Here is a 491,030-nt window from a genome sequence, read left to right on the forward strand (position 1 = left end):
CAATTATAGTAATTTATTCAAGTAGGAAAAAAGAGCATAATCTGGCAAATGGATGAATCATTTCTGAGGGAAAATGCTGTTCTTGTATATTTTGTTTTAGTATTTTTTTCTTCTGGTGTGTTTTCATTTTCTGGAAATCACCTGTGACGCCTTGACTCAGAGCTTTCGACTTTTCTTCCACTGGGTCATTCGATGGCCTCAGGGTCAGAAACTTCTCTGAACGGACTGCTCCTCAGCCTCACCTGTGTGTGTCCAGCCCACGCTCTCCATCTCCAGCCTCCATTTTCATAGGCTTATTACTGTATTTGATAACAATTTAGTGGACATTTTCTCTTTATTTGCCCATATGTGCAAAAATAAAACAGGACACCAACAATTTAGTAGGTGGGAACAGGAGTCGCTGGAGTGTTCTAAATGCAGATTTCCAAGTCCTACTCCGCGACTTTGATTCAATTGTTTGGCCCAGGGCCCAGGAGTCTGTATTTAACAATCAACCCAGTTGGTTCTGATGGAGGTAGTGCTTGGACCTCATTGTGAGAAACCTCACTGTAGTTCCCATTTAACAATCACACAAATACAGTGTGTCTGTAAAGTCATGGTGCACTTTTGACCGGTCACAGGAAAGCAACAAAAGACGATAGAAATGTGAGATCTGCACCAAATAAAAGGAAAACTCTCCCAGTTTCATACCTATTCAGTGCAGTTCGATGTGGGCTCATGCACAGATTTTTTAGGGCTCCTTAGGTAGCTATCCCGTATAGCCTCTACAGACTCATCACTGACTGCTGGCCTACCAGAACGGGGTTTCTCCACCAAACTGCCGGTTTCCTTCAACTGCTTATCCCACCGAATAATGTTATTCCTATGTGGTGGCGCTTCGTTATAAACACGCCGATATTCACGTTGCACTTTGGTCATGGATTCAAATTTAGCGAGCCACAGAACACACTGAACTTTCCTCTGTACCATCCACATCTTGACTGGCATGGCGTGGGCTGCTCCGCTGTCTAGTGTTACGTCATCATCTGCGCATGTGCACATGTTGCCACATCATCCTACAGAAACTGGGAGGGTTTTCCTCTTATTTGGTGCAGATTTCACATTTCTATCATCTTTTGTTGCCTTCCTGTGACCGGTCAAAAGTGCACCATGACTTTACAGACACGCTGCACTTCACACGATTGAGAGGATGTAAATCTCTGCCTGGCCGTCTTCATTCAGACGGGCACCACCAGCCCTCTCAGGGAGCAGCTCTTTTATTTTTAAATGAATACACATATTTTAGAGAAGTTTTAGATTTAGAGAAAAATTGAGAAGTACAGGAAGTTCCCATAGATGCCCTAAAAATCTCCTGTGTTCTAACTATTCATCCCTTCTTCCCTTTCCCAAACCCTTGGCAACCACCGAATTTTATATTGTTCAGAGTTTGATGGTGTCAGTGTTTGGATTTTAGCTATTCTAGGACATAGGCAGTGGCATCTCGTTGTTTTAATGTGCAACCCACCAATGACATATGACGTTGAGAGTCCTTTCATGTGCTTATTTGCCATCTGTATACATAATTGCTAATATTATCTAAATCCAGTCCCTTTAAATATTTCTACTGGGCTGATGTCTCTTCATTCTTTCTAATCCCAGGGTGCTGCTGGCTTCAGGCTGTCCCCAGTAAACATCTTGTTCATTACATCCTCTTTATTCCAACAGTCCATTGGAAATGAGGCCATGGACTTTTCAAACAATACACCATTTCCTCTGGAAGATTTGACTTGGACTGCTGACAGAGAAATCTTTATTAAATAATATTATTCAAGAGATACACACACGGGAAACGAGTGATGAGAAGAGGAAGGACTATTATAAAAGGGGCCCCCGGATGTTAGGCTTATCATAAAATCCTTTTCATGAGTCAGTGCATCTTTTCCATTTTAGTTTTAGGGAATGGATACTTGACCCCATGGAATTAGGAGTCCTTGCCTCCTTTTGCCAAACTGTTTAAGCCAATGAATATTCAAGTGAAATCTTATCCAAATTTGGGGACTCGGTGCCTGAGTGTTTGCTCCTGAAACTTCCAGACAGCTGTCTCTCTGGAGAGTGTGGAATGGAAACCATGTCTCCTGGATGGGCTGCAGCTAGTTTTCCATGGATGTGGTTGATCTCAGAAAATGCACAGCTAATTTATAAGGAAGAAAGCAGCTGCCTTGAGGATGATATATGAAGGATTCCAGAGGTCAATAAGTGACCTCAGTCTATATGGGAAACTCACTGGTGGAAACCAAAGAAGCTTGCGTAAAGCTACAGGCTATTGAAAACCCCTGACAATGCTATTTTATGTTTTAGACAGAAAGGTCAAAGATGAAAATCTTGAAATGCAGACTGTCTTTACCTTGGCTGGAAGGCTGGTGGTATCTGAGTTGGCTGGAAGACAGTTGGGAAGTCGCAAACTCCTTCCTTATGCTGGTGCTAGTCCTGATCCTAGGATTTAACTATTATTTCAGTTTAGATCTATATATTATATTTTAACATCTTCTTATAGGAGAATTTTTCCAGTCTTTGAGTCTCTAGAAACTAATAAATCACATTAAAAGAAGCCCAGATTATCTGTCTTCCTTCTTCTTAATGCCTTTGCGAGATCATGCATTACCTCACAGGACTGGTATGTGACAAATTCTATTTTGGATCTTCTGATGAGTCCTCCATTTAATCTTTCTTGAGAACCAAAGTTCCCAAGAATTTGTGCAACTGGAAGTTGCCCTCAGTCCCCTGGATCTTGGCAGTCCTAGTTTCAAAGAGGTCAGTGTCTTCTTAAGGGCCATGTGGAGGCTCCAGTGTGTTCCCAGGAGAATGCACTCCTTGTACTAACAAGTTATCTACAGAGCATCTTAGAGTTCTATACGGTGATGTAGTGACATAAGATGTCTGTGGCTGAAAAACTTTTTGAGTGATTAAATAACGGGACTGATTTAGTGAACCGAATAAACCCTAAACTCCCCACTGATGTGGAGGCTATTCATTTCCAACGAAACTAGCAAGAGAGGAGCCTCACACAACAAGCACGCTGTCCTAACTTGTTGGAAGATACTGCAGCTGAAAGCCACAGCCATCATCGCTTCATGATCTCCGCTCATATTGGGCTTGTTCAAATGCTTAGCACATGTATAGAAGCAATTCAAAAGGCTTTTGGTATCTGACATTCTAAATTGCAAGCACACTGACCCTGAGATTTTATTTTTGTTGTTGCAGTGGTAAAATATACATAAGATAAAATTAACACTTTTTGGGGGGGTTTAATTTATTTATTAGCAGGGGAGAGGGGGATAGACAGGAAGGGAGAGAGATGAGAAGCATCAACTCATAGTTATGGCACCTTAGTTGTTCATTGATTACTTTCTCATATGTGCCTTGGTCAGGGGGCTCCAGCTAAGTCAATGACCTTGGGCTCAAGCCAGCAACCTTAGGGTTTCAAGCCAGCGATCTTTGGGCTCAAGCCAGAGACCTTGGGCTTCAAACCAGCAATCCTTGTGCTCAAGCCAGGGACCTTGCGAACATGTCAATGGTCCTGTGCTCAAACCAGCGACCGCGTGCTCAGGCTGGTACGCACATGCTCAAGCCGCTGACCTTACACTCAAGCTGGCCAGCTTGTGTGCATGCCAGCGACCTCGGCTTTTCAAGCCGGGGCTTTTAGCATCTCGGGCTGACGCTCAATTCACTGCGCCACCACAGGTTAAGCCAAAAGTTACTAATTTTGATGAAGTCCATGCCTGTGTTTTTGGTGTCATCTCCAAGAAATAATTGTCAGATTCAATGTCATGAAGCTTTTCTCCTATGTTTTCTTTTAAAAGTTTTATAGTTTTAGCTCTAACATCTAGGTATTTAATTCATGTTGAGTTTGTTTTTGTATACGCTATAAGATAAGGTTCCAACTTCTTTTTTTGCATGTGGAAATCCAGTTTTCCCAACACTATTTGTTGAAAAGATTGTCTTTCCCCATTAAATAGTCTTGGCACGCTTACTGAAAATCATGAGGGTTTATTCTGGGTTCTCCATTCCATTCCACTGGGCTGTACATTTGTCTTTGTGCCAATACCACACTGTTTGGATTGCCACAGCATTGTAGGAAGCTTTGAAATCGGGAATGTGACACCTCCAACTTGGTTCTTCCTTTCCAGGATTGTTTTGATTTCTTGAGGTCCCTTGAGATTCCACATGAATTTTAAGATGGATTTTCTATTTCTGCAAAATATGTTGAGATTTTGATAAAGATTGTGTTAATCTATAGATCATTTTGGGTAGTATTGACATCTTAACAATACTGAGCTTTCTAATCCATAAACATGGGCTATCTTTACATTGATTGGTGACTTTAATTTTTTAGCAATGTTTTGTAGGTTTCAGTGTGTAAGTCTTTCACATCCTTGGTTAAGTTTATTCCCAAGAATCTTATTCTTTGCGATGTGCTTGTAAATGGAATTGTTTTCTAAATCTCCTTTCAGATTGTTATTGGTATAGAGAACTGCAACTAACTTTTGTGTGCTGATTTTGTATCTTGCTACTTTGCCGAAATCTCTTATTTGTCCCAAAAGGGTTTTGTGTGTATGTGTGAAATCTTCAGGGTTTCCTATATATAAGATCTTGTCACCTGTGAAAGGAGATAAGTTATCTCTTCCTTTCCAAATTAGATGCCTTTTATTTCTTTTTCTTGTCTAATTGCTCTGGCTAGAACTTCCAGTGTTATGTTGACTAAAAGTGGTGAGAGTGGACATCCTTGTTTTGTTTCTGATCTTAGAGGAAAAACTCTCAGTTTTTCACAATTGAGTATGATGTTAGCTGTGAATTTTTATACATGGCCTTTATTATGTTGAGAACATTTCTTTCTATTCTTAGTTTGTTGAGTGTTTTTTTTATTTTTTATTTTTTATTTTTATTTTTTTTAATTTTTATTTTTGTATTTTTCTGAAGCTGGAAACGGGGAGAGACAGTCAGACAGACTCCCGCACTCCCGCATGCGCCCAACCGGGATCCACCCGGCACGCCCACCAGGGGACGATGCTCTGCCCCTCCAGGGCGTCTCTGTGTTGCGACCAGAGCCACTCTAGCGCCTGGGGCAGAGGCCAAGGAGCCATCCCCAGCGCCTGGGCCATCTTTGCTCCAGTGGAGCCTCAGCTGCGGGAGGGGAAGAGAGAGACAGAGAGGAAGGAGAGGGGGAGGGGTGGAGAAGCAGATGGGCGCTTCTCCTGTGTGCCCTGGCCAGGAATCGAACCCGGGACTTCTGCATGCCAGGCCGACGCTCTACCACTGAGCCAACCGGGCAGGGCCTGTTTTTTTTTATTTTGAAAGGTGTTGAACTTTGTCAAATGCATCTTCTGCATCAGTTGAGATTATGAATCCTGAGATTCTGTAACCTGAGAAATGGCTCTAATTTTCAGCCAAAAAGATACTGAACTAAGAACTAAGAAGTTCCAGTTTTATTTCATGAAACTCTGTCCTCTTTCATACCTCTTAGAGAAACCAACCATTGTCAATTGCAGCAATTAGATCTAGATGTTTCCTTTCCCTGACTTGGCTACTGTTTTCTTCATCCAGGTAATAGCTAATAATAGTATCTCCTTATTTCTTGCTAACAATTAGAAGAAAAAGTAAATCAATTTGGACTTATCAATGAATGATTGGCTAGGAACAATTTTTATGGGATAAATTTATTTTAGTTTTTAAATTATTGTACAGTAAAATTGATTTTTGGGGGGTATAGAGTTCCATGAATAAACACATGTAAGATAGATTCAGGTATCTTACAATCAGGATACAGAATAGTTCCATTACCCTGAAAACAAACAAACAAACTGATTTTATCCTTATATTATCACATTCTCTTCCTACCTTGAATTCCTGGTAACTACTAATCTTTATCTCTATAGTTTTGTCTTTTTGAGAATTTCACGCACTCTATGTCTGTGAATAGAAGTTTAAGTGTGAGTACTGACTTTGCTAGTAACCATTTTGAGCAACAGAACTTTCCTAAACCATTAACCTGGTATAATCATCATGGTAGTAGACCATAATTATAGATCCGTATATTGTATCAGCCTCAGAATATTGGTGTCTGAATGTCTGTCAGTTTGCTGGGAAGAGTGTTAGCCAAAATATAAGACTAATGGTGGAAGGCTGAGACCAACTTTTAGCAACTGGGTCACAAGAAATAATAGGAAGTAAGGTTACCATCTGTGGTACATGATAATTTCATGGACTGCTATGTGTTATCATCTACACATGAAGGACAGTGAAGAGAAAATGTACTAAGCTGAAAACTATGGGATGCATAAGAGATCATTTCCAACACATTATAAAGCAATTATGTTTTGTTGTTATTGCAGTGGCTAGTGAATTAATTTTCTGGTCTGTTAGATAAAACACATCTAGTAATGTGGAAATAGTCAGATTTTATCTATTAAGGTGCTTTTGGTTGCGTGTAAGAGAGTACCCAGCCAGGAGTGGCGGAAATAAGGGAGTTTTTTGTTCACATAAAAATGTCTCCAAAAGTAGGTGGTTCCAGGGCTGAGTCAGTGGTCTCAACAATGGTAAAGAATCCAGCTCTTTCCATCCTCCCTTCCACTATCCCCAACAGGAAAGCTTTGGGCTTCAGACTTTTCACCTCCTGGTTGCAAGATGGCTGCTACAGCCCCAGGCATCATGGCCCTGTACAACCGCATTCATATTTGGGAAGCAGAAGACGGTTAAAGTGACAAAAAGCTATTCTCGTGTCTGCCCTTTTTCTTTTTGTCTTGGAAGAAAATATTTTCCCAAATACCCCCAAACGGACTTTCTCTTCTGCCCCATAGAACTGGGTCCCTTGGCCATCTCTACGTAAAGGCAAAGTGTGTACGTAGCATTTTTATACCCATGTGGAGCGGGCTTTGACAGGAGGGAGGAAGGGTGACAGACCTGCCTCGCTCTATTGTTGAGGATGAAATGCAGTGAGTGGACAGGGCACATGGCACGGGGCTGGGCACAGAAAGGGCTCCATCCTCATTTCTTTGCTTCACTTTTCCCATTTTCTCCTTCAGGTTTTCTTCCGCATTTTCAACTTTAGAAGAAAAATGGAACTCCTCAAATTTTCTTGCCTTCCCTAAACAAATGCATTGCTTATCTTTTCCACCCCAAACTGCTTTTTGGAATTCTGCAGCTCTAGTTTCTACAAACCATTTGGAAATCCCTTGACCTGTCAACAAAGTTCCTGACTTCAGGATGAAGAATACATTTTTATAGTCAGTCTGTGGCTGTTGGGTATAAAAAGAAACTGAGAAATCTTTATAAACAAAAAGGAAATAAACCAACGAAGTATAATTATTCTTGCAATGCTAACCTGAACAAAAAACTATCTGTTTCAGTGGAGTGAAGCTCTTTCCACACAGAAAAGGCACAAAAGGCGCCGCCACGCCCGCCTGTTCCGGCTCTGGCTCTGTGGGCACCACAAGATGTTTCTTGCCGTCAGAGTAATGACGTCAGTTTTCCCATTCCAACTGTGGTGAAAATGAATAAGAAAACTGGGTCCTGCCTCTGAAAGCAGGATACAGGCTCTGCACTAATCAAGAAAGGAAGATTCATTCTAAGACAGTATTTCACCCTCCAGACTTTTAAGAGCCCCTAGATTTGTCAGATGGCTCTGAATCATTTCACGGACCGCTGCAGAATTAGACCAGCAATATCGTACAAGCATGACCTTTTGCAGAACTCTTTTTTTTTTTTTTTCTTAAATGAACTCTTCTTGCTGCTCTGAGTCACTGCAATCCAAATCTCTTCATTTCACCCCTCTTCTAATCATTTTACCAGAGAGCTATTTTAAGGGGGTGGATTGGGGGCAGGGATGAGGAGGGGGCCATGGCTTACCTAAAACGCACTTGACTAAGTGCCAATGACACTGTAAACGGGTAAAGGAGAATGAAGATTTAAGAAAACTGGTTAGTAGTGATAAGGACTTCAGAGGGCTATGCTCTGTTTGCCAAACCAAGGCTAATTTAGCAATAGGCTCTGACCCAGTCCTGGTGAGAGGGACCCGGGGCCGAGCCTGAGTGGCTTCCCCATGTCACACCTGGCGGAGAAACCAGGAGAAATCTGCGCTTCAGTCCTTTGATTTATGAAATCCAGAGACAAAATATGTTGACAACTGCAGGCCACAGCTCTGGGGGACTCTGCTGGACACACTGCAAAGGAAACCACCGGCAGCCGTCTGAAGTGGGTTTCTTCTATAGATTAACATTGGGTTAATGAAGCCTCTACCATGAAACAGGATAAAAACTAGCCTTCATTAGGAAGGCCTTAGTGCAGTCTGGGAAACATTAGACAGATGTGTCTAAGACAGAAACTTTTCTTAAACACTTTTTTTTTTAATCTTTTTATTTTATTTTATTTATTCATTTTTAGAGAGGAGAGAGAGAGACAGACAGAGAGAGAGAAGGGGGAGGAGCTAGAAGCATCAACTCCCATATGTGCCTTGACCAGACAAGCCCAGGGTTTCGAACCGGCGACCTCAGCATTTCCAGGTCGACGCTTTATCCACTGCGCCACCACAGGTCAGGCTAAGACAGAAACTTTTTTATCAACTTGGACACCTCTCGGTGCCTGGCATGACTTAGGTGCTTCGGGATCAGGCAGAGGGAGTGGGAAGCCCGGTGGGTGCAGCCCTGTGGGAGCGAGCACACCCTCTCCTCGGTGGGAGGGGCCACACCCTCTCCTCGGTGGGAGGGGCCACACTGGCACTTGGGAAACTGAGAGAAACCTAAGGGGAGTGTGGAACCACGCGCACGCGCACCGCACTGTGCGGGGCAAGTGCAGGCGGGCTCAGAGGGACACACAGATCTGGGTGGCGTAAGTCCCCGGAGAGCAGGAGCACCAGCTGGCTCGTTCTGGTCTTCTCGGCATTGTGAGTTTGTCACTCAGAGTAGGAACTTAATTTGTAAATTTCAAATAAAAGTCAACTACAGTTTTATTCACTTTGATCTTGTGGATAGACTTAAATTTTGTATAGGTCTTTCCACTGAGTCAATCAACTCTGGAACAAAGTGAAAAAGGAGTACCTTTCTGAAAAGGTACTTGATTACTTGGTGAATGTAGATTACTTCTGTGATGGTTAATTTCATGGGTCCACTTGACTGGGCCATGGTGCCCAGATATTCGGGTCAATCACTATATTTGATGTTTCTATTAGGGGGGTTTGGGATGAGATTTACATTTAAACGGGTAGACAGAGTAAAGCAGATTGTCCTCCATAATGTGGGCGGGTCTCATCCAATCAGATGAAGGACTGAATAGAACAAAAGGCTGACCTCCTCTGAGCAAGAAGGAATTCCCCGCAGACAGACTCCAGGCTTCCCCTGCAACATGGGCTCTTCCTCAGTGTCCATCAGGTTGCCCTTTGGCTTGAACTGCAGCTCTTTCCTGAGCCTCCAGCCTCCCCATCAGAGTTTGCACTTGCCAAGCCTCCACAATCATGTGAGCCAATTCTTTAAAATAAACATCTTTACACACAAACATACACACAAAAACACAACTGGTTCTGTTTCTTTGTAGAACCCTCCTAACACAGCATCCTATAAGCTGACAAATAAGGTGGAGATGTAACGGTATGCTTATGCCTCCTTCCAGTCAGCACCATGACTGCCGGGAGGTGCTGGGTGGGAGCCCAGGATCTCAGTCGGTGGGTCTGGCTCGTGTTTGTCCTCTGTTCCGTCCTAACTCTGCCTTGCCCAGCCCACCTACGCTGGAGAAGCAACAGTTGCTCAGATGACTGAAGCAATGTCAACCCCTGGTATATTAGTTTCCTCTTGCTGCTGTAACAAGTTACTACTACATACTGAGTTTTAAAACAACATAAATTTATTTTCTTACAGTTCTGAAGGTCAGAAGTCTCGAACCAAGATGACAGCACGGCTTCTGGAGGCTTCAGGGGATGATCTGTTTCTTGCTTTTTTCAGCTTCTAGAGGCTACCAGCATTCCTTTGATCATGCCCCCTTCCTTCCATCACTCCAGCCTCTTGCTTCTCTTGCCACATTTTCCTATTAGTCTTCTGATCTTTTGGCTCTAAGAACCCTAATGATTATACTGGGCCTGCTCAGGTAATCCAGGATCATCTTTCCAGAGCAATCTCTTTGCTTAATTATATCTGCAAAGTCCCTCTCTCTTTCTTTTTTGATGACAGAGCCAGAGAGAGAGAGAGACAGAGAGAGGGGCAGACAGGCAGGAAGGAAGAGAGATGAGAAGCATCAATTCTTCGTTGCAACTTCTGTAGTTGTTCATTGATTGATTTCTCATATGTGCCTTGACGGGGGGGCTACAGCAGGGCAAGTGACCCCTTGCTCAAGGTGGTGAGCCTGCGCTTAACCTGGATGAGTCCAAGCTCAAGTCGGCGACCTCAGGGCTTCGAACCTGGGTCCTCCGTGTCCCAGTCTGATGCTCTATCCACTGTGCCACTGCCTGGTCAGGCTCTGTTTTTTCTTTTGGGTTTTTTTTTTTTTTTTTTTTGGTGATAGAGAAAGACAGAGACAGATAGGAAGGGAGAGAGATGAAAAGCATCAACTCATAGTTGTGGCACTTTAGTTGTTCATTGATTGCTTTCCCATACGTGCCTTGACCGGGGTAGGGGTTCCAAATCAACAACGTTTGGGCCGAAGCCAGTGACCATGGGGTTATGTGTATGATCCCACACTCAAGCCGGTGACCCTGTGCTCAAGCCAGCAATGTCAGGGTTTCGAACCTGGGTACTCAGTGTCCCAGGTTGATGCTCTATCCACTATGCCATGACCTGGTCAGGCAGCAAAGTCTCTTTTGGCATATAAGGTAACAATTACAGGTCCTGGGGATTAGGACATGGGTATCTTTGGGGTGGGGTGGGACATTATTCAGCCTGTAAACCTGATCACCAGAGGTCACTGGTTATATGTGGAAGGTGAGAGAGGGGAGGGATTCCAGTATTTCAGAGTTGGTACTTGGAGCCATTTTTTTTTTTTTTTTTGAAAAGTACTTAACTATTTGGTGAATGCATAACGTTGCAACAAAGAAATGCTTTCTTGGCTCCTGAAGAGACAAATATGTGTTGATACTGTATGTTTAGCAATGACAATTCTGCTCCTAGAGTCATCAAAGAGTAAAGCTTCCCCCACCTCAAAAAATATAATGGTCTACACATGTTTGTTTGTTTTTGTTTTTTTTTTCTGAAACTGGAAATGGGGAGAGACAGTCAGACAGACTCCCACATGCGCCCGACCGGGATCCACCCGGCACGCCCACCAGGGGCGAAGCTCTGCCCACCAGGGGGCGATGCTCTGCCCCTCTGGGGGCGTCGCTCTGCCGCGACAAGAGCCACTCTAGCGCCTGGGGCAGAGGCCAAGGAGCCATCCCCAGTGCCCGGGCCATCTTTGCTCCAATGGAGCCTTGGCTGCGGGAGGGAAAGAGAGAGACAAGAGAGGAAGGGGGGGGGTGGAGAAGCAAATGGGCACCTCTCCTATGTGCCCTGGCCAGGAATCGAACCTGGGACTTCTGCACGCCAGGCCGACGCTCTACTGCTGAGCCAACCGGCCAGGGCCTACACATGTTTTTTAAAGTATAATATTCTGGTCATAGGCATACAGATCCATGGGGCCTCGTGTCCTGGCAGCTTTGCCAAGCACTTTGTTGAGTCTCCTGTGAGTTACTTTTAGCAGGAATTCAAACCTTTTGAGATCGACTTCGAGAAGCCCCCTCAGCACATCTAATTCAAGTATCACAAATCCATGTCGTCATGGACATTCTAGATCCCCATGTAAGGTCTAGAATTGTTTGGTGCTGAGTACAGTTTTTAGGGAATTAGTCTCTTCATTGCTTCCCTTTGGCTGTACGGTGTATTGCTGCAAACTGTGCGTAGGGTGCTGCCATAACCTTGCCCTGGTTTATTTCTAGCAGAGAAAACTTAGTTTTGACTTCATAAAAAGGAGAGACCACTGACTAAATCAGTTTTCAAAACTCATCCTGATTGCTCAGTTCAATGCTCAGCAATTGTTGTAGGATAGTCTATAATAATTTTAAATTTTTATTTTATTTATTCATTTTAGAGAGGAAAGAGAGAGGGAGAGAGAGACAGGGGGGAGGAGCTAGAAGCATCAACTCCCATATGTGCCTTGACCAGGCAAGCCCAGGGTTTCGAACCGGCGCCCTCAGCATTTCCAGGTCGACGCTTTATCCACTGCGCCACCACAGGTCAGGCCAATCTATAATAATTTTAGACAGCCAATACAGACTCATAGTCTAAGCCTGATTGATGGTTTAGGATTTACCTAGTCTTGGGGACCTCCGGCCTCCTTACTCCTGTCAGGATGGTGTTCTCCTAGGCATTCATTCACCTGCCTTTAGGCACACAGGCTTTAAATATAGCCGAGACTTGGTTTAGAGCTCAAGAATGATTTATCTTCCCCAAGGACATTTTACTATGCATAATTATTCCCTCCTCTTGCTCTGCCTCCTCCTCCTCTTCGCTCTGAAACTCTCATTTATTCACCCCGGAATGTCCTTGGTCATCAGTGCCGTTCCCCGGATGAACTACCCCAGGTGTTTCGAACCTTGTCAGAGATCTCTGGCTCTGTTACGTCATTGTCCACTTCTGTGTTTCCTGCTTTCCTTCTGTGACAGTAGGCAGTTAACACAGCAGAGCAAGGACAATGGGCCAGGTACAGAAGGTCATCAGGGCACAAAGCCCCAGGTGTCTAGCAATGGGAAAAACCAGGAAAACAAGGCCCTCGCGCCCAGGATGACCTTTGCCCTAACATACCACTGGTCACATGGTTCAAACCCCCTGACCTTTCCTATCACTGGTATTGAGGTCCCCACCCGCCCCTGACCTTTCCTTCCCTGACATGTTGCTAGTCATGTGGTTTTAGACCCCCTTGGAGGAGGAACAAGGCGTCATATGACCCCATGCAAGCCCTTGCACGACCACTCTGTTAAGCATTAAGCCCTAGAGAGGTAACATCTAGTCCTCAGTTGTGTTTCCGCTCCAGGCCCAGAGAGGCAGCAAAACTGGGCAAAGTAAAGCCATGGCCTCAGCTGACATCAGGACCAGCTGCATTGACCAGTGACGCCCTGCCCTGGTGCCGACCAATTAGTGGAGACCACGACCCTGAAGAGGCACACCTGAAAAGCGGAGGGATACTCTATTGTGACCCTCCCCCCCCGGACCTGCAGGTAACTACTGTGAGGACAGGGAACCCGCTGGCTCCAGGAAGCCCGCCTTGCCCCGCCCCGCCCTGAAGGCACCTTCTCCTCCCTCTCTCCTTCTCCTGAGCCCTCAGGGCCCTTCTTCTGCCTCTGTACCTTCTTTCCGGAGCCCATTACGGCTCACTTCTTCTACCTCTGTGACTTCCTAAATAAACCTTCCTGATAGTGTGAGCTTTGGCTCTGAATTCTCTCTTAGCCAGAACTCAAGCACCAAGGTTGCTGACCCAGAGTCCCATCGCTGGTAACGTTCTGGTGCCATTCTGACGCCAACACTTTTTAAAGCTCGAGTTTATTGCTGGGGGAAGACAGTCATCCTTTCTTTCCGCGCCAAGTAAATTGCCATCATGACAAAGGAGGCCAACCAGGTCACGGTTCCCGTCACTGTGTAGGCAAGCCCCAGGAAGAGGCTCCTGCCTCCGCTCCACGTCAGGGTGGAAAGAACAACGGACTTTTCCCCGTGGTATCTGGTTACTGGAAAGTCTAAGAGAAACCTGTTAAGGATCTGTCTCCGCACTTCTCAGCGCTACCACCATCTACCCTAAATACATTAGGTCGGACCATATAAAATTACTGTTTTCGTAGGTGGGAACAGGGTTGATTATTCAATTTCATAAGGTCTAATCTTTATCAAGTAGTATGTTGTATCCTACTGGAACGGAATTAAGTAAAAACATAGCTGTAATGTAAGAAAGATTCTGACACAGATAGATCGGCAGGATTTCAGACAACTGAAAAATGAGCAGACTTACTAAAGGAAATGAAGAGAATACAGGCAGGTTTGACAGCAAACCTAAACTTTTGTTTTATAAATCAGGAGACCCAGGGTAGGCTAAGGTTTGAACTAGCCTTCATTGGTTAAGGTTTACATTCCTACCTCAGGGGAAACTCTTCAAGAGGAGTGAAGAACAAAAGAATAGTGTGCTGTGGGGCAGAACAGTTTTGGTGGGAAGACTGCAGGTGGGGCCCTCCCTTCAGTTCTGAGAGCGCCCGCCGCATCCCTCACTGCCGGAGAGAGTGTCCGAGCGAGCGGATTTGCTATCGTTAGCATTTTGATGATGTCATTTTGATTATGCATGTGGTCTGAGGTTTTTAAACATCTGGTGCCTTTTGTAAACCAAACTAATAAACAAATAAAGGCTTCTCATAGCAACGGCACAGGACAGCAGCATTTCCCAGCAAAGCTCTTAAAAGTCCCTCAAATCACTTGGCAACGTGCTATTTAAAGGCACAAGGAGACTTGTTAGGGAAGCTAGGTCTCTTTTTTTATGTCAAATTCCTCACTGTCACCAGCTCTCGGGGGCCACCGCGACGCCTGTTTTCTCTGTTCCCCAGCTCTAGTAGATAGAGGGTCTTTTCCTCACACAAGGACATCTTTTCTCGGTCAGAAGCGGTCGGCACTTTCTGCCGTTCAGACTTAGTGCTCTGTGCACGTTAGTCAGGCCGTGGGACAGGCTAGGTGACACACCAGGGTTCCACACGGGTGCTGCAAGGGCAGGACTGAGGCCCCGTGTGGAAGACTTGGAGTTGAGAGTCACCAGCATTAACATGACCGGGAATGAAGTCCCCCGAGGAGAGCTTCTCAACCCCACACGCGCTGTCCCGCACGGTGGGGACAGCAGGTCGCGACGGCTGCCTTGTACCCGTCCCTTGATTGCTTTACTGGTAAGGCAATCAGACAGTCGAGGGGCCCAGCAGGACCAAGCCTACAGACCCTTCCTGGGGGGAGGAAGGGGAGATGACTGGGTTGCTGCAATCTTATTTAAAAGATGGTACTCTATACTTGACTCTTTGATTTCTCTCTATAATGCAGCTTGAGAGAAATGTACGGCTTCCCTTCTCACAGAACAGAACTGGGGCCCCGCTGAAGGAGGGAACTGAGGGCAAACATTGCTCCCAGCCAGTCAACAGAGGAGACAAACAGCCAGCAGCTGGGAATCTCTGTCTGAGGCGGGTCCAGCTCCCGTCGGGATGGAAATGTCTTCCCTCTGGGAACTGGAGCCCAAGCAGTCACTCAGTTGCCCCTGAGCATTTCTTGTTCAAGCTCCCCGAGAAGGAAGGAAAGTCAGGAGGTGTTCTGTGCTAAGATCCTCTGGCCTGCTGGGGGTCCCGTGAGCCACTCTGAACCAGTGGTCACAGGGCTGACTGCTCAAAGCCGTGTACCAGCCCTGGAGAGATTCTGCCTCCCACAGGGTTCTGCCTCAGGGGAAACTGGGAAGAGACTTGAATGATTTTTTATTGATGGGTTTTAGAGAGGGCGGAGGGGAGTGGGAAACATCGACTCCTAGTAGTAGTTGCTTCTCATGTATCTTGACCAGGCAAGCTCGTGGTTTTGAACCTGCATTCTGGGTTGACACTTTTTCCACTGCGCCACCTCAGGTCAGGCAGGAAGAGACTTTAAAATTAAGTCTGGAACCTGGCCAGTGATGAGGCGGGAGATAGATCACCCACCTGGAACACTGAGGTCGCTGCTTTAAAACCCCGGGCTTGCCCAGTCAAGGCACACACAACAGGCCGCCACTGAGTAGCCCGAGTGCAGCAACTGCTTCTTGTTTCCTGCTCACTCCTCTCTCTGTAAAATCAATATATAAAATCTTTTCTCAAAAAAAAAATTTGTCTGAAGACCAGAGTTAGTATAAATGTTTTAAAAATACAATTATTAAAAGATAGTGCTAGGTGCTATTTTGAAGTTAAGTCCTTTTTGTTTTAAAATGAAGAGTTAAGTTTGTATTTTTGAATTAAATGGGGACATTCAGAATCTCATATTGAAGCCTATGTCTCCCAGACTGGACGGTACGTCCACAACCAAGGCCCTGAGTCCAGCTAGCTGGCTTCACCCCTAAGAGAGGGAGGATCACGGCTTCTTCAGTGTGCGCGCCCTGGCACTCCCTACGTGGGTTGGGTGAACAGGACCTGTCCCTTGAGTCCAGGGCCCCTTTGGTTTATGATACCTTTGTCCAGAATGGAAGGTTCTCAGTCTCTCTCAGTTTTAGTTTTAGTCTTTATTCTAGATTTACTCCTTAGGATACCACTCTCCCTTTACTTCCACGGTCCTCCGTCTCATCCCGTTCCACACAGCTGGCTTCTCCTCATCGTTACACTTCTCCAGGCCATGGTAGTTCATTTTTCTTGGGCGACAGAAATAGTCCTTCCCTACTTATCCATATCTACTTACCAAATACTGCTATTAATTGCTAGTCCTTTACAAAGTTCACATTTGATTATATAAAGTGGAGACAAACAACTATACGGTGAAGGAAAGACAGTATGGCCTATAAGATAACTATGTATTTCTTTACACAGATTAGATTTGATTGCAGAATAGAAAAGTACAGAATGAAATAATTCAACAACTAGTACCCAGATAAACACTGATTTTCCTTCATTGCAAAAAAGTAGTAGTACAAAAGGATACTGTAGGTTATGTTGAAACTATAATTACCAGCAGGTAAGCCTTCTGTAAAATACTGTATTCGCCTGAGTCGACGGTACAGTTTTTTGAAAGTGGGAAAGGCAGCTGTGCGCATCCACACAATGAAGTCATCGTTGACGAGGCCATTGTTTTCTACATCCTCTTCATCCAGTTCATAGACAGCCCTGGGCCAGAATGGGGGCTTCGCAGTTCCTTTGGGAAGAAGATATTGGATGTGGTTGAGAAAAATCATCTACCCCTCCCACTTCAGTTTTCTATAGAGTGGAGGATGAAGTAACTTTTGATTTTGTGAGGAAAGAGAAATAGATATTAGCCTTTTTAAAAAAGTGTGAGATGATGTAAGAGTAGTGGTGGCATGAGAGATACCCTTGATCTTTTTCATTAAAATTTCAACAACTTGAACAGCTATAATGCAGTGAAAGAACCCCAGCTGGGCTTGCAGGCTTGCCTTAAAAGACCTGTGCATGGAATCAACTAAAGGTGGGAAGGGTTGAGAAGGGGGGCAGAAGATAAGACACACTTGAAATCGGCTTTGGAGAGGAGAGAGACCCAGACTGTGTGGGGTTTTGTCTGTCTGGGCTCCAGAGGGGTTAGAAACCAGAGTGACTGGGTCTTCTTCTGCCAAGAGGAGCAGAGAGACTGGGAGACAGTTGGGGAGATACTAAACCAAAGCGGTGGCAGAATGAGGGGTCACAGTCAGTGTTCCCAGGTCTGCCAGCAGCCTGCACTTGGCACAGAGACAGCAGAAAATAAATTGCAGCCCCCCAGCCTCCCAGATACTGTCTTCCTCCCCTTGTGGGGTATGGAGAGTGGCGGAGGCATACCCCACAGCTAGTGCTACAGTGCCACTCCCATGAAGAACAGAGGTGTTCTGTGTCTGGGTCCCTGGTCTGCTGAGACATGGGGAGGAGCACCCAGAGGCCTGAGATCCCCATTGCTAAAGCCATAAAGCCCTCACAACATGCTCAACCCATCATCATAACTGCAGCCCTGTCACCATCACTTTGACAGCAACATCTTAGAGGAGGTCAGCCTAGGAATTACACAGAGCTAAAACTTGTAATACAGTGCCACCTACTGGAAAAACACAGAGAGACCTCTCCAAACTGAAATTTCTTTTTTTCTTTTGAATTTTATTTTTGTTTGTCTCTATTTTTATTTTCTTTTTGTAGGTGTTTTGTTTGTTTTTGATTATTGGTTTTTGTTCTTTGTTTTTTTTGCGGTTCTTCTCTTTTTTATGAATTTTAAATTTTTTCTTCTTTTCCAAGTGAGAGGAGGGAAGATAGACTCCCACATGTGCCCCAACCAGGATCCACCTGGCAACTCTTGTCTGGGGCCAATGCTCTGCCCATCAGGGGTCACTCACAACCAAGCTATTATTAGCACCTGAGGTGGAGGCTCCACAGAGTCATCCTCAGCTCCCGGGGCTGATGTGCTCAAACCAACTTAGCCATGGCTGTGGGGGAGGGGTGCGGAGGAGAGGAAAGAGGGAAAAAAAGGGGAAAAGGGAATGGGGAGAGAGAGTCACTTTTCTTGTGTGCCCTGATTGGGAATCAAACCTGGGACATCCACACACTGGGTTGACGCTCTACCACTGAATCAACCAGCCAGGGCCAAAATTTTTGCTATTTTTATTTTATTTATTTTTCACTGTCTCAGAGTTGTTTTTTGTTTGATTTCTTAACAATACCATTCTCTGCCTGACCAGGTGGTGATACAGTGGATAGTGTCAGCATGGGATGCTGAGGACTCAGGTTGGAAACCCCAAGGTTGCCGCTTTATCGTGGGCTTCTCTGGCTTGAGTGCGGGTTCACCAGCTTGAGCACAGGATCACAGACATGAACCCATGGGGTTTCTGGCTTGAGCTCAAAGGTCACTGGCTAGAGCAAGGAGTCACTGGCTCAGCTTAAGTCCCCCAGTCAAGGTAGGTATGAAAAAGTAATCAGTAAACAACTAAAGTGCCACAACTATGAGTTGATCTTCTTATCTCTCTCTCTTCCTGTCTGTCCCTCTATCTCTCTCTTGTTAAAAAAAAACCCACCACAGCCTGACCAGGCAGTGGCACAGTGGATAAAGCATCGGACTGAGATGCCAAGGACCCAGGTTCAAGACCCCAAGGTTGCCAGCTTGAGTGTGGGCTCATCTGGTTTGAGCAAAAGCTCACCAGCTTGGACCCAAGGTTGCTGGCTCAGGCAGGGGGTTACTTGGTCTGCTGAAGGCCCGAGGTCAGGGCACATATAAGAGAGCAATCAATGAACAACTAAGGTGTCACAATGTGCAACGAAAAACTAATGATTGATGCTTCTCATCTCTCCGTTCCTGTCTGTCTGTCCCTCTTTCTGACTCTCTCTCTGTCTCTGTAAAAAAAATAAAAGAAAAAACCCCCACAAAAAAACAATATTATTCTAAAATGCCATCAAAGCAAAAAGAAAACTAATACAATGGCTGCACAAGAAAGTGATGTCCTTTAGAAGAAAATGAAAAATCTCTAGAAAGCTATCTTGATCGCACAGAAACCTTAGACTTAAGTGATAGAGAATTCAAAATTAAAGTTCTGAAAATAGTCAGATGTGAGAAAACACCGAGAGGCAATTTAATCAGCTCAGAAAACAAATTAATGAACAAAACAAGTACTTCTCTAAGGAGATTGAAACTTTACAAACAGAGATGAAGAACTCAATACATGAATTGAAAAATGAGCTAGCAAGATTAGCTAACAGAACAGGCCAGATAGAGGAAAGAATCAGGGACATTGAGGATAGGCAACTAGAAATGCTACAGAGAGAAGAGAGAGACTCATGAATTAAAAAAATGAGAGAGCTCTATGAGAACTGTCTGACTCCATTAGAAAGAGCAATATAAGAATAATGGGTATTTCAGAAGAGGAAGAGAGAGAAGGGAATGGAGAGCCTATTCAAATAAATAATTGATGAGAACTTCCGAAGCCTATGGAAAGAGTTGGACCCTTGAATCCAAGAAGTAAACAGAATGCTGAGTTACTTAAACCCAAACAGGCCTTCTCCAAGGCACATTGTAATAAAACTGTCTAAAATCAATGACAAAGAAAGAATCCTCAAGGGAGCTAGGGAAAAGAAGAGCATAACATATAAAGGAAGGCCGATTAGGTTATCATCAACTTCTCAGCAGAAACTACAAGCCAGGAAAGAGGGGACCTAAACATTTAAAATACTGAAAGAGATGAATTACCAGACAATAATACTATATCCATCAAAGTTATCCTTCAAATATGAAGGAGAAAACAAAACTTTTGCAAGCATCCAGAAGCTGAGGGATTTAATCATCAGACAACCCCTGCTGCAGGAAATATTCAAAGGGGTTCTTCGATCAGATACAAAGAACAAGACAAAATAAAACTTTAAATAAAAGTTCCAGTATGGTTACAATATAAAGTGGATAATCTGTGACAACAGTAACATAAAAGGGCAGATGATAAATTACACAGTCACCCTATTTTTAGATGAAGCCACAAGTTTCTTAAAATGTTTGCTTTTTTTTTTTTTTTTTTGTATTTTTCTGAAGCTGGAAACGGGGAGAGACAGTCAGACAGACTCCCGCATGCGCCCGACCGGGATCCACTTGGCACGCCCACCAGGGGGCCACACTCTGCCCACCAGGGGGCGATGCTCTGCCCCTCCGGGCGTCGCTCTGCCGAGACCAGAGCCACTCTAGCGCCTGGGGCAGAGGCCAAGGAGCCATCCCCAGCGCCCGGGCCATCCTTGCTCCCATGGAGCCTTGGCTGCGGGAGGGGAAGAGAGAGACAGAGAGGAAGGAGAGGGGGAGGGGTGGAGAGGCAGATGGGGGCCTCTCCTGTGTGCCCTGGCCGGGAATTGAACCCGGGACCTCTGCACGCCAGGCCGACGCTCCACCACTGAGCCAACCAGCCAGGGCCATAAAATGTTTGCTTTTAACTGATGGTAAACTGGAAGGAATCAGGGCACCATTTATTCATGTTTCCTATAGGTATGTGATGGAGGAGCCCATAGGTAGAACTAAAAGGAAGTCAACAGGAAGGAAAGAAGGAGAAGTCATAAGTATTTCCTCACACATGAAAACCAAAGTTTACATACAGTGATAAAAAATATCAAGCTACTATATGGATCTTACCTGCAAATGCACTGGGAAGGTGATTGGAATTTGGGTTTTGATACTTGATGAATTTATCTGTCCACCATGTAATTCCACTCGATAGCATTGGGACTTTGATATGTATAGATGAATTAAGGTTGTATGAAAGAATAATTGTGTCTGTAAGGAAATTAAAAATTGTGTTAGAGATGCAAACAAACATGTTGCCACCTTTCGACATCCAAACTGGACATGAGAAATAAACCAGGGTTTTAGCAGATTCTCAACATGCCTACATGCCAGATGCTGGGATTACAATACAATTTTTATTTGAAATTTCTTGCCAAGACCCCAAGTATTGAAAAATACCCTTCAGCTCAATTTATGTCATGTCCATAACTACTTTGAGTCTCTGGTAAGGAGGAGCTTACTTGTCAATGAAATACCATGAGTCAGTGGATAATGGATACAACATTACAAAAAATAACAAGCTGCCACTCTGCTGCAGAGATGACCTTCTGGACATGTAGGTTACACATTAGGAAAGGGCACAAGGTGGAGATAGAAAAAATCACCTACCATTGAACATGCTGTTGGCGATAGCGCCACACGGACAGATGGGGGTCCCATTAGGGGTCTTTCCGAATAAATCACAGTTTCCGACATCCTGGATGCAAGATGATACACGAATGAGAAATGCTGTCGGTGAACTCTCTTAGAATACTCAAAGTGAAAACATTGGCAATGCATATCATCCCACACTGATTTATTGGTGCTGAGCAAGATTATGGATTACTAACCGGTTTTTCCCAGGTTTCTGGTTCACTAAGACTAGAAAATTTTTGTGTTTTGGAAGTATGTGTGTGTGCAGTTTTTTTTCCTCATTCACAGTACCTAGCATACCAAATATCTCTGTAGGGGCCCTGGCTGGTTGGCTCAGTGGTAGAGCGTCGGCCTGGCGTGCTGAAGTCCCGGGTTCGATTCCCGGCAAGGGCACACAGGAGAAGCGTCCATTTGCTTCTCCACCCCTCCCCCTCTCCTTCCTCTCTATCTCTCTCTTCCCCTCCCGCAGCCGAGGCTGTATTGAGCAAAGATGGCTGGGGCGCTGGGGATGGCTCCTTGGCCTCTGCCCCAGGCGCTAGAGTGGCTCTGGTCGCAACAGAGCGACGCCCCGGAGGGGCAGAGCATCGCCCCCTGGTGGGCAGAGCGTCGCCCCTGGTGGGCGTGCTGGGTGGATCCCGGTCGGGCGCATGCGGGAGTCTGTCTGACTGTCTCTCCCCGTTTCCAGCTTCAGAAAAATACAAAAAAAAAAAAAAAAAAAGAGAGAGATTTGCCCTTCTGACACATTCATTATTATCAATATTTGAACAATCTAATATGTATCCAATTTTAACATAAAATGCTGTGAAATAAAAAAAATAAAACAGATTGGTGCATGAAAGGGTAACCACTTATTTGGACAAGATTCACAAAAGGGAGGGTAGTCCTTCTCTCAACAGCACTTATCTCGAAGATCCAACCCCTGCAATTCATGTAAGAATGAAGTGACCATTTCCAGCTCGTAAAAACTCAGCTTCTGAGTTTATTTTTCATACTCTCATTTAGAGAAAAGATTCACCTGCTTAAAGAAAAAAAGGAATAATATGCCAAAGTAAATAAAGCTTTACCATTATATCTTGACCCATCAGCTGACTGTTACTTCTGGAGAGACTGTATCGATAGAGGTTCTGATAGAAGCTGTGCAGTTTGTAGTACATATAAACATTACCCTAGAGAGGAGAAGAGAAAGAGTAAGAAGAGAGGAAGAAAAAAAACCTGGAATATTAATAAACATGAACAGACTTTTTAAAATATAAAAAGTAGTAAAAAAAAAAAGATGGGAATTGAAAGTTTCTTTATATAAAAAACCCCCAAGAAATCATTTTTTAAAAATTTATTTTTAAAGATTTTTTTCTTTCTTTCTTTTTTTTTACAGAGACAGAGAGAGTCAGAGAGAGGGATAGATAGGGACAGACAGACAGGAACGGAGAGAGATGAGAAGCATCAATCATTAGTTTTTTGTTGCGACACCTTAGTTGTTCATTGATTGCTTTCTCATATGTGCCTTGACTGTGGGGCTACAGTAGACCGAATAACCCCTTGCTCAAGCCAGCGACCTTGGGTCCAAGCTGGTGAGTTTTGCTCAAACCAGATGAGCCCACGCTCAAGCTGGTGACCTCGGGGTCTCGAACCTGGGTCCTCTGCATCCCAGTCCGACACTCTATCCACTGTGCCACCGCCTGGTCAGGCTTAAAGATTTTATTTATTGGTTTTAGGGGGAAGAGAGAGAGAGAAGGGAGGGTGAGGAGCATGAAGTATCAACTAATGTTGCTTCTCGTATGTGCCTTAACTGGGCAAGCCTGAGGTTTTGAACTCGCAACCTCAGCATTCCAGGTCGACACTTTACTGCGCCTGCACAGGTCAGGCAAAAAATTATTTTTTAAAAATCAGTATTGGATAAAATATTGAATGCCAACTGTAACTGAAAAATAAATAAATATCAGTGTTGGGAAATTCTGGTCTATAAAGAATTATTCAAATGACTAAATAACTTATTATTGATGTTTTAAAAAGGGCTTCTGCATTCCTGCCTTGAAAAAAAAATTATAACCAGGCTTTGTATTCTCAATCTGTAAAATTTGATTTAAAAAAATTGTTATTTCCTAGTAATATTAGGAAAAAATGTTTGCCTAGGGGGTGTGGGAGGTGTCAAAGCCATGTAATGTCAAAGCAAAACCATAAATCATAACTGAAAATTGGAGTCACTGTATAGATTTAGGAACATGTGCACCCATGGGCGTGTGAAAGCACGAGACTGGCTCTTTGAGGTCCAGCTCCCAGTGTTTGTCTTGTTAGCCCTAGGATCTAAGCTAGGGGTCCCCAAACTTTTTATACAGGGGGCCAGTTCACTATCCCTCAGACTGTTGGAGGGCCGGACTATAAAAAAACTATGAACAAATCCCTATGCACACTGCACATATCTTATTTTAAAGTAAAAAAACAAAAAGGGAACAAATACAATATTTAAAATAAAGAACAAGTAAATTTAAATCAACCAACTGACCAGTATTTCAATGGGAACTATGGGCCCGTTTTTGGCTAATGAGATGGTCCATATCCGGTTCCATATTTGTTACTGCTAGCTGTAACAAGTGATATGACGCGCTTCCAGAGCCGTGACGCGTGCATCCCGCATCACCGGAAGTAGTACTGTACGTGAGCGATGCTGCGCTTTGCTTTCACTGACCACCAATGAAAGAGGTGCCCCTTCCGGAAGTGCGGTGGGGGCCGGATAAATGGCCTCAGGGGGCTGCATGTGGCCCACGGGCCGTAGTTTGGGGACCTCTGGGTACTTGGCACATAGCACTTGCTCAAGAAATGGTGAACCATTTGTGATGGACAAAGAGGTAGAATAATTCACTGATCCCAAAACAGATGATTTTCACCTTAGCTATAAGTAGCCTTGTTGCCACGACAGACATGCCTTTTCATGTACACCTGCTGTATGAGGCTGCTGGCCACGGGCTACCATCATGCTTCCACATTCATGGCAACATACCAAGGCTCTGGAAACTCTCTAGGCAGACTTGATACAAATTTTACTAATTGTATATATATCATGCAAATAGAAATGGTCAATGTAGCTGTTTATGTATAATTAATATATGAGCTACATCCAAAATAATGAGGCCAGCATCCAAAAATATATAATGGCTTAACATTTACTTAAAGCGCCCCCCCAAATATTAGGTGCTATATTCAGTGCCAGAAATAGAAAAAAATATTCTCTTACAAGTCCCCAAGTCCACTGACTTTCTTACACTCTGCAAACACAGCATTTGGAAAGGCTTTTGGCCCTACTCTATTGACCTTTAAGAGGCCAAGTATGGAAAACGGAGGCTGGTCCCCAGGGCAGGCTGAAAATAAAGGTCATGGTAAGTGTGGCCAGTTACAGAAAACAACAAAAGGCGGCAAGCTGAATCACCTGCAGGAGAAGAATCTTTGGAACACAGAAACGGGGTGATGCTGGGCCATGACCGAGAGGCAGGCTGCAACATGGCACACAGACAGCACAGATGCGGAGGTGAGGAAGTTAGGCACGGGGTAAGGACTGAGTCCACTTCCTCACCCACGACAGAAAACCTCTAGTGACCCTTAACTACAGAAAATATAAAATCCACAAAAAGGAATTTACTATATTTTTCCTTGGAACTAAAAAGAAAATTTTACTTACCCAGAGTTATATATTCATATAAATGATAAAATAAATAGGCAGAGAACACGCACCACACTAGCAACAGGAGTGTTTTAATAACCATTTTCAATGATTCTTTGTCCAAGATTTAGCTTATTAAGGCCTCAAATATCATCATTGTTTTTTTCTTTTTGGGGGGGTATTTTTCCAAAGTGAGAAGCAGAGAGGCCAGTCAGACAGACTCCTGCATGTGCCTGACCAGGATCCACCTGGCATGCCCACTAGGGGGCGATGCCCTGCCCATCTGGGGCGTTGCTTTGCTGCAACCAGAGCCATTCTAGCGCCTGAGGCAGAGGCCACGGAGCCATCCTCAGCGCCCGGGCCAACTTTGCTCCAATGGAGCCTTGGCTGCAGGAGGGGAAGAGAGAGACAGAGAGGAAGGAGAGGGGGAAGGGAGGAGAAGCAGATATGGGCGCTTCTCCTGTGTGCCCTGACCAGGAATCAAACCCAAGACTTCCACACACCGGGCCGAAGCTCTACTGCTTAGTCAACCAGCCAGGGCCTATCATCACCTTTTCTGATTAGTCCTGAAGGCACATAGCTTATGGTTTTTCTTCTTTTAACATCAGGAGCATTTAGTGCAGGATTCCGGGTCTAAGGCAGAGTCTTACGTGGATTTGTCACCAAGTACTTGTCCTATGTGCTCACTGGAGAGTGGAAGGCCCTATGATTGCCCTTTATGGGAAGCCCTTGGCCTGAAAGGAATGGTGAGCAGCTGGTAACACTTCATTTGCCTTTCGGGTTTCAAAGGACACAGACAGATGGGAACTGAAGCCCTTTAAAGGTTTTATGCTTTGCATCTTTTTCTTCAAAAATTTAAGTACTTTGAGTCCCCAAGAGAGAACAGCCCTGCTTGACATACTGATTTCAGTCTCTGACTTCGAGAACTGTGAGGAATAAATTTCTGTTGACATAAGCCTTTCCCCCACCAAATTAAGTCACACTACGTTTTTTACCTTTGGGGGGCAGCAGGGGGAACTGAGGACGGCAAGAAAGGGTTCAGTTGTGGAGAACTGGAATTTTGACCTCGAATAAAGGGACACATTTGTAAAACTTCCCCTCCCGACTTTATATAGATTTCAGTTATAATCCAGGTACAATTCAGTAATTTCCTTGTAATTTACAAAAGTGATTAGAGCTACCCGTAATCAATACAGATGTATTCAGAATATTACTGTTAGCAACATGTTTTCTTCTGGGATCAAGAGGAAAATAAGAAAGAGACCCATAAAACCAAAACTTCCTGGATCATAAAGCCATATGATTTAGCACTGTGTTTCCTCCACTCATTTAATACTTCAGCAAACATATTCTGGCATCTACCATGTGACATGCATTGTGCTGTGGCCCGCGGAGAAACAAAGATTCACACGGTCATTTAATAACCGTGAATCGGGCACCTACAGTGAGCCAGGGATTGTTATAGGAGCTTGGGACACAACAGTGAGGGACAATAAACAATGCACACATGCAATACACTGCTAATTTCTAGAGTATATTAGAAGGTGCTAAGTACTATAGAAAAGTTGAAATCACAGCAAGGTGACAGTGATCAGGAGTGTGGGGGGAGCAGCGACTAGACAGGCTCTAGTACAGGGGTCCCCAAACTAGGGCCCGCAGGCCGCATGTGACCCCCTGAGGCCATTTATCCAGCCCCCGCTGCACTTCTGGAAGGGGCAACTCTTTCATTGGTGGTCAGTGAGAGGAGCACATTGACCATCTCATTAGCCAAAAGCAGGCCCATAGTTCCCATTGAAATACTGGTCAGTTTGTTGATTTAAATTTACAATTTACTTGTTCTTTATTTTAAATATTGTATTTGTTCCTGTTTTGTTTTTTCACTTTAAAATAAGATATGTGCAGTGTGCATAGGGATTTGTTCATAGTTTTTTTTATAGTCTGGCCCTCCAATGGTCTGAGGGACAGTGAACTGGCCCCCTGTGTAAAAAGTTTGGGGACCCCTGCTCTAGTATGAAACAGGGTGGCCGGTGGAGGCCTTCCTGAGCTGAGAACTGAGCGCTTCAGGGTCTGAAGAGGGCGGGGGATCAGGTACAGGGAGCAGGGCAGGAGTATGGGCCGCTGTCCGAGGAAGGAGGAGCCCGGTGTGGCTGGGGTGGGGTGGGCAGGAGAGAATGGAGAGATCTGGTCGGAGAGGAAATACAAAGCCAGATCACGCAGGGCCTTCAAGCCTCAGGCCTTCTCACTTAGCAGAAAGAGGAGCCAGTGCGGGGATTTTAGGCAAAGGAATAACATGATATGACTTGGCTTTAAGAAGCTGACTCTAGCTGCTTCGTTGAGACACTGATTCAGCAGGAGCCCTGTGAGGAGGGTATTGCAGAGCGGAGCGGGGCGTGGAGCTAGGTGGTAGGAGCAGAGGTGTGGAGGAGCTAGGTGGTGGGAGCGGAGGTGTGGAGGAGCTAGGTGGTGGGAGCGGAGGTGTGGAGGAGCTAGGTGGTGGGAGCGGAGGTGTGGAGGAGCTAGGTGGTGGGAGCGGAGGTGTGGAGGAGCTAGGTGGTGGGAGCGGAGGTGTGGAGGAGCTAGGTGGTGGGAGCGGAGGTGTGGAGGAGCTAGGTGGTGGGAGCGGAGGTGTGGAGGAGCGGGCTGACTGGGTATATTCTGAAGGTAGAGCAGACGGGGTGGACTGGGTATGAGGAGTCAGAGAGCACAGGGGCCTTCGGCCTGGGCACCAGGAGGGCGGAGCTGCTACAGCTGAAATGGACCCTGCAGGCAGAATAGGTGGGGGTTGTGATGGGGGGAGCAGTGAGTGTCAGGAGTTCAGTTTTGGAAATGTTGAACTTCACTTATCTGTTAGTTATCCAAATTCTGACATCAAGAAGGCAGCTGGAAATCCAAGCGGAAGAGAGGTTTGGGCTAGAGATATAAAGGAGAGCTGGTATGGCATTTAAAGCCAGGAGGCGAGGATGTTTCTGAGGAAGTGAACGCACACAGAGAGGGGAACAAGACCAGGTCAGACTGAACCCCTGCGGATCTCAGCACAGAGTCTGAGGAAAACAGGAGGAACAGCAAAGGAACCAGGAAGGGCAGCTGGGGAGCTGGGAGGAGTTTGGGTGTGGTACCCTGAAAACCCAGGGAAGGAAGCGCATCAGGATGAGGGAGTGTCCGATCACCTGTGCCCACGGGCTGACACAGCACTCAGGACTCAGTGCTGGACTGACCCTCAGGGAAGTCACTGGGAACCCTGCAGTTTCAGAGCCTTGCAGAAACTTTCTTAATATTGATACACTACTGAGACCTCCCTTCCTTCCTTGGCTTCCTCCTTCCTTCCCTCTCCCCAGCCCTCTGCTCCACAGGAGTCAGAGCTCTCCTGTGGTCTGATAGCTCTCCCAGCCTCCAGCTTGCTCCTCCTCCCCTCACAGGCAGTTTCCCCAGGGAACCTCTAGCATGTCTAATCCTGTCTTGCCGTCTGCTTCTCAGAGGATTCCAGCTCACAGACACGTGACTTCAATCAGCCCAAGAGCAGGGACTCTTAATATTTCTTTGGCATTTCTCAAGGCATGACAGTCAGGCCAAGATCTGCCTGAGAGATTAGGCGACTGCACATGTATTTAGCAGGACTTGGGGAGGGAGGACCCAGAGAGTCTCACCAGGTGTGTGACCCCTGACACTAACTCACTGAGTGACCTTGGTCAGGTCAGACCACTTCTCAGCCCATTAATTCTCTCAATGTGAGTGATTCGATTCCGTGATCTCTGTGATCCCCTCTTGTGCTGACGTTTGGAGTAAAACCTGTTTGATGTTAAGAATTGTGTTACAAAGTTGGACAGTTAAAGAATCTGGAAACAGAAACAAAGGACAACAGAATTCCAAAAGAAAGAGAAGGGGGGCAGTCTCATATAAATTCAAAACTTTATAAGACCCCCCCGCCCATACACACATACTCTGCCTTATTTTTTGTATTCTCAGTTTCAGGAAGTGTTTCGTGGAAATCATGAACTTACTGCCGGTGTGAAACAGGAGATCAGCAGAGAGCCAATTGAAGGCTCTTGAATTTTACTTACTTGCATTGTCTCTGGCAGGTAAAAAGGAATAGAGCAGGTGCATTCTTTGTCAAAATTAATGGTGTTTTCCCGCAGTTCCGCACAATTTGCACAAATATTTGTATAATTAATCTGTCAGGTAGGAGAAAGAACTATTAAGAAGATTTGACTTTGAGTAGTGGACACACAATGCAATATACAGATGATCTATTATAGAACTGCACTTTAAACCTATATAATCTTATTAACAAATGTCACCCCAATAAATTTGATTAAAGAAAGAAATTACATTAGTATATATCTTACAATTGAAGCCCTGAGTCCACCAGAGTCTTCTAGCTGTCTGGGCCAACGGCCCGCTGTGTGGCTGTGAGTAAAGGGCACACACTGGGAAGGATGACGTTTTCTGCAGACTCTAAGGGGCCTTCGTGCAGCCTTTCCGTGGGGGACACAGCACTTTGCCGCTGACCTGGAATTCAGTGTTTTTACTGAATATTTATTTATTTTTTTAAAAGTATTTTTTAAAAGTCTTTATTCATTTTAGAGAAGACATAGAGAGAAAGAGAGAGAGAGAGATTGAGAGAGAGAAGGGAGAGGAGCAGGAAGCATCAACTCCCATATATGCCTTGACCAGGCAAGCCCAGGGTTTTGAACCGGCGACCTCAGTGTTCCACGTTGACACTTGATCCACTGCGCCACCACAGGTCAGGCTTTACTGCATATTTATGTAACCTGTTGTGATGAAGCCTTACGCTTGGATCATGAAGAGGTGTTATTAGGCAAGTATTAGTCATCTCATAAGAGCTAGATCTGTGGCCTGAGTCTAATCAGCTTCAGGGGGAAGTTACTCCACTATCTTTCCATTTAGTTGCACGGAAAATATTTATGCTGGTGAATTCTTCGACATGGCATCTAGAGGAAGTCATTTAAAGATGACCAAATACAGATAAAAAATCATTTCCAAAATGTAGCATTATTGACATATGTGGATTAATTCTGATTTTGAGATCTTATATTCTGTTTTTTAAAAGTTGAATACTGTGAAAATGGTAGAGTGGACTCTTGAGAAAAGGGCAGCGTGTCCCGAGTGAGCAGACCCTGTGAGCTCTGGCTGAGGGGCTCACTTATGCGAAGGCGCAGCTGGAAGAAGAGGAAGAAAGGAAGGCTCGGAGAGAGGTCCCCGAGGCGGTGCATGTCCCTCGCACGACAGAACACGTGCATCTGAAGCGCCTGGGGTTGTCAGGGGCGTCTGCTTTTCCCTCACCGTGTTGGGAAGTACTTAGAAGACTCCATCGAAGACCAGAGTGCTACGTCAGAGACAGGATTCTAGAGTCTCCAGCTCAAGTGGCTCTGAATCCTCGACATACATGATGGAAACAGTCCACACCACTACCAAGGCTGTTGTTGAAGGGCCCAGGAATAACATACATTGGACCCATGGTTCCCCAGCACCTTCCTGGCCTTTCCCAACATTTGGACTCAAGATGTGTAGCAGTTGTTAAGAAAATTTTCACAGAATCAGAACATTTACCAGAGAGGCCCTAATCTGTTGGTCTTCCTAGAAAGGACTATTCACAAAGAAGGTACCCTTGGGATGTAAAGCCCAATGCCAGTTAAATAGTCCAGAACGAAAGGTGGCGTCCTGGCAGCTACTCCAGATAATCCTATCCAACCTACTGTGGATGGACCGAGGGACGTGAACCTATCCTGGAAATGTATCCGGAGGCAGCAGGACTGAAGACAGTTGGGGTGACTTTATAAGATCAGGTCTTATAAAGGCTTATGAGTGAGGCTTATAATCTATTGTATTTCTCTTTTATGTATTCAAACTTAAGAAAAAATTATATTAATACTTTGCTGATGAATTTGTAGTCTTTGTAACAGTAAAGGAAATAATTTCTAGTCTTAATTTTTTTTCAAAGGAAGATGTTCTTTTAGGACTGATAAAGTAATCAAGACTGTACTTTGTTAAAGAAAATAAGAGGATTATGGGGAAGGAGGAGGAGCAGCGAAACAAGGGGACGGCTTTTTCCTTGGCCAGCTGTCAGTGGGATTGAGGATTCTGGGAGAGAAGGCTAAAAAGCCAGAAGGAATTTTGACTCCTTGCAAAGCAGTTGGGAGTTTGGAAGCCAAACTGTTGGTACTAAATTACAGGTTAGCCAAAAGGTTACTTAATTGGGTTTAGATGCTATATTTACTTAAATTCCTTACACCACGGGCAGCAGGGCTTGAACTATTATTTTGGAAAATATTGATGCCTTTTCTGTTGGTGAAGCTTCATTCTAATTTTTAAAAAGCATCACCTGATTAGCTCAGTGGGTTAGATTGTCGTTCCAAAACGCCAAGGTTGCAGGTTCAATCCCCCATCAGGGCACAGACAGGAAGCAACCAATGAATGCACAACTAAGTGGAACAACAAATGAATGCTTCCCTCTCCCTCCTTCTCTCCCTTCCTCTCTCTGTCTTTCTGAAATCAGTCAATAACTAAGAAAACATGAATATTTGAAAAGCACTAAAGAAGAGGGCTGTATTGTGACTGAGAGCTAGCACACTGGACTGCCGACTGCGGGCGCTGGGGCAGCTCAGCCCGTCTCTGACTCGAGTTAAACACTTTACCTCCAGGGCCCACATTTTGTTCATCAGCGTCATTTCATCTCGCAATTAATTGGTCTGTGAGGTCACTGTACAGGAGATCGATCCTCAGGTTATGACACAGTTTTGTTTCTATGACAGTGATGCAACTCGAATTTTGGTGTAAGTCAAAACACACCCTCGCCTAAGTCACTTACCTATCCTAAACAGTTGTAAAATCATAATCAAGAACATAAAAACACAACCAAGTCACAGAAAAAGCCCAACTCCCTCCTTCATTCACCACATTACTGCGTAGTCTTCCGCTGCCCACAACCGAACTAGTTTGTAGGTAGTCCGTAAGTATGATGCTACCAGCATAAGCTGAAACACTCACGTCCCAGTTATTTTAAGTTTTTATGGGCATGAGTGTCGTAAACACGAAACGTCATCTGTTGAGACGGTCGTAACCCGAGGACCCCTCTAGTAGTAAGAGTAGTACACATTCTACCCCGTGCATTCATATCAATCAGTGCAGAATTAGAAAAAAACGTATCTTATGAGTAAATGATTTTTGAGAGATGATACCTAAGGTGCTTTCTAGGTCTAAAAATTTTGAGGATAACACATGTGATTTATTGTCTCCTTTGGTGCTCAGGTGGCCTTGTAAGCCTAGGGTTCAAAACCGACAGCAAAGATAGTCTGTTCCTCACAGAATTTTGGAGAGGCAGAAATGATCATTCTTGCTTAAAGTGAACTGCCAGAGGGCACTTCCTGTGGCGCCCCAGCGCTAGGTGGGAAGAGCACCCCAGCGCTAGGTGGGAAGAGCACCCCCGCTAGGTGGGAAGAGCACCCCCACTGGGTGGGAAGAGCACCCCTGCTAGGTGGGAAGAGCACTCCCGTTGGGTGGGAAGAGCACCCCAGCGCTAGGTGGGAAGAGCACTCCCATTGGGTGGGAAGAGCACCCCAGCGCTAGGTGGGAAGAGCACCCCCGCTAGGTGGGAAGAGCACCCCTGCTAGGTGGGAAGAGCACCCCCGCTAGGTGGGAAGAGCACCCCAGCGCTAGGTGGGAAGAGCACCCCAGCGCTAGGTGGGAAGAGCACCCCTGCTAGGTGGGAAGAGCACCCCCGCTAGGTGGGAAGAGCACTCCCGTTGGGTGGGAAGAGCACCCCTGCTAGGTGGGAAGAGCACCCCAGCGCTAGGTGGGAAGAGCACCCCTGCTAGGTGGGAAGAGCACTCCCGTTGGGTGGGAAGAGCACCCCAGCGCTAGGTGGGAAGAGCACCCCCGCTAGGTGGGAAGAGCACCCCAGCGCTAGGTGGGAAGAGCGCCCCAGCGCTAGGTGGGAAGAGCGCCCCCGCTAGGTGGGAAGAGCACCCCAGCGCCAGGTGGGAAGAGCACCCCAGCGCTAGGTGGGAAGAGCACCCCCGCTAGGTGGGAAGAGCACCCCAGCGCTAGGTGGGAAGAGCACCCCAGCGCTAGGTGGGAAGAGCACCCCTGCTAGGTGGGAAGAGCACCCCAGCGCTAGGTGGGAAGAGCACCCCCGCTAGGTGGGAAGAGCACCCCAGCGCTAGGTGGGAAGAGCGCCCCAGTGCTAGGTGGGAAGAGCACCCCCGCTAGGTGGGAAGAGCACCCCCGTTGGGTGGGAAGAGCACCCCAGCGCTAGGTGGGAAGAGCGCCCCCGCTAGGTGGGAAGAGCGCCCCAGCGCTAGGTGGGAAGAGCGCCCCCGCTAGGTGGGAAGAGCGCCCCAGCGCTAGGTGGGAAGAGCGCCCCAGTGCTAGGTGGGAAGAGCACCCCAGCGCTAGGTGGGAAGAGCGCCCCAGTGCTAGGTGGGAAGAGCACCCCCGCTAGGTGGGAAGAGCGCCCCCGCTGGGTGGGAAGAGCACCCCAGTGCTAGGTGGGAAGAGCGCCCCCGCTGGGTGGGAAGAGCGCCCCAGCGCTAGGTGGGAAGAGCGCCCCAGCGCTAGGTGGGAAGAGCACCCCAGCGCTGGGTGGGAAGAGCACTCCCGCCTAGAGAACTTTTTCCTACTAGGTCTGTGCTGGGTCACACTGGCCTGTGGCATGCTCTCTGTCATCTCCCACTACAATGAAACCCTTCCGTGTGCCAAAGGGGATCCCACTCTCTGGGCGGCTTCCGGTGTTCCTCTACAAAAGCAAAGTGTTAGAAACAGGCCTGTCTGAAGTGACTTTAAAAAAAAAAGTCAACTGGAAAACCCCTTCACATTATGATAACAGCCGTTCTGTTGGCAGTTCCTTGCAGAGTGGCCTTAGCCAACCAGGGAGCGAGGTCCTCTCCACATGCACGTTCAGCAATGGCTGCCTCTGAATGGAGACTGAACTTCACAGTGGGGAGGAGGCAGCCCGGATGGGAGGAAGCAGGGAGGACACAGGAAAGGGGGAAGAACCAGAAAGAAAGGGCTTGGTGAGGAAAACAGAAAAGCCATCAACCTGAGTTCTTTGTGGAAATGAATATTATTAACCTTGTAAGCCAACTACTCTGTTACCCTCTCCCACGAGGCGGGTTTATCTCTGCCTGCCATTTTGCCTCAGCCACCTGGTGAGGCCTGCGGGTCACAGATCACCCGGGAGGGCTCCGAAGAGTCAAGGGCACTTAGTTCCTGGAGGGAGCGGCAGCTGGCAGCTAGCAGCGGGCAGCAGAACATAGAAGAAGAAAGGCGAAGGAGGAGTGGGGCCTGAACCAGTGTGCTCCTTTCTGAAGTCCTCGCTCTTTGCCAAAATTCATTCTTTCAATAAGTTTACGCCTATCCGCACTGGGCCAGCACAAGGAAGGGGCTGTGGATAGTGCGAACGAGCGAGCCACGCTGAGCTCTCTGTTCCCACCGCACACTGGTTTACGTCTTCTATCGTTAGTTCATTGAGGACAGAAATCAATTTTTACTTATCTGACTCCTCTGCACACCGAATAGAATTCTTAGTAGCTACACATGCACACGAATGTTAAATCAATGTTGACAGGCTTGGCCTTCCTAATTTTGCCACTGGCCATGTGGGGAGAGGAAACAGTTCAGCTTTCCACAGCTGCCTTTGGAGTGAAGGTCACAGAGCCTAGATGTCTAGTATTCTGCTCCAAGCTGACTTAAATAAGACATTTACTGAATATGGGCGTGGCGGCTTCAGCCTTAGACCAGCTCTCGTCTCCCCTCCCAGTCCAGCGTCTCATCCTCCAACAACGGCTTGTGATGGAGGGTGTACCCTTAATTTCAGCTCTTCTGAGTAGAACTTGGCTTATTTTCCTAAGTGCCCTTAAGAGGCCCAAAAGATCTGGGTTCTCGCCTCTGCTAGGTTAAAGTGATGATCTCACATGAGTTCACGTGCAAAGCGAAAGACACTGCTTGCAAGAGGGTGAAACTGAAGGCCCCGATCTCTGGTTCTTCCCCCTTTGTATCAACATGACCGATGGGCGTCTGACAGTCACTGGCCTTGCCTCCCCTTCCCCCAGCTTGTCAGCTGGGTGCTGAGTCTTCTGCCTGCACACAGACCGGCCGACTCCCTCGCCCCCGTCAACATGTACGGCTGAGCTGACAAGTGTGACAGTGATTGTAAGGCCGCATGGTGGCAGAGACTGTCCCCATGTGCACCTGCCAGCTGAAATCGGGATGTTCTGGTCTCATTTAGTTCCCCGTTGAGGGGTGTGTTCTCAAACGGGCCACTCATTTAGTCCCCAAGCAGGAAATTCTTAGAAATTGCATGAAACATATAAGGAGAGACAAACCTCTATTTCCTTGGTGCTCTTTGCAGACAATATAAGGATGATGCCCACGCCAAGGCAGAATGTTCCCGTGACAAAAAAGCCAGAGAGGACTTTGGTGGCGGAGAGCTGCAGCCGGTGGGCAGGTAAATGCTGCTGCTTCAAGGCAGTGTTGTCTCGCCATCTGGACGGGCAGCCCTGGGATGTCCTGTCCATTTTGGTCCTGCAGGTGACCGAGGTAGACTTTTAAGACATTATAACATTATTACTCATAGTAATCCCATATAATGGTAATAGTAACTTAGAGAATGATATGAACCTTCTTTGTAGTTGCAGTCTTTTGGCTTCCTGAAATAATAATAATAATAATAATATTTTAGCAAGACAGACAGACAGGAAGGGAGAGAGAAGAGAAGCATCATCTCGTATTTGTGGCACTTTAGTTGTTCATTGATTGCTTTTGCATACATGCCTTGATGGGGGTGGGGGCTCTAGCCAAGCCAGTTACTCCTTGCTCAAACCAGTGACCTTGGGCTCAAGCCAGTGACCTTGGGCTCAGCCAGTGACCTTTGGGCTCAAGCCAGTGACTATGGGTCACATCTATGATCCCATGCTCAAGCCAGCGACCCTGCGCTCAAGCTGGTGACCTCAGAATTCTGAACCTGGGTCCTCAGCATCCCAGGCCAACGCTATCCACTGCGCCACCACCTGGTCAGGCCTGAAATTATTTCTTAACCAGACCTGTCCTTTAGCAGGAACACAGCTCTCTTCAATCAGCCACAACGTAGTATATTTTATTTCGGTTCAGAAAGCTGGCGCTAAAGGCCATTCTGAGGAGAAATACTCCGTAGCAGGGTCTGCACAAACCGACATCGGGAGACACTGGGAAGTGGTTCCAATGGGCTCTTTCTGGGATGTGGTAACCAACTCAATGCAAGACCTTCCTGAAAGTGGGAAAATGACTTTATCTTTTAAAACCTGCCAAAATCCTGGGAAATTAATACAAAAGATAAATGTTAGGGCTGTCAGCTTTTTTCCCCCCAAATGTGGCTATCCTGTAACATGAATATAAATTAAGTTGGGAAAATGCTCTCAGATTACTACTGACTTTGCTGTTTGTGAGAATGAGAAAGATGCAAACAGGGAGTGTAGAGCACAGATGTCTAATCTCAGTAGCTTCTATTTTTTCACTCACAAGGAAGATGGTCGTAAAATAAAATGTAGATTAAAACATCTTTTCCTAAACTTTTCCCAAGTACATGCTTGGGAGTGGCTGAAATGAGAAAAAAGAAAGAGAAAAATAGATAATTAAATGTTCAATAATGTAATATGTTATTATTGGTTTGGTTTTGTTATTTCCCCCACTTATTAGAAATCTCCTAACATCTTTTTCATTAGGCTATTAATTACTTCCTTTTTTTTTTCAGAGACAGAGAGAGAGTCAGAGAGAGGGATAGATAGGGACAGACAGGAACGGAGAGAGATGAGAAGCATCAATCATTAGTTTTTTGTTGTGACACCTTGATTGCTCTCTCATCTGTGCCTTGACTGCGGGCCTTTAGCAGACGGAGTAACCCCTTGCTCGAGCCAGTGACCTTGGGTCCAAGCTGGTGAGCTTTTGCTCAAACCAGATGAGCCCGTGCTCAAGCTGGCAACCTCGGAGTCTTGAACCTGGGTCCTCTGCATCCCAGTCCGACGCTCTATCCACTGCGCCACCGCCTGGTCAGGCAATTACTTCCTTTTCTTTAAGATGCATTTAAGATGTAGAATTAGGACTTTTAAAAAATTAGGTGAGTTTCTAATCTTCCTCTTTTATTAACATTAGGCAGGGAAGCCATGTTGGACTATTTTTGCAATGACTTTGAAAAATGTAGTAGTTTAAAAGAATACAAAATAAATACAAATACTTACACTAGGAGGTCTCCAATTCAGAGTCAAAGCTTCCCATTCGCAAAATGGAAAAAGGCACAATACCCATGGAAACTTTTCAGCACATCATTTGAATCTGGCTTGGCCGTGGTGACAAGCGCAGTGTAGCGACTGGTGTCAGGCAGCCCTGAATAAGAAGATGGCGGTGAACATTTCTAGTTTACATCCACTATTTGTTGAGCTTGAGTTTAAAAGCCAGTAACAGCCTATAAGATCAGATTACATGGGCAAAGTTGGTCCAAAACATATCAGGTATGCTCGCAATCTAGGTACTTGATCCAGCATTGGTCGGAATCATACTACATAGCTAAAGGCCTAGCAAAAGAGTCACTACAGTAGCGGATCAATGAAAGCTGTATTTCTTGGGCTTTTTATAAAACAACCCCAAAACCAACCTAAATCCGATACTAAAGGAGGTTCATATATGGCATGCTAGGGCTCTCCAGAGAACCAACTCTCCCTCCCTCCCTCCTTCCTCCCCTCCCTCCCTCCCTCCCTCCCGATCTATCTACCGATCTATCTATGGAGCAGTTATAAGGAACTGGCTCACGTGATTATGGAGAAGGCTGGCAAATCCAAAATCTGCAGAGCTGATGTCCCAGTTTGAGTCTGAAGTCCGAAAGCTTCTGTAGAAGCAGGAAGAGCTGCTGTCCCAGTCTGAAGGCCATCAGCGAGGGAGAGCCGATGTTTCCGTTGGAAACCAGAATTCTTTCTTACTTGGTGGGGGGATGGGAGGGGGAACTCACCCTTTGTTCTACTTATACCTTCAACTGACAGACTGAGGCCACCCACATGATGGAGAGCAATCTAAAGTCCACCAATTTCAATATTCGTCTCATCCAAAAGTACCCTCATAGAAACACCACAGAATAATAATATTTGACTGACTTACTGTTTGGGCACCCTATGGCCTTGTCACGTTGACACATAAAATTACCCATCATAAGTAGTAAGAAAAACATTTCTGGGGCAACACTTTTGAGAGCTAGATAGACACTTTTGAAGTATTTGAATATTTAATATATTTCTCGCTTTCTAAATAAACCTATTCCAAGCACACAATTATACCTCATATGTTCTGCTTTTCAAAGTTCTAGAACAGCGTTCCTCAGCTTCAGCAACACTGACATTTTGGGCCAGGTGTCTTTGTTGTGAGGGCCTGTCCTGCAGGGCTGATGATGTTGAGTAGCATCCTTGGTCTCTACACACTAAATGCCAGTCGCGACCCCCCACTAGGTGCCAGTAGTAGCCCCCTCTAGTTGTGACAACCAAGTATTTTCCAGACATTGCAAAAGGCCCCTGGGGGGCAAAATTGCCTCTGGTGGAGAAGCACTGCTCTAAGTTGATATGGATATGGCGATCTGGTGGCAGCGATTGTGTTGCAGTATTATTAGAAACTTCAGTCATTTTTTTTTTTCTTTTTCATTTTTCTGAAGCTGGAAACAGGGAGAGACAGTCAGATAGACTCCCGCATGCGCCCGACCGGGATCCACCCGGCACGCCCACCAGGGGCGACGCTCTGCCCATCCTGGGCGTCGCCATGTTGCGACCAGAGCCACTCTAGCGCCTGAGGCAGAGGCCACAGAGCCATCCCCAGCGCCCGGGCCATCTTTGCTCCAATGGAGCCTTGGCTGCGGGAGGGAAGAGAGAGACAGAGAGGAAAGCGCAGTGGAGGGGTGGAGAAGCAAATGGGCGCTTCTCCTGTGTGCCCTGGCCAGGAATCGAACCCGGGTCCTCCGCACGCTAGGCTGACGCTCTACCGCTGAGCCAACCGGCCAGGGCCCAGAGTCATTTTTTAAGTCCTTGCTTTCATTTCTCTGTAACCGCTCGCTGTGTAGATAGCCTCCTCAGGCATTCTGTTTATATCATGTTGTCTCTATTTCACTTTCTTTTCCTATGAACTGCTGGATGCAAGTGTACTGAAGATGAGTGTAGAATCAGGAGTGGTTGTTATGTGTGGGGTACACTCACACCCACACAGACTTATATGCAAACATAATCATCAGGACGGTCTCAGTTTTTGGTTTTGGTAAATTAACAGTGGCTAGTGGATTGATCTGTATTTTGAAATGCAGACTGCGTGTCTCCATTTGCAGATCTTATACAATCATGCTTGATGTTTTCTTATAGATTAAGCTAAGACATATTAATTGACCAGAAGTTAAACGCCTATATTGGGAAGGCATATGATTCATGTTTTTCCTTACCATTGGTCAAGAACATCGCACATGTTAGGACTAAAGGGCTGAAAACAACAGGGCTAAGTTTAGCCCCAACTGAATACATTTTCATATTGTGGAGGCATTTTTCTTCTTCCTCTAACTGGTTGGGTCTGGCTCAGGGTCTTGCAGAATAAAACTTGCTTTTCTCTCCTTTGAGTCTCTGCAGGTCGCTCCCAGACAACAGAGGTGCGCTACAAAGTCAGAGCTGTCCACAGTGTGTGTTTGCTAGTTTGACTGGCTAGACTGCCGGGCTCACTTAAAATTTTATAGTATTCAAATGTGGAATTTCATATACCAGTAGTGGCATCTGTTTGCCTTTTTTTTTTTTTTTTTTTTAAATCTCTTACTTGATTTATAAGCCTGAATCCCTTAACAAGGCAATCACAGTGTCCGGAAGTGAGCACAGGGTTCTGGGAACTTCTGGTTTTGCTACTTAAAACCACTGTACGTCCTTTCTGAGGTTCAGTTTCAACATGTGTAAAATGTGAATAATAATACTTTTCCTTCAGGACTATGTCCATGATTTAACATGACAGACTATACGTAAGTGAAAGGTTGATACAGAATGGGTAATCAATAAGCGTTATTTAAACAAGTAAAAAGTGAATTTGAGCATCAAACTAAAAACCAGTAGTATTGAGTTATATATAGCCCAAAGAGCAAAATAAGCATTCATAAATCTATGCTGATGTAAATAAACAATTGAACAAGAAAATGGAAGAAAGAGACGGCTCTTTCTTATGGAAGAATTCCAATTAGAAAATGCTAAAGAAACGAGGGAAACAGAAAAATCACTAGAGTAATAAGGTTTCAGGCAAGTACTAGTGTTGCTAAAACTAGTAGGCAAATTATGAGGGAAAACAGAAAATCTGTGTAACCTCTAAGTATTTCCGCCAAGATAAATATTAATTACAAAGGGAAAAATAGTAACTTCACAGGGGCAAAATTTAGCAGACACCATTATAACCGTGTGAACAAGGGTGACATCACCAGTAATAAGACCAACAGAAATAATGTACCCCCTGCTAGCATACATTAAAAAGGTCATGTCACTTCTGTGGGATTCTGGCCAAAAAAATTCAGAGAATAATCGACAAACTCAAATTGAGGAACATTCTACAGGACACCTGACCAGCACTCTCCACAAGTGTCAAGGTCAAGAAACAAAGGAAGGAGTGAGGAACAGTCACCAATCTGAGGAACCTAAGGAGGTGCAGCGATTAAATACAATGTGAGATCCTTGACTGGATCCTGGACTAGAAAATAGAAAACAGACATCAGTGGAAAAACTGGTGAAATCAAATCAAGTCTGTAGTTTAGTTAATTCTACCGTAGCAACATTGATTTCTCAGTTTTGATAACTGTACCATGGTGATAAATGATGTCAACATTGGGAGAAGCTGGAGGAGGGGGGAGGGCAGATGGAAATTCTCTGTACTATTTTTGTAACTTTTCTATAAAGGTTTTTCTATTTTGATTTCAAAATAACAAGTTTAAAATGAACGATGAAGACATTTGTAGATATATTGTTGTCTTCTATGTTTACAAAGTGCCACACACCCTTGCAGGTCCTGCTGCTCCTACTACTGCCGCCTCCACACGGAAACCAGACTTCACAGTTTACAAGTCTGCTCCTCCTGTCCCATCACATGCAATCCTCAAGAGTCCTGTGAAACACCATACCCATTTTGCAGCTGATCAAACTGAGGCCCAGAGGGGAAGCGTTTTGCCCCAGGTCATCCAGCTGTTCTTCCCCTCCTCCTGGACGGTGATATTACAGGCCAGTCGGGTGGAGAAACACAAGCAGATGATACTTTATTATAAAGGGAGCTGGCAAAGGACAGATTCACTTTGGTCAAAGAATCCCTATCAAACATTCCCAGTGATCCATGCAGCTAATACAATAAAACAGTAGCTGATATTCACTGAGTGTCTGCAGTGCGCCACATCCATCACACGAGATGCAGAGCCCACTATGAAAGCTGGCATCTTCGTCAGGACACAAGACTTAGAAAAGGCCCAGCTTCAAAGACTCTGACTTGCACAGACTGAGGACTCCCATTTCCAGAAGTTCAAAAACCTCCTTTCTTATCTAAATGAGAGAAAAGAAAAAAAAAAAGGTTAAGATCAAGAAAAGATGGTATGGTGAATAAATTCAACCACCCGGACTCCCTGGTCCTTATGTAGCTGTTATGGCCAGAGTCAGGGACAGCAAAAATCCTAACCCATATTATATTCAGAGATGGAGTATTCACACAAGCAAAGGAAGAGGTATTTTTTAAAACATCAGTTTCATTAAAGTGCCTTTTGTTTGCAGCCAATCAGAATAAAATCTCATACAAAGCTATCCAAAATGTTTCCACATTATACACAATATTTCGATATAGAATAACTGCTAACAATGACATCAACATGATAACTATGGGTGACAAGGGCTTTTTAAAATTTTTTAATTTTAATTTTTTTATTTTTTACAGAGACAGAGAGAGAGAGAGTCAGAGAGAGGGATACTCAAGGACAGACAGACAGGAACGGAGAGAGATGAGAAGCATCATCAGTTTTTCATTGCGCGTTGTGACACCTTAGTTGTTCATTGATTGCTTTCTCATATGTGCCTTGACCGTGGGCCTTCAGCAGACCAAGTAACCCCTTGCTCGAGCCAGTGAGCTTGGGTCCAAGCTGGTGAGCTTTTGCTTAAACCAGATGAGCCCACGCTCAAGCTGGTGACCTCGGGGTCTCGAACCTGGGTCCTTCCACATCCCAGTCCTACGCTCTATCCACTGCGCCACCGCCTGGCTAGGCAACAAGGGTTTTTTGTGACTCTTTATCCTTAGTATTGTGATTAGAAAACTGGTAGGGGATTACTCAGATTTAACATTAAAACTGAAATAAATATGGCCTCATGTGCTAGACATCAAATTGGTAAACCAGTTTAAAAAAAAAGTCAATTCAGGGGACAGTGAAAGAGTGTGTGTGCGTGCATGTGTGGATACAAGTATGTGCAGGAAACAGAAAATTGTCTCAACGTTCTGGGAATATAGTGTTATGTGGTGAATTAATTCATTCGGCACGGTTAGAGGAGTAATGCCAAGCCTCTTCGCTAGTTAGTATTGCCATGATGCATTCCTGGGTGACTGGCAGCCATGTTTACTACTGCACAAATCCTTTTCTCTCCAACAGTTACTTGTAAACGATTGGCTAGATTCAAAAGTTAGTCCTACTGTAACATGATGGGTGGCAAATCAATTTTTTTCACATTCTGATCATAATAAATTACTTTCATAAATATATAATGAGTGTTGGTCAAATAAATTTGCAAATATATAAGTTTGCTCGCTTATAGTTTGCATTGGGTGTGGGAGACAGGCTGTAAGCAGGCAGGGTTGTTATAGCCTAAGGCTTAGTTTTAAGACTAAGCCTTTCCCACCCTAAATGACTTTGTATCAGAGACTTCCTTGTTTGTATATTGGCTTAAACGTTTGATTTCTACACTATAAAATGGGGCAGACTGGGAGCTTGCTCTCTCTCCGTTCCTGAGATTAGCATTAGAGGAGACAGCAGAGAAAGACCACATGGAGGAGAGGAGAAGCAGCCAAGATGGTGGAGTGCTGAAGGAGAAGCCAGTTTGTGCAGAGTTTGTGCAGAGAGAAGGAGATGGGGGACAGAGGTGAAAAAGGCTGGTGAGGTAGAAACCTTTGATTCTAGGAACCTTGGATAAGTCAGTGGCTTTGGGAGCCCTGAATGGAAAAGGAAGTGTTTTCTCACTGTGTGTATTTCTTTTTTTTTTTTTTTTTTCAGAGACAGAGAGAGAGTCACAGAGAGGGATAGGTAGGGACAGACAGACAGGAACGGAGAGAGATGAGAAGCATCAATCATTAGTTTTTCGTTGCACGTTGCAACATCTTAGTTGTTCATTGATTGCTTTCTCATATGTGCTTTGACTGTGGGCCTTCAGCAGACCGAGTAATCCTTGCTCAAGCCAGCGACCTTGGGTCCAAGCTGGTGAGCTTTTGCTCAAACCAGATGAGCCCGCACTCAAGCTGGAGACCTTGGGGTCTCAAACCTGGGTCCTCTGCATCCCAGTCCGACACTCTATTCACTGCACCACCACCTGGTCAGGCACCACTGTATGTATTTCTTCCCCGCCGGGTGCAAGCTAGGATAAATATGATGGTCCACAGTTCTTGGCTTCATTGTTTCATTACCGTCTGTCCAAATCAAATGCGAACCTGTGTGGGCCAGGCGGCTGTGATGGTGGCCGTGGCTACTGGCCATACAATGAGCTAATGTGGTGCCAACAAAGACAGCCAGTTTTCATCCACAGAGACATAAAAAATTCCCCCATCCTCCAAAACCAAAATGGCTTTCTAAATAAAGTAACTCGGTTTTAGGGGATGTAGACATGTGGGCAATGAGGCAAGTCTGTGCCCCACCTCTAAATGCACTTCGAGGGAGGAGAAGCAAAGGGGACCGTGTCTCTAAGGCAATGGGAAATGTGCCACACCCTCCAGGTCTTCCTGTTCCTCAGAGGTCCAGTAAAGACACGGCCCCTGGGGCCCTGGCTGGTTGGCTCAGCGGTAGAGTGTCGGCCTGGCATGCGGGGGACCCGGGTTTGATTCCCGGCCAGGGCACAGAGGAGAAGTGCCCATCTGCTTCTCCACCCCCCCCTCCTTCTTCTCTGTCTCTCTCTTCCCCTCCCACAGCCAAGGCTCCATTGGAGCAAAGATGGCCCGGGTGCTGGGGATGGCTCCTTGGCCTCTGCCCCAGGCGCTAGAGTGGCTCTGGTCACGGCAGAGTGATGCCCTGGAGGGGGCAGAGCATCGCCCCCTGGTGGGCAGAGCGTTGCCCGTGGTGGGCGTGCCGGGTGGATCCCGGTCGGGCACATGCGGAGTTTGTCTGACTCTGACTGTCTCTCCCCATTTCCAGCTTCAGAAAAATACAAAAAAAAAAAAAAAAAAAAGACATGGCCCCTGGTACGGCAGAAGCCATCGGTCACTGAGGGAAGAAACCAGGCTGATTCCTATGAAACACGTGGAGAGGGTACGGCTGTGTGTCAGGGGTGAGAGGCCTCTGTATACTTGAGAGTAACTGTCAAAGGCCAGAGAGTGCTGGCTCCCATGTCAAAGACTATTGCCGTATTTAAACTTAAGTTCAAATAAAAAAAAATGATTAAAGGCAATTGCTGGTTACACGGTACCTCAGGGATGTCCATCATTCTCCTCAGCTTCTGATCTCTCCAATTCCAGTCAAACACCAGAAACTTTAAGGGGTTCAAATCAAGACCACCTGAAAGGGACAGGGAGAGAGTTACTGCAGTGAAGACTTCATGACATAAGCTAATAAAAACGACTCTTCTCCTGGTTGCTTTTTGTCTTATTTGCTGTATTCTATTGGAGTAACTAATCTCTGCAATTAAATACTTCTCTATGTTGTAGTAATATAAGGTTATAGTAATTAAATATATAGAAATATAAAAATATGGAAGATATATAAAAGTAATTAAAAGGATATTAAAATAATTAGTAAAATTTTGCCAATTGGATAGGAATTAATATAGTGGCTTAGTGCCATAACTCTGTAATGTGATAAACAGACTGACTTACAAGCGGAGCCCAGTTAGTATGTGTGTGTGAAGTTATACATTGATAAGAAGTGGCTTGGTGTTATTTACATTAACTTTGTAAATTAATGAAAATAAGAACATCTTAAAAAGTGATTTAATGTAAACATTTCAGTAGATTGACATAAAGGGAGTTCCCTGCGAGGAACTCCCAAAAAGGTGGTTTGAGGTGATAATCTTGTAGATTGACACCTGTTAGAATGCGTTGGCCAGAAAAGGTACTAAAGCTGAGGGGCCCCCTGCTGCAGTAGTCGCCCAGACTCCGACGTGAACATGGACTGTCTGCACACCGCTCTGAGCTCTGACCAAAGCCAGACGGGAGGAGCACGCTGACCGGGCCCCCTTAAGCTGTACCCAGGCACGCCAAAAGGATCTGTGAGTAATAAATTGCCTGTGTGATTATTGCAACTAATTTGTGTGTCGGTCATGTTGACACTTAACAGTAGCATCCTCATAACCGCCTCAAGAGTAGTCTCGAAGAGGCTGCCAGCCCTGCTAATAAGCAGGAGTGTCCCACTGCACGGGGAAGTCAAATCAGGGACGCCTGATCGACGCAGAGCTTGGGCTCTCCTGGGACACTCTACCTGATGGAAAACAAATGCAGGGCTTAGACTTGCTCCCTTGTAATCTCATCACTGATTCTGAGGAGCTGGGAAGCTGCTCTTGCTAAGCTTATCAAGTGCTCACATGCTGGCCAAGACTCATTCATCCAAAGCCTCCAGGAAGCCTGGGAGGGCGAAGTTTCATTTCTGACAGGGATTTGACAAGATTCCTGCATTTTGAGGGAGTGGCCCCTCGGAGGAATTGAGTCTACCAGAGTCCACATGATTGAGGAGGGGAGTGGGCAAAAGGATGAGGACAGGGTAGGGAGGTTAATTTTAGGCAGAAAAGGAGGTTACGATGTTGTAAAGTGACCAGCGAATTTCACAAAGACATCAAATCCAGATGAATTTTTGAGGAGTTTATTGGCTGGTGACTACAGGGGACTAAGACAAACTCAAATCTGTAGGATTTGGTTGCTCCACTACTGCCCACCATGAAAGCTGGAACGCCCACTAGTGGGCGGGAGGCACTAGGTTGACCAGCACTGCAAAAATGGGCAGTTTTTATAAAAAGGTTTGCCATCACGGGCCTGAGGCTTAGTTTTCCCACCTTTTAATACTAAGAACTTCTCAACACTAAGCTTTTCCCCACACCCTTGACTGTTGCATGATGTGGGGTGGTGCACTCTTATGAGGAATCCCATTTATGCCTCAGATAAGTGACTTTGTATCAGAGACTTTCTTATTCGTATACAGTGGTACCTTGAGATACAAGCAGACCAACATATGAATTTTTTTTTTAAAGATACGAGCTGCGACTCTGTCCGTATTTTTGTTTGAGATCCGAGTGAAATTCTGAGATACAAATCGTGATTCGGGAAGCTGCCGCTAGTTGGTGTGTTGGTGCATGGGTCCAGTATCAGCAGCACAACACCAGCATCTCGTTCTTTCTCATGTGTTAACCTCAGAATCAAGTCAAATCTTGTGTGCTACACTCGTTCTTCCATCATTTTTGCATTTTTTACTAACTTTTTTGTGTGCTATCATGGGGCCGAAGAAAGTGAGTGTAAAGGACAGTGGTGAGACGAAGAGAATGATGTTGATAGAAGTAAAGCAAGAAATAATAGAAAAACATGAGCGTGGTGTACGAGTGATTGAACTGGCAAGGCTGTACGACTGCAATACAGCTACAATTTGTACCATCTTTAAACAAAAGGATGCCATCAAAAGCACATATCCAGTGAAAGGAACTACAATTCTGTCCAATTAAGGATAAATATCCATGAAGAAATGGAGAAGCTTCTGCTGGTGTGGATGAAAGAGAAAGAGCTGGCAGAAGATACAGTGATGGAGACTGTAATATGTGAAAAGGCATGTTATTTACGGCGACTTGAAGAAGAAAGAACCATCAACCTCAAAAGACACAGCAGAAGATATGTTTAAGGCAAGTCACGACTGGTTTGAAATTTTCAAGAGATCTGGCATCCACTCGGTGGTGAGGCATGGTGAAGCTGTGAGTGCTGACGTTAAGGCAGCTGAGGAGTACATCACACGTTTTGCTGCGCTTATCGCAAAGGAAGGCTACATCCCCCAACAAGTGTTCAACTGTGACAAAACAAGATTGTTTTGAAAAAAATGCCCCGGAGAACTTCCATCATGGCAGAGGAGAAGAAGCTGCCAGGCCATAAAACCATGAAGGACCATCTGACCCTTGCATTGTGTGCTAATGCTAGCGGTGATTGTAAAGTAAAGCCACTGCTAGTGTATCATTCTGAAAATCCTTGAGCCTTTAAGACTCACAAGATTCTTAAAGAAAAACTGCAGGTTATGTGGCATGCCAATGCTAGGGCATGGGTTATGTGGCAGTTTTTTATTGAATGGGTAAATCTCGTCTTTGGTCCTGCAGTGAAGAAATATCTTTGAGAAAATAAACTCCCAATGAAAGCATTACTAATTCTTGAAAATGCTCCAGCCCACCCACCTGGTCTTGAAGATGACATTCTCAGTGAGTTCAAATTCATAAAAGTCCTCTACCTCCCACCCAACACAACTTCAGTCTTGCAACCTATGGATCAGCAGGTCATTTCCAACTTTAAAAAGCTTTACACAAAGCACTTGTTCTGCTACTGCTTTGAGGTGACTGAGAATACAATTCTAACCCTTCAAGAGTTTTGGAAAGATACCTACAACATCGTGATATGTTTATGCATTATTGACTTGGCATGGCAAGAGGTTACAAGAAGAACCTTGAACTGAGCATGAAAAAAGTTATGGCCTGATGTTGTTGCGGATAGGGACTTCGAAGGATTCGAACCAGAGACTGAGACCGAGGTAGAACAGTTGGAGGAGATTGTGTCCCTCGGAAAGTCGATGGGTCTGGAGGTAGATGAGGGTGACGTAAATGAGCTCGTTGAGGAACACGATGAGGAACTCTAAACTGAGGAGTTGAAGGAGCTACAGATGATGCAATATACGGAGCTTCTGCAAGAGATTAGTAGTGAGGAGGAGGTAGAGTCGGAGGAAGTGATTTCTACAAGTGAAATTAAAGACATGCTGGCAACATGGGAGAAGCTTTCAAGCTTCACTGAAAAGAAACACCCAGGAAAAGTTTCAGCTGGTCGTGCTTCAGCGCTTTTTAATGACACTTGTTTGTCACATTTCCGTAACCTTTTAAAAGGCAGGCAGGCAGGCAAAAACAAACCTCTTTGGATAGATTTTTTATACAAAAGTCCTGCAAGTAAAAGTGCCAAAAGTGCAGCCAAAAAGGCAAAAACAGGTGATGATTAAATGAAAAATATGTAATGTTAAGCTTAGGTTAAGTTTCAAGTTAAGAAAGTGCATTATTTTACAATTAAGTTTTTGTGGTTTTATTTTAAGTAAAGAAAGTGCAGTTTTAGTTTTGTTTAAAGTAAAGAAAATGCAGTTTTAGTTTACATTTAGTGTTAAGAAAGTGCAGTTTTAGTTTACGTGTCTACAGTGCCTGCATCCCTTCCTCCCTCCCTCCTCCTCCACCATTCACCTCTGTTAGCCGCACTCGTCTGTCTCCAAGATAAGAATATAGTACTAAATAACACTTTTTTAAATTTCATATATTTTGTTATGCATTGGTAAAGTATATATGTGTGTTTCTTAATTAAAAACGTCTTTTTTCATAATTTAGGATGGTTTGGGGATGTTTCACAGGGCTGGAATGGATTAACTCTATTTCAGTTGTTGTTTTGTTGTTGTTTTTTTTTTTTTTTTACAGAGACACAGAGAGAGAGAGTCAGAGAGAGGGATAGATAGGGATAGACAGACAGGAACGGAGAGATGAGAAGCATCAATCATTAGTTTTTCGTTGCGCATTGAGACACCTTAGTTGTTCATTGATTGCTTTCTCATATGTGCTTTGACCGCAGGCCTTCAGCAGACCGAGTAACCCCTTGCTTGAGCCAGTGACCTTGGGCTCATGCTGGTGAGCCTTGCTCAAACCAGATGAGCCCACGCTTAAGCTGGCGACCTCAGGGTCTCGAACCTGGGTCCTTCCACATCCCAGTCCGACGCTCTATCCACTGCGCCACTGCCTGGTCAGGCTATTTCAGTTATTTTAAATGGGAGACATTTGTTTGATATACGAGTTGGCTGACTTACGAGCTCGGTTACAGAACGAATTAAACTCGTATCTCAAGGTATCACTGTATTGGCTTAAAGGTTTTGATTTCTACACTATAAAATGGAGCAGACTGGGGGCTTGCTCTCTCGGTTCCTGAAATTAGCATTGCAGCAGAAAGGCAGCCAAGATGGCAGAGTACTGAAGGAGAAGCCAGTTTGTGCAGAGTTTGTGCAGAGAGAAGGAGATGGGGAACAGAGGTGAATAAGGCTGGTGAGCTAGAAACCTTTGATTCTAGAAATACTCAGATGAGTCAGTGGCTTTGGGAGCCCTGAATGGAAAGGGAAGTGTCTTCCCACTGTGTGTATTTCTCACCCACTGGGTGCGAGCTAGGATTATATGTAATGGCTCATCAGTTCTTGGCTCCATTGTTTCATTACCATCTGTCTGAATCAAATGTGAACCTGCATTGGCCAGGCGGCTGTGATGGTGGCCACGGCTACTGGCCTTACATATTTGAAAGGTAAACTCTCATTTCCTTGTCAATACATTGAAGAATTCCTCTCTTTTTACTCTTGTGTTGAGTGCAAAAAACCCCCACCATACATATCATCTTAACTTTACACCAAACGAAAGATAGAAGAAACTTGCCTCCAGTCTTTCTGGGGAACATGGGGGGTAGTGTAAACAATCCAGCACCACAGCTTAACAGCCTTTTGCAACCTAATCAGGCAAGTGAGGTGGGTGGTTGGGCAGACTGTCAGCTTACAGCCAATTCCCCACACCTCTGTCCCCCAAAAATCTAAACTCCAAAAACCCTATTGGTTTTTTGGTCCCCAATAGGTACATATTTCTCTGGAATACCATAGGGCGCACCTGGAAATCTTCTAGGGTGCACCAGTGTGCCCTGGCGCACACTTTGAGAACCACTGCCCTAAAGGTTTTTAAGAGAACTGAAGGGATTCTCGGATAAGTTCCATCTTCCTTGCTCTGGAGTTAAATTATGACTTAGCTGACCCAGTTGTCCTTGCAAGCCCTTCCTCCTGCATTCTTCTCTTTCCTTTCTTCACAGAAAGGAGGGGGTAAGAGGCCTGACTTTTCCTCTTTAAAATGGCGTTGCTAAAGCTAAGTTTTATAGTTTCTTGGCACCTTATCACAAAGGTAAATGGACCATATTCAAAGGCCGTTATCCTTTGAGGAGACTGGAAAACCACTTAAGGACTCCATCCCCACTGTCTTCCTGTCCGTCTACAGACACTAATGGAGTGCGGGTCCCAGGGGACCTCAGGGGTGGTCGGCCCCTCAGAGGCCGCAGAGGGGGCACAGTGACTCTTCTCATGCCCGACGTTTTCCTCCCACTGCCCCACGCAGTGCAACACCGGAGCCTTTCTTTACAAACCGCAGCACTTCCCTTCAACTTTTCTGCGATTCTTTTAATATTTCCCTCTCTGCACAAAACAATTTTTCAGGCTCCTTATAATTGTAATGCTTCTTACTTAAAACTCTGAAAAATTAAAAACAATAAATAAAGACAATGGGTTGATAGGCTTCCCTTAAAAATATTTCACTGCTGTTGGCAAAGCAAACAAATACAACCTCTCTAGAAGGCAACTGGGCATTTGTTAGTCAAAGAAGTTGGTAAATATGATGTATATGTTTGCTCGCTTATAGTTTGCCTTGGGTGTGGGGGACAGGCTGTAGGCTGGCAAGGTCCTTATAGCCTAAGGCTTAGTTTTAAGACTAAGCCTTTCTCACCCTTTTCATACTAAGATCTTTTCAAAACTAAGCTTTTCCTCTCACCCTTGATTGTTGCATGATGTGGGGTGGTACATTCTTATGAGGAATCCCATTTATGGCTCAGATAAGTGGCTTTGTATCAGATTTCCTTATTTGTATATAGGCTTAAAGGTTTTAATTTCTACACTATAAAATAAGGCAGACAGAGGATGCTCTCATTTGGTTCCTGCCATCAGCATTGCGGAGGAGAGGCAGCCAAATAGTGGAGTGCTGAAGGAGAAGCCAGTTTGTGCAGAGTTTGTGCAGAAAGAAGGAGATGGGGAATAGAGATGAATAAGGCTGGTGAGGTAGAAATCTTTGATCCCAGGAATACTCCGATGAGTCAGTGGCTTTGGGAGCTATGAATGGAAAGGGAAGTGTTTTCCCATTGTGTGTATTTCTCGCCCGTGGGGTGTGAGCTAGGATTAAAGGTAATGGCCTGCCAGTTCTTGGCTTCGTTGTTCCATTACTATCTGTCCAAGTCAAATGTGAACCTGCATGGGCCAGGCAGCTGTGATGGTGGCCGTGGCTACTGGCTTTATAGCATTATAGAATAGAAGCTTTACAATGCTTCCTATTTGATAAAATAACTTTCCTTCTATGACATAATCCAATAAAACATCACAAATTTAAATAAATTGATAGTTACTCACTAAGATGATCATGCAGTATTATTTATAATAGCTAAAAATAAGAAACAATGTAAATATTCAACCCTAATAGAATTATAAAAAAAAAAATCTAACTTAGGTTTATATACAAAATATAAAAAGAACTAATATAACTTGATAGCAAAAATACCCCCCCCCTCAAAAAAAATAATCTGATTTAAAAATGGGGAGAGGAACTGAATGGAAATTTTTCCAAAGGAGACATCCAAATGGCCAAAAAGTACATGAAAAGATACTGAACATCACTCATCATCAGGGAAATGCAAATCAAAACCACAATGAGGTATCACTTCAAATCTGTTATCAAAAAGACAAAAGACCCTGGCCGGTTGGCTCAGCGGTAGAGCGTCGGCCTGGCGTGCGGAGGACCCGGGTTCGATTCCTGGCCAGGGCACACAGGAGAGGCGCCCATTTGCTTCTCCACCCCTCCACCGTGCTTTCCTCTCTGTCTCTCTCTTCCCCTCCCGCAGCCAAGGCTCCATTGGAGCAAAGATGGCCCGGGCGCTGGGGATGGCTCTGTGGCCTCTTCCTCAGGCGCTAGAGTGGCTCTGGTCGCAACATGGCGACGCCCAGGATGGGCAGAGCATCGCCCCCTGGTGGGCAGAGCGTTGCCCCATGGTGGGCGTGCCGAGTGGATCCCGGTCGGGCGAATGCGGGAGTCTGTCTGACTGTCTCTCCCCGTTTCCAGCTTCAGAAAAATGAAAAAAAAAAAAAAAAAAAAAAAAAAGGAAAAAAAAGACAAAAGATAGGCCCTGGCCGGTTGGCTCAGTGGAGGGAGCATTGGTGTGGCGTGTGCAAGTCCCGGGTTCAATTCCTGACCAGGGCACATAGGAGAAGAGCCCATCTGTTTCTCCACCCTTCCCCCTCTCCCTTCCTCTCTGTCTTTCTCTTCCCCTCCTGCAGCCAAGGCTCCACTGGAGCAGAGTTTGCCCGGACACTGAGGATGGCTCCATGGCCTCTGCCTCAGGTGCTAGAATGGCTCCAGTTGCAATGGAGCAAAGCCCCAGATGGGCAGAGCATCATCCCCTGGTGGGCATGCCGGATGGATCCCGGTTGGGCGCATGTGGGAGTCTGTCTCTCTGCCTCCCTGCTTCTCACATCAGAAAAATAAAAAAAAAAAAAAAAAAAAAAAAGACAAAAGATAACAAGTGTTGGCAAGGCCATTGAGAAAAGGGAACCCCTGTACCCTGATAGCGGGAACAAAAACTGTTGCAGCCACTATGTAAAACAGTATGGAAGTTCCTCAAAACATTAAAAAGATAACTACCATATGATCCAGCTATCCCATTTCTGGGTATATAACCACAGAAAATAACATCACTATCTCAGAAATATATCTCTAGCCCCATGTTCACTACAGCATTATAGCCAAGACATAAAACCAATCAAACTGTTCATCCATGAATGAAAGGTCAAAAGAAGTGATATAAATATAGAATAGAATATTATTCAGCCAAAAAAGAAGAAAATCCTGTCTTTTGCAATCACATGGATGAATCTAAAGGGCTCCACATTAAGTGAAATAAATCAGACAAAGACAGATATTCTGTGATCTCACTTATATGTGGAGTCTAAAACTGTGCTCACTGATACAGAGAACAGACTGGTGGCTGACAGAGATGAGGATGAGGGGAACGGGTGAAGATGGTCAAAAGGTAAAAACTTCCAGTTATAAGATAAATAAGCTCTGGTGATGTAATGTATGCATGGTGGCTAGAGTTAACAATTGTACATTTGAAAGTTGCTAAGAGAGTAGATCTTAAAAATTCTCATCACAAGAAAAAAAATATATAACTGCCTGACCAGTGGAGGCACAGTGGATAGAGCCTTGCCTGGGACGCTGAGGTCCCAGGTTCAAAATCTCAAGGTTGCCAGCTTGAGTGTGGGCTCACCAGCATGAGTGTGGGCTCACAGGCTGGAGCATGAGCATGAGGTTATCAACATGATCCTATGGTCGCTGGCTTGAGGCCCAAGGTTGCTGGCCTGAGCCCTGGGCCACTGGCTTGAGCAAGGGGTCACTTGTTCAGCTGGAGCCCCCTCCCCCCCATCAAGGCACATATGAGACGCAATCAATGAACAACTAAGGTGCCACAACGATAAGTTGATGCTTCTCATCTCTCTCCCTCCCCCCATCCTCTTTCTTACTAAAAAAAAAAAGGGAACTATGTGAGGTGACTGATGTTAACTTAAACTTACTATGGTAATCATTTTGCGATATATATGTATATTGAATCACTATGTTGTATATCTTGAACTGATACAATGTGTATGTCAATCATATCTCAATAAAACTGGAAAAAAACCTAACTTTACAATAGCATATTATATAGCCACTAAAAATAAAATATTAAAACTATTTCACGACAAGGAAAGTCCTCATGAGATACATTACATGAAAATAGTAGGTCATAAAGTTATGATATACAGTATGAATTCTCCTTGTAAAAATATATGAAATATATAGAAAAAAGACTAAAAGGAAATATATTCAATATTAACAGATTATCTCTAAAGTGTACTATTTTCTTTTCTGTACCTATTTGCATTTTTCAAAGGCTTTTATGGTCAGAAATTTCCCTTCATTTTAAAATTAAAACAATACCATTCTGTCTATAATTGTATAGATCTCAATGTCCTGAGATATTTGATATCTGGAACTCTCTTTAATATATCACACGTAGGCCCTGGCCGGTTGGCTCAGCGGTAGAGTGTCGGCCTAGCGTGCGGAGGACCCGGGTTCGATTCCCGGCCAGGGCACATAGGAGAAGCGCCCATTTGCTTCTCCACCCCTCCGCCGCGCCTTCCTCTCTGTCTCTTCCCCTCCCGCAGCCAGGGCTCCATTGGAGCAAAGATGGCCCGGGCGCTGGGGATGGCTCTGTGGCCTTTGCCCCAGGCGCTAGAGTGGCTCTGGTCGCAACATGGCAACGCCCAGGATGGGCAGAGCATCGCCCCCTGGTGGGCAGAGCGTCGCCCCCTGGTGGGCGTGCCGGGTGGATCCCGGTCGGGCGCATGCGGGAGTCTGTCTGACTGTCTCTCCCTGTTTCCAGCTTCAGAAAAATGCAAAAAAAAAAAAAAAAAAAAAAATATATATATATATATCACACGTATAAATATCTAAAGTCATAAAGAGCTACGTAAAATGAGTCATGTGCCATTTGTCTTTGTTAGACTTTCAGTTTCTAGAGTCTAGAATTGCTCTCTTTAAGCACTTTCTATGTAGTATAACACCTGTGATTAATGAATAGTAAATCATTTATCCAACCAGAATTGGAAGTAAAAGTTATTTTTATTAGTATTATAAATGATTTTCCCACTCCTTCAATGAAACAATGTTTCATAATGAGTTCTCACAACTTTGTAGAAATTTAACTTTGACAATCTGTACAGCTCTATTTTCTCTCTGTCTTTTATATACGAAAAAGAGTGGCTCTATTGCATCAGGGCTGGTGACATATAGACAACACCCCGTAGTCCAAGGAGAGGGAGCTGAGGTTTTTGCTAGGAGCTGGGGGACAGGCAGTGCCCCGGCCTCTCCTGCTGTCCAGCTGAGCTCTCTCGACTCTGTGTCTCACAGGTGGACTATGAGCACCTCTCATCCGTCCCTTCATTTTCGTCGCCCTTTTAGAGTCACAAGACAAAAATTCACATGCCTTGGCTTACTGTTCAAGGTCCTCCCTGAATAATCTGACTTTTTTTTTTCCAGTTGAATCACTAGCTAGCATAGCCCACAAAGTCTCCAAATAAGAGAGGGGGTTTCTTTAATAAAAATAACAACTAGTACTTGCCGAGTTCTTGAAGTATGACCCTCACTGTGTTCAGCTCCTTATTGGCATTTAATTTTCATAATGATCCTTTGACCAACTCTGTCATTCCGACAGAGAAGCGGGTTTAGAAAGGTTAAGTAACTTCCCAAGGTCACAGAGCATGTATGGTAAGTTGCTGGACCTGGGATCTCAAGCGGGAGGTCCGAGTCCATCAAAAGGGCTCTTAAACCCATCACGGTATTGCTTACGTATCGTCTCCTCCATATATACCACGTGCCTCTCTGCCTTCCCTCTGACTGAGCTCTGCTCCCATTCCTGAATGCTCTCCTCACACCTGCATACTTCAAAGATCCTAGTCTCATGGTCCCCATACTTAAGAGACCAGAGAAACACTCTTTCCTCTGCGAAGCTTTCCTTGCAGGTTCAGCTGCCACATCAACCTCTCCCTCGCTTCAACTCCTCTAGGGCCCAGAAGTGCTCACTTGGCCCTTGGCCCTTACTGTCCTGTATTGTCAGTCTAATTCTATGTGCACTTTTCTCATCAATGGGATCAGGAGCTCCCTGAGTGGGAAAGGTTCAGGAACCAGGAAGGCCTAGGACTGAATGAGTTTGAAAGGGCCACCTAACCCTTGGGAACTTTAATTTTCTCTCGTAAGAAATAAGAACACCAGCCTCAAGGCTGACATGGGTACTAGATAAGATAAGTGTAAGCATGTCTAGCATACTGCTAAGAACAAACAGGAACTCAAAACATATTTTGTTTCCCTTCCTCATCTGGGGCCTTCAGTTTGTTACTTGAAGTTGCACAGGACTCTGTACACAGTGTGTTCATTTAACCCTGGTGGCTTTTATCTGGAGAGAAACAGTAGTATTGTTAGTTTTCATTGGTTTCCTGGCAAAAGACCATCTCTATACTGAGTTGCTATACTGAGGAACACAATAACTCCTGTCAGTTATAAAACAGTGTTCTATTGCTATTGTAAAGAAGTAATTTGAAAATGAGTATTGACAAGAAATCTTTAATCTGTCTGGAAGCTAGAACGGGTAATAAGATCATCAGCAGGTTAGCAGGTAGATATTGTCTGGAATACTTTCTGGGTAAAGCATTAAAAGAGAAATGTATTTTAAAGAAATATTCTAGAATACCGGAATTTCATCCACAAAAACAGCATTTTTGTTTCAACACATTTTACATACCAGCTCTCAAGTGGGATGGGAGTCTTGGGGAACCAAGACTCAGTTAAGGGAGAGGGAAATACTACCACGTCCGGCTCTACGGATGCCAGATGGAGCAAACTGATGGAATTAACTGTGGATCCACTAACCTGCTGAAAGTGACTGAGATTTAACTGTGCTGCAGTTTGCCACAGTCCGTATCGTTCCCTACTCCAGTACACCTGCCGGCTGCCTTTAGAGACTAAGGGCTGAGTTTCCACCTCCTGGTGGAAACATAGAGAGCTGCTTTCACTACATCACACATGTGGCACCCCAAAGCTCACATGGGGGGAAGGCAAGCTCTCAGCTCAGAAGAGACTCACTGGCTATGTTAGTACCTTGTTTAACGAGTTCTTTAATCCTCCCCGGAGTCCCCACACCCAGGTGCACCGCACGCTTCTCCAGCAACTTGACCTGCTCCTGGACCTATTCCAAGACAGAAGAGAATAAAGAAAAGTGTGACATTGAGGCAGACTACCAAAATATATTTCTCACAGAAATGTCGCCTTCCTCCACAGTGTCTGACTCACAACTCCCCAAGTCCTTCCAATTTCCTAAATGTTTGGGGTGATGAAGCTATCTTTAGGTATTTGAATGAATGAGACGACTTTTGGAAGCACTTGTGAATGAGGACTGGTTCCAGGAGATTCGACAAGGTAATGATCGTCCAGATCCCCAACCTCTAGGGAGGGGAGAGGGGCTGAAGGTTGAATCAATTGCCAAATGACCAGTGATTTCAGTAATCATGCCTATGTGTCGAAGTCTCCATAAAAAACCCGAGAGGAGGGAGTAGGAAGGGGTTTGAAGGACTTCCGGGTCAGCGAACACGTGGCGATCGGGAAGAGTGGAGTGACTGGAGAGGCGAGGAAGCCCACACCACTGCCCGCAACGTGCCCCGAGCATCTCTTCCATCTGGCTCTTCCTAACGAGCCAGTGACCTAGTCAGTACAATGTTTCTCCGAGTTTTGTGAGCTGCTCTAGCAAATTAATTGAATCCAAGGAAGGGGCTGGGGGAACCTCTGGTCTAACAAGTTGGTCAGAAACGCGGGTAACAGCCTGGGCTTGCGACTGGTGTCTGAGGTTGGTGGTAGGGGGTGTGTGTGCAGTCTTGTAGGACTGAACCCCGAACCTGCAGAATCTGAGGAACCTGCAGGTAAATAATGTCAGAACCGAATTCAATTGTAGGACATCAAGCCGGTGTCCGGAGCATTTCTTGGATGTGTGAGAAAGTATCCCCTCCACATGTTGGAAATTGGGTCCAGAAACTCCTTTTTAATTACAAGTGCCAAGTTAGAGTTAGAGAATTTCATCTAAAACTTAGGTTCTCAACCTGTGGCTTTAGGCAACCCCTGTGTTTTGGTCGTTCGACCCCCGCCGGGGTCGCGACCCACAGGTTGAGAACCGCTGATCTAAAAGTTAAGAAAGTTAAAAAGCAAATGGGCTACCGTTGTTTAGGGTCAGCTTCTAGGGCAAAGAATGTTAATGTCAAGATAGAAGAAAACTGGAAAATCTTCAAAGAATCCAGGGGTCCCAGCTCAGCTTCTGTAGAAGAGTCTTGGGGCACGGAGGAGCGTGACTGCCGTGGGGCGTGCTGGGTACGCAGAGGCAGGGAATGCGAAGGAAACCAAAATGGGTGTTAAATGTTAGAGAGGAGGCATCAAAGAAAATGCTTGCTAAGGAGAAAAGAAAAGGTTGAAGAGAAAAAGGCGAGGTCTAAAAGTGGCCCTTAAAAATCACTAACATCTCCCACCAAGAACCACCGGCCTTTGCTTACCTTTATGTGTTTTGCAAACAATTTCATAACTTTGCTGTCTCCTCTGAATGCTGTCATCGACCTGAGGAAAAGGAACAGATTCATGCATAAGAAAAGTCAGTCATTCCGGGGCCAGGTTGACTACTTCAGTATTACCTCTCGGTGTACTCAAGAGACTATGTGCATGGATGTGTGTATATATGTGCATATGTATGTGTACATATACACGTACGGGAAAACGCTGAGATTTTCAGGTTAGCTGTTTCGGAAACGAAAGTGGGGTGGCCTTTCATGCAGGCTTCTAACGCTCAGACGCAGGTCGGCTTTACTTAGGACTCCCCGATTATTGAAACATGGATCTCTGCTTTATCTGCAGTACAGAAGGTCAGGTCCCTGGCAGAGACTTTATCTTCAGACTGTGCAGTCTAGTTCTCATACAGAACTGGTTGTGAGAAAGAGCTTGGAGCAGTGGTGCCAGCCTGTGCTCTGTGGAGCCCCCGGGCGTCTATGAAAAGCCGCTGTGGCTGTGCAGAGAACAGGCTGTAAGGGCGAGGGGAAGCTGGGGATGAGATGACAGGTGGGAGAGGAGTAGGAGGGCCCGTGACCTTCGTCAGAGCAGCCCCTGCTTCTGTTTACTTTGCAGAGTGAGCTTTTGCACAAGAGTTTATACGTAGACATGCTTCAGATATAAGTGGGTGTAAAATAACAAAACCTTTTAGTTCATGTTTGGGGTGAAAACGAATATGAAAAAATTGTTCAAGAATATTATTTTCCTTTACATATCATTATTATGTTTGGGAAATACTACTGACCAGTAGGAATCTGAGTTTGCAAGTAGTGAATCATGTTATACAAGTTCTGTTGCACTTGATTTTTTACTTGTACATAAGGTTTCTCCGCGGCAAAATTAACTGGAAGACAATTTAGGGGATATATTTAACCTAACTCATGGTTTTCAAGGGAACAGATATTCTTACAAAAGTTAGAATTATTCACCAGGAGGCTTTATGAATAGAACTCGTTGTGCCTGCTCAAAATTCGCCTTTTGCAAATCACTTAACATCGAAATGGATCATAGTATTACCACAGACACAGAAAAACACTGAGAATTGGTAAATGAAGTGTGACAACATAGTGCTTTTATGCCCTTCAGGAAGGCATTTATGTATAGCAGACACTCCAATCAATTTGACAACTTGTTTTCAAGAGGCCACCTTGAAGTCAACTTCCGTGCCATTAGCCTCTGAACTTGAAATAAGTCCTGTGGTGGTACTTTCTAAAACACTGAGAAGGCAGTATAAACTAGGATTGGACATACAGCTTCCCAGAAGCAGTTGGAGTCTTGAAGATCAGTTATGTTTAGAGCAGAAATAGTTGAAACACTTTTGTCTGTGCCTAATGGGGAGAATTTGAAAGACTATTAACCAAGCTTAATGACTACTTTTCCAAACTCATGATTAGATCAGTTCATTTCGAAAAATAGATGCTAAATAACTAGTGAATGTCTCCTTTTGCACCTTAGTCTACTTGATAAAGTCTCTCTTTCTTCAGGACTTAAAATTTCCTTTCTTTGTCTTGTGTCAAAACCTGGCACAGAGCCTGGGCCTGCGAGAGGGTGAGTCTCGGTAAGTCCCCTTAAACTCGGATGGCTCTTCTCTGAAAGCTGAATGCTGCCCCAGATCCAGTGGAAGCCTGTTAGTTTATTCTACAAAAACTATAGCAAACGGAAAAGTACGTGAAAGCAGTTAATAAAGTGCTGACAAATTATCTTTAAAACACAATTTTACATTAAAATTTCTGGTCCACTTGGAATTTATCTTGGTATAAGAAGTGAGATATTGATCCAACTTTATTTTTCCAGATGGCTGCCCTGTCCTTCCAGCACTATTTATTAAATAACCCATCCTTCCCTACTGATTTGTCACCTTTGTCATATGCTACATTTTCATATATAATACATATGGGTCTTTCAGTTCTGTTCTGTCGATTTGATCTGTCACATATGTGCCAGTTCTATAATGTTTTAATTATTGAGACTTTATGTTTTTTAAAAATCTGATACTATAGGTATAGTATCTGCTCATTAGTATCTTTTTTAGAATTTCCCTGAGAGTTGATTTTTTTCTCATGATAGAAATAGTTCATCTAGTTTAAAAACAATTCTTTTATTGTTTCAGTGGGAATCTGTGAAACTTGTAGATTATCTTTACAACACTGAGTCTAGTTATCCAAGAATATGGTATGCCTTTTTATTTGTTCAAGGTCCTCTGCATCACTTGTGTAATATATTTCTTTATTTTTTTGATGTTCCATTGGCTTTCTTAAATCACTCTTTGTGAGGTGGCAGAACCTCAAAGCTGGAGAGTTGGAAAAGAAACAAGGGAGTTGACGTTTCAGTATGTGTCATTAAAGGGGTACAGAGGTGGAGAGTCAATGCTAGACACGGCCCTTCCCCATCTCCAGCTATATGGTGCCATGGTCACCAGAGCCATGAGATAAAGGGCAGTCAAACTGAAACTAAGGTTTTAGGAGAACGATGGAACTAAGTCACCAGAAATGTATTAAGGAGGGACAATACAGAACAGTGCATACTCTTCCCCTTACTCCATGCTTATCTGCTTGCTTGCAGGTAGACAAAAAGTCACTTGAGTAACTGTTCAGGGCTTAGCTATTTAAACTGTGACCCCACCTTGCGAGGCATGGAACTTTTACCAACTGGCCGCCATTGGTGCTGCCCTGTATGTAAGTAATAAAGGCTCTGTCTGCTCCACCTGGTTCTCCTTGTGGTGTCCTTTTGGGATCCCGCAACAACACTGGATCCATTTTCCAGGTCTGGACCTCCTGTGTTACAAGAGGATGACCTTCATTTCTTAGGATCTTCTTCCCATACACCATAAGCAGGGGCAAGATATATCACCAATTTTTTTTCTTCAGGAAATCTAGCTGCTTCATCTCTTCTGGGCCAAGAGTGAGGTAAAAAACCTGGACATTCTGGTGATGCCAGAGGAATGGCAGCATGAGAGATCCCCTTTGTCTCTACCCTGTTGAATTGGAAATTTCAACAATTTGAATAGCTACAACCTAACAAGGGATTTCCAGCTCAATGTACAGGCATGCTTGAGAGCTCTGTGCATTTAAGCACATTATCATGGTTAAGTAGGAACAAACAGGGAAGGCAAGAAGGGAGAAAAGCTGAGACAAACAACTGACACAGCCTTGAGTGTATGATGGGTGGGGCTTAGCCCAGAGAGGGTAGAAACTCAGTTATGACTGGAGCTTCCTACACACAGGAGGAGCAGAGAGACTTGGTCGGCACTCACACATGAGTGAGTAGCATGAGCTGCAACTGAACACAGAGATGTGAGCAGGGACACAGCACTGGGGTGCTGCTGTGGTTGTCTGGGGGTGGGCATTCCAGGCAGAAAAACAAAGCCACAGAGCCCCTGTGGCTAGCCTCCCAGAACCCACTACCCTTTGTCCTTGGTGTCAGGTTGTGGAGCACATTATGCGGTAACCAAAAACTGGTAATACAGAATCACTAATTTCCTTGAGCAAAGAGTGTACTCTGTGACTGGTCCCAGACCAAGGCATGGGGGACCCTGGGGAGGCTCAATGTCACTATTACCAGAAGGGTGAAACAAAGAAGGCTGCTGGGTTCCTCCAGTAACCCCCACGCCCAGCATCACTGCTACACTGACGGTAGCAGCCAGAGAGCAGGGGTGTGGTCGGCACTAGGATTCCATAGATCTAAAAACTGATTCAGTGTCACCTACTGGGAAATAATTAAATGACATCTTGTTAGTAATCTGCTAGAAAAGAACCACTCTTACAGATGCCTAGACAGGAACCCATCAAATACCATGAAAAAGCAAGGCAGTGAGGCAACTCAGAAAGAAAATAAAAAGTCTCTAGAAAGCAAACTTACACACATGGAAATATGTGATATAAATGACAGCAAATTCAAGACTGCAGTTCTGAAAATACTCAACAAGAGGCGAGAAGATAGAGACAGGCAATTTAATGCACTCCGGAAAAAAAAAGAATACTTTACAAAAGAGATTGAAACTTCAAAAAAGAACCAAACAAATGCTAGAGATGAAGAACTCAATAAAAGAAATCAAGAATGAACTAGTGAGCACAGGAAAAAGAACTGACCAACATAGTAAAGATTAGTGATATCAAAGATAGAAATGTAGAAATGACATAGAGGGAAGAAGAGAGAGACTTGAGTATAAAAAAAAAATGAAAGAACTCTATGAGAATTACCTGACTCTGTCAGAAAGAGCAATATAAGGATAATAGGCATACAAGAAGAAGAGAAGGAGAAGGGGATGGAGAGCATATTCAAACAAATAATTGCCTGACCAGGCAGTGGCGCAGTGGGTAGAGTGTTGGACTGGGATGCAAAGGACCCAGGTTTGAGACCCCGAGGTCGCCAGCTTGAGCACGAGCTTATCTGGTTTGAACAAAAGCTCACCAGCTTGAACCCAAGGTCGCTGGCTCCAGCAGGGGGTTACTCGGTCTGCTGAAGGCCTGTGGTCAAGGCACATATGAGAAAGCAATCAGTGAACAACTAAGGTGTCGCAACGCGCAATGAAAAACTGATGATTGATGCTTCTCATCTCTCTCCGTTCCTGTCTGTCTGTCCCTGTCTATCCCTCTCTCTGACTCACTCTCTGTCTCTGTAAAAAAAAAAAAAATACCCCCCCCAACAACAACAAATAATTGATGAGAACTTCCCAAACCTATGGAAAGAGCTAGATCCTCGAATCCAAGTAGCAAACAGAACACGTAGTTACCTCAATCCAAACAGGCCTCTACAAGGCATATTGTATTAAAACTGTCAAAAATTAATGACAAAGAATCCTCAAGGCAGCCAAGGAAAGAGAAAGCAGCTTATAAATGAAAGCTCATTGGGTTATCATCAGACTTCTCAACAGAAACTCTATAAGCCAGAAGAGAGTGGAACCAAATATTCAAAGTACCGAGAAAGAGGAATTACCAGCCAAGAATAATATATCCAGCAAAGTTATCCATTAACTATGAAGGAGAAATAAACACATTTCCAGACATATAGAAGCTGAGGGGATTTATTACCAGAATATATCCACTGCAGGAAATACTCAAGGGGGTTATTCTACCTGAAACAAAGAACAAAATGTCACACAACTATGAGTAAGATCACCAACAAACTTTCAGCATAAACAGGGATAATTTGTGACAACAAAAACATAAAAGGGGAGAGAGTCAATGTCTGAATTCACAAAGAAGGATGGAGAGCAGATGTATTCATTCCCAAGAAAAAGGACTACTGCATATATGGGACTTTCTTTTCAATAACCTAATGGTACCCACACACATAAACCCCAAAACTAAGACATATAGCTAAAAAAAAAAAAGAGGAAACAGATGAAAGAAGTATGGAATACCATCATACAAAAACAACATACAGAAACACAAAGAAAAAGAACAAACAAAGGCACAGAGCTACTAGAAAACAAAAGATAAAATGGCTATAGAAAATCCTCATGCACTGTGAATAGTCACCCTAAATGTAAATAGACTGAATCCACAAATAAAGAAGCACAGAGTAGGAGACTGGATCAAATACTAAAAATCAAAAACAAAAACACCAAGCCACATGCTGCCTTCAGGAGACACAGCTAAGTTGCAAAGACTAAGTTAGACTCAAAGTGAAAGGGTAGAAAATGATTCTCCAGTAACATCCACAGAAAAGCAGGTGTAGCTATACTTAAATCTGACAAAATAGACTTCATCATAACAATAATAACAAGACATAAAAATGAACATTTTATAATGATAAAAGGGACACTACATCAAGAAGACATAATACTTAATATATATGCACCCAATCAGAAAGCACCAAAATATATAAAACTACTAACAGAAATAAAGAGAGAAATTGACAAAAACAGAATCATAGTTGGAGACCTTAATACTCCATTGACAGCTCTAGATAGATCATCGAAACAGAAAATCAATGAAGAAATATTGGCCTAAAATGAAACACTAGATCAAATGGACATAATTGACATTTATAGAGCCTTTCATCCCAGAACATCAGATTACATATTCTTCTACAGTACACATGGAACAATCTCAAGGATAGACCATATATTGGGTCACAAAAGTAACCTCAACAAGTTTGAAAAGATTGAAATTATACCAAGCATATTCTCTGACCACAATGCTTTGAAATTAGAAATCAACTGCAAAAAGGAAGTAAAGAAACCCACAAATATGTGAAAATTAAACAACACAATACTAAAAAATAACTGGGTCATAAAGGAAATAAAGGTGAGACAAAAATATAGAGACAAATGAGAAGGACTATACAGCATGAAAACTTCTGGGGTGCAGTGAAAGCAGTAATAAGAGGGAAGTTTACATCATTACAGGCCTATCTTAAGAAATAAGTGAAATCCCAAGTAAACAACCTAATATAATATATTAAAGAACTAGAAAAAGAAGAACAAAGACAACCTAAAGTCAGCAGAAGAAAGGAAATAAAAATTAGAGCAGAATTAAATAAAATAGAGAACAAAAGAAAATACAAAAAAATTAATACAAGAGCTGGTTCTTTAAAAAGATTAATAAAATTAACAAAGCCCTGGCTAGACTCATTAAGGAAAAAAGAGAAAACACTCATAATCAGAAATGAAAGAGAAGTTATCACAGACATCAGAGATATACAAAGGTCATACCAGAATACTATAAAAGATAGGCCATCAAATTCAACATCCTAGAAGAAATGGCTACCTTCCTAGAAAAATATAATCTTCCTAGACTGAATCATGAACTGGAAAACTTAAATAGACCAATCAATGGTAAGAAAATTGAAACAACCATCAAAAATCTCCCCCTCAAAAAGAAGTCCTGAACCACATGATTCATTAATGAATTCTACCAAATATTCAAAGAAGAGGTGGTACCTATCCTTCTCAAACTCTTCCAAAAAATTGAAGAGTCAATTCTTCCTAACACATTCTATGAGACCAACATAACCATGATACCAAAACCTGGCAAGGACAACACAAAAAAGAAAACTACAGCCCAATATCTCTGATGAATACAGATGCAAAAATCTTAAACAAAATATTAGCAAATCAAATACAATAATACATTAAAAATAATGCATCCTAATCAAGTGGGGTTTACCCCAGAGGCACAGGGATGGTTCAACATATGCAAATTTATCAATGTAACATACCACATTAATAAAACAAAAAATAAAAATCATATGATTTTATCAATAGATGCAGAAAAAGCATTTAATAAAATATAACTTCCATTTATGATTAAAACATCCAATAAAATAGGATTAGGAGGAAAGTACCTTAAAAATAACATTTTTATTACTTTTTATACATAATAAAGGCCACATATGACAAGCCCTCAGGCAATATCATATTCAATAGTGAAAAACTGAAAGAAAGCCTTTCCTCTAAAATCAGAAACATGACAAGGATGCCCATGCTCACCACTCTTTTACAGCATAGTTCTACAAGTCCTAGCCAGAACAATTAGACAAGAGAAAGAAATAAAAAGCATCCAGATTGGAAATGAAGAAGTAAAAGTGTCACTTTTTTGCAGATGACATAATCCTGTACAGAGAAAACCCTAAAGACTCCATCAAAGACCTATTAGAAACAATAAACAAATACAGAAAAGTTGCAGGATACAAAACCAATGTACAAAAATTCACTGCTTTCCTATCTACTTACCATAAAACTTCAGAAGAGTAAAAGAAAAAAATTCCTTTTGCATTTGCAACCAAAAGAATGAAATATCTAGGAATAAACTTAACAAAGGATGTCAAGGACTTATATCCTGAAAACTAAAAAGCATTACTAAAAGAGATAGAAAAAGACACACAAAATGGAAAAATGTTCATGGATTGGAAGACTCAATATAGTTGATATGGCCATATTACCCCAAAGCAATATATATATTTAAGGTAATCCTCATCAAAATTCCAACGTCATTTTTTAAAAAGAAATAGAATTATCATATTTGTGTGGAACCACTAAAGACCCCGAATAACCAAAGCAATCCTGAGAAAAAAAGAACAAAGCTAGAGGTATTACACTACCTGACTTCAAATTATACTACAGAGCTATGATAATCAAAACAGCATGGTATTGGCAGAAAAAAAGACACAGCCCAGTGGAACACAATGAGAGCCCAGAAATAAAACCACATGTATATGGACAAGTAATTTGTGAGAAAGGAGCAGAAAACACAATGGAGAAAAAAGGCCTCTTCAAGAAACAGTGCTAGGAAAATTGGAAGGCCACATGCAAAAGAATGCAACTAGATTACAGTTTGTACACGTGTACAAAAATTAATTCAAAATGGATCAAAGACCTAAATATAAGATCTGAAACAATAAATTACATAGAAGAAAACATAGGTACTAAACTCATGGACCTGGTCATAGAGAATATTTTATGAATCTGACCCCAAAGTCAAGGAAAGTAAAGGAAAAAAAATAAATGAGTGGGACTACATCAAACTAAAAAGCTTCTGCACAGCAAAAGAAACTGACAACAAAACAAAAAGGCAACCTAATGAATGAGAGTTGATATTTACAACTGACAGCTCCAACAAGGGTTAATGTATATGAAGAACTCACAGAACTCAACACTAAACAAACAAGTTAAAAGAGGGAGAGGACCTACACAAATACTTCTCCCAAAAAGACATACAAATGGCCAAATGAAAAGATGTTCATCTTCACTATTAGAGAAATGCAAATCAAAACTACAGTGTGATACCACCTCACACCTGTTAGATTGGCTGTTATCAACAAGAAGGTAATAATAAGTGTTGGAGAGGCTGTGGAGAAAAAGGAACCCTCATTCACTGTTGGTGGGAATGTAAAGTAATACAACCACTATGGAAGAAAGAATGGTGGTTCCTCAAAAAATTAAGAATAGAACTACCATATGACCCAGCAATCTCTCTACCGGGTACTACCAGAAAAACTCAAAAATACTTATTTGCAAAGATATATGCACCCCTATTTCACTGCAGCATTATTCACAGTGGCCAAGACATGGAAACAACCAAAGTGTAATCTGATAGATGTGACATATATATTACAGAATACCACTCAGCCATAAGAAACGATGAAATACTACCATTTGAAACAGCATGGATAAACCTTGAGATATTATGCTAACAAAATAAGTGAGTCAGAAAAAGCTAAGAACCATATGATTTGATTTTTACTTATATGTGGGACATAATCTGAAATTCTTAGACAGACAACAATATGGTGGTTACCAGAGAGATGGGGCTAGGGGTGTAGTCAAGTGTAAAGGAGGTCAAATATATGGTGACAGAATAGTGACTTTGGGTGGTGGGTACACAACACAATATACAGATCATGTATCATAGAAATGTACACTTGAAACCTATATGATGCTATTAACCGATGTCACCCCCCATATTTATTAAGAACCCCCCCCCCCAAACCCTGGATATTCTGAAGGATATGGAAGGTATGACACTCTTGGGGATGGAGATCACTTTCTGCTGGACCCGCTACCTGAGCAAGATCTGGCTGGAGAGCGGCCATATTTTTCAACTGTTCAGCCAGTGCTTGGACTACTGGCTCCTCAAGCAGGGCAGGCTCACCCGGGTCATGCCAAGCACCATCACAGGAGCCCAGCGGGCTGTAAGCAGTCACCTCCAGGCTATATGCTTGGTAGTGGGCAATCAGCTCATTCTGGGCCAGATTTGGATGGCATGCCACCGCCGGACATCTGGGCGCACAGAGACCACATTGAGCAGACCATTAATCTGCCGACTTTTGAAGTGGCACAAGCCCCGCGCCCGAGCCAGCCCCTTAGCCACCAGTGCCTCCAGAGCATTCCAGGCCTCCTCATTGTCAGTGGAGTCATAGCAGATAGTAGTCCCATCAGCATTCTTAGGGAAAGGGTCACCTCCCCGTTCAGAGGCATAAGGCCAGCGTATCAGGTCCAGGTCCAAAGACTCCAGTCCAAGGTCAGCCAGCATCTTCCGGAGGGCTGGCTCCACATCCTCGGGGCAGTGCTTAGTGTTCCAGAGCCTGGGAATCCCAAACAGCTCCACCCAGGAACTGCCTGCCGAGTCCCACGTTCTCCTGCAGGGCTCCCCAGTCTCTGCCTCACTGCCGTAGACAGCAGCACAGTTAATGCGGCGGCAGCCTATACTTAAGGCATACTTAATTGTTGTTCTTACATGGTCAGGATTGCTCTTCCGGTTGCCTAGTCCGATCGGGCATCCCCTGCCCACTGTGCAGGAGGACACAGGAAGCTGCATTTCCTCGTTCTCTCAGAGAAGGGCTCTATAGTTGCTGGCTGGATGCAGGGAACTCCGCGTGAGCACGGACCATCAAAAAGGTGTTATATCTCATCTTTTCTTTCTATAGATTTTCCTCAGTTTATTTTTTGGTGTTCTACCTTTTCTTATTATTTTATATTAGATCTTTCTTGTATTTGTTCTTCTAACTGGTTATTGCTCCTGTGCTCTCCCTGTTTGCACCCTTGTCCTCTCCAATGTGTGTTCTCCACACAGCAGCCACAGTGACCCTTTAGAACGATGATTCAGATCATTCTAACTGTCCCCTCTGCCTGGAACACTCTTAGGTCCCCGCTTGGTTTACAACACTCACTCCCATAAAAACTTAACAACTGGGTTAGGACAGGTAAGTGACTTAGGCTAGGGTGTGCTTCGACTTACACCAAAATTCGGGTTATACACTGTCGTAGGAATGGAACTGTGTCATAACCCGAGCACTCCCTGTATATTTATTTGTTTATTGTCTGTGTCTGACACTGGAAAATAAATTCTATGAGGGGGCAGGCTCTGTTTTGTTCATTGTTACATCTCCATCCTGCAGACTGTATCAATTTGGCACACATCAGTTATTCAGAAAACATTTATGAAATTTATGAAGTAACAGGTGAAGCTTCCAACCTCATGAGCTCCAGGGCTCGGATGGCAGAGCTGCAGATGATCAGCATTAGGACTGATTTTTTCTCAGTATGGTTTTTCCGAAGCTTTACCCACTTAGGGCAGACTGAAAAAAAAGACCATAAGAGAAATATTATTCTAAACATATCAAAATAGGGCCCCCAAACTTGAGTATTTTCCAATTATTTCTTTGGTAGTGTTAAAGTAAAATAAAATATAAAGAGCACTGTTTAGATTCCGTTCTCTGGTTATTCTGGGTATTAGATGAAAAGAACTCTGCTTCAATAATGTTAAATTTAAAGGGACACTGAGCATAACATATGAAATGGAAATGATATTAAAATAATAGCAAACATTTGTCAAACAGTGGTATTGTGCTGGGCACTTTACACGCATTCTTTTGTTTAGTTCACATAATCCAGTGAAGTTGATTCTATTATCTACAGTTACATTTGCCGGATTTGAGGATGAGAAAGCTTTATAAACTCAAGCTAAGTGTCATCATAACTGATTAGGGTTTGAAAGGAGAATGCTAAATCTCTATATCTAAACCACTTCATTGTTGGTCACAAATAAATGACAAGCTTTTAAATAATTTACTTGTAAACAAGTAAATAATCTGGGTATTTCTGACTACACACAATACAGATTGAAAAGATGAAATTAGACTTTGTAACACCCAAGGTCTGAGTTCTAAGGGATGCACAGACTTTTTGAGTCTCATAGCTGGAACAGAAGTCACACAGTCCTACTTCCTTATGTTTCAGATAACAAAGTCATGGCCAAGAGAGTACTCAGTGACTTGTTCCAGGTCAAAGAGCAAATTAGTGGGGGACCTGCGACCAGAACACTGTTTATTCCTTAGATTCCTAGACCAATACTTCTCGTGTGTTATAAAACAAAAATGGGACCAAAACCCAAATTCCCAAAGCCAGATCAAACCAAGAATAAACTTATATAAATAAAAATCAATATCAAGAGGGACCTAAAAACTTTCCATTTAAAGCCTATTTAAGGTGAAAAAATTTTTTTTAAAAGGTGGAAACTTTAAATGTAGCTTTGAAAGTTTTTATTTTAAAGAGACTGAATTTATGTTTTAATGTGATAACTTGGTGAACAATTTTTTTTAAAATGAGAGTTTACTTACTTTCTTTTAGGTATGATGAAAGACTATGAGTCAAATCATTGCACTTGAGGAAACAGGAGTCTAAAAATATGAGAAACATGCTTTATAGAGAATTTTACAAATATATGCATGATAAAAATAGATATAATCAGAATAGTGTTCTTGAATAAGGTTGTAAAATATTAGTTAATTGGGGACTCATATATTTTAAAGTTTTGTCTAGTATTTAAAACAATAGCAGCAGCAGCAGCAGCAAGTAAACTTTAACTGAATATAGTTTATAAGAGTAGTGAAATAAAAGCTTATTGTATTACTCAGTGGATTAAAAATGAAGCATCTATTTTCAAATCCATGGAACAGACAATATGTAAAGACAAAGCTAAGATAGCTAACAAATCTATGTAGAGATGTTCAAACTCACTAGTCATCATAGGCATGCAAATTAATACATGATAACTTTCATACACATTAGAATGGCAACTCTTAGATGTATAATACCACGTGCTGTCTAGAATGTAGGGTGATGGAACTCTTATGAACTGTAGGTGGAGGTATAAACTGGTATAGCTATTCTGGCAAGTAGTAAAAATAAGATGCATACCACCCTATAACCCCAACATTACATTCCTAAGTAAATAATGTAAAGAAATTCTGGTGTGGTCTTTAAGAGACAACACAAGTATATTTACTCTAGCATTATTTGTGATAGCTGGGAACTGGAAGCAATGTAGGTGTCCATATCTGAGAAAACTGATGAGTAACAGGTGACAGATGAAATCACTGGATACTATGCAGCACTTAGAAGCACTGAACCAGATACAAAGCTATGTCTCAAAAACAGTGTCTGTGTTGTCAGCAAAGACACAGAACGAATGGTCTAGCACAACATCATTTAGATAAACTATAAAATGTGCACACATACAGCAACGTGACATATTTAGGGACTTGCTCAACCAATGACAGTCCTGGTCTAGCAATTATGTAGTGTTATTAAGTCTGTAACTGAGATGAATAAAAAAGCAGTTTATCGTCCTATTTCTTTCTATAGGGAAAAGTTTGTCTATAAACCCAGTAGAGTGCTGGGGAGGAAACTACCACTAAATTAAATGACGTTTATATTGTGACCCAGCACTTATAACACATTATGTGAGTAACAAACTTCAAAGAGGATGTTGTTTCCAGTAGGGCTGTAGAGTCTTCACTGGTCTTTAAAGCTTATTTCCTAAGCCTGGATCTGATCAGACTCACCTGAGAGCTTTACAAAAGATACTGATTTCTGGGATAGACTCCCTTTTTCATAGTGAGTCAGAATTCCTTGGGGGTGAGCCTGGGAATTTGCTTTTTAAGTTGCTGCGTGATTCAGTTGCAGATAGCCTACAGGCTTTCGGTGCGGATCTAAACCATACCGCAGCTCTCCGAGGACAAGGTTAGCTCCAAGTGGCGCTTGCCTTGAAACTCTCATTAAGCGCCCATGCGTATGACATTAACCATGTACAGTGCACCGTATTAATTGAAAAGCCATGTTCCTGCCTTACAGACACAAACAACCTCAAATCAAAACCAAGTTACACACTTGGCAAACAGAAATAGGAAAACTATTTTATCATTTAGATCCACCTTATCTATGCCCACTTCCTGAGCCTGTACCAAATAACCTGTGGTATGTCACCCCTCTCACCGAGCATCAACTTCCCGTGTCCTCGGTCTCATCCGTGGAGTGACGGTCCTTTTCCCTACAACCTTCCACTGGTGCCTTCTATCACTGTAAATCAGACTGGCTTCATTTCGGCACTGAGCCTGAAAACCTGTTCTTTTTGGCTATAACAATATTTTAAACACATTTACAGTTTTTTTTTTTTTCTTCCTCCCTAAGACAACACATGACCACACATTCTGGTCTACCGGTATTACTGAACTCTGACATAGCAATAACATAATGTAAACTCACTAAGGAATTCAAACGACTTCTTCTGATCTTTGGCTCTACAATTCCAGCGAATTAAGGTTTATGATGTTCCATGAGGTTACACTATTATCTCACGTCTTTCCAAAGCTGAAGGTATACTCTAACAAAAAGCTAGAAAGAAAAACTGGCCACCGAGCCACAGTAAAACCAGCGTTCAGCTAAACCTTGAGAAGAGGCCCTCGTAACAGTCGCCCCCTGAGAAGGAGCGGTGAAGCGCAGTCACCTCCTCCAGGGTGACTGCGGAGCTGAGGGCAGCGCTTCCACGCTGCTGGAGCCGGCCTGGCTCGGTGAGTCGCAGCTCCAGACCTCGCTCGCTCGTGTGGAAACGCACGCTGTCATTTCCCTAAGGACAATCCTTTTGGAAAAGAAACGGACGGTGCACTTGTGTCTTAAAACCAATGTTCATTAAAAAAAAGTGTATCAGAAAAAAAAAGTGTATCACAAAGGAATTATAAAAATTCGGAGAACAGGCTGTTTTTTCAGCTTCTCAAGCCTTTAGAGAGCATAAAGTTGTAACAGAAAAAGGAAATCAGACTACCCTTGACATTTTCCAAAAGCGGTATTAGATATCCCTTGTAGTATATAAATAGCTCATCGCAGGCATGGTACCCAATCTGTTTGTGGTTTGAGTTTATGACGACACTTCTTCTCTTCAATCTCTGCCTGAGAGTTACAGGCTGTATCATAAATTTAAAATTAATTAAAATAAATTGTTTTAAGGATTTTGCAATATCTTTAAACTTAACTATAAATAACACAGTATATTTCAAACGATAGTAGGCTGAAGAGTCACCTGGGAAAGGTGTCAGCCTAGCAAAAAGGCAGAATCGTTTCTATCTTTAGATAGTTCGCTTGAAAAAGTCTGGGCTGAGACCCAAAACCTATCTAAAAATAAAACTGTATTTAAAAATCCATGATAAGAACAACAAAACTAAGCTTCTTATTAAAGCTACATTCTCATCTATAAAGGTTGAATATGTTCGGCCCTGGCCGGTTGGCTCAACGGTAGAGCGTCGGCCTAGCGTGCAGAGGACCCGGGTTCGATTCCCGGCCAGGGCACACAGGAGAAGCGCCCATTTGCTTCTCCACCCCTCCGCCGCGCTTTCCTCTCTGTCTCTCTCTTCCCCTCCCGCAGCCAGCAGCCAAGGCTCCACTGGAGCAAAGATGGCCCGGGCGCTGGGGATGGCTCTGTGGCCTCTGCCTCAGGCGCTGGAGTGGCTCTGGTCCCAACATGGCGACGCCCAGGATGGGCAGAGCATTGCCCCCTGGTGGGCAGAGCGTCGCCCCATGGTGGGCGTGCCAGGTGGATCCCGGTCGGGCGCATGCGGGAGTCTGTCTGACTGTCTCTCCCTGTTTCCAGCTTCAGAAAAATGAAAAGAAAAAAAAAAAAGGTTGAATATGTTCATGTTTCATATCTATACTTAAAAAAAAATTTTATTTGTTGATTTTTAGAGAGGAAGAGAGAGAGAGAGAGAGAGAGAGGCAAGAACATCAATCTTTTCCTGTTATGTGCCCTGAGCAGGGATTGAATCTGCAACCTCTGAGCTTCATGCCACTGCTCTAATCAATGATGCGATCTGGCCACAGCTTGTATCTACATTTTTAAATGTGTTGTTTATCTTAATTTTTATTTAACTCCTATGCTCATTAGGGATTCTTACTCCTTGAAGAATCTGCTAAAAAGTATGCATACTCAACAATTAGCCTTATGAATAAAAATACAACTAAAACTTTCTATTAGATTGAACAAATACCATTTTGCATCTTTTTTTAAAAATTAAAAAAATTTTTTTTTTCAGAGACAGAGAGAGAGTCAGAGAGAAGGATAGACAGGGACAGACAGACAGGAACGGAGAGACAGAAGCATCAATCATTAGTTTTTCGTTGCGCATTGCAACACCTTAGTTGTTAATTTTTTTTTTTTTTTTTTTTTTTTTTTTCTTTTTTCTGAAGCTGGAAACAGGGAGAGACAGTCAGACAGACTCCCGCATGCGCCCGACCGGGATCCACCCGGCACGCCCACCAGGGGCGGTGCTCTGCCCCCCAGGGGGCGATGCTCTGCCCATCCTGGGCGTCGCCATATTGCGACCAGAGCCACTCTAGCGCCTGAGGCAGAGGCCACAGAGCCATGCCCAGCGCCCGGGCCATCTTTGCTCCAATGGAGCCTTGGCTGCGGGAGGGGAAGAGAGAGACAGAGAGGAAAGCGCGGCGGAGGGGTGGAGAAGCAAATGGGCGCTTCTCCTATGTGCCCTGGCCAGGAATCGAACCCGGGTCCTCCGCACGCTAGGCCGACGCTCTACCGCTGAGCCAACCGGCCAGGGCCCTTAGTTGTTAATTGATTGCTTTCTCATATGTGCCTTGACCGCGGGCCTACAGCAGACCGAGTAACCCCTTGCTCAAGCCAGCGACCTTGGGCTCAAGCTGGTGAGCTTTTGCTCAAACCAGATGAGCCCGCGCTCAAGCTGGCAACCTCCAGGTCTCGAACCTGGGTCCTGGGCATCCCAGTCCGACGCTCTACCCACTGCGCCACCACCTGGTTAGGCCCATTTTGCATCTTAATAAAGAAATAACCCAAGAATTAAAACCACGAGGTTGAAGAAAGGAGTATTAGTATGGGGAAAATGTATTAATGTCTGGCTGAGGTACCTCACCATAATAAAGATAAATCTGTGTTGCTCCTCCTCATTAGGAAAACTGCTAGCAATTAACAACGGGTCCTTCTGAATGACCTAGGAATAGTAAGAAGAAGAAACAAGGAAGAAAAATCAAAGAAGCCTGGCTGTACCTGGTAGCTTAAGTTCTTCTAATTCAATCACTGAGCGACTGCTGCTGTAATAGTCCTTCATCAGTTTCTGCAGGTCTTCAGGTGTCCCTGGTTTTGGCTCTGATTTTGCAAGAATGTCAGTAATTTTCTTCTAAGACGTGCGAAGAAAGAAAAAATCAGAGGAAAGATTGTAGAATGGCATTTGGCTTAGGATAGGTTGATTCCTCTGGCATTTAAAGTGCACATAGGTTTCGGAGATGGCCGAGTATGAATGTGAGTTGTAATAAACACACTTGAGAAAACTGAATAGATATTTCTTGGACACTACTGCTTTGAAAAATGAATGGATGATCTTGTAAACACTCCTTGTAACTCTTAAGTTACCAAGGCTTCTAGGAGAACTGACGTTTTTACAGGAGTCTCCATAATAGGGTATTATTTTCTTTAAAAGTCAAGAAGTCTTGTTGCTGTAGAATCCCTCAGGAAGCCTGGGAGAGCAGAAATTTGAGAATTTCTTGCCTAACCTCAGAAATCCTGACTTTGAGTTTGGATTTCTGGGATTAAAGTAAAAGCTGCAGAAGTAATCGGACCTAAGGACCCACTGAAAAGGGGAACTTTTAGACTCAATTCTCAAGTCTTAGGAGATACAGTCTTGAAGTGTTCCTAGGAAAAGCAGAACAGGAAATACTGCACATCATCTATTTTGATTTGAACTTGTTTGTGTAGCATTTACTGAATGCCTGCAATGTACTAGGAACACACAACCGTTCATTTAATTTTCATCATAAACTTCCCTTCTCATTTCCTTCTAATGTTTCACCAAAGATCTAGAAAAGCCATTCCCCATCCACCCCCAGCCCTCAGCTTTTTTTCCCCTCTTTCTACAATATCCTCATTTCTATACCACTGCCAAGAATGGTCAGAGTTCTGTCAAATGAATTAACTTTTAAAAATATGTCATCAGTGGGCACATTTTAGCATGACCTCAGCCAAGGCTAAACTATCTAGCTAGAGTTCTGACCTTGAGCCGCCAAGAACTTAACACTCCTGAAAGCCATTAGTGAACAAACTATCAAAAAGAAGTTAAAGTTACTTCTTTAAGGACTTGCCAAGCCTCAGCCAATTTGGCATCTCCTATCTTCCTATTTGGCCATTTGCAAGCAAAGAAAACATATGCACACACACTCCAGTTTTCTAAAAGGTCGCTGTTAAGTAATTGGTTTGAGTCCATCTTCTTTCCTCTAATCCCAATCATATTTCCTCTGCTGACTTCAGCAGTCGACCCTTCTTGGCAGGGAGAGAATTACACTCCTGTTTTCACAACTGTGGTGGAAGGTCAAAGCTAACCACACTTTCTCCGAGTCTGAGCCATAAGAAGGTTTGTATAGGAGCAACAGATTCTTCCATATGCTCACAGGCAAGTATTAAAATGCAAGCGGCGCCTTTTGCTTTAAATTATAGTTCCAAATAAGAGTCAGACATGCCATATCCTACCTTCATCTGCTTATTATTTTCTTTTTGTTAGTACTATAAGATAAAAAATTTTTAAAATTTGAAATGGGTAAGAAAATAAGATCGATGAACTCCTTCCCATGGACAGAGCCAGAGGGGTGAGAGGGCCAGGAGAACTCTGGGTCCCTTCTAGAATTAGAAAGCCATGTCTGACTTCTAACCACAGTGAAAACACAGGGTGGGTAAGAAAGATGGTTAGTGCTCCACAAAACTTAAATAGGAATCAAAAGGACTTATTCTTAGCTAGAACAGAAGCACTTATTACAAGTGACCTTAGGAAAGTCACCAAACCTCACTGAATCTTACAATTTCTGCATTTCTAAAGTGGAGATTATAATAATTGCTTCATCTAAGTACACTAGAAAAAAAGGTGATGTAAACCATGTAGGGTCACAGCACTGTAAAGCATTATTCATATTACCTTTCTCCTCTTCTTGGTCTTGGTGGCATCTTCTTTTGTTTCCTTTGGTGGTACCAAGAAACATTCCATAGGCTATAAAAAATACAAATAAGAAAACTTTCCTCTTAGCATGATGAGTTATCAACTAATGGTGCCAATCTCAAAGTACCTACTGCCATAAAAATATTCTCCCAAGCATCTTGGTATTCTACAAGCAGAGAGATGTTGGAAGACCCGCCATAGGCTATTAAACAGACTGGGAAGTCTGAACACAGGTCAGAATGTGTGAGTGCACATGTGTTTGGGGTGGTGGGGCAGGGTCTTAAAGATTCAAGACAACAGTCAGGTTTGGTAAATACAGACAGAATTAGATGCAATAAAAATAAAGATGTAATAAGAATGTCTGATTGTTGAGAATGGTGGTTTCTATGAACTAGCAATGTGTGAGCATGTACATATGTCTAAGTCACTGGTTTATTTATTTTGTTTATCATTTTGTTATTCTTTCCTTTTCTCAATAAGCATGGAAAGTTGAAGTAGAATATGTTTATTTATATTTTTACAAAACCTGCAACAGATGTCTTACCTGTCTATGGTGTCAACAAAATGAATATTTCTACTGACGGTCTGAGAAGGCTCAGCACCGTGGCATACTGAGTAATCGGTTTTGCCTGTTGCCTTGACCTCTGAGTACCCTATACAGTTTAGTGTTATTTTTATCCTGTCTTTTTCTTTTTAATGTAGAAAAACAGGAAATTTGGACTAAGGCTTTGATTTATAAAATAGAATGCCTCAGATTCCATATTTATTAATCATAAGCAGAAATATAAAATGTTTCCTGTGATGGATCTTTTTTGCAACATTTTCAAACAAGTTGCCAAGTAAGATATCAAATGTAAGTGAAAACTTATTCTGAGTTTTTCCCTTAAGTTTCCATTCCAAGTAGAGAGTACTCAGTTTAAGCTGCTAAGCTACTAACCAAAGCTATCTTGTCTCCACTTGCTCTGTTTAAAAACGATTACAGATGAAGCTTTCTGTTAAAGTTTGCAGACAGTCTGCAGATTAAGAATGCCTATGGAGTGAAGCCAGAGAGATAATGCTACATATTTTCTTCAAGGTTTTGGCTGGGGCCAAGACCAGCCATTACTAGACTCTGTTTCAGTTAGTAGAGAACTAGATCCAAAGGGCTCAAGAGTAGCCTGCCCCGTGGTGGCGCAGTGGGTCGGGTGTTGACCTGGGGTCACCAGTTGGAAACCTTGGGCTTGCCAGGTCAAGGTACATAACCAGAAGCAACTAGGAGTTGAGCCTCCCGCTCTCCCCCCCCCTTTCCTTCTTTCTTCCCCCCCCCCTCACTGAAAATCAATAAAAATAAGATCTTTCAAAAATAAGCTCAAGATTAACATGGAATCTTGAAGTTTTAGTTTCTTCTCAGTTAAAACAAAAAACCTGCAGAGAGTAATTGCATCATAGCTGAAGAATAAAAAAGATATTATGAACTTTCTTATTTAGAAAGTTAAGCTGTTTTGTGGATGCAGATACATGCCAATTAGAAACTGGGCCAAGGACACGAATATGTTACAAAAGCTGCCAGATGGTCTACGAGAGTCCAATCACAGACCAGGCCAACATTCAGCTCAGGCTCCTAGGCAAAGGCCTGGATATGATTAGAAGTTCCCTCAAGGCATACTGCAGTATCTTGTCACCAGTGTCAAGGCTTTTGGGAAGGAGATGTAGAAACCTATTCTATGTTCTTCTTTAGTAAATAAGAGTGTTCTTTACGAGTATGTTCAGCCTGGCTAGGTGGTGGCACCGTGGACAGAGCGTCAGCCTCAGATGCTAAGACCCAGGTTCGAAACCCCTAGGTTGCCAGCTTGAGCATAGGATCATTGACATGACCCCATGGTCGCTGGCTTAAAGCTCAAGGTTGCTGGTTTGAGCAAGGGGTTACTGGCTTAGTTGGAGCCCCAGGTCAAGGAACATACGAGAAAGCAGTCAATAAACAACTAAGGAGCTACAACAAAGAATTGATGCTTCTCTTCTCTCTCCCTTCCTGTCCATCTGTGTCTCTCTCTAGCTAAAAAAAAAAAAAAAAAAAAAGTATGTTTAACATGCTGGGTTGTATTTATGCTAGGCTTACAAAGCCAATCAACCCAGCATGACACAAATCTGGAAATGAGCTCAGTTAGAAAAATATAGATTCTTGAAGAAAAATAAAAATATAATTCTGAATCATGCATGGGAAAAAAGAAAACTGTTTGATGAATGGCTTTGGTCAAGGCACAGAATCAGGCTTACCAGTTAGGTTCAAATTCTTAGATCATCCTAAAGGAAATGCAGTGTGATATTTGTTTTCTGGGAATATTCACCTTAGGTGGTTGAGGTAAATGAAGAAGCCAAGTTTATTGGAAAAATTTCCCTTGTGGTGAGATGGCTTTATGAGGAAATACAAATCCAAAGAATTTTCAATTGCTTAATTTAGCTATCTTATGAATGCTGATGTTTACCTTCAGCCCAACGAGGTAAGAAGATGTAAAAGACTCAGGCCTGGCTAACTAACCATTTCTGGAAGCCATTTCCAACAGTATATGTCTTTGATAGTAGATAAGTAATATCATTATATGTTTTTATATAAAATATAGTGATTTTAAATATGTAGCAAAATATGTAGTTTAAATATTTAGAAGAATCACACTTCCCAAAATATATGAAAAAAAATTAAGATTCTAAGTGAAGTAATTGGGGCATATACATAATTTTTAAAGTTTAAAAAATTATATTCTTTAACAATAACTCTTTTGGTTAAATGTGGCACATCAACCGCAAAATACCAATAAACTGAAAATAAATAAAAGTGAAAAGGTTAAAACCTATAAGAACCAAGAAACAAGGAGAGAGGATAACAGTAGTGGAGAGATTTCAACAACTTTTTAGAAAATTGAAAGTGATTAAAACTGGATGGAAGTGATTCAACAGAGAGAGAAAGCTGGCACCTAAGTTTCTGGAGAGATGGAGGCTAATAAGAAGTGAGTCTGTTTGACCTGCTGGACTCTGAAAAGGTTCAGTTGTTGGAGGCACAAGGTCCTATAGAAAATAAAGGGTTTGTTTGGAAGTTTATGTTTAGAAACATTAGCCTTCCTCAGACCTCCCACTAAGCTCACACCTCTGACTGAGTTCTATCTTCTGCCGAGGCAGCCAAGCAACCCTCTTATTACTGCTTCTACTCATCTGCTCTTCCTGGCAGCAGACTCTAAGTTAATTCTCTGGAGAGGACCAAAGGACCAAGAAGTCTGGCACAGGGGAGACAGGAGAGAGGTTGAGGCTCACTTCCTTTGCCTGCTCCTCTTTCATGATATCTCAAGCCAGGCTTATATATTGCAGGCAGGAGACCACTAAATTCTCTAGAAAAGTGAAATGGCCTAAGAGAATTGTCATAGGTGAGTGACATTTTGGGGTACCATATTAAAAATCTAGCTTGTTATCTTATCACCCTACCATGAAGTCCACTAATCAGTAAGTCTTACTATGTATAATAATTTTCTGTCAACTTCCTAGTGCTTCTCTCCTTAATATAAATAGATAGCTAAAGTTCATCAGACAGCTAATAAAAGTCTCCAACATAAGAGCAAATAAACAACAACAAAATAATCCTGGGTAAAGTGAGACATTTCTTCAAAATAATACAATTAATATTCTCAGAAAGATTGAGAAGAATTTTCATCCTTGAAAAAAAAAAACAACCCCAAGATGTTTTAAAAATAATATAATCAAAAACATTAAAACAAGTCAAAAAGTTGAAATAAAAATGTAGAAGGCTTAAAAATAGAGAAAATCTCCCAGAAAAATTTTAAAAATTTTAAGAAAATCAGAGAATCAGTCCAATATTCAACATTCCAATAAAAGGCATTATAGAAAAAAGGGTTGAATAAAATATCAAGGAAGAAGTGATGAAAGAAATAATACAAGAAAAACTATCAGAACTGAAGGAAAATTTCTAGAACATGAAATTCAAAATTGAAAGCCCATTAGGTATAGAGCACAATAAATAAGAAAAATAGCCACATCAAGAAGCGTCACTGTAAAATATGAAGACATTATGGACAAATAAAAGATTCTAAAATTTTCCAAAGAGAAAAACAATAATATATAAAATAGAATGAGTCAGAAAAAGAGCAGTTTCAGATCTTACAAAAGCATTACTGGGTCCTAGTCCTCACTGGAACAATACCTTCAAAATTATGAGGAAAATTTATTTGTAAATTAGACTTTTATACCCAGCCAAACTACCAATCAAGTTGAGTAAATTAAGTCTCAAAAAGTTTACTTTCTACCCACACATACTGAAGGTTGTCGCCCAGCAAAATAAAGTTTTAAACTAAGACAAAGGATGATATGGGATCCAGCAAATAGGGAGACTAACCCAGAAAAATGTTGAAAGGGCAGTAAAGAAGCCTCAATTGCTCAGCAGGCCAAGAGAATAACCAATTCTGAGTAGAATAGGAGCATGGAGGTCTGCAGGAAAGAACAGTAACTGATCTATTTGAACACATAGAAAATATTATTCATGAAAATTTGGAAAAGATGTTGGAACATATGGAAACAATTAAAAATAGGAACACAGCAAGCTAGACAAATGAACAAACAGTAATTATTAATGTCATGAAAATAAAGAGTTGTATAAGAAAGGATAGATGATTAAAGCTTCTCTTTTCTCGGGATTAAACAGTATTTCCATGGTTGTAATAATGAATAATGACAACTGTTCTAACTGAAATGTGACATTATGTTGGCAGGGGATGTAGCAGTTGAAGAGGGATTAGGGGGTAAATTGGAAAACTATGTCCTCATATGCCACCTCAGGAAGTTAACACATCATCTCAAAAATTGATAAATCAAGAAACAGCAATAAAAGTATAAGGTAGTGTATAAAAAAATAAATAAAAGTTGAGTTCACTGTCTGAGGAAAGACCTAGGGTAACAGTGGGGAAAGGAATTGCTATTTTTTCACTAAAAACTTTAATAGTGTTTGAGTATTACTTTGATAAAAAAAAATTAAGTTTTACTTTTATAACAAAAACAAGAATGTTCCTTGTAAAAAAAACACAACAATTTAGAAATGGCTTTTTAGTTTCCTTTGGGTTTGGTCAAAAGTTATTCAATACATACCACTAAATGTTTAAAATTAAAAGACTGGTAACTCCAAATGCTGATATAAAGCAACTAAAGTCCCATATACCGATGATGGGAATGCAAAATGGTCCAATCACTGTGGGAAAAGGTCAAGCAGTTTTTATAAAACTAAACCTAACTCAGCAATTCCATTCCTAGGTATTTACTCAAGAGAAATAAAAATATATGTTTACAAAAAAGATTTGTATATGAATGTTCATGGCAGATTTATTAATAATAGCCCCAATGAGGAAATAGCCCCTCATAGAAGGATGGATAAACAAACTGTGATATATTCAGATAATTGAATATTACTCAGTGTTATAGACTGAATTATATCCCACCCTTAATTTATATGTTAAAGTCCAATCCCCCCCCACAACTAACTGTATTTGTAGACAGAGCCTTTAAAGAGGTAACTGAAGTTAAATGAGGTCATAAAAATGGGGCCCTGATGCAACAGGACTCGTGTCTTCTTATGAACAGAAACAGAAACCAGGGATGCGTACCCACAAAGGAAAGACCATGTGAGGACAGAGCAAGAAGGAGGCCATTTACAAGACGAGGAGAACCCTCAGGAGAAATCAAACCTGCCAGCACCTGATCTTGAACTCCTAGCCTCTGGAACTGTGAGAAATAAATTTCCGTTGTTTAAACCACCAGCCTGACTTTTCCAAAGGGGACACACAGATGGCCAAGAGACAAACAAAAAGATGCTCAATATCACAAATTGTCAGAGGAGTGCAAATTAAAACCACAACGAGATATCATCTCATACCCGTCAGAATGGCGCTCATCAATGAATCAATAAACAAGTGTTGGTGAGGATGTGGAGGAAAGGGAACCTTCCTGCACTGTTGGTGGGAACGCAGTTTGGTGCAGCCACTGTGGAAAACAGCATGGAGTTTCTTCAAAAACTTAAAAATGGAGCTGTGCTATGACCTAGAGATTCTACTTCCAGGAATATATCAGAAGAACCCCAAACTGAAACACGGATTTGAAGGAATATAAGAACCCGTGTTCACTGCACCGTTATTTATAATAGCTGAGATCTGGATAAAAAAAATACTGTGGCACATTTACACAATGGAACACTACTTGGCCATAAAAAAAGAAGGGAATCTCACCATTTGCAACAGCATGGATGGACCTGAAGAGTATATGCTAAGTGAAATAACCAGTCAGAGAAAGACAAGTCCCAAATGATTTCATTTATACGTGGAGTCTAATGAACAAAATAAACTAACAAATAGGCCCTGGCCAGTTGGCTCAGTGGTAGAGCATCGGCCTGGCATGCAGGAGTCCTGGGTTCGATTCCCAGCCAGGGCACACAGGAGAAGCGCCCATCTGCTTCTCCACCCCTCCCCCTCTCCTTCCTCTCTGTCTTTCTCTTCCCCAGGGCTCCATTGGAGGAAAGTTGGCCTGGGCGCTGAGAACGGGCGCATGCGGGAGTCTGTCTGACTGCCTCCCTGTTTCCGGCTTCAGAAAAATACAAAAACAAAACAACAACAAAAAAAACCTAACAAATAAAACAGAAACAGACTCATAGATACGGAGAACAGACTGACAGCTGTCAGAGGGAAGGCGGGTCGGAAGCTGGGTGAAAAAGGTGAAGGGATTAAGCAGAAACAAACAAAACTCACAGACAACAGTATGTTTTTTACCAGAGGGAAAGGGGGTGGGGGAGGTAGAAGAGGGTCAGGGGGATAAATGGTGACAGGAGACTTGACTTTGGGTACTGAATACACAATACACTATATAGATAATATATGATAGAACTGTATGTACACTTGAAACATACATAATTTTATTAACCAATGTCACCCAATAAATTCAATTAAAAAAGAAAAAGCCACCCAGTCTGGTATTTTGTATGGCAGCCCTGCAGAATAAATACCCTCAGCAATAAGAAAGAAAAAGAGCCACTATACACCAATGTGATGAAGCTAAATAACTCTGTGCTGACTAAAAGAAGCCTTGAACAAAAGAACGTATTTTCTTTTTTTAAAATTTTTTATTTTATTTATTCATTTTAGAGAGGAGAGAGAGACAGAGAGAGAGAAGGGGGGAGGAGCTGGAAGCATCAACTCCCATATGTGCCTCGGCCTGGCAAGCCCAGGGTTTTGAACCGGCGACCTCAGCATTTCCAGGTCGACGCTTTATCCACTGTGCCACCACAGGTCAGGCAAGAACGTATTTTCTATGCGTTCATTTCTGTGACATTCTAGAACAGCGCAAATTGATGGGGGTGGGGACACCAGAGCAGTGGCCCTGTCTGGGACAAGGGGTGTGGAGCGGTGACTGCAAGGTGGCCTGAACGGTTGCTGGGCGATGTTGATGCTCTTTACCCTGTAGGGGTCTGTGTTAAGGAATGACGTGAATTTCACAAAATTCATTGGATGGTATATTTGACATTTGTGCATTTTATTGTCTATTAATTTTACCTCAAAAGGACAAAAGAAATCTTTAAATATTAAACTTTTGTTAATGACATGCATGTTGAAGTGTCTGGGGGAGCACACTGATTTTGCAGATTACTTTGAAATGTTACAAAAATAAGATGATTGATAGATGGATCATGTGTCTGCACACACTGTTCATAGGGTGTTGGCCTTTGAGGACACTGAGGGTCAGGACTTGTACAAAGTGAGGAAAATCTTACTGAAAATTGAAGAAGAAAATATCTTTGTTACATAGTGGTAGAATCTTTGTTATGTTGTCTGCAGTTGTGTAAAAAGTAGAAAACTTATCATCACATGCTATGGGTTACCTAGTAAAGAAGATTCAAATATTGTTGAAGGTGTCACCTGACTTCTTCTTGTGGATTAGAGTGAAATGCGAAAGGAGGGAGTTCAATTGAGAAAAGAACTGTCCAAGAAGCCAAGGTTATGGCTGCAAAGCCATTTGTTAAGACCTCCGGAAGACCTCAAAGTACTATTTAGTAACATGAGAGCTCTGTAAAGAAAATAAAGGTTTGCCTCCCAGATTTTCTTACACACGGTCTCTAGGAAGCTTAAGGGCTATTTGTCCCTCAATTGCCCTGGCAGGGGGCCAAGGTAGAGAAGCCTTTATCTGGAAAAACCCTGTGGTTGTGCTGAGGCAATGCTGTGTGTGAGGCAACCCTGTGGGGAGGAGGGTGGAGCGCCCCCACCGAGCCCACAGAGCCAGAGGGCTGGAGCTCAGTCACACCTGTGAAATAGCAGTCACTATGAGGAAAAGGTTCCTTTAAACTACTAACTTTTGGGTCAATTTGTTATATACCAATAGAGTAATATAAAGAGGGACAGAATCGACACACTAGCATGAAAAGGAAAATGGTACATAAAAGAGCGTAGATACTCTTAAAACCATCCAGGGTGATCTTAAAGACAGAATGCGAGAGACATGAAATGATGAATGCTGAAATAAGGAAACAGTAAAAAAAATACGACAGTAGAGAAAGGCAAGCAAGCAAGGAGGGAAAGGGGTAAGAACTCTTGCTGGAGATTCCTTTCTGAACCAAGGAGATAAACAAAAGGCTGGCTTAGGGAAAAAGAAGTCCAGTGTGGCCTCTGAGGGGGCGGGATGGGTCATGGAACTACTGAGAGGCTTCTGACATCATGGAGGCATCACTGAAAAGGCACAGAGTCTCTCCTCAGAGATTATATTCCTTAAGGGAACCATAATTACCAAGTCACTAGGCCTGGCTCTGCAATGACTGATGCTGAAGAGGGAAGAGGGTGATGCAATCTCTCGGAGTAGGGGAATTCATCATTTATTTTGGAAGCAATATCTGGAAAAAGAAAGAACTGCTGGCAAATCTTTAGACTTACATTATTAAGGAGGCCAAGGATGATTACTTAGATGGGGAATGGTTGCTGGAGATGATGTAGTTGCATGGGTCAAAATTTTCATAAAGTTATAAATCTGGGGCTTGAAGTACTGGACAGAGGAGAGGCGGGACTCAGCAATGGAGACATGAGGCCAGTTATGGCACGGGGTGGGGGGATGCCCACCTGACAGGTGCTCTCACCCGGCGAGAGGAAACCCCAAGTGTCCATTACAGGGGGCAGGATGATGCCGGCAGTTCCTGTGCAGGCACGAAAAACTCCCCAAACACAAAGAACAGCAGAGACTGAGATAATTTTAAAAAATTAACAATATAAATAGAGCATAAAAGAATATTTTTTTGATCCAGGAAAAAAACAAAATATCCAATCACATCGACCAAATGGAGTCAATTGCCTAGCACTGTGCTAGGTACTGCAGCGAATACGAAAAACTCAGGGCCTCCAACGTGCTTATTAAACATATAGTTGGAGATTCGAGCTCTTTGTGCAGAAACAACCAGAGGAAGATTCAAGAGAGGACAGTCTGACAAGAAAGTGTCCTCGGGGTGGTGAGGTGAGGTCCAGCGGAGCAGAGCCGCTGGGGAGAGGCAGGGGGCCCAGCAGGGGGGCCCAGCGGAGAGGCAGGGGGCCCAGCGGAGAGGCAGGGGGGTCCAGCGGAGAGGCAGGGGGGCCCAGCGGGAGCAGAGCCGCTGGGGAGAGGCAGGGGGCCCAGCGGAGAGGCAGGGGGGTCCAGCGGGAGCAGAGCTGGCTGGGGAGAGGCAGAGGGCCCAGCGGAGAGGCAGGGGGGCCCCAGCGGAGAGGCAGGGGGGTCCCAGCAGAGAGGCAGGGGGGCCCCAGTGGAGAGGCAGGGGGCCCAGCGGAGAGGCGGGGGGGCCCCAGCGGAGAGGCAGGGGGGCCCCAGCGGAGAGGCGGGGGGCCCAGCGGAGAGGCAGGGGGGCCCCAGCGGAGAGGCGGGGGGCCCAGCGGAGAGGCAGGGGGGCCCCAGCGGAGAGGCAGGGGGGCCCCAGCGGAGAGGCGGGGGGCCCCAGCGGAGAGGCAGGGGGGCCCAGCGGAGAGGCAGGGACCCCAGCGGAGAGGCAGGGGGGCCCCAGCGGAGAGGCAGGGGGGGCCCAGCGGAGAGGCAGGGAGCCCCAGCGGAGCCAGAGGGCAGTCAGGGCGGAGGAAGAGGGACCCCTGCTCTGAGTGTTCACGGGGAGAAGCCTTCCTGGAGGGGCCAGCCGAGGGACACTGGATCTCTGTAGGCAGCAGTGGCGGGGAGTTGATGACTCACAAGCTGGGTCCCCAAGGGTTGAGAGTGATGAGAAAACTGGAATACTGCTATAGGCACCCATTCCTTCATTCCTCAGAAAGTGAGTGCAGATTCGGGGCAAGATGCTGTGCCAGGGCTGTGGAGACACACACACACTCTGTCCTCGAGAGGTACAGACAGGTGGGGGTATGCCCTGGTCTCCAGGGCGCTAGATGGATAACACTCACGGGGCAGAGAGGGCACAGAAGATTCCCTTGTAGATTCTCTGGCCAGGACAATGGAGAGGCTTGGAGGGAGGAATTAGGCATTTTGTCCACCTAGGGCTTGATTCTTTAAAGCAATTTCATAGTTAAAGAACCTAGAGCAAGAGGAAGGTGGATAAAATGGCTCATAAAATCTTGAGTAATTTTTTTTTCTTAGCAGAAAATAGCAATGGCATGTGATCAACAAAGCACATCAGGACAGCATATACCGTGCTCATGGTTAGGAAGAATAAACATCATTAAAATGTCTATACTACCCAAAGCAATGTATAAATTCAATGCAATATCAATTAAAATACCAATGACTTACTTCAAAGTTATAGAACACATATTCCAAAAATTTATATGGAACCAAAAGAGAACACAAATAGCCTCAGCAATCTTGAAAAGGAAGAATAAAGTGGGAGGTATCACACTTCCTGATATCAAGTTATACTACAAGGCCATTGTACTCGAAATGGCCTGGTACTGGCATAAGAACAGGCACATAGATCAATGGAACAGAACAGAGAACCCAGAAATAAACCCACACCTTTATGGACAACTGATATTTGACAAAGGAGTAAGAGTATACAATGGAGTAAAGACAGCCTCTTTAACAAATGGTGTTGGGAAAATTGGACAGCTACCTGCAAAAAAATGAAACTAGACCACCAACTTATACTATTCACAAAAATAAACTCAAATGGATAAAAGACTTAAATGTAAGCCGTGAAACCATAAGCATCTTAGAAGAAAACATAGGCAGTAAGCTCTCTGACATCTCTCACAGCAATATATTTGCTGATTTATCTCCATGGGCAAGTGAAATAAAAGACAAGATAAACAAATGGGACTGTATCAAACTAAAAAGCTGTTGCACAGCTAAAGACAATAAGAACGTAATAAAAAGACAAACTACACAATGGGAGAACATATTTGACAGTACGTCTGAGAAGGGATTAATAACCAAAATTTATAAAGAACTTGTAAAAATCAACAGTAGGAAGATAAACAATCCAATAAAAAAATGGGCAAAAGAAATGAATAGACACTTCTCCAAAGAGGACATACAGATGGCCAATAGACAGATGAAAAAATGTTCAACATCACTAATCATTAGAGAAATGCAAATTAAAACCACAATGAGATACCACCTCACACCAGTCAGAATGGTGCTCATTAACAAAACAACACAAGATAGGTGCTGGCGAGGGTGTGGAGAAAAGGGAACCCTCCTGCTCTGCTGGTGGGAATGCAGACTGGTGCAGCCACTGTGGAAAACAGTATGGAGATTCCTCAAAAAATTAAACATCAAACTGCCTTTTGACGCAGGCATCCCACTTTTAGGAATATATCCCAAGAACACCATATCACTGATTCAAAAGAAGAAATGCACCCCCATGTTCACAATAGTGAAGATCTGGAAACAGCCCAAGTGTCTGTCAGTGGACGAGTAGATTAAAAAGCTTTGGTACATATATACTATGGAATACTACTCTACCACAAGAAATGATGACATTGGATCATTTACAACATTATACTGAGTGAAATAAGTAAATCAGAAAAAACTAAGAACTATATGAATCCATACATAGATGGGACATAAAAATGAGTCTCAGAGATATGAACAAGAATGTGATGGTAATGGGGGGGGGAGGAAGGAGAGAGAAAGGGTGGGGGAAGGGGAGGGGCACAAAGAAAACCAGATAGAAGGTGACGGAAGATAATTTGACTTTGGGTGAGGGGTATGCAACATAATCAAATGTCAAAATAATTTGGAGATGTTTTCTCTGAACATATGTACCCTGATTTATCAATGTCACTGCATTGAAATTAATAAATTAAAAAAAAAGAAATGCACCCCCATGTTTATGGCAGCATTGTTCCACAATAGAGAAGATCTGGAAACAGCCCAAGTGTCCATCAGTGGATGACTGGATTAAAAAGCAATGATCCATATATATAATGGAATACTATGGGGCCATGAAAAAGAAGGAAATCTTACCTTTTGCAACAACATGGATGGACCTAGACACTATTATGTTAAGTGAAATAAGCCAGGCAGAGAAAGAAAAATATCATATGACCTCACTCACTTGAGGAATCCAATGAACATTGTGAACTGAGGAATGGAATTGAGACAGAGGAGGGATCAAAGGAACCGGAGGGAAAGAGAACAGAGGGAAAGGGAATGATAGGATGGGATAAAGCTGTGGGGTGGGGGGCAAGGGACATGTTGAGGGGAATACGGGTGATGCATTCGGGGCAACACTAGAATCTGTGTAAACACAATAAATTAAAATCCATTAAAAAAGAACTGTGATATGGCGAGGGACGACTGTATATGATGTCAGATGGGTACTAGATTTATCGGATATGCACTTTTTAAGTTGTCTCAATGTATAATCATGGGGTTGTATACCTCAAACTAACATAAAATTGTATGTCAACTGCAATTTAAAAATAAAAATATTAAAAATAAAATAAAAATCATACAGGTAATTAGTAAGGTTTTAGGGATACATAACGTAAAAAAGCTGCAAATGGATATAAGTGAGCAGTTGGAAGATTAAAAAGAAATAAAAGGTCATAGGTCGAGGAGACAGAGTTGATCAAATGGCCACCTGTGGTACTATGAGGGCGGCAAATCCTGTGACGAGCAGTCACACAATGGACCATAAAGCTGGATGCATGTGGCCCTGGGAGCCGGCTGGCAGCAGGGCATGACACCGTCGTCATGCATTGGTGGTGGTGGTGGGTTACTGTAGAATATCTTTATGAAGTCTGTTTCCTTTTAGCAACTGTCCCTAAAAGAATAAGACTGGATAGTTGGTGAGAATGTGATACAGAAATCTAAGAAACCATTATTGTAAAATACATTTATATTGTAAGAAAAGAATATTAGGGGAAAAAACAGACAGACCTCGCTTGTTTTAATTAATGAAGCATGGCTTTTTCAAAGGCAAGAGAAGGTGAAAGTTTCCCTGAAATCTGACCAACGACTGATGTCAGGGCACAGGACTAAGGTAGAGGGAAGAACAGGATAACTACAGAACCCATCAGTTGGGACATTTTCATAGTGACTGTCACCTGTTTGGTTTTCTTTGACAGGACAGGAACCGGAGCTGTGTCCTGCTGGGTCGTTCCTACGTCTCTTCCTCCTTCACCATCTGATGCTTCTAGAAAATATAAAGTTTAACAATTAGAAAGCCTCTCCCCTCCTCCACATTGCTACCACTGCTAGTAAATCTTGGTATACCACCTTTCTAGAAGATTCTATGCCTTGCCCTTGATTTAACAATTTCACCTCTAGAAAGATGAGGTTAAAGAAATGACCCAAAATGAAGATAGAGATTTCAGCACCAAGATTGAAGTCTTATATATAAATATAGCTGCAAAACTGAAGATTATCCAACATTTGATGATGTTTTAATTGTGGAACACACACTCACACTGATTTTACAGTTATTAAGTCCTCATTTTCAGGTAGGAAAGCTGATGCTCTTGAGAGGGAATTATAGGTCATGAGCAATTCTTATTTTGAATTACTAAAATCTTTCAACAATGGAAAAAAATAAATTCTTACTCTAAGAATCAGGAAAAATAGAAGTTTCAACAGATTTCTTGTTTAAAGTTCTCTTGAAGAAACAAGGCAACCATAAGTTTCTTACTTTCTTTCGTGTCATACTGCCTTTTAGATTATAGTAGTTGTTCTTTATAAACACATTTTTGAACTTTGACAGGCTTTACTCATTCCCTTTGAGTTTCTCTACATATCTCAAAGTCAGCCTAAAATATGAATTTGTAAGCAAACCTTGGTCAGAATTCATATCTAGCTCCAAATGAACCCATTTGATAGTCTTGAACTTTTAAATGTTTACATACCATGATGATTAATTTAATCAAGTATAAACTTGGTTGAGCCACAGGGTGCCTAGATAGTTGGTCAAACACTATTCTGGATGTTTCTGTGAGACTGTTTCTCAGTGAGATTAACATTTGAATGAGTATATTGAGTAAAATGGACTGCCCTCCCTAACATGGGTGGATCTCATCCAATCATATGAAGGCCTGATAGGCTGCCCCTCCTCTGAGTAAAATAATATTTCCTGGCCTTGACTGGGTAGCTCAGTTGATTACAGAGTCATCGCAATATACCAGTGGTTCTCAAAGTGTGCTCCAGGGCACACTGGTGAGCCCTAGAAGATTTCCAGGTGCGCCCTATGGTATTCCAGAGAAATATGTACCTGGTGGGGACCAAAAAACCAATAGGGTTTTTGGAGTTTAGATTTTTGGGGGACAGAGGTGTGGGGAATTGGCTGTAAGCTGACAGTCTGCCCAACCACCCACCTCACTTGCCTGATTAGGTTGTAAAAGACTGTTAAGCTGTGGTGCTAGATTGTTTACACTACCCCTCATGTTCCCTGGAAAGACTGGAGGCAAGTTTCTTCTATCTTTGTTTGGTGTAAAGTTAAGATGATATGTATGGTGGGGGTTTTCTGCACTCAACACAATTAAGAGTAAAAAGAGAGGAATTCTTCAAAGCATTGACGAGGAAATGAGAGTTTGCCTTTCAAATTTATGCTCAAACATTGAAGAAATCTCTAGGACACATCAGGCTCATGTTTCTCATAAACATAAGAATGAAGAAACTTAACACATTCACGCAGGGACCTGCCACATTTACTAAATCTTTCTAAGAATGTATCTAATATATATATATAAAGATAACATTTTTGCCGTTTTTTATTTTTTAACCCCTCTTTTTTACGAATTCTAAAAAGCATAACTCAAAAAATGTAACATAAAAATGTTTTTAATGTCAGAATAAATTTAATTTTGTCATATTTATTTCACTTAATTACCATAAAAGCACGCTTGAACTTTATATTTTTTCTTTAATATTTGACTTAATTATTATAACATATTTCTCAGAAATTTGTAGAATTTTAAATGTGCCCCAACTTCAAAAAGTTTGAGAACCACTGCAGTATACCAAGGTTTGGGTTCAATTGCTACCCAGTCAAGGCACATTGAATACTCAACCAGTGGATGCATAAATAAGTGGAACAAATCGTTATTTCTCCTCTATCTCTCTCCTTCTCCCCTCCTTTTCTCTCTCTTTTTCCTGCCCCTGGACTTTGAACCGAAACATGGGCTCTTCCTGGACCTGTAGCGTGTCAGACCTCAGACTGAAACTACACCCTCAGGTCTTCTGGATCAATCCACTCTGCAGATCTTGGGACTTGTCAGCCTCCATAACTACATGAGGCGATTACTTACTTTATTTATGTCTATATCTAGATTTATACAGTTATAGATTGAAATATATATCGATCTCATTGGGTTCTGTTTTTCCTGGAGAACTCTGATTCACATACATACTTTCACTGTGTAGCGTGAAAAAAGGACTTCTACCCAATGGAGCAGTAGCATAGAGGATTAATAGAGAATTTGTGTGTGTGTGTGTGTGTGTGTGTGTGTGTGTGTGTGACAGAGACAGAGAGAGGGACAGATAGGGACAGACAGACAGGAAGAGAGAGATGAGAAGCATCAATTCTTCATTGCAGCTCTTTAGTTGTTCATTAATTGCTTTCTCATATGTGCTTTGACCAGGGGGGCTACAGCAGAGCGAGTGACCTCTTGCTCAAGCCAGCATCCCTGGGCTCAAGTCAGCGACCACGGGGTCATGTCTATGATCCCACACTCAAGCCAGCGTCCCTGCACTCAAGCTGGTGAGCTTGTGCTCAAACTGGCACCTCGGGGTTTCGAACATGGGTCCTCTGCATCCCAGTCCGACACTCTATCCACTGCACCACTGCCTGGTCAGGCAACAGAGAATGTTAAATGAGTGATTAAGTTGGCATTAAAAGTATTTATAGCCCTGGCCAGAAGCTCAGTTGGTTAGAGCATCATCCTGATAGGCCAAGGTTGAACCCAGGTCAGGGCACATACAAGAATCACCTGATGAAATCCATAAATAAATGGAACAAATCGATGTGTTCTTTTTTCTCTCTCTCTGTCCCTCTCTCCTTTTTTTTTTTAATCTTCTCTTTTTCTCTTTTGAAAAATAAATAAATATAAAAAATTAAAAGGTATTTATAGAACTTATCCATCTAGGGAGACAGTATTAGTATTCATATTTCCCCCCATTCCTCCTCCTAAGTAAGTACAGCTAAAAACCCTGGACCTGGCATATGTAAAACAAACACAGGAAGCCTTTGAAAGGTGGAGAGAAGATGGCAGACCTGCTAGGGACTTTGGGGCCCACTAAACAACATAAGGATGAGCTACTTCGGTTTTCTTTTCTTTTCTTTTTTTTTTAAATTTTTTTAAATGTTTCCTTTATTTATTTATTTATTTATTTATTTATTTACAGAGACAGAGATAGAGTCAGAGAGAGGGATAGACAGGGACAGACAGACAGGAATGGAGAGATGAGAAGCATCAATTATCAGTTTTTCGTTGTGACACCTTAGTTGTTCATCGATTGCTTTCTCATATGTGCCTTGACTGCGGGCCTTCAGCAGATTGAGTAACCCCTTGCTCGAGCCAGCGACCTTGGGTCCAAGCTGGTGAGTTTTTTGCTCAAACCAGGTGAGCCTGTGCTCAAGCTGGCAACCTCGGGGTCTTGAACCTGGGTCCTTGGCATCCCAGTCCGACGCTCTATCCACTGCGCCAGTGCCTGGTCAGGCCGGTTTTCTTTTGACCATATCATTATCTCAGAGTTGGAGCTTAAAAAGAAGGAACTTGAAAATGGCTGGAGTGGAGGAGGGTGTGGGGGATAAAAAGGGATGGAAGGAGACTTGATTTGGGGTGGTGAACATACCATACACCATATGGAATTGTGCACCTGAAACCTGTATAATTTTGTTCACCAGTGTCACCTCAATAAAGTCAATAAGAAAAATAAATAAATAAAATATTTAACTTTATGTTATATGAATTTCACTTCAATAAAAGAAAATAAAAAAACCACTTTTATAGATATGGACATATATTGTAGAAATAGAAAAACAAACACAGAATGACAAGTATCAAATTCAGGATGATGCTTATAAGAGGAAAAAAATGAGAACAGGATAAAGGCTGCGTTTTCAGGGAACTAAAACTGGGTTTAAGGTTTTATTTCTTAAGTTGGATGATATGGTACATGACTGTTTATTATATTATTCTCAACATGTTTTAGTATTTCTATAACATTTATTAAAAAAAGAAAACTCAGCCCTGGCTCAGTAGCTCAGTTGGTTAAAGCATCGTCCCAAAACACCAAGGTTGTGGATTCGATCCCCAGTCAGGGCACATACAAGAATAAAGCAATGAATGCACAAAGGAAGTGGAACACAAATCAGTGTTTCTCTCCCTCCCTCAAATCAATTGACCAATACATAAGTAAATTTAGAGAAATGAAAAGAAAGCTCATCAAGGGAGATGTCAGGGCTAGAGATCCAGATGGAAGATCCAAGCAGCTTCTACGAGACAGAGCTATTACATATATCTCCACAGGCACACAGATAACAACACTGTTCAACAGTATATTTTAGCCTACAGCACAATATGTGTACACGGTCCGTGCAATGTTTTCTCCTGTGAGATATTGAAAAAAAGAAAGAAAATGCCAATTTGGGACCAGACCAAAAAAAAGGCCCCAACACACGTCTGCTTTGTTTAACAGAATGATCAGGAAAGGGGCAGACTAGCAAGGCTGAAAAGTTTTAGACATTAGTCACTTGACCCCAGCCACCACTGCAGAACAGCTGTGGCCTAGTCCACACCAGCAAAGGCGGAGTGGGGAACCTAGATTTTACCCCGGCAAGGCTGTGATGAGGCACCCTAACTCTTCCTCCACTGCCTCCATCAAGTAGGACTGTAACATCGAACCCCTGACAGAATTTGCATCCCGGAGAAATGGCAATAAACCTGTATTCCCTCCTCTCTTCACCACCACCACTGTAGTAACAGTGATCACAGGGTGAGCCTGGACTTCTGTGTCCTCCCAGCAGTAACGTAGGGCACCTCTCCCTCCCTGCTAGGACAGTACCAGAGAAATCCTAGTAGAGAGTCAGGACTTCCCACACTGCCCAAAGGTAACAAGGTCACATCCACATTAGTGGTTTTAGCAACCATTAAGAAAGCTATAGAAAGAGATACATTCAAAAACACAAAGATAAAACAAAACAGAATCCTAATTATGTTCAAGTAACTCACAGGAAATCAAGGAAGAGAAAACAGAGAAACAAAGCACAGCAAACAGAAAGAAAAAAAAAAACAAAATAATATATCAGATTTAAACCCCAACATATCTATAATTATAATATGAATGGTCTAAACACACCAATTAAAGACATTGGCAAAGTGGATTAAAAGAGATGACAACTATATGCTGATTAAAAAAAACTTATCTTAAATATAACAATCTAGGCAAGTTGAAAGTAAAATGATAGGAAGAAAAATATCATACAAATATTGATCAAAAGAAAGCAGGAGTGACTATATTAATATCAGATAAAGTAAACTTCTGAGCAAATAAAATTACTGCAGAAATAGGACATTATATAATGACAAAAGAGTGAATCTGGCAAGAAGACATAGCAATCTTAAATGCATATGCACCAAACAACAGAGCTACAAAATATGGGAAGCAAAAACTGGCAAAAATGAAAGAAACAGACAAACCTACAATTAAGTCACACACTTCAACAGTTCTCTCAAAAATTTAATGACTAGATAGAAAATCAGCAAGGATAGGCCCTGGCCGGTTGGCTCAGCGGTAGAGCCTCAGCCTGGCGTGCAGGAGTCCCGGGTTTGATTCCCGGCCAGGGCACACAGGAGAAGCGTCCATTTGCTTCTCCATCCCTCCCCCTCTCCTTCCTCTCTGTCTCTCTCTTCCCCTCCCACAGCGAGGCTCCATTGGAGCAAAGATGGCCCGGGCACTGGGGATGGCTCTGTGGCCTCTGCCTCGGGCGCTAGAATGGCTCTGGACGCAACAGAGCGACGCCCCAGAGGGGCAAAGCATCGCCCCCTGGTGGGCGTGCCGGGTGGATCCCGGTCGGGCGCATGCGGGAGTCTGACTGCCTCCCCGTTTCCAGCTTCGGAAAAAAGAAAAAAAAAAAAAGAAAATCAGCAAGGACAAAGAAGAACTGAGTGACACCATTTACCAACAGGATCTGAGCAACAGCAGAACACTCCATTCAACAACAGAATACATATTATTTTCAAGTGTTATGGAACATATACTAATATAGACCACCATACTGTAGGGCCTAAAACTGCCCTAGAAAAAAACTGAAACTGATAAACGGCATGTATAAAAAACCTACAGCAAACATTATATATAATGGAAGACTGACTGCTTTTCCCTGTATGGGAACAAAATAAGGATGTCTGTTCTGACCAATATTATTCAATATTGTGCTAGAACTTTTAACCAGTGCAATAAGATAAGAAAGTAAAATAAAAGGCATATGCATCAGAAAGGAAGAAATCAAACTACTCCCACTTGAAGATGACATAATTGTTTACATAGAAAACCTCAAGGAATCTTAAAAAAATAAATTCCCTACTAGAACTGATAAGAGAGTTAGCAAAGTTGTAAACTAAAAGATAAACATGCAAAAGTCAATTTGATTTCTATATACTAGCAGTGAGCATGTGAACACAAAAAATAAAAACACAATGCCATTATAATTGCTATCTCCCCCTCCGAAATACTTAGGTGTAAATTTAACAAAAACTATACAGAACTGGCATGATGGAGACCACAAACGCAGATAAAATAAATCAAAGACCTAAATGAATGGAGAGATATATGTATTGTATTCATGAATTGGAAGACAAATCATAGGAAAGATACCAGTGCTCCTCAAAATGCTGTACAGGCGTAACAAATTTCTAACAAAATCCCAGCAGGATTTTCTCTAGATGTATACAATGATTATAAAATTTATGCAGAATGGCAAAGGAACTAGAATAGTTAAAACAATTTTGAAAAAGAATAATCAAGTGGGAGAAATTAGTTTATGCAATTTCAAGACTTATATAGCTACAAAAAGAATATACACCCAGAAAAAGACCCACACAAATAGGCCCAACTGATTTCTGACAAAAGTACAAAAGGAATTCAATGAAGAAAAGATAGTCTCTTCAACAAACGGAGAAAATTTTGTCAGGCAAAAAAATTAATCCTTACCTAAGTTCACACCTAATACAAAAATAAACTTGAAATGGACCACAGACCTAAATGTAAAATGTAAAACTATAAACCCTTTAGAAAAAAAGCCTTATACGATATAGAGTTAGGCAAACAGTTCTTAATTTTGATACCAAAAGTACAATCAATAAAAAAATAATTAATGTTAGACTTTATCCAAATAGAAAACTTTTCCTTTGCAAAGATCCCATTAAGAGGATGGAAAAACAAGATACAGAGTGGGAAAAATAGTTATAAACCACATATCTCACAAAGGACAGACTAGTATCTAGACAGCATAACAAAAAAATCTCAGAATTCAACAGTAAAAATCCAGACAATCTCCTGGCCTGTGGTGTCACATTTGATAGAGTGTGGAACTGGAATGCTGAGGTTGCTGGTTTGAAACCCTGGGCTTGCTGGGTCAAAGCACATATGCCAAGCAGCAAGCAAACTATTGATTAAACTGAAGCAACTATACTTCTTGTCCCCCTCGCACCGCCATCTCTCTGTAAAATCAATAAATAAAATTCTAAAAAAACCCTAGACAATCAAATTAGGAAGTGGCAAAGTACATGACCAGATATTTCACTGAAGAGGAGATATACTCTGGCAAATAAGTACATTACAATATGTTCCACATTATTGAGCACTAGGAAATGCAAATTAAAACTAGGAGTTATTAGTAAAAGCCTATTAATGGCTAACATGTGAAAAACGGCTTCAACAGCAAATGCTGGTGAGTGAAGGTGCGGAGAGACTGTATTACTCACACACTGCAGGGGGAAGGGAAAATGGGACATCCTCTTCCATTCCACTCATGGAAAATAGTTTTAGCAGTTTCTTTAAAAAACTAAGCCAGCAACTACTAGGTAACACAGCAATTGTACTCCTGGGCATTTGTCCCAGAGAAATAAAAACATGTTTCTATAACAACCTGTATACAAATATTTACAGCAGCTTTATTATATATAATAGCCTAAAAACGAAACAACCCAAAATAGCCTTCAATGGGTGCATGCGGCATATACACCATGGAATACTTAATCAGCAATAAAAAAATGAACTATTGATACACACAGAAATTAATACCCAGAGAATTATGCTGAGTGAAAAAAGCTTATCCCTAAAGGCCAAAAGGTAACATATTGTGAGATTTCACTTATATAACATTGATGAAATGACAAAATGATAGAAATGTAGAACAGAATAGTGGTTACAGGGAGTTGAGGGGGTGGGGCTGGGAGGGAAGTAGGCGTGGCTACAAAAGAGCAACAGGAAGGACTCTTATTGGGATGGAAATGTTCTGTATCCTCACCGTGTCAACGTCAGTATCCTTGTTTTGATATTGTCTTATAGTTTTGCAAGTTTGTTATCACTGAAGTAATCTGGGAAAGGGGACATGTGATCCCTTCATATTGTTTTTAACAGCTGCATGCCAATCTACAACGATTTCAAAACAAAAAATTTAATTAGAAAAAAAGTCTTTAAAGGAAGTCCGTCCTCTTCTTTGGGAAGCCCATAATTTTGCTGGAAAATCTCAGAGGTGTGTGATTGGCTGTGGACCAGACTAGAGCACCACCCAGTGCCGCGGCTGCCCCATCCGGGAAGTCCTGACTCAGCCAGGAGGGCGCTGGATTCAAAGGACACCAGTCAACCCAAGTAGGACACAGTGGAGTCTTTTTAAAATTTTTTATTTAGTTATTCATTTTAGAGAGGAGAGAGAATGAGAGAAAGAGAGAGAGAGAGAGAGAGAGAGAAAGGGAGGAGGAGCAGGAAGCATCAACTCTCATATGTGCCTTGACCAGACAAGTGCAGGGTTTTGAACCAGCGACCTTAGCGTTCCAGGTCGACACTTTATCCACTGCGCCCCCACAGGTCAGGCCCACAGTGGAGTCTTAAAAAAGGAAAAAGCAGGCCTGACCTGTGGTGGCGCAACGGATAAAGTGTCGACCTGGAAATGCTGAGGTCGCCGGTTCGAAACCCTGGGCTTGCCTGGTCAAGGCACATATGGGAGTTGATGCTTCCAGCTCCTCCCCCCTTTCTCTCTCTCTGTCTCTCCTCGCTCCCTCTCCTCTCTAAAATGAATGAATGAATAAATAAATAAATAAATTTAAAAAAAAAAGGAAAAAACCCGAGTTTTACAGTGAAAGAAAATACAGAATGCCCTGTTAAATTTGAATTTCATATGCACATTGAAAACTTTTTAGACTAGGTTAAGTCCCAAGTATTTCATGGGGAATATCTCAATTACTCTCTATTTATGTGAAATTCAAATTTAATTTTTCATGTGTATGTTTACTTGCTAAATCTGGGAACCTTACTTGGGGAATATCTTTCTCCCGAAAAGGCCACCTTTAGTCCTGTGACATGTCTTAGACTGGCTTCCATTCCTGGTGTTCCCTTTTCTCTTAGCACCCTCCTAGCCACCTTTATCTGGAACCCCTTAGGTAAGCCCGTGCTAAGATTACACAGTCCCACTTCTTCCTCCTGCCTCCGCACTTGCACGCTCATTGTACCTTGTAAATCACAGCGTGTGCTGGTATTGCACACGTTAGGCTTTCTCTCCATCTCAACTATAAATAGTGTGGGGGTGCCCATGAGTACCTCAAGTTCTTGACCCAGTGTTGATTACAAATAAAAAGCATTCCTTTCTATTGCTTTATCTACATTTATATTATAAAAGTAATACATATTCTATATAAAACATTAACCCCCTTACTTAATTCTTTTATCCTTTTATTTGCTTTAAAAATCACTTTAAGATAAAAAGGATGAAATACAAAATAAATAACTGTCAGGATCAAAGCCATAAATGTTTAAAAATCAAGCAATGCTCTTAAAAAATGTTCTGAATTCTGTATTCCTCCATTTTCCAGTATCTAAAAACGGAAGCATAGACACAGTCTGTGTTTAAGTAATATTGCTGAAGAAGCATATTTTTAAAGGTACGTGACTCTTACACAATAAAACCCCATGAGAAATATTTAAATACTTTGTTAATCAAATGCTCTAAATATGAGTTACTTCTTGTTCCAAAAAATTATTTCATTTGAAACCTTCTAATTTATAAAATGACATCATCTCATATCACCATAGGTTGAATATATTAGTTGTTTCTTTAGTCTGTGATGTTTTTGGGTTCCAAAGAGAAAAGTGATTTTCCGAAAGCTAAGTATGCTAGTTCTGTGATCTCCATTAAGATAGCACTGAAAGAAAAGTATGGAGACCCAAGTGAGCCAGCCTGGGTCCAGCACCAGGGTCCCTCTAGAATTGCTGGCGTTGGAGCAGGTTACGCCAGACCGGAGCCACTCAGTTCCAGTGGCTGGCGGAGCCCAAGGACTGGAGCCGCCATGGCCAAGCCACCTCGTCTCCAAGTCCCTGCGTCTACTTTAAAATTAAAAAAAAAGATATCACCAAATGAAATTTGTTGAATTCTTCTAAAAGAGGAGTCAAAATTACTGCTCTTTTAATGTAGCAAAAGGAGCAGGCTGAAATAAGTCTTTTCTTTTCTTCAATCCTGTCTTCGTTCCCTTCATGAGAAACATCAGAAGTCCAGTTTCCCGGCAACGTCCTGAAGCTTCTAAGTACTTGTTTGCATGAACCCTTTCTAGGCTCTGGGAGAGACTCTGGCAATAAATCACAGAGTCAATTTTTCTTTAAAACTTTGTAAAAGAAACATATTTGGGCCCTGGCCGGTTGGCTCAGTGGTAGAGCATCGGCCTGGCGTGCAAGGGGTCCCGGGTTCGATTCCCGGCCAGGGCACACAGGAAAAGCGCCCATCTGCTTCTCCACCCCTCCCCCTCTCCTTCCTCTCTGTCTCTCTCTTCCCCTCCCGCAGCGAGGCTCCATTGGAGCAAAGATGGCCCGGGCGCTGGGGATGGCTCCTTGGCCTCTGCCTCAGGCGCTAGAGTGGCTCTGGTTGCGGCAGAGCGACGCCCCGGAGGGGCAGAGCATCGCCCCCTGGTGGGCAGAGCGTTGCCCCTGGTGGGCGTGCCGGGTGGATCCCGGTCGGGCGCATGCGGGAGTCTGTCTGACTGTCTCTCCCCATTTCCAGCTTCGGAAAAATACAAAAAAAAAAAAAAAAAAAAAAAAAAGTAAAGAAACATATTTGAACCACAATACGTTAATGCCACTGTCTTTTTCCAATCAGAATTCTCTGTTGGAGTGGGAGTAGAGAGCCATTTTGGGGATACAGTTAAAGGAAGCTGGTTGAACATACACTTGATATGAGTGTAATGGGATATCATGTGAGTCACAATCAGATAGTCTGTAGTTAAACGATTGCTACTATCCTAGGGTAGGAATGCTTCAAGGAATAATACTACCATGCTGTGCTAACCAGACAGCCTGATCCGAAGTGAGGGGGGCCAGATGTTGTATACGGTGACTCAGACGTGCCTGCAGCACCCATCCCCAGAGCTAAGTGGGAAGTGGACCAGAAGTCAGGTTCAGGATGCAGAGAACCAGGAACTAGCCAGTGAAACATTCTTCCAATCATCAAAGATGTAAAATAGAAGGTCTTTGCTGTAGGAATACAGTGACAGTGCATTTTACCTGGTTTTAAAATTATTTTTATTTATTTATTCATTTTAGAGGAGAGAGAGAGAGAGAGAGAGAGAGAGAGAAGGGGGGAGGAGCAGGAAGCTTCAACTCCCATATGTGCCTTGACCGGGCAAGCCCAGGGTTTTGAACCGACAACCTCAGCATTCCAGGTCAACGCTTTATCCACTGCGCCACCACAGGTCAGGCTACCTGGTTTTAAAGAAACCATATTTTTTATTTGATGAGGTAAAATAACATTTTTCAGAATTCCTGCATTTGTAGCAGTACCATTGTGATTCTTATTTAAAATAACTTATCTCAGATCTAATTTTGACCAATAATTTTATATTCTTTATCTGAGAAGGGCCCCCAAATTGTGTAAGCTTTAGGCCTCACAAAAACCTAGATCTGCCGTGGCTAGCAACCTGCTAAGCTCTCTTATTAGTTCTCACAGCTTTGCAACACAGCAAATTGCTGAAACATACAACATGAATGAGTTTCAAAACACTGACGCTAAGTCACAGAAGACTGAGTCAGGAGGCTACATCATGTGTGATTCCATTTATTTAACACTCTAGCTTATTTAAAACTATAGGGACAAAAAACAGGTCAGTAGTCACCCAGCACCAGAGATGAGAGACCTGGAAATTTTCTAAATTGTCATGATGACTGCACAACTGTATGCATTAATCAAAATTTATAGAACTGTACACCAGAAGGGCTAGTTTTACTATATGTAAATTACTCCCCAATAAACCTGACTTCAAAAGATAATAGAAGCTAATTTTCATAAACAATTTGTAACCCTTGCACAATACAACACAACTAACTGACAGGAGTAGGATTTGAATCCCAGGCATACAAAACCTAGAGTCCACAATCTAAACACAGCCCTGCATGAAAAGATGCTTCTTACAGCTTAATGATGTTTCCTTTCTTAAATTTTGATTTTCTTCAATTACAATTAACATTCAACATTAGTTTCATGTGCACAGTGTTAGATTCAGGGAGGTGTGCTGTGGCTGCCAGAGTGTAACTATTGAAGGAGCAGGAACAGGGAATGCTGAAGTGCCGTGGCTGCCAGAATGTATCTATTGAAGGAGCAGGAACAGAGAGTGCTGATAGGGCCCCTGTGAGGCTGAGAACAAAGAAGGTCAGAGACCCTTATCAGAAGTTTATGTTTGAAATTCGCCACTAAGCTAAACCCGGCCCCTGTTGCTATGCCGGCCCGTGTTGCTATGCTGTGTGCGACCTCCCTAGCGAATAGCTAACTGCCACATCTGCTTCTGTATAATGCTTGCTCACTTAGGATATATAAGGACCTAGCTGTAAGCGCCAGGCGCAACTCTCGTTTGCAGCTCCTTGTGAGTATGGTGTCTCCGGACATCTTGGGAGTTCGCCCCTGAGCAGGTTAAACTGGCCAATAAAGTACCATCTACACTCCTGAAAGTCTCCGACATTTGTTCTTGCACCCAGTGGATGCAACACACAGCATAACGATTAGATACTTACAGAATTCACAAAGTTATCCCTCAGTTAGTTTAGTGCTTACCAGGCACCACACTTAATTATTATAATATTGTTGACGATGTCCCCTATGCTGTATTTTACATTCTCATGACTATTTTGTAACTGCCAGTTTGTGCTTGATCTCTTCACCTTACCCAGCCTCCCAAACTCCACCCCATCTGGCAATCATCAGTTCTCTGAATTTGTGTTTCTGCTTTGTTTATTTTATTTTTAAATTTTTAATGTTTATTTTATTGAATTTAGAGAGAGAGGAAAAGAGGGAGGGAGGGAGGAAGGGAGAGAGGAAGAGAGAGAGAGAGAGAGAGAGAGAGAGAGAGAGAGAAAGGAACATCCATCAGTTCCTGTCTGTGCCTTGACTGGGGATCGAACCAGTAAGCTCTGCGCTTCGGGATGATGATCTAATCACCTGAGCTATGTAGCCCAGGCCATTTTGTTTTATCAGATTTCACAAATAAGTGAAACCATGTGGTATTTGTCCTTTTCTGTCTGACTTATTTCACTCCGTATAATACATTCTACATACATCTATGTTGTTACAAATGATAAGATTTCACTTCTTTTTATGACCGTGTAAATATCCCATTATATATTCAGCGTTTGGCAAAAGGACATTTACAGTTGTGAATATGCAAGAGTTTATTCTATGATTATTGATTAATATGAACAACTGTAAACCTACTTTTTCCCCACCCTGTATGTACCACATCTTCTTCATCCAGTGTAATCACATTTCCTTTAGTCCTTGTTTGCTAAGAGATCTGTTTTTCTTTACATCATGAATCTATGTTAAATTTAATGCAACTGTTAGGTAGGAAAAGCAGTTACTAGGACAGGAAAAAGGGAGGGGAGGAAAATAGGATGTTTAGCTCACCCACTGAAGGAGGGAGTCAGCAGTCTTAAGACCTGCCAAAACAAAATAATCAGATGTTTAAACAACCTTGAAACGCTACATGTGAGTCCCAGTATCAGGGAAGGGGAGCCTAGAAACCCTTTACATTCAACCTGATAACCGGGAAACAAAGCCTTGAGGCTAAGACCCAGCAAGGGAGGGTTTGGCGTGCTCAGGCTGACTTTGCCTGCATGTGCCCTGTGCCCAGGTTATAGCTTTGCTCAATCAACTGCTTGCTTTGCTTAAATGCTGCACCCCGTCTCTCACCTGAATTCTTTCTTGTGAGTGCAACAAGAACCAAGGAGGGAGAAGTCCCTTGGATTCAGGCCTCCTCCGGTGCCACAGTGATTTCTATTTTTACATTTATGGAGATGGGTTTTTCCTACTATCTGTTAATGTGGTGAACTGTAAAAACAGGCTGTTACTTCTAGGATAAATCCCAATTGGTCATGACGTATTTCTTTTTAAATGTTTTACTTCTTTTTGAGTTAACATTTTATTTAAACTTTTTTTTTTCAAATCAATGTTCAAAAGCGAGGTTGACGTAATTTTCCTATCTAGTACAGTACTATTCTTTGTCTAGTGCAGGTCTTGAGGTTATATTAGAATTGGGAAATGCCTCCTTGTTTTCTATCCTCTGAAATAGTATATATATATAGTTGAGATGATCCGTTCCCTGATACTTGGTAAAATCTGTCAGTAAAACAAGCAGAAGCCAATCAGAGAAAGTAAAATACTGGATGATCTCCTTATATGTGGAATCTAATGAACACAATAAACTGAGGAACAGAATAGAAACAGAGGCGGGGTCACAGGGAACAGATGGACAGCTGTCAGAGGGAAGGGGAGACAGGATCAAAGAAGGTGAAGGGATTAGCCAAAAACATACATACATAACACACAGATACAGACAACAGGGCGGGAATGACCAGAGGGAAAGGGGGCTGATAGCAGGGGGAAGAGGTCTCGGGGGGAATGGGGGTGCAGAGAGACTGTGCATGGGGCATGGGAGACATGATGCAGTGTGTAGAGGGTGTTATATTGAGTGGGACATTTGAAACCATGTCAACACAATAAATTAAAAACAAACCAAGAGGAATGTTGTATTTTGGGGGGTAAGGTTTAACAAATACTTTAATTTCTAATGTTTATATGATTATTCAGGTTTTCCTATTTATTTTTTACGGTTTTGATAAGTGCTGATTTTCTAGGTAACTGGTTGTTTTGTCTAATTTTTCAAATTCTTTAGAGAGAGTTGATCATTATGTGTAGCTATGTCTTCTTTTTTTTCTCTCCCATTTTTAAATTTGCATCTTCTTTTTTCTTGCTTAACCTTGGAGAGGTCTTTCTTTAAAAAAACAAAATAGGCCCTGGCCGGTTAGCTCAGTGGCTGAGCGTCGGCCTGGTGTGCAGGAGTCCCGGGTTCGATTCCCGGCCAGGGCACACAGGAGAAGCGCCCATCTGCTTCTCCACCCCTCCCCCTCTCCTTCCTCTCTGTCTCTCTCTTCCCCTCCCGCAGCCAAGGCTCCATTGGAGCAAAAGTTTGCCTGGGTGCTGAGGACAGCTCCATGGCCTCTGCCTCAGGCGCTAGAATGGCTCTGGTTGCAACAGAGCAGCACCCCAGATGGGCAGAGCATCGCCCCCTGGTGGACAATGCCGAGTGGATCCCAGTCGGGCGCATGTGGGAGTCTGTCTGACTGCCTCCCCGTTTCCAACTTCAGAAAAATGCAAAATAATAATAATAAGAAGAAGAACAGGTTCTTGACTGACCAGTGGTAGCTCAGTGGATAGAGCACTGACCTGGGACACTGAGGTCTGAGGATTGAAAACCGGAGCCCTCTGGCTTAAGCGTGGCTCATCCGGCTTGAGCGCAGGGTCAACAGCTTGAGGGTGGAATCATAGACACCATCCTAAGGTCTCTGGCCAGAGCAAGGGGTCACTGGCTCAGCTTCAGCCCTCCTCCTGGTCAAGGCTCATATGAAGAGCAATGAACAACTAAGGAGTCGCAATACGAGTTGATGCTTCTCATCTCCCTCCCTTCCTGTCTCTTTCTCTCTAAAACAAACAAAAACAGGTTTTGTGTTTATAGATGCTTATTGCATCTTTGATTTCTATTATACTAATTGATGTTCTTTACTTTCTTTTCTTTAGGTTTGTTTACTGTATTGATTTTCTAATTTTTGAAGTTGGATATTTAGCTCACTAAGTCTTCCTTTTTCTGATGTAATGAGCATTAAGGATATATATTCTTTTTAAATATAACGTAAGCTGAACACCATACCCTTTAATATTATAGCATTTTCATTATCATTTAATTCTAATTATTTTATAGTTTCCATAATGAATTTTCTTTGACTAACAAGTTATTTAGAAGTGTGTTTTTAAATTTCCAAATTTTTTTTTTAGGTGAGAGGAGGGGAGATAGTGAGGCAGACTCCCGCATGTGCCCCGATGGGGATCCACCCGGCAACCCTGTCTGGGGCCGATGCTTGGATTCCGAGCCAGTGGTGGGATTCAAATAATTTAACAACCGGTTCTCTGCCCTAAAGACTATTTTAAGTATAAAAAAGAAATACCAAAAGGTAGCTTATTATTTTATGAATTTAATACTTAAATAAGAACAATAAAAGAGGTACACAAAACTAGATTGTTATAAGAATTTTAAAATATTAATGAAAAATATTTAAAAAATACCTGACAAAAAACAATAAAACTGTTATTTAAGATATATCCATATTACTTCTTGATTGGCAACCTCACTTGCAATTCTTCTCACCTATGGATGGAATGAACATTACTACAGGAGCTTAGAATACGCTGTTGTGCAGATGAATGTTAAAAAAGAATAAGGAATGTACATTTGTGATTTCCACATTGGGCGGCTGCCCAGGCACCCACCTTAGAGAGAACCCTGATTACAAGTGTCATTTTAACAACCAGTTTGCCGAACTCAACAAAAAATTAGGTATCGGTTCTGTCAAACTGGCGTGAACCGGCTGAATCCCACCACTGTACCGAACTATTTTTAGCATCTGAGACTGAGGTGCTTGAACCAACCAGCTGCCCTGAGCACCTGGGACCAATGGAGCCCTGGCTGTGGGAGCGGAAGAGGGAGAGAAGTGGGACAGGGTGGGGGAGAGAAGCAGATGGTCACTCTTCCAGTCTCTTGACCGGAAATCAAACCCAGGATGTCCAGACACCGGGCCAACACTCTATCCACTGAGCAAACTGGCCAGGGTTTAATCCTGTTTTAAAAATCTGTTATGGCCCTGGCCGGTTGGCTCAGCGGTAGAGCGTCGGCCTGGCGTGCGGGGGACCCAGGTTCGATTCCTGGCCAGGGCACATAAGAGAAGCGCCCATTTGCTTCTCCACCCCCCCCTCCTTCCTCTCTGTCTCTCTCTTCCCCTCCCGCAGCCAAGGCTCCATTGGAGCAAAAATGGTCCAGGCGCTGGGGATGTCTCCTTGGCCTCTGCCCCAGGCACTGGAGTGGCTCTGGTTGCGACAGAGCGACGCCCCGGAGGGGCAGAGCATCGCCCCCTGGTGGGCGTGCCGGGTGGATCCCGGTCGGGCGCATGCGGGAGTCTGTCTGACTGTCTCTCCCCGTTTCCAGCTTCAGAAAAAAAAAAAATAATAAATAATAAAAATAAAAATCTGTTAAATTTTATGAATTTTTATCTGCTTTATCTATCACCTACTTACATGTGAATTAATACCTCCCACTCTTATTTTGAATTTGATTATGTTTTAATTTTATCAGTTTTCATTTACCTATCTCATAGGTATGTTAGGTGCATGCAAATTGAGAATTCTTACAACTTTTTGTTGGTTGAATTATTCCTTTTATCATTATGTCGTGAAGCAGTTTTAAAAACTTATCCTTGTTTAATTGATTCAATTTGACTTAAGGGGACTTTTCTATATTGATAGAGGTAGTCAGCTGTGCTATGAGAAATCGAACTATAAACACTGAAAACTAATGCTGGAGACACAGCTGTACTTAACAGTCAAAAGTGTTTTTGCTTAAAATTACTCATCCCTAGTAGCCAGAATGTTGTATTTGGCAGGGAAGGATGGGCTGGGAACTACTCTCCAAGATCCATGCTCCCAGCTCATTAAGACATTCCCACCAGCATCACTGAGAAAGAACACAGTTCCGACATCCAGAGTACGGGACCCTGTGAAGAATGAGCTTAGTTAGGGCCCCAAGGCCAAGCCAGCGAGACAGAACACGGCAGCAGAGGGGAGAAGAGGCGCGGGAGTGGAGGGAAGGAACAAACAGTCTAAAGCACGCCGATGAGAAGGGGCTCCCAGTTCCGACTCCACTTACACTAACTGTGGTCACGGGCCATCATTTACTGTTTCTCCACACTTTTCAAAATCATTGCTACAGCTTTGACATGACCAGAGAATAACAACTTATAACACTGGGGAACAATTTTTTTTCATTTTTTGTTGCATCGCTGATTCCAAATCTGAAATCCGTTTTTTGGTGCATGCTCCAGTTTTTATGCAATTTTAATTTCTTTTTGTTACAGTTAATGGCATGCATTGGTTTTTAAATTGGAGTTAAAGGGCAACGACTCTTGGATTGAACATAACCGCAAGGCAATTTATGTTTTACAGACATCACTTTTACATAATTGTAGTTGTTTTTAAATGTAAAAAATTAACATCTGTTAAAAACACCCTCTTATTTTGTTTTAAGATTGAATCATGGCTTCTTTGAGTAGGTGTAAAAGTAAGAATAGTCCTGACACCTTCTGTTATATATGTGGCTGTTACACATTTCAATGTCAAAGGCGCAATATTTCATCATTTGTGACACGTGCATATATTGCCTATTTTCAGCAGTTCCAATTGATTGTTCAACGCATCTGTGAGAAGATTATAATGACATAAAAATTGTCCTTGACTTTCTGAAGTATGAGGAGCATAACTGGATCATTTGTGTGGATCTTAAAATGGTAAATTTCCTGCTAGGACAACAGAGAGGTTTCACGAAGTATCCTTGCTTTCTGTGTTTGTGTGACAGCCAAGCTCGGGAGAAACACTGGACACAGAAGGAGTGGCCGAAACGTGAAGCTCTGGAAGTAGGGATGCAAAATATTGTGAATGAACCTGTAGTTAATCGAGACAGGATCATTTTCCCCCACTTCACATCAAACTTGGCTTAATGAAGCAGTTTGTTTTCATAGAGAATAGAGAAAGTGAATGCTTTCAACATATTATTTGTTTTTCCTGCCTTGTCTTTTGAGAAGATAAAAGCAGGTGTATTTGATGGACCTCAAATTCAAACCCTCATATATGATGAAGAATTTGCCAGGAAGATGAATAAGGAGGAGAAAGCAGCATGGCAGTCTTTTGTGGCAGTTACAAAGAACTTCCTTGGCAACAAAAAAGCAGGAAACTATGAACTTCTGGTTCAAAGGATGCTGTTGGCTTTCCGCGACATTGGATGTAACATGAGCATTAAGATTCACTTCTTAAACAGTCACCTTGATAAGTTTCCCGAAAATCTTGGAGCTGTTAGTGATGGCAGACTCCTCATGGAGCATCAAACGAGATTTTCTTCAACAAGTAAGTACACAAACGCAAGAGCTACAAATGCAAATTTTTGCCTGAATAGAATTTAAATAAGTTTTGCACAGAGCAGATTTTATGATTAAAATAAGTGTTTTAATATGTTCTATTTCAAAATTGTAGACAAATTCTGATGCAATCATATCTTTTAGTGTATTTACTGCATTATATAAATTATATTTTCACAAAGATGATGCCCAAGAAGACATTCTACTTCATTATGTTAAACTAAATGTTGAAAATTTTACACTAAGATGAAAACCTAAAATCTTGAGTTGCAAAAAAACTGTAGCTTACAGAGAAAACCTAATTTCAGATTTGAGATTAGCACACTTGATTTAGGTAAGAACAAGTGGTTTTGTGGATGCAACAAAAATTTTGTTCCCCAGTGCAATGAGCTCACAGCAGAAAAGAATCACGCGGTCTGTAAATGTATCTCTCCTTTACCCTAACTGTTCAGAATGCCACCTCTCCCTTTATCTTTGTCATTTCTTCTCTTCTATCAAAATCTTACCCTTTCCTCAAAAATTCAGCTTCAGTTTCCCATCCTCGGTAAAGACCTGCTAGAAGTAGAAGCGAGGCTATCTTAGGGCTATAATCCAGCAAGTAGCCACAGGTCTCACTGAGAAAGGAAATGAAGGGGAAAGAAGACTAGGATCTGTGTGCAAATGAAGAACTCAGAGCTCGATGGCAGGAGGAGGAGGAGCAGAAGACACAGGCCAGGTCTGCGATGCCTGACGTGGGGCACCCGGTTGCTGTGAGGGGCTGCTCAGAGGAGCGTGAGAAGGTTCAGTGGTCGGTCTCACAGCCTTCTCTGGCCTTGCCGCCTCAGGTCTGGGTGTGGGGACTGAGCCACTCAGAGTCTTCCGCAGCCTTGTGGCGCTTCATTAGGCTTTACTTTACGTTAGCATGGTGTAACTGGTTTCGTTTTGTTTTTCTTAGCTACCGTGGTTTTCTTTTTGCTTCTGTACTCCCATAACCAGCAGGATACTGGGCATGATCTACTTCTTCCACCTCGCAGGCTCCTTAAGATACCTTCTTCTCTTCCAAAGATTTGACAAAGCAATGTTCCTACCAGTTGGTTTTTCTCTATCAGAACTTTAGTTGCCACTTTGAACTGGAATGGGGAATGGGGGAATCCATTTTCACCATTAATTTTTTTTTTTTTTTTTGTATTTTTCTGAAGCTGGAAACGGGGAGGCAGTCAGACTCCCGCATGCGCCCCACCGGGATCCACCCGGCATGCCTACCAGGGGGCGATGCTCTGCCCATCCGGGGTGTTGCTCTGTCATGACCAGAGCCACTCTAGCGCCTGGGGCAGAGGCCAAGGAGCCATCCCCAGCACCCGGGGCCATCTTTTGCTCCAATGGAGCCTCCGCTGCGGGAGGGGAAGAGAGAGACAGAGAGGAAGGAGAGGGGGAGGGGTGGAAAAGCAGATGGGCGCTTCTCCTATGTGCCCTGGCCGGGAATCGAACCTGGGACTCCTGCACGCCAGGCCGACGCTCTACCACTGAGCCAACCGGCCAGGACCTCACCTTTAATTTTCCCATTTCTAGTAGCTACTGCTACCTCCTGGTCCACCTTCCAATAGTGTCATTTTTTTCATAGCCAACGATGTCCCTAGCAATGGACCCAGACTTTGCTTACAAAATATGTTGCTAGTTCCCACAGAAAACTTTTTGAATTTAGCAACCCTGAAATAAGATGGCAAAATTCTGAACTGACTTTGCTTTCTGGTTCCTGAAACTCTGAAAGAAGGTAAAATACAGTACTAAGACCAGTAAAATCATCTCAGAAATACATGGCTGATGAGAAATGTCTCACTTCCTTTCTGTGGGGAAATTAAATGCTACAAGATTTGAGTCACCAGTTACACATCAGTAGAATTAAACCTTGAGGGTTGTTTTTCAAAAATTTGACAGCTCTGGGTTAGTAATACTTCATTTAATAATTTCTGATGTGCACATAGGACAGTATCCTCAGGAACCACCAGCCTGCCTAGTCCTGGTTTATGCCTGTCATTCCCACATCCCACCAGGTATCTGTCTATTGCAAACATTCTTTAATATATTAATATACATTACTACCCAGGTGTGGGAGTGGAAATGAGGTCATCCTCACACTTATTTGACCTCTGACCTTTGCACAGTGCAGCACAACCATTAATGCTCCCAGAATAGTAATCTGTGTGCACATTTTGGGAAGTGCCAGTACAGAGGGCTGATGAAGGAGGTTCTAGAAGGTTCAGATTCTCGCTCCAACTTCTGTGAACTTAGGCAAATCACTTACTTTATGCCACAGTTTTCCCGTTTGTGAATTGAAGTCATTCTGCTGTGACTTATGATTTTCTTCTGGTTCAGGCCAGTTTCTATTAAAAATGTTGTACCCCCGGACAAATCAAATTTCCAGAATGAGGTGGAATGCTGACGTACAGAGGCATAGGGTAAAATTGAAAAAATATATAGGTGAATATGGCTCATTATGCAGGTGTTACATCATGTCCTCTGAACAGAAATTTCATAAGGAGAAAGCCTATGAGGCTTCAGTTAGACCTGCTACACATTTACCCTTACAATAAAGTGTGATCCCAAGAAAGAAATGTTACAATGGAAAAAGCACAGTTTCTATTAAGACTACCCTATAGCCTTCCCAGAGACTTAGACTACCTCTTAGATTACTTAATGCCTGCTCTTAATGTACATTTGTGAATCGTTAAAAGTGGGTGTAATGTTCACATGCCCTGCTTCGGAATGCTTAACTTTCTTACCCAGCTTCTCAGTGGAAAAAGCCAGATCTTAACTGCCTTTTTGTATAACTTAGGACAAGGTACTTCATTACTTCTTCCTTGAAGTTTCCTACTGGTAAACTAGGCTTAGAGATATTAACCTATCAACAAGTTACCCACTACACGGGAAACATATAAAGAGAGATTTGTGTTTGAAATGATCTTCAAGAACTCAACTCTGAGGTCTTACATGATGATGTGGAAAAAGCTGAAATGTAACAGTCTGAAAAGGTAAATAAATAAGAGAGACTAAAAATAAGACATGAACTGTATACTATATACTACCAATTTGATGGGCTCGTCATTAAAATATTTTTTACCCATTTCCCTGATATAAAAGTAATACAAACTAATTGTAGAGATTGCAAAAAATAAAAATAAACAGAAATTTGGTACTACTACAAAAAGATAGTCCCACTATAATACGAGATCTATTGTAATTCCTACATGTTTACTTCTACCATTATTCTGTCTCTGCGTGTATTTGCAGATATGTATGTATATATACACATAGGCACACACCTCTATATATCTGAAATTACATACCATATACAAATACTTTAAATATTCTATCTCCTAATATTCTATCATGAGCATTTTCCCATGTCTAGTAGCCTTGAAAAACATTTTCAATGACTAGATGACAAAATGTTGTTTGCCTACATTCCATTTATTTGTTCTTTTATCACTACAGTACTTAGGATTTTTTCCAAAATTCTGCCTTTGCAAATATATTGTAATAGATATCTTTATAGCACTTCAAGTATTTCTGCTTAGAATAAATTTCTAGAAGAGCAGTTACATTTGTAAAAAGGCATGCATGTTTTTTTAAGGGTCTTAACAACTTCTAAGCTGTTTTCCAGAAGGTTTTGGATCAATTTTTAAGTCAGCAACATGTGTGCCTCACACTCCATCAAACACTGAATTTTTAAACATTGTTAACGGGTAAAAATATTGCATTTTAATTTGTATTCGTTTGATTATGACTGAGGGTAAATATTTTACTGTTTTTATTAGCCATATGTATTTCTTATATGAATAGAATGCTCTTAATTTTTGTTCATTTACCAAGGAGCATTTTAATGTTTTCCTTATCATTTGTATGTATCTCTTCATGTTAAGGTGAATTTTATTTTTGTCTTTTTTTTAGCGAGAGAGAGAGAGAAAGGAAGAAAGATGAGAAACATGAGCTGGTAGTGGCGGCACTTTACTTGTTCGTTGATGGCTTCTCATATGTGCCTTGACCAGGGGGCTGCAGCTGAGCCAGTGACCCCTTGCTCAAGCCAGCGACCTTGGGCTTCAAGCCAGTGACCTTTATGGGCTCAGACCAGCAACTACGAAATCATGTTGACGATCCCATGCTCAAGCTAGTGAGCCTGTGCTTAAGTTGGTGAGCCTGCACTCAAGCTGGCAACCTCGGGGTTTCAAACCTGAGAACTCAGCGTCCCCGGCTGACACTATCCATTGTGCCACCACCAGTCAGGGAAGATGTATTTTTAAAGTTATTTTAACTTCAAATTTTAAAAATTATTTTAACTTAAAGAATTTTAAATTATTTTTGACCTATGGATGTTTTAAATTGTATTTTTCTTTCTTTTTTTGTGTGTGACAGAGACAGAGAAAGGGACAGATAGGGACAGACAGACAGGAAGGGAGAGAGATGAGAAGCATCTATTGTCCATTGCAGCTCCTTAGTTGTTCATTGATTGCTTTCTTATATGTGCCTTGACCAGGGGGCTATAGCAGACCGAGTGACTCCTTGTTCAAGCCAGCGACCTTGGGCACAAGCTGGCGACCTCAGGGTCTTGAACCTGGGCCCTCTGCGTCCCAGTCCGATGCTTCATCCACTGCGCCACAGCCTGATCAGGCTTAAATTGTAATGAGATGAAATATATCATATTTTTTTCATTGCAATTATGTTTAGGAAAGATCCCCCATTCCAAAATAGATACTTTTACCTAGTTATTTTTTCAGGTTATTACAACAAATTTTATTGGTTGTTTTTTTTTTTTTGTATTTTTCTGAAGTTGGAAACAGGGAGAGACAGTCAGACTCCTGCATGTGCCCGACTGGGATCCACCTGGCATGCCTACCAGGGGCGAAGCTCTGCCCACCAGGGGGCGATGCTCTGCCCCTCCGGGGCATCGCTCTGCCGCGACCAGAGCCACTCTAGTGCCTGGGGCAGAGGCCAAGGAGCCATCCCCAGCGCCCAGGCCATCTTTGCTCCAATGGAGCCTTGGCTGTGGGAGGGGAAGAGAGAGACAGAGAGGAAGAAGGGGGGGGTAGAGAAGCAAATGGGTGCTTCTCCTATGTGCCCTGGCCGGGAATCGAACCCGGGTCCCCTGCACGCCAGGCCAACGCTCTACCACTGAGCCAACCTGCCAGGGCTAAATTTTATTGTTTTAATATCAGAAACTCTTTATATTAAAAGCAGTAAGTTAGAAGAGACAGCAGGGCTTTGATAGACAGACATTTGAGGAAAGAAAAAAGTACATATCCTAAAACCTAGGGAGGGAAGAGAAAACTATCAAAATAAATCAATACAAGAACTCAAGTGAGCAAACCAGTCTGGACAATGACATTATAGTTAGCAATCAATGTTCACAGTAATGATTCAGTTATCAAATAATGAATGGTTAAATTTTAGTTTTTCCTAATGGGTTAATCTTTTTGTTTTCTTAAAAAAGTTAATTTAAATCCAATGGACTAGATTTGTTGTATGGTGTAAAGTGAAGCTCTAACTTTATTATTTTTTCAAATATTTAATCAATTGTCTGTACATGTTCCTGAATGATGCTTCCCTTCCTCACTGTCTTGTTATGGCACTTCCATTTCATCAAAACATAAAGCATATGTGTCACTGGAACAAGCCAGGTTTGAGTTGCCCATTGCTACAGAGCCAGTCACAGAGACGAGACCCGAGTGGTGTTTAATCAAATTGCCAGCAACTTGAGAAGGCAGGGAACTCAGGTCCAAAACACTTGCCTTAGCAGTCTCGGCTGACTGGCCTGTCTGTTTATTTTAGGGAGGTTAGTGACTTATCACAGAGCATGCAGTTGCTCATGTAGCAGTGCGCAGGAGGGCCACTGGGGTGCCATCCTGATGCCAGCTCAGGTCTATCTGGCATATTTGCCGTTATCTCTGGAACAGCTGGGGTTGTAATATCTCTGGAAACTTTTATTAAAAATATTTTTTTATTTAGAAAATTAAATCTAATGAGGTGACACTGACCAATAAGAGTACATAGGTTTCAGGTAAACATTTCAAGAGCATTTAAAATGTTGATTATGTTGTGTACCCATCACCAAAAGTCAAGTCATTTTCTGTCTCAGTATGTTTGTCTCTCTTCACTCCTCTCCACCACCCTCCCCCACAACCCCCTCCTCCCGGTGCCCATTTTACTTTTATCTGTGTTCATGAGTCTCAGTTTTATAAATTTTATTTTTATTTTTATTTATTCATTTTTAGAGGAGAGAGAGACAGAAAGGGAGAGAGAAGAGAGAGAGACAGAGAGAGAGAAGGGGGGAGGAGCTGGAAGCATCAACTCCCATATGTGCCTTGACCAGGCAAGCCCAGGGTTTCAAACCGGCGACCTCAGCATTTCCAGGTCAACGCTTTATCCACTGCGCCACCACAGGTCAGGCGATGAGTCTCAGTTTTATATCCCACCGATATGTGAAATCATACAGTTCTTAGCTTTTTCTGATTTGCTTATTTCACTCAGAACAATGTTTTCAAGGTCCATTCATGTTGTTGCAAATAGCAATATGTCATCATTTCTTATGACTGAGCACTATTCCATTATATATATGTGCCACATCTTTTTTATCTAATCTTCTATCAATGGACACTTTGATTGTTTCCATGTCTTGGCCACTGTGGATAATGCTGTGATGAATGTGGGGGTACAAATGTCTTTATATAGTAATGTTTTTGAGTTTTGGGGGTAGGATACCCAGTAGAGAGATTGCTGGGTCATATGGTAGTTCTGTCCTTAATTTTTTGAGGAACCACCATACTTTCTTCCCCAATGGTTGTACTAACTTGAATTCCCACCAGCAGTGAATGAGGGCTCCTTTTTCTCCACAGCCTCTCCAACACTTACTACCTGACTTGACAATAGCCAATCACGTGTGAGGTGGTATCTCATTGTAGTTTTGATTTGCACTTCTCGAATAGCTAGTGAAGGTGACCACCTTTTCATATAACTGTTGGCCATTTGTATGTCTTCTTGGGCGAAGTGTCTGTTCAGGTCCTCTCCCCATTTTTAAATTGGTTTGTTTGCTTCTTTGTTGCTGAACTTTGTGAGCTCTTCATATATTTTAGATATTAGCCCCTTATCAGATCTATTGTTTATAAATATCATATCCCATTTTGTTGGCTGTCTACTTGTTTTATTGTTGGTTTCTTTTGCTGTGTAGAAGCTTTTTAGTTTGATATAGTCTCATTCATTTATTGTTGCCTTTACTTCCCTTGCCTTTGGGTTCAAATTCACAAAGTGTTCTTATAGCCAATGTCCGTAAGTTTAGTACCTATGTTTTCTTCTTTGTAATTTATTGTTTCAGATCTTATATTTTGATCTTTGATCCATTTTGAATTAATTTTTGTGCAGGGGGACAAACTGTGGTCAAGTTTCATTCTTTAAGAGAATTCCCTATATTTCTTAGGCAACAAAGTAAAGGTTAAGTTGTGAACCAAGCTTCTAGCTCTCTACAGTGACTTAACCCCTTCAAGAATGACTGTGACTTAACTTCTTACATGCATATGCTAGGGTCTGGTTCCATTGATCTGCCTCCGAGTATTCTGTGGGTACCATACCATACTATTATTTACTATTATTTACAAAACATATTGAACTTTCTTCTCTTTTACATTCCTAACTGGCTATCACAGTAGGATGCAGGGAGTAGCAAGAGGGAGCTCCAGATTCAGGTCGAAGTCTCTGAAAGAGCTGTGAGAGGGCCAGGAATAGATAAAGGTCAGTAAGGATGGAGGTGTGGAGGTTAAGTTGTTTTGCTCCAGAATTTCATATTACACCTCTGTCACTCGATAGCTCTTTGGCTTTTGACAAGTAAATTCTCCTTTCTGTGCCATGGTTTCCTTATATACATAATGAGGTTGTTGAGAGAATAAAATGAGTTAGTGTAATAATGCATAGATGCATAGTCCATCGTAAACATCATTATCACTTATTAGAAGCTATCTTCCATCTTCTTTATGCTACTGAAATTAGTCTTGCAAAGGACATCAATGACTCCTTAAATGGCAAATCAATATGGCACAGGGATTAAAATGACAGGCTCTCTAGATTCAGACTGCCTGGGTTAAAATGCTTTCTCCGCTATTTATAAATTGTGTGACCTTGGAAAAGTTACTTGCTCATTCTGTGCCTTAATTTCCTCATCTATGATGGGTATATTTATAGTGTCTACTTTATAGGGTTGTTACATGAACAACCCTATAAGGAAATGGTCATCATAACCATCATCTTACTTGATTGCTCTGGGACATTTGACATCATTGACTCTCAACTTTTTGACAATTCTCCTTTGTTTTCTGGCACACTATGGTTTAGTTCTCAAACTATCATTGTCTTCTTTTGCCTTTTCCTTAAAATGCTGGCATTCTCCAAAGGGTCCTCCATGACCCTATTCTTTGTGACCATATACTTTGATATTCCTTCTTATAAGCCAGAAGTTGGCAATTTTTTTATTAGAGGACCAATAGTTAATAAATACTCTAGACTTGTCAGCCACATGATCTCTACACAATGAATCTGAGGAGCCACTGAGCCATTTCACCCACAGGTGTTGTAAAGTACCAAAGGCTACAGAATTAATATTAATATTTTAGGAGGCTTGGAGAACATTTTATTAATTTGGATTAAGGTGTGCAGAGAAATTGTGAGAATAGTCTCTGTACTGTGTGATTGGCATAACCAGGATGGCCCTTGGCATTGTATTGTAAATGCAAGGGGAGGAAAACATGGATTCCCAGACATTCCACCACACCTGTGGGGAAAGGGGTGAATGGCTAGCCAGGTGCAGGAAGAGAAAAGCCAAAATAAACCTTTTCTTATAGCAATGAGTCATTTTGCGGGCATTTGTCCCCGGAAACTACCTCTCCTATGTAAATGTGTATGTGACCCTGGACAGAGAGATAGCAGATAAACAGTAGATAATATAGGAATGCCTTTAATATGTAAAGAGACATCTTTCTACCATTGTGTTGACTTGTAAACTTTGTTTCCCCCAAAATGATGTATAGCTTGCAAATTGAATGTGGTCCTATCATGTTAAAGGACATATGACTATAACCAATAGTGGTAAGGGGCTCCTAATTGCAATTTTTGCTTCTGTACTTCCCACTTACAAAACTATAAAAACTAAGTAGAACAAAGGGCTGGCGCGCTCTCCCTCAGATTCCTGTCGGAGCTGCCGCCACTTGGCCAAGCTAGACAATAAAGCTTTGGTGTGTAAACTACGGACCTTATTTCTGTCTTTCATGTTTTGGGTCTCTCCGAATTTGGATTAACAAATCATGAAAGCATCCACTGAAAATACACACATGAGTGGGCACGGTTATATTACAACAAAACAAAACAGGCAGCCAGCCCATGGGCCATAGTTTGCCAGATCCTCTGGTTAGGTAGTTGTTACAGCTCAGGTAGTACTTAATTAAACCACTGATCATATTGCATCTGTCCTCCTTACTGGACCATATGCTACCTGAGAGCAGGGTGTCCTTGCACTCCCACAAGCTCTGCCTGTACCACATAACATGACAGATACAGTCAAACAGTTTCAGGAGATGTTTCCGATATGAGAGGACCACATAATATCAATCTGAACAGTTAAAAATTTTGTGTTGCTACAATGAAGAAGGCACTTCTTCCATGTGAGCCCTTTAGTGGCTACCAAAACAAACTACAGAGAAGACCTCCTGGCCTGGGTAACACATGAAACATCTAGAATTCATCTTTCGTCCCCAAATGTGAGAGGGCAATTGAGGTCCAGGAAATTCGCAATTTCAGGGACCAAGTAGTATTGCAGACATCAAACTAGAGCTGTCCACTGTGAGCTATAAAACAGGACACACTTTATAGGATTTGAGAAACAGCTATTTCCCCATTTCTGCTTTGAAAGAGGAAATAGGCTACCGGGCTCACGGGTATATACCAGACGCAGGGACAAAATTTATTTGCTTAAAGAAACGTGACATGGAGTTGACAAAGAGCTCAGTTTGTAAGAGATAATGTCCTGCTGAGTGAGATTAAGAGGATAAGAAGGCTACAGAGAGAGAGCCATTTCAGGACTGTGATTAATGATAAAGGAAACACCAATAAACACCGAAGGGAAGAAAAGAAAAGTGAAGTTGAGCTGAAAGAACTCAATATGCTCTAGGGAAGGCACCAGGACCAGGACCAAGTATCATTTGTAATACTAATGGGTTTAAATTTTAGATAAAGACGACACTGGTTTTAGGAGAGCACATGGAAACCAGAATCGCATTCAAACGTAAGAGTGTGAACCTGAGTTCCTCTGAATAGGCTGCAGAGAATCCTATAGAGCTACGAATGCCTGTGAAGTATATTAAAGACCTTGGAGAAAATTTTAGAGTTCTGGGACATATTACTTAAAAAACAGGTAGTAGACAAAGAGCCATGTTAAACGTCAACTTCTTCCTTTTAATTTCCATGTTTAAACTTAACCAGCAGTAATATTTTTAGTATAATTAAACATTTGCTGAACTCCTTTTTTGGGGGGAGATTAGTCACTTTGTGTGACTCAACATATTCTCTCAAGCGGCAATTACTAGACAGCACCCTTGAGAATGTCTTCAAATCATAAAATCATTATTGCTGTGAAAAAAGGATCCAAGATTTTCTTGAAAAGAACAAGTTAATGTTGGCTTCCTTTCGCTTCCTACTTCCCCTTCCCTCCTAAGAACTATGAAAGGGTTCATTATGTGGCCACATGGACATTAATTCATTCATCCTTCACATATTTAACGAGCACCTGCTTTGTCCCTAGTCCTGCGCTAAGCCCAGAGGAAGGCAAAATCAAGTACGGCCCTTACTCCGAGAAGCTGACAGTGTGTATAAGCAATTAGAATGCAATGTGATGGCACATTGACGGAGAACAGATATGAAATGTCAGGGGCTTTCAGGGTGGAGGGTGGGTCTAGAAAGAGACAAGATTAGAGAGTTTGCTAAAGTGATAGAACTGTGTGCACAGTGCTGATTGTGGTGGTGGTCACAAAAATCTGAGTGTTAATAACCATAGACATATATGTCAAAAAAAGGCTAATTTTACTGTACGATAACTTAAGTTAGAAAACACAATGTGACAGATTCCTATCAACAGGAATACAGATAAATAGACTCTGGTATATTTGTATACTGGGATACTACTGAGTATAAAAGGAACAGAATGCCTGACCAGGTGGTGGCGTAGTGGATAGAGCGTCCGATTGGGATGCGGAAGGACCCAGGTTCGAGACCCCGAGGTCGCCAGCTTGAGCGCGGGCTCATCTGGCTTGAGCAAAAAGCTCACCAGCTTGGACCCAAGGTCGCTGGCTCCAGCAAGGGGTTACTTGGTCTGCTGAAGGCCTGCGGTCAAGGCACATATGAGAAAGCAATCAATGAACAACTAAGAAGTTGCAACGCACAACGAAAAACTAATGATTGATGCTTCTCATCTCTCTCTCTGTTCCTGTCTGTCTGTCCCTGTCTATCTCTGCCTATGTAAAAACAAACAAACAAACAAACCAAAAAACGAACAGATTACTGGTAAATGCAACAACATGGATGTGTCTCAAAAAGCATTACTAAAGAAGCCCTGGCCGGTTGGCTCAGCGGTAGAGCATCGGCCTGGCATGCGGGGGACCCAGGTTCGATTCCCAGCCAGGGCACATAGGAGAAGCGCCCATTTGCTTCTCCACCCCCACCCCCCTCCTTCCTCTCTGTCTCTCTCTTCCCCTCCTGCAGCCAAGGCTCCATTGGAGCAGAGATGGCCCAGGCGCTGGGGATGGCTCCTTGGCCTCTGCCCCATTCGCTAGAGTGGCTCTGGTCGCTGCAGAGCGACGCCCCGGAGGGGCAGAGCTCGCCCCTGGTGGGCCTGCCGGGTGGATCCCGGTGGGGCGCATGCGGGAGTCTGTCTGACTGTCTCTCCCTGTTTCCAGCTTCGGAGAAATACAAAAAAAAAAAAGAAAAAAAAAAAGCATTACTAAAGAAAGCGAAAGAAAAGAAGTTGATCCTGCATGATTGCACGTGAACATCTGGAGTCGGCAGCATCTGCGCGGAATGACACAAACAGAGCAGTGGGTGCTTCTGTATGGGGAGTGGCGCGAGGCAGCGGCTGGCTGGGAACGGACCTCGGCGAACTTTCACGGGTGACTGAAACGTTCTAGGTCTTGGTCAAAACCTCAATAAATGTAAATTCTATCTCCATAAAAATATGTATTTAGTGTTCTTGGCTTATCTTTTTTTTTTTTTTAAGTGAGGGGAGGGGAGATAGAAAGACAGACTCCCACATGGGCCACAGCTAGCATCCTCCCGGCAACCCCCATCTGGGGCTGATGCTCGAATCAACCGAGCTATCCTCAGCGCTGGAGGCTGACGCTCAGACCAACCGAGCTATCCTCAGCTTGGCTTATCTTTTACAACAGAAGTTCTTACGGTGTTTACAGTTGTAAAAAATGCTAATAACCTCTGTACCATATGTTATCATTTTCTTTTTAAGAGAAACTGGAATTTCTTTTGGTTTCTGAATGAGATCAACATACTATCCAGTAATAAGTCTTGTGACAAACAATGCAATGCCATGTGCAGAGTACGCAGCAGCCGAGGGACGAGGAGGCCGGAACGCCACGTCCTGCTGGTGAGGATCTGTGGGTGGGTATCAGCCGCTCTCAGAAAGAAGTGACTCTCAGCCGGATGTTGAAGAAAGAATAAGAGGTCAAAGAACAGACCAGGGAAGGAAGAACATTCCAGAACAACACACGCAAAGTCACAGAGGTGAGGGGGTTGGGGGAGTCCTTCGGGTGAAATGCACATCCGGGTGCTGTGGGAAATTAAGTTCTAAAGGAGGGCTGGGTGCAGACTGTAAAGATCACCCCTACCTTCCCCAGCCCCGGTGCGAAGCATTTTAGGGGTACAGTTTAACTTACTCTCACAGTCATCTCCATTTTGCAGAACCAGGCTTGGGAAGTGCAGGGCCTTGCCCAGGTCCCTGGCCCACACGCAGTGGGAAGCATCCCACACAGAGAGCGGGGCTCTCCCTCTAAGCCTCCCCCCTGCCATGCTGGGGGGTCCCGCCTTGTTCATGCTGCTCAGGGGAGTTTTTTTTTTAATAATTTTATTTTTTTAATGGGGTGACATCAATAAATCAGGATACATATATTCAAAGATAACAAGTCCAGGTTATCTTGTCGTTCAATTATGTTGCATACCCACCACCCAAAGTCAGATTGTCCTCTGTCACCTTCTATCTTGTTTTCTTTATGCCCCTCCCCACCCCCTATCCCTCTCCCATTCCCCCCTCCCCCCCGTAACCACCACACTCTTATCAATGTCTCTTAGTTTCACTTTTATGTCCCACCTACGTATGGAATAATACAGTTCCTGTTTTTTTCTGATTTACTTATTTCGCTTCGTATCATGTTATCAAGATCCCACCATTTTGCTGTAAATGTTCCGATGTCATCATTTCTTATGGCTGAGTAGTATTCCATAGTGTATATGTGCCACATCTTCTTTATCCAGTCATCTATTGATGGGCTTTTTGGTTGTTTCCATGTCCTGGCCACTGTGAACAATGCTGCAATAAACATGGGGCTGCATGTGTCTTTACGTATCAATGTTTCTGAGTTTTTGGGATATATACCCAGTAGAGGGATTGCTGGGTCATAAGGTAGTTCTATTTTCAGTTTTTTGAGGAACCACCATACTTTCTTCCATAATGGTTGTACTACTTTACATTCCCACCAACAGTGTATGAGGATTCCTTTTTCTCCACAGCCTCTCCAACATTTGCTATTACCTGACTTGCTAATAACAGCTAATCGAACAGGTGTGAGGTGGTATCTCATTGCCATTTTGATTTGCATTTCTCTAATAGCTAAAGAAGAGCTCAGGGGAGTTTTGACCAGACCAGAGTCTAGTGAAAGGGGACAGCGGCCCTCTGACAAGAATGATTCTGTCTTTTTTTCTGCCTCAATTCAATTGAGAGCAGAACTATTTTAAATGAGATCAGTAGTAACAGTGAGTAAGCAGTAATCACCAAAGGCTGTCTTCCTGTGTCTCATTCCCCAAATACTACCCCCGTCCTCTAATTTTAAAATTGGGTCGGCCATGAGTTGATGGCTCCGTTAAGTTTCTAAGTGGGAGATGGGGTACTCCTGGAATCCCCCAATCTAAAGGAGACCATGTACGAACGGATGGGCTCTTTCAGGGGAATTTTATGTGGATGTCTTCACCAGCTGTCCCAGAGGATGCTGGGACACAGGTAAACAGGACTTGCTGACCAGCTATTTTCCAGGGCTTGGTGAGGATGTGGATTTTATGGCCCCAGGACTGGTTCAGGTATAGAATTCCATCAGGCTTGCAGATTTCAGAGACATCGTGGAGAGAGGACCCTTACTTCTGTGGCATTCTACGGACTATGGCTCTCTGCTGGAGGGGAGCGCCCAGAAGCCTCTCAGAAGAGCCCAGGCCCTTCTTTTAGAAAAGACACTTCCTAGCGAAGCTTCTTCTACTGGACAGAGATGAAGACTAGGTCAAGGGCTTGGCATTAGTACTACAGATTGCCTTAATTAATAACAACTTTAAAATAATCACAACAAAGTTGCACAGAGCTGGTAATTTATAAAATGTATTGACATTCATTATCTAAAAAATAATTTTGAGCCCCACAAAATTGCCAGAGATCAGCATTTAACCGATGAGAAACTGAGGCTTAGGGAGGTTAAGTTTCTGACACTTTCATAGTTTGACCACCTGCCTGCTCTTTTTCCTTAGTTCCTTCCCTCCCTCTCTTTCCAACTTTCTTCTTTCAGTTTTAAACAAATATCTATTAGTTAACTATGTGTCATCTGTTACATCCTAGAGAGATAGGCCACAGCAGACGCAAAGTAAATTTTATAAGTTTTATTGCAGACCTGCACAGGGACTGCAGGCAACCCATGCAAGGGAACACTGCAGCCCCCTAAACCTGTGCAGGGACTGCAGGTAACCCACACAGGGGAACACTGCAGCCCCCTAAACCTGCGCAGGGACTGCAGGTAACCCACGCCTCCGAAGAGACTGGAGCACTGCAGCCATGAGCCTCTAAAATGGCTCCTTTTTATAGGGTGGCTATCTAGGATGAGCAAGCATCATACAGAAGCTGATGTGGCTGTTAGTCATTGGCTAGGGAGGTCGTGCGCAGTTACAGGGGCGGGGTATTACTCAGTGGAGAATTTCAAACATAAACTTCTGATAAGGGTCTCTTAACCAATAGAACGCAAACATTTGTCTCTTTTTCCTTTTTTTCTCTCTCTTTCTTTCAGCCTCCCAGAGTCCCTATCTGTCTCTGCTTCTTGAACGACCTTGGGCATGTTATTCCTAACAGAACAGGAGCAGGACCTGCCTGTAACCCTTAAGTTCCCTGTTCCATTAGTGCCCTGCTTATTTTCTGATCTTCTCTTGGTCCTTACATTCCCTACTCCTTTTAGGGCATAAATCAAATCCTTGATTCTTCATCAGTGGGGAGAATGGTATAAGTCTGGGGCTTATGAGAATTTTCTACTTTAGCTGTGGCTATAAGCTAATTAGGTCAGGGGTTCTCCCTAGTATGTGCTGGCATGCTGATAGTGTGCCCTTAGTACTACAAGCTTTACAGACTAATTTCTTTCTGCCTTGTATTTTTCTTCTCTGTACTAACTTCTTACAACTTGCACAAACCTTCTGCAACTTACACAAACCTTCAACTTTTATGCACTTTCTTATCCAGAAATAACTGGCTTTCATAACAACTTGCTTTTCCTTTTCTTTTCAAAAGTACCTCTACACTTCATACCTTCTATTATTAAAACCATACAATTCCTTTTTAATTTATCAGAATTCTTAATTATTACTCAGTGGAGAATTTCAAACATAAACTTCTGATAAGGGTCTCTTAACCAATAGAATGCAAACATTTGTCTCTTTTTCCTTTTTTTCTCTCTTTCTCTCAGCCTCCCAGAGTCCCTATCTGTCTCTGCTTCTTGAACGACCTTGGGCATGTTATTCCTAACAGAACAGGAGCAGGACCTGCCTGTAACCCTTAAGTTCCCTGTTCCATTAGTGCCCTGCTTATTTTCTGATCTTCTCTTGGTCCTTACATCATCTTATTCTAAAAAGGATTTAAGGCTGCTTACAAGGTTGCAAAATTAAATAAAAGGCAGTATAAACTAAAACTGTGAGCAAATATGAAAGAAACCTAAGAATCAGACCTGAAATCAATTGAAGAGTTTTAATAAAGATGTTATAATGCATTATATATTTGCAAATGACGGGGCACAAATTTGATTCTAAGTTCCTAGAAGCCAATGTGAAAAAAGAAAACCTTGTCACTCTTCAGAGTAGCCACAGGCTAAAACAACAACGAAACTATTTCTCAGGAGAAGTGCAATGATTTTAGGATCTTAAATGCAAGTCATGCATGCGCAGCGACTTCCTTTGATAATTTAATAGGTTTGAACTAGACCTTCTCCAGCTGCCACTAAGGTGCTCGGTCCTTCCGCCGGAGGCTCAGCTGTGCTGAGTGAGGCCCTGGCTTCATCTGGAGACCAGCACAGTGCGGCACCTCGCCTGCACCTGCTCATCCCTCACCCGGCAGGATGACGAGGCGGCGAGGACGGAGGATAAGGCCAATGCCCTGATTAAAGCGGCCAGTGTGAAAGGAAAACCTTTCTGGCCAGGCTTGTTTGCAAAGGCTCTAGCCAACGTCAACACTGGGAGCCTCATCTGCAAGGAGGGGGCTAGCGGGGCGGCCCCCGCAGCTAGCAACAGCAGCGAGGTCCTGCCCTTTCTGCCACCCACCCCCGCTGCCCCAGCCGAGGAGGCGAAAGTGGAAGCAAGGAAAGAATCCGAGGAGTGTGATGCTGACACGGGCTTTGGCCTTTTTGACTAAACCTCTTTGGTAACACGTTCAAATAAAAAGCTGAACTCTGAAAAAACAAAAAAGGTGATTCTGGATTTCAGGCTTTTGTCAGTAGACAAGCCATGTCCTGGTCTTCAAGTGATGTACTCTAAAGATCACGAAAAGTACATAATTTCTCTGAACTCCTGTAGCAAATTCCATTTACAGAAATCAAAGCAGATAAGACGTCAGTGAGCTCGTTAGTTGTTGAAATAGTGTCAGGACCTAGGGAGATGGGACCGGTGACTACTTCCACACTCGCTGAAGGGGCAAAGACAGACCCCACCCCCCACCCATGGTGCTACAGAAATAAATAGGTCTTAATAGAGATGTCTTATCTCATTTTGTCACTTGTTTTAACTTCATGAGTAGGATGTGGTGGCAAAAATTAACAGGACCTTTTACATCTTGTGTTCCTTAGGACTGTTTTTCACATAGAAAAGTGTTATTCCCCAATGCCGTTTTCCGTGTTGTACATCTTGCCGCATTCAGGCCCCAGGGCCAGGCTTTATTTACATTGGATATTTTATACTTTCCTCACTCAACCCTCCAGTTTCCCTTACTTTTATGCCAAGGAACGGACACAGAGTTTTTCCTTTTTATAATTTATATATGCAGAAAATACATCCAAGTCAGGAATGCCCCTTTCATCCACAGGAAGAGTCTGGGGCCATCTGACTCATCGACACGACAAGCCCAGAAATAGAAAAGCAATCTGGCTGCAAGGCCGAGACGAGTGGAAACTTCTAAGCCAGCACACGGCTAAGGTGCTATGTCACATGAAATTAATTCTCTGAGGTCAGTGATTAGAGTCAGGTTACAGCCCAAACATAATGCTTGCTAATTACCTGACCCATTACGGTATTTATTGCATTAAGAGAGACGCCCAGCCATGACTTCTAAGGGTGGGCTTGTGGGTAGATAGGAGAGTGTGAGCAGCCAGAGAAATAGCAGCCCCTTTCTTTTATAAATAGAGGTGTCTCCCAGGCTCCTAACTGAAACGGTTTCCTGCCTCTTAAGTGAGGGATCAGATGTATCATGCTCCTCCTTTTCCAGAAAAATGAGATCTCAGAGCTCTTGGGCAAAGTGCAAGAGAGGACTGAAGAAACTGAATTATGTTCTGTCAGGGAAAGCCCTGTGGTGAAAGGGTAACAGAACAGCCCTTTGTCGGGACAGAGGAAGAAGCCAGGGCAGGCACGGGTGGCTAGCATGGTACAGAACTGCACCTTGGAACTTCGGAAGACGTCTCTCTCCTCAATAAAGACATTCAGAGTGGCAATGAGGAGAAACATCCATTTCCAGATGGAGATGTTGGAGTCACGAGAGTACCAGGAACAGAAATGACTCTAAAATACGAGGAATGAATTAGAACAGCCCCCTTACTTAAAGGGGGCATTAAGCAGCGCCTGAGAAGCGGGTGGGCGTGAGAGACAGCAGAAACACTGAACCTGTGAGCTGGTATCTGACAACATGAGTCTCATATACACCAAATCGGTTTACAAACCACTTATCAATCATGAAAGTAGCACTGGCAGCAGCTGCTGTCGCCATTCATTAAGTGACAGCCCTCTGCCCCTGCACCCAGTGCTTCACGTCCATGACCTCACTGAGGAGTGCGCCTCCCCCCTTCCACACAGCTCCCAGGTGGCGCTTGGCCACTTGGGGATGCATTTCCCCTTCTGGGATGTCCTCGATGTTCAAGCAAGCTGACGGCACACTAATGACAAGGGGGATGGTGAGGACTGTGAGAAATGGAAAAGAGCTGCCCTGTGATTGGTCTGCTGCAGACCCCGCATCACACAAGGCTGCTGGGAGGGTACCGGTCATCAGCTGTGACCTGGGGGCCGACGGGAAGGCTCCCCAACTCTTGCTTTCTGCCATCCTTCTCATTTCTGCCTTCAAACTGACTCAGGGTGAAAGAAAAGAAGGGAAAGACTGATGCCTATAGCTGAAGTGTGCAGTTTAATGGCCAGAAACCAGACTTGTCACATGTAATCAAATCATCCTAGTGCTGGTGACAGAGTTAAGACAGTTGAAAAAACAGTTGCTATTCCAACTTCCAATTTTCAAGTTATTGTTGGGGCTGAAATTTCTCTCACCTCAAGTGTTTTTATTTTGGAAAATCTCCAAAGCACACTCTAGCCATATTTGCGTAATTGAAACATGAAAAAAAATAGAGATGTTTTTCAGACACATTAAACTCTAACCAGATGCTCTTTAAAAACTTTTTGCATGTACATAGCACCTTTTATTCTAGCAGAGTCATTTTATTCCTCCCTGAACTGCATCCACCAAAGAGCAAAAATACTCTTTTAAGAGCCATGGTCACCCGCTGACACATACGATCTCCTTATTGGACATAAAGAGAATCCCATCGGCCTTTCCAAGTCTCCCTCTCTACTCACACCACTGAGTATCCAAGTCAAATCCATTTAACAAGTATCTACTGAATACTTTCTGTGGACCAGGAACAAAACTGAGAACAGTGGGAAGTCGGCATGAATAAAACCAACTTGCAAAGTGAAAATAACATGTAGGATTCCTGTAAGAAGTATTAGGGCCAGCACCCTACTTGAATGGCTCACCTAAAAGACAGTGATTCCGGTCTCTTTCATTTATCAAACATCAGACAACCGAGAGAAATAGTTGAGCGTTTAGAGGGAAGAAAAATAAATGACAGGTTCCCAAAAGTCCAAGAATTCTCTGATCAGCAACCTCAGGAAGCCCCAGGGCACGGCCTGGCCACACCGTGCGGGCATGCGGGCAGGGTCTGGGCCCCCCAGAACCACTCTGAGCCCTTCTATTCTCCACAGGAGAGCCAGGAAGACCTTCTTCCATGTAAATAGGGTTAGTAACCCTCCAGGTTAAACTCCACAGCAGTTTGACTTTCTACTGAGAATAACACCCATACTTGCTACTACAAACCACAGGGCCCCGCAGTGCCTGAGCCTGCACTTACCCCTCAGTGTGCACCTGCTCTCCCACCTGTCCCACCACACCCTGGCCACCCTGACCTCCTGGGCTCCCTAGAACAGCCACTCCTCTCTCACCCCAGGGCCTTTACGCTCCCGGTTCCCATGCAGACTGCTCCTTCTTCACATGCCTCAGATCGCCTTTGGGGGCAGAGGGGGCACTCCCCTCCCTCCCCACCTCTGGCATGATTTTCTGTCACTTTTTTTTTTTTTTTTGTATTTTTCTGAAGCTGGAAACGGGGAGAGACAGTCAGACAGACTCCCGCATGCGCCCGACTGGGATCCACCCGGCACGTCCACCAGGGGGCGACGCTCTGCCCCTCCGGGGCGTCGCTTTGCTGCCACCAGAGCCACTCTAGCGCCTGGGGCAGAGGCCAATGAGCCATCCCCAGCGTCCAGGCCATCTTTGCTCCAATGGAGCCTCGCTGCGGGAGGGGTAGAGAGAGACAGAGAGGAAGGAGAGGGGGAGGGGTGGAGAAGCAGATGGGCGCTTCTCCTGTGTGCCCTGGCCGGGAATCGAACCCAGGACTGCTGCACGCCAGGCCGACGCTCTACCACTGAGCCAACCGGCCAGGGCCTTCTGTCACTTTTTATCATGGTACTACCATAAATTATAATTATCTGACTCATCTGTTAACTTGTTTTTTTTTTTATTCTTTCCACAGACTTGAAAATGCTAAGATGGCTGAACCAATAACATCTGCACTTTTAATGCCGTGTCCCAAGGGTGCAGGACAGCGCCCAACACAGCAGACGGTCAACAGTCACTGTCGGGCAGATGATGAACGAAGGGAACAAAACTGTACATAACAGATTTAAAGCAAAAACAATATAAGAAGCCATCTTTTTATTTTATGTTTCTACCTCTGTAAATACTAGTATATTACTGTAACTTCAATTTCTGTTGGACGTTTTTCATGGATTCATTCAGTCAGGACCACCCTGACTGAACTTCAGAGGCTGAGAGGATGGAGACCTAACTTATGGCTACAATTAGAAACTTTTCAAACGATTGCTTGAAACCACTAGGTTTGGCATACAATGCGTTTTGAATAGGGGGGATTAGCCCTTTCTCATTTAAAGATATTTGTGGTCAAAAGCAGAGTTGTTCTTATGTATCATGTAGCTCCTTAACCTAAGAAAATAAAAATCACAAAAGAACCTTAAAAGACCAGCGCCAGAACACTTAAGGATGAAATTAGCACAGTGCTGTCCCAGGACCAGTGTGAAACTGGCCGGGGCTCCCTCGCTCCCCCACCACTTGGCCTGGCCGGTGTCGGACTGCGGAGTTCACTGGACACTCAGAAGTACCCTGGGTGCCCGTCCCTGCCTCCCCACCCTGCCCAGTGGCCGAAAGGGAAGATGTTGAGTCTCCAGACTGTGTCCCGTCTTGTTGTTCGGTCACTGAGGACCATGTCTGGCAGCTACTAGAAGGAGCCCGGCCACATCAGAGAAGGAGGACTAGAACTGCCCTCACGCCTAGGGATGCTTTCCCAGGGGCTTGGGGTGGGGCCTGGGTACCTGTCTACCGGGGCCTGGGTACCTGTCTACCGGGGCCCGGGTACCTGTCTACCGGATGAACATCAGCCTTTCTCCAGGAAACTCTGCATCATTTGCTCAGCCCCTAGGAGCAGCCTTTCTCCTGGTTTTCCTGCTGTATTTAAATTCTCTGCTGGGACTCCGCTTGCTCAGCACCCAGTTTATTCGGATGCAGTTCAGCTTCCACGCACAATTCTCATCTCTCCGTGTCACCTGCGCCCCATTCCCTAGCTGCTGCTGGGGACCCGGCCCCAACTCAGGCACCTCCCCTGGGCTCCTCCCGCTGCCCCGCCCACACTCTTCCTGCAGGGCAGCACGACCCCACTGGTAATCCCCGCTGCTCATCCCCAGGTCGGGGCAGCCTCACACACTCCTCCCCCTCCCCACAGCGGCCTCTAAGGTCCCAGTGTCCTGCCTCATCAGGAAAAGTGCACAGAGGAGACACCAGTGGTCCCTCAGGGCACAGGACAGCCTTGGGTGCGCCCAGGATTCCTCTGGGGCAGCTTTGACACAGCGGCTTCTCCGGGCTTACGTCAAGTACAGAGCACGCGGTGGTGTGAAATTTAAAGCCAGGTCACATAGTTTTCATGAGTAAAACAAGAGGCTAAAATTAGATGAACCCTGAGTTTCTTTTCAGGTGTAACATTCCAGGGTCCCACAGAACACTCGCTGGTTCCCTATGCAATTCCCACTGCGCCTCTGTGATTTTCTGCCACAGTGCCTCCGGGGTTCCCCACTGGCTTCGGGGTCCAGTCTCAGCATCGAGCATCAAAGCATCTAGGTCTTCAACCTTCTGGGTGCAAATCAAAACTGCACTGCACCTAGAGCACAGCTGGACCCCGTCCCCCGTCCCGGAGCAGCCTGCGCCTGCACTGCACCTAGCGCACAGCTGGACCCCGTCCCCCATCCCAGGCACGGAGCAGCCTACGCCTGCACTGCACCTAGCGCACAGCTGGACCCCGTCCCCCGTCTCGGGCACGGAGCAGCCTGCGCCTGCACTGCACCTAGCGCACAGCTGGACCCCGTCCCCCATCCCAGGCACGGAGCAGGCTGCGCCTGCACTGCACCTAGCACACAGCTGGACCCCGTCCCCCGTCCCCGGCACGGAGCAGCCTGCGCCTGCACTGCACCTGGCACACAGCTGGTCTCCATCCCCCGTCCCAGGCACGGAGCAGCCTGCGCTGCCCAGCTGTCATGTGTTTCACCACGTGCTTATGTAGTGTCCTCTGAGGAGAATGTCCTCCTCACCCTCCCCTGGCACAAATCTCTTCCTCCTCCTCCCCAAGGTGTCCAGTGTAAATATTTCTCCCCACCCCCACCCTGTGCTGCGTCCCTGACCTGCCGCTCAGGTAGACTCAAACAGAATTATGTTTAGCCCTATGTCATAATACCAGCCCATTAAAATCAAGCTTTTGATGTGTGCCTCTCACTAGACTGTGAGTTTTGGGGGGGCAGGGGCAGTGTCACATTTGATCTGTATAGTACCAAGACCTTGTACAGCGCAGGGTATACTGGGGGCACACAGTCACATCTGTTGAAGTGAATTGAAAATTGTGTCATTATGGATGTGTACATCTATAGGCTATCAGAGGCAACAGTTACTACTACAGCAAGATTTGAATTGAAAAGTAAGTTCTCTGCTGATACAATGTCTCTTGACAAGATGTGCAATTAGAAAGAAAAACAAGACTAGAATGAACTAACATTTTTAAAGAGAAGAAGGTTTGAGAGGGGAGAAAGACTTATAACTTATATTTTCCAGTTCACAAAGGAACTTTCTAGCCAAGAAGAAAACATTGGTCCAAGTTGAGAAGTTGCTGGAATTATCCCTTCTCTTCTATTTTCTCTAGTTTTCAGAGAACCAGGGCCCATTTGGAAAAGTAATATAGATGCAAAAAGGCAGAGAGCCATGTGGTGATACATATCAGCAGAGCGACTGAATGATGCTGGCCATGCCAGGAGAAGAGCATTACATAACGTCAAAAGGGACACTTGTGGCATGTCTTAGCGCTTAAACAGCTGCCACCCGGGAGTTTGGTATTCTTGAAGTATACAAAGAAATAGCCCCTGGAAACCAAAGAGTACAAATTATTTGCAACAACAAGATTCTGAGGTCAAGAATATGTTTTTCTCATCTATCTCTATCTCTCTTATAGTTAAACTGTTAGTATCATTTTCATTTTAGAAAAATACGAAACCCTTTCATATGTATAATTCCAAAACATTCTGTACAGGTTGGTTTTTTTTTTTTTTTTTTTTAATTTTTTTTTATTTATTTATTCATTTTTAGAGAGGAGAGAGACGAGAGAGAGACAGAGAGAGAGAAGGGGGGAGGAGCAGGAAGCATCAACTCCCATATGTGCCTTGACCAGGCAAGCCCAGGGTTTCAAACCGGCAACCTCAGCATTTCCAGGTCAACGCTTTATCCACTGCGCCACCACAGGTCAGGCCAGGTTGGTTTTAAAGGAAGAGAGAAGCACCCCTCATCATGCTAGGTTTTCCTAAACATACCTGTTTATTTGGAGATAATTTTCTATTTTGTGGGTGATGTAGACCAGTGTTTCTCAACCGCTGGTTTGCAGACTGGTCACTAGAAATTTCGTGCTGGTTGTCTAAGAGTTAACCACCCTGATGTTGTTGGAAGATTTTCAACCCAATGATCTCAGTTGAATTTACTTATGCTCAGGGTGATTTCTGCTTTAGTAATCCCCAAAATAATTCTCCTGTTTTCAACGGTCTCCAAGTGAAAACCATTGATCTAGACATTTTTATGTGTAGGCCATTAATCCCATCTGTAGGGAACCTGAAGGAGAGGATAATATGTGACATTTAAATGTGTCACTTTTGCTGCTGGTATAATGTCTGTCAGGAAAAAAGTTTAAAATTCTGGAATTTAAAAATGATTGATAGGTTTAATACATGTGTTTCTTTTTTTTTAATTGATTTTAATTTATTGTGTTTACGTAGATTCTAGTGTCGCCCCGAATTACATGTGTGTTTCTTATTTCTTTACCTGCTAACTCACAAAATTCTAGGGTTGTGTCTTTCCTTTGTCCACTTGGGAAAGTGAGCAGGGATGGCTGTGTGCTCGGGACTGGGCCACAAGGCCGAGAGACGCACTGTGCACGCCAGGAACTCCCTGTCAGCCTGGGGAGAGATAAGTGTGCTGGTCACTGCAATAAAGTGAGGTTGAGGGTAAGGTGTGGTTAAACTCCGGGCGCTGTGGGAACCCCATGGAGGACATGACCCACCCGGGGTGGCAGAGGACAGTGGGAAGGACGGGATGTGGGGTCTGGGTTGAGAAAGAGCGAGGCATGTCTAGGGAGCAGTCTCTGATGTCCTGTGACTCAGCTCTGCGACCAACAACTCCATGTTTCCTCTTACCATTTTTTTTTATAATTCATCAAAACAAACAAAAAAGGACAAACAAAATTAGTTTAAACTTCACAATATTGTCAAGTGCTAGTACTATAGATCTCTTTCAATACATTCCAGACATCTGCAGTAGTAAGTGTTAGCGAGAGTCAAGCAAAAAGCACAGGGTTCGGTTTTCCTGCATCATTCTCCAGTCATCCATCCTCAGACTCATAGACTAAGATATGATCGCTTTTTCCGTGCAAAACCTTCACAGAGGACGAAGCTCAGAGTCAATGAAAATGACCGCGTAAAGGATTAGGAATATTTTTTTCTTCATCTTTCCCTTCTTTACTCGGTTGCTTGGTTGCCCATGAGTAGGCGCGAATTTAAACCTTTACGGAATCCGTTCCTGTTCCTTGAGGATTGAGAACTGACGGGGCCGAGAACTGTCGGGACTGAGAAAGTAGAGAAAGTAGCTGGCAGGGTGGGAAGGTTGGTTACACACAGGGCAACAGGCTAGTGAGTAACGAGCTGGAGGATAACGGAAATCACGGCTGGGGAAGAGTTCCAAATGTGGAAAGGGTAAGAAGCTGGAATGTTCCTACACTATTAGATTAGAACCGGAGCTATCACTATGCATTCATTGTATTTGACACAGACAGATAGAGCAAAAGATACAGTTGTGTGTGTGTGTGTCTGTCTTTCTGTTTGTCTATTTCTTAGTTCTTCTGGTTGAGAGGACCTGTAAGCAATGGGCACATTCTATATAGTTCAGTGAGTACGCCCAATGACCAGATCTCAATTTCCATATACTATTTTCATAATGGACCCAGGTTTTTTTTTTTTTTTTTTTTAAGAATATAGCTAATTCCAGGGCTGGGTAGAGAAAGTACAAGATGCACATGGAACAACTTATGCCAGCAAGTAAGAAAGTACTCAGAAAATGATGAGGACTTATCAAAAGGACATAGCCCGAAGGGACTACCACTGGCCAAATCTGAGTTCGTTTGGGCATCAAAATACATAATGATATTAATGGGTTATAACCCACTGGTTAAAGTAGAAACCTGCAAGTGCACAGCGACATAAATAAATGCAAAAATAAGCAGGGGAGAAGAGAAAGCTCTTCCTCACAGTAGACAGTTTACTTAGGAGCAATATATTTACAGTCTCAGAGTATATTCCCACAAATATTTAACTGCAAAGGGAAAAACTAACTTTACAGTGGAGAAATCTGGCAGGAACCAGCTTAAACAAGGAGGTTTATGTCTCCACCCCATTTATGTCTCCTGATATGATTAACTGAGAGGAAAACAGCGTGGCTTCTGTAGGAGTCCTGCTCCAAAATGTGCAAACTCACTCCTACTATGAGGAAACATCACACGACCCTAAATTGAGGCACATTTTCCTTTTCAAAAATGTCAAGTCATGGCCCTGGCCGGTTGGCTCAGTGGTAGAGCGTCGGCCTGGCATGCAGAAGTCCTGGGTTTGATTCCCGGCCAGGGCACACAGGAGAAGCGCCCATCTGCTTCTCCACCCCTCCCCCTCTCCTTCCTCTCTGTCTCTCTTCCCCTCCTGCAGCTAAGGCTCCATTGGAGCAAAGATGGCCCGGGCGCTGGGGATGGCTCTGTGGCCTCTGCCTCAGGCGCTAGAGTGGCTCTGGTCGCGACATAGCGATGCCCAGGACGGGCAGAGCATCGCCCCCTGGTGGGCAGAACGTCGCCCCCTGGTGGGCGTGCCGGGTGGATCCCAGTCGGGCGCATGCGGGAGTCTGTCTGTCTCTCCCCGTTTCCAGCTTCAGGAAAAAAAAAAAAAAAGTCAAGTCACAAAAGACAAGGCTGCAGCATTATTGAAGATTAAAGGAGACCCATGACAGCTAAATGTAACAAAGGAAAAAATACATTTTTCCCTATCAAAGATATTATTATTGAGGCATTTGGTGAAAAGTTGAATGGAGACTATGGATTAGAAATGAATATTATATCAATGTTAATTTACTGAATTTGACTGTTGGGCTGTGGTTATGTAGCAGATTACTTATCTTTTAGAGTAGCAACACTGGAATGTATAAATTGCCTCAGAAAAACATAAACACACAAGGAGCTGGGGTCAAGTGAGAGAGGAAGAGAAGAGAGGAGGAGAGGGAGGAAGCAAACGCAGTCAAGTGTTGAAAACTGGAGGACCCGAGTGAAGACTAAATGGGAGTTCTTGGCTATTCTTATGGATTTTCTGTAAGTTTGAAATGATTTCAATGGTGAGAGTTTAGAAACAAAGAGCATGGGTTTTGGTATGACTCAGATCCGATTCAGAACTCCCAGTCCGATATTTATTATCCACGAGCCTCCAGGGAAGTGATTTCATTACTCTGAGCTGTGGTTTTCTTACTTAATCACCGAGACAGGACTAATTTAAAGGGATGCTGTGAAGATTAAATAAGGTAACGCACAGACCGAGCACTGGTCGGTCGTGGGTGTGTCTGGTAGAAGAGCGGATTCCTAACAGTGACGCAACACATACACAGTTGCTGAAAAAATGAACAAGGTTCTTCTTCCGGCCCCTCCTGCTCAAACTGGACCAAGTGATACCGCTTAGAGAAAACGAGATTCTTCAAGTATTTATTAGCAATCTAAGTTATAAGTTTTTTCTTAACGCCTGATTAGGATAAACAAAAACTTGAATAGTAATAAATATCACTACGCATTTTGGATGTTGCTCTAAAGTTTGCTCAGTGCTTTGTACTCACATCTCATGTGACACCGAAGGGAACAGGCAGGCATTCGAGTTCAAGTTCAATGCAGCGTGAATAACAGCGAATCTCGGCAGAGCCTGGGGTTCTGACTGTCAAAGAGGAGGTCATACCCTTGCAACTCCAATCTCAGATAAGGCTTGCGTCGATTCGCAGTTGCAGGGTACAAGATGTGGTGCAATTCAATGCCCATCTGGATGCCTGTCCCTAAGATCCTGGCACGGAGGTTTGTTTGTGGTTCACAGTGTATTGGTGCAGTGACAGGGCAGAGCACAGACCCAGGTTGCGACTGCGAGGTTTCTTCTCTCAGCCAAGATGTGCACATGAATTTGAAATAACCCAGGAGGGTGTTTCAGAGCTGCCTGCCAAAGAGTGTTGTCCTCTAATCTGGAGAGCAGCTGCTGGTCATAGGCATGCAAGCACACGCACACACACACACACACACATGCACACACACACAAACTCAGAGTCTGTACCTGCCTCTACTTGTCTGCTCTGGGCAGATGGCTCCTGGCTTGTGGGTCGCCTCATCCCGCAGCCGGTCCAGTTAGAGCCTTTCTTCGGTGAAGACTGGCGAACCGGGAGGTGAGAGCCTCTGCAAGGTCGCCGTCGTCAGAGCATGAAGGACGCGGCCCGGAGAGTGAAGAGGGTTATATTTAGTGTTTGGGCCCAGTCAGTATTGGGATCCCCACTGCCTCTCCTTTACAGAACTGTCAGTGGGCTTTGGTTGCAAATACTCTGTGGCTTTGAAGCCCACAGAACAAAAACTGAGAGACCGTCCAAAAAGAAAAGAAGAAAACATTGGTGTTGGTCCCCGGATTCCACTATTGGATTTTGGTGGGAGTGAGAAGAGAGGATTGCTGGGTGTGATCAAGCAAAGTGTGGAAGGTAAGTGTCCCCATCGCTGCTGAGGACTGGCTTTGGGGATGTTTCTGTGTAATCCAGGGGTCCCCAAACTTTTTACACAGGGGGCCAGTTTACTGTCCCTCAGACCGTTGGAGGGCCGGACTATAAAAAAACTATGAACAAATCCCTATGCACACTGCTCATATCTTATTATAAAGTAAAAAAAAAAAAAAAAAACAGGAACAAATACAATATTTAAAATAAAGAACAAGTAAATTAAAATCAACAAACCAGTATTTCAATGGGAACTATGGGCCTGCTTTTGGCTAATGAGATGGTCAATGTGCTCCTCTCACTGACCACAAATGAAAGAGGTGCCCTTTCCGGAAGTGCAGTGGGGGCTGGATAAATGGCCTCAGGGGGCCGCATGCTGTAGTTTGGGGACTCCTGGTGTAATCCAACATCCGGGAACTGCCAACACCGCTCTCCAAGAGCAGGACCATCTGGATATTAGGCAAGAGGATGCAGTAACCTCAGGTATGGCTAAGAGCTTATGATGATGATGACTTACAGACTAATACGAGTAAGAGCTGCTTGCAAAATAGAACTATCATGACAGTAAGTTTTGCCAAAATGGTAGGTATGAAAGAAAACCTAAATGTAATTTTAAATTCTTTTCCTCTTAAGAGTAAGACAAATGGTTAAAAATGAAAAAAAAATGGTTTGGGCAAATAACTTTCCTTGAGAATAGCTTGATTTTGTGAACTGATATAAACGATCAATATATAATTTTAAAACCATCATGATGTGATGAAAATGGAGAATTATATTGGATAGGCTAGATTGGAAAAGAGGAATTCTCTTTTCATGGAAAAACAGAAGAAACTAACATCTTAAAATGGCAACTAGATTGCATTCTTTTTTCTTTACTTTTGTTCCTATTTCGTTGATGCTTTGATTTGGTGAATGGGAGCCAGAGGGCAGAAGCGGATATCTGAGGTAGGGCGTTTGGAAGGTTACCTCCCACCTCCCATCACATGACTGTATATCCACCGCGCATCTCATCTCATCTCACGGCAATAGGAAATGATGCTGGACTGCTGCCAAATGACACCAGAGAAAGCTCTGCTCACTGTGCGTGCTCAGCGGGAGGATTAGTCAATGGGTAGGGTGGCTGCCTAATTTTGAATACTGGAGCCCCATTCAACAGAGTATATAAATATGTCAGCTAAAATGCTTGACATACAGCTAGTGCTCGACTTACAACCACGATTGGTTCCGGTCGTAACACTATTTGGTCGTGAGTTGAGTAGGCTATATGTACAGTACTGTGAAATGATGTTCTAAAAATCTTTAAGTCATATTTTATCATAATTTTCTTTCATTATTGTTATATATCATAATTTTCTTTGTTCATTTTATGCCATTTGTATCATCTCTACACCATTTTGTTTCTTATTTTTACATTTATCAGGTTTAAGTAAAACACTGCGTTACCAGTACAACTGGTTTAATATTTGCAAAGACAATTTCCTCTTGGTAGACATCTTGGGAGGGGTTTGATGAAAAATATCCAAGACACAAAACACAAATTGCTATACTGAGTCTGGGATAATAGTTGAAATGGTGCATGCAGAGATGGTAGTGCTGCCGGAAGCTGGTCCGCACTGTTCTACGCCCAGCTGGGCAACGCTTGCGCTGCCAGACGCGGAGCAGTCGTGGCTAGCGATTGTGGTCGGTCAAATGGTCGTAAACTGCATAGGTCGTAAGTCGATCAATATTTGTAATCATTTCTATTTCTCTTCATAATGACAAATGGTCACAGATCTTTTTCTTTTTTTTCCCAATAAATCTGCCAAATCTCAAGAAGGATTACAAGATGTGCAATATTATTATTTAATCTATGCTCACCATGTTCCACATGTGTATTAGGTTTGTATTATATAAAGGAGGACTCAGTGTATCATGCTAGTGGGGAGAACTCTCTCAAATTAAGGCAACAAAAAATGCTTTTCTTACAGTGACACTTTCAGAATACAGGTATGCCTTATTTCACTGTACTTGGCTTAACTGAACTTCACAGATTTTTTTTTTCAAAAACAAACCGAAGGCAAGACCCTCCGCCAGCAAAAAGATAACAGTATGCTTTACGGTAGCGTGATTCTCGCTTTGCGGCAATGTCTGACACCGACCCTGCACTACTTCTGGGACCCTGCACTACTTCTGGGGCGTGTCTGTGTCCATCTTCTATCCCTCAGAAACAAATATTCCAAGTAAACAGATATCCACGGTATCAGTTGACACTATTATGAAACTCCCATTATACTTAATTACAAGTCAGCATAAATACCTTAAGAGCCTGACCTGTGGTGGCGCAGTGGGATAAAGCGTCGACCTGGAACACTGAGGTCGCCTGCCCGAAACCTTGGGCTTGCCCGGTCAAGGCACATATGGGAGTCGAAGCTTCCTGCTCCTCCCCCTTCTCTCTCTCTCTGTCTCTCTCTCTCTCTCTCACAAAAAAAAATCAATAAATAAAATATTTGAAAAAAAAAATACCGTAAGAGCTGTTTGCTATTGAAAATTTCTAAAGGCAAATAATGTTCATGAGCTACTTCCACTTCTTTAAAACAAATATGCAGGGCAGTAAGATAGGTCTACTCTGATGAGAATTTTCCAAGTAATTTCCCAAAGCAATGTGGGTTTGGGTTTTTTATGATAACCAATGCAAAAATGCTCAGTAAAAATTCTGGGGCAAAGAAAAATACTGATTATAAACAAAAAGGTCTGATATTTAAAAGTTTTGTTTCCAAGGATGGGAAAAGACCCTGTAAGGGCCTCTGTATTCTTCCTCCAGAATAGAGTCCTTATTATTCTTTGTCTTAACATATAGCACAATTTTCATTGCCACTGAAACACATGACTTGCTTCTCTAAAATGTTGCATAACAAAACATTTAAAAAAATGTTAGTTGCTCTTATTTGCCTTAGGAAAGAAATAATGACCACCAGCATTCAATAGCCACTCATGCTGAGCACAACATAGGTTTTTTTTTTTGTTGTTTCATTATAATCAGGGGAAGCACTTTTTATAGTAAAGGGCTTATTATGTTTTCTCATTTGTTTATGCATTTACCAAATGTTTTAGAGCGCCTACTGCGTACCAGGGCACTGGGGATACAACAGTGAATGAGGCAGATATGATTTCCACATGCAGAGTTTAGAAATCTTCACAGGGGGCCAATTACTAGTGATTTTAACCTGCATATTGTTCATGTTGTTTATCACGTAACTGTTTTTACCTCCTTTATGATTAAAAGAAAAATTAAGAACCCCCCCCCCCCAATTTATTTTTTCTACTGTATAAAGGTCATTTAGTGTCTGTGAGATACAGAGACAATGCTATAGGTCAAATAATCAATAAAATAATCAAGTTTGAATATACATTTTAGTGCAAGCACCTGAGCCTTCTTTGAAGGATGTTGATATTCCGGCTGTTTCAACTACAGATACTAGACAAAAGGCTCACATACGGATAGGCTGTTCCTTTAGAATTGGGTCAGACAGGAAGTCCCTATGGAAGATGTCAGAACAAAATCCGTACTACAGTCTCATAGTTCCAGATGTTCGAGATGTTCCTGTCTGACAGAATTAGTCAAGCACTGAGGCTACATCTGAAAGGGTGGCAGTATCGTGTTTCTCACCTTGGTTTAGGAGACATTTTATGTTGGCATTAATCATAACAGCAATGTCATCTTACACCTATACCTATGAAGTGTCTTACACTGTTTGTAGAACTTCAGTATCAGTTACTCACTTGACCCGATAGCGACCGTGCACAGAAGGAAAGGCAGCTATTACTCCCTGTTTAGCAGGAGGAAAAACTAGGTTGTAGATGTTTAAGGGACTAGCCTAGCTAACTTCTCTCTAATGCACAGGCTCACTCATTTCTCAAATGAGAGACGAGAAAAATTCTGAGTTTTTAACAGAAGGACTCACAGCCCCGCCCTACTGTTTGAAGAGGGAAGCAGACACCGGAAACGCCGCCAGCAGAGAGAGAGTTTCAGGCCTCGGCACACATCACTTCTCTTCCTGCCTCCACCGTCCTCCTTTGCACTCATCCTACAGGTCTTTCCTCTGGCCCTTGAAAAATCAGTTTAGTGGCTAAAAGAGATAAAAGCTATTGAATTTTCTTTCTCTTTTCTCTTTTCTTTTTTCCTTTTTCCTTTTTTTAAATTTTTTTATTTTTTTCATTTTTATGAAGCTGGAAACAGGGAGAGACAGTCAGACAGACTCCCGCATGCGCCCGACCGGGATCCACCCGGCACGCCCACCAGGGGGCGACGCTCTGCCCACCAGGGGGCGATGCTCTGCCCATCCTGGGCATCGCCATGTTGCGACCAGAGCCACTCTAGCGCCTGAGGCAGAGGCCACAGAGCCATCCCCAGCGCCCGGGCCATCTTTGCTCCAATGGAGCCTCGGCTGCAGGAGGGTAAGAGAGAGACAGAGAGGAAAGCGTGGCGGAGGGGTGGAGAAGCAAATGGGTGCTTCTCCTGCGTGCCCTGGCCGGGAATCGAACCCCGGTCCTCCGCACGCTAGGCCGACGCTCTACCGCTGAGCCAACCAGCCAGGGCTCCTTTTTTATTTTTAAGGGACAGAAACAGTAGAGCTTATTAGTATGTTCAGCGGTATGTGAACGTAAATGGAATTTTAAACTGCTGGTTAGTGCTACCGCCAGCCTGGCAACGTAAAACACTGTCTCACCAGATCAGACCAACTGCCCACCCGGTCTAGGTCCTGCTTCTGGTGGAAGCATCAGTGGGCCCTTGAGAAAAGCAGTTGATCATGGGTAAGAGAGAACACCACAGGAAAAAATTCTGTGGAAAAATGGTAAGCACGGTTAACTGAGAGCTGTATCACACAGGTGGGGCCGAACAGAGCTGTCTTAAGTGGACGAAAAAGGTCTCTTTTTGATAGACTGCAGAGGAGCACACTGACCTGCTGGTGACCAAGGTACTGAGGGCAAACAGAGTGCCGCGGACCAGACACAGTCCTGTCACTTACTAGTTGTGACCAAGCAAATGCATAAGACTTCCTTTCTCCCTCACGTTTTTCCTGGAATTGATTGTGTACCTATTTAAAGTTCGCTGTAATAGTTTGGAGAACGCAGGCTAGTTTTCTCCTGTGTTGGTGGCTTAGGATGAATGTTGTAGGTCTTCATGATGGGTCCAGTGACGATCCCTGGGCCAGGAAAGTATCATTCAGGAGGACGGCAAGGCGGACAAGGCAGAGGCCACTTCCGTGTCCTCAGAGCTGCTCCTCCTCGCCCGGAAACAAAGCGACAGAGGCAGCTGTCTCCGAGCCTTGGTATGAAACCACCAGGTTGTGACCGGGGACACCAGCGTCTCGGACTGCAGCTGCTCTGAACATCTTCACACGAAGCTATTTTAAGAGCGTTTGCATTTGATCAGGGAGCATGTGGGGTTAAGCCCTGTGTTTTCCATTTCAGTCTTAGATCCTAAGCAGGTGCAGTTAGTAGTTCAGAATTCAAACAAACTTATTATTGTATATCACCCCAATCAATGCAAAGATAAATTTACATCAGGGAAGAAAAGTATGTTATTGAGATGGTGACTTGATCCTTAAATAAAAAGTCTTTAGAAGTTGAAAAAAAAATACCACTATAAACTTTTCATTGTAATTTTTGCTGGGGGCGAGGTAGGGGATGGTATGGAGAGAGAAACAGTAATAGACAAAACCTTGATGTGGGGGTGACCACACCATACAGTGATGTGTCATAGAATTGGGCACCTGAAACCTGTAGAATTATGTTAATTAGTATAACATCAACAAATTCAATTAAAACAAATAAGTCCATTTGGACAACATATAACTATTTATGCTAAGGTTCACAATGTCACCCTATATTTCTATTTATTATGCTTAGAATATTGCTTACAAGGACATCACTGTATATTATGGACATTTAGGATTATCTGACAATACCAAACTGTGATATCCTTCTTGAACTTTGACAATTAGAGAAAAATATCCTCTAAGTCTCATCCCACTTCTGCAAGCTACATAGAGTTGAAACAAAAGTAAAGGCAATACAAAGCAAAAATAATTTTTTTGAGAGAGAGAGTGAGAGACGAAGGGGGAGAGAGGGTGAGAAGCATCCATTCGTAGTTGCTTCCAGTTCTAGTTGTATACGGAGCTTCTCATACATGCCCTGACAAGGCCATACCAGTGTCCTCTTGCTCAAGCCAGCGACCTTGGGGTTCAAGCTGGTGAGCTTTGGGATGATGTGGACAATCCCCAGCTCAAGCCAGCAGCCCTGTGCTGATGAGCCTGCGACCTTGGGGTTTCAAAACAGTGACCTCAGTGTTCTGGGTCAATGCTCTATCCAGTGTGCCACTACTGGTCCGGCAAAACAAAAATAATTTAAAAAAAAAAATTTAAGCTAAGTATTTGCAAATTCCTCTAAAATTTACATAAGTCTTCCCTGTCTGTTGAAATTATGTCTCTAATGGTCAACCACACACTCATGCATCTGAACCTGAGCATACTTTAAGAGATGTTGGCTCGATTTAGGAGTTGACTCCAAAGGCATGAGAGGGAACTGCTTTAGGGTGATGGAACTTGCTCTATGTCCAGACTGTAACAGTAGTTATATGACTGTATGAGTTGTCAAAATCTGCAGGATTGCACACTATAAAAGGTGAATTTTCCGGCATGTAAATCATACCTTAATAAAAATAAATGCAAAAAAGATGTTGAGAATCACTATCTGTGTGGCTCTACATTGAAAGCCTTCCTTTGCCAAGTTCAACTAGCATACTCTGCTTTCATGCTGATGTGCTGGAGTTTGTGCAGAGGTTTCAGTGGGGAAAAATAGAAACAGAAACCTTAGGGTATTAAAATAAAGGAAAAGGAATCGTGGCAAATAACTGATACAGTACAGCCCCACCGTTCATTTTACAGATGAAGAACTGAGGCCTGTGAGTTTTCCCAAACTCTCAGGACTAGTTAGTCGCAGAGAAAGATTCCTGTTTTTTGGTTTTTTTTAAATAGTCAAAAATGATCAAGCTACAGAAATTCAACTCTCTTGTGCAACAGTGACTGTCAAAATGTACTCTTACTGATCAATGTCACCCTGTTGAGTTTAATTTTCTAAATAAAAATTTTTAAAAATTGCACTATCTGATGAAAAAATCATGGGGCAAAATGATGCAAAAAAACTTCAAGTATGCTTTCCAACTGTTGGATTGAGAAGCTGGCCAAAGGCTGCTGGCTTCTGACAAGTATACATTACAAGGGAAAATACGCCGGTTTTAGTAGTTGGTAGACATTATTGCATGCATGGTATCTGTCAAAAACAATAGTCACTATCCTGCCACCAATGCCACCACAGCCTGTACTCACTATAGGAGGGTGTCACAAAAGAAGATGACCCTGCTCCCACGTGGGAGGGCCAAACATCTGTTCATTGGTTTACTTATCTAACAAACAAATGCCAGACACTTTCTGGGCCCTCCAGTCCAATGCTGATCTCAGCGTTATAACATAATAGCATCTAGAAATGGAGCAATGCTCAACCACTAGGACACAGTCTCGGGATGAAAATCCCAGTTAGAACTGAACCAAAAAATGAGCGTGTTTATTAGGATGCATGATCTGGTTTCTCAGATGGCATCATGGGTTCTAATTCCAGTTCTGTGTGATCTTCAAGTTACTGAACCACTCAAAGTCTTAAACTTCCTCAGTCATAAAATGGAGATAATAATTGTACTCGCCTTCTTGGGAGCAATAAATGAGAAATATAAAATGTTAAGTACCGTTAGTGAAATGTAAGTGTTTAACTGTCAGGAGCCACTGTCATGATGAAGACAGAAAACTTCCACCATGGCAGAACAGATTGGGTCTAATTCAGCCTTGAAAACAGGGTATGCCAGCCCCTTCTGAGAACCTGATCAGTGCTACAAGGCCCAGAGTACACACAGACACAACGCTTTGGTTCCCTTGGACCAAATTAAGAAGACCGGGGCCTAGAAACAGCATCTAGGAACCAAGGGACCTGGCCTCTGAGTTATGTGTTTTCTTTAGGACCCTGAGAACCACTGCTTGCAACACTACACGCGCACACATAGATATGAACTTAAAACACCAAATTTTGTGGGTTTGGCTTTTTTTTTTTAATCCCCAAAAGTTGATTATTAAAAGCAAACCATAAATTTTTCTTGATTGATGTTAAAGAAGCAGAACTATCCTTTCCCGTCCCTGAGATTCTCTAGCTATAGTCAAAGTGACTGTTTTTCTGCAACTATCTAGCTCTCTTCTGCTATAAAATTTAAATCATGTAAAGAAAGTTCCACACTCACAATGTGATAATTTATGGGCTCACAGCCCAGAGGATTCCGGGGAGACAATGACATTCCTAAATGTGTGCAAATTATTTCAGACTGGGAAATGACTCTTCCCGAGTAGCAGTAATTATTTATGAAACACCACCTTGGGAGAATGTTAACAGGAGAGCATTAAATTACGCCTTTTAAAACCAGGCACTTCCACAGGGTTTTACTCGTTCTTTCCTAATTTGGAAAGACAGCATTTGTACATACAACACAGCAAGTTTTACTGTCCTGTAGCTAAGTGGTTAGGTCAGGTTTCAGAAAGATTGTACTGATGCATTAAATACCTGCCCAATGCGTGGAAGCGAAAGCTCCAGCCCTCTCTGGCCAGTTGGCTCAGTGGTAGAGTGTCAGCCCGGTGAGTGGAAGTCCCGGGTTTGATTCCCGGTCAGGGCACATAGGAGAAGCAATCATCTGCTTCTCCAGTCCTCCCCCTTCTTTTTCTCTCTTTTTCTCTTCTCCTCCTGCAGCCATGGCTTGATTGATTCTAGCGCATTAGAACACATCAGCCCTCGACAATGAGGATGGCTTGGTGGAGCCTCTGCCTCAGGTGCTAAAAATAGCTCAGAAGCGAGCATGGCCCCAGATACGTCCATCGCTGCTTTCTTTCCATGCTGTATTACTTTTAATTAAGTACAAAGGCTCTTCCAATCCTGTCACCTAGAGTTCATTTCACCCACTGCCATGTTTGGCCACTAGTTTCTTTTCTCTCTCTTCAGCAATGGTGAGGCGGATATCCTCAAAGTAAGCAAAGTAATCAGGACATTACTCTGCCAGCAAAGAGCTGAGAGAGGCCACAATGCTTACCAAAGGGAGAGTAACTTCAGTTTGCCTCAAATTCATACGTACCCAGGAATTTTCCCAGATGGCACCATAAAACTGCAATGATGACATAAATAATCTAGCTGTTGCAGTGAGAATTCTATTATTATGTTCCCATCCACATCTGGATAGTTCATTCGTACAACACACTTTCAGTTGAAAAGCGAATTCGAAAGGGCCTGCTAGGTCTAGTGGAACTAATAGGTATATAAACAAGATTTTTTTTTTAACACTATGGAAGAACATAAAGATTTTTACTTACACTTGCAGCCCTAAACCAATAGTTCAGCTTGAACTGGTAGCTACAAATTCACATCGTTTGGCTGTGTTACAAAATACACACATATTTAATGCTTTCAGAGTTGGATCAGATACATGCTAGAGGCCGAAGGTCAGTCGCCGTTTTAATGGGGCTTTTGCATTTCTACCCATTGCTCCAATGACCAGAATTTTCTCAGAGCTTCCTTTAGCACACTTCGGCTATCTTATTAATTTTCAGGACAATCACACCTCAGTATCTACAGGTGACTGTTTCCAGGACCACTGTGGACACCAAAATGGGCAGATGCTCAAGTCTCATATATAATATGGCCCAATATTTGTATATAACCTATGTACATCTCCCTGTATACTTCAAATCATCTCTAGATTATACTACCTAATAAATGTAAACGTTATCTAAATACAATAGTTGTTATACTGCATCATTTAGGGAATAATGACAAGGAGAAATGTTTCTACCTGTTCGGCACAGATGCAACCATCACAGACCTAACTACAATAGTACATGTCAGCAACAATGTAACATTTTCTTTAATTTTTTTTTTTTCTGAAGCTGGAAACGGGGAGAGACAGTTAGACAGACTCCCGCATGCTCCCGACCGGGATCCACCCAGCACGCCCACCAGGGGGCGATGCTCTGCCCCTCCGGGGCGTCGCTCTGTTGAGACCAGAGCCACTCCAGCGCCTGGGGCAGAGGCCAAGGAACCATCCCCAGTGCCCGGGCCATCTTTGCTCCAATGGAGCCTTGGCTGTGGGAGGGGAAGAGAGAGACAGAGAGGAAGGAGAGGGGGAGGGGTGGAGAAGCAGATGGGCGCCTCTCCTGTGTGCCCTGGCCGGGAATCGAACCCGTGACTTCTGCATGCCAGGCCGACGCTCTACTACTGAGCAAACCGGCCAGGGCCTCTTTGAATATTTTAAATCAGCAGTTGGTTGAATTGGTACAGAGTGCAACTTCAGGGTTTTTTTTGGTTTGTTTTTTAAATTCATTGATTTTAGAGAGAGAGGAAGGGAGAGATAGACAGGAACATCCATCTGTTCCTGTATGTGCCATGACCAGGGATCGAACTAGCAACCTCTGCTCTTGAGAACAATGCTCTAACCCAGGGGCAGTCAACCTTTTTATACCTACCGCCCACTTTTGTATCTCTGTTAGTAGTAAAATTCTCTAACTGCCCACCAGTTCCACAGTAATGGTGATTTATAAAGTAGGGAAGTAACTTTACTTTATAAAATTTATAAAGCAGAGTTACAGCAAGTTAAAGCATAATAATAATTACTTACCAAGTACTTTATGTAGAATTTTTGTTAAGTTTGGCAGAATAAATGTTTATAAAACAACTTACTATAGTTAAATCTATCTTTTTATTTATACTTTGGTTGCTCTGCTACCGCCTACCATGAAAGCTGAAATGCCCACTAGTGGGCGGTAGGGACCAGGTGATTACCACTGCTCTAACCAATCAAGTTATCTGGCCAAGGCTTTTTTTTTTTTTTTTAAAGCAGCAAAATAACCTCTATTACTTAAAATTTTCCAAATGTTAAAATAGGGATCAGAGTATAGGCATGGGATTAAGTGGAACAACCAGTCAGACATGACATAAATGAATCAGATGAGGTTTAACTCACTCGAAGGATTCCAAAGGAAGCTGACATTCTCGGCAGGAAGGTGAGCAGCACGCCCTAGCCTAAGCAAGGATGCAAGCTTCTAGATCCTAAGACCCTTCCCGGGGAAACACAGTCACAGAAGAGGGTGTCAACGCACAAAGGCAGATCTCCTTTTTCAAGTAAGAGTCATTCTTCAGTTCTCACTATTCTTTGGGTAAAAAGCCAAAGTGGGGTTTTTTTGTTGTTGTTTTTTGGTGTTTTTTTTTTTAAAGACAGTCCCTAATGGGCAGCTCCAGCTCCTCTGCCACCATTTCCTGCTACCTCTGCAAGAGTCCTTCTTGCTCCAGAAGTCATACTGTATCTTGCATAATCCTGAGATTAATAAACCAGGCCAGATGGGAGGTCATGGGAACAGGTCCAGACTCAGGCAACACGCAGAATGGGCGCAGCCTCTGCTGGCCTGGAGGAGGCCTGGGCTTCCACAAAGTCTGACATCATCATCTGCAAGTGGATGTCTCTTCCATAGTCTGGAAGGTTGCACTCTGGTTTGTAATGGTATCCTGACTGCACTAACTTGTTTCTGTATTCCTTTGAGGAGTCATTCTCTTCTGATTTAAAAAAGAGTTTAGGTCTGATTGTTCCATTAATTCCAGCTCATCACTGACAGTAATTTCATACTTTCTGTGTATTTTATTCATAGCACACATTGATCCTTTTCTCATCAAAACCCCAGAAAGTATATTCCAACTAAGCTGGTTTCTAGACTCCCAAGCACAATCCTGTAGAAACCAATAAAGTGAGTTTGATAATGGCAAGAAGCTACGTAAAATGAATGACTTCCAAGACAGGTTGTGCGAGTCAGAAGAGAAAGCTCATTGATAAAAAGGGTTTTGTCTGGTGAAAGGAGAAATTACAAGCCACTTTCAAAAGTTTAATTGCATTCCAGGAGGTTGAAAACCTGTGTCTGAGGTATGTCATGTGAGAACAGTAGCAAGTATGGATTTCTGAAAGGGAACTAATCTTCTAAAACATCTCCTGGGATGGAATCATCTCAACCCAGCAGTTGTTTTCATTTCTACTTTCCAAACTACCTTTGTTTAAGGATTAATGACCTTCCCTCAGCCCATTAACCTGGGCTGTCATTAATCTCCAGGAAAGACCTTGTCAGTACTGCTTAAAGGATACATGAGAACTGCTGTGTATTTGGTTAAAAACGGTTGCTCTCATAGCCATTGAACTACTCTTTTCAGTGATTACCGACTCATCCTGGAATTCCTTTTTGCCTCAGAATTAGTTAACATTTTAATCACAGTCTTAGTTGTAGGCGATGAAGTTGTTAGATAGGAATTGATTAAAAAAAAAAGTAAAAAGAAAAAGCCTTCTTGGAGGGTAAACTGAGTTTCTAAAAAAATGTGTCAAAAAGGATGTTACTCATCAAAATTCCTACCATTTTGTATGTGTTTTATGTCCTTGGACATGAATGTTGTCGCCTCCAAATCAGTATTAATGGTCAGGTTCAATTAAAGGCTATTTCAACTTTACTCTTTGATAGGAGAATATATTATCTACTAAATCAGCTTGGTAAACGGGCTAGGAAAAGCGATATAAGTATAAATATTTGTATGCTGTTAGAGGAATGTTCATGAGACTTAATACTTTTTGTTAGGTGTTCCTGGGACTACTCTGTCCAAGACAAGGTTAAAAGAACAATAGCTATCGCTAACTCTAGTAGAAGAAACAACTCATATCATATTATCGTTTCCTATAAAGATAAATCATATCATGAGAAGAAAGTCAGATAAAGGCAAATACTTCAATAGGAAGATTAGGAAGAAAGCACAGGGGAAGTTTGGGCTGTTATCAACAGAAGTGAGCCCAGAGGTAATACACACGGGCGGAACGAGACAGGGATGGCCGTGGCGTGACAGTGAGCCTGCTCCCGACAAAAAGGCTCGTTTCCAAACCACTCTCTGGGGTAAGCGAAAACAGAGGTGCTTTTTTTCATCCCCAATTTGCCTGAATTTCTTTTCCACTTGAGGAGAGTTGCCAAGGTGAGGGCATTTGGTGTAAATCACTAAAGTAACAGGGCTACACTTCTTGGCACTCCTGCGAAATGGGAAGATGCCCTCAACCCTAATAAGCTCTGGATTCCGGAGTTCTGCAAAAACAGGCCTCGATCACGGCACGGGATTCTTCTCTGCCTTGGTCACTGTCCTCTGGCTCTTGAGAAGACAGGTCTGTGCTCCAACCCATTGTCCTTTAAACAAAGTTATGAACTGCTAACAGTTTTGTTTAAAAGTTTATAGAAATGGTAACCACATTGCTAAATCTCTCTAGAGTATCTCAAACAAAATGTGGTTCAAATTTTTTGTTAAAAAAAAAAAAAAGCTCAGACTTCTTAAATAAACAAATAAAGACAATTGATGTAGTGAACAGTCTTTGTGTGACCACAGCTATGTCATCTGTGTCTTCTGTATCCTGCGTGGGCAGAGGTCAGGGTGAGCCATTCAGCGAAGGGGCTTCCAACCCACCCATCCGCACACTCTGCGGGAGCAAGCTTCTAGGCAGCCCCACGTGCACCGGGCATGGCGGGGCGGGGCGGGGCGGGGCGGCGATCTTCACTGCAGCCAGCCTTCCCCACGCAAACACAGGGACATTAGACCCCTTCATTTTAGGGCATTAAGAAACAGCCTCTCCTCAGAGGATGAATTTGGTGACCTGGCCTCTGGGCTTACAAGTGAATAACGGGTGCAAAAGGACACTTCTAATAACTGAAAATCTCCGCATTAATGTAGCTGATTGAACAACCTATTGGAAACCTTGGAAGGGTCATGCTCATGGTTTTGATGAACGGTAGTTAATTTTTACATAAATATCAGCTGTTCATTGATAATGTCTCCAGCGTTCAGGGTACAAAGACTTTTTTCTTTAGGTGAAAAGATAGATCCATTTTAATAATCTATTTGAACATATCTGCTTATTATGAAGTCGACCAGGCCAGACCCAAAGGTTTTCCCGTTTAAATTTCCAGGGGCGCCATAATAGCCAATGGAAGTGCCCATTCCAGGGCTGCTAACTCAGTCCATGCCGGCAGCCAGCACGCACCTCCACACCCCGCTTCGGCCTCTCCCGACCCGCACCCCCTTCTTGCTCAACACTCAGAATGGGTGCTGTCACCTGCCCAACCAGTGCTTCCAAGTTTCCTTGAAAAAAACCTGTTTCAAGATGTGGGGAACAAACCCTAAAGCCTCTAGATATTTAGGTACACAGAGGACTCGTGCTTAGAGTAGACTTGGAAAAATTAAAATGGCTACCCTGTCTGGTTTGGTTCCATGCCAACACCTGTGTGGCCGTCTCTCAAGGCACAACAACAGCCTTCAGAATGGAGCTGTTCTGCCAGGACTCGGGGTTCCCTGCTTGTCATTCTGGCCAGCTCCTGCCGCCGTTCTGACCTGTTTCCTTCTCCACGGTCTGTGGGGGCTCCTCTTAAAGCGCCACTCATTCTGCCTATGTGGTGAGACTTCTAATCGCTGGGTGCCTTTCCTGGCCTAGGATCACAGAGGGCACAGGAATACTGGAGAATGTCTCTCAGAAAGTCTAGGTCTACACACCTCCTAGTCAGTTTGTAGACCCCAGTTTTATAGCACTTAGCATCCCTAGCCTCAACTGCATAAAAAGGAGAAAGTTGGCTTTGCAAAGTGTTGTCTTTGCTGGCCAAGTAAAGCGCTAACAAATTCAGAGGACTCACAGCGTCCTTGGGTTTGTTCTTTCAAACACTGAATAGTTACTGAATGCAAAGCACTGTGGGATTCAAAATGGAATCCAGCACTGTCCCTTCCCTTAAGGAATTGTCCGTTTAGTCAGACTAGGAAAACCATCAAAACTGTAAAAGAATATAGAATATCAAAAGTGTAACAAGAGAGACAAAGTGCCGGGGTAATTCAAAGGAAAGGAAAACTCCCATCTGTGGAGAAACTAATTTACAGTATGGATCCAATTTCTTTTCCAAGCATTCTATGTAGAGAGAAGGCTTTCAAGGTTACTTCCGCTTCCGAGGGCATTTATTTATCATTGCACAGCCACAATCCCTCCAGTCATGGAGTAGATCAGCCTGCATGTGAATTACTTTGAAGGGCATATTTATTTTCACTGCAATCAAGAATGCCAACGGAAGCACTTTACTGAAAGCAAGGTTGCAAGTCATAACTTTTCTTCAGTTGCTCACCCTCTGCCTTTTCTTTGCTTTGTTTAACCTGAGCCCCCTCACCCGAGACCACCCTTACCTAGCTGCAGAGCTGACTGCTCCTCCCCACCTCCACCCCCCAAGTAGCGAAGCTTGCTTCCAGAAAAGTCTCTGGTCCTGGCTTGTGCCCAGTCAACGTGCCAGCTCTCCTTGTGGGCAGTGAAGGACTGCCCTCCCACCTGTGGCATAAATCGTCCCTACGTAAAGGAGAGCGGGACATCAGCTGTGTGGGATGCTGAGGAAGGAACCAGTTTCCTGCCAGTCTGGGGATGGCTGTCTCAGCAGTAACCGGCCACCGACACGCAGGAGAAGCCAATGCACGTGCCTGCTTTCCCCATAGTCTAAGGAGAATTCCAGTTTGCACTGGCACAGCTCCAGAGGTCCCCAGCACAGAGTGGCCAAGGTCCCTCAGAGTCCGACTGGCTCCCACCCTCCATGCACGTGAGAGGCCAGAGTCAACTCACACTTCCTTCTCCGCTCTGCTCCCTGGGCTGAGCACGGACTCCCGACACCTCAGGAAGCTACCCAAGTCTCTCCGGACCACTTCCCCGGAATGAGAGTCAGAAAAGGGAGACCCTATTCACTAACTGCCCAGTAGAATTCCCTTCAAGAGACGCCAGGACCCTTCGGAACAGCGCTCCAGCGGAACCTGCCTCCAGGCACTGGCTAACCTCACCAGGCCTCAGACCCCACCAGGTCCTCGCAGCCGCACTCTCACCCACAGCAAACACGCAGGCACCTCGTCAATAATCTTCTCATCTATTGCCTTTTCATTCCCATACGACTCCGCGTTCTCCCTCAGACCCTTCCCGTCCTCCCTGACTTCCCTTCCGACCTTTCCCACGATGCTCTCTGAATCTCTGTCCGGATACGTGGCCCAGGGCAAAAGCACAGCTCTGCAGTCAGGCGGGTCTGGGTTCAACAGTTCCACCTTGGACTTTCTGTGTGACTCTGAATGATGCAGGTAGTCTCCCTGTGCCTTATACCCTCACCTGTAAAATCCGGATGGCAGAAATTAGTCTGTAGGGTCCTGTGAGACTTATAAAGGTATAAAACAGTCAAAGATAGTGCCTGGCTGGTCCTAGGTGCTCAGTAAATGACGGATACTGCTGTTACTGGAATCTCCACATGCTTACTCTTCTCACAGACTCTTTCTTCTCCCCCCCTCTTGTTCCACCTCTTGTCCAACCTTTCCTCCAGGACCCAGAACATCCCAGAGTCTCCAGAGAAGGCTGCTCATGCCCCCACTGCCCAGGCACCAAGCCTGGGGTAGTGTCATTCTCAGGACATTCCCTTCCACTTTCAGATCAAAACCCCTCCTCTCTTGAGGCTCAGGCCATCAGCTCATACCACGCTTGTCCAGTCCCCGTTCTGCCTACCGACCTCTCCTCATTATGCCAAATACTTAATAAAAACTGGCAACTGGGTCAACCCCCCCCCATTCCCTCCCCATTGTGGGTAGCCTCAACTTCCTGCACATGGGTGATCCTTACTATAATGAGACGTCCGAGTTTCTTGACTCTAAAACCCTTTGCACACTCTACTTCAGCAATCCAGCTGCACAGCTCACCTGGAATTCCTGCCTCTGCCCACCTATGGTACTCGACTAGACCTAAGTGTCTCCTAAGTCTGTCTCTCCTTGGTGAATGTAGTTCCTCACTGCTAGATACTGTATCTTATTTGACTTTTATCCTTATCCCTAGGACAGAGTCTGGTACACAGTGTGTGTTTAATAAATATTTATGGAATGAATAACATGGGACATTTGTACTTTTTTTTTTTTAGTTTACAATATGTTTCTCAATTATCTTATTTGATTATTGATTTAGGGAAGTAGAAACAGTATTCCAATTCCCCTGTGTAAATATGAAATTGAGGCTCAGAAAAGTCAAGTGAATTATTCAAGGTTACATGGTCAGTCTGCAGGAAGCACTTATAGATCAGCTAACAGCCAGCTGGGGTTCTTCCTACCATTCCAGTTACAAGAACTCTTCTTCCCTTACCTTCCTTACCTTTGTATACTTGTTGATTGTGAAAATGAAAAAGAAAATTTGGAAAGACGATCACTTCGTTTTATGTACATAAAAATAGTTCTAAGAGGATGACGCACCTCTGTGCTCCTGAGGGTCTCCTGCCATCAGACGGCACATTAAACTCTCAGGATCTTCTTAAAACAATTATGCAATGTTATATTTCATTGCCCCAGTGTGAACACTAACATGATAAATGTTCATTATATTACCCACATTAAGTAGATTTCAAAACTGGAAAATGGAGAAATCCAATCTTGCATTCTCTGATAAATTCAATCCTGGATTTGAGCTTCCTGATAAAGTCCACAAAATGACAATTCAAAACTCCTCTGGGTTACCAATGAAAAATGATCACTGGAAAAAGTTTGAAAACTCCCTTTTAATATATAAGGAAGAAATCTATAACTGGCAAAGCAAAAACTACACCACATCCCATACACGGCTGAATTCTAAATTCTTAACTGGTATCTGATTTACAATACCAAACCGCAAAGTATCTCATTTCAAGAGTGAATGAAAAACCTTTCTTATCTGCAGCACTTGTGATTTTTATAATATCTCCCTGGTTAAAGGAAGCCATTTAAAAAAAGGGATTATAACTAATGGTTTCTTCTAATGTTAAGTTTCCACCCCTGTATGTGGCAACGGTTTTTGTGAAATTCAGCATTCTTTAGGAAGTTGTTAGTGCTGTTAGACTCTAAGGGATTCATAGTTTTCAGGTTTCAGGGACTTACAGTCCAGTAGTGAAGAAATACATGCACAAAAATATCCATACTATAAACAGGATTCCTTGGTATGTCTTGATATCTATTGGCAGCGAGGGCCAAAGTTCAATTATTATTAATAAAAATAAATGATAATAATAACTAACATCTAAGTGCTTGCTATATGCCAAGTTCTATGCTGAATACTTTAATATAGTATTTAATTCTAAGAATAGTATGAGATAGATATTATAATCACCATGTTACAGATGAGGATCCTTAGCCTGAGAGATTTTAGTAACTTGCCTCAAGTCACAGAGCTGTTTAATATTTATCCTAGCTGGTAGAACTAGGATTCATATACAGAAGTTTTGGACTCTAAAACACAGTGCTTGTTGCATTCCATCTCATTATCTCCTACTGAGGCATCTCACCACCAACACAAATATTACTTCGTTTTTCTTACCTGCTGTCAGTGTGAATCTGCTACCTGCTGAGAGACACACAGGTGGTCCTTCAGCCGGCTGTGCTGTGACCAACATAGAAGAGGCCAGTGGTTTGGCAATAACAAATTACACCACAGTCAAGAGTCACAGTAGTCACTAATCTATTGTCTGGTTGCTACTTTGATTTTACTAGATTTTCCAAATAGTAATGTAGTATGTACCATCGCTGGGCCTAGCTACACACTCAAAATTATTATTACCTGACAAGATGTGCCACTGTTGATAAACTTTTAAAACCAACAAACTAACTGATAAAGGTGTCTACTGAGTAAAAATATTACACAAAGCTATTATGAAAAAATGCAATAAACTCATCACAATTTAGACATTAGCAAATATCCTAGCAGAATATCTTGTTGGAATGGAAGTCCATTCCTGGGTTGAGGAAAAATTTAAAACTAATTCAAAGTGACATTAGCTGAATAACCAAGAATAATCAAATCCAGAACTAATTATTAGGGTCAATTTTTAATTGACCTACTATGACCTACTATGTGGAAAATAATGATTTCAAAAATGTTTACAACATACATGGTCATTAAAAAGTGGTCTTGGAACAGAAGGTGATCCCACTTTCACATGTAAACCCAATAAAACAGGTCCAGTCCTGTATGCTGAAAATTATAAAATGCTAATGGAAGTTAGTAAAGATTTAAATAAATGGAGAAACATACTATATTCATGAATTGGAACAAAACATAGTGAATATGTCTATTTGTTCCAAATTGACATAAAGGTTTAATGCAATTCCTATAAAAATTACAGCAATGCCTGGCCTGTGGTGGCGCAGTGGATAGGGCTTCGATCAGGAACACTGAGGTGACTGGTTTGAAACCCCAGGCTGGCCCAGTTGAGGCACATATGAAAAGCAACTACTATAAACTGATGCTTCCCAGATCCCTACCCTTTCTTTCTTTCTCTCTCTCTCCTCTCTCTAAAAATCAATAAATAAAAGCTTTAAAAAAATCACAGCAATGTTTTTGGTAGATATAAACAAGATAATTTGAAGATTTATATGGTAGGATAAAGGAACTAGTAAAGCTTAAACAATGTTGAAAAATGAGGAAAAAATGGGATGAAATAGTATACCTAATTTCAACATTTATATAAGTACACTAATTAAGACTGTATATATTGGTGGAGGGATAGACACAGAGCTCAATGGAACAGAACAGAGAACTCAGAAATAGACTCACGCAAAGATGCCTAACCGATTTTTGACAAAGGTGCAAATGCAACTCAACAACAACAATCACAAAAGGTAAACCTTTTCAACAAGTGGCGTTGGAGCAATTGGACATTCAGAGGAAAAAAATAAACTACAATCTAAGTCTACCACCTTACACAAAAAAGTAATTAAAGATAGATCATGTACTTAAATGTAAAATATAAAACTGTAAAATGCTTAGAAAAAAAGTAAGAGAAAATCTTTGGGACCTAAGGCTAAGTAAAGGTTGCCACGCTTGATATTAAAAGTACAATTCATAAGAGGAAAAACAGATGAATTCGATTTAACCAAAATGTCCAACTTTCTGCGTTGTGAAAGACTTTTTTAAGTGTATGAAAAGAGAATCTTGAGATTGGCAGAAACTATCTACAAAGCACATATCTGACAAAGGACATCCATCTCGAATATATAAAGAACTCAAAAGATTTAACTGTAAGAGACAAACACTCCAATTAGAAAATGGGCAAAAGACATGAACAGACATTCCACCAAAGGGAACAGAGATGGCAAATATTCCACACCAGTGGCCATCAGGGAAAAGCAAATTAAAATCAAAGTGAGATATCACTGCATACTTATCAGAATGGTTAAAACTAAAGAACAGTGACAATACCAACTGCTGGTGAGGATTTGAGGAGACTGGGTCACTCATACATTGCTGCTGGGAATGTAAATTGGTACAGTCATTCTGGAAAACAATTTGGCAGTTCCATAAACTGTATGATCCAGAAACTGTAGTTCTTGGCATTTATCCCAGAGAAACAAAATGTTCACACAACCAACTTGTACACAAAAGTCTATGACAGCTTTATTTTAATGGCCCCAAACTAGAAACAACCTAGATGTTCTCCAACAGTGAATGATATGGTTATACCCATACCATAGATCATTACTCAGCAAATAAAAGAAACACCACTGATACAAGTCACAACCTAGATGAATCTCCAGAGAACTTTTCTGTGTGGAAAAAGTCAATCCCAAAGGTTGTATATTATATGAGTCCATTCACAGAAATGGCGAACAGAATAGTGGCTGCAGGGTTCAATGAGATGGTGAAGGTGTGAGGGAAGGGGCTGTGGCCATGAAAGGTCATCATCCTTAGGGCGATGGGCATGCTCTGTGTCTCGACTGTGTCGATGTTTATATCCTGGTTGTGATATTGCCCTATATATAGTTTTGCAAAATATTACCACCAGGGGAAACTGGGTAGAGGGTACACGGTTCTCTCCATATGATTTCTTTTTTCTTTTCATTTTTCCGAAGCTGGAAACGGGGAGGCAGTCAGACAGACTCCCGCATGCGCCCGACCGAGATCCATCCGGCATGCCCACCAGGGGGCGATGTTCTGCCCCTCTGGGGCGTCGCTCTGTTGCATCCAGAGCTATTCTAGCGCAGAGGCAGAGGCCATAGAGCCATCCCCAGCGCCCGGGCTATCTTTGCTCCAATGGAGCCTCGGCTGCGGGAGGGGAAGAGAGAGACAGAGAGGAAGGAGAGGGGGAGGGGTGGAGAAGCAGATGGGCGCTTCTCCTGTGTGCCCTGGCCGGGAATCGAACCTGGGACTCCTGCATGCCAGGCCGATGCTCTACCATTGAGCCAACCGACCAGGGCCATATGATTTCTTATAATTGCATGTGACTACAAGTATCTCAAATTAAAACATTTCATTAGAAATATCAAAAGCATGTTATTTTGGTTTTTACATAAGAAAAAAGTGTGAAGATATATACATATATATAATATAGTAGAGAATCAGTGACTTCTATCTTCTTTTAGGTTATCTAATTTTTTCTACAATGAAGATATATTGCTTTGGTAATTAAAATATTAAGAAAGACATTGGCTATAAGGACAGACCTAAGTTCTAATGATCTAAGCTGGCAATTTTCAACCTTTTTCATCTCATAGCACACATAAACTAATTACTAAAATTCTGTGGCGCACTGAAAAATATGTTTTGCTGACCTGACAAAATATATGTATAATCTTGACTTATGCACACCAGATGGCTATTGTTGTGTTGGCTGTTGTCATTTTCTTATTTGACAATCTAAGGAAGGAGAAGTCAGTGCCTCTGACTAGCAGTCAGCATGCCAATTGCCTCCTGAGGCACTCCAGTGCGAAATGGCACACCCGTGGAAAATCGCTGATCTAAGCAGTCCAATTCAGGATACTTAGTAATAATATGTTAGGCCAGTCCCTGTCTTGATTTTGAGATATTTAAGGGGTCCAGTGGATAGGGCATAGTATGTTTGAAATGAGCTGTCCTTTTTCAAGTTTACTTTTCAACTTTTTCCACTCTGTATTCTATTTCTTCAGTTATCCAGTAATTTCTAATCTCTCAAGATACTTATGAAATCACAGATTCCCAATTTATGGGACTTTAGCATCAGGCTAGATCCATTCATAGAGAAAGTTATGCGTATCCAGGAGAACAGTGCATTTACGGATAGCCAAAATAAATGGAATTTGGCCAGAAACTTCCATAAGATATACTTGGAATGAGTTTTTCTCATGAGAAGAATGGAACTGTGATTCAAATACTGAGGTAACAGATTTTTCTGCTACTTAGTCACTTAATTCTAAAAATGCTGAATGCAGGCAGAAAAGTCTTGAGGAAAAGATAGAAACTCAAAATAAGTATGCAAAATTCTTTCTGAAGGGGAGCCTGAAAATAATAGTAATAACAACTTAATTTTGCTCAGGGCTTATTTGATACCAGGAATTGTTCGAAGAACTTAACACATCTTGACTCATTTAATCATCATCACTACTAGTCTTCAAACTGAGACTCGTGTACTGGGCATGCAATGTTTTTGCAAGATGTGCACAGGTAGGGGTATTTTAAGGAAATTAGTGTCCAGCTCTCTTAGCTTTCTTCTGCACTTTACTGTTTAACTGCCTGAGAATCCACCTGCACTCATATAGCCCAGGGGTCCCCAAACTTTTTACACAGGGAGCCAGTTCACTGTCCCTCAGACCGTTGGAGGGCCAGACTATAAAAAAAACTATGAACAAATTCCTATGCACACTGAACATATCTTATTTTAAAGTAAAAAAACAAAATGGGAACAAATACAATATTTAAAATAAAGAACAAGTAAATTTAAATCAACCGACTGACCAGTATTTCAATGGGAACTATGCTCCTCTCTCTGACCACCAATGAAAGAGGTGCCCCTTCCGGAAGTGTGGCGGGGGCCGGATAAATGGCCTCGGGGTCGCATGCGGCCCGCGGGCCATAGTTTGGGGACCCCTGATATAGCCCTTTCACTTTACTAAAAGGCAAACTCCTCATTCAAGACAAATTTTATTATAGCTCATTGTCTTGGGGTATACAAACATCCTGGAATCCAATACATGTTATGATTTGAAATACTACTGGATTATAATCAGTGTTGAGATGTTTTGAATTCTTAACAACAGCCAGAGTGAACTATATAAAGGATGCTGACTCTTTTACATGTTAAGTATGCATTTTTTGGGAATGCTAAATTACTCAGAATACATAGCTAACACATACAGATAATTTTTTTCATGATTTCTTTCCAATTCCTTTTGTGTTATTCAATAAGGTAGGTCAAACTTTTTCAAGTAATGTCAACTATTTCATCTATAACCAATTATCTTATTTCATGTTATGTAATATTTATTACTTTCTATCTCTTATTATAAAAAATAAACTAAAGCTGATGATGAAAGTTTTAGATGTCAATTTAAAAAATATGTGAGAAAGTATACAGTTTTTCTAAAATATTTTGTGAGTACATTTTTGAAGACCACTGCTTTTAACATCCCTATGAGATAGATATTATCTTCATCTTCATTTTACAGATGTTGCACTAATGAGGCTCAGAGAGGTCAGGCAACTTGCCCTAGAACACGCAGCTGTTCAAGGTCAAAATCAAGATTCTAACATGAGGAATCTGGCCCCAGACCTGAGCTCTTCACACCTCTCCCCACCACCAAGCACACACTATATTATCTCCCAAATTTCAACTTAGACCTGCCACAAAATAAGAACAATGTACCTCTGATTCATGACAGAAAATATTGAACAAAGACTTCTGTCTTAAGGAAATATTGAAATATTTCTACAAAGATGAGTTTAGCTAAATTATGGTAGGAAATTGTTAGTTTTCCAATATTATTTTTATTCTCTTCCAGAGATGGTAGGAACAGGAATTTGGGATGCGCAAGTGGGAAAGATTATCTGGAAAACTGAGGAGCCAGTATGTTTTTAAACACAAGTCAGGCACTGAAGTCAGAACATGTTTATATTTTTAGTGACAGAATAACTCATGATGCTTATTACGTAGGAATATGGCAGAAGCCTTGTACTGCTAAGTATCTTTAACACGGAATGCTCTTTCCTTGTTACATAATTTCCCACACTGTGCGTCTTCCCTTACATAATAAGAGGTTTTTCTAATCAATTTCCACAAAGTTTATTTTTTAAAGCATTTCTTTTTGGGAGAAGAGCACACATGAACCACACACACAGACATACACCCCTAAAAGTACAGTTAGGGTTACAAGAACGACCTTTTCTAAATGACCTTATGTTAAAAATAATTGTGAGGCTAAGTCGCTTTGGAAATGTTTAACCTCTACACTAAGTTCAAGTGTTCTTAAAATATACTTTAGACTACATGGGATGGAATGAAGCAGGCAAGGACTAGAGACAACACATTCTCGGGGCGAGCCTGGCCAGTCAACAGTAGCACACCTGAAAAATGCTCCCCAAAGTGATGGTGAGACCCTTCATGCAGTCCCCTTTGGAGAACTCTTCCTCTGCATTCAGGTGGGCTAATTAAATAGATCCTGTTCTTCCATTTGATGAAACTCATGCTCAGAGTGGGTCAGGGAAGGGAGATGCTAGATGGAATAGGGCTGACTGCAACCCCAGGTGGTCTGCATGGCTTGGAAAGACTGGCTGGTAATGCAGAGTAAGACCCCAGGAAGGGGACCTGGAATAGCTTTACAACCTACCATCCCGGAGGCCCTCATGAGTCACATCTCTCTGGCCTGTCTTGCTTTGAAAGACTATAACTTAAAAAAATCTGAGGTGGAACAGCTTCTCAAAATTTATTAGAAAATGTTACACAGTAGAGAAATAACTTCTTCCCTGAAAACTCACGATCAGCATGACTGAATCTCATGTTTGCATTCCCAGCGGCACTTTTGCAGAAGGTGTTTTCAATTATTTTCAGTGAGCTAATGTTCCCTTGACTGTCTTAAAGACTTAGAAAAGCAGGACAATTAAATTTGAATCTTGAAGAAAACAACAGCAAACAGCTGCACAGTGGGCCCAGGCAAACAAAGACACCTGGGCTGCACTAGAAGCGGTGCTCACAGAGGGCTTCTGAGTCCCAGGAGCGACCCCCTGGACTACCTGGGGCGACCACAAGGACAGTACAGTAAAGAGCAGACCAATTATAACAAATGAAATTGAAACGGTTATCCAAAATCTCCTAGCAAACAAAAGTCCTGGACCAGATGGATTCATAGACGATTTTTACCAAACATTCAAAGAAGAACTAATACCTATCCTTCTCAAGCTATTCCAAAAAATTCAAGAGGAGGATAGACAGACTTCTAGGCTCATTTTATGAGGCATGCATTATCCTCCTTCCAAAGCCAATTACGACAGAAAACTATATAAAGAAAACTATACAAAGAAAGAAAACTATAGGCCAATATCCCTAATGAACGTAGATGCCAAAATTCTCAATAAAATATCAGCAAACGAGATCCATTACATTAAAAAGTATGCACGTATACACCATGATCAAGTGGGATTTATTCTGGGGAGCTAAGGCTGGTACAATATTTGCAAATCAATAAATATGATTCATCACATAAACAAAAAGAAGGATAAAAACCACATGACCATATCAACAGATGCAAAAAAAGGCATTTGATAAAATCCAGCACCCATTTATGATCAAAACTCTCCAAAAAGTAGGAATACAAGGAACATACCTCAACATTATAAAGGCCATATATGACAAACTGACAGCCAACATCATACTCAATGGGCAAAAATTAAATGTAATCCCCTTAAGATCAAGAATAAGACAAGGGTGTCTCCTTTTATCATTCTTTCTCAACATAGTACTGGAAGTCCTAGCCACAGAAAACAGACAAGAAGAAATAAATGGCATCCAAACTGGAAAGGAAGAAGTAAAACTGTCATTATTTGCTGATGAAATGACATGGTATATATAAAATCCTAAAGTCTCTGCCAAAAAATTACTAGACCTATAAACAAATTTGGGGAAGTGGCAGGATATAAAATTAATATTCAGAAATCAGTGGCATTTTTATATACCAATAATGAACTGTCAGAAAAAGAAATTAAGGAAACAATCTCATTTACAAAAAAATAAATATCTAGTACTAAATTTAACCAAGGAGGTAAAAGACTTGTATTTGGAAAATTATAATATATTAAAAAAAGAAACTGAGGAAGATACAAACAAGTGGGAGCACATACCATGTTCATGGATAGGAAGAATTAACATCATTAACATGTCCACGCTACCCAAAGCAATCTCTAGATTCAATGCAATTCCTATTAAAATACCAATGACATACTTCACAGATCTAGAACTAATATTCCAAAAATTTATATGGAACCTAAAAAGAACACTAATAGCCTCAGCAATCTTGAAAATAAAGAACAAAATGGGAGGTATCATACTTCCTGATATCAAGCTATATTATAGGGCCATTGCAATCAAAACAGCCAGGTACTGGCATAAGAACAGGCACACATATCAATGGAACAGAACAGAGAACCCAGAAATAAAATCCATGCCTTTATGGTCAGTTAATATTTTACAAAAGAGGCAAGTGTATACAATGGAGTAAAGACAGTCTTTTTAATAAATGGGTTTGGAAAAGCTAGACAAGGATATATAATACTAAAAAATGAAACTAAACTACCAACTTATACAATTTACAAAAACAAACTGAAAATGGATAAAAGACAAATGTAAGTCATGAAACCATAAAAATCCTAGAAGAAAAACATGGATAGTAGACTCTCAGTCATTTCTCGAAGCAGAATTTTTGCCAATATATTTCCTTGGGCAAGTGAAGTAAAGGACAAAATAAACAGATGGGACTATATCAGACTAAAAAGCTTTGTACAGCAAAAGACACCATTAAAAATAAAAAGCCAAACTCACTCTCTGGGAGAATATATTTGCCAGTATGTCTGATAAGGGGTTAATAACCAAAATTTTTTTTTAAAACAAATGCAGTTTTATTTATTTATTTTTTTCTGAAGCTGGAAACGGGGAGAGACAGTCAGACTCCTGCATGCGCCCCACCAGGATCCACCCGGCACGCCCACCAGGGGCGACGCTCTGCCCACCAGGGGGGGGGGGGCTGCTCTGCCCCTCCAGGGCGTCGCTCTGCAGCGACCAGAGCCACTCTAGCGCCTGGGGCAGAGGCCAAGGAGCCATCCCCAGCGCCCGGGCCATCTTTGCTCCAATGGAGCCTTGGCTGCAGGAGGGGAAGAGAGAGACAGAGAGGAAGGAGGGGGTGGGGGTGGAGAAGCAAATGGGCGCTTCTCCTGTGTGCCCTGGCCGGGAATCGAACCCGGGTCCCCCGCACGCCAGGCCAATGCTCTACCGCTGAGCCAATCGGCCAGGGCCACCAAAATTTTAAAGAACTTATAAAACTCAACACCAGGAAGGTAAACTATCCAATTAGAAAATGGGCAAAGGAGCCCTGGCCGGTTGTCTCAGTGGTAGAGCGTCGGCCTGGCATGCAGGGGTCCCGGGTTCGATTCCCAGCCAGGGCACACAGGAGAAGCACCCATCTGCTTCTCCACCCCTCCCCCTCTCCTTCCTCTCTGTCTCTCTCTTCCCCTCCTGCAGAGAGGCTCCATTGGAGCAAGGATGGCCGGGCACTGGGGATGGCTCCTTGGCCTCTGCCCCAGGCACTGGAGTGGCTCTGGTCGCAACAGAGCGACGCCCCGGAGGGGCAGAGCATCACCCCCTGGTGGGCAGAGTGTCGCCCCCTGGTGGGCGTGCCAGGTGGATCCCGGTTGGGCGCATGTGGGAGTCTGTCTGTCTCTCCCCGTTTCCAGCTTCAGAAAAATACAAAAAATAAATAAATAAATAAATAAAAAATGGGCAAAGGACCTGAATAGACAGTTCTCTAAAGAGGACATAGAGATGGCCAATAGGCATATGAAAAAATGCTCAATGCTACTAATCATCAGAGAAATGCAAATTAAAATCACAATGAGATATTACCTCACTCCTGCCAGAATGGCTCTCATTAACAAATCAACAAACAAGTACTGGCGAGGATGTGGAGAAAAGGGAACTCTCCTGCACTGCTGGTGGGAATGCAGACTTGTGCAGCCACTGTGGAAAACAGTATGGAGATATCTCATGTGACAGCATGAATGGACCTTGGAGATTATTAGGCTAAGTGAAATAAGTCTGGCAGAGAAAGACAAATACTATATGATCTCACTTGTATGTGGAATCTAATGAGCACAATTAACCAAGGAACAGAATAGAAACAGAGGTGGGGTCACAGGGAACAGATGGACAGCTGTCAGAGGGAAGAGGGGAGGAGATCAAAGAAGGTGAAAGGATTAGCCAAAATCATACATACATAACACACAGATACAGACAACAGGGCGGCAGCAGCCAGAGGGAAAGGGGGCTAAAGGTAGAGAGTGAGGGGTGAAGGGGGGGGGAACAGGGATGGACAGAGACTGTGCATGGGGGGCAGGATGTAGGGGGTAGAGGGTGAGGGGTGAAGGGGGGAACAGGGATGGACAGAGACTGTGCATGGGGGGCAGGATGTAGGGGGTAGAGGGTGAGGGGTGAAGGGGGGAACAGGGATGGACAGAGACTGTGCATGGGGGGCAGGATGTAGGGGTAGAGGGTGAGGGGTGAAGGGGGGAACAGGGATGGACAGAGACTGTGCACGGGGGGCAGGATGTAGGGGGTAGAGGGTGAGGGGTGAAGGGGGGAACAGGGATGGACAGAGACTGTGCATGGGGGGCAGGATGTAGGGGGTAGAGGGTGAGGGGTGAAGGGGGGAACAGGGATGGACAGAGACTGTGCATGGGGGGCAGGATGTAGGGGGTAGAGGGTGAGGGGTGAAGGGGGGGACAGGGATGGACAGAGACTGTGCATGGGGGGCAGGATGTAGGGGGTAGAGGGTGAGGGGTGAAGGTGGGGACAGGGATGGACAGAGACTGTGCATGGGGGGCAGGATGTAGGGGGTAGAGGGTGAGGGGTGAAGGGGGGAACAGGGATGGACAGAGACTGTGCATGGGGGGCAGGATGTAGGGGGTAGAGGGTGTGTATTGAATGGGACACTTGAAACCATGTCAACACAATAAATTTAAAAAATTAAAAAAAAAAAGAGCTTTGAGAAAAATTGAATAAGGTTTTCTGTGGCTACAGGCACCACTACTATTGTGAGGAAAACTGGCTGGCTCTGGGGTGAGGAGGGTATGGAAAATAAGTGTGTGACTCTCACCCTCCACGAATGCTGCTTAGAACTAAGAGCCCTTAAAGATCATCTAATTTAGTGGTCCCCAACCTTTTTTGGGCCACGGACCGGTTTAATGTCAGAAAATATTTTCACTGACCGGCCTTTAGGGTAGGATGGATAAATGTATCACATGACCAAGACAAGCATCAAGAGTGAGTCTTAGCCTGACCTGTGGTGGCGCAGTGGATAAAGCGTCGACCTGGAAATGCTGAGGTCGCTGGTTCGAAACCCTGGGCTTGCCTGGTCAAGGCACATATGGGAGTTGATGCTTCCAGCTCCTCCCCCCTTCTCTCTGTCTCTCTCTCCTCTCTCTCTCTCTCTGTCTCTCTCCACTCTAAAAATGAATAAATAAAAAAAAAAATTAAAAAAAAAAAAAAGAGTGAGTCTTAGACCAGCGGTTCTCAACCTGTGGGTTGCGACCCTGGCGGGTAATACATTTTTAAATAAAATATGTATTTCCGATGGCTTTAGGCGACCCCTGTGTTCTGGTCGTTCAACCCCCACCGGGGTCGAGACCCACAGGTTGAGAACTGCTGGTCTTAGACGGATGTAACAGACGGAATCTGGTCATTTTTAAAAAATAAAACATTGTTCAGACTTAAATATAAATAAAACAGAAATAATGTAAGTTATTGATTCTTTCTCTGTGGACTGGTACCAAATGGCCCATGGACTGGTACCAGTCCGCGGCCCAGGAGTTGGGGACCACTGATCTAATTCAACCTACGTTTCAGTTGAGGAAATGGAATATGAAAAATAAGCTCACTTGCTCTAGGTCAGCTAGCCAGCTATAATAGTTAGTAGGTAGCAACATAGAGATAGGACCCAACTGTTTTCACTTCACATGCTACTTAAAAAGCCTGTCCAAATCTCCCTCAGTTCACACTGGGTGTCTTCTATTCCAGATTACTGAGGAACAATGATTTCCTACTTTATACAAACACTTAATAAAATTGATATTTATTGTATATTATACTACTTCTCAAAGGTAAGATATTTAATAAAATGATTTGGTCATAAAATACCACATAGAGAATCATAATGAAGAATGCTTAATTCCACTTTGTTAAGCTAAATTATAACTATTTTAAAATATGCTTCATATGCTTTTTGCTTGACATAAGGATTTGAGAGACAGGTAAATGCAGAAAAATTTTCATACCTTTGTCTCCATCTCCTCCTTAAGTATTTTAATTAAGTTTCTGCCAACAGTTTTGAAAATGTAGCCATTTTATGAATTATTAATGCATAAAATATTTATCTTCCACAAATGTTAATATTTTGGGTTTGTATAAGGGAATGATTTAAGTTTTAGAAATTTATTTTTCCCGGCCAGGGCACACAGGAGAAGCGCCCATTTGCTTCTCCACCCCTCCGCCGCGCTTTCCTCTCTGTCTCTCTCTTCCCCTCCCACAGCCAAGGCTCCATTGGAGCAAAGATGGCCCGGGCGCTGGGGATGGCTCTGTGGCCTCTGCCTCAGGCGCTAGAGTGGCTCTGGTCGCAACATGGCGACGCCCAGGATGGGCAGAGCATCGCCCCCTGGTGGGCAGAGCGTCGCCCCTGGTGGGCGTGCTGGGTGGATCCCGGTCGGGCGCATGCGGGAGTCTGTCTGACTGTCTCTCCCTGTTTCCAGCTTCAGAAAAATGAAAAAACAAAACAAAACAAAACAAAACAAAAAAAACAAAAAAAAAAAGAAATTTATTTTGAAACCAGAAAGGAATCTACCTGTGTATAAGCTAGGCCTTGATACATTTTCTTTGATAATAAGAATTTTATCCATTCCATTAGTTTTAATTTTGGGGGTGCCCTCAATCCATAATGAGATGTACTCATTCCATAATGTCTGAAGGTATATGGAAACCTATATTAATTTCAAATATGAAAGTAATTTTTTTCATACCACATCAAGCTTTTGACTTAGCTAAGAGATTTTAAGGGGACACATATAATGAGAACCTCTCTTCCTTAGTGCTTCCTCCCTCCAAACAAGCTCTCAAAATTAACTTTAAAAACATTTAGAAATACTTAAAAATTTTCCAGTTGAAAAGAGGGAAAATCTTGTGACCTTGGGTTCAGTAAAGATTTCTTAGGTATGATGCCAAAATCTCTAAAAGAAAACATTGATAAACTGGATTTCATCAAAATTAATAATTTTTTTCCCTATGAAAACATTGTTAAGAAAATGAAAAGGCAAGACACAGACTGGGGAAAAAGTGTTTGCAAATCACATATCTTAAAAAGAATATCTCTCTAATCTCAAAACTCAGTGAGACAAACAAGCAATTTAAAAAACAGGAGAAAGAACCCGACCAGTGGTGGCGCAGTGAACTGGGCCTCAGCCCAGAAGGTTGAGGGCCCCTGCTCGAAACCGGGGATTTCTGGTTAGAGCACAGGCTTGCCAGCTTGAGTGCAGGATCATCAACATGATCCCGATGTTGCTGGATTGAGTGAGGGGTCACTGGACCAGCTTGAGCCCCCCCATCAAGGCACATATGCGAAGCAATTAATAAAGGGAAGTAACTACTAGTTGATGCTTCTCATCCTCCCTGTTTCCCTTCCTGTCTCTCTCTCTAAAAAAACAAACAAAACATAATTATAAATAGATGTTTCACTAAAGAATATACATAACAAATAAGTACATGAAAAGATGCTCTACATCATTAGTCATTAGGGAAATGTAAATTAAAACTATAAGGACAGAAGGTAAGAACAGTAAAATATAAACAAGAAAGGCTAAAAAGGCCCTGGCCGGTTGGCTCAGCGGTGGAGTGTCGGCCTGGCGTGCGGGGGACCCGGGTTCGATTCCCGGCCAGGGGACATAGGAGAGGCGCCCATTTGCTTCTCCACCCCCCCCCCCTTCCTCTCTGTTTCTCTCTTCCCCTCCCGCAGCCAGGGCTCCATTGGAGCAGGGATGGCCCGGGTGCTGGGGATGGCTCCTTTGCCGCTGCCCCGGGCGCTAGAGTGGCTCTGGTCTCGGCAGAGCTACGCCCCGGAGGGGCAGAGCGTCGCCCCCTGGTGGGTGTGCCGGGTGGATCCCAGTCAGGCGCATGCGGGAGTCTGTCTGGCTGTCTCTCCCCGTTTCCAGCTTCAGAAAAAAAAAAAAAAAAAAAAACAACAACAACAAAAAAAGAAAGGCTAAAAAACAAAAGGAAAAAAACAAAATCCAACCAAACACACACACAAAACACTGACAACACCAAGTGCTGGTGAGCATTGGGAGCAACTGAGATTCTCATACATTGCCCATGCTGTAGTCCAGCCACTTTGGAAAACAGTTGGGCAGTTCTTTATAAAATGCTAAACATACACTTACAGTAAAACACAATAATCTCACTTCCAGAGAAATATCTCAGAGAAACAAAAAGTCATATTTATTTAAAAACCTGTCCATGAACACTGATAGGGGTTTTATTTATAACTGCACCAAACAGGAAACAACCCAAATTTCCTCCAACTGGTGGGTAAGTAAACTGTGGTATATCTATACAATGGAATATTACCCAGCAGCAAAAAGCAACCAACTATTGGTCACACAACAACTTGGGTGAATCTCAAGTACGGTATGCCAAGTGAAACAAAATTTAAGATGCTATGATTCTATTTATATGACATTCAGGAGGTGAAATTAGAGAAGAAACCAAGTGGCTGCCTGGGGCTGAGAGTGAGGAGAAGGGTTGATTTAAAAAGTCAGTAGGAGGGAACTTTTAGGGGTGATGAAAGTGTTCTGGGTTTTTTGTTTTTGTATTTTTCCGAATTTAGAAGTGGAGAGGCAGTCAGAAAGACCCCTCTGCATGCGTCCGGCCAGGATAGACCCGGCATGCCATACCCACTAGAGGGCGATGCTCAGCCCATTTGGGGCGTTGCTCCATTGCAACTGGAGTCATTCTAATACCTGAGGCGGAGGCCACGGAGCCGTCCTCAGCTCCCGGGCCACCTTTGCTGCAGTGGAGCCTTGGCTGCAGGAGGAGAAGAGAGAGACAGAGAGGAAGGAGAGGGGGAAGGGTGGAGAAACAGATGGGCACTTCTCCTGTGTGCTCTGACCGGAAATCAAACCTGGGGCTTCCACACGTTGGGCCAACACTCTCCCATTGAGCCAACTGGCCAGGGCGGAAAGTGTTCTGTTTTGATTGTGGTGGTGGTTACATCACTGTATGCAGTTGTCTGAATCACAGAACTATACTGTATGTATTTTAATGTATGTAGATTTTTAAAAAGTGAAAAAATGTTAGCCATTGTTCCCAACTCTCTCCAGTGATGTTTATTAAAAATTTTAAGAGGTTCTACATTAAATGGTTGTAATGGTCCAAAGAAACAGGCATCATATTTTGGACTTTAGTCTGGTAGGTAGTAAATTTTACAAAATTTTAATTATTTAAGTTTTAAGAAGTATTAACTGTGTCATTAGGGGTCAGGTACTGTTATAAATAAAAATACAGACAAAAGTAGAATTTGTTTTTGGCCCTAACCAGTGTTAGAGCTATAAGGGGCCATGCAAATGAGGAAGCTGATTTCCCGGTAGCAGCAGGTGAAATGATATAATCAGTGATGCTGTCCAAATAGATACAACTAACTTTGTGACTTTTCTGTCCTTTCATCTGTGGTGCTGACAATGTCTCCAAATTGTTCTGCTCGTTAGGGCTAACTACTTGAGAATAAATAAAATGAAGCGGCCTGTGGCAGCTCACTGCCAATGAGAAAAATGCAACTATATTATGTTGCTTTCATGAAGGTTTGCTGCAGAAAGGTATAATATGTTTATTTCATTAAAAGTTATTTTATTACTTGGGGGAAACCAAATATTAGGTTTAGCTCTCTAACATGAATCATATTTTATCTAAATGCAGTTGTACTTTTGAACTACAGCAGCCATTTGATAAACCCACCCAATGACTCAACTCATGATGCTCTACAATTTAAATGTAGTGAATGAACCTTTTGCCAGAGAATCTAACTAGGGGCTAAGTTATCCATTAAAACCCAAAATACGGTATGTTACTTTTCCTGAAAAAGTAACCGCTTCTGTTCCTGCTAGTGGAGGTCTCCAGAGAAACACTGAATGAAGAAAAGACGTAAGTAATTTCTTCTATTTGGCCACTTAAGAAGCGGTCACCAACATGGAAAGCTCTGATTTTAGGTGACTGACAGAACACTTAGGTGGTTGAAGAATACCTTGAGAAACATTTCAGTCGGTGGAAAGCTACTTAATTCCCTCATGAGAATTTCTGTTTGGAGATGTTACCTGCCCATATCTTAGGGCTATGCTGACATGCAGGAGGGCAGAAGACCATAGAGGGCTTTTGGTGATGAGAGAGGAAGGAATAGGAACATTTTTGCTTCTGAGGCAAAAGGGGAAAGAAAGCTTGAACTGACATTTCAGTTTTGAGAAATTACAAGTGCTTAGAAAAAAAACATATCCCCAAACGGGCAACATATGTATAAAATGACTCTGCCATTTATATATACTGCTCAGAAAAATTAGGGGACGTTTCCAAATGAATATGAAGCAATAAAATGAGCAGTGTGCTAAAACCTAGCCATTTTTCCCTGAGTGAAGAAATATGGTAAGGCATGCGTTTTTAAAGGAGTGAGGACACAAAAACACCAGCTGTCTTGGTGTGAAATACTCTCATTAATTTATGGTCACATCATGTACTACAACAAGCTGTCCAAAACTATTAATATTCTCTTCAGGTACATGGTAATCAACTTTGCCTGCATAGCAGAATCACCTTGAACATTTTTAAAACAATTCCATCCCCAGTGATCTACTTCCACTGATCGGGGTTGTGGCCAGGCATCAACGGTTTTAAAAGTTCCTCTTTTAATTCTATTGAGTAGCCAGGGCTATGAACTACTGCTTCAGGGGATATGATTTGATTAGGAGGATCAGCTGAGACCTTCAACTATACATACGTATTTCAAAGTGTACCAAAATTCAACAAACTTGACAGAAAAAAAAATCGGAAGCCAAAGAGATGGACCAGGAAGAAATTTCTACATTATGAAATCCCTTTCTTGATTCATTCTTTAATAGTGGCTGCTTTATAATTCACTCACTTTATGTTAAGTTGGAGATAACTGGGCACTTAGGCAGCAGTATTTCATGTAAGTTAGCAGAAGCAAAGATACAGCACCTCTTAATTTTATTATAATATGAGCCAACTGAAAACTGTGATTACATTTATAAATATTCTTTTAGTCATCTGACATTTTAGGAACCCATCTAAGTGGAAAAAGTGAGACCCACCTATATATGCTTTCTCTATCTTATAATTTTATGGTCAGATCCCTTGGATACATAAAATAAAGTCACAGCAGTTCCCGTTTACAAAGCTCCCCTGAACACACACAGCCTCCACAAGGTTCTTATTTCCCATTACACCACTGTCTTCCAGTGCTTAGTGGATTTTCTCTTTGAACAAATCTTTAAATAGCTTTACTAATTCTCTTTAAATTTTTCTATGTATCTCAAAGTGAGCCCAAAATGTGAATTTACAAGCAAATACACATGTGTGTGTATGGTGTGTGTGTGGCAGAGACAGAGAGAGTCAGAAAGAGGGACAGATAGGGACAGACAGACAAGAAGGGAGAGAGATGAGAAACATCAATTCTTCATTGCGGCTTCTTAGTTGTTCATTGCTTGATTTCTCATATGTGCCTTGACTGCTACAGCAGATCCAGTGACCCTTTGCTCAAGCCAGCAACCTTAGGCTCAAGCTGGTGAGCCTTGCACAAACCAGATGAGCCTGCAACCAAGCTGGCGACCTCGGGGTCTCGAACCTGGGTCCTCCATATCCCTGTCCGACACTCTATCCACTGTGCCACCGCCTGGTCAGGCTACAAGCAATCTTGATTAGAATTTATATTTAAGACCAAATTAACTAGTAAGGTTGACTCGAGCTTATAAATACTCGCTTACTTTTAAGAGTATGGAATAAAAAAGAAATCTCTTTCTTACAGGGTAGCAAAAAATAGGATGTGGGACACTAACAGGGTCTTTTAAGATGAGCCATTCAAAAGGTTGTCATTAAACTATACATATCCAAGAAAAAATTATGTAATGGAACTTTTGGTTAACTGGGGTACACATGCACTAGAAGCCCACACATACAGCAAGTGAGGTGGGTCTCACCGCCCACTTTTCCTTGAAAACAGAGCACCGTTCTGCTGGAGTGAAGGTGCAGGACAACTAGAGTCTTAGTGCAAGCGTATTTATTTATTTATTTATTTTAGCAAAAGAGAGAGACAGACAGACAGACAGGAAGGAGAGATATGAGAAGCATTAATTTGTAGTCATGGCACCTTAGTTGTTCATTGATTGCTTTCTCATATGTGCCTTGACCGGAGGGCTCTAGCTGGGCCAGTGACCCCTTGCTCCAGCCAGCGACATTTGGGTTCAAGTCAGTGACCATAATGTCATACCTATGATCCCATGCTCAAACCGGGGACCCAGCTCTCAAACTGGAAGAGTCCACGCTCAAGCTGAATGAGCCCGGGCTCCAGCCGGTGAACTCAGGGTTTCAAACATGGGTCCTCAGCGTCCCAGGCCAACACTCTCTCCACTGTTCTGACGCCTGGTCAGACCAGTGTCATTATTTTGTGAAAGGGAGAAATAACACAAATTACTGATGATTTAGTGAAATGTCAACCAGTTGTCAATTTCAGGATATACAATTTTTATTGTGATAATTATTCTCCCAGTCTTAATACTTGAGTTCAGAAGCCACTGGAGACTACCTGCATCAAGAATCAAAGAAATGGTTATGCTTAAAAATATTTTTATAGAGTTGAAAACAGAACTCAGTTAAGACTAATTATTCTATAAAACCCAGGTCCATGATTTTAGTACCTATATCTTCTTCTATGTACTTTATTGTTTCAGGTCTTATATTTAGGTCTTTGATCCATTTTGAATTAATTTTAGTACACGGGGACAGGCTGTAGTCGAGTTTCATTCTTTTGCATGTGGCGGTGGAACATAAAAATGAGACTAAGAGACATGGACGAGAGTGTGGTGGTTACCAGGGGTGGGGGGAGGGAGGACATGCGAGGGAGGGAGGGAGTTCGGGGGAGGGGGAGGGGCACAGAGAACTAGATACAGGGTGGCGGAGGACAATCTGACTTTGGGCGAGGGGTATGCAACATAATTTAATGACAAAATAACCTAGACATGTTTCTTTGAATATATGTACCCTGATTTATTAATGTCATCCCATTACCATTAATAAAAATTAAAAAAAAAGAAAAGACTAATTATTCTAGTCCTTTTTTTTAATATGAGAGGAAATGTAGACCTCATATTATAAAGGAAATAAAGAAGTATGCTTCTAAGCAAATAACATTTTCTTCTTAGTAAAAATCATTTGCTTTATATGGCATTAGAGACATCAACCATCAAATTGGACAGAAAAAAACTATGGTAATGACTATGACCATCTAAAACAATGGTTCTCAAATTTTGTTGTACGTTGAAATCACTTGGACAGCTTGTTGAACTACAAACTCTGGGAGTGAGGCCCAGAAATGCACATTTGTAACAAGTTCCCAGGTGATGCGAGTGCTGCCGTTCCAGGCGACATACTTTGAGAACCGCTCATCTAAAATAACCCTGTAGACGAGCAGTTAACTAGTTGGTACAGATTAAAAAAAGAAGTAGGCACAGGTTCAACTACTCCTGAGATTCAGTAAGAAAATCCTTTCTTTGAATGATTTTCTAGGTAATTTTAACCCTGTCAGGTACCTGCTGCCAACATGTTGACCCTGAACAATAAAACCCATACAAGTTTTTGTAGAGTTTTAAACTACTGCTTAAAAACTGTAATTTCATAAATGTAGGCAGTCAAATGTGTATGTTCTAAATTACTTGATTAAACTTGAACTTTTATAAACATTAAATAAAACCACAAGGACAAGATTTCTTCATTTAGTCTTATTTAAAAACCACAGGCAATTTATAGACTGTAATATTCTCACAAAATAAACCCCAAGGGTGAATTTTATCTCTAAACTATGTGGCATCTTTTTATTTTTAAATTGATTTTTAGAGAAAGATGGAGAGAGATCAAAGAGAGAGAGACACACACATAGATTTGTTGTTCTATTTATTTATGCATTCTTCTTGTGCCCTGACCGGGGACTGAACCCTCAACCTTGGTGTATCGGAAAAACACTCTAACCAACTGAGCTACCGAGGCAACACCAAGGTGGCATTTTAAGTCAACAAGAGCAAGTCTTTGACTATCATACCGAGAAGCAGATTTTGAGACATTTATGGACTCCACAGAACCAGAAACATATAATAATCAATTTAGACAAGGGTATAAGAAATGGGTGTGTTTGTGTTGCGCCTGTCAAGTTTCCCTACAGAAAAGTTGTTGGAGCTTGACTACTGGTAAGAAGCGGCTACCCTGGAGGGCTGTTTTCCAGATTTGCATTCTTCTGATCAGAAATATGAATGCCATGCAGATAATATAGGGTCTTTTTGCCAAGACATTTCTGGGAATGAATCATATTTTACTGATAGAAAAAGATAAAAAAAACAAAAACACCATTAACTAATTACTACCCTTGAGCTGGAAGGTTATGAATGAAACCGCTCATCTGTAATTTCATTTGGGAATGTTTGGAGACATTTTGCATTGTCACAATGGGAGGGTGCTACTCACCTGTGGAGAGTAGAGACCAGGGGGGCCGCTGAATACCCCACCATGTAGAGGGCAGCTCCTACTGCTAAGATCTTCCCAGCACAGATTGTCAGCAGAGCTGCTGCTGAAAAACCCTGCCCTTCAAGCAACTAAGAGAACATATTCATAATAAAAAGACACGATATAAATAGTCACATAGCCAGCTTGACCTACTGGTAAACATTCTATTTTCTTGTGTTATTGTTTATAAAAAGTCCACTTTCTAGGTAACTTTCTGTGAGTCACATTAATAAAATCCAACTACATTGGCACATAGGCTTCAAGGTTAGAAAAATTAGGGTACAGAGCTCAAGCTACAAGAAGATCTCAGCCCCAAACCAATGAGTTTTCATAAATTGTTAATCCCTAAGCTGTTTACAGAGAGTTCTTTCCTCACAAATACACACGGAAGACAAGGGGTTCCAGGCACACTTAGACTCCTTCAAGAGGCTGGCATCGAGAGGTAAGAGCAAAGTCTGCCCAAGAGAATGACGTTGGGCTTTCAAAGAACATTGTTAGGTTTCTAAGGACATGTATTGACCATTAGTCTAACTATCTACCTGCTGGATAAAGATAAATGGTGGTATACAACCAGTTTTATATGAAAGGTGATGCACTACCATCCATCTTTATTGCAGACAAAAAAAAAAAAAAGTCTTCTTTAATTGCATCAATGTGATTAAGAAGAGGTAGAAGACGGGCAGGAATTGTGAAAAATGTCAGAGTATAAATCGAAATAAAGAATCCTGAAAATGCTGGGAGCAGAAAAAGGTCTCCTGGGCGGCTTAGGTAAAAGTCCATCTCCAGAGAGAGGCTAATGAATGATGGAAGGGGTTTGAAGTCCTGTAATCTTTTTTTCTAAAATCAGGGAGCGTCAGATGAAGGGCTAGAATAACAGCAATACTAGTGGAGGTAACACTGGCTGTGAACAGTGCCTAAAATATGCCTTCCTCATAAAACATGCTCAATAGGCACTTCTTGAATAAATAAATGAAGAGTGACAGAAATACGTGATTCTATCTTTTGCAAACACAGACTTAAAATCAACTTGTACGCTAAACTCATACTTTAGGACACTAGTAAGAGCCAGTTTCAGATGGATTGTTTTGGTAACCATGTCAGGAAAACATACATATGTATCCCAAAATAGGACCAAGCAAGAAAATTCAGCCCATGCCTTATTTGGGTAATACTGGTGAAAAATAATAACATTCCATATCTATTCTCACAAGCCTCCAGACCCAATACAAATAAAGAATTAGCTGATATTGCCCAAGAAATGACGTCAGCTCCAATTACTCCTAAACCCACGTCCTTGTCTCCCTGCCACCTCCGTTGCTCTTGCCAATGGAGGAACAGAACAAGGCATCCACCTTTCAAACCCAGTGGGGTTCATTCATCCTTTCTAGGGTTGGTAGGAGAAGTTCTAAGCTGGAATTCTCAAAATTTGGTCTACAGACTATCTCTATCTGTATTCCCTATGGCACTAAATTCAGATTCCTGGGTTCCATCTTGTTACAGAATTGGAATTGTCCAGGGCTATGTCCGGGGATCTGCATTATAACATGTTTTCTGGGTACTTTTGATGAAATCCTTTGCAGAGAAATAGTCTGTTTAGAGAGAGCTAGAGCCCTAGAGTTATAAAAAATACTTTCCCCCTCTAAGATGGCTTATGAGAGATTTAAGAACAGTGGCTAGCTTCTTTCAGCAGAAGGGTGAAGCGAAGGTTAGAAGAGACTGTGGAAGACCAAGGTTGAGACTGTTTCTGATGCGTTGAATCCCTTACACCGTACGTAGTTCTGAGTTGCTCGATCCATCTCCTTCAAGCTTCTACTCTGCTGCTCAACAGGCCATGGAATCTTCGATGGAGATTCCACTAAACCATATGTGTTTATTTTATTTTAATAAAATAAGAATAAAACATCATGTCTATTTTATTCTGTGTGAATTATTTTTAAATAATGAAGATATTAAAACTTGATTTTTTTCTTTTTAGGTTACCATAAGAGTAATGAGCCATAGAAATTGTAAAATGGCAGTAACTTCCCCAATCTGGGTTTTATCATGGGGATTAATTTTTGTTCTGAAATGTGAATTACAGATATCTCGTATTTTGAGAATTCACAATCTCAGATAAAACAATATAACCCCAGAATAAAGAGAAACTCAGAAGGATTTGAAAGACTCCTCATTCTATATACCCTTATAAGAGTTTTCCTACCCAGAGGAAATATTTACTATATCTATCCAAAAATTAAAGCAATCTATTTTTTGCTGACATGATACAGTCTTCCTTTTGGTTTTTCATGAGCTGCAAAATAATTCTTCTGTAAAGTGACAACATAAACATCACTTCAAATGCAACCAAGTACACGAGGAACTTCAAACATAATATCCATACAATCAATCAGTCAACAAATATTAAGCAACTAGATGGTAAATTAAAGATGGTCACAAGTGTTTTGCCATCTGTCCTGACAAGAGGTGTTGGCTCTTTCCTCTCCCCTTGGGTCTAGGCTGACCTTGTAACTGCTTTGACCAACAGAAAGTGTCAGAAATGACCCTCGACCACTTCTTAGCTGGAAGTTAGCCTTCGCACGGCCTGTCAGTTCTCCCTTTTGCTCTCGGAAGCCAGTCGGCATGCTGTGAGGAGGTCTGCTCCAGACTGCTGGATGCTGAGACCAGGAGACAGGAGAGGCCTTAGGAGATAGGGGCTATTTTGTACCTTTCAGCCTCTGCTGAACGCTCAGCTGAGCGCTGCTGCAGGAGAGTTTGGTCATGCCACGCAGAGGAGGAGAGCCATCTAGCTGAGCCCCGTCGATAAATAGCAAATTGTTGTTTTAAATCACCATATTTTAGAGTGGTTCGCTCTGCAGCAATAGGGCTCGGAAACAGCTATGTATTATATTAGTCACTGTTCTAAGTCTTCGAATTAAAACAGAGAAAAATGCAGACACAGTTTCTATATTTGCTCTGGATTAGTCAACTGTTGGCTAAAATACAAATAGGGCAATATTGTAGATTGTATTTCTGATGGGCATTTCATTTCAGTAAGAACTGTTATTTTCTCTCCAATATACTTTGAGACTATGAGAAGCTCATTTATTTTCTTTCTTTAGTTGTTCTAATTGAGAATTGGGACTAAATGTATTTCCATCAATATAATGCTTATTTAAAAACTCTGAGATGAAACTGTTATCAAACAGTATGTACTGTTATCTTTTAAAAAGTTCCATTCTCAGTTATAAATAGAATAACTCAATATACTTATTATAATTAATAATCTGCTAGTGGGCCATTATAGTATTAACATTCTATTTTAGAGTCTGAATAACTAAAACTGGGATTCTCCAATCTCTATGTTAATAATTTCTTAGTAAATTTATTTCACTCCATGCTATTTATTAATACATTCCAAGTTAACTCTTGGGCATGAAGGTTATCTTGTACTTTTACCCCTGGGAATGTTATGTTTCTCCCCTTTCCACTGGACTAAATCTTTCTTATCTTGAATAAACACTGACTTGCATCAGTTTTTTGTGCTATAAATTTCTTCAAGGCTGAATCCAGCCATGGCCTCGTAGCTAAATACCTACTTGTTGTTTCACTGCTTCCTAATTTGAACTGGTTGCTGCCCTGAAACCCATTAAGCAAGGTGCAAACGCTTCTGCTCCTCAGATTCTGAGAGTGAGACAACTGTGGTCCTTCCCTCCGAGTCTACTCCTTAAAAACAGAATGCATCTCTGTGTGGGAGCTCACAAGGATAATGGCAAAAAGAGTCTTCACACCAGGGTGTGTTGCCATTTGCTCCTAAGACCCTATAAAGTATGAACAATGTGTCAATGTCTGGTTTTCCCAAGGTTTTTACATGTCAAAGAAGAGCTATCCCAGCATCCCAGCATCCATTGTTTTGCCAAAGGATGCAAATTTCAAAACACAGCTGTCTGTGACCTTGCGGGACATAACCAGAATTTGCAGACAAGCGCGCATAAGCACACCCTGGCCAGCCTTGTACTAAATGGCCTACGCGACAGTTTTGATTACTCATGTGGAACAGCAAAGGGTCTTCTGGGAAGAGGCATCTCCTGTCTGAACCATAATTTTAAAAGTACCGTTTGTACTGTATCTGTAACCATATAGGACACATGCTGAAGGAGAAACAATAGCAAAACATTAAGTCTGCAGAATGTCCAGGTTGCATAATGGTCTCATTAAACAACTTTATTAATGACCTGGAAATTTGAGTGGACATTACATTAATAAGTTCCTCAGCCAGTAATATACGTGGAGATGGTGGGAAAGACAGAGGTGAGGCCAAATATTAATGAATCCCTGGAGATCACAAATACACCATGAGTTCAGTCTGGCAAAATAAAATACAATGATGTACAAGCACCCAGGAAAAACTAACTCTGCCGATTGACATTCACTGAGGAAATCAACGTCAAAAGCAACTGGATGGATACTGTAACCCACAGAACAGAGAAGATTTTGTAGTGTAATAGAAATAGCAAAACATAAAGTCTATCTCAAGAAGCCCATCAGAGGGCTTCAGCAAATGCTGACAATGGTGAAAAAAAAAAAAAGGAAAAGATGAGAAAAAACAACTCAGTGTCCCTGGTCAGGTGGCTCAGTTGCTTAGAGTATCATCTGACATGCCAATATCGCGGGTTCGATCCCTGGCCAAGGCATATACAAGACTCAACCAGTGACGACATGACTAGATGGAACAAGGAATTGATGGGTTTTTTTTCTCTCTCTCTAAAATAAATAAATAAATAAATAAATAAATCAGTGAAATAAAACCCCCCAAATAACTCAGTTCTTCATCCAAAAGTGTGGACACCTGGACTTCTGCTTTGGATTTAAACCCTTTTCAGAAAGATGAAAAGCACCCTAGACCTTCAGAGGAAATTTTTTTTTTTTTTTTTTTTTTACTACAGAACTAGGCATATAATGAGAGATTAAAAGAATGAAACAAAAAACTCTTCTGAGCAAGGACAAAAAGAGGTATTTAACTCTGATCAAATTATTTACATTTTAAGGGTTTCCAGGCAAGATAATTAACAAAGATATGTTTTAGTTATACATATGACACATGAAAAACTGAATTTACAGGAAGCATCAGCCACAAAAACCATGCAATTGAAAGAAGTCTCATGATCTTGGAATTCTAGAGAAGGAGGGATCTCAGAGATGAGCTCGTTCGGTGCCTCCAAAGTGAGGTCTGAGGGCCACCGACCTGGGCACTGCCTGAAGAGCTTGTTAAAAACGAAGCTTTCTCAGCTGCTGCTCGGCCCCCCTGGATCCTAACGCACAAGAGGGATTGGCCTGGGAGGCCTGCAGAGCCCAAGGGCCTTTTCTAGCTGATAAGTAAACCCAGGCTCAGAGAGGTAAGATGTTCAGGGCCAGGCACTAGGAAGTCTCAGGTCCTGGTCCAAGGCTGTGCCACCACCACTTTGGGGTGAAACTCTCCTCAGACCTACAAATTGCTTTTATTATTGTGTTATGCTTTTTTCCCCCCTGAGAATTTAATTCATATTCTAGATGTTGCCCCATTGGGTAGTAAGGGAGGCAGATGAAGGAAAATATAGAACAAAGATGGGGGCAGGAAATGGAAAGGGAAAACTCAGCCGGTCAGAAATGCCTAGCCTCTGATTAAAATAACATGATGTTTCAATGAGTGAAGTAAAAAACTGTCTGAACAGAAAGGCCTTTAGTCCTTATACCCTCCCCCCATCCACCAAGCATACACTTAGGGAAAAAAGAAAAAAAAAAAAAAAAAGGCAGAGACACTGGCCCTAAAGGACCCTGCAGTTAGTAAGCAGGTTCGGCTCAATCCCGTGGGCCTTGTATAAATTCGTCTTGGACGAGGGGCCAGGAGGTTTTAGGAATGGCTGTGCCTCCCCTTGGGCCACCTTCTGAATCTTCCCTCTTGGAGGAAACGGGCATGAGCTGGGTAAAGGGGCACGTTCCCTCTGGGCCACCACGCAGGGGTGGCACTGTCAGGACCCGCTCTCAAAATCCTAAATTACCTCTAAACAGAGGCAGTGGAAGAACTGCGAGATGTTCTGTGCTCAAAGGTTTTCCTTATAGGCCCTCAAATCTCAGATTTACTGTTTCAACAACTCAAGAACTACCAGCCAGGGTTTTAAGGAAATTAAGCCGAACCTTTCATCTTCCTTATCCTCATAACTGTGTGACTGTTTTAGAATTCCACCACCTTTCAGATTCCCTGATTGATCATGGCTTTTATCTTCTGTCTTTTTACTTTGACTATTAGGAAAAGAAATAATTTTTAAAAGTATAATGAAGCTTCCATGAAAAGAGAACATGGAAAAAGAAGAGAAGTTCAAAGGATAAATTTTGGTCTTTCCTAACCCCTGAGCTTCCTAAAAGTGTGAAATGTCTGCCTTGTTATCATAAGCCTATAGGGTGAAGGACACCGGATGAGAACCAAATTACGGCATTTCCATAACTATTTCTAACTATTTCTGTGGTAGCAACTGGCATGATTTGGAGAGCTTTCCTCTCCTATCTCACGAAGATGGTGCAGTAGATAGAGTGTCGGACTGGGAAGCAGAGGACCCAGGTTCGAGACCCCAAGGTCGCCAGCTTGAGCGCAGGCTCATCTGGTTTGAGCAAAAAGCTAACCAGTTTGGACCCAAGGTCGCTGGCTTGAGCATGGGGTTACTTGGTCTGCTCTAGCTCCCGGTCAAGGCACATATGAGAAAGCAATCAATGAACAACTAAGGTGTCGCAATGAAAAAAAATGGATGCTTCTCTTCTCTTTCCCTTCCTGTCTGTCTGTCCCTATCTATCCCTCTCTCTGACTGTCTCTGTCAAAAAAAAAAAAAAGCAATCATGTACTTGGCAAGAGTTGGCCAGGGAATTGCTCAGGTGGGCCATTTCTGGTTTGAGAATTTCTTTCTTTCTTTCTCTTTTTTTTAAGTGAGAGGAGGGGAAATAGATAGACAAACTCCCGTATGCACGGTGACATGCATGGTGACATGCACGGTGACATGCATGGCAACTGAGCTATCCTCAGTGCCTGGGGCCGATGCTAGAACCAATAGAGCCACTGGCTCCGAGAAGGGAAGACAGAGAGAAGGGGAAGGGGGAGGAGAAGAGAAGCAGATGGTGGCTTCTCATGTGTGCCCTGACAGGGGATCCAATCTGGGATGTCTGCACACCAGGCCGATGCTCTATCCACTGAGACAACCAGCCAGGGCTGACAATTTCTAATCTTGTAATGGGAATCTGAGTTTGCCCATAAGGCAGACTGAAAGAAAAGAGAACTAACATATATCAATATAGTAAATTATAAAAATTATAACAGGATAAAATAGCCTTATATAAATAGAGCTTTATAATAAAAATCATTATTGTAAAACAGTATGCTTTTTGACATACATAGAAAATGAGATGGTTAAAAAAAACACACACAGACAAAAAAATTGGTAACTGAATTTCAAAAGAAAGATATATTCCCAAAGCACAGTTTTAGTTTTCAGAAAAAATCTCATTTTATTAGAAATTGCCAAATTTATTGGCTATAGAATGGACTTGCAAAATGATTTCTGGGACGTGATTAAGGATCGACAGAGAACACAGTGGAAGGAAGATTATGCATTCAAGAGTGCAAAAGGTCTCTGGAAAACAGATTTCAAAGAACAAGTTACTGCATAGGAAGAAGGCTCCCGATTTCTTATAAAGGCACAACTCCGTCATCTTGTGTGTTCCCAGAGAGCCGGGAGCAGATTCGGGGCAGAAATGCTGGCCTTTCATTTTGAAGGAGCCTTGGAGCGCGGCAGAGAGCTCTGCAGTCCGCGCCGAGGGCCCAGGGGCTGTCAGGTTTAGAGCGTGGTGGCTCCTCGGCAGGATAAACAGCTCCGGATTCTTCTTTAATGACAACAGCGTATCAGCTCGTTCTGAGGTTAGAGCATACATAAACAGGATCTGCCTCAGATTTTCCAGCTGAGGGGGAGGGAAGGCAAGGAAAAGTAGGTTTCCACAAACCTTTTTCTGTAGTTAATTGTGGAAGACAACTTGCGTTCGCATGCAAGACTGAAAACAGAGTAGGCCCCCAGCAAGCTAAATGTCCCCAGAAAGCAAACGGGAAAAACATTACTTCCTCTGTGTGAGAACATCAGTGGGGAATGAAAGGGAGCAAGGTAATGCTGAACTCCAGGGGTTTAAAAAAAAAAAAAAAAAAAGGGACACACTCTTCGCTTCGTAGGAATAAATATGTGAAAGGGCTCTGATGAAGTCTTCCTGGCGCAGCAATCCACAGGCGCCCAACGGAAGGTCCTGCCCAGCAGGCGCCCCGCTCTCACGTTGAATGTTAAAATCAGTAGGGAGAGCGGCGGGGGCGGGGGGGAGGATCTCTTGAGGCCAGTTCTTGGCACTGAACACTTCCCGGCCCGAGAGAAGCCCTAACAAAATGTGCCAAATGAAGATATTTGCTCACAGAGTTCGCTTGCTTGCACCCTGGGCCCAAATTCCTTAGCTGGTTTTGGACTTCAAGGTCAAAAGGAAAAATCTCAAGACTTGTTTTCTTGACCTAGGCCTACAAGTTTCTCCTCTTGCCTCCTCTACCGCAATATTTTCTAGGAAGCTGCAGACAATGTACATTTGTATTTAAATACGCACTTTAGTCTCAAGCTCGAGTCACGGGGAGATCAGAGTTATGCTCAGGTTTGAGTCTAGATCTGAGAATGGGCTTGCGGTAACTGAGAAAAATGGTCTCCTGTCCATTCTAGCCACATTCCCTTCTCCACTGAATAAGCCACGGGCTTGGGGAAGTCAGAGCTGAAGGATCTTGGCACACAAGATTTGGAGTGGCTAAGATCAGTGGATCTTCTATTCAGAGCTTACTGCCTGAAGTTTTGTCCTAAAATATGGTCCATGCAACACTCAAGAGTGGTAAATGCAACTTGCTCATCTGGTAGAATGACAGTTTTAAGACCACTAGAGATGAGTTTTAGCCTAATCTGCTAATTACCTTTGCCACTGGAGAGAATGGTTCTAGAAACTTCCGTAGGTAAAAATTTACTATATTTCAGTTTAGTTTAGTTTTTCAGTCTGTGGATCTAGATTTCAAATTATAAAAATGTAATTAATTAGCTGATAAGGCAAAGCCTCTGTAAAGACAGGGGATTGATAGGTGTCACTGGTTCACACCTGGGAAGTAACACCGTTGGGCTCTCAATGAATGTGAACCGTGAGAGCTTTAAATCACCTCTCCAGACCGAAGGCTGTCACAGACTCTCTTCAGGTAGAAACCAAGAGCCAGTGGCAGCTCACAGGAAAAGACACCAGGGCAGGAAGAGGAGGGTGAGGAGAGCTGAAGTCAAGAGGGAAAGCTAGACTGAAAGATGAAAGACCCCTATATGTCGCCAATGTGCAAATGAGCAAAAGACCAATCAGCCGAATAAACAGAATCAGGCTTTATTGGGAGCTCCGGGCGAGTTCACTGACCCTAGGACGCAGGTCTGTGAAGGTGCGCCCGGGTTAGGACTTTTGGGTTTTTTATATTTGCAGGAGGGGGTTGGTAACGGCCAGCGGGATGGGGGTTTGGTGAAGCGTGCAGTTCCCGGAACAACCTCAGGGATGATTCCGAGGACTTGGGCGTGTGCGGTTTCAGTGAGATTAGCACCTGCCGGAAAATTCAGGGCAAAGGAGGGTTTCACAACCCAACCCCACGGCAACTACCGGACATAGACGTGCATCATTTGGGGAGGAACAACAGTCTTGGCAGGATCCGGCAATTCTGAAACAGAGTGAGAGAAAGGGCCGAGCATAGACCCAGAGAGAACTGTCCAAAGGCAGCCTCCCCGGCCACTGGCCCCGCGTGGCTCTGGCTGGAATCAGGAGTGTGAACCTACACCTCCAGTCTTTCCTAAACTTCCTCTAGATGAGTTTTAGTAAATGCTTTGAAATCTGGGGGGGCTTAGGAAGAGGAAAAATATCCACTCTGGTTGCTTTTCTCGGATGAGGGGTAGGCTGCAGCAAGATGGGAGCAGCCAGCAGTCTCAGCAGTGACTAAACATCTACTGAGGCCCCTCGACCCCTGGGAACAGGAGATTATAGCCCCGTTTCCAACTTCCGTCTTTACCTATAACTTTCTTCATTATACTCAGCTAGTTGTGTAGCAAATGAAAGCTCTTAATTAAAAGATGCAGTGGGTGAGAGAAAAATCAATACAAAATCTACTGTTCCCTCACCTGCCAACATAAATCGATCGCGATACTTCCGAAATAGGGGCAGTTATAAGGTATTTACATAAAAAAGTAGATTGGAAAGGCTAGTCCAACCAATAAAAAGAGCACCTTTAAAATAAAAATCAGACAAACAAAAGTGTCTTTTAATTTAAAAAAAAGGGGGAGGTCATTACGTAAGAAAAGTTTCCCATGGAGAATCATACACAGAGAAAACCACAATATTGTTGATACTAAATCTTTACTCATAGGCAACTTTTGACGGGTTTGAAGGAGCATATCTTATTACAACCCCACACGTTCTTTTAAACTGGCACAAGGTTAATCTTTAAGTTATATATCTTGCAAAATTTTTAAGGGAGTAACCGTTGAACCACCCCTTACCCCACAAACTAAAACCACCTTAATTTCAATCAATGTCCCGGAGCAACATTCAATGTTTCTCCCATTAATGGGACTCAGACCCATGCGCTGGCCATAACAGGGGTGAGCGAAGAACATCTAGTGTTAGCCATTTGGTATTAAGTGCCCAAAGCCGTGGCTTCCTTTCTGCACACCTTATGGCAATGCCATGTGCATCCATAATCAAATGCTGTTCATTTTAATGTGTGCATTTTCTATTTGAGGATCAAGAGTTAAAAATTGTGCTTGAGATGAAAAGGGAAAAAAAATGAGATAAATCTCCTAGTGTACCCCAGACTTGAATTGCCCCACCAAATTAGATTTTCGTTTTTAACTTTGCCGAAACGAGCTGGAATTCCCTTAGAGCGTTAGAGCCCTCTATACCTCACGTCTGGGCTATCGCCTCCGTCTCTTACGGCAAATCCACAATTTCTCCTCATGTCCTCACAAATGGACTGGTTCACCATTCTCTCTCCCCCTCAATTCTGAAATTTCTGGCAGAAAAAAAGATCTGTCAAAACAGGTTACTTGTATTTTTATTGGTTCCTCCAGACCATGACGACATTTCCTGAAAGGCAGTGCCAGGAAACTATTAATGTCTGTGAAAAGAAGTGAAAGTTCTTATGAGCATAAACTCTCTGGTGCCCCAGGAGACTGCAGCCTGAAGGAACCACTGGTCTTTAGACGGGGACACTGATTCAGCTGGCTGCTAGGTCAGCGCTCCAGAATACCTCTATCAGCGGACAAGAGGACAGGGTCTTCCCCAAAAGAAAGGTCCGGGAAACACAACAGACCTTTCCTCCCTTCTCTTAAGGGAGGAAAGGTCTTGCCCCGAGCAGAGGAGCTGAGCAGGCAGCTGAGGGCTGGCTCAGTTCAGGCTGTTCCACAAATCAGTTAATTCATTCAAGTAGTGAACGGATCCTTTCCCAAGCAGGAGGGATAAAAAGGCCTACACCTGGAAGAGGAGCGCGTGGCCTTCCCCACAAACGGGAAGAAGGGATCCATTCTAAACCCCCCGTAGCAGAAACAGAATTGTACCTTTTTAAAGAATCTCCCTGATGCTGCTAATGCTAGCGTCACTCTGAGCACTAGACACTGCCGGTCGTGGGGCAAGAGCTTTGCAGAAGACTGGAAACTAAATTAGAGTTAGAGGCACTGACCTTTAGGATACTTTCAAGCATTTCAACTGATATATTATTAAGTGCCAAATCATGTAGGTAACTTGCTGGGTTATGACCAGGTTTGTGGAGCAGAAAGGCAGCTAGCTCAATGGAACGTTATATCACTCTACTTCACAGCTCCACCTGCTGGGTGCCAGTGGAAAGAGCTGAACTTTGTCGGATTGATACATAATGTACGAATTCAAAGGAAAAAGAAACGTCTTCACTCTTTCCAGTGTTCACAAAACCCTGAGAAACAGTGCTCTCTCCGATGGCAAGTTCACAAAGAAGGAGACGGCCCTGCTGGTCTCTGCCGCTGCCCGAGCCACCCACAGCCTAATGATGAGTGTTTCCTCTGCAATGTCCAAACAGGAAACAGGAGCATTAAAACCAAGAGCATAACATACGGGCTTTGTGTGCCGAACAGCTACACGCACACATTAACGGACAGGTCATCTGAATCCTAACCTTTAAAAGCTGAATGGTTTTCTCATCATGTTTAAGAGAGCAAGGTAAATGTCCCGTCTAGATGAAGTTAATTCTATTCTCATAATTAACCCTCATCAGGAAAACATTTAATATCCAGCCCAACACAGTAAACACCTAAACTCTGGGAAACTAATAAAAAAGTGTGAAGAAAAAAAAAAAAGATTCACAGTTACATGAAGCACTGGGTCCATCCCTGGCCAGTTAGAAAGAAACTAGTTCCTAGCCTAAGCATTGCTAATTGAACCTTGAATAGATATGTTGATTTCTCCTTGTGGGAGAAGTTCAAGGCCCAAAATGCCTCATCAGAAACTCCTAGGCCAAAGTATTTCAGAAGTTTTCAGATTGTAGCAATGTAAAATATTAGGTGTACTATATACTATGTAAGACTTGGAGTGGGTCCTTGGGCAGCACCCACTAATCAAACGTGAATGCTCCTGCAATAATACGTATTCACACTAAATGGGTCAAGACTCCAAACAGACGTGTGTTGGTTCACATCAGGTTTTGTTGTCAAAGGAATTTGTATAAAACATCTTAACAAACTTGCATTTGGGGAGCTTTTTGGATTTCAGAATTGATGATAATGGATTATAGGCCTAACATGTCAGCCTCGATTTTAATGAAGGGACTCAAAGCAGTGAGCAGCACGGGTTCCCGTACGTGGCTGAAACACTGGTGGTTATCTCGGTGTTACGATTCTGTGGAAGATACTTAACATTTCTGACCCTGGTTTTCTTACTGGTCGCACTGGGCGAATTGGAGCGGAGCAGAGATCACCCGAAGCCCACCAAGTTACAGTCCTATGTTAATCACTTCCGGGTTTTCAGTATTATAAATAACAGTGTGATAAACAGTCTGCTAGCTAAATTTTTTTTTTCTTTTTGCATTTCTCCGAAGCTGGAAACGGGGAGAGACAGTCAGACTCCCGCATGTGCCCGACAGGGATCCACCCGGCACGCCCACCAGGGGGCGATGCTCTGCCCCTCCTGGGCGTTGCTCTGCCGCGACCAGAGCCACTCCAGCGCCCTGGGCAGAGGCCAAGGAGCCATCCCCAGCGCCCGGGCCATCCCTGCTCCAATGGAGCCCTGGCTGCGGGAGGGGAAGAGAGAGACAGAGAGGAAGGGGGGGGGTGGAGAAGCAAATGGGCGCCTCCCCCATGTGCCCTGGCCGGGAATCGAACCTGGGTCCCCCGCACGCCAGGCCGACGCTCCACCACTGAGCCAACCGGCCAGGGCCTAGTAGCTAAATTTTTATATTATGTCCCTTTTGATTTCTTTGGGACAAATACCTTAAAATGTAATTGCTGGATCAAAAGACACTATCATTCTGGCTGTCCATCTGTCCATCCGTTTGGGTGTATGATAACCTTGCAAAACCGCCTTAAAGATAATTTGCACTCCCAACAGCCATGTGCAAGAACACCTGTGTCCCTGTCAAGGCCAGGCATGAGCAGTAACAAAACCTGCCAACTTGATTTGTTAAAATGGTGTTTGTTCAATTAAACAGGTACTTCTCTGCCTGGATTTTGATACGGCTCCGTGTCATCTTCCACGATTCTATGAAGCGGTGATTCCTCACCACCATCATTAGGGGCAGATCCAGGTCTGACTTCAGAGCTCACCCTCCTTCCAGGCCCCCCTGTGAGATCTGTGTGGGGGAGGAGCTTGAAAGGGTCCTCAGAGGTACCCTGAGTCTTTGAAGAATGAATTGACACAAAGCTCGAGTGAGTTGTGGGGTGTGGGGCGGCTCTGATTGCATCTGTTTCTTATATTGTGTTTCCACACAGTGCTTCCACTAAACCTTGGGGCCTCCTAGGTAGGTAGCCCACAAAGCCTTTTTAAAGGAGTAGCCCACGTGGCTTAAGGCATGGGTAGAGAGCACAGGGATTATATCTTAAATTGCTACTCATCACCTACTCAGAGCATGATACACAGTTTTTAAACTAGTTAAGCACTGATCAGTTTATTACAAAAACTAGTATGCATACCAACTTGGGTAGGCTAGATAACCTGAATTCTGGGTGTTCCTCCCTCCCCAAGGGGGCTTACGTTGACATTAAATAAAACTTATGTGAATAACATATCTGCGAAATTCAGATGACCTGTCAGCATTTTAGCTAAAGTGACCTCAGATCAGACTTCAGCTGAAAATGACTCACTTTCCTCAGTCATGTGAATAGAAGAAAGGACAAATCAGACCCAGGGATTCAAGAGACATTCTAAAAGCCTTCACCTTGCTTAAACATAAAACCTTCCTCAGGATTTGTAGGTCCTAGTCTTCCGAGGTCTGCATGTCACATTCTTCCTATACTCTTATTTGCCCCAGAAGAGGCCCAAATACCTTGAATGAAAATGCTGAGAAAGGGCAAGAAGAGAGAAAAGGTCAGTTGAATCCACTCTGAATAGGGACCCCCTAATTTAGGTCAACTGTGAGCACTGGAAATTTCCCTGTTTCATAAATGAGATCTGAAAATGCATGCAGGGCCACAAGGTGCAGAGTTCCTGTGTTTCCTGTGACTGGTACCCAGGACTGTGACTCCCGGTGACTGACTGACGGATACCTAACCAGAGCCCAGACTCGCTCTTCTGTTTGCAAAGCACACTGGGGCAGGAAATCTGTGTGGCAGGCACATTTTCAGATGTCTCTCTGAAGAAGGCAAACAGATTTCTCTTGAAACAAAATATCCTGAGAGGGAAAAAAAAGGAATGACTGACTATAAATATAGTCACACAAAAATCTTGAAACGGTGACCCAGGATTTCAGGAGTTGGTCCGGCCCCGGGGTTGTTTAAGAAGCTCAGCCTTCTGCCTTATCCTTGCTTTAATCACCACCGTCCATGACATCACCACCCAAACCACTTATGTAGTCTGTTTTCCAGCTCACCACATGGCAAATTGACTGCCTGCATAAACAAGACAATTCAGTTCTATAAGAATTCTTTGCAGTTGAGACCCCTGGAGAGTAAAAAGTATAGCTGCCATCGAAAACATACTGAAATTTCTGTAAGTGGTTTTATAAATGAGTGATTGACTCTCATTAAAAGAGGAAGAAAAAAAAAAAACACACATAAAGAGCTGCAGGAGACATTTCTAAATTTTGCAGACACAGTAGAGAGAAATCATAATACCCTCATCAGCAGTTAGCCATCAGAAACCTCAGTTTGAATTTAAATTTAGCCACTGACAGGTGGGCGAGGTAAAATGGATGATAAAATCTTTAAGGGTAAAGTCGACATCTCTAACTTCTCATTTCTATCAGCAGTGGTCCGCAAACTTTAGTATGCTTTAGAATCACCTGGAAGACTTTTAAAAACAAGCTCCTGGGCCCCAACCCCAGAGTTTCTGAACTCAGAAGGTCCAGATGGAGCTTAATAATTTTCATATCTAACCCCAAATCTGAGTATGTACTGACATGCTGGTGGACTCATTAGGCATAGGAACAGAGTGATATCAACTGACCATCTGAGGATGACATGGCAAAGAAAACAAGCCAAAAGTGTCGTCTGCACCTCAGCATCACAATGGTGACAGCTATGGGGCACTATGGCAGTGGTCGGATTATTAATATTATTATTTAATATTTTTCCATTGATTGAGAGAGGAGAGAGAAAGGGTGAGAAGGGGTGGAGGAGGGGGAGAGACAAGCGTTAACTCATCGTTCCAGTTAGTTGTTCCAATCAGTTGTGCACTCACTGATTGCCTGTCATATGTGCCCTGACTGGGGATCAAACCCATGACCTCGGCGCGCAGGGACAATGCTTTTTCCACTGAGTCACCCGGCCAGCCAGGGCCGGCAGCGGTAAAATGATTAAAGTGAGTACTTCTTTAGAGAGGCAGACAGAGTAACATGAAAAGTAGAAAACCAAGAAAGGAATTTTTAGCAAAAATAGTTAATAATTTCTAGGATGAGACAGCAGGGGACAGAAAGAGTATAGATTATATTATACCATTCAACAGAATGGGGACTGACTCTAGACTGCTATCATAGCAGTGTAACTTCCGGCAAGAATACTTAAATCTCTCTGACTCTCCATTTCCTCACCCTGTGATGGTACTACCCACCATGAAAACAGAAGTGCCTGGGGACCGTGGTTTAGAAGAATGGTTCTCCAACCTCGGCAAGCACAGGAATTACCTGGAAATTCTCGTTAAACGTGAACACCTTCTAAAGTACAGATAGCTGGGTCACGCCACCAGGGAGTCAGCAACAGCGGTCTGGGACTAGCCTGCAACCTGCCTTTCTGAGGCTGATGCGGCCAGTTTTCTGACCACAAGCTGAGTAGCACTTCCAGCTGCCACTAAATGTCACACCAAGCAGATCTGTCACCGTGTATCTCCATGATCACTTTCTGCTTTCTGGCACTTTGGCTCATGGTTTTCAACACTACCAGACTCATTCATTCTAAAGCAAGAACTGTCCTGTTCCTCCTTGTCTCACACACAATGCCTCGCACAGCGCTTTGCTGTGCGCATCTGTGTGTATGTGTAACATGGTGGTGGGCTGATATATACAGCATATATGGGCAGCAACGGGAATACATGTTTATTTCGGTTTCTTTCTGCTCAAATCTGCCCTCTATCAATCTATTCACTGTGTGTAATCTAACTGCTGAATATCTTTAAAAATCAGCTGTTAGGCAAAATCAGTCCTATATGGTAGATGGCAACACAGAACTTACTAAAAGTACTACATATGAGTATGATTTGCCAACATGCCCTCCATGAATCTCCGGCTAAAGAAGATCAGCAAGTGAGAAATCACAAGTTCCATTAGGACTGTAAGCATTTTCCAAGCCCTCTGCCAGAGTCTCCCTTCCTCTACTCCAGGGCCTTCTGTCCCCTAGACAACCACAAGGTCTTTAAGGACTCTGTATTTAATATTGGGCTGCATTTGTTAAAATATAAAGGACGAAAACTGGTTTATACCATAAGTTCCACTAAGTTACAGCACACAATCCAGCATGGTTCAGGCAAACACACACACCAGTCCCACATCTGATGAGTGACTTCAATGTTAAAAATATAAAAGTGTGTGTGCCCACGTGTTGGTGGTGGGGAGCTGGGAAAAGAGAGACTGGGGCTGGGGAGCAGGTGGCGGGTTTATCCTTTAAGATACACAGGAAACACTCAGAGGTTCTGTCTACTTAGTAAACTAAACCGCAAAGTACAAGTTCCCGTAATGTCTTTCCAACCCACCCCATCCCAAATAACATTCTCAGAAGGAAATCCAGTAACTCTAAAAGGAAAGAGACCCCTTGAAGGTTTACAGCAATCTCAAATCCACTTTCAAAATCACTTCTACTGAGATCTCTGAACCCAAAGCAATGAAACAAAATCAAAACCAAATAAAACAGGGTTTTCCCACCTACTTCTACAAGGTCCAGAAAGTTGAGCTTTGAGAAAAGGACTAGAAGTAACTTTTTCAACCTTGGGTGTGAGCCTTCAGTACTGGCAATGCTTACACTTGACAGTATTTATTTATAATAGTCTTGGGTGTAGACATATTGAGAGATTTTTTTTTTTCTTTTTACAGAGAACAAAGAAAGAGTCAGAGAGAGGGATAGATAGGGACATCTAACGGAGAGATGAGAAGCATCAATCATTAGTTTTTCATTGCGACACCTTAGTTTTTCATTGATTGCTTTCTCATATGTGCCTTGACCGTGGGGCTACAGCAGACCAAGTGACGACCCCTTGCTCGAGCGAGTGACCTTGGGTCCAAGCTGGTGAGCTTTGCTCAAACCAGATGAGCCCGCGCTCAAGCTGGCGACCTCAGGGTCTCGAACCTGGGTCCTCCGCCTCCCAGTCCTATGCTCTATCCACTGCGCCACAGCCTGGTCAGGCTTGAGAGATTTTAATATTTGATTAGGCATAAAGCCTACTTCAAATAACAAGACAAATCAGCTTATCTCTTTAGCTGGAGTCCCCCTTATACAGAAAAGAAACTAGATGTTTTTAAAAATTAGTTATCCACTGTGCTCCAAAGTCCAGAGAGTTATGGTGATGTTTTATGCAGGAGACACTGTAAACTGAAAAAGAAACAAACAAAAAATAAAGAAAAAACAAAACTAGCTAATCAATTTTTTTTAAATGAAAAGTCAAGCTCCCAAATTAAAATAATCCTTAAAATAACTTAAAGACTGTCAAACTCTGGGCCAGAAAATATTCATCTGTGCACAGTAGTTGCTAATTGCTCAGCTCGGGGTAGAAGCTCAAGAGTCTTTACGTTTGGCTTACTGAGTTTCTTTAAAATAGTTAATACACACACACAAACACGTAAATTCACCCAGAGAAAATTAAGGCTGTCACTCTTGAGTTACAGTAATTAGCTATTAAGATAATATAATAATAATAATAATTTACTCAGTAATAATAAAGCTATTCAGATACACAGTAATAAGCCATCAGACCCTTACTGGTTGGCTTTTTTTAAATGGATGACAGGAAAAAAGGAGAAGAAATCCCAGGGATTATATAGGAATAAGTGGAAAAGGTAAAGTCTCGGGATAACAAGGTTTTAGATGGCCAACAAGTAGCGGATGAGGGCACTGGTACTTAAGCAGCGAAGAAAACTGGGTGCCAAGTGGTAAAATAATGAGAAAGAAACATTAATCCAGCTTGAAGTTCTTCTGACTTTGGCAGCAGTGGCCTCCAAATCCCCTCTTGAGGATGCCTGAGAACTGGATCTGGTCTCATGAGTCAAAAGGAAACATTTATTTCTGTGCTTCTCTCCTAGTGAACAAAAGGTCTACTGCAGGCATGGCCAACATATGGCCCGGATCCCGCCCACATAATGAGTTTATGCGACCTGTGATTAAATTTTTAATATTCTCCGCACGACGCACTGTGGAAATGAAATAAGTGGTACTTTTAAATCGTTATATATAAACTACAATATCTTCAGTAATCTTCAGCTCAACTTATATTTGTGAACAAACTTTTTCTTTAATGAATCTAAATAAAAGTACAAGATCAAGATTGAATGATTTACATTTGGAGGCTGTGTTAAGAATAGCTACTACAAGTATTAAAAAAATCGGTGATGCGAACCGCCTCAACACGTCACATTAGTTTGTTAATTTGTTGTACTAAATTACTTACATTTATTCATAAACAAATTACATAATAAGATTTTGTTTACTTAAACGAATCGTTTTTGTATTTAACTTTTTTTTTTTTTACAGAGACAGAGAGAGAGTCAGAGAAAGGGATAGATGGAGACAGACAGACAGAAACGGAGAGAGATGAGAAGTATCAATTATCGGTTTTTCGTTGCAACATCTTAGTTGTTCAGTGATTGCTTTCTCATATGTGCCTTGACTGTGGGGCTACAGCAGACCGAGTAACCCCTTGCTCAAGCCAGTGACCTTGGGTCCAAGCTGGTGAGCTTTGCTCAAACCAGATGAGCCTGCGCTGAAGCTGGCGACCTCAGGGTCTTGAACCTGGGTCCTCCGCCTCCCAGTCTGACGCTCTATCCACTGCGCCACCGCCTGGTCAGGCTAACATTTTTTTAATTTTAATAGTTTGTCCGGCCCATGAAAAAAGTTTTCTTTCTAATCTGGCTGGGGGCAAAAACTGTTGGCCCCGCCTGGTCTACTGGCTCAAAGATATTAACAAACTGTTCAAGGTTATAGGACTAGAACTAGGTTTCATGATGTCCAGTTTATCCAAACAACTGACAATCAGGAGACCAGTTATGACAGTAATCAGGCCAGATGGGATGAGGCTCAGATCAGAGTGGTGGTGGGGAAATGTCGAGGCACCAGGACAAAGCTACTTCCCAGGGTCACCCCGCCTGGAAGAACAGTAGATTTCTTCAAACTTAAGATACTGGATATGGCTTTGAAACTTTTAAAGATGTCTGACATTAGGCTGCAGTTTAGAATAAATGTCAAGAAAGGCAGACACACAGATCTCTGGGAAGAGAGAGCAGCATTTCAAAGCTTGGGGAGGCTGTCAACTGGGAGGGGCCGATGCAATGCATGCGGTGACACTGGGGACAAGTGGCGAGCAATGGGTTCTAAGAATGGAAAGGAAGAAAATCTGTTAAAAGAAGATAGGATCACGCAAATAGTGGACATTTCCAGATCTCCAACTACTACCGGGGTGGTAGTAAAAGTGAAAGCTCTCAATTTGGGGAGATGAAAAAGTTGTGCAGAGGGATAGTACTGTTGGTTATACAACAGTGTCAATGTACTTAATGCCTTGAATTGTATAGTTAAAAATGGTTCAAATGATAGGTTTTGTTATATATATTCTACCACAGTATAAAATAAGTTAAGGACTTAGAGTCAGAGTAGCTGTTATCAGAGTCAGAGTCAGTCTTGCTGAGTTTAAACCTTGCCTTTCAGACGTCCTTACTGTGAGACCTTGGGCATGTGTAATGACCTCTCTGGTGGTTTGGTTTTCTCATCTCAAAAGGGAGGATAATGAACGGCATATACTTCATAGAGTTGGTGAAAATGACCTGAATTAATATGTATAAAGCATTTAAATTTATTTTTATTTTATTTATTCATTTTTAGAGAGGAGAGAGAGAGGGAGAGAGAGAGACAGAGAGGGAGAGAGAGGAGAGAGAGACAGAGAAAGAGAAGGGGGGAGGAGCTGGAAGCATCAACTTCCACATGTGCCTTGACCAGGCAAGCCCAGGGTTTCGAACCGGCGAACTCAGCATTTCCAGGTTGACGCTTTATCCACTGCGCCACCACAGGTCAGGCTATATGTATAAAGCATTTAGAACAATGCTTGACATAATGAATGCTCAGTTGTTATTGTTGCTCTCATTATGAGGTAAAGTGATAAATTTTTAAAAAAGTTCCAGCTTCTTTCTCTTCTCATTCTCTGGTAGAGTACCAATAAAAAATAAAATGGGGAAAATGTGGGTAGAAAGGATAAATAAAACAAGGACCCTGGAAAATTAACACCGTGTACAATCAGTCTGGAATGACCAAGAATTGCCTACATCAGCCAAACCTTTAAATTCCAATGTGTAAGCAAAATTGTGTGGGTTCCTGAACCACCTGTAAGGATTTTCAAAAGCTCACATCTTGGTCCCACCTCACACTAACCAACTCTGACTGGTCAAAGGTGGGGCCCATGTAACTAACTGTCCAATGATATACGAGGGCAGCTCACCATCTTGCAAACACACTCACTGTGTACTTAGGGATGACTCACTTTTGATACTTTTAATTTATCTGGAGATTACTATATATAATTTTTTTTTTAATTGTGGGGAGGCAGGGAGGCAGAGAGACAGACTCACGCATACACCTCGACCGGGATCCACCTGGCAAGCCCCCTACCAGGTGATGCTCTATCTATTTGGGCCACTGCTCAGCTGCTCAGCAACCGAACTATTTTAGCGCCTGAGGTGAGATCATGGAGTCATTCTCAGTGCCCAGGGCCAACTTTTACTCAAACCATTTGAGCCATGGCTGCAGGAAGAGAAGAGAGAGAGAAATGGGGGTGGGTGAAAGAGGGGTGGAGAAGCAGATGGTCGCTTCTCCTGTGTGCCCTGACCAGGAATCAAACCCGGGACTTCCACATCCCACAGCCAACACTCTACCACTAAGCAAACTGGCCAGGGCCAACTATATATTCTAATATCTAAAAATTTGTGCATTTTCTTCCTTAATTTTTTTTTTGTAATAGTGCCTTTCTGCTTTGATTTTTTTAAAAAAGGCCACTTCCGCCTGACTAGGCAGGGGCGCAGTGGATAGAGTGTTAGACTGGGATGCCGAGGATCCAGGTTTAAGACCCCAAGGTTGCCAGCTTGAGCACGGGCTCATCTGGTTTGAGCAAGGCTCACCAGCTTGGACTCAAGGTCGCTGGCTTGAGCAAGGGGTTACTCGGTCTGCTGAAGGCCCGCGGTCAAGCCACATATGAGAAAGCAATCAATGAACAACTAAGATGTCACAATGCGCAACAAAAAACTAATGATTGATGCTTCTCATCTCTCTGTTGCTGTCTGTCTGTCCCTGTCTATCCCTCTCTCTGACTCTCTCTCTGTCTCTGAAAAAAAAAAGCCACTTGCTATGTGCATTTCTGTCAGTCACTTAAGTAGAAACATTTTGCTAATAAATCTTAGGGCAAAGTGTGTGTTTTCTGACTGTGGATACTGCTAACCCATTCCTGATGAACTTGTGTACTTAATGAGAATGTAGTTCTGCACTTTTCTATTATTTTAGAGCCACACAGGCCTTGCTTACTAGACAGATCTGTGTGACTCAAAGAGATGCTCTATTTCTTTTTTCTTTCTTTTTTTTTTTTTTTATAGGGACAGAGAGAGTCAGAGAGAGGGATAGATAGGGACAGACAGACAGGAACGGAGAGAGATAAGAAGCATCAATCATCATCAGTTTTTTGTAGCGACACCTTAGTTGTTCATTGATTGCTTTCTCATATGTGCCTTGACCGCGGGCCTTCAGCAGACTGAGTAACCCCTTGCTTGAGCCAGCGACGTTGGGTCAAGCTGGCAAGCTTTTGCTCAAACCAGATGAGCCCGCACTCAAGCTGGCGACCTCAGGGTCTCAAACCTGGGTCCTCCGCATCCCAGTCCGATGCTCTATCCACTGCGCCACCACCTGGTCAGGCGCCCTATTTCTTTTTTAAATGGTGGATTTTAGTCAGTGAGAGGTGGTGGCTAGGTTGTGTTTTTCTTAGTGGGGGTGCCATTCTAATTTGGTCTGATTTCATTCCTTTTCTGGCTTAGAGCATGAGCATATTTTAAAACTACCTTGCTAGACAAAGGCTTCTTAGACGTGCATTAGGAGAAAAGGTTTCAGGCTGCGCTGTGTGGAGGTGGAAAAGGAGGTGGAGTGGAGAACGAGAAAGTACTACACCAAGAGTCTCCTGATGGTTTTCCTTGCAGTGCCGCCTGACCCTTCTACCCATCAACAACTTTTATTTTCTAAAACAGCAGATCAACAAAGACTTCGTGGCTTTCCATGACCTAGCAGATCAAGCCCAACCCCTTCAGCCTGGTACTGGCGGCTGTCCACCACATGGCCTTAGGAGTCTCCAGATTTCTAACAGACACACTCGTTTCTTCATACCCCATCAGTGTGTCCGGCAGAGTGGAGGCCCCAGCTCCTGGGGCCAGACTCCCTCTCACTTCCCCAGCCCTCCTCCTCCTCTCTCTTCTCCTTCCTCCCATCTCCTCTAGCAGGAACCGTCTGTCACTCATTAGGGCTCTTAGTCCTATGGACCACATTTTAAATGAATGATTTCATCCATGTTATTTACGTCACTAACCAGACCAGAACTCCCCAAATTGGAGGCTTATGGGTTGAATTCCACCCCCGTATATGTTTTGTTTGGCCCACACAATGTTTTTGAAGAATTTGAACCAGCTGCCAGCATTTCTTAAAAATCAGGAGATGGCACATACGAAAAATCTGCGTTTCTGACTTTTCTTGACCAACTGGAAGCTCTGACCATGCTCGATCAGCATTCCAGGATGGTTTCAATCAACTGGAGCTGCACAACGAGAACCCTTCAGAAGTGACGCGTCCTTCCCACGCGAGTGGAGCCCTGTCAGGCCAGGGGCCGCCATCGTGGCCACTCACATCCAGGTTCTCACTGAATCCGGGCAGACGGTAAAGAAAGAGAGGAGACGGAGGATGGTGGGCCATTCTGTTTCTTGGTGTCTCACCGAGACAGGCAAGCCACAAGGAAAGTCGAGGGGAAAGCAGTGGAGGGCGGGCACGGGATCAGCGAGGACAAGGAAATCCTACCGCCCCTCTCCGTGGTGGGGACAGAACCTCTCCTCCCCTTCTGAAATCCTGCCGCCCCTCTCCGTGGTGGGGACAGAGCCTCTCCTCCCCTTCTGCTCTTTCCTCTCAAAACTTTCTGGCTGAAAACCTCTCCTCCAGCAAACATTAGCACAACAATGGCCCTTCCCAAGCAGGAAGGTAATCTGCAATTTCACAGATTACATACCTGGCGCTGCACAGCCTCCAATGCAAACTGTAAGCGAGCAAACATAAAAATCGTATTTTACAAACTTATTTGACCAACAGATCCCAACGACGCCTTTGTCCTGTGCCCGGCCCCTTCCTGCTCCCTCGCAGCCCTTCCGTCCCCTGCAGCCCTTCAAACTCGCACCCTCTGAACTACAGGCCAAGTCCCTGGAGGACACTGCCTTTGTCTACATTGTAACCCCCTCACTTCCTCAGGGTCCCACACACTGCTCTTTACACAGCAGGTGTGAAAAAACGACTTCCTGGGGAGGGGGGGAAGAAGGGCCAGAAGAGAAGCAGATCAAAGGGATGGATCAGGGAGACGAGGACTGAGGCCGCAAAGGTGAGGACAGGTGCCTGAAGCATTTGTCAGCGCCTCCAGAAGAGCGTGAAGTGGAAGACCTTGTCCTTTTATAGTTTCAAATGGCAGTGATGTAAACAGCTCTTTTGGAAAATTAAGAGGTATTTCATTTTTAAAATGATAACTTCCAAAAAGCTAGACAAGAGAAACAACTTAGATTATTTTATGAGGCTCTTCAACTCAACTCTGATTATACTAAGTGTGTCAATAGTGAAGTGAGTCAGCCTGTCCTTTTGAAAAGGAAAACTGCAAGGCTTTCTGCCTTACTTTGTACTGCTGACTAGGTAAGAGAGAAATGAGCCGAAAGGGCCTCTTTGTTTCATGTCTACCTAGAATATCGCGAAAGAAATACACTGTGAGACAAGCACGTTACCAAGGACCTCTTCCTGGACTCGCACCGATGCCTTCTGTGTGTTATCCAAGCTGTCCCGTTCCCCTCAGATGACAGTGAAGTCCCAGAATACTAAACACATCACTTAATGACTAAATTTTAATTAAATCAATGAAACTGTAGCTTCAGAAAAGTCAGGGCTGAACTCAATGTTCTAGCACCAGAGGTTTTACAGCTTCCCCCCTTCTATTGAAAAGCCTCTGCAGTTTTACTGCCGAGCGGGACAGTCAGGAAATATTTGTCTCACTCAGAGTTGGTGCCCCTGGGCTTGAGGGTATAAAGGGAGTTAAGTCGGCGGGGAGGTTCTGGGAGGTTCGGAGAAGTGGAGAAACCTTTCGCCTTGTCCACTATGGGAGTTTGTGTTTGAACTGGAAGTTAGAGGAAGTAAAAGCTGAGCGAAGCTTTAGGGTTGGGATGCATCTCAAGCTGCCGGGACAGGGAGGAGGTCGTGAATGGAAACGTATGGAAGCGTCCAGGAACAGACAACTGCTTCACTTGTCTGTTCGTCAGGTTTTCTCTGTCTGCAGAGGTGACCCATTTTCATTTCAAGACATTCCAACTGAAAACCCATAACCCGGCCCTGGGCGGTTGGCTCAGTGATAGAGCGTTGGCCTGGCGTGCAGGAGTCCCGGGTATGATTCCCAGCCAGGGCACACAGGAGAAGCGCCCATCTGCTTCTCCATCCCTCCCCCTCTCCTTCCTCTCTGTCTCTCTCTTCCCTTCCTGCAGCTGAGGCTCCATTGGAGCAAAGATTGCCCGGGCGCTGGGGATGGCTCTGTGGCCTCTACCTCAGGCGCTGAAATGCCTCTGGTTGCAACAGAGTAATGTCCCAGATGGGCAGAGCATCGCACCCTGGTGGGCATGCGGGTGGATCCCAGTCACGCGCATGCGGGAGTCTGTCTGACTGCCTCCCTGTTTGCAACTTCAGAAAACAAAACAAAACAAAACAAAAAAACAAAAAAAAACCCAAAAACCCATAACCTCTGATAAGCATCTGATTGTGGGAAGTTTCATCCCATAGGTAGGGAGGGGCTTATCAGTTTCTAAACCCTCCAGCTGCCCCGTGTCCTGTGCGGCACCCTGAGAGAGGCACTAGAGTGTCGTGGCTAGTAGCAGGGGTCAGGTGAGACTTAGCCTGGCGTCCCGCCTCTGCCACTCCGCGGGTCTGGGGCCCTAGGAAAGGTGGACAACGTCTTGCAGCCCCAGTTTTCTCACCTACAAAATGAGGATAAAAATAGTACATATTGCATGGAATTACTCGGAGGTGTGAGTGAGAAGATGACTACTCAGCGCAGCCCCAGACAGAGAGTCCCGCTCCAATAACAAACTGCTTTCAGCGGAGTTTCTCACACTATAGATAGATGGTCAGTTGGGTGCAAGGTCATCAGGGCCTTTAAGGAATACATAATCTGGCTTGGCACCTTGCTCACAGTTAGTAATTCTAAACCAGGTTGAGGCCAATAACCCCTGTCAGAAGAACATGGGCTCTGAGTGATTTTTCCAGTAGGCTGGGCCAGCCACGCTCACACCTCTGCCCTCTGTGATCAAATGCATGCGTTTCTGAACCAGTCAGGCGAGCAGGGGCTGCTCTGCAGGAAGCCGCCTCTCCCATTTGGGGAACGATCTCACAGCCCTGGACTGGGTCCAGCTGAGCTAACTGGTAACAGATAACTGAAGGCACGGTTCCTACTTTCAGGAGTTCAGCACAGACCTTTACAGGGACACATCACAAAAACTTTAACAAGATGCAGAACACAAAACGCATTTTAGCAATACCCAAGAACATGTAATGTTTCAGAGTTGGAAAAACCACAGCTACTCTGTCTACTCCAATTTATAAGCAGATTCTCCAGCCAGAGAGGTATGGGCTTTTATTGGCCTTCTTCCCTGATGATGTAATGAGTATCTGAAACTGACATGCCTAAAGCTGGGCGAGGAGCTCAGAACTAGAGATCACGTCATCTCTCCTTAGGGTAACATCTCACTGCATTCTTGGTTCCCTAAAGAAAGCCACTTGGAGAATACAGTGACAGAGTGTCAGAACTAGAAAAGTCTTCAGATTTTATCTAGTCCACAGGAGGAGCAGAGAAACCACGTGACAAGCAGAGATTAGACGGCTAAGTGTTGGCTCTGCCGGCGCTCGAGCTCCTGACTCCAGGTCCGGAGCTGTCCTGGACAATCTGCCAGCCCGAACCGCCCAAACACCAATTCTTCTCATACAGCTACCCAGAAGTTGCGGGACAAACAACTTGTTCATTATTTTAATGGTCTGCAGCTTCCACCTACAGCTGCCTATAAAATGTTCATTAGCTATGTTAATTATAACATGCTTTAAATCTCTAGCACATAAGCCAGCAAAGGTCTAGAAGCAATTTTCACCTAGATGCTAAAATGTCAGAATGATACTTCTATTGAACTCAACCCAAATAAGTTATGAACTTTCCTTAACTTTGCATCACCAGCTAATAAGCATTTAGTACCTATGATTTATTTATTATATTTTTTTTTTTTTTTAGTTTATTAACTTTAGGGAGAGGGAGAAAAAGAGAGAGAGAGAAACATCAATTTGTTCCACTTATTTATGCATTCATTGGTTGATTCTTGTACGTGCCCTGACTGGGGATTGAACCTGCAACGTTGGCGAACTGAGATGACGCTCTAACCAACTGAGCTACCTGGCCAGGACTGTTTATTTTGAGTTATTTTTGTTTAAATAGATATTTCTGGGTTATTCAGTTAAATTTTCTAAAAAGCATCTCGTAAAAAGTTTAACAAGTAGATGTGAAGTCTAGAGATTTTAATCGTATTTGTGCAATGATATATTGGAGATTTGTCAGTTCATCAGCTGGAAATGTTGTAAGGGAGTCCCAGAGCCAAGAGTCAGACTTGGCCCCTAGCCAGGGTCTCGCCACGTTCTCAGTCAGTAGTAATTTTTGATACCCTAACATTTTTCTATTGTAAAATGAACCTAAATAGCTTTCCCCTTTTTTCCTAGTCTTTTCTTCCCTTCAAGCCTCAACCTAAGATCTTGGCCCACCCTAGTTGTCACTCAGGACCTACCATTTACCACATGCTACTTTGGGCAAGTCTGAATCTCTTATATCTGTGTTTTATGTCCACAACCAGATCAGTCAGGATCTCCTCCTTGAATGCCGTCTTAGTTCAGGCCGCTATCATAGAATATCAGACTGAGTGGCTTAGAAACAAAAGAAAATAATTTCTTACAATTCTGGAGACTGGCAGTCTGAGACAGGGTGCTGGCGTGGTCCAGCCTTGGTGAGGGGCCCTCTTTTGGATAGTAGACTGCCAACTCTTCATATCCTCATGTGGTGGAGAGCAGAGAGAGAGCAACCTCTCACGATTCTTCTAAATACACTAATCTCATTCATGAGAACTCTGCCCGAGTGATCTACCTAATTCTAATTACCTCCCAAAGGATCCACTTCCTAATACCATCACATCGTGGGGAGAGGGCAGGGTACCGGCATAAGGATTTGGGGTGAGAAGTACATAATTCAGACTATAACAAATGCATAAAACTAAGCTGAAGCTTTGTCCCCATGGTCTGTCTGTGATACAAACTATCCTATCCTAAAAATGAGGGTCTGCAGATACTCTGCGGACTCTAAAAGGTAGTCATAAAATGCCCAGTCTTCATCTATTGGGAAAGGGTAAAATAATTTAACATAAAACAAGCAAAAATGTGTATAATACTAATTAGATTATGAAATATTAAGGCTAGAATTTTCTTGAGTTACATAACTTTTTTTTTTCTAAATTTTTGGCATAAACACAAAAATTATCCTTCTCTCAAGAGTGTTTGAGGATCAGAGAATTGGGAAAGGAAGAGAGTAGAATGTAAGTGTGAAAATAAACATATCAATATGCTAGCGCTGGTTATCTCGAGGGAGAGCAGTTATGGGAAAATTTAATTTTTATCTCTGCATTTGTGTGTATTTCCCATTGTCTAGATGAACATGCTATTCTTATAATCAGAGAGAAACGCTAAGAAGCTTTAAAATAAAGGGAAATAGGATTTACAACCATCCGAGGAAAGACAAATGAGGTGTTTCTAGCCTCAGATGGTGAGTGCCAGGACATTATAACCTGTCTGAGGATTCCCGAAAGCCTGTGGCCACACGAACCACATAGTGGACGAGTTTCCAAAAACCCAATGGTTCAATTGTACCAAAGGGGTTGGGGACAGTGAAGAACTAAAAGGGTGTTCCAGTGTTATTGATGATTCTGAGGAAAGGTAGAGATGCTTTCTTTATTCAGGATCCCGAGGTTAGGGCTCAAAGTGATAACCCTTAATTAAAACGCTATGAATACAGGAAGTACATGTAAACAACCATGACAGGGACCACTGGGAAACCCTAAACCCAGGCTTGGGGCTGCCCAGAGATATTCCATAGGCCAAGGCCACTGTGTATAGGGGGTCTCAGACAAGAGACTTTCAGAAAGACAATTCTGGCCCTGGCCAGTTGGCTCAGTAGTAGAGCGTCGGCCTGGCATGCACAAGTCCTGGGTTCGATTCCCGGCCAGGGCACACAGGAGAAGCGCCCATTTGCTTCTCCACCCCTCCCCCTTTCCTTCCTCTCTGTCTCTCTCTTCCTCTCCTGCAGCTGAGGCTCCATTGGAGCAAAGATGGCCCGGGCGCTGGGGATGGCTCCTTGGCCTCTGCCCCAGGCGCTAGAGTGGCTCTGGTCACAACAGAGCGAAGCCCCGGAGGGGCAGAGCATCGCCCCCTGGTGGGCAGAGCGTCGCCCCCTGGTGGGCGTGCCGGGTGGATCCCAGTCGGGCGCATGCGGGAATCTGTCTGACTGTCTCTCCCCGTTTCCAGCTTCAGAGAAATAAAAAAAATAAAAAAAGAAAAAAGAAAAAAAGAAAAAAGAAAAAAAGAAAAAAAAAGAAAGACAATTCTAACTTCAAGTCAAAATACTGTGTGTGGGCCAAGAGGTCAACGGTGGAACATGGACAGCAGACACCTGGCTTTCTCTGTGAAATCTGCTATTGTTAGTAACAAATGTAATTTCTCTAAAAAGCCATCATGCAGATCAAAGGAAATCTATCTGTGGAGGAATGTCGGGCCTGAGCTAATTTGTAATCTTTTCCCTGGACACCCTCCTCAGTACAGTTGCCACTTTGGTTAGGGATGGGGTTTAAATACTACATGCTATCCTCAAAGCGCGCACGCATCTGACCTTTGGCCAGCCTTCAGAATGCTAGGAAAGCTCAACCGGTACAAGGATCTGGGATAATGCAGCTCTTCACAGTCAATGCCTTGGGGAGAATATCACACAAGTTTAAGGAAGCCTAATGTCCAGATGTACAAAGAACAAAGTATAGAAACTGGGAAGGAGTTATTTGTCGGCCAGAATCAAAGCTTGAAAATAGTTCCATGCAATTTACTTTGATTCCAGTAGGAAGTTGCCTATGAATACTGGAGGACAAAGCCTGGCCCTCAGGGTCAGTGCTATAAAATGATACAGATGCAGTGTGCCCTAGGCCAGTGACTGGAGAACTGATTCGTTTGGGTCTCTGAGGCTTTGGATCGATTCCCAGGTAAAAGAGATACTAGTGTAAAAATATACCCACATCCCAAGTGCATGGAAAACCCAAGGATGCTTTGTTTGACACTAGAAAAATTAAAGTGTTCTGTATAGACCCCTAAATGCTCAGGGAAGTGAGAGAATTTAACAGAATACGGCCTGTACTTGATTTAAATAGTTTTAACCCCTCCCCCCCCCCCCCATTTTATGTTCATGGGTGTTGGTCAAATGAGTTTGTAAAGTATGATTTTTATGTTTGCTTGCTTATAGTTTGCATTGGGGGCTGGGCAGCATCAGGTCTATGTGGTCTGTGACATTGCAGATTGCCTTCCTGCTTGAGAAGGGACATTGTTTTGCTAATGTTTGCTGGAGGAGAGGTTTTCGCATCAGAAAGTTTTGAAAAGGGAGCAGAAGGAGAAGAGGCAGAAAGAAGCCATGTTTTGCAGAGAGAGGAGAGAATGCAGAGTGATAAGAGAGAAGCCATGTTGGCAGGGAGAGAGAAGGTGTGCAGATGGGGAACCAGAGGTGAGGGGCTTTGCGAGCTCCGCTGAGACTGGTGGGGCCTTTGATTCTAGGAGGAACCGGAGAAGATTCTCCTGGTTGTGGAACCGGAGAATGTGTCCACGCTTTGAGAGCCACTGAAAGAGAGGGAAGCAGTCTTCCCTGTGTGTCTGCTTGTCAGCTGGTGCGAGACTTTAATAAAGGAATGGCTCATAATTTTTTGGCTCCACTGTTTCTTTACTGTCTGCCCGAATTCCATGAGAACCTGCATGTGAACGGCCACGAAGGTGGCAGCCTCTGGCCCGACAACCTCTGGCCTACAACGGGGAACCTGTGAATGTGAATCTATTTGGAAATTCAGTCTTTGCAGATGTGAACAAAGTTAAGATAAGATCATACTGAATGAGGGTGGGATTTAACCCAATGATTAGCATCCTTATAAAAAGAAAGAATTTAGACACAGACACACATTGAAGGAAGACACTCACGTGAAGACAGAGCAGATTGTGGAGTTACTCCTCCCACCCCCATGCTCAAGGAATGTAAGGACTACTGACATTCACCAGATGTGACAAGAGGCAAGGCACAATTCTTCCCAAGAAACTTTGGAGGAAGCAAAGCCTTGCTGGCTCCTTGATTTCAGCCTTCTAGCTCCAGAACTGTGAGAGAATAAATTTCTATTGTTATAAATAAGCCACCCAGTTTGTAGTTATTTGTTATGGCAGTCTGTAAAGCCAGTAGCCAGGGCTACCATCACAGCAGCCTGGCCCATGCAGGTTCGCATTGGATTCGGACAGTCGGTAAAGAAACAACGGAGCCAAAAACTGGTGGGCCATCATCTTTAATCCTAGCTTGCACCCGGCGGGCAAGTAAAAACACACACTGGGCTCCAAAACCCACGCAGCTATTAACTTATCCGAGTTTCCTAGAATCAAAGGTTTCTAGCTCACCAGACTTATTCACCTCTGTTCCTCATCTCCTTCCTTCTCCCTGCACAAACTCTGCACAAACTGGCTTCTCACTCAACATTCGCCATCTTGGCTGCTTCTCCTGGCCTCTTCCACGTGGCCTCTCTCTCCTCTCCTATCCTCTCTGCTCTCTCCTAATGTTAATCTCAGGAACCAAGAGAGCAAGCTCTCATTTTGCCCCCATTTTATAGTGTAGAAATCAAAACCTTTATTCCAATATACAAAATAGGGAAGTTTCTAATACAAAGTCACTATCTGAGGCATGATGGGATTGCACCACCCTACATCAAAAAGGGTGGGAAGGCTTAATCCCAAAACCAAGCCCCAGGCTACAAGGATCCTGCCTGCCCACAGCCCACCCCCAACACACATTAATATCACCTGGGGGATGGCCTCCACCTGGGCAGCGCCATCTTTAACAAAGTGAGCATAATATATTTTATCTGCCCAACACAGTCCTAGGAAACTATGTATTTTCAAGCCATTTCTGGGATGGAAGTCTTGCTATGGTGAATTATACAATGATTTACAATTATGTCCCAAATTGGAGCAATATGTAGGGCATCAGAGATAAAGGCACAGGAAACGTACTGTCAACAGGGCATGAAAACCCTTGTTTCTGGAGAGAATGGAAATGAGGAATAACGACTAGTAGCCAAACGGCAAGCCGGAGAACTCGAGGTCCAGGGGTGTTATACGGAGCCTTTACATCAGAGGTGCACTGACCCTCATTTCATTTAGGGGAACTTAAGGATTTAAAAACTGTAGTCATCCTATCCCTGCCCAACGTAGTTTCCTTTTGTGAAAACAAAACAAAACAAAACGAGAAAATAACTACAGGTATTTACTTTCTTTTTGCACGTGAAGAACAAGATTAAGTGTTAATTAATTTATTTATAACTTTGTCCTATATGCAGGAAGTTTTCCTTATAGAATATTATTGTTGGAGGGGTGCCTTCCGTTTTGCCTTTACACCATTTAAAAATACACTTGATCTTAGCCAAAAGACCAAGAAGCGATGTACGAATTAAAAAATAGAGAAAGAAACATAACATTAATTTACCTGTGGGCTCTTAGTGCTAATACTTTCTCTCTGGTTTTGTATCTTCATGAGGGGTCTCATACCAGCCTGGAATTTCCCATCTCAGCCCAGGGAAAGGGCGAAAAGGCTTTGTGAGCCTCACTTACAAGGTTCAGCTAATAAAATCACAATAACACAAACAATGCCACAAAGCCCATCCTCCAACCGGATGTACTCAGTTCCAGTAGCACTAACACATATCCACATATCACTCCCGACCACTGTTACCACCCTCACGACCACCACCCAGACCTCAGACCCAAAGCTGCCCCTGCAATCGTGGGAACATAAATGAATCTCTTTTAAAGGTGCCATTTATTAGGAAGGGTATTGCTCTGCATCAATCTGGCTGACTTCTGGATTGTGGATGTCTGCTCATGTAAAACTCCTGTGGGCTACATTACTACAGCAAACATGTGCCAGGCTCAATTACATGTCAGGAAAAGCTTGAAAACATCTGCTTATTACAGATGTGTATCTTAGGGTCCTGGTCAGCTCAGTGAGAGCTTAATTGTCAGACCATTAGTTATGCCCACTGGCAGTCTAAATAACATGACAAATAGCTGTCATGGTAATAGGGGGGCAAAAGTAGGTTTATAGTGTTCACAGGAAAAGTAATATATTAGTAAATAGTAATACAAGAATAAATTCTATTTTGTGTACTCACAACTGCAAACCTACTTTTGTCCCACTGTGTATTATAGATCAGTGGTCCCCAACCCCTGGGCTGCGGACCGGTTCATGGGCCATTTGGTTCTGGTCCGTAGAGAAAGAATAAATAACTTACATTATTTCCGTTTTATTTATATTTAAGTCTGACCGATGTTTTATTTTTTAAAAATGACCAGATTCCCTCTGTTACATCCATCTAAGATTCACTCTTGACGCTTGTCTTGGTCACGTGATACATTTATCCGTCCCACCCTAAAGGCCGGTCTGTGAAAATATTTTCTGACATTAAACCGATCCGTGGCCCAAAAATGGTTGGCGACCACTGTTATAGATCATATTATAGTGTATTGATAAGCTTTGTATTCTTCCTGTGTGATACATTTTGTATTTATTATATATTTATAATCTACATATAATCCATAAAATATTTAATAATATATTTTATATAATAAACATGTAAGTTAACATAAAATATAAGATAACATAAAATATATCAAATTACACATATGTATGTTTTTAGGAATATGAGCAGTTGGTTATAATTAGTTATTTAACTCTGAAATAAAACTACTACTCTTTTTCAAGATCTAGATGATGAGTCTAATTGCATAGCATATACTGAGGTATCAAAGTGGGTTTTAAAAAACTGCAAGAAAATTGAATATGGGGAAAATAGGATGTTGGGGCCGACACAGAACGATTATCATGTGTTCAAATTCCTGATTTATGGAAAGTCTTCATTGGTCTTACTTAGCAAGTGTCTTAAAAATAGGTAGATATGGGCCCTGGCCAGTTGGTTCAGTGGTAGAGAGTCGGCCTGGTGTGCAGAAGTCCCGGGTTTGATTCCCAGCCAGGGCACACAGGAGAGGCGCCCATTTGCTTCTCCACCCCCCACTCCTTCCTCTCTCTCTCTTCCCCTCCCACAGCGAGGCTCCATTGGAGCAAGGATGGCCCGGGCACTGGGGATGGCTCCTTGGCCTCTGCCCCAGGTGCTAGAGTGGCTCTGGTCGCAGCAGAGCGACGCCCCGGAGGGGCAGAGCATCGCCCCCTGGTGGGCAGAGTGTCGCCCCCTGGTGGGCGTGCCGGGTGGATCCCGGTTGGGCGCATGCGGGAGTCTGTCTGACTGTCTCTCCACGTTTCCAGCTTCAGAACAAAACAAAACAAAACAAAACAAAAAACAACCCCCCCCCAAAAAACAAAAACAAACAAACAAAAAATAGGTATATATGTACAATTTAAAAAATAAATTCACATAGTAAAATATCACTTGTATGTGTTTCCTATACACATAGATAAGGGTGGATATAACACTGCAGGAAGGGATCTTGCTGCCTAACACATTTGAAAATGAGCTGCCTTTGGACCAAGTTCTGATTCTGAAGGCTTTCACCCACAAGAAGCCGGTTCTACGCCCCAAGGAGTATGTGTCACAGAGACAGGGAATCTTGCAGGGTCAACGGTGAGAATTTAACAAGACCTGGGAGGAATTTACAGAGACTTCTCTAAAAAAACAAAATCACAAAAATGTCTGATCTAATCTAGATTTGTCCATAAACAGATCAATATTCTATTTAGCATTAAGTCATGCTTAAAATCAATTTTAGAGATTTTACATTTCCACTCAGAGCATTTTACACAAATCTAATCAAGAGATGCCTTTCTCTGATATTGTCCAAGCTGTGTTAATAAGTACATTAAAATGTGTTCAAGAGGCCCTGGCCGGTTGGCTCAGCGGTAGAGCGTCGGCCTGGCGTGCAGGGGACCTGGGTTCTATTCCCAGCCAGGGCACATAGGAGAAACGCCCATTTGCTTCTCCACCCCCCCCTCCTTCCTCTCTGTCTCTCTCTTCCCCTCCTGCAGCCAAGGCTCCATTGGAGCAAAGATGGCCCAGGCGCTGGGGATGGCTCCTTGGCCTCTGCCCCAGGCGCTAGAGTGGCTCTGGTCGCAGCAGAACGACCCCCCCCCCAGGGGCAGAGCATCCCCCCTGGTGGGCAGAGCGTCGCCCTTGGTGGGTGTGCGGGGTGGATCCCGGTCAGGCGCATGCGGGAGTCTGTCTGACTGTCCCCCCCCCCCCCCCCCCCCCCGTTTCCAGCTTCAGAAAAATACAAAAAAAAAAAAAAGAAAAAAAAATGTGTTCAAGAAATGTTGGTAAATGAATGAACAAATATCGATTTCACCCTGAACAATGCCATGTGATTTTCTTAATAAGTGTAATAAATGTATTCCACAGGATGAGTCTCAGGGACTAAAATAGGATGTTCCTCTTCACTGAGACCACCAGGAAGCTTACAGCTAAATTTGTGATTCACTTCTAATCACCATAAAGGACCGGGTGTTATTTTTTCTGTTTCTCACTCATATCTCTGGCTTTATATTCCAATTACCAGAATTCCCTCAACTAATTATTCTTCTGTATTGCATGTTCTTTGGATGGGAGGTATAAATAGATTAATAAATTTAAAAAAATAGTCCCTTTTAAAAATATAAAACTCTAGTATCTATTAATCTCCCCTACAACACAGTGTCATTTTACTTATTTTATTTTTTAGTGAGAGAGAGACAGACAGACAGAGAGGAAGGGAGAGAGATGAGTCACATCAACTTGTAGTTGAGGCACTTTAGTTACTCATTGACTATTTCCCATATGTGCCTTGACTGGGGGGGGGGCTCTAGCTGAGCCAGTGACCTTGGGCTTCAAGCAAGCGACCTTTGGGCTCAAGTCAGCGACCATGGGGTCATATCGATGATTCCACACTCAAGCTGGCAACCCCATGCTCATGCTGGTGAGCCCGTGCTCAAGCTGGCAACCTCATGGTTTAGAATCTGAGACCTCAGCATCCCAGGTTGATGGATGTCTATCCACTGCACAACACCACCAGTCAGGCACCATAAGGTCATTATAAAAAAACAACAACAAACCTTCCCCCATATTAACCCTTCTACCTTTGGTAACTTTTGGGAAACCCAAGGGTTTAATGGGAAAGCCAGAAAAGCAATGGCCTAATCTCTTATCTTTGTTGTGTCTGCTTGTCCCTCAAAACAAGTGACACTCCTTTGAACCAGTGCTAAATAAAACAAGAATAGGTCTGCTTGCTACCATGGCTTATCCTCCTCCATAATGAGGAGAGGCCACATACTCCCAAAGGATTAACTTCAAACACTAAGGTGAGAAGGTAAAAGAAACCGAAGGGGGAAAAGACCTATCTGTCAGTGTCAGAAACAAATGTCTATGGTTCTTCCCAGTTGAATTTAAACAAATAAAATTGCTTTTCAGCAATTTTCCAAGTCCATATTTAAACAATTAGTCTACACTACCATGTCAAGACTTATACTATTCTGCCCAACAGATTTTCTTTAAAGCGTAAAATATAATTTAAGAAGCTAAAAGTAAATTTTATTAGGAGAAAATCCTGGGGCTAGACAGGAAACTCTGGAATCCCGGTCTTGATCCACGTGCAGGAGCTGAGAAGCATAAAGCCCACCTGGACGTGACTGCTTCTTTCAGCTGAGGTGTCGGCCGAGTGGAAGGGACTCCTGACTCCGGTTTGGTTTTCCCTCTCCACAGGGCAGCCCAAAAGAGTCATGTGAAGAATCACCTGGCACCGTTATCGTCGTGCGCAGTTCCTCCCCTCACACTCCATGGTGAGATGTGTCACAATAACTATGCACCCACACATGCGGCTTCGGGGTGGCTCCTGCGAGGCAGTGGGCTGGCTGTTGGCAGCTTGCTTTGGTTAGCTGCAGCTGCAGGGAGCTGCCTGTGCTCCCCCTCTTCCTCGTTCCCCACCCCCGAACAAATGCTTCAGCAGGAAGGGGAGACAGGAGAGTGTATCTCAGTCTAAAGCATCACCAGATCGAGGGATGTATGTGTGCACTAACTCACTCTCCTGCTGGTTTTCCTGGTAAAATGGAGACCATAGAGCAGGGGTCCCCAAACTACGGCCCGCGGGCCGCATGCGGCCCCCTGAGGCCATTTATCCAGCCCCCGCTGCACTTCCGGAAGGGGCACCTCTTTCATTGGTGGTCAGTGAGAGGAGCATAGTTCCCATTGAAATACTGGTCAGTTTGTTGATTTAAATTTACTTGTTCTTTATTTTAAATATTGTATTTGTTCCTGTTTTTTTTTTTTTTTTACTTTAAGATATGTGCAGTGTGCATAGGGATTTGTTCATAGTTTTTTTTTATAGTCCAGCCCTCCAATGGTCCGAGGGACAGTGAACTGGCCCCCCGTATAAAAAGTTTGGGGACCCCTGCCATAGGGGATACGTAGTATGGACTTGTCTGTCCCCTTCCACATAGGGTCTCTTCAGCATTGCTCGGGATCTTGCCATTTGGGAGGAGGCCAGGGCAAGACTGTCGGGAGACAGTGCAGGTGAAAGTGACGGGCACTGTGGGTGGGTGGTCTGTATATTCCAGTTTGCCTGAGACAGTCCTATATTGTGTCTCCTTTCACTCTTTTTTAAAAAAACTTTTATTTATTGGTTTTAGAATGAGAGGAAGGGACAGGGAGAGAGAGAAAGAGGGGGGAAGGGGGTAGGGGAGGAGAGAAAGAGACAAAGGGAGAGAGACATTGATTTGTTCTTCCACTTATTTATGCATTTATTGCCTAATCCTTGTATGTGCCCTGACCGGGGATCCAACCCACAACCTCGGCCTATGGGGACAAGGCTCGAACCAACTGAGCTAGCCACCCAGCTGGGACCCTCTTTTCTCTCTCAAAAGCTCTGATGCAATGTTTCTGAGGAGTGCACTTTACACTGCAGGGGGTCAACTCTTCCTTTCAGGAGATGGCTGTGCTCATGTATAGCAGACAGGCAGAGCCACCAGGAGCTCTTTCACTGCCCAAGTAAGAAAGCTGAAGCTAGGAGAGGGTCAGTGATTTCATTAAAGCCACAGTCAGAAAATGACTGAGGTGTTGTTTTTGACATCATACATAGTGCTCTTTCTGGGACAAAATTCAACTGTTCCCCACAGAAGCCTGCAGTTGAATCACTGTTGGTAGAGGCAATACTGCAGGGAAAGAATTTACATGTGGTAATGCCAGTGTCTTATGGTGACCACTTAATCATATGCAGCTAGTAGCTCCATATAGCCTTGCTGGTTTCAGAGGTTATTAATAATAATAATGGTATTTTTCAAGGAAGACTTGACACTTTGATTTTTAAGAACATAAAATCTGGAGTTAAGTCATAAAAGCTTTCCAGAAAGGGAGCGGAGGGTGGTCATTTCTTTTTTTTTTAATTTTTTTAATTTAATTTTTTATTTATTTATTTATTTATTTGGTCATTTCCTAAATAAATAAATAAAGCCGAGAGGGTGACAACAATTAACAACAAGGCCAGGAGACTTCCTTCTGAAGAATCTTTTCTTCAAGAAATTAAAAATCTTTTTCTTTCAAAAATATCTAAATTTAAAAATATTTAAATACTTTCTTCTAAAAATATTTCAGGATTTTTTTTCTTCTGCATAATTACTCATGGTCATTTCGTCCCTGCTAACAGCAGTAGTCCCGAGCCAAGGGGAACGGGCCCACGCGGTCACTTACCCTCACCAGCCACTGAGCGTGCCCTTTGTGTCCGGCCCTGGCTGAGGCAGAGTGAAGGCTGCTCAGACCTGGCCTTGCCTCTGAAGAGTTCAAACACATCTCAAGAGCATTCTTAGTATTTTCTTCATTTCAATCAGAGTCGACTCACTGCTGTTACCTTGAGCAGACAGGGTCAAATGGTTGATTGTGACTGGCTGGTTGTCCCCTGAGGTGGGTAGGGTCTTTCCATGAGATGTCAAAGTGACCCCTTTCATTAACTGTTCCCCTTTAAGCCCTCAACAACAACCAACTATAACAACAACCCCAAACCATGGGACATGCAGTGTATACCAGCTCTAGAAATAAACCTATGCTTTTCCAGTTACACGCTATTACCGGTAAACTAATAGGTGTTTTTGGTGGTGATATTGAGAAGGAGATGAAGAACAATTTGTTAACTATACTGCAAAAGGAATAATACTTCTAAAAAGCTCTTTTCTAGACACATTTGAGGCAGAAGGAGGAGTGCGCTGTCTAGAGTTAGGCTTTCATACACTCTTACTGGGATCTAAATTGCTGGAATATCCTGCTCTGAGCAGTTTCCAAAATTCTAGAGATTAGATTCATAAGGTTACCCGTTCCCTGGGGATTTCACTAACTTGGTACTGTGAATACTGATAGCTGCTGGAGCTTTCACCATGTTATAATTCCTCCCCGTCCACTTGCCTTCCCATCCCCTTGTCTTAAAGACAAACAAATAAATAAATACAACAAGCTTGTGGCAAATATGCTTCTATTTTTCTACCAAGAATGCAGTTCTGACAGCTTCTTCCCCCTTTCTTCTCTCATCCTCCAGAGCTCTGTCTGTCCCCCTCCCCACCAGATGACCTCATCCATGCTCAGGAAGGACACCAGCTGCAGGGAGGGTCTGCGTCCCCCAAGTGGGATCATTATCATCATTAGTAATGCCAAGAGGCCCAGACGGCCTTGTCGACATGTGCAATATGTTACAGCTCTGTGGTCTCCCACAGTCACAAAGAAGCTGCTGTCTGGAAGCATAAAGGCTTTGCCTTCCTAAAAATAATTTAATGTTCTTCCAAAAAACATTAAGATATTTCTTAACAAACTCGTCAGTGACTGTAGCAACAATGATGAGAACCCACTAAGATGATGAACCTGGTGGTGGCCTCACAGGTCATTTGGGTACAAAAGTCCCATTTTAGAAAATAGGAAGACTCCTGCCTGACCAGACGGTGGTGCAGTGGATAGAGCGTCACACTGGGATGTGAAGGACCCAGGTTCGAGACCCCGAGGTTGCCAGCTTGAGTGCGGGCTCATCTGGTTTAAGCAAAGCTCACCAGCTTGAGTCCAAGGTTGCTGGCTTGAGCAAGGGGTCACTCGAACTGCTGTAGCCCCCTGGTCAAGGCACATATGAGAAAGCAATCAATGAACAACTAAGGTGTCACAATGAAGAATTGATGCTTCTCATCTCTCTCCCTTCCTGTCTGTCCCTATCTGCACTTCTGTCTGACTCTGTCACAAAAAAAAAAAAAAAAAAAAGAAAGAAAGAAAGAAAATAGGAAGACTCCTAATTTTTCTGGGGAAGAATTATAGAACACGTTTTGCAAGAGGAGGGCTGACTGAAAAATAAGAATTAGAAATAAAAAATTTAACACAATGTCACAGTAAAAGTTAATGCTTTGATCTCAAATTTTTACATGATTCATGTTCATTTCTTTATTCATTCATTCATTCACTCTTCTCCACTTTCCTCTCTGAATTAGTGCCAACTCATTCCAGAGGACAGGCTGTGAGATTTTACTGGTCATAATAAGAACACTGGCAATTACTGAGTGCCTACAATGAGCTGGACACAGGCCTGTGGGCTATCTGCAGGCCTCTCAACCTCCTTGCACAGAGAGGCCATTACTCCCAGGTTACAGATGAGACAACTGAGGTTTGGAGAGGTGTCTAGGGACCTCTTCTGGAAACATGCTCTCTTCCTAGGCAATCCTGTCTACACTCACGGCTTTAAATATCACCTATCAGCTGTTACCCACTTAATATCTCCAGCCTAGACATCTCTTCTGAGTGTTCATCTGATTTTACAATTACCTACATGACATCTCCATTTGGATGAATCACAAGCATCTCAAATCAAACATTTCTAAAACTAAACTTGGGATCTATTTCTATCCTGTACTCCACCCATACCCAGGCTAGGCTCTCCTCCAAAAATTTTCATGTCAGGAAACAATACTTCCAGTCAGAAAACTGGAAGGCATCAGTAATGACTCTCCCCTTCTGCAATGCCACCAATCCTGGGAGCTAAAGTCCTGTAAACGCCACCTCCCCAATCTACCCATTTCCCCACTGACTGCCACCATCATCTCCGCTGGAAAACGGCGTTAGCGCACACTCCTCTTAATCCTGTGTGAGGAGATACAGGAGAGTGATCCAAACATGAATTTGACTACGATTTCCCTCCCACAGAAAACTCGCAATGCCTACTCTTGGCTATCAGAAAAGAGCGAAATTCTTGCCGGTACCTCCAATTCCTGCTTCCCTTTAGCGCCCTTACTTCTGTCACTTTCCACTTTCCTCTCCTTCACTAGACTCCAGTCTAGCCCATCTTCTCTCACTCCCCTTTTGTATCAAAATTCCTTCCTGACTCTGGGTCTTCCAACAAGCTGCGCTTCAGCCAGTGATGCTCTTGTACTCCCGCTTCGATTGGCTAACGTCTGCCTACCTAGACTTTGATCCTTAGCTTACAGACTTCACAAAAACAGTCTTCCCTGTTCCCCTGGCTCAGGTAGCCTCCTCCTTGTTTCTTCTTTATATTTACTACATATGAAAATTTTATTTAAAGGTTTTTCTTTAGTTTCCCCAACTGGGGTATACCGTAAACTCAATTAGATAAAAGACCTTGTAAATAATTTTATCCGTCGCGTCTAGCACAATGCCGGGCACTTAGAAATCCTCAATGAATATTTTTTTAAGCGAATGAGGCAAGAGAGACAGTATTTGAACTCAGATCTGTCTTATTCTAAAGCACATTCTGTTTTAAAATCTTACAAAGCAGGAAAGAGTCCCTTATATATTCAACATATCATAATCAGTTTTAGTGATATCAATTTTCCAAGTCTCCAAGTCCTTCTGACTCAAATAAATGGATGATTGGACGAATGGACGGGCAGACAGACGGATGGAAGGTTAGACGGTTGAAAAGGATGGGGTCTGGGAGCACGCTGAGATGGGGCGGAACTGTCTCCAACAGAGCCCGAGACAGAAGAAACCTCTACGGGCCTGCACGGGCAGTCCTGATGGAGAAACGAGAGCACGGAGGGGAGAGGCATTGTCAGAGACTGCTGAGCTGCTGGAAGACCGAACAAAATGGTAGTTAAAAACCAAGAAAACAAGTCTTTCATAAACTGAAAAGAGCAAAGGCAGAGAGATTCTGAAGACAGAAAGTCATCTTTTTAAGGGGGAAGAAAAGTGCTAAGTGAGCGTGTATGGAGGTGGCACCGCAGGTAAGACAGACTGGAGTAGAAGGCGAACCCTATAGGAAGTGCCTGGAAGAAACCTCTCCGAGCTTGGAGGACTGGGGAGCAGTTCTTTTCTCTCTGCGACCTGGAATGCTTGCCTGTCAGTGCTCTCCTCACTGACGTTCTCGGCTGGGCGGTCGGTCTGTCCGTGAGCCTCAGACGCAGGGCAGGGGAGGCGAGCACAGAAGGTTCTGACCAGCACAGACCACACTCGGCCTTGTGGCTCTGCTTCTTTCTGTTCCTGTCGTCAATGTTCTAAAGAAGCGCGGGAGGTAGAGCGTCGGCCTAGCGTGCGGAGGACCCGGGTTCGATTCCCGGCCAGGGCACCCAGGAGAAGCGCCCATTTGCTTCTCCACCCCTCCGCCGCGCTTTCCCTCTCTGTCTCTCTCTTCCTCTCCCGCAGCCAAGGCTCCATTGGAGCAAAGATGGCCCGGGCGCAGGGGATGGCTCTGTGGCCTCTGCCCCAGGCGCTAGAGTGGCTCTGGTCGCAACATGGCGAAGCCCAGGATGGGCAGAGCATCGCCCCCTGGTGGGCAGAGCGTCGCCCCCTGGTGGGCATGCCGGGTGGATCCCGGTCGGGCTCATGCGGGAGTCTGTCTGACTGTCTCTCCCTGTTTCCAGCTTCAGAAAAATGAAAAAAAAAAAAAAAAAAAAAAGAAGCGCGGGACTCCACATTTTTCCACCATGAATGTGAACTTGTTACATTTGCCCTAGTTTTCAAAGTCTGGGAACATTGGCTTTGTTCCTTTTCTTTTCTTGAAATGTCCCAGCTTCTCACAAGAAATAATTATTAGGAACTTTAAAAAGTTTCTTTCTTGTATTGCTGTGCCTTTGTATGAATAGAATGATAACAATTGGGTGATCAGCATTTTGGCAAAAGAAAAAAAAACCTGTGTGCCATTTCCCCTCATGTTCTCCATAAAAGGCAACAAAAATCTTCAGTAAATTCAGCATCCTTCAACACGGTTGAAAATGTTCTAATTACATTTTCTTGTTAATAGTGTCTAAACCATACATTGAATATCAATTTTCAAAGAATTATAATAAATATACTTAGTAATAAAATGATACAGGGCCCTGACATTTTTTTAAAATTAATTTTAATAGGGTGACATTAATCTACAGGGTATATAGGTTCAGAGAAAACATCTCCAGGTTATTTTGACATTTGATTATGTTGCATTCCCATCACCCAAAGTCATATAGTCTTCCGTCACCTTCTATCTGGTTTTCTTTGTGCCCTTCCCCTCCCCTAACCCCCTCCTTGTCCTCCCTCCCCCCTCCCCGGTAAGCACCACACTCTTTTACATGTCCCTGAGTCTCATTTTTATGTCCCACCTATGTTTGGAATAATATAGTTCTTAGTTTTTTCTGATTTACTTATTTCACTCAGTATAATGTTATCAAGGTCCATCCATGTTATTGTAAATGATCCAATGTCATAATTTCTTATGGCCGAGGACATTTTCTTTGATAAGTCAGAAAGTACATAAGGATTTTGTAGCACTCTGAGTCACTGTTTTGAACACTTAAAATTTTTATTTATTCTTTTTGGAGAGAAGAGAATAAAAGAGAGAAGAGAGAGAGAGAGAAAGAGAAAGAGAGAAGGAGGAAGGAGCAGGAAGCATCAACTCCCATCTGTGCCTTGACCAGGCAAGTCCAGGGTTTTAAACTGGCAACTTCAGTGTTTCAGGTCAATGCTTTATCCTCTGCACCAGCACAGGTCAGGTTGAACATTTTTTTTTAAAGAAAAGATTTATTGACTTGAGAGAAAAAGAAAGAGAGAAAGGGGGGGTGGGAAGCATCAATTCATACCAGTTGCTTCTTCTATGTGTCTTGACTGGACAAGGCCAGGGTTTCAAACTGGAGACCTCAACGTTCCAGGCCGACGCTTTATCCACTGCACCACCACAGGTCAGGCTATTTTGAACATTTTATTGCATGATGGTGCTTAGGGGCTGGCTAGTAAAACAATAGATAACACAGTTCACGGTATCTATTACTGGTTGGTCACAGAGCCAACTGTATTTGCTGCTGGCTGGTTTTCTCATTAGAATACCAAAAAATGAAGTTTAACATTGAGTTTGAAATTTATGGTACTCGTTCTGTGATCAGATAATTCTGTTTGTTTGAAAGCTTGGGTTTTTTTTTCTAATTTCAGTGACAAATTTTCTCTTCCAGTATCATAATTTTTACCCTTTTCAGCTCCTTTAATATTTAGAAATAACTTCAAAAACAAAAGTCTAGGCCCTGGCCGGTTGGCTCAGTGATAGAGCATCGGCCGGATGTGTGGATGTCCCGGGTTCTATTCCTGGCCAGGGCACACAGGAGAGGCGACCATCAGCTTTTCCACCCCTCCCCCTCCTGCTTCTCTCTCTCTCTCTCTTCTCCCCTCCTGCAGGCCTGGCTCGATTGGAGTGAAGTTGGGTGCTGGGGATGGCTCCATGGCCACCGCCTCAGGTGCAATAAATAAATAAATAAATAAAAGGCTCCAGTTGCAACGGAGCAACACCCTAGATGGCAGAGCATCACCCCCTGGTGGGTTTGCTGGGTGGATCCCGGTCGGGGTGCATGTGGGAGTCTGTCAGTCTGCCTGCCTCCCCTCCTCTCACTTAAAAAAAAATCTAGTATTTCTTTTGATCTGACAACACTTTAGGAAGGGGTCAAGATCCCCTTAATTTATGGCAAAAGAAAGGGACACTGAGGAGTGGTATGTTCAAGGAAGAGGAAGGACAGAGAGCACGTAACAGAGAAAAGAGGGGAAGGAGTAGCTCATGAGCTGCAATCTGTGCTTTTCTTTTGTATCTTTCAGCTGCCATTATTTAAAAAAAGAAATTGTAGTTGCAGCATGTATATGATATACTTTTATTTTGAAAGAAGAAAACGTTCAGAGAAATTAAGGCACAAAGTGAGTTCTTCTACTCCTTAGTAGATCTAAACCCATGCCATGTGGGCATAAAATACCCCGTCTTGCCCCAGAGCTGGGCTGCGTGCACAGTTTCTCTGCTTCCGAAACCAAATGCAACAGATTTTTTTTTTTTTTTTGTACAGCGATTGTTGATTAATGAATCATCTTTCCTGTAATTTTTATTTTTTTAGACTTAGTTTGGCTAGGTTCCCTAGCATTCCCGTTGAGGTATGTAATGGAAAATTTGACCTCACACTCTTGCTTTTTTGTAACATCACAAAACACTGATATAACAGGGCTACAAAAAAAAGAGCTTGGAGATGAAGGGATGGACAGAAAGAATAAGTTTAGTGTGGAAAGGAACAAAGATACACTAAATCATCTTTGTAAAGTAAATATTTAGCTTCAGTGACATGAAGTTACATTTATCGTCAAGAACAGCTCATTTGTTACAGCGTAGGATGTCACAGGGTTTCCATCATACTTCTGCTTTTCTAAAGAGACTGCAAACCAGACACAAAAAAATCATTCTCAAAACTAACTCCAAGTACAGGTAGACCGTTCTGTAGATCCTATAACTTTTTCCCAAAATGGTGCTTCAGGGTGGGGCAGGCAGAATAAAGGGATCAGTGAGTGATTTCTTAAATTTCGTTGGATTTAATTGAAATAAAACCTTGGCAATCACTTTTCTGTGATCCCCTCCAACCTAGGGAAACTGCAAAAGGTCATACAGGGTCAACTTGCTGGCTGCTAAATTTGAGATCTGGCTGTAGAGACATGCTTTGTGATAGGTCTTTCCATACGGTTTGTAGAGTAATGAATGAAACAGTTATTAAAACTGTCGACTTACTTTTTAAGACAATGAGGCTTTACCTTTTAAGATGATGAGACTATACTCTCGTCTCTAGCAAATAAAACTATTTCTTTAAATGCATAATCTAGTCTTAAGAAGACACCAGCCTGCCCAGACACTGTCTCTACGACTTGAGACAATAGCAACTCGGCTGTGACAAGAAGAATCCCATACAGCTCCCAGCATCACCCTCTCAAAACGCCACAGCCCCCTGGTGCAGGGCACCCAGTCAGGGGTGTCATAATCACACTGGCTGATACCAAACCTGACAGTCCCCGTGGCTGTCAGAAAGCATACACAAAGTATTCAGCTTATTCATCATCTAGATGTGCTGAAATAAGGAAGGAGGGAAAGAGCAGATATAGAGAAGACTGTACAAAACACTATTTTACACAGACTGCTGGGAAAATGTGCAGATGTTTCTTGATGCTACTAATTTGTTTCCAAATCCACTGCCACAATTGTATACTTTTCCCTGTTAAAATGCTGTGGAACAATACGAGTAATCCCCAGCTGAGAGAGCTTTGATATACTACTGTTTATGGGCTGGTTGAGTAGTCTTTATTTGAATGATAGTGAATTTTTTAAAAAAACAAGTTAAACATGAGAATTATGAAATACAAAAACAAGCCACAAAAGTTTCTCTTTGCTTAATTTTATGTCGCAAGTGACAATAGACTGTTACCTGTTCCAGACACTGTTTTAGGTTTCTACTTCTGATTGGCTTTGGCAGACGCAGGGAAAAAAAGGAGTATTCAGAACAGCCTGGAGTGAGTCTAGTTATCCACTTACAAGCAGGTGGACTGAAAAAGTAGGCTGTTAACTACAAAGATAACCATTAAGGGAAAATATGTATTACTACCTGCCATTTAATATCCTGTTGAGGATCTTGGCTGAAAAAATACTTGGCGATATATTAAATTTTCAATTCCAGGGAGGATGCTCCTTTCGGTTCTCTTGGACTCCTATCCATCTCCTCGTTCTCATTTGGTTTCTGGCTTTCCTGAGAAACTCTTGGTATTCCACATACTCTAAGAACACTGAATCTTACACTAACTAATTTGAAGGAGTTCTACCGTTCTACTTCCCATTGGGTATTAAACTAAATTAGTATTTTGGTAGAGCTCCACTGAAATTGGCTTTTATGCTTTCCAGATCTTTAATAGTCCTGTAGCTGGTGAATCTTGGAATCATTCATAAAGTGTGCTCCTGTGAGCGAGAAGACTTGAGAACAAAAATGTTCATCAGTTTTCTGAGATCAAGTTAGTAAGTAAACTAGATTGAGTGAATCAGATAACATCCATAATGGTTTCCATCACTACAACGAAAGGTCTGGGAGTATCCCTATGTCTTTGAACTATCATTATAAAACAGTAATTTCTATAGCAATAAAACAGTAGTGAAAAGTACAATTTCCTATTTTCTTTCATAAGCATTCAATTTAGAAGTTTTTCAACATCTAGTAATGCTGAAATTAATGAACCTTTGCCCCAATAACAAGTTCTCATCTCCTTAGGCAAACAATTTTACGTGTGTAGGTATCTTTTTGGAGATATTCTATACATATGTAGCATCAGTATTTATATGCAAATAGCACATATATTCTTTCCTCCTTTTCTTATATGCAAATGGTACCATTCAATGTAGACTGTTCTGTACTGTACTGTTTGGACTTCACATTACATTATATAAATATGTTGTAGATCCTTCTGTACCAACACACAAAGACCGTTCCAGTCTTTATGGAAGCATAGTATTCCGCCAGTCCCTACAGAAGTACATTTTGGTTATTTCCAATCTTTTGCTTTGATGGACAATGTCTGTAATTTTAAAATTAAAACAAAATGATAAGAAATATCATTTGACTGACTAGTTTTGCTTGTTTCTACTTCCTAATCCAATTCTCCGAGTGGCAAAATAATTAAAAAAAAAAAAAAAAAAGAAGAGGCAAAATGAGGTCTTGGGCTTATCAGGTTCTGGAAAATTGAAGGTCTTATTCTTTTTTCGTGATTAGTAAAGCAATATTTTTTTGGATAGGTTCAAAGCAATAAACTCATTACTTCATTACTATTCTTATTATTCCTGTAAAAGTTGTATTTTAGGTCCTGGCTGGTAGCCCAGTGTGCCGACATCCTGGATTTGATCCCTGGTCAGGGCACACAAGAGAAGTGACCATCTGCTTCTCTTCCCCTCCCTCTCCCCATTTTCTCTCTCTTCCTCTCCGGCAGCCAGTGGCTCAATTGGTTCGAGCATCTGCCCTGGCTGCTAAGGATAGCTTGGTTGTTCCGAGCATTGGCCTCAGGTGCTGAGGATAGCTCAGTTAGTTTGAGGGTCAGCCCCGGGTGCTGAAGATAGCCCAGTTGATTCAAGCATCGGCCTCAGACAGGGGTTGCCAGGTATATGTTGGCTGGGGTGCATGTGGGAGTCTGTATTTCTATCTCTCCTCATTTTTTTTTAAAGTTGTATTTTAATGAAAGGAAAAAACTTTAAAGGGAAAATCTAAAAGGTTCAGTGCTAGTTAGTGAAAGGTGCAGATTTCCTAACCTGGCTTCATACGACCTGAAAAGCTAGCCGGTAACTGGAAGAGAGAGATTGGAAGTAGAGCATCAGTTCTACAAAGGTCTTACTCTGTGTTTTGGGGCAGGCTACCATCACTGTCATTTTCTGCAAAGGCCTGTAAGCATGCACGTGTACACAGCTCTATGGAAAGAGCTTTCAAAGCAAACCAGATGCATATAACAACTATTACCAAGACAAAGATGAAACAAATGCAGCTGGACTTCAACTTACAGATGGGGCTTTGAAAAATGGTGTTTCTATATTTATTGAGTTTTTATAAATTTTATAATTTTTAGATGAAGGTTGCTACTTAAAAGATTTCTGTGGCAATTTTACAAAGAGTAAAAATGAACTTCCTCAATTTTTCTCTGGGTATAATTTCTACGTATATTTTAGTTGGCTTTGCTTAAAGTGAAGTTAATGTGCGTGTGTACGGTGTCTGTGTATGTATGTGTGTATCTACTTTGTTTTAGCATTTAATTTGTTTTCATTTTGTAGTAACTTCAAACTTAAAAGTTCAAAGAATAGCACAAAAAACTCTTTTATATTCCACCTATTTTCACCAAGCGTTAAAATTTTGCTATTATATTTTATTCTTTCCATATATACATGTTGTTTTTCTAAACCATTTGACTAAATTGTAGACATCATCTCTCTTTGCTCCTAAATATTTCAATGTATATTTCCTAAGAACAAATATAACAACTTACCTAATGACAGTACAATAGTCAAAACCAGGAAACTTACACAGTCCCAATATAATGATTTAATCCACAGGCGTTATTCAGTCAGATTGTATACACTGTCTCAATAATGCTCTTTCTGCATTTCTTTTCTGAGTCTAGACTCCAACCCAAGATCACACTCACATTGAGTTTTCATACCTCTTCGGTTCCCTTTAACCTGAAACAGCTTCTGAATTTTTCTTTGTGCTTCAGGACTCTGCCGTTTTTTGGGTTTTGTTTGTATTTTTCTGAAGTTGGAAACAGGGAGGTAGTCAGACAGACTCCCACATGCATTCGACCGGGATCCACCCGGCACGCCCACCAGGGGGCGATGCTCTGCCCATCTGGGGCGTTGCTCTGTTGCAACCAGAGCCATTCTAGTGCCTGAGGCAGAGGCCAAGGAGCCATCCTCAGCGCCCGGGCCAACCTTGCTCCAATGGAGCCTTGGCTGCAGGAGAGGAAGAGAGAGACAGAGAGGAAGGAAAGGGGGAGGGGTGGAGAAGCAGATGGGCGCCTCTCCTGTGTGCCCTGGCCAAGAATTGAACCTGGGATTCCTACATGCCAGGCCGACGCTCTACCACTGAGCCAACCAGCCAGGGCCAGGACTCTGCCATTTTTAACAGTGTCTTTTAGTTTGGAAGTGCCTATTTCCCTAGTATTAAATTAATTAAACCATTTAGGAGGCAAGAATATCAGAGATGCCTTTCTCAGTGATTAACATCAAGAGGCACATACCGTCAGTGCTTCCTTTCATTGGTGAATGTAATTTTGATCCGTTGCTTAAGGTCTCACTATCAGACCTCTCCACTCTGAAGCCACTATTTCCCATGGCTATTAATATGTAGTTTGTGGAGTCTTTGAAATATGTAAATATCCTGTGCCTTACTAACTTCTATTTCCAAGTTTGAGCATCCATTGACACTTCCTGTAATATGATGGTTACAGAATGATTTTCTAGTCTATCATTCATTCCATATTTTTTTTTTTTTTTTTTTTTTTCATTTTTCTGAAGCTGGAAACAGGGAGAGACAGTCAGACAGACTCCCGCATGCGCCCGACCGGGATCCACCCGGCACGCCCACCAGGGGCGACGCTCTACCCACCAGGGGGCGATGCTCTGCCCATCCTGGGCGTCGCCATGTTGCGACCAGAGCCACTCTAGCGCCTGAGGCAGAGGCCACAGAGCCATCCCCAGCGCCCGGGCCATCTCTGCTCCAATGGAGCCTTGGCTGCGGGAGGGGAAGAGAGAGACAGAGAGGAAAGCGCGGCGGAGGGATGGAGAAGCAAATGGGCGCTTCTCCTGTGTGCCCTGGCCGGGAATCGAACCCGGGTCCTCCGCACGCTAGGCCGACGCTCTACCGCTGAGCCAACCGGCCAGGGCTCATTCCATATTTATTAATTGGCATTCTACTATAAAGAAAACATGTCCTTCTTATGCATGTAGCATCCATTTATTTATTATCACTATAAATTCACTCATGGATTCTTAGTCAATGAGTTATATTTTATTATTATTAGTTGCCTGTGTTGCTCAAGTTGTCTCAGATACGGCCAGTGAGAATCGTTTTAAACTGGTTGCTTCGTCCTTTTGACATGTTCTCATCATTTTTAAGTACTTCTTAACATCCTGGCATGAAAAGATATTCCGAGGCTCACCTTGACTCTCCTCAACCAGCACTGGAGTCAGTCATTTGCCAAGGAGAGCTGGTTCCTTCTGCTGAGAAAGGAGCTTTGGAAGTCAAAGTCTAGGTGCTACGTGCACTCATTGCTACTCGGTGTCACTGCTTCAAGTCCCTTGTAGCAAATGGAATTAGGAAATTTTTCATACTCTAAAAGTTTTTTGTAAATCTGGTTCAAGGGACTCATAAAATTATTCCTTTTATGTTAGATTTTGCTAGATTGAGACCTGGTTCGAGGGTTTCGGTGTTTGAGTGTATGTTACCATGGACAATATAATTACATTGGATTATGGATGGATTTCATGAGCTCTCTAAGTACAAGGATAAAGTCTCATTCATTTTTTAAAATCCTTAATGCTCAACAAAGTTAAAATCACATAATAGACAACCCATAGAGTTATATGATGTCTGGGGTTTGCTTCCCAAGAACCTAGTGTGGGGAGAGGACCAGAGTCTGGGAGAGATGTACAGCAGAGACAGCCCTGAGCTGTGAGGACCCGGGTCTGGGAGAGATGTACAGCAGAGACGGCCCTGAGCTGTGAGGACCCGGGTCTGGGAGAGATGTACAGCAGAGACGGCCCTGAGCCGAGGACCCGGGTCTGGGAGAGATGGACAGCAGAGACGGCCCTGAGCCGAGGACCCGGGTCTGGGAGAGATGGACAGCAGAGACGGCCCTGAGCCGAGGACCCGGGTCTGGGAGAGATGTACAGCAGAGACAGTCCTGAGCTGAGGACCCGGGTTTGGGAGAGATGTACAGCAGAGATGGCCCTGAGCTGAGGATCCGGGTCTGGGAGAGATGTATAGCAGAGACGGCCCTGAGCTGAGGACCCGGGTCTGGGAGAGATGTACAGCAGAGACGGCCCTGAGCTGTGAGGACCCGGGTCTGGGAGAGATGTACAGCAGAGACGGCCCTGAGCCGAGGACCCGGGTCTGGGAGAGATGGACAGCAGAGACGGCCCTGAGCCGAGGACCCGGGTCTGGGAGAGATGTACAGCAGAGACGGTCCTGAGCTGAGGACCCGGGTCTGGGAGAGATGTACAGCAGAGATGGCCCTGAGCTGAGGATCCGGGCCTGGGAGAGATGTACAGCAGAGACGGCCCTGAGCTGAGGACCCGGGTCTGGGAGAGATGTACAGCAGAGACGGCCCTGAGCCGAGGACCCGGGTCTGGGAGAGATGTATAGCAGAGACGGCCCTGAGCTGAGGACCCGGGTCTGGGAGAGATGTACAGCAGAGACGGCCCTGAGCTGAGGACCCGGGTCTGGGAGAGATGTACAGCAGAGACGGCCCTGAGCTGTGAGGACCCGGGTCTGGGAGAGATGGACAGCAGAGACGGCCCTGAGGTGTGAGGACCCGGGTCTGGGAGAGATGTACAGCAGAGACGGCCCTGAGCTGAGGACCCAGGTCTGGGAGAGATGGACAGCAGAGACGGCCCTGAGCTGAGGACCACTCCAGCCGTCATGGAGGTTCTTCTTTTCTCTATATCTGAAATTCTGTATAATAATGAAATAATTCAAAAGTAGTCAAGAAATACTCCCTTAACTGAATGAAAAAAGTTTCTGTTTCCTCTGTGGCTGAATTTCTTTATCAGTTCAGTGTGATGAGAAAAGTCAAGGCATTTGGATGAGCAGGAACCAGAGAGCAGTATAAGTGAATGCCTCTTCATTTAAAATGTAATAAAAGGCCCTGGCTGGCTAGCTCAGTGGTAGAGAATTGGCCTGGCGTGTGAAAGTTCTGGGTTCGATTCTTGGTCAGGGCACACAGGAGAAGCGCCCATCTGCTTTTCCACTCCCCTCTACTTTCTCTCTATTTCTCTCTTCCCCTCCCAATACCAAGGCTCCATTGGAGCAAAGTTGGCCCGGGTGCTGAGGATGGCTCTGTGGCCTCTGCTTCAGGCGCTAGAATGGCTCCAGTTGCAACAGAGCAACGCCACAGATGGGCAGAGCATCGCCCCCTGGTGGGCATGCAGGGTGGATCCCAGTTGGGTGCATGCAGGAGTCTGTCTCTCTGCCTCCCTGCTTCTCACTTCAGAAAAATACAAAAAAAAAAAAATTAAGAAAAAAATGTTTATAGAACGCTTATTTGTTTATGAATTTAACTTTTCAGTACATTTGGTATAAGGGATTCAAAGATGTCTAGGATTTCCACTGTCAAACTACTAGTCAATTCATCTAGGAATGTACTAACTTGAAACACAAATAATTTGGATAGTCATTTGAATATACATTTATGATATTACATTAAACCCTAAAAAATACAATAAAGTATGATAATTAGGCTTTAGAACTAGTTAGACAAAAATAAACCCTAGCATTTTGCTGAATATACAAAGATGATTTTTTTTTTTGACAGAGACAGAGAGAGTGTCAGAGAGAGACACAGATAGGAACAGACAGACAGGAAGGGAGAGAGATGAGAAGCATCAATTCTTCGCTGCGGCACCTTAGTTGTTCATTGATTGCTTTCTCATATGAGCCTTGACCATGGGGCTACAGCAGACCGAGTGACTCCTTGCTCAAGCCAGTGACCTTGGGCCCAAGCTGGTGAGCTTTGCTCAAACCAGATGAACCTGCACTCAAGTTGGCGACCTCGGGGTCTCGAGGTCCCAGCCTGATGCTCTATCCACCGCACCACCACCTGGTCAGGCTACAAAGATGATTTTTCTTGACATCCCAAGTTGTTTCTGGTATTTAAATTTGATAGTCAAAATATTAAAACAGAATCATTTAGATATCCTACCCTGGGGGTGGGGAGAACTCCAGCAAATATATTCCTATGTACATACTATATCTCCTGAGCCTGCTTATGTAACAGAAAATCTGGCTCCTTTCCACTAGGAAAACTGACACTGATGTTCTTTATCAACATTATTTCAAGACAATCTCTTTTGAATTATGAGGGTTTCCCACCACAAATCTTAGCTTACTGTCTTACATAAATAGCAGATATTTTTTTGTCAAATTTTAAAAAATATGTGTGGTTTTAATTCCTCAGTGTTATTGATAAGGAAATATGTTTTAGTGACCAAGGGCAGTCAATTCAGTTGGAATTTAAAACTCCTAATCATTTTCTCCACTATTGAGGCAACAGAAAAACCCTTTGGAATTACTGGAACTAAATGACAACCTTTTAAGCAATGTTGATTCAAAAGGTGCATTCCTTACTAAAGCTAGTGAGAAAGTGCTAGTGAGTTCTTTCCATTACGTCTGGGCACACTCAGAATGCTAACATTCTGCAGCCTGCACATTGTAAATAAATACAGACCAAATAAGTTCTTAACACTGCCATGAACATGCATGTTCTCCAGACAATAAAGTGGTAGGTACATTAGCACGTATTTGTCTCCTGGCTATAGTTTTTTTTTCTTCCTCCCTAAGTTTTTAGACACATTTGTGGGACAGCCTAGGAAAATCATGTTTTGATACAAACAGATCAGAAAATTATCTCTTGATGTGATCTTGTGTGGGTAATCACCAGCATCCAGTCTTGTTAATTTCAATGGCTGATGATGCAAATTTACTTTTTTTCTTAAGTATATTACTGGGTCATTAATGTAAGCAAAATAAAGCATGGCAGGGTGAATAATAGCAACCATATTTCTTTAATCAAATATCCATACTGTGTGTCTGGTTGTGGTTTCAAAGAAATCTGGATTAAATAACATGATTCACATATGAAAAGGCTGCTAGAAACTGGATTTTGGTATCACTCAGTCATACATAAAAGCTACTTTTTCACTACATTTCCACATTTAGGAAAAATGAAATTATTTCCTCTGAGACAGGTATATAGGATACTTGGTCTCTGGATCCTAAAAGCAACTCGTGGAAAGAATAAAATTTAGAGGGACAAGAACAGGGCCGACTCTCAATACACCAGGGATTTTTACTCAACTCCGATCTGTCAAAGAGGCACTTTTTGAAATTAAGCTTTCTAGTTTTCCTACCAACTGTTTAAAACACTCATCTCCTAATATTTGCTGTGCCGGTCACTGGGTAAGAATATAGGGCAGAGTATAGATAAGTTAACACACAGCTCAAGTGAAGGAATCCCCGTCTTGCAGACACTGTTTGCAGTGGAAGTTTTACAATGTTACAAGCATTAGTCATGACCTTCAAAAAGATAACAGCAAGTTCTAGGAACTGTGATTTTCAAAAGGAATATGGGAACAAGGGTTTTGATGGAAGTTTTCCAGAGCTGCAGCTGCTGAGCTTGTGGGTTTTTCGTTGGTTGTCACTTGATAGAGGTAGGGCGGGGGGAAGAACTCTTTGAGGGCAAGTTCAGACAGTGAATAGTTCAAGGCTGCAGCCTGCCTGGAAACTGCCAGCCATGAATGGCCACACAAACCACAAATGTGAGAAGACACAATAGGTTTAATTTTTCAAGATTCTAAGGGACTGGAATCATTTTATTACTACATAATAATCATGTAGAATAAGATTAGCATTAAGTAAGGATAGCCAGCAACGTAGCTGAAAATGGTTTTTCCAAAATCTGGGGTTTTTTTTGGGGGGGGGGGTTGCCACTATTTCTCATCATGGTAATTACAGTGGAAACTGCATAAACTTTCTAGTCAGGGCGATATGGATTTGGCCCTGTCACTTATGTGTGGCTGGACCTCAACTTCACCTTCAACAGGAGAGTCACGCTGCCTCGCCGGGCTGTCGTGGGAATGAGAGAGTGTGTGTTAGGCAGCAGCAGGTAGCTGCTCAAAAAAGGTAATTATACAATCATTATCATAATAATGAATGTTCCTTTGTTATAAATAACCAAACTACAATTTATGCAATTGTTATAAGTGATATGATCTACCGAGCAACAAAGTTATATTCAACTGCACGTAAACATCCATACTATTTTTTTTTTTTTTTTGTATTTTTCTGAAGCTGGGAACTGGGAGAGACAGTCAGACAGACTCCCGCATGCGCCCGACCGGGATCCAACTGGCACGCCCACCAGGGGGCGATGCTCTGCCCACCAGGGGGCGGTGCTCTGCTGCGACCAGAGCCACTCTAGCGCCTGGGGCAGAGGCCAAGGAGCCATCCCCAGCGCCCGGGCCATCTTTGCTCCAATGGAGCCTTGCTGTGGGAGGGGAAGAGAGAGACAGAGAGGAAGGAGAGGGGAAGGGGTGGAGAAGCAGATGGGCGCTTCTCCTATGTGCCCTGGCCGGGAATCGAACCCGGGTCTCCCGCACGCCAGGCCGACGCTCTACCACTGAGCCAACCGGCCAGGGCCCATCCATACTATTTTTTAAAATGGTACTTTATGGCTTTGAGTTTATTCAGTGGTTGTCAACCTGGTCCCTACTGCCCACTAGTGGGCGTTCCAGCTTTCGTGGTGGGAGGTAGCGGAGCAACCCAAGTATAAATAAAGAGAGATTTAACTATAGTAAGTTGTTTTATAAAGATTTATTCTGCCAAACTTAGCAAAAATTCGACATAAAGTACTTGGTAAGTAATTATTACTATATGCTTTAACTTGCTGTAACTCTGCTTTATAAATTTTATAAAGTAAAGTTACTGCCCTACTTTATAAATCACCATTACTGTCGAACCGGTGGGCGGTTAGAAAATTTTACTACTAACAGAGATACAAAAGTGGGCGGTAGGTATATAAAGGTTGACTACCCCTGGTTTATAGGGTTTTTAAAAAAAGAAATTTAAAGTTTATCAATACAGCTTTTATGTTGTAAAAATAGAGATTATTACAGGTTCTTTGAGAGTGCAGAAGACAGTCTATGAGAGTTCCAATGTCACAGACCAGTTTTTGCTGAAAAGGAATACGGCCAGCTCCTCCTCCGAGCCTCAGACAGACTTCAGCGATTCACTGATAACAGAAACCACCAACTGCCACTCCTAATAAACTTCTCTCTTGGCTCTATATACCTTATGACAAACTCTAAATCACATGTCCTCTTCTTGTGTCTGCTTTCCTTCTCTAAGGCCAGCTAACACCTGCCTTTTGTAAATCTTAAGAGTAAATCAAAGTAACCAATCTGAAATGTGACTGAGGACCAGTGAAGATGATCTAAACCAGAATCAAGGGTCAGGGCGTCCATCTACTTCTCCCTGTATACACACGCCCATCGGTCATTGTTCCTACTACATTACATCATCTGTCCTTCAGGTATCGTATTTTGTCCCTTCATGTTTCAACACCCGCAGTCTTCCTCACAGTTCATGATTTATTCCCGAGGGAAGGGCTGAGCGGACTGTGGCTAGTGGGCCAAAATTTCGATCACAGTCTGTTTTTGCATAGTCCACAGGGATCATTTTTACATTTTTAAATTGTTGGGAAAAAACCCAGATTAGAATAATTTTTCTTGATACACGAAAAATACATAAAACTGAAACTTCAGTGACCATAAATAAAGTTTTATTGACACACAGCCAATGCTGACTTGTTCAAGTATCGTCTGTGGCTACTTTTGTGCTACAACGGAGTTGAATAGTTGCTATAAAGAATATAGGGCTGGCAAAGCTTAAAATATTTAGTATCTGACAGTTTACAGAAGCGTGTCAACGATGTCCTAGGGGGTCTTCCTCTTGGGAGAAAGTGAAGATACAGGGCCTGACCTCAGCTTTGCAAAGCAAACAAGTCTAGCTTGACTTCTCAGTAAGCGTGAAATGGAATCGTAAAAACAGAACTGTCACAGGAGATGTGGGTCTCGGGTTTTGCTTTTCTGTTCGTTCTGGACAGCGAAGTACTCTACTTCCCTAGTCCTGTAATATGGCTTCTCCCTTGTCGGGCTCTCAGCTGCCTTCACTGGAAGCTGCTTTACTGGATCACCGGGGTAATAGGTGAAACCCTGCCAGCATCTCCTCTCTCAGCCACTTCCCAAATCCCAAACTCAGGGTCCGTGGAAGTGAAGGAAATACAGCTATTAGGGACCTTCCCAATGGACGTCAGGGTGGAAGTTTAAAACGCAGTTTTGCACCTATGGAGATGGATCCGTATGTGACCACGTATTTACTACAATGAATAAATTCACATGGTCTCCAGTGGAGAAAAGGGACACTCAGGGCCTATGAGACTGAGTCACTTGTTTTCTGGAAATTCCCTATTATTAATATGATTGCTAAGCATACAGTCTAAAAATGTTGATGTCTGGGAAAAGACTTCCTAAATTATAGCAGAAAAAAAACAGGGTCTAAAGCTGGACAAAGGGTAGAGATGGGATGGGCAGAGATGATTTTACATTTAAAGTAGAGCAATATGCAGAGATTTCCTATTGACACAGACATTATCAGTTGGCAAATACATTTCTTTCTTTTTTCTTCTTTTCCAAGTGAAAGGAGGAGAGATAAAGAGACAGACTCCTGCATGTGCCCTGACCCAGATCCATCTGCCAACCTCCATCTGGGGCTGATGCTCTCCCCATCTGGGGCTTCTCGCAACTGAGCTATTTGTAGCACCTGAGGTGGAGGCTCCAAGTGCTGAAACCAATCAAGCCATGGCTGTGGGAGGGGAAAAGAGAGAGAGAGAAAGAGCGAGAGAGCGAGAGAAAGAGAGAGAGATGAAGAGAAGGAGGAGAGGGAGAGGTGGAAAAGGAGATGGTGGCTACTCTTGTGTGCCTTGACCAGGAATTGAACCTGGGACATCCACACACCGGACCGAAGCTCTACCAGGTCCAGAAAATACATTTCTAATCAGAGTTCCTAGCTCATGCATTTTACATTGTAATCCAAATCTACACATTGTCATTTTAAACCAAGAATAGGCTATACAGTTGCATAGTAAAGAAATCTCTCCATGTTCTACTTTAAAAATCATAGATACCTTATTGGGTTATAAAATCACCGAAACGTTCACCACTCCAGGTCCTTGCTGTAGGATCGAAAAGCTGATCTCATTGTCATGATGTCCTTCTGCTATAGAACTAAATTTGTATTTGTGTGGTAGGAGAAAATCAGCAGTTATTGGACGCTGATCTAATGTCGAAGGTAAAATTAGTTACGGGTAAAATGATTACTCATCATTCCAAGTGCTGAATGCAGCCTGGAGTCTTGGCCTTCTTGGTCATACTGCATTACTAAGCAACTTCGGAACAGGTGGCCTCAAAGGGCAAGCAGTTTTGGAGAAAAGATTAGCGTGGATGAGACATGCATGAATGAGAATGAACAACTGTTGCAAGTACAAAGGTCCAATAATTACTCAATTACAAATACAATAAAATTACCCAAACTCACTAAAATTAGAGCTGGAAACGCTCTTAGAGGACTCTGAATCCAAGTTTCCTTCATGTAAAATCAACATGCATATCAGGTAGCCGGAGATCAGCTTCTGTCTGATAACTAACTTCTGGTGGCAGAGGGCTCTCTCCTTCACCCAAGCCAGGCCTATTCCATTTCGGTGCAACTTCAATGACTAGAGAGTCAAAATATACCAAAAAAAGTAGACAAAAGGATAATGAGCTAGAAAATAGGAGTTCCAAATTCCAACTTCAACCCTACATTCACAGTTGGATGAACCTGCGCACGTCTTGGGTGCGACCTCGGACTATTTCCTCATCAGTACAATAGGGTCTCCACGGTCCTTTCTAAATTTCTTTACTTTTCTAATTTCCATTTCATGCTACTGAAATAAAAATCGGTTGTGAGAAAGCTATGAGGAGCTGTGAAGGTTTTTTTTTTTATAGTTCTCACTTATGTCACACCTGGGCTGCCTATAAATGTTGCAAGACTCTCTAAACTTCCACCTAACAACTAACTCTGTCTTTACCTCAGCTTTCTTCAGCTGTGACTATTGATATCTCCAATAGTAACCAGACTCAGAATCCGCCCTTTTAGCCACTGGATAGCCAAGGCTAAGCTACAAAACCCTTCTTAGTGGCTCAGTTTGGCTTGCAGAATTCTGAAGTTTAAGAAGAAAAATAAAACATGAGTAATGTTTTACTGTTCTCATACATGGAACTAAAAATATCTTGTTCTATCTTCTATGGATTGTTAATTAACTGCTCAATATTTGATTATATTTTATGATTGAAACAAACAGGCTAAAATAAACCTTGAGTTCTGCTTTTTATAAAAGCTATACTTCTTCCCCTGGCCAGCTAGCTCAGTGGTAGAGCATCAGCCTGGTGTGTGGAAGTACCGGGTTTGATTCCTGGCCAGGGCACACAGGAGAGGCGCCCATCTGCTTCTCCACCCCTCCCCCTCTCCTTCCTCTCTGTCTCTCTCTTCCCCTCCCGCAGCCACGGCTCCACCTTAGCAAAGTTGGCCCGGGCGCTGAGGATGGCTCCATGGCTTCTGCCTCAGGCGCATGAATGGCTCTGATTGCAACAGAGCAGTGCCCCAGATGAGCAGAGCATTGCCCCTGGTGGGCAAGCTGGGTGGATCCAAGTTGGGTGCATGCGGGAGTCTGTCTCTCTGCCTCCCTGCTTCTCACTTCAGAAAAATACAAAAAAAAAAAAAAAAAAAAAAAAAAAAGCTATACCTCTTCTGAAAACTGCAGTTAACGTACATTTGGTATAGTGTAAAGTATATAAATTCGCTCCCCGGGCAGGGCACACACGGGAAGCAACCAGTGAATGCACTACCGAGTGGAACAACTGAATGTTTCCCTTACCCCTCCTCTCTCTTTTCCTTCCTCTCTCTGTCTCTCTAAAAATCAATCAATAAAAAAAAAAAAAGCCCTGGCTGGATAGCTCAGCTGGTTGGAGCACTGTCCCGGAGCACGGAGGTTGCCGGTTCGACTCCCCAGTCAGGGCACATACAGGAGCAGCTCAACATTCCTGGCTCTCTCTACCTACTTCTCTCTCTCTCTCTCAAAAAAAAAAATGTTTAATGTGATAGTAACTTGGAAAAGGTTGGAAATGCAACAGAAAAATGAGTGACTTTTTCACTTTATGTAACTGAAGTGGATAAATTTAAAAAGACTGAACACACCCGGGGAACCTTATTTTATTAAACAATCACCATAACCAAATTTGATAGTGTTATGTAACTAAAACAAAGCTTATTTTCCATACAAATACATTTACTTATTTTAGTAAGATATTTAAAAATATAGTTTAATATTTTAGTTATAAATGTGATAAAAAACAATACTTCTCTTTTTAGCCAATTAAATCCAAAAATTTTTTTTAAACAAAAGAGAAGGAGTCTAAGAGCTGAAATGACTGCTACCAATTGACTGACTTGCTTGAAAAACATCACAGGATGTATATACATTACACTTCAGTAAAAAGCTGTGCTCAGGCCCTGGCCAGTGGCTCCGTGAATAGAGTGTTAGTCCAGTGTCTAGATGTCCCAGGTTTGAGTCTTGGTCAAGGCACACAGAAGAAGTGACCATCTGCTTTTCTCATCCTCCCTCTCCCTCCTCCCCTCCCTATTCCCCTCCTGCAGCCAATGGCTTGCTTGGTTTGAGCATGACCCCAGGCACTGAGGATAACTTGATTGGTCTGAGCACATCAGACTCAGTTGTTGAAAATAGCTTGGTACTCCAGCATCGGCCCCAGATGGGGTTACTCGGTGAGTCCCGGTTGGGGAGCATGCAGGAGCATGTCTCACTATCTCCCCTCCTCTCACCAAAAGAAAAAAAAAAAGGCTGTATTCAAAACAATTACCACTACAAAGAGTTCATAACTTCTGGTCTTCCCATTGGACTTAACAATAACATCCACACTTCTTACCATGGCCATAGATTTGGCCCTGCCTACCTCTCCAATCTTTTCTGCCTCACTCCTTGCTATCGGTTCACCTGCTCTCTTCCAAACCTTCAAAGGTTATTCTGACCTGAGTGTCTTCACATAGGCCTTTCCCTCTGCAGTGCTGTTCCTCTTCCTCATTGCTTGTCTAGCTCTAAACTCTGTGTTGTGGAGAGCAAGCCAAATTATTCAAACGTTCCTACCTTCAGAGGTCGGGAGGTTCACTCAAGAGGCTGAACTACAGAACACGCTCCATATTCTACACAGCAACGAACCAGGAAAATTAGTGTTGAAACATGAAACAAGCCTGTGTTAAAGCTCAGCAGGGTGGAAGCAGGAAGCCAGAGCGTGCAGGGCTGGAGTGGAAGGGCTGTTCTACGGTCTCCCCGAGCAGGGATGCTGTCCTGACGTCTGTCTCCAACATACTAGCTCACTCTTCTTTCTGACCCTAGCTCAGAGGGGGTGTAGGCTAGGTCTGGACTCTGAGGAGTTTTGTTTGGCCCCAAGTTGAAAAAAAAAATTTTTTTTTGCCCTGGCTGGTTGGCTCAGCGGTAGAGCATCGGCCTGGAGTGTGGGGGACCCAGGTTCGATTCCCGGCCAGGGCACATAGGAGAAGCGCCCATTTGCTTCTCCACCCCCTCCCTCCTTCCTCTCTGTCTCTCTCTTCCCCTCCCGTAGCCAAGGCTTCATTGGAGCAAAGATGGCCCGGGCGCTGGGGATGGCTCCTTGGCCTCTGCCCCAGGCGCTAGAGTGGCTCTGGTCGCAGCAGAGCGACGCCCCCGGAGGGGCAGAGCATCGCCCTCTGGTGGGCAGAGCGTCGCCCCTGTTGAGCGTGCCGGGTGGATCCCGGTCGGGTGCATGCGGGAGTCTGTCTGTCTCTCCCCGTTTCCAGCTTCAGAAAAATACAAAAAAAGAAAAAAAAATTTTTTTTTTAAAAGATTCATTTATTGGTCAAACATTGATTGAACACATGCTGCGTGTAAAGGACATTTCTGGATGATAAGTATATAGCAGGGCACAAAAACAGACAAACCTCTAGTTGAACGGTAGATAGGTAATACATAAGAAAAACATACAGTATACTAGATCATGATATGTCGTGAAGAGAACACAGCGGAGAAGGGGAGAGGTACAGTGTGTCTGTCCGGCTCCAAGTTTAGATAGTAAGGGTGAGAAAAACCTCTGAGAAGATGGCGTCTAAGCAAAGGGCTGGAGGGGTGAATGGGCCACGGAGACACCCAGAGAAAGGGCGTTCAGGCAGGGGACGCAGGGGCGAATGTCACGATGGGGAAATGAGCTGGTGTACTTGGGGAGCAGGCAGGAGGCCACTGTGGCTGCGGTAATGAGATCAGGTCAGGCTGCCTCGCAGGCACTGGGCAACCTTTGGCTCTCACACTGAGCGAGATGGAACGCCTCTGAAGGGAGAGCAGGGGCGGAGCTGCTGCACTGACCCCGGAGGAAGATGAGGGTGATTCGGACTATGGTTGTGCAGCAGAGGGCCGTGAGAAGTGCTCGGATTCCGGACATGTTTTGAGGGTGGAGCCAACAGGATCCCCACATGGATTACATGTAGGTTCTGAAAGGAAGAGAGGAGTTAAGGACAATTCTAAGTTCTTTGGCTTGAGCAAGGGAAGAAAGAAGTTGCCAACATTTACAATCAGATTCAAAATAATAATCCAGACTTCCAGCTACTCTCAAAACACTAGTGGTCAACTGCGTATCTGAATTATTCAAAAGACAATAATCAGCTGGAGCTGGGAAACAGCTACCCCCTGGAGAGAGGACACAGGCCCTTTGATGCACTTTATATAGGTCTTGCTCCCCCTTGTCTGATACCTGGCCTTCTGGGTTACACGTAGCTGTTTGTATCTGTCTGACTGCTGCAGTTGAGTTTGGGACCCCCACCCAAAGTTTTCTCATAAACTTAATGTCATAAAATACAACATAAATTTGCCCATAATTTTAACTAAAGAAAAGGAACTTCTGACAAAGTATTCGTTTAAAAAAGGTATAAAGGTCTTGGGCGGTTGGCTCAGTGGTACAGCGTCGGTCTGGTGTGCAGGAGTCCCGGGTTCGATTCCTGGCCAGGGCACACAGGAGAAGCACCCATCTGCTTCTCCACCCCTCCCCCTCTCCTTCCTCTCTCTCTCTTCTCCTCCTGTAGCCAAGGCTCCACTGGAGCAATGTTGGCCTGGGTGCTGAGGATGGCTCTGTAGCCTCTGCCTCAGGTGCTAGAATGGCTCCGGATGCAATGGAGCAACGCCCCGAATGGGCAGAGCATCGCCCCCTGGTGGGCATGCCGGGTGGATCCTGGTCAGGGCATGCGGGAGTCTGTCTGACTGCCTCCCTGTTTCCAACTTCAGAAAAATAAAAATAAGTAAAAATAAAAAAAGGTATAAAAACGGCACCTGTTACTCTAGATTTTTCCCTCCCTAATGAGTTGACAGTAACCTGGGACAGAGGTCTACCCTCTGTCTCTCTTCTGCGTGACAAGAGAAGCTTCTTGAAGAAACCACTTTTCCACATATTGTGACTTCATCAAGTCTAAATCCCACCCACTTGATAGTCTGTGTCTGCAGAGCCCATAGTGAGTCACGGTGCTGGATCTCACCGGCTGGGTACCACATCTCACTATACTGGGATTTCTAAACAAGGGGGCTCTGAGGCCCAGGTTGGTACTGGGGGGCATTGGTTCCAGGCTGGTGCTATTACCAACAAGCCCAGTGACTGGCAAATTCCTTGTCCTCTCTGGGTTCCGCTCCTCGTCAGCAGAGAATGGAGGCGGAGTGCAACAGAGCGTCCCAAACGCTAACGTGTGGCCCAGTCCCCGCTCTGGGTGGTGACTCAGCTGCACTGACATAAGGGTCACTGGCTCAGAACCAAGTGCTTGGTAACAATGTCTCTGAGGAAGGCCTGATGACGTTTCCTTTCAGCAAATAAAAATCATGTGAACTTAAATGTCTTGTTTTGCTTTGTCTATCAGGAAACTCAGAGCTAAATGCAATGTTCAGTAACAAAACCATTTTACCTTGGGATCTGAGTACAACATCCCCCCCTTCCTCCATAGTTACTTGAACGGTTTTAATTTCATTTTTAACTGCCCAGTTTTAGGTCCATTTGGATTCTAGGCAATATCAAATGTTCTATGAAAAGGAGCGGGGCAGAACGGAAGCACTGGGAAAAAGTAGAAAAGGGAACATGATATTTTAAAATATCTATCCAGCTTGATATTAGAAACGTCAGTACATACGGTTTGTGAAAGGGTCAAATAAACATAAACCTCAGAGCCCTGTGTTACCCCCAAAGCGGCTTCGTCTCAGAGGCCTCTGACCTGTAACAACTGCCTTGAGATAGACAGAGGCAGCCACGCACAGAACGGGGCTGTAGACTGGGGAGACGGACCGGCCTTGCTAGAAATGTTCTCCCAAGCAGACGCTCTCTTTCTTATCTAATTATGGTCATCTAGAGACAGAAGTGACAAGTCTCATGATCTGGATTAACTCCCAGTAATAAAGAAGGATCAGTTTTGATATCAAGGAGAATTTAAAGAAAAAAAAACCATATGTTAATTAGTAACACAAAAACTGTGGGTAAAGCAAGCGTCAAGACAGATACTCTGTGGCAATAAATCAAAGTACACTCCGTAAACCCACATGCAGCCAGCAGCCAGACAGGCACAGTCAAGGGCCAGGAGACCAGTACTCCTCGGCTGCCACGGGAAAACCCTGGCTGGGGAGATAGGACCCCAAGCTTGGCTAATGACTAGTTACATGACCTTGGGAAATTCCTGTAACCACCCGGGCTGCATCTGTGAAATGAAGAGAATGTGGAGAGTACAGATGTACAGAGGCAGAAGTTCTCATAACAGCTCCGTCTACCCACTTTCATCCCTTTGTTTGACTCAGCACCAAGCCCACACATCCCGAATGCTGCAGGCTAGAAGACGATTCTCCCGTACATCCCAGGCACTTCTTCCAACTTGTTAAAGAGCTGGGTTTGTTCCCAAGCCTGTTTATGCCTGTTGGACTTGTTATTATAATTACATAATATAACCACGTATTATGTAAGCTGATGAACTCGGACAGTGAAAGGCAGGAATTATTTCCTATGTAAAGTCTATTGACTAGTCGGAGAAGACCTGATAAAGACCAATCACTTAAAACAGAACTGTCCCATGAAAAAGAAATGGTAAAAATCTAGAAGGATTCTTTCTAAAGCCTTTCCTACTATGACTAAATTGAAACGGGGAGGCACAGGAAATGCAATCATTAAGGTATAACTAATGCAAGAAAAATGGTAGGACATTAAAATCAGCAGACATACAATCTAAGAAAAGGCCTTGGCCCTGCCTCAGGCTCTACTGTAATGGCAAAAGGAGTAAGAACCACAGGGAAATGTTACAGAAGCCCATGCTCTTGTTTAAAGCTGGGTGAAACAGGCAATGATGACAGTGAAAATGTTTCTAGGAAGTGACTAGAGGAGCAGAGAAGTGGAGGACGTGTTTAGGGTTGTAACAGGGAAGGGCAGACAGACAGACTTTTGACAGTCTGTCAGCTAAAAGGGGAATGAATCCACTCTGCACAGGATCACAGGTTGGTCTTGACCAACTTCCCAAGAAGATTTCTTTAACTAGTACAATCAGTATTTAAACTCTTTCCCTGCCTCCCCAGTTTTTCAAATATACATTTGATAAATTACTTAATGAGTAATAATACACCTTGAACTGACCTGGGTGATGGGCTCTGAAGACAAGAACCTAGGATGCTACAGTTTTGTGAGGGCAAACACAGAGAGTGTGCGAAGTCCTAGGTAGAAATAATAGTTTTCAACAGCAAGACCAGGCCTGTAATTTTCTGCAGCTCAGCATGACATCATGGTTTATATGAGGCCAACTCTATAAATCAAGCTTTACCTAATTAGAGATTCCTCTGCAGATCTACATTATTAGAGCAAATAATTAAAACTGCTTAGGCAATAATATAAGCCAGATCTGTTTACAAAAATGTCCCCCCCCACCCCACCCCGTACCCTTTTAGTCTACCACTTACAGATCTTTCACATTTAGTAAATTATAGACTCAGAACATTTCTTTTAGTCTGACTTCACTTTCAAGGAATTCTTCAATTAACTTTACGTTGCTTTAAGCTGTTCATCCAACGAGAAAACAATCTGGATTCTGACTCCCGTGCTTGCCAATGGCTGCCATCCATGTTTGACTTTCAGACACACTGTCTCTTGAGAGCCAAGCTCTGTTTGCATAAAACCAGCCAGTTGTCATAGCATTTTGACAAGCACTATAGAAAAACAAGGAACAATACTCAGTGGTGGCTAAACTGGGAGCATTACCACTGCAAGGGTGACTGCACTAGGGACACACATGACACCCACACCCAACCACCTGGCCTGAGCCAGAAGGTAACACGTACTCCCCTTTCATCGTGACCTTTCCATTTTCAGGTGCCATCTCTTTAGCACCAATTATTTTCCTTTCCTCTCCCCTCTTTTTCCAAAATGGCTAAAACACCCAAAATTCGTGGTTACTCTAACAGGCAAAAATGCGAGTAGAAATCTAGGAAGCAGGAGATTGCACTGCCCCTGCAGTGGTTACAGAGCCTCTAGGGTTAAGAGCTTCACCAAATAACAATAAGAAAGCACGATCTCCAATGTGGGGACCTCAGTCTAAAACTGAATTTTCTCAGACTCTGGTGGAGTAGCTCAATTCTCTTTGCCGCTTGAGGCTTCTCACTAATGTTTTCCAAGAAATGCAAATCACAACTGGACAGCACAAAATAACCATGGGAACAAACGATGTAAGAAAAAGATCACTGAAGAAAAAGATGCTTGGGTCTTCTACCTATTACAGCTGAGTCCAGCTGAATGGATTCTACTTTCCTTCCCACGGTGTGTGGCCTGTTCTGAGTGCCCCTCAGAACTGAGTGTTGGTCCTATGAAGCACCTGTGATGCTAACAGAATAATGAGCTGGGAGTGATGTTCTGAAGGTCTCTTAAATACTCAAATTTACTATAAGATGCATGTGCGATTTTTCCAAAATCATGCTCAATGTTGTTCCTGAGTGGGATGTGCAATTGTTGAAGCTGTAGGCCTTTCCAAAGGGATGGAATAAACACTGGCACAGCCAAGCCATAACAAGCGGGAAAGAGCCAGACGAGCGCACAGGGCAGGGGGAGCCCACGGGCTGAGGGCGGACTTGGCACTGGTTCGGCATGGACGGGAGGACCTCTGGAAGGTCTGCTGTTTTTTCAAAAGAGCACTGTGCTTTGACTCCCCTCTTAAGGATACTGCCACTGCAAGTACATCTCAATCAAAAGTCTGCAGGATTCCTGAGAGACCCAAAGTTATTCTAATATCATTCTTTTCCCCTAGTCTTCCCTCTCAATTCCTTTTCTTTCTTTCTTTCTTTCTTTCTTTCTTTCTTTCTTTCTTTCTTTCTTTTTTTTTTTTTGTATTTTTCTGAAGTGAGAAGCAGGGAGGCAGACAGACAGACTCCCGCACATGCTCCCGACCGGGATCCACCTGGCATGCTTACCAGGGGGTGATGATCTACCTATCTGGGGAGTTGCTCCATTGCAACTGGAGCCATTCTAGCGCCTGAGGCAGAGGCCATGGAGTCATCCTTAGCGCCGAGGCCAACTTTGCTCCAATGGAGCCTTGGCTGTGGGAGGGGAAGAGAAAGATAAAGAGAAAGTAGAGGGGGAGGGGTGGAGAAGCAGATGGGTGCTTCTCCTGTGTGCCCTGACCAGGAATCGAACCCGGGATTTCCACACACCAGGCAGATGCTCTACAGCTGAGCTAGCTGGCCAGGGCCTTCCCTCTCACTTCTTATTTAAAATTCCAATGTGAATTTTATTGTGTGTTTTATTTGCAAGTTACTGCAAATGCTTTGTGGACAAGGAGATGAGTGTAACTAGGTCTGTCTACTGTTGCCTCTGCCTCTCTTAGTCTCTGTCTCTCTCTTGCTCATACACACACATGCCTGTGCTGTGACCTAGCATCCAAGCTATTCTTTCTCCAGTAAAAAGATCAGCATTTCATAAAGTACCAGATATTTTCTTTAAACAGCAAATCTTTCTATTGAATTATTTTTTCTGTATATACTGATTTAAAAAATAGAAGCAACCAAGATACCTGATATAAAATTCACTAATCTGTTAAAAAGCATTGTTTTATGGAAGACCAGTACTTTTCTAAAATTGAGTCATAGTTCAGATCTTGCTTCTAATTTTATGACCTCAAGATAGCTCCTCTCCTGCCTTTTTGTTCTCTCTGAAACTTAGGTTCTCTGAATTTAAAATACAATTTTATAGGAATGTTCTCTCCAACGAAACAATCCAACAAAAATCCAAAAATTTAGGGAGGGGTGTGCTCTCTCCTAAAACTTCTTCCCTAATTGTGTGCACTGTTAGCTTATTTCTTGAAATAATGGTGCTCAAGGGGCTTAACTTGGAAGGAAACAATAAACCAAGAGGGATATTATTAGAGGACGCAAAAGCTTAGACTCACCTTTTTAGCAATTCCAAAGGAGAACAAACTGCTTATGTATAAGAAGAATTCTAGAGTGTATAGAAGAATTCAAGTACTTGTACAGTTTTGCTTAATGCCTAGAACAGCAGTGACATAGATGACTGTGTTCTCCAGTTTTCTAGGTGAGAACAGTAACCTGGGGGAAATACACTGACTTGGTAAATTTTAAAATAAATCATTAAAAAATACTTAAAAACTTTTAAGACTATTTGAAAAATAATGTTATTCATGATTCAGTTTAAAAAAAATTATTGATTGATTTCGAGAGAGAGAGAAAGGGGAAGGAAGAGAGGGAAGCATCAACTGTAGTCATTGCTTCTCACACATGCCTTGACTGGGCAAGCTTGGGGCTTGCAACCAGCAACCTAAGCATTCCAGGCTGAGGCTTTATATCTGCTGTGCCCCCACCGGTCAGGCCATGAGTCACTTTTAACCTGCTGTTCTTTTTGGCAAGAACAGGGTGAAAGAGGTCTTGGCAAAAGAAACTATTCCATCAGCAGCTCTCAAAACAAACAAACAAATAACCCTTAAAGCAATGCTGGGTCTCACATGCTCTATCTCAGGCCTTAAAAATACCCACAAGCATAAGGAATGAACTAGGTTTCTGAGCTGATGGTATCTGTCTCCTTTTGGAAGTTCTGTGATCACAGAGTGATTACAGAGGAAATATTTTGGCTCTCTAATGTAAACTTGTACAGACTTTGAACTTAGGGAACTGACAGCTTCCGGATGCAAACTTGTCTCCTACTAAGAAACCATAGCGCTAGACCCTAGTGAGATAATCCAGATTTGAGATCTGCAAAAGACTTCTTTGCAAAATAGCTAAGTGAATGGAAAAAAAAATATCAGATAAAATTTTTAAAAGGGTGTGGGAACAATAAAAAAATAAAGATACAAGGGTTTGAAAAGGTTGCATTAAAAAATGAAGACATTAAATGCCACAATTTTAGAAAATAAAATTACATGGTACATGATATGCTAGCAAACTTCTCAACGATAGTAAGACTTTCCAAGAAATAAAACTTGTATGGCTAGTACCCAGGGTGATTATTCAATCAGAGAGAGATGTTACTCAGAAAATAACATTGCATGTCACATGTAGAGGTCTCAAGCCAGTTTCCTTGAGCCACATTCTCCCTGCCCTCAACCTCACGCTTGCCACTTCCCCAACTGGAAATCAAACAAACAAACAAACAAAACCACTGCAGCTTTCTGGAATTCTCCTATAAATTCCAAGTGATTAAAAAAAATTAAATGAAAATAAACCATAAAGTTAGATGACAATATGAAGAAAATTCTCTTACCCCTTAATGTTGTGGTTCTATTACTTGAAAGGAAGATCGTTTTACAAACACACATCACACTCATACAAACACGCGCTGGCTTACATTTATACGGTGTATAAAAAGACTTTTAAACAGAAAAGGAATGGAAAGATAATCAATAGCTGTACTTAAGAAGTCTAGAAATAATTTTGGAGAAAAATCTTTAAGTCCACTAAAACACAGTTTAACTTTAAATGGCAGATAACTCAAGATTCTCAATTTTCTTTTTTAACAGACTTTTCAAACAAGATCCCAGTGTACATGTTGCTGGTAACACAAAGCATCCACAGAGGAATTTCATTCTTCAGTTACTCTGGGGCTTCTTGCTTGCTCTCATTTGGTATGTGGCTGCCGGGTAGATTTGGGCACGTAAATAAAACAGAGGGTTAAAGAGGATAAAAAAGTACTCAAGGGATGTGATGAGCTAACTAACTGTTACTATTAAAGAGAAAAGTAATTGCAGTACAGGTGTGATTAACATGGTCGCTGGGAGGTGCTAAAAACCTCACCTAGCTTGATGCTGCAATCTGTATCAGAAACATTCTGATCTGATGCATTAGTTCTTTCTGCTCTCTATAATGTATACACTAGTTGGCCTTCTTTCCAGCATGCAATTCACTTTCACCTAGATTGGTAATTACCTAGAGTCACATAATTTAACAAATATTTTGTAAATACTACTTTTTAATGACAACAGTCTTCAGACCCATCAGTTTGACAAAGGAGACTATCAAAATGATCCTGCTTCAGAAGCCTTTATTACGAATTCGGTGGCATATGTGTGTATACGTAATATCACAAGCTGTACATTTATATATTATAGATATATATTCAAAAACTGAATTTGAAAAATAACAATATATTTAAAGGTCTCCATTATAGTTAAAAATTAAACCAAGTTTCAGGCAAATATAAAATGATTCATAAGAAAGCTGTGAACTATAATTAGATGGGAATATGCTGATTAAAATTTTAAATATCACTAATTCTTATTTGGTCATAAAAAACACAGACAGAGGCAATAAATAATCTGCATCTGTTCCTAGAAGCATTATTAAGGAATAGGATAAAGGAACTCTCTGCTTCATAAATTTATAGCAACATTTCGCATACCTTCAAAGATTCAAGACATAAGCAAAAGAAGGGTTCTTGAGCAGCCAAAATCTACAAATTTCATGAACTCTTTCATTATATGAGAGTTTCCTCGTGTGCTCTCATACATTCATTCATTCATTTGTTTATTTAGTGAAAGAGAGTGAGAGAGAAAGAGAGAGAGAGACAGGAAGGGAGAGAGATGAGAAGCATCAACTTGTAGTTGCAACACTAATTGTTCAATGATTGATTCTCATACATGCTTTGACCAGGGGGCTCAAACCAAGCCAGTGACCCCTTGCTCAAGCCAGCGACTCTGGACTCAAGCCAGAAACCTTGGGATCATGTCAATGATCCTGCACTCAAGTTGGCAACCCTGCACTCAAACCGATGAGCCCGGGCTCAAGCCGGTAACCTTGGGGTTTCAAATCTAGGACCTCAGCATCCCAGGTTGATGGTCTACTGCACCGTCACTGGTCAGGCGTGCCCTTATTTTATGTGCAGTTCATATGGTTGGTTACACTCTAAAATGATTAGAAGCATCACACTTGAGAGTGTGGCTCAGTGAGAAACCTTCACAGGTGTCTGTCAGCCTTCACAGCAAGGAAATCCGAAATGCTATAAAAAGTTGGCCCAATATGCCCCAGAAGCACAGCATTCAGAAGCTGTCTAAGAGTGGTAAACAGACTTAAGTATCCAAAAGGGCCTGAGAGGACCATCATACACAGGAGATGCTAAATCAACATTTGCTGAAATGCAAAGAGAACTTGATAATGACCCTGGGTTATCAAAAAAGTTTAAATTATGGTCAGCCTGTGCTCTTTTAAGGCAAATAAATGGAAACATTTTAGAAAAATTTACATCGAAATCAGTTAAAATAATATATATTTTTAATGTTTTGGAGCTTACAACCTTCTTACTAGGGAAAAAATCCAGGACATCAGGGAGAAGCCTTCTGAGGTGATGATGCCTCCCCTTGCCCTTCTCATTCTCTCTCTCGGAGGCTCTGGTCTTCTACCGTTACGGACCACCAGCTATTAGACAGACCATAAGCTCTGCTACCATCTGTGTGCCACAGAGTCCTCGTTTTATACTTCTAAAATTGTGCATTGTTTCTTCTCTTTAATAACTGTGTTCAAAGTAAACAAGTTTCTGAAGACTCACAACTAGGATTCAAAAGAAAATCTGTCTGGTAAGAAAAAGTGTTCTTCACAAGATGTAGAATAATATTTTGAGGAATGCCAGATTTTCACCAAAAACAGATGGAAAGCCACTATTCTAAACTTGGTGGAGTCTCTAAAGTAAGCCCAATTTTCTCTAAATACAATCAAATATAGTAACTCTTGCATTTCCATTTTTTTAACAGTCAGATTTGATGGAAATAGCTATAAAGAGGCAGGTTTCTTTCAACAGCGCTTGTCTGACTGATAAATATATTTATACTTAGTTATATGCCTTTCCCTTCTTTCCCAGCCACCCCATCCCCACCCCTTGCCTTTGATACGGAGGAGAGTATACTACAGAGTTCAAATGTGTGGGAAAATACAGATTGAGAAATCACAAAAATGACAGTTTACATCATTTGACAAAAATAGTAATACGTTACCAAATGGAAAATTCCATGAAATGACATGTTTACTCTGATCCGATGACTTACCTAAAAACAAGAGAGAGAAAGTGAGAACTTGGTATGCTGCTCAAACCCTTGATATACTAGATTTCATAAGAAATGGCAGGTATCTTAACAACTGTCCAAAACAAACAGCAGCTACACCAGGCCAGGAAGCGCCGACTCCTTCGGAGCGGTAGTTAACCTCAGAGAGGAAACGGCAGACGGAGTAAGAGCAAGGGGAGAGGAAGTGCTATCCACTTTCAAATCACTTGACTCTCACATAGACATATTTTAAAAGATCAATTTTGAAAATGTGGGCACATATGTGCATTAAAGGCCATAGCTAAGCTGTGGCGGTGTTAAGTATGCCACATTCTCTCCCAAGACCTCTGGTTACTGTCTTAACGAGAGACAGTCCAAGCTGCAAACTTTCAAATATCTTCTCCTCACATGACTCAAGAAAAAGGTGCCACTGTTTTAAGTGCCACTGTAATTTCCTCTGTTGATTTTCCTTCCCCCTTAACACTTAAGATGTTTTTGGTTATTTCCTTTTTTATTTTTCAAAGTGAACAGGGATGTCCGTGAAAGGTGCCAGATTAGTAACCTGGGGAATTAAGAGCTTGCTCTATCAAGAGAAAAGGCTCAGTAGAGTGGAGGTGACGAAAGCTTCCCCTATACTGTGCTCGCCTCTGTACGTTCGCTCTGACCCACGGTCACCTCAGCTCTCCAGTTTTCACGGCCCATTAATGTCTGATGCTTAGGTGGCTAAAGGGGCAGGCAATCTTGTTCTTGCTTTTAATGCTACCAGTATTACTGCCTCTGCTGGGAGCTCTAGCTTGCTCAGAGAAATTACGTGGAAATTTAGATTAGCTGCCATTGTGTTTCAGGACAACAGGAAAATAAGCAGAACTGAATGAAGATGAATCCTCTATTCTTAGTAATATTATAGGTTCGGTTAAAATCCATTAATTTCTTCAAGCAGGAGGCAGTCTTATTCTCATTCAGGGACACTTTAATGTTTAATAGAGCTCTTTTATTTTTCCTTTTCAGTCTACCAATAATCAGTCAATTAAAAATTTTTATTTATTTATTGATTTTAGCCAGTGAAGAAGGGAGACAGGGAGAGAAAGAGAGAGAGAGAGAGAGAAACAGCGATATGCTTCTGTATGTACACTGACCGGGGATCGAACCATCAACCTCTGTGCTTGGGGTGATGCTCTAACCAACCGAGCTATCTGGACAGGCAAACCAGTCAACTTTATTATCTATTAGGAACTATGGTAAAGTTTGGTGGATATTGAGGCTAAAATTATCGTTATGTAAGATCTGAAAATCACTATCAGCTATATAGAAAAAATATCTTTCTTATATTTATAGGTATACAGGTTTCTGAATTGTCTGATTATTCTGCAATTACTATTCATTAATTAATCTCTCCTATGCCCAGGGATCTATGAAATCACTTTGCTTCAACTAGTCAGATACCAACTACTTTGTGCTGGCACTCCCTGTGCGTACTGTGTATAGCTCTCCTCCCAAAACGTACGGGGCAAAGCAAAAACAGCAATCCTTTTCCTATCTAGAATGTATAACCAGATGGGAAGCAAAGTAACAAACACATGTAAAATATTAATGGAACAATGAAATACAACACTGAATGTTGCTAATAGACCAATAATTACTTAGCAATTATTTGGAAAGATCACAGAATTAATCCCACAGTTGCTCTGTCTTTGCCATTGTACTTCTTGTTTGTCAAAGACCAAAGTCTCTGCAGCAGAGTAGATTTCTATCTTGACCTAGCTAGCACTTCCTGTAATTTCTAATCTCTAGAAGTGTTGGAGAATGAGAACTGAGGGGCACCAAGGACTACAGCAAACACATGGTAACAATTAGATGCAGGGTGCCCTGGCTGCATCTCATATGGAAATCGTGGAAAATTTTAGCTTAGAAGCTTTGGCTGTTTTTTCCCTTTGCCCTGCACAGCCTTTATCAAGCGAGTCCTTATGGAATTAACACACATGGCACTGGCTCAAGTCAATGCTATTGCTGGCAGGGAGCTAATTGGGAAGGAGGGGTGGAGTACTTACCTTTATCAGGAAAAACTCTAACTTTGTGGAAAGACTCCCCCTCCCCCGTGCTTAAGCAGCTTTACTGAAAGACCAGAACCCAGATGTGAGAAAAGAGATCATCTGCAAGGTCAGCGGTGATTGATTATGATTATGTTGGTACGAAGATCAGGAAGGTAAAAAATATTATGACAACTTGGTAGATGAGAAAGGCAACTCCCTGTATATAGATCTCACGGTCAGGGTGTGCTGGGGAAACCAACTCCAATCCCTACTCCCAAGGGAGGTTTCCGCTTCCCAAACTGCAAGAAAATGAGAACCTGAAAACCTGCTCTGCAGTAACCAACGAGGGGGTGGTCATGAGAATATGCTCACCAGAAGATACCAGCTGGTATCTACCTCTACTCTGTGGCCAACTCTGGCCGAATTCCTGCTGCCACCAGATGAAATGTATTTTTCCCAAGAGCCCGGTAGTCCCATATTACAGTTCGCAACAATGGTACTCAAAGCCACGAGGCCCATTTTGCTTATACACACTCCCGCTTCCATCAGCGAGGCCCTTGTCGGACTCAAGGCGCTTTGGAGGGTGGCCTTCATTGCAACCAGAACAAAATCTCTACATATTCCGGGCCAACTGTGGGCCTTCCTGGGCCTCAGACACTCAAAGAGCGAGTTTTGCCTCTGTCTTCTTCACTGCACATTTATCTCTTCTGGATTCCCCTGACTGGACTTCCGTGTCCTTCAGGATTTGGTGGCTCTCATTGCATCACCTTTTCATGGTGAGAGATATACAAGCATGGATTTCCAGAATTTGATGTTTCATATAAAATGCATCAAGTGAACATGAAAAAAAAATCAGTTTTATGGACATGTCACTAAGGGTCTGCTCCACATTGTTTTCTAGTCAAATAAAAATTTTAGGCAAGGAGATATATTGATCTCACTGAATACAAGACAAAAACACTAAATCTGAGAGACTCAAATCCTTGGTTCTCACGCTCATAAAGAGAAAACAGGAAAAGTAATGAAGTCCTTTAGAACAAAAACAGAAAACAAAACACACAAAAAAATGGCAGGTGATTTCCCATCTTCTTTCCATTTCAAATACCTGTCAATATGCTAATCAATGCCAAGGACACAAGAAACAGAAAGTCAGGGGAAATTACAGTCCATGAGATGGGATAAATCTCACATAAAAAAAAAAAAATAAGCCAAGTAACACACTAAGTAATACTGAAAGAGTTGTGGGGATGAATATGGTCAGATTTTGGACAAAGAACACATAAAATGAGACCATACAAAAATACTTGAAAATTAAAAGAAAAAAAAATTGAGCAATTTTTTAAAAATAGCTCAATTTTAAGAGCTTGCAGTGGTTCAGTAATCAAACCGGTCAAGACAATGCATCATGAGTCTACCAATCAAAAAAGCTTGCTTACTTTGGCTGACATGCTGCAATTACTACTTTGGTTATCTGATTCAAAATAGCGCCAGACACATTTGCTCTTAGCTTTAATTTCCTAACCTAAGTAGCAAATTCTAGGAGTCACTCACGACGCTTAGTGCTGAGTGCGTCCCAAATCAGAATTTTCTTACGCGAAGAAAAGGGGCATGATAAGCAAGCTGGATTCTTATCATTGCGAAGCCTAGTTTTAATAATATAAAAATAAAAAGAGGAGAACAAACTTCCAGGATCTAAATGATGGCTTCCATGACTATGTAGAAGAATTCTTTTAAAGGAGCTTTTACAGCAGAAAATTATAGATGATACTTCGATGAAAAGGGATCAGAGACGAAATGGAACCTGATCCATCTGTGGCTAGTTGGAGGGATGGTGATGGGAAAGGAGGAAAGAAGTGAGTCGGTGAATGTACTCAAAGTACTTACGTAACAGTTCCTATCGTGAAGAAATTTAGATTCTTTAGGGAAATGACTTATACAAAGTTAATAATTCAAACCCAACAAAAACAAAGTTTTAATTAAAAGCCAAAAACATCAAATGAGGGCTGGGGGAGAGATGAGTTTAAATTAGTTTCTGAGGTTATCTCATCTGGGGCAGGGGAACTGGAGCCTGTCTCTCTTACCACCCCTACGCCTAGCACTCCCTAAATACACCCACGTGCCCTACAGTTCATAACTACAGCAGGTGGCTTTACCCAGAGGTCTAGGGCGAGGGCTTTCTGGTTTGAGGCTTTGCACTTTTTTGGAACCCAGAATCGTTGCCTCCCTCTTTTCTATAAAAAGAAATTCCATTTTCTATCAAACTGCCTTTTCCTTTTCTGCTATTCTCCGTTCTAGTCCGGGTGTATAAGGGTTGAAGAGCCGTACGTGTATAAGGGTTGCAGTGGGTACGGGAATGAATGAGACAGCGCGGACCTGTGGCCGAGCTCTGTGGATAGGAAGCAGCTGCTCTCGGAGGCAAGCAGAAGAGAGGGTCTGGATCTTCAAAGCCAAGGAGAGCTTTTCCCTGTGTTCTTCCCTCCTTGCACCTCTCCCCCTTCATGGGAAATGATAGAAATCTCACAAAACACACACATAAAAATTCCTTCTCCTCAAGACATCCAAGTGTTTTTTATTTTTATTTTATTTATTACTATGGCTAACATCTTGCCTGTATCTTGCATTTAAAAATTTCTCCTAAGAGTTTCAAAAAAGATTTATAGATTTTCATTAAAGCAAACATGCCTGGCCATATTATATATGTATACAACTTAACTTTAGAATAAGAATTTGGTCTGTAAGAAAGGTTACTTTTCTAGAATTTGGCTTCTTATATCCCGTACACTTTTCCTGAACTAGTGGTTCTTAAATTTTAGGCTGCATAAGGTTCCTCAGGGGTGCTTATTAATATGCATATTCCTGAACCACATTTGATCATGGATTTATATTCAGTTAGCCTAGGGTGGGGCTCTGGAATCTACATTTTTAATAAACACCTAAGGGGATTCTTGTGCACATAAGTCACAGATACAGAGAACCCAGCATGAGAGCCTGTCCTAATCTAAGTGCCTTAGCCTCCAACCTTCAACCTCTCCAAGGCAGCCTGTTTCCTAGTGGCTGGAGTCAAGCAGTCTCCTGTAGTTCACTGAAGGGTGATTTAAAAATACAAAGTGAGTAATCGGAGAGAAGAAAAATGATCACCAACAGGATTTCACTTTTAAGAATGCAAGGTGTTATTAGCTACACAAATACAGGAAAGGGAGGTGCCCTTTAACTCCACTTCCTTGAATATGATAAGGTTTGGTGTTATGAATGACTTGGTTTCTCTATTCATGAGAATTGAACCATTTCTGGCCCTGTAGTTATTTATGCTGACTTCTGGCACTCTCTTCTCCAACCCAGTGACAGCGGGGCAGAGCCAGCCTGGATTTCCCAAACTGAGAGCAAATTAGAACCTAACTACTTAGAAAAGTAATAACCACATGAAACCCGCTCTGCAATGGGGGTGAGGCCACAAGAAGCTGCTTCTCAGAGACGAGGCTGGATCTTCCCACCAGCAGCACAGAGGGGATCTCGGAAAAGCTCAGAAGCCAGAATACTTCTTGATACCACCTTGTGCTCTGCTGTTAACCTCCAAGTCCTACCTTTTAGGTACTGTTGTCACCCATTCCTGGCTCTCAGAGCTTCGTTCCCAGACCTCGTGCCCTCTCTTCCTGCTGCCCTTTTCTTTTCTTTTTTTTTTTTTTGTATTTTTTGAAGCTAGAAATGGGGAGAGACAGACTCCCTCATGCGCCCGACCGGGATCCACCACCCGGCACGCCCACCAGGGGTGACGCTCTGCCCACCAGGGGGCGATGCTCTGCCCCTCCGGGGCATCGCTCTGTCGCGACCAGAGCCACTCTAGTGCCTGGGGCAGAGGCCAAGGAGCCATCCCCAGCGCCCGGGCCATCTTTGCTCCAATGGAGCCTCGGCTGCGGGAAGGGAAGAGAGAGACAGAGAGAAAGGAGAGGGGGAGGGGTGGAGAAGCAGATGGGCGCTTCTCCTGTGTGCCCTGGCCGGGAATCGAACCCGGGACTTCTGGACGCCAGGCCGACACTCTACCACTGAGCCAACCGGCCAGGGTGCTGCCCCTTTCTTCGATGCATCATATTCTGCTGATTACTCCGATCTGACATAAGATGATGCTTCACATCTTGTATCGTGCTTCTGACCTTCTGATGGGTCACGGCTATTTTCTCAAAGGTCACCAGTGGCTAAATTCAATGGGGTTTTCTTAATCCCCCTCTCTTTCCACCACTGTTGGGGGACCCTATCACACTTTCCTTCTCTTGGTTCTCCTCCCTTGGTTTCAGTGGTAACACAGTTCTCTTACGAACACAGTGAGTATTTGATCTGCTTGGTATCAATCCTTCCAACCTGGCACAACAAATAGAAAATGGAAGATATATTATATATACCTATGTACATAATGAGCCCAAGATTATCAGTTCAACCTAAACAAGAAGTCTCTGTCAACCAATATCAACTTACAGGCTATATTTTACTAGGAGTTTAGATTTTTGAAAGAACATATAAACAAAAATAACTCAAGTTGTGTCAAAATTACCTTGAAAATCCCTTAGGAAGGCCCCGTGCTGGAAGCCAGCATACAATCTCTCAGTAGGCCAAACCCGGGTGGGCTTCTCCTCTGGTATTATATAGATTCTTATGTCTTTGGTTGAATACAAGATGAAACAGTTGACTTGTGTTTAGGATGCATGTTGTACAAAATAGCACTGTGAGCAAGTCAGGGTGGCCACCCTGAGGGAGAACATGGAACAGACAGGCCTGAGAAAAGTCAATACCTGTCTATCTCAGGTTCTCTATGAGCACAGGCTCATTGAATATTATCTCGACAGATGTATCTGCACAGTGTAAATTGTTATTCTTTTTATACGCATTTGCTGAGCAGTGTAGTTGAATTCATGCAAATATGTGTTCATATGATGCAGATCCACCAAAGAATAGATATATTTGAGCCTATTCTCTTGACTTGTGGTATCCCAATGATAAACAAAGAACAGAGGCAGAGGCTATATCAAGTATGAAGATCAACTTGAGAGAATTGGGTATTTTTCTTGCAAAAGTTCCTTGAGTATGTAAACCAAAGGCACTTGTGATGTAGTGGAAAAAACATTGTACTTGGTGTCAAAAGACAAGGATTCCAATCCAAATTTTGACATATATTTGTTAAGTGAACTGGGCCAGTGTCCTCACCTGTAAAATGGGTACAAGTAGAACTGCTTTGCTTTGAGGTACACAATAAGTGCATGTAAAAGCACGGAAAGCAGGCACCGTATCCTCTGACTTATACAGGTTTGTTCACTGTCAATTTGTCAAACGGAAGCTGAGAGACAACACAGCCATGTCAGGAAGAAAGCTATCGGCGTCGACACTGCAGGGCACATAGTAGGTGCTATGTAAGTACTTGCTGAACTAAGTTGAGAGAGACGTCAAGCTGATTTGACCAAGTCAGTATGTAATTTGCTTGTTCTAACTGTCCTTTATTTTCTCCACATGGTCATTGGTACAAAGTCCTCTTACAGCTTCATAAACATGGGCTTAAAACAAAAGTGCTTCTAATCAGATTTGGCAAGAAAAGGAGAGAAACATAGGGTGAGGTAAGTGTGAGATTACAGTGCTGAACAACAGGGATGGCAGAGCGTCAGCGCATGAGTCACACAGACACCGAGCAGGACACAGCCAGAGATAATTCGCAGGTAACCGCTGCACGAGCCATTACGTCATCCCTCCTCTGCCCTTTCTTCATCAATCATGTCGCCTGGACTCTGATGCAACCCAGCAAGAATGTCTGATTTGCAGACAGCAGAGAGAGTCTCAGATCACACGCATACTTATCAGAGAAAGCAGTATGAACCCACAGTAAAGTTTCTGGTATTTCTTTTCGTTTAAATCATGTTTTTAGAGGGGAAGTCTTCTGGGTGGAATGTGTAACTTTAGATTAAGCCATCTGGTCTGAAGGCCTAAAAAACTAGGATTCATCATTTTGGACAAGTCAGTCCAGGTCTATAGGCCCTTTCCATATCTGTACGATTAGATGATCTTCAAGGTCCCTTCTAAATCTGCAATGCCAGCATTAAAACCTCAGGCCAGTCACACCTATACAATGGGACAAATATTTAGTTATAAGTCAGGCACAAAATTACCTTTATTTATTTTCAGCTTCATAGGCCATTCAAATTCTGACTACCCACCATTCTCTCCTTGAATTAGTACTAGGAGAGTGTGTAATTGTGTATGAAGCTTGTGAGAGCAAGGAAAACGTGGCAGATAGGAATTGGTGGCTCTAGAAAATGTGAATGCTCACACCAGAAATTATGGTGAAACTTTAAATTATATAAGCTTAAGAGCAAATACTCATCAGGAGATATAATGTATGAACAGTTATTTTTTATAGGGGTAATGTTTGAACAAGGAGTTGCAAGGGATGTAGAAAGAAAGGGGGAGGGGAGGATGAGGTTGGTCCAACCTCCAAATCATTTATAACTTAAGAGGGATGCTGGAACCCTAACTCTAAACCAGACTCAGGGCCAGTCTGTACAGGATTTACCCAAGAGATAACAGCTGGTGAGCCCATACAGCACAAGCTGCAGAAGGAGCCATTACTGGGGACCAACATGGGGCGAAGAGGGGGTGGTCGGTCCGACAAGCCTGTCCTGCCGTAACACCGTCATGCTTCCCCTCTGTCACCGCACCACATCTGTCCAAGGCTGGTCAGTGCAAACACTCAGAGACCTGAACGCTGGAAGATCTGCACTGGAAATCCCCAGAGGGGAATTTCCAACAAACCTGGGGTTGGGGTGAAACAGGCAAGCCCAGTGGAGATGAAAACTAAATGCCGTGTGGTGTTTTTCTCACAGCTAACACTGTGTGGGGTCCTCTATCATGCATGCTGAGCAGTTGTGGGAGGAGGGGTCACCCCAATGCACCTGGAGCAACATTCAGAAAGGTGCCCAGCCCTTTAATTGTTCAACCAAATGATTTATGAAGGTTGGCAGCAAAGACAGGGCAGACTGGTTTAAATTCAAAGGATCCAACCTACAGGTATTCTAAAAACCTTGGCCACATCTGTAATGAGTACCGCTCCCCTTGGGAGGGGAGAGAATAGAAAGGGAGAAGACGTGACCTGCCTAACAGGAAGGTAGGACCCGGCTAGATGGAGCACGTCCCTCCCTGCTGCCCCACCCCCTCACTCACCAATGCTCTGCCAGACTGCCGTCCCAGGAAGGGCAAACAGGTATGCGCCATCCACTCTTCCTATTACTAGAACTAAAACCCCAGAACCATCAACACGTGCTCATCCACTGGGCTCGGTTAGTTTGTTCCGATTGGCTACTGATGGTATAATCTTTCTGATCAACCAGAGCAGAAATCAGCTAACTTTCCCCCTAAAGAACCAGAGAGCAAATATTTTAGACTTTGCGACCTATTTGGTCTCTGTCACTGTGACTGCTGCTGGGCTGAATCCGCAGAGGGGAGAAGGAGCGAAGAAAGCAAGTTTAAAGGGCAGGAAATGTGTACTTGCCTTGCTCCTCAGACAAGAATTTAAAAGAGAATCACAGAATGTGCTCAGTGGTTGATTCAATTCAAGAAATACTACTACATTGTAGTGCCAGAGACTGCCTACCCCTCTACTTCTCTAAAAAAAACCCCAAATCCTTTTTCTATCATTACAGCACAAAAGCAGCTATATATAATATGTAAATGAATGAACATAGTTGTTCTGCAATAAGATTTTCTTTACCAAAAAAAGGGTATGGGTTGGATTTGATAGGCACGGTTTGCTGACCTCTGAACTATATAGTTAGCATTTTTCCCAATGGCTGAACTGCTATAAAGTGAGAAGGTCCTACCAAATATTTAACCACTCAGGACAATTTAAATCTAATCTTCAATTTTGGGAATAGAACTATCCTCTAAAATAACTAACCTTCATTAATAATAGGTATGTTATGAAATCACTTTGGGGAAGTGTGTGTGTGTGCGTGTGTGTGTGTGTGTGTGTATAAAATACAGAGTAATTTAAAAAATTGAATACTTTCAAAAGTCTATCACACAGTAACTACATTATCTAAGGAGAATGTAGTTTGTATTAAATCATCAAGTTATCCTTACAGTGTCTAACCAGAGGGCAACTTGAGGCTTTAATTACATGTTTATATACAACACAGTTACCAAGCAGTTCATTTTATTTCCAGTGAGAGGAGGGGAGATAGAGAGACAGACTCCCTCATGCGACCAGGATCCACCCAGCAGCCCCCGTCTGGGGCCGATGCTCAAATCAGCCAAGCCACTGGCTGTGAGAGGAGAAGAGAGAGAGAAGGGGAGAGGGAGAGGAAGAAAAGCCGATGATCGCTTCTCATGTGTGCCCTGACTGGGAATTGAACCCGGGTCGTCTGCACGCTGGGCTGACGCTCTATCCCTAAGCCAAATGGCCAGGGCCAGTATTTGAATTTTTTATAAACATATATTTGTAAATAAAAAGTTTTTTGGGTTGTTTTTTTGTAGAGAAGTAGAGGGAGGGGTAGGCAGTCTCTAGCACTGCAATGTAGTAGTATTTCTTGAATTGAATCAACCACTGAGCACATTCTGTGATTCTCTTTTAAATTCTTGTCTGAGGAGAAAGGCAAGTACACATTTCTTGCCCTTTAAACTTGCTTTCTTTTTGCCTGACCGGGCGGTGGCGCAGTGGATAGAGTGTCGGACTGGGATGCGGAAGACCCAGGTTCGAGACCCCAAGGTTGCCAGCTTGAGCGTGGGCTCATCTGGTTTGAGCAAAAGCTCACCAGCTTGGACCCAAGGTCGCTGGCTCGAGCAAGGGGTTAGTCGGTCTGCTGAAGGCCCACGGTCAAGGCACATATGAGAAAGCAATCAATGAACAACTAAGGTGTCGCAACACACAACAAAAAACTAATGATTGATGCTTCTCATCTCTCCGTTCCTGTCTGTCTGTCCCTGTCTATTCCTCTCTCTGACTCTCTCTCTGTCTCGGTATAAATAAATAAATAAATAAACAAACAAACTTGCTTTCTTTTAGCTCCTTCTCCCCTCTGTGGACTCAGCCCAGCAGCAGTCACATCTTCCTAGAGCTGTCGTTCACATTCACCCAACAGTAGATGACTAGAAATACGTTATAAAGTTCCTAATCAGGTAGTAGTGACAGAGAAGAACTAAGAAAAACAAATAACTGTACAAATTATTTTCAGATTGTGGTAGATGCTCTCAGTGATTAGGTGACGGTGGGGGCCCTACTGGGAAGGTGACATTTAGGTGGAGACCTGAAGGATAAGAGGGTGGCAATCTTTTGAAGTAAATTCCAGGCTAAGGACAAGGTTTTCTGGTCTTGACTCTAAGCCAGTGTGTTTAGGTTACACATTAAAATCAACTAGGGCACTTATAAAAATACCCATGCCTGGCCTGACCAGGCGGTGGCGCAGTGGATAGAGCGTCAGACTGGGATGCGGAAGGACCCAGGTTCGAGACCCCAGGATACCCAGCTTGAGTGTGGGCTCATCTGGTTTGAGCAAAAAAGCTCACTAGCATGGAACCAAGGTCACTGGCTCAAGCAGGGGGTTACTCGGTCTGCTGAAGGCCCGCGGTCATGGCACATATGAGAAAGCAATCAATGAACAACTAAGGTGTCGCAACAAAAAACTGACGATTGATGCTTCTCATCTCTCTCCGTTCCTGTCTGTCTGTCCCTATCTATCCCTCTCTCTGACTCACCCTCTGTCCCTGTAAAAAATAAAAAAAATAAAAAAAAATTAAAAAATACCCATGCCTGCGCCTGCAGCAGGCCAGCAGCTCTCCAGAGCTGAAGTCTGATACTGCTTTTCCTTTTTTGTTTTTTTAAAGCCAGGACTGAGAAACAATGTTATAGAGTCTAGACACTTTTTATATCAGCATGAACAGAAGCTTTCAGAGATTAGAGGAATTGCACTATAGGTGAAACTAAACTATGAAGTTTTAGAATGGTGTGGGGCTTTTTCTGTTTTAATCCAGTAAGATTAAGAGGATGTATTGTTCGGTGATGTGATGAGGCCCTGGGAACTCTTCCCTCACCATTAAGAGACCACAGAAACACACAGATCTTTTAATTGGGACCTTTTGCCTGAGCCTCTGGCAAGCTGTACAGCAAATGAACCATCAAGTGACAGACTTCTTTGATGTGTTTCGCAAAGGGCTGACTGAAAAGGCGAGACCCTGAGCTCCTCCTTGAAGGCTAACAGATTCAAAACTTGCTGAACCACAAAGAGAGGCTCCCAAGGCAAGGATTTAGCCTATTCAGTACAAGAATATACAAGTTTTCATATTTATATACCCCCATCCACCCAACTCTAAAGTTGGTAACAGATAACAAGGGAAGCCAAGAACCACTGGAATTTGTCAATAATATTCCAAATATTTTCAGACAGCTCTTGCAGATTCTTTTCGCTCACCCATTCATCCATCTAACATATACCTACCACTGCACACCTACTCTGTGATTTGCACTGTGGTGCAGGGGATACACAGGCCTCCTATTCCAGTGGGAGGGAAATACAAGTAGTGGTCACAATCGAATGCGTGTGCAAGGAGACAGCGCTCCTCTTCTCTGTGTTCTCTGTGCCTTGCACTCTCTTGTACACTTATCACACTTTCTATGATATGCTTAAATCTTTTCTCAACTAGAAGTCCTTAAAAAATAAAGACTGTTTACTCTGTATCCTTAATACCAAATATAATTAATGGCATAAGGCAGGCATTCAACAACTGTAAACTGAATCGAATAAAAGATACACATGAGGAATATGGATGTCCAGTGGAAGAAGTGCCAATGGGAGCCAGGAACGGCTTCACAGAGGGGTGACACCTGAGATGCATCTTAAAGGATGAACCGAAAATCTCCTGGAGGGGGCTCCTAGGGGGTGTGTTTGGACTTTGTCCCAAAGGCAGTGAAGAGTTATTCCAAGTTTCCAAGCTGAAGAAAAAGTTGGCATTATAGAATCATATTCGAGTTTAAGAATCATCTCTGGAAGCATTGTGAGAAGTGAGTGAGAGGGCAGGAGAGCAGGAGGACAGGAGGCAGGGAGGGTGAAGAAACAGGCCGGCACAGTGGAGCTGTTAGCAAAGACGGATCCAGAGCAGCTGAGGGTGTGCCGTGCACTGGCAGCACACAGCTGCTGGACTTCATGGCAGGCGTGCCGTGTGCCCATCTCACTTCTGAGTTCATCTCTTTTTCTTGTGCTCACTTCTATTTAGGCCAGACTCCTTCCTTTACTATCACTGTGAGAAATCATTCTGTACTGTCCTTTTATAGGGATTGTTAAGATAACTTAAATCTTTTGTAAAACAAGGTCTAGACATATACAGAGCAATCAATTAAGATACACTGGTCATCTGACTGGGCGGTGGTGCAGTGGATAGAGCGTCGGACTGCGATGCAGAGGACCCAGGTTCGAGACATTGAGGTTGCCAGCTTGAGCGCGGGCTCATCTGGTTTGAGCAAAAAAGCTCACCAGCTTGGACCCAAGGCCCCTGGCTCGAGCAAGGGGTTACTTAGTCTGCTGAAGGCCCGTGGTCAAGGCACATATGAGAAAGCAATCAATGAACAATTAAGGTGTTGCAATGCGCAACAAAAAACTGATTATTGATGCTCCTCATCTCTCTCCGTTCCTGTCTGTCCCTGTCTATTCCTCTCTCTGACTCTCTCTTTGTCTCTGTAAAAAAAAAACAAAAAAGAAAAGAAGATACACCAGTCAAGGGAGAAATGTTAGTTTTCTACAAGGATGACAGAATTAGTGGGGCCATTAGCAAAAGCATGAACTGGTCTAGGAGAGTTCTGGTTTGGGAGGAGACACAGTAGTCCTCTCGATCAGCGGGGAGTATGTTCCAAGGCCCCAGTGGACGCCTGAAATTTCGTATAGTACCAAACCCAATATTTACTGTTTTTTTCTATACATATTTGTCTATGTAAAGTTTAATTTATAAATTAGACTAAGAGAGTAACAGCAATAAATAGTAATGAAATAGGACAATTATACTAATATACTGTAATAAAAGTTATGCGAGTGAAGTCTCTCCTAAAATATCTCATTGCATTATATTCACCTTTTCACTTAAAATAAGCACTTTATGGTGTCTTTTTGGCATAGCCAAATGGCTGGCACCCCCACTCTTTCACTTTGGGGCCACTGCCCAGTAAAGTAAGGGTTACTTGAGCACGAGCACTGTGAGGCTGCACTAGCCAATCTGATAGCGGAGATATGGCTACTAAGTAGTTAACGGGAAGAAAGCACATACGAGGTATACCAGCTGGACGAAGGGATGACTGAGTCACAGGGTAGTGTGAGATTTCATTGTGCTACTCTCAATACTGCACAATTTTAAGCTTATGGATTGGTTTATTTCTGGAGTTTTCCATTTAATATTTTCAGACCACGGTTGATGGCAGTAACTTCAACCGTGGATAAGGGAAGACTACTCAAATGAGTTCCATTTGGGCATTCAAGCGCAGCTGGCTAGAAATCAGCAGGAAATAATGACCGAAGCTCAGAAAGTGTGAGACACAGGTTTGGGAATTGGCAGAACATACGTCATTGCTGAAGCCATTGGTGTGCCGTTAAACTAGCTTTCAGAGAAAAACACTCCGTCCCCCTCCGCATTTGTAACATTTGCTGATTCCCATGGCATAAATACCCCCACCTTGGCCAATTTAAAGCTACCAACATGACAGTCATTGAACAAAGGGCTGAGAACAGATGTGCACAACTGGTTCTCAGAAGCTGGCTCCAACATACCCCTGGCAGAAGCCAAGGATGAACAGAATTCTGCAGGGATAAAATTAAGAGCAAGATTAAAGCCCTGCGAAGTATTTAAGAGAGAGACAGAAGATGAGCCAGCAAAGGGGCTTAAGAAAAAGCAATCAGACAGGAAGGGAGAGAACGGGGCCAAACGGGGTCACAGAAGGTTAGGGATGAAAACACTGACGGTGGGTTGAGTAGTCTCTAGGGTTAAATGTTGTTGAAAGGTGATATAAGATAAACAAGGGTAGAAAAGTGTCCAGTGGGTGTGACTACAAGGATTCTGGAAGTGACCTGTGAAGCAAAAGCCCAAGTGTGGACCGAGGAATGGAGGGGAGGGCGAGATGGCAGCTCGTACAGGAGGACCGGAAGAGGCCGCAGGAGAACCTGGGTGCGAGGGGATGAAGGGAGGCTCAGGAAGCCTTATCCTTCCCCCACTGGTTGGAACGGAAAAGTCTGAGCATGTTTTTAGTTTGAGAGGAAGAAGATAGTGGAAATGAAAAAGGCTGAAGACACACAGGACAGAGGACCAACCTGAAGGTGTCCGTCCTAGAGTAAATCAGCAATAATGGAATTAAGAATATAGATTATAGATAAAGGGAATTGACCTTGGGTAAGATAAAGAACTCTTCTCTCTCTGGAAATGGATACCAAGTGATTACTAGGAAGGATAAGAGTTCTGAGTTTCATATTTCTTTAATTAGCCTAAAGAAATCTTCGTAAGTTATGTGATCAAAAGCCTTTCGAAAGATAAAATAAGAGGATGATCAAAGTCCACACAAGCTAGAAGATAACTAAACTCTACGAAACTGTAAATAGGCTGCATTTTTTTCTCCTAGAAAAGTAGTATGGCTCAGAAGTCCTACTTCCCTTGTAAACTGTGTTTGGTAAATGCCTAATCCAAAATGTGTACATTCACTAGATATGTGATATATATATGAATATATTGGATATGTTATATATACTATAGATACGTATACAGGGGGTACTCAGGTTACAACAGTTTTGACATATGACACTTTGAGTTTATGACACTCACTCCCATAAAAACTTAAAAAAAATTGAGATGTGAGTGTTGCAACTTACGCTGTTAGCATCATACTTCCAGACTACATGTGAGAACCAGTTTGGCTGCACGTGGTGGAAGGATACACAGTATTGTTTTTTGAGGCTTAGTTGTGTTGTTACCTTCTAGATGATGGTTTTACAACTGTGTTAGCATAGGTAATGACTTAGGCTATGGAATGTTTCGACTTACAACAAAACTTTGGTTACATCACTGTCTTAGGACTGGAACTGCATCATAACCTGAGGACCCTGTGTCTCCTCCACGTTCATAGAATGTGTTGATACATATATATTTAAAAACAGGCAAATGGATTAAAACTATCCTATATAAAGATGTTTTCAATGGGCCACCATTGAAGCATTAGAAGTAAGTACTTCTAGATCTAAAATAGGGATATCTAGCCTGACTGGTGGTGGCACAGTGGATAGAGTGTCGACCCAGGATGCTGAGGTCCCAGTTTCAAAACCCTGAGATTTCTGGCTTGAGCGTGGGCTAATCTGGCTTAACTGTGGGGTCATCAGTTTGAGTGTGGGGTCAACTGACGTTATCCAATGGTCACTGGCTTGAGCCCAAGGTCACTGGCTTGAGCAAGGTATCATCGCTCAGCTGGAGAAGGCATGCATGAAAAGCAATCAATGGACAACTACAAGTTGATGCTTCTCATCTCTTTCCCTTCCTGTCTCTCTCTTGCTAATAAATAAATAAATAAATAAATAAGGATATCTGGAGTAGATTGATCCTTAACAAGTATGTATTATTTTATGAAATGACGTAATTTTTCAGACAGCAACAGCTTGTTTAGATTAAATATTCTTTCAGTAATGCAATATAATTCTGAATTCCCATACAAGACTAACTAGTTTCAACTCTACATTTTAGCAAGAGCCTAAAATGAGTCTTCTGAAAGATTTTATTGAATTTGATCTTGATTCTTCACATGGAAAGCCTGAGCTCACATTTTCAAAGCAATTTTGCTTATAAGACAGTATATGTCATTGACATTGTAGTAAGGCTTGTGTAATAAGAGAGTTACTTAGAAGTCAGGTTGCCAGCCGGCCTGCGGTGGCACAGGGAATAGAGCGCCGACCTGGAACGTGAGGCCCCTGGTTGAAAACCCTGGGCTTGCCCGCCTGGTCAAGGCAGGTATGGGAAGCAACCGAGGAACAACTAAAGTGAAGCAACATGAGTTGGTACTTCTCCAGACATGCACTCTCTCTCTCTGTAAAATCAATAAATAAATGAAAAAAAAGTTAGGTTGCCAGATATTTAGTGTTTATGGGACATCAAAACTGTTATCTCATGCTATTCTTATTTTATCTTTTCATAAATACTCTCTTGTTTCATAGCTGTCTACAAACTTTATAACTGTTAACAAATCTACTCTATTATTCATTTCAAAGCAAGTGACAGTAGAAGTCATTAAAATTATTTGGAAGCACCTGTCTTATTTCCCTGTTATACGCCCCTTAGCCTCCTCCTCCCCCATCCATCTATTGTAAGAACTGAATTGGGCCGTGCAACCTTGAAACACTTCCCTGGGTACTCAGATGTGAAGTTCAGACTGAGAGCCACTGGGGTGTAAGAAAGAACAATGAACTAGGAAGATCTAAACTCAAACCCTGGATTTGTCACTTAACACTGACATGTGATTCGTGTTCTCCATGATATAGTTGTGAGGATTAAATAAGATAAAACATGAAATCATGTATTTTTAACAATGGGAATCATTCTTAAACAATTATATTCTTAAATTTTTTTCTATGTTATTATATTCCTAAAAAATACGATTTATTCATAAAAAAATCTAACTGGGGACCCTGACGGTCTGAAGCCTTTGGTATATGTCTCTGCAAGTAAGTACCACATTCACAAATAGGTGGGTCTATGTGAAGAGGCCACACATTCCTAACGAGAACACCTCTCTTGAAATAAGACACCGGCTGCTTATTTGTAAATGAGCAGGGCTTTTTTGTTGCAAGACTAATATTAACTGGGTTATATTTAATGTGGGGCGGATGTTTTTCTTGGTTTTGCATCAGAAAAGATCCTGACCCCCAAATGTCCTTCGTCATTATGAAAATTCATAGACCAGATTATGTGTGACGTTTGCCATTTGGGGATACTTCTCAAGCACTCTTTTCTTCTAGACTCTCTGTCTTTTATATCTAATCAAAATTTAAGTGCCTGGAGGGAAGGGACATGCTTTATACTTTTTCCAACTCCTCCCTGCTCATACGAGTCAACAAATATTTGTTAGATAAAAATATGAAGGGAAATTAAGTGTTTGCTCACCATCACCACCACCACTGCTTCTTTCTGCAGTTCTAGAAAAGGTACTATCTTTTACAAACATGGTTGGATTTTTCTTCTGTTCTGTCTTTGGACACTGATGGGAAATGTGTTTTCAACTCTGGCTGTACATCAGAAACACACCAGGGAGCTTTGGAAAAATACTAATGTCAGGATATCACCCCCAAGATTCTCACTCAATTGGCTTTAAGTAAAGCATACACATGGATATTTGAAAAATGCTCTCCAGTAATTCTAATTGTAGTCAAGACTGAATATATAATAAATATTCAATAAATATGTGTTAATTTGATTTTAAGTTGAGAGGAGGTATGGTCAGAATTAGGGGGTTAAGCATTCAATGTTCACCTTGTGTCTAATGGTACCAGGTTCTCAGTATAAGCCTGGTGGGACAGTGACAGGTGGATGAATGAATCAATGTTAAGTTCTTTGATGTGCGTCATTCAGCTGTGGCTGCTGGTTCAGGTCCTGATACGGAAACACAATGCATAGCTCTGTCTTTGCCTTTCTCACCTCTCAGTGGAAATGCTGATGGGCTGGCACTTTCTGTTTTGTTCATGCCAGTAGTTCTAGGGCTTAAAGCGGTACCTGGCATATAATAGTAATCATGAGTTAAAAATAATATATATCACACAAACACGAATGCAAATAGAGAATTGTCAATATAATTCCTTTATGGGATTTTAAGACACTACCCTCTTAATTTCAATTCAGAAACAAAATACTGGCTTTATTGCTCTTGCTGAGTATAACTCTATCTTACACTAGTAAGCAGGTGCCAAGTGCTTTAGAACTAAAGGACTACTCCAGTTTCTTTATCCACCTAAGATCTTAGCATTGAGTATGGACAGCAATGAATTTTGGTAAAACGAGTCTGAATAAGTAAAGGTTTGTAATTTCCACTTTTCTTTCTATCGCATTAATGCCTAACTTTTAATAGTAACATACTGATAACATACTAGCATATTGAAATGATTACATTACTCTTTACACCTTAGCATTTTTCTGCAGAAGATATTAAAGAGACTGAACTGATGAATATTTTTTAAAAATTGCTTCTCTGGCCCTGGCCAGGTGGCTCAGGTGGTTAGAGCGCCCTCCTGATACTCCAAGGTTGCGGCTTTGGTCCCCTGTCAGGGCACATACAAGAATCGATCACTGAATGCTTAAGTAAGTGGAAGAACACATCTATGTTTCTCTCTCACTCCCAAGTCAATCAATAAAAATTAATAAAAAAAAAACTGCTTCCACAATTTTAAAATGCAGCAACAGGAGGACTAAGAGAACAGGGTCAGAGCATAGACCGAGCCATGAGTCCGAGAGCTGGGGTGAACTGGAAAAAGTGACCAAGACAGACGCCTGCAGTACTGGGGCTCCAGAAGAAGGGAGGCATAATAAATGGGTTATTACACAGAATGAAATGGACTGCTCTAGGGAATTTTATCCTGTTTCCTCCCCTGGCCCCCCAGGAAATGTGGTCAGGAGGCTCTAGGAAAGCAGAGCAGAACTCAGACCTGGAGCACATAAAGCAGAAATCAGAACACCTGGCTGTTAATTTCTAGAGACTCACTTTGAACTTTGTGAGTTATAAACCTCACTTAAACTGACAGTTCATTTATCTTTAAGAAGAGCATAATAATAATATTCACTTCATACAGTTGTTGCTAGATCCAAACAAGACAACGTATAAGGAAGCGCTCTATGCACTGTGAACCGCTAGATACATCTTGTTAGTTTAGACTGAAGAATTTGTTGAAAAAAAACAAAATCACTCCTATTTCTCCTTTGAGGTCCATGAGAAAATGTACCTGGCTCTAAAGGTATAAACACAGTTATACCAAATTTCCAACAATTTCATTACAAATATTTGGAAAAACAGAAAGTTTCCAATTTCTTGGTACTCTAAAGAAGTCTTAATAGAAACCAAGACAGCAGCCACGAGAATGAAGGCAGCTACCAGATTAAGGACGAAGGCAGAAACTGAGGAATGGAAGAACTGGTCCCAGGAAGAAATGGCCCACAGCGGGAGTTCAAGTGTCATCCTAAGAGGTGTTTCTGTGAAAAGAGAGGCAATCCGGACGATCTCACTCTTCCATGTTTGGAGGAAGCAAATAGAAGGGGTTAAACTTGTTTTTATTGTTTGTACCATCTAGCTGCTAGTCAGGACTGAACAAAAAACTAGGAACTTAGACTTTAGAAATGGTGTTTAAAACAAAGTTTTAATTATAAGAGAAACTCAGAAAATAGAAATTTAAGACTTTCTTAAAAAAAGAATGGTTTGAATTAAAATGAATGATCTCATAACAATTCCATTAGTATTATTAATTAATAATAAAATTAAAAACTTTTTGAAATAAAACAAAGGTAAAAACAAGATTTTTATGAAGTATGTATTGACAAACAATGAAAGGTACAGTTAGTTCATCTTCACAGTCTGCTAATACGAGTGCCTTTCCCCCCAACTTTAATTTGATTAGTAAAATATAGCTATTCCTCAGAAATAGAATAATGGTCTAGAAGAATGCTACCCTCGAAATCTTTTAAGAATCCAACAGGATGAGATTCACAGCTCTGTTTTAAAAGTATGGTATTATTGATTTCCAGATAAAGTTAATGAAATGCTTACTGCAAGAGTGTTATTTTTAAGTTAACAGAAGCATTTTTTGCTAACTTGCTCATTGGACATATGCATACAATTTAAAATGGAATTTCAAAATGCTTTTATTACATACACCCATAAGAAAATAACTGAGGTCTTGAACTATGTTAAACTCATTCTGATTTTGGATTCGTGATAATAACAGAACTCTCAGTCTTGTCAGATATGGGGCTGTTTTAATAAAGTTAAGGCCATAGGGTTCAAGCTTCTTTAGTTTACATCTCTCGCACATAAACAGTTCTTTGTACAGTCCCCCAATATATTCTTGCTCTCCCAACTAGATCTGGGTTTCTCAACTCTGGCACTATAGACATTTTGGGTTGGTTAATATTTGGTCTTGTACATCGCAGGATGTTGAACTGCATCCCTGGCTTGTACTTAGTAGATGCTATAGCACACACAACGCCAGTTGTGATAAACAAAATTGTCACCAGACATTGCCAGATGTGCCCTGGAGGGCTAAGGTGTCCTCTACTCAGGACCATTTAATGAGGGGAAGAATCATTCTCTTCCCTCGACTTGAAATCATGGGCCCATACCCATCACCGCTTCATTTTCTCTCTCTCTCTTTCCATTTGCAATCTGTGAGTCCTCCCTTTGTCAAACTAATATCTCATTAAGAAAATACAAACATACTAATCAACCAACCTCAAGTTCTGCAACTATATAGTTACTGTCCCCTGCGTTCACTTTCACTAGGAAACTGTTAAAAAGACTAACCTTTACCAGCATGTCTCAAACTGTGTGGTTAATCTATGACAGTGAGATACTTTTTTTATCTTTTTAAAGATACAAAACTCACCAAGCACACATATCATTATACTCCTTGCTTTATAAAATGGGATGCCTTTATAGCCATGGAATGAAGGGCCATATATTGAACAAAGCACACTTCATGAAAGACCACCGATTCCAAGATCTATCACCATCATTTGCAGACTGATGTGGGCATCACCATCACCCGGCAACCATCCTACTGATGTAAGTTATTCTTACATCTTATCATTTAAATACTGTGGGATATTTGGCTCTTATTAAAAGTAACTTTTTTTTTAAGTGAGAGAGTCAGAGAGGAAGAGAGATGAGCAGCATCAACCCGTAGTTGTCACACTTGAGCTGTTCATTGATTGCTTCTCATGTGCCTTGACCTGGGGGCTCCAGGCGAGCCACTGACCCCTTGCTCAAGCCGGTGGCCATGGGGTCATGTTTATGATCACACACTCAAGCCGGCAATCCCGGGCTCAAGCTAGTGAGCCCGGGCTCAAACCAGTGACCTCAGGATTTTGAACCAGGGTCCTCATGCTCTATCCACTGTGCCACCACCTGGTCAGGCAAAATAAAAATGATTTAAATATTCTACTTTGTGTCTTCTTATAAACTTAAAACCACACATGAAATTTTAATATCTTATAGCAATTAATTCATCTGTGAATTTTTTCTTGCTGCTGACTTTGGCAACCTGCATCTCCTGAGCTCCTATTAGTAGGAAAGCATCGTAATACAAATGTGTTCTGTGGTCACGCCAGCTTCAGCCTTCAATGTGCTTTAAGGATATATGCAACAGGACTTTAGAAATGGCCTTTGAAACAAAGCTTTTCTTATGATTATAAGAGAAACTCAGCAAGTTGAAGAGAAATTTCAGACTTATTTTAAAAAGCACAGTTTGGTTAGCTCACTTTCTAGAGATTTTTACCTTTCTAGAAAACCAATTCCATTTTTGGAGCTCTTTACATGTTCTAAAGCAGTGTTCCTCAACTTTTTCTTTTTTTTAAAGTCTGACCTCCTTAGGATTAATTTTTACTCAATCCTCTCTCTACTCTAATTAATCCAAGTATTACTAAGCTTTACTTTTGGTAGTCTATGTCTTATAAAGAAAAAGACATACTAAATATGCTATGTCTAACTATGTCTGTCCTTCATCCCCACCCCTATACCTTCCTCGTGGTACACCTTTTAAATAATTATATTTAACAAGATTTCTCTTGTTCCCACTAAATCTTTTCTGCCAAGAGCAATGTCCTCAATTTATTTATTTAACACTGGAATCCCAGTTGTCCTAATGACTTATCACTGTGGTCACCTCCTTGTTAATATCCCTTTTAAAATATAGCACCCAGATCTAAATGCATTATTTCATATGTGCTAGAACAGTGGTCCCCAATCCCCGGGCCACGGACCGGTACTGGTCCATGGGCCATTTGGTACCAGTCTGCAGAGAAAGAATAAATAACTTACATTATTTCCGTTTTATTTATATTTAAGTCTGAACGATGTTTTATTTGAAAAAAAATGACCAGATTCCCTCTGTTACATCCGTCTAAGACTCACTCTTGATGCTTGTCTTGGTCACGTGATACATTTATCTGCCCCACCCTAAAGGCTGGTCCGTGAAAATATTTTCTGACATTAAACCGGTTCATGGCCTAAAAAAGGTTGGGGACTACTGTGCTAGAATATTGAGACTATTTCAACTTTTACTGTTTACACTGAGCTTTGGGCTGGTATTTGGTGACACAGAATACCCTCAATAAATATCAGCTGTACACAAGTTTCTTGATTTTATCATATACTTAGCATAGCTTCTCAATCAGGCAGGATTCTAAATTTAAAAAAAGGTATTCCTATTACTACGACACAACTCCTTCCCTTCTACATGCTGGGATCCTTTTCCCATTGTGGTTAATGTGGTTGGCCAGAGAGGAGGCTTATTAGTTTATTTGGCAAAGGTAGTTATTCTTCCTTAAAAAAATCTGAAGGAGAAATCTGCTTTTATTTTTTTTTTAATTTTTAAAAACTTTATTTATTGATTTGAGAGAGAGAGGAAGGGTGAGAGAGGCAGACAGAAACATCAGTCCGTTTCTGTATGTGTCCTGACCACTGATGGAGCAGGCAACCTTTGCAGATCAGGACAACATTCTAACCAGCTGGGCCGTCCGGCCAAGCTGAGGAGGGAAATTCTTGGCAAAGGTCCTCTGAGAACAGAAGCCCCTGGCAGTGTGCAGAATGACTTACAGTGACCAGAGATAGAGGACAACTGACCACATCAGAAAGCGGGTGCAAGCGATAGTATTTCACAGACCTTCTGAGTTCACAACAAAGTTATCCAGGGTTCCTGAGCTCATGCAGACTGACTGGTGCCTTCTGTCTCCGCTCGGCCATTATCTGTCATAATAAATGGTTAAATGCTAAAAATATATTATGGGTTCTCATTCTTGGCTCTAGATTACTTGTGGAGAAGACAAAATATAGTCTTTAATTTATTTTGACAAGACATCCTACATAATAAGTAAACGAATTACTACTAGTAAATTGTATGCATTTTGTGGCTCACAATAATCACATTCCAATTTCACTTTTAAAAAGTCTGCTTACTTCAATTATGATGAACTACCAGAAATATGGATCAATTATTTGACACCTAAACATTTAGAAGAACTGATTTACTTTAACTCTGTTTAATACCTACACACCCATCATTTTAATGCTAATTAACATATCACAGAAGTTAAGAAGAGATCAAGGAACAAAACAATAAGAGAACACCTGTTAAGTAACTGATTTTTGTCATGTGATGTAGGATTTGTTCCTCTCTTGGCTGTCCTTCAGCCTCTTTCAGACCAAACCCATGTTCTCGCTACTTTTGGCAAGTTATTCTACATTCTGAAATCACTCCATCAGATGGTTTATTCTCCTTTGCTTTTGTCCTCTGGTTTTACTGTCCTTAGTAACTATGGTAGAGTCATATGGAATATTGGTTTGAACAGCTGGGAATGAAGATTTTAGGTGAACAATGTGATGCTTTATTTTCGCTACATCAATGCTAAAGATATCTTTCCTGGCTACTTCAGTAATACAGATAAGTTAGAGAACAATGTTCTTGAGAAATTATTTTCAAAAGGCACGGAAAAGCCTGACCAGGCGGTGGTGCAGTGGGTAGAACGTCAGACTGGGATGCGAAAGACCCAGGTTTGAGACCCCGAGGTTGCCAGCTTGAGCGCAGGCTCATCTGGTTTGAGCAAAGCTCACCAGCTTGGACCCAAGGTCGCTGGCTCGAGCAAGGGGTTACTTGGTCTGCTGTAGCCCCCACGGTCAAGGCACATTTGAGAAAGCAATCAATGAACAACTAAGGTGTCGCAACGAAAAACTGATGATTGATGCTTCTCATCTTTCTCTGTTCCTGTCTGTCTGTCCCTATCTATCCCTCTCTCTCTGACTCTCTCTCTGTCTCTGTTAAAAAAAAAAAAAAAGACACGGAAGATCAGTGAGATAATGGCTATAAAATCACTTTGAACTCTCTTAAAGGAAAGCATTTCTAATATGTTCATTATCATGTATATCATCCCTGACGGACACAGAACAAGGCCTTCTCTCATATCCGTGGAGGGGGCACAGAAGCCCAGCTAACGTGGGGGCACTTCAAAGACGCCCCCTACACATCCTCATACTGTGTGAGTTACTTTGATGTACGAGCCTGAAAGACATGCCTGACACAGCTGCCTTCCGCTGGGGGCCCACACTACACGGATTTATTCATTTTTTATTGCTGCATAAATTACCACTTCATAGGGCTCGTCTGTTCAATTGTCATCACAAAATTTAAAAGCACACTTTTGAAAAATGAAGAAGAATCATGCTATGAAATGCTACATATGGTATTAACAGAGTCATGCAAATGAATGGTCTGGTTACTTCTGTGAATAAATAATTCAATGATTCAAAAATAGCTTCAAAATTACCTGAAGGGAACACTGCTTTCACTCATAAACACACAGCCTCGGGTTAAATTGGTGGCTGTGAGATGTATAAAAGCACGGCTGCCATAAAAAAAGAAACCATGGTACAACAAAGAAGTGGAAAAACGTATACTTACATGTAATGTGATTAGAAGGCATACACTTTAAAGTACATATATCAAAATACATTTATGGAATTCTACCCCAAATTTCTACATGTTCACATAGGGACATAATATTTCCAACTAGACAACAAGTATTATCAAGAATAATTACTAGAATAAAACCTAGAGAATTGCTCTTATAGACCATTGGCCTGAGCACTTCATCTCTGAATTCTGATAGTACGAAGTGTTCTGGATCCTAGAAAGAATAATGTCTCCACAGAGCAGAAGCCTTAATTGTTCTTGAGGCACTTTAATGTAGAATAGTATATGTTCAAGACAAGAAATGTATTTCACATATTCTCAGCCAAACTCTTTAGTTTCTTTTTTTGTTGTTTTTTAAAATTAATTTTAATGGGGTGACATTGATAAATCAGGGTGCATATGTTCAGAGAAAACATCTCTAGGTTATTTTGACATTTGATTATACTGCATTCCCATCACCCAAAGTCCAATTGTCTTCCGTCACCTTCTATCTGGTTTTCTTTGTGCCCCTCCCCTCCCCCAACCTCTTTCCTCTCCTCCCCCGCCCCCGTAACCCCCACACTCCTGTCAATGTCTCTGAGTCTCATTTTCATGTGCCACCCATGTATGGAATCATATAGTTCTTAGTTTTTTCTGATCTACTTATTTCACTCAGTATAATATTATCAAGATCCATCCATGTTGTTGTAAATGATCCGATGTCATCATTTCTTATGGCTGCAAACTCTTTAGTTTCTAAGTAACAATTTCTTAATATCAATAATATCTGGTTCAAGAACATAGCTGAAAAGCCAGGGCAATTCAATTGTCTTTTCAGTAAAAATGGAAGATAGTTACAACTCTAATTCATTGTATAGTTCACTAAACACTAACGACTACATTAACTCATAAAAGTTTACTAAATAAGTGATGTTAGAGCCTCAACTAACCAGCTATAAAACTGTATTCAGAACTCTTAGTTCTATAACATTCTCACTCATTAGACAAATACAGGGTTGGCAAAAGTAGGTTTACAGTTGTAAGTATGCCAAAGTTCAGACTTTATTCTTGTATAAATATTTATTGATTGTGTTATTTTTCCATACAGACAACTGTAAACCTACTCTTGCCCACCCCTGAATGCCTATATGCTGGGTGCTGCTTGGGTGCTTCATGTATATCTTCATGTACATAAAGAACAACACGTACAAGAAACAAAAGATATGTCAGTGACCTAAAGGGATAAAACCCCCTCCTCTGTGGAGCTGATATTCTAGCAGGAGAAAAGAGACAGTAAATAATAAGTGACTAAATGATATAGCAGGTTAGAAGGTGTTAAGTGTTGTGGGAAAAAAGAAGAGCAGTGTAAGAAAGGGCTGAGTGTGGGGGTGAAATGGTCAGGCGGACCTCGCGGCTCTGAGCCGAGCCGGAAGGCGTCTGCAATATTAGCTGAGTGGCTCTGGGGGACAGTCTCACAGGCAGAGTGGTGGGCAACTGCTCAAGAACCTGAAAGCGGGACTATCCCGGCATGTGAGGTTTCTTAACACATGAGTATTATACTAAAAATATATTGAAATTAAAATTTTTTCTAGAGATACCATCATATTCCTATTTATATAAATTATACACATTGGTCTATAATGCATGCAAATATTTATAATGACACTAACATCTTATTGAAGGTTATTTCTGGGCAGTGGATTTTAGGTGATTTTTACTAACTTCTTTCCATTTCTCTATATTGTTTTAGTGTTTTAAACTAAAGATCACCTTAGATTTACAGAAACAATAAGACTTCAACAACTACCACAAAAGAATAAATTTCTATTTATGTATAAATGACTAAAAGAGCATATCGTATTTGTCAGAAAACTACAATATAAAAATCATTATGCTTTGCTTTGTAATATCCTCTCATATTTCTTCACTAGTGGTTACACCTGTACTTGTATGAACAAACATCTATATACACATTTATTTTCCTCCTTTGCGTGGAGATGAGAAGATAACATGGAAGCTCCATGTTATTTTCTTTAGAATCAGGCTGACCTGATTTAAAACCCAACTTCAACTAAGCAGCACATGCTGGAAAAGTTACTGAAATACTCTGAACTTTTCGCTTGTGAAGTGGGGGCTCACACAGTCCTTAAATCCGCACTAAGTGCCGACTGTGTATCATTGAGGGTGTGGGAATACCACAGAGAAGGACTGGGAGACAGGACATACCGATGAGGAACTGCAGAAACATGACGGATGCAGGTGCCACGGAGGCCTGGAGGAAAGCGAGTCTCACTCAGCTTAAATCCTTTAAGAAAAGCTTCCCTGACGAGGTAACATTCAAGCTTAGTTTGGGGGTTTAAGGAGGAGTGTCCAGGAGGCTGGGGCAGTTAGGGTTTGGGTAGTGGAGGCAGCGAGGTTACATGCACGGAGGTGTGGAATTGGGGTCAAACCTCAAAACACTGCGAGCAGCACATCGGAGGAGAGGGTACTTGTGAGGCTCACCGAAGCAATGCAAGAACAATGCGTTGACAGAGTGGGGAATATGTTATTACACAAATGCGAGAGGTCATTTGTTCTCAAACCCTGGGGGTCATCTCTGCCTCCTCATCACCTCTATATCTCGTTAGCAAGCCCAGTATCTCCTGATAGCGCTATTCTACTAAAGTTCACATCTTCATTACACCTCATTCGGTTGGAAGGGTTCCAACTGTTCAGAAAACATAATACTGCACAAGTACTGAATGCTCTCAATGATCTGACTCCAGCTTCGCATTGGCTGGAAGAGGCCCAGGTCTGGGCAGCTCCCGCCCTGGTCTACTGCCCAATAGCTGAAGACCTCTGAAATGTCACTCATTCTCTCAAGTCACTTGTAACTAATGCAGAAAGATTAGCAATGAACACTTACCAACCCTGCAAATACGGTATTTCCCCATGTATAAGATGCACATTTCCCCCAAAATTTTGGGGTCTAAAAGTTGGGTGCATCTTATACAATGATCATAGATGTTTCTACTTGCATTTCCCACTTTTCGCGCTTGTTTTTGTGTTCATTGTTGAAGACAGCGATTCATCCTCAGACACAGATGAGGACAAGCTAATGAACGGGAGTTTTGACAGTGATGAAGAGTTGTATGAATCTTATGATAAATAAAACTTGGGTTCAATAACTTTATGTAGTACATTTATTTTCAAAATTAGGGCCTCAAAATTAAGGTGCATCTTATACATGGGAGCCTTCTGTACATGGGGAAATACGGTACACTGTCCCATTTGTAAAGAACAGTACTAATATAGGTCCCTAATTCTTACCCACAATTCCAAGGTCTGAAAGGTGAAAAATTTATACGATCTGAAGAGCAACCAGAGTATGCCAAGATCGAAAAAGCCAGTAGTTTTTCTAAGTGTCTAACAAACTCATTTGAATAAAACCTGAACAAATGTATGTAAGGGCATGAATCATTTTTCTTTCACTTACTATAAACTCCCAATATTGCCTGCTGTGGTGATACAAATGTGTCGGTTAAGAGATGCTGCCTCAGACCTTGCTGGAGAGGTTACCTAACACATCCACACTGCTCACAAAAATCAGGGGATCAGGGAAGGTGCAGACACTCCAGGACTTCCAGCCCTTTTCTATAGTGCATTTTCACCAATGAAATAAAAGTTGGTTTTGCATCTCATTTGCATAATCGAACAACTTTCTTTGACTTGTTTGTTTTTCTGATGTTCTGGTTTAATAAAAAAAATCAAATGCTTCTTTTTTTTTTATTGCTTCATTTCATTTTGAAATATCCCCTAAGTTTTTTTTTACAGTATAATTACAATATAATTTTCTAAACCGTGAAGAATTCTGAATTTCAAAATATCTGATGCAAGAGTTTCAGATGTGAGCAAGCTGAACCCGAGGAGTTAAGTAACTTGTCCGACTCCACACAGCTAAGATTTAGTAGACTCAGGTCTCAAACCCAAGCAATCTGAATTTAGCTCCTCGCCTCTTAGGATTAGTTGAACCTGCTCAGAGTTCAATAACTTCCAAAGACCTCCAAAGATAGCTCTGAGGTTCTGTGAGTCTCACTTTATTACTCTTACTGCTTCAACTAAAGTAGGTTTCTCATCACTTCTAGGACATATCCTCCGCTTCCCAAACTTCGATGTAATCATTGCTCAGAATTCCCTTTCTTCCGACACTGCCTTAACAATTGCTATCTGTCCTTTCAGGCTCATCCTAAACGTCAAGAATTTCCCAATAATGTTCTGCATTCCCTCAATCACACATAATTTTCTACCACATCCTTGAAGTACTTTGTATCTCTTTTTTTAGGGCACTAGAGAAATTCAGCCTTAGAGTTAGTTGTAAACATGTCTTCCAACTAAACTGTGACCTCTTTCAGGGCTGGGAGGGACCAGGTCCTATTCATCTGTATATCCTCACAGCTCTGGACCAGTGCCATGCATATTGTCATTGTACCACACAGGTGGGTTGCCAAGAATAAAAAACTAATTTCACTTAATGACCTTGTATTGATGCATAAAGATGTTTAACACTTACACAGTGAGACAGGTTTAATCTTTTCCTTTTTAAAATATTACCATTTTCAAGGGGAATTTTTATAAAGAAAGACACTTTTTCAGTATTTCTCATGAAATTGAGCCTTAAAAAATAAAGGAAGAAAAATAAACCATCTTTACCTATGAACAACTAGACTCCAATGCTGGCTCGTCACTTTGACCAAAGTGAAAACAATATGACATCTTTGAAACTTTCCACGAGCATAAATCTGGTTAGCATCTTTTCACTGAGCCATATATCCAGACAAGATTTTTATATTTTTAGAGTTGCGCCAAAAGTTGGCCATGAAGAGAGAACATAGGTATTTTAGGTAGTTTTTCTCAATGTTAAATCTTACTTTCTAGGAAATAATTGGATTTGAGAATTTTAATTTTGTCTCCATTAAGGAATTACTGAAGATGACATTTTATATTTATATATTATTCTGGTTATAAAAATTCTTAATGCTTAAGAATTTATTTCTGCCTGGCCCATGGTGACACAGTGGATAGAGCGTTAATCTGGAACACTGAGGTTGCTGGTTCAAAACCCTGGACTTGACTGGTCAAGGCACATACGACAAGCAAGCAATAAACAACTAAAGTGAAGCAACTATGAGTTGATACTTCTTGCTCCCCCCATCTCTCTGTAAAACTGATAAATAAAAATTTTTATTTATTGATTTTAGCGAAAAAGAGAGAGGGGGAGAGAGAGAGAGAGAGAGGAACATCGACCTGTTCCTGTGTGTGCCCTAACCGGGGACTGAACCAGCAACCTCTGTGCTTTGGGAGGATGCTCTGACCAACTCAGCATCCGGCCAAGGCAATAAATAAAATCTTAAAAAAAAAATTATTTCTAATATTTTCCAGATGTAGGGCTTTAAAATGTGCTTTCTTTTGAAATGTTCATTTTTAAAATTTTTATGTAAGTGATGACTTGAGGTGGAATTATGAGGGACTTTTAAAAAGAATATTAATTTAAAAGAAGATCAGCTGGCATAATTTGCAAATGGAAATTTTGGTCTATTTCTATTTTTCTTGCTGTTTTTTTTTAAGTTGATGGATATATACATATTATGTGTTTTTTTACTGTTTCTAGTAATTGCAACAGAGGCCTTGTATTCCATCTTCCTTTGAAAATGACTGGCTAGGGTTAGGCCATTAAACAAAGTAAATTAATTGGTCCGTAAAGAAACCCACCCAACAGCTCTGATCTCAGCAGTTCCATGCTCCATTCAAAAGATCCCATTCAATTATTTTTCTGATAAATTTGGAAGATAAATAAGCTTGTTTAAGATACTGTGCTCTTTGTACTATATATTTTCAGGCCTCTATTCTAAAATCAAATATGTTGTTGCTGTTGAAATGTATTCCATGGAGAAATCAAAGAATTTTCTTCCCTTTAAAACCAAAACCCTATGAAAATGAGTCAGTTAGGTATATTTACTATCTTCCTTAACATCGCTCATATTCAATCCACCCAGTCCCTCCTCGAAGCCACTTACACTGCCTGTGTGTGCTCCTCACCTCCTGCTGAACCCCTGCAATAAACCTCTCATTTACTTCCCCTGCCTCACACTGCTCTCTCCTCCTAATTTGCCCTCCACTCAGCTGCTAGAATGACCTTTCTACAATGTAAAGCTATTAATGTTATTTTCTGGTTTAAATGTCTTTTTTGGCTTCCCATTTTCTGTGGCACGGTCAGCTGCTTATTAGTGTGGCTGACTTTCCTTCCACGCTCGGTGCCGGCCCGGTCCCCGGCTCCCTGCTCCTTACAGTGGGACTACGTAGAGTTCATGCCGGGCTGCTTCATTCTTCCCCGCAGTTCCCATGCTCTTCTCTCTATCCAGAAGGCAAAATGTAGCAAATCTCAGATTTAACTATCTCTCTTGACACCCGTTTGTTGGTGTCAAGTGTGAGCCTCCAAGAAACATTCAATCTCAACTCAAATTTCATGGCAACTTCTCATCTGCAAATTCATAAGGATCACCTTTATTAGGGCTCTAAAGCCAGGCATTTAATTAGAAAATGCCTTAGGAGAAGCCCACCAGAAATAACAGATACTACAGTGTGTCCGTAAAGTCATGGTGTACTTTTGACCGGTCACAGGAAAGCAACAAAAGTCGATAGAAATGTGAAATCTGCACCAAATAAAAGGAAAACCCTCCCAGTTTCTGTAGGATGATGTGGCAGCATGTGTGCATGCGCAGATGATGATGTAACACCATGTATACAGCGGAGCAGCCCACGGCCATGCCAGTCGAGATGTGGACGGTACAGAGGAAAGTTCAGTGTGTTCTGTGGCTCGCTAAATTCGAATCCGTGTCCAAAGTGCAACGTGTATATCAGCACGTTTATAACGAAGCGCCACCACATAGGAATAACATTACTCGGTGGGATAAGCAGTTGAAGGAAACCGGCAGTTTGGTGGAGAAACCCCGTTCTGGTAGGCCATCAGTCAGTGACGAGTCTGTAGAGGCTATACGGGATAGCTACCTAAGGAGCCCGAAAAAATCTGTGCGTGAGCCCACATCGAACTGCACTGAATAGGTATGAAACTGGGAGAGTTTTCCTTTTATTTGGTGCAGATTTCACATTTCTATCGTCTTTTGTTGCTTTCCTGTGACCGATCAAAGGTGCACCATGACTTTATGGACACACTGTATATATAGTGCTCTTATCTAAAACGGACTCAGGTTTTAGTATTTAGGACTAGTAACTCTCAATCGCTCTCCCGTAACAAATCACATCATTGTAAAAATCCCATTTTTTCACTCATTTAACAAGGTTTCAAAATGTAGCTACGTTTCTCTATCATTATTTGGAGAGAAACATTTCATGCAAAATTTTCCTATGGAAAATGTTAGCCAACAATGAGGCTATAACACACTCTATAGAGGAAAGACATTGTCAAATTATGAAATAAGTTTCTTAAAAATGTATCAAGAACACCTTCAATTTATGCTGTAGATACCATATAATAAGAGCCTGTCCCTGAAAGAAATATTTCTCTAACTATATATTCATATTTAATATCACCATCTAATTCTTATGAGTTTCAAGCATATAAATCCAGTCTCCTAGGATGGGAAAATTTAAAATGTGCTTAATGCAAAATATATTTGCCTAGCAGAGTGTCTATTTTTGACTACTTTGTAATATTTATTCAGGATACACTTCCAGGTGACGTTCAGAATTAAGATGTCTGCAGGTACAGACAGAATACATGACAACATCAGAAGCAATGTGGCCTTCCCTCCTTTCCACTCCACCATGTTCAGCAAACATAACACTAACGGGCACACTTCAAAAGGCCTTTCAAGTCCAGCCACCCTGGGCTCGATTTAATATGATTTTCAGTGACTTTTTCTCAAAGGCTGTTCACTTAAAGATAAATAAATAAATTAGCACTTTGCTTCATTTCTTCATTCTAGAAACATTTTTTCATTTAAAAAACCCCAACCCCCAAACCACAACCATTATGATTAAATACCATTCCTTAGGAACTTTTCTTCCACAGCAAAGATGTTGACTATCACTTAATAAGCACACGTAGCGCCTCAACTGTGAGCCTCAGGACCTGTGACCTCGGGAGGACAGGCCTCCAAGCAAGGGGCGGTGTCTTAAGCTACTTAATTTTCCAGTCCTTGTGGCTCAGTGCCTCTGGTACCCAGCGTTCAGTGAGAGTATGTTCAATGAAGAATCAATGAAAATGTCTATAGTATCAAGTGGAGGTGGAAGAATGAACACAATTTTTCTAATACAAATCTTAAATTCACTCAGAAAAGAAAGCAGAAATAGACCAAAACCTAGGTACCTTCAATTATGCTGTATTTTTTTTTTTTTTTACAGAGACAGAGAGAGAGTCAGAGAGAGGGATAGACAGGGACAGACAAACAGGAACGGAGAGAGATGAGAAGCATCAATCATCAGTTTTTCGTTGCGACACCTTAGTTGTTCATTGATTGCTTTCTCATATGTGCCTTGGTCGTGGGCCTTCAGCAGACCGAGTGACTCCTTGCTCCAGTCAGTGACCTGGGGGCAAGATGATGAGCTTTTTGCTCAAGCCAGATGAGCCCATACTCAAGCTGGCGACCTCGGGGTCTCGAACCTGGGTCTTCTGCATCCCAGTCCGATGCTCTATCCACTGCACCACCGCCTGGTCAGGCTATGCTGTATTATTATTATTATTATTATTATTGCATTTTATTTTCTGACCCTTACAGTACTTTTAAAAGCAATTAACTTATTAATCTCATTGAGTCCTAAGGGATCAATAACACATCATAACCTTATCTACAAGTAGAAAAATGAAAGTATAGCTAGAGAAAGAGAGAGCATGCAGAGAGAAAGAGAGAGCGAGAGAGAGAGAGATACATTGTGTATAGGAAAAACAAACAAATTTTCATAATGAATTTAGACTTCCATTTTGATGTTCTGTCTACCAGTACAGTTCACGACCCATGGTTAGAAACCCACTCTCTGAAAGCAGACTGCCTGGGTTTGAATCCTGGGTCTGTTTGTTACTAGCTGTGTGATCTCGCACACTCCACACGTCCGTTTCCCTTCTCTGATTAATGGGGATGATAAGTGCCTACACTTCACATGGTTGATATAAGATTAAATTAAATAACATGTAAAATGCTTAGAAAATTGTGATTCATTACAAGTTTGATTTATTATTATTATTATTTTTTTCTTCCCACCAAACCAGTGAAAATTAAATTTATTTTAAGAGCTAGAGTGAGGGCAAGCATATTTTGGCAGATGGAATTCTTTCTTGAAAATCAAACATTATGCAGGACCCCAATAAATAAACAGATAAAAGCAGGTTTAACTAAAAATATCATATTAAATGTTGAAATATATGATGTAGTTTTAAGTTAATCAGTGTTAACAATGAGGATGTTTTCACATAAAAATTTAGCATTTGGGAGATAACAGTTATATGCTTCAATTATCTTTAACCTCCCTATCTTACTTACTTCTGCATTTCATCTTTGTTGCACAGTGTCAAGAAAATTCTGATTTACACAGATAAGAATTTTCAAAAGCTTTAAAAAAAAAAAAGCTTTCAATGAAATTGATCCAAAGGCTCAAAATGGGAGAGTAAGAAGTTTTTTTTTTAAAGAACTATTAAAAATATTTAAGGATTGCTTGCATTCCTTAGGGAGGTCTAAATCAGGCAAGGCACAAGGAACAGTATGTGCTGAGAACATATGTCATGCTGCAGCACGCTCCGCATTCACTGGTTACAGCAGAACTAACTGGTGCGCAGTGAGGTCGGGCGTCATCACGCTGCCTGGCATCTGTCTGCTGAGTATATGTGCTTGCAATGGGGACCCTTGCTTTTTGCAACTTAACATGTGTAGACACACAGGGGTTGAATTTGGGTAGGCAGAGCCACACCCATCCTAACCAATGCCCTGCGTGCCAGAAGTTCAAAGATAATGTAACGTGGTGGCAGGAGGCTTCATGAACTCTGAAAAAATAAGGAAAAGTTAACCGAGCAACTGAATTACTGTATTTAAACTGGTAGTTCTCCAGTGTGACGACTTTACTATAGAACACATTTTAGCTTTCATTTTAGCATGTTTATTTTATTACAACTTTACAGAGTTAAAATAAAATTTAAATTACATGTTGTGGAACTCTTGAAGCATGTCTGTAGAAACTATTTAAAAACTACTCAACTTGAATTTTGATTTTGTATAAAAAGCTGAAAAGAATATCAGATTTACCCTAAAAAGAAAAGCTACTTGAGCCCAAAAAACGGATTTCACAAGGTAAATATTCTAACATCTAAAGAAGGGACAGCTTCCTCCAAGAAAATTTAGAACCCGCAGACTGGCTCACCGGTGGCCGAGCACAGTGCAAGAGACTGCAGGCACCGTGAGTAGTTAGAAAGCATCCAGCTAAATATCTCAGGACCTCCTAAAAGACAATTATAGACGAGAGCGGAGTAGAGGACTCCTGGGAGCTCTAGGCACAGGGATGCTCCAACTTCCTCCCAGACTCTCCTCCCAGGACCTCCACCAGGTGCTCATGAGAAAAGCTGGGGGCGGGGATGAGAAACCAGAGCAAATCCCTGAGCAGGGGAGAACAGGACAGAAGGAATGTTGGAAGGGACAACAGTCAGTTTTTCCAAAATTACATGACGACGTGAACCCATAGGGCCAAGAAACAGAACCCAGAGTAGAATCGTCCTAGTCAACAACAACCGATCCTATCATGTCCAAACGACTGAAAACTAAAAACAAGGAGGAGATCTTGAAGGCATCCAGAAAAAGAAAAGACACATTATATAGAGAGGGACAAAGATAAGAATTGTAGCGAAGTTCCTGCCACAAACTATGCAAGCCAGAAGACAAGGAAGTGACATCTTTAAAATGCTGAAAGAAAACCACTAGGCTAAGACTAGTTCTTGGAGTAAAGCCTAGATCCATCAAGAGTCCTACTAGTAATCTGTGTTTCTTGTGGGGCAACTGTTCCCAAGTTCATGGTGTCTATATATTTGTTTGGGACATGGCTTAATAATTTACCTAAAGCATCCAATGAACAGACATCACAATTACTATCCAATTCTATTCTATATGTAAGATTTCTGTATGATTATTGTTTAGTTATAAGCAGGAATGTAGTGTATGTAGGTCTCAGTATCATTTATTCTTCTATTTTTTTTTAATTTTTTTATAGACACAGAGAGAGAGAGTCAGAGAGAGGGATAGACAGGGACAGACAGACAGGAACGGAGAGATGGGAAGCATCAATCATTAGTTTTTCGTTGCACATTGCGACACCTTAGTTGTTCATTGATTGCTTTCTCATATGTGCCTTGACCGTGGGCCTTCAGCAGACCGAGTAAGCCCTTGCTCGAGCCAGCGACCTTGGGTCCAAGCTGGTGAGCTTTGCTCAAACTAGATGAGCCCGTACTCAAGCTGGTGACCTCGGGGTCTCGAACCTGGGTCCTTGGCATCCCAGTCCGATACTTTATCCACTGCACCACCGCCTGCGGTCTCAGTATCTTTTAACTCTTCTCAAATAGACTAATTATCACACACCTTTATACAGCCTTACTATGTTCTGCTTTCTAAGTGCTTTATATGTATTAAAAGAAACACTGTATTAATGTTTTCTTGTTAGCCCAAGTAACTTTTCTAAACTTTCTAAGACTACCGGGTATTTGACTTCCACATGTGAGTAAGAAAGTTACTTTTGGAATGCCCTTGCCATGAGTATACTCAGGCCTGCTGAAATCTCTCTTTCCCTAGACCTGTGATTTTCAACCTTTTTCATCTCATGGCACACATAAACTAATTACTAAAATCCTGTAGCACACCAAAAAATATATCATTTCCTTCTATGGATGACAAAAAGGATGGTGTAATTTTTTTATTCATTTACACTGGATGGCTATTATTGTGTTGGCTATTGTCATTTTTTTTATTTGACAATCTAAGGGAAAAGAGGTCAGTGCCCCGACTAAATAATCAGGTATTGCATATTTTAAAAATCTCTGGTGTGCCGTGGTGCACTCATGTCTACACTATTCTATCTAAAATAGCACTCTCTCTTTTTCCCTCTTGGTCATTCACTGTTGTATCTCCATCACTTTGAATAGTTCCTGAAACTAGAAGGCGTTCATTATGTATTTATTGAGTAGATGCACAAATGAAAAGGTGAATGTATGAACAAATAAAAGAAATCCTTTCCACCTAAGGAATCTGGTAAACTTGGAGTAGAGAAAAATAGCAGTACGTAAAAGTTGAATGCCTATGTGAAAGGTGCTTAACTGGCTAAACCAGGGGTCTCAAACTCAACTCAGCATGTGGGCCGCAGAGCAAGATCACAGCTGTTCGGCGGGCCGCACTAGGTCTACAAAAGGCAACTGTTACGCAACACTTTTCTCACTGCAGTTGAAAACAAAAAAAATCAGTACAACAAGCACAATCGTACATGCAGTTTACTCAGTGTCACAAAACGACCAGAAACTGTAGTTCGCATCACAACTGCTGTTAACTAAGCTAATATCTAGCTAGGATGCTAGAGAAATGAAAAATACAAGTAGGCCCCTAGGCTTACTTAATTTTATCCAAAATATTTTGAACTTCGTGGATTAGTCTGCGGGCTGCACAAAATTATTCGGCGGGCCGCATGCAGCCCGCAGGCCGCGAGTTTGAGACCCCTGGGCTAAACTATGATCATTTAAGACAGGGGAAGTCAACCTTTTTATCCCTACCACCCACTTTTGTATCTCTGTTAGTAGTAAAATTTTCTAACCGCCCACCGGTTCCACAGTAATGGTGATTTATAAAGTAGGGAGGTAACTTTACTTTATAAAATTTATAAAGCAGAGTTACAGCAAGTTAAAGCATATAATAATAATTACTTACCAAGTACTTTATGTTGGATTTTCGCTAAGTTTGGCAGAATAAGTCTTTGTAAAACAACTTATTATAGTTAAATCTCTTTTTATTTATACTTTGGTTGCTCCGCTACTGCCCACCATGAAAGCTGGAACACCCACTAGTGGGCGGTAGGGACCAGGTTGACTACTACTGATCTAAGATGTTAAGTACAGTCTCTGGAACATTAGCAGACACTCAACGTTATTACTTGTAATTATTTATTGTTGTTCTTATTCCATAAACTCATCCTAACAAACCTGTGAGGATTCTACCATTTTCTGTTTTGCAAACTCAAAAAGGTTAAACAATATGCCCATGATTACAGAGTTAGGAAGTAGTGGAGTTGAATCCAGCCAAGTGTGGCAGATATCAGAGCCTCTGCCCAGATGTGGAAAAGGAAACACTGAAATGCTCACCCTCTGACTACTTGAAGCTAAATTCATGCCCTCATTATTAGTTCATCTTGCCTAAAATATTTTTTATAAATTTCAGTGTGAGGAGGGGAGGCAGGAGAGACAGACTTTTGCATGTGCCCCAAACGCAATCCACCTGGCAAGCGCCCACTAGGGGGCAATGCTCTGCCCATCTGGGGCATTGCTCCATTACTCAGCAACTGAGCTCTTCTTAGCACGTGAGGTGGAGGCCATGGAGCCATCCTCAGCACCTGAGGCCACCTTGCTCCAATCAAGCCAAGGCTACAGGAAAGAGAGAGAGAGAGAGAGAGAGCAGTGAGAGGAGGAGGAGTTGAGAAGCAGATAGGCGCTTCTCTTGTGTGCCCTGACTAGAATTGAACCCAGGACATCTACACACTGGGCTGACACTCTATCACTGAGCCAACCACCCAGGGCCAAATTATGATCATTAGTTGAATAAAGATGAACGAATTTTTATTATATATCAGAAAATGACAGGCTCGTTCCTCCAAATTTGGTTTTTATCCTTGCTTTCTAACTTGTGTGACCTAATAACAATAACTTTAAAGTCAACAAGGAAGAATGTGGACTTTACTAAGTTACAAAAAAAAAAAATCCAGTTTTATGAAGTCCTCTAAAAACTGCTATTACAAAACACCATAATAAATCAACGTGTGCTTGAAAGCACAAACTGTATATTCTGGCCCCTGAGTTGGCTAAGATAAAAATGACAAGTCCTTTAATGATAAATTGTCCTCTCCATATTATCCAATGGAAATATTCATATTGTCCAATACCTACAAGCAATTAGGATTGAGTTTAACTTTCAAATTAAAAGGCCATTAAAAAGGAGCACAGTACCCTCAATTTGTTTCTGAAAAATATTCAGAGAGTCTTCTTGGTCAAAAAGCTGGGAAGGAATATGGTATATATGACAGTTTCGGGTTTCCTTTTATCACAGAGTAATTCTGCCAGCTATCTCAAACTGTAGACTATAAAAAACTGGGATAAAAATAAAATGGGAAACTATGCAGGATCTTTCAGAAAGTTATTTATCAATTATACATTATCAGTCAAGGCTAGCAAAACTTTAGAGCAAATCTGTCCCATACCCCCCCCCCCCCAAGATCACAGCACCAGGCCAGGAAAAGCAGTACTGTATACTGTGTAGGATACTGCATACTGTATAGGTGCACTGTATAGAATACTAGAATGCTTGCATCCTGCATCTCTCTGTCTTCCTCACTGCTTCCAAAACCGGGGAATGATGTTCCGCTCAAACAGGGGTAGAAGCATGAGTCCATCTATCTCTCCATCAAGTGTGTAGAGTGTTCATTGTTTCCCTCAATATAGAGGGGGTTTAAAATTTCAGTTTATTACTCACCTACAAAATGCATATATGAATTCTGTAAAACCTGAGGTAGAAATATTGATGAGTTTCATATAATAAAGAAAACATTAAATGTCTACCAATAACAGCTGGCAATACAATTTAAAATGTCAAAATAAGATTAAAAAAGAATTTGCATATGCATTTGCACCTGTATATTTTAGATTTCTGTTTCATATGAATACATAGTTCAATATGTAGAAGAAGGTTGAATTAATAATCCTATTCAAATAGGATTTGCAGAAGTAGGGTATTAAAACAAACCAGTTTTTGAAATGTGTTTGCCTACCTACAGAAAAAAAATCGTTTACTTACTAACAAATTCTCAAACTAATATTTGAAAGTTAAAAAAAATCCACTAATTCCTTTTAGAGATCACAGGAAGAGAGAAAGAAAGAGAGAGAGAGAGAGATTTATTAATTTCCTTTATGCCATGTCTACATAATGCTCCCTAATTTCTCACAGAATTCACTGAGTTCTAAAGCAGATCTTAAAATCTAAACCTAAGCTTTTATCATTCAGGTGGCCTCATTTTACCCTTCATCTTTCTTAATAATTGTCATTCCATCCATTTCTCCTATTGTTCTGCACCTAATTTTGTGAAACTCAAAAGGATAGCTTTTAGTGGCTTCTGCCCCAAATTCTCTGGCCTGTTTCTGGCTCTTGGCTTCTATTGCCAAAGGCATGAAGATCAAAAGATGCTTTTTGCTGTGTTGACTGCCTTTAACCTACTCACTCACAACAAAGGAGTTCATTATTTACACATAACATGAAAGAAAAAGTTCCAAAATAAAAGGCCTGCATTAAACAAAAGCACGTGATAGAGTTTTCTTACCCCACACTCATGAAAATTCACACCATCAACATCCAGTCAATGTAAATGTCCTTAAGAGCAAAAAGCCATCTCTTACAGAGGGAGGCAGCTCAGGCTTTCTTACTCAGTTCCTTGGTTTCATTCACCCTTACCTTCAATCTTGCCCAACAGGGTGGTGATATGGACTCTTTCACAAGCACACAAACATCTCCAACAGCCCTTGGAAACATGAACTACTATTTACATTGGGAAGAATGACTGGGAGCAGCTGTGCCCAGCAGTAGATAGCTCTAGAGGCAGAAAATGGGGTTGTGTCGCCAATCTGTTATCACTGTAATAACTAATGGAGAGGAATAAAATGGATTATCAGCACTAAATCAAACTGGGAGGTTTCCTATACTGCCGTGGGATGCTGGCTTCTCATGGTTTATGGTTTATGGTATCATCAGACTTCTTGATGAATTTATAGTCTGGTAATCCTGCCATGGCATTAATTTTCCACATGCAAATCCCTGGAATCTAAGTCAATTGGGCAAATGAACAAGACTAAGGGAAGTCCATTGGGTCAAATTCATTTCAACCTAAGAAGTAGCAAGACTGGTTGTCTTCCTTATCAAATTTATTTTTTTTAATTTATAAATTAAATTTAATGGTGTGACATTGATCAGTAAGAGTACATAGGTTTCAGGTAAACATCTCTGTAGCATTTGAACTACTGATTGTGTTGTGTGTCCATCACCCAAAGTCAAATCATTTTCTGTCACCATATATTCATCCCTCTTTACTCCCCTCCTCCCCCTTTCCCCAGTAACCACTCCACTTTTATCTGTGTCCAAGAATCTCAGTTTTATATCCCATCTATGTGTAAATCATATAGTTCTTAGTTTTTTCTGATTTACTTCTTTCACTTAGTATTATGTTCTCAAGGTCCATCTATATTGTCGTAAATGGCAATATAGCATTTCTTATGGCTGAGTAGTATTCCATTGTATATATGCACTACATCTTCTTTCTCCAGTCTTCTATCAAATGACATTTTGGTTGTTCCTTAACAAATTTATTAAGCTCATGTAAAGACTTGTTTGAATAATATCTTTTCCAATTTTTTACATATTTGTCAATACTTTTTATGTCCTGCAATATTTTCCTCTTCCTATCAGAACCAGGTTCCTCTCATTGTTAATATTCACACTGATTCACTTATTGCTTAGCAGGGGTTGGGAACCTATGGCTCGCAAGCCAGATGTGGCTCTTTTGATGGCTGCATCTGGCTCGCAGACAAATCTTTAATAAAAAAATAATGTTAAAAATATAAAACATTCTCATGTATTACAATCCATTCATTTCCTACCGCTCATGTTCATGGTTGTGGGTGGCTAGAGCCAATCACAGCTGTCCTCCGGGACAACACCAAATTTTTATTGGATAATTCGTAATGTACATGGGTCGTTGTATGGCTCTCACGGAATTACACTTTAAAATATGTGGTGTTCATGGCTCTCTCAGCCAAAAAGGTTTCCAACCCCCGGCTTAGCCAGACCATATTATTGATATTTAACCAATTAACCTATTTTTTAGCCCATTTGTTAACTATACTCCTTTGTTGGTGTGCTAATTATATGCCCCAACCATATTTTTCCATCTAGATTCAATACTCCTAGGTCAGAAACCAGGTCTACATAATTCTACTGGTACAAGACACACCAAAAGAGTATGTACAGGTGGCTTTCTAGGATGACCTAAATCCAGAGACCCCAATGTGATCATTCATTCACTCATTAATGCTAGCAAAATTACTTTTCAGTTGTAGAGAATCAGCTTTCAGACTGATGCCACTACAAATTTGTAGCCCTTAATCTCAATTAGGCAATCAACTCTGCTCAATCTTTTATTCATCCTTGCTTAGCTTACTCTTACTTTACTCAGCAACATTTCAAAACTGTCATCTTGCTCAAGATCCCAACCAAAGCCCAATTCTTCTCAGCAGATGACATCATGGCATCACCCTCCAGTTCGGGGAGATGACACACACGTTTCTCAGCACCCTCCCCGTTTTTGGAGACCGGTGGACCCTCCTGGGACTCTTCCTTCCAGTTCAGAGGGTGGTCCAAGGTCAGCTCTCCACACACGGCCCCATTCTTTTTCATCTCTTGTAGAACCTTGTTCTGTCAATATCCTCTTTATTTACCTACATCTTCAACCTCTCGCTGCCTATTTGCTCCGTAGCCCAGAAGCCTATTTAAGTCTTTCATCATAGTCATTATTTTCCTTCTTGAACCTGGTTGGTCCCCTAGAAACCATCCCCTTCCTTCTCTTCTGAGCTAAATGACTTGGAAGAGAGGTCTGTGCTCCCTGTCTCAACTTCTACACCTTTCCTATTTACTCTGCAACAAGCCACGATCTCACTTCTGTCCCGGCCACTGCACTGAGAACTTTTCTCGTGAGCCCAGCAATGAACCCCAGAATATTCTACCTGATGGACACATATCAAATCAAATCAAATCTCTCTCCTATTTTTTTCTTATTTCTCTGTCTTCTTCTTTCCACTCCTCATGGGGGACTTCTTTATTTACACCTTAAATGTCTTTATATTTCTGGTCCTGGCCGGTGGCTCAGTGGATAGAGCGTCAGCCTGGGTTATGGACATCCCGGCTTCAATTCCTGGTCAGGGCACACAGGAGAAGTGACCATTTGCTTCTCTCCCCCTCCCTCTCCCCTTTCTCTCCTGCTTCCCCTCCCAATTGGTTCGAGCGTCACCTCAAGCACTGAAGATAGTTGGTTGATTTTTGGGCATCGGTCCTAGATGGCGGTTGTGGGAGTCTGCCTCACTATCTCCCCTCTTCTCACTTAAAAAAAAGGAAAGAAAAATGTCTGTATATTTCAAGGCTTCACCCTTGGTACTTGGCTCATTCTATATTCTCTACTTGTACAATTTCATTTGCTCTTGGATTTCAAACACTATTGACATGGGGTGACCTCCCAGTCTGTATTTGCAGCCCAGAATCTCTCCCTATGGCTGCCACATTCATTTACTTGGGGAGTCTGCAGGAACTGAAACCTGGCATATCACTGACTCCGTTTTTCAAAAAATATTTATCGATGACCCACACTTGTTACTAGTATTCAGCAGCAAACAAGACAGCAAGATAGGCCCTTAATCATAAGCCTCATTTCTCACTACTACCTCCAATTAAAACTTTGGTTATAATAATACCAAGTTTTCTGTAGTTTGCCACTTTCTGGTGAAAGGAGATGAAACACTGGGGCGGGGGGACCTGTGTACATAATGATCTTTCAGCCTGGAATTCCTTTCCATATTCTTTTCCATTTTAAAGACTTTAGGAGAAATCTTGTCCTTCAAGCTTTCCCTAAATTTCCACACTGGGATAAGCGCCCTTGATCGCTGCTCTTGCCTAGGATGTGCTAAAACTATCTATGTGCATGTCTCTTCTCCACTGAAGCTCCAGGGCAGTTTATGTCTCTCCAATGAACAGCAGGTAGCTTGGTAATAAATGTCTGGAATTAATCATCTAGATCAGTGGTAGTCAACCTGGTCCCTACCGCCCACTAGTGGGCATTTCAGCTTTCATGGTGGGCCGTAGCAGAGCAACCAAAGTATAAATAAAAAGAGATTTAACTATAGTAAGTTGTTTTATAAAGATTTATTCTGCCAAACTTAGCGAAAATCCAACATAAAGTACTTGGTAAGTAATTATTATTATATGCTTTAACTTGCTGTAACTCTGCTTTATAAATTTTATAAAGTAAAGTTACTTTCCCACTTTATAAATCACCATTACTGTGGAACCGGTGGGCAGTTAGAAAATTTTACTACTAACAGAGATACAAAAGTGGGTGGTAGGTATAAAAAGGTTGACTACCCCTGATCTAGATGGAATCTTTCCCGTCTTTAAACATCCAAACTACTGTGGTGGTTTTCTTACTCTCTTTGATACTGCTCTATATATCTACTTGTAAATCTCATTCCTCTCTCTTTTCTAATGCCAGCTTAATTTTCTTGAGCATGCTATGCTTTTTCATTCTCTGTGCTCCTCAAAATCATGTATATAATAGGCACTCAAGAAATATTGGGGCCCTGGCTGGGTGGCGCAGTGGATAAAGCATCAACCCAGGGCACCAGAGGTCACGGGTTGAATCCCTAGTCAGTGCACAAACGAGAAGCAATCAGTGAGCACACAACTAAATGGAGCAATGGAGTGATATGAGTTGATGCTTCTTTCTCTCTCTTTCTCACATCTGCCCCCACTTCTTAAATCAATGGAAAAAATATATATATTGGTTGAATCGAGTTGAAATGAACAGAAAAAAATATTCCCATAATTAGATCTTCTATCTCTGGAATCTTTTAGTGCTGTTGTGTAGTTCGGGGCTAAGATATCCCAGGTGTCTTTCTGCTACACCAAGGTCCAAAAGAGTATCATCCAAGACGTTTTGACTGTTCTTCAAGATCTGGATGTGTCACGAGAGACTACTCTGATCACATATGTGGGGTACCTTCTCTATTGTAGCATATGGACTCACTGCAGTCTCTCAATTCACAGAACAAGGAGGACAGATAGGAATAAAAAATGTATTTGACTCACTGGATCACTATGCACCCTATGTCCTGCAAAGTGTGAAATTCAGGCTTCCAGGCTCTTATAGTCTAAGTTCATTTCCAAAATCTGAGAAATGTAATCATTTCTCACAAGAAGCTTCACTCTCAATGTATATATATAAAATGCTTTGAGCTCTCCGTGAAAGAAATGTTGTAAACACAAGACATTATTACTAACATTATCCTCTAGATAACCTCATGAGGTAAGTATTCATGTCAGAGGGAATATTATTTTACAGGCAGAGAAGTCAGCTGATTTGGTCAAAGTCAGAGGTAGCTGCGAGAGCCAAGAACATACTGCAAGAGTCCTGTGCTTGTATCCACTGCCAGACCTAATACAACTTTTCAAAAAGTCTTTCTTCAGGTGTGAAGAGACTCTAAAAATTTTATCCTTTCTTTTTTGGTGCCGCATTCCTCTTTCCTTCTTATCAATCTTGGCTTCTCAAAAGGGAACCAAGAGAATGCAATAGTCACTCAGGAGCCACCCACGTGCCCACCTGTGCAGCGCCTGCATTAGTACAGTTCATTCAGACTCCATCTACCTCCCAGCCAGGGCTCTCACTCCAGGCGGCTCCCATCTCCGCCAGCTTGAGTTCATTCAGTTTGAGTAAAGCGCTGTATCGTCCAAGTATGGCATGCTCCACTGAATTCTCTTCAGTTACGGCTCATACAGGCGGCCCCCATAACAAAGATCCCACTCGCCAAATAGTTTTTCAAGTCTGACACACTACATTTATTATTAGGATGATTCTGACGAAATCTCCAAACTATTTTGATAAGCCCCGCACAACAGCAATCATTTATCGATAAATGATTTATATCTGGACTGAATTATATCTAGTTCCATGCCCTGAAACTTCAAACAACCCCACCCCCATTACAGGTATCTAGAAGGATACAAGCCTCAGGTTGACTAGAAGGAGAAGAGAATAAGGAAGTGAAGAAGATAAAGAAGAGAGGGAGCCAAGAAGGAAGCAATACTTTTCTTTGTTACAGTACAAACCAAAAAAAACAGTGACTCGCTTCAGCTGTCCTCCAAAAGCCTCCCCTGTTGACTCTCATATCCTAAATAAACATCACCATATTCTCTGTGAGCCATATTGGGTAACACCGGCTGGGAAGCAGCACTAATCTAGAGAACAACTTTCTTTTGACACCTGAGACACACACACACATCAATGTAAAGACTTGATTCATTGAGCTGCGTAGGTTTGACAGGGTGCAAACAGTAGAGGTGAAAAAGATTGGGGGTGTGGCTCAAGCTTCCTCGCTACCTAGCTGTGAACCCTGAGCATCCGATCACCTGACCTGTCAGAACCTCGACCGCCTCAGTGGTACCGTGATCTGATTGGCTCTGATCTTCTTTAAGGGCTCACCTGACACAAGAGCCCGATGTCTGTGAGCGCCACCAGCCTTGTACTGGACTAGGGGCTGGAGGGGAAACTTGGAGTTGACACAGACACCAACCCTACGCTCAGGGAACCTGTAATCCAGCTAGAGAAAAAACTATTAGTGAAGAAAGATAGTAATGAGTAATGATATAAAATCTAATTGAATTGCAATGAATTTGAAGGACTGAAAATTATCATTGCTTATGGTACCTCAGTGGCACTTCCTATAGGCACATAAATCTATAGTGTAACTTTGCATCACAGAACTAGTCAATGACCTCCACTTTCATTTAATCATGCAAGAGAATAATCATCATGTTCAAACAGTCAAACGTGTGTGGTAAGATTATAAAGTCATGTGATCTGAAGAGATCAGCTTCACCTTGGTTGTACCTAGGAGCTCCGGCCCGGCCCGTTTAACATTTCCATTATGAGACATTTTAATTATGTCATTAACAAACTGAGGTATGTTCAGATAACACTGACCAAGGCAAGAAGGAGTGCTAACAGTCCTCTCCCGAAAAATAACTCAAATATACCACTCGCTCAGCATTATTTGCTATTTCTCTAATCCTTTCCAGCAACTGTTCCTGCCTTACTCCTGGGCCCACAGAGACCCAAGTCCTCTTCCTTCTCTGCTCGATCTTTACGCATCAGCCCGCTTCTCCTGTCACCACTCTTCCTCCGCGAATCAGCACCGCAGCCTCTCTTACTGACCTTCCTACCTCTGTCCCCAAGAAGCACTTGTATGTACACACTGAACACGGAAGCAGTCAACCTTAGAGAAAAAAATCACACCTTTGAAACTTGGGCGACTGTACATTGGCGGTCGCCAGCGTCAACTGGCCCGGCCTGGAAACGCTGGGCAGGAGGCAGAGAGACCCACTGAAGCTGCAGTCAGACAGGACTGCTAGCAGAGCCCAGGCCAGGTCCCGAGAGCCATCAGGAGAGTGAGCTCCATGTGGTAATGCCTGAGTGAGGTTTGAAATATGGATTCATGAATACTCACTTTACTCACGCTGGTCATGACCATGCCAGTGAGTGTGTGGTCGTGACCATCAGCAGCAGACAGGAGTCATGTATACATATAAAGATGTCTTTACTTTTGCAGACTCTGTTCATTTCCTTTATCTAAAACTTAAATTTTTTCCCACATGTTCTTAGGGCCTAGAAGCAAATCCTCTCTCTGCCACTTAGCTTTGTAACCTCTGGTAAGTTATTTAAGTTCTTTGTATCTGGGACGATACCTACCTCGCAGAGTTAATGTGGGCATTAAGTCTGTTAGTATAACAGGGCCAAGACCAGAGTGAAATATAAGTGTTTGCTATTACTATTATTTTGTTATCCTATCTATAAAACTCATCCAAATTTTCTCACAGTCGTACGAATGTTAAAACTGTACTGTCCTTTTTTATTTTCTCCAAATATATTGTTGATGAGGAAATGGTTTTGCTACTGAATGAGCCATCTCTGTCTAGCCCTAATGAATGAATACATTTTCTCTAATAACAAAACATAATATGCAAAATATTTCCAAATCTATACGATCCCATACAGAATCTGTTGTATTTCTCACAGTTACTGTGTACCCAGGAGGATAATAAATATCCTTCCTGATCAGGGCCCGCCATCATTCTCTACTTTCCTACATCGTCTGAGCCCTGCTTCCCACCCCCCACCTGTCGGCCCGCTTTCCGCTCCAGCCCTTCTGCATCCTTCTCTTCACTCACCACCTCCTCGCTCAGTGCCTCAGGCCGGTGGAGCCATCCCCACGCCCCTGAACTCCCCATGCACGGTTTCACCCTCAGTTTTTCCAATAAGCTGGCCCGTCTAACTCAACGACTTCCTCCGCTCACTTATCCGGCTTCCTTGGGTGACTCAGTATTCTTCTGCACTTCAATTACATGGTACAGCCCTGGCCGGTTGGCCCAGCGGTAGAGCGTCGGCCTGGTGTGCGGGGGACCCGGGTTCGATTCCCGGCCAGGGCACATAGAAGAAGCGCCCATTTGCTTCTCCATCCCCCCCCCTTCCTCTCTGTCTCTCTCTTCCCCTCCCGCAGCCAAGGCTCCATTGGAGCAAAGATGGCCTGGGCGCTGGGGATGGCTCCTTGGCCTCTGCCCCAGGCGCTAGAGTGGCTCTGGTCGCGGCAGAGCGACACCCCGGAGGGGCAGAGCATCGCCCCCTAGTGGGCAGAGCGTCTCCCCCTGGTGGGCGTGCCGGGTGGATCCCGGTCGGGCGCATGTGGGAGTCTGTCTGACTGTCTCTCCCCGTTTCCAGCTTCAGAAAAATACAAAAATAAATAAATAAATAAATAAAACAAAAACAAAAAAAATAAAACAATTACATGGTACACAACTGCAGAAAACTCTCCTTGCTATCCTCAATCTCCCATCACCAGGAATTCGGTGCCCCTTCTACAGCCTGTATCCCTTTTTTTACTAATTAGACCAGATTTCCCTGAGGGCAGAGATCACAGCCTACTTTGTTCTCTCTGCTTCCCTAGTTTTCAGCTGCGTGTAACATACATAGTTTGTACTTTACAAATGGACAAATGCACTATAACGTAAGAAAAATGGTTTGACGGATCTAAAGAGGTCTGACACCTAAAAAGAGGACAAGGCAAAATCACTGTCAAAGTCTTACAACATCTACAAATATCACGAAAAAAAGAACATTTGTTCTATGTAGCTTCAGAAAGAGACACCAGGTCCAATAATGTAGGCTCTGGGGAGCCACATTTCAGAACAATACAACAAAGAGCTTTCTAAAATGGAGAGCATAAGACGCTCCGGCCAGTATTCAGCTACATACAACGGGAGGAGTTCACACAGGGGCTGAACAGAGTGATGCCTGGTCTCCTACAAAGTTAAGATTCTGCGACTCATAAAATTCTACTTCTGGGTACCTGGGCATGCACATGCAGGATAAGAATCACCCTGGACTCATAAAAGAAAGGATCAAAGGTTAGATATTAACGTAACCATGGGCCTGCCACACCATGGAGTACTTGGAGCAAAAGAAAAAAACCCAGAGGATTTTAAATAGAACAAAACAAACAAAGTAATCTGACCCCTAACCCAGCATTCCTACCCAGGGGACAAGACTGGGAAGAGGCAAATCCAGGCCCCTGAGACATTCTCTACACCCCGTCCTTCATCCTGGAGGAGGCAATTTCACTTTACAGCTTTCAAGAAACTTCCCATTAGAAGTGGTTTCAACTTTAAATTTATTGCATTTTCCAAGGTTACGTCATTTCAGCTATGCATAATCCAGAGCGACTCAAGGGGCCACACTGTAAACATTCCTATAAACATTAATGAATATTGCACTGATAAAACCCATAATGTGCACACACACCCATACAAAAGGGACTTTTCACCTTATATGGCTAAAAAAATCGACCCTTTTTACATTCCCCTTTGTTGGTCTGCCAAACACACAGAGTACATCTACTTTAAAAACATCAATTAAAAATATTAACAACACAAAAATATATAATGGTGGTTCAGAGCCAAGGGCACATAAATTGACATGGATTCAGACAGTAAGTAAATATAAAACGAGTAACAGAAACTACTACATTATACAAAAGGGAGCATGAAAAATAGCCCAGATGTGAAAGTGGTCTTCCCTACCCCTATCCCAGTACCCTAGCTCCCCAGCCCAGAGGGCAAGGCAATAATCGGGAGGTAGGCCCACGGGTGAAGGAGGGAGGGCAGGGGGAGGGAGTCCGGATGATCCGGGTCAGACCTGCAGGGGACCGGGAGAAGGGGCAGGCGATCTCATTTCACACCGTCACCTCAGGGAACCCTGTGGGCTTTTATACAGGGCGGAGCAGAAGTAGGTTTATAGTTGTTCATATGAAAAACTATATAATAATTAATAAATAATAATAATACAAGAATAAACTCTGTGTTTTAGGTACCCATAACTGTAAACCTACTTTTGCCCACTCTGTATTCTTCACCGAAGTGCTATATTCATAAGTATTCAAAATCTCTAACACCTGGGCTGAGGAGCAGCTGTGGAAAGAGGGCTGTCCCGGGATGCACAGTCTTCGGATTACCATTATTATTATCATCCACATTCTGCCACTTAGCTTTCTAAGCCTCGGTTTCCTAATCTGTAAAATGAGAATCCTAAAACCTACCTCATAGCATTGTTAAGAGGAATAACCAAAACTAGGTGTGCCAAGGTGACTAAGCGGGCAGGAAAAACACACAGAAGCCCTCAAATCTTCTTGTCTGTTCAGAGAAAATAGAACAGCTGCCCCCTCTGGCACTCAGCGGGTTGAACTACCACCATTTTTCCAATGTTGAAGTTAGCCCAGGTCCTGGTGGAGCCCATCAGTATGATGGTAGGAGGTACGATGCTATACACCAGGGGTCCCCAAACTTTTTACACAGGGGGCCAGTTCACTGTCCCTCAGACCGTTGGAGGGCCGGACTATAAAAAAACTATGAACAAATCCCTATGCACACTGCACATATCTTATTTTAAAGTAAAAAAAAAAAAACGGGAACAAATACAATATTTAAAATGAAGAACAAGTAAATTTAAATCAACAAACTGACCAGTATTTCAATGGGAACTATGCTCCTCTCACTGACCACCAATGAAAGAGGTGCCCCTTCCGGAAGTGCGGCGGGGGCGGATAAATGGCCTCAGGGGGCCGCATGTGGCCCGCGGCGTAGTTTGGGGACCCCTGCTATACACCTTGTAGGTCATGAATGTATGAAAGGAGGAGGGAGGCAGGAAAAGGTGAAAGGTGAAGGTACTAGGTGTAATCCTGACATTTCTGTTTGCAAGGACGCACATGCTCTCTCATGTCGCTCCCCTGTTCCTCCTGGGGGGAGTCTGAGTCTTAGTCCTGCCCCGTGAGTGAGCTCGGGGTCTCAGCCCGAGAGCCATGCTCATCATCTCACTAGTGAAATTCTTTCCTTTAATTGTTCTCCACACAATTATTCCATACCCTCTAGGACAGGCATGGCCAACATACGGCCCGCGCGCCAGATCCGGCCTGCGGATGAGTTTATGTGGCTCAAGATTAAATTTTTAATATTCTCCGCACGACGCACTGTGGAAATGAAATAAGTGGTACTTTTAAATTGTTATATATAAACTACGATATCTAACCATTGTACAACCAACAATGAAAGTTAAAATCTCAGCTACTCAGAAGCGGAAGTGTCTTTGATTATTGGAAATTGAGATATTTAAGAAGATAGTGATACGCGGAAAAGAATTTCGCATGTGACTAATCTAGGATTAACTTTCAATAATTGGTCAAATGGCTTTGCGATATATATATATATTTTTATGTCGAACATACATCCTTATTATAACACTTATTTGTGTGCATACTGTTTAAGGTTTTTTATTTATTCATTTTTAGAGAGGAGAGAGAGGGGGAGAGAGAGAGAGACAGAGAGGAAAAGAGAGTAGAGAGGAGGAGCTGGAAGCATCAACTCCCCTATGTGCCTTGACCAGGCAAGCCCAGGGTTTCGAACCGGCAACCTCAGCATTTCCAGGTCGACGCTTTATCTACTGCGCCACCACAGGTCAGGCATGATATTTTTTATTAAAAAAAAAAAAAAAATCCATTATAAAGATTTACAACTTCCATACTCATCTGTGCAATTTTATAAGCAATTGAATAATGGAAAATATAAAAATTAAAAAAAACTTGCCAAGGAATATTTAGTAATCTTCAGCTCAACTTATATTTGTGAACAAACTTTTTCTTTAATGAATATAAATAAAAGTACAACAAGATCAAGATTGAATGATTTACATTTGGAGGCTGTGTTAGAATAGCTACTACAAATATAGAGCCAGATATTAAAAAAATAATAGGTGATGCAAAGCGCCTCAACATGTTACATTAGTTTTTTTGTTAATTTGTTATACTAAATTACTTACATTTATTCATAAACAAATTACATAATAAAATTTGTTTACTTAAACGAATTGTTTTTGTATTTAACATTTTTTAATTTTAATATTTCGTCCAGACCGTGAAAAAAAAGTGTTCTTTCTAACCTGGCCCGGGGGCAAAAACTGTTGGCCATGCCTGCTCTAGGAGCTAATTTGATAGTTCACCGGAGACTCACTATTGCTCTGTCTTTGGAGTCTGTCAGAAATAAAGTGTCCTTATTAGAACTAATTTCGTTTTTATCCATCATTAAAGTCTCTTTATGGGCTGTAACATTTTGTTCTATGGATTGCTAATTCAATTCGGTTTGCAAAAGAAATTTTACATGTAGAAAACCAAGGCTCAGGGTCCAGAGACTTGACGCAAGGCATAAAATGAATTAGAACCAGATAAAAATTAGGCAACCTAATTCCTTTTCATCTTTTTTTTTTTTTTGTATTTTTCTGAAGCCGGAAACGGGGAGAGACAGTCAGACAGACTCCCGCATGGGCCCGACCGGGATCCACCCGGCACGCCTACCAGGGAGTGATGCTCTGCCCATCTGGGGCATTGCTCTGTTGCAACCAGAGCCATTCTAGCGCCTGAGGCAGAGGCCATAGAGCCATCCTCAGCGCCCGGGCCAACTTTGCTCCAATGGAGCCTTGGCTGTGGGAGGGGAAGAGAGAGACAGAGAGGAAGGAGAGGGGGAGGGGTGGAGAAGTAGATGGGTGCTTCTCCTGTGTGCCCTGGCCGGGAATCAAACCTGGGACTCCTGCACGCCAGGCCAACGCTCTACCACTGAGCCAACTGGCCAGGGCCATCTTTTTTATATTTATACAGAAACTATAATATTTAAATTTGGGGGGAAATGGGAATGCTTGAACATTTATACAATAATTAAAAAAATTATGATCACATTCTAACATTTTTAAAAATTTTTATTACATTTATAACAAACTTCAATGATTTATCTGATGAAAAAATAAAGGAGCAAATGTTTATTAAGGCATACTATTTGCTATGCTATTACTCAGAAGCCTTCAGTGCTGCAGGGCTCATTATTCCCATCTTACAGACAAAAAAATAGACATGCTTAAAAACATCTGATGGCTTTCCACTGCCTTAAGCATGAAGTAAGAAGCTAGATGAGCGTCAATACGGCTCTGACCTCACTCCAGTGCATCCTGACGCCTCCCTGGTCCCTCCTGCACCTCTGCAGTATCACAGAGCCTCCTCGCCTTGGTCTAGGCAAGCGATCTGCTCTGCAGCCCCCGCACTGCTCTCTCTGCCCCAGCTCCGCCGGTCCGTGCCCCCGTGCCCCGCACTGCTCTCTCTGCCCCCAGCTCTGCCGGTCCGTGCCCCCGTGCCCCGCACTGCTCTCTCTGCCCCCAGCTCTGCCGGTCCGTGCCCCCGTGCCCCGCACTGCTCTCTCTGCCCCCAGCTCTGCCGGTCCGTGCCCCCGTGCCCCGCACTGCTCTCTCTGCCCCCAGCTCTGCCGGTCCGTGCCCCCGTGCCCCGCACTGCTCTCTCTGCCCCCAGCTCTGCCGGTCCGTGCCCCCGTGCCCCGCACTGCTCTCTCTGCCCCCAGCTCTGCCGGTCCGTGCCCCCGTGCCCCCGTGCCCCGCACTGCTCTCTCTGCCCCCAGCTCCGCCGGTCCGTGCCCCCGTGCCCCGCACTGCTCTCTCTGCCCCAGCTCTGCCGGTCCGTGCCCCCGTGCCCCCAGCTCTGCCAGTCCGTGCCCCCGTGCCCCGCACTGCTCTCTCTGCCCCCAGCTCTGCCGGTCCGTGCCCCCGTGCCCCGCACTGCTCTCTCTGCCCCAGCTCTGCCGGTCCGTGCCCCCGTGCCCCGCACTGCTCTCTCTGCCCCAGCTCCGCCGGTCCGTGCCCCCGTGCCCCGCACTGCTCTCTCTGCCCCCAGCTCCGCCGGTCCGTGCCCCCGTGCCCCGCACTGCTCTCTCTGCCCCCAGCTCTGCCGGTCCGTGCCCCCGTGCCCCGCACTGCTCTCTCTGCCCCCAGCTCTGCCGGTCCGTGCCCCTGTGCCCCGCACTGCTCTCTCTGCCCCAGCTCTGCCGGTCCGTACCCCCGTGCCCCGCACTGCTCTCTCTGCCCCCAGCTCTGCCGGTCCGTGCCCCTGTGCCCCGCACTGCTCTCTCTGCCCCAGCTCTGCCGGTCCGTGCCCCCGTGCCCCGCACTGCTCTCTCTGCCCCGGCTCTGCCGGTCCGTGCCCCCGTGCCCCGCACTGCTCTCTCTGCCCCGGCTCTGCCGGTCCGTGCCCCCGTGCCCCGCACTGCTCTCTCTGCCCCCGGCTCTGCCGGTCCGTGCCCCCGTGCCCCGCACTGCTCTCTCTGTCCCCGGCTCTGCCGGTCCGTGCCCCCGTGCCCCGCACTGCTCTCTCTGTCCCCGGCTCTGCCGGTCCGTGCCCCCGTGCCCCGCACTGCTCTCTCTGCCCCCGGCTCTGCCGGTCCGTGCCCCCGTGCCCCGCACTGCTCTCTCTGTCCCCGGCTCTGCCGGTCCGTGCCCCCGTGCCCCCAGCTCTGCCAGTCCGTGCCCCCGTGCCCCCAGCTCTGCCGGTCCGTGCCCCCGTGCCCCCGTGCCCCGCACTGCTCTCTCTGCCCCAGCTCTGCCGGTCCGTGCCCCCGTGCCCCGCACTGCTCTCTCTGCCCCCAGCTCTGCCGGTCCGTGCCCCCGTGCCCCGCACTGCTCTCTCTGCCCCAGCTCTGCCGGTCCGTGCCCCCGTGCCCCGCACTGCTCTCTCTGTCCCCAGCTCTGCCGGTCCGTGCCCCCGTGCCCCGCACTGCTCTCTCTGTCCCCAGCTCTGCCGGTCCGTGCCCCCGTGCCCCGCACTGCTCTCTCTGCCCCAGCTCTGCCGGTCCGTGCCCCCGTGCCCCCAGCTCTGCCAGTCCGTGCCCCTGTGCCCCTAGCTCTGCCGGTCCGTGCCCCCGTGCCCCCGTGCCCCACACTGCTCTCTCTGCCCCAGCTCTGCCGGTCCGTGCCCCATGCCCCGCACTGCTCTCTCTGCCCCCAGTCATCTTCCTCCCCTGCATGAACACCAAGATCCAAACCGAGCTTCACTTCAAGTATTTCCTGAAATGCCATCCCAGTCTCCTGACCTGAACTCCCTATGACAAGTTCCTCCCGCAGACCCCTCCCACTCTTGGGCAGCACATACAATACAGCTTAGTTCTTGGTTCACAAATGTCTCCTTTCTCTGGGAGTTCTTCAGAGGTAGAACCCGGTCCTACGTGAACACCCTTCCTGCTGGGCTTCAGTAACACGCTGCCGCTTCATGGTCAGTGTGACAAGTTCTGCAGCTTCATGGCCCTGCTCACGTATGGGGCAGTCAAAACAGACACTGGGTAGCTGGTTATTTACCCCCTTCTGTTACTATGTCCCTAAATTCAAGTTAAACCTTCTTCATTCTACTCCAAAAAACAACAACAACAAAAAGCTAACCTCATAGCATATAGGACCAAACGAGGTCAAAGGGGCAGGCGGCCCAGTTTTGTAAAAGGAAAAGGAAGAGTGTGACAAGCACGCTGACTACTGCGGTAGCTGAGCTTCCAGTGTGAGGACCCAGCTGCTCTGGGGAGGTTGACAGGAGGCCCCAAAGGGAAGAAATTCCAATTACATACGAAGTGATTAAAAGCTCTATGTTTTTAAAAGGACTCTGATGATATTACCATATAGAAACATAACGAGGATCTTGTACATATAAATATGTAAATACATAAATTGTGTATATTTTTTTTAATGTCATTATGTATTTGTAAAAAACCAGCATTCTGGATCCAAGCCTTAGTTGGGCTGGCCTTTCTTCACTTCCTGTTAGTGCTTCAAATGTGTGGAAACTAAAAATTTTAAGAATGGTCTGCTAGACTCTTCTAGCAGAAGGTATAGAATGCATGAGGTTCATTCACTGTTTTTACTACTTTCCTTACTTTCTCACTGGCTTGGCCTTTTGCTTGTACCAACATCTTACTGCCAAATCAAAGCACCCTGAAGAATATGTGCTAGTCACTCTTCTACTTTATATAATACCTTTTGTTATACACCATATAAAAAATAAACTTACAAAGACAAGCACTTTTATTTTTATAGAGGAAAGTATGTTAAGGGAGGAAGTGGGAGTGAAGAGAGCACCACTGTTTCTATCTTGGACATCTGGGGAAAAGACAGTACTGTGACGTTCAGCTAGAAGCCTGGGCAGAAATCTGAAGACTAAGGAGAGGCTCGTGGATTTAGAAATTAGGAAGCCATTGGTGAGGGCAGAAGCTGGATACAAGTGTGTGTGTGTGTGTGTGTGTGTGTGTGTGAGTGTATGTGTGTATGCGCACGTGTGTGTGTAGGTATGTGTGCATGTATATGTGTGTGCGCGTGTGTGAGTGTGCGCGCGCACACGTGTGTGTGTGTGTATGTGTGCATGTATGTGTGTGCGTGTGTCTGTGCGTGTGTGTGTGTGGGGTGGGGAATGTAGAGACCAACAGAACAAGTTCAGGCTATGTGAAGATGAGAGAGAAATTGACAGTTAAAGGTGGAACATGAGAAAGAAGAGTTTATTCTAAAAAGGGACAACTGGACATGTTAGGTAGTTACAGAAACAACAGCAGCAGCAGTGAGAGAGAGAGAGAGAGAGGAAGGGAAACGACAGGCACACGAGGCAAAGGGGGTATCTATCTGATGGGGCCAGATTCCAGAGATGCCTCTGATCCGAAGCTCAGATGAGGGGACTGGCTTGAAAATCAAGACGAACATTCTTTTAAGACAGGAAGGTAAGAAGATGTGTGAAGAAAGGGAGAGGTTTGGGGGGTCAGGGAGAGAAAAGAATGTTATCTGTGAAGGGTGAGGGGGGTGAGAGGGGAGAGAGGGAGTGAAAAGAGTGGAAAGGTTTAGATCAGGGTTGAGGAATGCGACCGTTTCCAGCAATAACGAATGAATAAAACTATTATTACTGAGAGGAAGGGCCCGTTTGAAGCTGGAGTTTAAAAACATGTTCTTTAAGTTGGTCGGTCAGTGGGTCGGTGGACATTTACTGAGTAACTCCAAAGTTCCAGGCACCTCTCAGCCCGGGCCAGGAAAGGACCGTAGGCAAGGTAGCTAAGCCTTTGTTAGAGGCCTATATGGGATACACGAGAGGAGAGAGAAGATGCAGTTAATACGTGGGTGAGGAGGGGTATAGTTTCCTGGAGGAGGAGTTGCTTAAATTATTAACATAGTCCAGGGGCCGGGAACCTTTTTGGCTGAGAGAGCCATGAACACCACATATTTTAAAATGTAATTCCATGAGAGCCATACAATATGTTTAACACTAAATACAAGTAAATGTGTGCATTTTATGTAAGACCAACACTTTTAAAGTACAATAAATCTCTGAATTTTTTTTAATAACGTTTTTATGCTGTTGCTAACCAATAATGAATAAAGTACTTCTTACCATTAATGCAACTTCTGGTGCTGCATGGTTTTGCTGATGGCTTTGTAGTCTGGTTGATACGTGGTGAGGTTAAGATTCATGCAGGCGTTGAGACTTCCATTCGTTAAACGTGATCGTAGGTTGATCTTAACGTTCTTTAGATGTGAGAAAGACTGCTCCCATGCATACGTAGAACCAAACATTGTCAGTACAGCAATACTCACATGCTGCAGTGTGTGGTATGTGATGGGAAGCACGTTCCAAGGTTTGACAATCAGCTGGTCTGTGGGTTGAAGTTTTTTCATTTCTCCCCACTTGTGTCTGCTCGCCAACTCTGCTTGCTGTCATGCAAGTCTTTCCAAATCTTCATTCAGTGACTTGAACTTATTCTGCCATATGTCTGAGGCCTTCAGGTCAGCAGCTTGTAGCTCAAAATCTCTGACGGAGACACTGGGGATGTAACTCAGGTCGGTGCTGTCCACTGCACACTCGTGTGGATGGGTGATAAACTTAAAAAGACGAGTGCGCTCGTAAAATTCTCCAAAGCACACATTAAATGACTGCGGGAGATTAGATGTGAAGCCCGCTAGCTGCTGGAGATCAAGATGTTGAGCAGGGTCACTTGCTGTGCATGCATCTTTAAACTCTCCCAGTTTTTCAAAGTGTAGTATATGACCTGTTTTAATGTCAGTGATGAAGAGTTCCAGGTTGTTTTCAAATGCAAATACTGCTTGTTGAAGGGATAAGACTGTATTTCCAATGCCTTGCATTTTCACACTGAGCTGGTTTAGATGTTCAGTCATGTCCACGAGATAGTAGAACTTCAGGAGCCACTCAGTGTTAGCTAACTCAGGATGCTCGGTGTTTTTCATTTCAAGAAAAGTCTGGAATTCACTCAGACAAGTTGCGAACGGCTGAGCACCTTCCCTCTTGACAACCAACGCATATTGCTGTGCAGAAGCAGACCAGGATAATTATTCCCAACTTCATCCAGCAATGTTTTAAACTGGCAATCATTTAAAGCTTGGGCAACAATAAAGTTGACCACTCGAATGACCAGCAACATCACCTCACCAAGCTGCTCGCCACACATCGGAGCACAAAGTGTCTCCTGATGTAGGATGCAGTAAAAACTTAGGATAGGTCTCTTCATGTTCACGAAAAAATGCTATGAATCCTCTGTTTTTCCCCACCATGCACGAAGCACCATCAGTACACACCGAAATAAGTTTATCCATCGGTAGATTTTTTTTTCTTTAGCGAACTCAGTGAAAGACTTGAATAAATCCTCCCCTCTTGTTGTCTCTTTCATAGGCAAAACAGCAAGACTTTCCTCATGTAGTGTGTCAGTGACAGCATACCTTGCAATCACACTGAACTGGGCTAAATTGCTTACGTCTGTTGACTCATCCAAAGCGAGAGAAAAGAATGGTGCTGCATTTGTGTCGTTCACTTGTGTTGCCTCAATTTGATTTGCCATCATGATAGTACGATCATGAACAGTTCTTGTCAACAGAGGCATGTCTTTTATTCGTTTATCTTGTCTTTATGCAAAAAGTTGTCAAAAAGTTCACTGGCAACATCAAGCATGAATGTTTTGGCATACTCCCCATCTGTGAATGGCTTTCTGTTTCTCACAATTGCTAAAGCACCAGCAAAGCTAGCTGAATTCCAGTCACCTTGTTGGGTCCAAACACGGAGTTGCTGCTGACTAGCGTGCACTCTGCACAGTAGCTCTTGACATGCTTTCTTCCTGCTGTCCCCCGCTGGATATTTCGATGCAAATGTAGTATGGCGTGTGTCAAAGTGCTGCTTTATATTTGACCGTTTCATCGACGTAATTTTATCATTGCATATTAGACACACTGCAGAACCTGCTCTCTCCACAGATGAGCATTCCTCTGTCCATTCCTGCTGAAAAGTACGATACTCCTCATCTTTTTTTCTTTTAGTCATCTTCTTCGTCAAAAGGGTTTCTGCAATTAGCTACCTGACTACTTGATTAAAAGGAGGGGAGTTTACTTCCTGACCTCACAACGACCCATGTATGTTACGCATTATCCAATAAAAATTTGGTGTTGTCCCGGAGGACAGCTGTGATTGGCTCCAGCCACCCGCAGCCATGAACATGAGCAGTAGGAAATGAATGGATTGTAATACATGAGAATATTTTATATTTTTAATATTATTATTTTTTTTAATTAAAGATTTGTCTGCAAGCCAGGTGCAGCCATCAAAAGAGCCACATATGGCTCGCGAACCATAGGTTCCCGAACCCTGACATAGTCTTACCTGTAAACTGTGAGAATAGAGAATGGGCCATTGAAACTCCATCCTGTTCCCCTGTAGGACACTCTAATGAGAAAGATATATAAACACATACCACATGAAATCAAGTAATTCCACACATCAGCACTGAGGAATCTTGGCCATCAATGCTTGAGGATGTAATTTTCATGATCATGAATCACGAAAGGCAGGATTCCACAGGAGTTCCACGGGAATACAATAGAAACAAAAAACTCTACAACCTTTACACAAGCAACGAAGTGTCTGGCTAGGGCACATCTTGTTAGAGTCCTCAAGAATTGCTGGGAAATATTCTAGGAAACTGGTTTCCTGATTATACTCGGGCCGCTAAATTCCGGTTTAATTATTACTTGTGTTCTATTACCCTCCAGTGCCAAGTACAAAACAAATATTTTCTTAAATGCCTTTGCTAAAAAAATCAGTTATCTGTGCTTTGTTTTCAACTTAAAAGTGGTGTAGGTATCTTCTCTTTCCATGAGAAACAAAGACCCCAATGGTCTCACTGTTTATACCCCCCCCCCATCATTTACAACTCTGAGATTCAGAGTTTGCACTCGGCTTTGCTAATGGGCTCTGTTCAGTCCTCTGTGAGCACACAACTTCATTATTGTAGAGGACTTGAGTTCCGACCTAAAATTTCTTCATAGCGAAAGCACTCCATTGCTAGAAAGGTCCAGTCACAGAATTGTAAGGGACCTTAAACCACTTGTGTAATCGTTAGATGATGAAGGGCAAATAACCTGCACTTGATTTAACTCTTTGTTTTAAGTGAGAGAAGACACCTTTTACCATTAATAGGGCAGAATCTTTATAATAGTGACTATCAACAGATTATGAAAGAGCAGGATTCTTCTGTCAAAGCAATTTCGCCTTTTTTGTTCCGTGCTAAGTATAGCTAATATTTATTGAGGTCTTATTACATGCCAGGCACTGTGCTAAGCACTTTACGAGGATTATCTATCTCATTTTGTCCTTAAAATAATCCTAAGAGATCGGTGACATTATTTTACGATGAGGAAAATGAGGCTTAGAGGAACTGAGAGCCAAGCAGAGCTTGAGATCCTGTTCTGACTTTGCCAGTAACTGAAGTGTGACTACCATCAGGTTATTAGTCTCCTGTGTAAACTGGGAACAGTCATGATACCTACCTCACAAGGTAGATGGAAAGATTATGTAAGATATTGGCCCAAAGCACACCTTCCACGAATCTGGTTTTCCTTCTGGGAGGTACTAGAAAGAACCTGGGCATGGAATCAGATGACCTAGGCTCAAAGCCCTGGCCTGACACTTGCTAGTTGTGACACTGGGCACGTATTTCACTTCTGTGAGTCCCAATTCCCTCACCTATAAAATAGGAAGACCAACACCTGCATCTCACAGTTAGCGAAGGATTAAGTAAGAAGATGCCTCAGAAAGAGCTACTTAGCCTATGGCTGCCTCAAACCAAGGCCTCATCTCCTTTTCTTCTTTGAGGGTCATATGTACTCTCTTAAGAGTACAACAAAAATGAGGACTGTGACTTCTTAGAAGACTACCAGGAGGTTTAAGAGACCTACTATGTGGGAAAGAGGCACTGGCTAACTGCAGAGCAGGTGGGTGTGGCAGGTATGCCCTGCTGCCTTCTGATTCCAGGATGGGCAGATTATCTGAGCATCTAGGAAAAGACAAGAGTTCCCATTAAGGGGTATTAATAAAAAAGCTAGCTAATTGCTCATGTTGATTGCTTCAGGAAGTTCTCTATTGATCTCAACTGAATTTCCAGGAAGCCTATCTTTGTGATTTCATATCTATGAAAAGCACCTCCCAGCAGGAATGATGAGTAAGAAGTATTTCAAAGGTATTTCTAGCGTCTTCCTATGAGCAGGACAGTGTTGGACAGCCCTGACAAAGATACTAATAAAGTAATAAAGTCACCTTAGAAGAGACTGATTGGATTTGATTTATTCTTTTTAAATGAAGAGATTTAGGAGTCTGTTCAAAAGTAAAAAAGTCCATTTATCATGAAATAGAAATAGATAACTGGGACATAATTTTCATACAACTCCAATCCAGACAAAAATAAAGGCATCGGTTCCTCAAATAACGCTCTCAAAAGCACTGTAGCAAAAACATTATTTCGCACTTTAGAACCTTGTTGGATACCTGCTTTCTCTACCCATGAAGGATCTTGAAACAAAAACCAGAAATAAGGCCGAAGGTAACGGCAGGTGTGCCTGACCTGTGGTGGCACCGTAGATAAAGCACTGACCTGCAGCGCCGAGGTCGCTGGGTGGACACCCCAGGCTTGCCCCGTCAAGGCTCGTATGAGAGGCAACTACTACGAGTTGATGCTTCCTGCTCTCCCCACCCCCCCCCTTTCTCTCTCTCTCCTCTTTCTAAAATCAATAAATAAAATCTTTAAAAAAAGGGCAGGTGAGAGCCATAAATGGTTGGCTATAATCTGACACAGAGGAAGGAGAAAAGAAGAAAATAAAACACAAAAAGATATTATTTAATACCCCAAATGCAGTTCATAAAAATAACATGGAACTTTAAGCAGGGAAGTATAAACTTACCTTTAAAAATATTATTTTTTAAAAAAGTCCTGGCACTTCACAGAGAAAACAGTTGTTGGAAAATCTTCCTTTACAGACAACTGGTTCCATAACAAAACCAACTCAATAAAATGTTATTCCGGATTCTTTCTAAACATATCTACAATTCTTTGGCCCATTTTAGGGATACACTTCTACAGTGTTCACTCTGTTACTATGCAGCAGAAAAACAATTCAAAATATAAATATTAACATCCTCTACTACTTCAACTGTTTCAAATGAAATACATGAGAAAAAAACGTCTTAAATGTCCCCTTAGGAATAAGCAACTTAATTAATGAGCCATTTAATTAAAAAACCCAAGTACTTGTTTTCTTTCTTCTACACTCGAAGTAGTAATAAAGACAAACATTATAAGAAAATCTGGAGTGGAAAAAGGAAATTTGTGCTTCCTCTATAGCTTTCTCTATCACGTGTATATGTGTTTAAAAATTGTTGTTTCTACTTCTACAAAAATCGTAACGCAGTGTTTTCTAGAAGAGACACTTTAATAAACTGAGACTAAAAACGATCCATTCCATGTGGCTTCTACTCCACAATGACTAACCCAACCATGAATGAACTTGACACAGATCCTGAATTCTTTTACACAGGTTCTAAGAATCAGCTAGAAATTTCTTTTGTTTGTTTGGGTTTGAACAGACAAAATGACTGCTGAAGAACATCTGAGAAGACTGTTGGAACTCTGCAGCACAAAACTATCATTTGCTCCTTATGAAGATCCTTCCGTCCTGTGAATGGGGTACAATCTAACCCAATGAGAGCCACGGGTCTGACCAGGTTCCCGTCTCTGATGTGACCCAGTAAGGGCCAGATGTCCCTGGAGCAGAGAATTGTTAACTGTTTGGCCACAGAAGAACTGGAAGCCTGAGAACCCATGAAATCAACTTCTTTAAAAAAACAAACAAACAACAAACAAACAAAAAAAACTTCAGATATCTAGCTAGGGCCAAAAATAATTCTATCGAAATTGCCCTTGTTAGATATAAGGACACAAATTTTGTGATTACAGATTGTATCTCAAATAGGAACTATTAAATCCATGAAGAAATCACATCTCTAGGACACTGTGTTCTATGTAACATCATGGCTCTCATGGCCTCGGGTGGTGCCTATGCCACGTATATCTTTTTTTTTCTTTCTTTTTTTTTTTTTTTAGAGACAGAGAGAGAGTCAGAGAGAGGGACAGACAAGAACAGAAAGACAGAAATGGAGAGAGATGAGAAGCATCAATCATTAGTTTTTCATTGTGACCCCTTAGTTGTTCACTGATTGCTTTCTCTTTTTTTTTTTTTTTTTTTTTTTTTTAAATTTTTTTTTAGATTTTATTTATTCATTATAGAGAGGAGAGAGAGAGAGAGAGAAGGGGGGAGGAGCAGGAAGCATCAACTCCCATATGCACCTTGACCAGGCAAGCCCAGGGTTTTGAACCGGCAACCTCAGTGTTTCCAGGTTAACGCTTTATCCACTGCGCCACCACAGGTCAGGCTGATTGCTTTCTCATATGTCCCTTGACCGCCGGCCTTCAGCAGATTGAGTAACCCCTTGCTCAAGCCAGCAACCTTGGGTCCAAGCTGGTGAACTTTTGCTCAAACCAGATGAGCCCACACTCAAGCTGGCGACCTCGGGGTCTCGAACCTGGGTCCTCCACATCCCAGTCCGACGCTCTATCCACTGCGCCACCGCCCGGTCAGGCACCACCTGTGTATCTTGTACTCAACAACTTCAGGGTTGGCTCATGCATGGTTATAGGTATCCCACTAAAAAAATAATGACTTTGCAAACAAATTTCATCAAAAAGGATGGCGAATCCCTCTTTTCTTTAGATTGACTTATTCCTAAATTCTCTCACAATGGCTTCCAAACACCTTCTGAGGCAGGGCTCAGCAGAAGAGGGCTGCTCTGGTAGATAAAGTTGTGTCGAAACACAGCCATGGCTCTTCGTTCATGCACTGTTCTACGGTGGCTTTCTGGCAAGACAGAACTGAGTAGTTGGGACAGAAAACACACGGCCTGCAAAGCTTCAAATACTTACGATTTGGACCTTTACAGACATAATTTGCTCGCCCCTGATGTAAGGGCACCTGTGGGACCAATGAGTCACTGGGATGTCGTTAGGAAAGAGACGTCATGTGGCCAACCTCAGCATGGTGGCTGGGCAGGTGGCCGGGCACAGACAGTGCCACACACACTTGCCTCATTACTGTGCCCCATCTTTATCTAATATACAACAGTTCTGTAAATACACGGGCTCTGCCAGGGTAAGTCCGTGTGACTTTTTCCAGGAAGATTGGACTAATATAAAAGCTGGTCATTCATTCATTCCATAGACTAAGTGCATACTGTGTACAAAGTACCAGGGACATAATGGTGAGCAAACAGACTATATCTGCACTCATGGCACTAATAGTCCAGTGGGGGAGGCTGAATTGCTTTAGGTAATACAGATATATAGCTAAAATCGCTACTAGAATTGGTTTAAGAAAGAGGTCATGGGACTATTCGAGTATATATACTGGGGTTATGACTTATTCAAAAGAAGTCAGGGCCTGACCTGTGGTGGCACAGTGGATAAAGCGTCGACCTGGAAATGCTGAGGTCGCCGGTTCGAAACCCTGGGCTTGCCTGGTCAAGGCACATATGGGAGTTGATGCTTCCAGCTCCTCCCCCCTTCTCTCTCTCTGTCTCTCTCTCCTCTCTCTCCTCTCTAAAAATGAATTTAAAAAAATCAATTATGGTATACTTAAAAAGAAAAAAAAAAAGAAGTCAGGGAGAACCTCTCAAGGAAGTATCACAAGAGCTGAGGGTGGAGAGCTGAGTGGGAGGAGTTAATTAACCTCCTGGAGAGCAGAGAAAAGCAGGCCAAGCAGAGGGCACAACACGGGCAAAGCTTAGGGTGAGTGTAAGCAAAGAAGGTCCGCACATTTGGAGCAGACAGAATGAAGAAGGGAGAGGTATGAGGTGTATTTGTAGGTCATTTCAAGCAGGACATTGGAAGTGCTACAAACAAGTTCTGAGATACAGTACTCTAAAGGCAGGGCTAACCCCACTCATCCCTGGTGACAGTTTCCCCCTCGAGCCACTACTGTCTTCATGACAGTTAGTGTCTTTCTCTTTCCCTTCCTACTCCCCTTTCTCCTTTCCTTTCTATCTTTTAAAAACCCTGAACAAAAATTCAGCTCTATTTTGAATGTTCATATAAGTCTTCATCATATTCAGTGAGCAAAAAAAAAAAAACACAAAGAAACAAGATGATAAAAAATTTACTTGTACATTTTAAATTAATACAAAGTGATATGTCACTGTATCTTTAAAAACTGGGGGGAAATAAGCCAACAACAAATTTACTAAGTAGCTTTTTGTGAATTAAACATGTATATAGAGAATGACGTGGGCTGCCTCCACCCCTCTTTCTGTCTGAAGAGGTGGGTAGGAATATTCATATAGCCATAGGCTGCTTCCTGCTGGGAACAGTAACATTTTAAACTTCAATTATACTATTTGATAAATAGCATTTTGCAGCTTAAGGACAGGAAAGGCACCAGGGGAGACGAGTGAACATTGGAGGTAATACAGAAAAGTGAAAAACGCCAGGAACAGGGTCCGGGAACCACAGCCTGGCCACTTACTGACTGTGAGCTTGGGCAAGTTTCATTTTCTGAGTTCTGGTTTTCCCCATTAGTAAAAATGAGTATAATCAGGGGTCCATCACAGAGTTAAAGGATTTAATAAGATAATGTAAAAGTCTCTAATATCTAATAGGAAATCTGACACTGTTTTCTTCCTTTCCCAATAGTACAATCCATTTCTGGTGCATATAGACTGGGGCAAGTAGCAACAGAAGGTGTAGATAAGAAAGTAAAGGTGGAAAAGTCTTATCTGCAATTATAGTCGGGGACTCCTTGTTGGATTCTGGCGCTTCCTAAATTTTACCAACTTTTATCCTCTAACCTAATGACTCAAAATAACTAATACCTTAAAATGACCTTATTTTCAACGCCCCTAAGCAGGTAACAAAAATACATAGTCAAAGGAAGAGCTGTATCTTTAATTATGGAATTAAAAACTACTTTGGATAATATTTAATAGCATATTCAAGAATATTTATAAATTAAAAAACAACGACAAACCGGAGCCTGACACCCCTCTCCTTCCGGCATATGCGCGCTAAGAACGTCCTTGGCAATCGCTGCGATTGGCTTTCAGGTGAGGATTAGCAAAATCAAAGGAAAGAATTATTTCTACATATGATATCAGCCTTAGTCTGACTCTCAATACTCAGAAGAACTAGAAAGTAAAAATTATGTTTGAGACACAGATGGCTTAAAGAACCAGCTCTAGTCATCTTTTTAGTGTGTTATATTTTTTTGATCAGAAATGATCAGGCAAACACCATGCCCTTCCTTATACCTTTCAGGAAGCCATTAAGTACTTTGAAATGTACCCAGGTTAGTTAGTGTTCTGAGAAGGAGCCCACGGTTGCAAATGGATTGTTTGTTTTTCCTTCTCTCATCTGAGGCGAGGGGCTGAGAGCGAAGGGGCCTGGTTGAGGTGGTCTTACCGTATTACAGGAGGAAGCGCCCTCAGTCACGGACTTCCCGCTTCCCTAAAGGAAGAATGGAACCTTGCTACTCAACTGAGCGTTTAGATCAAGTTGAAAGATAAAAATCTAAAGCATATTTACAAGAAGACAGTTGCCAATTATGAAAACTTTTATTTAAGGTTATTTTGTTAAAAACAAACTAAACAGTCCTACCACAGCAAAATCCAATGTGGGAAAACAGCCTAAGGTTCCCTCAGGGGCCTAACCTCAGCATTTTAGAATGAGGAGCTTACAACGACAAGATTTTCTTAGGTTTTACCCCTAATGATAGCTCACTCTGGCCATTTGCTCCGTTTAGGGGGGAACGTTTTTCCTGCTTTCACATTTAGAAATTCTTGATTCCAACTCTGGAATTTACTCACCCTAGTATATATTATCAGGTGGCATTCACTAATGAAAACATCATGGGAAATAACATGGCTAAAGAATTCTTAACACATCTTGAAAGAATTGGCCACGTTTTTAAGAACATGCAGTTATTAAAAATAAGCCCTTAAGAAGGAAAACAAAACAAAACAAACAGAAAAACCAAGTACACATAGAGAGGTAGCACCCGCACACCCCTTCTTCCCCAGGGCCTGCTGGGCGCACCCACCCCCAAGCTCTGCCGACTCTGGGGATGTGTATGAAGCTGCGACTCTTTTCTAAGCCAATCTGGTCCTTCTCTGCATGTCCTAAGTCACAGGACAATTTAATATTTGGTACATTGCTTGGTACACACGTTTTATACACAAAGTACTGTCTTTTGGTAACAAAGGACTATTATAATGGTGACACACTCACTCTAGAGATAAGAAACAATTTTGTTGCTTTAAAAGAGTTTCTTTTTTATATATTTATTTTATTGATTGTAGAAAGAGGAAAGGAGAGAGTGAGAATGAGATTCCTTTCTGTGCCCTGACCAGAGCTTCGACCGGCCACCTCTGTGCCTCAGGACAATTCTCTGACCGACTCAGCTATCTGGCGAGGGCATCTTTCTTATCTCACCACAGGCGATGTCAACCAACACAGCTTTGTTCTTTTACATTTTTAAAAAATATACTCCCTAAGTCCAACTCTCAATCTTTTGAATTCATATCTACATAATGAAGTAATCTGTAAATATAACAGCAGCCTCCTCCATGAAAGGAAAACATTTGTGAAAATAAACATCCTTCCACTGGTAAACATTAATTACTTAGATGCATATTCCAATTCTTATTTCATTTCCAAATTCTCAGTTTTCAGGGCCTAGAAAGGTGGTACGATGGTTCAACAGTATTAGTGATTGCCATTATTTGTATACTTTTTGACTTTTTCAAAGTATTCAACAATTCCGTATTTTTAACTTGGTAAAGGGGAAAGACTTTAGAAGAAAGGTAGAATAGTGATTATAACTTGCAATTAAATCTCATGACTTTAACAACAAATAGGTATTTTTCTTAGCCAAAAACAGTTCTCATGGACTCCAGCCAGTTTCATAAGGTCCAGGTAATTGGTGAAGATTCCTTCCGAGTCTACAGGGCACAGGCCTCTAATGTGAAACTGAAGGCAGAGCAAAGGAAAGACACAGAAGAGGGTGGGGAACTGAATAATTAGAACTGGGAAATGATTAGAGTAATAATGTCATACTATGAAAAATTAGGCAGCCATTGAAATCTGTGGTATGGAAGAAGAATGACAATGGATAATGTTCCCAAAACAACATGCACATTATAATAGAAACAGAAGAGAAGAAAGCCTGGAAGATACCATACAAAAAATAAATATATAAAGAGTAGAGTTCTCAGCATGGTCAGATTAAAGATAATTTTTTAATTCTTTATGTTTGCTTCCCCATTTTCAGTGTTTAACACATTACTTTTTAATTAGGAAATGGTTTTTTATTTTAAAAAGAAATGTTGACAGAAAAGGAAGAAGAAAACAATACAGTAATAATAAAACACGCACAGCAGAAGGCAGGCAAGCGTTAGTTACCATCCCTGCGATGCACATACATTCCTGCCCCCCTCTGATGGAGAAAGTGTGCCTGCTTGGCAGTTTAGTGCTTTATGCTGCAGAACCAGTAAACTTTTATTTTACAAACTACAGCCAACACGCTGGAAGAAGTGGACTCTACTAAAGGCTAAAAATAAGAATATTCTGTATCCAGGCCTCAGCATGTAGTCACCACCAAGTTAAACTGCAATCAGTTTTCACCTGAAAGTAATTAGGGTGTGTGCGGTAACTCGTACAGAAGAACGTAGGGTGGCTGCATGAGGTTTCTTATGACACTAGAAAAAATGCATCCTTTAGTTTTTAGGAGCAACAGTCTGCAAGGCCAAATGTCTTCTGCTGCAACTGCAACCATTAGGGAATTCTGATCCAGACATGAAACCGTGTGGGTCAGAAAGAGCACTGCGAGGTCCAATAACAAGGAAACAGGAGCTGCTGCAACAAGGACCTTCAGACACTGTTTACCCATCCTGTCCAGGATGAGAACTCCTTTTCCATAACAAAAAGTTTCCTAATTCCCCACTGATGGTAGTCGTAGATTTTCCTATCCACGGCCCGAAAAAAGATATAACCACAAAAGCCTACAACATGTTCAGAAAACATGTAAATAGCTTTTCAGGTATAATTCGCAATAGCATTCACAGGTATTCTGGAGACGTATTCCACACACCTTTTGGAATACAGATAGGAGGGCCCTTGACAGCTATGAAAGGTGCCACGGGCTCCCGTTCACAGGCCGAGACGCACTGCTGCAAAGTATGTATTACGTAACAGACCAAGGCCAAGAAGGTTCTCCCAGGATTCTCCACAGAAGTGCAGCTATTAACCATCTGCACGCACACACTCCCGAGAGAAGTACACAGTTTCGCGCCAAGGTGCTAGGCAGAGGAATGCGAACAGCCGTGAAGCAGCCGCACGCTATGGGTCCCGAAGCACGTGGCACTTCGGAGCCAGCTTTCTTCTGCTGGCACTGGGACACAGGTTTAGCATGAGAACCCTGACAGGGGGTTTCTTTTCTGAAAAGTAAGGGGTCAGGTTGCCTACTTTTTCCTTATAAAACCTCCCTGTGTCAACAGGCTGCCAGCCCCCAACCCCAACAAAAAACAGGGGTGGCCCCTAAATTCCAAAAGAGTAATTTTCTGAGCTTTGCATGTTAAAATTGACCTGGCAAGCTCTCCACCTTGCAATGAACACAAAGAGCTTAGTTTAGTCTGTGTGTAAATGCTTCACAATCATTACGAAAACATCCAAAGCAACATGCTTAAGGGAGGGTAGTGATTCTTTGTTTCCTTTCCCAAACCCCTTAATTGTAAGCTTCTGACATCCATTTATTTACTTATAGCTCCCAGCAGCAGCCGCCACCCTCCTTGGTCAACACACACTCTTGGCCGACTGGGGTGCTTTCTAACAAAGGGATATATGAAACCACACACAGTGAGTAGAACCCCCTAGCTCTATCTGTCTCAGTCTCGTGGAATCTGGAGGCCCTGATCTATTCAACAGGACTGAAAAGGGGTCTCCCCTAATTAGAGAGCACTGGAAATGCACTCCTTCATAGAGATCAATGAGGTCAAGGGCTTTGGAAAGGGTTTGGTCCACCCTTCTTAGAGGAGGATATTAAAGGGAGCCCTGATTATCGGTTTGAAGAACCATTATACAGTTTGAGCCAAACTCAATGGGTCTAGGCAGAGCCACAGGGCAAGTGTTCACCCTGCTGCATGTGGTCTTAATGCTTTATGATGTTCCTTGATGCTTTTTTGCACTGAAGCAGATCTCAAGCTTTATTACAACTCCATCCCTACCTACCACATAGAGTTGAACAGTGGAGAGCAGCGAAGGAGAAGGACCTTAATTTACACTGTGCCCTCATTTCAGATTCCATCAAGCCTCGGCACTCTCTCCTTCTCTGTCGTGCTATGTTCTCTTCTCTCGTCACTTCCAAACGCAGGTCTTTGGTGAAAGGACACTGGCCTTTTCAACTTTCTGATGTAGGGAAGATGTCTTTCCCATTCAAGTTCAAAAGAACGTAGGCTTCCGAGGTTTGGCTGGGCTCTGAAGCCAGCTAGCATTCTTGCCCTGCTACTAAGCAGTTCCGTGGCTTGGGCCTGATGGACTGAAACTCTTTCAATATAAACTTTCCATAAAGTACAAATGAATAGTATTTGCCTGATAAAGCTGTTTTCAGTATCATGGGGAATAGTGCAGGTGGTGTGCCTCAGCACACAGTATCTGGCCAGGATAAGTTGTGTGTCACTGCTAGTGTTAAAGAAGATTTTAGGCCCTGGCCGGTTGGCTCAGTAGTCGGCCTGGTGTGCAGGAGTCCCGGGTTCGATTCCCAGCCAGGGCACACAGGAGAAGCGCCCATCTGCTTCTCCACCCCTCCCCCTCTCTTTCCTCTCTGTCTCTCTCTTCCCCTCCCACAGCCAAGTCTCCATTGGAGCAAAGTTGGCCCGGGCGCTGAGGATGGCTCCATGGCCTCTGCCTCAGGCGCTAGAATGGCTCTGGTTGCAACAGAGCGGCGCCCCAGATGGGCAGAGCATCGCCCCCTGGTGGGCATGCTGGGTGGATACCAGTCTGGCACATGCGAGAGTCTGTCTGACTGCCTCCCCGTTTCCAGCTTCAGAAAAATACAAAAAAAAAGAAAGAAGAAGATTTTAGTAGCCCCGGTTTTTGGCAGAGGCATCCCAGCGAGAGCCTGGGTGAGTAAGCCCCTTTGAACCACCAGGGCTCAGCACTTTGTTCAGAACAGTGATGGCCAGTTTGGACCCAGAGGTCAGTCACTTCACGTTAATTTAAGTCCCTCCAATTGGCAGGATCATATTCCCTATCGCCTCTCTTCAAAAACGGGCACCAGTTCCTGACAGAATTCCAACGCCTTCAGCTTGCCAATCTCCACCTTGGCAGTGCACAAAATCACACTCTCTGAAAATATAGGTTTAGCACTGACTGAAAGAACTGCCCCTTCAGTGACGTAAGGCTGAGTAAAATACTCCTCTAATGATGCCAAAAGGGAAAATCCATTAGCTATTTTCTTATCTCATTTGATGTCCCAAGAGGGAAGGCATGTCTGATGACCGAAGAGATAAAATGGTATTATTATATCTCCACCAGATGAGTTACATGGTCCTGTCATTTGCCAGGCACTGGGCACAGCATTTTATACACATGACCTTGAAGCCACCCAACAACTCTGCAATACATTGAGTCTCGAAGAAATGAAGTAACCTGCCCAAAATTGGACAGCATGTAGTTTTTGCTTATGTTGGGATTCCAGAAAACAATCGGAAGTCAGGACCCCAAAATTTTGGCACGTAACTAATGTAAATGAAATATTAAAAAAAAAAGAAAAAAGCCCTAAGTTATAAATCCACGGGTGACACATTTTGGAAATGTCTTCAAAACCCCTTCAAGGCCACATACAAAAGCCAATCCCATTATTTTCAGGTCACAGATGGTTCTTTGAACAAAAGCAGTATTAGCTGACCCAAACTCGAAATTGATTCAATTAGAATTGGTGCCAAGGAACCTTTCCCTGCTGTTAGAAGTCAAATTCCCATTCAATCGACCAGATCATGCCATGGCTGAGGGTTATTCCAAGACAGAAAACCCCAAACGTGGAGCTCCGAAACTGTTCTCAGTGTCAGTGTTGTTAAAATGAGGTCAGGGCGGCTCTCCGCTCCGTGCAATCATTTTCTCTCTTGGCTCCTGCGACACAGCTCAGTTTTCTGTATCTGTGCCTCTGCTGGGTGCTCAAGCATTGCTGGCCTTCCTTCTTCTTTTCTCTACCTTGCACCACCCCCTTTTTAAAGAGAACTATTTCTTAAAACGTTTATGCGCCCAATATTATGTTCCTGATGCTTTTATTTAAATATATTTTATGACCATATCTAAATATACAGAAAGCAGGAAAAATACATAACGAAGCCAGGGTACTCATCTGTCAATATTTTGCCATACTTATTTTTCTGCCCTCTGCCATTTTTTTTTCTGGAATATTTAATATTAAAGCTCAGGACATCATGTTATTTTATGCTTAGATACTTCATTATGTATCTAGAAAAATAAAAATGACATTCTCCAACATAAACACAATGCTATTAACACATCTAACAAATCAACAGTGACTTCTTACTATCATCACAGTCCACATTCAAATTCCCTTGGTCTTTTTTTCTAACCCCCCCCCCCTCCCCATGGACAATCAACAGTTACGACCTAGGCAGCCTTCCATTGCCTTGTTGATGGCTTTCAAGGCTTTAATCTCACTTGCCATTTTCTCTCCTCTGAAAAGGGTCCTCAAATATGAAAGCAATATACTGAATGAATTAGCTTAACTTTTTTTACTTACTATATGTTGAAAATATTCCCCCAAATTATTAAATATTCTTTAAATACTTGACTTTTACTTGCTGCCTACTTGGCTGGTCTATAGATATTCCATGACTTATTTAATTATTTCCCATTATTTGTTAGACACTTGGCTGTTTCATCTTCACTATTATAAACAACCCTGTGATGAACAGCCTTAACCATGCCCGTAACGTACTTTTCTATCCTCCCCTTTCACCAGTGAATACCTCCTTTGCTACAGCCATAGGCATGACTTTATATTCACCACACACTGTGTTTTTTATATACCTGTAACCTGTACATATTACCTGGACACTTGTCCTCATCCTTCAAGGCCCAACTTCTCTCTGAGGTGCTTTCACTAAATTCTTTGGCAGCATTAGTAATTTATTTCAAATGCTCCCTAAAACACTTTGTACATCAGACATTTTTTTTTTTTGTATTTTTCCGAAGTTGGAAACGGGGAGGCAGTCAGACAGACTCCCGCATGCGCCCGACCGGGATCCACCTGGCATACCCACCAGGGGGCGATGCTCTGCCCATCTGGGGCGTCGCTCTGTTGCAACCAGAGCCATTCTAGCGCCTGAGGCAGAGGCCATAGAGCCATCCTCAGCGCCCGGGCCAACTTTGCTCCAGTGGAGCCTTGGCTGCAGGAGGGGAAGAGAGAGACAGAGAGGAAGGAGAGGGGAAGGGGTAGAGAAGCAGATGGGTGCTTCTCCTGTGTGCCCTGGCCAGGAATCAAACCTGGGACTCCTGCACACCAGGCCGATGCTCTACCACTGAGCCAACTGGCCAGGGCCATCAGACATTTTTTTATAGTACTTACTGGTATTTTGAATTTAGTCATGAACCTATATTTCTACCACACTAAGTTGTGAGTTTCTCAATACCTCAGTTTTTTCATCTGTAAGATAAAGAGAATAATACCAACTCCATGTGTCTAAATTAAAAAAAGGAAAGACATGAAGAATAGAAAGTATGGGTCGTATTATCTGACAGATAATTGGAGCTTTACTAAAGTTAGTTTCCTTCTTTTCTCTAAAAATAGAAAGAGTAAAGGTGTCGGACTAGACTGATATGCCTGGGAGGCAAGGAGTTAAGTTTTCCCGTTACACTAAAGTATAAACTAAGTATGCCAGAGATGCCTCGAAGGGAATAAAATGGCTTCAAGGTGGAGTAGTGCCCAGGGATCTTAACCAGTTGCAACATTTTCTCTGTAACACACAACCTCTTTATTCTCATCACAGGTCCTTCGATAAAAGAAGAGAAAGGGACGATGTCATGGTGGGATCTATAGATGGGAACTCTTGATCTCTGAATCTCTTACTCACCGCTGAGCTCTGTATTAGCTTGGGTCGGTCTGGCCAAGAGGAGGCCTAAAAACACTCAGGGTGGCTATCGGGTGAAGAGGTTGAGGAAGCTAAGAAAATTCTTTGGAAGGATTTGGGTACTCTGAAAGGTGCGTGTTTATCTTTCAGGATTCACATCCTTTTAGGTCTAGAAGAAACAGGGGTCGGCCAATGAACAAGCACAGCGCAGAGCTCTAGGCAAGGGATCTGGGTTCTGGAGCTGGCTCAGGGAACGGCCGTGGACACCTCCCTCACCTGTGCTGGGCCTCAGCTGCAGAATAAGAGGACTGAACAGAATTGGCTCTGGGAGCTGAAGGCACAAACGTCAGAGGATAGAAAGGTTAAATGATTGGCTGAGTATCACTGTACTTCTAAGAAAAACAAGAGAGCAGAATTGAAAGAAATATAAAAAGTGATGCAGTTTAAAAAGTGTTAAAAGAATCATATAATTTTCAAGAGCTCTGATCTAGTGCTGGGAGTGCGGCATTTAAAAATGAACTTAAAGCTAAGTTGGACTATATGAAAATAATTTTTTTCTGTTCTGTTCCACAAAAATCTGGAAAACATTCCCAGTCCTCTGTCAACCTTAAATGAGAGAAGAATCTTTAAAGAGCCACTGATTTGTAATGGAAAACTCGGATAAATCAACTATTTATACTTGGAGATTTTTACATTTCTTTTTGTCTTTTCTTCAGAACACACAGCTAAGAAAAGCCATGATGTAAGCGTACTCTATTAGGCCTCATCGGCGGGCTGTTTACTCTGTCTCCACCGCCTAGCAGCGTCCTGACTACAGCACTTAGTGGACGAGTAACCAAAGAAGTCAATTAAAAAATATATATGAGTTTTTGATTAGAAAACTGGAAAGAAAGAGGCTTCAGAATACCTAATTTTTCATCTCCGTTCTGAATATTATTAGCTTAAGTTATTTAAGCTTTCTGAACCTCAAATTTATCTTGAATACAGGACAAATAATTATCTATCTACTGATGTATCAAGCAATACACACATGAAAGGTCTTGTAAACACTTACCTGATAAGCTGAAATAAATCTCATTAAGTGCTCACTATCAAATTTCTAGATCTATACTTAAAATTCCCACTGTGATAGAACCTCAGAAGAACTGCTAAGATCTTCCCTAAGTATTATATATACTCTGACCAATTCACGGCTTTTGTTACATTCAAGCTATAGAAAATTTTGTCTAACTCCAAGAAACACCAGGCCTAACAAAGAGTAGGTCTCCTGGGGTCTGATCAGAATGTCTGCGTGAGACTGTGTTGGGCGAGAGAACTTAAACTAGGAGGTGTGAGTTGTGGTTGAAGATGCTAAGGTTTCATCTGGAAAAAAAAAAAATTGGAGCCTTCCCACTGAAAGCTACAGTGTGGCAAGAGGAGTAGACTTGTTTGATTCAGTTCTGGAGGCAGAAACAGTAGAAATGAAGTTCCTGGGAGCAGGACTTCAGCTCACAAGGAAGTCCTTTCAGGCTCTAGAGCTGTATAACCACTGAGCAGGTGATCACTGACAACGCTGAAGGGGTGGTCAGCGGGGAATGGATGTCCTGACAGATACATTGCCTTCTACATCTCATTATGCGATTTTCCCCTTTCTGTAACAGCGACATTCTCTACACTTAGGGCATTTTTAGAATCCTCGGGAATACAAACCTGAATCACACATCTTCAAGGTTCATTACCTTCTCTGAAGCCCCACCCATGTCCTTCCTTCAAGGAAAGATGCCTTCAAGATGATGTTTCTATGGTTTTTACTGGAAATGGAAGAAGAAGATAAAGGTGGCCGTTGCTAAATTAGGTTATCTGGGGGTTACTGTATCTTTTTTAAGCCTTCGGATAGCTTTACTGCAGCTGGCTGAATTTAGGGTCTTCAAATGTGGGAGTCTAGGGCAATAAAAGGAAGCAAAAAATATATATTTTTTATTTTATTTTAAGAGAAACCAAATAAAATACTCCATGGGATTTTTTCCCCTAATGTGGCCATGCAAGCACAACCTGGCTGTTTTGCAACTGAGCACTGTTAACATCTATTTATAGCCAGTATTTTCACACATGAATCACTGAGAACCCCATAATCTTACTACATCGCTTTCCTTTCCCTTCTAGGGAGCTAAGTTATAGCTTAATGACGGCACGCATAAAGAGGGGGGCCTCCAAGTGGAGATGTAAAGCTAGCAGACAAGCCTACTCCCTAGATTCAGCCAAGTGTGGGATGGCAAGCACATTCGTTTGGAGGTCCTGAGTCACTGCCGGCACTGTCCCTTGGTGATGAGCAAGCTACAGTTAGCACAGAATGGATGTGCATTACGGAGCCATCTTGCCACCAAAAAAAAAAACAACTCGCCCCTCAAACCTCCTACCACACCAAGTTTAAACAACGCCGCTTTATAAAATCTCACATAGATAAATAAACAGGGCTAATGATTGTTAAAGGTTTGTCAAATAAAGAGGAGGGGTGTAGTGGGTCCTCAGCTCATTTCATCCCTGGAAAGTATATGCGGGGAAGTGGGCTGCAGGAGAATAGAAGGTCAGGCGATATATGATCAAAGGGTTTCAAAATGTAGTGACATTAACTGGAGAGTCCTATTAAGTCTCGGGTATCTAGCGTCAGTTCTCGCCGGCACGCGCATGCGTGCGCTGCCTGACATCGGCACAGGCGCTGGCACCCCCACCTCCATATGAACACTAATTGCTTTGTCTTTAGTGTCTATCCCAGAGTCTCCACCCTTAATTTGCCTTCCCCAAGCTCTTTCCTGCAGTCTTTACTTCAGGCTAAAACTCACTAAGATTAATAGATAATTGACACAAAGCACTTACAACAGTGTCCAGCATATAGTAAAGGAATAGCTAACTTTATTCCTAGATTCTCCGTACCATTTTTCTACATTTCCAGCCAGTGGATCACAGACGAATCATCTTTCCCATGAGGCAGCTCCTGCTCACAGGCAACCAGCTGCATGAAGGACTGCATGATTCAGTCATTCAGTGAATTCTTGTTGAGGTCTAACTCTGTCAGACGCTGAATATAAATATGAACAACAGGGGCCCTGTACTCACAGAGCATGAACAATAAATCTATTACCAGGTACCATCATCTCCATCTCAGACCTGAAGGCTCGGGGAGGTTTAAGAAACTTGTTGAAGGCCAGAGCTAACATACTGGAACCCCAATTTAGGCCCAATTCCATCTGATTTCACAATCTCAGACTCTTTCTATTATGCTGCCTCTTGCCACCTCCTCCAAGATACCAGCCAAGTAGTTGAGAAAAGCACATTAAAGAATAACAACCAGCCCTGGCCGGTTGACTCAGTGGTAGAGCATCGGCCTGGCGTGTGGAAGTCCTGGGTTCGATTCCCAGCCAGGGCACACAGGAGAAGTGCCCATCTGCTTCTCTAGCCTTCCTTCTCTCCCTTCTCTCTGTCTCCTTCTTCCCCTCCCGCAGCCAAGGCTCTATGGGTGTAAAGTTGGCCTGGGCGTTGTGGATGGCTCCATGGCCTCCGCCTTAGGCACTAGAATGGCTCCAGTTGCAATGGAGCAATGCCCCAGATGGGCATAGCATTGCCCCCTAGTGGGCTTGCCAGGTATATCCCGGTCGGGCACCTGCGGGAATCTGTCTGCCACCCCCCATTTCTCACTTTGAAAAAATACACACAAAAAAAGGATAACAATCACCTCTGTCTGGTTGGCTCAGCAGTAGAACATTGGCCCAACATGTGGATATCTCAGGTTCGATTCTTGGTTAGGAAACACAGGAGGAGTGACCATCTGCTTCTCTACCCCTACCCCTCATCACTTTCTCTCTCTCTCTTCCCCTCCTGCAGCCATGGTTCAGTTGGTTTGAACTCATTGGCTCTGGGCACTGAGGATGGCTCTGTGGAGCCTCTGTCTCAGGTGCTAAAAATGGCTTAGTTGTGAGAATGGCCCCAGAAGGGCAAAACATCAGTCCCAGACAGGGTTACTGGGTGGATCCCAGTTGGGGCGCATGAAGGAGTCTGTTTCTCTATCTCTCCCCCTCTCACTTGTAAAAAAAGAAAAAAAAAAAAGTCAAATAAGTTTCTGCACATAAATAATGTATGAAAACAAAACAACTTTACCTAGTAGACCAATTGCTGAAAAGGCCAGTGAATTGTGAATTCACATTATTCAGATTTTTGTGTAATTCTGGGTACCCAGAATTAACTGTCCCCATATCAATAGATGAGACATCGCTTATAGGAAAATAAGTGAGTACAAATTGCCTAGCATGCTACTTGACATAGTAGGTGCTTCACACACGTTAACTGGTTACTAATGTTTTTTATTTATTTATTTTTTGTGACAGAGAGAGAGAGAGAGAGAGGGACAGATAGGGACAGACAGACAGGAATGGAGAGAGATGAGAAGTATCAATTCTTTTTTGTGGCACCTTAGTTGTTCATTGATTGCTTTCTCAAGTGTGCCTTGACCAGAAAGAGGGCTACAGCGGACTGAGTGACCCCTTGCTCAAGTCAGTGACCTTGGGCTCAAGCTGGTGCGCCTTGCTCAAACCAGATGAGCCTGCGCTCAAGCTGGCGACCTTGGGGTTTTGAACCTGAATCTTCCATGTCCCAGTCTGACGCTCTAGCCACTGCGCCACTGCCTGGTCAGGCTGGTTAATAATGTTGAGTCAGGACTTTCTCCTTTACTGTGTGTGCCAGGTCAGACCCAGCTTTGCCATCTTCCAGCAGTATGACCTTCGTCAAATCACTTAAGAGCCATAAGCTCAGCTTTCCCCTCTGCAAAATGGGAATCACTAATAGATTTTGTGAAGACTAAATAGGTTAATCAAAGGAATGCAATTAGCAAAGACTTATATGAGTAAGTACTGAGTAAATGAAAGTTGTCACTATTACTATTACTTTCTTCTTAAATCCGAGTAATTTTGATTGGCTACCTCAATATCATATCAAATGATCAACACCAAAAACAGTTTTTTTCCTTCAGGTTTAAGTTTCTTAATATAAACAAAACATCCTCCTTCCTACCATTCCAACAGGAAAATAAACAGGTACATGGAGACTAGATTATGCCTAAACAGCAACCAATTATGTAGAATAAGCAAATTTTGATATGTAAGATTAATAAAGAATGATTAAGAAAATTTAACTTTTATAGTAAGGAGCTGGCTGGTGGTGTGTGGGAAGGCAGTAGGTAGAACAGGCTGTTATTTACATTTGGCCATTTCCTGTTAACTAAATTAAGTAAATAATTTCAATTTCTCTATTAGTCCTTCGGCACAGACCACACATCTTCTTACCAAGATCCACCACAATGTCAACCAGCTTAAACCCAAAATAAAAACTGTTTGAGATCACCACATAGAAAACAAATAGAATCTGCATCTCGGGGCCCTGCACTGTACTTGTGTATCCATAGAGACTAGACAACAGAGAACCACAGAACTCTACAGTGGGAAGCCCCAGGACCTCAGAGATCCTCTAGTCCCAGGCGCCAATCCTGCAGTCGGGGGATCTGCTAAGGGATGAGGAACAGAGTAGAGGTCAGGAAAAAGAACCCTTGATGCTTGTTAATCATAAATGACCTCATGGGCCAACCTAACCCAATACCCTCATTTTATAAGTAACAACCCAGAGCCTGGCTAATTACATGCAGAGCAGGGATCAGAAGTCAGGTTTCCTGATTCCCAGTCTGTTGCTGTCTCATACTCCTGGAGGCTGCCGCTCTATGGCCACGCTAGTCACTAGTAAAAAACTTTCGGTGGTGTTAAACTGACAGCCAAGCAGTTTTTCTCCTTGCAAAACCATGGGGCATTATGTCGCTGCCGGCACTTCATGAAAAGTGTAGGACATAATTATTTGGTATAAACAAAAACATCTTCCCATTCTTTTTTCTTTTCCTTTTTTTTTTTTTTTTTTTTTTTTTGATAACCTGAAAATCTCAAACCACCGTAGCTATTACAAAATGTTTCTTTTCCTCAATAGGCATCTCTGGGCCAAGCACAGATGCATGAAAAATTTGCCAAGAGAAACAATGAAGTAACTGATAATACAAAGCATAAGGGTATCATGAAACCCATGGCTTTGTTTTCTTACTCTAGATACTTAATTACATCTCATTACTGATCATTCTGTGGTCTTGGCAGAAGGGCAAGGAAAGTCCACACTGTAACGTGTGGAGACACACACTCCTCAGTAGAAGAGAGGTCTGCACACGATGGCTCTGCTCACAAAGCGAATGTGCACGCCAGCAAGAATGTTGAAGCTACTATCCTAACCTCCCAAGTGGATCAGTCGTCTCAGAAAAACTCTAATCACTTTCAAAAGAATAAATATAGTATAAAAAATGTTTCAGGTCATTCCTTTTATATCACTTATAAATGCCATCATTGGCAAATGACTTGTGCTCTCCTGGCCGATTTCATCTAACGCGCTTTAAGAAGGGGGTAAGGGAAGCTAGGATGCATAGAATTTGACTCAGTTTTTTGCAGCAGTTCAGGGTTGCCTTGAACCCAAAGGGCATGACTTAGGACAAAGCTTAGCAAACCACCCTGCTACACAGAGCTTACGTTACCTTGGAATTCGGGAAGGCATATCCTGGATAAAACTAATGGTGGCAAAGTACTTACAGATTAGCAGCAGGATACAAGTCGATTCTTGTCAGTAGGCTATCTTCCAGAGAAGAGTATGTGGATAAGAGGAAAGTGCAGGAATGCATAATATAAATCATAAAATTAAACTTACACTCCTAGGTAACTAAAAGAAGTGAAGAATCAAATATATTTTATCCCTCATTTAAACTAGAATTTCATTAGATTTTTATAGAAACATAAAAATCTGTAGGTGTGGTAAACCTGAAGTTTTCCAAAAATGGTTGCAATTAACTTTTCATATACTACTTGTGCATGTGACCTTGCAGCTCCTTCCATTCAAGAGATAGAATCTGCCCTAGCCAGTTGGCTCAGGGGCAGAGTTGTCAACCCAGAATCTGGACATCCCGGGTTCGATTCCTGGTCAGGGCACACAGGAGAAGCGACCATCTGCTTCTCTACCCCTCTCCCTCCACTTCTTCCTATCTCTTCTCCTCCCACAGCCATAGTTCAATTGATTCAAATGTGTTGATCCCAGGTGCTGAGGATGGCTCTTTGGAGCCTCTGCCTCAGGCACTAAAAATAGTTCTGTTGTGAGCATGGCCCCAGATGGGCAGAGCATCGGTCCTAAATGGGGGCTGCTGGGTGGATCCTGGTCAGGGTGCATGTAGGAATCTCTCTTTCTATCTCCCCTCCTCTCATTTGGAAAAGAAGAAAAAAAAAGGAAAGATGGTAGAATCCATTTCCCTACTTCTTGAATTGGGGCTGACCTTGTACTGTTCGTTCACCAATAAAAATTGACTCTGGAGTTTCTGCTCTCACATTCTTGGAATGCTTTCCTGAGATCACCGTGCAGGGAAGCCTGGTCTAGCCCACCAGAGGTTCAGACACTCGTAGAGAAGAGATGAGATGACCCAGCTGAAGTCTCCCAGTCCAACTAGCTGACAGCCAGACATGTGAGTGAGCCTACCGTCGACCATTCAGGGTCAGCTGGGCTGAAGCTGCAGAGTGACTCAGAATTTGGAGCCATTATTGCTTTGGCTCTACCTAAGTTTTGAAATAGGCCACAAAGTAGAAGGAGCAAACCAGTTACCTTGTTGAATACCCATTATGTATGAAGCACCAGGTCAGATACCCCACACAAGACATAAAAGAAGATTAGTAATATTGAAAAGAAGACATCAATAGCCCTCTCCTTCATATGTAAACACATCTACAAATAAAGTGGCATGTAATAATCTGTTTTAAATATATCAAATCTATGCAAACAACCTTTCGTTACTCCTACGGGCCAGGGCAAGTGTCTTACTGGAGTGTCCATGACAATCCCGTGGGAGCCCTGGCCAGGGCTCACAGGAGAAGCAATGATCTGCTTCTCCTCCCCTCCCAGCCCCCTGCCCCTCTCTTCCCCTCTCAGAGCCATGGCTCGGTCGGTCCAAGTGTTAGCCTCAAGACCTGAGGATAGCTCAGTTGATTAGAGCATGGGCCCCAGACAGGGTTGCCGGGTGGATCCTGGTTGGGGCACATGCAGAAGTCTGTCTCTGTATCACCCCTCCTCTCATTTAAAAAAGAAAAAAAAAAAAAAAAGACAATCCAGTGGGTTGAGAGAAAAATAATCAGATAACTTATTATTTTTAATTAATATATATTTTTTGATTTTTCAAATGTTTTCATAAGGTATAGTACATTATATACATGGCCTCATAAGATACATAGCATGTATTATATATTATGGTATATGAACATTATTTATAAATTCATATATAAATACATTATAGGGTTTTCTACTTACAGTTCCCACATGTTCTCAAACTGCCACCTCTACACAAAAATATACTTCTTCCATGCCTTTACTTTTCTCAGATAAATAAATCCTTCCCTCGCTACCTAGGGAACAGTCAGCGATAACTATTGTCACAGACCACTGCTCATCTGTACTGTTATCAGCAAGGCTATAAGCACTTTCCAGACAGGGTGTGTGTAACCATTTGTCTTTGGCAATATAGCATAATGGTATTATGGCACGATTTTTAAGAGTTTGGGTCCTGGAGTCAGGTTGCCTGGGTTTGAATCACAGTTCTTCCACTTATTACCTGTGCAACCTTCAGTAAGTTATCTGTGCTGTAGAGAGAGATGACACTATTCCCTACCTCATGGGGTTGCTGTGAGACTAGAATGAGTTAACACATGCCAAATGCTTAGAAGAATGCCTGGCACCATAGTTAAGTGCTCATAATTATTAGCTATCATCCTTACTACCACCCCCATTACCATCATCACTGTCACCACCATTTCTCTATCTCTAATGTCTGATAGGGTCCGTTTGATGGAGGCAAGTGAGAAGAGCATGAGTTGTGGAGCAAATACATTATGTGATTTGTTAAAATTTTGGAAGTGATTGTTGTAAGTTTTTCCAGAAGGATATTATAACTTCAAGGCAAAGTGGCTCACTGGTATCAGTCGAAGTTGATGTGTTACTGACAAATAAAACATGTAAATAGTAATCATGTAAGACAATAAACACCTTCAAGGTCTGCTTTTACAGCCTGATAATGGTGAGGCTATATAACAATTCTCAGCTGAAAATTATTAGCGGGGATGTTCCCCGTAAGCACTGGGTTTTAAAGTGTAAGATCTCCCCTGGTGGAAATCATCAGACACAGGTTTACTGCATATCCACGTGCAGCATTTAGATTTCTGTGAGATTCCTATATGCAGACTCACAAATCCATCTCTTCCAAATATACTACTCATAACCTACACTACAAGAAAGGCACAGTGGCAAAAGTTGTTAGGCATCATAGGGGAAAAGGTTCAAAGAGATCATCTCTCCATGCCCCTCACTTCAGAGACCAGGCTACTGGGCCCAGAGAGGGTCAGTGTCTTAACTAAGTCACACAGCTCCCAATTCTTTTCCTTTGATTTCTGTCTAGTTCAGTGCACTTCTCATAACCTCAGTTTTAGAAACTATTGATATTTTCATAAACCTTTTGAGTAACAGTGTGGCATTTGTTAAGAGAAGTAAGAAAGCCATACTATAAATAACCAGCTCAGTGCAGGACACACAGTGGGTTTCCAATAAATGCTTGCTGAAGGATGAGTGGAGGGATGAGCGGTGGCCGGCCTGGCTAGCTGTAAAGTACTCAAGACCTGACTCTCAGGTCTTGTAAGCAGTGCCAGCAATCTGAGGCCAATGAGAAAAATCCCTTTTTTTTTTTTTTTTTTTTTTTGCGAGAGAGAGGAAGGGAGAGAGATGAGGAGCATCAGCTCGCAGTTGTGCCACTTTAGTTGTTCATTGATTGCTTCTCATATGTGCCTTGACCAGGTGGCTCCAGCCGAGCCAGTGACCCTTTGCTCAAACCAGCAACCTTTGGGCTCAAGCCAGTAACCATGGAATCATGCCTATGATCCCACACTCAAGCTGGTGACCCTGAGCTCAAGCCAGATAAAAGCTGGCGACCACAGGGTTTTGAACCTGAGACCTCAGCATCCCAAGTCTACGCTTTACCCAGTGCACCACCACTGGTCAGGCTAGAGAAATCACTTCTTAAACGAAGAACCCAGCAATGATATACAAAGTCATTCTCTTAATTGTCCCCCCCCCCATAATCATGCCTCATATCTCATTTAATAAAAGAGAAAATCAAATAAACTTACCTTTCTTTTTTTTTTTTTTAATATTTTATTTATTGATTTTTTTAGAGAGAGAGGAGTGAGAGAGAGAGACAGAGAGAGAGAGAGAGAGAAGGGGGAGGAGCAGGAAGCATCAACTCCTATATGTGCCTTGACCAGGCAAGCCCAAGGTTTCGAACCGGCGACCTCAGTGTTCCAGGTCGATGCTTTATCCCACTGAGCCACCACAGGTCAGGCCATAAACTTACCTTTCTTATTGGGTTTGTCCCTGAATTTTTAAGACTCAATTAACGATAATATTAACAATAATAGACCATGGTTGCTGAGTGCTAATTTTGTACCAGCCATGTTGCAAACATTTGGCATGTGTTGACATTTAATCCTCACAGCAAATTTCGGTTACAAACATACTACAGTAATATCATCTCCACTTAACAGATAAGAAAACTAAAGCACAGACTTGTTGTATTAACTAACTTGTCTAAAGTTTTATAGCCAATAACTAATGGTGTAGCTATTCGAACTCAGGCAGTGTGATTCCAGTCCTTTATAGTGTCACTGTTCAACTTTTGGTTGCCAGTGCAAATTATTCAAATTTGTATATTTGTGTGTGTGTATATATATATATATATATATGTATGTGTGTGTGTGTATAAATTGACTAAATTAAAATTTAAAACTTCTATACCATAAAAGACATATTAAAGTGAAATTGCAAGATAGAGACTAGAAAAGATAATAGCAAAACATTTAATCAACAAAACCGTAATTTATAGAATATATAATTAATTCCTAAAATCCATAAGAAAAAGACAACCAATACAAAGGAAAAATAGGCAGACCATGAAGATAAGCAGGGCTGCTCAGCACAGAAAGGAGGCCTCACTAATAATTGAGGAAGGAAATCTAAAAATTCACATTCAAATTGGGAAAAATCATAAACTCAATAACAGCAAGTGTCAGTGAAGCCACGGAGCAATGAGACTCACATTCCGCTCTAACTTGGCACCCCATTCAGGAGAGAGAGCAGGAATCCACAACTCCACATTCCAAAAATCCAATTCCTACTCCCTAAATAATATTCCCTAGACAAATGAATATACAAAAGAGAGAAGTGTCCATTTTGAATATACAAAAGAGAGAAGAACATTTCAGAGCAGCATTTTCCCCTAATACTTAAAAATGAAAACTCAATTTCCATAAATCATGGATATTCATATAACGAAATTTATAATATATAGCTATCAAAATATAGAAACCAAAGTAAAATGGAACAAGGAAGAATACAGGATGAAAAAGCTTGTTTCAGAAAGACAGACTCAACATGCTGTTTACACAAAGTTTAGAAACAGGTGGAACATAAAAGCGAGACTAAGAGACATGGACAAGAGTGTGGTGGTTACCAGGGGTGGGGGGAGGGAGGACATGGGAGGGAGGAAGGGAGGGAGTTAGGGGGAGGGGGAGGGGCACAGAGAACTAGATAGAGGGTGGCGGAGGACAATCTGACTTTGGGCGAGGGGTATGCAACATAACTTAATGACAAAATAACCTAGACATGTTTTCTTTGAATATATGTACCCTGATTTATTAATGTCATCCCATTACCATTAATAAAAATTTATTAAAAAAAAAAAAAAAAAAGAAATAGGCCAGGCACTTCTGCACACTGTTCAGCAGCACACGCATGTTTTAAAAAGTAGAAAACACGCATGGGGATTATACACAGCAAGTTAAAGACGGTTTTCTGGGGTGGGGAGATAGAGAGTGGATTAAGAAAGAGATACTTAAGGGGCTTCAACTGTATCCATAATATTTTACTCAAAAAATGCTTTAGAGTGTACACAGTAAATTAAGATTTTACAGTTTGCATGGCAGCATGTAGTGGTTCATTATGTTTTCCATACTTTTCTGTATGTTTGAATTTTTTTCAGATTTTTAGAAGAAATATTTAAAAAAACAGCAAAGCATTAATGATGAAAGTTTCACGATTTGTAGGGATGAGTAAAATTTTAATAATCTGTACATTATTGAAGCAGACTATAAATTCAATTGATATTGTCTCTCTTCATTAGAAACCTCTAAGGTAGACCAATGCTTCTTGCTATTATAAATTAATTTGGATAATTATATGACCAGATGTGGAGCTAATGTGTCCTTTAAATATTAACTCCTTTTATATTGTTTCTATGATGACCAATTACTATGGCAGTAGTGTCCATATTTTGGAGATAAAGGTCCTAAATGTAATTCTTCAACTTAACCCAGGGTAGAGCTGGAATTTTGGCAGAAGGTCAGGAACACAGCCCAGGACCAAGCCTTCATTCCTTCAATGTTAGACTTTGTCATCACAACAGAATAATCCAAAGTATGCTGTAGAAGTAACTTTGATGCTTCTATCTTAATTTGCCAAAGGCTAAGGAAATTTAAAAATATCCAAAGAAAATACTATAATCTGAACATGCAGAAAGTTAGAGCAATTAGCAAATTTACCATTTTACAATTACGTTAAGTATCTTAACTTAAGTGAGCACTCAGGCTGTGGTTGGAGGTATGACCCGGGACCCTGCGGTTGGATGTTTGGCAGATGAACTTCAAATACAATCTGTTGACCCATGGACACAAGTGGCCTTAATCAGAGCAGAATACATTTTTTTAAAATGTTGATTTTAAAAACAGAAGTGTAAATAGACTGTGCTTTATAAACCTGCTAAAGGTGCTCTCTGCTATAGATTTCAGAAACGTTTTGAGTCTTTGGCTGTGGTAAGTACAAGAGTGCAGACTTGTTAAAGCAGGAATAGGTACCCTTGTTAAAAATTCCACTTACATTAAGAGTTACAAATTGTTTTCCAGTCCCTGAAGAATGCGTTCCAGAAACAGCGACACAGAGGGCTCGGCCCTAAAGCAATTTCCAAGACAGAGTAAAGACCACCATTTCCAAGGACCTAAAGACATGAAGCAGAGACAGCAAGACACAGACTCTACCAGTGAATCAAATGCAATCCTTCTGCATCCTACGTCACACAGCAGTAATGGCCAGCAAGGAGAAGAGCTCTCAAGACCTATGTCACACAGTAGTAATGGCCAGCAAGGAGAAGAGCTCTCAAGACCTATGTCACACAGTAGTAATAGCCACCAAGAAGACCTCTCAAGACCTATGTCACACTGTAGTAATGGTCACCAAGAAGATCTCTCAAGACCTATGTCACACAGTAGTAATAGCCACCAAGAAGACCTCTCAAGACCTACGTCACACCGTAGTAATGGTCACCAAGAAGATCTCTCAAGACCTATGTCACACAGTAGTAATGGTCACCAAGAAGACCTCTCAAAACCTACGTCACACCGTAGTAATGGTCACCAAGAAGATCTCTCAAGACCTATGTCACACAGTAGTAATGGTTACCAAGAAGAAGACCTCTCAAGACCTACGTCACACAGTAGTAATGGTCACCAAGAAGACCTCTCAAGACCTACGTCACACAGTAGTAATGGTCACCAAGAAGACCTCTCAAGACCCATGTCACACAGTAGTAATGGCCACCAAGGAGAAGGCCTCTCAAGACCTACGTCACACAGTAGTAATGGCCACCAAGGAGAAGACCTCTCAAGAGAGGACCTATTATTTCTTCTAAGCATTCTGGAGGGAGAACTGCAGGTAAGCTGAGTTTGAATTATACCCATCACGCCTCAAGGGGAAGGCTGCTTATGAATTTGGTGTGTATGCTGCCACAGAAATATTAATCTATGGTTCATACTTGTCTATACATAAAAGAAAGTGTAAGTACACACACACAGATTCTCTTCTGCCAAAATGAAGGGTAATTAACCACATCTAAAAGGGCTGTGACAGCCTGATCTGTGGTGGCACAGTGGATAAAGCGTCAACCTGGAAATGCTGAGGTCACCAGTTCGAAACCCTGGGCTTGCCTGGTCAAGGCACATATGGGAGTTGATGCTTCCAGCTCCTCCCCCACTTCTCTCTCTCTGTCTCTCCTCTCTCTCTCTGTTTCTCCCTCTCCTCTCTAAAATGAATAAAAAAAAATTTAAAGGGGCTGTGACATGCGACTGCATACATGTTGTCTAAGGTCATATCCTCTACGCATGCTGCTCACAAGCCTCAGAGCACAGCCACGTGTGGGTAACAATAACGCCAGACGACTTCTGGATTGGTTTAAATAACACTAGATGCTTTTGTACTGCATGCGAACTGGCTCATAGACTTGCCCTGGCATCGTTAACCTACATATAAACTACAAAAATAGTTTCCTACCCCTGAAAACACAAATGCCAGTCTATTGAGGGGTATCATATTAACTGCTTGTCAAACACAATAAAAAAACATAGGGTCTCTCAATGTTATACAGTGGTCACTTATTACAACATTATTAATGTGTAATTAGACTATAAGAAGGATGAAGGGACATAAGTTTTGCTACCTTTTCTAAGATGCTATAACTAAATATAATTTGTTGACACTTGAAAGAGAAATAAAAAACACTCTACTAAGCAATCACGTTCAGAGACTGTTGGTACATAAAGTGGATTTCTGAAATGCCTTTTGTTGCTACAGGCTCGAGATGAAGTCATAGGCATTTTAAAGGCTGAAAAAATGGACTTGGCTTTGCTGGAAGCACAGTATGGGTTTGTCACTCCAAAAAAGGTGTTAGAGGCTCTTCAGCGAGATGCCTTTCAAGCAAGATCTGCCCCTTGGCAGGAGGACGTCTATGAAAAACCAATGAACAAGGTATGCATCACATCAGGGCGTGTGCCTGGGAGGGGGACGCAGCTCACTAGCCAGCCAAGCCTGAGGCCGGGCAGTGGGACACGACATAGAACTCCTTTTTGATTACTTAACATTTTACATTCTAGGACATTTAAAATCTGTGCAAGGTAGATAAATACTACATGTTCTCCAGGAAAGAGAAAGAGAGAGAATAAATCATGGACAGGATGTTTTCACTAGGTCTGCTTTTTGACATCAGACTGAAATCTAACTAATGCAAGAGAATTTCTCTCTCTATCCACGCGCAGACACACACACACACACACACACACACACACACACACACACACACACGTTGAACTTCTTTTGGGGAATCTGAATGCTGTTCAGGTTGCAATAAAAACAAAGTTTAACCATAAAGGTTAATTTCTTTGAAAACACAGATATTATGTCATAGAAATTTTGAGCACGAATGGAAATGACCTGAAGATCTCTCCAAGAAACCGAGTTTTAGAAAGCATGTATTTCAAGCGAGTGCATAGCCTCCCCTTCCTTCACAAGTTTCCTGACAGCGAAGGGCTCTCCTCTACCGTATGTGCCCAGCAGGGACAGCGGCAGAGCGGGTGGTCCCACGCGGCCACCACTGCACAAAGCTGTGGCTCCGTCTGCTCTTTTACTTGCTGACATTTCTGAAACTCTCTGGCATCCTTATTTTATTCTTCTATTTTCCTCTGAAACCTTCATGGAAAATTTCATAATTTTTCATTTTTATAAAAGGGAAACAACTAGGAGCCCGAGTTAAGGCTGGAGAGAGTGAAAGCAAGTTTTGGACAAGTTTTCCCTACATAAGCTCTGGCAGCCTACCTCAGGACTGACCTCCAATGTCCTTGCTATTCTCGTCTTGGGTGTCTCCTGAGAGAAGACTACCGTCCTGCCAAATTGTGAAGGGGTTTGGTCATAAGGATCTACGTCTCTGGAAGAGACCACCCAGAGTCTGTTAACTTGGCGCTTTAATCCTGATTTTAAACAAGAGGAGCTGAAGCTGTAAGTCGGTAGTGTTAGAACTGCGTCCTGGCTTCCAACACGGTGACTGTGAGGCAGCGCTAGGCCCCAATTCCCCAGCCCATATGAGCACAAATGCAAACTAATGAGACTGAACATATCCTGACAAAACTCCACGAATGACACAACCCCTCAACACATCAGTGTGAAAGGAAACAAAATGTTTCCAAACTTAGGCTGAAATCAGTAGGAAAAAGTTTTGTCACAAAAGAAGTCTACTACACATATGCAAAACTGGACCTACCCTGACCCGCTACAAATGCTTGCCCCTGAAAGTCATCCATGACTTAGCCTTGCTTTACAAAGCCAGCCTTCTTGGATTGCTCCCCAGACAGACACCCCCCCACACACGTTCCCACACAACCACAGTCCCACCTCCATGACTTGCCCGCATTCTCCTCCTGCCTCCTCCTTTCCCCTTACAGACTCGTCTCTCCTCGACTATCAGTATGTCCAGTTCCTGGAGGCCCACTAACTCTACCCAGCAACCCGCTTGTCCACCCTCTTCCCGTAGCTAGTGGAAAGTCACAGGCGAGAGGAAGATATCCAGAGAATAAGGAGTCAAGGGGAACTCTGAAAATATTTCCCTAGACAGGGCTGAAGAACAGAGAGGACAATGCTCCCACTAAGACCATCCGTGACTGCACACTCTTTACGTAAGAATAAAGATCGGCATGTTAAAAAAATAATCTTTTGCTTTCTCCCATTGCGGGGTGTAAACCTTCCCCTATGTTTTTTTCTTCCTGTGTTATTTCTGAAAATTCTAAAAATCTCAACCATGTCTAGGTAAACTAAAAAGGATTTATCTATTCTTAAGGTGAAATAACTTAGAAGATCAAACTGCTCTCAGTTATATCATGTAATAGAAACACTGATTTAAGCAAAAAAAAATATCCAAAATCCAAAAATAAACAAACAGAAACAACTGGTGGAGGCCTGGGCGCTGGACAGAGGTAAGGATGGGGAGAGGGTGAGGCTGAGCCATCCAGGGCAGGGAGATGCAAGGACTCAGGAGTGGGGAGAGGGTGAGGCTGAGCCGTCCAGGGCAGGGAGACACAAGGACTCAGGAGTGGGGAGAGGGTGAGGCTGAGCCGTCCGGGGCAGGGAGACACAAGGACTCAGGAGTGGGGAGAGGGTGAGGCTGAGCCATCCAGGGCAGGGAGACAAGGACTCAGGAGTGGGGAGAGGGTGAGGCTGAGCCGTCCAGGGCAGGGAGACACAAGGACTCAGGAGTGGGGAGAGGGTGAGGCTGAGCCGTCCAGGGCAGGGAGACACAAGGACTCAGGAGTGGGGAGAGGGTGAGGCTGAGCCGTCCGGGGCAGGGAGACAAGGACTCAGGAGCCCACAGCAGCCTCCACCTCTTACTGCTTTCTAACCTAGGGTTCCCTATGAGAAGTTACCTTTAAAAAAAGTCTTGAGTTAATGGCCTAACATATTTCTAGTTCTCCCAAAAAAGATATTAAGAAAAATATGAGAGCATAAAAGAATCTGCATACCTTATTAGCATTACCTTAGGGCAATCTTTAGAATATTTATTTTAAACAATGCATAGTTTAGCTTTAAATTTTTATTTCATTCATCTATTTAATATTTATTGAAGAGCTGATGCATAAAAATCAGTGTGGTTCCTGTATTGAGGGTGTTTAATGTCTAAGAAAGAGACACGATCACCGAAGATGACGATCATACACATATTGGTTAAAGCGTGAAGCACTATGGGAGCGTATAATGGGGCATCAGGTTTAGACAGAAGAATCAGGACAAGCAAGATTTAGAGGACGAGTAGGTGTCAGTCAGGTAGAACATGCAGACACTCCACTTGCAGCAACCCTGTGGACTATATACCCAGTGAAATTCTATCACTAAAAATATATGTAAAAATATTAGACAAACCATCTAACACAAACTTCAGTGCATGGGTGAGCTTACACGGAAGCAAGAGAAATTCTGAAACTGGGAACTAAAAGGGAAATTGACATAGACCAGGCTCTGGCTCCGTATATTTTGAAACGTCCTCCTTTCAATCCCCAAGCTTCCGTTGCTGGGAACCAAAGGACACGTTCACTTTGGAACACAGCCTCCGACTTCTCACCTTTATTTGACAATGGTTGGGTGGGCTGAACGGTGGCCAGTGAGAGCATTTCCGGGAGCTTTTCCTACACCGAGATGGTGAGCAGTCACTTGCCTATATGTGGAAGTGACTATGGAACCAGACCTCCTCTTTAGCAGGACCCAAAAATGTTTATAGTCTGTCCAACACTACCTGACATGCAAGGAAATCTGATGGTGGGTCAGTCAAGATGGGAGAAAAACAGGGGTCTTAACTAATTGCAATTAATGCGTTACATCTGAAATTTTACAAAATACATGACGAGGTGAACACATCGCTGGGGCCTTAGCAGGGCCTTAAAAGATACCCATGCAAGCTTCGTGGCAAGTCCTCCTCCTCTCTCCGTCTTTGTGTGTGAGACTATGTGTACATTTTTAGGCAGGAAGGCTTGACCACGTTTGTAGACACACTCTGAAGGGACAGAGGTGGGATCAAAGATATAAAGAAAGAGATTTATAGATGAAACAAGGGCTGGAAGAAGACAAAAAAGGACGGAGCACAGAAGTTCATAGAAGTGAGGAGGTTAAGAATGTACAAAATTACAGTTACATTAAGAGAAGCAGAAATAAAATTAAAATAGAGCCTTTATGCTTGATGGGCTCTATTCAGTTACGTAAGAGATACAATTAAGAAGGTAACAATGTGCTCAGGTGTAGTATTTAGACAGACTAGTGTGGGATTCAAATAGAATGATGCCTTGAGTTAAAGAGAAAGGCCGCTGACAGGCATAGGGAAAGAGCCGCACGGCAGGTCCAGTTAAATTGGAAGATGACCCAGAATGCTACCAAGTGTGAAGGTGGAAAGGCAGACTGTAGGGCAGGGGTCCCCAAACTACGGCCCGCGGGCCACATGCAGCCCCCTGAGGCCATTTATCCGGCCCCCGCCGCACTTCTGCAAGGGCACCTCTTTCATTGGTGGTCAGTGAGAGGAGCATAGTTCCCATTGAAATATTGGTCAGTTTGTTGATTTAAATTACTTGTTCTTTATTTTAAATATTGTATTTGTTCCCGTTTTGTTTTTTTACTTTAAAATAAGATATGTGCAGTGTGCATAGGGATTTGTTCATAGTTTTTTTTATAGTCCGGCCCTCCAACGGTCTGAGGGACAGTGAACTGGTCCCCTGTGTAAAAAGTTTGGGGACCCCTGCTGTAGGGGGAGTGAGCTGAATGAAACTTTGTCGATGACAAGGTAAGAGTGAGGGCAGACCACCACCATGAAGAAGGACAATGAAGACAAGTGAGAGCTGTCGAGGGCTCCGGCAGCCGGAGGGCAGAGCCCTGCGAACCAAGTGAGAGCTGTCGAGGGCTCCGGCAGCCGGAGGGCAGAGCCTTGCTAACCAAGTGAGAGCTGTCCGAGGGCTCCGGCAGCCGGAGGGCAGAGCCCTGCGAGCCCCGCCACCACTGCCAGGTTCTGAGATACCGAGGCGATGAGAGAATGAGCAGTCTCTGTAAAACAGACATCCCAGTGCGATCGAGGAAAAGTAGGTTAAAATAGAGACCTTTATTTGACAGGTTATAAACAGTATATTTAGTTACCTTTGATCTACTAAAATGGCCATACAATTTATCTGCTCTGTGGATGAGCTTGATGGAAAAGAGCAATCTTCAAAGAGCCAATGGAAAAGAACAAATAGAACCAAAGCGGTAAGACAGAAAGAAGATCACACCTAGAATCAGAGCGGTGGGTGACTCTGGAGGTGTTAAAACAAAGGTCATAATTCATTTCTAAACATGTATTAAGTAACTTGAAGCAAAATCATGGACAACCTCTCTGTTCTTCCTTCCCTCTAAGCATACAAGAATCACTAGAAATACAAGCTAATAAAACACATTGTACTATCTTTATCCTAGGCAAGGAGTTGAATTCTTTATCCTAGGCAAGGAGTTGAATTATACTAGGGTCTGGGAATAGCACATGACATCAAGGAGGTTAAAATGATAAGCAGGAAGCTAGTCCTTGACCAGGAAACATTAAGGAGCCATCTTTTCAATCTTTCTTTCCCTGACACTCCCTGAAATGACTGGCCAGTCTTCCTGTTCTATTCCCCAGGCTTCATTCAGCGTGCAAGTGGAGACAGATAAGGGGACAGGGGTCCTCTGATAGTCCCTTAGTACTTAATGATACACACCTTACACTGCTAATTGTTTCATGTGTGTATGCGCGCGCGCGTGTGTGCGTCTTATCTTCCTCGTGAAAGTAGAAACACTGAGACTTCAAACTTTTCTCGTATTTCCCATGGCAACTATCATAGTACTAAGTCCAGAGAGCACAGCAGCCACTCAGCCCCTTTGTGCCTCATGTTCATCATTGGAACGGCAGTGATGTAGGAGTTATTTATACCTTACTGCTCCAGGTCATGGCCGAGGTCTGATTTTTCATAAGTCTGCCTCCTGAGGGTACATGATGTCACATGGTGCACAGACTTAGTCACTACTGCAGATACTGGCATGCTGACCACTTGTCAAAAAGTGATGTGAATTTTCGGAAACATTTTGGAGAACTGAATTTCAAAATTTTCAACCTCTGGCATAAATGGATTAATAAACACTGTTGCCTTGGAAAAACTGTGACACTAGAACTGATCTTAGAAATCAAATCCATGTGGGGAGGGGGACATGGGAGATATTGAGGGGAATATGGGGAGGGGAGGATGCATTTGGGGTGACACTAGAATCTATGTAAACACAATAAATTAAAATCAATAAAAAAAAAAGAAAAAGAAATCAAGTCCAGCCATTCAATATATAAATGAGAACCCTGAAAAACAGAATGGGTCAGCGGCTGGGTCAAGCTCACACATACACAGGCGGTGGGAAATGCCATGAGTTCAGGCCCATCATTCCATCAGTCAGGAATGAAAGTGAGTCAACTGAGAACGACTGACATATTTTCTAAAAGTCACTCTGGGCATGGAGAAATGAAGGCACGGAATAAAACTTCAGGTGCATGCTAAAACATCTAGAGTCAGTTAATACTTTCTTTGGGGGCTTTCCCGCTGCCAGGCATCTTTCCCATTAACCAGTGTTGACAAACACGAGCTCCAAACATGTTGCACCGAACAGCATGCAGTAAGTTCAAGCCATCCCTCACGAGCCAGCGAATGTGAGAGAAGGCAAACTCGAATCAGTCATCTCACTGATAGGAAAGAACAAACAATTCTACTTAGGAGTAGTCAGAGAAGGCTACAAAGGAAGAACAGGAAAAGTTTTGGGTAGAAGGGTAAAAATGTGGCTAGGTCTCAGCATTGAAAAAAGCAGTCTTGAACCACCACGGTATGATCTAAGAACTTCCCCACGTCCCGTGTGGCCACAGCTTGGATGAGAAAAATGGGGAGGTACGGAGTAAGAATGGGGAAGAAGTGTTGGGAGACCAGCGATGAAAGACCTTCTGGCTCTGGATAGGAGTGTAGAGTGATCCCACGGGTGGAAGGATCATGCTGTCACTAATGAGGACAGGCCGGAAGGGGGTGAGGCTGAAGGATGGGAGACCACATACAAGCTCATGTAATAAATGAAGAGCAATGCTTCTTTCCAGCCTTCCTGCCTTGCCCCTTCAACAAACAAACAACAAACAAACAAATAAACAAACAAACAATGTAAGGAGAGAAAAATTGCAATGGAAAACAACAGTGTATTAAATGAGTCCTGTATAGTCTCTCTTTGGGCCAAATAAAGTTTAATACCCATGTCCAGACAGTTACAAGAATCTATCTAAGGAAAAACATTTTTCTTGCATTTAAGAAGCTTCCTTTACTTATTTAGTCATTAATTCTAGGGCTGATTTTACGCAAATTAAATTAAATGTTTCCCTAAATCAACTAACAATTTTCTTAAATGAAAGCTGATCCTATCACTATTTCACTCTCAAATTTCAAAAGCAGCTCATTTGAATTTTCTTTACAATTCGCTCTACCGTTTGGGCAACTCTAAAGAGTTCTCTGAGGGCTGCTATGACCGGAGGCCCAGGACAGCTGAACCTCCCTCTCAGAAGAGAGTCACTAGTTAACAGTGGTGACTCTGCCAGCAGGCAATACAACTCAGTAATTTCCATTTCCACAAGAAGACTGCTTACACTTATTAAGAACCATCAACACCCATATGGTTTAATGAAGTACTCTATGTGTGTTAACGCACCATTATAAACCAATATTAGAAATCCAGACAACCAGCCTAAAAAGTTATAAGTCTGAGAGAATTAGTTAGGTTCTATACACCGCACACCTTTGCCTGTACTTTTTCTGTTTGGCTATTTTGTGCCTTAGATTTTTAGTCAAATAAGTGCGTTAAGATTTAATTGGCTTCTAACTCAAGAGTCACAAATTTTCCATCTTTATGATACAGGCAAAGGGTAAAGTCAACCATTATCATCAGGTATAGCACCTAGTGTTTAACAAACTAGACAGTTACATGTTTTCAAAACTACGTTCTTATCGGCTATTAATTTATCACTGGCCAAAGATCCTGAGCCACACGTGTTTCAGTGAACCTCTTTCCGTCTTTTCTTTCTTGATTCATTGCTTATTTTGTTTTCAATCTGTAAACATATACTGGGCTCCGACTATAAGCAAATCACTCTGTAAGAGGCTAAGAAGGCTAAGAAGTCAAGAAAATAGAATGTAATTCCTGCCTTCAGGGAGTGCACAGTCTAGTAGGGGAGACAAATGCATAAATCAGGCACTGGGTGACAGTTTTCTAGCAGACATATAAGTAGGTATGGAAAACAGAAAGAATTTCACGATTTCCATTTGGCCACATTCACACTACATACCAACCCAGAACTGATTAACAAACATTTCAATACTCAAACATCTTAATGTATAATGCAAAGAAATGCAGACCACAGGATCCAGGAGACGTACACTGGTAGAGTCCTGCAGGAAGGGCTGGCCAGGAGCGGTCACGAGAGCAGCTGCAGAATCAAACGTTGGGCATATCACTCCTCTAACATCGTTTCTCAGGAAAGGGAAGGGGATGTAAGAAAGGGGTAAGAGGGAACTGTTCTGATATTTACAGAGGCGCCTATTACTCACTCACGGGGGAAATGACAGCAAAATAAATTATACTTGTGTTGAAATGCAACAAATGCAAATGTTGAAGTACCAATGAACAAGAGGAATGTTAAAAACTAGAAAAAGGAGATCAGAACATATGTTGAATTAGTCAAAACTAGACATTTCTAAAAGATTGAAAGATGGCAGTATTATGAATGATTTCCAGTTAACAGACTATACATTTATTTTCTTTTGTAGTTGGACAAAGTTGTTGAAAAACATAAAGAATCTCACAGACGAGTCCTGGAACAGCTTTTAATAGTAGAAAAATCGCATAGGCAAACCATATTGGAGTTGGAGGAAGAAAGGAGAAAACATAAAGAATACATGGAGAAGAATGATGAATTCATAAACTTACTAGAACAGGAATGTGAAAGGTAAGGCTACTTTGGACAAGAAAATGAACTATACTATGTACTCTTACTAACTTCTCGCGATAGCCTGGGTAGTGTACCAAGGATGCAGGGATACCAGCATGAATGTGACACAGCCTCTGCTCTAAAAGATCTCATGGTCCGGGGTGATGGAAAAGATGTGTTTAAAGACTATCAGTGCAATGCAAGAATAACCGGGTGTAATAAGGACTGTGGAAACATAAGTGTTGGGCAGCTAATTGTGCAAGGGATTGCTCTTAGTCCTCGTATATAAACAAGAATAGAAAGTACAATGTATACCAGGCGGAGGCAGAAATGTATCGTATCAGAGGGAAGAAAACAGTATGGGTCCTGAGGGAACTCAACTTTCCCACATAGCTACAGCACTGGGTATAACTGCAGGATGTGAAAAGGAAAGCTTAGCCTGTTGGATTTTATAGAGCTGGCAAGGAGCAAAATTTGTGAGAAGGTGAGTGAATTGACTAGGTATGTTTTCTGAAAGAACTAGTAAGGCAGCATGGAAGCAAGAAAGGAGGAGCACGGGTTTTCCAATGGCTATGGGGTAGAGAGAACGGAGTGTAAGTAAGAAATACTTACGGTGTATAGTTCATTTGAATTAGTGACTAATGAGACTGGAGAGCAGAACAAGGAAAACAAGGGGCCACTGAGAAGTACTAGCCACTTACGAAGTTACAGAATATAGGAATAGGACACAGCTTTTTGTTGTTGAAGGATGTTGGGGAGGGAGAATGGCTTAAAAAGCAGAGGTGGGAACAGGAGATGAGTTCTGTTTTAGACACGTTGAGTGTGAGGTACCCAGTGTATTCCAATGTCCAGTGGGGAGAAAAATATGTCTACAGACAACCCACAGTTGAAAATACACATCTGGAAAAGGATGGGCTGGTGATGTGAATTTGCAGCTGGTGACGGCCAAAGCTGTAGGTTTCTGTGTGGTGGTGTGGAGAGAATTCTGAGAAAAGAACTCTAGAAAACATCAATGTTTTGTGCTTTTCTGGAGGAAGGGAGGTCAAGAAAGGAAGCTTAAAAAAAAAAAAAAAAAGGTGAGGGTTAGAAGAACCAGGAGTAAAAGAAAGCAAAGAAACCGAGCAAGGAAAGATTTTAAAAAAAGAGTAAAAGGCCTGATCAGTGGTGACACAGTGGATTGAGCATTGCCCTGGGATGCTGAGGGTCCCAGTTCAAAACCCCAGGTCACTGGCTTGAGTGTGGGCTTGTCAGCTTGAGCGCAGGGTCATCAACATGATCCCAAGGTCACTGGCTTGAGCCCAAAGGTCAATGGCATGAAGCCCAGGGTTGCTGGCTGGAGCCTAAGGTCACTGACTTGAGCAAGGGGTCACTGGCTTGGCTTGAGCACCTCAGTCAAGGCATGTAGGAGACACAGTCAACAAACAACTAAAGTGAAGTAACAATGAGTTGATGCTTCTCACTACTCTCCACCTTCCTATCTCTCTCTCTTTAAAAAAGATAAGCATTCAAATAACAGTAACACCGAAAAGGATGAGAAAATATCCCAAACTTTGGCAACATGGAGGAGAATGAGGAGCTTCAGACTTTTCAACAGAACAGTGAGAGCAGAAGCCAAATCACTATGTGCATTGACCCTCCCTGCCTTCAGCAGGGAGACGATGGGCCTCATAATGGCAGTGAAAGTAGCTGGGTATTAATAAAGGAAGGGAGCAAAGGGAAATAAACATTAAAAAGCTTGCTTGCTTCACTAGGAAGTTACAGCTTCACAAACTCCCCAGGACATGCTCCAATGCATCAGGGCCTAATCCCCCACCAGTGGGCAGGATTGTTACTCGTCATTCCTGGGGGAGGAATAAAAACAATAAAGGAGGCTGACTGGTGGTGGCGCAGTGGATAGAGCGTCGACCTGGGATGCTGAGGTCCTTGGTTTGATACCCTGAGGTTGCTGGCTTGAGAGTGGGCTCATCAGCTTGAGCAAGGGTTTGCCAGCTTGAGCACAGGTTGCTGGCTTGCCCTGAGGCCCCACCTCTCGCCCTGTCAAGGCACAACTAAAGTGAAGCAACTATGAGTTGATGCTTCTCACTCTCTTCTCCCCCACTTCCTCTCTCTTCAAAAAACAAACAATAGAGGAGAAATTCCTCTGCTGGGCACATGCACAGCATAGCTAAGATAGCAACCACAGAGGCCCATCTGTCTAGCACGGAAAAAGGATCAGATCGGATAGGGACACAGAATCCCGAAAGATCTAGGAAATGGATTGGTTGGGCGAGGAGGATCCAACACCAACTTTAACTAACCAAGTTGATTGGTTAGTTAAAAGGACACCTAGTCCTTCCCAAAGCCCAAGGCAATATAATCAGCTTAAGGAAGAGCTAGTTCCTCTTCTTTCTCTTGCTTAATAGTGCTCTCCCCCTCAGTTCTGGAGTTCCCAAGGAGCTAGCTCTAGAGGCCACGTGGGGCTGGCGGCTGCCTGAGGGCCAGAGGCTGCACAGACTCCCAAGTGCAGGCTCTGAGCACAAGTCTGGGCATAGCAAGGCAGTGCCAGCCAGAATGCAGCCAGGAACACAGACAGTGCTGGCTGGACAGGACAGAGGCTGGACTGGACTAAGCTCTGCTAGGAATTGAACCGTGAAACAGAACATCTGGACACCGGTCTTCGTAATGGGTCCAATGAAGACTAGGCTGGACTTTCTCTATGGCAGGTGTCGGTCAAATAAGTTTGTAAATATGATATATATGTTTGCTCGCTTATAGTTTGCATTGGGTGTGGGGGACAGGCTGTAAGCAGGCAGGGTCGTTATAGCCTAAGGCTTAGTTTTAGGACTAAGCTTTCCCCACACCCTTGACTGTTGCATGATGTGGGGTGGTGCACTCTTATGAGGAATACCATTTATGCCTCAGATAAGTGACTTTGTATCAGAGATTTCCCTGTTTGTACATTGGATTAAAGGTTTTGATTTCTACACTATAAAATGGGGCAGAGGAGCCCATGCAGGAGGAGAGCAGAGAAAGGTCACGTGGAGGAGAGGAGAAGCAGCCAAGATGGCAGAGTACTGAAAGAGAAGCTAGTTTGTGCAGAGTTTGTGCAGAGAGGAGAAGGAGAAAAGAGATGAATAAGGCTGATGGGGCCTTTGATTCTAGGAAACTTGGATAAGTCAGTGGCTTTGGGAGCCCTGAATGGAAAGGGAAGTGTTTTCCCACTGTGTGTGTTTCTTGCCCACCAGGTGCAAGCTAGGATGAAAGCTAATGGCCCACCAGTTCTTGGCTTTTTTGTTTCATTACCGTCTGTCCAAATCAAATGAGAACCTGCATGGGCCAGGCGGCTGTGATAGTGGCTGTGGCTACTGGCTTTACAGCAGGACAAATGGAAATGAGATATTGGGAACCTGAGGGCAGTCTTCTGTTTTGACTCCATTAAACCTCACCAACCCACAATCTTCCATATGTGAGTCCTTTGGAATGTCTTCCCTGTGACCCTGTGAAAGAACGCCATTTCCACCCGCAACAATAAGGCATAACTCACTTCCACCTGCACTGAGACCATGTGCACCACAGGATTAAACAAATACCACCTAACGGGACAGGAAGTGGGGGAAACTCTTATAATTTCAGATAAATATGCACAGAGGAAGTGTTTACACAACAGAGGAAATACCATTAATGCTTCATTTTTGAACGACAAATGACCAAATATACATCATCACCGAGTACCTCTAACTTTAGTGAGTGGTTCTCCTCAAGCACAGTCACCCCTCACAAAAGCAAGACTAACTTGTCCTAAGGGGTGAAAAAATAACGTCTACTTCCTTCCCCAAACAGAGCGATGTAAACCACTCCTAAATCAGTGACCCTCTGTGCTGAGAAACAAAGAAAGACATCACTCCCATAAAAGGGGGTTGGGTGACGACAGCTATAATGGACTATCTAATGGAAGCTCTGAAAAACACTGTGAAGGTTGAGCATTCATATATCTTAAGTGTTGGATAATATCTACTTGGAAGTAAAATAAAATTTAAGGAACACATGATTGAGATAGTTCATTTGAAACCTTAGATTTCAAATTAAGGCTCAATTTCTATGTTTTCTTTGGAGAATTCATTTTATGTGGAAAAACCCTAAAGGAGACTGATGTCACATACTGAGTTCAGGCCAAGATGTTTGACAAGTGATGTCTTCATTGTAATCAGTAAACAACTAGCTTTCCCACTGAGGGGCTGAAGGACAGGGATCAGCTCAGGAAACCCTGTTTCCAAGCAAGTTAATGCAAAGTTTCCTTCACTGTAATCTGTGTGGTTTGGTCTGTCCGTAAGATAATATTATATCCACATTTCATGACAACTTTCTGTTCACTGACCAGCTCCAAAGTGTGGATATGTATGTACCAATGACTTGAATTATATAGTTGGCCGAAGTACAAGTGGAGTCTATGTGAAAGGTTTTATACAAAAGCAATGCCAGTAATTTTTGGCCTTTCTGGATGGCTTCATAGCAGAGCCAAAACAAAAATCACTTTAGTCAGTGCAATTTTGCAAAATATTCTAATAAGTGAAATGCCAATTTTGTCTGTACTTTCATAAAGTTTGCCTATTTTTTTTCCTTTTTCAGTTCAATGGGGGAAAAGGCTGAGAAGACAAAAAAATTTTTTTTTTTATTTTTTAACCGCTTTTAAACCATCATTTTTTTAAAAAATACTAAAACAAACCATGTATACTAACCATATATATTACTGTATTTCTGACCTTTAAATAATCACTAAAGTGGGAAACAAGTACTGTAATGGTAACTCTGTAAAAAAAAGTGGCTTCAAACATGGACTTTTTTAAAAGCTTTACATTTCTTTTCACAACATCTCGGCCAAGCAGGCTCGTGCTGATGGTCCTCGTTTACAAAGTAGGGGTTCAAAGGGTAGTTTTTAAAAAGCCATATGGAGAAGGAGTCACAGGTAGAATGAATTTCTTGTTCGTCTCCTGGCTAGGGACCAGAGAGCACTGGCTCAGGGGCAGATGGGTATCTGAAGGACAGTCACAAGAGACCCAGCCTCCAGGGTGGTTGGCTTGACCGTACCTGGAGCTAAGTCCTATGCTATTCAGGTTTTTAGTAAAGAACGGAGCACTTCTACCTCTCTCTGTGGCTGAAACAACTTTGTAAAGAAAGATTTCCGTCACCAACCCTTCTCTGCGATGACAGGCCTGTTTTCTCGATTGGTATCAGACAGGTGGCTGAGATACTGAACCATATTTAACTCTCCTGTTGAATGAGTACAATTGAACTTAGAATAATGCAAGGGTTAGGGGCACTGACAGCTTTGTAGTGGAAAATCTGCACATAACTTTTGATTCCCCAAAAACTTTTTATTTTTTAATTTAAGGGAGAGGAGAGGAAATAGAAAGACAGACTCCCACATGTGTCCTGACCAGGATCCATGTGCCAACCCCCATCTGGGGCCATCCTTGCAACTGACCTATTTTTAGCACCTGAGGTGGAGGCTCCATGAAGCCATCCTCAGCACCCAGGGCCGATGTACTTGAATCAATAGAGCCATGGCTGTGTGAGGAGAAGAGAGAGAGAGAAGGGGGAGGAGGGGTGGAGAAGCAGATAGATACTTCTCCTGTGTGCCCTGACCAGGAATTGAACCCAGGACTTCCACATGTTAGGTCGACGATCCACCACTGAGACAATCAGCTAGGGCTGATTCCCCAAAAACTTAACTACAGTTGTTCCTTGGTATACATGGGGGACTAATTCCAGGAAACCCCACCCCCACACCCCAGCCCATGAATACCATAATTTGTAGATGCTCAAGTCTCATGTAAAATAGCATAGAAAAATGGAAACATTTGGCTCTCTGCATCCTTGGATTCCCAACCACAGATGGAAAGTTCTGTTTTTGACCCATGGTTGAATTTGCAGTTGCAAAACCAGGGATTTAATGAGGTTGGCTCAGAGGTAGAGCTTCAGCCGGGTGTGTGGATGTCCTGGGTTTGATTGCCAGTCAGGGCACATGGGAGAAGCACCCATCTGCTTCTCCCCCCTTCTCCCCCTGTCTCTCTGCCTCTCTCTCTTCCCCTCCCGCAGCCATAAGCTTGATTGATTCAAGCAGTTCAGCCCCGGGCGCTGAGGATGGCTCCATGGAGCCTCTGCCTCAGGTGCTAAAAATGGTTTGGCGTGGCCCCAGATGGGGATTTCTGGGTGGGTCTCCGTCAGGGCACATGCATGAATCTGTCTCTCTGTCTCCCCTCCTTTCAACTTGGAAAAGAGGGGGAAAAAAGTACATATAAGTGGACATGGGTAGTTCAAACTTGTGTTGTTCAAGAGTCGATGTATACTGGGCAACTTTCAAAGACATCTCTCCAGAAGCTTTAAATACTCCCTTGAAATATGTAATCTGTTATTTTTTTAGTCTAAGTAACTAGTTAATTAGCTAGTTAGTGCTGCTTGCTGTTCATTTATTGACTCATTCACTCAAAAAAACAGACCCCAAAACCCAATTAATTGAATGTCTGATACATGCCAGGTCCTGTGCTAGGTAACTACGTAGAGGACATGGATGTGGTATCCACCTACATGCAATCCCAACTGGTTTGTGTATATGTAAAACAGAGACACCACTGTAAACTTTAAGACCTAGTACTAATTCTCCTAAGGCACTTATAGGATCATGATTGGTAGATTTTAAAAAGGCATGATAATGGTAAAATAACATAATAACATGAAATACTCAGGAGAAATCAATAAACACATTAAACTAGAATACTAGACAATTCAGGATCTTCCAACTATTACCATTAGGATTTTTAGTTTCTTTGGTCTTAAATCTCAGCTTTTAAAAATATTCCACAAAGCATAACAAAGTGGGTATAATGTTTTAAAAAATATAAATAAGTCTACTTTTAAAAAATCATATTTGGAAAGCCAGCAGTTTTAAATTTCATGCACACTAAACTATTGTTGTAGAATACATTGTACTCAAATGCAATCATTTCCTTTCGGTTTTCTGGCAAAGAGTTATGTGTATTACATATTCTTGAGATTATGTCTTGCAAGTAGTGAAATGAATGCCAGATCTCCATTTGACCTCTGTCATGGATATCCAGTTCTTTGTCAGAAAAAAATGGAGACCTACCACAAACACATATTTTGGTATTATAATTCTATAGAGAATCTCAACATGATCAGCGTATACTTCATATACACCAGACCTGCTGCAGGATCTGGGCTGGAATGCAGAGAGGTCAACAGTATCTCATGAGAATACCAAAACATTTAGGACTGTACACCATGACTTAACTTTCAAACATATGTCACAAAACCATACGCTGTAACTGCACAATGCAGCGGTTTCCATACAAGACCATTTAATTTTAGAGGTCAAACCAGATACAGTGATGATGCTATTTGATTGCTTTTCCTTCCCAGAAAGCCGAGCTAAGCTATATAAATAATTTTGGGTGTGTATTTGGATACATAATGATTAGTGAATTTATTGCTTACAAAAGAATACTAATGTTAAAACGTAGTCATAAGCACTGTGAGGGATGAACCAGGAACTTGGAGATAGGAGACTGTGGTCTACAGACCACATCGGCAGCTAGCTCGTGTTTAAGTTTGGGCAAATCCTGTTTTTCTAATCTTATGTATAAAACACATGGGACAGGCTGTAAGATTTGTACATCTCTTTCAGACCTAAAAATCTGATTTGATTATATGATTGTTACAAGTACTTTTTTACTTCAAGCCTTTGATTCTAATCCACACTAACAAAAGAGGCCAGTGAGAATGACAGCCCCTCTACCACCAATTTAAAATCCAATCTGTGTTTTCAATCTTAAAGGATGTCTGGATTTAGGTGCAGCCTACTCCTTCAGTGTCACCTATTCAAAACTGAACTTGGTATCTTTGCAAATCCAGATGAATTTACAATGTTTCTGTTCCTGTCAATGCCACCACCGTGACTCCAACTATCAGATAACTATCTGAATCCCAAATGTAAATTAGAAAAGACCAAGTAATGTAGACCAAGCCCTGAGTTTTGACTGTGAAAAGCAAGACCCATCAGGTCTCAGTAAGAAATTCCCAAGTCTGGCTGCTACATAGTAGTAGAGCCAGACCAGAAGCTAGCTCTCCAGGTAATACTATACAGTATTTGGTACTATTCTCTTCAGAATCATTACCAGGTACTCAAGTCTTGTACTTGGAATTGTGGGAGGTCCAGAAGAAATGTAAGATATAATTATATATAATATAGTTGGAGAGGCTAGACCCTCATAAAATAATCTGTAGATGGTTCAGTGAGGATTTAGGTGTTCCTTCTATGGTACTGAAACCACTATTGCAACATTTTGGAAAGGCAGGCAAAAAAGTAAGAATTGTAATTATCTAACAACTAGCCCAGCTCTAAGAGAATGCCAAACTTACAACAAGCTTTGGATAACTATATCTAACTCATAGCTACTAGTTTACTAGCCCTTTAAAATAGGAAGTCAAAGACTAAACATGGAAAGGCAACCTCAAACTTCTGTTCCAACTGATTATAAACTATAAAGAGGAAAAGAGTCATTAAATTATATGAAAATGGAAATTTTTGCCTCATAAATGGAAGTCAAGGTGGAACAGAATTAAATTGTATCTTGAACTCTCAACTTGCAGGTAACCTTTCCTGGCAAGTGTATTATTCCCTCATGAGAAGTTGAAGCCAAACAGCTTTGGCCAGCCATGAGGATGGAGATGCCTTGTGTAAATGAGGGGCAAAGAGCCGTAAGAAATGATGATACAGCCCTGGCCGGATGGCTCCGTTGATTAGAGTATCGCCCTGATATGCAGAGGTTGCCAGTTCAATCACCGGTCAGGGCACACACACAAGCAAACTGATCTTTCTCTCCCTTCCTCTCTCTCTAAAATGAATAAATTTTAAAAAAAGAAATGATGATATATTGCCATTTACAACAACACGGATGGACCTTGAGAACATTATACTGAGTGAAATAAGTGAATCAGAAAAAGCTGAGAACTGTATGATTTCACACATAGGTGGGATATAAAACTGAGACTCATGGACACAGATACAAGTGTAGTGGTTACCAGAGAGACAGGGGTGAGAAGGGTTATAAAGAGGGACAAATACAGTGACGGAAAAATGATTTGACTTTGAGTGATGGGCACACAACCCAATCAACAGTTCAAATGTTATAGAGGTGTTTACCTGAAACCTATGTATTCTTATGAACAAATATCACCCCATTATACTTAATTTCTAAAATAAACAATAAACAAATAAGTAAGGAGTAAATAGCACCTTCCAGAAAGGCCTTTTTTGAAAAGGGTACAGGGTATTTGAGTAAAAGCATAGACCTATAGAACATTAGTTTGAACCATGTTCCTGTCTTCTCATTTCGCCCACCAGCTATCTGGCCTTGGTCTTAATCTCTGTAAATCTCATTTTCCTCATTTGTTAAAAAAAATTGATATGGATCTCAGGTTCTTGCAATTACTACATCATCTACTGCATAGAAAGTGCTAACTAAGTAAGGTGTCTGATACATAGGAAGCACTCAGTAAACATTTGCAACTTTCTTCAAATTTGCCTTTCTTCAAAGTAGATTATTTATACATTCTGTATCACAACATTGGGCACTTTTAGGATTGCCAAGAAGGCATTTAACTAGACCCTGTGTGGGGTGCTAGGGATGTGATGATGCGTAAGAGCTTCCAAGGGGCATACCTTTCAGTGTGGGGCAGGCAGACACGAAAGCAAGTGAAATGTCGTGTAACAGGTACAACGACAAGAGAAAATACAGAGGAGGCACAAATGAAGGATCCTTCTTCAGGTTTGGTTATATATCATTTTCTTCAAAGTAGGGGTATTATTGAATTCCTAATGATCTAACACTGTAACACCGAGCTGGGCTCTATAATGCTCAATGAACTTTTTTAAAAAAATCGTAGAGACCTGTAAAGCCAGTAGCCAAGGCCACCATCAGAGCCGCCTGGCCCATGCAGATTCGCATTAGATTTGGACAGTTGGTAAAGAAACAACGGAGCCAAGAACTGGTGAGCCATTACCTTTAATCCTAGCTTGCACCCGGTGGGCAAGTAAAAACACACACTGGGCTCCAAAAACCACTCATTCAGTGCTCACAAAGCTACTGACTTATCCAAGTTTCCTAGAACCAAAGGTTTCTAGCTCACTAGCCTTATTCACCTCTGTTCCCCATCTCCTTCTCTCTGCACAAATTCTGCACAAACTCTGCACAAACTGGCTTCTCCTTCAGCAGTCTGCCATTTTGGCTGCTTCTCCTGGCCTCCTCCATGTGGCCTCTCTCTGCTCTCCTCTCTAATGCTAATTTCAGGAACCGAGAGAGAGCAAGCTCCCGGTCTGCCCCACTTTATAGTGTAGAAACCAAAACCTTTACTCCAATATACAAACAAGGAAGTCTCTGATACAAAGTCATTTATCTGAGGTATAATGGGATTCCTCATGAGAGTGCACCACCCCACATCAAAAAGGGTGGGAAAGGCTTAGTCCCAAAACCAAGCCCCAGGCTACAAGGATCCTGCCTGCCTACAGCTGGCCCCCAACACACATTAATATAATCACACCCATCCCAAGCAAGAAGGGTAACTAATACCATCACCTGGGCGACAGACTTCCACAAGGGCAGTGCCATCTTTAACAAAGTGAGCATAATATATTTTATCTGCCCAACAAGACCTATTTCCCCTTTTGGAAATCATTCTACTTAGATAAAGAGAAATGTTAATATAATGGTATTAAAAAGAGCTCCACCTCCCACATATACAAAATGAAGAGTCACCCAATGTGGTGGTTCTTAGTACACCAAAAGACTCCACTTGCTCTCTGGCCTGCCACTGTCACAAGATCCCCATACTCATCACATCTATTTGCCTAAAGTCAGTGTGAAAAATCAAATATTTCCGCTAGATGGTAAGTGGGCTTACTTTTCACAGTTCCTTCTGCAGGACCAAGAGAGTAGAAACACAGTATGTTGAATGAGTGACTGAAATGTAGAAAAAGTTGTTAACTTTTAATCTATTATTTTTCACTAATAACTTATCACAAATCAGCTCTGGATTCGTTCTCTTCACTTAGCCCGCTTTGGAGAACAGTAGTATACGAAACAAATCAGTTCTGATAGGGGAAGCCCAATGAGCTTGCGAGCTTTGCAGCTGCCACAAAGAGCAGATAGAAACGTGGGCAGGCAGGTCCCTCGTCCCTCATCAAGGCATTGGAAGGAAGAATGATCCTTCTAAAGTTAAGACAACATCAGAAACATTAACTACCAAAAAAAAAAAAACGAAAACAACTCTCCACTTGTACCTTGCACAGCTTTGATATCCTATTGTTTTTCACCAACAAAAAACTCATGACATTTTCCTAAATCACCAACTCATTTGTACCATAATTTTTAAGTACATGAATACTAGTGCTTCATACAGATGTAATTTATTTAACAAATTCCCTATTGTGGGCATTTAGATTCTTTCCACTTGTTCTCTTTTATAAAGAAGACTATGATGAAAAGTTTCAGACTCCAATTAATTTTTACAGCTCCCTGATTGTTGCCTTACAATAAATTCTTAAATGTGGCATTGCTGGGTCAAAGTTGTGAACCTTTCAAGGATTTTAAAACTGTAGCTAAATAGTGCTCTATAAATAGACTATCTATATGATCAGAAGCAATGAGGGAGAGTACCCATGTCTTACTTTATAATGTTGCCTGGGACTAATCTTGAATCTAACCTCATTTTTAACCTGATACGATGTTAAAAGTATGTCAAGCGAATGTCAGTAACATGAATCAGATTTTCCCATTGACCTGGACTTTGATTTTAGAGATGTGTACTTGTTAAGAAAAAAATTCTAACACATCATCAAAATCATACTTAAACACAACATTTTTTTTCTGATGGGGTAGCGTCACTGGTCTTCCAACACTGCTTCTGTAACTCCTTCTCTAAAAGGCCTGCAACCTCCTCCCCTTCAGTAATATCCCACACCAAGACTTCAAGTTCAAGTCAAGGATCCTGGCTCACCTTTCCCGCCACATGAGGGATTCGGCAATAGTCCACAACGCTCAGAGCACTGACCTTACATGGTCCTGACAAGTTTAAATTGAACATTGCAGAATCCAAATTTCGCTTTGTCAAATTCTCTCTATAATAATTCAGTTGGTTTGAAGTATGTAAGAATTGAAATCAATTTTTTTTCTATTTAATGCAATTTCTACTCACCAACTCTCATTTCCTCCCTATTTATCACGCACATAATTTAGTTCACAGCATTTTCCATTTATTTCTGTCAATTTCACAGTGACAGCATGAAATGGCTGAGATGCCTGGCAAATAAGTAATTTGTTTTTTTTTGTTTGTTTGTTTGTTTTTCATTTTTCTGAAGCTGGAAACGGGGAGAGACAGTCAGACAGACTCCCGCATGAGCCTGACCGGGATCCACCCGGCACGCCCACCAGGGGCGACGCTCTGCCCACCAGGGGGCGATGCTCTGCCCATCCTGGGCGTCGCCATATTGCGACCAGAGCCACTCTAGCGCCTGAGGCAGAGGCCACAGAGCCATCCCCAGCGTCCGGGCCATCTCTGCTCCAATGGAGCCTTAGCTGCGGGAGGGGAAGAGAGAGACAGAGAGGAAAGCGCGGCGGAGGGGTGGAGAAGCAAATGGGCGCTTCTCCTGTGTGCCCTGGCCGGGAATCGAACCCGGGTCCTCCGCACGCTAGGCCGACGCTCTACCGCTGAGCCAACTGGCCAGGGCCTAGTAATTTGTTTTTTAATAAGATGTTTTAGAAGAAACATACTAGCAGAATGTATGAAGCTAAGTACATGTTTTCTCAAAAATAAGTAATTTCTGCCCTGGCTGGGTAGCTCAGTTGGTTAGAGCATCACCTGATATGCCAAGGCTGTGGGTTCCATCCCCATCAGGGCACAAACAAGAATTAACTAACGAGCCTGACCTGTGGCGGGACAGTGGACAAAGCGTCGACCTGGAACACTGAGGTCAGTGGTTCGAAACACTGGGCTTGCCTGGTTAAGGCACATATGGGGTAGTTGATGCTTCCTGCTCTTCCGCTCTCTCTCTTTCTCTCTCTCTCTTCCCCTCTCTAAAATGAATAAATAAAAATCTTAAAAAAAAAGAGAGAGAAAAAAGAACTAATGAATGCATTAATAACTGAAATAAAAAATCAATGTTTCTCCCTCGCTCTAAAAGATAGATCAATAAATAAAAATGAATAAAAATAAGTTCTAGCTCATAGTTTTGTCACTTTATATCATGCATTTTTTTGTTCTAAGTATATATAACATTCAGGGCATTTCACGCTGTAATAACAACTGGAGTATACAGATATATATATGTAAAAGAAAAATGTAGAAAAAAAAGAGTATTTTATGTGCTATCAAACAGTCTTTAGTAAATATTTCTTCCAAAGATAGTAGAGAGGTCTCAAAATGGAATATTTACCATCTGTGTCAATAGATAGGACCAAATATAAGTGCAATTAAAGCGAAAAAACAGGCCCTGGCCAGTTGGCTCAGTGGTGGAGCGTCGGCCTGGCGTGCAGGAGTCCCGGGTTCGATTCCCGGCCAGGGCACACAGGAGAAGCGCCCATCTGCTTCTCCACCCCTCCCCCTCTCCTTCCTCTCTGTCTCTCTCTTTCCCTTCCGCAGCCAAGGCTCCATTGGAGCAAAGTTGGCCCCGGGTGCTGAGGATGGCTCCATGGCCTCTGCCTCAGGTGCTGGAATGGCTCTGGTCACAACAGAGGGACGCCTCAGATGGGCAGAGCATCACCCCCTGGTGGGTGTACCGGGTGGATCCCAGTCGGGCACATGCGGGAGTCTGTCTGACTGCCTCCCCATTTCCAACTTCAGAAAAATACAAAAAAAAAAAAAAGAGAAAAAACACTGGGCTTTCAGTCAAGATGGCAGCATAGGTAAACACTGTACTTGAAGCCTCCAATGATGACATCAAAATTGCAATTAAGCTAAAGAACCACCAACCATCATTCAACACTGCCTGAAATCTAGCTGAACAGAATCCCTATAACTAAGGATATAAAGAAGCTGTACTGAACCTAGTAGGAGCAAAGATGCCAACAAGCTGGTCGACACCCATATGTGCCAGTTAAAAACGTGGACTGACATCTTGGCTACAGAGGACACTTTGAGGAGTGAGGGTTCCCAGCCCACACCAGAACCCCTAGCCCAGGGTTCCAGTGCCGGGAAGAGAAGTCCCCAGAACTCCGGGCTGTGAAAACCAGCGAGGATTGTGGCTGAGTGAGAGAGAAGGCTGCTGGAGACGCAGGCATTCTATTTAAAAGGCCTACTCATGGACTTACTTGGACTCACTTGCTCTCAGCTCCAGTACTGGGGCAGCAGTTTAAAAGGTGTCAAGGACATATAAGGAGGGAATGAACTGTTGGACTGTGGGATGAGGGCTGGAGGGGCAGTTTTCTCCAAGACAGAAGTGCTGGCAGAAGCCACTGTTCCTTTGCTGAGACCACCCCTCACAGAGCCATTAGCAATGAATCACCATCAACCTGGCTAACACTGTGCCCCACACTTTTGAGTCCCTGAAACCTGGACCCACTCAACTTTTGGGCGCACCTAAAGCAATTTCCAATGTCTTTTCTATACAAATGGCCTGTATTAGCTCATGCTGCTGTCCTAAAATCTCTCAGACAAGCAGCATCTAGCCTCCTTGTACCTCCTACCTGCTTCTAAGTGGCCCCAGGCCTGGCACTAATGGCAGCCGGCCTTAATTCACAGCTTGCCCTCTCCTGGGCACCTCTAAGCCCAGCACAAGAAGCAGCCATCTTCAGATCACTCTGTAGCTCACACTGGGCTGCCTCAGGCCAGGCAGAGGTGGTGACTCATTGTCACTTGCACCTCCTGGGAGGCCCCAGAATCAGCACACCAGGTGGACAGCTTCAGACTGTGCTGAAGCAACACCCAACCACCTCCACAACACACTTAATGGGTAGACTCAACAGGCACCAGAGTCTCACTGAAGCCAGTCCTACTCCGTGTGGTTGGGCACTGCACGGCTGATCCTCTGCTATGGTCACGGCAAGTTCTTGCAGCCACTCAACCTAGGGATAAATCCCTTCTATTGACAGCAGTCAAGGCTCAACTACAACAGGAAGGTGCACACAGTTCACCTGGGAGACATACCTGGATCATCCAGCTCGGGTGACTAGGGAGGTTGTGCCATTGGGTCCTACAAGACACTTAGATTAGGCCACTCTACCAAGACCAAGAGATGTAGCAGCTCTACCTAATACACAGAAACTAACAAGGAGAGGCTGCCAAAAAGAAAAGACAAAGAAATATGCCCCAAATGAAAGAACAGAACAAAACTCCAGAGAAAGAACTAAACAAAGTAGAGACAAGCAATCTACCACTGGTTATAAGGATGCTCGGTGATCTTGTGAGAATTTTAACAAAGAGATTGGATATATATATAAAAACTGAGATAGAAAAAATAAAAAAGAACCAGTTAGAAATGAAATATATAGTAACTGAAATGAAGAACATATTACAAGGAAAACAGTAGAAGAGATGAAGCAGAGGACCAAGCCAGCAATTTGAGAAATAAGAAAGCAGAAAACACCCAATCAGAATAGCAAAAAGAAAAAAGAAGTAAAAATGAAGATAGTTTAAGGAGCCTCTGGGATAACTTCAAAACTTCCCTTACTTGGTGAAGGAAATAGACATACAAGTCCAGGAAGCATAGAGAGTTCCAAACAAGATGAACCCAAAGAAGCCCACACCAAGACACATCACAGTTAAAATGCCAAAGGTTAAAGACAAAGAAAGAACCTTAAAAGCAACAAGGAAAAGACAATTTGCCACTCCTCCTCCAAAGGAGCTCCCATAACATGGTGTTAATTTTTCAACAGAAACTTAGCAGGCCAGAAAAAAGTGGCACAAAATATTCAAAGTGATGAAAAGCACAAACTTTCAACCAGGATTACTCTACCAAGCAGAGCTAACAATTAGAACCTAAGAACAGATAAAACAGCTTCCCAGACAAAAAAAAAGTTAAAGGAGTTCATCACCTGTCACCCCAAACCAGTATTTCAAGAAATGTTAAAGGGTCTTCTTTATGAAGAAGAAAATACAAAAACCCACCCCTGAATAATGCAATGGCAATAAATAGATATATGTTCACTGCAGCTTTATTTACAATAACCAAGATATAGAAGCCATCTAAGTGTCCATCAATACATAAATGAATAAAGAAATGCACATATAAATGGGATATGACTCAGTTATAAAAAGAATGAAATCTTGCCATCTGCAACATGGATGGACTTAGAGGGTATTGTGCTTAGTGAAATAAGCCAGACAGAGAAAGACAAATGTCATATAATTTCACTTAAAAGTGTAGAATCTAAAAAACAAGATAAACAAACAGGCAGAGCGGAAACAGACTCATAGATACAGAGAATATTTTGATAGTTGCCAGATGGGAGGGGGTGTGAAGTGGCTGAGTGAAAAGAGGTGAAGGGATTAAGAAGTACAAACCAGTACTTACAGAATAGTCAGGGGGATGTGTCCCTTTAGGGCACATTTATCAGCCCTGGCTGGTTAGCTCAGTCAGTGAAGAGCATCATCCCAAAACAACCAGGTTGCAGGTTTGGCCCTGTCAGGGCACACACAGGAAGCAACCAAACAATGCACGACTGAGTGGAACAACAAACGAATCCTTCCCTCCGCTCTCCCTCTCCCTCTCTCTCTCCCTTCCTCTATCTAAAAATCAATTAAAAAAAATTTTTTTTAAGCCTTGGCTGGATAGATTGGTTAGGAGAAGCACTGTCCCAGAGCGTAGAGGTTGCCTACCTGATTCCCAGGTCAGGGCACATACAGGAGCAGCTCGATGTTCCCGTCTCTCTCTTTCTCAAAAAAAAAAAAGTAAAAGAAATAAATAGGGCATATCTATCATTTGCTTTATGTCAAATTACTTCTTACTATAAACAGATCTGTTAATTAATCAAAATTCCAGCTAATAATCTACTCAAGAACACTCCAGCTGTTCTGCAGTCATACTTTCAAACGTGACAACATTAAGCCATTAGGACAAAATTTAGATTAAATGGATGGTCTTTTTATGTGTTTATGTATGGAGACTCGGATAGAGAACTCCCCTGGCTTCTGCATTCAGAAGAATTCAGTGGTTTATTTTCACCATTTCTTTGATGACTATGATTTTTTTTAATCAATAAACAAAGTAACAGGCATAGATTAACTAAAATGTTGGAAGAAAAAAAGTATCACTCCTTAATCTTCATCTGTGTTGAAGTCTAAATTGAGGCATGCCTCAAAAATAACAAGGCAGAGTAAATCAGATGAAATTTCATACAAATAACCTCTGGATGACAGGAACAGAATTCTCCTCTAGCCTGGAAGAGTCTCGACCTATGCCTCCCTGTCTCCTCTGAAAGGCCTGTATTTTAGACCGATTGTATTGTTTGTTAGGGAAACAGTGGCAAACTCACTTGGTTCCCACTTCCAGTTTCAGAGAGAAACCTTAAGAACCCATAAAGGCCTGACCTGCAGGGGCGCAGCGGATAAAACATTGACCTGGAACGCTGAGGTCGCCACTTCGAAAGTCAGGGCTTCCGGAGGGGCAGAGCATCGCCCCCTCGTCGGCAGAGCGTCGCCCCTGGTGGGCGTGCCGGGTGGATCCCGGTCGGGCGCATGCGGGAGTCTGTCTGACTGTCTCTCCCCGTTTCCAGCTTCAGAAAAATACAAAAAAATAAAAAATAAAAATAAGAAAGTCAGGGCTTGACTGGTCAAGGCACATATGGGAGTTGGTGCTTCCTGCCCCCCCCCCCATCTCTCTCCTCTCTAAATGAATTAAAAAAAATTTTTTTTTTAAAGAATCCATGGAAATTTGTGATTTCAAAACAGACTTTTCTTGTACCATGGCTGAGCCCTCATAACTGCTCAGATCATGCAAAAGATTCAAAGGAAGTTGGTTAGTTTCTTTGGGCTTCAGATATACCATACAAGGTTGGGGGACAGAGGCGAGGCAAAAATAGTACAAACATATAAATATCAACATAAGAATGTCCAAATCTGCAGAGAATTTTTATCAAAAGTTATTTGAGCTAAACAGAGGACACTTCTGGAAGCAAGATCTCAACAGAATTACATAAATGCTTTCAAGAAATGACGGTTTTCAGCTTCTTTCATGCATTTGAAATTAAGGAGGGAAGATCACTGAAGGTGGAGAAAGCAAGGCAGGCTGAACCACAGGATCATTAACAAGATTATGTGTTCTCTTTAGGGTGGTCATGTTTTAGAAGAAGGGTCTGAAAAGTGGCATTACAAAGATGTGTTCACCTAGGTACTCAAACAATGGACAGGGCTTAAGACAAAGTTCAAATTCTGTTTCTTTAAGTGATAACAGCCTATTCAAACTTTCTCACAGATGCCATATTCATTAATAGTTGAAAATATATCCTGCCCCCCTCTCCCCCCAAAAAAACAAAAGAAGAAAGAGACATATATCTCCAACCTAAAAAGGTATGCGGCAGCAGGGGAGACCGAGGAGGGGGCTGTCTCACCTCAGACGCCTTCAGGCACCAACAAGGTAAAACAAGTGACGGCAGCAGGTTGGACACATACAACAGGGAGTGCTGAGACCGTGAAAGCCTGCAAAGTCCAAATCCATCTACTCAGCTTTCTGAATAACTAGTTCAATGACACCGATATCATCAATAAGAAACAGACCCTACCACACAGTTAATCCAGAAATGAAGAAGCCAGAGTTGAGGAGTCCAGCTTTGGAGAACAGGATACGTGTGGTGAGGCAAGAGGACAAACGTTATCTGTAACTTAAGAACAGAACGTATGTACTGAATCAGAAGGGTAATGCGGGACACCAGCAACCAGGAAGTACAGGATAGTGGGGAGCTCAGCTGTTCAGAGCAGTGGTCCCCAACCTTTTTTGGGCCACAGACCGGTTTAATGTCAGAAAATATTTTTACGGACCGGCCTTTAGGGTGGGACGGATAAATGGATCACGTGACTGAGACAAGCATCAAGAGTGAGTCTTAGACGAATGTAATAGAGGGAATCTGGTCATTTTTAAAAAATAAAACATCGTCCAGACATAAATATAAATAAAACAGAAATGATGTAAGTTATTTATTCTTTCTCTGTGGACCGGTACCAAATGGCCACGGACCGGTACTGGTCCGCGGCCCAGGGGTTGGGGACCACTGGTTTAGAACACCATCCTAATATAATAGACCAAGGTTGTGGGTTCCTTTGATCCCTGGTCAGGGCACATACAAGAATCAACCAATGAACGCTTAAATTAGTGGAACAACAAATCAATGTCTCTCTCTCTCTCTCTCTCTCTCTCACTAAAATCAATAAGTAAAATTTTTTTAAAAAGAACGAGGGGGGGAGGTAGCTAGTTTTGGAAAGATTATAAGGAAAAGGAAGGGAAAACTTTGTTATGCAAACTTTCCTACTGATAAGATTCTCCTGAGATTGAGTCATCCTGCTCTTCCTGGTACTGAGAACAAGACACTCACACATATTTCCTGCATAAATGTAAATTTCCTTTAGAAAAGGGTAACTCTACTTTTGTTTTTAGGACTTCTGCACCTGCTGGTGCTCAAAATGATCAGCTCAAAATAACCCTATGCCAAAAAGGCATATTTTGGGGTGACATATTCTGTTATCGGCCAGTAGGGAGGTACAGAGAAAATAAGACTTATAAAAGCAAAGCCCACATAAGCGTTTTGGGGGTTCAGAACAAGCCACCCCAATATGTGACTCAGTGGGATGCAGAGTACTTTAAACTAAAGGCAGCTTTAGCCTCAAGCACAAGAGAAACTTCTGTCCTTCCCTTTAACTACTTAGAAAAAAATTGAATTGGGGGCCTTGCCCATAATAAGCTATAATCAGAGATAACTTCTTTTGACATCGTTAGAGCAGTGCAAACTTCTATTTATAAAAGCTCTGCTCTTTCTCTCATCCTACAGTGACCTTTGGAAGCTCCCACTGTACCTTACCTCACCCCTAGCTCAAGATGTCTTTCATGTACCCTTTCCATCTCTGACTCTCTAGTATACGTGGGGTTTCCGGCTTTTTCGTGGTCGTGGGGTTCCCACACATAGGTATGTGTTCAATTTGGTTATATTCTCTTGCTAATTAGTCTCATGTTTATTTGATTATTAGATCTGCCAGAACCTTGAAGGTAGAGGAAAGTTTGTTCCTCCCCCAGAGCTTTGTTTATGCTCCCCAAATACAAGGGACGCTGCTTATTTGGACAGAATACTGCAACTGAAGTAAACACGAGGTAATTCATGAACTCTGAATTGTCCCTAGATTTTTTCCTGGAGAATCAGAAATAAAGCCAAATTCAGAGGTAAAACAATTATTAGTCTGTCAGTCATTGCAATATAGTGTGACCACTTTCCTCTTTCACAGAAAATGATACAGATGATATTTTTTTTTCTTTTCTAAACTACTGTAAGTTTTACAATAAGACTAAAAATCTCTTCAGAGAATAGTTTTAAACATATGCATATACATACCTCTCATGGGAGAAATAAAGTTTCTCTTCAAAATACAAAATTAAGAGAGATGATATACACACATAAAATCATCATAAAAACTTAGATCTAGGAAGAGATAAAATAGCTAATATACAATCCCACAAAGTGAATAAAACCAATGCCTTGCCTTTTATGAAAGATAATCCTAGAACAATTTTACTTTGGAAGTTAACTAATAAAATGATAATAATAGTGTTAATAATTAGATCCTAAGAAATCCACTAAAAAAACTAATAAAGAGCTCAGCAAAGTTGCAAGATAGAAGATCAATATATAAAATTTAATTGTATTTTTATAAAGTAACAATAAGCAAACCAAAAATAAAAGAAAACAAGTCTGTTTATAACAGCATCAATGAAATTAAAAATTTGGGAATAAATTAAACAAAAGCATAAGACTTATATTTTGAAAACTATAAAACATGTTGATTGAATTAAAGACCTAAATATAATGGTAAGACATTAGATGTCTGTGGATCAGAAGATATAATATTGTTAAAATAGTAATACTCCTCAAATTGATCTAGAGATTCAACATGAGATCCAATCTATCAAAATCCCAGATGACAACTTTGCAAAAATTGATATGCTGATCCTAATTCACATGGAAATTAAAGGAACCTAGGAATAGCCAAAGTCTTGGGGGGAAAAAAAATCCAAGTTGGATGACTAATATTCCCAATCTAAAAACTTATTACAGAGCAATAGTAATCAAGACAATGTGGTGACATTTGAATTGTATACCTGAAAACTGAATAGTTTTGTTGACCAGTGTCACCCCAATTAACTTAAAAAAATTTCTGGAAAAAAAAAGACAATGTGGTACTGGAAAAAAGGATCCACAAATAGACCAACAGAAGAGAACTAAGAGTCCAGAAATAAACTGTCATCCTGATGTGTATTATGACAATTCAATGTTGGAAAAGAACAGTTTTTATAACAAATGTTGCTAGGACAACTTAATAGTCACAAGCAAAAGAATAAAGTTGGATGCTGATACCTTATACCTTGTGTCTAAAATTTAACTCAACATATAGCAAATACCTAAAGTTATAAAACTCTTAGAGGAGAAAATACAGGTATCAATTTTCATGACCTTAACTAGGCAATGATTATTTAGATATATTGCCAAAAGCACAAGCAACAAAAATAAATAAATAAGAAAACAAACAAACAAACTGGGCCAACATCATCAAAAGAAAAACATTGGTGCTTCAAAAGACACCATCAAGAAAGTTCAAAGTCAGCCCATGGAATGATTAAAAATACTTGCAAACCTTTTATCTAATACGCTGCTTGTATACAGAATAAGTAAATGTCTCTTACAACTCAATAATAAAAAAGGCAAAAAAGTAAAAAAAAACACCCAAAAATCAATTAAAAAATTGGCAAAAAAAATCTATATAGATAGTTCTCCAAAAGAGATATATAAATGAGCAATAAGTACAAGAAAAGATGCTCAATATTATTAGCCATCAGGAAAATGCAAATCAAAAGCACAGTGAGATATTACTTCAAACCTACTAGGATGACTATAATAAAAAAAGTGACAGATCATAAAAGAGCTGGCGAGGATGCAGGGAAATTGGAATCCTCACATACGGCTGGGTAGAAATGTAAAATAATGGCAGCTTCTCTGGAAAACAGTTTGGAAGTTCCTCAGTTAAATATAAAGTTACCATATCACCCAAATAATGGAGGACTACCATATTTTCTGAGGGGAAAAAGCATTTTTATTCTATGTATTAAAAAAGGGAAAATGAGGATATTTGTCATCTAGTCATTCACCCGTATGACATTCATTTAATCTAATACTGTGCATGAAACTAGGGTCTAAGAAAAACACAAAGAATGAGCTATGGCTCCTCTCGGAGGCCCTGGAATATACATATGCAGTCTGAGGTCATTAATTGTGGGCTGCAGTGAAGACATACACAGAGTGCTCAGGGATCCCATTTGAGGGAGGATTAGTTCTGCATGGAGAGACTGGGAAGATGTCACAGCCGGGAGCAATTAACTTGAAGACTGAGTTTACTCTTATCAGGCAGAGAAAAAGGAAAAGGTATTCCAGGCAGAAAAATGCACCTACGGTATGAAGAAATAAAAAAGAAGCGTTTGTGGAATTAAGTCTCTGTTGAGGATGAGTGGAGTTACGGCCAGGGTGTGCACACACCATTAGCCTGGGTTCCCCCTTTATCCTGAGTCTAAGAGAAATCTATCATGCAGAAAAACCTCAACCCACCATTGTTAATTTGTCAGAGAACCCACAGCATGCACAAAGCACCATGTTACATGTTCCAGAGTCAAACTGGGAAAAGATATGTCAATACTAATATTAGCAACAACAACCAGAAAACTATTATAAGCAAAACACCAAACAGGGCAAGGCTCTTTGGAACTGGCTCCCATGTTCATTACTGCAGTGGTCCCTAACCTTTTTTGGGCCACGGACCGGCCTTCAGGGTGGGACGGATAAATGTATCACGTGACCCAGACAAGTGTCAAGAGTGAGTCTTAGATGGACGTAACACAGGGAATCTGGTCATTTTTTAAAAATAAAACATCATTCAGACTTAAATATAAATAAAACGGGAATAATGTAAGTTATCTATTCTTTCTCTGCGGACCGGTACCAAATGGCCCATGGACTGGTACCGGTCTGCGGCCCGGGGATTGGGGACCACTGCATTACTGTACAACTTCCTGATAAAGATTTACTTCAGAACAAAATAGGATTGAAGAAGTACTTGTCCATTTGGCTGAACTAGATAGAAAAGAAAATCTCATTCCACCCTAAACCCCAAAAAGGGAGGTGTAAGTGCGGAATATGCTACCTAATTCACTTTGTCTGCCTTAAATTGGCTAATTAGAGACACATGCGAACAAACGGCCATGAGCTTTTACTAAATGGAAAAGAGAAAGGAACAGGAATGCCTATTTATTTTGACTATACCTTGACCTTTGCAAAGAAGACATTTCAATCTCTAGCCTTTCATCCTTAAAAAGAGCTACTCAGCTAATCTTACTTAGTGATGTCACTGGCATGTACCATCTTTTGAGTTTGTCCTGAAATTCACTGAGCAAACTTGATTTAAAAAAATAACTTGAGTTCTGTGCTGAGACTTCCATCAACAGAGTGGGCAGAAATATTTTTGCTATGTACCTTCCTTTGCACAGGGCTAATAACTTGGGCAAAGAATTTGATATTTATGGATCAAAAGTGAAATATAAACCAGGTAAAATGTTTATTTACATATGAAGATCACATCTAGAATTACAGAGTATTAGTTTATCAATCCAAGGGCTAACTACTAGTATTTCCCAGATTACCTTTAAAACTATTTCCTTTAAGAGTGGCGAGGGGGCATTAGATACAGAATGCTGTGCCACCTAACCCAGCACCTAACAACTGTGAAGACATGTGTTTATTTTGAGAGCTCTTAGTGATCGGAAGATTAGAAAAATGAAACACTTCACCTCTAAAAGCTCACAGAACTTTGTTTTTGTGGAATTAGATGTGCCAGGAGAATTCTGAATGTTTTTGCATTCTATCAGTCAACAGTGTGAGTCAGCCTGTCCCAAACCGGTTTTCTAACCAGAAAACTGAGAACTTTGATGACATATTTAGGTAAACATGCTCACTAGATGAAGTTATTTCAAATTTTATAGCCTTTCAATCTTCTCTAAGCCTCTGAAATCCATACAGGTTTTTAGACAAGATTTAAGTTCATATGAGTCAAAGAGTAGAAATTATATATAAACCAATGCAAGAATTCCGTGGGTTTTGGATAACTAAGAATGTCTAATGCTTAGTAATCTGACCCCAAAATGACGCTCTTAACTGTTAATTAATCAACTTTATTTCTAATTAAAATTTCAGCTCTAAACAGATGTCTTGTCCCAAGAACTGAAATTTCTCATCCATTCTGGTCAAGACAACATCTCTTTGTTGACAATGATAAATGCACTCCAACTGTGAAGTGTTCACTAAAGTCAAAGAGTTGTAAGACCATGACTCTCATCACTATTCTTTAGGCAATCTGAGCAGAAATGGACTCAAAATGTGGCAAAATATGGCAAAGTTACCTAAATTAAGTAGAAATTATAGCAACTCCAAGTTATGAGTAATTAAAGTTTGCAATGTGATATAACTTTTAATTCATGTAGATGAAAGGCATATAATACATGGGCCACTAGATTACATATTCCTCTTTTGACATAGTGTATTTAGAGATAGTATTACTTATTTATGCAAAGAATGCTCTCCAGGTAAATCTACTCATTTTCTTGCCCTGGAGAGTTTCTGCTTTATCTAAGAGAAATCTTGTTCTTGTCATTAAAGAGTGTTTCTGTTCCAAAATGCTTTTTTTAAAGAAAAGATCTTTGGCTGATGGTGTGTCTGGGATTTGGGGTTCAAAGAATATTACCCCTGAGCCTATAATGTGCACTAGGGATCCTAAAATTAGAACAGATGGTGTCTTCCAGACCTACCTGGAGATAAAAAGGGTTACAGTGGGGAGAGAAAAAACAGGACCAAGAAGGAGGAGGGACGTTGTGGAGAGAAAAATGCAGAAGCTTGTAAATCAGTAGAGGGGACAAAGAGATCAAAACTGGGTATATTGATCTGCTACAAAATTTAACTTTTCATTATTCATTGTTAACCTTGGGACTAAATTCACACTAATTATTGTAAAAAGGTACAAGGGAGTGACTCTAAAACCTTTTGATACTGTACTCTCCCTGCCACCAGTTCTTCCCTCCTGCCCCAAGGCTTCAACCTCACCTCTCCCAGTACATATGAAACACACAATCACATAATCACACAGATTCAAAACTCAAGTTTATTTTGTTTCTTTTTAAATTTTTTTTGTATTTTTCTGAAGTTGGAAAACGGGGAGGCAGTCAGACTCCCGCATGTGCCCAACTGGGATCCACCTGGCATGCCCACCAGGGTGCGATGCTCTGCCCATCTGGGGCATCGCTCTGTTGCAACCAAAGCCATTCTAGCGCCTGAGGCAGAGGCCATGGAGCCATCCCCAGCACCCGGGCCAACTTTGCTCCAATGGAGCCTTGGCTGCGGGAGGGGAAGAGAGAGACAGAGAAGAAGGAAAGGGGGAGGGGTGGAGAAGCAGATGGGCGCTTCTTCTGTGTGCCCTGGCTGGGAATCGAACCCGGGACTCCTGCACACCAGGCCGACGCTCTACCACTGAGCCAGTTGGCCAGGGCTCAAGTTTATTTTGTAGGCACCAACACCAAACCCTAGCTCAGAATACCTCTGCTCCATTCTCTGATGTTGACCAGGTACAGAATTACATAAGGAGAGACCAGACCTTGAAATAGGTGGCTATCTACATTTCTTTTACTCACAGCCTCAACTTCCCACTCCTAAATTATGACATTTAACTATCTACTTGTTTGAGAAATGATGCAGCAGAACATTCAGTTCTTGAGTTTTCCAGGTAGTGCCTGACCTGTGCTGGCTCAGTGGAAAAAGTGTCGACCTGGAATGCTGAGGTCGCTGGTTTGAAACCCTGGGCTTGCCTGGTCAAGGCACATATGGGAGTTGATGCTTCCAGCTCCTCCCCACTTCTCTCTCTCTCTTTCTCTCTCCTCTCTGAAATGAATAAATAAACTAAAATAAAAAACCTTCCAGGTAGCACAGCATTTCTTTGTAATACTCATACTCACACACACTCACTCTCTCACACACACACAGAGTAATAATCCGTCAATAATTATTTTTTAAAGAGTGGCTAATTGGTAAATAATTCATGAAAAAGAACTGGGATCATCATAATCCCACAGAGAACTCTAATTAAATTAAGAACACAATCAAGAGAAAGACCACACACATTTACATACAACATGAATCTTTTTTTGTAGAGACAGTAGATTCTATTTTGTGCATTTTATACTAAAACAATACAAAGAAAGATCCCTTATGAAGAACTTGATAATTAATAATAATAATGGTAATGACAATAGTTAGTTTACTGAATGTTTACTGTCAAATATTGTGCCAAGCATCTGAGATAAATTATCTTATTTAATCCTCACAATAATCTTTTAAAAGTTACAGTTAGTAATTGTATAGAAGAATACGGTCTCAGGTCTTCCTGACTTGATTCTGGGCTCTTAACCCTTCTTTGCCAGTGATTCCCAAAACGAAGTAAGTGGTCACCACAGTTGTCAGGGGAATTATTTAAAAATGTAGATTTCTGGGCCCAACTCCAAACATACTAAATCAGACACTCCATCTGTGGCATCTGAAAGTAGAGAAACACAATGGCATCTCAAATATGGTTCGAATGTTCTTTTAAGATGCCAAGAGAACCCAAGTGAAGCAGTTGTCACATAGTTGTCTAAGTCAAATCATTTGCCTCAAATAAAATATCAACTCCTTATCCACGTGAACCTTTTCTCAGTACACAGCAGTCAGAAAGGTCTTGTTTGCCAAAAGGCCAAATAAGGTCATGGTCACACAATGTCAGCAACTAGAATCAAGCTGCCCAGTTATACGGGCTGTGCTATGCAAGATGAGAATGATACAGCTCAGCAAATCTGCTGATTCAGAACTGCTGAGTCAAATATCACCACAGAGAAGGCACACAACCAGTGCGGAGAGAGCTTATATTTCCAGTTAGGCTACGTTCACTGCTTGACTGATTAACATTTCTTAATATGAAATATCAAGTTGTAATTCCTGGAAAAACTCACTTATCTCTAGCTCATTTATTCATTCTTATAAAAATACTTAATAAATACCTACCATGTGCAAGGCACTAGACCAGACTCATGAGGCCTGTCCTCACAAGCAGAAAAGCATTCAGGCAGTGGAAATAAGGTAAATACTAATTAGGAGATCAGGAGTGTCTTCATTAAAAAGGTGGCATTTGAGCCTGACCAGGCGGTGGCGCAGTGGATAGAGCGTCAGACTGGGATGCAGAGGACCCAGGTTCGAGACCCCGAGGTCACTAGCTTGAGCGCGGGCTCATCTAGTTTGAGCAAAAGCTCACCAGCTTGGACCCAAGGTCGCTGGCTCGAGCAAAGAGTTATTCGGTCTACTGAAGGCCCGCGGTCAAGGCACATATGAGAAAGCAATCAATGATCAACTAAGGTGTCGCAATGCGCAACAAAAAACTAATGACTGATGCTTCTCATCTCTCCGTTCCTGTCTGTCTGTCCCTGTCTATCCCTCTCTCTGATTCTCTCTCTGTCTCTGTAAAAAAAAAAAAAGAAAAAGAAAAAGAAAAGGTGGCATCTGAGCAACCTTTATTATTTAAATTATTTTAAATATTATTTAAATACACTTAAATGAGCTCTGCTCCTTGAAATAGTTCAGTGTTGCCTTCATCTACACGATCAAAGCTGCCATGTCAATATTACAGTGCAGGAAGGGTGGAGAAGATGGTAAGAAGGGTAAAATACAGGAAAAGCACCTTGCTTTTAAGTTGGAAATGACTGTCTCTTCTATACATACCCCAATGATTCAATCCAAACTCACAGTGGCACTTCTCAATGTAGGGAAAGCTAGAAATGCCCAGTTGGGCAGCCATATATGCCCTGGAGGAAAGAGCCTATTATGTTTTAAAGAAAACTAAGTCTATCACAACCTTAGTGCAAATCAACTAACCTCTTTGTGCCTCAATTTATCTTTATGATCTTGAAGAAGGTAAAGATTTCTTGACATAAAAGATGAATGGGAGTTTATTAAAATGAATAATTTCTGTTAATCGAAATAAAATGGAATGAAAAGGCAAGACACAGATTAAAAGATATCTGCATATGTATAACCAACAAACATCCAGACTATATAAAGAACTCCTACAAATCAATAAAAAAGACTGACAACCCAATATAAAAAAGGCAAAGACTTAAGAGACGCTTCATGAAAGAAGATATCCAATAAGCCTGTAAAATAGTTCAACATTAATACATTTATATATATATATATATATATTTTTTTTTTTTTTACAGAGACAGAGAGTCAGAGAGCGGGACAGACAGGGACAGACAAACAGGAATGGAGAGATGAGAAGCATCAATCACTAATTTTTCCTTGCACGTTGCCACACCTTAGTTGTTCATTGATTGCTTTCTCATATATGCCTTGACTATGGGGCTACAGCAGACCGAGTAACCCCTTGCTCAAGTTCGTGACCTTGGGTCCAAGCTGGTGAGCTTTTGCTCAAACCACATGAGCCCACACTCAAGCTAGCAACCTCGGGGTCTCAAACCTGGGTCCTCGGCATCCCAGTCCGACACTCTATCCACTGCACCACCGCCTGGTCAGGCTCAACATTAATATTAATCAACAGAAAAATGCAAATCAAAACTATAAGAGATACTTGCCAGAAAAGCTAAAATTAAAAAGACATCATTAGGTATAGATGAGTAAGTGGGGCACTGGAATATGCGAAGGTTTCTGGTGACAATATAGGTTGCATTTATATGAAGTTGAATTTTCAGTAGTATGAGAGTCCTTTTATATGCAGTTCAAAACAGACAAAATTAATCTACGGTAAAAGAGGTCAAAGTGGTGGTTACCTCCCAGGAAAAAAGTAGGTATTACCTGGGAGGTGCTGCAGAGTTGGAAGATTCCATATTTTGATCTGGATAGTTTGCACAGGTACATACATATGTAAAAACTCTGCATGTTTAAATTTGTAGTCATCACTGAATATAAATTAAACCTCAATAAAAGAGGAAAATAGAAAAATAATTCTTGGATTACAGACTGTGGTATGGGCTGTGTTATACGTTCTGAAGATGTAAGAGGTAGAAATGACTGAACTTGCAGCAACTATTCGTCTTGATGACAAGATTAGTCCTAATAACAGCAACTGGAAGACTGGGAGAGGCAGATGGGTCTTCGGCTTTGGAATGTCGTGCTTGAGAAACTGGTGAGACGTTAAGGAGTAACTGCACAAATGGGACTTGATGGAGTGCAGGCAAGCACTGGCTACAAAGAAAGATTTGGGAATTACAGCAGAGGGCCATGTGGAAACAGGAAGAGTAGATGAGAATACCAAGGGGAAGCAGTATAGAAAACCAGGGACTGGACAGTTCTGGCAGATGACTACATCCAGAGGGTAAGAAGAGGGGACGAGCTACAGAGCAAGCTGGCTACAGAAAGAGAACTGGGAGAGCCCATTGTCCTGGACATCAATAGAGAGGTTCAAGGAGTGAGCAGTGTGGTAACTGGCATAGAGAAGTAGCCGAGCACAAAGCCAGAGAAGGAAGCCTGTTGGATCAGTTAATGATATCACCGGTGACCTCTGGGAGAACAATTTCATCAGAATGGCAGGTGTTGAAACTGGGTATCAAGGATCCAAAAAGGGTAGTAAGGATGTAGGTACACTGGGTGTGGTGCTATTCTTTCAAGAACTTTTTCAGAGACTAGAAGGGAAGAGAGGGGCTGGTCACTTGTATAAACAGCGAATTGGAAGGAAAAGAGACAAGTGAGGTTGAACATGCTAACTTAAGAGAGGACAAACAGAACCAAGTCCCAGAGAGGACAAGTGGGCCTGGAAGGAAAGGGAGACGCAGTCATCGCAGACAGTGACGAGGAGCTGCAATGAGCATGAATGTCAGGTTGGCTGAGTAGTGATTAGCAGTCATTAAAAAGGGGGGGGGGAAGAAAGCAAAGGAAAGTAAGAAAACCTCTAGGCTTCCTAGGTTTGAAATAGGAAGACTAGGGAGATGTCAAACTAACAAAAAATTAATGTTTAGAAAGCTTTGACTTAATTGTAATGGAATATTCTATTTTAAAGAAGTATATTAATTGTTTTTAAAAGGTCCTGCTTTAATTTGGTTACTGGAAAATACCAGTGTCAAAGAAACTGAATAAATTTTTACCAGGCAGATTCTACTACTTAAAATGGATATAAATACTTGATTGGAAAGCAATGTTTTTCTCTCCCTACTGAAAGATCTATTCTAAGATTAGGAACAAAAATGATGAAAATAAACTAAGCACATTCTAATGGAGAAACAATTTGGTCCATGGTCCTTACAAACCTTTGTTTATAGTGAGAATAAAAACCACACAATTATCATTAACAGCAACAATAACAAAAACATTCATCACGCTCATTGCTGTCAGAAATGTAAAGTGTTGTCTGAAAACTGGGCAACTCAGCCAGGTAAGTGGATTAAGGCCCACTCGGATTCTGAAGCAGGAGCATTTGCTTGGAAAAACAAGATGGGTATCTCAATAGTTACTGTTTCTGGCCAAAGATCTTGCTTAACTCAATTAATTAGCTTGGACTTGTTTCTATTACATGAAGCCATACTTTTCTATTACCAAATGAAGAGTTTTTCATTTAGGACAAATTAGTACAAATAAATGAAGCAGCAGGGGACAATAGCTTTATCATTATTTCATTATTTCAGCTTGGGAAATATAGAAGAAGCATTGCATAGTTTTCTGTATGAAGCTTCTTAGTGAATACAGAAAACAATACTTTTTTGGATCAGTGTGCTGATTCAACCAGCCTAGGACCCTCATCTCCTGATAGTGTCTATCAAAGAAGCCATGTAGGGCCCGTGAAGATGCAACCTTATTAGAATTACTTCTAGTAGCCAATTTCAGATGTCATCCATAAGTCTATCAAATTCTTTTAAACTGACTTCTTTTTTAGTCCACTCTACCAATATGGCAAATGCTGTAAAACAAGCACATGTGTGTGTGTGTGTGTGTGTGTGCACGTGCACACACATACTGCTTACTACATGCCAGCCACTGTTTTAAGTGCTTTTCACTTAAGTACTACCAACAGCAGCATTTTGAAGCAGCAGCAGATGAAGGACTGAGGCCTGGGAAAATAAATGAGGTGCCTAAAGACACAGAGCTAGAAACCCATAGGGAGGTAAGTTGAACCCCACTTTGTGACCATTTATCTGTATTCTTTTATAACATTTAAAAAATTTTATTGATTGATTTAGCGCAAGAGAGAGAGAGAAAGAGAAAGAAAGAAAGAGACATGAACATCGATCTGCTTTTGTATGTGCCCTGACCAGGGATCGAACTGGCAACCTCAGCGTTTTGGGATGATGCTCTAACCAACAGAGCTATCAGTCAGGGCTCTTTTCCTACAGTCTTAACCACAAAGCTATACTGCCTCTAGTGCATTGTTCTTTGAGTAAAGGCACTTCCTTCCAGACTCTGATTCTAACAGTTCTGGGTTTGGATGAACAACAGTGTGTTTGTCCTGCCATAGTACTTATGATTTTATAGATTCTAACCATATTCTTTTCCACTTTAATCTTTGCAATTTATAATACAAATTTTTGACTACCTTCATATGAAAGTTACCTCATTACCATTTTGTTCACAATTGTGTGAATTCTCCAACTCTGGTTAAACCTCTTTTAGAAAAGGTAACTAAAATGGCAGAAAAAATGTGAATATGCTATATTTTCAATCAAAAATAAGATCATACTATTGATTTAATGTGAATCCCTCTTAACAAGTATTTTGCTGACTTGTTAACCCTTCAGGATGTCCAGTCTACTGGTAACAACCGACTGTAACCCAAGGCTTCTTCCCTGAATCAAAACTATGGTTTTCAGACACAGTTTGAATTACCACTCTTTATACCATCTGCTACCTTAGAATGGGCTGATAGCTAACTACTCTTACATATCAGAATAACTTCCTTGGAAATGATAGTTTATCACAATGTTACAGAATCACCCCAGAGGTATTTAAATTTTCACTATCTTTTCGATGTCTTCTCATGAAACTACATTTGAAAAATTGCTTTTTACTGCATAAGAAATAAGTATGAGTAGAACATCTCTGTTCAATTAAATAAATACCTATTAAGCACCTACTCTTCCTAGTTACTAGGTTTGACAGAAATTGTCTGAGTGACCCCATACTTTTGGTTGTCAGGGGACCATGCCCACAAATTCCTACTCAAAAAATGCCACGTGGTACTAAGAATGTCTTGGTTACTAATATTAAGGGCAAATTATACAGGTGTTTTGTTTTTTTTTTTCTGACAGAGACAAAGAGGGACAGACAGGCAGGAAGGGAAAGGGATGAGAAGCATCAATTCTTTGTTGCAGCTCCTTAGTCTCTTTAGTTGTAGTTGTTCATTGATTGCTTTCTCATATGTGCCTTGTGCCTTGACGGGGGGGGGGGGGGAGCACGGACACAACGACGCTATAGCAAAGCCAGTGACCTTGGGCTTCAAGCCAGTGGCCTTTGGGCTCAAGCCAGCGACCCCGCGCTCAAGTTGGTGAGCCCCCACTTAAGCCTGATGAGCCCGTGCTCAAGCTGGTGAGCTTGAGGTTTCAAACCTGGGTCCTCCACGCCCCAGACTGATGCTCTATCCACTGCACCACCAGCTGGTCAGGCCAGAAGGTATTTTTAAATAACTGTCTAGTCTAACATTGGAAATATTTTCATTACTTAAGAAGTGGGTGAAATCAAGTCAACTGTTTAAATATTTTGCTCTTAAAAAATAAAATGTAGTTAGCTTAATGCTTATTCTTTTTTTTTTTTTTTTTGTATTTTTCTGAAGCTGGAAATGGGGAGAGACAGTCAGACAGACTCCCGCATGCGCTCGACCGGGATCCACCCGGCACGCCCACCAGGGGTGACGCTCTGCCCACCAGGGGGCGATGCTCTGCCCCTCCGGGGTGTCGCTCTGTTGCGACCAGAGCCACTCTAGCGCCTGGGGCAGAGGCCAAGGAGCCATCCCCAGCGCCTGGGCCATCTCTGCTTCAATGGAGCCTCGCTGCGTGAGGGGAAGAGAGAGACAGAGAGGAAGGAGAGGGGGCATGGTGGAGAAGCAGATGGGCGCTTCTCCTGTGTGCCCTGGCCGGGAATCGAACCCGGGACTTCTGCACGCCAGGCCGACGCTCTACCACTGAGCCAACCGGCCAGGGCCACTTTTTTTTTTTTTTTTCTGCATTAGATGTTCATTCAAATATCTTTAAAATATGTTAGGTCTCAAGTTCCTTCTGTAAGTTTGAGCTACACTTAGTTTTTAAAGAGCTACCATTCAGAACCCCCACTCCCACGTTATGCTGTTTTTGCCTTTTTAAAACATTTATTCTGAATAAAAGACATTCAGCTTGTAACTTTGTTATTTATTACTAGTCTCCCTACCTGAACTGATTATTTTTATTTAATCTGGGGTTTTTTAAGCTGCATAGACTAGACGGCATAAATGTTTACTTTTTTTTTTGTATTTTTCTTAAATTGGAAACAGGGAGGCAGTCAGACAGACTCTTGCATGTGCCCGACTGGGATCCACCCGGCATGCCCACCAGGGGGCGATGCTCTGCCCATCTGGGGCGTTGCTCTGTAGCAACCAGAGCCATTCTAGTGCCTTGAGGCAGAGGCCATGGAGCCATCCTCAGCGCCCGGGCCAACTTTGCTCCAATGGAGCTTTGGCTGCGGGAGGAGAAGAGAGAGACAGAGAGGAAGGAGAGGGGGAAGGGTGGAGAAGCAGATGGGTGCTTCTCCTGTGTGCCCTGGCCGGGAATCGAACCCGGGACTCCTGCACGCCAGGCCGACACTCTACCACTGAGCCAACCGGCCAGGGCTTAATGCTGATTCTTAAAAGGCCTTATATAGTACTGGCAGATAGACCACAGCAAATAAATAAAAAAGCCATTCTTTTTGCTTTATTTCTGTCATTATTAACAGCAACACATGTATTTTATATACCTACTACATGGAAAACACTATGTTGAGTTCTCCTAGGGCCAAGATATGTGGTACTACTTACCCAGAAACAAATATATAATAAGTCTTTAAAAAATATAAATGTAAGCCCTGGCTGGTGGCTCAGTGGATACAGTGTCTAGCCGGTGTATGGACATCCAGGCTTTGATTCCTGGTCAGGGCCCACAGGAGAAGCAAACATCTGCTTCTCCCTGCCTCCTCTCCCTCTCTTCCCCTCTGCAGCCAGTGGTTTGACTGGTTCGAGCATGGCCCTGGGTGCTGAGAATAACTCAGTTGGTTCGAGCATGTCAGCCTCAGTTGCTAAAAATAGCTTGGTACTCAAGCATCAACCCTAGATGGGGTTGTTGGGTGGAACCTGGCTGAGGCCGCATGGTGTCTGTCTCACTAACTCCTTTCTTCTCAATCAAAAGAAATTTACATATGCATATACACATATGTATATATATGTATATGTATATGTATATATACATATATTAATGCAACTCTTTTTAAGCTGTGGAATCTGTGTTATCAACAAGATAGTGCAGAGAAAAACACCTTATTTGTTAGGTATATCCTGTCCAGAGTTTAACAAATAAAAAGGTCACTTGGCTGAGAGTAGAGTTACCTAAGTTGTTTATACAAAAAGACTGTGCTTAGTTTGACTACCTAACTCTAGAATATACATTGCTGATACTTAAGCCGTGTAAACCGGGAAGTACTGTTGTCAATGCAAATCACAAGTCCTGATGTGCAATGAGCTTTCCCAAACAAGGCCTGGCTAATAGCCAAGCAAAAGTACAGAATTTAAAACACTCAATCAGTATCATTCTGAGGCATTTTGTTTAGTGTTTAATAGCTTCTCCAGGGACAGGAAAATTACAAAAGCACATTGTTTTGACATGAGCTAAAATGAGTCATCGCTCGTCACAACATTTTTGAGGATTTGGCATTAATCTTCTGAGATGATAAACCATAAACAATTGAAATAAATATCAATTTTACTAACAGTTTAGCAAAGCCAGGCTACTCTTCCCATCAGAGCAATAAGCTGGTTACCCTAAAGGAAGGCACTATCCCGTTCGCACTTATAGCTATTTTGTTTTTTCCAAATAAGTTTCCTGAACAGTTTCAATGGCCATGTAAGGCCCCATGACTGAAGCAATGCTAACACTTACGTGAGTTTTTAAATAACAATTTAGAAGAATAGTATATACACAATATAATCCTTGGGTAAATTCCAAAGTCACTGTCACCTAGTATTTCCACTCAGTATTCCTTGCACGCCAAGGTCCTACTACCAGAAGTCCTAATACCTCCAAGCCCTCTCTTCTCAGGCATGCTCTCGGGCCTACACCAATTCTTACTCCTTTAGACCAGTGGACTAAAGCTTTGCTAGATACTAGGATTACCAGAGGAGCTTGGAAAAACCTCCAAGCACAGGGCAAACCAATAAACGAGAATCTCTAAGATCAAAGCACCTGTAATTCTAGTGTGCAGCCCAGTTCTAGTATCATGCCCTAGACTTGCGTGGGTAAGCAGAAAGAGGTAGGGCAAGGCAATGATCAACACTTTGGTACTTCATGGTTGTACTGATGAACATTAAGTAGGGTAAAAAAGATTGGACTAAATAGCTGTTATTAAATTATAGCCTATTAGCCTGACCAGGTGGTGGCACAGTGGATAGAGCATCAGCCTGGGATGCTGAGAACCCAGGTTTGAAACCCCAAGGTCACCAGCTTGAACGTGGGCTCATTCAGCTTGAGCACAGACTCACCAGCTTGGCATGGGGTCGCTGGCTTGAGCAAGGGATCATAGACATGACCTCATGATCGCTGGCTTGAGCACAAAGGTTGATGGCTTGAACCCAGGGTCACTGGCTTGAGCAAAAGGTCACTGGCTCCGCTGAAGCCCCCTGCTCAAGGCACATATGAGAAAACAATTAGTGAACAACTAGGGTGTCATAACAAATTATAGCTTATTTATGGCACTGAGTTAAGAACATGGATTCTGAAGCCAAACTTCCTGAGTTTGAATCCTGGATATTCTATAACCTCTCAGACTGAGTTTCTTCATTCATTTATTCAATAAGGATACCAGTAGTATGTACCTTATAGAGTGCTATAAAGATTAAATAAATTAATCTTCATAAATATAGTGTTTAGAATAGTATTTTATACAGAGTAAGTACCCAGTAGGTATTAGTTGTTAACACCCTCCATCATCATCATCGTTATTCACATCTCATTAACACGAATGAGTTGAATGGCATTGATTTCCAGAATTTAGTCCTTATGAATTTTAAAAATGACATCACCATTATATGTGCATATTTTAAATTTTTAATTCTATAAATATTTACTAAACATCTACTATGTGCAAACACTGTTCTAGATGTGTGTTACATTTTCACTTTTCAAAAAGCATTCATATTTATTTCACCCTGAAATTCTGCCAGATTGGTTCTGACGTTAAAATTGCAGGGATTTAAAGATCCAAACAACCAGAACATCACAGATGGCATCTTAGAAATGTATGTATAATAAGAGCTAACTAGCTGAACACTTACTATGTGTAGGTGTTATTCTAAGCACACATAGGCCATAACTCATTTAATACAACAAACCTAAGAGAAAGGTACTGTCACTAGCCCCATTCTTTAGATGAGGAAACGAAGGTAGAGAGAAGTTATATAACTGGTAAATGAAGAACTCGTCAAATGCAGGGAGCCTGCTTCCAGAGCCATACTGTGACATGAATGTACATCGAGGGAAGGTGCTTGAAGGTGGACCATGGTGGAGTCACAATGAAGATGGAGGTGGAAATCCAAAATGGCCATCATAACAATTTCAGAAACAGGACACCTTGTATGTTATTACTCACATTTTATCTTAGAAATAGTTTGTTGAAGGATGCAATGTTGGCTAGCAAATTGCTAGAAAAAATAAAGAGCAGTAATCACAACAGCTATCACACAGATTTTCACAAATCCCCAAAACTGTTAATATACAATAACTTATTACTTTAACTATACAGTCAATATAATTCATAGAGGACTTCTTTGTAGAAAGAATTAGGTGAAATATTTCCTATATAATCTTAGATTATGTGGTTTCCATTTTTAACTTTAGTGTATTAATATGTTTATAAGGCTAAAAGGATGCACCAAGTTAAGAAATGACCAAAACATCTGTAAATAACTTGATATTGAAAACTAGCAATCTGATATTAAAAACTATAACCAAATGTTAGTTCAAAATAAAGATTTTTTATATGATGTAAAATGAAGATCAATAAACATCAAAATTTACTCTTAATAAATACTGTGAATATTTTTAAATTATTGATTTCAGAGAGAGGAAGAAAAACAGAGAGAGTGAGAGCATCCACTTATTAATGCACTTCAGTGGTTTAATGAACTGATTTGTTCCACTTATTAATGCATTCAGTGGTTTATTCCTGTATGTACATTGACAGGGGATTGAACCTGCAACCTTGGCCTATTAGGACAATGCTCCGTCTAACCCAACTGAGCTGCCTGGCCAGGGCACTAAAAGATATTTTTAGATGTAAAGAAATGAGTTACTAGTTTAAGGCTCTAAATAAATGCACATAAATATCTTCATCTAATATAATCAAAGCATATCCTTTGTAGCTGTCTCTAAAGCCCTAAATAAAGTGATTACATTATTTCTCTATGTATGTTTAGCCACATCAATTTTCAGGTGATCTCACATCAAAAGAAATCTGATTTATATACTAATATTAATGATCATCTAATAGTAGAATAGCTTGAAATTTACCTAAACTTGTATGAGCGCTTCAGGCTCAGTGTTCTTGAAGTATATCTCATTTCATTGTATTTTCTGCTATTCTTGTGTTACAGTCACATTAAAGCAAAACCAAACAAATCTACCAGGACAATGTGAAAAACACGTACATTTTTATGTGTGAGTGTGTATGTGTCAAATGTCCATCTAGCAAAGGACCGAACAGAAACCTCTCCAAAGAGGATATATGGATGGCCAATAGACATATGAAAAGATGCTCAATGCCACTAACCATCAGAGACATACAAATTAAAACCACAAAGAGCTATATCACCTCACACCTGTCAGAATGGCTATCATCAGTAAGTCAACAAATAAGTGTTGGTGGGATGTAGAGAAAAGGAAACCCCTGTGCACTGTTTCTGGGAATGTAAACTGGTACAGCCACGGTGGAAAGGAGTTTAGCGTTACCTCGAAAAATCAAAAATAAAACTTCCTATGATCCAGCAATTCCACTTTTGGAACTATATCCAAAGAAACCCAAAACATGAATTCAGAAGAATACATGCACCCCTATGTTCACTGCAGCATTATTTACAATAGCCAAGATTTGGAAGCCACCCAAGCGTCCGTCAGCAATGAGTGGATAAAAAAGCTGTGGTTACATTACACAATGGAACACTAGTACTTGGCCGTAAAAAGGAAGGAAATGTTACCCTTTGCGACACCGTGGATGGACCTGACGAGCATTACTTATGCTAAGTGAAATAAACCAGGCAGAGAAAGACAAGCACTATATGATTTCACTCATATGTGGAATCTGATGAACAAAATGGATTAAGAAACAGACTCACAGGAAGAGAATAGACTGACAGCTGTCAGATGGGAGGGGGTTGGGAGCTGGGTGAAAAAAAGTGAAGAGAATAAGCAAAAATAAAAAAAAAACAGAACTCAGACACAGGCAACAGTATCAGCAGAGGGCAATGGGGAGGGGGAGGCAGGAGAGTGTCTAGTGGAGAAGAATGATGGTGGAAGGGGACTTGACTTGGGGTGGCAAACGACACAATTTAAGATAATGTACTATAAAATTGCATATTAAAAAATCTGTTACTATAAAAAAATTTTGTTTAGCCAATCTTCCTAGGTTTCTATTTTTAAAGAAAAATATTTTGAAAAGGATGAGATTGGGCATAAAGAATCAGAGCAAGCACAGCCCTTGGGGATTATGCAATTCCCTGTAGACCAATTCATTTGAAATATCTTTCATTCCACATACCCATAACACAGCTCTAAAAATAATGCTATCTACAATACAGAAATACAGCTTCCCCTAACAAAATAATGTGTTAAAATATGCAACAAAAATAATGTGTTACATCTAAATTCTCAAATAAACATTTAAACAAAATTTCTCTTCAATATTTCCTTCTTTTTTGAAAGTTTGATAAATTAGATTGTCTACTTACAAATACATTTTTCTATTCTTTTTCTTTTATATATATTTTTAGAAATGCACTTTGTTGGCTTATTCAAGGAATAAAAATACCAGTGTTAGAATATTAAATCTAATACTTTTGATGAATCCAAACTGGAGCAGGATACCTTTTCTTAACACAGTCAGTCCTCAAAGGTTCCTGGTGATAGAGACCAGGAAAACATCATTTCATCCTGTGCACTGGATCCTTGCATGGTGGTTTTGTTACATGCACTTTAAGCAGAACACTTTGGCACACGATGGGGATAGAGTCTCTTACAGAATTGCCCTATAATTATAATCACCCATCCTGGACATCCACTTTCTGGGCAAGGTAAAATGAGAGAAAGTGATATGACAGGAAAATAGGAAACTAAATATAACCAGCTCAGAACCTCATCACTTCCCATTAATCTCAAAAACAAATCATTAGTTTTCTACTTTCACTATTCTGGATTTCCTCTCTAATACACCATGTCACCTAAGTACTTCTTTAAAGGCATCCATTGTCTTGGAAATAATTTTAATCTTCAGAGAATGTAAACTATTCAAAATCTAAAACAAAAAAATTAAAAAAAAACTAGTACTGAAAATTCAAATGTTGGCATCAGGTAAATAAACATGAATTAGTTGATATATATGTATGTATATATATATGTGTATATATATACACATATATATATACATACATATATATAGCCAAACTATTTTTTTTTTGCTTTGTTTTGAACTTCATTTATTACAGAACAGAGGTCAGCAAACTTTTTCTGTGAAGGACCAGTTAATAAGTATTTTATGCTGTGCAGGACAGATCTTACTGTAACTACTCAATTCTGCTATTGTAGCAGGAAAATAGTTGCAGATAATATGTAAACAAATGGGTGTGGCTATGTTCTAAAACCACTTTATGGGCACTAAATTTTTTTTTTTTTTTGTATTTTTCTGAAGCTGGAAACGGGGAGAGACAGACAGACTCCCGCATGCGCCGGACTGGGATCCACCCGGCGCGATGCTCTGCCCCTCCGGGGTGTCGCTCTGCTGCGACCAGAGCCACTCTAGCGCCTGGGGCAGAGGCCAAAGAGCCATCCCCAGCGCCCGGGCCATCTTTGCTCCAATGGAGCCTTGGCTGCGGGAGGGGAAGAGAGAGACAGAGAGGAAGGAGGGAGGGGTGGAGAAGCAAATGGGCGCTTCTCCTATGTGCCCTAGCCGGGAATCGAACCCGGGTCCCCCGCACTCCAGGCCGATGCTCTACCACTGAGCCAACCGGCCAGGGCCTAAAATTTGACTTTCATATAATGTTCACATACCCTGGAATGTTATTATTTTCTTATTTTCCAAATATTTTAAAATGTAAAAAACATTCCTAGCTTGTGCATGGTACAATAATTGGTACTGGGCAGAATATAAAACTTAGTCATGTCTTTTCTCTACTATGTCTTGCTGTACATATAGAAACTTTGACTACAAATAAAATGTTTCATTTAGACTACCTTCTGAGGTATGCATTTATAAAGCATGAGAATGAATATTAAAAAAAAATGCCAATTATGCCAATCAAAATAAAGCAGGATACTGGGAAAGAAGGTACAGGTACAGAAGAGCTGGGTTCCACACACTGACATGTGTTTAAACCATATTTACAGATAGAAACATATTAAGAAGTCCTTTGTTCATGCTAACATTATTCATTGTTAAGGTTCAAATCAAAGACAACACCAACTGACTTTTTTCTCACAACTTAAACAACTGAAGTCAAGTTTTATCAAGCAGTTAATTAAATATTAGAAACTTAAAGGCTGATAATGTTCTCTGTTATAATCATTTTTAAGCAAAAAAATTTTGTTCTGAAGAAATAAATTATGTTTCTCTAGTACTTTTCACCAATATAACAACAGGCTGTAGTTAAATTTTAGAGATAAAACGTATTTTCTATTTATTAGCCATGGGCAACATACATATAATTAGAATTTGGCTTCAGAGCCCTAAGTAGATACTGATTTCTTCTTGTTAAGAAAATGATTTTTTTTTCAAAGTAAATCATGTGCTTTCAATTTGTTAGAGAGTAAATATTGGCTAATGCATAGTTTGTGGAACAAAAACACTGAACCCTTGCCCTTTAAGGTAACTTGTGGAATCTTAAAATATTGAGCAACGGTTTAGTTGCTATGACAACAAATATATCATATTGTTATTGTGGAATTATCATTTTAAAAAAGAGCATGCCTGAAGACATTAATTTGGGGCCCATTCCTGTTTTCAGCCTTTCAAAGTGACTGTTCTTAAGTGCTTCCCCTATTTTGTTTTTACTACTTTAATAAACAATCATATTTCTTGACTAGGTTCTGTCTTTCCCCTTTTGAGAACCTTTCTCTCAAGACATCTGTATGTAGCTTAATGACTTAAGATGCTTGCCATTCAAGAAAAAACAAAGCAAAGCAAAAACAAAACAAAAAAGGAAAAAACTCTACAGAATATATACATTCTGCACACAGAAATGCTCTCCTTATGGGGCACGCAGACTGTTTAAAGTAAAACAGCCCCTCTATGGAAGAGCATACCAATTATGTGGCTAACATCAGGGCAACAAATTTCCCCTTGCCTTCCTATTGCCATATGCCTGTCATTTTCTCCCTATAGTTTCCATTCACTGTTTCAAACATATGTTGCCACTTATTTGCAGGAAAGGAATCTCTGAACTACCCCCTTTATGTATGATGAAATGGCAGACGGAACGGAGCCAGAGAGAGCCGCATTAGCAGTTATTCACACTCTGTTTTCTCTTAACTTCCTTTTCTCTAAAGTTTATTCCTCATATGCTTGGAGGGATGTGTAATCATAAAGACATCCGTGACTCATGCTTTAGAATATGGAACCACAGTAATTCCCTATAGAGCAAATGGTTCTCTCTTCCACTGAGCTGCATGCCTCCCTACAAAAAGCCTATCTTTACAGCTTAGCACTTGATCAAACATAGGTGAGGGGCTTCTTTGTCAAAGCCTCACCAAATGCCAACATTCTTTTCTATTCTAGCAATCACTGCCAGAGTTTACCCAACATTTAACCAGTCTTTTTAATAAGGCACCTGCTCCATGGGTTCAGGTTGCTAGGAATTGATTTGCCTTGAGTCAAGAAGAGAAAATACCATGGAGATTAGTAAAGAAGGAGTTTTCTGCCAAAGATGAAGGGAATTTGTGGAGATAAAATGTGGAAGTCTGGTGTAACATGTACAGTAACTATGAATGACATGTACAGTAACTACGAACGGACGCTTAGTTCAGTCTGTACTGATTGCCCTCTTCTGGTTTACAGAAACCAATCTATAGGTCAAAAGTATTGCCATAGATTAATAGTTATGTTACTGTTGAACTAAGTTCCTTAGACTGTGCCTGGCAGATACTACCAGGAATTTGGTCTTCTCTGTTAGAGGAGCTAGGCCCCTGCCCTGGCTGGATGGCTCCGTCGGTTAGAGCCTTGTCCCAAAGCATAGAGGTTGCCAGTTCGATCTCTGGTGGGGGCACATACAGGAACGACAGCTCGATGTTCCTGTCTCGGTCTCTCTCTCTTCCTCTCACTAAAAATCAATCAATCAATAAACATTAAAAAAAAGAGACAGCCCCCCAAAATAAGGTCTTGTTCACAAGCAGAAAGGAAATAAAGTACCCTGAAAAATCCACAAAAAACAGTCTGGCTGAGTGACAGCCCGCTAAATCTATGAAGCCAACTGCAAAGCCAGTTGAGTTATAGTTTATCCAAATGGCAAATGGTTTCAGCTTTTTCCAGGCATGAACATGGATGGGTGACTGCAAGGTGCCTAAAAGAATATGCTGTCATGTTTAAACCTCACAGAGCTGCCTGACCTGTGGTGGCGCAGTGGATAAAGCATTGACCTGGAATGCTGAGGTTGCCGGTTCAAAACCCTGGGCTTGCCTGGTCAAGGCACATATGGGAGTTGATGCTTCCTGCTCCTCCCCCTGTTCTCTCTCTATCTCTCCCTCTCTCTCTCCCCCCTCTCTAATAAAAATGAATAAATAAAAAAATCTAAAAAAAAAAGTAAATAAACCTCACAGAGCTAAGAATAAAATATATTAAGTTGAATGATTCTAGCCACATAAAATACATACAGGCACAGACTCTCCACTGCCTAGCCAAATCTGTCACCAGACCAGCTCTTCCTCAAATCTAATGCATCCACAACAGAGGAGCAGATGGGCAGAACTTGGCCTGAGATTCTGAGTGCCACCTTCCCTCACACCTCTTGAGATGCGGAGCTTCTTCCTCTGAGTGAAGAGGGCACTTTATGTACCTGTGTACTTCATGTGGTGTTTATCTCCTCTTCCAGATTAATACCTCCAACCAACTCCTAGCTGTAAATTCCTTGAAGCAGGAGCTTTGCTTACTTTCTACCATAGAGCACAAAACCTTGGAAATAATAACGGAAAGGAAACGAACTGAATTTACCTACTTATAGGCTTGTTGTATGTTAAATAGTTTTCTTCTCAAATTTATTTCACTTGAGACAGTAGGTATTTAATAAGTGAATGCTGCAAGTCCACTCACCCAGCTTCAATAAGAAGAAAAGTACAAAAATTAGTATAAATACTTATGGATTCAGGAAAAAGGGAGTCAGATTTTTTTTTACCTTAAAATGCCTTTGGGGTTAGTGATAAAAATCTAATTATATTTTAATATATTTATGTTAGTAAAGGAAAATCATTCTCATTAGCAAAGAACTTTACTTCTCATATAAGCATAAATCAATTATCTAAAAGTATAAGGGGTTGTAAAGATTAAGGCATTTGGAAGTTACTTCATGAAGGCTGCCAGTTCTGATAAGTTACATTAAAAGAATTAGCTATCTACTTTCATCAAACAAACTACACAATTCTTATATGTTCACTATGATAGAAAAGAATCCATAAAAACTCACCTTATATAGCTGCTACCTAGTCTAAGATCAGGGAGGAAGACTTGAAATTCTACAAAATGGACAATAACATTTTTGAGCTTACCATTCAAAAATACCTAGGTTCTAACAATGTTGTTACTAGAAATGGAGATACCCAAACGCAGAAGGATGTGTCCTCAGAGTCACCCGATTTCCTCAGAGGAACACCTTAAAAGCACAGACACACAGAGCCCCCGGCATGCATCCAAGCAAGGCATTGCCACTCCTCGTTCACAGGCACCTCTGCAGACCCCAACTCTTCTTTGGGAACGGCCAAAGGCTTTGTTCTTTGAAAGCTGACCAGGGATATCAAGCAAATATCTGACTTAGGGTGAGTGCTGCAGATCTATTCACTCAATAGTTAAAGATTGTTAAGAACTTCAAGTCATTCCCTCCTGAAAATCATATTCAGGATCTCATTCCCTCAACTCTTAGCTTGAGGGTATAGCATCTACAATACAGTGATAAAGAAAACGCGCGCACACACACACACACACACACACACACACAGAGGCAGGTATTATAAGAAACACTCACACACATATGCATGGACTCACATTCACCTACTCAAGAAAAATAATGAATAAAAATATGCAAACAGAAATAATGGTTTCTATGGTATTTAAAACAAACTTAGGCCTGACCAGGAGATGGTGCAATGGATACAGCATCAATCTGGAATGCTGAAGACCCTGGTTCAAAACCCCAAGGTCGCCGGCTTGAGCGCAGGCTCACCAGCTTGAGCGTGGGATCATAGACATGACCCCATCATTGCTGGCTTGAGCCCAAAAGTAGCTGGCTTGAAGTCCAAGGTTGCTGGCTTGAGCAAGGGATCACTGTTTTGGCTTAATTCCCTCTAGTCAAGGCATAGAGAGAACCAATCAGTGAACAACTAAAGTGCTGCAACTACAAGTTGATGCTTCTCATCTCTTTCCCTTCCTGTCTGTCGCTATTCTGTCTGTCTCTTTCTCTCTCATTAAATAAATAATAAATAAACAAGTTTAGTTACCAAATCATATCAATAAAGCAATGATCTGACAATAATAAAATGGTAACATCCCAATAAATAGCCTTAGGCTGGTGACTTGTTTCTTCTAACTAGAAAGTTTAGGCCCTGGCCAGTTGGCTCAGTGGTAGAGTGCGGCCCAGTGTGTGGATGTCCTGGGTTTGATTTCCAGTCAGGGCACATAGGAGAAGCACCCATCTGTTTCTCCACCCCCCATTGCTTCTCTCTCTTTCTCTCTTCCCCTCCTGCAGCCATGGCTCAAGTGAGTTGGTCCTAGACACTGAGGATGGCTCCATGGCCTCCATTTCAGGCACTAAGAAGAGCTTGATTGCTGAGCAATGCCCCAGATGGGCAGACCATCACCCCCTAGTAGGCCTGCAAGCTGGATCCCAGTCCGAATTTTTTTAAAAAAAGAAAGTTTAGGCTTTCTCTGCCTCCCTCCCCTCACTGAATTTTTTTAAAAAAGAAAGTTTAGGCTTCAGCAAAATCAGAAAACACTGCCAGCAAAACCCTCAATAACATTTCTATCCACAGAACCTTTTATGTTTTGTTACTACTTTGGTTCTATTCCAAAACTTGTTTTCATTTTTTTAAAGGTAAAAGAATGATAGTGAATTAAGAGAAAAGGAACGATCTGGGGAGAAAGGAAGTAAACTTATTACCTGAACTCATTCTAAATCAGAACAACAACATATAGAAACATGAGCCAGTAAGTAGGTCAGCATAATGATTGGTTAGGTCAGCATAATCATTGCTACTTATAGCTGAGATTCTTAGAAGCACTAACACTATGTTCTCACACAAATTTCATGAAACATTACACCGACCCTAAAATTAGAGATGTGATGTGACATTCTTCACATAAGCTAAATAATTTCCCAAAGTATTTCTGCGGTTAGTAGTGATAGAGAGACCTAAATTCATTTTGTCAAATATTTAATATTCTACAAGAATAAGCAGAATAAATTTACCACACATGTCTAAAGAAAAAGATCAACAAATTACACGATATTAACATTCACTTTCCAAAGAAAAAAGGAATTTCTTATTTTACCAATAAAAGGCATTACATCTGTTGCATCTACTCCATAGCTGCTAAATGCTCAGGGCAAAGATGAGTCTCCAAAATAATGGCAAGAGTTAGAAAATCCGTGGGGAGTTTTCCTTCCCAAAAATAGTGATATTTTAGTTTGAAGACTGATGGATTTAAATGCCACAAAATTTAACCCTGATCACCTCTAATTTGGAGGGGTGGGTGTGGAATGAAAAGCATACATCTGTGGGGACAAAACAGAATTTCAAATATGAGAGCTTCCTTACTTCCTATTTTGGCTTTAAAATTCACTTCATCAAACAACAGGTCATTCACTCACTTAGAACTACGTACAAGTCATCTAGTAATTTGAAGGCAGCAATATGAACGTCCAGATCAGCGTAGTGTGTTTGTGTGATTCACCCAGTCCGTGGGCACTGCTGAACTGTGCTGAGCAGAGTGTCTCTACAGCTCTCTGTGAGGTCAGCGTCCATGGAGATCTTCATACTCCTTATGGAGAAAATTTCAGACCAATAGTGTGCTCAAAATTTATATAAAGGAGAAATGAGAATAATAATCCACTGAGCCCATGAGTTATATGAGTGTGAATCTATGTCCAAGTCAGGATTAAAACTGGTCTACAAACCAGTCTTGTTATTCTTCTTCCCTCTAACCGTTCCAGACAATAAGACATACAAGCCTTTGGGTGGGTGGCAGGAGAGGTGGTGAGTTATGGGAGAGGTCTACTGGCTCCTCAGGAGACAGCAGAAGAGTTGGTCCTTTTTCTGCCTTTGGGGTGTTGCATGTCTGGATGCGGTGCCTAGAACTGCCGAGGCCATCCTGTTTCCAGAGTGATGAGCCACCCAGGGGAAGAGGCCAGAACCACAAGGAACTAAAGAAGCAGAAGCAATATGTCATGTCTAAAACCTGCCCTAGATTTGGATATTTTGTTGTAAGATATTTTTTTTTATTTTTTATTTTTTTTTCATTTTTCTGAAGCTGGAAACGGGGAGAGACAGTCAGACAGACTCCCGCATGCGCCCGACCGGGATCCACCCGGCACGCCCACCAGGGGCGACGCTCTGCCCACCAGGGGGCGATGCTCTGCCCATCCTGGGTGTCGCCATATTGCGACCAGAGCCACTCTAGCGCGTGAGGCAGAGGCCACAGAGCCATCCCCAGCGCCCGGGCCATCTTTGCTCCAATGGAGCCTTGGCTGCGGGAGGGGAAGAGAGAGACAGAGAGGAAAGCGCGGCGGAGGGGTGGAGAAGCAAATGGGCGCTTCTCCTGTGTGCCCTGGCCGGGAATCGAACCCGGGTCCTCCGCACGCTAGGCCGATAAGATATTTCACCATTCTTAAGCCAAAAGGAGTCCAGGTTTTCTGTTGACTACAGCTAAAAGCATCCTACCCAATGTGTCATTTCCTTTTTGTTATTCACTTTTTTTTTATTATTAAGTGAAAGATGGGTAGGCAGGGAGGCAGAGAGACAGACTCCCACATGTGCCCCAACCAGGATCCACCTAGCAAGACCCCTACAGGGCAATGCTCTGCCCATCTGGGGTTGCTGCTCTATTGCTCGACAATCGAGCTATTTCAGCACCAGAGGCGAGGTCATGGAGCCATCCTCAGCACCCAGAGCCAACTCACTCCAACTATCAGAGCCATGGCTGCAGGAAGGGAAAAAAGAGAGAGAGAAGGAGAAGGAGTAGAGAAGCACAAATAGTCACTTCTGTGTGCCCTGACTGGGAAAAGAACCCAGGACTTACACATGCCAGGCCAACACTCTACCACTGAGCCAACTGGCCAGGGCCTGTTACTCACATTCTAGACTACTTAGAGGACAGTCCTCAATGCAAAACAACAAGTTAAAGTCACCATATGCTGGGATCTCTTGCAACATGTGAAGCCATCTTACATTATATGATGTTCTATATAAAACTAGAGACTTGCTGAATGCTCTGTCCAAAGCTCTTGGATTTAAGTTGGAGCTACTACCTAAAAGTGGCATACATACCATGAGAATAATTTCCCTTGGAAGCACCTGGAATGAAACTGCAATGTTTGGTTTCTCACAGCGGTTCATTAAAAGTAGAGAGGAAGGTTTCTTTATCTTTTCTTTTTATTTATTTTTTTTAGTGGAAGCTTTCTTTAACTCTTGTAAGCCATCTCTCTCTACACTGGGCTCTGACTAATTTGTGTTTGCCTAAACAAAGGAGTAACTATTGTAAAAAATCAGAAAAATAATCACATTTAATAAAACATAACTATTGAATACATAGTGGAAGTAGATCATAGCAATCTTAGACAGCAGACCTATATTTCTATTAACATGAAGACCTACCTAACAAAGGCCAATTAGCTCTAATATATTCATTTGAAATCATTCCTTTTAAATATTTCTTACATAGTTTTCAGTATTAGATTATTAAATTGTGCTACTCTAAATTTCTGATGGTTAAATTGATTAGCTACTATAAGCCATTGTCTGACTTCAAAACAAAACAAATAAACAAAAAACACGGAAGTGCTAAATAAAATCTTTAAAATATTCTAAAATATACATCCCTCAGATGGCAAGTTATTGGGAATATTCAAAGGCCAAAGACTAAATATTAAAGTTAAAACCCAGTGAGATAAGCAAAACACCAAAACTGCCTTTTATTTTCTTGTTTTAGAGAGAGGAGGAGACAGACAGGAAGGGAAACAGATGAGAAGCATCGACTTGTAGTTGATGCACAGCAACACTTTAGCTGTGCATTGATTGGTTCTCATATGTTCCTTGACTAGAGGACTCAAGCCAGTGACCTTGGACTTCAAGCTAGCGAACTTTAGGCTTAAGCCAGTGACCATAGGATCATGTCGATGATCCCACACTCAGGCTGGCAACCCATGCTCAATCTGGTGAGTCTGCACTCAAACCAGATGAGCATGCACTCAGGGTGGCAACCTCGGAGTTTTGAACCTGGGACCTCAGCATCCCAGATTGACACTCTATCCACTGTGCCACCACCAGTGAGGCCCCAAACTGGCTTTTGCTCTGAGAACATGTTTTGAAGTCTGGAACTTCTATTTTAGTTTTTATGGCATAATAGGGCACAGAGAAGGAAGAACAAATCCTCGGGTCCTCCAAGCCCCACATAAAGCTGGGATTTCAAAGTGCTGGATCCACTAGTGTGAAGGTCACTTAGAAACAGAAATGACCTCTAGGAAGCGTTAAGAAAAACTGTCTTCCCTGAACTACAGCATTAGAAGTAAGGGGAGAAATAAATTCCACTGAGGATTTATAATAACAAGCTAGGTCACATGAGAATTTTCAGTGCAAATTCATACAAACGAGGTGGTCCAAAACCAAAACCAAACAAACAAAAAACCCTGAGCCTAGATATTCTGGCATTGGGCAAAAAAGAAAAAATAAAGTAAATCTTCTCTAGAGGAAGCCACCTTCAAGCCACAGTTCAAAGAATTCCCACATTTAAAGTCCTAAGATGTATAACTTTACATTAAAAATTCAAATAATCTACAATGATTGAAAGTCAGAGAAATGAAAATAGAAAAAGGAATGATGATATTTAAAGATTCCAGACATTTAAAGGACCAGACAGAATGAAAAACATAATATATTAAAAAGGGGGTGGGGGGTAAGATTTCTAGTTAAAAGAGTAATAGACCTGTAAAAGCCAAACAAATTAGGGGGAAGAAAAGAAACTTTTGAAAATAAAAAATATAATTGCGGATCGGCAATGAGAATTAGTGAACTGGAAGAAAAATCTGAATAAATTATAAAATATAGCCTGAAGAGCTAATGAGATGACCAACTGGAAGAGTAGTTAAGGGATAAAAAGAGTTAAAGGTCTAACATGAGTTTTTTTTAAAAGATAAGGAGAGCCCTGTCCGGTTGGTTCAGTGGTAGAGTCGCCTGGCGTGTGGATGTCCTAGGTTTAATTCCCAGTCAGGGAACACAGGAGAAGCAACCATATGTTTCTCCACTCCTCCCCCTCCTCTTTCTCTCTCACTGTCTGTCTCTTCCCCTTCCGCAGCCATGGCTTGATTGATTTGAGCACATCATCCCTGGGTGCTGAGGATGGCTCCATGGAGCCTCTGCCTCAGGTGCTAAAAATAGCCTGGTTGTGAGTATGGCCCCAGATAGGCAAAGCATGGCCCCAGACAGGGTTGCCTGGTGGATCCTGGTTAAAGCTCAGGAGGGAGTCTGTCTGTCTATCTGTCAGTCCATCTCCCTGCCTCTCATTTGGAAAAGAAGGAAAAAAAAAAAGATGAGAGAAAAAATTTTCCAGAAGTCATACTGATGAATTAATATTGGCTAAGAATTTTCTAGAACTGAAAAAAAAAAAACTAATCCACTTATTTAGGAATCTCAATGAAATCCAGAGAGAATAAAAATAAATCTATACTTATCTACCTTTTAATGAAACCGCAGAATATCAAAGACAAAGGGAAAATCATAAAAGCAGCCAGAGAAAAGGAATGACAAGTGAATGCTGACTGACTTTTTAACAATAATGTGGGAAGCCGGAAGTCAGCGAAATATCTTCCGTGGGCTGACAGAAAACAAGTGTCAGCCTAGAAGTCTATTCTCAAAATTACAATCTTCCTAAGAACAATATAGAATAAAAACATGCTCAATTTTTTTTAAATAAAGGAGCATCTGCAAAGAGCTGACTTCCAGTAAAGGAACTTCAAAAGGGTACATTTAGATGGAAGAAAAGTGATCCCAGATGGAAGTCTGGAATAAAAGAAGAAAGGATGAGCAAAAAAAGTGGTAAACATACTGTTATATCTAAAGCAACATCAACTAAAAGAGCAATAATAAATAATGATAGCATCTTGTGGAATTAAAAAAAGAACTATAACATATGACCACAACAATATAAAATTTGGGAGGGTATGCTCAGAGTACAAGCATCCCAAAGTCCTTACATTTTTAGAGGAGGATTAAAATTCCGACCAGTTTTAAACTTTGACAATTTAACTTGTGAGGAAGCCAGTTCTCTGTTCAGAATAAAATGGATTTGTAGAGGAGGTTACAAACCCCTGGAGCTGTTCAGTACTAATAAAAGTTCATTAATGACAACTAATAAATATGCACCAAGTCCTGGAAAGAAGGTGGAAGTTCTCACTTCAGAAGAATTCAATATTATATGCGTGGACACAAGACTTTTGAAATCCCGTCCAATTCTGTATTTTATCATGTAGATTGGATATGTAATGACATAAATTACAGTAGGATTTATCAGAATGACCAATTGGCAGGCATGTAAGACAATGATGTTAAATAATAACACAGAATTAATATCTAAATTTTTGGCCAGACTTGTCAACAAATGGTCAATCTTAATGGCTGGAGTTGATTACCAACAATATATAAATCTCCAATTTAAAAAAATGCAATAAAACGATTGTGCTGTTAATCAGTAAAGTGAATAAGTAGCTCATTAGTGCTCCAAATTAGTTCTGCAGTTAGTATAAACCTAGGAAAATTACTCTAATATTAATTAGGATTTCAGGTATACAGTACTCTTTTTAACAGTTCTAATCCCATTGTTTAATTAAGCCAATTTTTATTTTTCACATTTCCCAACAGAGACGCAAACCCAGAAAACATGGTGCTGAGTACCCAATTTACTATCGAACTTGGAGCCCCCAAAATCTCATCTATTTTAAAGGGAGGAACAAGAGAAGACAACAAAAAGATGTTTTTTATGGACTTCTTACACTCTAAAATGTGACTTTATGAAACAGTCATTCAAAGCACATTTCTTAGTCTTCATTGTTCATTATTTTTCCCAGTGAGGACATCTTTAGCCCTACTATAAGCAATTGAAGCATTTAGTCAGTGACAACACCATTGACTGCACTGAGACAGTTGAATCCCATCCTTGGTGGAGTCTGGAAGAAGTTGCCTGATGGAAGAAAAGCGTTCTGCAGTTAGATGCCACCTTCACATCAAGCAATAATTACTGTAAAATCATGGACAAAGAATAACTGGGGACCGCAAGGGTGATTTTTAACTGTCTCTTTCATAAAAATAAGCCTAGAATAAAACCATTTTGCTCCTGCTTTTCTTTACCTCTTAGGTGCTTCATTCCCTCAGGCCTGTTAGCCCCACTTCAATTAGTTTACATGATTAGAAGTTAACTCGCAGGCATTGCTATATTCGAATTACCAATAATAAAAGAAAACCTACATGAAATGTAACTTACCCATTTATTTTTCCTTAGTTGGCCAACTATTCCAATGACATCCTAAACAGTTCCGATGACTTCCAACTAATAAAACCTGTTAAATTGTACTTTAAACCCAAAGGTCTTTTTACACAAATATTTACCTTGAAATCAAGTTCCACAACTACACAGAAACATTTTTAGCTGTGGTTTCTTTAAAAATGCATTCTTTAAAAATGAGAAGGTGTACAAAGTATTTGACAAGGTCCCTTTAAAAAAATGAATGGACAGAGCATTGAGAACAATCTGTACTGGCAAGGGACAGAGATGATCTAATAGGTCTTTTCCGTCTCTAACTTCTGTGATTTCAGGATTTTTTTATTCCTGCAGTAATACTGTGAGTTCAACAATTTCTCAAAACTATTATTAGTTACCAAGGAAACCCAAAATGTTTGCAGAAATAAATAAGCAAATGGACTGAACCTAAACAGCAGGCTTCTCTTGCTTCCCATTTAATAATCTTACGGTGGCGTCATATTATCAATTCTTCATTCTCTCCAAGTCGGTTTGTTCACCTACTGGCGGCTCACTGGCGTCCTACAGCCAACTCATAGCGTCCCCCGTACAGCAAGACCAGAAGGTCTCTGATTAACAGAAGATTCTCTATTAAACACAGGCTTCCTTGCTGCACTTGCTGAAGAACAAAATCCACGGCCACACCGGGGGCCCAGCGGACGGTGACTGACTTTGTGACTACTGACTCTGTGACCACCACTTCCAGGAAAAATATGCAAATATGTGCTTTTAAATAATCCAATGTCTACAAAAAGCCATGAATACAATTAAAATATATTTAGTAAAGGTAAAAAGATAAGTAATACACATATATGTCCATAGTATGAAAACAATAATGCTTTACAAATATTTAGAGAAAGACTGAAAATGTAGTGTATCAAATTATAAGTAGTTGGCAGTATTTATATAGTTGGACTAGGTGTAAATGTCTTCTCATTTTCTACATTTTGCAAATTTTCATGGGGCACGGAAGTATTTTAAAATTAATTTTTAAAGCCAAAATATAGCATTCACTTCAATGTTAATAAAGGGTTTTCTGTTCCCTAATAACACCTCTGACACTGGTGCTGTAATGAGCCCAAGTTAGGTCTCAAGGGTATTGGTCCCTATTCTAAAATCAAGCGAGCTGGAGTATGAACAGGGACTGTTAAAGAGCCTCAAGACAGTTCACGGACTATGGAGGCCTGGGGCAGGAGGTTTGGGCTGCGGATAAGGATAAACTAGAGCAGGAGTCCCCAAACTTTTTACACAGGGGGCCAGTTCACTGTCCCTCAGACTGTTGGGGGGCCGGACTATAAAGAAAAACTATGAACAAATCCCTATGCACACTGCACATATTTTAAAGTAAAAAAAAAACAAAACAGGAACAAATATAATATTTAAAATAAAGAACAAGTAAATTTAAATCAACAAACTGACCAGTATTTCAATGGGGACTATGGGCCTGCTTTTGGCTAATGAGATGGTCAATGTCTGGTTCCATATTTATCACTGTTAGCCATAACAAGTGATATGACGCGCTTCCAGAGCTGTGATGCATGCGTCCCGCGTCACCGTAAGTAGTGCTGTACGTGAGTGACACCACGCTTTGCGGCACTGCCACATACAGTACTCACTGACCACCAATGAAAGAGGTGCCCCTTCCAGAGTGTGGAGGGGGGGATAAATGGCCTCAGGGGGCAGCATGCGGCCCGCGGGCCGGGCCGTAGTTTGGGGACCCCTGACCTAGAGGATCTGTATGTTAATCCAAGTTTCCTGCAGACCCTAAACTGCTGGTGAAAGGCTCTCAGTGCACAGAAAGGCTCTCAACAGGACGTGCTGGGCTGCCCGGGGCTATCTTTTGTGTGATCATTTCTGTATACAGAGCTAGGCAGATGCCACCTGGGGTACAGAAAGAAGAGTGTAGGAAACAGGTTAGAAAACTGTCCCCAGAGTGGAGAGAAGGTCTTTTACCCCTCAGACCTTCCTTCTGGCTCCTTGTTCTGAAGGTGCCCACCTGTGTGCTCAGTCCCTTCAACCTTCCTCCTGAACTGTGTGGCAGCAGAGGAGCGATCAGTACTGGATCCACGGAAGGTATGCCCAATGCTCAGAGGCAAAGCTGCTTTGCAAGAAGGCTGCCAGCGAAGTGTCAGAACCCGGCCTGAGATGAAACACCTCGGTGCCATAAGCACACACTCTGGCCGATCAGCTGCAGCCTAGTGCCAGGCAGGACCAGGCCTCCTCCCGTGCATCCTGGATCTATCCTCACTCTGTTCAGCTTCTCCTAATGGGCCTCGCCCCTAGTAAGAACTGTTGTTTTTCTTCGCATGTTACAGTGTTTCCACATATACTATTTTATAGAGGTAAAGGAGCAAATGTGTCACAAAATTAGCATTATCATCCCATACCCTGCAGCAGAATTTTCAGGGAGCAGTGCACATCACCCCTTGCTGATGAGAGAAGCGGTAATGAAAACTGAGGACAATCGCAAGGAAGGTTCAGTTAATTACGAATACTGCTTCTTGGGCACTACTGGGATGACGGACTGGAATACTTCACTAGCCACAAGAAGGAACAAAGGCAGAGAGGCTGGACAGGAAGGAAGTTACTTCGAAAAGAGGAACTGGCTTTGCCATGCTGGTAACATGCTAATGGTATTTTGAAACATTTAAGTAACAAGGACATTGTGGGCGTTACTAATACTAGTTGCTGTGGTCATTCTAATAACTTGGCATTAGCTTTAACCATGGGAAACTGTCAATATTCAACTGTTTTTTGACTAACAAAAGTGACTTCATACAGTTCAATCAAATCAATACATCTTAATTTCCAGTCTTATAGCCTACAAACCTTCTTCCACATTTAGAAGGCAACCAGCCGGGTAGAAAAATTCCTTTATATTATTTCCAAATAACCAACCTACTGCTGATTCGAATCATAAATCCAGATTACTAATTGAGGACTTTAATTTGTAGGTATGCTTATTTGTAAGAAATTCCTGATTATAAAAGAAGAAGAGTCATATAGCAATTGGGAAGTAAAATTTTATCAGCCGAGACTGGTCATAACTCTAATCTTTTCATAATAAATTTATGTCAGAAGCTAAAAGAACAAAAATACATCTCAAAGAGAATGTTGGTAGAAAGAGGGAAAGAAAGACAAGTCTACCGCTCAACTCATGTGGCCAGTGAAGCAAAGATGCCCATAGCTGGCTGGAGCTTGTGACACAAGGCCCAGTGTGTTCTCATGTCAAAGACCCCCTTCCTCAAGACCCTTGACGTTCATCTGTTGGAAAACTGTCATAACATTAGAAATTTACTACAACAAGCCAAGTTGCTACCATCCTCAAGAAAACGGTCTTAGTAAACGCACAGATCCAATGTGGATAATACTCCCTAGAGCTATTCAGTGCACAGTCAGGGCAGCTCTGGTGTGTGGCCAGCGAAGAGGCTGGCTCTTGGTTTTCCTAGTTCAACATTCAGTCTGGAAAACAAAAATACAAACTTCTCAATTAAATAAGAACCCTTCTCTTTTTTAAAATTTTATTTATTGATTTTAGAGAGAAAGGAAAGGGGGCAGGGGAGGGGAGGGAGAAGAAGTAGAGGGAGGGAGGGAGGGAGAGGGGAAAGACAGGAATACCCATCTGTTCCTGGATGTGCCCTGGCTGGAGACTGAATCGGCAACTTCTGCATGAAGAAGTTTTATTAACCTTCTAGGTTAATAAATAAAGCATGAAGCGCTCACCAACCAAACTATCCGGCCAGGACAGAACACTTCTTTGTCAGCAACACGTATGAGAGATTCTGAACAAACCATTAACAGAAGACTAATGTTAGTTCGGATCCTTGCATTTGTTACTTTACTAGCAGTGTGACCTTGGGCAAGTCATTTTATCTTTCCAAATGTGTTTCTTCGCGTGAAATTAGTACCACCTCAACATATGTTGTGCAGATTAAATGAAGGAGTGCGTATAGAACACTAAGTACAGTGATTGGCCCGTGAATTTGAATTAAAAGCTCAACAAATGAGAGTTAATGCAAGCTTCTGAAGAGAGTGGCCACATTGCAAAACCCCAGTTGGAACACTGACTCATATTTGGATCAGAAAATGGTACTTCAGGGAGTAACAGTACCAGGCAAGGCACACAAGGAGTAGGAGCCCTAATCTTCTTTTCTTTTGCCTTAAAAGCCCTAGACAACTATTGTGTCCACTTACCTTCTCCATTCTTCAGTTACCTCAGCTGAAGAAAAGGAGAAAAATAATACAAATTTTACAGGGGAACTGGAGAAGTCAAAAGAACTAACATAAATGCAAAACATGAGTACACAAATGTGAGTAAGAGATACCGTATTTCCCCATGTGTAAGATGCTCCAATGTGTAAGGCACACCTTAATTATGGGGCCCAAAATTTGAAAAAAAAAAAAGTATTACACAAAGATTGATCTCAAGTTTTATTCATCATAAAATTCATACAACTCATCACTATCAAAACTCCCCTCCATTAGCTTGTCCTCACCTGTGTCTGATGACGAATCACTGTCTTCGTATATTGCCTCGTCCTCAGTTCCATCGATGGCATTTGAAATGCCACACTTCTTAAACGACTTGACAACCACAGTATAAGACGCACCCAGTTTTTAAACCCCAAATTTTTCAGAAAAAGGTGCATCTTAATACATAGGGAAATATGGTAAAAGGAAGTCAAATGTTAAGAAATGTCTGTGCTCATTTAAGGGGAAAAGGAGGCAAAACAAGTTACAAACAAATACAGGTATTAGCTTTAAGTAAAGGTACTTCGTTACTTTGAGATTTGGGTGTTTATGCTTCTTGAAACTTTCATAACATTCATTTCATCTCATATTATTTTTAATAAGTCAAATCTAGCATAAAAGTCTAGAAAGGATGTTTAGTAAGCACAAGATAAGCATAGGACCCAGGTTCGAAACTCTGAGGTCTCCAGCTTGAGTGCAGGCTCATCTGGTTTGAGCAAGGCTCACCAGCTTGAGCCCAAGGTCGCTGGCTTGAGCAAGGGGTCACTCGGTCTGCTGTAGTCCCCCAAGTCAAGGCACATAAAAGAAAGCAATCAATGAACAACTAAGGTGCCATGACGAAGAATTGATGCTTCTCATCACTCTCTCTTCCTGTCTGTCCCTATCTGTCCCTCTCTCTGTCTCTCTGTTACAAAAAAAAAAAGGATAAGCATAGGAGACTAAAAAAGATTCAAATACACTTTACTAGAGTAATAATATCTAAAAGGGTAATACAAAAGTGCAAATCAAATATTAAATTCACTTAAAGGCCCTGGCTGCTGTTCTTCATCTCAGCATGCCAAGATTGTGGGTTCGATCCCTGGTTAGGGCATATACAAGAGGCTAACAGTGAGTACACAACTAAATGAAAAAACTAAGGGGAGCAAGAGTTCATGCTTTTCCCGCCCCCTCAAATCAATGGGAAAATTAAAAATAAACAATAAATTCAGCTGAAGGATATGGTTATTCACTTCTCTTAAAACAATTTATATGAGCCTGACCAGGTGGTGGCGCAGTGGATAGAGCATCAGATTGGGATGCTGAGGACCCAGGTTTGAGACTCCGAGGTCTCCAGCTTGAGCGTGGGCTCACCTGGTTTGAGCAAGGTTCACCAGCTTGAGCCCAAGGTCGCTGGCTCGAGCAAGGAGTCACTCTGTCTGCTGTAGCCCCCAGGTCAAGGCACATATGAGAAATCAATCAATGAACAACTAAGGAACCGCAAGGAAGAATTGATGTTTCTCATCTCTCTTGCTTCCTGTCTGTCCCTATCTGCCCCTCTCTCTGACTCTCTCTGTCTCTGCCACAATAAAAAGAAACAAACAAACACAATTTATATGAAAAGTGGGGGTTAGTTTAACTTAGGCTTTTCAGTAGACAAGTAGAATGATCTAGAATTGTCTAAGTGAGCCCACAGGTCAGCAATAATGCATTTATTTTTATGTCCTGCATCCTTTTCCCACACCGTTTTAATTAACTGCACATTCTCTGCAACCAGCCTTTCTTCACTCCACACTACGGAAAAGAAACAAGCACATTTTCATTATTCTTGTTTGACAAAACATGTGGAAACAATAGTTCTATAGACATGTGTACATCATAATAGGAAGCAATCCTATCTTAATGTAATTTAAAAAGAGTTAAATAGACTCAAGTTGTTAAAACTACTTAATTCATTTGAAGTTTCCAAATAAGGCAGCCACAAATCTAATTTATTTAGTAGATTCATATAGTTGGCTAGGACTTCAGACATTGCTTCTCTTATTGATGCGTAAAGTAATTAGAAAGCTCAATCTTTTCATTCAGTAGAATTTAGTTAGCTTCCTTTTTCTGTTCATGTCTTTATTTTTATTTTGTTTGCTGGTCGAACAACTGGATTAGTACTGGTTCTAAAGTTCTATTTTTATACTTTACCTTGGAAGAACAGTACAAAAACATTTAATTTCTTTAATAAATATTTCCCCTGCCAAATAAACTGATTAGTTTTAAGTACTTTCATTAAAACACAGGCAAGCAGAAATGAGGAATGAAGAGGTTCTTTCAGGAAAAACACTGAACAAATAAGATTTCATCTGGCCTTCCCATCATCACTTGAGGAATTGTATGGTAGTTACATCATCAGGAAATAAAATACTATTCTCTGAGGACCCCTACTCTTTACAAAGAGGAAAGAAAAGGTTTGAAGTCTAAATCACCCCCAGAGATGTCTCAAAAAAAAAAAAAGAAAGAAAAAAAGACTTCTGGCTTTCCTCTCCTGTTTCCCCTCAGCAACTGAAAAAAAAAAAAAGTAAAAAAAAATGTATTTACAAAAGTTTAAATAGAATAGCAGGATGTGTTTGTAAAGTATGTGATTGTCTAACCAAAATGCTGTACACCTGAAGCTAATACAAAATAACACTGAATATAAACTGTAAGTGAATAATAATAAAAAGGAACAGGATGTGTATTTAAGAATCCGAAGCAGTAACAGAAGACTTGGAGTCGCAGAGCAGAGAGAGAAAAGTTACAAGCCTATCGAGCATGACCCCCAGTGACTTGGTTCACCCGGCAGGAGGGCGCAGGGGTCCCGCCCCGCCACCCATTCCTCTCTGCGGGAAGCCCGGGACCCACGCTCGGTTCACACGGTCCCGGAGTCGGCGGAGCCTGGGCGCGCAGCGGCACCGCCACCGCGGGTCTGGCTGTCACCGGCGCCCCCGCCGCCCCCGCCGCACACGCGGAGCGCCTTATAAGGCAGCGCAGTGACGTAACGCCCATAGGCCGGGCGCGCTCGGCGCCCAGCTCGCATTGTTCGGGCGACTCCCGGAGCGCGCACAGCCCGCTCGCAGCGCAGCCAGCGCGGTGCGACCGCGGCCCCCAGCCTGGCCCGGCGCAGGCAGCTCAGGTAAGCCCGGGAGAGCCGCTCCGCTCCAGCCAGGGGCACTGCTGTCAGAGCCAGGCAGAGGGTAGGTGGCTTTTGAAGTTATTAGCACCACAAACTGCAGACAGGTTTCGAAAAACGCGTCCAATGAACTCTAGGTTCAGAACTTTTCCAACTCCTACAAAATTTGAAAGTAAAAGTTTTCATCGATGGAGAAAACAGATTTGGGGTTTAATTTTAAATGTTGAAAGGTGTGCGATGACTATATATATTACATAGACTTTCAAAGTGAGCTGCACATTGAATCCTGATTGTAATTAAAAAATCTTCGGGAAAAGGGTGGAGGGGAGTATATTGTAACACAACTCTTATCTCCTGCTCTTCTCTCTCCTGGGACTAAAATTCCCTTAAGTTTTACAAGAGCCGAGTTCGAAACACTGCCACACGATAGTGGATTTGTTAGTGAACATCCCCCGCCCCAAAGCCTTTTGTAAATCTTTACATAAAAGACTAGAAAACTCTTGTTGGAAATACATGCTGTAATTAAGGGAAATGTAAGTCTTTAAGTTAGAAAAATTCTTACAAACGCTATTCTGTCTTGAAAGCATACGTCAATTTGCACAAGGAAGTAATTATAACTTTTTACGTCAACTCCAGTCAGTGGATAAATGACAAACCACTAAAATTAAAGATGAACTAGTTTCTCTAGATTAATATTTTGGACAATAGTTTATCTACAAAACTTATTGAAAAGATAAAGCCTATAGAAGAATTTTGTTACTCAGTGGCATTTTGAACCACAATTAGTTACATCTAAACCCTGAAGAAGCTATTACTATAAATGTACCCTTACAGTATGATAAGTGAACACTTGGTAGATGCTGAAAATCTACACATTTTACTTTACTTTTCAGAAAAATCAGCAGAGAAATTAAAATATGCTATGCTAATTTTAAAACATTGGAATAGATGAGAAGTTGATTTATCATTCTTTATTTGATCTGAACATATACTGTAAAACAAAACTTAAATTGTAACAGAATTATTTCCCTTTTTAAATAGCCTTTATCATTTTAAACATACATTTTTATATGCTTAAAATTCGAGATATATCCTGTGTTTCTAGTAATTCCTGTGTGAGTTTTCTGAAAGTATATGACACTGGTGCCTATCATTTTTGTTGAGTAGGATTTTGTTTTCTTTGCTAATTCTGTTTGGAGCAATGCAAGACTTCGGTTTTAGTATTCTAAAAGAAAAATTATATGTTATTTGTTCTGAAGATAGGCTATATAAACTGCTGGTTAGTACCATGAAGTACGATTTCCCTAAAACTATTATTTCAAATCTAGGGAAGCCTACCATAATGAGAAAAGAGAGAGGCCAACACCCCCGTCACTGTGGAGAAATACAGAATATGCAATAGAAAAGTTGTTTATTTGATATAAACTGTAATTGGAAACTGAAAAATTCCTGCCTTGGGAAAAAGGTATTCCACTCTTTTAAATCTAACAGAGGAGGGAGACAGAAACCATCAATTACTGTTTCAGTTATACCCAAAGTACCATCTGTACCATAAACTATAGCTCAACTGTTGAAAATCATAACCTCTATCAAAGCTCTCACAGCTGTGTTTCCCAGAGTCTGCATTTTATTTTTTTTTAATAAAGGGCAAGCATCAGTTTTGAAAAAAAATTTTTAAATGACACACTTCAATATTCCCTTTTATTAACTTAAAAGCATGTTCAAGGAACAATTGCCCATTAAGACCCTTTTTAAAACTCAAAGGTAAACAAGATTATCATGGATACGTCATGTCACAGTGGCTCTCTTGTGCGTTTCTTAGTCCTTGGGACAATCTGCATGATGGAGAAAAAGTTTTAGATAGAATGAACATAAATGTTTACATTTTCAAATAAAGCATACATTAATTTTATGCTTAAATTAATTTCCCCTTTTCTGGTGATTATGATTAACTGTTAAGCCCCTGGTATTTTGTGATATTTTCCTAATGCTGTGATGGAGTCTATAGTAACAGCCAATATAAAAACACAAACCAAGCTCTGAGCTTTCTAATTCGCAAGCCCACTTGCAATAACCACCAACTTGCTTTCTCAAAAGGCTGGAAGTTTTGTTTTAGGGCTCTCTGCAACCCTTTCCCCTTCCCCAAAAAAAGTGTCTTTGGTAATAAATGGATTTGGGGGTGAAATGAAATGTGGGAGGAAGAATAAAATTCCATTAATTCTTTTTAAGTCATGTTCTGTCCATATCTAGTGCTTCGGGGCAAAGTGAATGCTTTTACAAGATGAAGAGAGAAAAACACATAGCCTCTTATTTAAAGGAGAAAGGAAGGGGGCCAGGAAGAGAACTGTTTACAAAAGACTGAATATTGTGGTGTAATAATCATAGGATGTAAAGCTACATTGGTTTCAACCTGCTTCAGAAACTGAAATCTGTTGTTCATATTATCTTTAAAGTCATTATCTTTAAAAAATTTAACACACCTTACCTATTCTCTTGGGCATATCATTCATTTTAAATGTTTTTGGTTTAATTTTTATTTGACTTTGAATTTAGCTTTAATTTATACGGACTGTTTAGTTTTTGTAAATGATGTTTAAATAAGAATTTAGAGATGGAGACACAGCATATGCAGCCAGCACCACAGACTATCAAAGCAATCTTTCTATGACTGCTTCTGCCATCACCATAGTATTTCTGGGCCACCAACCCAAACCCTGTGCTTGATGTGTGCTCCAAAGAACCTCCTCTGGCTGGTCATGTCTACTCTGAATTTTAGGGGCACTAAATGCCTAGTGGGTCATCAGCAACACTGTTGTAAGCACTCCTACATCCCTCTTTTTCTTAAAAACAAGATTTAAGATTCTTTCTTCCTGGACTTCTGCACTAACATTATCTCCAACTGGGAAAGAAAGCTGGACAAACGAAAGTGGGAAGGCTCGCCAAAGCAAGTCCCATGGTCCTTTTTCAGATATGGGGAAGCACTCCCCTTTCATGACTGCTCTCTCAGATACTTTAGCAGATTAAGACAGGACAGCAGTAGTTTTATTTCTGAGTCTCAAGAACAGAGAATAACACATTAGTAGTGTTTTTTCTCCAATCTGACCATCCTCACATTTCTATGCCCCACTGGTTCCAAGGGAAGAATAAATCTTAAAGATACAATTATAATTTTTTTATAACAAGCTTGGGGGCGGGTAGAGAGGTACACAGAGGAATAGGCAGATAAGTGTATTATCGGGACCAGTAAAGGTACAAACACACACCCAACTCCTTGTTTCTGCTTATGATAACTACTGATTTTAGCATAAAGGACAGTTATTACCAGTAAAAGACAGCATATATTATGTCATAATGGGCAACACTCAGCTCCACAGATGTAAGTTCGAGAAGTGCCCTGACAGGTTCTTCTGTATGGACATGGGCTGCTCTGGGGCCCGGAGGAAAATTATAATTCCTCTCACATCTGGCAGGAAATGTCCACCGAGTTTTATAACTCTAAGAGGTCTTGGAGGCCATCTGATCCAAATGCCTTTCCTTACGAAGTTAATGTCCACAGTGTGACTTCTTTCAGAGACACAGAGCTTCTCAGAGGCAGAGGCAGAGGCAGGGCCCTTTGAATTTTGGGGCTACAGTCTTTGGTTTCTCCTTAAATTAGTGGCAGGAAGAGAGGAAGACAAGTCCCAAGTATCTTGACCCTGTAAGTTAATGTGGATCTAAAACCCATTTTAAAAAAAGTAATCAAAGTTCCTGTTAATAAGTATACGATGCAGGAAGGCAGGGGAGAGGACGGGGTGAAATCAATACAGTTCAAGCAGGATAGACAATGGAAGGGAGGTGATAAAGAGAGGACGGGGAAAACAAATAAAAATGTACTTAGAGGTTCTCTGGGCGGCAAAGCTCACACTCTGCTTGGAGGCTGAGAGGTGCCCGGGAAAGCGTGTGCTCTGTAGTCAAAGACATTTATGTCTGAACCACTAACTTGACAAGTGACTTTTTCTCTGCATCTTCCACCCGAGCATTCTGCACTCCCCAGACCTCCCTAACAAGCAGGTTCCCTTTCAAACTTGAAGTGACTCAGTACCTTAAAAACAACCTCCCCAAAACAGCACGGGAAGTTACCTATGAAAGGTGTAAGTTCCTGGTGATACTGACCCTGCTTTACTTTCTTTCCCGCCATGCACTGCTACATGACATCAAATTACACATTTTGTTTATTTGTTTATTGTCTGTCTGCTGGACTGTAAACTCCTTGAGGGTGAACTGTGCAACCAACTTATTCCTAGCACAGAGCATAGCACCCTAGCTATAGTCAGTTGGTGTGTCAGATAAATGTACAAACAAATAAATTACAATCTAGAAGCAAGCTTCTTCTTTGGTAAGAAAAGAGTATTTCTGAAAACAGAAGGTGAAGAAGGACCTCTTCTAGATTTTATTCAGGAGCCCAAAACAAATCTTGGCACTATCTGAAGTAACGACATAGAACTGACTCGCAAACATAAAAACCAGCAAACAAATTGGGATCAGACGAAGTCAAGACAGTACAGTACCTGTTGTGGAGGCCGACTAAGTCAGATGCTTCTCTGCTCACTGCCAACCTCCACCTACTGACTTTAACTTCCTCCCAAAATGATGAGATCAAGGTAGTGAAAGAGTACCAGGTTAATCCCCCAGGGGCATGGAATGGACTCTATAGCAGTGGTCCCCAACCTTTTATGGGCCACAGACCAGTTTAATGTCAGAAAATATTTTCACGGACCGGCCTTTAGGGTGGGACGGATAAATGTATTACGTGACCGAGACAAGCGTCAAGAGTGAGTCTTAGACGGATGTAACAGAGGGAATCTGGTCATTTTTTAAAAATAAAACATCGTTCAGACTTAAATATAAATAAAACAGAAATAATGTAAGTTATTTATTCTTTCTCTGTGGACCGGTACCAAATGGCCCACAGACCGGTACTGGTCCGCGGCCCGGGGGTTGGGGACCACTGCTCTATAGCAACATATGAAGGAGCTGAGTATAGTGGTTTTGTCTTTATTGAAGGGTAGATTCCTGTTTTTCCCTGATCTCTGTACCTCGACTGAAGACCTGGAACATACAGTCATTGAGTCCAGTTTGTCCTAATAGTAACTAGAAGCCTGCAGACTGCCATTTCCCGGTCATGCACTTCAATTCCAAAGTTTCTGTGGATAGTCCTGTGCATCTGTCAGGTTTTACAGGAAAGAAAAAAAAGTGATTTTCCTACAATTTTTCAAATATGTAACACCAGTGTCAACCTATAAAGCCAGCCGAGGGCTCGGGACTCCTCAGAAGCAGCGAACATTTACTGAGCATGTGCCAGGCATCGTGCTGAGCGCGCGGCAGGACCATAGAGCCAGGCATCGTGCTGAGCGCGCGGCAGGACTGTAGAGCCAGGCATCGTGCTGAGCGCGCGGCAGGGCCGTAGAGCCAGGCATCGTGCTGAGCGCGCGGCAGGGCCGTAGAGCCAGGCATCGTGCTGAGCGCGCGGCAGGACCATAGAGCCAGGCATCGTGCTGAGCGCGCGGCAGGGCCGTAGAGCCAGGCATCGTGCTGAGCGCGCGGCAGGACCAGAGCCAGCAACCAGGCTTTCTGCACACTGCACCGTCATAACCCAGTCACACCCACTAGCACTAACACTGTGGTGATGATCATAAGAACTAATCAGATCACCAGCAGCTCTTGCACAAAGGCTCCAGTCATGGTCCTGGGCTTTCTTATTGGACTGGTAAAGCCATGTAGATAAGACATGTCAGTTGTACATAAAAATTAAGTATGGAGAAACAGTACAGGACCATTTATTTATTTATTTATTTATTTATTTATTTATTTATTTATTTATTTTATTCATTTTAGAGGGGAGGGGGAGAGAGAGAGAGAGAGAGAGAGAGAGAGAGAGAGAGAAGGGAGGGAGGCACAGGAAACTTCAACTCCCATCTGTGCCTTGACCAGGCAAGCCCAGGGTTTTGAACCGGCAACCTCAGCATTCCAGGTCAACTCTTTATCCACTGCGCCACCACAGGTCAAGCAGTACAGGACCATTTTAAAAAATTCAACAGATTTTAGTCTTCAAACTTGCTTACTAGTGACACTAAATTGACATGGACAAACAGTGTTATCTCAATGGTAAGACTGAAGAGTAGGAAGAATGGCTCGTTAAGTACAAATTCGACTCTTCTAAGCTTTGGGTAGCCCTGGGTTCCACAAACCTAAAAAAAAAGCGCACAATGTCACCCACCGTAAGTCTCTCTCAATACTGGGAAAGACAGAGTAGTGGGCATTAACTAAGGGAGTTCTGATCAAGTAGAGCCAAAGACTATTCAAAAATATAAGCTGCTGATCATATCATTACCAAGACAGCTCAGCTAAAACATTTGGGAGGAATGTGAGGGGAAAGTCCATGCTTAGAGGAAAGATGAACGAAACTGGAGCCTGTGAGCCTGTGAGAACTCCAAACCATTGTACCAAAAGCAGCCTCAAGGATGAGGTCAGCCCTCCATGATTGGCCACTCTGACAGAGCGTAGCTGCCAGATTCATCTTATCTCATGGCCCATCGGTCTTGGAACAAAAGTTTAAAGGTGAACTAAATTTCTCTCTCTTTAACATTCTTTTTTTTTTTTTAAAGTAAATGAAAACAAAAAAACAAACCTCTGAGCAGAAATCCTAAGAGGAATGTAAAACATTTATCACATTTGGGCTGACAAGACTTAAGTGACTGCTGCTATTACATTTGAAGAAAAGGAAGTTGCTGCCTGGCCTAGGAGCTTGGAGAGAGCATGGGAAAGTTCTCAGTTCCTAGCTTTTTGCTTAAGACAAAGTGCTATGCAGTGAGATGCCGCATAAGTCCCTAAGCCTTAACTTGTTAGGCTAATACCTGGGCATGGCAGAGGGGGGAAATCACTGTAGAGTTTTGTGAAAAGTAATCCCTTGCTGATAAAGGGAGGATTATCTATTCTTTAAAAAGAATATCAATTTATTATCAAGATGGTTAAGAAGTCATTATTAAAAGAAATACATTACATTTGAAATTCCATGTTATCCTTCCGGCCTTCACGCAGCTGGCTCTCTATATCGATGCGTGGCACCCTGAGAAATTTCAGGTACAGTGAGAACAACCTTGGCAAGTGATTTGGGGTTCCACTCATTTTCCCTAAAACTATGCTTCACAAGACTCTCCTTTTCTTTCCTTTCCTTTTCCTTTCCTTTCCTTTCGTCTGTCTTTCTTTCTGTTTTGTTTTTTTGAAAGAGGGGAAAGGGGGAGAGGGGGAGAAGCATCAACTTGTAGTTGCTTTCACTTTAATTGTGCATTGATTGCTTTTTGTAAGTGCCTTGACCGGGGCCGAGCCACTGTCCCCTTTTCAAGCCAGCAATCTTGGACTTGTCACCCCATTGACCTTTGAGTTCAAGCTAGTGAGCTTTGGGATTGTGGGGACGATTCCCTTGCTCAGGATAGTGACCCCACACTGACAAGCCCATGCTCAGAGCCAGTGACCTCTGGACTTCCAACCACTGACCCCAGCTTTCTGGCTCAATTCTTTATCCACTGCGCCACCATCTGTCAGGCCACAGGATTTTCTCATAGTCCCATAAAATTCACTGGGTTGAGCAATAAATGCAAAGAATTGCAGGCAGAGTTAAAATTCTCTGACTGGATTTCCCCCACCTAAACTTGATTTAAATTTGTATCCAAGTGATTTTCCTCATTTCACTGAATGGTTCTCTCTCCTGAGAAGTGACAGGGACAAGAGGAACAACACCCTACTTCTGCTCTGATAATAAGTAAATTATTAAAATCTTTCAATCATTCATCCTAAAAGGGGGTTATGTTCCCCTAAGAAATGGTTTTTCTCACCCCTCACTCATTTATTTGGTCAAGTTTGTACAGAGCTCAAACCCATAGAGGGGGCCAGAGAGCTATCAAATCCTTCAAAGAGCTTACAGTTAGTTTAAGAGCAAAACAAATATACCAAAGAAAGGGGGAATCAGCTGGGGTTAGACAGTTTAGGGAACATTCACGGAAAAAAATGGGAATGAAATGTTAAACAGGTTATTGAACAGAGCGTTCCAAAAAGGATGGCAGATTTATTCCTTGGAAGTCTACTATGAAAAGGGAATCTGAGGTAAAGAGAAAGGCTTGAACCAGAATCGGAACATCCACACTCTGATATTTAAATGCAGCATTTGGTTGTCAGGCAACCTGGACCTTCATAGAAAGGAAGGCATCTTAAATGATTTCGGTCCTTAAAGTGAGGGTTAAATCTGAGGAAGCAGCTGGCACAGGGCAGAACCACAGTGGCAATTCACAGTACCTGTTACACTCCAGCTATGCCAGTCTTCCACAGGACGGCGCTCCAGCACCATCTGGGGCTGCAGGCTTCCGCAGGCTGAGGCACAGGATTGCCTCTGGGTGAAAGGAGGTGCCTTAGAGCAGTGGTCCCCAACCTTTTTTGGGCCACGAACCGGTTTCATGTCAGAAAATATTTTCACGGACCGGCCTTTAGGGTGGGACGGATAAATGCACAAAATAAAATTGTGCGACCAGCATAAAAACTGTGGTATTTTTAAATATAATTGTCAAACTTACGAGACAAGTGTCAAGAGTGAGTCTTAGACGGATGTAACAGAGGGAATCTGGTCATTAAAAAAAAAATAAGCCCTGGCCGGTTGGCTCAGCGGTAGAGCGTCGGCCTAGCGTGCGGAGGACCCGGGTTCGATTCCCGGCCAGGGCACACAGGAGAAGCGCCCATTTGCTTCTCCACCCCTCCGCCGCGCTTTCCTCTCTGTCTCTCTCTTCCCCTCCCGCAGCCAAGGCTCCATTGGAGCAAAGATGGCCCGGGCGCTGGGGATGGCTCTGTGGCCTCTGCCTCAGGCGCTAGAGTGGCTCTGGTTGCCAACATGGCGACACCCCGGAGGGGCAGAGCATCGCCCCCTGGTGGGCAGAGCGTCGCCCCCTGGTGGGCGTGCCGGGTGGATCCCGGTTGGGCGCATGCGGGAGTCTGTCTGACTGTCTCTCCCTGTTTCCAGCTTCAGAAAAATGAAAAAAAATAAAAATAAAAATAAAATAAAACATCGTTCAGACTTAAATATAAATAAAACGGAAATAATATACGTTATTTATTCTTTCTCTGCGGAGCAGTACCAAATGGCCCACGGACTGGTACTGGTCCACGGCCTGGGGGTTGGGGACCACTGGATGCAGTCGTAAAGAGCTCATGTTCCTTTACACTCAGCCATAAAGTGAAGGAAAAGAATAAGCTTGTTGGAGAAAACCCGTGTCTCTCTGCCTAAGCTCTCTGAAAAATCCACTCTGAAAAGCGAGGTTATCCTTTACCCTGACTACCCTGCTAGAAGGGAATTCCTCCTATGAGATTTTCACATGGGCATTCCTAAATATATATGTTTTAGTCATTTGAGATAAGAAATAAGTTACTGTGTAAAGGACCAGAGAGAACAAAGGCTTAAAAGCTAACCTGAAATCTTACTATTTTACCTTGAAAATCCTACCATGTCTCAGAGGCACAGACATAAAACAAATGTGTAAGACAAATCTTACAAGGATTCTCTTTTCAGAAACTAATAGTCTAAATACTTCTTCTTAGGTGTTAATTTTCCAGTTTAATTGTACTTTCATTTTAGCATAACATTTTTAGTGTCAGACACTAAAATATTTATTTCTTCATTTTTACAAGTGTACTTATAACCTTGAACTACAACAAATGCTTCACATATAAAGAATCAAAAAGAAATCTGAATCCCATAAAATTCCAATTAGGGTTTCCATATAATTATGAGCCATTGAGACTTGACAAATAAAATCTTTTGATAGAAGAAAACATACATTTTTGAAATGTGCATTTGTACACAATGCTAAGGGAAAGAAGGGAGGAAAGGACCTTAAAGTTTGGTGGGGGGTTTTATTCTGTGAATCTGAGATTTGAGGATATCGAAGGCTTTGTGAACCTTAGAGATGAAATCGTACTGCTTTCCCCACTTTGCAGCTCAGGTAACAGGCATATGAGGCAAGGTCACAAGAGTTAAGTCAGTAGAAGATTTTGGTCTGATATTCTCTGTCCTTTGGGTATGTAGCTTTTCTGAATGTGGCTATTCTGTTGTTTGAGAATTGGGGTTTTCCCTTTTTCTTTTTTAGCTGTGAATGAGTGAACCTTAAAAGTGAGGTGTAGTGAAGTCAGTACTTTTTTCAACCATGTAAGTGCAAACCTGAAATAGGTGGCCTTCCCTTAGAATTCAAATCACCAGATAAGATATGGTCAGGGCCAAAATGGATGTGCATTCATATAACACGTATATGAGGTACACTATAGCCTTTTCTTTAATTCTGCTATAAATAGAATTTCTCCCAGAGAGAAACAACTACATGGATGAAGCTCTTGTTCAAGCGCTAAACCAGCAGCAGACCAAGGGCCAAGGGAAGTGAACATTCAGTGCTCTCATCCCTAGCAGACCTGCCTCTGTAACATTTGGATGGAACTGCCCTTCCCTACCAATCTTATATAAATAAAAATGTAAATGTTCGTTTGTTCAAAATCTTAAATCTCCGAAAGTTCTTCACCAATTGCTCTGAAATTTTGATACAATGTTGCATTCAAATACGCACGTGTTTTTGTTTTTATATACTTACTATTATATGGATGTCACACCTGTGACAGGTAAAAACATGATTTTTTGAAAAACAGCGCCATCTGTTGAACATAAAAGCAATACACTATACTAAATATTTTACGATTCCATTTCAATGTTATGGGAGAAATAGAAATTGCACATGGCTGAAGATATTTTCAGTCAAATACACAAGGAAAATTCAAATATGAACATGGATTTCACAGCAGAAATCTACAACAAAGCATTGGTAATGACTGAAGATTTATACTTAGAAATCGTGAACAAAGTTCTCAACTGGGAATGCCATCACTGAATCGATCTCCTGCTGCTTTGTTTGATGTAGAATTGTGTCATGAACAAAATTACAACATGGGTGATCTTTTGTCATATGTGTAATCAAATATTCCTAAGCTAACGCTTGAGCAAAAAGGCATTTACGATCAAATAATGCAAACTGTCAATAACGGGGTTGGAGAAATCTTCTTAGATGCGCCAGGAGGTACTGGTAAAATATTCCTAATTAGATTGATTCTGGTAGCAATTTGATCCCAAAATGACATAGCCTTAGCTTTTGCATTGTCCTGAATAGCTGCGACATTGCTACCAGGTGGAAGAACTGCTCATTCCGCTTTGAAATTGCCATTAAACATGCAATTCATTGAAACTCCCACGTGCAACATTTCCAAAGCATCCGGCATGGGAAAAGTATTGCAGAAATGCAAACATTGTTTGGGATGAATGCACAATGGCGCACAAAACATCGCTCGAGGCTCAATCATTGCAAGATTTGCGTGGAAACATCAGACCAGTTGGGAACGCATTCATATTGCTTGCAGGACATTTCAGGCAAACATTACCTGTAATTCCTCGATCGACACCAGCAGATGAAATAAATGCTTGCCTGAAATACTCTACTTTGTGGCAACACGTAAAGACATTAAAATTAACTACAAATATGCGTGTCCAGCTGCAAAACGATCGATCAGCTGAGATATTCTCATATCAATTGCTGGAAATTGGGAAAGGAAAGGTGCCGGTTGATCTGACCTCAGGACGAATTTCATTGCCTCATAACTTATGCAATTTAGTGATGTCAAAAGAAGAATTGGTTGAAAAAGTATTTCCCAATATTCAAACCAATTATAAGAATCACAATTGGCTGAGTGAATGAGCTATTCTTGCGGCCAAGAACAAAGATGTCTATGAACTTAACAATATTATTCAGTCTAACATTCAAAGCGAGGCAGTCACATACAAGTCCATTGACAATGTTGTGGAAGCAGATGAAGCAGTTAATTATCCAACAGAATTTTTGAATTCACTCGATCTGCCAGGGTTGCCACTGCACGTACTGCAATTGAAAATCGGTGTGCCAATTATCATGTTGTGAAATATCAACCAGCCAAAGCACGTGGCTTGCGGTAAAAAAATTAATGAGCAACTTCGTAGAAGCAACAATCTTGACAGGACCTTTCAAAGGTGAAGATGTCCTCATTCCTCGCATTCCTATGATTCCAACGGATATGCCATTTCAATTTAAGAGACTGCAGTTCCTAATTCAATTGGCGTTTGCAATCACCATCAACAAAGCTCAGGGCCAATCTTTAGAATTGTGCACTTTAGATCTACACATGGATTGCTTCGCACATGGACAATTATATGTTGCATGTTCTAGAATCGGCAAACCAGACAATCTCTATATCTGCACAGACAATGGAACAACAAGAATATTGTATACTCACAAGCATTGTGAAATTAAACAGATTAGAAACGTGCGCTTTCTCTTTTCTTTTCCATTTAACCAGACTGAGCCACAGCAACACATGGCCGGGTACAGCTAGTGTTTAATATTCTCTAGAACACATTCATCTGAAGGAAACCCAACCTAGAGAAAAGAAGGTAGGATCAAACTCGTGTTCGTGAATGCTGTCTTCTCAGTGCTTGGAAGTGGCACAAAAGGAAAATGTAATGCAAATGACCTGAACTGTCAGTCAAGGGAAAATTAAGGCTCAGTTGACTAAGATAATTTTAATTTTATGGTTTACACAAGAGGACATGCAAAACACAGACCACAAGAAAAATGGTCCTTTACATTCCAACAGAATCTAGAAAAAAACCTGTCTGTAACTAGACTTCACAAATGGCCCAAACTCTAGCTCTCTAAAATATGGAAGAGACGAGCCAATCATCCTCAGGCACTGGGAAGAGTAGGCCAAGGTCAGTGGAGGATACCAACCACTGTGTGGCATGTTCTGATTGCTCAGCTGGAAGCCAAACCAGGCATCAGCCTGCATCCTCCGACTGTCCGAACCTCTAAATGCTACTTAGTGCTATGCAATGCTTCTAGGTCTGTTGTCCCCTATTTACTGATTTACTATAGCTAAAATAAACTGGGGGGGGGGTAACTAAGTATCAAAATGTTTCATATGTTACACTCTTTGGGCCTGTTTCTGTGGCAAACTGTGTGACTTCAGTATTTACAATGAAACCTAAGCCTCTGTTGTTGTGGTTTCTTTCTAAGTTTCTGAAGTGGGAATTTCCTACTAATCAGTTCAGAAGCCCTTGGTTTCCCAAGCACAGCACCTCAGCCGCTGCCTCTGTGGAGGCAGCCAACACTACAAGGAGGTGAGAGAAAACCAGGAAGCTCATCCACTCTGGCACATGACTGCTCCTTTGGCCTTTCATGTTAAATCTGACAAACTGAGCACCAGTGAATTAATGTATGAAAGCCAAATAAAGAAGGAGAGCCTTTTTCTCAAAGACTTAAAGGAACTAGAAGCTTAATTTCTTTTTCTTGGCTCAGAATAACATTTGGAAGAGGATATACCCTTTGTAATATTTTAAAAGGGAAAGAATAAAAGAAAAGCAACCTACCAGAGAGTAAGTGTTAAGAGAAAGGAATTATACTAATCCTCCAAAATACCTATTTGCAATGTCTGATTGAAAACAACCTGTGATCTGGGAAGAGAAAAATAGGACCAATGGAAATTAAAAACAGAAAATTCTGCAGGTACATCAGAATGCTCTTCTAAAGAATCCACTTCTGGCCTGACCAGTAGGTGGCACAGTGGATGAAGCATCGGACTGGGATGCGGAGGACCCAGGTTCGAGACCCCGAGGTTGCCAGCTTGAGCGAGGGCTCATCTGGTTTGAGCAAAAGCCCACCAGCTTGAACCCAAGGTCGCTGGCTCCAGTGAGGGGCTATTCGGTCTGCTGAAGGCCCGTGGTCAAGGCACATATGAGAAAGCAATCAATGAACAACTAAGGTGTTGCAACACGCAATGAAAAAAACTAATGATTGATGCTTCTCATCTCTCTCTGTTCCTGTCTGTATGTCCCTGTCTATCCCTCTCTCTGACTCACTCTCTGTATCTGTAAAAAATAAAAATAAAATAAAATAAATTAAAAAAAAAAAAAGAATCCACTTCTGTTTTCCTCAACTAATATACAAATACAAACTGAGCAGTAAGAGAAATACATGTAAATATTCTTAGTAAGATAAAACCCATACCCAGACTTTTAAGGGTATGTGGTACTAGGCCCTTGAAGTCTGTCTGAGAAAAGGCTGCCTATTAGAAATATTTTCCGAGAACTTTAAGTTCCCTGAAATGTTCTATGGAAATGGTATTTATGACAAACCCACCTCCTCTGGAGAACATGAGATGCTGTTACTGGCAAAGTCACAAAATTTTAAACCATCCAAAAATAATTATGAATTTATGCCAAATGACTAAACTTGCTTTATTATTACAGTGATTAAGAGAACATTTGCTAATGTCTCATGATCAAGTCTTAAAGTAGCCGTCAACCTACAGAAAAGACTGTGACAGAACAGTATTTGACAGGCAGATTATTACAAAGCACAGACTCACTGGAGAGGGCGGTGAACACATGAGATACACGAGAGGTACGTGGTGGTGGTGTGAGTGAGAAACAGGCTTCGGGGTGAGAACGATACTGCCATGGTGGTTCTGCGTTACTAGCAGGACCTCTGGCAAATTATTTAGCTTCTCTGAGCTCCAGTTGCTTATTTGTAAAATAAAGACAGTAACACTTGCCTGCTATGACTATTTCTAGGACTAGCATGTTACATGTTATATAATTAATAAATGACAGTTTTGTTACAGACTACAGAGAAGAAACTACTTACTATGTATCTGTTTCTTACAGTTACTCCCTAAATGGTACCTAGTTCAAAACTAGAATAGATGTAGTTCAAAATTTAACCAATATTTTCTGAATACCAAGTACCAGATACTGTTCTTAAACTAGAAATACAGCACTGAATAAACAGCAGTTATTGAATAAAACACACACATGCACATATACCTATAACCCTACCTGCATGAAGTTTACATTCGAGGAGACACAGCCCATGATCAGAAGTAAGATACAGGATGCAGATGGTACTAGATGAAGTGAGGGAGAGAGCCAGAAGCTCCCCGGGGGGAGGAGAAGCAGCCAGTACAAAAGCCACAGGCCCTGCTGTGTTCAAGGAACAACATGGAAGCTGGTGTGACTGGGGCAGCGTGAGCACAGGTAGGAGGGGGGGGGAAGGAGTGAGGACACAGTGCAGAAATGAACAAGTGAACACTAAAAACATGGGACAGGAGAAAGGAAACTCTTGAGGTCAGTACTCGGGGCTTTGTGGCACATAGCCTGGCTACGGGAAAAGAACACATGCTTTAAAGTCAGTAAGTTTTTATTCTGATTTGCTTATTTATGCTGTTTGGCAGTTATTCAACCACTTTAAATTTTAGTGTTTCGGTCCCTAGCCTTATTTTTAAAATGGGAATAATAATAATAATAATTATACAAGGATGAAGTAAAATCAAGTGGCACAGAGCAGACCCTCAGTACACTTGTTTCCTTCTCTCTCAATCTTTTTTTTTTTTTTTTTTTTTACTGAGACAGAGATAGATAGGGACAGACAGACAGGAATGGAGAGAGGGGAGAAGCATCAATCATTAGTTTCTCGTTGTGGCACTTTCGTTGTTCATTGATTGCTTTCTCATATGTGCCTTGACGAGGGGGCTACAGCAGACCAAGTAACCCCTTGCTCAAGCCAGCGACCTTGAGTCTAAGCTGGTGAGCTTTGCTCAAACCAGATGAGCCCACGCTCAAGCTGGCGACATCGGGGTCTCGAACCTGGGTCCTCTGTTTCCCAGTCCAACGCTCTATCCACTGAGCCACCGCCTGGTCAGGTGTTTCCTTGTCTCTCTAAGCTAAACCCCTCACTATATAGCAGCTGGTGGAGTCTGGGTTCCAGGTCTAGACAACAGCCTTGCATGTTATTCAATCTTCCTGGGTCTCAGCATCTCAACTGAGAAAGCGCACTGCTATACATAGACCTTATAAAGTCAGGTATATATAACAAAGTGCTGTTTCAAAATTATAACCAAATAATATTACTACTATAGCTTATCTTAATATTAAAAGTTTCAAACAGCAAAGTATATGACTCCCATTCCTCTACCTTATTTGATAAACTATCATATAAATTTAAATTTTTTAGGCATGAAGTTGTAAAGATTTATTTAGCATATATTTTCATCCCCCCTTCCTGCTAACGGAGACATTTCCAAGAAAATCAAGACGATGAACAGTGTTTATAATAAGCTATTTTTCTGTATAAAAAGGAATAGAATAAGAATATTTATATTTGCTTGTTTATCATAAACACACTGTGAGAGTACGTATAAGAAACTAACCAGTGTTGAGGGGAGAACGGGCAGGTAAAGGAGGTGGGAGGAAGATACAGTATACCTTTTAAATACATTATTTTGAAACATATATTACATATTTAGGAATGCTAATCTAAAACCCTTGCTTGAAGGGTTAAAAATGAACAAAATAAACATTGGATAATTACAAAGTTAATTATACAACAATATGAAAACTGCAAGTGACCTGTCTGTTGCACAAATTGGACGTCCTTCAACCTATTTGTATTTTTTCTGAAATGTTCAAAAAGATCACAAAATATCCTCAGTAGTCCTCTCCACATTTTGTAATCTGGAAACCAAGCGCATACACGTCTGTAGCACATACAGAAAAAGACGGTTCCCTCCAGGTCTGCGCCGAATCAGTGAGTCCACCCAGCACTGAGGCCCCGAGCAGACGTGTCCAGGAGCAGCTGCTCCCAGCAGAGAAGGTGCACATTCCCAGCAGGAGAGGAAGGGGAAGGCGAGCAGGACAAGAGCACATCCAGGAGGGTCGGTTATTACAGGCAGCATCTGTGGCGGTGTGCCGGCATTTCGATGGATTCACAGCCTCACCTTCTCCCAGGAAGGGAGAGAGCTACGGTACGGAACTGTGAACAGAAGACAAAGGGAAATACTGGCTGGTCCCAGAGACACTTGAGCAGCAGACTTAGAAATGTCAGAGAAAACTAACAAAAAGAGCCTGACCTGTGGTGGCGCAGTGGATAAAGCGTCGACCTGGAAATGCTGAGGTCGCAGGTTCGAAACCCTGCTTGCCTGGTCAAGGCACATATGGGAGTTGATGCTTCTAGGTCCTCCCCCCTTCTCTCTCTCTGTCTCTCCTCTCTCTTTCTCTCTGTCTCTCCCTCTCCTCTGTAAAATGAATAAATAAAAAAAATTTAAAAAAAAACTAACAAAAAGATCAGAATTTTTCCCCCCAAAATTAACCATGCCTTAAAATGGGGGTTCTTCAACAGAAGTGGTTTTTGTTCCCAGTCCTTTTACGATGTTGGGAGAGCCTTTCTGATTGTCACAACTGAACGGCACGTCCTGGGTTAGTGCTGGCATCAGTGGGCAGAGGCCAGGGATGCACAGGACAATCCCTATAATAAGAAGTTATTCAGCCCAAACTGTCCGTCACGCCAAGGCTGAGAAACCCTGGTCTAAAATGACCATCAGTACGGCTAACCATGAGCATGGCTGAAAGATGCGAGAGTGGCCTGAAGGTAGGTCACAGTGAACAGATAATGTAACTATAGCCTCGTGCTGGTACAGCCTCGGACTCTCTCTCCCCCGGACCCCCCTCTTAGGCCAGCCCGTTGTGGCTGAGGTACTCTTCTGTGCTGTCTCACTATCAGTTCAACCTTCTACTTCTATGGTAGCAGATATGTATTCTAACTGGCAGTACGCTAGGAGCTTTTCTATGGGCTATTTAATCCTCAGAACAACACTATTATGAGGCAGGATCCAGTATTATCCCCATTCTACAGATGAAGAAAATATGCTCAAATCACTTGTCAGTCACACTACGTAGAAATGGGGAAGCCAGGATTCAACTCTGAAAACTGAACTCCAAAATCTGAACTTCTCCTCCAGCCCCGCCCCCCGCCCCCCACAGTATTCCACTGCCTCTTTCCTGGTGGTGCTTCAGTGTTGGCAGTGCACCTGCTCCCTGTCCATCAACCTGGCTGCCTCTACAACTCAGCCATCCGCACTGTCATCTACTGCTGTGGCAGTAGTGGACAGGCAGGAGGCCACCTTGGGGCAAACAGGTAAGACACAGAAGAACACAGATCACAAGAAATACAAAATCAACCACAGAAACGGGCAGGAAGGGAGAGCATGGTCAACAATGAAAGTGTCAGGCATCTGGAGATAGGCCCAGTACCACCATCATATCTCTAGTGGAAACTTAAAGGTGGCTCTGTATGCCACGTACCACGCAAGGTACTCTCAGGAATTCTGGAGAACACGCGTGCATACGTACGTGCACGCACACACACACATACACACACACCTGGGACAATCCAAAGCATCACATGTTGGGTAGCTTTTTGAATGCTTCTACTTAGGGAGAAGGCAGCGTGGCTATGTCAGGTCAAGGTAGGCCTTGAATGATCAGGGAGACACCCACCTGAAACTTGCAATCCACTGCAAGACAGGCCGTGCGCGCATGTGTGCTAATATGTTGATCTGAAGACTTTTTCAAATAAGAATCTCATGGCTGAGGGAAAAGCGCAAAAAGCAAAAGCAAAGTGAGTAGGCTCTTCAGCACAGTACTGTATTCATAGTAGTTGGTTTTTTAAAAGTTCCCTCTTGATAAAATAGTCAAAGCAAGGCAAAAAAAAAAAAAAAATAGTCCACCCAAGTAAACTGCAAAAAGAAAAATCCATCTGAGTAGATATTTTTTTAACATGAAAAATTAAAATGTGAGCTGGGAGGCACATCTTAGTGGTAGTAAATGAACATCCACCATCCACCATCTACCATAAAAAGCTCCGTAACTGACAACAACACAGCACTGAAGAACAAAAACACACGATCCAGGCTCTAAGTAGCTCTCAGTACAGTTAGACACGCTCTCCTTATTAACACCTCCACGTTCGTTCCACTTCCTCTCCCGGGCCGAGACTGAGCACCTCTTCAGGTCTCTGCCTGGCCCTCTGACTGGGGCGTGGAGACCCCGCCCTAGCCCAGACCCCATGGTCTCCAACTGAACACACTCTCCTCGCAGCCTCCTCCCCGAGCTCCACATGTGCGCTCTCACAACAGTCTCTTCTGGGTTTGTACCCTCATCTTTCAGTTCTTCTTTCTAGGAGAACCTTGGTCTCAGTTACTTTGCTCTTCTTTCTGCTTTTAAAAAAGAATGAGATTCGCCCCAACCCCAGGTCCCTCTGCTCAATTTGATGATTTCATGAACTCCTCTCAAGGTCCTGTTTCTCTGGTAAAAAGCTCCCCAGGTCCTTATAATTAATAGATCATTGACTACTTGCATCTTATTATTTCACTTTCCCGATCCCCGGGGAGCCAAACAGATTGTTCAGGCGATGAAGTCCTGAGTGGCGACACCCCGCCTCCCGTGTACGCCTCCAACACTAGCTGACGCCTCGCCCAGCACTTCCGGCCCCAATTCTTCTTTCACGGTGAAGGGAAACAGTCATCCAGCCTGTGGGACCTGGACCCATTTACACTGTCTCTGAATGATCTCAGTGACGATGACAGGATTCTCAGTAACAAGGACATAAGGCAGACACGGATGTATACTCATACTCAGCGAGCAGATGCCCAAAAAAAGTGTTACCATTCTTCTATAACTTGCTGACCAAGTCAGATGAATGGAGTATTACATTATGACTATGGTATGCTGTAGCTGTAATTTTTAAAAAAAACCTTTGACTTGTGAGAGAAATAAAAGGAAGCAGCATACATAGAATAAAACAAAGACTAGTCACAGCTATTTTTATGAGTGCTCCTAAAAATGAGACTAAACAGTGAAAAGTCCCATTGAAAAAGCAGGGAGTCGAGCAAGGAAACATAAATTATAGGCCCAATTACCAAGAACCTATCTTAGCCTAAGGAAGCTTTCCAATCAATTCCATGTAATTACTCCGCAGAACGCTTAGAACTCTGTGGTTATTTAACCGTGAACATAGCTGCTATCAATGCCGTGCAGCAATTAAAATTATATATTAGGTTGGAACTGCTAGAAGATGTATAGTTGGATATAATCATAACCAGACTATCAAAGACACTGGGAGAGCAGATATAAAATTGAATCAAGTAGTGTGCTATATGTAGTTTTCTGCTTAGTAATTAACATGTACATCAGGAAGAAAAAACAATGTATTAAACCAGCTTTGGAAGAATGAAATCAAATGTAGGAACTGAGCTCCGTTCAACAGAGGTTACAAATTCTGGACTAAAATGCGAGATGTACTATTTCATTTATCTTAAGAAAAGAGGATTTGATATCACACTATTTGATTGTTGATGGGAAAGTATTAAAAGTTATGACCAGAGTGAAGTATACAAGCAAGTTAGACAGAAAAGGGTAAACTGACAAATAAAAGCACAGTCCCTTGCAGAAGTAGGTGCTTACTGTGATTGCCTCATTCAGATACGAAATGAATGAAATGTCAGCTGATGGACCCATTTAAAAACCAGGCAACTCACTGGTTTCATGCCCTTATTTCAAATTGTGGTTTCAAACAAAACCCAATGTCTTATGGAGACAGTTTTGTCATTTAGGATAATTCTAAGAACTGGGAAAGAGGGGTTTGAGAGCAGAGTCGTCTGTCTACCGTGGGGAGCTAACAGGTAGTTTTATTAATGATAGAAACACTGAAGCAGTGACTAGGCCAGTAAATCTGGCGTCTTCATTAGATGAAGCAAAGGGCACACTCAGTAAACAGCTTGAAGGTGATGCCTTAAGCCAGAAGCTCGTCCAGAGAAAGACATGTTTACCTTCTAGGCTTCAACCGTCTCTCCTTGAGAGGAATGGTTCTCAAATGTGGCCCTTTCAAGAAGCCTGCAAGTCAAAGCCATTTTCATAATAACACTATCTTTTTCACAGTCATTTTCTCACAAGTATACAAGGAATTTTCCAGAGATTACATGACGTGTGGTGACATCAATACTCTGACATCTAAAGGAATATATAAAACAGATTTGAGAATCCAGCTGTTTTCAATTAAGCCAGACATTAGAGTTTGCTTAAATATAAAGCAATCCAACTTTTCTTGCTGTTGTTGATTTGAAAAAAATATTTTCATAAAAACATGCTATTTTTATTAACATATAATAGGTTTAATAATGAATACATGAATGTTTAAAATATCTTACTCTGAATTTCTAATACAGTAAATATTTATAGATACAACCCACACAATCGAAAGCTCTTTAAAGCCCTAATTTCTAAGAGTATAAAGGAGTCAAGAGACCAAGACTTTGAGAACTATTCTGAAGCCTTTACTTAATCCGGAACTCTGCTCCTTCCTTCCGAACAGCCGACGAGTGCTAGGAACAGGAAACCCCCTTTTCCATCCCAGTGTGGCCCCAGTCATAACTATAGTCATCTGATATTGGCAAGTGCACTGAACAAGTCTTACCATATTCAGAGCATCAAAACTTTAAATCCAAGATACACATAGTAAATAGAGTAGAGTATTGATCTCCTAAAAATAACAGCTGGGAAGCTAAGCTGACTCTGAAGTTGTTCACTACTTACAGGTTGATTTCTATAGCTAACAGAAACAACACAATGCCATTAATGGCTTGTGAATTGATATTACTGCTAGATAATCCCCCTAAGTTTATATGGGCCAGTTGTCTGAACACTGGAAAAGAATCTGGAAAAGTAGAAACATAATTGATGTGTTAGGGTGGCCAGATTATATATGAATACTATATTTCCATTTCAGTTTCACTTGCTGTCAATGTAATGTTGCTTGTGAAATAAACATTTGTCCAATAGAGTTCTTGGACTCTGAGGAATAAAAACTAAAAGAGCCACTCTCCTGTTTGTAGAGATGAAATGACCAAAGGAGAGAGAGTGTCTAGGACGTGGGTATTTACCACCCATCTCTCTTCTCCAACAAGCAAGCACGGTTCTAATTCAGGGAACTGAGTAAGGAAGAGACAGAGATGCTGCAACAGTCTTGATTCTTCCTAGTCAGTGTACATGGGTCAGAGCACCAATGGGAAAACCATTCACACCTCATTTTCTTAAATAGCTAAAACCATGCACATGGTAAAAATGAGAACATCTTCAAAAGATGTATACAATAACTTTGAACAGTGCTACAGTTTTTTCTTCAGGAAGGCATATTTGTTCATGCTTTCATTTATTAAAAAAATATTCACTGAGTGCCCTCTACAGGTAAGGGCTTTGTGGTAGATGCTATAGAAGATAAAAATGAATCAGACAGGTGTCCTAGTCTTAACAAACTTATATTTTAGAGCATAATATAGAAAAAATAAGACAACCCTAATATAATATAATATAATATAATATAATATAATATAATATAATATAATATAATATATTATTTTGGATATGACTGGCATTATAGCATATAGGCATACCATGTTTCCTATGTGTGTTATATGATGCATAATACTAATACTCAGTGTCTCTCACAGAGGAGATAAAATATATAGTCACACATGTGTGCTGACATGCGTGTAAATAAAAACTGAAAAGCCTTTCAGAATATATAATTTGTAAAAAAGAATCAGCATTATAGTTAGTACCAAAGAATATTCAAGATGACAGATGTAATATTTTGAAAAAAACAAAACAAGGAACTGGTGGTATTGCACATAACAGTGATAAACCACAGTAAATTATAATAGTTCTAAGCCATAATAGAAACTCTAAAGAAAAGCTGTAATAAGATACTGCTTTAAGCCAGTTTGGATTTAACTACCGCACATTTATGTCCATAAAACCAGCTTCCACAACCTGTTTTTATTGGATGGGATTCAGTGAATGTTCCTATAATCCTGTGGTGTTAGTACTTCAACGTGAATACGAGTACTCCACAACAGCAGTCTTCAAACTCCAGCACGCACGCCTCTGAGGGCACACAAAGACTGTCCAGAGGTGACGCACTGGAGAGCTTCAAGGGAATCAGTGTTTACATCTGCAGTTCACACACAGACCTTCCAAAAGCGATCTCCCAGAAAAAGTGCTTTTGCACTGAGTTCTCCCTTTCTAACAACCCTTTCAAAACAATCCTCTTACTGAAAATCTTACCGACTGCATCTTCATGGGTTGGAAACCCCTCCGGGGCACATACAAAGGGACAAACATAGAAAGACTTACTCCTGACAGGGTCCAAGAGAGAGCACCAGCTTCAGAACCAGCCACTGGAGGGAGCAGTGTCTATTACTTCATCTGGGGAAACTCAGGCAAGACCCTGGGCCTCATCTTTGTTAGGACTGCAGTGGTATTTACATATTTACTTAGGCTGAAAAATGAAGTCTGAGTTTTCTTGAATATTTGATTTGACTGATTGGTTTGCCACTGATGACTTTTAGATTATATGGCAGAGGTGAACATACAGCTTTTGAAAGTATTTAACCTTGAATAAAAAATTCCAGATGCCAGCTTTAAAATGTGGAAAAGGGTACTCAGTTTTTAAAAATTATTCTAGAATAAAGTATTGAATTGAAGAGAAGTTCTTTAAAAATCCCTTTACAATAGCCTTAAAAAGAATAAAATTCTTGGGGATAAATTTAACCAATGAGGTAAACTATTTGGAGAGTAAAAACTATGATATTGATGAAATAAACTGAGGAAGACAAAAAAAGAAAAAAGACCCTGTGTTCATTAATTGAAACCATTAATATTGTTAAATTTCCATACTATCCAAAATGATTTACAGATTCAATGCAATCCCTATCAAAATTCCAATGGCATTTTTCACAAAAATAAAACAAAATCCTAAAATGTATATGGAACCACAAAAGACCTTGAATAACCAAAGCAATCTTGAGAAAGAAGAGCACAGATGGAGACATCACATGTCCTAATTTTAAACAACAGAACAAAGCTATAGCAACCAAAACAATGGATTTGGCATAAAAACAGACACTAGATCAATAGAACAAAGTAGAAAGCCCAGAAATAAATCCATCCCTATACAGTCAATTAATTTTCAACAAAGGAGCCAAGAAATACAATGAGGAAAGGACAGTCTCTTCAATAAATGGTGCTGGGAAAACTTGATATTCATCTGCAAAAGAATGAAATTAGACTTACATCATAAATGATGTAAGATGAAGCTATCTTACATTACATACAAAAATCAATTCAAAATGAATTAAAGTTCTGAAACTATGACCTGAACTGTAAAACTCCTCAAAAGAAAATGAGGGGGTAAGCTCCTTGACATGTCTTGGCAGTGATACTTTTGGAATTCATACCAGAACCAAATCAAACTGACACTACACCAAAGTAAAAGTTTCTGCACAGCCAAGGAAACCATCCACAAAAAGAAAGGAAACCTGTGGAATGGGAGAAAATATCTGCAAATCACATATATGATAAGGAGTTAATTTCCCAAATTTATAAGGAATTCACACAACTCAGTAGTGAAAAAACCAAATAACCCAGTGAAAAATGGGCCAAAGACCTAAATAGTTATTTTTTCAGACATATAAATGGAAAATAGTACTCAACATCGTTAATCATCAGGGAAATGAAAGTCAAAACACAATGAGATATCATCAATCACACATGTATCTCAAGCAAAAGGAGACAACAAATATTAGTAAGGATGTAGAGACAAGGGCACTTTGGTCCACTGTTGGTGGGAATGTACTCTGGTACAGTCAATATGGAAAACAGCATGGAAGTTCCTCAGGAAACTAACAACAGAACCATCAAATGATCCAGCAATCCCACTTCTGGGTATATATCCAAAGGATATGAAATCACTATCGTGAAGCGGTGTCTGGACCCCTACGTTCATGGCACCATTATTCACAATAGCCAAGGAATGGGAACAGCTTAAGGGTCTGACAACAGATGAATGGATAAAGAAAAGGTGATTTTATTTATATATACACACACACACACACACACACACACAGGGGTGGGCAAAGTAGGTTTACAGTTGTTTGGATGAAAAATAATACATAATTTAATATAAGAATAAACTATTTCATGTACTCACAACTGTAAACCTACTTATGCCAATCCATGTATAATATATACATATTTATATATGTGTATATATATAAAATGTAAAAAGCCATTAAATAAAAAAATCCTGACATTTGCGACAATGTGGAGGGCACTATGCTAAGTGAAATAAGCCAGGCAGAGAAAGACAGTTATGAACTGCATAGTATCAACTTTTACATGGAACCTAAAAAAAAAAAGTTTACCTCACAGTGAATGGTGGTTGCTGGAGGAGGAGGGTGGGGACATGGGGTGGTTAGTCAACAGGGACAGTTATAAGATGAATCAAGTCTGGGATCTAATATATAACATGTGGCTACAGTTGACATTCCTGTGTGATAAAACAAATTGGCTAAGAGAGAACTGAAGTGTTCTTACACACAGAGGTGACTGCGTAAGGTGATGAATGTGTTAATTTGGTGGGAATCCTTCCACAATTTATATGTATATTAAATAATCAGGTTGTAACTTTAAATATCTTACAATTGTATTTTTCAAGCATATCCCAATAAACTAAATTTTTAAAAAGTAGATAACACATGCCAAAGGAAAGTGCCAGGATTACACTTCGTATGAACAAACTAATACATAATAAAGTTGTCTTGGAAAGGTAAGTGCAAACATTTGAAAACCACTGTTCTAGGAGATATGATCTAGAAAGAAGGCAAGCACAATGTTGAGAATTTTTCTTTAAGTTGACAGTTTTTCTAATACAGAGCGTGTTCCTTGAAGAAGACACTTAGTATTGCAGACCAGATCCATGCAGTCGTTTTTGTTCTTGTTGGAGAGTAATGTGGTATGCAGAAACACAAGCTTTGCTCTTCTGGACCTTTCTGACCCTCGATTTTCATAGCTGTAAAATAGAGATAATAATCCCAAACCCTATAAACTTACCATGAGAATTAGAACCAATAGATGTACTAACTTAGCTCACTTCTTGGCAACACATTACTGACACTAAATAAAAAATAGTAGTTATTATTAGTATCCAAATTTTAGTCTTTGAACTGTGAGGAAAATCACAAATTGGAATTAAAATTCTTTACTGCCTTTTTTAGGTGAAAATTTGGCTACTGACCAACCACCTATGATGTGCATATTCAGTTACTTTTCCAATAATGTAGAAAGATGTTAAACTAAGTCATGATGCTCCCTGTGAAAAAATGGATGGCCCTGTAGGTCAGGAATGTAGGATGTGTCCAGAGATTGGGGTACAATCAATAATAATTGGCTGAGTTAATATTCAGCCAGAATACCATTTCCAGAAAATATCTGGAAATGAATTTCATATGTGGACATTCTGCATCTCAGGGTCTATGCTGCTTTTAAGATCATGGGCACCCTGGTTAAAAGTTCTCAAAATCACTTATCTGCTTTTGTTGGCAATTAGGACCTGTGTTAGCATGTAAAGTCAGTGAGCATAAATGCCTAAAACCTGTTAATATGCAAAGAAAAATAATGGAGACAAAAAACTATAATACCATTTTGTTTAAAACCCAATTCTACTTCAGAACGAAGTGGATTTAAACCCTCAACTCCACACACTCCTTACCCAAAAGACACTAATAGTCTATCCTTAACTGTACACAATCCTTTCTCTGCAATTTCAAAAATGTAAAAACCAAAAGTTCTTGCTAACGTGTGGCAGCAAAGCTTATCTGAATCCATTTAACAGCAAAACCTGAATAGATATCAGGCTATTTATTATTTTTAATAAATTATCTCACTTAATGTAACCGTTCACGTGGTTCATTGCAGAAATATTCAGAGGTTTGCTTCAGAGCTGGTGCCACAGGTTCTGCTGGTGCTATTACATAATATAGGGTGGAAGCTCCTTACCATCTTTCTGAAATTTGAAAACTTTAGGATTTTGAAAGTTTTGGACAATGTAGATCTCAAAAGACTTAAATATCAACAATCAGCAAATATATGCCGAAAGCATTTATATACACTATATATTTAAAAAAATACATCTAGTCAAATATGTGTATATGTGTATACAAAGAGAACACTTATATATGCGCACACACATACACACACACATACCCCTCGCATTAGTAATTAGCGGTGTGTGACAATTAGCGTCCTTGTTGGGCACTGCACACAACAGGCTAGACTTGCAGCTTCAAGTTCTATAAAGATCAGCTGACTTTACAAAGAAATGCTTTTCTCCAAGATCGTAAACTAACCTCAAACGTGAACCTTCAAATGCTCCCTGTTTGTAAAGCAAGAAATAGTGACTGATTTATGTAAGTCCATTCACCATACCGGAAGTGCTCATTCCAGTAAGTAGCATCATTATTTTGTATCTCTCTCTTATACATGTCCACAATCCCACAGTGTGCAACAGCTGTACCAGCACCCAACTTGCTCTAAGAATTACATCACTGGTTACCTGCCCTCAGTGATGACTGGGGGTATAACTTTTCCAGCATATAAACTATTTCTGTCTCGGACAGGCCTTACCTCACTAGCTTGTTGACTGTCCTATGGTGTGCTCATGGGACTGGCTCAGGGAAATAGAAGGTTGTTAGGAAGAAAATAGGAAGGAAATGCTGGGAGCAAATGCATTCAAATCGACATTTTTATGTACCTAATGTGTATGATGGGGCTTGGGAACACATGGGGATGCCAGCCAATTTCCAGAAACCATAAAAAGTTACATGAGCTTGCACATGCTGAAAAACATGTATCATACTTACTGCTGAAAACACTGAACACAATGGGAACATTTTAAATGTACTCAAAATCCTTTTTGCCAGTCATAGATTGCCAAGATTCACTAATCACTATTCAATCTTAATGGTATTTTCATTACACTGCAAAACAATCTTCCCTCCTTTATATCCTAAGAAAACACACCTCTTTCTCATGGAAATGAAATAACATATGGTATTATTTAATAAGTTGAACAGAAATCTTGAAAAGTTTTTGTGACACTGTTCTCTAAGAAATGTGATGTACAAGACGGGAAGGATTTTGCTGCAGTTATGCTCAGCGCACTAACACGATTCTAATGCTAAGGTGGGAGGAAGAAGCACTTTGCCTGTGTCTCTGTAACTATTTCATCACCAAAGCAGTTTACCCATGGACTCTACCACTGGGTTGTGAAGTATCACGACCATTCAGGAAGGAGCCGCCATGTCTCTCTTCTCAGCTCCCAATTGTCTCCAGAAGGGAGTGGGAGAGGGCTGAAACCTTGGGCAAGCCTCCTGCCAAGACAGTGGATGAGATCATGATCAACTCCACCCCAGCATCCACCCGCTTCTTCAGAATTTCACAGGCCACAGCCCATGGGCTGGCCTCCTGTCAGATTCTCAAACAGGACAAACTAAAAGTAGATCCCCATGAAAAAGTTTGGGAATTCTTACATTATACAATTATCTTAAACATGTTCTTCTTGTGTAATTACAGAAGAGCAGATTAGAGTCTCAAAAAAACTCTTTTTATTTCCAAGAAGCCTGTCCCAAATTAGTTTCCTTTTGAAATGTCCTCTCAGATCCTTAAACAACTTTCAAAAAGAAAGTTCTCTGGCAAAGATTAAAGACATGCATTAGATAATTAACTCATTCCTAATAGAAAAGCTATATTAAAATATGAATATTTAAATATTCATAATGCTTGACTAGAAAACAAATATAACTTTTCATCCATGATAAGTATTTTAGTTCAATTCTTCAGGGATTCCATTCTATTTTAGTTTCTGTATAACAATACTTCAAAGCTATAATTACAGCATCTATAATCAGCCCATTCCCAATGTAATTAAGAGTTCCAAAAATTTAAAACTATGACCTTACTACTGAGGAAAAAAAGTGAAAGAAAGTTTCTGTTTCATGTAAAATGCTCTCCTGTTATGCCAACAACTTTAAAATGTAAGAAATAAAAAATGCTACTATAAGTCATTTTTAAAAGGGAATCATTATGTTCTTGATAATAGAGTTTTTCTTCCATCATTTCTAGCATCTGACTCTCATCAAATAAGCTCTTTCCTCTCAAACCTGTGCTCTTCCCATAGATAGAGTTATAAAAACTCTAAACCCCTTCAAATGCTTCTCAATTTCTCCTCATTCAACTATCACCTGCTATGGGGATCAAGATATATGTGAAGTAATTCCTGTCACAGTGTCATGCTAGTGTAAACCTAATCTTAACTTAATCCATCAGTGAAGTGCCTAACATATAAGCAACTTGAGTAAAATTTTACCTTAAGTACGAATCAGGAAGTTGAACACCGAACATTAATGTACACATATTATAATGGTTCAAGGAAGCCATTTAATATATTAATAACCAAATTAATAAAGAACAACAGTAACAACTGACATTTATCAAATGCTTACTATGTGTCAGCACTATGACAATCTTAGACAAATTATCTCATTTAATTTTCACAAATGACTCCTGAGATAATACAATTATTGACTCCATTTTTCATATGAGAAAATTGAAGCTCAGAGATGTTAAATAACTGTCCAGATTAATTAGCTGTTAAGAGTAGAGCCAGTCTTAAAGCCAGGTTCAACTGAATCTCAAAATGTGTCTCTTTTTACAGCCTTCAAGCTAGAATGCCTACGGATCATAAACTTTACCAGCAATTCGGCCAACTATTTCTACCCTTACTCTTCTCCTAAGGCTCCTGGTGAACTGCAACTGTTGCCAATCAAAGAAGGGTCAGGGGGTTGGGGGTAGTGAAAGCAGAAAAGCAAGATAAATGTTTATCAAGACTCTCCTTCCCTATCAAATTCAGGAATTACTTTCAGTATTCTGTAAGAGCTGACACAATCTTTCTAAATTACATAAATGTTTAATGACAGCTGATGTTACTAAGTCACCAATCACAAAACAGAATGCACGCTTGTATTTTTCAGATTAAAGAAGCTGATTGACCACGAAAGAGAATCCCAGGAGAAGAAGGGACAAGAAAAGGAGAAGAAGGTCACCGCCCTGAAAGAGGAGTTGACCAAACTGAAGTCTTTTGCTTTGATGGTGGTGGACGAACAACAAAGGCTGACAGCACAACTTGCCCTTCAAAGACAAAAAATCCGAGACCTAACCACAAGTACGAAGGAAGCCTATGCTCAACTGGCCCTTGCTGAAGCCAGAGTTCAGGAAGAAGAGCAGAAGGCAACCAGACTAAAGAAAGAACTGCAAACGCAGACCACAGAGTTTCACCAGAACCAAGAAACAATTATGGCAAAGCTCACCAATGAGGACAGCCAAAATCGCCAGCTTCGACAAAAGCTGGCAGCGCTCAGCCGGCAAATTGATGAGTTAGAAGAGACAAACAGGTCTTTAAGAAAAGCAGAAGAGGAGATCCAAGATATAAAAGAAAAAGTCAACAAGGGGGAATATGGAAACTCTGGTGTCATGGCCGAGGTGGAGGAGCTCAGGAAGCGTGTGCTGGAAATGGAAGGGAAGGACGAAGAGCTCATAAAAATGGAGGAGCAGTGCCGAGATCTCAATAGGAGACTCGAAAAGGAAACATCACAGAGTAAAGACTTTAAACTTGAGGTTGAAAAACTCAATAAAAGGATTACAGCTCTGGAAAAATTTGAAGATGCTTTCAACAAAAGCAAACAAGAATGTTACTCTCTGAAGTGCAACTTAGAAAAAGAAAGGATGACCACCAAGGAGTTGTCTCAAGAACTAGAGGATTTAAAACTAAGAATCAAAGAACTAGAAGCCATTGAAAGTCGACTGGAAAAGACAGAATTCACCCTTAAAGAAGATTTAACTAAACTGAAAACATTAACTGTGATACTGGTAGATGAACGGAAAACAATGAGTGAAAAATTAAAGCAGACTGAAGATAAGTTACAAGCTGCTTCCTCTCAGCTTCAAGTGGAGCAAAATAAAGTGACAACAGTTACTGAGAAGTTAATTGAAGAAACTAAAAGAGCACTGAAGTCCAAAACTGATGTGGAAGAAAAAATGTACAGTGTGACCAAGGAGAGAGATGATCTAAAAAACAAACTGAAAGCAGAAGAAGAGAAAGGAAATGATCTCCTGTCCAAAGTTAGTATGTTGAAAAATAGGCTCCAATCACTGGAAGCAATTGAGAAAGATTTCCTAAAAAACAAATTAAATCAAGATTCCAGTAAGTCCACAACAGCATTACATCAAGAGAACAATAAGATTAAAGAGCTCTCTCAAGAGGTAGAAAGACTGAGATTGAAGTTAAAGGACATGAAAGCCATTGAGGATGACCTCATGAAAACAGAAGATGAGTACGAGACCCTGGAACGAAGGTATGCTAACGAACGGGACAAAGCTCAGTTTCTAGCTGAAGAGCTGGAACATGTTAAAATGGAACTGGCCAAGTATCATTTAGCAGAAAAGACAGAGTCCAACCACGAACAGTGGCTTTTCAAAAGGCTTCAAGAAGAAGAAGCTAAATCAGGGCATCTCTCAAGAGAAGTGGAGGCACTGAAAGAGAAAATCCACGACTACATGGCAACAGAAGACCTGATATGTCACCTCCAGGGAGACCATTCAGTTCTGCAAAAGAAACTCAATCAACAAGAAAACAGAAACAGAGATTTAGGAAGAGAGATTGAAAACCTCACTAAAGAGTTAGAGAGGTACCGGCATTTCAGTAAGACCCTACGGCCTAATCTCAACGGAAGAAAAATCTCTGACCCTCAAGTATTTTCTAAAGAGGTTCAAACAGAAACAGTAGACAATGAACCACCCGATTACAAGAGTCTCATTCCTCTGGAACGAGCAGTCATCAATGGTCAGTTTTATGAGGAGAGTGAGGACCAGGATGAGGATCCTAACGAAGAGGAGGAACCTGTGTTGTCCTTTAAATGCAGCTCATCTACTTCCTGTCCTGTGAACAGGAAGCTATGGATTCCTTGGATGAAATCCAAGGAGGGCCATCCTCAGAATGGAAAAATACAAACTAAACCCAATGGCAACTTTGTGCAACCTGGAGATCTAGTCCTAAGCCACACACCTGGACAGCCACTTCATATAAAGGTTACTCCAGACCATGTCCAAAACACAGCCACTCTTGAAATCACAAGTCCGACCACAGAAAGTCCTCACTCTTACACAAGCACTGCGGTGATACCAAACTGTGGCACCCCAAAGCAAAGGATAACGATCCTCCAAAATGCCTCCATAACACCCGTGAAATCCAAACCCTCTGCGGAAGGCCTCGTGAATTTAGAGCAAGGCATGTCCCCAATTACCATGGCAGCCTTTGCCAGAGCACAGACCCCAGAGTCTTGTGGTTCTATAACTCCAGAAAGGACAATGTCACCTATTCAGGTCTTGGCTGTGACTGGTTCAGCGAGCTCTCCTGAGCAGGGACGCTCCACAGAGCCAATAGAAATCAGTGCCAAGCACGCGATTTTCAGAGTCTCCCCAGATCGGCAGTCATCATGGCAGTTTCAACGTTCAAACAGTAATAGTTCAAGTGTGATAACTACTGAGGATAATAAAATCCACATTCACTTAGGAAGTCCTTACATGCAAGCTGTAGCCAGCCCCATGAGACCAGCCAGCCCTTCAACACCACCGCAGGATAACCGAACTCAAGGCTTAACTAATGGGGCACTAAACAAAACAACCAATAAAGTTACCAGCAGTATTACTATCACGCCAACAGCCACACCTCTTCCTCGACAATCACAAATTACAGTAAGTAATATATATAACTGAACCTTATTCAATCTATACTGACATTATTGCAAGAAACTCAATCCTTTTTAATTTTCCCTCCACATCCCCCAAAGACTGACTGAACTTGTACTTTGGGAAGGTTTGTGCATGAACGTATTCAAGAAACTAACTGTTGCCTGCATAGTCGTATCAAGTGTGCACTTACTGTATATCTTTTAATTTACATACCTGTATGGAAAATATTTAGTCTGCACTTGTATAAATACATCTTTATGTATTTCATTTTCCGTAACTCACATTAATTTGACTGCAACTTGTCTTGGTGAAATACTTTAACATTATAAAGCAGTAAATAATTTGTTATTTTTACCATTGCTTGCTGAATTTTCTTTTGGTTATTTTGTATTATATTTTTGCATGTACAGTAGAATTTTATTTCCTGTTCATAGTGTTTATTAATTCTTCCTTAAAAACAACAACAACAAACAGAACCTACTTCTCACTTACAGTCAACTTTTGATCACATTATCAGAAGACAGTGGTTTAAATAAATAAAACGTCATGTCTGTTTGATTTCAGTGTGAACTGTAAGATCCCTCAGGAGCACACTTCATGCTTGAGCTGTCTCTCAATATCCTTGGTGCCCAGCACAGTGCTTCACACTTGTAGGAGCTTAGGAACTTAATATACTGAAAATAACTAAATAAAATAATATTAAATAATTTGCTTTTATGATCACATTAGCTGATGGCGAAAGTAAAATGCTCTGAAATGTGATAAGAAGAAAAAGCACATTTGGAAATACAAGTTACCTTGACAATCAAGAGTTGACTGTATATTCTGCCATAGATGAAAATCCTCATAAAACATACGTCTGCGCTCAAACCTAGAATCAAAACTATGACATGTGCTCTTAGACGTTCTGTTTCAAAGCAAAAGTGTCATTTTTGGTCCTTTTTCCTTTCTGGTTCCCCAAGTCATTTGGATTAATTAAAGTAGGTACTTCCTGCCTTGCTTATAAGTGGGCTGCCTTTAGAAGCTTACATCTTAATCCTGTTTGCTCTTTTTTGTTTGTTTTACCTTTCAACAAGCAAATAATAACCAAAGATAGTTATAAATACAAGTTATAGAAAAGGCATGTTTCTTCTGCAATTACTGTTACGCCATTTACAAGGTAGGTAAGAAAATCTCAACCAAGACAGCCTGAAAATGCGGACACCAGCTCATGGGACTCTGAGCAGTCTGCACTTCTGTAGCACAGAACCGCTTGCAGAGGGACATTCTAAATTACAAATCTGGCCCCAAGTCACATTCCAAAAAGATGATTCCAGACAGAGTCATTGCCATTTTCCCTTTTTCCAACCTCGTAACTGTTAATTTAGTGTGGTTTAATTTTATTGCCAGATATTGATTTGAAACACAATTTATTTAGACACTCAGGCAAACTATAAAGATCTTTAGAAGTAAAAGAAATCTTTAACAAATATCCTCCTTTTCCCTGTAAAATCAATTTCATGATAGCGAAGCGAGGATTTGTTGACAGAAACACTTCCATGGTGATGAACTACAACACCAATGCTGTTGGCTTGCATCATCATTAAATAAATTTGGATGAGAGTTTAGGCTGGTGATGAATGAGAAAGCTTCTGTTTAAACACATTTATCTTGGGAATCGGCAATGACCCAACTGTATTACAAAATACATGATGGTCTAAATGTTTTTCAAAACTATTTTAATTTTTAAGTCACCTTGGGCTAGAACTTTAGAAGGAATGCATACTGCACTTTACACATTTCAAAGTAGACACTGATGGTGCTGCACACAATGTTTTGCTAGATAATAGTCAAGAGAGGGTACATTTTGAAGGGTACTGATCTTAAAATTATGAACAGAAATTAGAAAGAATTAGAACCAGGTCCTTACAGTGCTTCCCAACCTTTGTCATATGATGGCACAAACAGAAAACGTTTCCATGGCACTGGGGGAAACGGATAGAGAGAGCTGATCAGTGAGGCCCTCCTGTCACCTCCCACCCCCACCCCGTTTCCTCCTGCCTGCCCAAGTGCTGAGGGTAAGATTCATTCTTGGCATACCAGTAACTCTTATAAGAGAGTTTGAGGAGCTCTGGGCTATTTATTATATCCATTTTGTAAGGATTCAATTTTTCATCTTATGTGAGCCAGAGCAATTCTCTTAAGTCAAGTTAACACCACAAGTCCTGTGCTCCTGAATATAATGCACAGATTCTCATTTTATCGTCTGTCCCAGATATTAACTATAAATAGGTTTCCCAAGTGATTAACATTATTGGATTTACTGAACTTTCAAGGAGCCAAACGTCTTTTAGAGATTCTTCTTCTGGGAGGATTACTTCAGTATAATAATTTATATCAGCATGAAATTTAGGAACACTGTCAGATTAATAACATACAAAATTTTAAAGGTGCTACTAATTAGAGTTTATTATAAAGACAACATCATTTCTGAGAAAAAGCATTGTTTTTGTTTCTATAAAATCATACCTAAAATGACCGAGATTTTTAGCCTTTAATTGCAAAAGTAATTTTTTACGTGTGTGTGTGTTAACAGAACTTTCTTTTTCATCCACATAAAATCACAGAACCTTGAAAACTAGGAATGAGAGAGGAAGTGACACTAAAAAAATCTTTGTGAGATATGTGAGGGTAGAGGATTGTCTTCTTGGAGAAAAGAAGGCCCAGGAGGGGCTCATAGAAGACAGATTGCTTTTATATACATCTGAAAAAACCTCTTCTTTTCACTGGTCAAAGTCCCAACTTTAGAACCAAGTTTCATTTTACTCATCCTCCTTTCTCTAACTTTTTGGGCTATGGCATCCATCCTATCATTTAAGAGCAATGGCAAAGCTTTGTTGCCCTCAAGGATGCACTGCTCTCTGGGGACACTGGTGAAAATAAAGTCGTCACCCTTACTAGGATAATGTACATTATTGTAGTTGGATCTGAACATGTAAAAGAGAGTCTCTCCACTTGTTCAAGAGGATGACAGTATTCCATAAACTCCACACAGAAGGTTTCTGCAACTACAGTTCACAATGCCTAGACATTTTATGTGGGGTCTTCTTCACAACATCCAAAGTTCACGTTTATCTTTAGGTTGCACTGTGAGGTGATAAAAGGGATATTTAATTTAAAATTTTTAGACTTGTAGCCTAAGGAGTCTATGATTTTTATTAACTGAAGAATAACTCCACGCAAAAACAAGTTTTCAGTAGCTTCTCTTATTTTGAATCTTTACAAAGCTAGTCTCCCTTGAAACTTGTTAAACAAAGATCTTTAAAGTAACATTCAAATCCCCTGTACCTTTATTTTTATTTAGTTTTTTTTCCTCCAAAATAATCATTTTTCTTGGAATCCTAAAAGAAAAGGTAATCAGGCAACAATGCATGCCCAAAACATTAAGATCAGTGTTTCTCCAAATAAAATCCAGGATACCTGTAACAGAACCCTGGGTCACATCCAGAGCTATCACACCAAAATCTGAGGGCAGAGGCTCAGAAAGCTCCAACTGTAACAAGCTCCCTGCTGATTAGTACACCCTAAAGCAGGAACTCCACTGGCTCACAGATGTCTGTATTGAGAAACATCAGCAAGTGTGTTCTGACTGCAGCCTCAGTCTATCAGAATGAATTACACCTGTCCCAGGAAGTGTGGCTGCTCTGCTCTCTAGGGGCTGGCATGACAAACAGAAGGCTTGTTCCTCCGGTTTCCTTTTTATTCAAAATAAAAGCTCAACTAAAACAAACCAAACACCCTATAATTTTATTGGGTGGGAAGGTTCCCAGTTTTATAACTGCAGCACAGCAGAGACGCCTGAGCGTTGAGCTGAGCAGTGGCACGCTGTCTGACACCTCCAAGCTCGGTTTCCCCCCCAATCCTAGGCCGTCCATGGGAGCCTACAGCGTTTCTTGGGAATGGTCCAAAACACACATTAAAGACAGCAGTTTGGATAAACCAAAACAAAGAACTCCATTCACCTCAGGCCACGATGAAGCAAAGACAAGAAAGAGCAAGGAAAACAAGTAGTTCATTAAAGTCTCCAAACCTTAAACTCCTTTAATATTCATTTTTATTTAGATTAAACTCCAGTCTTATGCTTTCCAACTGATGGGCCTTCTTACTCTTAAAGCTCAGTCAAGAAGGGTAGAGCTTTGGTGCGGTCAAACATATCAGAGCAGCATCTCCCAAGGCAATGCTGTAGGATAAGGACTCCGTGGGGAGTCCAGCAAACTAACTCGCTAACACTTCTAAGTGCTTCATAATCTGAAAATGAATTAACATGCGTCACGGCTCCGGAAGCGCGTCATATCACTTGTTACGGCTAGCAGTGACAAATATGAAACCGGACATTGACCATCTCATTAGCCAAAAGCAGGCTCATAGTTCCCATTGAAATACTGGTCAGTTTATTGATTTAAATTTACTTGTTATTTATATTAAATACTGTATTTGTTCCCGTTTTGTTTTTTTTACTTTAAAATAAGATATGTGCAGTGTGCATAGGGATTTGTTCATAGTTTTTTTTATACACCGGCCCTCCAAAGGTCTGAGGAACAGTGAACTGACCCCCTGTGTAAAAAGCTTGGGGACCCCTGATCTAGAGATTAAGGAGAGGACAGTAGATTAACAAGGTTTCATAGAGCAAAGGAGACTTGAAACTGGGCAAAGAAAGACTTAGATAACTGGAGTGACTAGGGAGAGGAAGCATTAGTGGCAAGCAAACAGATCAGGTTCCGGTCCCACTATTTCCCATCAACTACGGGTCCTGGACAAATCGTTTAATTTTTGTAAAATAAAGAGAACTGGATTGGTGATCTCGAAGCTCACATCTAGTTCTAACTTCCAATGATTTCTGAATGGTCTCTAACTCCGGCCACTCTCCTTTAACGGTTTAAGAATTCCTTTCTGGAATAAAGTTGGGGCACAAATAAATCACCCACATGAGTTTCCTTCCTTTCAGAAATTCAATTTCTCCTTCCTCATTTTCCCACCTGCAGGTGTTTTAACACTACTGGATGGGCTCTAAAGATTTGTTTTCTTCTCTAAGAGTCTATGAATTAGTCCTTTAATCCTTAGCAGAACAGCTTTTTTTTTTTTTTTTGCATTAGAGCAAAGTTTCTCAACCTCAGGACTATTAACAGTTTCGGTCCGATGACTGTTGTGAGGGGACGTCAAGTGCAGATGTTTAGCAGCCTTCTCGGCTTCCACCCACTAGATGCCAAGTAACACCCCCAGCTGTGACAAACAATACTGCCTCCTGACACAGCTAATGTCTGGGGAGCAGTATCGCCCCTGGTTGAGAAACACTGCATTACAGAGATGGACAGACTGACTCTAAGCCAGTTCCTCCTTTACATTACGTGTGGTGAAAAATATTAGACAGCTCACTTGGAAAACTTTTATATCTGGTGTGTAGAGATGAGAATCTTCAATCTGACAAAACATAAGCCTCAAAGCAACCTTAAAAATCTGCACTGAAGAGTGTAGTTGCATAAAGATTGTTTCCATTCACTTGACAGATTGGTCCAGATTATGTGAATATTTGAACATTTGTATTTGTATTAATACCTATACCTTTGTCTCTTTCGAAGATAACACATTACAAACTAGAGTTTTCAGACGAGCTTTCCATTCTCACATGCCTTTAGGAGAAATAAAAAGAAGTCTCGACACCAACCACCTTTGCCTTAAAGGAGAGGAAAAAACTGGGTTTCAGGGGAGTTAGCAAGAACTTAGAAGAAATAACTGCCTTTACTGTTTAAACCTCTCCAGAGTCCTCTTTGAGGAGTTTCAGTGCCCTGTGTAGTGGCTACAGCCACCAAGGGTATGAATGCTTCTGTCAGGATACAGGTTTTCTTCATTCCTCAGCAAGTCACCTACAAGACTGAACTGACAAACACTTACGGTGTTCCCAGTATTACTCACTGCTCTGCGAGGCAGCTTTGCAGGTGTAAGATTTAGAATCTAAGGTGGGAGTTGAGAACAATCTTAAAAGTTCATTAAGAGCACAACACAGAAAAGAAATTCTAGCTAGTAAGTGCGATAGGAATTCGGAGCAGGTGCTCTGGGGCGAGGTTTGGGGCTCAGATTTCAGAAACACGTGTGTGAGCAGGGGCTCGGTGATGATGAAGAGGACGAAAGGTATTCTATGGGAGATGCCCGCAAAAGCAGAGGTGTGAGGGCAAGGCAGAGGTGAGAGGGCAAGGCAGAGGTGTGAGGGCAAGGCAGAGGTGTGAGGGCAAGGCAGAGGTGTGAGGGCAAGGCAGAGGTGAGAGGGCAAGGCAGAGGTGAGAGGGCAAGGCAGAGGTGAGAGGGCAAGGCAGAGGTGTGAGGGCAAGGCAGAGGTGAGAGGGCAAGGCAGAGGTGAGAGGGCAAGGCAGAGGTGTGAGGGCAAGGCAGAGGTGAGAGGGCAAGGCAGAGGTGTGAGGGCAAGGCAGAGGTGAGAGGGCAAGGCAGAGGTGTGAGGGCAAGGCAGAGGTGAGAGGGCAAGGCAGAGGTGAGAGGGCAAGGCAGGAGAGCAGAAAATCAACCCCTCGGGAACAGGGGCAGTGCAGTGTGGCTGAGGCTGAGACGGCTGGAGCAGGGCAAGGCTGGTGGGCCCAGTCCTGTCAGACTGTGAAGGCCTTGATACAGTGCAGGGCAGCGCTGTGTATGCAGAGATGTCTTCTGGGTAGTGAGACCACATAACAAAGGGTAGAAAACGAATCTTTTATACAATGTTAGTTCATTTCACAACAATCCTATAAAGTGGGTATTATTACAATTTTAACCATAAAGAAATTAAAATTCTGAGAGGTAAGGAAAATTGCTCCAAGTCTGTCTGTTAGTGTGTAACAAAAATGAGATATGAACACAGGCCTAACTCCAGTGTCCCGTTTTCTTTCCCAGCAAACATACTAGGACGCTGCCTTAGTACAAGGGGGGAGAGAAGAATAAATCGCACTTAACCCTCCCCACTACCTACGGGGCAGACAGGCTGTCTAAGGCCACCTCCCGCACTCTGCCTCTCAGTCGGCCTCGCTAGCCAGAACACTCGGAATGGCCCACGGGGTTCCCCATCCTCCTCCCCCGCTGCTCCACATCCACAGAACTCTCTTCTGTCGTTAAGTTACCCGCACTGAAAGGTCTGGCTCCCGCCTCACCTCTTCCAAAACATTCCATGATCACCACAGCCAAGAGCGATCTGCTTCCCTTCCAACTCCTCCCGTCTCCCTGAGGCCACCGTTAGGGTAACCAGCGATAATCAATATAAGACGCCAAGCTCCACATACATGGGCAGGCAGGGGGAAGACTAACCTGGGGTGGTGCTGTGGCTAGGAGAAGGGAGAAAGCACGACAGAGGAGAAGCACAAGGCCTCATCCTCAGGAGACTACGTGCTCAGAGAACTGGAGGTGCAGTCCAAGTCCACTGTTCTAAAGCAAGGTTCTATAAGCAAAGCCCCAGTGTCAGGCGTGCAGAATGAGCGTGGAGAGTATCGACATGGGCAGAGCCAGAAGTTTGCAATGGGCCTCAGAGGTGGCTGGAAAGAGAAGCAACAGAAATGAGTGAAGATGATTCATAGCAAAGCTTGTTAAGTAGGTGGCATCTTACAGTCCTGACACAGACAGACCCAAGACCACCAGAAAAGGCAATCAAGGATCAGGCTCTAGTCACCGTAAAGATGAGTACCATCTGCTAAGCCCAGAGATGCTGGGACTGCTGATTTTGTAGAAGCCTAGAAAATTTTCCTAGATGGTATACCCTAATTTAGGGTGTCTATTTCTCAAGGAACATCCTAACTTATTTTAAAAAATCATTGTGTATTTTCCCAACTGAGGGAGAGAAGTGTTAGGGTTCAACCTTGTTAATCTCCAAATTCTGCTCACAATTCAGGACTAAAATAACTGTAAACCAATGAAGCATCCCAAACAAAATTGCCATTTTAGAGTCTTCAAGTTGTTCTCAAATGTATCTTATAACAATTAAATGCATATAAAAATCTGCTTCAATGCAGCCACTTTTCAAACAACTCACAGAAACTCTTCAAGAATGAATTAGTATCCTTCATTATTAGTGAGCTGGTTGTTTTTCCTTCTCTTAAAAAAACATACAGCTATTCCTTTTTCGGTTTTTGCCTTCTAATAGTGTTCTTGCCTGAATTCACTGACATCAGTTCATTTTAAAGCTTCAGAAAAGCACAATTTTATAGAAAGGAGTTAACTAACAACTGCAACAGATTCCTAATAGGTTCATAACATGAAAAACATTTAAACACCTGACAGTGCCCTTGGGGCAACCGGGATGGGGCCAGTGGGTAAGGCATCATACCGAGAAGGATGACATCTTTCATTGTGACAGGCAGAAGCAGCACAATATTTTTTATATAAAATTTTTTCTGATTATAAGAATAATATATATTTGTTACAAAAACTTTGGGAACTTATAAATGCTGCCAGGACTGCTGCTTTTAGCTTCTAAAAAGGGTAATGAGAGGACGAGGGAGAACAATGGACGACTGCACTATTTTTTTAGGCTAACCTGTCAACTATGGCCCTATTCCAGGGTTTCTCAGGCTGCCAATAAGGAAGGAAATGTGCTTTGAGAGGGTCGTCCTGTCCTTACTGAACACCTCTGGGACCAAGAAATGGCCGATCTCCTCCCTATCCCCTCCCCCCCAATACAAGTTTATGTAATCTGTCTGCTTGGACCAGACACAATGGCCGACGGGCCAGTCTGGTCACTGGAGGGGAGGGACAGGATTTCCTTCCCCCAGCTAGCCAATCAGTGCTCGGAGAACGGCTCTGCACTGTGCATTGTTCCAGTACTGGAAAGAAATGCCTCCTTGGGGGCTGCTCTCAGGACTAATTACACTCTTATCAGTTAATAACATCAATGGCCTTGTGTAGGGGATGTGGGCACAAAATAGGGCTGGCCAAAACTCAGCTCTCAGCCTCTGGGGAAGGGGCGTACAAGTGCTCACGGTGGGAGAAGAAAAGAGTGGTAGGTGAGGGGGAACTACATTCTCTCCCTAGGCTCTCAGCTACGCAAACGGTATCAACAATCTACAGGACGAATTTCAAAGCAACATCTTCAAATTCTCAGTGCCTACCAAACAGCTCCACATGGAAGGTCTAACATACTTCAAGTCGAGCGTGTGCCCATACCACAGCGCACTGGTACTCTTTCTCTGCCCCCCGCCTTTTACTTGTGCCACTAATCCCCAAGTCCAGCCCTCAGCGCAGATGGTACTGTAAGAGAGTGTATCTACATTTAACCCTCACCTCTCTAATCCAACCTTCACTAGTCACGTTAGTGGTCTTTCTACAACACTGTTCTGATAGTGGCAATTCTCTCGAACCCCCACCCCCGCCTCCAAAGCATTACTTATTTAGCTCTTAAATTACTAAGTGCCCAAAGTCCAAGCCTTCTCCCACGCCTCCATCTCTCACTTCATCTCCCTCTGCCACTCTGCCCACAGCCTGCATTCTCACCAGCACGCAGCACTGACCGTCTGGCGAATACCACTGCGCTTTCTAACCCCGCCCCTTCGCTCATGCCGTTCCCAGGCTGCAATCCTCTTCTCCCTTTGTTCCTCATAGTGAAAACATCCTGCTCCTACCTCAAGTGCCATTTGCTCTGGAGAACCTTCCTTATTGTTTTATAATCTTCTTCTGAGTTTCCAAAGCACTTCTGTCTGTGCCTGTATTATCGCACTTCATTTTGCCTCTTGTCATAATTATTTCTCTCCTCCTCCTCCTCCTCCTGAGAGAGAGACAGGAAGGGAGAGAGATGAAAAGTATCAACTCATAGTTGCAGCACTTTAATTATTCATTGATTGCTTTTCTTATATGCCTTGCCTGTGGGGCTCCAGCCGAGCCACTGACCCCTTACTCAAGCCAGTGACCATGGAGTCACGTCTCTCATCCCGTGCTCAAGCTGGTGAGCCCATGCTCAAGCCAGCAACCTCAGGGTTTCAAACCTGGGTCCTCAGAGTCCCAGGTCAACACTCTATCCACTGCACTGCCAGGTGTTTTTTTTTCTTGTTATAATTCTTTGTTACCCCTCCTATACTATAATTTCTTGAGAGCAAGAATCAGCTATCAGTTATTTTTGAAATTCACATCAACATTTATGTGAATAGAGTCACTGACCACCCTTGTCAGAATCACCTAGGACTCCAGATTGCCAGTGTATGAAACTGCATCTTACCAAGCTCCCTGTGTCGTTCTTGGGCATTAACGTTTCAGAACCAGTCTCACATGACCTGGATAGTGGTGTTCAACAAAGGCACACCTGGCTCACAGCATACCTGCTGGTCATCACAGACTCTCGTTTGTTCTTTTCATGAATCATAGAATGTCAGGCCCAAAGGACTTTACAGGTGGTGTAACTGCTTCATTTACTGAACATTTGAAAGACAGGAAAGAGTAAAAAATAATGTGTCTTCAAGGGAATTCTAAAAAAGAAAGAGTCACAATGCCCAGACCAAGGAGGGCAAAGGATGTGTGACAGGATCCTTTACTGGGCCGAGTGGTTAAAACACAGCCTAGGGACGGGCACTGCCTGTTCAGCTGCCTCACCTGCCAGGCTTAGCAGCACATCTGCAGTAACTAACTGAAGAGAGGGAGGGCAGGGATGGAGCAGGAAAGCAAGAAAGGCAGAGTAATTCAAGCGTAAGTTATGCTTATGAGCAAGGAACAGGCATCTAAGAAGAGATATAAAGGGAAAAGACAAAGATGAGAATAATGTTGGCATCAGTAACAACTAGACGAGTGCTTCTCTGGTACTCTGGGCGTGCCAGCGATTTCCCCAGTGTTCTGCGCCCCGAAGAACTCGCCAGTAGGTATCCTAATCCCCAGAGACGGACTGCCGGTGAGGAAACAGGTCTGCGAGGCTAAGTGGCTTGCTCAAGGCCACACAGCTGTTGGTGCCAGAAGCAGAGCGAAGGCCCAGGTGTGTCTGGCTCTGCAGCCTGTCCCTGGCACCTAACCCAAGGCTGCTGTAAGACGCAAGCCTGCAAATGATTTTTAAAAACCAAATGAGTGTAAATAAAGGAATGCAAACAAGGGGGGAAATACAAAAAGAAAGTTAAAATGAAAAACCTGACAGATAAATAAAAAGAAAGGGGATAAGGCCCTGGCCGGTTGGCTCAGCAGTACACCGTCAGCCCGGGGTGCAGATGTCCTAGGTTCGATTCCAGGTCAGGGCACACAGGAGAGGCAACCAGCTGCTTCTCCACCCCGCCCCCTCTCGCTTCTCTCTCTCTCGCTTCTCTCTCTCCTCCTACAGCCAAGGCTCGATAAGAGCAAGTTGGCCCCAGGCACTGAGGATGGCTCCATGACCTCCACCTCAGGTGCTAAAAAATGGCTCCAGCTGCAACAAAGCAAGGGCCCCAGACGGGCAGAGCGTCGCCACCTAGTGGGCTTGCCAGGTGGATCCTGATCAGGGCGCATGGGGAGTCTGTCTCTCTGCCTCCCCTTCTCTATTTGAATAAAAAAAAGAGAGAGAGAGAAGAGAGGGGATAAACAAGGAAGACGGTTCAAGGTTAGTATATTTTCTTTTAACATACTACTTCTACACGTGATGCTATGTGTCTGGGCACAAAATGAAAGCAATTGCGGTTAGGAAGAATTTTGCAGAACTGTATTTCAATGTTTATTGTTGGGCTGCCCTCAATGGCCATGGTGTAATTACCACAGAGAGGTTGGGAGGTGAACAGATACAACCATAAACCATGTTCCATTATTTTAAAAAGGCATCAATTTTCTCTAACCTTCACCTCAGAAACCAGACAATTCTTTTAATATAAATCATAGCACTGCAAAATCTTTAAAACCAAATGTTCCCTCACAGGAAGTTAATGGGAACGAGCTACTCAACCTACACTGTTTCCTTTTGAAGGACCTCTTGCCACATTAAACTATAAAATCTTTAGTGATAAAATTTTATTGTATAACGAAGAAATTCTGAGAAAATCAAGAGAAAAAAACCAAAGCAGCCTATGAAATTCTGGGCTACCAGCCAGATTCATTACTATTATTATCATTATATATATATGTAAAAAAGAAAGAGTCACAATGACCACATATATATAAAAATATATATACATATATATATATTTTACAAATTAGCAGTAATTTATCAAACAGTACAAAAGACAAAAGGAAAGAAATGATATTTCAAAGATTTTTTTTTTCTCCAGTTTACATTTCCTCCCTTTCATGACCATATCCGTCATCATTATTTCAGCACTTCCCTATTAAACAGACTTAAAAATACAAGACTGTCATTCTGATAACATCCAGCCTGACCAAGCATTCCACAGCTGGGGCTCTGAGGGAGTCTGGCGGCCCTGAACGCAGCCCCTCTCCTGCACCCCGGTGACCACCAGTCAGAATGATCTAAGGTCTCTAGGAGTCGGGAGCCGTTCAACCTCTAGAGCCAAAGATGGAACGAGGACCCCACCGTCCCTGCAGTCAGGAACCCTCCTGAGGGAGCACTGCGTTCTTACACTGCATGTTGCCAATATATCCCCAGAAAGTTCAGAGAGCTTACAAAATTAATTTCATCTAGGAAAAAAGGAAGCATCCTGACTCCAGCTGTCTATCTAGGATCTGATAACTTCTCCCAAAATGCTGATTTTGTTCTAGTATATTTTCAGATGTTTGCCCTCTACGATAACGTGAAAAGTATAAGAATCAAGTAAAAACCAGGCTATAAAACTAAGACTTTAAATAAAAATTAAAACTTCCCTTTCTATATTTCTTTTGGTCACTAAAACTCACTGCTATTTAATGACTTGCTGTAACCAGGAAGTCTTGTAAATTACTCAGTTCCTTTTTAGAGCCTGTGGACCAAATAAGCCAAAATTTTAAGAATTTAAGGAATACATTACATAAATATACTCCTTTTCTTTCTACTGCTCTCTAGATCAGGGGTAGTCAACCTTTTTATACCTACCGCCCACTTTTGTATCTCTGTTAGTAGTAAAATTTTCTAACCACCCACGGGTTCCACAGTAATGGTGATTTATAAAGTAGGGAAGTAACTTTACTTTATAAAATTTATAAAGCAGAGTTACAGCAAGTTACAGCATATAATAATAATTACTTACCAAGTACTTTATGTCGGATTTTCGCTGTTTGGCAGAATAAATCTTTATAAAACAACTTACTATAGTTAAATCTATCTTTTTATTTATACTTTGGTTGCTCCACTACGCCCACCATGAAAGCTGGAATGCCCACTAGTGGGCGGTAGGGACCAGGTTGACTACCACTGCTCTAGTTAGAACCAATGCCTCTGTCTCATTGAATGTAGTAGCATCCTTCAGACTTGTAATCCATTCCAAATCCCAATTTCCATGTTGAACTGAGTTAAACATTAAAAAAATGTTCTTTTCTTCTATGAAAAAGCTTTCCAACTTCCTTAATCTCCTCCAAGACATCTGCTTTCTGATGAAACCCAGGAACCTCCAACTCTGAGTACAACATTCACTGTGTGGTCTTAAAAGAGCCATATGCCCAGATTCCTCATTTAATATGCACTCCAAATTTGGATAAAACTTTCTTGGAGCTGTTTGACATAATGTACTACAAAAATGATCCAAGAAATGACATATTTTAAAGGTCCATACATCATTTACTGAAACATGTCCAAGTATAAAATTCATAGGGAAAAACAAAAAGCATCATTTTTTAAGATTTGGAACTGATATCTAAGGTTATCCTAATAAAATAACTAGCCTTTGCTGCCATCTAGAGGTAAAACTACATAATGAAATCACAGAAATCAAAATGAACTTGCAGCATCAAAGGTGTAGAAACAAGGGGAAACCAGCAACTTTTGGACACCTGGCCCTACCAATGACCAACCACTATCCCCAGCCACACTGTCTTCACCAACATACAACAGCTCAGCTTTAAAAAAACAAGCCCCACCAGTACTCTGTTCCAAACCAACTAGCATAGCGAACAGGTTTCAGCTCTGAGGCACCTATGGTGCTCATTAAAACTGCATCTGCATACCCTGACACATGACTCAGAGACATGATCTGGGCATCGGCAGTGAATTCAAAGGGGGTTCTGATAAGCATCTAGGAAGCCACTGGGCCACGAAGCCCCGGCCTTTCCCAGTGCTGAAACTCCCACATCCAGGGAGGCCAGAGTTCCTGGTGAAGGAAAACTTAAAAGCTTATCTACAGGAGCTTCAATGACAGTGTTTCTCAAAGTGTGCCAAGCTGACCACCTGTCTTAGATGAACCACTGAGAGTTTATTGACATATGGATTACTGATTGCAGCCGCAGACCAATGAATTATACTTTCTTAGGAGGAAGACGCAGGAATACACAATTTAAACAGAATCCTAACATAGATTTTTGTGTACTAGAAATAGGTAGAACCAATTTAAATCTTGACCAAATCAAAGGATATCACAGAAACCTATCTTAGAAAGACTATATTAATGCTATGGTCACAAGATCAGCTGACTTGAATTAGTCCACTAATTTCAACTGCAGCTGTTATTGCTCATGGTTTGAACAATATGGTTGATGTTCACAGAAATGTTCTGATCTCTGAAATGTTTCCTTCCTTTTTTTCTTTTTAACAGTATTTTTTTTAATTCATTTTATAGAAGTGGGGGGAGAGAAGGGAGGTGAGGAGCAGGAAGCATCAACTCCCGTATGTGCCTTGACCCGGCAAGCCCAGGGTTTTGAACCGGCGACTTCCCGTTCCAGGTTGACACTTTTATCCACTGCGCCACCACAGGTCAGGCTAGACTATTTATTTCTGTTGCCCTCTCTCAAACTATAGGACTTGGTATCAGCTGTGTTAATTTTTATTTTATTTTATTTATTGAGTTTTAGAGAGAAGAGAGAAGTAGAGAGAGAGAGAGAGAGAGAGTGAAAGAAAGGGGGGGGGAGCGGGAAGTATCAACTTGTAGTAGGTTGCTTCCTGTATGTGCCTGGACCCGGCAAGCCCAGGATTCCAAACCGGCAACCTCAGCGCTCCAGGTCAACGCTTTATCCACTGCGCCACCGCAAGTCAGGCTCCTTCCTTTTTCATCCCTGGATATAACTTAGTGTTTTGGTTTCTAATTGTATACTTATTATGGAAAATGTAGAGAATACAGAAAATGTAACCAAAGTAAACATCTATAACTGCAGTAACTACATTCTCCAGTATTTTCTTTTCACACACACACACACACACACACACACACACACACTTAAAGCTGTATATAGTTTTTAATCCCGCTTTTAATATTTCTGAATAAACACATTGTGTATCTTCAAAAGCATCATTTATTTAAAGACAGAATAATATTTTCATGTGATTATGGTATAATTCATTTACTACATCCTGATTGTTGAAGTCTTGAATTGTGTCCACTTTTCATCATTATAATGTTTAAACAAGCCTTGTGAGCATCTGATTATTTCCTAGAAAAAATTCCTAGCAACAGAACGAGTGAGTCACAGGGTAAGTGTGAGTTTTAAGATCTTGATAACATACAACTAACCTACTCTCCTGATCATCAAGAGGCTTCCCATCTCACCAAACTGTTACTGGGCATTGACTGTGATTATTAAAAAAAGAAAGAAAAGAAAAAAGCTTTGCCTATTTGAGAGGTAAAAACATTGAAATGAGTATTTCAGCACTGAAGACGAGACCATGAATGAGGTCAGGATCAAAGTTAGGAATACCGCACCATTTCTACAAGGAGGGGACTGAATCAGGGCATCAACCTCCCATTTGCTACGCTGACTAAATGTATCAATAGAAAGCATATTACCCATTCAGTTTATCCGTAATTAAAAGGTTCATATTTTAAACCAAGTCTGTGTACAGATTATTTGTAAATTTAAATATAGTTGCTATAAAAATATAGGTGAGCCTGACCTGTGGTGGCACAGTGGGATAGAGCGTTGACCTGGAACACTGAGGTCGCCGGTTTGAGACCTTGGGCTTGCCTGGTCAAGGCACATATGGGAGTTGATGCTTCCAGCTCCTCCCCCTTCTCTCTCTCTCTCCCCTCTCTCTAAAACTCAATAAATATTTTTAAAAAAATATATAGGTGACATTAAAAAGTTTTTAAATTGATTTTAGCAAGAGAAGAAGAGAAGGGGTGATAGGAACACGGATCTGTTCCTGTACGTGCCCTGATCGGGGATCGAACCAGCAACCTCTGTGCTTCAGGATGACGCTCCGGCCAGGGCTGGGTGGCATTTTAAATAGTGAATGTTTACATAAGGAGATAAAGAGACTTAACTGCAGGACCCCCATAAAAACAGTATTAGAAATCTATGATGAAAACCATGCATTTTAAAAGGATTTATTATTTTTGAGCTCAGAGCAAGGAAAGGATGAAGCAACCAAAGGGGGGAAGTAGTAACAATCCACCGTGGATTATAATGGTGGATTAGAATGGCTCGTTTGCCGCGACTTTTCTCTGTCTCTTTAACAATAAGCGTTCTTAGCCAAGAATATTTTTCCTCAGTAAATAAGTATATTTCTAAGTGAATATGAACTCGATCAAGTTTTCACTCCTCACATTCCACAACCCACTCTCCCAGTCCAGATCATTTGAGTCCTGTCACCCCTCATACATTAATAGTGGACAAATATTAATACAATTCTATCTCTACAATGTGCCTTTGCCCAGGCCATGACCTTACTAACCCCCTAGCACCTCCACCACCCCTTACAAACTGGCCGTAGAATCAGTAAAATTATTCCTACTTGGCCCTTGTCTATATTCCCATTCCAACTCTCAAGTACAACCTAATGTGAAGTGACTTCATTTTCTCATCTGTGTCTGATTTCCTGCCTCAGGACACGCCGATAGTATTCCTACATCCTACTGTCAAAAGTATTTCCTTACTCTGGAAGGAACTCCCATTCCTGCTGTTAAAATGCCAAAGGTCTTCGGAGACACAAGTCAAGGCACGCTACTTTCTTCATGAGGCTCTCTGCGACCTCTCAGTCACACTAACCTATCCCTGGCAATCTCATGATCCTTTGAGGTTAATTTGGAACATTACTCTTGTTTATCTCCCACCATAGTACTGTGACCGACAAAAAGCAAAATAACAATAACAATAATAATAATGACAATAAACCTACTTATCTCTGTATTTAGCACAAGATAAACTATTGAGGGCCTTGCATATAGCACATGCAGAACACATGTTGGCAGGATTGCTTTATTGAAGTTTCGTTTTTCAACTTGGCAATCTTTAATCTGATGTGTCCCCATAACGCAGCGCTTTCAAAGAAGCTGACTCCATAACCTGAAAATGTCAATGTCTCCACCAACTGTACCACTAACTACTTTTGTTCTTCTGTTTATTCAAGATCAAGGAGGTATGCAAGCAGAGAATCCCAACATGGATCCCTAAACCAAAATCTACAGGCATCACGAAGCTTTCCCCTAAAGCTCCCCCAGGGCCAATAGATAAGCCTATTCACCACATTGGCTATGGGAAGCTACACATCATAAGGACTGTTACCTCCAACACTTTCCTCCATATGGGAGGGAAAAGGTAAGTCATGCCAATGCACTGCTGGGATACATTCACCTACAGAAATACCTGGAAAGCCGAAATGACCACTGTGAGAGGCCAAAGAGGAAAAGCCATCTCAGCTGGAAATGGTGAAGCAGCAAACTGACAGATGGTGTAGTCACAGGCTGCTGGACTTGGTAAATATCCTAGTGAAAGAGCAGCGCATCTACAAGGATCTTTCCCTGTTTATGTGTAAATGGATAGACACACAATCACAGGCCCAGACATACCCTGTCCCAATCCTCCTCCTACTTGTAATCCAACCCAAAGTTGGGACTATCTACCATTACCCTGGGAGAAGACTGAACTCACTAGCACAGTGCAAAAGTTTCCTGGTGAACGGAGAAATAACCCTTTATTCCACGGAACTTTATTGAATCATATTTTGCTAAGAAGATGTGCTGGCAAAAATTCCTAATATTTGCTTCAAAAAAGTAATGCTATTTCTATCAAAGTGGCAAGGGAATTAACATCATATTTAAAGTCTAAAACTATGACTTCTTTATGAGCAGGAGAAAAAATAAGTGGTAATTCTTAGTTACAGGGAGGGAAAGAACAACAAAAACGAGAAATCGCTGAACACATCCTCTGTGCAGCCCACCTGATAATCGCTGGTGCAGTGTGCACACTGGCGACTGGCACTTGATCCTCTGTGCAGCCCACCTGATAATCGCTGGTGCAGTGTGCACACTGGCGACTGGCACTTGATCCTCTGTCCCACCTGATAATCGCTGGTGCAGTGTGCACACTGGCGACTGGCACTTGATCCTCTGTCCCACCTGATAATCGCTGGTGCAGTGTGCACACTGGCGACTGGCACTTGATCCTCTGTGCAGCCCACCTGATAATCGCTGGTGCAGTGTGCACACTGGCGACTGGCACTTGATCCTCTGTCCCACCTGATAATCGCTGGTGCAGTGTGCACACTGGCGACTGGCACTTGATCCTCTGTCCCACCTTTTTTTTTTTAAATTTTTAAAGACTTTATTCATTTTAGAGAGGAGAGAGAGAAAGAGAGAGAGAGAGAAGGAGGGAGGATCAGGAAGCATTAACTCCCATATGTGCCCTGACCAGGCAAGCCCAGGGTTTCGAACCGTCAACCTCAGCGTTCCAGGTCAATGCTTTATCCACTGCGCCACCACCGGTCAGGCATCCTCTGCCCCAATTTCTAGTGAGTTATTCCCCTTTATACACCAGGCTATGGAATCACACTATAAGATAATCACAGGCTTGTAAAGCCTAGATTGGTACTGATGCTTTCTAGAAGCAATCAGGACATCTAAGAGTCAAAGTTCACTGATATTGAGATCTTTTATGAATCACTGTCCTGGCTGTTAGAAAAAAAACAGTTTATCACTCCTTAGGACATTCTTTAATCAACATGCCTTCCCTGAATCAATTTTATAGAAAAATCAGTTGATTCAACAAAAACTTGGCATCAGGAGACTCAAATTCCAATCCTACTTTTCCACTTATTTGACACTGAGCTTGGCGTTCATTAGCTGAGGCTTTGAGTTTCTCATATGTAAAATAGGAGAGCTAACCAAATCTTCAGGTCTCTTCCAGTTCTGACAACCCGTGAGTACGTCCAACTATAAAATGTTGACTTCAACCAGTCATCTAAGAGGGGACTCAGTCCCGTCAGTAAACTAAAGTCATTCTTTTCATCACACTGAAAACTCACCGAATCAAGAAGATACACGTGTAATTCAGTGTGAACAGAGTAAGACAGTGATGTTTTAAGACAAGGCATTTTTGACATGAGAGACAGTTAATATTTCATAAAGCTTCAGTCAGAAAGAAGAATATGAAGAGCATGAGCCAGGGTTGTCTGTGAGCCTGCATGGAGAAACGGAGGTATGACCCTGGAACAAGTCCTCAGGCTGCGGACCCTGCTTCAGCCAGCGTCCCGACACAGGGCCCACAGAGCAGCAGCAAAGGAACTGCCCTTCTCCACACTCATCCTGCCAAGCTCACTTCAGCGCACTGACACCGCCGGGCTCGCTCCTGTGCAAGGAGGAGGAGGAGGACTGGAAGCATGGGCAACAGGAGCAATGCAAGCCGAAGAGAGGGGCGCTGTGCGGCAGTGCCGGGGGCAAGGGGCGGAGGGAGAAGGTGGGGACCCGGGAGAAGCGGAAGTCTGAAGTGGAAAAGTCTACGGCAGAGACAAGCAGTAAGAGAACAGTGGAAAGAAGCAGACTACAGATGAAGGTGATGAGGCATGACACCAAAAATAACGCAAGAGACCATTCAGAGGGAAGTGCAGGGCAGTAACAGGTGGACAGCACAGCGGGCAAACACTGGAGGGAACTGAGCGCTGAGCCTGAATAATGAGGTGATGTTAAGTGAACAGAGACGAGTGAATCAAGGAGAGAAACAAGTGAGAACTTGCGCTAAGAGATGGGAATGGTGGACGACGGGGTCAGAAAAGCAGTTATGCTGGGTAACGCCCAACACTGATCATTATACGAATAGAAAGAAAAAGCACTGGGCTTCCTATAGCGGAAACCAAACAGACTGAAAAGAAGCAGAAGACAGGAAAAACAAGCACCAGCAAGAGTCCCAGAGAATCTAAATAGCCCGGGAACATTTTACCTTGAAGAGGAACACAAATTATGTTTTATGTGGGAGATTCCAAAACTGTTTCCCCCTGTGTCAGGAAATATATTTTCATGGCAAGCTGGCTGAAGTTCAAGAGCAAGAAAGAAAACAGGTATTTTATCATACAAAGTACTAAAAAAAAAAAAAAAAAAAAAAAAGGGCAATACTTTTATCACAAGCAGCAAAAATCCACCTTTAAATGGTAATACAGTTCTAATCCCATTAAAAGTCTTTAAACTAACAAAGTCTATTTTAACAAAGATTACCAACCAAAACCATACTTATTTTAAGCAGTATGTAATACCATAAAAGGCATAAACATCTAAGAACTGGGAATACTATTTGGAGCTCAATAAAATGGTGTTAAACCTGTAACACAACTGAAATAAAAGGAATCCTGCCTCCGTGTATAACCCCGTTCCGGCTGAAATGTGCCTCTCTAAAGAACAACGAAAATAAAAGAAGCTGTCATCATAATTCTAGACTGACTTTATTTAAATCTTAAAAAGGAAGACGATAAAAATCCAAGAGAATAAAAACAAATCCAACATTTAAAAAATTTTTAGAGCCCGATGCTTTTATGCTAGTGTCTTTCCTCAGCTCTTCATTTATTTCGCTTCAGTGATTTCTGAACTAATCTCCTCGTAACTGTTTGAACTACAGGCACACAGATGTGTATTTAATAAACTGAAGGCAAGAGCCTCTAAAGGCAAAAAGCCTACAGTTGCCTTTATTGCAGTATTTCCTTTATTGTGGGGGTCTGGAACTGAACTTGCAATATCTCTGAGGTATGCCTGTATCTGATCTTAACAGGAATGTGACCCTTCTAATGGATGAATGATAATTATGAACTGAGTAACGGAGTCATTAATGTAAGCACAACTTTGTCTGGGGTATGGTTAATTCCTCCTCCTGGGGAAATGAGACATACAATTTCAGCCTACTATCTGGTCTTTAAAAGAAGGTAATTTTGTGAGATGTGAAAACTACATGAAATTCATATTTCATCTTGTACAAATAAAGTTCTACTGGAACACAACCACACTTGTTTATTAACATACAGTATTTACTGTATGTGATTGCATTTTTGCTACAGTGACTGAGTCAAGTAGTGCAGCAGTAACCATCTGGCCATCAAAGCCTGAAATACATACTATCTGGCCTTTTACAAAAAACGTTTGCTGACCTCTGCTCTAGTGTGAACTAGATTAACAAGGAACTCAGGAACAAAAGATTAAGAAAAAGTTAATTAATTTTTAAAAGCAATCCTAGTAACTGTTAATACTACTAGTTCATACTAATAATTCAATTAAGAATTCTATGAAAGCTGATGAAAATGCGAAAACTATTATTTAGTAAAATGTTTAATTCTATGAATGTACTGAAGTGTTCAACTAAAGAACCTCAGATAAGAATAGGTCAGAGAATTTGTGCCACAAAATAATGTGCTATTGTTAAATCTGAGGGAGGAAATGGAAGTAATTCTAGGCCTTCCAAATTCCTTGTATTGTTCAAGAGATTCATAGACATTTAGTGAAATTAAAGCAGAACTATTACTGTACCTATGGTTTGGAGAAAGATGTGTAAATCGTACCTTTAAACATTCAAACTTGTTATCAAGAACTTGTTGAATCATTTGCAAGAACCATGGAAATTGCATATGTTACTGAACTCAAGAAATTCATCATCTGAGATGCTCCCTATTCAAAACTGAGATGCGATTGTCTCAAGGCAGTTTTATTTACTTCCAGCAAGTCAAGGAGACAGGGTATTCTACATTCAAAGCTCTGCCTCCCTGAAGGGAGGCTTAGCCATTGCTTACATACACTATTTCATCAATTTCACATGTTGATTTCATCTTTGCAGTTGGCTATACTTACCTGGTTGGGTTCCTGTCAAGCTTATCCTATGCATAGCTGGTCCTCAAAATACTTTGGTACATTTAACATTCAGCAAGAATAGCATTTAGTAAGAATGGCCCAGACCTTGAGACCCTTGTCCTACCTAATATGTACAGTAAAATACTGTAAAACTAACCCATAAAGGTTCTAGATGGGTCGATACGTTATAGTCTTCAAGGTCAGAACACTCACTAAGGTAGCACTCCCTCTCTCTATTCTCCTTCATTTCATCTTTAAAAATGTATCCTGCCTGTGTGTTTTCCCCTGAACATGTGTCTTAAAATAATATTACCTGAATTTTGGTTAAACTACATCAATGTCTAAATCTCATAATGTAAGCAGATTATATATTTTCCCCTCTAATTCCATTTAAAGTGTCTAAAATAGGGCCAAGCGTGAGGGCTCAATAAATGACTTTGAAAACAACACGCCTTGAAGTTGATGCTCTGTTTTATGTTATCAAAATCCACTGTATACAAAGTCTGAGTGTTATACGCAGAGGTACTGCTTTACATCTACTATGCATGGCTGCCTACAGGTAAAACTGATGCTGTGAAGGTCTAACTTTGGTGTGAAAAAGGGAAAAAAAAACCCAAAACCTGAGTTATTCAGGTTTAAAGGAAAGATCCAAGGTGTTCCTCTACTTCAGCATTTCAAAAATGAATTCACAGCATAGATAAAGTAACATGATTTGAAGGATATTATAAAATATTATTAAAAAACTTACAATGCTCACTTTAGCAATCACAAACAAAATAAACAGTCACATTGGTTCTAGATGACAAAAGCTGTCAGGTGTAGGAATTACAGCTCATTTACAAAGCGAGTCTGTTGTAGCCTTTCAAAACAAAATTTATAAAACGAAGTCCAAATATGGTTAGAATAAAATGTTAGTAGACACACTTATACAAACAAGGATTTCTAATGTATTTTTGAAAGAGAAAAGTAGTGTCTGCCAATTCTGTCAACAGCCTAGGCAGGATTTGAAAACTCTTCTTGTGGACCAAATCTCTTTAAATGTGGAATTCCTATGTTGAGGTCTCCAAAATGTGGCTATAAAATTAATTACTTAATGAACAAATACTTAATGAGTACCTGCACAGCCAGATACTAGCCTGGACCCTGAGAACCTGGCAAAGAACAAGATAAACAAATCCCTGCTAACACAGAGCTGTAACATTCTAGTGTGAGGAGACCATAATAATTTAACAAGGGAAAAGCAGTTTGTGATAAGCGCTCTGCTGATAATTACCATAATGTGGTAGTGTAAGAGAACTACTCTGGACTGGCTGAACAGGAAGTGCTTTCGGTGATGTTTGCACTGAGGTCTTAATGTTCAAGGGCTAGCCATGTGAAATTCAGGGCAACCCACAAAGGAAAAGGACCAGCTACTGCAAAAGGCTAAAACAGAATGAGCTTGGCCCGCTGAGACAGAGTGAAGGCTGGTCTGGCTGGGACAGCGTCAACTAGAGGCGAGGTTAGTAGTAGAAGGCCTGCAGATACCAGCCATGGTAAGCATTCTGGGTTTCATTCTGTGTGTCAAGGGGAGGCCACTGGAGGGAATGAGATCTGATCTCTCTTTTAAAAGGATCACTCTGAGCCCTGGCCGGTTGGCTCAGCGGTAGAGCGTCGGCCTGGCGTGCGGGGGACCCAGGTTCGATTCCCGGCCAGGGCACATAGGAGAAGCGCCCATTTGCTTCTCCACCCCCACCCCCTCCTTCCTCTCTGTCTCTCTCTTCCCCTCCTGCAGCCAAGGCTCCATTGGAGCAAAGATGGCCCGGGCGCTGGGGATGGCTCCTTGGCCTCTGCCCCAGGCGCTAGAGTGGCTCTGGTCGCAGCAGAGCGACGCCCCAGAGGGGCCGAGCATCGTCCCCTGGTGGGCGTGCCGGGTGGATCCCGGTCGGGCACATGCGGGAGTCTGTCTGACTGTCTCTCCCCGTTTCCAGCTTCAGAAAAATACAAAAAAAAATAAAAATAAAAAAATAAAAGGATCACTCTGGCTGCTGAGTAAAGAACAGGGACAAGATAGAAACTAGGAGTCCTGCTAAGAGCTGACTGCAATAGTTAAGGAACAAAAGATAATAGCATGTTCTCTGATATAGTTAGCAAAAAAGGAAAATGGGGAAAAAATGTTTTAGGATATGTCATGGAGGTAGAGTTAAGAGTTGATCAGATGTGAGAGGCTGAAAGAAACGAATGAATGAACAAGTCAGGATATTCCTAGGCCTTTGTGAAATTGGGTAGTTGGAGATTTAATTTACTGAGATAGGGAAGACTGAAGAAAAAGCCGGTTTGGGAATAATTCAGAAATGGGGTCTCATTTGCATTGGACATTCCTATGAAATAAATAGAGACTGCAAAGACAGCAAGGTATGTGAGCTTTGAGCTCTAGGATCAAGTTTGAGTTCCAGGCAAAGAGATGGTTCTCAAAGTCCAATGGTACAGCCTGCTTATTAGTATCCAGGTAATCAATGTAATTTAGAGGAGTAAACCTAAGGAGACTAGGTGTTAAGAGACATAGTTTAGTAACAATGATGTCTATAAACAGAAGGATTTATAAACTATAAGCCTCTTTAAATGGATAAAGGATTGTTATTTTAGAGATGAGACTCTTACCATTTGTAATTAGAATAATTATATCTGTGAGGAATTTCCAAGTGCACAGACTGGTTTCATTTGGATTGCCTGCCTATGACTGACAACCTCTTCAGTTACCAACAGAGAGTAACAGTGGGCAAACCACTTCACCATTTAGTACTTCAATTTCCTAATCTATAAAATGGGGACAACAACAGTTAACTATTTCATGGTGCACTTATAAATATTAAATGAGCTAATACATGTAAAGCAGGGGTCCCCAAACTATGGCCCATGGGCCGCATGCAGCCCCCTGAGGCCATTTATCCACCCCCCGCCACACTTCTGGAAGGGGTACTTCTTTCATTGGTGGTCAGTGAGAGGAGCACATTGACCATCTCATTAGCCAAAAGCAGGCCCATAGTTCCCGTTGAAATACTGGTCAGTTTGTTGATTTAAATTTACTTGTTCTTTATTTTAAATATTGTATTTGTTCCCGTTTTGTTTTTTTACTTTAAAAGATATGTGCAGTGTGCATAGGAATTTGTTCATAGTTTTTTTTATAGTCCGGCCCTCCAACAGTCTGAGGGACAGTGAACCGGCCCCCTGTGTAAAAAGTTTGGGGACCCTTGATGTAAAGTAATCAAAACGGTATCTGTCACATAGTAAGCACTCATCATATGCAAGTTAGTATTATTTTCTGCAGCTTCCCACACTATACACAGAAGTGTCTTCACAGTTCACGGTTTTCTAGTGAGATGCTTGGTAAGAGATGGCACCCATGATTAGAATGAGCTAGGGAAGCATATGAAAAACCTACCTAAAGGAAGTGGAGGCTGAGTGTTGCAGATGGCTAAGACTATCCTCTTTAAAAGTAAGCTATATGTTTGCCAACGTCCCCAAATCTGATCTACAGTCCTGACCCAGCCTTGGAGTTCTAGACCCAGCTTCCTACTGGACACATTCAAAAAAACCTGTTTTCACATGGACCAAAAGATGTGCCATATAAAAACACAAAGCCTCTTGTCGTTGACAGCCATGACCCCTTTAGAAGGGCCAGTTCATTGTACAGTGAGATGACACTGTTGGTGAAGAAACCAGTTTCTGGCATAGCATTATTTGTAGTGACTTTTGCTTTCCCGGAGAAACTGCAGATAATAATGATGTAAACATTAACACCCTGTAAATACAATTTAACTGCCACTTAGCTACAGCTTTACTCAGCATAACTGTAGATAAGGAAAGCAACAATTATTGGAGCTTATTTAACATTAAAAAAAAAAAGTACCAATGCCTCCCCCACTTGGGAGTTCTGAAATCGTCTTGTTTATTTTCAGGGATACCGATTATTTTAAGTGTATGATTTGTCTGCACTCAGTTCATTTCCCTTCTCAAATTTCTGCCTTATGTTTTTCTGTTATTGTCAGACCTGATGAGTTGTTTTCCCCACTCCAGTATGACCATGTTACTGCACAGAGCACTGCAGTGATTTTCATAATAAACTTGTAAACTAAGAACTGAAACATTTTTTTAAAAAGTAAAATACGGGACACAACAGCCTACAAAGATATTTGTGCCTTCAAGCACAGAGATGCATTTGCCAGAAACAAAGTTGCACAAGAGTCAGGACGTTTAGTGAAGTATTACATTGGCTTTATTTTTTTTTTTAGCATGAGGGGGCAGAGAGAGAGACAGACAGACAGATAAGGACAGAGAGACGGGTAGGGAGAGATATGAGAAGCATATGAGAAACATCAACTCCTAGTTGCAGCACCTTAGTTGTTCATTGATTGCTTTCTCTTATGTGTCTTGACCCGGGGCTCCAGTGACTTATGCTCAAGCCAACGACCCTGGGGTCATGTCTATGACCCCACATTCAAGCCAGCGACCCCGCACTCAAACTGGTGAGCTGCGCTTAAGCCGGCAACCTCGAGGTTTCGGGTCCTCAGCATCCCAGGTCGATGCACTATCAACTGCCCACCGCCTGGTCAGGCACCTTGGCTACCTTTTTAAAAATGACATCTGCTCAGTTTGTACCTGAAAGCTGTGCTTTTGGAAACACACTATAATAAAATTTTGTTTTTAACAAATATTTCATAACTCATATTTCAATATTAATGTTTGCAGCAAACATGTACAAAGTGTCTATTGTGTACAGGGCCCTGTAGCCTATACAGATATAAATCAGATTTTGGCTTTGTCCTACAAAACTCTCAGTAGCTAGCTAGTAGTGATGAGGCAGACTCTGAAGAAAGATAAGAACCTAACAGTTTATTAAGCCATAGGAGACTTGAAAAATTCAAGCCCAAAGCTATGGTGAGGAGTTACTTAATGCTATCTACTCTAGGATGGAATGACCGTGGCAACAGCCTGACCTATGGTGGTGCAGTAGTTAAAGCATGGACTGGATTGCTGAGGTCACCAGTTCAAAACCACAAGTGTGCCCGGTCAAGGCACATATGAAAAGCAACTACTACCAATTGATGCTTCCTGCTCCCCTTCCTTCTAACTCTCCTCTCTAAAATCCAAAGTAAATCTTTAAAATAAAATAAATAAATAAATACTGGCCCTGGCCAGTTGGCTCCATGGAGAGAGCGTGGGCCCAGCGTGCGGACGTCCCGGGTTCGATTGCAGGTCAGGGCACACGTGAGAAACAATCATCTGCTTCTCTTCCTCTCCCTCTTCTCTCTCTCTTCTTCACTCAATTGGTTCATCATCCCGGGGAGCTGAGGATAGCTCTGTTGATTCAAGCATCAGCGCCAGACCCGGGGTGCGGGGTGGATACCATCAGGGCACATGTGGGAGTCTGTCTATCTCCCTTCCACTTACTTAAAAAAAAAAAAAATGTCCACAGCATTGCCAGTGGGTACACATACAGTAAACACTGAAACTGTGTTAAGTAAATTCTAGTCTTGTTTCTACCAACAAATAGTTATGTACACTTGTCAAGTTACTTGACATCTTTATGTCTCATGTCCTTCATCTGTAAAATGAGTGAGCTCAAACAGATGACCTCTATCTAAGCCTCCTTTAGGCTCTAATAGTCCAAATAACGTCGTGATGCTGCTGATAGCAAGAAAAACTATAGCTTATATTGGCCACGCACATATTATGTGCCAAGCACTGTGCTCAAGTGCGTCATTCATACTCATTTAATCCTCAAAACAACCGTATGAAATTGGCATTATTATTATCCTTGTTTTATTGATGAGGGGTGAGAGGCAGAACAGTATTGGAGGGCTGAAGTCGCGCGATTGGAACAGAAGCAGTCTGATACCACTGCACCCCAACTGTGTGTCTCACGAAAACTGTCTTATCTATTAAGAGATAAGGAAAAGAAAAAGGGGTCGGAAAAGGGTCCTCCCTCCTGACTGGATGGAAGGCAGGCAGATCTGAGTTAACGTCATGCTTGTCTGCTCCACGTGTTAAGTCTCCGCACCACCTCCTCGGCGATGCTCCCGCAGCTGTGCGCATCACAGCTGGACCGAACGGGGTCGGCCAGAGGCTGCCCGCGCGGACGCGCACGCACGGCCACGGCCACGGCCACGCGCACGGGGCGGGGGCTCGGGGGAGGCCCCGCAGGAGCGCGGACAGAGTGGGTACCTGGGCTGCTGGATGCTCCTGCCGGCTGGTTCTCCCACCAATCGTCTCCAAGATCGTCTGCCATCTTCAGGCGGTACTCGACCTGGGCGGCCGGCCGGGGAGAAGCTTGCGGTGGCGGGGACTCTCGCTGTCTCGCGCCCAGGGGTCCCGCGTAGCAGCGCCGAGAGCCTCCCTCCGGACAGCGTCGCCTGCGCCTCGCAGAGATGGCGTCACAGCCTCCGTCCCGCCTCCCCGGCAGCCGCGGCCGAATCGTCGCAGTTTCCACAGCTGCGGTTCTGGGCAGGGTCCGTAGGGTGGCTCAAAATAAATCCCCACAAAAGCACAGAAAAGAAGACACATAAGTAAAAGAAAATATTATGTTTTTAATAAATTATTTTAAAAATTTAGGTTTTATTTTTGCTGAAAGGATATTGCTGAAAGTGTGAAAAAGGATGCCGAGACAGTTTTTCTCTGTTCAATTTCAAAGAACGGGAGCCGCGGGATGGGACCCGAGCACGTGGGTGTGTTTTCGTTTGCCGGCCTTTGGGCGTCCTTGTGTTTGTACGGTTTGCTTTTATAAAACGTGCGTGCGAACTCCTGACTGTCAAGGTCGGGTCTTTGTTGCAGATGTGGGTACTGTTCTTATACGATATGAGTCAAGAAAAGGATTGGTCCAGGAGGGCTTGCCCACGGGAAGACCCAGGTTGTCCCGAGAGTTTAGAATCGACTCCCCCACACCCTTTTCCATTATGCCCTCCCTCCCTGTTTTATGAATCAAAGAGAAGAGAGCCCATTGCCGCTAAACGGTGTTTCTTGTCTCACTTTCAACGTGAAGTAGCAGAGAGACGGGCAAAGATAACCCGATGGTCGCCGAGTGCTCAAGCCGACAGTCAAGTGTGGACGATATTTTAAAGAGGGTCTTCATACACGGGTAAAAATCATGGGGAAAAAAGTATTAAATACACGCAATGTGACTGGCACTGTGCTTGGAATAGTGGTTTAAAGATGTGTAGGATAGGATCACGCCTTCCAGATGTCAATAGCTAGAGTAGAGGAAATAGATCTTGTAAGAATAAAGGTCTGCTAATGATAGGATACACCCTCGTAAATGACAGGGACCGAGTATATTAATCTGATGAGGACAGGATTTATTATATGTGAACAATTACCCCAAACCCACCCATCTAATAGGTAGCTTATAAGTGCATTATAGATTAGACTTTATCAGTGTGCCCTAAATGCCCTAAGAGGAAAAATAGGAGGCATAAGAGTGACAAATGGAAAATAATATGTAAGCATCAAAATTAATGTCTTTTATAAGGCATTGCAAATGGAAGAAGCTTATGATGGTTGAAAGATTATTGAAAAGGAAAATTGGATAAGAAATAACTGTGGAAGAGGAAATGCCATGATAAACATGAAAAGATGCTATGTTTCATTAATCTGGAAATAAAGAAAAGACTACATTGAGATTGTTTTTTTCATTCAGTCATTTGACAAAATTAAGAATTCTGGGAATACCAAATTCTGGAACATATGTGCACCAATAGGAATTCTTACACATTATTCCCATGAGTATAAGTTGGTATAACCACTTGGAAAAGCAATTTGGCAAAATATTGTAAAGGTCAACATACACACCTTATGATCCAGCAATTTCCACTCCTAAATATATCCACTTGCAAAACTACATATGTGTATCACCAGGAAACTATACAAGAGTATTCACAGCAGCACTGTAAATAACAGCAAAAAAGTGGAAATAAATCAAATGTGTTTGTATAGGATATAGATAATTAGATTATAATACAGCCACACAATTAAGCAGAATAAATGAATGAATACACATATAACATGGATATATTTTGAAAACAGTGCTGAGTTAAAAACAAACAAACAAGTCCTAGATACCATTATATAAAGTTCAAATACAAGGAAAACCAAAAATTGTTAAGACAAAGAAATGCATACGTAATTTTAAGGTAAGCACAAAATTCATATGGACTGGCCTAGAGGTGGCAGTGGGGTGGGGGCACAGGGAGTTATCAGAGAGATGGGATTAGGAAGAAGTACAATATAAAAAGATAAATATAAATTATTGGCAAAGGTCTAAGGGCAGGGTCGCTTTAATTATTAAGCTTTCTAACTTATAGGTAATTACATATATTTTTATGGTATCAAATGATATTTATGTAATTTAAAATATAAAAGAAGCCCTAGCCAGATAGCTGTTGGTTGGAGCATCATCCTGAAGTGCAGAGGTTTCCAGTTCGATCCCCAATCAGGGGACATACAAGGATGGCTCCATGTTCTTGTCTCCTTCTTTCTCTCCCCCTTACCCTCTCACTGAATCAATAAATAAAACTTTACAAAATAAGATAAAATAGCCTGACCAGGCGGTGGCACAGTGGATAGCGTGTTGGACTGGGGTGCCGAGGACCCAGGTTCGAGACCCCAAGGTCGCCAGCTTGAGCGCGGGCTCATCTGGTTTGAGCAAAGCTTACCAGCTTGGACCCAAGGTCGCTGGCTCGAGCAAGGGGTCACTCAGTCTGCTATAGTCCCATGGTCAAGGCACACATGAGAAAGCAATCAATGAACAACTAATTGTGCTGCAATGAAGAATTGATGCTTCTCATCTCTCTCCCTGTCTGTTTGCCCTTATCTGTCCCTTTCTCTGACTCTCTCAGTCTCTGTCACAAAAAAAGAAAACATTTACAAAATAAGATAAAATATAAAAGAAAGGATCCACTATAGAAAAATAATTTTCAGTAGAGTCAAATTAGTTGCTATTTATTAAGAACTCACTAACAATTCCAACTAAAAACCGTACATCTCAAGTGACACACTGAAGTGCCAGACAGCCCTAGTACCTTTCCCATATGAGTTCACTTTTCCACTGTCCCGATCTTATCCCAGGATCAATCTTTCTCTTGTATCCTAGGCAGTGGTGGGCTTCAAATAATTTAACAACCGGTTCTTGGCCCTGATGACTGTTTTAAGTATAAAAAAATGATATACTGAAAGGTAGTTTATTATTTCATGCATTTAATACTTAAATAAGAACAATAAAAGAGGTACACAAAACTAGATTGTTATGAGTGTTAAAATATTAATGAAGAAATATTAAATAATACCAGACAAAAAACAATAAAACTGTTATTTAAGGTTTTTTTATATTGCTTCTTGATTAACATCCTCACTTGCAATTTTTTTACCTATGGACAGAATGAACATTATTACAGGTGCTTAGACTTCGTGGTTATGCAGATGAACGTTAAAAAAGAATAAAGAATATAAATTTGTGATTTCTACATTGGATGACTGTCCAGGTACCCACCTTAGAGAGAACCCTGATTTCAGGTACCATTTTAACAATTAGTTCACCGAACTCAACAAAAAATTAGATATCAGTTCTGCAGAACCAGTACAAACCGACCAAAACCCACCACGAGTCCTGGGTCCAAATCCCTTTCATCTTCTGACTTCCTCAGGTTCTTTAATGGCAGCACCACCTTCCTGGTTGCATTCTTATTTGATTCATTGGTAAGTCTGGTTGGATTAATCTCCAAAATATATCCCAAATCTAACCACTTAGCCATCATTTTTTATCACTTTCACTGCTACGACCTTGGTCTGAGAGTCATCTCTCTCTTGGACCACTGTAATAGCCTAAATCAGTCTCCCAGCTTCTTTTTCGGTCCCACCTCAGTCTTGCTGCTGAACAGCAGTGAGAATTATTATGCCACTCTCCTGTTTAAAATGCTTCAGTCATCTCTCATCATCCATCCACTCCCTCATCATCTTAGGGACTGGAATTGCATCTCTTTTATTCACTACTGTGGACCCAGGACCAAGGATAGTACCAGAGTAGACCCTCAAAATATATTTACTGCCTGAGTGAATTTGAACTCCCTTTATTCTGGTTGCTTTACTCACCAAACAGGCTTCTGATAATTCCGTTTGTTTCCCGGGTCAGCTTTCTTTCTGCCAGTAGATATCAAGGATCAGCAAACTAAGGCACCTGGCCAAAGTCAACCCATGGCCTCTTTGTCATGGTGGGCTAAAAATGGATTTTACATTTTCAAAACATTATAAAGAAAGAAACAAACAAACAAAATAAACCAACAACAAAAGGAAAAAAATATGCAACAGAGTGTGTGTGGTTCTCATATATTTACTCTCAGTTCTTTTACCAGAAAATGTTTGCTGACTCCAGATTATATTGACTAGGCACTCTGAGTTGTACATTCATTTAACTTTTATCTATCAGTGAATTGGCATCCTGATTTATAAATCAGTCCATTGTAAAATCCTGTGCCCTAGTATATAATGAACTTCGCTAACACAGAGAAATGCAGGCTGAAACAGGTGTTGATCTGCTTCCTCTTCCTATATCTGAACTGAGTATTATGAAAGTTTAGAGGGGGAGGCATTCACAGAAGCCTTCATAAAGAGGTGATACTTGAACATGATAATGGATTTCAATTGGCATGTTTTGGACAAGTCATTTAGTCTTGTTGGGCTTCATCTTGTCATCTGTAAAATAAAGGCAATATATTGGATATCTTCTGCTGTCTCTTCCAACTCCAACGTCAGACCAAGAATTCTGAATATTGTTCATTAGATACAAAGGATGTGCGGAAGTATTTTAGAAAAGCTAAATTAGTGTTACTGTACAGGATAGATCATAGATTCGAGCAGAGCTTTCCTCCTGACAAGGGTGTGCTTAAATACTGACCCCTTCGGTCTTTGTGGCAGGCAGAGGCTCTGGGCCATTTGCTTCAGATTGAGGACCTCCTTTCTCCACTCCAGTGTTGTACGAATATTGCCACTTTCTACGGGTACCATGATGTAAAAAGGTTGGGAGGAATGGGACTAGTGGGAAGGAAATAAAAGATTGAAGGCTGGGTTATGAAGGCTCACCATACAATGCAAAGAACAGTCCTGGAACCCAGTCATAAACATACTTCAGGGATTCCCTGAACCCAATAATTAAATTTTTGCATCACATGGACAATAATAATAACAAGAACAGTGTGTTTCAGGTACCTCTCTAAGCACTGTGTGTGTGTGTGTGTGTTTCCCCATTGATTGGAAAGAGAGAGGGGGGAGGGGAGAAGGGAGAAAAGAGGAAAGAGAGACAGAAGCATCAACTCATTCTACTAGTTGTTCCAATATAGTTGTGCACTCATTGGTTGCTTATCATACATGCCCTGACTGGGGATTGAACCCATGTCCTCAGTGCACTGGGATGACACTCAGTCTACTGAACCTCCCAGCCAGGGCCTAAGCACTTTATATCTTAATTCATCTAATCATCATAACTCCATTGAGGCACTGTGCTAACTTGGATGTTTTCTATTTAACACTCTACCCTTCTATGCCCTAGAAGACTGCTGTAAATGTCCCCTGAGCTTTAATTTCAGATTTGGGTTCAGCAAGTTGGAGGCATCGTAAGAAATGAGGTGAGAGAAAAATGACACCCTATGCATTCTCTTCAAGGCTGGACCAGGGTAAAGCAAGCAGATGTCTAGGGTGCAAATTTTAAGGAAACATTCACTATGGGCTGGCACTTTCACAAACCTGAGAGTGTGTGCCCCTTAAATGTTGTTCTGGGGTGCCTGCTTGCTTCACCCTAGTCCTGGCTCTCAGGCCTCTACTACAGGCCAGGGCTCCTCCTTATTCCCTTTGTTCTATTACTGCACTATCCCTGGGATTCTGTGCCATCCCTTCCTTCCCTAACTCTACCTCATCTTCACAGTCCTTTCATACATTCTTTTCAATGATCCAGTTTAAGACAGTCACTTATTTTTCCTGCCCGGACCCTAATGGATATAGTTACTGCCTTAGTTTGAGTTCCCCTGAAAGTAGAACCTGTGACAGTGTTTGGATGCAAGTAGTTTATCTGGGAGGTGATGGCGGAGGCGGGGAGCGGGAGGAGGTGATGGCGGAGGCGGGGAGCAAGAGGAGGTGATGGCGGAGGTGGGGAGCAGGAGTAAAAGCAAGGAGAGTAAGACAAGGAAGGTGGAGTGAATATTAAACCGGTTATTGGTGTGGGCAATAAATAACTGGGTTTTTATCCTATGGCATTTTTTCACTGACTGCCAATGTACCATTGGGTGAGCTCTGTCCCAGGGGATTTGAGTTTCCGGCTCCTCCCAGGTTATGCAGTTGGAGAAGTCCCTGAGACAGAAGAGCAGAGCTACACACCTCTGCCGGCTTGAGGTGTGACGCTAGCAGCTGCCAGCACTTTCCTCCACGGCTGGGCTGCTTCCAAGGTAGACTGAAGGATCCAAAAAAAGTCTTCTCCTCATTTTATAAATGGTGAAACTAAGACACAGAGAAGTAAGTTGTTCTCATACCCAGCTGGTAGGTGGTTTCCCAACTGCCTGTGGCTTTCACAACATTCCCAACGCATTCTGTGACCCAAAAACGATCCACACCCATCTAGCATTGTTCAGAGACGCTCATCTTCTGCAACCAGAGGCCATACTGTACTTCCAGTTCAGCCCAGAAATTGATCAAAAGGATGGCAGAGCTATGAAGAGATTGAATGCACAGACTGACACGTTTTTTATTCTAAAGTCAAGTCACACTTTGGGACTGAGATGGAGACATTTGAGTAGATATGCTTAAGGCCCCTGAAATCCCAACTTCCTAAGCCTTCTGTGCTCACAGAAGTACCCTTTCCCCCTTGCTGAGAAAAAAGAATACTCCCATTACCTGGAGATGGATTCAAAGCCTCACCTTAGTCAGTTTCCCCACAAGATGATGTTTCCACCCTTACCTTCCCTCATTGCTTCTTCACCAGTAACTCGGGTTAGATCTCAGTATAGACAGAATGGAAAGTATAGCTCTTACTACAAAAGAGAATTATCCATTCACAAGAAAAGCCACAGGTTAATGGATACATCAGCAGGAACCAACAATTTCATAAAGTAATGGATCTTGAGAGTATTGGAGCAGCAGTGCAGAAAGCTGAGTAGGAAAGAAGTTGATATGGGGACACTACTCTCTAGTAGCTGATGATTTAATGTCCCAACAAGTTCTAACACCCTGTGAGGATGGCAACTTGGAGCTTGGCCACAATGGTAATGTACAGTAAATGAGATATAGACATCAGAACTATCTTGGCAGTTTATTAAGGAAAGGGTCAGGAGGCTCAGTGTAGTGAACTTAGAATGGATTTGTTATATGAGACCAGAGAATTTGCCAGCTGACTCTGTTCTGTCAGAGGGCCCAGTAGACAGTCCTTTCACTAAAGCAATACGACTGCAGTAATGGGTAAGTATTGACTTAGACAAGGAACTCAGCGGTGGCTATTCAGTGCAGGCCGGAAATGACAGTAGGCAATGTTCTAGGGTCAATAAGTAGGACAAGATTCTGGAACAGCAAAGGCAGTTTGCAGCACTTAACCATCAGAAACAAAGTGAATATGATTACCAGTCAGGGATCTTTGAAATGCAGTGGATCTGTGGTGTTCCACAGACCATGATGTTCCTAGGAATAAGATAGATCAGAAGCTAATGAGGTTATTGGTTGATTTACATAACAACAACAGAAACAACACAATCAAGAGCTGGTGAGCAGAAGACAGATGTCAGCTGCCAATTGAAAAAACATGATCTCGCCTGACTCGGCAGTGGCACAGTGGATAGAGCATCAGACTGGGATGCAGAGGACCCAGGTTCAAGACCCCTAGGTCACCAGCTTGAGCGCGGGCTCATTTGGTTTGAGCAAAAGCTCACCAGCTTGGACCCAAGGTCACTGGTTCAAGCAAGGGGTTACTCGGTTTGCCGAAGGCCCGTGGTCAAGGCACATATGAAAAGCAATCAATGAACAACAAGGGTCTCACAACGAAAAACTGATGATTGATGCTTCTCATCTCTCTCCGTTTCTGTCTGTCCTCTTCTATCCCTCTCTCAGACTCTCTCTCTGTCCCTGTAAACAAACAAACAAACAAACAAACAAGAAAAAACATGATCTCTGGACCTGTTTGCAGCTATGAGCCAGTTCTCAAACCCAGAGCACATTGATTAATGGATATATGGATTCCTGAGGAAGTTCTCTGCAACACCACTGCTATACATATACAATATGTACTCAAACCTTTCCCGACAGAACCTGTGACCATTTTTCAAAGTAATCATACACTGAGGAAATGGAAAATGCCAGTCTCTTTCAAGTGATGTTGGCTACGTGGTGAACTACATTGATGCAGGAATCTGAACTGCTACCATAGCTTCCTGACAGAGTAAAGCGTACAGAGGCCAGGTTACAGAGTAACCAAATCTGTTTCACAGTAGTTCCAATGGCTCCATCAACTTACAGCCATCTCTTCAGTTGTGGAGTGCATAATTGAGGTGACTACACTTTGCAGATGGATAGAACCATCACATTGACCCTCTAACCTAGGAAGTAAGGATCATTAGGGTAGGAAGGGCCAGGTGGAAGCCCCTAAAGCTGCCTCTCCCACCGCACTTTATCACAAAGGTGGTAAATCAGAAGCAATATCTCTCTCCAGTGAAACTGCAGAGGTGGATGAAAACCTAAAGAACTTAGAGGCTGCAGGGAGTTTGATTTGCCAGTACAGTCCCTCCTAAATCGGACGGACCATGGCAAATGATGGCGGGCTACTGTAAAGTTAGTCAAGTGGTATCTGCCATCATGGAGGTTTTAACAGGTGTTGTGTCTTTGGTTGAACCCGTCATACAGCCTCTAGCACTTGCTATGTGATTTTGATCTGGCAAATATGTGCTATTCATACTCAGTTCCTCTCAGGAAAGAAGAGCAAAAGCTGTTTGCATTCAGTTGGGAAAACTGAACTCCTGCTTACTCAAAGCTGTGAATGCTTTCCTATGAAGCCTCTTGGGGCTGGTTAACTTTCCTGCTCTTTGTCATAATACAATTCAAAAGGACTTTATCTGACTCTTCTTCAAAACACCCTATTGATTCGTTGTACTGAAGATATAGCATGACTGGATCTGGGGCCCAGGAATCGGGGGCCTTCACGTGCCAGAGGGTGAGTCATAAATCCCAAATGTTCAGGGACCTGCCACGTTGACCACATTTTTAGGAGTCGGGATATCTGAGGTGTGCCTGGGTGTCCCCTGCAAGGTAAGAAAAAGATACGGAATCTTTCACCTCCCACCGCTAAGAAAAAGAAGCAGTATTTGTTGCACCTCTTTGGTTTGTACAGATAGTTTGTGGCACACGTAGGAATACTTCTCTAACCCATTTATCAAGTGAATCAAAGGCTTCCACTTGTGAGTAGGATCAAGAGAAAAAGAGGCTTGGCAGCATGTCTAGGCTGTGATACAAGCTGAGCTTCCACTCAGTTCATGATGACGTGCTAGCTCCCAAGGTGCTCTATGGTAGATAATTATGCTGTGCGGAATCCAGCAGGACCGACAGGAGACTCACAGCTCCTACATTTCTAGAGTAAGGCCTTGCCTTCTGCAGCCAAACCATTCAGAAAGCGCCTACTTTTATGATAATGAGCTCTGATAGAAACTGAACATTTGACTATGGAACATCAAATGATTATATGACCAGAGCGACCCTTCAGGACCTGGTTATTATAAGATTGGGTGTGCCCAGCAAAAATCCAATAGAAATGAACAGTAGAGATGGTATACATAAGATCACATTTTCATTGGGTCTAGAAGTCGTAAGTTATATCTATGAACAGATGGCCTAAACCTCCATGTCTGTTGTATTCCTCAGCTCACACCTGTGGCCAAATCAGGAGTTGCCCATGACCAGCTGATAATGGAGGAAAATGTTCGAGACAGGGTCAGCTTGGTACATTGGTGGAGCTGAAGATGGACTGTTACTGCACTGCACGGCTGCTCTTCTCCTCCCTCCAGGGAAGGCCCTAAAGCAGTGATCCCCAACGCCCGGGCTGCGGACCGGTACCGGTCCGTGGGCCATTTGGTACCGGTCTGCAGAGAAAGAATAAATAACTTACATTATTTCCATTTTATTTATATTTAATTCTGAAAGATGTTTTATTTTTATTTTTTATTTATTTATTTTTTTGTATTTTTCTGAAGCTGGAAACAGGGATAGACAGTCAGACAGACTCCCGCATGCACCCGACCGGCATCCACCCAGCACGCCCACCAGGGGCGACGCTCTGCCCACTAGGGGGTGATGCTCTGCCCCTCCGGGGCGTCGCTCTGCCGAGACCAGAGCCACTCTAGCACCTGGGGCAGAGGCCAAGGAGCCAACCCCAGCGCCCGGGCCATCTTTGCTCCAATGGAGCCTTGGCTACGGGAGGGGAAGAGAGAGACAGAGAGGAAGGAGGGGGGGGTGGAGAAGCAAATGGGCGCCTCTCCTATGTGCCCTGGCCGGGAATCGAACCCGGGTCCCCCGCACGCCAGGCTGACGCTGTACCGTTGAGCCAACCGGCCAGGGCCTTAAAAAATGACCAGATTCCCTTTGTTACATCCGTCTAAGACTCAATCTTGACGCTTGTCTCGTAAGTTTGACAATTATATTAAAAAATACCACAGTTTTTACGCCGGTCGCATAATTTTATTTTGTGCATTTACCCGTCCCACCCTAAAGGCCGGTCTGTGAAAATATTTTCTGATATGAAACTGGTCCGTGGCCCAAAAAAGGTTGGCATCCACTGCCCTAAAGGACAGTGGTGAGGAGAATCCTAGCGGGCAGAGCTTCAAGATGTACCTTTAGTAGTCGCCTTTGAATGGAGACAGAAATAGTCTGAAATAAGAATAAACCTAGTCTTGAGCCATAGAGAATGGTACGTTTGAGTGGGTCAAGGGTTCTGTAAGAGTATTTGACGTTCGAAAGCAAAGCGGTCTATGAAGAGGCATGCGGAGGGACCTGAGGCAGTGACAAGTGTGTGTGGATTTTGTGTCCCATGTCTAGGCCCATCATGTCTAGTACTGATCACAGACAAGACACTGAACAAAGATGCCACCAATATATTGCGTCCTGCGAACTTTTCTTACTATGTGACCCTGTCATTCCTCTCATTGAAGAGTAAGGTCTGCATTCCTTCTCCTCGAGCCTGGACAAACCATTATCACCTCAACTAATTAATAGAAGATGGTGGAGAGGATGTTCTGTGAATTCCTTCAAGTTCAATGCATTTCTGTTTTGTTTCCTTAAGACGCTTACTTGGAACTCAGGGGTCACGCTGTGAGAAAGCCCAAAGTAGCCAACATAGAGAAATGACGTATGTGGTAGTACAGCTCACAGCCCAGCTGAGGTCCCTGCTGACAACCGGCATCAGCAGCTGGGCCTGTAAATGAAGACGTCTCCAGACTACACTAGGCCCCAGTTGTTGATTCGCCCCCAGATATCACGGAGTAGAGAGAGACCATCCCCACTATGTCCTCTCTGAATTCCTGGCCCACTGAACTCATGTTAAGAAAAAAAAAACCCTGCTTGTGGAACTGCTCTTTCTCCTTTGGCCATGAGAGGGAGCACTTGTTCCTTGAGGACCTGCCAGTTGCTGAAACCGTCTCATTTCCTTCTCCTAACCAGAGCTGGGTACCCTGGCTGGACTGGCAATGAATATTTTCTCTCTCTCCCTCACCCTGCAAGGCCTGGCGAGGTCAGGTGGCTGAAGTCAAACTTCCTTTTATTTATCACTTATCTTGAGTATATATGGAATCTGTAAAGATCGCGTCGTTTAGAGAAAGAAAAACGATCTTTACGTTTACCTTTGGCATGGGAAAATTGGCGTGCAGATTGCATGCTTATACCCAAAGACAGAGAACTCATTCTTGTTTGCCCTTCGGGGTTGGAGGGTGAGGGCAGAGTGCCTGGCAGTCAGGCCTAAGGGTCCCTGGAAGGTACATCCACTGAAGTGGAGGAGGTACGCACGTGGCAAGTCCCCTCAGGGGTCTGAGAAGCTTCCCGGGGACAGGATTAAATTTGTGGTTTCTGTGGTTTCCACCACCATGGTGTTGCTTCACTCCTTATCCATTTGGTCAACACTGATGAACTTGGAGGTAAGGGAGGCTGCTGGAGTTTACTTTCAATAACCTCCTACCTCATGGGTTATTGCTATTAACAGGTGTGGTTTTTTCCTTCTAGTGTTTGGTTTGTTTTTTTTTTAAACTGGTAAAACACACATAAAATCTACCATCTTAACCATTTCATAACTGTACCGTTCAGTGGCGTTAAATACATTCACCATCACCACCACCTACGTCCAGAATTCTTTTTATCTTACCAAATTAAAACTCTCCACTCATTTAGCCATAATTCCCTGTTTCTGTCTCCCCTCAGCCACTGGCAACGACTTCTCTACTTTCTACCGATGGATTTGACTACTACAGGTGCCTCAATAAATCAAGTCATGTAATATTTGTCCCTTTGATGGATTTATTTCTCTTAGTATAATGTCCTCCAGGTACATCCATGTTTTAGCATGTGTCAGTATTTCCTTTTTTTTTTTGAGGCTGAATAATATTTGATTGTATGTATATAGCACATTTTATTTATACATTCCCCTGTGGATGGACATGTGGGTTGCTTCTACCTTTTAGATATTGTGAATAATATTCCCATGAACATTGATGGACGAGTCTCTGAGTCTCTACTTTCAAGTCTTTGGGGTATAGACCCAGAAGTGGAAATGCTGGATCATTTGGTAATTCTGTTTTTAGTTTTTTTGAGGAACAACCGTACTGTTTTCATAGCAGTTGCCCCATTTTACATTCCCACCAGAGGCACACAAGGGTTCTAGTTTGCCCACATTCTTGCTAACGCTTATTTTCTGTTCGTTTGTTTGTTTTTTCCTATATAGTAGCCATCCTAATGGGTGTGAGGTGATCCCTTTAGTTTTTAAATCCATATATATCTGCCCTCATATCTAGTAAATAGGATAGGGATATCTCCACCCCATCTGTCAATATGTCTTCTGTCAACTGTTTCTATTGACCCTAATAAGAACAATAAAGTAGAAATAACTGAGAAATAGGTCATTGCTTTCTCTTTTGAGGCAAGCTAATATTCTGAACTCACACTGACAGTCATTTGCTTCTTAGAAAGCTGAGAACTTTCACCTCCTGCCTTGAAGCAATATGATGTAATAGTTCTGAGTGTGGGCATTACGCCAGATACCTGAGTTAAAATGCTATCATTGTCATTTATTAACTGTCCAGCTGTAAAATGGAATTAATAATAGAGTTATGAGGAGGGAATATATAAAAATACTTGAAACAGTTTCTGGTACATGGTTGGCACACAGCAAGCGGTAACAATTGCTACCCCTCCGTACCACATCCTGCTCCGTCAGCCACTGTTCCAGCCACGGCGGGAGGGAGTTCCTGTCATCACTATTTTATGGGTGCAAAGTTGAAGTTTAGAGAAGGAATTGATTAAAGCTGGTACAGCTGGTAAATAGAGGCGTCGAGACTTGTTTCCTGAGACTGACCACAGAGCCCTCTCCCAACATCTTCTATGTTGGTGACTCTGGTTTGGCAGAATAAATGACAAGTACAGCATTGTCTTTGATGAGGAAAGGCAACTATTAGTAGTAGTAGGAAACTGGAGACTGATCAGCATTCCGCTAGCCCCCCCCCCCCCCCCACTGAGTGTCTCATCCCACGAATGAGGAGCAGACGTGAACACTGCTGCCAGCTGCTCATCAGGTGAGAGCTGACTCCGTTGTGCTCATTACAGGATCAGTTTTCAGGTCCTGGTGGGTGTAACAAGGCATGTGAAAGGTGCGTCTCCACAGGTTTCACAGACTTTGATTTGGAGAGGCTTCTGATTCTAATAAAAATCCATTTTTTTTTTACTTGCAGGAAGATAGCAAAGAGAAAAACGAATCTCTGGGAAGGTTCTGGAAGCCTGAAAGGAAAATCTGACTAGGTGGTTCTGTGTTTTAGTAACACACAAGAGAAACGTCTGACTTTCTTGTTAAAAAGGGATGATGTGCCCCACTTTTGAGTTAAATTCCATTACGCGTATCTCCAGGAATTAGCAGACACATTTCTAATAATAAAAATTATTAACCTCAATTTGAAATCCTAAAGAATAACTTGTTTGACGATAAAATTCATCCTGGTACAAATAGGGTTTTTGAAAATGAAAGAAAGCATCGGAAATGCTGCGTTATTTGTTGAAAGAAAGCTAACCCTAAGGCTTACTCCATAGATATTTGTTTTCATGTTATAGAATGAGCGTAAATATTTGCATTTTTAAATTCACAAGGACGATTGTGAGGAAAAAATTTTCTGAAGTATATTAAAACATGGTTGATTGACCCTCTGTGTTGGCCCTATTTGGAACTGGTAGTAATTTCATAAGGACTAGGGAGACATTTACCTTTGCTGTGTCTATGATGAAATAATTAGTTAAATAAATTCATGCGATAAGTAAAGGAGATTTTAAAGCAATTTAATCATTTTTGTCTGCAAATAGTGCTACTAATTTTCAGTCTTTTTTTCTCCCTCTTGTTTACAGAGGTCACCAGATCGCTTGAGGCTCATGGCTCCACCTGTCATCTTTCTACCAAATGCTCACCTGAAGCACAGGCATCTCCCACCATCGGGTCAGATCCCACAAGACTGAAGAAACTGAGCGCCTTCTTCTCCTTCCCCTGCCGGGGCAGTCTCTGCTGGTGCAGTACTCATTTCTGTCAGTGGCACTACCCCTGTCTTCCAGGGTGTCAATGTGAAGAAACCATCCTTGGGACAAGCTTCCTTTCCCCTCAGAAGGCCGTCCTGGGATTATCCCTAAGAACAGTTCTGTCTTGCAAATGTCTTTCAGTTTTCCATTCTTTATTCCGTTTCCTAGCCCTTGAAATAACTCCATTGTTTTTGCAGTCCTTAAACCTCGACACCTGGCCTGACATCTGGCTCTTATTATTATTTTTTTAATTTATTTATTCATTTCAGAGAGGAGAGGGAGAGAGAGAGAGAGGAGAGACGAGAGACGGGGTGGGGAGGGGAGGAGCTGGAAGCATCAACTCCCATATGTGCCTTGACCAGGCAAGCCCAGGGTTTCGAACCGGCGACCTCAGCATTTCCAGGTCGATGCTTTATCCACTGCGCCACCACAGGTCAGGCCTGGCTCTTATTCTTGAGGCTTTGTTAGGACCTTTCACCATCAACCTCTCATTCCATTCCTGGAGTGTAACTGTTCAGATCTCTCCTATTTCATTACTTGTATCTTACCTTCTCCAAAAAAATAATCAAAATAGTTTTTCTAAAACATTTATTTATTGATTAATTTTTCCATTTTCCTGCTTAAGGACTTACAATGTCATCTTATTGTATATTACATAAAATATACATGTCTCTCTCCTATGTGTTAAACTCTATTATCACTTGACCTTCCTTTGGTTATCAAGTCAGTGAATCAGCTTCCTTTACTAGTTCTTTTTATTTATTTATTTATTTTTTTGTATCTTTCTGAAGCTGGAAACGGGGAGGCAGTCAGACAGATTCCCGCATGTGCCCAACCGGGATCCACCCAGCATGCCCACCAGGGGCGATGCTCTGTCCATCCGGGGCGTCACTCTGTTGTGACCAGAGCCACTCTAGCGCCTGAGGCAAAGGCCATAGAGCCATCCCCAGCACTGGGCCATCTTTGCTCCAATGGAGCCTCAGCTGCGGGAGGGGAAGAGAGAGACAGAGAGGAAGGAGAGGGGGAGGGGTGGAGAAGCAGATGGGCACCTCTCCTGTGTGCCCTGGCCGGGAATCGAACCCAGGACTTCCGCACGCCAGGCCGACGCTCAACCACTGAGCCAACTGGCCAGGGCCCTTTACTAGTTCTTGAGTAGATCAGAGGATCTAGTTAGGCCATTTTTCTTATCTCAGCCTTGGCTCCACCCACCCCCACCCCAGGAGACGCACGCACGCACCGGATTTCCTCCTCTCTGTCTTTAGAGAAGGAGAGGCTATTTATTCCTCTTGGGATACCCTGTGTTCCATCTATGTGAATTCTATCAAATTAGAATGATTTCTTTAAAAATCATCTTCTCCAGAAATTTGACAAACAATATCTTAGTCATATGGTCAAAGTCAAAATGAAGATTGATAAATCATGGTGATAGTATGTATCCTTGATTTGAAGTGATTAAAAAATGGCAACCTCTTTCCTCTCCTACCCCCCAAAATTTATAACCCCAGTCTAATCATGAGAAAACCATCAAATTTTCAACTGAAGGAAATATTTGAAATACCTGACCAGTCATCCTCCCAGGCGTCCCCAAACTGCGGCCCCCTGAGGCCATTTATCCAGCTCCCACTGCACTTCTGGAAGGGGCACCTCTTTCATTGGTGGTCAGTGAGAGGACCACTGTATTTGGCAGCCCTCCAATGATCTGAGGGACAGTGAACTGGCCCCCTGTGTAAAAAGTTTGGAGACCCCTGCCAAGCTCTCCAAAACAGTGAAGAAACTTCTATAGCCCAGAGGAGCCTAACAAGAAATGGTAACTAAATGTAATGCATTCTGAATGATAGATGTTAATAGGGGAAGTTGGTGCCGGTTTATGGAAAATATCTGTAATATTTTTGCAACTTCCTTGTAAATATAAAACTGTTCAAAAATAGTTTATTATTATTTTTTGACAGAGACAGAAAGAGAGTCAGAGAGAGAGGGATAGATAGGAACAGATGGACAGGAAGGGAGAGATATGAGAGGCATCAATTCTTTGTTGCGACACCTTAGTTGTTCTTCACTGATTGCTTTCTGATATGTGCCTTGAGTGGAGGGCTACAGCAGAGCGAGTGACTCCGTGCTCAAGCCTAATGAGCCCATGCTCAAGCCAGAGACCTCCGGGTTTTGAACCTGGGTGCTCCACGTCCCAGTCTGACGTTCTATCCATTGTGCCACTGCCTAGTCAGGCAGAAATAGTTTATTTTTAATTTTTTAAAAAATTTTATTAAATGAGAGGAGGGGAGGCAGAGAGATAGACTCCCACAAATGCTTACTTACAACCAGTATCCACCTGGCAAGACCCCTACTGAACGATGCTCTGCCCATCTGGGGCTGTGGTTATGTTGCTCAGCAAACGAGCTATTTTAGTGCCTGAGGTGAGGCCATTGGGCCATCTTCAGTGCCCAAGGACCAATTGCTTTAACCAACTGAACCATGGCTGTGGGAGGGGAGGGGGGGTAGAGAGAGGGTGGAGAAGCAGATGGTCACTTCTCCTGTGTGCCCTGAGCAAGAATCGAACCCAGAAGTTTCACACACTGGGCATATGCTCTACCACTGAGCCAACTGGCCAGGGCCAAAAATAGTTTATTAAAAATAAAATTATTAGTGACTTGCAAAATTTGATTTTTGGGGTTTTTTTTTTGTATTTTTCTGAAGCTGGAAACAGGGAGAGACAGTCAGACAGACTTCCGCATGCGCCCGACTGGGATCCACCCAGCACGCCCACCAGGGGCGACACTCTGCCCACCAGGGGGCGATGCTCTGCCCCTCCGGGGCGTCACTCTGCCGCGACCAGAGCCACTCTAGCGCCTGGGGCAGAGGCCAAGGAGCCATCCCCAGTGCCCGGGCCATCTTTGCTCCAATGGAGCCTAGGCTGCGGGAGGGGAAGAGAGAGACAGAGAGGAAGGAGGGGGGGGGTAGAGAAGCAAATGGGCGCCTCTCCTATGTGCCCTGGCCGGGAATCGAACCCGGATCCCCCACACGCCAGGCCGACGCTCCACCGCTGAGCCAACCGGCCAGGGCCGCAAAATTTGTTTTAAATAATAAAAATCATCTCCAAAAAACACACAACAAACAACAAAAAAAAAACTGAGCCTGACCAGGCGGTGGCACAGTGGATAGAGCATCGGACTGGGATGCTGAGGACCCAGGTTCGAGACCCTGAGGTCGCCAGCTTGAGCACGGGTTCATCTGGTTTGAGCAAAGCTCACCAGTTTGGACCCAAAGTCGCTGGCTTGAGCAAGGGGTTACTCGGCCTGCTGTAGCCCCACGGTCAAGACACATATGAGAAAGCAATCAACGAGCAACTAAGGTGTTGCAATGCGCAATGAAAAACTAATGATTGATGCTTCTCATCTCTCCGTTCCTGTCTGTCTGTCCCTGTCTATCCCCCCCCCTCTGTCTCTGTAAAACAAACAAACAAACAAACAAAAAACCTGAGACTGTTTCATCCCACAGTGAGTTTCTAAATAATCTTGGGATATATAAGATTCTGTATAATCTTGAAAGTCCAGAGCTGGATTCAGTCACGCCTCACACTGAGTTTGGCACTGCCTCCCACAGCAGCCTTGAGAGATTCATTCTTCCCTGAAACCTGGCACTGGACCAGTGCTCTGTGATGGGCTGTGATGCAAAGATGAAACACGGTGCCTGTTCTTAAGAAGCTTATACTGCCTGACCAGGCAGTGGCGCAGTGGCTAGAGCGTCGGACTGGGATGTGGAGGACCCAGGCTCGAGACCCCGAGGTCACCAGCTTGAGCACGGGCTCATCTGGTTTGAGCAAAAGCTCATCAGCTTGGACCCAAGGTCGCTGGCTCAAGCAAGGGGTTACTCGGTCTGCTGAAGGCCTGCGGTCAAGGCACATATGAGAAAGCAATCAATGAACAACTAAGGTGTCGCAATGTGCGACAAAAAACTAATGATGCTTCTCATCTTTCCGTTCCTGTCTATCTGTCCCTGTCTATCCCTCTCTCTGACTCTCTCTCTGTCTCTGTAAAAAACAACAACAAAAAATACAAAAAACCAAACAAAAAAAAGAAGCTTATACTCTAATGGGGAGTAAGAAACAGTTTATTACGAAGCAGGAACGGTGAAGGGACAGAAGACTGTACAAGGCAGGGTGGTGCCATGGGGGCGAGTGACTGCATCTGAGCAGAGGGGAAGAGGAGTGAGTGATGCCTGTTCTGTGTCCTGAGGGGCAAGGAGGAATTAGGCAGCAGACAAGCCAGAAGAAACAGTCCCAGGAAGGGAGCCACACAGAATGGTCGTTCCCTTTCTGAATTTCTCAGTACATAAGCATCAGTTGGCATCATCCTGCCCTGTACTTGTTTGTACAGGACCTGGAAATCAATGTTTTGTTTA

The 491,030-nt window shown here is 42.3% G+C and overlaps 3 protein-coding genes and 1 pseudogene across 10 annotated transcripts; 1 reads left to right on the plus strand and 3 right to left on the minus strand.

Annotated features, from left to right (window-relative positions):
* Positions 1-13,462: 13,462 nt before the first annotated feature.
* Positions 13,463-38,603, minus strand: LOC136311940 (cell cycle control protein 50C-like). The gene is made up of 9 exons (XM_066241289.1): positions 37,804-38,603; positions 37,236-37,380; positions 35,349-35,547; positions 29,067-29,177; positions 22,421-22,522; positions 21,333-21,420; positions 20,793-20,933; positions 16,650-16,859; positions 13,463-13,717 (listed from the first exon to the last, which is right to left on the minus strand). Exons 3-9 carry the CDS (start codon positions 35,538-35,540, stop codon positions 13,527-13,529), a joined length of 1,035 nt encoding a protein of 344 aa, XP_066097386.1. The 5' UTR covers positions 35,541-35,547; positions 37,236-37,380; positions 37,804-38,603; the 3' UTR covers positions 13,463-13,526.
* Positions 38,604-41,265: 2,662 nt separating this feature from the next.
* CMSS1 (cms1 ribosomal small subunit homolog) lies at positions 41,266-472,227 on the minus strand. 6 transcript variants are annotated; one of them, XM_066241795.1, is made up of 11 exons: positions 472,041-472,227; positions 251,598-251,648; positions 90,737-90,825; positions 77,178-77,249; positions 75,266-75,395; positions 70,536-70,595; positions 69,392-69,494; positions 58,427-58,487; positions 56,991-57,078; positions 44,673-44,761; positions 41,266-41,567 (listed from the first exon to the last, which is right to left on the minus strand). In XM_066241795.1, exons 1-11 carry the CDS (start codon positions 472,102-472,104, stop codon positions 41,484-41,486), a joined length of 891 nt encoding a protein of 296 aa, XP_066097892.1. In that variant the 5' UTR covers positions 472,105-472,227; the 3' UTR covers positions 41,266-41,483. The 6 variants fall into 6 exon arrangements, with proteins under 6 accessions (XP_066097892.1, XP_066097891.1, XP_066097894.1 ...); XM_066241794.1 differs by lacking the exon at positions 251,598-251,648 and adding an exon at positions 367,824-367,880; XM_066241797.1 differs by lacking the exon at positions 251,598-251,648 and adding an exon at positions 451,108-451,331 and having other exon boundaries at positions 472,041-472,058.
* LOC136312153 (aldo-keto reductase family 1 member A1-like) lies at positions 60,799-69,200 on the minus strand (annotated as a pseudogene).
* Positions 138,700-466,286, plus strand: FILIP1L (filamin A interacting protein 1 like). Of its 3 annotated transcripts, none has more exons than XM_066241790.1 (6): positions 138,700-138,828; positions 340,504-341,308; positions 342,224-342,397; positions 350,797-350,975; positions 441,012-443,790; positions 461,150-466,286. In XM_066241790.1, the coding sequence occupies exons 2-6, from the start codon at positions 340,514-340,516 to the stop codon at positions 461,339-461,341; spliced, it is 4,119 nt and encodes a 1,372-aa protein (XP_066097887.1). In that variant the 5' UTR covers positions 138,700-138,828; positions 340,504-340,513; the 3' UTR covers positions 461,342-466,286. The 3 variants fall into 3 exon arrangements, with proteins under 3 accessions (XP_066097887.1, XP_066097888.1, XP_066097890.1); XM_066241791.1 differs by lacking the exon at positions 138,700-138,828 and adding an exon at positions 249,186-249,239; XM_066241793.1 differs by lacking the exons at positions 138,700-138,828; positions 340,504-341,308; positions 342,224-342,397; positions 350,797-350,975 and adding an exon at positions 411,006-411,113.
* Positions 472,228-491,030: the final 18,803 nt, after the last annotated feature.

This window comes from Saccopteryx bilineata, chromosome 8, assembly GCF_036850765.1.
Source record: "Saccopteryx bilineata isolate mSacBil1 chromosome 8, mSacBil1_pri_phased_curated, whole genome shotgun sequence".
Classification (NCBI taxonomy): domain Eukaryota; kingdom Metazoa; phylum Chordata; class Mammalia; order Chiroptera; family Emballonuridae; genus Saccopteryx; species Saccopteryx bilineata.

Excerpts from the sequence above, each read along its gene's own strand:
- CMSS1 (XM_066241794.1), bottom strand. The coding sequence starts at position 472,104 with ATGGCAGACGATCTTGGAGACGATTGGTGGGAGAACCAGCCGGCAGGA. Across the intron at positions 90,826-367,823 it reads TGCCCTGACCTGGGAATCAG|AAGCATCAGATGGTGAAGGA; the intron begins GTAGGCAACCTC and ends TATATTTTCTAG. Across the intron at positions 77,250-90,736 it reads TGTCAAAGAAAACCAAACAG|CCTATGGAATGTTTCTTGGT; the intron begins GTGACAGTCACT and ends TATTTTTTATAG.
- LOC136311940 (XM_066241289.1), bottom strand. The coding sequence starts at position 35,540 with ATGGACAGGACATCCCAGGGCTGCCCGTCCAGATGGCGAGACAACACT. Across the intron at positions 29,178-35,348 it reads AGAGCACCAAGGAAATAGAG|ATTAATTATACAAATATTTG; the intron begins GTTTGTCTCTCC and ends CCTACCTGACAG. Across the intron at positions 16,860-20,792 it reads CCTTCCCAGTGCATTTGCAG|GAACTGCGAAGCCCCCATTC; the intron begins GTAAGATCCATA and ends TTCTTCCCAAAG.
- FILIP1L (XM_066241790.1), top strand. The coding sequence starts at position 340,514 with ATGCGTTCCAGAAACAGCGACACAGAGGGCTCGGCCCTAAAGCAATTT. Across the intron at positions 341,309-342,223 it reads TTCTGGAGGGAGAACTGCAG|GCTCGAGATGAAGTCATAGG; the intron begins GTAAGCTGAGTT and ends TTGTTGCTACAG. Across the intron at positions 350,976-441,011 it reads CTAGAACAGGAATGTGAAAG|ATTAAAGAAGCTGATTGACC; the intron begins GTAAGGCTACTT and ends TGTATTTTTCAG.